The sequence below is a fragment of the Aspergillus flavus genome, chromosome 6 (assembly GCF_009017415.1).
Source record: "Aspergillus flavus chromosome 6, complete sequence".
NCBI lineage: Eukaryota > Fungi > Ascomycota > Eurotiomycetes > Eurotiales > Aspergillaceae > Aspergillus > Aspergillus flavus.
Genome location: NC_092410.1, coordinates 3,310,909 through 3,822,223, shown reverse-complemented (window position 1 = coordinate 3,822,223; position 511,315 = coordinate 3,310,909). Strand labels below are relative to the sequence as shown.

The following is a 511,315-nucleotide window of genomic DNA, read 5'->3' as shown; positions in this document are numbered from 1 at the left end:
CTTTGCTATCCGTTCGTTCGCTCCTCTAGCACGTCACCATGAAGCTCTCAACCGCGAGTGCCTTGGTCACCAGCCAGGCGGCCTACGCTGCCTCCGCCATCGATTACAACGCAGCTCCCCCAAACCTTTCGACTTTGGCCAATGGCTCTCTGTATGACACGTGGAGACCTAGAGCTCATATCCTCCCACCAAACGGCCGAATTGGCGACCCGTGTGGTCATTACACTGATCCTGACACCGGTCTGTTCCACGTTGGCTTCCTGTACAATGGCAGTGGTATCGCAGGCGCTACGACCGATGATATGGTCAGATTCCGTGATCTGAATCCCAACGGAAGTCAATTCATCACGCCTGGTGGCAAGAATGATCCTGTAGCGGTCTTTGATGGCTCTGTAATCCCTAAGGGAATTGACGGCAAGCCCACCCTACTCTACACCTCCGTCACATCACTCCCTATCCATTGGTCAATCCCCTACAACCCAGGAGCCGAAACGCAATCCTTGGCCGTCACATCCAACGGCGGTCGCAATTTTACCAAGCTCGATCGTCCACCGGTCATTCCCCTCCCTCCGTCCGACAGCGATGTGACCGCTTTCCGTGACCCCTACGCTTTCCAAAGCCCGGAGCTGGACGCTGCCGCGGACAGCGCCCCGGGGACCTGGTACACAGCCATCTCTGGTGGTGTCCACGAAGATGGCCCTGGTCAGTTCCTCTATCGTCAGGACCAGAAGGAAATGAGCCTCGAGAGCTGGGAGTATCTTGGCTTGTGGTGGCAGGAGAAGGTCAACACGACCTGGGGTAACGGCGACTGGGCCGGAGGATGGGGCTTCAACTTCGAGACCGGTAACGTCTTCGGTCTGAACGAGGAAGGGTACAGCGTCGATGGTGAGATGTTCATGACCTTGGGTACTGAGGGATCCGGAACTCCTATTGTGTCCCAGGTGTCATCCATTCACGATATGCTGTGGGCTGCTGGCAACGTCTCTAACAACGGAAATGTCACTTTCACCCCAACTATGGCCGGTGTCTTCGACTGGGGTGCTTCTGGCTATGCTGCCGCTGGTCATATTCTGCCCGCAACTTCTCAGGTGTCCACAAAGAGTGGCGCCCCCGACCGTTTCATCTCGTTTGTCTGGTTGACCGGAGACTTGTTCGAGCAGGCCAAGGGTTACCCCACTTCGCAACAAAACTGGGTTGGCACCCTTCTGCTTCCTCGCGAGCTGCACATCAAGACCATCTCCAACGTGGTTGATAATGAGCTTGCCCGGGAAGAGGGATCATCTTGGCGCGTAGAGCGTGGCCAGTCTGGCATTGAGCTGAAGACCCTGGGAATTGATATTGCTCGGGAGACGCGTGAAGCTCTCATGTCTGGACCGAAGATCACCGAGCCCGAGCGCACATCGAAGGAGGCTGGCCTCGTGCCTTTCCAGGTCTCCCCGACCACCAAGTTCCACGTCCTGACCGCCCAGCTGTCTTTCCCTCGCTCTGCCCGTAATTCTGATCTCCAGGCCGGATTCCAAGTGCTGTCGTCTGACCTCGAAAGCACCACTATCTACTACCAGTTCTCCAATGAGTCAATCATCGTCGACCGCAGCAACACCAGTGCTGCCGCGAAGACCACCAATGGAATCGTCAGCACCAATGAGTCTGGACGTCTCCGGTTGTTCGATTTGCAGGGCGATGCCCAGGAAATTGAGACTCTGGACCTCACGGTCGTTGTGGATAACTCTGTCCTCGAGATCTATGCCAATGGACGCTTTGCCCTGAGTACTTGGGCTCGGTATGTATTCTGTGATGGTCGACAACAAGGCATTGGCTAACAATCTTTCGCAGTTCCTGGTACAAGAACTCGACTGACATCAAGTTCTACCACAACGGTGCGGGTGAAGTGACATTCAGCAATGTTACTGTCTCCGAGGGCCTGTTTGAAGCCTGGCCGGAGCGTGTCTAATGTAAGATATTGTGATAGGGTCGGGAAAGGGTTGCTTTGTATATATGAGCTCGATGTCATGGAAAGTAAAATCTGTGGTCGAGTTAATAATTATAAAACCTAGTTAGTTCAGAGTAATTCACCTGGTTGTACATTTCGTGAATTCTTCAAAACGGCATACCACCGCTGGACCTCTGGGCTGGCGATCGACTCGGGAAGCCGAGAACAGGCGAGCCCGGCAAACCACCTCGCCGGCCGCCGGAGACCAGGTTATCGATGTGAAAGTGTGCCCAAACGTCACTTCCAAAGTCTATTAAAGAAAACTTCGTATCCATGACCAGGTTTGATACCTGAAGGGAAACTCCCTGGAAATAAACTCATGATCACCTCGTTCACCTAATCAATATGGTTAAGCCGAGCCGTCCCTCCACAAGCGTCATCTTCCACGACGGTGACTATGACGCGCACATGAACTACGATAAAAATCGCTCATAGATATAACGATTACCCCATAACCGGACGGGCCGATCATTGCGTTTATTTTGTCCCTGTCCTGTTGCCTGAACGCCGGCGGAACTGTATGTTGACCGGAACCGATCATCGAAAGGTCAGGTTCCGGCGGAACCGAACACACTCAACCCCATGGGCAGACTACTCCAGGTTTCGACTCCGGATTATGACTATCATTCTAGACTAGTGTCTAGTGATAATCCACTCAATGGTTCGCAATTGTGGGGCTACAGTGACTATGTAGTCTTGGGTTACAGTTGGTTGGAGAGTGGGGATGTATATCCTGGGGTATTGTAGATTAGTATAAAACCACACACGGATCCCCACGTGTATGGTAGGTATCCCTAAGTGTGCTCATATTGTTCACTTGTGTCATACTATTAGTGCACCGAAATGGCTAAGGGTAGATTCAGTCAGCCGTACTTTGGCTTGAAAGGAGGATGGCTGACCTTCTGGGTAACCGTTGCTTGTGCAACGGATATGATGCTGTTCGGTTATGATCAGGGTGTTTTTGGTATGCCTCTCTGTCCTCTCCCTAATGTGTCCAGTGATTCACTAACGGCCATTCGTTCTCGTTTCAGGAGGCGTCATCGTGACAAAAGACTTTCTTGATGTACTGCATCTTCACAACAACGCGAGTCTTATAGGAACAATTACGGCCATCTACGATGTCGGCTGTCTACTCGGAGCCATAGCAGCCATGTATGTCGGAGAAAAATGGGGTCGCAAAAAGACGATCTTACTTGGAACGACGATCATGGCCATCGGGGCTGTTCTACAGACTGCAGCCTATGGTGTGCCTCAAATGATCGTCGGTCGAGTAGTCGCCGGCATAGGAAACGGCATTAACACGGCCACGGCTCCCGTATGGCAGGGCGAAACTTCACAGATTAAATGGAGAGGCAAGCTCGTAATCATCGAAATGATTCTCAACGTGGCTGGCTATTCGCTTTCGAACTGGATGACGTTCGGATTCTCCTTTGTGCCTGGACCGGCTTCATGGCGGTTCCCACTTGCTTTCCAATTTGTCTTCATTTTCGTCCTCTATGCCACCGTCCCATGGCTTCCAGAGTCGCCTCGTTGGTTGATTGGACACGATAAAACGGAGAATGCACAACAGATCATCGGCGATCTGGAGAACAAAGATGTCCACGATCCCCATGTCATCGCAGCTTATACCGAGATCATCACCGCGGTACAATATGAACGCGAACACGCCATCTCCTGGGGACAGCTCCTACGCGGCCAGACCGGGGACCAGGGTGGTACCTGCGTGATTCGTCGTCTAATACTGGGAGCCGGGGCACAGGCCATGCAACAGCTGGCTGGTATCAACGTCACCTCATACTACCTGCCCACTGTCTTGATGGAATCCGTCAAACTATCCGAAACACTATCGCGACTGCTTGCAGCCTGCAATTCCGTCTCATACCTAATTGCCAGCACGCTAGCCATTCCCAAGATCGACGGCTGGGGTCGACGCAAACTCATGATCTGGTGCGCCTTAGGACAGGGAGTCTGCTACCTAATGATCACAGTCCTACTCCGATTCAGCGAAAAACCAGACTACCCCCACCAGACTCAAGTAGCAGCTGCAGCAGTCGCCTTCTTCTTCTGCTACTACCTGTTCTTTGGCTGCAGTTACCAGGGTATCGGATGGCTTCTCCCAGTGGAACTCAACTCACTTAGCATGCGGACGAAGGGAGCCGCGCTCGGTACAGCGACAAACTGGGCGATGAATTTCATGGTGGTTGAGGTTACTCCAGTCGGTATTCAAAATTTGGGATGGAAGTTTTATATTATCTGGACTGTGTTCAACTTTTCTTTCATTCCCGTTGTTTACTTCTTCTACCCTGAGACTGCCAATCGTGCGCTGGAAGATATCGATGTTTTCTTCCGTGAGAATCATAGTATCTTCGTCAATGGGAACCCGGAGGCTATCAGCGTTGCACGACCGGCACGGTATATTGAGATGGAGCAGGCTCTTACAGATCAGAGTACGTCCATTTCAAAGGCGAAGCAGATGCTAAGTCAGGATGAGGGACAGATTGAGTATCATGAGACTGTTTAGATTTATTTTCCTGTGGTGTATATTTGTGTTATACGTTTTCCCATGTACTTTTTTTAGCTAGCCAGAGAGAGTTGGTCAACGAATTTATGGAGTTCACGATTTTTCAAGTTGCCTCTTTTGGATGCTCGCATGTATCAACTGCATTGTTATAACAGAAAACGTTGCGTAGTAAAGCTTCCCCTAGGCCTCGGTAAAGCATACTATAGTATATACCAGGATGGTCGCAGCCTAGTTCGTTGACTCCGAATTCAAAAGTTGAAGCAGTTCCGGTACATCATCTCTCTCCCCCTCCAATGCCATAGAAGGGCCCAGCCTCTTATAAAAAGGGTAATCGAAGTAAGCCGCAAAAAACTCCGCATATTCCCAGTCGATAATCGCCTTTATCTTCAGTGTTTCGGGATCCACAATAACATTCTCCTGAGAAAGATCATTATGACAAAACACATAATCGCAAGTTTCAGATGATAGACGAGACCAGGCATCCTTACTCGATTGACGCATCACTCGATACGGCGGGATAACGATCCCGGAAGGACTAGCGATACTTTTGGATTTGATTCCATGCAGAACATCCAGATGTTGCTGGAGTTCAACATTGACCACCTCCTTTTGTTCGTCTGTTAATTGCGACATGGATATGCCGTCGATGTATTCCATGAACAAGAGGTAAGAGTCATCGATCTCGAATGCAGCGCATAACTTCGGAACGGGGATATTGCTGACGCGACGGATGAACTGTAAGACCTTGGCTTCGTTCTAGAGTCTTTCTTTGCCTAGTCTGGGGATGTGGAGACCTTTGTATCCGGTTTGATACTCACTGGGTCGTAAACTTCTTTTGATGAAGAAGTTGTCATGACGGTAGTATCCTCTTTCAAAGGTCAGGGCAATACAGCCATTCGGCGTAGTTGAAGAGTCGTTGGTACAGGGGGTAGAGTGCGACTCGGCCATTATAATGATTGTCCATCGAAGATAACTGATGCTACTTATGGGAGCTGAGGCCCCGTGAGCGACTGTTTCCTACTGGGTCTTGAAGTTTTGTCCTACCCAAGATGAACGGATCTTGGAGAAACAAAACCCTGTTTCTAGATTCCCTAATTTGCTGCGCGTTCGTTGCAGTACTGGTAGTCCCTCCATACCATATCTCCAATTACGCCATCATTTGTGAAGCTCTACCACTCCTCGTTGTTTGTGAGTGTACCGTTTCTCTGCGGGAAAGGCAAAGGCAACTGATTAGGGCAACTTCCATCCTCCCAGAATTGGAACTACCAATGAAAAGTGAATTGTCTGGAGTTAGCGAAAGGGTCAGTGCAAGATAGACATACACAAGTTCGCTTTAACTAGAGGAAAGACAGAATAAGAAGACTAAAAAATATAAAAAAAAAAAAAAAAAAAAAAAAAAGGGATATCCATTGACCCGGAATACGAGAGTATCTCGTAAAACGACCCATCGGAGCAGCGTCTCGGCCGTGGAGGATGGAAAGAAAGTGTGGGGAAAACAACCCAAAAATCGGGACAAAAATCACTCAAACTCCAAGCATCATCCGACTCTGGCATAAACCCACCATGGCCTCGGATCACCCCCCAGTTGATGATCTAATGGATCGTCGGACAAGAACAGTCTCAACCGACAGCCCACGATCAACAAGAAGTAGAAGACATTTACGGTCGTCATTACCGACTCGGGTGAGCAGTGCGTGTGAACGATGCCGTCTACATAAATCTCGGGTAAGCCGATTTTCCTACTTTTCCTCGGCATTAAGGGTCCTATTAATGACGATGGGGATATTGATATTATTACAGTGCGATCCTTTCCGACCGTGCACGCTTTGTGTAAGAGCCAATGTGGATTGCCAGGCTCTGCCGTTGCAGCAGAAAGATGCTGCTCGAAAGTGAGTTAGTGGGTAGAATTTCCTCTCGGCGTCAGGTGGCTGATATGGATGCAACGTTGCGGGTGCAGCCGAGTGGCATCCCGACGTACATTGAGGAATTCTCGGCGTCAATCGAAACCCCCACGCATGCCCCCGGCCGAACAGCCGCCGGATCGTGAGGACAGTCCTCGCCATGAGGTGGAAGTGCCGGACGCTAATGCGCCCGGTGCTGACTTCCTTCCGGCGGATGAGCACAGCGCCCGCTCTGCCATCGACTGCGGCGAGGCCGAGTCGGCCATGGGGCTGGCGCGCAAGATCTGTGAACTAGGGAGTCAACACATTGACGAGCGAACGACCTTTGCTATTCCAGGTTATCGTGCAAGTACCAGTGCGCCCGTCGCGCAGTCGGCTGTAGCTGGCCAACGGCTCCCCATATCCTCCATCTTGGGCCAGCCGCTACCCATTGGGGATTTGATGTATGAGCTGTTGGAGGAGTATTTCGATGCGATCCATTGGTTCTCGCTGGTGGTGTATGAACCCAAATTCCGCAGAAGACTGCGCTCCATTGAAGATGGCTCTGCCTATCCATCACAGAAGCCGTTTCTCTTGCTGCTGGCGGTCATGCTCGGAATGGCAGCTTGGTACCGATCACAACGGAATCGCGACACCGAAGACACCAGGGATCATTGGCGACAATGGAGTGCCGATCTAATAAAGATCGTCGAAGCAAACCTGGTAGAATTGATGGACCAGCCTTCAGTGACTGCCGTGCAGACCTGCATCCTCCTCGGATCCCACCACGTCTACCATGGTCGACCAAACCTCTCCTTCGCCTTATTAGGCGCCACAATCAAAATGTCCCAAGCACTGGGCATGCACCGGGAACCCGTCCAGGGCGAATTCGGAGACATTGAAGAAAGAAAGCGAGTGTGGTGGACGATCTACACCTGGGACCGGTTTGCCTCCATCACCTACGGTCGGCCGTTGGGAATCAACGACAAGGACTGCAATCTCAGCATGCCCGCCGACATACTAGAGAACCCATCCTTTACCACACCAGGATCCAGCGACAATAACATGATCTGCTACTCCGCATACCAGCGCGAGCTAAACCGTCTCTACCTGATCGCCTCCCCAGCACTAGAAGCAGTATTCGGTTCACGGACCTTTCGTACATCGCAACAGCTGGCCGGAAACACATATGCTTCTCTAGTCAAACATGCCACCCAGGAGCTGCAAAGATGGCGAGTCTCTCTCCCAGCCCATTTAGCATTAGATCTCGAGCGAGACTACCACCCGGACGGAGAACCCGGGTCGAGGGCACACGCGTTGCAGTCCCTCTCATTGCAACTCACATACGACAACGTCCTCATCGTCCTCCATCGACCACTACTCGCACGACAAGTCGACCATCTCACCTCAGCTACACGACCACCACATGGCAGCAGCGACGGCGGCTCACCCGCATCCCATCCAGCTGCATCCTCCGGCCACTCCACCCCAGGCCTATCATTCGAAACCCCATTCCCTACCGCACAAGCCGCCAGCTCAGATCTATGGATGAACGCAGCCGTGCGCACAGCTCGCGTCACAGAAATGCCCGTTCTAGCCCAGCTAGCAACAGACAGCCACCTCGTCGCCTTCCTAGCAATCAACCTCTTCAACGCCGCCATCGTGCTGGTCGTGATGGCCCTCTCCGAACCCCTCTCCGACACAGCACAGGTCGTCAAACGGACCATCACACGCATCCTCCGTTTACAAGACCTAATCGGGACCCGATCCGCCCTTTCAAAGCAGAGTACCACGGTTCTAAAGAACGTGGTTACAATGCTCCTCCGTCGCGAGTCGGAGGTCATATTCGGACCTATCACCGGATACCCCCCGAGACTTGGACATCATGTCACGCAGGATCCGACCAGCCTGGGCCGTATGTCAGTTGAGGATACGTTGCGACTACCCCTAGATGGAACGATGGGTCTGTCCGATCCAGTACTGGGTAATCATATCCGGCCTGATCCTGGACGGGCTGTTCGGCTGAATGAGAGTTTGACTACTGTTCACCATGGTAATTATTTGTTTTTTCTTTTTTTTTTCGCAAACTTAGATAGTCCAATGCTAATGCGATTCCTGGTTAGTTCTACCACCTGGGAATGACCGCTCGGTCAATATTCTCTCCAGCGAACATCATCAGACGCATCAGCCGCCCAATCAAAATACCGAGTCGCAATTCCCCGTACAGGTCCCGATGGACTATGGTTGGGACGGTGCTGGCGCTGTCCCAATGGGGGTCGAAGACCCTTATTTAGGAAATGGTGAAAGTGGGATGTATTGGTTATGGGATATGACATGGGACGGGATGGGCAGTTAAGACATGAGCAGTACTTCTGATTTCTTTTTTTAATGTACAGTTCTATAGATCTATATCCACTGTATGGCAAAACCAACGGAGAGATACTATACTGAAGCTTGCTTTGCAGCTTCGACATCGACGTCCGGTCCGTAAATCACACTCTTGATACCCCCCTTGCCAGCAACATGCTTGAACGCTTCCTCGACCTGCGAGAAAGAGAATTCATGAGTGACCAACCCATCGACCCGGACCCGCCGCGAGTTCAGCAAGCCAACAGCCAGTTTGAAATCTCCTGGCCCGTATCGGAAGCTACCCTTGAACACAGCCTCTTTGTCGCAGATTTGTCCAACGGGTAAGGACAGATTCGGTCTTCCAAGTCCGACTTGCACGAAGGTTCCACCATGCGCCAGCGCATGAATTCCACAGTTGATACAGGGCTCAGCACCTGAAGCATCGAGGACAACATCAGCGCCATCCATGAGTCCCGCTGTAGCTGCTAGGGCATCGGCGTTGAGCGCGGGAGACTTCTCCGCGCTCATCTGGTATGTATGTGTAGCCCCGTACTTCCTTGCGGACTCGAGTCGAGCAGCCACGATATCCACGGCGACGACCGTCGACGCACCGAACGCACTCGCAACAGCGCAGCAAAGCAGTCCGACTGGCCCCGCGCCGAAAACAATGACCGACTTATCCTGCAGATCCCCTGCCAGTCGGCATCCATGCACCGCAACTCCGAGCGGTTCGACCAGCGCGCCATCACGCAGCGAGATATGCTCCGGCAACTTGTAGCAGCATTCAACGGGCACGCGGTAGTATGTGGACAGCGTTCCGTCATATGGGGGAGTCGCGGCAAAACGCATGTCCTTGCATAGGTTATACCGACCACTGCGACATGGGTTGCAGGTGTTGCAGGCGATTCCGGGCTCGATCGCGACGCGGTCGCCAACTTCAATGCCGGATGCTTTGGCACCGCGGGATACAACTATGCCGGAGGACTCGTGGCCGAGAACTATGGGGTTTTCAACAACATAGCGACCGATGCGACCGTGTTGCCAGTAATGGACCTGTTCCTTTGTTAGCTATTGTGGGAATTTGAGATGCAGGCTGCGTGGGTAGGCTACTTACATCGGAGCCACAGAGACCGGTGGCGACAACTCGTACTATCACATCTCGATCAGATTCTAATGAAGGTTTCTCTCTATCTTCATAGTAAAATGAGCCGCCGGGGCGGAGTACGGAAGCTTTGTTGATCGTCTGTGAGACTGGTCAGCGGATGGAAGAAGATCAGGATCGATCAACATACGGGATGAGTATCTGTAGCCATTTTGCTCCCTAAACTCTAAACAAGGTATTCAGGGGTGAATCTGGAGAAATGAAAAAAGGAAGATTTAAACTGCATCCTTATAATCGCTGAAGGGCCTATTGAAATAAGTAGTATGTTCATCGGCATCACGGTTCCGGCGGAACAACCACACTTCGGTTCCGGTCTCACATCTCCAGCTTGGGACCTGCGGGGTCGTGGGGGAAATGGAGAACTTATGAGCTGTTCTATCTGACTTTAATTTCTCCCGCTGATCCTTTACTCGGTTAGTGTATGCCTAATGGTCTTTCACAGTTTCACTGCGCATAGAAACGGACCCTTCCGGCCCGATGAAGCAAAGCAAAGCCTTCGCCCAGAGACTCGGATTGGCGACTACTCGCCTTGACAGCGCTAACAGCGCGATATGAAACCCTACCTCCTTATTGAATAAGTGAGCTGATCTTCCTCGATGTTGTTTGTCAACATCAGTGTTGGACAGTTTAGTACTCGTCAATTTCATTCATTTTCGCGTAGATTCCAGAGGCGCAACGAAAGTACCACCAAATCATGATGTCAAGTCATTCCATTCTATTATACGTTTTATCGTACAGCTTTTAATACAGGGACACTGCGTCTAGGCCTTGGTGTAACGCAGGTAGGGCTTCAGCTCGCGGACCTCGCCGAACTTCTTCTTCGCATCCTCAGTCGACACGGAGGGGGGCACGATCACGTCCTCCCCGACCGTCCAGTCGATAGGGGTCGCGATGCCCTTCTTATCCGCGGTCTGCAGAGCGTCAATAACACGCAACACCTCGGCGGAGTTTCTGCCAGTCGAGGCCGGGTAGAGCATAGTCAGACGGATCTTCTTGGCGGGGTCGATGATGAAAACGGCACGGATGGTGAAAGGAATGCCCTTCTCGGCGATGTTGTCAAGGTCCCGCTGGTCGATCATGTCATAGAGGAAAGCGACTTTACGGTCGGGATCGGCGATGATGGGGAATTGAACGTTGGTGTTGCCGACCTCGTTGATGTCTTTCACCCACTCACCGTGGGAGTCAAGTTTGTCGGCACTCTGTAGCCAAAGGTTCGCATTGGTTAGTCGGAAGACGTTTAGCATTGTATGGCATTCACGACTAGCTCACCAGTCCGATCATCTTGACACCGCGCTGGTCAAATTCACCCTTCAATCTGGCAAAGGCGCCAAGCTCAGTTGTGCAGACGGGGGTGAAGTCGGCGGGGTGGGAGAAGAGGATAGCCCAGCTGTCGCCGATGAACTCGTGGAAATCGATCTCTCCATGGGTGGTTTGGGCCTTGAAGTTCGGAGCTATGTCAATGGTCAGCTACGAAACTTCATGCAATCTAGCCATCCGTACCAGTGGATCCGAGACGCAGTCGGGGCTGCTCTTGGGGGATGTTGGAGACGAAACGGCGAGCGATGGGCTGCGCCAGAGGCTGTGCGCGGGGAAGCTTGGAGGCGAGGGAGACCCTGGGGAGGGCAACAGCCCGGGGAAGGGCAGTGAATGCTCGGAAGCCGGCACGAGGAAGGATAGATGCCATTGTGAAGGGTGGTAATTAAGAGTTGAGAGGGTCAATTGAGGTTGAAGGTGGAAAGAATGTCCCAAGAATTATATCAATCACTATGTCTTGAGCTAATTGCCGATTGCGTGATTGCGTCAGGTCGCAGATCCCCAGACTATCCCCTTTTCGGTCGACCTTGGCACGTGGGTAGTTGGCCTCAGGCATGATGTATATTCACCTGTCCAGAAAAGGCAATCATTGTAGACGTGGACCTGTTATTAGATACAGACTCTACCAATATCTCAAAGCAGTTGGTCTTCGGCTCGAGGTGTCTCTGTTTCAAATAGAGCAACGGCATATACAAGAGAACCTCACGTATATATTCGTTCCCGGGTATCAAGTGGAATATATCTATTCACCAGTCCTAAATACCAAAACGAAATGTTACAGCTGACATCACAAGCGTCTTGACCAATGGGCATTCCCAAGATCCGCCTGCATCCGACGGATTTGGACCGGGAAGAGGTCGCGGAACAGGCCAAGGGGTGGTTGCTGTTCGTACGGTCGGTATCTCAGCGAAATCGTCGGGCATCGGGGGCCCACCGCAGTATAATGAACTGTACGTTGTCTCTCTTTCCCCAGCAATCCTGGCTCGCTTTTTTCTTCTTCTAACAAGAGATATAGCTTGGATATGGATCTTCCCAACCTCGAGCTCTTGGAGTCAACCCGACGGGCCAACAAGTTCCTCTATCCGGGCTATGGATCTCGGGACCTGTGGGTCCGCATCATCGAGCAGAGTGCGCCCGGATATCTGGGGCTGGAGGCCAAGGGAGGGAGGTGGAATTCGAGCTGGATGATCTCCTAGTGATCAACCCTTGATGCTTGTTGTTTCTGGTCGAAGGTGGACTCGTCGCTAAACATGTCCGCGCTGGGAAAATGCGGATCCTGCTAATAAGGAATTATGGAAAATCTAACATTGTTGCTTGATATGTTCGTTCGATGAGCGTGTATTTCTTGGCCAATTCATGTGGAAGCTTTGCTATTATCTTTCGTGGCTGCAACAGATAAATTAGTAGTACTTCCACGTTGCTCTGAAGCGGATATCCTCGATTTACTTTCAACTTAGATAAGCTTAATATTGAGTTCCATTCTTCCCACGCCACCCTCACACGAGGAGCCTCACTCTAGATATCAGAATGAGCCCGGACGCCGGACGGGATATCTGGAGCTGAAATGACGTCACACGTAGGCAGCCACCTGGCAAGCATAAACCGAATAAAGACTAGACTGTAGCTTCCGTGGGTCCCGTTATTGCTTATCGGGCCAACCTCCATGCGTTGAAGCACTATTTGGGACTGACAGTTCACGTGGCTCCGTGTGATTTAGTCCTGTTCAAAATTGCTCGTCTCGGATACTATCATGAATACTACGTAAAGAAACAGTTGGACACCTGAACTGGTGAGATCAACACCGCAATGACTTAACGCAAGAATCAAGACTTGATTTAAAAAAAGGTAACACAAAAGTCATGTGAGGTTAGGCAGCCAAACCTCAGCCTCAGAAGTGACTCAGGTTAGCCTGAGGCAGCAGACGAGGCTGGACATGTTTAAATACGACTTCATTTGTCTTCACTCTCCTCCTCGGGTTTTTGTATCACCTACTTTCTCAGCTCCTACACGCCGTGGGTGGCCGTGGGAAATTCTTCCTCTCCCTCGTCTTTCCCACCATGGAGCCTTCTTCATCCTTCGGGAAGTTCTTCTACTTCTCGTATTTTGCCGTCGGATCATATCTCGCGAAAAGTCTTCTGGACCAGGTGGGCAGCTTACCGCTACATCTCTTGTATTCCACCGTCGAAGTACAATCACACGACGATGCCTACAACTATCTCCTGTTTTGGTTAACAAAGCAGCGGTTTAATGAAAGCAAGAATCGCCTCATCGCGAGCACCTCCCTCAGTAGTGGCCTGGATTACTTCAGCGAGGACTCCGACGATGGCGAGTTTGACGACATGCTGGACGCGGAAGCCTCCGACACCGAATGGAAGGCCTCGTTGTCGAATACGCGTCAACTGCTGTGGTCGCCTTCCGAAGGCATCCACTATTTCAGGTATGGTGGTCGATGCCTGGCACTCACCCGGCAGATCGAGGAACGTGGGACCATGCTCTATACGCGCACCGACAAACTCCGCATTTCATGTCTCGGATGGAATGCATCCATTCTGAAGCAGTTGCTGCTGGAAGCTCGCGTGGAATACTCACAGAAAGAAAAGGGTAAGACCGTGATTTATCGCGGCGCGAAGAGATCCTATGACAACGACTTCTATTGGGCTCGTTCGACAGCGCGTCCTGCCAGACCATTATCCACCGTCATCCTGGACCATGAAGAGAAGACCGCCTTTATCCAAGACGTTCAGCAGTATCTCCACCCCAGCACTATGCGATGGTACAGCGATCGAGGCATCCCATACCGCCGCGGCTACCTGTTTTACGGCCCACCCGGCACGGGCAAGTCGAGTCTCGCCTTCGCAGCGGCAGGGTTCCTCGGATTGAACGTGTATATCCTGGACCTGAATGCCACCCAGCTCACCGAAGACGCGTTGGCACAGCTCTTCCAAGAGTTGCCCCGCCGATGTCTGGTGCTCCTAGAAGATATCGACACGAACGAAGTGACTAGTCGACGCGGTGATGAGTCAAAAAAGAAGCGAAAGGGGAACAACAAGATCTCACTCTCGGCCTTGCTTAATACGATCGATGGCGTAGCCGCGCAGGAAGGCCGCGTGCTTGTCATGACCACCAATCACCAAGAGAATCTCGATCCAGCCCTCATTCGGCCGGGTCGGGTGGATTACCAGATCGAGTTCAAGCTGGCCAATCGCAATCTGATGATGCAGATGTTTCAGAACCTATTCCGAGACGTCCTTCCGAGCATTGACTCACACCTGGAGGACAGTGAGACTGATGCGCTGTTGCTAACTTCGACAGCCGAAAAGGTCCCTCTGCTCCCAGCTGCTGACCACGCCCTGAGCCGTCCTGAAAGTCCGGAAGTGGACATGGAGCAGCTGGCGGCCACCTTTGCCGAGAAAATCCCAGAACTCACATTTTCGCCTGCGGAGATCCAAGGCTATCTGCTGTGTCACAAAAGCTCCCCATTGGATGCCATCGCACATGTAGAATCGTGGGGGGAGAAAACACTGGAAGAGAAGAAGAAGAAGGATGCCGAAACAGAGTCAAAGGAGGAGGACAAGAAGGATAAGAAGGACAGGAAGGGGAAGAAGGGCAAGAAGGACAAGGAAGAAAAGGAGAGCAAGGATGAGTCCGGCGAAGAGAAGGAGGAGGGATCCTCTAGCTCGGAGAGTGAGTCGGACGAAGAATCATCAGACGAGGAGAACAAGCAGCCCAATGGGATAGAATAATAATGAAGGCCGGAGGATATGGAGGGCTTCAATTCGCATCAGAAAAAATAGTTGGCAAATACTAAGAGTAGACCCATACAGCAGAGAAGACAGTCATGTGACAACCGTAACAAATACCAATTCTTTTCATTGTGCTTCAACTCAGCCTTGTGCATCCACCAGCACATTAGTACTAGTCTTGTTCATCGGTTCCTCAGAGGCCCTTGAATGTTACTACTCGTTCTGGACGAAGGAAGTCTCGTTGGGGACACGGCACAACCGGGACCAACTTGGATTCTAACATGTCAAGACTAAGGCTTAGTCGCACGGACGAGCTTACGCAAGATGAGCTGTCGGTCCTCACAGCCACCTTCATCAGGTTCAAAACACGAGCGCTGCGTTGGGCCAAGACGGGTTAGTGTCGGTGCCTCAGGTTTATAAGGCAATCCGCCAAGCGACACATCAATCTGCTTTGGGACTAGCGCTACACGTGATATTGTACCGTTCCCTTTTCAGCGTGCCACCGGGCACCAATCAGGAGACCTCCTGCTCATTTCCTCCCAATTGTATCGTCGACGCACAGCCCTGTAGGAAAGGGCAATCCGACAATGCAACCTTTTAAATCCTCCGATAGCGAGGCAATGCTGGCAGTCTGCATACGTCATGTAAATATGAGACTCTTTCATCCCTAGCTATAAGTAGAGGGCTGAAGACTATTCATCCGATATGCATCTAGACCGAACAACTTCAACTTGATCGGGACCAACACTCACATATTGGAGATCAATATGCGTCTACTACATTGTGCTCTTCCCCTCGCTTCTCTCTGCGCTCCTGGAGTACTGGCTCAATTTCTGGGTCCAAGCTACCCAGCCCCTCGAGACCTCACCAGCGATTCCAGCCGTGTCGCCGCCAGCTGGAAGAAGCTAGACTCAACCCTGAAAGCGAGTCTTAGTCGTCGCAATGCAAGTGATAACAGCGAATTATCCCAATTGAGAGATGTGACCTTCTCCGTTGGCATGTTCTCGACCCATGACCCAGTAGCCCAGCAGCATCTCCAAATTCACCACACTAGCGCCGAAGTCGCGAATTCCTCAGTGGGGATAAACAAAGTAGATGGAGATAGCATCTATCGGATGGCTAGTGTCTCGAAACTTATTACTGTCTTTGCGGGTCTTCTAGAACTAGACAGCAGAGACTGGGACCGGCCACTCACCGACATCTTCCCGGAGATGGCGGATTTCGTCCGGGAGAAGTCCAGTGACTTTCAACCTGTGTATGACACTCAGTGGGATAAGATCACCCTCAGCGCAATCGCGTCACAGATGGGAGGCATCCCCCGTGGGGGAAATGTGGAGCTATTAGCCAGCTACGTTGTCTCCAGGGCGTTGAACATAACTGACCCGGCCGAAACTGATCCCACCTTCTTGGGTCTACCCCCTCTAAATGAAAGCGACCCATCCCTCTGGCCAGCTTGCTGGGGAGGTAACCGACCTGTCTGCGCTGAGGTCCCCTATACGGAAGCGGAGGCTGATAACTCTCCCGTCTTCCTCCCCTGGGGAAGCCCACAATATGCCAATAACGGGTATATTTTACTAGGCATGGCAATCGCGAACCTCACCGGCAAGTCCATCGATCAAGTCTATCAGGAGATCGTCTTCGAGCCTCTGGGAATGACCTCCTCTCTCAGTGACCCTCCGGCTGAGAACGACCCGAACCGTGCGCGCTCGGTCATTGCAGGACCTATCGAAGGATTTGCGATCGATGCCGGCGTTACTAAAGCCTCCGGTGGCCTGTTATCGACTACCAACGATCTCGCAAAGCTCGGCGTGGCCATCCTGAACTCCACCCTCCTTCCCGCGGATCAGACCCGCAAGTGGATGAAGCCCGGTACCCATACCGCAGATCTGCGATACTCTGTGGGGAAGCCCTGGGAGATCTACCGCTACGTCCATCCGGCCTCAGGAATTGTCACGGATATCTACACTAAAATGGGTGACTCAGGCGACTACGGGGGTCTTCTGGCATTCTTCCCGGACTTTGACGCGGGATTCAGCGTCCTCGACGCAAGTTCCCTTACTACCCGGTCCGCATCGGCTGCATACCTGATGGACTTAGTCATTGACGCCGTTCTTCCAGCCTTGATGGATCAAGCCGCTCTGGAAGCCCAGCGCAACTATGTTGGAACGTACCGTTCCTCCAATGCCGGACTAAACTCGTCCTTGACTTTGGCCTTGAGTCCGCCGACGCGGCCCTCACCCGGTCTGGTAGTCACCTCCTGGATCAGCAACGGCACCGATATCATGCCATATTTGGCGTCAATTCTCGGTGGCAAGGACACGAGACTGGTACCTACCATTTCTGCCGCTGGGACCACTGGAAAGGTGGCGTTCCGCCCTTACACCCCGACGACGGAAACAGCAGTTGGATCGCCGCAAAGACTCGTATCGCGACTGTACGATGTCAACGACCTCTATCTACTCGATAGTACACTATACGGTGGTCAGAGTCTGTCACTGCTTGTGTTTGACGTTGACCAGGATGGACGGGCTACGGCAGTGACTCCCCCAGCATTTCGGGCCACACTGGACAGACAGTGATGCTGTGCATATTTCGCACCCTATAATTATATACACGCTATTAATATATATCGAAAGGGGTTCGCCGCGCAGAAGGATGGCGGCGGGTTCTAAACTACGAGGCAACTTTATGCTGTTAATATATCTTCTCTTTTCACGGATATAGAATTTCTCTCGCTTTGCTCACATGTATGGCTATTTACTTAGTGATACTGTTAATACAAATTTTTCCAGATCATCTATTCTTAAATTCACATTTACTAGCTAGACCTTCAGGCATATAATCTTGGGGCGCTCAATGGCCTTATTCACTAGAACAAGTGTATTATACGGGCCTATTTGGGGCCTATCCAAGACCGGGATCTCCCTTGGGATAGGTTATGTGACAACCATCTTCGGGTTGCTTTGGAGATACAAGTAGTAATATACGACCTTGGGGCAATTCGCTTGGCTAAATTTAGGATGAGTTTTCCCTGCTTTCTTGTAACACAGGCACTCTCCTCTCTCATCGGGGCACAGGGCACTTGCCTAGCGACAATGGGCAGCTCTACCGCCCACCTATCCAAGGCTATAGAAAGCCCTAGTCCTACCTCTAGGGAGGTTGCTTATTAAGCTAAGCACTGGGACCTCTAGAGTTAGGCGGCGGCACCACTAAACATAGAGACTAGTATCCTATAGGAATGAGAGCTACTATACTTGTAACTATACTCTACTCTATACTGAAGTCCTAAACCTAGTTAGAAAGGTTGCCCTATGTGCCCCGATGAACCCCTATAGCTAATATAGACTCTGACAAATAGTTCAAGCTAAGGCTTGCTAGGAAGCACTTGTGAAATCTATGAGGATGTGAAATACCATTGCGTGATGCCCCCTACACCAAGATGCGATTGTTCAGGTCCTATTGTATTCTGTATCCAGCTAGCAAAACTCAATGAAGGAAACGATATACCAACACACCCACAGGCACCGCACCCTACACTCTTGTACCTGCTGTCAGTTTATAGCACATCATCCATTATCCTTTGTATTCGAAGAGGTCAAGCACCGTCAGTCTATGGGTATCAGAACCTGATTAGAGGTGGATGGGTTAGGGCCACACCACCCGTATACATCACAGTAGCATTGCTCAACCAAGGGGCAGTTAGACAACATCAGTTTCCAAGTCAATTATTCGGGTTTACACAGGAAATCGTACTAGACAGCATCCATGCCAAAGATGATATGCCATAGTTTTTCCAACACCTAACCTATTCCGTAGCCATCAGTTCGCGTGGTATTGGCGGCCCAGTGTAGAAGTCGTTCATATTCTGACCGTGGTCTCTGTTGGATTCTATCCCGGGTGACGACGAATTGGCCGCAACATTGATGCCCAAGCTGTTGAGGAACTGCGGATTCGCCAAAAAGCTCGGAATAGATTAGAGAGAAATTATTAATCAAGTAGTGATACTTTAGGTCGGTGTATTGAATGATTGAAGGATGGAGTCAGGACATCCGGGCACCGCCAGACACCGTAGATTCACGTACCCATATGCCCTCACAGCTTCAAAGCGCAGATTCAGAAGCACATTGCTACTTTTAGGCCCCGCGGCTTCATTATGCCAATGCTCGTCCTTGCCGCGAAGAAAGATGGTAAAGGGAGACAGACGGTCGTAATGATTGACAATGTATGTGAGATACGCGGCGGCTTCATGGCCTTTCACCGTTCGAGGATGAATATAGCCCTTTTCAGGGTTCTCGTCCGTAGTGTAGATGTATGTAGTGCAGCCACTGATAAATGGTGATTATATTAGTAGAGATCAAACGCTTGGAATGGAGAAAGACACATACAACTATTTGCAAAATGTGAACATCCATCGCACATTCTCGTATCGTGTCTTTGGCGCCACAAGCGCGACGTCATTGCTGCCTCGAAGCAGAGGAGACTCTTTTCCATCTAGTGCAGTGGTTAGGTCACGGTTAGATCTTGCTGTCGCTTCTTTTATTGAAATAAAGCCTTTCAACGTAATATACCGTTGGCTTCAGCTGGTGTTGGCGTCGGATTCATAGCTGATATATCTGGCGAAGGTCGAGGTTGGAAGAATTCCACATGATAGAGTGAGAAAAGCACGAATATGATGAATGATGGAAAAAGGGCTTTGTGTATTGTTGATGTTCGGGTCCTGTAGAAATATGCCATTCTTGACGGCCATGAAAGTTGTTCTGGCATTTTGAGAGATGGTGATCGCTCTTTCTGACCCAAACCTGATGATGGTCTCGCGATTTTGGGCACTTATATCTCGCACACAAGCTGTGAGAATTCATGGCGTACCGGTGGAGGTAAGTTCTTTCTTTGATTACTCAATACTGGATAATATATGGTTACACTGGGCGTAGGGTACACGTTCGTTGATCTTCCCCTTAACCCTCCAAGAGACCCTTTCCCCCCTTTCTCTGCCTCTCGTCGTCTAACGGTCTCCCCCTGGGGCACGTTAGGAATACAGTGTTGTCAAGGCTGTCTTTCTTGTACTTCTGCTTCCTGGTTCTACATAGAACTCTCGTCCTTGGAGAGGAACCTTGCTACTATCCAGACCGTGTCACAGTCGCCTCGTCAGATGTACCCTGCTTTTCAAGCAACTCAGGGTCTCCATGTTGTTCGGAAAACCCCATCTGTCTAAATAACGGCTATTGTATGAGTATTTCCCAACCCTTCGTTCTCAGTCGAGGAAGCTGCACCGATAGCCGATGGGGATCTGCATCTGGCTGTAGGGACGTATGCTCGTCGGGTAAGTTCGTCCGTTGAATAGATGCCCAGACTGTGTTTAACCTCTCCCGCCAGTGACAAGTGTGCGGAATCAAGGTTGTTCGCTACCACTCCTTCGATTTGACGGGAAAGAGGCCCTTTATTGTGCAAACTCGATTGTGCCGAACGGCACAGACCTTGCATGCGCTGGCAATGCTCCTCCTTTCTCCCTTCCAGATGCCAGCGTGATCACCAACAAAGCCATCCTAGCGAATGTATCCTGTCCGATTCCTTCGGTTTCTCCAACCGCGACTCATGTACCCCTTGATACTCCTACAGGAACCTCCAGCACAGGTTGTACCCCAATTCAGGATGAGGATCATGATAGCCACAAGGTGGTGGCTGTAGGTGCTGGGGTCGGTGTGTCTCTCGGTGTGCTATTCGCATCTAGCCTGGGTTGGGCCTTGTTTGAAAGAAATAGACGGCTTTCACTGAAGTCTATGCCCAGAGACACTGTGACCACTCTAGGGCAATATGGCATGATGCCAATGAGGAAACCCGAAGTGGCTAACCCAAATCTACCGCCTCAAGAACTCGAAGTGAGTTAAGTTTCCTTGCGCTGGATTGATGTATATGTTTTATCAATCTGAGATAAAGGGTATTCTGCTTTCCTCAGCTGGCACAGCTGCAAGATTATGAATATGCTCCATCCCTAGTTTGCGTATATTTACTTGATGTTGTGCAGATGAAGCCTTCTTAAGAATGATCTTCGCCATACGTAAAGGTGGCCATGATAGCTTACCCGATGCCCAGAAAATGTCCATCTACTTACACCGATATACAAGAGTGGCAGTAGACGTTCAACTATTAAGCGCTAAATAAGAATTAATCAGCTGCTCCAAGAGTCACCGCCTCATATACTCCTCCCAGCTGATAGTCTTAAACTAGAGATACCTATTATCGAGCCGTAGTCTAACAAAGGTCTTTCTTTGATCCAGTAATAGTAGAAGAATCTGTGTCCCATCAATACTATAAGCATTACGTATTTTCGAAAGCCAGAGATAGCATACAGTAACATATACTTGTAGTAATCAGCAGGAAGGCAGGCAGAGCGCCAGCGAGAGCCAGCGAGAGCCAGACTAAGGAGAGACTTCATCGTCCGTCGAGGCTGGTCAGTGTTCCCCTGAAACACCGCCGCCACCACCTTCATTTTATAACATCCCGGTTGAATCCCAGGCCGGGGGTCATGCTGATTACCGCTGCCTCACATTGCGGAATAAATCATAAGAGGGCCAGCACAGTGCTAGCTGTTCTGATAGAAATCATTCACGGGGTGTTTGAGCGCTTTCCCCACAAATATGGAGGCCTCCCTGGCTGATTTAGCCTCATCTCTCCACCTTTGGTGTAATCATTGGCCCAGGCTCGTGCACACAAGCATTACAATGCATCCCTCTAGCGGGCAATGTTGGTACACCCCCTTTCCCTGGAGCCTCAATCTAATCTTCGTAAAGCTGCTGGATATGTTGACAACAACGCAATAAGTGTGATGAAAGACCCCAATCATGGAGAAGATGCGAGGAAGACAATCTAGCTTGTGCTGGATAAGGTAGAGAGGTAGTACGGAGTATGTATTGAATAAAACACTTCCTGGCCGCAGCAGGAACCGGATAAGGGTTAATCCAGGTAAGTCTCGGATATTAGGTAGTACACCTTGTAAATAAACCCGAGCCAAATTAAACCTAAAACATATCCCATAACAACATATTTACATACAGTCTCATAAATCTTTCCAAAAGTTGTCCCCATTAGAATTCTGTGAAATACCCTTCTTTGCATTAATCTTTGTCTCTCTCAATTATCAGCTAGATAAAGCAATCATGCATAGTAAACCATCCCAATGTAACCATCTCATCATCGTCTGTTGTCACGCCATATACCTCGGTGGACCAACACACGGCCTCTCTGAGGATGAATGGTAAGTCTTCCAATATTCTACGGCTTCTATCTCGTACTGCAAGGGTGACTAAATTATGTCGTTATTGCCATGCCCCCTTATACTCCCGAGTACAAATGTATATATACAGCCTACAACCTATAGACATACCTAACAAACGAAACACAATAGGCTCTTAGAACCCTTCCAAAAGGGAGAAACACCTACGTTTACAGCTCATGTAAAAGCTGGTTTACAAGCCTTGGCACATGATCCGGCTGCGTTGCTTATTTTTTCGGGGTATATATACTCTTCCACCTACTTGAGTTACCCGGATTTAATACATATTCGGGTTGAGGTATAGGACACCACTAACGATTTATTATATTAGAGGCGCAACAAAGAAAGATCGTACGAGTTTAACAGAAGGGGAATCTTACTTGGTAAGCTAACCTCCATCAAATACCAAAAAAAAAAAAAAAAAAAAAAAAAACCCCGCGATAAACAATATCTAAACCCAATCCCAGGCCCTCGCCCAAGAAAACAACTACTTCTCCTACACCGTCCCGCCCGCCCAAATTATACCCGAGACACATGCTACTGATTCCTACCAGAATGTGCTATTCTCTTTACTCCGGTTCAAACTCTATACGGGCGTCTACCCGTCGCGGGTGACGGTCGTGACGCACGAGTTCAAGCGGAGACGGGTTATGGAGTATCATTTCCCCGCTATTGGGTTGGTGCCAATTGTACGAGGATCCGGAGATGAGGGCCGAGCCGCTGTTATTGGGATTAATCCGCCCGAGGAGGTGACGCCTGAGGCTTCGTTGATTGAAGGGGAGGAGAAGAGGGGGATTGGGTTGTGGATGAGAGATCGGTACGGGGTTTTACGTGAGTTGAAGGAAAAGAGGGTTAAGAGGGGCTGGGTGGAAGGTATGGAGGAGGGACTTTTCGTTAATGTGGGGTTGGAGGAGGTGGTCGAGAAGTTGGTAAGGTGGGATGGGGGGATTAGTGGGAATGAGTGGTTTTCGAGGATGGAGGATTTGCCTTGGTATAGTAGTGGTGATATATTGTAGATTAACGGGGTAATTATAACGTGTTGGTTTAGAAAAGGCAGAACTTATAGAAGTTGAAACCGTGGTAGTGATGCATATTCATTAGTCATTACTGATATGCTGCCAATGACAAAACACAAACACGAGTAGCACCGAAATATGCAGAATTGAGCCTATCGTCTTCCATCCTGAACGCCTTCCGAAAACACCGCAATCGATAGTAGCGTAATCTAGTCAGCGAGGCGATAGCTGACCAATGTCTCTACACGATGGTTGTTCGTGCTGAAACTCCTGAGCTGGACCTTCTCTGCGTTCTTGATCTCCTTGGCGTCGCTGTCACCCCATTCGACTGGTACCTCTGAGTCGGCGTCGGCGTACACGAGGACGTTAAATGTGCAGTCTCCGTCGAGGACAGGGAGAAAGGTGACTGAAGCGGTAATCTGCCGGAAAATTGCTTGAATTTCTTCTTGAATCTCTTTCTCTGTTTTCTCAACCGAGGCTTGAGTGTCGGCGTTCCTACAAGCAATTAGCTGATGTATGTATGTTATGGATAAGGTTGGCATACTCTGGGCCAGCGTTTTCTTTATCACCGGAAGCCCGAGACTTTGTGCTCTTGCTGTGTTTCCCGAATATCTGGACCTACAATACCCCGTTAGTCTCCTAAATCCGTACGCCTCACATGGACGAATCTCTTACATCGAATTGCCACCTCTCCACGTGCTCCCCGGTTTCCTTGTCTGTGATGACCACAACAAGTTTAGAGATCTTGCCCCCCATCATCCACTTATTCAACTGCGACATGATCTTTTTGATGTAGGCCTTGACCTGGTCATCCGAAGTAACTGGGTCCGTCAGCGGATGCACGGAATTAGAAACGGCGTATTAACTAACTAAGCATGTTGAGGCCATATTTCTTGACACTGTGGAGAGTTAGACATAATAGCTCAATCGCACTTTATCGAGAAACTTACGTCGTAAAGTCTTCTGGAGGATAGACGCCCCGCTGGAAACTGGAGGTCGGGTTAGTGGAAATGGCCCTAAGTAGTTCACCGAAAACGCAGGCTTACAGGATGGAATTGATAGAATATTCAAACTAGATAAATTAGTATGTCTGGATGACGAAAAGTAGGGGAGATCCTTACGAATTCTGCCACAAGCTTGGACGACCCTACGTAGGGATGAGCTCCTGATCTTCCTTCTAAACTGCTCGTGTTTGATCCTCACCTTTCAGGGACAATTTATGAACCTTAGACTTGTCCTTCGTGGCTGACATAGCGAATGATTTTGACGGTTATAGGTATATTCGTGAGTTGAATGTGTCGTTGTTCCTAGTGAGTGAGAGACTGGTGGTGGGAAAAGAGAGGGAGCGTTTGTTTACTCCGATAGTCGCCGCAGCAATTAAATTTAATTCGATACGTCGAATCGACCGCCTGCCAATCGTTTTCTCCGCAGAGCCGCACTTTTTTTGCCCGCAAAACCAGAACTTTCAATTGATTCCTACTGACAGCGTGCGAGACATTTAATTCGACAAGAGACAACTCCCATGCCATTGCAGACCTCCCGATGCGAGGATGCCTGCAGTTAGCCAGATGGCTGAGCGCAGGGCCGAAATGCCCGGCGGCAAGCCTTCCCAAGGCGCCATCCGGCCTCTATAACACCATCCGGTCTTTCACTAGTTCCGCCCAGCTGGCATCGCGAGCCAGAGCCGCGGCGAGCAAACCCGCCTCCGATCTTGAAACGAGAATCGCGCAAATCCCGATCGACCGATACCGCAACTTCTGTATCGTCGCTCACGTTGACCATGGAAAGAGTACCCTCTCCGACCGACTGCTCGAACTCACGGGCACCATCCAGCCGGGATCCAATAAGCAAGTGTTAGACAAACTCGATGTCGAACGGGAACGAGGTATCACAGTGAAGGCACAAACATGTACTATGATATATAATCATAACGGAGAGGATTATCTGTTGCATCTTGTCGATACACCAGGACACGTGGATTTTCGTGCAGAGGTTTCGCGCAGTTATGCCAGTTGCGGAGGAGCATTGCTTTTGGTCGATGCCAGCCAGGGTATCCAGGCACAGACCGTCGCAAACTTCTATCTGGCTTTCGCGCAGGGCTTAGAGTTGATCCCCGTCATCAACAAAGTAGACTTGCCATCGGCCGAACCGGAGAAGGCTCTCCAACAAATGAAAACGTCGTTTGAATTGGACACGGAAAATGCGGTGATGGTTTCTGCTAAAACGGGTCTGAATGTTGAGCAATTGCTTCCTACTGTGGTGGAGAAGATCCCAGCGTATGTATACCATTCGCAATGACTACAGTAACTCAGTGCTGACTGTACAACAGGCCTGTGGGAGATACTCAGAAGCCCCTACGTATGTTACTCGTCGACTCCTGGTACGATTCCTACAAAGGTGTTATCTGTTTAGTTCGAATCTTCGATGGCGAAGTCCGGGCAGGAGACCAGCTCGTCTCGTTCGCAACGGGCATCAAGTATTACGTCGGTGAGGTTGGTATCATGTACCCCACAGAGACCTCACAGACCGTTCTGCGAGCTGGCCAAGTCGGTTATATCTTCTTCAATCCCGGTATGAAACGGAGTCAGGAAGCTAAGATTGGCGATACCTACACCAAGGTTGGTTCAGAGAAAGCTGTGGAGCCTCTTCCGGGGTTCGAAGAACCCAAGGCGATGGTTTTCGTAGCCGCGTATCCCGTGGATGCAGACCATTTCGAGCACCTGGAGGATAGCATCAATCAGCTTATGCTCAATGACAGAAGTATCACAGTGCAGAAGGAATCTTCCGAAGCTTTGGGTGCAGGTTTCAGACTTGGATTCTTAGGAACTCTCCACTGTTCCGTCTTTGAGGATCGTTTGCGCCAGGAGCACGGCGCCAGCATCATCATCACGCCCCCTTCCGTGCCGGTAAAGGTAATGTGGAAAGATGGCCGCGAAGAGATTGTTACTAGCCCCGCTCGCTTCCCCGAGGAGGATGATCTGCGATCTAAGGTAGCAGAGATCCATGAGCCTTACGTGCTTGCCACCTTAACTTTCCCCGATGAGTACCTTGGAAAGGTGATCGAACTGTGTGAAGCGAACCGTGGCGTACAGCAAACCCTTGAATACTTTACGTCGACTCAAGTAATTCTCAAGTATGAACTGCCTCTGGCACAACTGGTCGACGATTTCTTCGGAAAGCTTAAAGGATCCACCAAAGGTTACGCTACGCTGGATTACGAGGAGTCTGCTTGGCAGCCGAGCAACATCGTGAAACTGCAACTGTTGGTTAATAAAGCCCCCGTGGATGCTGTCGCGCGAGTCGTCCACTATAGCCAAATAGAACGACTGGGAAGGAAATGGGTGACAAAGTTCAAGCAGCATGTCGACCGACAGCTCTTTGAGGTGGTCATCCAAGCTGCTGTCGGACGCAAAGTCATTGCAAGAGAGACTGTGAAGCCGTATCGGAAAGATGTCCTGGCCAAGCTCCATGCAAGTGATGTCAGTCGACGGAGGAAGCTCCTGGAGAAACAGAAAGAAGGCCGGAAGAGGCTCAGGGCTGTCGGAAACGTGGTGATTGAACAGAAGGCATTCCAAAACTTCTTGGCGAAATAAACTGTTTCTGGAAAGACTGTACATTAAGATCTATTGTATTATACCTTTTTTGAATTATTTTACTTCCATCTGGATACTGACAGACCGGGATTTAATATGATTACCCGTTTTGGAACCCTTGAGTATTGAATGTTTATGTAAGCGGTGTATCACAACATTAATTGATCTTGATTGGACGGCGCAGCTGAGGGGCCCGCGGAAGCTTTGATTTTGGCCGCAGAAAAGTTCGTCGCCGACCCCGCCGCGGTGATGTCTTGCAGATTCTCTTTCATCCGTGTCCCCGGCCTTTTGGATTGTGCAACTGTGATTCACACGGATTAGCTGGGTGCTACTGTCCTACTTATACCTTGACAAGCCCCTTTTTCGGTTGTGCGCTGACCGCAGCGCTCTACAAAACATCTCTTGGAGTTATTGCCTCCCTGCCATGATCAGCTCTTGACAAGCGTGATGCAGCCTCCGGAAGGTGTGCAGGTCGACCTGGGCAAGGCCCAGGTCATTGACCGTGCTCCTAAAGTTATTAAGGAACTGAAATTTGGTGTTCTGTAAGAACTCTGGCCTGGTATCGCTTGTCGGTTGTCTGATGGCCGTGGCTGACCCGTTCGCGCGTGACTCATATAGGTCGAACGATGATATTGTCAGCCAAGGCGTAGTCGAGGTCTCCGACCGGAAGTTCTTTGACCTTGATCGTGATAGATCGGTTGTTGCCCATGGCCCCCTCGATTCGCGCATGGGTGTATCGAGCAAAACCGCATCCTGTCAAACTTGTGGAGGTGCCCTTCAAGTCTGTAATGGCCATTTCGGCCACGTGAAACTCGTCCTGCCCTCTTTTCATGTAGGGTACTTCAAGCGTGTCATCACCATCTTGCAGGAGATCTGCAAAGAATGTTCGCACATTTTGCTCCCGGAAGGAGAACGCCGTGCTTTTCTTCGTGAAATGCGACGCCCGGGCTTGGATAATTTGAGAAGGTTGCAAATAGCGAAGCGCATCAACGAACGTTGCCGTAAGACTCGGAATTGTGACAGGTGCGGTGCCACCAACGGTGTAGTCAAGAAGGCTGGAACAAGCGCACTCAAAATCACGCACGATAAATTCCGTGCCTTCAATGCCTCTACCTCTATGAAGAAGATCCCCCCTCCCAGCAAGATTGTTTTCGATCGATCGTTCGAGGAAGCCAGGAGCCATAATCCGGAAGTTGAAAAACATCACAAAAAAGCGCAGGATGATATGAATGCCTTGCGTGTTCTAAACCTCTTCAAGAGAATTTCCGATACGGACTGCGAACTGTTGGGATTGGATCCGAAGGAAGCCAGGCCCGAAATGTTTCTCTGGCAGTATATCCCTGCACCCCCTGTGTGTATCCGTCCTTCCGTAGGCCAAGACGCTTCCTCCACCGAGGATGACCTGACTGCCAAGTTGGGTGATATTGTCCAGAGTAACATCAATCTTAAGAACGCACTACTCAAGGGTGCCCCCGTCCAGACCATCATGGAATGCTGGGACTACATGCAGCTTCAGATTGCGGTCTATATCAACAGTGACGTTCCTGGTTTGAACAAGGCAGACTTGGGCAAGCCCATACGAGGTTTTGTACAACGACTGAAAGGAAAGCAGGGACGATTTCGTGGTAATTTGTCAGGAAAGCGTGTTGATTTCTCTGGTCGAACTGTCATTTCACCCGATCCGAATTTGCGAGTCGATGAAGTCGCGGTTCCCGAGCTAGTGGCGAAGAACATGACTTATCCTGAGGTGGTCACACGGTACAACAAGGAGAAGCTGCAGCAGAGAGTTCGGAACGGAACCAAAAAGTGGCCAGGAGCGAACTACCTTGTCAAGAAAGGCTCAACCTTCAAAACCTTCCTCAAGTACGGTAGTCTCAACATGATTGCCGATCAGCTGCAGGAGGGAGACGTCGTCGAGCGCCATATCGAGGACGGTGACATTGTACTTTTCAACCGTCAGCCCTCTCTTCACAAGCTCAGTATTCTTTCCCACTTTGCCAAAGTCCGCCCTCACAGAACTTTTCGTTTGAACGAGTGTGTCTGTAACCCATACAATGCCGATTTCGACGGAGACGAGATGAATTTGCACGTACCCCAGACTGAAGAAGCAAGAGCCGAAGCCATGGAGTTGATGGGCGTGAAAAACAATCTGGCAACGCCTAAGAACGGTGAACCCATCATTTCCGCCATCCAAGATTTCATCAGTGCTGCGTACATCTTGAGTAGTAAGGATAATTTCTTCGATCGGCGCTCGTTCACGCAGATATGCCTTTACATGCTTGGCCCGGAAACTCGTTTCGACCTTCCTCCACCCGCAGTGCTCAAGCCACAGATGCTGTGGACCGGAAAGCAAGTTTTCAATATTCTCATGCGTCCCAACAAGGACGATCCTGTAATGGTCAACTTGGATGCTGCATGCAGAGAATACAAGCCCCCCAAGGATGGCCGCCCGAAAGATCTGGACCCGAAAGACGGGTGGCTCGTCATTCGTAATTCGGAGGTCATGTGTGGTGTGATGGACAAAGCTACTATTGGTTCAGGAAAGAAGGACAATGTCTTTTATGTTATGCTGAGAGATTTCGGTCCTCCAGCAGCAGCAGAGGGCATGAATCGCTTGTCGAGGCTATCCGCGCGTTGGTTTACAAACATGGGTTTCTCCATCGGTATCACAGACGTATACCCTAGCGAGAAGCTACTACAGTCGAAGCATGACCTGGTCGAAACGGCATATGCACAGTGTGACGAAGTCATTGCCCAATACAAGGCGGGTACCCTGGAGACGTTCCCTGGATGTGACGAGTTGCAAACTATGGAGAATAAGCTCTCTGGTATTCTCAGTAAGGTCCGACAGCAGGCTGGTGACGAATGTATCGCCCAGCTCAGCAAGTACAACTCTCCTTTGATCATGGCTACGTCTGGATCCAAGGGTTCAAGTATCAACGTGTCCCAGATGGTTGCCCTCGTCGGTCAGCAAATTATTGGTGGTCAACGTGTGCAGGACGGTTTCCAAGATAGAACACTGCCTCATTTTCCAAAGAATGCTCGTCAACCCCCTTCGAAGGGTTTCGTTCGCAACAGTTTCTTTTCTGGCTTGGAGCCCTATGAGTTTATTTTCCACGCCATGTCCGGTCGTGAAGGTCTGGTCGATACAGCCGTCAAAACCGCCGAAACTGGTTACATGTCGCGTCGCTTGATGAAGTCCTTGGAAGATCTCTCTTCGCGGTACGATGATACTGTGCGGAACTCTTCCGGCCATATCGTTCAGTTCCAGTACGGTGATGACAAGCTGGATCCCGTAGATATGGAGGGCAAGGCTAAGCCTGTTCATTTCGATCGGACGTTCATTCACTCCGAAGCGACCACCTATGATAACGACGAGCGCAGCTTGCAGCCCGCAGAGATCATGGAAGTGTGTGAAGAGATGCTCTCAAAGGAACGCGCTAAATTGGTCCGGAAAGATCTGCTCGACGTTGAACTCGGCTACATGGACCGGTCTAACCACGGTGTTGACCAGTTTGAAAGTGCACGCGACTTCCTCGAGTCTATCCAGCAATACGTTTCCACCAAGGCAGACAAATTGATCTCCCGAGGCGGTGACATTGATCCCTCCGATGAGAGGAGTCAGCAGGGCTTGAACCATACAGGCAAGTTGACCGAGAAGACGCTCAGGACCTTTATCTCTGCCTGTTTGATGAAATACAAGAAGGCTCAGGTGGAGCCCGGTCATGCGGTTGGTGCTGTTGGTGCCCAGTCTATTGGTGAACCCGGTACTCAGATGACCTTGAAGACTTTCCATTTTGCTGGTGTCGCTGGTATGAGTATCACTCAGGGTGTTCCTCGTATTAAGGAAATTATCAACGCTTCCAAGGAAATCAGTACACCCGTCGTGTCTTGCGAACTGGTAACCAAGGACAATGTCATTGCGGCTCGGATTGTAAAGGGACGTATTGAGAAGACGTATCTCAGGGATATCACCCACTACGTCCGAGAGACCTGGACTGGCAAAGAGGCATACATCACCGTTAAGATTAACTGGAAGACCATCCAAGACTTGGCACTCGAATTGAAAATCCAGGATATCCTTGCTGCCATCAAGAACCATAGACGCTTCAAGTCCGATGACTTGAAGTTCCGCTGCCAGCGGTCACATATTCATATCTATATGGATGTGGATCCTGCTAGCAAGCTCGGCCTTTCGAAGACGGAAATTGCCGCGACGAGTGCTGATCCTTTCCTGCGTTTGAAGCATCTCAAACGCCTACTTCCCGACATCCAGGTTCTCGGTCACCCTCAAGCCTACCGTGCGATTATTCGGACGGATGACACGTCGACTACTAACACGCTCCTTGTGGAAGGTTACGGTCTTCGGGCATGTATGAACACGATTGGTGTTGACGGCCTTCGCACGTCTACCAATAACGTGATGGAGATGCGCGAAGTTCTTGGTATTGAAGCCGCCCGGACGACCATTGTTCGTGAAATCAGCGAGGTGATGAAGGACATGGACATTGATCCTCGACACATGCAGCTTCTTGCTGATGTCATGACCTACAAGGGTGAGGTTCTGGGTATTACGCGATTCGGTCTTGCCAAGATGCGTGACTCTGTTCTTCAGCTGGCCTCGTTCGAGAAGACCGCCGATCATCTGTTCGACGCTGGTGGAGCAGGCCGTACCGACCTTGTCGAGGGTGTCTCGGAGTGTATTATTATGGGCAAAACGGTGTCTCTAGGAACCGGTGCCATGGAAGTGGTCCGTCGGATGAATTTCTTCGAAGGCCAGATTGGAGCCAGGAAGACCACATTTGAAGACACTTGGAATAACGTCTGCGAAGCGCCTCTCAAGTCGAAGAAGAGAGCTCGGACGTGAGAATATATGATTCAAAAGTGCTAATAGGTTTGGCAGTTTGCTACTTCTAAGAGTGCATCACACGGGCGTTGGATATATCAGTGTGCATCTGTCTTTTTGGCTGTTCATGATGTTTTGCGCATTAGCGATACTGAGGTAGTGATGGATGGGATCGCCATCCTTGTACTATTGACTACGTGTTATTGTTACCATATGAATCATACGATGATATGTATTTCACACTCGATCTTCTATACGGAGTACTTTGTAGTGTACTCTGTACTCCGGAGTACTGTCGAGAACAGGGAACCACTTACCGAATCAGGTTATATTAACAGATGCCCCACCGCCCACCGCAATGATCTCATACTACCAGTAGTACCTTTAAGATTCATCCCAACCCCCATCTGTACCTCTTCACCTTAACTACTCCCTACCTACACAATTACACAAACACAGTAAACAAAATGACATCCCCCCAAACCCTCCAATCAACCTACCGCCTAAACTCAGGCCACGAGATCCCCATCCTCGGCTACGGCGTAAGTAAACAAAGCGAACACCCCGCAAAGACAGACACTAACCAAACCCCCAGGTCTATCTAATGTCCGTCTAACGCTCTCCCCAAGATATCCTACAAACTAACCAAAGGAAAAACCAAAAGCTCCCCATCAAAAACCGAAATTCCCGTCCTAGAAGCCTTGAGCACCGGCTACCGCCATGTATACACTTCCCCTCTTCCAGAAATAACACATAAAATCGAAGACTAAGAATAGGACAGGTTGACTCAGCAATCATGTACCGAAATGAAAAGGCCTGCGGTCGCGCAATTGCAAAGTCAGGCCTAGACCGCTCCCAGATCTTCTTTACTACTAAAATCCCGCCCGGGTCTATGGGGTATGAGAGGACTAAGCGGGCCGTGGAGAGTAGTCTCCGGGAGGCGGGGGTGGAGTATTTCGATCTGTAGGTTTTCCATCTTATTTTTCCTCTCCATGTACCATGTGGTATTGAAGGAATTGCTACGATATAGAATGACAACTAATGCAAAACAGAATCCTAATCCATGCCCCCTACGGCGGCAAAGAAGACCGTCTAGGCTCCTGGAAGGCACTCGTCGAAGCGCAGAAAGCGGGAAAAACGAAATCAATCGGCGTCTCCAACTACGGAATCCACCATCTCGACGAACTCGAGGAGTACATCCAGCAAGGAGGCGGCGGGAGGATTGATGTCGGCCAATATGAGATCCATCCGTGGTGCGCGCGCGAGGATATCGTCGAGTGGCTTCAGAAGCGGAATATCGTTGTCGAGGCTTATTCGCCGCTTGCGCATGGGACTCGCATGGGTGAAGCTGTACTGAGGGAGTTGGGGAAGAAGTATAATAAGTCGCCGGCGCAGATTATGATTCGGTGGTGTTTGCAGAGGGTGAGTTTTCTCTTCTTTTCTTTTCTCTCTGGTGTTCTGTTCTGTTCTGTTCTTTGGTGGTGTTGGGTTGGGCTAATTGGGTTTCTTGGTCGGTAGGGTCTTGTGCCTTTACCGAAGTCTGCGACGCCCAGTCGCATCAGGGAGAATGCGGAAGTGTTTGATTTTAAGTTGGATGAGGAGGATGTGAAAAGGCTTTTTACAGGAGAGTATGAGCCTACGGATTGGGACCCTACGCTTGATTTTGATTAGATGGGCTTTGGGGATGTGGGGGTAGAGTAGAACTATAAAGAGGATGAATTCATACTATTTTGGTAGATTTATATGCCTAATTCGTATGTGGTATATGGCTTGTTATAGTTGAGATTGGTTATCAGGGCAGATGTGATAGATTACCGTAAACGGAAAGGCAAGGGCACCCGCGGGGCTGCTTAGATCTGCTTAGCAATTCAACGGCTCTCACTCCCCGAAAAGTTTCCCTCCTCGCGACAAACTATTCACCTCCTCCCCAAAACTCCCATTTTGCAACTGGACTATACTCTATCCCTGTCATAGTCTGTCAGCCATTCAACAGCGACCATGAAGCTAATCCTCTCCACCTCGTAAGTGGCGATAACCCTCTCCGGCAACAGAGATTACATTACCCCTCCGCGAAAAGAATGAACCCCGCAGGCGCGCAAACCCCGACTCTACATAGATACTAACACAATACTGAGCAGAAATCTTATGACATCCGGAGGTCACACTGTGATCCGGCAAGCCTCGACGGAAAAATCCAACGTTGAGCTGATTAACTCGCTGCGGTCAAATTTCCAGACGGCGCAACAATTATCTTCGGCCGAGACGACAACGACCCCGCGGTATCGGGCCTGGACCCGGGAGACCGAAGACGGCCTCTACATTCCAGCGATTGATTTCGCGCAGCGTGGACTGGCAGAGGAGAAGGCGCAGTATGATATTACGGTCAAATTGTTCTATTTGCCGGGGATTCCGGCGTCGCGACGATGTGCGCATACGAGGGAGGCAATTGATCTAGTCTTGAAGGAGCTACATGTAGATTCTATTGATCTATTGATTGTTTCTTTCCCCGGGATTTTGTTCGATGCGGAGGATGATAGTGAAGAGGAGGTGGAGTCGGATACCGGGAGTGAGGAGCCAGATGACTTTGACAGCATGATTCGCACGTGGAGGGTGCTCGAGGATCTGCAGGAGAAGGGTATGATTTCTCAGCTGGGAGTGGCGGAGTTTGGCAGTGAGAGACTCGCCCGGTTCCTGCCGCATACGAAGGTCAAGCCCTCTGTCGACCAGATCAACCTCAAGGACTGCTGTGTCGTGCCGAAATCGTTGATTCTCTATGCGAAATCTGAGAATATCCAACTCCTCACCCACAACGACTGCATGGACATCCTGCCCATTGGTACCACGCGGGAACTTCTTGGTCCGGGCGAGAAGGGTGCTGGCATTCTTGCTTCCACCCCGGATGCGGACGACGGTATTCAGGGTGATGTCGAGCCACAGTGGGTGGTCAAGTATACGGCTGTTGTCAAGGATCGCGGCGTTGTCGAAAACAAGGGTTATTTCGCACTCGCTGATATGGGAACCTGCGTCCAGGCTCGTGAAGATTGATCGATCCTTCTTTCTCCCTCCCCCGTCTGTCTATTCCCAGATTCCCTCATCTCCAGCATTGTGACGATAAAGCGTGGCGTTTGTCATTGACGATGAATGAAAGCATGATTCCTCCCACAAAACTCCTAGATCATAATCCCAACTCCAAACCATAACCCATAATCCCGTAACACATAAAACTCACAGAGACGAAAGTAAATGAAATTCACCCAATCATGCTCCTCTTGCGCCCTCTCATCCTAACATCCTGCAACCTCTTTAACGTAACCGCAGCCCCCTTATAACTATCCTTATACCCCTCCAGCACCTCCTCAAAGAACTTCTCCGCCTGGGGATGCGTACTCCCAAAAGCCCTCTCAAGCACATACAAATCCACCGCCCGATCCTCCTCAGAAGAACTCTGCCCTGCCAACCCAAAATCAATCAAAACCACATCCCCCACCATAGCCGGACTCTCCCCATCTTTGATATCAACATCCCCCGTCCTCAGAATTAAATTACTCGTCGTCAGATCCCCATGAATAACCCCAGCCTTATGCAACCCCCCAACAACACCCCCAATCCCCCTCATCAACCCCCTAACCTTCTCCTCCTCCCTCCGTAGCTCCTTCTCGCCCAACGAACCCCCAGAAGCCTTGATAAAAGCCTCCCACCTCTCAAAAACAACCCTCACAACCAACCCCTCGATCCACTCCATAAGCAACCACGCGCCCCCATTCCCATTCTCCCCACCTTGTCCTTCCCAATCCAACGCCAGCACCGCGGGCACATTAACCCCCTCCCGAACGAGCTTCACCAGACACCGCGCTTCCTGGAGGATGCGCTGGCGGGTCAATCGGCGGTCGAGGATGGGGTGGCGGTAGGGTTTCGAGGGTCGGATTTTCAGTGCTGCGGGCGTGTTGGTATATAGGTGGATTGTTTTGTAGAGGTGGGCTTCGGCGCCTTGGGTGAGGAGGGTTGGTGGTGGGGTTGTGTTTGTGAAGGGTTTGGGGAGGGGGGGTGGCGTGTAGGGATCTTGGGACATTTCGGGTGTTTGATTGAGTTGAATTGAATTGGTCCCGTTGTTTGTTTGTTGGGCTGGGTTGGGTTGGTGGTTGCGATTGTGGTGCTGAGGTTTGGTTGGTATGGAATTGATTTAATGTGGTGAGTGAGTGAGGGGTGCAAAAAATGTTCCCGGGTTGGAGGTTTGCTTGGTGGGGTGTCTTTTGTTGCCTGAGGGATGAGGCATCAAGGTACTGGAAGGCCGTGCTATGCAAGTGGAGTATAAAGATGCATGTATTTCTGTTGATTCTTCTAAGCGCTAGGACCGGTGATCTATTTTCTCGGTTATTCTTGAGAATATCAGATTTGTCACACTGTAAAACGCTTGTGCTTTATTCCCCGACACACCTGGCGGCTAAGTAGATGAACAGATGAAAGCCCCAAGTCATAGATGGTGCCACCCCTGGATGTAGAAAGCAGTTACGGAGCGGCTATTGCATATTAATGCTGGGGAGGATAACTACGTCTCTTGCTGAATAAGCTGTTATATAGAGAGTTATCATGGTATTGTTGCGTTTAAGAGAGAACAGCACTGTAAGGTACGTACATATGTGCATCGATAGGTAGCGATGATTATTGGAAGCTAGAAATACAACCAGAAACTATCTTGTATCTTATTAAGTAAAATCTGACAACCTGTGACCATTCTATCGCAGATTACCAGTAATTTATCATTCAGTCGCTGCACCCAAGACTGCATTCCTTTCCAGTTGCGTGGCTACAGAGAAGAACCCAGCCTTATTACTATAGATTCGACATGAAATATGTTCTTTCAAGGAATCCAGTCCTTCCAGCAGAGTATAATTGTGAATCAATATTAGTAGAAGAAAATAAATAGATAAAAAAAAAAAAAAAAAAAAAAAGAGGAATACAAGGTACGACCGTACAGTCAAGATAATAGAACCCTCCTCTACCGAGAATGCAGAGTCTTGTTCAGCGCCTAGTAACGTCTTCCCCTTGAATAGCCACCTGGAGCTTATGCAAGTCGCAATCAACCAAATGATCCAACTTCACGCCCAGAAGCCCAGGCTCTACCGACTGACGCGCTTCCCCAGCGACAAAGTCGGCAGGGTTCACAATATCGACTTTCTTCCCTCCAAAGCTCCGAGCCTCCTCTTTGAGCGCGTAGTCCCGATTAGCTTCTGTCTGAATACTAACAATAGGCTGACACGCCACCGGAACCTTCTGCGTAACCAGAATGGTAGTGTGCAGCATGCTAGGGATTTCATCCTTCTTCGATTTGTTCTCAGTCAATTTCCACTACCCTATGTTCGCTTGTCTACATCAGGACCGTCGATCCAGGTAGTGCCCACCAGCATGGTACGTGATTCCTGCTATCCAAGGCAAGTGGAGTATGAGGGCAGCACTGGTAGGAACGCCTGCAGATTAGTAGTTCTGCAGATACCGAGACAAGAAAAGAGAAGTGGAGCATTTGAATGAACAACGCAGTGACTAACCTCGTCCAGGATGATAGAATGAGACAGATATGTACGTAGATGCGTTGTGACACCATAGCATGGATATAGGACGAGCTGCTCGCCTTACTGTATTATAACGAAAGGTATTCTTACTAGTCTTCATCCCTACCGCAAATTACTTGTAACTCCCTAGGCTTATGCGTGCCTCACGACTAGTTAATGCAGATCTAATCCTGAAAGAGTATCTCGGGCTTGACCAGATCCCGGGACGCTCCCGTGTCCGGAATTCCTGGAAATATATCGACGTTAAATATCAGCCTTGATAATGTGTTAATTGCTAATCTACAGAAACAGCGTGGTCAGCTTGTACTGCATCATCAACATCCTCGTCGGGTCTATAGTTGGTCCTAGAGTACACAATGATATTGATAACATGCTGGCGATAAGGTCGTCAAGGCGCGACCTTGAGATCCATGGCATTTTGGTCGAGTGGGATTGAGATAACACTTGGGCTACCTTCTCCGAAATGGCTTGCCGGATACAGTAGCCCAACGTCTTGTTAATTGGCTATGTCTCATGATGGGTATGAAAGACTCGGGTCTGGCCTTGAACTCCACTATTGCCCTCTAGTCTGCAATACACAGGGCACTAATCAGTCTTTTTTTCCTTTCTCGGGAAATGTTCTGCATGCTGGTCGGGTATCCAAATTGAGGACAGGCTATGCCGTTAATTTATGGAGACTTGTTCCGCGATTGGCAGATGAAATTGAATCCTCTCACGTTGCATGGCATTTACACAGGCTAAACATTCAGTGGGTACTTGTTCCAGTAGTCTTAGCGGTAATAATATATCACAGATCGTTCAATCTAGACCGTATCATATTCATGAAAGGCTTTGCTAATTTGGGCATACATAGATATTAGTTATGTTATAATTGGACAGGGTGGAGAGGAGGTGATGCCGTGGCGGTTAAAATCGATCATTGCACCCTCAAAAGCCGAAAGGTTGGGCATGGCAATCCAGGTTTTACGGCTGCAAGGCACATAACTAGTACATTACGGCCGGGCATATAGTGTTGCCGAGTATAATCGCATAGCACATGAACTAGGATCCAGAATGGCATCTAGAACTATACCTATTGCTGCAACATCTAAGTCGTATGTCTTGTATATCTCGCATGAACACTGGCTTTCTCAATAGTCCCTACAAGCTAAAAGGAAGAGCCCATGGCCATCAATCGCCCGCACACGTCTGGGTCAATTGTGTTAGTTAACCAATGGTGATTATAATCACGTAATGAGTCTATCTAAGCCTCGGTACTCACTAACTTGATTTGGAGTGGTTCATAATTTCGCTATTATGCAGCGTGCCCGTAGAATATTTCAAATCGGGTCATGTTATCCTCGATTGAGCTGGCACATTCTACGGATCCTGTTTTTGTCTGTTGGCGATATACGCTTGATTCTCAGATGAAGTGACGTCAGGACAATAGTTGCGTCTGAGGGTTATAAAGAGAACGCATAAAGGAGAGTCCATGTTGGATTGTATAAGTGTGCGCATTGTCTAACGGGCTTGACCTATGCACATCGTTAACCCTACTAACGGCTCATAATAAACCGATAATGCTAGGGATGACCACCATGTATAGCGGTCCTGCGACACGCGAGGTACGGAAATATATCAAAGGAGCAACTGTCTACCCACCTCCCTACCTTTTCTTCAAATTTCCTCCCAACTAACTTAGAGATACGAATTTAGACCAGTAGATTCAGTGCTTCGATGGCATTTCATGGATCAAGTCATGCAGACAAACCAGGCCTTTACGAAAACCAACCAACCTGCTTTTTGAAGCTTCGACACTACCATAACCTCCTCGCGGAGTATCATCTTCGGGTGTTGGAGCGGACCGGGGTGGTCAAGGATCGGATCGCTGGTGTGAAGGCTTCGGTGCTCTCCATCCCCTGCATAATGATTGATCCGGGAAAGCATAGTCGGACGCTGAGACTTGGATGATCTGGTCAAATACAGAAAGAATTGAGAATTTTAAAATCAGAATCATAGCTACAGAATTGGTTAAGCAAACATAAATATAATGAAGTTATCGTCTGAGAGGCTTCGTGATAATATCAGGCGCTATGAGGACCGGTGTAGCATCGCTGACATCTGATGAGAGAATTGCGGCTTTATCGTTCGTGAATGTCAAGTAAGACATCCCTTTGCGTATAAGAACTCAGCTTCATGGATGAACTGTATTCCATAAATACTAGTTTTTTGTAGGCCATTGCCAGGTTTGCGTATTAAATTGTCATCATCAGGGATAACCAGGTAATCACATCGGAACCTACCTAGGGAGACTGAGACCTCTTGGCTAAGTTCAGAATTTATTGACGTGACTGTAAATTACGGAGGACAGGCAGGTAACACCTATTTTAGTCATCCTTTAGTCTGCAAATACTTTCTTGCCGGCCCATGGTCCATTTTCCATAGCTCCTCGATGAGCGGCAATAGCGCGATAGAACCGGCTATAATGATTGAAAATGTGGTTCATCATGAATATCATACCTTCGACTGATGCCCTGGAAGTACACTTTATGGTACTGCCTTGCTCTATCAGTCTTTCTTCTTCCTACATGAGAGATACATAGCCACACTGAACAGCTACCTCATGTTTCTGGATACGAGTCAACTCTCGAGAGCAGTTGTAGTGTACTTCTAAACGGTTTAGTTTCTCATACCATGGTACTAGTCTTGTTGGCCAAGCCCCTGCGTTCCTCTAACCATTCAGAAAATGGCTCGCGGGTTTTGACCAAACCCCGAAGTTCTTCCCGCTCCCCTGGATTTTACCCTGGGAACATTCGATCTAGATACACTGGCACCCATGATTCGCTGATCGATTCTTCAGACCGTTACGATCAACGTTATACTATAAAGTTAGGGCTACTGTAGTTGGAAGCTTAAGCGTTGTCATCCTCCCCTCTTACTACGTCTTGTGTGGAAATCCTCACTCTAATTAAACCCCACTGGAGAGCGAAAGGAAAGAATATAATAACAGAAAGGAGAAACTAAGATAAGATTTAACAAGGAAGACTTGTTGATCGGACAGAAGACTGTATTTGGAAATTCCAACATGCATCGTAGTAGCTGATTCTAACTTCTGCCAAGTGCAGTTAGGATTTTATCCTTGAAGACTCCGGAGACCTTATCCTAGCCAATTAGATCCATGGGTATGGATCCACTTATACTACTTTAGTATTACTTCAGTTGTGTCTACCAATTATAATAGTCTGCATGTATAGACTATCAACTAATGATTGAATCCTGCAGTATTTTACTCTTTTTAAGAACTTTTAGCTCGAGGTACTATAGTCTATAGCCCCTAAATCCAGGTATTGTTACCGCGATCTTTAAGAATCACATCCTATATTTGGGCTATACTATCGCTATATGTAATTCAATAGATTATATTCGGTATTACTATACCAGTCCATGGCCCGATGTGAAACGCTAGGGCTTCGGCAAGAAATCGCTATTGTCCGGACCCTCGATTTACCCGAGTCTACGAACGCGGCATCTCCTGGGAAGGTGGACACTAGGGAAGGATGCTCGATTGTGGAATATCTGGTGGAAGTGGTTTAGACCTGGATAGGTACTCTTTCCGGTCTTCCGGATAGTCAACAGTTTTCATTTCGTAATTTACTGTTTGCCCACTTCCCTGTAGGCCAGCGACATGTTCAGTTGGAGGTGCCCCATGAGATACTATGTGGTGACAGTCCTGCTTTCCTGTAAGATACGAGTTTCTTCACATTAAATACTACTCTTCAAACTATATACTCTTCAAGTGAAGAATCTTCCGCGTGTTCACAGCATACATGGCATAAGACTCAGTACCTAACCCCAGCTTTTTGCCGCCTTGGACTGGGCTCACGCTCCAGAGTTTCTGAGGCCAAGGTTTCATAACTTCCCCGTGTTTATACTTCCAAGTTCGATAGAACGAACTATACAACAGCAGATCCAAGTCTCTATCTAACCGTGAAACTATAACCATTGCATCGTGATTATACCCAGCATTCTGAAACGTTTACATAAAGGTCTTTTAGCTAAGATCAACACGATATCTTTCCCACTGTGATACCGTTTTCCTTTCTCAGAAAGAGAAAGTAGACTTAAATGAGTGTGGGGACCTCTATACAAAGCTTAGCAGAAGAGGTGGCTGACAGAGAAACTTCGGACCCTCCACATTACGTCCTGAATAGCCGATGGTCGAATCATAGGCACTGATGCAGTTAGATCGAGGCATTCCTGGGCAGGAGATCTCAGCAACGGGCAAACCTCGGGATATGGTCAAAGCCCGTGATACCGTTATGGGATAGATCTGCAATAACTGGCCTAAGAGGGACACGAACGCCCGGCCGACTATCTAGATATACATTATGCATGCTGAGCGCCATTATAGGCACTACATAACGCCTGTGCCAAAATCAAATTCAACATACGTTCTTTTACTGTCCTGTCTTGAAGCGGGGTTGAGGAAGGGATGCGAAGCTTCAGTTCGAGCGACATTCAATGCCTGATTGAGTCGGCTCCGGGGGTTCGACCTCCTAAGGAGAAGGGGAGCCGCTCATTCAAGGACATTGCAGCGGATTACATGCCAGTCCAACTACAAGCATTTCATCCCCTACTGGGTAGGTTCTTGCCTAGGGCTGAACACCAGAACTTAGATAATTTTTCAGAGTTCGCGCACAGTGCCATCTCATTCACAAAGATGTCAGCAACGCCGAAATGGACTCAAGTAGGTTCATCTACGAGGGCAGAGTTTGAGAGAATCGCAACACTATCACGGCGAAAGCATTCATCCAGAGCTTGTACTGCATGTCAAAGGAGAAAGAGAAAGGTAATTATTTCTACCTGAAGCATCCGAGAATAAGGATCTTTGTTAATGATCAGTTGTGAGCAGTGTACTGGGGAAATACCGTGCGGAGGTTGTCATACATATAGGACGGCGTGTTTGGTAGACAAAGAGACCGACCAACGACGGAAGCTGCAATCGAGGCGCAGATTGGCGCAACTTGAACAGACATCTGACGTTTTGGATGGGCTACTTGAGCTACTTCGTGACGAAAACCGCATAGGAAGATCGGATCTGCACGGCCGCCTCAGGAGTAGCAGATTGTTAAGTACTATCTATGAAGACATCTGCAAGAGACGAAATCCGCGCAAGCCTGCAAATGAATCAAGGAATCATACAGAATCTCAGAATGATCCGCACGAAAGGCCAAACATAACCATCTCTACTCGAGACTCGTCGTGTATAAAATTACTGACGCACATTCCCATCCATCAGACGCATCAACCACTGTATTCCTCCGAATTCCTCTCTCTGAGCTCACCCATACACAAACCACAAGCTCAGCATTACTATGGCGACACTAAAGCTCCTGTGCGAGCACAATATGATGATGATCTCGCCAATGCAGCTGTTTCTCAGCCACATTGTCGGGAACCCCTCTTCTCTTTGCAGCAAAGAGATATCGACGGTGAAATGTTACGAAGGCTTTCGGTGCATGTCTAGGGTCAGGCCTCCAAGTAACGGGGGCAGTAATTTCCACGCAGGATCCTCCAGCCGTGTCTGTTGTTTGTGAATCCACGTCAGCTTATTCAAAGACGAAGATGTTCTGGATGGCTTATCATTATTGAAGAGTTCGTCCTGGGGTATCATATCGACACGATAAGGCCGTTGAACTTCGCATACTGTGTTGGGCGATCAAGCCATGGGAGCAAAACGGGACCTTATATGATGTGAATATCATGGTATGAATACAATAAGCTCGGATTATAACAGTCGTGTACCTTGATCTGTAAGGTAGGGAAATCGTTTTGCCAATAGCAAATAGTAGTGATAGGTTTATTGTCTTTAATCACACGAAGTTCGCAATGCCGTGCTAAATCGAAGGCTCTTCATGCTCCGGGACATCCGTGAAGTCTAAATGTCAACTATCAACCGTGGCTAAGATATTCTTGTTTGTGCTGCAAAGGCGCTGGTTATGCTTCCAGTATATTGTTCTGTATTGTTAAGTTTCCTTGGTTACAACGAGCCAAGGTGTTAGGTATGAAATGCAGGGGTGCCGTCTTACAGCACAAGAAGAGGTGGCCTACCAAGCCTAGGCAAGCTGCGCTCGCTCATAGTCAAATGATCGAATAAGAATATTTCTCCTAGTCTCACCCCTACTAGGATCCTGGGATTGTGATATCCATTGATAATTGGTGCTAGAGAGTGCGAGATGAACAATAACCTGCCCGAGATCGATGGTTCTCTAGCATTCCCGGCAAGAGCTTTCCTACCTACAGCGGAAGTGCACATAAGTGAATAATCAATTTGCTATAGTTGAATGAGGCGGAGACTGGGTCCCAGTGAGGCGAGTGGGGATGTCTCGCTTGTAACGTCAAATAAATGATCTCGCTGACGAAAGCGACGTGCCATACCTTGGCCATCTCGGGATATTGGGCAGCTATAAATTTCTGATTCCGATAGAGGCAATAGACAGGCTACGAAAACATGCAACTCTGGGCTAGTCGAGGTGAGGTTCTCCGGTTCTGTATTCCAATTATTAGTCCTGACGGGGCTTGAACTCTACTATGTGCATTTCGATCATCCAGACTCTCTTGTTACTAGATAGTCATTTTGTGCTCTCTCCATAGTACTATGAATGTTTATTCCTTTAGCTGTTTCCGGAAACCGTTGTTGCCACCTATGCTCTTTGGCTACTTCGACAATACCACTAAAGTATGATAAATTACGCCTAGGGAAAACTGGAGTGCTCCTCTGTTACCCAAAGGAACAGTTTAGCCGGGTTTCGCAGAAGGATTACCAAGAAAAGCAAAGAGCTGAAGCCATAGAACCAGTTGTTAGACACCTGTAGATACTTTTGGAACGCGAATCTTCATGGCCGTCTATCAATGGTCTCTACCTCTTTCCCTCCAGTGGTAGCTTAGTCTTACCTGTTCACCCTGTCTTATATCCAGATTACTTGATCTCATCGCGATTACGTCTAATCCTATCCGATACCTCAAACGATTGATGCTATACTTACCTTTTGAGTCTCCATTATCCCTTTGGATACATTCCTTGCTCTTGCGTGCCAATATTGCCTCCTGTTATTCGCTTTCCAGTGCTCTTGCCAGCGCTTGTCCGTCATCCTAATTAGTCTTGCTGTCTTTTGCCATGACACCTAAGAGAATACCAGGTATTAAATGTCCCTGGAAGCATTGTGGAAAGGTAAGGTCTTTGTTAGCTATTTCTCTGTGTTCTGGGCCCGAGCCTACTGATAATATACATAGACGTTCACGCGCAAAACAGATCTTTGCAGACACTATCGTATACATATCAACGATCGACCCTTTCACTGTCCGGTAGAAGATTGTAACAGGAGGTTCATCCAACGAAGCGCATTAACAATTCATTCTCGAACACATACTGGGGAAAAGCCTCATATATGTGAACATAAAGAGTGTCGGAAAGCGTTTTCTGATGTAGGCATGCTCCAGCGCAACTTGCTAAGTGATAGAAGTTGCTAAGAAGGTGCAGTCTTCCAGCTTATCCCGACACCGGAGGATTCACACCGGGGAGCGACCTTATATCTGTCAGGAACCGACCTGTGGGAAAAGGTAGAAGTGCCATGTTCCCTTATAAGCGACCAAAGCATTGATGCTCTTGTATAGCTTTTGCCGCAAGATAACGCTCACCAAGCACCGAGAGCGTTCACATTCCCCGGATATAGTGGCTCGACCGCCATCGGTTAATGTAGCTCATGCAATTCGAGGCCAAGAATCTGTTCTTGCTTCCTTGCCGAATGGTCAAGGCTTTATAGCACAACAAACCTACTATCCTTATGCTGAACCACAAGTCCCTGCTTTCTACCCGCAGTCATGTGCTCCAGTGATGCCCGTTCCCCTGCAAAACGCGCTACTCCTTGGTACTTGCAGTTTACCGGGTACAATCCCCGTTGATAATCAGCACGCGAAACCGCAGTACATACCAACCCTGCAGCAAATGGCACCGCTTGATCTGCCAGGATTTTATCTCGCCGATTTTCCGATGGCAGTTCACCCTTGTTTCCATGGTGGACAGGCAGCTGCTGATCTACGTGTACTATCATGGTGGTCGGGGTCCACAATACCACTTTCATTTCCTGAAGCAACATGGAAGAACAGACTAGGGCTTCCTTGGGGGTGAGCTGAATAGAATCACGCGCTCTCTCGAGCCGCCTACTCGGTCTCTATCCTCTGAGACACTGTGCTTAACTCTTAGGAAGCCCTGTTAGGTAAAGGTAAGCTGAAAGTCCCAGTCTAGTATAATGGCGTACTTACCCTGGGCACTGTGACACTGCTCGTGTTATGTGATGACATACGGCAATATGCTAATAAGTATTATGATATAGACCGCTTACTTCCTTTTTTCATCCGAATTGGTTCTATGTTTATATTCTGGAATTTCAATTCTCGTCTCTGCCAACGCTTAGGTTCTGTAAATTCACTGCTTGTTTCCCCAGTCGTTTCTTGCTATCTCTGTAGCTCCTTCTATCGCTTCCCTGTCCAGAGGGCTGGAGTTGAGGCGCCGGTAATACATGTCACTCATTGGATGTATCTATATTCACAACGGCGAGAATAGCAACGAAGTCACTGAATACAATCCAGGAACTCTTTGAAGAACAAGAGGTTCATGTCCTCGTTTTCTACTTTCGGCAAACAGCACTTTTTTGTTCTCCCTGTCTAGCGAGCACGGAGCTACTGCTGAAATATATGTTGATTGATAGTTCTTAATAGCTCATCTTCTAGATATGACCGATGGGATATTAATAGGTTTATGTCTGGGAAAGTAGTTTGTGAATTGTCCGTTACATGCTACCGTACTTGTTGTCTTACCATTGCTATCGCGTGAGGTATTTACACAGATGGAAAGGTAGCAGTTCTTGTCCAGATATGGCATATGGATATTTGTTTTTTAACGAGCTCACCACGCTGGTATCCAGACATTCTTTCTATAATAATATTCCAAATAAGCCAGGTGCCATCGCCCAAAACCTCTCTCCTTCTTGCACCTCTCCTTCACCTGAATCACGACTGCAGACGTTCGCCCAAGGAATGAATGACAAGAACGCAGCGACGGGATCCTTTCATGACGATCAGGTAGCCATTAATAGAGTGCCAGCGAGCAGTCTATCCTATTCCAATATCAAGGCATATTTCGTTCATCCATCTTGATCCCGTTCTACAGAGCGAGGGCAAGAACCAGGATCCCGGCTGTACCAAGTAGGCTCATAGCCATACCAGTGGCAGCAGGGGCACCAGCCCTGGAGGTAGAGGTAGAAGCGGTGGATGAAGTAGTAGTGCTAGGCGCAGAGCTGCTGCTGCTACCGGTGGTCCCCATTTCGGTAGAAGTGGTACCAGAGGCCAAGGCCAGGGCAGTCGAGCCGAAGGGACTACTCGTGATGGACGGGCGAGGGTCGGATAGGGTAGTGGAGGGAGGGACGACGCTATCTGTGGGAAGTAAGTCGCTCTCATACTCGGAGGAGGCCTCGGCCAAAATAGTGGCGGTAGCGTACTGCTTCACACTCTCTGGGAGGCTGTTGTACCATGCAGGGTAGATGCCCGCAACGAAGTTGTTTATCTCGGAGGATTTAAAGGCCGGGTCGGTCTCTATGGCAGCTAGCCAGGTAGTGGGTACTGCAGTCTCTAAGATGGCCATTGAAGATTTGCAGGTTACCGACAGGAAGTGTATGGCATCATTATTATTTCCGTCATGTAGTCTAATGAACGTTAGACAGGGAGCTTACTGAGAAAGAAAAATTTGATCCTCTCGATGTTGATGTTGATTGGGTGAAGGAACGATGTCCAAAAATTAATATATACATGTGAACAAGTATTACCATGCAAAAGTCTATGCAACGCAATAGATAATATGCAAGACGAGTGGGGCAAAGCAAGCGACTAGGAAGAGTGAGAATTGCAAGCTGGGAGATAGTGCTACACCGCAGACTCCTGCTACATCAAAACGACATTCGCAAGAACGAGATAAGAATCGACATATAGCGCGGAAGGAGAATCGAATTAATTGAATTGGACGTAGTTTGCTAGGGCGGTGGTTAGTCGCGGTATAAAGCCAACAATGAAGAATAAGGAACTTACCAGGGAACTGTCCTTCCCGTCCATCGACGCGACCAGTCCACCATTCGTTCTGGTTGTCTGTCCGTTGCACAATTTCAATGACATCTCCCGCCGAAAAACTGAGATCACCATGTGCTTGCGCCTCATAATCATACAGTGCTGTGACCGTTTCCACTGGTGCAGCGAATCTGGCCGGCTTCGGCTTTGGGGGCGGAGGAGCTGGCTTCGCTTTCGATTTAGCTGCCGCAACAAAGCTGCCGCTTGTTGCAGCAGAATAAGGAGGGGGAGGATTTTCAACGACGTCGGGATCTTTCTGCCGAGGGGAAAACTTATTCTCCTTTTCCAACTTGTCCTTGCCAAATTTCGAGTTCTGTTGACGGATACCCTTGGTCTTGAAGTGAACGATGGTCAACTCTTCAGCACGTTCCTTCACATCGCCGCGTTTCTTCTCATACGCTTCCTCAACATCCAACGTGAGGTCGAAGTAGCCAATGTTCATCCCCTGCATCTTTTCATGAAGAGTGTAAAAGACGTTCAGCTGCATATAGTAGAACGATTGGAACAGTGGTCGAATGAATTCTGCTTCGAGAGCAAACAACTTCGGCAGCTCGTCCTTGAGCAAGTCGTTATAATGGTTATATTCTTCGGTGGCTTGTTCCACATCGTTTTCAGCCTTATAGAGAGCCTTTTCATCCTTGAGAGACTTGTCTTTCTTGTCTTGAAGCTTCTTGAGGGAGGCCCTATGCCGATCATAGTCCAGCTTCTTATGGTCTCGTTTTACTGCGACTTTGCGGATCACCTTTATAACCTCCAGCAACTGATCCGCAGGGCTTATGATGCGGCTTTCAATCATTTCCAGCTCGGGCGCGAGCGATTCCTGAAGTTCGCGTACAATCGTTTCGTATTCTTCACAAGCCCGGATGCCTTCGGGGTTGCCTTCAATCGTATACGTGCTTGGATCTGATGCGCGGCCGGAGATTGGCTTGTAGAGTTCTGTCATGGCCTTGGAGAATTCGATTTGGTGGTTTAGCATGCCTAATTGAGTGAATTAGTGAGACACATTAGGGCCAACATGGGCGCTAGAAAGGGATGAAGGACCGTACCATTGATGGCATCAAAGTACTTCTTTGATTCATCGTGCAGTTTTTTAGTCTCCGTTTCGAGTTCCTGAAAACGCCGCTCCGCATCACTATAGACTATATCCTTCGTGTGTTCGCCAATGTTAAATTTGGCCTTGAACTGTTGCGGCGCTCGGACAATGCTCTTCTGAAAGCCCTTCAAACTCATGTTTGATTCTGTCGCAGACAGCGAAACACTCCGGAAGAGATCGGGACAAGATGGAGAAAGACAGAGACGTTAGCAAATCCGCCGCAAGTGAGCAGGTAAAAGGTATGGTTTAAAGAAGTAAGTAGTCAGGGAGAAGAAACGCGGCGGAAGTGGGGGAAGTAATCTTTCGCTCGGTGCAAGTGCCTTGGGGCTTGTAGGGCGGCGGAGAGCCGGTGACGGTTAGACTGCAGTTCGTTTGGCTCGGCGCTGTGGCTGTGCTATGACATAATACCTCGTTCTCGGAGAATAGGTACCTAAACTAGCTACACTTTCCTTTTATGTAGCTTTGCTAGATTTATACCTAACGGGAAGAAATACAAGGTCGGTAGTTCCAGATAATAACAGCTTTCATTTAGTTATTGTTCTCGTGAGTTTTGGTACGGTATAGTGGGAGGGCCTGGAAGGTTGTACAAGCGCCGGGTCAGCAATGCCGAGTTAATAAATACTACAGGCGGATCTCGGGGGTTCGTCCCTGGGTATGATTAGGCACCAGAGTATTCACAAGTTGGACAGGGCTGAGTGATTCTCAGGGTGAACTGTTTTTCCTTTCCCTTCCTGGTCCTTCCGTGGTTTGCATCATTTGCATCATACTCCGGGTTAGAATTCCCCGCAATTGAAATCTTACAACTCGTCTCGAATGGAGGTAAGTTGTCATCAATGCATACTTACAATTACGCAGGACAAAAATCAGACTAGTGTATACGGGACTTTTCCGCGGAGAGCTGCAGGCTCGTCCGGGTTATCTTACCCCACGTGATTCTTCACTCGGATCCTCCGTTGTCTTCTTGGTCATATATCTGTACTGTATTTATCTTAATAATGCGAAAATATATAGAACTTCGCAGGATGTGTCCACCGAGGGAAACCACACTGAGCGCTACTCCAAAATAAATATCAAATACACATCTTCAGGAAAAGTACTACCGATTACTCCGTATCTTATATTTCTTATCTACTAGTCGTAGTATTACTGCAGAAACTACTCAGTATCGAAAGCCCGATGCCAGTTCCCAAAGGGGAAAGCACCTTCGGACTATCTGATAAATCCGATCGGGCTTAGTGGGCTCGGCAATGATATAACCGTACCCAAAGTTTTTCCCATCTCTTGTTCTCCCTTTCCCTCCGTCTCCTCTTATCACCAACTGTCTACCGTATATGGCACAGTTGCGGATCCATCTCAATGATGTCTAATGTTACCCAATCAGCCTTGAGACAGGCAACTCGCGCCTACGCTCGTCGACTGCCATCGACGCAGCATGGCTCCTTCGCTTCCGCCCTTCCCAGACGGGCGCTCGCCACTCCGTACAGACGGTTCTATGTCTCCGAAACCAAGGCTGGAAATGCTCAGGTTTCGGTAGATACCGCTATTAAGCAGGAGCAGAAGGAATTTATGAAGCAAACTGGGGTGCAGCCGCAGAAGGTGGAGCTCCCTAGTTCTGGTGTTTCCGGCGATGCCTCGATGAGCCCGTCTGCCGGCATCCTCAAGCAGGCCACTGTCATGGACCAAGGGACGCGACCGATCTATCTCGATATGCAGGCCACAACCCCAACGGACCCCCGTGTTCTAGACGCAATGCTCCCCTTCTTGACCGGAATTTACGGCAACCCTCACTCGAGAACCCATGCATACGGTTGGGAGTCAGAAAAGGCAGTCGAGCAATCCCGAGAGCACATCGCCAAGCTGATCGGCGCGGACCCGAAAGAGATCATCTTCACTAGCGGTGCTACTGAGAGTAACAACATGAGCATTAAGGGTGTGGCGAGGTTTTTTGGTCGCTCCGGCAAAAAGAACCACATCATCACAACGCAGACCGAGCACAAGTGTGTTCTTGACAGCTGTCGGCATCTTCAGGATGAGGGCTACGAGGTTACGTATCTCCCCGTGCAGAACAACGGCTTGATTCGGATGGAAGACCTCGAGGCCGCCATTCGCCCTGAAACGGCCCTGGTCAGCATCATGGCCGTCAACAACGAGATCGGTGTTATCCAGCCCCTGGAACAGATTGGAAAGTTGTGCCGCTCCAAGAAGATTTTCTTCCACACGGACGCTGCACAGGCCGTGGGAAAGATTCCGTTGGATGTGAATAAATTGAATATTGATCTGATGTCTATTTCGAGCCACAAGATTTACGGCCCCAAGGGTATTGGAGCTTGCTATGTCAGACGTCGTCCCAGGGTTCGCCTTGACCCTCTCATTACTGGAGGTGGACAGGAGCGAGGCCTGCGCAGTGGTACCCTTGCTCCTCATCTGGTCGTTGGGTTCGGTGAGGCCTGCCGTATCGCCGCCCAAGATATGGAGGTACGTTCTATTTTTCTTTTGTTTTCTGCTTACTTGCAATCTCTTTTTTATTTTCCGATGATTATATACTGCAAACTTGATTTCCGAGATCAGTGGGAGTAGCTGCACGCCTAACGCGTGACCCATCGGCCTATGACGTCTCAGCAGGGGTGATGAGTTGACTATTGCTTTGTTTGCCCTGTTTGCCTCATGCGGCTATGCGTCAGTGGACATCGCTAATCGAATTGACAGTATGACACCAAGCACATTGATCGTTTGTCCAAGCGCCTGACCGACGGGCTCCTATCCATGGAGCACACCCATCTCAACGGAGACCCTGAACATCACTACCCGGGATGTGTCAATGTCTCCTTTGCCTACATCGAAGGAGAGTCTCTTCTGATGGCCCTGAAAGACATTGCTCTGTCGTCGGGTAGTGCCTGTACCTCTGCGTCACTGGAGCCCAGCTACGTCCTTCGTGCCTTGGGTAGCAGTGACGAGAGCGCCCATAGCAGTATCCGATTTGGAATTGGACGATTCACTTCGGATAGCGAGATCGACTACGTACTAAAGGCGGTACAGGACCGCGTTCATTTCCTACGCGAGCTGAGCCCCCTGTGGGAGTTGGTGCAGGAAGGTATCGATCTGAACACGATCGAATGGAGTCAACATTAAACTGTAATATACTTCGGACGGGATTAATCCTCCGGATGACCGTCCAAGTACGTCTTTGACTGTTCCAAGACCGGTCTGGATCTCTTCTTCTCTCTCTGTTTTATACTTTCTGTCTTGAAATTTCCCGATATCACCCATGGGATGGCGTTGGCTGGGATAGCACTACGGATGGATGACGATCTCTGAGTAATTTGTATAAAGAATGAATCTTATTCGGACGACGGTGAGCGTGGTTGGGTTGTAAATTGAACTAGTTAGCCGAGTCCAAAGACAATATGACGCCATTGCACATGGTATTGGATCATCGAGAGCTTAGAATGCATCATATCGGAGGCATCGACCTTCCCGCTGCAGCATCATGAAGCAAAAAAGGTTAGTAGCATAGACGTCAATTTCGATACATTTATAGTTTGTATTTCAAGTTCTTGAACTTGAACTACACTGCTTGATTGATTTGAAGTTCGCTCTTTGTAGGTCGCTGTTATATTCGTTTTCATGATGACGATGACGGACCTAAGTCATACCTAATCTTGTACACATTTCTTTATTGCTTTCTAGACTGCAGAACAGTTAATGTAGGAGACTGATTGGGGTCGGAGTAATATTCGAGTTCATTTGCGTCGGAGTTACTCCGGGGTTAACAGTCCGCCTCAACCGAGGCTTGAATAAGCGATTGATAACGGGGCGGGAAGGTCGGGTCCCTTGCGTTCACCGCAGACCTCAATGGGGTGGCGTGGGTGTGAGCGAACATGCGTCGACTCTCGCTTAATGGGCCGTGGCGGGTCCGAAATCGCACTCAACCGCCCATGGAAGCGGATTCCGGTTCATTCTCTAGCACTCAGACTAGTGCACGTGACCGGACACCCCTTTCGCTTGCACCCAATGCTCTCCGCTGGTCTGGGATCAAGATAGAGTATATCCTTCTATAGATCAAGCTCTTGAAGCTCCAGTTGACACTTCCATGCTACCATGTTCTTCCCTCCAAAGTCGATCCTGATCCATCCTTTCCACTCCTCCACTTTCTGGATGATCAGCACCCTCTCGCCTTGCCGGAACTAATGAAGACCAGATCGATTTCACACCCCCGTCTGGGTCTGCTGGGTGGTCGGCGGCAACAAGATGCCTGCCCATTTATTCCGTGCTCTGTAGTCGCAGTTGGCCCACTCCCTCCCATGCCCTTTATTGCGCATCCAACAGGCCTCGAGGCCACGCCTGTCCTGTTGAGCAACGGTAACGGAGGGAATTAATTCCCCCGTGCCTATTGTCCCGGTCAGGAATCCGGTGGCACCCTCGTTATTAACCGCTGATTAATTCTCGTCATTTCCCGTCAGTCTCCCACGGTTCTTCGTCGGTCTTTTCGTGAGACTTTTCCCTTTTTTTTCTCTGGCTGGTTCATTAAACCTTCCTCATTACATTCTCATCGTGGACCATTGTTTCCCTCCGTTCCCCTGTTTCTCCCCCCTTTGTTGCCACATCCACAGGTTTGGCTGGTGTTTCACTACAACTACCTGGAGAATACCGGAACCCTCGGTCTTCTTTCCCTTTATCTGTGACCGTCCAGTGTCTGGCTTCAATGGGTTTTTAGTCAAATTCCTGATCTGACTTCACTCTTCTTTCGACCCCTCTCTGCCCGTGGCCGACCCTAACGAATTGTTAATCCAAGTGGTCACGCGACCACTGCCGTTAAAGCATTAGGCTTTAAGGATGTATGTTCTTCCCTACTCTCTGGCCACCTAGACTGGTTTCCTGAGACTAACCCGACGTCAGTACTGCCGTTTGCAAAGTCTAGCTCCTATAGATAGCGGTGCCTGGACCAAGCTGTGGGTGCGAAAGGCGACCCATCATAGGGGACATCTTGCTTGTGTTAGACCTCAGCCCCGTCGAATCAATTACTGTGATTCTTCCCTCATTATAGTCATCATGCTTCCACCGGTTCCAGCACTAGCAGACTACGGCATTTCACCAGACCATGGCTTTCTCCCCCCCGAGCCACCACTTGACGTCCTACCAGACCCTTTCTATGCTCGGTGGGAGTGGATGGTTTCGAACCTACAATCGCTATTGTTGAGCCGGAGGATTCGGGATGTTGTGGACCAGATGCCTATCTTATCCACGTCCTACCTTCAGTCAGAAGGTGAGTGGAGAAGGGCCTATGTTGTCCTAGGATTCATCCTTCACGGATATGTCTGGGGAGGCAGCAAACCATCTGAAGTAAGTCACGCACATAGTTTCTTCGTACGGCTCATACTCATTCTGGCCAGAGAATACCTCCTCAAATCACCATCCCCCTGTTGGAGGTTTGCAAGCACTTAGAACTCCCTCCGGTTGCTACATATGCAGGGGTGTGTCTGTGGAACTACAGATCTATATTCCCTGAAGAAGCTGCGGACGACGTCAGTAACTTGAGTTGCCTGAACACCTTCACGGGCTCGTTGGACGAACAATGGTTCTACCTCATTTCTGTCGCGATCGAGGCTCGTGGTGCGCCATCTCTGTCGCTGGCGCTGCAAGCAATTGCGGCAGCCCGAGCCGGAAACAGCCTGGTGGTGACAGAATCCCTACAGAAGCTCGCAGAAGTCATAGATGAAGTAGGAGCGCTGCTAGAACGGATGTACGAGAACTGTGATCCGTATGTGTTCTACCACCGGATTCGGCCCTACCTTGCTGGTAGCAAAAACATGGCCGATGCGGGACTTCCCCATGGTCTGCTGTATGACGATGGGAGCACCAAGCCCGAGTATCGTCAATACGGAGGTGGCAGTAATGCTCAGAGCTCCTTGATTCAATTTTGGGACATTGCTCTGGGTGTAGAACACCGACCCACGGGAGAAACTCGTTCTGAAACCGACAAAGACGACAAGGAAGGAGTTACGGGAGCACCCCGCCATGGATTTATCCACGAGATGCGGTCGTACATGCCAGGGCCTCACCGTCGTTTCCTAGAACATGTATCCACCGTGGCTAATATTCGGGAGTATGTGGAGGCTCGTCATTCGGACAAAGCATTATGCATTGCATACGACGCTTGCCTTTCTATGCTACGAACCTTGCGGGACAAGCACATCCAGATGGTGTCTCGCTACATCATCATTCCATCCCGCGATGCTAAGGGCCGGGCGCCTCGGTCTTCCAGCCCACGCAGGCATGCCGCTACCACAAATTTGGCGAACACTCGCAACAGCGATGGAAAGAATAAGAAGCTACGAGGAACCGGAGGTACCGCCCTGATTCCATTCCTCAAACAGGCACGAGATGAGACTGGTGAGCCAGCCATCGATGCGTGGGCTCGGCGCCTTCTGAGTAATGCACCCACCGAAGCCAGCTTTGCAGCCCTGAGCAAAGTTGGCGAGCATCCCGACGGTCATCTGCAAGTTGTCGGGTTGTCAGGGACTTGGGCGGCAGACGACAGTGAAGGAGGAATATGTCACTGGTGATCAACGACGATGGTACTTGTTCGACATGAGCTTGTGTGATTTAGCGATTTGCGTGCTTGATATTTCAGCGTTTTAATAATTACTTTAGATGCAGTTTTCTGGTCTAAAAGCTCCCGGGAACCACCATTCAACACCTACCTGATGAGCCAATGACATCAATACGCCTTGTATAGATGTGATGATACCAGTGTGAATAGAGATTATAGTTTGTGACCTGCCTCGGTTTTCGCTCCCAGCGATGTTATTATCTACAATTGACTTCGATTATAATCAGCACTGTCAAGGTATGAAATTAGGAAATGCAATCACTTCCTTAAAGCAACCTCATTTGTATTGGATATCCTGCCCGAGGCAGTGCGACATTCAATCCTAATTCTCCCCATTGAACTGTGTAGGTGGTGTCGAAACTATAAACAGCCCCCTATACACTATAATTGTACCATATCTTGTATAGTGCTAAAGTATTGTTATCCAGCCAGTATAGATAGACTATATCGATCGTGAATCTGATCCTGATGGTTATCTGAATTCACTAGAAAAGTATATAGCTACATAAACTGAAAATTCTGTACATACTCATAATAAACGGCAACGTACAAGGATTGCTGTCAATCAATAGCCTGGTACAGTATACCTTTTTTAGGATGAACTATCCAACAAACTGCAACAGAGTAGATAGAAGAAAAGCAAACAAGGGAGAGCCAGCAGTACCCTCCTGATGTCTTTCATCAAGGTCTCTCCTCCAATTTCCTTAGCCCAACGCTAAGCCTTCTCTGTTTCATTAGAGTTACTAGAGTCAGTAACATCTGCAGCCCAGTTGGTAGAGTCGTTTGTAGAGGTGCCATGAAGCTCCTTTGTCTCCTCGTGTGAACGGGGTTTATCTGGGTGATATTGGCACTTTCCTGACATCCTTTGCCTTGGTAATCCAAATGTCCTAGAGGTTTCTGCAACAAACCTATCAAATTTCCCTTGGGGCTGGCGGCCGAGGCTAGGCCGCCGACAGAGGCGTATGGTTCAGCTGTTGCTTCAACTCGAGCAATTCTAAGTTCCTCAAATTGTGAATCTAATAGGCAGACAAAAGACCAAGATGTCTTTCATATGAGTCTTACTTCTAACCCAAACTTGTACAAATCAGATACATACGTCTAAACCGCACGAAGACCGGCAGCCTCTTACTGGGCCATTTCCTTTGGATAAGGCAGTACAAGGTCATGGTATCCAATTACACCCGCGGATCTTATAGCTAGCTAAGATATGGTAGATTGGTAGTATCCACCATTCAGCTCACTCTACCGACACCCATCGCCACTAATAGAGTAGAGAATGGAACTTCCTCATCGCTGGAGTGCCTCGCTTAGATCTGGGTGTGGTGATTATCGTGGCCTATATCTAAAAAAGCAAGGGACTAATTGTGGTATACCTCCCTGGAGCAGAATTTCTAAGACTTTCGACTCTTTATTGGTATATGCAACACGGCTGTATTCGCTCGATCTTTATTTAAAAAAAGCTATGTAATAAACTGCAACATAGCAGATAGAAAGCAAAGAAGTGAAAACTATCAGTATTCTCCAGATCCAACCAATGCATCTTGAGCATCTTCCCTAGCCTTACGCTTAGCCCTTTCTGCGTCAATGGAGTCAAGGCCTTTCGTCTCTACTGTGTAGTCGATAAAGGCGCCCGAAGCAGCGGCAAGGAGTTCCTTTGCATGTTCCTCTGTAGAGGGTTTACCTAGATGAGATTAGCACTTTTCTGATATCGTTGCCTGGATAATTGAAAGGCCCTACCGTTTGCTGCCACATGATTATCAAATGCCTTTAAAGCTTCGTACGAGGCGGCGGCAGCGATCAATTCATGGGATAGTTGGGCTTTATGAGGGGCGTTCTTTACTTGCTCATAGGCATCCCCATGGCCTTGGTCCTGGATATTATCTAAGATTATTGAATCGTTAGTTTAACAGAGCAGACAAAAGCCCAAAAAGTCTTCTAAAGGATCTTACCGAGAAGTCCCATCGTGTTCAGATTCTTCTTCTATGATGGTATTATTGACTTGTCGACAGAGATGAGGCGGAAGAAACTAGAAGGTAGTGGGCGGATTGCATGCACTTTATAGCCCAAGTCAAGGTTACGAACTCTACCCCTCCATTGCGCAACGTGTAATGATCGACAGTCACCTGTTCTCTTTGTGTATGTCGTGGCATTGGTTGGTGATCAGTAGTTCTCTTAAATTCTGTCCTAGTGAGTCTTCGGTCTAGTGCTTATGGATTTGGCTTCACAGACTCCGCTCAGGCCTTACTTCCCAACCGAAATCATACAAATCAGATGCGTGTGTGTCTGCGCCACACGAAGACTGACAGCCTCCCACTGGGCCGTTTCCTTTGAATGAGGAAAGTTCGGTCTCCACTAATGGGTACATGAGAAAGCTAGCTTCCTCCTCTCTGGAGCCGAGAGTGCCTCGCTTAGATCGGTGGGGGGGGGGCGATCATCGTGGCCCACATCTTGTGGTGAAACCTACGGAGTATACTGAGAAACCCCGTTAGTTGCAAGGATATCAGCTAGCGGGGTATTGCAAGTAATGGGGGGTTTTCTAATTGGCTAACGCCTTCACCGTCTTTTGGATAGCAATGTATTAGGAAGATTGGATTACTTAAAATCACGTGTCGCTTTCCAAAATAGGTCGTGATAATGTTAAATTAAGATTTTTAATACCCCGTTAGTTGCAAAATTGTATAGGCAGGTGAAATTATAGTTGCAAGTTCCAGGTTATCGGGGTTCCTGCAAATTTGTATGTAGAATCAATATGGCCACCGTGGCGCTTGCAACTAACGGGGTTTCTCAGTACATGGCAGGACTTATTACAATGTAGGCTCCGTCTTGGCTTATATCTAGGGTTATATCCAGTATACCCTCATTGTGACTGGTATTGAACGTCTAGACTGTACCGTTCTCCGTCATTGATGGTTAAACTTAGCGTTCCTAGCATCTATCACGAAGCCTCTTGTTGCGAAATTACACGCATACGGCAGTATCAGAGTAGTGTCAAAGAACAAAAGAAAAAGAAAAAGAAAAAGACAGGGGTCTACAGGTATCGTACACAAAGAGGCAGAGAAAATGTGGCATTATGGCTCCTACTAGCTTCTGTGCTTATGAGTATTGCTATTAAACATACGAATTGGCAAACGGCTTAGGTTTTCGAGAGTGTCTTTCTGTGCTTATATTTCAAGATAATAAACCGTCAATATACTGTGCCGGGTTTCAGGACAGGTGATATGATAGACTGTCAAACTGTTTTGGTACAGCATGTACAGAGCAGCTGCCACTCAATTCGCGTGTTGTATATATAAAAGCTTTTAAGTCTACAGGGTCTTCCTGAATGACTTCCCAGCAAGGTTGAGGATATTTAAGGGTAACAAAGATCTCTTAATGTTCGACCATACTTAACGGTATACAGGGAAACACCCGCTCAATAATGAGAATCACAATTGTTCAAGAAGGATAGAAGGTATTAGCCTATAGTCAGTACTACCGGGGCATGATAGGTAGCAATATTCGAACAGGATATGTCAGGATTTGATCCTAAAAATCTGATACGTTTTCGTGTTATATTTCCCCAAATTGGGGTTTCTCCCTTCAGCTGCTTTCCTCTGAAGAATAATGACTAAAAATAATGAAGTATTTTCTAATCTACACACATGCCACCGGCATAATTGGTTCCGTTTCATGATTTAACTACTACCAGATGCTTATTTCCGGTCAATAATGGAAGTAGGACACAGGGTTTTGTCACCTACTTTGCTTCATGCCATTTCATAATTGCAAAGCAGAGGTGTTTCATTCTTGACCTTTTGCCTCTTTGTTGACTAGACATTCTTTGCAGAGCTCTGGTCTCCCGCACAAGTCTTACAGAAAGGATCGCACCGAGAGTGAAATGCTATATATACCCCGTCACCTCTCTATTTTGGACACTATCGCTCTTAACCTGAACACAGTCAAAGATCCTTCGCTGTGTTTATTAATTTACCTCTATAGGTCGGTAGTGTGTCTATCTCACAATATTCCATATAGCCCTGTGACTAACTTCCCCATCAACCCCTTCCCCAGAAGAGACAGTCTAACAACGTCCCCAAGGAAATGACCCATAGTAATGCGCTAACAGTTCCCAATAGAACAGTCTTTACTAAACGTGCCATTAAATCCTATCTCAACCTTCCCCTAGCACAGATATGTTTGTCTATTCCGTCGTGTCCATCGGGTCCTATAAGCTATGCGGATGTCCGCATAGGATGAGTATAAAACAGAGACTCAACACAGAGCAACCGGGAATGCTCAAAGAGATCGCGAGTAAACTGTCCTACTTGGAGGCAAGGATAGGGATGGCCTTTGCAGGGGAGCTGTGCAATGGCCTGCTCATACTCTACGCAGTTGGAACCTTACTTGCTACGGCACCTGTCCTAACTGTATGGAAAAGGAATCCCCATGGTGACTGCTTGCCATGGTTAGTCAAATACATAGTCTTCGAATTTCTATAGTTTTCCTGACTATGGCGGTATATATCTTAGTGCATGGCTCTGGGATACATAGAATCCTTGGAGAGGCTTTGGATGGCTTATGAGGAAGTGAAACATGTAGGTATAGATTGCATGAGGCATTTCTAATTTGTGAACCTCCTGATTCATTGAGACATATAGTAGCATGTAACGCAGAAGGGTGATATATCAGAACTTAAAGCTATTAACAAGCTTCTTTGCTTCATTGACAATAACAAGACATACTGGTTCTGGACCGGTCATGTCACAGAGCGTTTGGTACGTGGATGGACAGTCAGGAGCGGGAGGTACCTGATGCCAACCCCTCTGACGCTCTTGTAAGGTGTCAATAAAAGACATGAAACAGTTCTCTTTGTTAGACTCAGTGCCGAAAATTTCCACTTTTACCGTTCTGCGCATGATATTCGCCCATTCCGAAGCGGCAATGTCCACCGAAAAAGACGATAGCACGTTCCCCAAGGGAGCAGTATCGTGTAGTGCTTCGGGACTCGAAGCTGAGATGCAGAGTTGCTTCCGTTCATTAGTATCGGACGCTTGTTTCATTTCTGTCTCGATTGTCTCAAGAGCTCGTGCATAGCATGCCGCGATGCACATACATAGCACGCCGAGCATGGTGCCATTTTGAACGATGGACAAGTAACGACGGGGACACTCTTGACAATACAAGACTTGCTTTGAAGAACTGACGCAGTTTCTGAGAAGGACTAAGTCTCCAGGGACGGCAATGCGGTCTTTGGCTCGCAGTTGCTCCATCATAAGATAAAGCAAGGAGAGACATGCACAGCTGCTCGGCTCGGCTTGGCTCTGGAGAAACAATGGATATGTTACTTGTGATTCGTGCTCGTAGATTCTGAAATGAGCATTAACGCCTGTCACTTCTCCATATTCCCTCTGATATATTTATGTAAGCACATACCGAGCGTGATTTTCAAGGTTTAGCAGATATGGAGGCTCCGTCGTATTGCTTATATCAGGAACAGGATTATGGCCAGCCACCGGAGGCTCTACTGCGTTCGTACTAGGCTGTCCATCCCTCGGGGTTTCAGATGTCCTCTTATGGGCTTTTAACGTCGGACAATAGTGGCAATCATACTCAAGCTGTACACATGTCCCGCAAGGCTCCTGGCCATCGCATTTCCGCTTGCGCGTGCGACATGACTCGCAGGCCACCTTTGCACGGCGGCGCTTGCGTAAAAGTCCGGGAGTTGAGGATGGTGAAGATTGCTCTAGATCCACCATGATGTATATACTCGTGCCCGGTAATCGGTCTGTGTATGCACAAGGGGAGAAGGCCTTCGGGAACTGCGGGAAAAGCGGGAACCCGTAGGAACAGTTAATCCGCTCATTTACCGAAGACTACCGAGAAACCATGTACGTATAAATGAAAAGTACCTATCGTAGTGTGGATCCGCTCCTATACTTGAGCTGTCGGTCTAAGAGGTCACCCTGCTATCACGAGGAGTTTTCCGTTCAAACCTGATCAAAAGGAGAGAATGAGTTTGAAACAACAAATCGCAGTTGAACCACTGCGTCCTGGCCACTTCTGCTCAGTGAAGAATCCGACACGATTGGGAGCTCTCTCAAAATACGTGTTTGGAGGAAATACCATTGCGGTTGCAGTGAATGCAGCCTACCAAACAGTTAGCGATACACATCACTTATACTCACTGTGTGGTCATTTCATCCGCCCTGCAACAACTGACCGAAAGCTCTTCTGCCACGTTGAGAGCATAAGGGATTCCAAAAGCTTTCAAACTCGTCAGATTCGGGTATCCCAAGTCACCGACCAGGGCTCTACTAAGCTATGCTTGATAGCTTTGGCTGATTTCCACATTGAAGAACCCTACTCCGCTGTAACTTATTCCATTCCTCCTGTGACCGAATGCGCACCCACCACATTATGCGGCAAATACTTTATTCCTTCACCTGGCACCTCGAAGAATTGCGATCTATATAGAGATATCGAGCGTTTTGTCGACATGCGATTCATTCACGATAACGACACGAGCCAGAAAAACCAAAAGCAGAATCCTAGACTTGACAGCCCCCCACCATCCCCATCAGCGATTACCAAGGAGATGTTCCGCGTACCAGAGCCCCTCGACAACGAGGCCGAGCAAATATCTGCCCTGGCATTCTACGCAGACAAGGGGCTGGCATATATTCCGGCAATCCACAACGGATACGACTTATGGCAAGCTAGTGCCTGCGCGACTTTGGAGTTTTCCCTTCGGATACTTGTCCATGGTCTAAATCTTGGGAAATGGCATATGGCAGAACAAAGGACCCTTGCTGCAGGAAATGCTAGGGCCTTTAGCGAGGGGAGGATCTGGAATGGGGACGGTCATTTGGTTGCAAGCATGACTCAACAGACTATTTTGCGTCCTAATGCTGAGCTAGGGGCTCGCTTGTGACTTCATTACCGTGAAGAAAGAGATAGCAGTGGATTCATATTGGAATATATTTGTAAATATGATGGCCTCAGGTTCTTCCTTGAGGTTATTCTGGTAACCTAGCCTTTGTCTTTTTAGCCAGGCAAAACTTCACAAGAATAATCTATAGAAAATTTAAGACAGGGTGCCCTCACCAGCCTTCCAATACGTGTATCTCAAGCCATCCTTGCCTTGCTTCAACGACATACTAGTATGAAGCTCAGTGGACTGTCAACACCTGAAATATATCTTCCCAGTCTTAGACTTTTATATCAATCTTCAAACCAACTTGACACCATCGATAGAGCCACAAAAACATCATTCCCAGGACAATAGAACTAGCCGAAAACGCCTGCGCGCCCAGATAATCTCCCCCACAAGCTTGGATAAGAGCACCCTGAATAGCCGGGGCCGTTAGACACGAGAAGCTAACTATCGTCAAAACCATGCCAGTCCTCGTGCCGACTTTGGTAATATCTTTCGTTTGCCGCGTGGCCAGCGCTGGGAGTAGGGCTTGTGTAGCCCCGGCGAAGATTCCGTATACAACCGCCCATGCATATAATCCCGGTACATCATCAATAGCAACCCAGCAGTATACACAAATAGCACTAATGGTAGAGCAGAGGATGGTTATGTTGACGATGCCCGTGAAGCGTTCGCCGATGAAACAGGGTGAACCCCGTCCGATGACTCCGACACCGTTTAACACGACTAGGAGGTTGATTGATTCTTTGAGGTGGGTTTGCTCACGGGCGAATATCCCCAGATAGTAGAAGGCCATGTACAGACCCCAGAAATTGAGAAACATGCTGGCCGTGAAAAACACGAATGGCCACTCCTGGAATGCACTCCATTCGACGACTGGCCCTGTTGAGCGCGGTGGTAAGTACGGCCGATATCCTACCACGGAAGGGATGTGCGTGACCAGCATTATTAATGCTAGAATGCGCATTGTCCAAGGAAATCCAACGTGTGTGTGATTAAGCAGCGCGTTTGTTGTTGCTGGGTAGACCATCCCCCCTGTTGCGGCCCCAGCAGCTGACAAGCCTACTGCAACAGAGCGGTACTTCTGAAAGTATGAGCCCATGACTGAGAGACCCGGGGTAAATACTAGACCACTACCTATCCCAACACATACAGCTTGGCTAAGTAGAATCTCATAGTATCGGGTAGACAAAGAAGCCATACACAGCCCGAAGACTTGTATGATAACCCCAGCGACGAAGCAGTGTCGAAAGTAACCGGCATCAGACGCACGGCCTGAGAAGACGCCTCCAAAGAGCATTAGAAACATTTGGATGCCTCCAATCCATCCAATGTCACTAGCGGAATGTCCGAGAGTTTCCGTATAGTGCTGCTGGAACACGCCATAGCTGTTGGCAAGTCCCCAAGTATTAAAAAACACCATGTGACATAAGAAGACGTGCCACCAGGCCATGAAGCCGCCATCAGGAGGCTTGGATATGCTGTGCAGCTGCGAAATTGGATTCGACTTCGATTCTGAGGGCATAGCTAAAATGATATTGTTTTTGTAGCGGATGGAAGCGAGCGCGACTGTTCGTCATTTAAGAGGTCGAAGCTCGGCAATGCAGTGCCAATCCGGTCCCCTGATATGGAAAAGCTGTGGAGACAACTATAGTTCTGGCGCAATTGCTGTAGTGTCCATTCAGGCGAGATGTTTTGCGTGTTCTAGCTTGATTCTATTATCATGCTCTATTTCCTTCTCAATTCGCCCGCGATGATGTATTGAACTGATGTGTATGCCTTCTGGAATAATATATGAACATATAACTTAATCTTTCAGCACATTTTTATATAGACAATTCAGTTTACCATTCTTGGGGTTCACATATTTGATGTTTACTACTTGAACAGTTCGGTCCGCAAATCCCGCCGTTCCCGCCTATCCCTGTTCCGCGGGTACTTGACTGACTTCAATAAGAATCTTTGGATAAATATTCACGTAAAACACGGACATCCTCCGGTGTGCCAATTTTATTAAGTAATTGCCGCTGGAAAACTACCCCAATGGTCCCCTGCTTTCCTCTTGTTCATTTCCATGCCGGTTCTATCCGTTACATGAACAACTTGAAGATGCCTCCAATTTGCTATAGCTGACTCATAATGAAAACCATATATGACACATGAGATTACTCCAAACTGGGTGAATAAAGCATGGTTCAATAGGTGCAGTGAAGTCTTATTAAGGAACGCGTAGCATGCTGGGCTACTACTATTCAGTAACTTAAAAGAACAGATCGGTTGAGTTACGATATATTCCTGGGGTTAGGTGGTTCAGTATCCTCACATTGGCTTAAAGCCTGGTTATAGTCATGATGCAGGTATAAAAAACTACTGTTGGCAATAAATATTATGCTTGAACCAAGACATTATACAGACCTATATTCAGCCACACGTAGGGGACCCAGAGAAGCATACAGTTCCAGATACACAACAGGCGATTTCTCTCATTCATTCGAGCATACGAGCATACTGTTCTAAGTTGGCACCTCATTGGACGCAAGCATGTTTATTTATCGCTTTCATCATCCTCTTGAGCCCCTCTTCGAGATATCCAATGGGATGAGAAAAGACAACCCGAAAAAGCCCCTCCTTTTCGGATCCAAAGATCGTCCCATTCGCAATGAACACCTTCTCCTCTATCAATCGCCTGCTAATCTTCGTGTTTAAGTCCCTCGACGTTGATGCCTCCGGGTGTCTCTCGCAATATGCTCTACCCAAATCAACCCATAGAAAGAACGCCGCATAGGCACCGGGCGTATACGAGATTCCCTGTTGTCTCAGAAAGCGAACTGCAAAGCTAAAGGATTCAGACAGTTTTTGCCGGTTGCTTTCGATATACCTGTCAACCCAATCCACATTCTCGAGAATCGCGGCGGCAAGGTGGTCTGAGATGGACGACACATAAGAGTACAGAGCAACGGATTGCAGCGCCGTGTGAAGATTGCGATTGTGTTGAGAAATAAGGTACCCAACCCGGAGCCCATTAGCCCCGAAATCCTTACTCATACCCCACAAAACATGCACGCGCTCTGGATCAATTACCCCATCAGTCGGGACCGCCAGGGTTGAAATGAAAGGCACTGGAGGAGAGTCCCAGGTTTCCTCTTTATTCTCCCAAGTGGACAGGGCGTATATCTCGTCACTAATGAAATGTATTCTGTGGCGCTGGCATAACTTCATCAGCTCCTTAATTGTCTCCTCGGGATAGCAACGACCTAAGGGATTATGTGGGTTACAAAGGATGAGTCCTCGCACGACGACACCGCGTTGCCTGGCGCTAAGGACCGCCTCTTCATATCTCTTAACGCAATCCGTACCAAGGGGGTCAAGTCCACCAAAGTTCACAGTGATAACCTTGACTTCCGGTCGAAGAGAGATATCGGCGATGAATGACTTGTAATAGGGTCGTCCGAGAAGGATGCCGTCGCCCTTGTTGCACAACGCCCACGAGCAGTGTTCGATTGCGTGGGAAACACCGTTTGTCACCACTATGTGCTCCGCCTCGAGTGGTAGCACTGGGCGTAGACGCTCGTTCAGGAACTGTGCAACTGCACGTCGTAGTCGTTTGCTGCCGAAGTTCCCATCGCCGTACGTGAACGCATGTTGGTGTATGCTCGTATTGCGCCTGACAAAGTCTTGTAGCTCAGCGTGCATCAGGGTATTCTCTGCCACTCCGAGGTTGACAATTCCTTTCGGCTTGTCTTGTGGGTGCCATAGATCTTTGAGTACTTCCCAGACAATATTCGAATATGTCTGGCATTGGGCGTCAGCTCGAGATGAGAGGGTGCTTGCTTCCATCGTAATGACCTTTCAGAAATGAAGATAATCTTAGTTGAGCGTCTGTAATAGAAAATGTTCAACCTAGATGTAGTGATGAATGGGTGGAGCAAAAATCGTAATGTACTAACGACAACTTTTACAACTATATGTGCAGAGGCGGGATATTCGGGAACAGCGGGATCTGGATCGTCTTCCCGGAACAGGCACCTAAAGGTTTAAACGTCCCTCGAACTACGTAACATAATTAGACAACTGATGCTCTTAGTACACAGTACCTTTATGATATGTTGATTAGCCAATCTACTAAGCCATTTTGTAGATTATTATGGGGAGAGGAAAACCTGCATATCGTATAGCATTAACCCCTATGCCACCTTCTAAACAGTTCTCTGAATGGAAATTTGAAGCGTGCAGTCCAATGTGTTTCTGCTTCAGCGTCTCACCTGGGACCTGGATAGATCTTCCTTCGTCCTGGAGAGAACGTCTCCTCTCTCCTTCATACCGCTCGGCACGTACTGGATAGTTGATTTTACGCAGACTACTAGCAATATAGTGCCTTTATTAGAATATGGATATGGGTAGATAGCAGTATATGCTTGCTAACCCCGAAAGAAAGTAACACCCAGTGCCGGCTTATGTTCTAGAAAAACCTCCTTATTGTCATACTAGCATTGATGGCAAACTGTTGTCACAGGAACACCTCTCAATCCTCAGTTAAAAGATTCAGGTAAATGAACATGCTGTACATAAACAGAAAAAGGGCGTTCAAACCAAAGTTGTTAACTACACAAGCAGTAAAATCATATCTCTCCAGTTGCTCTATCCTGAAGAACTGGTCTTATAGACAACGGCCTCTCTCGCAGCTTCATTCTCCAAGAATTCGTACTCCACAACAACTCCTCACAGCCACCTAATAGATATCCCCACTTCTTCACAAACGCCGGTGTCATCTCCCAGTTCCCGGGGACCCAGGACGGACCCCAAACCAACAACATAGCGCCCGCGTTACGCGTATCCCAGAAAGCCATCAAATCATGACACAACTCCTCATCGTCAATTTCATCCTGCACGGCGATAAGATTGTCCCTTAAATTGGGAAAGGGGAAGAAATCCAGCTATGGATGATGGGGTATCCGCCGCTGGACTATTGTCGGCCTAAGACTTGCTGGAATGAGGGCCTCAAGGATCCCGGGTCCCTGCATGTTGAAGATGGAGACGGCGTCATCGTCATTCATCCACTCCATAGTCATGCCCATAGCAATTGTATTCTCGATGATAGCGCACTGGATATTGAATTTTGGTAGACTGAGAAGGTGGTCCTGGTTCGGGGAGTTATTTGAATAGCTTTCTAGGGCTAATGTTTCGAAATCGTGCATGAGTGAGTAGATGTGTACATGGCCCAGTGAGCACTGAAACTCGCCCAAAGGTCTATCGCCATTGCCGTGTTTAGTGCTGCCAGAGGCGATCGTTGCGCCGCTAGTTTCCTCTGGTGGGTATTCAGCTTTGTGTCGTCGTATCTGCCGTAGCCCTATGATTTCCTTTTACGTAAGTCATTGCAACAACGTCCATCCTTGATTCAAGAAACTGTAAGGCGAGATGGTGATCAATGGATCAGCTTACGATATGATCGTTGATTAATCCGGTTTTGTAATTTCCTTCGTTCTGTTCGATCAATGATTCCTGTTCAGTCATCTTGGGGTCCCCGAACACCAACTTGTTGTGGCATTTGAGCCAAGGGGATCATCTCGGTTGTTGGTGCCATTACAAGTCAGCTGTATGATGATTACTGGCGCGGATGCTGCAAGTTGCTTATGCTGTCTTTTTAAAATAGTTTTGACAGCTGACAAATATGATGATCCGCCACAGACAGTTTTGGTAGTTGTCATCCCCGAAGCTTAGATCGATCCTATGTTTCAGGTTGGAGGTGATATCCGACTAGCCTTGTATAGATTAGCGGAGTAAGCAACTTGCATTAGCGCCGGGAACTAACTAACCTTTATAAGTAGTGCGAACCATTATTAGTGCATACACTTGGGAGGAGCATCATTCATTTCCAACCCTAAACGCAGATCCTATTTGACACCAAGTGTTCAAAAAAGGTAGAAACAGCTCAAGAATTCGCCCCACCATACACCGCCTAAGTAGCCCCCGTAACATACCTAGCCTCATCACTCAAAAGAAGCGCAACGACATCCGCAACCTCCGACGCCATACCAAGTCTACCCAGTGGTACATCGGGAGCAGTACCCTCACCTCCACTGTCCACATTCGCACGAAGCATAGGAGTATGAATAGGGCCTCTGAACATATAACATCAGTCTCTACACACACGCACAGAGAGAGAGAGAGAGAGAGAGAGAGAGAGAGAACCCACAGCAACACAGCATTAACCCTTATCCCCTCTTCCCCACCTCAACGGCAGCACTCTTCACCAACCCAATAGAAGCATGTTTACTAGCACTATAAACCGAACCCTTCGCAAACCCCCTCTCAAAATACATACTCGCAGCATGGACGATACTCCCCGGTTCCTGTAACAATCACGGTTTGAGTGCTTCGCCGAGAATATTGAAAATCCCTCTCACGTTAATGTCCATGACGAAGTTGTATTCCGTCTCGTCTATCTCGTAGATCTCTTGGTGGCCGAGTCTATGGCTCGCTGTGCCTGCGAATCTAGCTATTCCGTCGATTCGGCCGAATTTCTTTTTCGTTGAGTGTAGGAATGAGGCGACGGCTGCGCGGTTTGTGATGTCCACGACTTGTGTGATTACTTTGTTTCTTTGGGGTTCGTTGAGTGATTGGATGAATTTGGATAGACCGTCTTGGTTTATATCGCATAGTCCTGGGAATGCACCCTTGGCCAGGAGAGTGGTTGCTGTGGCGAGGCCCATTCCGGATGCACTGCCCATGACGATGAAGACTTTGTTGGCAATTGATGATGCCATATTGTTTGCTGAATCGTAGTGACTGGTATATAGATGTGTCTAGTTTCTTCCAGCTCTAAATGCTCAATGTAGTGTTGAATCAGCGATTCTAGTCGGGGTATATATGTACGATCAATGACTTAACCTTAGCCCCACAGGGACCACCATTTCCAAGTAAGCAGGTCACAGTAGTTTCACAATAGTTTACCACATTTACTTGACTAGACTGTCCATGGTATAGAGGCTCGGTTTGCCTGAGAGCTGGCTGCCAATATCTGGGGCTGGAATGACAGTGGTTACCATCTAGATATGTTAATATGTTTCTGGAAATGATCACTTAGTTGTAATGGAGCGCTAAGTTCCATAAATCGAAGCTTCGTCTTCCATAAACTAGATATCACTTGACTAAAGCTCAATGGTTCTATAGAGGGTCTTTACAGTTTATATAAAGGCAGCATTCCCAATACAAATATCAATCACAGCCGCCACCACCACCTCCTCCTCCCCCTCCACAGCTACTGCCTCCACCACAGCTGCTACTTCCACCACCACAACTACTAGATCCACCACCTCCTCCTCCAGAAGAGGAAGAAGATCCACAAACATGCGATGGCGCCGTCGAAGTCCCACATCCCGATCCACAATTCACAGCAGCAGCAGCCGCCTGCGCCTCCACATGTTCAGCATTCTGTATACAGCCCAGCTGTGAATCAGCGATAAGAGCAGCTGCAATGCTAGCATTAGCCTGGGCCTCAAATTGGGCGTCAGTTTCTATCTGTCCCTGGTTATCACAGTAGTCATAATCGGGAGCACTATGATCAAGTCCTCGGAACCAATCGAATGATTGATTGAAGTCCAATGGCTTGCTGCCGGTGTCTGTGAATCTTCCCTTGCCTATACGGATATCCTGTCGCTTTGCACGGCCATCTCGGAGAGTCTCATAGTCAATTATCTTATACTCACGCTTTTTCAACGCCCATTCTGCTAGGAAATAGTGACTGTAGGTCCCTGCCTCGAAGTAGTGACTGAATGGTTGGGCGCGGTGGATACCTCCTAATTTGACCCGGGCGAGAGAAGAGTCGATGCGGCGTAGTCCCTTTTCTTTAGAGTGGAGCCAGGCTGTCGCTTTGCAGAACGTCGGGGATTTAGCCATTGCTGTTGCAGCATGGGCGAGGATAGACGACGCTGTGAGAATGGTGAGACGGTCTCGTAACCAGGGGTTGGTAGTTTTGGCATCTGCATTTTGTTTAGGCTGATACATGTGTTTATCGCGGTAGAGGTGAAGCCCGATAATAGACCATGAATCAAAGGGAAATGCCCAGACATGTTTCGATAGGTTGCAATCTCCACACTTAGTCGGATATCTCCTGTATGCTTCAGTGCAATCCCATGGGAAGAGGTCCTGGTAGTTGTATAATGTAGAATCAAAAGCTCCCCAGTCGTACCAGTATTCCTGGAGGGTGTCAATCAAGTCTGCCTCGTCATGGCGGCCGTAGTGGAAACGAAGAAGGTACTCCTCGGTTAATCCAATTGGGACATCGAATTTACTAACGATCTTGTTGTTCAGGTAGCCCTCTGGTGGGCAGACAAAGCTCATCAGATAGAGCGGAGAGGGTGTCTCGATAGATTGCATATGTGGGCCATTAGTTAGTGGCTCAAATAGATCTGTGTCGATCAAAGAATTGCAGAAATTCTGGCAATTGTTGCTTGTCGCACTCCATGTGAGTATGTTTTCGGGGTCAAGAAGACGCCGGGCAATGCTGGTGAGGTATACCATCACTCTTGAGCTGAGCAGATTCCTTAGCTTTGCCATAATAGAGCCTAATGCGGCGTCGAGGATCTTTTGTTGTTCCATTATGGGCAAGCCAGGATTATCGAACGGCTGCTTGCTGGCTGCCACGAGGAGCTCTATTATCTCTTTCTCTTGGTCGCTCTCCGGTTTCTGTGAGAGGACTCCAGTAAAGGGAGCCCCGACAATCTGTTTCATTAAAGCTTTGTATCTCTTTGGCTGGCCTATCTGACGTTGTTGTTGCCATAAAAGCCTCTCCGAGTCTCCTCCAACTGCTAGGCTGCGTTGGTGTGTCCCACGTGTAAAGCGTTCGTGAAAGACGGGAGATTCCCTTAGGGTGATGAGAGCACCTGCTTTTGTGCTAGTCGTAACTGATCAGATCATGTCTCTCCATTTGCGAGAACCCCCTTTTGGGTGAGACATATACTTACTGGGAAACACCGTTCTCGATAACCAATGGACCTACACGCAAAGCCATATGCACGTTTCCAAAAGGGTACTTCTCAGTGAACTGACGAAAGAAAAGCGGGATATCTTCATCTGCCTTCGACTCCGTCGCTGCACTCGTGGTACTCGTCACAGGATCTCGGTGATCTCCCTGACGAGTATTTTCCGTCACGGCACGAAGGGCTGGTTGCTTTTTTGTTCCATATGTTTGCGGCGTTAGATTATAAGGTTGTCCACGCTGTGCTGCTGTACGTTTGGTGTTCGGCCTGCCCCGAGATCGGCCAACTAATCTTGAGATCCACGAGGCATCAGACAATCGCCGGTCCCTCTTCCGTTTCGCTTTGGCGGTACGTAGAAGCCCCTGGTACTTTGCATATGTAACCAACTCAGAGAGCTTCAGTATCGTGCACCGATGACTCGATATGTAGGAAACATGTCTATCTTCATCATTCAGGGGGAACAGGCACCGTGGACATCCCTGTGAATCATAGTGAGGCACATCCTTGCATTCGCACATCTTCCTGCTCATGCTAGAGTGAATAGAATCAGCTAGTACACAATGTTTGTATCTCTTGAATATTGACTCGTCGCCATAATAGTAAGACCGATAACAGTCCTCGCATATGGTGTGAGAGGCTTTTTGTGGTGCGTCGGATTGTTCCTGTTTGATGAACATGCTTCCACGGATGATGGCTCTGCATTCAGCACATTCCATTGGGGCGAACTGAGGGATCCATTGATCATCGAAGTTAGAGAGCTTGACTATTTTCATGAGTATATGCCAATTATACATGTTTAGACTAACATAGTGACATACGCTGTGGAATTGCTGGTCGTTTCCAAAAACTTAACTTATCCAGTGGCGGCCGATGCTCGATAAGCTTATCAATGTCAAGAAAACCTAGCATGAGTTAGTTACCTCAGTTATGGTTAACTACCAGTACTCCGTACTTACCAGCATTCTGGAGCAGCATCCACGCTCGCAATTCGACACCAGACAGTCTTGGAATAGCTTCACCAAGAATACTGTATTAGCAGCAAAATCGAGACAAAACATGAAAACGAAAACTTACTGTTCAGTTGCTCTCGAACCTCCTCTTTAATCTTCTTACTAAAATACTCCGCTCGAGTATCAAGAATGACCCTCTTCAGCGCCTCCTTGTAAGAAAGATTACGCGACAATATCGCCTGTGCTGGTTTCTGGTTGGCCATGTCTTGTAGCTTTGTCTCCCCTGTATAGCATTAATCACCATCTATATAACACATACCATAGACCTCTGCAAGGTTCTGATGGGCAGAACTAACCATAGCGAATAGCGAACGCTCTCGCCTCTTGACACACCTGATCAAGGAATGTGTCAAAGCCATGAATGTTATTATCATTCTCATCGCGAATACTGATACCCGCGTACTCTGGCTGTTGCCAAACTTTCAGCGTACGGATGATATTCTCCAGTTCACTTTCGACACCATTCCAGTAGAGCGCTTCAAGCTCTTGAAGGAGGTGGGCTTTCCCTGGTCCAATCGGCTCCCATGATGTATCGGGTGCCTGTGTGATATTTGGTTGCGATGACCGATGCAAGCTATCGAAAGCCTTTAGTCGAGCCATAATGATTCATCTGGTGGTTAGTCCAACAATAGAAACTTAGTATTCAGCTCTTGATAAATAAATATATATTGCGATACAGTATAGATCAGAGGGAGTTCAAGTCCCCCAGATAGACGAGTCACGAGTTCATCGTGGTGAGGCTCAACGGTAGAACAGCCATGCGGAACAGCACCAATAGATCAGCATTCTGCCTTCGCGTGATTTGGCCCATTTGCGGTTAGCACATTTCGTAGGATACGAGCTGCGGCCACGGGCAACTAGCGAGGCCGGGGCGCGGTTGCGCCAAGGAAACGGTATTTCGATAGTTCTCGTGTACCTGCATTGCATTGCATCAGTCGGCCGATGTTTCTGCCTTGCGTCGAGGATTCTTCAAAATGAAAGTCAAACTGGAAGTGAGGCTGCGAGAGTGAGTCATTCATGTCATTGGTTTGGGTTGACAGTAGTAAGGCGTTGTTGTTGCCTACAGAAGTTGTGAGAGGAGATTCTCTGGAGCTGGCACGTGCTTCCCCTTCGGAAATGGAAAATAGCCCTAGTAGATTGGGTTCATCTGGTATTATGTCGCTGTGCTATCGGCATAATCCTTCTACCATAAAACATGCAAATCATTACCATTATAGACCTAGAATCATCCAATGATGTTGAGCCCAGCATCCATCAAATTACAATCCAACACCATGTGCGCCTAGCTATTGCTCCCCAAGCCCCACGGGGGATGAGCATGATGACTGCACTCCCGTCCACAAGAACAAATCCACCATCGCGGACCCGACGGTGGCAACTTACTCTTGCAATCTGCACAAAATAAACCATCCTTAGAGAATTTATGCATCTCCGCTTGAGCCTGTAGTTCCACCATCCGGAGTTTTTCCGAGTAGGTCATCGCCGCACAGTTCCGACAGACGTTTCTATGCTGAAAGCTAGGTCCCGCTTTTTCCAACCCGCATGGCCGAGATATTGTCGACTTGTAGGTTTTGAGAAAGCAACTAGAGCAGTTTGGCTTGCAGGATTCCAGATGCATGAGTATTGTTGTATGCGGGACGGGAACGGATCTCCGGCATGACTAGTATCTTAGTTAGTGACCCATTATATGTGCGCCGTTGCTGGATACGATCATACCTCGCATATTTGCGCTCTGCAGAGTTTGCACTCTTCTTTAGCCTCTGATAAACAGGTATACATTCGAAGCTGCTCAAGCTTCGACTCTTCGTCTTCATTCCCGATATAAGCGAGGAATAGCTTATCATAGGCAGTGTGCAGATTGACGATATCCACATAATGAACATATGTAGCAATCTTCAGAAGAACGTTAGAAGGCAGGACATGTGTAGGCAAGCTAGTAGATCTCTTATGACGACGAAGGTCAATAAAGATATTTGAGCGCCGATTAATCATGTTACCCTGCCGCGTCACGACGTGCGTTGGTGGCTTTCCAGACCGCGGTTTCAGTCGCCGAAAGACCTTTGCTATGTACCTGAGAGCGAAATAAATTGCCGCTTGAACTCTGAAAGATTTACTAGTCTTAGAATACCAATGACGACGTGGACGGGGATGCAAAATTCCTCGAACGCCATGAAAGATCATGAGCGAGGAATAGGGAACGTAAAAAATCCTGCGTGCGGTTAGCTGCTACCATTGGAATTGAGAAATACGCATAGTCTTACACCACGGCAATCGCGAATGCCCAATGCTCAACCATTCTTTTGCAGGCAGAATGCAGTGAGGCTTCGCTGCCTGTAGGGGGGTCCCTCATGTCCATCGGCAAGGCCTCATGCCAACTTGCCGCTAAGCTATTGCAACCAGCAAAGGTATTTGGGAGGACCTTTGACTGCATCCCTACCCCGGCTACAATAAGAGCAGTCAAAGTTAGCTTCAGCGTCCCCATGAGTGCAATATACCATTCTCGTGCCCCGAGAAGGAAGAATATAAGGATTGCTAGAGCTAGCAGAACCCAGGCCTGGTAGCGGAGGAATACCGTCAGCGCTAATTTCTCCGCGTACTAAAATCAATTCAATGGTACATACTACGGCCCTAACTAACTCGAGACCGTGAAGAAGGGAGAGGCCATGGTCGATTCTATGCAGCAAGAATTTAACTTCTTTTGGAGATGGTAGTGTCAAGGTTTGAACGATGGCAAATGCAAACAAAGGAGCAAATACGGCGTAAATGTAGCAAACCAGTATTCTAGCCGTGCCTGATTCCTCAAGCCGTCGCTGTACGTGACTTGAACCCATTGTGATAGTTCATGATGTAATAGTAATCTTGAAGATTGAAGTGATGTACTCGGAGCTTTAAGAAACCTAGATTGAGGCTAAGGACTGCTAATGCAAATTGCCAAGGAGTGGTTATTAAATCACGCGAGGGTGTCGTGCAGCCTTGCCGGATCTCCGCACTCGCCTCGTATTCGGGAGGGTTGAACGCTAAGCAACGCCTTACTCACGGAGGCTGAGACAGCTTGGCGATATTTATGGAGAAGATGGTACATCTAGAGTTTATGGCGCCTAGTTCTTTATTTTATGTGCACTATCGTCTCCTCAATCTACTAGCAACCCATCCTTGATCATCACAGATATGGCTCTCGTCTCCTTAAACCTCGCGTCTCTTCATCGCGCAAGCGGCGCTGAAATTATCAGTGCCAAATTCTCTAATACCGCATATCATTATGAAAGAGCTCGAGACAAGTCAGAAGAGCCTCTAATACCAGATCCACAACTATTCCAATCTTCGTCACACTCAACCAGTACTGATATCCCCACCATCAGCGAATGTGCCATCCACCTCGAGCTGCTGGAAGTGTTCCATGCTCTACGAGACAGGGTCCAGCAATCCACGGACCTGGATAATACCTTCGGCATCAAACCTAATATAAGAACAGTCTACCGCAAGCGGTATTCTTCACAACTCCGTAAATATGAGTCTTATACAGTCACAGTAAAGGACACCCAGTTTGAAACGAGGAGAAAGGACAAATGGCACTATTTCCTGGAGCTTGCAGTCGGCCGATTCACCAGATGGATCCGGACGGTTAATATGGTGTCTCTCTCCGGTGCTAATTCACAGAATGAGAACGAGCCATCACGGCTGGGTTTATTACCTCCTGTCGGTAAGTCTATCTTTCTCTCCTATATGTTCTTGAATCCATCGGAGGAACCTTACTAAAATACTACACAGATGTGCTTATGGTGTGGCATGCCTTCTTGCTGAACCCCGATGACTTTGACTTCTACTGTGTCAAACATAGGTTGGAACGGATGCGCAAAGCTCCCCTTCCATGGCAACAAATCGTATGCTTCGCACTCTCTGACTATTGAAATACCGAGCACTTTCTAACTAAGTTCAAACAGCATGAAGCAATAAACTCTCGAGACTGGTCTTACACTCTCCCCGAGGCCCACAAGAACTGGCTAGAGAAAAAGGCAGAATTTAAACCCGACCTTTTCGAGACGCTCGTTGAACTCGGCAAACGCGAAAGTCACGCTAAACACGTCCTTTCTCAGTACGGGTCTGGCTCAAAGACGAGCTCATTCTCACTATTGAAATATATAGATACTCCAGCTAATTATGCTTTCGTGGAGATGGTTCAAGCCACGAGAGCCTCGGCTCTCAGGAATAAGGCCTTGAAGGCAAATGTCGAACGACAGCTCAAATTTGTAGAGAAGATGCACGACCATCTTTGGATCCGCAGCCCAGCAGTTGACGGGACGCTTCGTCGCGCCATTGACCGCTACGAGAAATTCCTGCAATTGTTTCGTGATTATCCGAAGACGACTCTGGTGCCGACGCTGGACGTTGATCTGGTTTGGCATACTCATCTGTGCAATCCAGAGCAGTACCGGACGAGTTTGGTTGAACGTGCTGGACGGATGGTCAATCACGATGACAAGTTGGGGAAGTCGTTCTTGGATATTCGGTTCGATAAGACGCAAGAGCTGTTTCAGATAGCGTTCGGGCAGCAATATCATGTCTGTCTTTGTTGGGATTGTGAGGCTGTTTCGTCTGCGATGGAAGCTTTTGTGGCAAATTATGACATGGATATTATAGATGATGTTGATTGCGATGCTGATAACATTGTGAAGAAGGTGGAAGAGGATGTGCGTTATTATAGGGCGGTCGAGATCGCGAGACGGAAGGGAGTAGCCCTTCCGATACGCTGATTACTGTAGCCATCATAATATTGGTAGTAGTACAGTTAGCTAATTATGTCTATCACAATCTGACCACATCATTCGGACATAGTATCCTCCCAAGTATTTCTCCCATTAAGCTCTCCCTTGGCAATCAATTCCACCCTCTCCCCATAGCATACTCGTCGATGCACTGCAACCCGACAGAATAACAGTCTGTCAAAGTCGGCCCGGGGTACTTCAATAGCGCGTAACCGAAGAGAGCTCTCCTTGAGACTGGTCTTAACTCGTAGTAGAAGAACGATCCGAGGGCCAACATGTGAGTAAATTGAAGGTAGAACAGGCCAGTCTTTTCCTTTTGAGAAATTTTCGCTGTCATCGGTAAGCAACGAATCAACCGTGGTACTCGACGGCTCAGATCTAGGCAGGGACGGTTGCTGGTTGTACATTGAGTGGATCAGATCCACCAAGCAATGCTTGTATGACCCGTCTGCCCTAGTGACAGGGTCGAATTCGTTAATAATATTTAGGCACACTCCGCTGGAAATTTCAGTCATTGGACTTTCCAAGAGAGGCACCGTTACCACTGGAGGTGCCCCAAATGTTATACACGAGAATCGGGTCCCTGCATCTATTATCTTATGTCAGCCAAAAAGTTATTCAGACTAATGAAGGTAATGAGTCTCTTACAGAGGCTTTCCTGTGCTAGATATCGAAGAAACAAAAGTGAGGCAACAGCACCACCTGCTGAGTGACCAGTAAATAAGACGTGGCTGTAGTTGCTTGCATTCTCACGAATATACATGTTTATCCTCTGTGACACGGTTTTGTCTAGAGCTTTTGCGCTATTCAGAAACCCCGAATGCGCCTCAAGAGTGGTGCTGTTCTCAGGCGCAAGCCGAGATATATCCTGTGCCATTTGTTTATTAGCAAAATAGCAACTATAGACATGCACATGCTACTGGGCAAGGCTCACAATAAAGTTGTCTGCATTCCGCGGCTCATAGTTAGCATTTACCATGTGGTCGACTGCACTAGCACTCCCTCGAATAGCAACTACCAGAACAGGGAGGTCCTTGTTGTCAGTTCCTTTCTCAACTGATGATACGCGACTGAAAGAGACAGCTTTGATTGTCCCATCAGTGGATGGAACAATACAATCGCCTGGTTCGAGTTTCCATTTCTCATTTCGAGCAGGGTTATTAGGTAGACCCGACGATGCTTCATAAGCTTCTCGGGCACAGTGCCACGCCATGGAGATCAATTCGGCTTTTTCCGGGGAGCTGTGACATACACATTAATGGGGACATTCAGAAGTCAAGAAACTATATGTTTCATACCATTCCCAGTCAGAATACTGCTCATCCTTCAACTGAGAGTTCCCATACTGGGAAGCCTCTTGATCGAGTCGCTCCAGCAATCCATTAATCTGGCTATTCAAATCACCTGGTCACAATAAGTAACGGTTATAATATTCTAAGAAAACGATGCCCCACCATCAAGGTCAATCTGGTCAAAAACAGTGCCAAGAGCATCCGATAACTCCGCCACAGCCGCCGAAGCCCCCTGCGAATTGTTAATGAACGGAGAGCCAGATGCGGGGGCTACAGCGGACGCTCTCAATGCCGAAGCAGTGGGTCGGGGATGGCGCAGGGAAATTTTCAGGAGACCTCTCAGAGAAACCATGGTTGTGGGTGAGAAATGGGTCCGGAAACATTAAGCGTCTTTGGCGTGCGGGCCCGGTTGTCTTATACGGGACCGGAGGCTGTCCTCCTGCATTAGATGCTGGGCATTCAGGGCAACCACTCACATCGCTCTCTGAATCAAAGCTGCGCATGATCTACCAGGATTAGGAATTGCCACTTTGCTCTTTTTTTTTTTTTTTTTTTTTTTTTCACAGTTATTCAGTGTAATAGACAGCAGCGGTTTGTACATATATTCTGTGATAGCATGGAAATATACATTTGCCGAATTACTCCGGAGTACTGCCGTCCATAGTGGACCCCGGAGTTTTTTGCTGCTCCGCGCACAGACTAAGAAATTCTGCTGTGGCAGAGAGTATGCCATAATGAACATTGTAGGAATTTTCGAGGTGTATCCTTGTAGATGATTTATGTATGCTAGTAAGGAGTTTTTACATGAACCAGCCCCTAGTTCCAGCCATTCCATACCTTGTGGCTCAAACGCAATGCCAGCAACAATGCAGGTAAGATGCATGGGTAACAGCGTAAAGCCAGAAAATAACACCCTTTTTTATCTGAAGGGTTAATCCAGGCACATACAAGTAAGAGGCATGTAATTTACCCCGGGGGACCATGGTATTTCAAGTTTGCAACAGGACACTTCCAAAGTCAATCCGGCATTCCAGTGAGTCTGACCTGCATTTATCTGATTATTCATCTTAGCGACAGTTGTCCTCTTTACTCTTAGTGCCTATTAAAAGAACACCAATTTGCATCAAGCTGCATGCCATTCAACAAGACATAGTGCGGCATTTTTCGGCAGCCGGAGTCCAGAGACCCGCTTTTTAAACGATTGATTAGATCCGCCCCTGACTCACGATCTACCTCCAACTCTCTTCTCATCGCAACGTCCACTCTTTAATTTTAATCTTTCACTCATTCTCCCACCGAACCAGACTCTTTCTGGATGCTTTCCCAATTGAAGTGATTCCCACTCCCACTCTTCATGTTTTTGCGATTTAGCGAACCCCCACAGCGATCTTCCTTCTCCCCAAAAGTTCCCCACCATGGAGTTCGGAGCAAAGTTAAACACGGATGTTCTTCACAGTCCCGAAAAATTCATTCAGCCGGGTAAGCCCGAGGTAAGACCAACCACTCCTCACTACTAGTAGTACCTTAGTACCTGACTCAGTAAACCAGGACATAACAAAATGCAAAGACCACCGCCAAATTTCCGTCTCCGCAAAAGAGAACATAAGTCTTCTCTGCGTGAACTCAAACAGAAATTTAACCCACTACGGCTTCTACGCCCGCATTCTCTCCATCATCGATGACTCGAACATCCCCGTCGAGCTTCTGCTGACCAGCGACAATTGCGTGACGATCGCGATTGACTCGAACGCTGTTAGTGAGGAGGCTGTGCGGCGCGCTCAGGATGAGATGCTGGCATATAGCCGTCCCGTGTTGTCGGGGGATATGGTTATGCTGTCGGTGAAGATCGCGTCGAAACTTTACTGTAGTGAGGTTTTGGCTTCGACGTTTTCGATCTTGAGTGCTTGTTGCATTCCTGTGCATATGATTTCCCTTGGTATGTATTTCCTTTTGGGGTGCTGGCTGGGTTGGTTTGATTTATGTGAGTCTGACTGTTTGTAGCTGCTGATGAACCGGTTGTCTACTGTGTCATTAGTAAATCGGACGTGTCGCGGGCGCAGAAGACGCTATATTCCAATTTGCATCAGCACTATGCCTGGTGGAACTGATGCCGGAATTGATGCTTCACGGAGCTGGTGTGACAGCTCTACTATGGCGGTGGCGCATACTCATTTACTGAAGCAATTCGTCGAGAGAAAGCCCCGTCTAATTATCCTTGATATAACCAAATAGACTCAACGATAATGGTATCCGATCTCCCATTCGTCAATAGAGTCGGATTAGATTCACTCCTCATGCCTATTCATCATAGTGCACCATAGCTGGGTACCGGCAAATGCAGACCTTGCTAGCCCTACATTCATTTCTTCTTAGATGAACTACAAGCAATCCATTCCTTCAGTATTAAAAATTACGGACCTATACAAATCCAACGAGTATACATGGTTATTCCGGTTTCTCCTCCTTCACCCATAGCACGGTAGGCAGCATAATTAATGCACATGCGACAGAGATTACTATAACAATTAGCTTCGTATCCCTTCAGCAACAGTATCGTACTCACATGGCACCAATTGGAACGCATTCAAATAGCTCCACCGAACAATACACTGAACCACAGTGGGCAAGCTCTGAGCGAATTTCTCTTCGTTGAGAATCTGATCGATGAACTGGTCACTACGGTTAGCATGAAACTCGTACAAGTCACGTACGGTGTATGATCAAACCTTCTTCTCTTCCCATCCGTTTAGATTTTTCTCCAACTTTCTCATAAACACGCGTTGCACAACAGCCACATTCATCGCCGGTCCAATGATATTACCTAACTGCTGAGCAAGGTAATATGTAGTGATGCAAGTGGTGAGGCTCTCGTTCGGCGCGCCCAGCGACATGCCAATGAACTGTGTCGTGAAAAGGATGCCAATGGCTATACCATTGGGCAACAGATACACTACTTCCCAGAGGTGGCAGCCATTTCGCCAGCGAATGAAAATGAGCAAGTAGGTCAGGACAGCACCAGAAACGGCGATGGCAGTCATGGTTCGGTATCGTTTCCATCTGCTAATAGTCAGATAACCTCGCATATCGAAGTATGATTGTTCCACGGTGCATTGTCATTACCTTTTGATAACTTTTCCTGCGATCAATGCTCCAATTGACACCCCAACCGCACCCAACACGAAGGCTGACGCAGCCAATGAGCTTGTTGCACCCTTGACCCGAATCAGGTATGGAGCCAAGTTACTCATAAGCTATAAGGAAGGTTAGGTACCACATAAATCATGCATTCAGGGGGAGGGAAACTCACTCCCGAACGGCTCGACATCATCATTATCTGGTTTAGACAAAACCCACCCAGCGAAGTCTTCATGAGGTGCAAAGGAATCAGTGGAGTTCGAGCCCAGTATGCTTCTACCACGATTAACAATAGCACTGTAGTGCAAAACGCCGTGATGAGTATCGTAAGCGGAATTTGGAGGCTTTCTGGAGGGGCGCTCAACTCCTGCATGAGCAAGAGTAGGAGAACGGTGGTGACAGAGAAGCTGGCAAGACCGGCAAAGTCAAGCCGCATAATGCTATGCCGAGCATTTCCTCCCCCTGCATCCCCAGTCTTGGTTGAGTTTGAAGATGATGGAAGTCCATACAGTCCTATTAGAAGACAGATGGCTGCCACGGGCAATTGACCGATAAAAGACCATCTCCACCCCACAGCACCAATAAGATAACCTCCTAGGGGAGCACCTATACTACGGCCTACAACATTGAACACATTGGCGTAGCTTCGGAGCAGGGCTACCTCGTCGGCGGGAACCATGTCTGGAGAGTTAAAAAGTGTCATTGTGGCAAGAGGTGGTAGAGACACTCACCAGTAAGAATGACCGATACCAGCGAAACCATTCCTCCTGCACTTATTCCGGTGAGTACTCGGGCCAACACCAGCTGAACCATGGACGTGCTGCTCCCGCTACATCGGAATCAATGGTTAGAAGCTATTCGTATAGATAACTATGGTGGGATTTACCTACCAAGCCAGGCATCCCGCCGCAAAAAGCGCATAAGCACTGATAAGAACATTCTTTCTCCCGTAAATGTTGCATAGCGTACCATACTAGCCCGCGAAAGCGTCAGTTTCAACACCCTCCTTAGAACGACTGGAGTAACTAACCACCGGCAATGACACGCACCACCCAAAGTTATACGCGGCTAGGAGCCACGATCCTTGCGACAGACGGTGGAACTCCGAGGCGATCACACTCCATGTGGACAGAACGATAGATTCGTCTGCAGCTGCGAGGAAAACGCCTGGGTAGTAATATCAGTAAGATAGCCGTGTCTGGATAAATTTACGTATCTTGCTCACCGATAAATGAACCGTACACGGCTATTTTGTCGCGGACAGGACTGACCTTGGTTTTCTGCTTGTGCTGGCGGCGGGTGTGCAGCAAGGGGGTTTCTTCACTGACAGCCATCGCCAGATTTGTGCCAACACAACACACGGATGGCCGCCGAAGAAGATATCGCAAAAAAAAAGAAAGAAAGAAAGAAAGAAAGAAAGAAAGAAAGAAAGAAAGAAAAAAGAAAAAACAGGACCGCTTGGAATACGGCTGGGGGCGAAAAGCAGGACAGATGGTAATAAATGTCGACCTATGGGTTTCAAGGGCTGAAGGAGAAGCTGAAGGAGCACGGCCCCTACATGCCAAAAGCAATCTCCAGGTTTGTATGTCTTAGCTCCGAAGTTCAAGAATTGTCATCTTGTCTAGCCATGACGTCAATCCTCTCTCGTGTACTCTTTCCTTTTGTTCGTTCTTCCTCCATGTCCAGATTGGCCTCACAATTGGGCGGTTCCCAGAATTGGTGGAGTCATCATGATGACCACGAGAGGCGCTATATCAATGGAGCTGTTTGCGGACAGCGTGGAATGTCACTTTTGACCTTCCCCGTGATCCCCAATCCCACGATTTATTCGGTTAAATCCATGAAGCAAGCATCCAATGGCAATGGATTACAACAGCCTGGCAAAACTACATTGTATAAAATATGTACGACGATCATTGTTTTGCGTTTTTGATGGTGTTATTAATTATACGCCACAGTCTAGACTTAGTACGCAATATAAATACTATTGAAGCTGTACGATCAATCCATTGCTGAACAATTACAAGGGTCTCTCATTTTTATTCGAACTAATAAAGATTTGGAGGAGCGCTGTGGTCGCTTTCACAATTCAATATATCAACGTTAATATTGTGGGGATCAGCATTCAAGCGGCCTGTTCTGGATGCAATCCGAATAAGCACATGGGTCTACGAACGGACGGTCTTCAATATCTCGATCTACGCATAGGCAAATGCAAGCACAGAGAGGGACTACACCCATCTCAATAAGAAGTCGGTCAAGTCCGTACCTGAGAATGGCACATGAAAAGGAGCAAGAGAGGCAAAGATGTCGTCAATGCTGATAAGTCCTCTCCTCAGAATTGGCTGCGCATGCTTGACACGCCATGGCTGCCAACTTCCTGTAGGGCCAATGTCCTGGCACGTCATTCCAAGCAATGTTTGTGTCTCCTTTAACCTTCCAAGCATAGTCTCTATTTCCGTTAAATACTCAAAGAAGCATTTGTTGCCGTACCAACTCTCAAAGAGAGCACTGGCAAATATCAGAGCCTTTTGCACATCAGCGTACTGGCTCACAGCAACAAGGCCATCATATCTCGTCATAGCCGGGCTCTGCTGGGCCACATATTCATAATTGTATTCGTGAACTCATCAATAGCAGCAGCACGGTGCCTTCTGAACAAACTGATTTTGCGAGTCTGGAAATCCTCGGCAGACTCGCATCTAAGGTCTCGCACGATATTCGCTTCAGGAGACTCATCAATTGAATGGCAGCTTGACATGACTATAGATTCAATCTCACTCTTCTTGCAGTTGTATCCATCAGAAATCTGGCGTGGAAGAGTCTGGGGCACTTAGATTGTTCCCATTTCCGGTATGATATAAAATGATATCAGCGTTTGAATGATAGACATTTCGGCTTCGTCTGCATATGCCAGAGTAGATAGCCACATCATGACCTTATATTTGTTTATTGAAGGGGGTTTGCTACCGAGGTTGGTGTGCAGGCTTGACCAATGGGTTGACACGTATTGGCAGAAGTTGACCATGAGGTAGCAGGCGTCATAGCCGAGTTCAAATGCGGGAAAGGGCTTGTCCTTTTTATAGTGGCAATGGAAATTCCAAAGAGTGCCTGGGTCCACACTTGGGTAGTAGATATAGTCTCGCTCATTGTACCCAAGCTCTGCCGAATTTAAAGGACCGAGCAGTTGACGAGCTGTACTTTCTATTGGTCTGTGAAGAAACCTTGTCGAACGTAAAAACGATGGTCATCGAGTATTCAACCACAAGTGGTCAGTCACAGCACAAAACCTAGATACAAGAAAGACTGATGACCGGATCAAACTTCTTCTAATTAGAATGAGGCTAAAAAGTACAGAGTGATAAAATCTGAACGCCCAGTAATCATCAATTGCACATAACATAAATTGAAGCGGTCACGACGCCGAAGGGATAATCTGGCTACAAAACAGAATCAACTGTTGAACAACTCTATCTCGAAAAGTAGTTGATCCCCAGTTCAGAATGCTTGACAGATTGGAGATAAAATTAGACGCTTTGCTTTTGTGTGTGAATCGCCATATATCAATATTTCCCATGCAGTAACTTTCGTCAAGCTCATTCCAGAAATGGACCCATAACTCGCAAACAGGCCCCTCAGTCGTCACTGAAAACGTAAGGAATTGACAAGCAGTGCTAGGAGCATTTCGGGCTGATGTGTTCGGTATATGCCCCTCACACAACTTGTACAGTGCCCTTAGAATCTCGATTGCCGACGCACCACCGACCGCAGACTGATTTTGTGCTTGATAGAGATTACTCCCCGTTGAGGCGGATTTTACTTCGAAAACGAGAAATGGAAAGTGTAAGCTGAGTGGGGTTACTCCAGGGTCGCTAATCAGTTGACGATTATCTTGGAGATCGATCAACAAGTATTTCGCATCGTTAACCTGACGAGATTGTAGATTCTCGGCAAGTGCTATGCCCGAAAGACCAACTGATATGTTGGGACGGGGGTTCTCCAAGGAGATTGGATTTATGAGCGATTTCCCAGAAGTTATCGACAGAGATTTTGCCGGTCTGTCCAAATCTGTTCCATGTGTCGAAGGATCTTCAATGTCTCCGGAGATGATGTTGCTTTGCGAACTTTCAGACTCTCTAGCTTCGCCTTGATCGTATGCCGGCTTCTGGGGCACAGAAGATCGAGGGATCGACGACTGGTGAACGGTAGGCTTGATTTCTGCTCGCCAATCTATTGAAGCATACTATGTCAGCTCCTAAGCATGGAATCCATTGGTAAGATGTACCTCGGCTTCGTGCACAATGTATGGTAGTAGATTTCAATGCTTTGACAATGTCTTGTAAAAGACTTGTCCACTCCTCTTCACCCGCTTGAGTTGCAATGAGCTCGTTCGAATCACTTTGAAGCTTTAACGCTAGGGATTCGAGGGTTGAGGTATCCACTGGTGGGGTTTGGAGAATGATGTTTATTTGATTTTGCACTTCCATGGGCAAGTTCGCATCAACCTTGATTCCTGCACGAGAAAGTACTCGTTTACGATACGTCGAATCACTCAGTCTTTGTGAACTTGACGATCGAGACAGAGATGATACCGAACGAGGTGGTGGCATTGTGTTTGACTCTGTTGACATATTTAGTAGTGTCAGGTTCTCTTTCGTTAATGGTAGACAAACGAGAGGAAATTGATCGTCAAGTAACTCAGATTGTTTGGCAAGTTCCTGATCAAGATCATTTACTATTTCTCTCATTTTGAACTCGGGGCAAAGCCTAATAAGTTGTTTTTGTGGCAGGTACGGCCTTGAGGCAATCGGATTAGGAAATAAAGGTTGTTGAGGTCCTAACGTGGTCATCAATGTTGTCATGAGCCGTCATTGGAGAAATGACTAGTACTATAGTATTCACTTGATCAGCAAACACTTACAATTACCTCAGCAGTGAAAGGGGCCGCAGCATGTGCACTTTTTAAAAAAGACCTAAGAGAATCTCGTTATATACGTCTCCAGCTTGACTATCTTACGTGACAGAAACTGTACCCTGCTAAGCACTCTGGCCGCATCAAACTCAGATGAATTGGCTCAAATATCTTTCAAATTCACGATCCTAGACCACATATGTCGTCATCAATTCACTGCTGGAAGCCGATCAAAAGCAGTCTAGCTGAGAACTCGTGGCACTTATTAGTTGATTAAATAAACTACATCTTCAAACCTGTGTCGAAGGCGCTCTCGCAAGGCACCTTAGCAACAAGTCCAAACTTCACCATCCAGCTTGCCTCTCAATTAGGAAATAGCGCAAGATAGGCATTTCAAAGCATTGCATTACTAATGTTGTTCTAGGGCTTTCGGATCACCCAATCACTTGGCATGATTTGACTTCACTAAACCCAAATGTCGTTGGCTCTCGCCCAAACGGGAAGGGCATCGGCCCCCATGATTCAATTACTCCAAAATAATTGGGTCGCCATGATTCAAGCCCAGTGTTCAGCAGGATATAAGAGTCAAAATGGAACACCCTCCTCAATGTTATATAGGAAATCGAGCATCTAGGTGATTCAGAACATATACCCCCCTCCAACAATGGCATCTCAAACCCCAGCATGGATCCTCACTGGCCAAAAAGGAATCTCAAGCCTCAAATTCGTTGAGAATCATCCTCTCCCTACTCTGGGGGGCCATGATGTACGGATCAAAATCCATGCAGCATCTTTGAATTACCGTGATCTTGCTATTGCATTGGTAACTAAACCTTAGACATCGTTCTCTCCCACACGTTACATCTAATCCGTACTAATAAGAATTAGGGAAAACTCAATCTGACTATCAAAGACAACATTGTTCCAGCATCAGATGGAGCGGGTGTCGTAGAGGCCGTTGGATCCCAAGTCTGCACTTTCAAGCCTGGAAATAGAGTCTGCACCCATCTGACGACCCACATGGCGGATGATACGCCCGCTACCTTTGCCGATATAGGAGCCGGACTTGGTCAGCACGTGGACGGGACTTTGCGGGGTCATGGCGTATACCATTAAACGTCGCTGGTGAAGATGCCTGATAATTTGTCTTTCGATGAAGCCGCTACATTGACTTGTTCTGGTCTAACGGCGTGGAACTCGCTGTTCGGGCTTCAGGGGAGAGAACCCAAGAAGGGAAGTGTAGTGTTGGTGCAAGGAACAGGAGGTGTTTCTATTGCTGCTCTGCAGGTAAATACCTCCCTTTGACTAGCCTGGCTGTATGTGTGCCCGTTGAGGTATAGGTGCTAACTTGTCAAACCATTAGTTTGCCCTAGCTTCGGGTGCAACGGCGATAGCAACAACTAGCAACGACGCTAAAGCGTCCAAGTTAAAATCATTAGGTGCACACGACTTGATTGTTGATGTGGGCGGTGCATCTACCCTTTCTCAGCCACTAAAGGCTATCAGGCCGGAAGGAGTCATCGCACTAGCAGGGCTTTTAGGCGGAGCATCCCGTCCCGATATGCCCAGCTTGATGGATGGTCTGAGTTATCTATGTACCTCACGTGGATTGCTTCTTGGGACCAGGGTTCAGTTTCACGCTATCAACCAACTCATCGGAGAGAATGACATTAGGCCCGTACTTGATGAAAAGGTGTTTGCTCTATACCAGGTGAGAGAAGCATAAGAGTATCTCGAGCAACAGAAGCATTTTTCAAAAGTTGTTGTGAGAGTTTGTTAGTAACATAGATAAAGTTGAGCCCAAAATGAGATAGGTTGGGCATGATTGTTAGGAGAGAAAGAGCACTAAAGTTATTTCCAATTATCCGTCTTGTGTTGTTAGTCGGATAGCGCCAACTTGATTGACCTATATTGCTAGACGTGCATGCTGCGGTGGTTATAGTGGTAAAGAAAAGGATGCAGGATGGAGGGCTAAGCTTCTCGAGACATAAAACGCCTTTAACCGAGAAGAGCTAAGGCATGCTGCCTGAATCCGCCGGCAGCCAAGGGCCCTCGGGAAGCACGCGCCCCTTTCCCTTTTCGGCGGGTGACCAAGTTTACAGCCGCACACAATGACATCCATGCCAACTGTACCTCAAGTCATATTTTTCTTCTCTTGTTTCATCTACACAAAGTGACGTAGTCAGCCGACTGTGCGGTTTCTCAGTGTGTCTGGAAAGGATTCAACTCCTCTTCTGTTGTCTGTCCGGTGAGCCCAATGGATCCATCGACAAATTTTTCGTCTACCCGACTAACTGGGTCTCTGCCACTAGTCTAAACCCCCCGAGACCACCGATTGCTGCTCCAACGCACTAGTCATGATTCGATAAACGGCCCTCTCTGTGATATGACTCTCCGCCGCCATTGAATTTTAACCCAACTACATCGACTTTTCCCCCTTTGAATACCGTCATTCGATTTGCTTTCTGAGTCTACTGACTCCGAAGGCAGCTCGGCTGGTCGAAGATGGAAGAACAGGTATGGATTCAATGTTGCACTTGAGTTCATTCGAGTTAAATTTTCTTTTCTTTTTTTTTTTACTTTTTTCTTTTTCATTTAAAAAGGGACACGAAAAAAAGTGTCCACCCCGCCATTTGCCCTCCCCTCCTCTCCCCTCATACCCCTCCCTGCGCATGTTTGCATAAACAATTAATCTCATAAAGCTCTTTATGATATCTTGAACCTGACAAATATGTAATCACATAGGTAGCGAATGCCATAGAAATCGCCTGGAATCCTTCCTCAGACCAAGCCCTCAAGGCGCAAGCCTTTGATTACCTGAACCAACTCCGTACCGACCCCTCGGGATGGCAAGTCTGCCTCGCCCTCTTCACAAAGACTCCCCAGCACTCTGAGATCATACGACATGTAGCACTAGAGGTGGTAAACAGTGCCGCCCAGGCTGGACTGATTGACCCTCAGGCTCTAGGATATGTCCGGGACGGCCTCATGAACTACCTCCGCCAGGTTTATGGACAGGAGAATGCAAACCCAGATCCTCCCAATATTCAGAACAAAATCGCCCAGACGATTACCTTCCTCTTCTCGGCACTCTACGGTAGCGGCTGGGAGTCCTTCTTCGATGATCTCTTGAGCTTAACATACAAGGGTGCCTCCAGCACGTCGCCTGACAATATGCTGGGAATTGTATTCTACCTTCGAGTCGTCAATTCTATCCACGATGAAATTGGTGATGTCCTCGTTTCCAGGTCTCGCACGGAACAGGATAGGGCAAACTCGCTAAAGGACCTCATTCGAATGAGGGACATGCAAAAGATCGCAAGCTCATGGCAACAGATTTTGTCAGAATGGCGGGACGGCAACGACTTGATCGTAGAAATGTGTTTGAAGGCAGTTGGTTCCTGGGTTGGCTGGATTGATATCAGCCTCGTGGTCAATCAGACAATGCTCGATCTCTTGTTCCAGCAACTGGCCCGGGCACAGAAGGCGGAGCTCAGGGCAGGAGAAGAGAAGGTGCGGGATGCAGCAGTCGACGTTTTTACGGAAATTATCGGCAAAAAGATGAAGCCGGAGGATAAGATTGATATGATTATTTTCTTGAATCTGGACACCATCGTTTCTCAGCTCTCCAACAGCCCCCCTCTTTGTGAGAATAGGTTTACCTTCAAATACGATACGGATCTGGCTGAAACAGTTGCGAAGCTAGTCAATAGTACAGTGGTTGATATTGTACGGGCTTTGGAACAGGAGAACATCTCCGCAGAATGCAGGGAGAAGGCCAATGGGCTATTGCAGGCTTTCCTTCCGCACATCCTGAGATACTTTTCCGATGAATACGACGAGGTCTGCTCGACCGTCATCCCCTGTGGCAGCGACCTCCTTCAATACTTGAGAAAGGTCTCCAAGACCGACCCTTCTCTTACCGCCCAGCATTCTCCCATCTTACTCCCTATCTTGAAGGCCATCATTGCCAAGATGCGATACGACGAGACTTCCTCATGGGGCGACGAGGATGACCAAACTGACGAGGCAGAGTTCCAGGAACTCCGCAAGAGACTAGCCATTATGCAACAAACTGTCGCTTCTGTGAACGAACAGCTCTACATAGACGCTGTCTCCGAAGTTGTTGCAACTACCTTCGAGAACCTACGACAGTCGGGTGCGCAGTTAGACTGGCGTGATCTGGATCTTGCCTTGCATGAAATGTTCCTCTTTGGAGACATTGCCGTGAAGGCAGGCAGTCTCTACACCAAGAATCAACCCAACAATCAGGCAGCAGAGCGACTAATTGAGATGATGTCAAGAATGGTAGAGTCCGGTAGGTATCAGGGATCAGGGATCTTGTGCGCTTCCTCTGACCATCTACAGATATTCGCTCCTTCACCCATCCGGCGACCCAATTGCAGTACATGGAAATCTGTGTTCGTTACAGTTCATTCTTCCTGTACCACACTAATCTCATCCCCGGTGTCTTGGAAAGCTTCCTTCAACTTGTTCATCACCCCACGAAGAAGGTTAAAACCAGATCCTGGTATCTTTTCCAGCGTTTAGTCAAGCAACTGAGAAGCCATATCGGCAATGTTGCGCAGACAGTCGTCCAGGCCCTAGGCGATCTTTTGGTGATCCAGGCGGAAATTCCTACAGAAGGCGCTGACGGTGATGAAATGTCGTCGGAGGATCATGAAGGGTCCGCAGATGCTGTTTTCAACAGCCAGCTTTACCTATTCGAAGCCGTTGGCATTATTTGTTCCACCCCGACTGTCGCTGCCGACAAGCAGGTCCTGTATGCGCAGTCAGTACTAAACCCTGTGTTCATGGACATGGAGAAAAATCTGGCGCCGGCGAAGTCCAACGACGAGAGGGCTTTGTTACAAATACATCACGATATTATGGCCCTTGGAACATTGGCAAAAGGCTTCTCGGATTGGATGCCAGGAACCAGTTCCCCGACCTCGCTACCCGCGCCTGAGGTTTCTGAGGCATTCTTGCAGGTGTCTGAGGCTACTCTTGTTGCTCTTGAGTCCCTTAAGACTTCTTTCAATATCAGGACAGCCGCCCGATTCGCCTTTTCTAGACTCATTGGTGTCCTTGGCTCTCGAATTCTCCCACAGCTCCCGAGATGGATCGATGGCCTACTAACCCAGACTTCCACTCGGGATGAAATGGCTCTTTTCTTACGTCTTTTGGACCAAGTCATCTTCGGGTTCAAGGGCGAAATCTACGCGATACTCGATACACTGTTGACGCCTTTCCTACAACGGGTGTTCACCGGCATTGCCGATCCCACTACCGGTACCGACGACGAGATTCAGCTTGCGGAGTTGAAGCGGGAGTACTTGAATTTCTTATTGGCGGTCTTGAATAATGATTTGGGTGCCGTGATCATCAGCGAGAGTGAGTCTCATCCCTTCCGCCACGGGTTGAAAACAGAGACTAACATAATCAGGAAACCAACCCATGTTCGATACCGTCATCACAACCATCGAACACTTCGCCAAAGACATCGAGGATTTTACCACCGCGAAGATGGCATTCTCTGTACTCTCCAAGATGGGCAGCTCCTGGGGCGGTCCTGACATCGCACCGGAGGCGACGAATGGCGCCTCCCAGCAGGTTGCTCTCCCCGGATTCGCCCAGTTCATGATCAGCCGAATGTCGCCCTTGTGTTGGGCACTTCCCGCCACCCCATCCTTCAATCCCAAAGACGCACAGGCCAAGCAGGTTCTCGCCGAAGCTGGAGGATTGCAGCGCACCATTTATTGCAAGACCGGCATGGAGTATATCCAGTACCTTCGTGACCAAGAATTGCCCGGCATGGGAATGGGTGGTGAACTCATAGAGGAGTTCTTGAACGCATTAGGCCAGCTAGACTTGAAGGGATTCCGGCAGTTCTTCCCGGTATGTACACCCAGGTAGCGGTTGACTTAAAAAGACCTCCAGCTAACAACAACCCTAGTCTTTTATCCAGCGATTGAGCGCATGATCCTTTTGCATTTCATATTCTTTCTTTTCCCTTATGCTCCTCGATCATTCTCACTGTTTTTCTTCCTCTTAGATTCCCCCACGGTTTGGTTTGATGACTGATGTTCTCATGTGATCCTTTACACTGATAGCTCTGTCGCCGGCAATTCCTCTATTATTTTCCCAGGAAAAGCAAACTCAAGAAAAAGAAAAAAGAAAGGTATATAGTTCGCGATGCATACTTGCATAACCCAGGCGTTGATTACTGCCTTTGTCTTCAACAGAGTGCAGAAAAGAAAAACAAAAGGACTTTCCGATATCCCATATAAAATATCTCGTTTTTAAAAAAAGGAAAGAAAGGAGGTAATGGTCGAGGTAGCAGACAGGGATGGGGCTGAGGGTGTTAGTTGGTTGATTGGTTGGTACCTATCGTCGGAGCTCAACAGATACCTTATGCACGTCGGGAGGTTTGATTACCGTCTTGACTTTCTACTTTCTATATGGAGGCAATGCATTTGTGTGTAGACTTCAGGTTATTCATGAGAGATGATGCGGATGTTTTTAAGATAAGATAGTTAGCAAATAGAAATGAAGGACACTGAGAATATATTATCATATCATTCACTTTTATATGTATAACCGAACTATATAGGGTACTAGCTGAATCCAAACCGGAAAATAGAATCCAATCCAAACCATCCAAGATCGCAGAGTCATTAAAGGCAATATTTTCATGAAGATATCCATAGATGCTTTTTCTACAACGGAAGAGGAGCGAGAGATATCACCGCGTCTCACCCTCCTGTTTCAGGACCTGCAATTCCATCTTCTCGAATCCCTCAAGGGCAGCCCCGTACTTCTCAAAGACGCCCTTCTGGTATCCATCTGCAATCTTCTCGATGAAGTCCTCCTCCCGCCACCGTTGTCCAATCAGATCCTCAAATGTCTGTCCATCTTTCCTCTCCAATGCCCAGACGGCCTTGTAGGCCGCTCCTAGCGCACAGGCATTATCGCCAATCTCTAGCTTATACACTCCATCACTTCCACCAAGGATCTCACCTGCCACCTTGGCAATAGCCTTATTCTTCGATCCACCACCGACGAGATACACCCGTCGCGGCTGAGCGGGCATACCCTGTCCGGGACTAGCGGTAAGACCACGAGAGCGCAAGCGAAGAGAAAGGAACTGGCTCTCGACGATAGCACGAGCCTCATCGGCAGGCTTGTTCCACCCACCATTCGTCTCATGCAGACTGCCGTCAGCAGGGTTATAATCAAACCGCCACTGTCCAGCCCGCAGATTCGGGACGATCTCCGGCCGAGGGAAAAAGAGGCCCATCTTCATTGGATCAGAATCCTTCTTCTGACCCATAGGTGCCGTTTCCAGTGTGATCTTATCGAAGTTAGCCCACGGGTCTTTGTCCCCGGCCATGCCTAGTTTATCGTTGATGGCATCACGGATATGTTCTCGAGCTAGGCCGCCATTCTTGTAGCAAAGCATGAACATGTACAGGCCTGCTGTGGTGGGATGATTGAAGAAATGTGTGGCTGGGTCGGGCATGTAGTTGGGAGTGGACATAAGGAAGGTGGTGGAGGTTCCCAGGGAAACCATTGCGTCGGAGGGACGCAGTGGCAGAGCCAGGATGGTGGCTGGGTTGTCGCCTGTTGCGGGGATGATGGTGCAGTCTGAGCTGAAGCCGTAGCGTTCTATGTAGTAGCGGTCGATCTGGCCTAGGTTGATACCTCCATCTTCGGGGACGGCACCGAGCTTGCGCTTGAGGTCTTCCACGCCGGAGGGGCCGGCGCAGAGTTGCAGGAGCTTCTCGTCGTAGGCACCTTGCTTGATGTTCCAGAGGTTCATGCCGCAGGCGTCTGAGATATCCAAGGGGGCGATGTGGCCCAGGAAAAGGGATGCAAGGAAGGAGGAGACGAGTGAGATTCGCGAGGTCTTCTTGTATACCTCGGGGTATTTTCTCTGGAAGCGCAGAATCTGGGGGCCGGTGAATCTCTACCAAAGGAATGATCATTAGTATAGCGCTCGTAACCGGAATTTTCGGAAAGTAAAGAAAGGGAGAGAAGTAGAGGGCAATAACAAACGTACATGATGTGCCTTGCTTCCTGTAGCATTAGCCAACTTATCCGCGCCGCCCAGGAAGGCATCAAACTCATCACACTCCTTCTGCGTACTGGAATCCTGCCAGTTGGGACTATATGGATGGGAGAAGGCCCCGCTCAGCTGGTCCTCCAGGGACTTGCCAGAGTCCAATTCCTTGAGGAGACGCTCCGCATCCTGTCCCCAGTACACACTCCCGTGCTGCTGTCCAGCACCGCTGATGCCCTTCACACGGGCGAAATCCAAGCCTTGCTTCTTCAGACCCTCGAGGACGCCGTCCAGGGCCTGGAGCCACAATGCCACAGGGGCATAGACTTCATGCTCGGCTTCATTGGTGATAACACCTTTTTTGATAGGGAATCCGCGGGAGTCAGCGTCAAAGTCGAATTTGGAGACGTAGACGACTTTCAGGTCGGAGTTGACGACTAGAGCTTTGAGTTGTTGGGTGGAAAGGTCGAAACCGATGTACAATGGGCCTTGCATTGTGACAGGGATTGTGCAATTCTCTTTTCTATCTCTCTGTTGTGTAGTGGAGGTCTTCAAGTCATTAAATTCAGTTCAATTGTGTGACAAAGTTTGTCAATGACAGACGGTGAATATGCGGTGGGAGATGACGTCGATAAGTAAGTAGTCACACCGATAAGAGAACAAAGGATAAGAAAAGAAGAAAGATGAACAACGACGGGGCGCAACGAGGATAAAGAAAGAGAGAACAGTGTTAAATAAGAGTCCCACGGGCAAGCATAAAAATTGGGTCATTAAATGGCATGTCTTTTTCATTACTCCATCTTCTATCGTGATCTCCGATTGCGAACATTCCCCAATTCAACCCGCAATTTATCCCCCCTTCTCCTTCCCACTTTGGCCACTTCAGAACCCACTTTTGCAATACATTCTGAATTTTTCTCCATTACAATCGAAAATTACCCCAGAGAGCCAATCAGTTACCCACTGCGTCCTCCGTACTTTTGATTCTGGCATGCTTTTTTGCTTGTTCTCCAGCCATTGAACCCCAATTGCACATCGTGATGTCAAAAAGAAAGAGATCACCTGCAACTAGTATAATTTTTTGCACATCTTTTTTATTTATAGACCCACTTCACCACCACCGGGAATTTACCCAATTTACCCGATGAATGGTGAAAGGGCTCTGTTAAATTCGATCTTCCACACTAGACAGGGGGACCCTTATTGCGAGTTGCTTACTTTCTGCTCTAGATTTAATCTATATTCGTCACGATCGAACGTCTAGAACGCTTTTAGCCTGGTTCACGTGGACGCTGCGATCGTACCTCGTGAACAACCCAAGACCAGTCGAGAACTGCTTGGCTGATTTTTCTCAAACAATTAGCCATTACGATAAGGAATCTCAGATATTGTTGTTTTTGCCGTTCTTCATTTCACTTTTTTCATGGCTAATTTTTCAAATTAAACATGTTGTTATCAACTCCTGCTGAGTTGATTGGCTTGTCACATACATTTTGTAAAGTCGGTCTACAATGGAAACGTCACCGCAATATCTAGGTTGGAAACTTATTCTCTGGCTATATCAGATTTTGAAACGGAAGCGTATGACCTGTGTCCACGTCATATGTACTTCTGCTGTCCTTGCCACAGCAAATAAGATGATACTGGGGTCCAGCATGATAGGTCTAGAGTACGCCACAAGAGGGTGTATCTGGCGACTTCAGGAAGAAACTTGTAACACAACAATGCCAACTGGAAAGTGATATAAGCATGAGATAAGGAGTAGTCATCATATTGGTCAATTGGTCACATGGCGCCTGAATATCATTGCTTAAAACATCCGTCCAATGGGATTCGCTCCGCATACACTGGATGCAGTGGCGGGATATAGTACGGAGGGATTGATGGGCGTTACTTCCACTGAGTTGCCCACACGAGTACCGAAAGCTACTTCTACTGTACAATCAACGTCTCCAGAGAAGATCTGGACGGTTCACAAGAAGCCCACAGTATGTGCTGTAGATTCTATTCAGCCAATATATGTACATACTGTACATGGTTTGCCAGCCATGGCTGGCGTCCTCCTCTATCGACTTCTTCCCTCCCCTACATCCAATCGTTTCTTCACACCTTCCAAATAATCCCTTCCTCCGTGTGATCTAACTTTCACCGGCCACAATCTTCACCAGCAAATAAATAGGGCATGGAGATATCATCTCCAGTCAGTGTATTTATGGGGTATCACATGATCCTTCGAGGTCCAATGTGCAAAACGGGACACGAACTATGCAAACACACAAGAGCTTCAACAGGCTCGATACAAAGCAACACATGCAAAATAATATAAAGCAAAAAATAAAGATGCCTCCTTAACGCCTCTTGCGAGCATCATGTTCGTGCACATCATGCCCATGATCATGCCCGTGCGCTTCACAGTCCGCGTCACCATCCTCCGGTTCCGGGTTGGCTTGGGATGCAACTTCGGCAGGGATGAACTCTTCGGAGAAATTCAACTCTTCATGCTCGAGGGGGATAAATCGCACTTTGACTCGCTTAACGCCGCGGACGCCCGCTCCGATGGCTGTTCTGACAATTTCCTCGATTTCCCGAGATCGATTGATGGGCCATGCTCCCGGCACTGCCAGTTCAATATCCATGAGATAGTTCTGACCAGATTTCATACCCTGAACGTCGCGGATCTTAATCGCATTGTTATCCTGCAATTTCGCGAGCGCCTTAGAAGCGGCCTTCTGCACCGATTCCTTGATCTCATCGTCCACGGCAGTATCGGCCAGCTCCAGAAGTGACGAGCATGTATTTCCCCATCCGGCTTTGATGACCATCAATGAGATAAGGAGTCCACCCACAGGATCTAGCCAAGAGGCGTCTTTAAATAAGTACGTGCCGCCAATGGTGAACAGAGCGACAATGCTGGTCAGGGAATCAATGCGGTGGTGGATAGCGTTCGAGGCTAAAACAGACGACTTGCGCTCATTGGCGACTTTCATAGCTGTTACATTACACAATAACCGTTAGCTCTCGGATAAGATCGAAGGGCAACCCCAAGGTACTCACTTGCGTGGTACAGCCATTCCTTTACCACAATGGACCCAGCAGCCAACCATGCGGCATGAATGCTGGGGCCATGAATGTCGATTCCGTGACTATGCGAATGGCCGTGTCCCAAGTGAGAGATCGCCTCCGCCGCCTGGGGGTAGAACTGGTCCAACAGAACTTGACCGGAGTTCAGGCCCATAAAAACGCCTCCACAGAGCAATAGCCCACTCACACCCAACGCGCCGATGCTCTCAATCTTTCCGTAGCCGTTCGGGAACCTTTCAGATGGGGGCTTGAGCGACCAAGCGACTGTCCCCAGCGTGAGGATGTCCGAAACGAGATCTGTAAGGGCGTGGTAGGCGTCGGCGATCAACGCTTGCGAGTGGAAGACGTAGCCTCCGATAAATTTGCCAATTGCCATCGCAAGGTTGGCGACCAGGCCGATCCGCGTAATCCGAACGCCGGCGTCGTTCTTGTTTGTGGAAGTCAGGTACACATTGCCGCCGTGGTGATGGTGATGGTGACCGCCGTGGCCACCATGGCTTCTGGTTTGCGTCGCCATCAGATGTAGGGGTGTGTTAATAGTAGTCGTGGTGGTTAAGGAAGGGGGTGGGAGGCGAGAAGCATTGACAGAGTTAAAAGGGATGAGGGATCTGGCGGAGTTCTTATGGCGCGAGGGAAACGAGGTGGCCGATGTGCGCAGAACGCGCAGCTGAGACCGAAAAGATAGAACAAAGCCGGGACGCCCTACTCGAAACCTACCTATGGAACAACGGAGGTTGGATGAGGATCCGGGCGTTGGTGATGGATGGGCCCTCCACCGCAGGGGGTGCGTCAGCGGCATCAGGCCGGGTACGTAAGTCCAATTCAGTACTAATTGTTAATAGTGGCAGTAAAATAGTGTAGGTCAACAAAGACCGCCAAAGTCAGGACACTATGTTCTTTGTGACCGTGGTGTGGCGCGCCCATAGTTTGGCCCGAGGAGAAGGAAATGAGGAAATCAATCACTTTCTAACTGTAATGACGTTCCTCCCATCCTGTCGTGTGCTTCAACGCAACCATTGTAATCCGGTCCGGCAGATACAATCCCGATATGTGCTGACGACTCTCCGCCTCCGAACTGCGGCGTTCTCGACTCCACCGCCCTATGATGGGCTCTTCATTACTATTCCTTACGCCTTGCAATGGCCGAGTCCTGTCATAAATTCATAATCAACACTATAGAAAAAGCCAATAATGCCTCTCTAATTGTCAACTTGGACTTTCAGGGTCTACTTAGGCACCCAAAGAAATTAAGATTAAGATTAAAAACTATCATCTCTCTCACTGGCCCATTCCTTCCCTGTCTTGCAGATAATAGGCGGATGTCTTTCCGTTCTCGTGATCAATCTTATCAATCTATAGAAACCGTTTACTCCGTAAACCCGACAAGGAGAATAACTTTCCTCACCTGCTAATGCTTTCATCAAGAATGCACTAAATAAGAAACAACTTAAATTCACACACGCGCCTAGGCAAATCTTAGCTTCTGCAATACCTAACTACCATACGGAGGACAATCCATTACGTGGAGAGCTCCGTCCGCCAAGATATATAGCAACGCAACTACCCCATATACCAAGCTACCAACGTTTCAAAATTGAGATTTCTTAGCCCTTGATCTTGACACTGCGTACGTTTACAAGATCATGTCGATCATTACAAGGATTCAATAAAAAGGAATTCTTGAGATCCGCTTAGTCATAGAAGCGTAAAAGAATCTAAGACACGGAGCCACAAAATTAGAACCGTGGTGCTTGAGGTCCGCTTAGTCATACATGCGTAAAAAAATCTAAGACACGGAGCCACAAAACTAGAACCGTGGTCCTTGGTACCGAGCGATCCCTGTTTTTCGATGTGGCCCAAATCGCCGAGAATAAATAGAAGGGAAAAGAAGGAGAAGGGTTTAGGTTTGCTCAAAAAGAAAAAAGTTATGTGGTGCTTCCCGGAATCGAACCGGGGCTGGCACGGCCACAACGTGACGTCCTACCACTAGACCAAAGCACCTTTGTTCTATATTTAGAACTGTGAGTTTTGGCTACATAAGCCAGGGCTAATGTTGAGTGATCGTTCGGATCTTGGCATGGTGCTAAGGTAACTTACAGAGTACGGTTGTGTTCTTGTAAGGAGTGGCGTGTATAGGAATACTTGAAGTCAATATGATTAGCTTGAAACTTATGGTTTCTCGTAATTGCAGCCTTAGTAATACGTGTTCGGTGCTCTAGCTTTTGTCGTAGGTTTGCAAAACGCATGCAGCATACTGAACTTTGACCAAGGTCGATGTGGAAACTACAGATATGTTGTGGCAACCCAACGCACTGTAATGATTCTACACATCTACCAATCGACTAACCCCTTGGCTTAACCTTCAGTTAAGGGTGTAGATGTTATGTAACGCTAGAAAATAGAAAGGGAAGGAAGTATATCTATTGACACTATTAAACGCTTTAAATCATTGTATATCTGGCATACGGACCGCAATGTCGCCTGACTGCGTGATATAACGGACCCAAGGCAGGGAGGGGTATTGAAGCTGTGAAATGACTATTAGTCGTGGACTCATAGAAGGTAAAGGATAGGGCGCAAGTAGAATGAAGCAGCATACCTTAGGTTCAGTGATCTTCAAGTAGCGTACTTGAATACCACTTGTGGTGAAGTAAGGAATTTCGAATTTGACGTTAATGGGCCGTTTGGCCTTGCCGCCTCCAGTGCCGCCCATGCTACCTCCGAAGCCCCCAGTCATACCACCTCCGTGCTCGTCGTCTCCCTTGACGGATGGGAGACCAAGCTCAGCGCGCATCAGGAACTCCTTTCCACCACCGAACTGCTTGATCTTCCAGATAATAGCGGACTTCTCTGGCGCATAGTGAACCGTTCCAATGTTCGTGCGGAATCGCGGCGAGTCTGCATCTTCCGGCACAGGCACGAGGATCTCCACATTGTTGGCCGTGCTGCGGCGCTTGAATTGTGCTTTGGCCTACAGAGAAGAGGAATATTAGTTTGGAGACGACACAGGTGTTCGGCGTTTCCAGATCGCCTACCTTTAACATATACTCCATCCGAGAGCCTGAGTGCGATTCCACCAGGCATTCGACCCAGATAAGGGGTTTCACTTGCGTGTTTAGACGATAACTCATGAGCTCGAACTCTCCATCCGGGGGTATAAAACTGATCGTACGATCGTTCTCGAATCTCGAAAGACGAACGCATTGATGGAATTTAACGTCCTCCATCTCGACAGCTTTGCCTCTTGTGGCACGACCCGTCGTCTCAAACATAACCTTGTCATTCAAACCCAAACGAAGTTCTGGCATACCGCTTAGGTAACACTTCATCTTGATAGCACCCAGGATCTCAGATCGCAAGACATTTCCAGACGCAGATACGAGGAGATTCAGAGATTCGACAACGTCAAGGAAGACTTCGTTCTTCCGATAGCGAATGCCTTCACTTCGCCAGGAGACCGCATTGGTGACGGCAATAGGGGGACGCGCTTGAACTTCGAGCTTATGCGACTCTTGTGTGATGTACCTGATACCATATGAGCAACACTGCCTTCCGTCATGTTCGGTCACAATTGTCGTCTTACTCTTGCAATATCTTGCTCTCCGTAGTTTGTGGGTATCCGAAGTCCATCATCTCATCGAGCAATTCATAGATGATAACAAAGTTGTCGCGAATACTCTCTTCCTCCAAGACTTTGAAGTATTCCGTGAAGACCTCCACAATTTTGTGGAGGAAGAGGAGGATTTCGGTCGCATTAGTGTTCTTCTTTGTCAACGCGAGAATATAAAGGTTGCTGTGGCGGATATAGAGATACTAGATACACGATGACTTGTCAGTAAGATGGCGTGAAAAGGCTAATGGCTACCTGGTGCCCAAATGAAGTGTCGCAGTAGAGGCGGGCCGTTATAGGGGATGAAGGGAAGCAAAGCGGGCTGCGGGGACGGGCGGGGAGCGAGTGCGAAAACTGATGCGATTGCGGACATAACATACGTTGATGCCTTCATGAGAGAAGCATGGCGGTACGGCGGAGCTTTCTTCTTCTGCGTCACTAAGGAGGATAGGAAATTTCTCGACCGCGGACATGGGAATGTCTCCGCGGTAGTTTCGGGCTAGAAGGGTCTATTTGACGGTGAGCGCAAGAATGCATGGTGGGTATAGCGGTCATTGAAAAGAGATATCGCCAAGCATCTACCTACCTTGCCCTTCAAATCTAAAAAGAAGATAGCCGATGCCATCGCGGAGGTTTGGAAATCGTGTGGGAGTCGTGAAAGTAAGGGTGGATGTCAATAGGGCAGTAAGGAATCGGCGGGAGGCTCCTGGCTTAGTTCAACGGTAAGAGGCCAACGAAACACTAGCCGTACATTCTGCGATAAAATAGTGTACCTCCCAATCAGCATTAATCCAGCAATGGATCACATCATAAGTTCAGGTGATGGAGTACCAGTGGAGAAACTCACAGGGAAAAAACACGGAATAGAAGACTGACCTGAGAGCGACAGTGTATGGGACGATGGGGTCTCTATCAGGAGTCCTGTACACGTTCAGCTCAATTCCGTTCCACTATAATGAGTACTGCCACACAATATGTCACCCGCTTCCCTGACCGCCCGCTTCGGGTCTTCTATGCCTGCTACAACTGATAGAGCTCCCAAGAGATACAGTATATGAACTTGAGACGAAGACGCCCGCTATAGAATCTGTATAGCACACTCTATAGTATTATTGATCGGACTGACGTATTGATGATCATCCTATCTACTATCAGGGGACTGAGAAGTCGGACAGAAAAGACATTGAGAAATTCCAAAAGCATTCAGTCGTCCCATTATTTATCTCTCCATGCACTTCCTTCTCGTTGTTCCATTAATTGAAACCAGACCACTTTTGCGTGAAATAATTACTTGTACAATCGCAGAATTTGGCCCATAGAGAGCTCTATAAACCCCATGTTCTATAAGGAAAGTCCCGAATCATATATGAAACTTCCTAAGGTCTTCCTATCTACGTCTGGCTGGCGCTTGCACAGCTGTTCCTGGAGCATGGCGATAGGTTGGCCAATTCAATTGCTGGGTCATGAAGTTGTTCTCAACCATTCGACTCAAGGCTCACAAACATCGATCACCCTCACTCAAGTCTTTGAGCTCCACTCAGTATGTACATCTGTAAGAACAAGCTCAATAAGTTTACAGGCAGTCCCAGCAGACTACGCTGACTGACGATTCTCGAGCCGAGCCTATTTCAAGTGCTGTATCGTAGATAATAGAATGCAGAGCAATCTCTTTCATGAGTAAGGCCTTCACAAAAGTGTGAAATGTGTTGCTAGTACTCCGTAGAGTCTGCATCCATAGCTCGGTGTATAGCCTGAAGAAGAGAAAGCCAAGCCTATCCGACTCTAGCGGGCTCAGAGTCTCAGGTGGACTCACACCATTCCTGAAAAGGCTAGTGTGCTTTTCGCACGACAGTATTTCTTCCGCAATTTTTTTCCCTCTTCTTACTTTTTTTTCTTCTTGTACCAACGCTCCCATTAGACAGTGCAAGCCAGTACAAATTACTTTCTGTGATTTCTGGGGTTGTCGTACATTCTGTACGATGGTCCTGGTTTTTCATTGCTGAATTGCGATACAGCGGCGCGAAGACTATGCATCGTAAAGAGGGTTCCATAAGAGCTGGCCGCGTATTTTACTCTGTTACTCGGGCGGTGTCAGAGGAACCGGACATATCTATCATTAATAAACAATTCTATTCTCATAGTGTTTTGCGCGTTCTCTAACATGTTCCACAAGAGAGGGCCCCTCAGAGGAGAGGATCCTTCCGGGTGGTATTCGAAAATCAATATAAGACATGGTCATAGTAAAAGTACATATATGGTGGATGACCAGAACCCCCAACACATACAGAGAACATCCAAGATATAAAAAAGACAAGAAAGCGAAAAGGTGATAACGCCTCGAAATGCTCCTGCGGCCATTTCCCAACAATGATATCCCGACTTAAGCCTTGAATCCCAAAGGTTCTAATATCCGCTCGCGTGTCACCTTGTTGGCAACGAGACCGCCCTTCTCCAGGGAAATGGCACCGACGATCGCATACATCGTATGAGCAAGAACAAGTTCGATTCCGGAGCTGGCAAGGTTGTTGGGCTGGGCATCGATAATTGTCAGCAAGGTCAAGTATAGCCATTTGTAGTCAAAGCAGTATGTTGCAAAATTATAGAAGAGAAAGATGTTCCATTATATTACCTTCCGAGGACTCCATCTCAGGACCTTCTGCAGCTCATACTTCTGCGCAAGCTCCGCAAGCTGTGCTTTGCCTATCAAGTAATTCTTGTGACGGGTGAGGTTCTCCAGGCCCTCCAATGCCGGGTGCGTGAAGGGCACACGGTCAAACTCATCAGGGGCAGCGGTGGATGCAGCACTTCCGGGGCTCTGCACCATGGCCAAAGAAGCCTGTAACTCAACGATCCGTCGTCCTAAAGTGCAATTACCGGTTAGTCCTGTGCATCTCGCGAATCGCAGAATCGCATCCTCAGACTCCTACACACCTAAGAAAGCCAGACGGTCATTGAATCCTCTTCGACCCTGGTCGAAACTCTTGTGCGTCACAGCAAGCCATTTGGTTTCGTCCGAAAGGAGCTTGTCACCATCATTGCCCAGCATGCGGATGTAGAATTCGTCAAGGACCTGCGGATCGGTGTTGACTGGGTAATCACGTCTCTTGCTATTCAATCGCAAGCTGAAGGGAGCCTTTGCACTGGGAGGAGTATAGGACCATCGAGGCTTGTCTGCATAATCGACTGGTGTCTGCTCGGTGGATGTCGACAGACCACGACGGAGGAGGGAGGCGGATCCAATCGTGCTAGGACAAACGATAGTGCGGCATGCGGAACAGGCGATGGTCCTGGCCGCCCGAGTTGGTAGCATTGAAGCCATTGTGTGGGTCGAGGGGCTGAAATCCGCAGGTGTGGGAGAAACGGAGGCAATTCACCTGTCCGGGCTTTTCACAGCGGCCGCGATGGAATTCGAATGATGGGTTGGAAAGATTTCGGAGATGTGGCGCTAGTCCGCTTTGGGATAGCGCAACTTGTCCGACGTACTCCGTCTATACAGTATAAACAATAGTAGAAAGAACAGCAAATACTATTGATTCCTTGACGGAATACTCATTTAGTTTTGTATCACAATAAGGGCCTGGACCTCCTCTTCAGTCGTCGGGTTGAGCCACCTTTCTTGACCTAGTACCGGAGCAATTTCCCCCCCAAATATCAGTCTTAGAGAACACATCCACCAGTAAACAACCCGATTGCAGGCCGTTGAGGGGCAACACGAACCATTTTAGCCCTGTGCACAGGTCTACAATAGCGAGAAGTATCATGTTAATGTATCACGATGAAGTGTAGGGGATGATATGAGGAATGCCATCACAAGCCTATCAAATGCCTACTACCGAATGACAAATGCCCTGCCCGAGTGGCATTTCAAACTGTGAAATCCAGCGACTTACGTGGAGTCTAAAGAGAGGTTAGACAAACTCCCTTTGTTTAATCTTGTAAAGCAAGCCCGGTTCGGCTTACACAAAATCGACGCTGATGTGTCTTTCCTTACACCCAGACTTACCTGGTGGCTTCACTCAAGCCGCATGGGCCGCTATTGACGGGTTTCACAAAATGTTCGAACAGTGATGCTAGCTTGTTGACCCCCTTTCCGATGGGGTTTATCTCTTTGTAAGACAAGAAAAATGTTCAACGGTCCAGCTTCACTTGAAGTCCTTGGCGACGCTTCTTCTCTTTTTCTTGGGACCAGGCAGTAGCAGTTGAGAGACAGATAGTCACCAGCAGCAGCAGCTTAGCTATATCGCTTTCTCCATCAGATGTATGATCCTTTCGCTGTTGGGTAGAGCTTTTCTGATTATAATCTCCGTGTACACGTAATGGCGGTAAGCATTAGGTGTGCTTTCCGGACCTGACTGTATTGAGGTGACACCGAGTCAGGGGCCCATGGCTGGCACCACTCTCATTGACATAAGTCGATAGAACTATCATAGCTTCTAAGGAGTCCGAATTTACTCAAGGATGCCAAGAACATGTCCTAGTTCCCTGGTTGAGCTGGACGAAAGCATTAAGGAGAGGGGTGAATAACAGATAAAAAGAGAGCGAGATAGGCGAGCGTAAACCAGCAACCTGCCGATGGATATCTGCAATGAGAATAATCCTTGTGAGATCTGTCGTTCAGGCCCTTAATTTACCGGGCCAGGGCGCCTTCTAACGACTTCCTGCTCCAAACTAGAAAAATGCTCCACGTCGATGCAGTACAAGGACAATATGCCGTAGACAGAGTGGAGTAGGCTTCGTCCCGACTTGGAGGTATAACCCATCGAAGCCTGTCCTTTTCTGGAAAGTCAATTAATATATCGAAGAAATACCGGTGTGCTAGCGCTTGTCGCGGAAAGTGCTCTCTTCCAGGGCTCTCTGCGAATATAGGGAATAATAAGCACCCAAAGCCTGGGGCATGGAACATTATTGGGGAATTGCGTGCTTTTCCTATGTTTAGTGTGACGACGACAATCTGGAGATCGTCCACGTGTTTCATGCTGTGGGGTTATTCCTATATTATGGGGCCTGTGTTGCGTGAGGCACTGTTCCCGTACCTCCTAGTAGGCTTGCTCGTTGTTTGCTTTCATAGACTACGTCCTCGGACGTTGTCGCTAGGGGCGCTAGGCCTATCAAATTATTACATGGATTGGCAAGAACAGAAAACCCTTCGCTCCTCAAAAAAATAAAAATAAATAAATAAATAAACAAATAAACAAATAGAAAGTCGATGGCAATGGGAAATTGGTAGCGTTAGACGAAAGCCTTGTTGCGTAATTTACCGCTGGACATTTGGTTCGAGAAAACCTGGGATCTAGAAGTCGAGGAGTTCGTTTTTCATTCGACGTCGCCAGTATCCTGCCTCTTTATTGTTTGCTTCAAACCAAAAATTTTGAAAAGTTAACTGGAATCCCGCTCATGCTGTATACGTGTACTGTCAAACGCACCTGAGCTCATTGAGGAAATCGGAGTCGTGGTTGGTATCCATAGCTCTAATTGAGATCACCAATATAATCAGCAAAGGGTGCTTTTACCTCTTTGGATCTTCATCTATCAGAGATCATAGCCAGCACCTCCCGTTGGCTGCTCTGTTGAAGTAGATCACCCTACGGTTGACCAACGACAACATGCATTCACCAACGCATCTGTCGAAGTACGCCGGAGAGCTATTTCACATCTTTCCTCAGGCTCACCAACCAAGACTGGACATGCAGCTTGGGGTAGTCAAGGTAGCCGAAGAAACGGTCTGTTTCCAGACAATACAATGCCGCCGAGCCTGTTTGGCCTAGTTTGCCGTTACCAAGAACCAACCCGCGGCAAAGGCCGGAGGCCATCGGTGTTCTGTACGCCGTCTAACATCTTATACATTAGTCTTCCGCCGGGCCCTTGCAGAAGCAGCCGACGAAGTGTCCTTCTAGGTCTGCATCCATTTGCGAAGACCACTGTTAGAGTGTCAAAAATGTCAGATCCACGCGGCCATTTCCCGTTGATCGGACGTTTAAGGCAGGATGGCGGTGTACACTCTGCTTTGAAGAAGCCGCCAGTCGGAAATTGGCCTGAAAGGCTGGGGCTATTAAACGGTGAGCGATAGCCGGGTATTGAAAGAAATTCTTTTCCTGTTCAGAAAATGGACGTCAAAGTATTCGAATACTTACTTCACTAGATTTCTTGGGAAAGGAACGAAGACACTTTGGCTTCTCGCACAACGGCGGGCTTCCTTATCTTCCATATCTCTTGAGCAACTTCGAGCTAGTTGGTATACAACTTGTGCTGATAATGTCGGCTACCTCGTTTAACATGGCATGTCGGGACACCGAGACCATTTTCAACTTCTCTTTGAGTTATAAGCAGTCGAAACAGTGCCTCAGAAGTATTATTGATATCACATTGAGTGATTTCTCCGTCCAAGATCCACCTTCACCACCACCGTATCCACCTAACCCGCCACCGAGCCCTGCATGATCCGGAGGCTCGTTTCTCGGACAAGAATATCATTCTTAAAAAAATAAGTTGGCGCAGTTGGTGAGTCTCTGAAACGCTTCTTCCATGGGCGGGACGTGTCGTGCCTCAGAAGGTAGCACGCACAAGGCCGTCCGTTGCATATCTAATAACAGCCCTGGTGCTCATAGAAATGCTAACCATTGTGGTGTAGAGTACCAAAAGGTTTCAGAAAGCACCTGCACAATGATGATGCCAGACGGGGTTTCATGGGAAAGAATGTATATGCGTACCAACAGGCAAACAAGGAAGTGGCAGGGCATACCTCGTGACTGGAAGAGCCCTTAATGTACAACGCTGTCTGGAAAGCGGGACCGAGAACCATACTTTAGAAAACAAGCCTGAACATACCATATGTCATCAAACTTATAATCCACACAAAACTCAAGCTACATCCATGTTAGATGCGCTGCGGTAGAACGTTAAAAATTCTCTGAATATGGAAATTAGTCAAATAGCATTGCAAATACAACACTGACCCTCTTAAACTATTCCCTCTCTGTTTGCTGTTCACCCTTTCGTGCCTGCAATCTTCAGATGGTCTACGTCCCCAAGCCCAGAACCATGGAGGTCTGAAAAAGAATAATCATGAATTTCAAAAATCAGTCTGGATTGACTGTATAAGATATAATGCATAGAAAACAGTTTTAGTGAAACAAGATCAGCTTAATAGGTATGACACAAGAAAATCACAGGAAAGCGAGAGCAAGGGCACTGAGGACGCTCAGCCCCACCACAGTCCAACCAGACTTGATGACCTGCTGGTTGGTGATTCCCCTACCAAGATCCCAGACCAAGTGGCGGACTCCGTTGAAGCAGTGGTAGGTGAAAGGAAGAGCCATAAAACCCTTGAGAAGGACCTTGGCAACAATGGGAAGAGCAGCGAAAGCAGCGGCCACGGAGGCCGACTCCAGATGCCAGCCAAGCAACGGCGAGGCGAGGTATGCAGTCGCGTAAAGATACAGAGAACCAGAAAGGGCGAATCCGGTAATACGGTGAAAACTACTGCCGATCCAAGTGATCTGGGGACGGTAGATGGAAAGGTGAGGGGAAACGGGACGGTTCAGACGCTGCTGCGCAAGGATCTTGGTAGGGTCAGAGGTGTTCGAGGTAGTGGCAGCTTGTCTGGTTGTCTAAATTAGCATCTATATACCATTGATCGTCGTACATATGCCTCGTCATCCGAACGCTTGGTAAAATCGGACTTCCATGACGTAGCAACCCATGCGAAACCTCCACAGCAGAGACTGTCGCAAAGTGATAGAGGTAAACCAAAAAAAAAATACACTACTCACCTGGTCTGCATAAAACGTCCCATAGCGACAGCAGCGGGGGTTGCGGAGTTCATCAAAGACCAGCGCATGGCATAGGGCTGCTGGACGGCAACTGCAACAAATTAGTGGTGTTCAATTTAAACATACAGTAGCCAAAGGGGGCACATACGCCGCCGCAGCGATTGCTGAGCAACCTTCTGAGAAATCATGATGTGTTTTAAGGACCCGTTCAACGGTGCAGAGCTGATAATCCAGACAAGTAGCCGTCGTCGTCGTCCAGGAAGAAAGACGCCTCGAACTCCCGAGTCTCGTAACGCTTCGGAATCACGGGACGGACAACCTCGGGCTAGGTTTCAGTCACGGGACTAGCGGCTGTTTCGAAGAGTCGGCGAATCAGAAGAGCTGGATTACCACCCGGAAGATTCTTCTTCCATTCCACCTCCGCTTACCGATTCCGGGTTTTCTTTCATGTGTGTGTTTTTTTCTCCCTCTTCCTTTCTTCTTTTCTTCTCCCAAGGGTCTCAGCCCACGTTGTCTACCACAATTGTTTGGGATGATGTTGACGTGCTAAGCAAAGCCTCACTGGTTTCGGCATTCTGTCGCGACCGCCGAGGTTTACGAGATTCTGAGAAGGAGTTTCTATCCCGTCGTTAATCGCCCATTCTTCTCTTTCCATGAGATGGAAGGGTTTCATATCAGGGTTACATACCATCATAAGTATATCAAGGAGCAGGTCACCCCGAAGTAAGCGCGTATGACGGGCAAGTAGTTCAAGTAGAGTTCCAGGAAAGTACCACTAAAGACCTTTCCACGCGAAGTTTGCCGTTTGATGAATTCGAGAGTGTTTGCAGAGTATACTTCAATAGGGCAGCGATCTCTGAACATCCGTGATAGCCAGTCCGAGACTTGAATAGGCATCCAGTCTTAATACTACGTTGTCAACACGGCAACGGGGCCTCGGGGGCTTTGATACCCAAGGGGTTCCCCGTCTCTTGAAGCTAGGTAGAGGACTGGGCTCCACAATTCGCTAAATAAATGCCGGGGAGAAGGCATTGGAAATCGGGCCGATTGACGGCTTATTTACTACCCGAGTGACGTATTAGGCTAATTAGCAGAGAAGATGCGGAGGTGAAGAATGAGGGGAATTGGGGTTATCAAGCTTTCATTGTTCACTTGAGTGGGTGTATCATCTACTCTTGCCATATCTATCCCGTCTCTTATCATAATCATCGTATACTCTCCATCAAGCCCTCTACCCATCACCAGTATTGTCTTCCTGTCACAACTATCGTCAGTATAGACCGAATTATCAACATGGCTTCTCAGACTGGCTTGGATGTTCTCCGTACGAGAACTGTTGTTGACTGCGATACCATGGACGAAGAAGGTACTTGCTCCAAGTACTATCTAAAGGTTACTTAATGACGCACATCGGACTTTGTATTGATAATCCTTTAGTTGCCAGGACCCTAGGTCCATTTCAAGACTGTACTTCCAATCAAGCCATCGCTTACGGAGAGCTTTCCAAACCCAAGCATAAGGAATTGATCACATCCTCTGTTGCAGAGGCAAGAAATCTCCTATCTCGGTTCCCAGGCCTTCCCTTAGAGGAGTTAGCTGTAGAGATAGCGGTATTTTAACAATTCATTAACCAACGTCGAGGTTCCAGTAGGGCTAATAGGAAGTCTATAGATGGTGAAACTGGCCTTGAGGATTGCTCCTCATATCAATGGCCATGTCCATATCCAGACAAATCCGTACTATTCTTACTCGGTTGAAAAGACCACTGTCAACGCTCTCAGTAAGACATTATCTATTTTTACAACGGCATCTCTTTGATAAACTGACGCTTACCTTCTACCAGGAATCATTCAACTCTTTCAGTATCTACAGCCAGGTTTCGAGCAGTCGCGTATCTGCATCAAAATTCCAAGTACATGGGAGGGTATGGTTGCCTGTCGGGCCCTCGAACAAGCTGGAGTACGCACACTCGCTACCACTCTCTTTACCCTAGCGCAGGCGGTGCTCGCTGCGGAAGTCGGCTGCACATATGTCGCACCCTATGTCAATCAGCTTAAAGTTCATTTCGAGCCGGGGTGAGTTAGAAGCCTCAGCAGCCTTTCGTAAACGTGGCAAAAGAATATGCCACTGACGCTCTCGCTCAGCTTCACGGACCCGAACAAGCTTCTGCCTCTCTGTGTCGCCATCCAGAAGTACTATAAATCGGTTAATGCTAAAACCCGGGTTCTTCCAGCCAGTTTAACCTCGACAGATGAAATTTTTGCGATGGCTGGTGTGGATCATATCACCATCGCTCCAAATCTCTTGCAACAGCTCTCGCAGCCAGATTCCGTGCCCCAGATCCAGTCTCTATTCGACAGTGATGCTCCTGCAGTACTTCCTCCATCGTCATTGTCTTTTGTCAATGATGAATCGGCGTATCGCCTTGCTTTCACCAGAGACCTCCATGGAGCAAGCGAGGAAAAGCTGACCCAGGTGCGTGAATTGGGCAGTTGATTTTTAAAACTTCTGTACTGACTCACTCGTATATACAGGCAGTCAATATTTTCTGTGATATGCAGGACAAACTCGTCCAGATTATGAAATCTGTGGTGTGAGGTGCACTATGGAGGTGGCTCAGCTAGCCCGAATGAAAGATCTATGACTATGGGTGAATGAGAACTAGTTAATGAACACTTGATCATAGGCCAGTCAATCCCTAAGTATATGTTATCTCATTCCTTGTCGAACCTACTAGGATTCTACCACGTTTATGGTGTTGGTAGGTACATTAGAATCAATGGTATCTAAGATCGGTACATTCCGGGGAAACAATATATAGTTTTCTACGCCCGTATCCCCATACATTGCCCTAGCAGGTTAGTCGGAAAACGCACCGGTTTCCATTGGCATCCTTATACACTCGACGTAGACCCACGGCGAAACGATTTTACCGTCAACAATTCAGTTTTATCGCACCCATAGTAAAGCAATGGAAGAATGATGTATTCACTGATTACCTCACTCGAAGGCCCGTGATCTACACGTGACATCCCGGATCATCGTTTCCCCTCATCATGCAACGATGAGGCTGGTCAAGTGCTCATCCATGCACTAGACCAGAGTGCATATAACACCGCCTTAGCTCAAACGCCAGCAATTGAAGCAACAAAGAACTCAACTCAACCGATGTCCGGAACCAGTCCACCACGCCCCCCTCTCCCCCATTGAACTAAAAGAACCACTACCCGCACTCTGCGGGGTACAGTCAACCGCCGGAACAACCCCAACAACCAGCAACCATGGACGTCCGAAAGAAGAAGAGAAAGGTGCTCCTAATGGGGAAGAGCGGCTCGGGAAAGTCCTCGATGAGATCCATTATTTTCAGCAACTATGTCGCAAAAGATGTCCGCCGGCTAGGCGCCACAATTGACGTGGAACACAGCCATGTCAAGTTCATGGGGAACCTGACCCTGAACCTGTGGGACTGTGGAGGCCAAGACGCCTTCATGGAGACATATCTCGCCTCACAACGAGGGAACATCTTCTCGGACGTCGCGGTTCTGATCTACGTCTTCGATATCGAGTCCCGCGAAGTAGAACGAGACCTCGACACATACCACGCCATCATCGGCGCCCTGAAAGAGTACAGCCCGAACGCCTACGTCTTCTGTCTCGTCCACAAGCTCGACCTCATCCAAGCCGAGCACCGTCAACGCATCTACGAAGAACGCTCCGCTCTCATCCGCAGCCGCTCGGACCATTTCTCCATCGACACTTTCGGCAGCAGCATCTGGGATCAATCGCTCTACAAAGCCTGGGCCGGCATCGTCCACCGTCTCATCCCCAATCTCACCGTCATCGAACGCTTCCTGCACGCCTTCGCCAAGCGTATCGATGCCGAGGAAGTCATCCTCTTCGAGCGCTCGACTTTCCTAACCGTCACCTCCGTTGCCTCGGAAATAGGCGACCTCAACCCCATCTATGATCGCCATGAGCGACTCTCTAATATAATGAAGGCGTTCAAGCATTGCGCGGCCCGGAATACCCATACCACGCCCGCTTCGGCCGGGTTCGTCGTCATGCATACCAAGACGCCCCAGTTCAATGTCTTTTTGGGCCGGTTCACCGATAACACATATATCTTCCTTGTCGTCCCGCCGGGTGAAGCGGCTTATAACTGTGCTGTACTGAATACAATGTTAGCCAGGGAGGGATTCTCAAAAGCAGCAGCGATGGGTCACGGGGATGGATTCCCGCTTCCTGCGCCAGAATCCCCGGACGGTGAATTAGCCAACAATTCTCATGCAAATGGTTACCTGTAGTATCATCCAATCAAAATAAAAAAAAGTAGTAAAAACGGAAAAGAAAAGAAAGGCGACAAGGCAAAGGGAAGGAAAGCAAAAATTGTCAGAATATCGTCAAGCTCGTTATTGTGTTAGATACCCAAGCATGAACATGTCACATTATTCCTATTACCTTTGCTACTGCAAGCTAAAGGTCGAAATTGAGATAGGATTTTGATTAACAGATCCTTAGTCCACCGGACAAATGCCCTTCTCCCCTCTTTCGGAAAGGAGCCAGGGCGTGATGCTTAGCTATTTTACCTTTTCATTTTACCAGTGTACTGGAAAACTAGCGCACTTGACATTAGTACTGAGGCATAAGGCTTTCAGATAAGGTTAAAGTATCAATGGCTAGCATGAGCCTCTAGCTCCGGCCTATAATGAATGTCATTATACTACACTATCATCTATAGATTGACTAGTCCAGTACCTCCAGAACATCGCCTCCTAGGCGATTTCCTCTTCGAGATCCAAAAAAAGTCAATTATGCTCGGATTGACATGTTGTAATAAGGCCACAGACTTAGAGGCCGTATCGCTTCCTCGAAATTCAGAATGCGCTTATTATTAAATAAAGGATGGCGTCAGATCACAGCTCGCAGGCAGTACGTAAATCTGTCACCAGTCCCAAGGTCATCAGTACTTTTTAGAGAGTTCCCCTCCAAAAGAAATGTACAAGAATGTATCACCATCCCAATAGTAGCACTACAGCAGAAGATATAGCTCCTTTCGCAAAGATGTCGATGGAGTGAAGTGGAAATAACGGAAGACATAAGCATCTGGTCATTAAAAAGTCGTAAGGACTTCCGCCACCCATAAACAGGTACAGTTGGCGGAGTCAGGTATCACGAATCGACAGGATATGCTAAACATTAGAAAACAGTACCATCGGAGCGTATCATAATCGGTGGTTCCTTGGTGTTTGGCCTCGATACCTCGGCAATCTCACGGCCGCCCTACGAATTCATCAGCAAAGTACAATAGAGATGGAGAATAATAAACAAGACTTACCTTCCATGATCCAGCTTCGAGCATCTGTGCAAGGCTTAACTGGTCCTCTCCAACCAACCCTAGCTGAGAGTTTACCGCCACGAGCAGCTCGTCCAAAAACCCAACTGTGACGGCGCGCCATTCCACGACTACATCATCGTCCGTAGAGAAAAGAGGAACAACTTCCACATTTGGTTGACCCTTGATCTGCGCATTTTCTTTATATGCAGCAATGCCTCGTTGAGCATCGGCGTCCTTGAGAGTCAACAAACCCATATCGATCAACAGACCGCCATTGCGATACTCGGGAAGACCTGTTAGGAGCTCGCTGCCGGCAAAGTGAATCTTCATCAACTTTGACATCGGAACCATGATAGAATAGCACAACCACTGTGTCAGTTTGTGGAACGGGACAATAGTCTCCCAAGGTTGCGCGGGGGGGCACGGGGGTAAGTCAGAGCACGGCCAAGCATCTCCGATCGACAAGCCATCGATCTGTGTTCTGGAAGGCGGCCAGATTGGCGTCAGCCCGTCCATAAGGACGGACCATAGCGTTGTAATAGGAATAATCGGGACCGACGAAGCTTGTGTCGAGGGATGTGAGAGAAGATAGTCTGAAGTAGATCTTCGTTAGCAGGCCATCCATTAAGCATGGCAGCCAGTTGATCACTTACCAAGCATGTTTCCTGGCCTAGCATCCACCCCGAAGAAATCCTGATTGTTCAATGCCTCCGAGAGTCGAATCAGGAGTCCCGCACGACCTTCGATACCTGCCAATGGGTTGTTCTCCGAGTGCTGCATGCCCTTAGCCAGCAGCTCTACCGTGATCTTCTTCAAGCCGGCGCCATCCACCTGGCAAGGCTCGGTGGGATCACTACTGAAAAGTCCGCTCTTGAACATCTCAAGTGTAGCAACAGCCAGCCCCTCGCTCCGCGAGAAGAACTTGCCCGACTCCTTCGATTTGTAAGACCATCTAGTTCCAGCACCAGCGTCCAGAAGGACGGAAACGACAAAGAGGTCGATTAATCGCCGAGTTCGTTCTTGCGCATCGATTGTGCTAGGCCAGGACTGCAGCAGCTGATTGATGCGGGGTCGGCCACCCACATCGAAGTGTTGCCAGCGACCATGGGGAGGAATCGAATCATAGTCCGGAGCATAATCTCTCTTCACGTGCAATTTATACCAGTTAGTCAAATCGAGAACATCACATTATGGTGAGGGGGCGTTTATGTGTAGTGAGTTCGCTCACCTTGATGATGGACACAATGTAAGACGCAGTGGCTTCGAACTTGCTCATATCAACATCGAAATGGTTAAGTTTGTTTCTTTTCGCCTTCCCAAAGACGAATCTAGAACGCTCTCGAACAGCATGTATGCTTCGCAGGTAGGCTGCAGGGTCTAAGGCTGGGTCGGGCGGTTTGGCAATCGAGATTTCTGGGATGGAAGCTGGCAAGCCACTGCCACTTCCCTTGAAACCAGGAGATTTCAATGAGGCATTAGATGTACGAGCGCTGTTAGCCGATACAAAGGATTCTTGTTCATCCCTCTCGGTCTGGATCGAGTTTTTGGAGTCCTTGCGCTTGAACAGACCCATGATGAAACGGGGATTTCGTGTGAATGGGGGGTAAGGACGCAGGGAGGGTCCAGAAAGTGGCGAGGAGGGAGAAAGGAAGAACGACCTTGGGTGACACTGGACAAGGGTGGTGTGAGAGAGGTTGAGATGGGAAGCGAACAGGAGTTACACCAGTAGGTAATTCACAACTACTGGAACCGGGAGAGATACCGGACAAAGAAGGCCACCCAGAAGGGGAAAACGCATAAACAGAGGAATGATGATCTGCGACGGCTTCGGGAAGGTTGGAAAGAAGAGAAGAACTGCCGATTTAGACTTGTGTTGAGCTCGTTTATTTTTTTTTTTTATTTTTTTTTTTGGTTGTTGGAATTTTTTTTTTTTGAATTTGAATTTGGAGTAATTTATAAAAAAGGCCAAATAGGACTAAATAACAAGCACAAGAATAAAATACGGGGCGGGTCGGCAGACGAGATGAGTTAGGAAAGGTTAGAGCAATAGGGACCCAAATTTCCAGGACATTATTGGAGCGAAAAGGAGGTCGTCCAGGGCGTACTATGTATAACTTTCAGTCTAGTCGAGCCTCGGAGTCGGAAGGTGGGGAGCTCTGGAGAGCGCTTCCAGTCTGGCAGATGGTCGCACTAGCACGGCCGATTTAGCGTTGATATGTATAAGACTATTGTACTTGTTACCATGGTCGGTCTTTAATCTAATTAATTAGTTGCGGGTTTAGTGAGGAAGTTTAGGGGCAGAAAACAATAATCGTCAAGAAAATTTCCCTTTTGCCCCGCAAGCCACAGGGCCGGAGTTCTTATTACTATTTACCTGAACTGACTAACATCCTCCTGGTACCGTGTTCTGTCGCTTCTCTGCTCCCGACATACTGAATCTAGTAAGGGCTCCTGTTAGTCCTGAGTATGGAATTTAGCCTGATTCCTCATGCGTAAGACCTTCTCACCAGTAGGACGCAGTATGCATGAGATATATGTAAGTACTGTGATGAAACGGAGCCTGATCGGTGTCATAGACCTATATGGGTAATATCTTAAGCATGTATGTACTGTACATACGTGCCTATATAGTACTATCCGAGTAGGAGTATGGTAAGTAAAAGAAAATTACCATCTCACAATACATTGAATACAATGGTTACCAGTGATTGGCTGTCGTTTATATTTTTCTGGGTCTTACTATTACTATTACTATAATTGATGAAATGTTATTATTAATATGGAGTCCCTCCCGGAGCCGAGATCGATGTCCCAAAGAAATGTTCAAGAAAAATTTAGAAATACTAAGAGAAAATGAGGAGTGTGTGGGAAAAAAAAAAAGGAGGGCCCCTCACACTTAGAAGGGAGCACGGACGGTGTACCAAACTCGCGCACAGAGCCATTTCGGGTCCCTCGCCATTCCCAGGAATGCGGATCTAGATTCCTCGCCGGGCCATGTCCGCACCGTCATTTATATTAAAAACCACATATTTTGTCGGGAGGAGAGCATTGATTCCACCTCCCGCTCTTCGATTCCTAAACGGCTGTGGATCAGCTAATACTATCTACGATCACCTAATCTCGGACTGGTTCTCGAGCCAAAAGAACCATTCCCCTCTTTTGGCCTCCTGGTCATTTTACGATAGGTTATCGTCTGCAAGGCACAAGGAACTACCCGAACACAAGTACTCTCTCCATTGGCCCCTGCTTTTCAGATAGATTTTGTAATAATACTATCTGTATGGTATGTCCGATATTGTATCTAAAGCAGTAACCCGAAACCCACTTATTTTCCACTGGACGTGGGTAAGGCTCATATCCTCTATACTTACGGGTCACGGCACTCGTCTTTCACATGACAATGAACAAACCTAACAAAGCTATTATGATTCGACAATGAGCATAAGTCCACCACTTCTAAAGGTCTTAATCAAGTACCGATGCCTGGATCTACCATGATCAAGATGTCTCTGGTACTGTACTACACATTCCCACGTGTAACCAGGTATTGATTTGGTACCTTCTTGTTTGAGTCCTTGGCACTAAACCCTGCCACAAACTGTACTCCATAACTAGAGATAACGTACTTCTTAGTCATCTTTTCTCCATGCATGCCCTAAAGAACAAAATTTTTAAAAAGTTAGAAATCATCTTGACCAGAGTTCTCGTAGGAGGCATCCCGTACAGCCCGAGGAAGATACTGTATTGTGCAGCCCCACTGTAAGCGAGTATTGTATGACTGCTTCCCATAGTTATTGGAAGTTGTTGCCTTGTCAGAAATTCGACTCCATATAATGTGCATCAACCTCCCAGACAAGCATATGTGGGGATTGACTCCAGTGTTGGTCAGTGACTCAGACAGTGGCTCCAGTCGCCACCCCAGAGTTACAAGATGTCTGTTACACCTGGCCATGAAGCTCTGGGACCTAGGATAGTGCTTAGGTATACCATTATCTTACCCCTCATTTAGGGTTATTAGCATTAGCAACTCCGTCAACCACACCAGCGCAACACTAATGCGATGACATGGTTTCTGGCCTTACTGCCGGGTTTTACGGTTTAACTTTCCTTTCCAGCCCCCAGGGCACAAGCAAGGATTGGTAGGCAACAGGACACGTCGGGAGTTACCTTTGAAACCTCAACTCTCCTGTAACTTACTTTCCGCGCCCACGGCTCAGTTTCCCCGAAACTCCACCGTCATCATTAGTACGTATTAGCGGGGACGCCGGAAATGTCCTTGGTTTGATCTAGATAGTCCCGGATACTACCCTGCTACTGATATACATATCTCAGTACCTACTATTCTTACATGCAGTAGTAGTATATTCTGTACCGGATACTAGTGGCGTGATTATCTCCTGGAAGGGGGAAGGGAGGGGGGAAAAGGGGAAGTGCCCCTCCAACAGCTAAAAAGTAATATGCGAACTACTAAGTGCGAGTGGTCATACTTGCAGCGAAGGATTTCGGATGCATCAACTCTAGTATGAATCTTGACAGGTGCAGATAGAGTATATGCATGACCTCAGAATAACTTAACCTGCCTGCCAATTGAGGAAATCGGTAGGTGTTAGTAATGACAAGGTTCTAGGGATGCCCAAAACTCAAAATGAAATTATCGAAGAAATCTCGGAGAATAGTTCCCGGACACAACTTCTAGCTTCTCGATGCATGCCACGGATTGGGTGCGGAGGAACCGAAGTAAGCGTACTCCGTGATCCTTCCAGGCTGTATTACGATTGACCCAGCCAGCAAATTACCTAGTGATCCCTAGCAACGAGAGCCAACTGTTAGTAGTCACATAACATACACATGACCACCTGGTTTTGATTGGTCGGATAGGTCTTCATGACAGCCATGACAGGAGAACGGAAAGGCGGGCTGTTAATCTATCTGTTACCCATCCTTACCCCGTATGCCGTCTAATCTACATCCTTTCTATTGGTCGGGTTTAAGCTGTTCTCATAGCTTGCAGGATTCGTATTAGACAACAAGCTTTGTCGCGATACAGCGCATATGTTCCATTGCGTTGCTTGACCTTGCTGACCTCTCTGGCTCCCTTCTCATTCTTAAGCCTTGGAGTTTTCAATGTCTTTCCCACGACTGCGTGGTTTGCCGAGAGTCTCCTAATCGGCGGAGCGCAATTTCTTCAGCCGGTGGCTGCCCCTTCGCTCGAGCCTCCCTACAGATGTGTTCCTAGCCGAGTAAATCTTTTAGACTGATTCCGAGCTATAGACAACGGTAGCTTGGACAACCCTAAGGGACATGCCATACCTTCGCTCACCCATCTTTTCTTGAATTGGACAAGGAAATACAAGTGTCGTTATGGCCGTGTTTCATTCTGACAGTCCATTGAGGAAGGGGGTCAACCTGAGAGGAAAGCAACTCCGGATTGGGTTCCGAGACCTCGTCTTGCCCTGCATCTTTAGACACTCCAATCGTGATGAAGATTCATGTATCATGCATGCTAATATATAGTGTCAGAATGACATGCATTGTGTCTCTTTTGTGTCTATTTCGTCTATCTGTGCACGAGCACTTTCCAAACCAAACTTGCATGGTTGCACATGGAGGTAATGCTCATGCTATATGAGCAAAGATCTAGGGGTTGGGGTCTTTTGATGACTTGAAATCCCTGATCAGCATCTGGAGATTGGCATCATCCCTATTAGGTCGGCATTGCAAACGAGAACTTCATAAACAGTCATGCCGATTGTTTTTTTATTGAATGCTGGTAAATTATTATCCACCACAGGGGCTCCCTTCAATGTTGACGAGACCACCAGCATCTAGCAAACTTCACTAATGGCGTAGAGCTCCACCTGGTGCCCATGGTATACAGGTTGTTTCTCAAATTCTACCGGTTGTGTTATGGATAGCGTCGAAGGCCAAAAAGCTATTATTCAGTTTCTAGCATGTAACTAGAATACACTGCAATGAGTGATCATTAATGGCCTGTAGTACCATCACTATGCTTTGTCAGTTAGTGATTATCTCCAGTCTTACAATTCCACGATCATAATCTTCGTCAGGAGTGAGTTCATTCAAGGATGAGGAGTCAAATAACAGTCCAGCCTTTGAATTTCTAACACAATGAGCTTAGGGTAGTAATGTCAGTTACACAGGATACAAAGAAAAGAAAAAGCGGCTGATGCCACCTCAAGGTTACCCAATACTCAGCTTATACTTATACTAACATTCAATCTTCATTATCCACTGCTTTGAAGATACTCAATGATTATGTTTGTTGAAGCAGCTTGCCATGTCCATATCATATATAGCTTAGATAAGTAAAGCACTTCAGCATGGGCATCTTTTCAAGCCACAACCTACTGCTTGAGCCTGAATGACTCGATATATTGTCAGTTAATTTGCAGTGTACGTAAATTTCTTCGCTAAAGCTCAGAATACCCCAACGCCTTAATGTGTCTCGATGGAGAACGGCACGGCCTTTGGAGTTACAGTGTGCAAACGGATTAGTCTGCTTCTGCATCTACCTCTCTCGCAAAGTCTCTCAGTGGTAACCTGAGCTGGACTGTCCGGGCAAAAGTGGGATACAGCATGGTGACTAACCCACCAGCGGCTAGCTCTATGGAGTATAGTACAGAGTAGACGGGAGTGATCATGAGTGGAGGAGATTCTTCGACGCAATTCGGACATAACAAAGGGCTATCTTTGTCTTTGGTACTACGTACTATATGTCCCACTCCTTAGCTGGCCACTCCATATGCTACGCCTTCCTGTCCGTAAACAAATCTGGAGTGGCGGAAAATATCAATGAGAATACAGCTAGTTTGTCCACTTGGTAAAAAGATTTTGACAAAGTAGATAACGGGTCCGGAAGCTGCTGTATTTGGTAACACGTGCCACTGAAGTCACGCTTGAACGACATCAGCCACACCCCACTAGCTGCTCAGCCACAATGACGGCCGCGGCCCTCGATCTCCAGGGGAAGTTAACACTGTCTCAAAAAACATTTACTGTAATGCAGTGTGCCAAGTGGTCAGTTCTTGATTAATGCTTGCTTTGTGAATATTTCCGGATGCTCTATACACCAGACGCTCTATCACACGAACAGGATCAGCTCACTCGATCGTTGATGGTGAGGCTAGACCATGGAACCACTTATCTCCCCCGACCTCTATCCTAATTCAGTCCTCCCAGACACCTCCCTATTCGTACTAAATTGACTATCGCCATGGACGATCTGAGCGGCCTGAATTGGAATTCCACTTCGTCCAATGACCCCCGTAAACCCCTACCTATGAGCTCCAGCCTCTTGTTTCCAAATGTGAGACGCAATGATACCTCCGGCCGATCTACTCCTCTTTCTGCCTCCTCCGGGGCTTCAAACCCGCCCTCCAAGTCTGCAACACCGGACAAGGACAGCTTCGCGAACCTCGTATCTTTCAATTCGTCTAACCCAAATAAGAACCTGTCCCTTATCGAGCAGCAGAAGAGGCTACAAGAAGAGAGAGCCAAGAAAGAGGCAGAGAATCGATCTCGGTTCGAAACACAATATGGGGCGCAAAATGCTCAATTCTGGGATAATCTCGAGAAGGGTGGCAACAAACCTGCTGCAATTGGCATGACCTCTACTCAGCAAAAAGCCCAGTCCGCTGATGAAGATGATCTCCTTGCCGCATTTGACGCTTCGGCACCTGTTGATGCATCGACTCACTTCCCCGTACCTAGTCCAAGCCCGTCGCCACGGGTAGACGCCAGGTCGCCGCAGCCCACCCCCAATGGATCCTCTGCAGCGCCACAGTCCTCTGGAATGTCGTTCATGGACGACGACGATGATCCTTTCGGCCTTAATCAATTGAAACCTAAACCAAATCCTCCTCCGCCGCCGCCGCAACCTGCAGAGACTGACGATGATGACTTCCTGGGCTTGCTGGGTAAGCCCGTTTCTGAAGTCCGCCGACCGGAACCACCAGCCAAACCTCCAACTCCAGAGCGCGCAGACCCTACCCCATCTCCCAAGCCGTCAAATGGGACTGACCGAGCAATTGCAGAGCTCGTTGATATGGGATTTCCTGCAGATAAAGCTAGCCAAGCTCTACGCATGACGTCATCCGGAACTGATGTTCAAGCTGCGGTCTCATTGCTTCTCACGCAGGCGCACGAAGAATCTCGACAAAAGTCTGGAAGTAGACCAACGGCTCAAGAACGCTACCCGAGCCATGAGAGCCGGAGCAGAGATCGGGCCGGGAGGTCGGATCGCGATATGCCATCGTGGATGCAACAGGAGCGGACCCATTCTTCAAGGCGCCGCGAGGATAATCGGTCACCTTCGACAGCAGACAAGGATCCGTCGCAGATTGCCGCTGCATTCGGCAATAACTTGTTAAAAACAGCAAACTCGCTGTGGAAGACTGGTAGCAAGAAGGTTCAACAAGTCGTTAATGACTTCAACACAGACCAAGATCCGAACCAGCCCCGGTGGCTCAGAGATCCGTCTGCCCGCGAGGAGCCCTCACCTAGGGAACACCGGCGCTTTCCTGATCAGTCTCAGAAACAGCCAGCTGACTTCACTGACGAGGCTCTTCTCCTTGAATCCGGTGTAGATCCTCGTGCTTCACGCAAGCCAACAAGGTCCAACGATGGACCCCCACCTCGCACCCTTAGCGATAGCTATCGAAGCCAGCCTTCTCCAGTTGGTGACAGAAATATGCAACAGCCGGCCTTTATGCGACAACAGCAGCCAAGCCAGACGAAGGATCCCAGAGCCCGATTGACCAAATCTGCAGTAGAAGAACAGTCAGCACAAGCATATGTGAGCCCAGCGAGAAGAAAACGACCAACCGCACAATCTCCAGCCCCTGCGCAGAATGTTGACTTATTCGATTCTCCGGCTCCACAGCCTGCTGAGCGCCCTAGACTGTCACCCTCGCCGGCGCAGCCCACGCGGCCAGCTGTTACATCTAAACCTCTGCCTGCGCGACCAAAAGCTCCGCCCCGAGTCATCCCTCAAGTATCACAGGACGCTCTGGCATCCACGCATCATCATCGGACGAAGGCGGCTGAAGCTTATAAGAGAGGTGATTATGCAGCTGCCCACGAGGCATTTTCCGCAGCTCTGTCGTTGCTACCTGACAAGTACCCCCTTGCGATCATCATCCGCAGCAATCGTGCCATGACAGCACTGAAGGTTGGTGAGCCTAAGGTGGCAATTGGCGATGCAGACACTATCCTGGATGTGATTGGCCCTTCGAAGGGCGAGGCCGAGAGCATTGAAATCGGAAACGGTGAACCCAGTAAACCGATGAAGGATTTCTTCGGCAAAGCCTTGATGCGCAAGGCCGAGGCCCTCGAGCAATTAGAGCGATGGGCAGATGCTGCACAGGCGTGGAAACAGGCGGTTGAAAACGGCCACGGTGGTAGCACCAGTATCCAAGGCCGCAACAGATGTGAGAAAGCTGCCGGCATTAGCAAACCTGTTTCGAAACCTTCAGCCCCTGCTAGGCGGCCGCCTGCTCCTGCACCTAAGAAGTCTGCACTTGATGACCTGCAAGGTGGCAGCTCTTCATCTGCCAACTCCGCCGCTGTCAGTCGGTTGCGAGAAGCCAACAAAGCCGCTGAGCGTGCCGATGAAGAGAAATTCGCTCTTACAGAAAGTGTGGATGCTCGACTAACTGCCTGGAAGAACGGCAAGCAGGACAATCTACGAGCGCTTTTGGGCAGTTTGGACACTGTTCTGTGGCCGGAGGCTGGGTGGAAAAAGATCAACATGTCGGAACTGATTATGCCGAACAAGGTCAAGGTGCAATATATGAAGGGGATCGCCAAGGTGCACCCAGACAAGGTACGCCTGCTTCTTAAGAATACTATATCACAGCAGCTAATGATCGGTACAGCTTTCTACCAATGCCACGACGGAACAGCGAATGATCGCTGGTGCAGTGTTCGGCACGCTCAATGAAGCATGGGATAAATTCAAGGCGGAGAATAATCTATAAGGATCAACATCGCATTTACTGTTCTAGCTGACTAGAACAATATTCTACTTTAACGCAATACCCACTATTGTCCGGATTTCCGCTCCCTTATTTCTATGCTATGGAATGGAACTGCGTAGGATTGACCATAGATCCATATTGTACATAGAGGTCTTTACATGTGTCATGAAATCAAGGCTTTTGTTTCTCTTTTTCTGACCAGGGGTCATTTGTGTATATATTCCTTAGAAAGTGACCTTCAGCCTGTCATTAGTATTCTTTGTTGACTTATCAGATATGACTGCAAGTCTGGTTCTGGCATGGGAAACCAGCGAATTAACAAAATTTATCCAAGAAGACAGAACATAATACAGCACCTAAAGCATGGTTCTAGTAACGTAAGTCTGATACCTTCTATTCCTTTTGGGACTCCGTCTCCGGTTGACTTTGCTCTTTTCTTTGCAGGTCGCGTTTCTCCCTTGATTCCCTTTTCAGTTGCTTCTTACTCTTTTGTGGTCCCTGCGGTTCCTGCACCCGGTTTGACGGCCATTTCTCACGGCAGCGCTTTTCATCCTCCTCGGTCCATTCCCGAGGCAAAATAGCAAAGACAAGGTAGGATGTATGATTCTTAAGGTCCAATTCTGACCTGGTCATCACACGACCCTGCTTATACACTGGGACCTCAGATTCTTGCTGGCCACCCTTTGCCTCATTTTCAGCTTTAGGGGCAGGGGTGCTGTCGCCGTCACTTTGATTCTGCGTTGCACGGAACAACTGGGCACGTTCCTCAAGGGCACGCGTTCTCTCAACCGCTTCGTCAACGGATTTGGGGAAGACCACTGTTCCGCGAATGTTCCCGAGATCTAACCCAACTCGTTCTCGCTTGACCTCGATTCTACGGTTGTTGACTTCCACCATTGATATTCCCAACCAGCCCAATTGGCGGAGTGTGCTGATAGTACGCTGTACCTGTTCAAGACAGGGAGAGAATGTACATATATAGACCGGGGATGTAGGATCAAGCGGTGATTCCGTACCCTCGGGTGGGTTGCGAACGAGATGCTTAAGAGCTAGCCAAGGAGCAGGCAGATCAAGGAAAATCGCATTCGCCTTTGGGGATTTGCCTGTCTTCGGGTCCCCGAGGAGGAACCCATCCTCATAGACATCACGGTGTGTTACCTCCACCAGTCCATCGAGGCCATGCTGGTTCACCTCCACGCGAACCTTCTCCGCCCGCTGCGCGTGAAATTCAAAACTGCAGACTTTGCCAAGCCTTCTCTTTTTCGTCGGTTGATCATCTGAAGGATATCCATTGAACACTGCCCGCACGGAGGCATGGGTGAAAGAGCCACTTCCAGCTCCCGCTTCAATTACGGTACATCCAGGACGCGCGCGTAACCGATGGAGGATGTAGCTGTAGTCCGGTGTATAAACGACTTGAGTACGATGAGGGAGCGACGCGGTCCATAGTTCTGGTGTGGGGTAAAGGAGGTGAAGGAAACCGCTGGAGGCTGCCACTGGGGTCTGCGGAGAAGGCTTATCTTCGGCCTGGGTGGACGAATCCAGCTCGTCCGCTTTCCGTTTCATCTTCTGCGTACGGCCCCGGGACCCCGTGTCTACCTTGGATGCGATGATCTGTGAGCCCCATGGTTGATCGCAAAGCGTGATATGCGGAAATGAGCCGAAGCGGGTGTTGGTGACTTTTCCTTCCTTATATCCTCCGTTCTTTTCATCATGGAGCTGGAGAATCGTCGGGATCGTCTGATCTCTGCGGAGTTGAAGCAGAGCAAGATTGTCGAGTTGCGACCGTGAGCCGGGGGTTAAGAAGGGGGAAGGCATTGCGACTGCGTGTGGTGTTGCCGCTTCAAATATTCTTTCGCAATCGCAAAATCTCGGACGAGCTCAAAAGCCTCTATCATTCTGGGGCAGCCATTAAAGATCCGATCTAGACCCGACTGGGACAGTAATTAGGGCTCAGGGCTAGAAGATTAGGGTGATGCTCCCACCGCATTGGAAATCTAGTTTATCATTGGATGATGACCCTCTGGCGCATCCATTGAATGCTTGACTCAGGTTGGTTGTCAGGCTGGCCTCCAGGCACCCCTCCCGTAGTTTGGATTATTTGTCCCTCTTTTGGAGCTCCGTTCCTGATGCCCCTCACCTCTCACCGACTTCCTCGCCTGGTCTCCAATTTCCTCACTAATCGGTCGAAACAACGCTTGTCGCTCTTTTACCCTGTTGCCCTTCTCTCCAGATCCAGATCTATGGCCACCGCACGCCAACAACCGCAATGGCAGCAGCCACCCCTCCACCCTGAGGCCGAAAAAAGCCTGCCGCCGCTGAAAGTTTGGAACTCGTTAACGCGTTCGAAGAACCCTTTTATACCCATCGATAAGGAGGGCAAGAAAGTTTCTTGGTATGCGTGCGGACCGACTGTCTACGACGACGCCCATCTGGGCCATGCTAGAAACTATGTTAGCACTGATATCATTCGGCGTATCATGCGTGACTACTTCAAGTTCGACGTGAACTTTGTCATGAATATTACAGACGTTGATGACAAGGTACGCTATGAACCGTACCCTTTGCGATTCGGGCTGTCTTCACGACTGGGTGGAATGCGACGCTAATGAGTCACAGATTATCCTCAGAGGCCGACAACAGCATTTATTCACGGAGTTCACTTCCGAGCACCCTACGATCGATGGCGATGTCTTGGACGTTGCCAAAAAAGCATACACTGCATACATCAAGAAGAACCTGCCATTGCTGAGCCCAGATCTGCCCGTGTCTCAATATAAGGATGAGGTAGAGAAGACCTACGCTACCGTGCTGAATGGAGGACCGCTACCGGGCAACGAGAAGGCCGGTGACGATGAAGCGAAGGCTAAAATGCACATTAAAACTGTTGCATCAGCAGCAAAAGTAATCGCGGAGGCGGAACAATCGGGCGAGCGGCCTAAAGGCTTTGCGGAGAAGTTCTACACGGAAGCTCAAGATCTCCTTCTGCCGTACTTAGATTCATTAAAGGGAACCTCGATCAATGCGGACGACCATGGAATTTTCACCAAGTTGACCAAGAGATATGAGGAGCGGTTCTTGAAGGATATGCGGGATCTGAACGTCCTCGACCCTAACGAAATCACTCGAGTAACCGAGTATGGTGCAGAAATTGCTGATTTCGTGGAGAAAATTGTGAAGAATAACTTCGGCTACGTTACGGATGATGGCTCTGTCTACTTTGATATTGAAGCTTTCGAGGCTGCTGGCCACCCGTACGCCCGGCTGGAACCCTGGAACCGTTCAGATAGCAAGCTGTTGGCTGAAGGAGAAGGTTCCTTGACAAAGAAAGCTACAGATAAGCGATCTGCATCTGATTTCGCCCTCTGGAAGGCTTCGAAGCCTGGTGAGCCTAGCTGGGCGAGCTCCTGGGGTCGTGGAAGACCCGGATGGCATATTGAGTGCTCTGCCATGGCTTCCGCACGGTTGGGCAAGCAGCTGGACATCCATTCGGGTGGTGTCGACCTTGCGTTCCCTCACCATGACAACGAACTTGCGCAAAGCGAGGCATACTGGGCAGACAGCCATAACCATTCACACGACGAACAGTGGGTTAACTATTTCTTCCACATGGGACACCTGTCCATCCAGGGCTCTAAGATGTCTAAGTCTCTGAAGAATTTCACTACCATTCGTGAGGCATTGGAAAGGAAGGAGTGGACCCCCCGGAGCTTGAGAATTGTGTTCCTGTTGGGCGGCTGGAAGGATGGTGTTGAAATCACCGATGACCTTGTTAGCGCTGGTAGCTCGTGGGAGGAGAAGGTGAACAACTTTTTCATCAAGGTGAAGGACCCCGCTGCCCTGCAAGGTTCTGGCACGGACGATACTCTCGCCACTGCTTTGGCAGATGCCCAGAAGGCTGTCTATGAGCACCTGTGCGACTCGTTCAACACCCCGGGAGCCATGTATGCTATTTCTGAGCTTATCACGAAATACAACAGCGCCGACAAGTCAGCCGTCAACCCCAAGGACGTTGAGGCTGTTGCCCGGTGGGTGACTTCTATGGTCAATATCTTTGGCCTCAATGGCAAGGCTGCTGCCGACAGTCAAGAAATCGGATGGTCTGGTATTGACGTCCCCGAAGAGGCCAAGCCCTTCCTCCACCCACTGTCCTCCATGCGTGACTCTCTGCGACAGGCCGCACGGGCGAAGGAAGGAGTCAACGCCAAGACCATTGCTGAGATCGTCGATCGTGAAGCTCTTCCCGAGCAGGAGGTCACAGATTCCACGAAGCCTTATGCTGACGTCTTGAGCAATTTCCGTAACAAACTGTCGTCACTTGAGGAATCGAATAACATCAGCAAGGAGGTTTTGGCACTCTGCGATCGTGTTCGCGATATCGATTTGTTCGAAGTCGGCGTGTATCTTGAAGATCGAGACAACTTGCCTGCACTCGTTCGCCCAGTGACTCGCGAGTTGATCCAGGCTCGGGAAGAGAAGGCCAGGCGGGCGCAGCAAAAGCAGCTTGAAAAGGAGAAGAAGGAAAAGGAAGCCTTGGAAAGGCTGCAGAAGGGCAAGCTCAGCCACCTGGAGATGTTCCGGACAAACGAATATAGCGCGTGGGATGACGAGGGTCTCCCCACCCGCGATGCGGCTGGCGAGGAGATCGCTAAGAGCCGGGCTAAGAAGCTTCGGAAAGACTGGGAGAGACAGAAGAAGCTGCACGAGCAGTGGCTGGCCAGCCAAATGGGAGCAAAATAAAAGAGTTAGGATATTTCTGCTGATTTGTGGTTACATTCGCTTATACCTATATGCATTGATGGCGTTCTAGTTCCTCCAGCCATAAAGGAATCTATATACATGTTTTCGGGGTTACACTGTGTTCATTTGATGTTAGAGATGTGGTATAGTAGATACAAGCACTTTGTTCACACATTCTCTAGTCATGGGACTATGGCGAAGGGAATCATGTGCTCCCTATCAATCATTCATAAAAGCCGCCGCGTAATCACATGCGGGGATGGCATTCGCAACAACATGCTATGCGATGGGGACAAATGGCAAGGATCTTCCTATTTTATGCAAATATGCTACCATGTCATCCGTCATTCAGGACTTATTTCCCCAGCTGTCAACTTGCGGCATTCCCCCGCATTCTTGTTCTCTCCAGGGGCCGTCCTGAATATTAATCTCGCCGACCCGACCGTCGGTCGGCCACGAACCTCGGTAACTCTTCCCCACGGCAGAATCTCCGCGGGTACAAAGAAGTCGCATTCCTTTGCTGATCCGAAGGCCACTCTTTTAATAGCCTGTTGTTCGTGATACCCTTCACTGATAGATTATACATTCTCTGTTCATATTAATTATTGGAGCCACCGTCGAGTCGGCCGCTATCTAGAAGTACATACGCTCAATCTCAGTTGCATACAGTTAGAACAGGAACAAAATGGGCTTCAACACTGCACTGACAAGGAAGCTGGGCATCACAGGTACCTAGGCTTACTCCCCGGAGATATTGGTGTCTAACTAACCGCTCGCAGTCCCTGTCGTCCAGGGTGGTATGCAATGGGTTGGATACGCTGAACTCGCCGCAGCGGTCAGCAACGCTGGAGGCCTTGGAATCGTACGTATCAGATCACATGCGAAAGCAAATGAAGACGAATATCGCTGATTATCCATCCAGCTCACTGCCCTCACCCAACCCACCCCCGAAGACCTCCGCAAAGAGATCCGGAAATGTCGCTCCATGACCAAGAAGCCCTTCGGTGTCAACCTGACTCTCCTCCCCGCCCTTGTGCCCCCAGACTACGCTGCCTACGCCCAGGTTATCATCGATGAGGGTGTCAAGATTGTCGAGACGGCCGGAAACAACCCCGGTCCGGTGATTACCCAGCTGAAGAAAGCCAACACCACTATCCTGCACAAGTGCACGACAATCCGTCACGCTAAATCAGCCGTCAAGCTGGGTGTTGACTTCCTGTCCATCGACGGTTTCGAGTGTGCTGGCCACGTCGGCGAACATGACATCACCAACTTCATCCTCCTCAACCGCGCCCGTCAGGATCTGGGCGTCCCCTTCATTGCATCGGGCGGATTTGCAGACGGATACGGCCTGGCCGCGGCCCTGTCACTGGGCGCCGAAGGTATCAACATGGGCACGCGGTTCATGTGTACGATCGAGGCCCCCATCCACCACAACGTGAAGGAGGCCATCGTGAAGGCCGAGGAGACAGACACCGCCCTGGTGCTGAGACGGTGGAAGAACACAACCCGTCTGTTTGCCAATAAGGTCTCTAAGGAGGCTCTCAAGGTGGAGAAGGAAAGCAAGTCCGGAGAGTTCAGTGACGTTGCCCCGTTCGTCAGTGGCAAGAGGGGTAGGGAGGTTTTCTTGAACGGTGATGTCGATTTCGGAGTATGTGTATCCTATTTTTGCTTAGTCTCGTCCCTCTCCCTTTAGGATTCCAGGGGAAACGTGCCGAATCCTTGCTAACCGTTCCATTTTAGGTCTGGACTGCCGGTCAGGTCATCGGTTTGATCCATGATATTCCCACCTGTGCACAGCTGCTCCAGCGCATTGAGAAGGAGGCCCTGGAATCGATGCAGCGGAACCAGTCGTTGTACACGGCAACGCCGCAGAGCAAGCTTTAAGTGGCTGTTTGTTTTGTTCTCATAGGTTTTCTTCGATACTTTGTTACCAGGCACAGAGACTTTGTATGTAAGGCATAGAACTAGTGATACTACGGCAATGCAATGATGACATGGACAGTTGGTGCATGACAAATAGTACAACCATCCCTTGCAGCCCTTGAAATAAGCAGAACGCCACACCCCCCAAGAAAGGAGGGCAGAGAAGAAAAGCCACAAAATCAGGAAAAAGAAAAAAAAAACCCCCGACACCCACGAAGTCGGGGTATTGATAAAAAAAATCCCCAGAAATCGTACACGTTCGCTGCACGAAAATTGGCATCTCACGAGCCCCCGACCCAAGAGTCAGAATTAGCCCTAACCCGCAGCCTAGCACCCTCAACGCTACAAAGTACATGTTGTACAACAACTTACCACCTCTAACCTCCCTTACTCTCCCAGAGGTCCAGCATACATGGAATTCTTATTAAGATCAACCCTGCAATCACCATAATAACCTCACATTTACACAAACTCCCGCACACACACCGCCAAAGTCACCAATCAATCCCATACTTTCCCCGCGGAAGTAAAACCCAGATACTAGGAACTTAGTAGCTAGTAGCACAACAGCCCTTAACACGAAATGCATCCTTACATCCCATTGCACCTGCTACCCTTACCCTCCTTACATTTAAACCAAACTCAACCTCTAGAAGAACCACAAAGGTAAACATGGAAAGCGGGCCAGGAACCAGGAACCAAAGTCAAAAAGTGCCCGGTCGTAGTAACAGGGCAACCGCATATAACCCCTCCCCTCGAAGACCGCCATCCCTCACTCACTAACTCATCACCACCAGCAACAAACTACTCCTTCACCCACTCAACCGGGAGTAACAGTACAGCGCATACTATACATATACATCCCCACTGCATAAGTCAGGTACCATCCTGCAAGAATCAACGCACCTCGACTATCCCTATACTACATTCCCCACCTGGGGTTGTGTCCAGGGAAAGAGAAGAAAGAGACCTTCCATTCCCCCGCAATCAATATAGCCCAAAACGAACAAATCCAAACAAAAACAGCGGCTTTATCGATAGTCATATAAACCCTCCTCGATCGACCCCTCATCACCTGTCACGGAGGGTGTTCGTCCAAGTCCAGACGAAGTTAAAAACTGGATAAGAGGGGAACAACGGGATAAGAAGAAAACAATGAGTATCTTATCTAAGATCTTCAGATCCTGTCTTCAGGGTCGACGGAGACAGAGACATAAACAGAAACATGATCGTGACACGCCTCCGGCTGTGCCGCCTAAGGATCCGGTTCCTTATTCGTGTCCTCCTGGGATGAAACCTGATTTGGTGAAGAAGCCGTCTATTCGGATCGTGGAGAAGGATGAGGATGATGAGGGGAGACCTGGGTCTCGGTGTGGGGGTGGTTATGGGAAGGGGGTTGAGGCGCCTGTGAAGGTGTCTGAGGAGACTATTGTTGCTGTTGAGGGGGATACTGGGTTTGAGGCTGTGGAAAGGAATTTCAAAGATGAAGAAGGTGAACAGAATGAAGAGAAAGAGTGTGATCAAGACAAGCAAGATGATACGGAATCACACTGTATCCCCGAGAGACCGCAAAGGAAAAACACCGTCAAGGGTCCCGAGGTCAGGAGTCGGATGATCGAAGACATCCCCGAAGAAACCGACACAGAGACCGAATCGAAGACAAACGAACCCGACCAAGAAACAGACACAACAATCCCAGCCAAAGATGAAAAGGGCATGCCAGCCTGGCGGGTCAGTCGCCGCAAATCTCTCGTCGAGATCATCAACCTCCTGCAAGCTACTGCGGCGTCGGCGCCCAAATTATCCAGTATCCGACTCCCCAGCATCCCGCCCAAATCGCCGCTTCGCACGCGCGGCTCGGTGGCATCGCTCTCTTCGTCCGCGTCTTCGGCCACGATGACGGAAGATGAGCCAGCCAATCTGAAGAAAGAACGAAGGATGGCCGCGGTGATGTTTCGTAATGGTCGGTTTGGGAACCGCAAATCGGCGGATGAGTCGATGATAACATCAGATACGGCTACCGGTAAGGAGAAGCCTCTTTTTTGCTAGGAATGGCGTTTGGGGTTCGGGGTTTTTTCTTTGGTGTACTTGGTCGATATCAGGGGGTTTTGTTTCCTTTCTGAGGATGTTTTGGACTGGGAATTCTTGATGTGTATACTATTTTGGGGGCTTTTGTACAGGTGATCTTCTGGTGTGGGGGATGTATGATATTGGTGTGTTCATCTTTCTTTTCGACGATGTCTTATGTATGAATAGTATCAATTCAAAGTCAGAGAATGCAGTGGAAATTCGTCAATGTAGGGACTGTATCGGAACTTATCCCTGGTAGACTATTAGTATCAGTCATGATTCATTTGTAGTGTCTAACCTATGATGATGATAAGTGTACTAAGAAAGATATCCACGAGAATCGACCCCTTGTTGTAACTAACGATCCACGATAAACTCGATACTGATACATCAAATGGTCATGGCGCCGAAGGAAAAGACGTAGAGCGTTGTCAAGACCTCAGCGATCACGCGTTTGTAGGTGACGCGTAACAACTATAGAAGACTTGCTATGCGAACAGTGGAATGTTTTCACTCAAGAGATAGGTTGGCTCCATCTCTTCTGCGAATATGGGAACTATCAAGGGTAGACTCAAGTCTCTTGCTCATAAAAGAGGAATGAGCCCGTCCGGCACAACATAAACGGGGTGCATAGTAATAAAATGATGGTTTTCAAGGAGTTTGGACTGCAGATAAATTGGTAGACGGGAACAGGATTCCAAAAGTACTACGGAATAAATGATAAACTACAATTCTACAATGGGAAAAGAAAAAAGGTTGAGCAAATAAAAAGTCTATTTATTAAGCTGGCTAGCCATGAACTATTTCCAGTGGTAATGCTGGAACATGAGGCTGCACATCAAAATCAGAATGCAAACAGAACAGTCTTCTCACTCCGAGGGTTCCACGACACGAGAAGCCAGTACAGGACACAGAAAAGGACACTATGGAAACATTTCATAGCCATTTTCCATCCCGTGCTCCTCGAGCTACCAATTTCGCGAATGCAATCGCTTACAGGAGAGAGCCGAGAGCGATGCAAGGAAGACCAATACCGACGAGGTCGCCATCCTGTGATTGTTAGTGAAAGCTGGGTATATTGTGCATTGATTCTACTTACGGCGCTGGACTTGGTGTTCTGGCAGCAAGAGATGGGCTGCTTGCACTGCTCCTGAGGAGAGGCGATGGGGACTAAGCTTTGTTAGTATGCCATTGGCTATATCTCATGTTGCTAGATACTTACTGATGGGGATAACAGGGATGTTGGTGCACTCATCCAAGAGACCAAGACCCTGGGAGCCCTGTCCGGCACCGAGGAGGTTGGAGAGGAGGCCAGCAAGGAGACCCTCCTCAACCTGGGTGAAGTCACCGGTCTTGACGGTCTTGTTGCAGCAGGTGAGCTGAGCCTGGTCACCACACTTGTCGGCGGCCTGCTTGGTGGTCAACTCCTTAGGGAGAGGGAAGTCGTTCTTGGAGTGTCCGACTTGCTGGCCAGCGCCAGTGCCAGAGGCAGGAGGAAGAGCGGCAACGGCAGTAGCCAGAGCAAGAACAGCGGCGACGGAGAACTGCATTGTGATGGTGGTTTTGGTTTTGAACGAGGGTAGACTCGGAGAAGTTTGTAAGCGAGAGAAGCTTGTCTTGGAGAAGACTGAACTGTGAAGAGTGAATGAGAGTGAATTGAGAGTGTTGATGAAGAACTGATTTGGTCGATGAAGACGACTCCTTATATAGACAAATCTGGTGGTCTGTGAGCTACCTTCAAGGCCCTCATTTGCACTCGACCGCTATGTTTTCGAGGGAGAATGAGGCCTGTTGCCACTCCTCCAGGAATGCAACACGCAAGGAATGGCCCTCATCCATCTCACTGCTTCCCCCATCGTAGGATAGTAGATCCTTGGGCCTGAAGACGTCTGCCCCAGCCAACGGTATGGATCTACCAAACAATTTCCCTATGCTTGCCTGAGCAGTGGGATGCCAGTCCTGCAGCATACCACAACCGTGCAGGACAGAACTTTCATCTTGCGTTGCATACAAGACCGTGTCTCATTCCTCCTGTCTTGACCCTGTTGAACGCTATGCAACCCGTAGATCCCCCTCGACGAAGCCGTTTACGTTACATTAAGTTATGCTTTTGAAGCTAGAAAAATATGTCTACCAATGATATATGACATTGACATAAGGCAACTCGGACGAGGTCCAACACTCACACGACTTGTTTACTTCTACCTCATGACCAAGTAATCGTATACCTCGTGCGGTAGGCCGTAGCTATCGTCCATTGAGCCTCGTGCGGCATGCAACAGCCATACCGGAAGATCGAACTAACAAGTAAAGTTGCAGGGCGCTTGCAGTGCATGGTCCGGGCAACGAAAGTCCGCGGATTCATTGGTTCTCCCTTTCGGTATCCCCGTCTCACCAGCTTCTCAACGCCCATGTGGGCAAGGGGTACAGGCAAGGGGTTACCGCACTAGTTGCTGTCTAATTTCCGCAATCAGGGAACTTCCATAACATCTGGCACTGGTTCCACTATCTGCCTGTCCAACTGTTAGGAACTCTACTACTGCACGGTCCAAGTTCATTTTTTCCTGTTTTACGTAGGGATTTCGTAGGGACTCCGCCGGGTTCACCCGACTCAGACAATGTTTAATGACCCACGGCATAGCCATGGGAAATGTACTGTCCCTCAGACACTCACTTTCGGATCAGCAAAAGAAAATGACTGGAATGTCTCCTTCGTTCAGTTCTGATGTCATCTATTCAGGTCTGGTGCCCGCGTTTGGTAAGAGCTGGTGGGATCACGAGACTGTGCATGTCACGATGGCCTTTGCGGGCTTTGGGTCTCTCTTACTGGTCAATGGGCATGCCAGGGCTCGTGTTCCTGAGGCTCTTGATGAGGTTTGAGTAGGCCTCTAGACGCTACTGGTAGTACTAGGTAGTATAGTGACCAGATCATGGACCTCTAAGACTATGAGTCTATGACTTTCCAGCGAAGCCGTTGTGAGAAAAGTACTGTAGATTTGACATAAGTAGTGTATGAATTAGGATTTCATCCAGAAAAAATTATGATATATGCTCCTAAATAGTACAGTGTATAGATTGGTTGTGCAGTATTGGTGGTGATATGAGAATATATATATTTTGGGGTATGAACACACGGGTATACGTTGTAGGGTACTAGCTATACAGAATAATCACTTACATTAACATGACTTCTAATTACTATCTTTCTTTTGTAAAAAGTGTAGACTATGGTTCTAGTTTATCAAATTTAACACCGAACTGTCAACATTGCTACTATATATCGTTGTAAATGTAAAGGTGCTATTGATGTTGTTGAAACCTTTCATAGTACTATACAAGGTGACCATACATAAAATTACTAATATAATTGCTACCTTACCACTGCAAAAATATACCTAGAGACTTGATAGAGCCTGAGATTATCTTTTTATCTTAACTGAAGTATCTAACTGTCTGTTTGTAGATTGTAGTTCATTCAACCAGCACCAACATCTGCCTTCCACAGTTCCTATACTCTCTCCAAGACCATCCACCGACAACAACAAAGACAACAAAACCAGTAAGACCCCCTACATAAGCTAATGTGGTCTCGTACATTATACCCGCCGTGGTGCATTAATGCAAGATCAAGATTCCCTCGAAAACATGGGGATTCATCAGTATCGCCGAGTAAACACCGATGTTTAGACCGCTCTACACAGCACCAGCTTACGTTACCTGCTTCAAGCTAAGAGAAAAATCACTATGGTTACAATTTTCCATGAATAATAAATTCTTACACCGACATTGTGAGGGCTATCTAGTTATCCTGATGGCCCTTGTCTCCCTATCCCTTGACTGAATGGACCCCGACCAAATTAAACCCCGGCCAAATGCCTTTCCAGCCGCAGAGATTGATCGCCACTCTCTGTACTCAGCGCCAACTTCCAAGAACAGCAAATACCGGGTCTCGTATTCTAGGGGGAAAAGGATCCGCATTCTGGGACGAAGTATGAACCCATGCGTCGGACTTCTTTGGTTTGTTTTGGTCGATTGAGCAGGATTTGGTCCATCCTGAATTCGGGGTCAACTTCGTCCCTCGCTCGCGGTGGTTGAGATTACTATGTGCCCTCACTTTTGTTAAAATGGCTGGCGAGAGAGTCACTTGTGGTGAGGGACTGTAGGTGTTAAAGGCGGTTGGGATTTGGGGTGCCTGGGCTGTCTCAGGCAGGAATTGTTTGCCTGTTGCTGAGTGGCCTCAGGCTGTCAATATACACGTGAAGTTTCTGTTAAGGATGTAAGTAGTGGGTTATGAATGGAGTATTCTCACTGGATCCTATTTCTTTCTTTGTTTCATGTATGTTAGAATCTCTTTTATTCTTCTTTTGCCTCTTTGAATCTTGACTGAAGATACCCATAGTAATTTGATTTAGATATAGCAGCATAAAATGCATTAACCCAAGCAAAGAATTAAATTAGAGAATCAACAATGTAAATTTCAGCTAACTATTCCTACTAGAGATACATGAATTAGATTCTCATTCATCACCGTTCCAGTTCCGTTCCTAAACATACTACTATCCATGAATGTTTACCTGTGTTATCCAACTCAAAATTGTACATACAAATCAAGCACCACCACCCGAAAAAGCCACACAAGCTTAGCAAATGCTTGAAATATCCTCATCACTAAAAGTAAATTAAATTCAGAAGCCACTACTACATTAGTGTAGGTAACTATTCAGTGTACGTAGCATCGGATCACCTGACAGGTGCCAACAAAATGACAGCAAACGGCATTGCCCAAGACGGCGGCCATACCCAGGATGCCATCCCGTTAAAGTGTCACTGGCATGGACACCTGCCTAAATAGGCCGGAGAAATCATCCAACCCATCAAACACAACCACCAATACTACCTTCCTGTCATTCCTACCGAGTAAACTTATTCTTTCTAAAACCATCCCAAACCCCCACAAAAACCCACCCTACGAATCTAGAAGTAGCCAAAGAGTAAAAAAAAAAAAAACACAAAATGGCAACCTACTCAGTCTACCTCATGGCCGAAAGCGGCCTCCCGCGCGACCACCACGCTATCTTCGTCGAGACTTACGAGAACGGTCCCTCCACTGGCCACCTCTACCACGTCAAAGGGAATATCCAAGAAGGCATGATCTTCGAGCATCGGGCTGAGCAGCCGCCGGAGGAGATCCCGGGGTTCTGTGGCAAGGAGAAGCTTGGTGTGGTCGCGGTCGCGGAGTACGGGCGCGTCTTGGGGATTTGCGAGGGCGTGCCGGTGCCCAAGAAGCAGTTTCAAGGGGCGAAGAGGTTGTATCCGCGGGAACCGTTGAGACGGTGTCAGGAGTGGGTTGCTGAGGCTGTTGATGCTTTGAAGGGGGAGGGTGTTTTAATTGGGAGTGATTAGTAGCTTAGTAGGCTATTCTGTTTACGTGGGGGTTTTACTGGGGTTAGGGAGACATTGCTTTTTTGTTTTTTTCTTTTTCCTTCTTTATTTCCTTCTTCTTTTGTTGGTATTTGTTTTTGTTCTTCAGATGTGAGGATCGTATAGATATTATGATCATGATGTTCATATTCGATACGAGATACTGGGGAAGAAGGATGGCTAGTCCCGATATGGTTAGCGTGGTCGCGATACGGCGTCGGCATAATTCAATTCAATCACTCACACTCAACCCGCAGTATCTCTGCACTTCAGCCACAGCTCTGACGCGCCCTTTCTAGGGAACAAGAAGTGCTAATCAAAAATGTCCGAGATGCCCCACAAGCACGCAACTGACAATCCGTCAGCATCCTCGTCGGAGGGGCGAAATGACCCAGTGACCCAGGAAGAGAACAGCCCCGAAGGAGACCGGACACAGACACCAGATAGGCCCACGGAGGACACAAGGGAAGGGCAACAACAAAAAGGAAAAGAGCGTGAGGGAAATGAAGAAGTAAATAAAGAAAATGCCTCTGAGCGTGAGGACGGTCAAGAGGAGGAAGGAGAAGCTTCAGCGCCACCATTACCAGATGAAGAGGTCCCACCACCGCTTCCCAACGAGGCTCCTCCCGGTGATGACGATGGGTGGGAACCTGTCTGGGATGCCAACGTTGGAGCGTACTACTTCTATAACCGCTACACGGGCGTGTCGCAGTGGGACAACCCTCGCGTGCCAGAGGCAGCGGCACCGGCGCCGGCGCCAGCAGGTCCTCCTGGCGTAGAAGCCAGCGCTCCGTCCCCGGAGAAGCCCGCGCCGGTGGTAGGTGGCTATAACCCTGCCATCCACGGTGACTACGATCCGACGGCTCCGTACGCCCAGCAGTATGAGCAGCCGCCCGAGGATATATCTGCCGTGGTTCCCGGTACGGATCACTACGCTGCGGTTGGCGCGTTCAACAGGTTCACCGGGCGATGGCAGAATGAATCACAGAACCCCGAGAACCATAATGATCAGAATAAATCCTACCGGCAGATGAATGCCTTCTTTGATGTGGATGCTGCGGCCAATAGCCACGATGGAAGGAGCCTGCGGGCGGAGCGGAGCGCTAAAAAGCTCACCAAAAAGGAACTGAAAATGTTCAAGGAGAAACGAAGAGAGAAGAAGGAGGAAAAGCGAAGGGCATGGCTACGCGATTGACCGGATTCAATCCACAGGCGATGTCTTGTCATTGAGATACCTTTTGTTTTATACGGACGGGCTTGGGCGTTTGTACTGTAGTTCATGGGTCGCATACGATAGAGCAGCGTGTACTTTCATTTCTGACAATAAATGTAACATATTTATCTGCTCCATCCCTCGCGTAACTGCTCACCGAGCTCTATACAGAGTAGATGAAGATGAGAGTAATTCAGGTATGAAATGCCGACAAATGATCCACCAGATCACATGACCCGACATCAAAGTTCTCAGCAACCATCCGATGCTTCACAAAATCGAGTATAGCACCCTCAAGAATATATATATATAATCAAGGTATGTGAATTTCTTATTCTGAATGCGCTATGCCCCGTATACCAAAGACCCCCGTGTAAAATTTGCACTCATGCCACTCATATATGCATATGTGGGGTGTTGAAGACTGAGGGGTTGATATACTATCACAAAAAAAAAAAAAAAAAAAAAAAGGCGACGGGGATGTGATAGATGATAGAAACTCTACAAAAGGTGCAAGCCGCATTTTGACTTCGAGATCGAATTTCCATCATTATCTACCATCTTATCTCCCTTTTTCAATTATTTTTTCAATAAATCTTTAATATGACATCTGTTGGGCATCAAATACATATAAACCTCTATAACATCCCACCCCACCATCGCCATCAAAAACCACACCATCCAGAAGAAACCACTAACAAACCCCCAGATACCCAAAAATCCCAAATTCAAGAGTCACACAGACTTTGAACAAACTCGTCACAAGCACGTGATCTCAAAAGCGTCAAGAGACCTAGACAGAGAGGCAAAAATGTCCACAAAGACCCCTATCACATTAACCGTCGACGCAATCGACGACCTCATTTACGACGCCCGCGCCGGCGATCTCGAGGCCCTCAAGTCCGACCTGGCGGCCTTGAGCGCCCAGCACAGCTGCCCGCAGGCCTGGATCGTAGCGTCGGCGATCGACTCCGAGCCTGAAGAGGAGGGTGGTTCGGGATCGTGCCTTTTGCATTTTCCTGCGGCGAATGGGAATGAGGGTATGTACTTCCTTGTCTCTTTTTTTCTCTTTTTTTTTTTTTTTCTTCTGGAGAGTTAAGGTTGTTTGTTTTGGGGAGGGTTTCAGGGAGTGGATGTTTAGGATTAGATGGGAAAGGCTAATTGGGTATTTTAGAAATCTTGAACTTCCTCCTGGGAGTGCTCACTCAGGGTGAGACTCAGCTGGATCAGGCTCAGGTTGCGGCTGTTATTAACCACCGTAATCACTCGGGGAACACGGCGTTGCACTGGGCGGCGCTGAATACGCATCTGGAGTGCGTGAAGGCGCTTGTTGGGGCTGGTGCTGATATCTCCGTTAAGAATGATGCTGGATTAGATGCTGTTTTCCTTGCTGAGAGGGCTGATTGGTCGACTGAGGAGCAGGGCGAGGAGCAGGATGAGGTCGAGGTTGAAATAGAGGCTGAGGCTGAGGCACAGAAGGGTCAAGGCGATGCTGGGAAGATGTCTAAGGGGAGACAGGTCGCGGAGTGGTTGCTGGGTTCGGAGAAGGGTGGTGAATTGGAAACTGGTGCTGGGGAGAATGCTCCTGCTGCTGCGGAGGTGTCGACGCAATGATTTACGCTGTTTATTGTTTTTATAGATCTGTTGGAATTGGATAGAAAAGTTCTTTATATTTTTTTAACGATTTCATTCAGTGATATTCGTACATTCGTCCCTCGTTCCTTCGAAGTGCTATGACCCACGTATCTATCTTTCAGTTCCCTTGACCGACTGGGGCTTGTTTGGAGTTAGGCTGGGGTGTCTTTTCACTACCAATCTCTCGAACTTTCATGTCGAGTCCGACTCGGAATCGCCGGTTGCGCCAAGTAACAGTTACGCCACCGTAGAAGGCCCAGATCCATATGGGGAGGGCCAAGAATTCGCGTCCAAGCCACGCTGAGAACCACTGAAAAAATGTTCGTCTGGTTAAAGAGCCAGACGGAGGCCGTGCAAAGGATGGCGTGTCCTCATCGAGCTCAACAGATTTGGCGGAATGTAACTTGATATACAGCGTCCAATCGGTCAGTATCCAGACCGCCAAGCTGAGGAAGAAAAAGGCGAAGAAGGCAGTCCATGTGGTCATATAAGTTGCACAACAGAACCCTTTTTCCTGCAAGAACTGAGCCAAGGACGTGGTTACTCCCCAGGCACCGTAACACGAGCACAGCAAGGACTCCGTGCCCGGCTCGACCAAGGTTGCTAGGAGAACGGTGAACTTGCGGACGCGTAGCCAACGAACCCGGCGTGCGATGTAGTCCCCAACGCTCATGTTTCCGACAGGCTGAATAGCCAGATCTCCAAAGACCATGCCATGCTTGCCAAAACGCTCGCCTTTCTCCTTCTCCTCGCGGACGCGATTCTTCCAGAGAAGGTCCCCGATCAGATGATCCTCGCAAATATTGTCGGAAAAGTAATCGATACCGGGGTTGCGCTTGTGGGGATCGGTAGGGGACGGTGTTGTCAGATAATCGAGGTGCGACCGCCGGAACATGTTGGATTTGCCTACGATGCAGGGTGCGATGAGGACTGTGTTGATTGCGGTGTACATTTTGGCATGAGAAGACGAAAGAAACAGTTCTTCTAGACGGCCTCCACCTGTTGCAAGAGTGCCCTGTTCGTGTTTGGAGATAGTCGGTGCTGAGGACACATCGCTGTTTGAATCTGCATCGCCGTTGGTATAAGACTCCACTAGTGCATTTTGCTCCTCTGTCGAACTGGCACCGCTAGTGACGTCCACCACGAGTGGCAAATGATGCACGAATTTGTACTTTTTGCCCGAAGTAGCACCAAGTCCGCAAAGCCGGTCGACCATCCTCCCACAGACTCCTTTGCCTACCCAAACATTGCAATCTATGATCCAGACAATATCACCCTTCGCCTCTCTATAAGCCCGGCTCATGTTCCGAATCTTTGGATTTGGTCCCAGGTCGTAGACACATTCCCCATTTGGCTGGAGCAAAGGATCCTCTTCCTCGATGAAGATGCGTGCACCGGCGTGGGGAAAATCAGATACAAGCTTTTGCAGGGTTGGGTAGCCAGGATCGCTTCGAGAGGCGACGCAAAAATAGACGGTCAGTTTGTCGGCAGGATAGTCCTGACGGAAGGTCGAGGCCAGACAATCATACAGATTCGGCTCGAGGCCTTTGACGGGTCGGATCGCGGTAACATGGGGAGCGTCGGAGGCAGTTGCGGAGTGGGATTTCCGGGGTCTTTGGAGAAAGTATCGCCATCTGTTTGAGACCGCATTAGTTTGTGTTACAGTAAGCATAGGTTTAGAACACCCAATAGAGAAGAGAAAACACATCGGAAAAGGGAATCAAACGCCGAATAGGAAGCTTTACATTTGAAAGTATCCCAGATAACAAACCAAGACCACGGTTGTATACCAGATCAGACACCCCCAACCCACGATTACAGACCACTGGAGCCCGCCATGGCTAATGGTCGGTCCAAAATCGAGGGAGATCGAACGCGATTGAAGCTTTAGCATAGGCGGATATCGATGCGGTGAGAGACAAATACGGTTGGCAAAGAAAAGATGTAGTGTCAACGTCGCAACAACATTCTATGGACGGGGGGCAAGCTGGAGAAGTGAAGTGCGGAGAGCAATTGCGGTCAGTTGACTCTTTGCAGGAGGCCTTAACACTCCCACGATATTTCGACCTTCAACCTTTGCTTTTTTTTTTTTCCCTTCTCTCTGGTGGCTGCCACGCAACAACCGAACGGGGAAAAGTTATGAACTAAATTAGTTCCGTGGTTGTTCCATTCGGATGCAGCGGACGGCGTCCATATTTATGGGTCGGTTCATCATGCGGTGGATTCCTGTAATTTCAGCCACATCGAACAAGCTCTCTCATGTTTCGAGTTTGTTTTACATAGCATAGCAGTCCCGATATGACTGCGTGAAATTTGAGAATAGATATTCAGAAGCGTCAAAATCAACACGAAACCAATTTTATAATTACACGTTTCAAGGAATTGAATTGATCGCCTCAAGTATTCAGTCCATGTGGCCCGTCCACCGTCATTTATCGGTTCCACGGATCTCATCTTCCAGTTTACCGGATAGCGATAGACCCAATAATAGTATCAAGAAGACAAATGTCCAAAGACCAATCGCTGTTTTGAATATACCTTTTAATGGCCTTTTTTTCCCTAAATAGAAGAACCCAAATCGCTGAAATGTCCCATAATCCCGATTACAACTCCAATTAATGCGAAAGGCATCTGCTATCTGAGCTAGGCCTTCTTCTTCTTCCGGATCAAGTTTGCTTGAAGCACATTGACTCCGGGTGATTCATTCGTCCCTGTTGTACTAGCCTCTGCTGTTACTGCAGTTGAGACTGTACCGTTCCCCTCACACCCTTCCTTTTGAGCTGATGTTGCTGTTGTCGCTTGGCTTGGTTCATCTTTCTTTCGCTTTCGAACCAATCCAGTGTTGATGATGTTGGTAGTTGGAGCATGTTTATCGGCAGACTCTCCAGACGTGTTCCTTCCTGTCACCTGCTGACCGACCCAGAGCTGGTCCACGATGGATGCGACTTTCTCACTCCATGCCTTGGTGCTGGCTATAGAAACTTTTTCGTTGTAGAAGTCTTGCTCAAGTAGGAAATTTATCGCAGTTTTGTAATCTTCTTCACTCATGACAGCATGTCCGCGGCCTGCTTCTGGCCAATAGAATGCGTTCTGGTCTGTGTTCGGCTGTACTTTCGGATGAGTCTCAGAAGATAAGCTGCCTGTCTGGGTTGATGGGTCTTGTACAGGACCACCTGACGTTGCCTCTGCTGTAGAATCTTTGGCAGTGTCCGAAGACTGGGAATCAGTAGAAACAGACACCGCTGTCCCTGTAGGTTTTGAATCCACCTTGTCATATACAGGGACGGTGGTTGTCAAGGAACCCTCTGCTTTCTCTTTGAAAACAGGTCTAGAGCTTGTCATTTGAACCGAGTTGACAAGCCCCGGAGGATTAATTACAAGCCACAAGAATCCTACCAGTCGTCCAGCAGAACACTCCTGTCGGAAAGACATCATCTCCCAGAACTGGTCTAGAGATTTGACGCTCCTCCATTGCCCAGCGCCTTCCTTTGAGCCCGCCGCCTCCAACTTTTGCGGTAGCTCATCGTCTAGGTCAAGCAGGAAGCGCGTTTTCGGATCATCTGGAAAACGAGGAACCAAGCAGCGGGGAGGCGCGTTGGTGTTGTCGCACAGTTGATGCAGCGGGTAGCTGTTCAGCCATCTGGGGCGTTCTTTATCATCTGATTTTGCGGTGCCAGGGAAGAAGCCTCGAGTTTCAAATTTGTCGCATCCTGGGACAATCAGGAATGCTGTCGCGGAGCTTTTAGCGGATTCCATGGCACGGTCAAGAAGACCTTTCTCGTGGGATCCTGACTCCGGCTCATACTCGCGCAAGATGGGGTCGACGACGCGACACCACCATTTGATCAGACCCCTATCGTCGAGGACATGCTTTCCTGAATTCTCGATGCTGCCTGGGAACAGATACTGGTTCTGAGCCCGTGCGAATAATGACACTACTAGCCGAACGCCCGGCCGTTGATGTGTCTGCACCAGGAAAGACAGGAAGCCGTTAGAAATGCGCCTGATGAGCGAAACTTTCGGTGCATTCTTCAGTAAGTGCAGGAATCCAGTAGAATCGGCCTTGGAGACGAAAACAGTCGTTAAATGCGCGGTGCTGTACACCAGAACTTCGATTCCAAAGACGATAATCTCGGGTCCATCATGCTCGTCGGCATTCACGGAGACCGTGAGAAAATGGTTTTCACAAAATGTCGACTCGGACTCTTCCCCTGGAGGAGGCGTAAAGAGCGCTGTACATGGGGTAGGGGCTGACGAGATATGGCGAATGGTGACCTTGACACCGGTGGGGAGCACCTTGGCCAAGAGATCTCCCAGATCAACATCAACCTTAGACATTGGGTCTGTTGAGAACTAGACTGTAGGCTTCATATAAAGACAGGGATTAGAATTAATAGTCGCGCGTTATTTTTCCTATTTATCTCTCGCTTACTCCTTTTATGATCTATTTTTCCTTTGGTCCAGAAGCCTCACGGATGGTCACGTGCAGCGGACAGGCCCTTTTCAGCTGATCGTCAGGGAAACTGTTTACTTTTTTGTCACATCTTGATTAGTGAGATTCTACCATGTAGTTTCTAAGATGCTTTACCGGCTACATCACCGTAGTTCTCATGGCTAAATAATGACTCAAGTACAGCGATGACTATCGCTGTTCTAATCACTCTATTTTCAATGTATTAGTATAAAACTCATACCTTAATGGCATATCATGCGCATATGTATATATTGTACAATCAGAAATAAGCCGCAACAGCATCCAGGTCATCAGCATTCAACAAAGCGACACCTTCCTGGAGAAGCGTCCTCCATACAGCATTACGGATTCGGATCGGATAATAAGGAGTCTCCCAGTATCTAGCACCAATTCCCCTCTCCTTTGCAGTACTAATTTGGGATCGAAGGGTAGCCAGCTGCTCGTCACTCAAAACAGCACCATCCTCACTATATGTGACTGAGCCCACAGCCTCTTGGAAACTAGTAGATGCAATAGGGGAGATCAAGGACGTGATCTCAGGATTTTCCTCTAGCTCATCTAGGTGAGCATCGAAGAAATAGTCGCGATTAGCAACCGGTCCAACCATGTCAAGGGGCGTATTGCCTGTCCCGATGACGGTTATGGGTCCACTTGTCACTGTCTTGTTGTCTTTCAACGAGGTCAGATAGCCCTCTTTGCGGAGTGGCTCTAATGCAGAGATAACAGCTTCGAATGTTTCAGGTCCTGATGTTTTTACATCAACGAAAAAGTAAAGGGTTTGCGAAGAAGTAGTGTCAAAGACGCCACTGGTGCAATGTTAATACCCACAACCAGGAGAAATAGCAAGGCTACTTCATCGAACTCACTTTTTCGTGGGTGAAGTCACAAATCGAGTTTGGGGATTTTGGCGCTTGAGCACGTCTAACATTGGATTGACGTAGAGGGACTCAAAAGTTCGCTCCTCAGTCAAGGAGGATTCATCGTGCCCGACCTGTTGGCGTCAATGTACGTCACTCATGTAGAGCTAGGCGTCAATCATAAAACTAACGTAAAGTGTACCGTTATAAAGCCATACATCGGCTTCCGTTGAGACACAGCCCTTGGAAAGACCTAAATGGCGTTAGCCTTGCTTCCTCGAGGAGATTTATATCGGCCGTACCAGTGTAAAAGGGAATATCTCTCCAGTAATCACTGCCATGGTATGGTTAATAATTGCTTATGTTATGGCAAGTTAATAGCAGTGGAAAGAGAAAGAACAAATAAAATGATTGTGGCCTACTTGTGGGAGTGGACTGGTATCTTAAATAGTCGGAACGGATTTATCAGCAAGTTTCCCTTCCAAAACGCCTTGATAAACCCCTGACAAAACGTCCCTCCATGGCAGCATAATTTAAGATGAACTCACGGGCAATATACCCCTGGTAAAATCGGTGGGATAATCATATTCATTGCCACCATGCGTGTTCTTCAATACACTCTGAAGCTCAGTCGAAAACCCAGCAGCCAGTCCCGGGGATAGGAGAGCTGCCGATGCTGCGACAAGGAAGGGCTGGGAAAGAATCATGTTCACCTGCAGACAGCTCTCTTTGGGCTAATTGAAAATATCAAGAAAAGGTAAATAGTATGCAAACAGCTCTCAGAAAATGTATCAGATCATCTATATGTACGATACAAATGAACGGTTTACACTGGTTGTGTTGTTTGTTTAGTTGTCTGATGGGATGGAAATTGAATCAAATGAAGGCCAAGAGGTGGTCCGCAGCCAATCACGACCTCACGTGGCCAAGAACATTTAGTATACCCCAACCCCCAATGGAAGGACCCCAGTTTTACACGAGAATATCGGTAACATTTAAGAATTCATAGTCAGGCGTAGACTTTGATATCATCTATTTCCCTCCCCTGTCTTGCAGTCTGAAACAATATATGGTCCTGGCACTACAATTGAGTCACCGTCTACCGAGAAAATATAGAAAGGTGAACTTCTAAACCTTGACATAGAAAAAGGGAAAAGGAAAGACCAAGTAGAGCGATATAATATTGAAGAGACTAGCACTTCTATATACCCAATGGGTGTTCATAAAAAACATGTTTGATTGCAAACGCCACCAAGGTATCATTAAAGATGAACATAAATAAGATCATTGGAAAACAAGCTCAGCTCTGTATAATAACGCGACGATACCGATCCAGCCTGCTAGGAAGAGACAAGAGCTTCAAGCAACAGCATATCAGACCTCCCGAACAGATGGAGCCCTGGAACTGTTCTGAGAATCCTGCGTGCTGGCCCTCCGGAGGCTCAGGTTTCCGATTCGTTGAACCAAATTACTGCCAACAGCGTCTACAGCGCCCTTTGGAGCAAGCAGCGTGGGCCCCTGTGCTGCAGCCTCTTGGACCTTGAACAGTTTGACGCCGGTTCCATTCCACACCCCAACAGTACCCGGCGTGGCGCCCGAAGCGGAGCCAACGACCATCTCACTCGAGAAGATGAATCCCCACAGTAAGGATTCATACCAGCCCATAGAAAGAGCTGACCATTCAAAGGAATGTACACGGGTCGGAGGGGGCTCTGAGATGATACTTTGGATCATTGGTTCTTCCGCGAATGAGGGGAGATTGTTGATTAGAGTCCGAGCTTCCGGGCTAGAAGTACTTTGTAAAGCGGACTCAGGGATGTGGGGCATAATGGCTGAAATGATAGTAAGAATAGTATGGAGTGGTAAGTCTGGGAGCCAGGACTCAAGCTAAACATTCTGCCGTCAGTAGGCTGAGCGATGTGCGGGAAACGGAAGATTGCTTACCCAAGCTACAGTTGGTGTGAAACCATTGGGAGCCGTTGGAAAGGCCGCCGACATACTACTCTGACTAGTTATACTATTTTGCCTAGAAAAGGATGGCTGTCCAGCAGGCATTTTGCCCCGTGCTTTTTCGGACATTCCCCGTAGCTGTAGGGGCACGCTTTCATCGACAGCAGATGAAATTGAAGGTCTACGAGAACTCTGAACAGACGGAGACGATTGGGCCGGCGTCTTTTGCTCTTCTCGCTCGTCGTCTGAATCATCCCCACCAATTGCAAACGGACTGTGTTCTTCGGGAATGCGACCCAACGGCGACCGCGCTCCAGAAGCTGTGTGAGGATCATCTTCCGTCGCCGACAGAACCGGGCTGGAAACAAAATCGTAAGACCCGCCTTCCGACTTCCGTCTCTCACTTTGGCGTTCTATCTCCTGCTGTCCGCTCTCGAGCGTAAATTCTTGAACTGCCTCAAAACGTCTCCTATGTTTAAGAATGGCGTAAACCAGGAATGAATTTCCTGCTGAGGTCAGCGACTTGTTTGGGGAGAAAGGCAGCAAAAGTACTACTTACTGGTGAATTGATGCTCGAGAAGCGCGTTGATGGACTCAAGTACTGAGGAAAGAAGGGCATGATTCGTCTCGTTAGCTAGTAGGAAGCTGGGGGCAGACATTGACGAGAAGAGCTGCAGAAGTTTGGAGCATGCAGCTGGGGACAGGTTTTCGACGTATGCAGCTATGTTGTTGATGATTGCTAGCAGCGCAGGGTAGACAGCCGTTAATTTGCCTTTGCTTCCGGTGATCAGGGTATGAACGGACTACTTGCGTCAGTTGAACCAGTCAATCTGAAGAATAGAAAATGACAAACCATGATCAAGTAGTCGGCATAAGATCCCCTGAAACCAGGAATACGAATGCTTTGTGGAAGCGTCTCTTGAGCTTCGAATTTCTTGTTCAGACTCTTTCCAAAATTGGGTTCGACGCTCATTGTCTGTGTAATAAAGATACACATCCTGACCACGCCTTGCTGTGAAGGGTCAGACTTGTATACAATAGCATAGAAGATACAAAGAATGACGAAGTCATGCGAGCGGTTAGAGTCAATGATGAATGATCTAAATCGCTTATTGCATTGTAAAGCTTCCCAGAAGAGCATCATCATCTCGGGTGCCCACTTGACAGTCTTTTGACTACCGGGAAGGTAGGAATTTGTTGCCTGCATCTGGAAACCGTGGCGTAAGCAGAAAGAAACACTCAAAGAAGGTGGTCAAGACCCACTGGCTGATTTAAGATTCTGGTCATGCCATCAACGAGGAATTGAAAGTCCTGCGGCCTATGTAGCCTTCCGAAGTAATGGCGGTAGTAATTCTTTGGTGCAGCTCCGCGCCCATCTTCTGGGATTGGATATAAGAGGAGCACCAAAAGAAACTGCAAGCAATATATAACTAATATTTGCTTAGGATCTTTCCAGACAACATGGTCATAGGGCACCCTCCAGGAAGCAGGGTTATATTTGATGGTCTAGGGGTGTCAGCAAAGTTCTATATGTGGATATCGAAATGAAAGGTTACACGTACTGTGTTCAGTAAGGAACAAAGTAGTGTTAAAACGGCCTGCTTATCAGGGCATGTTGCAATGTACGTAATGGCTTTGACGCCCTGTACTGGCAACAAACCTGCCAGAGGGTTAGCTAAGGCCATCATTGGTACAAATCGACAGCACTTACCTGAAGGCATGTACATTGCCTTTCCCGTTAAGGTAAGTAATAGCCGAATGATCTCACAGCGGTTGTTTTCCAGTTCTTTGTTCGAGCCCATAGATGTGTTGCAACCGACACCGCTCTGCCATATTGAATAGGACACTTTGCTTTTGGTCGTCGGAAGCTTTGGAATGGTGAAGTCTGTGTAGAAGAGAAGATCCACAAGTGTATCAATTAATTCCTCAGCCAAAGGCTTCACCTCTTCATAATCATTGGGCCCTGGCGACGTTCGTGGTTCCTCAGCTTGCGCCTCATCAAAGAGTATCTCGGCTGCCACTTGCGCTTCTCTTGTCTTCTTCTTCCGGCGACCCCAAAAGAATTTGTCCTCCCAGTCCTCCAGGTGCTCAGCTTCGTAAACGAAAGGGAGGATACGGGTCAAGATGCGAATACAGTTAAGGGCGTCACGGTCGGGAGCAAGCTCAGGGTCTGGAAACGATGGATGATTCTTTAATATACTGAGACGAGATGTTACAGAGAGCAATAGCGTTTCAAAGTTGGATAGTGCGTTATCGCGAGTCCGTCTTATGTCGGCGGGGGTGAATAAACTGAAGACATCTTCGGTGGACTCTGGGAGCTCCCAGAACTACAGTATAAAAGTCAGAGATACTAAGGAACCTCCGCACCGGTAAAGGAGATGGGGAAACGAACTCTGGCCCAGTACGGATCGTCGGCAGGAATGTCCCTCTCCTCTGAAAGACGGAAAATTCCCTGCTTGAAGACTAGCTTTGACTCCGAAGCTCCCATTGTGAAGCCACCGCCTGTGTTTCACGGAAATGTCGGCCTCATGCAGTCACGAATTGTGATGATCGAAATTCAGGGTTGAATATGACGCTTTTCAAAAACGGTGCTTTGGAAAGTACTCCAATCGGTGAGTGCCGCGTGTGGATGAATGTCAATGGAGGTAGTTGGCATTCTTGGGCCAATGCATAAAGCGGGAACTAGAACTTGGTACTAGACCCGCGGAGACTCCGACATGAACTGGGGAACGTGGGAAAAAGCTGCCTAGTTGCGTATTGTGCGGTCCATGCTTATTTTTATCAGCTAATTTTTATTTCCGAAAATTCCAATGCGTCATACTTATACATTCCTGTTCAATAAGGGAAAACTTCTATAAAAATATAATGCCTAAAATGCACATTGAAAAATCGATCTCTTCAAAAAAGGACACAGTGCTTGCTGAACGCCCTTCAGGACATATGAATATATGATTGTCTCCACCCTAATGCACCGAACACCAACGCAAGTAATTCAAAGACTACCATTGCTCGCTGACAGGCGCCTGCTCCGCTCATAAAGCCACTTGTTGCTCAGACCCAGATTGACACGCTTCCCCCCTACTGGCGACGGAGTCGCAGGACCCATACTCGATCCGAAGCTTGATTCGCGAAAGCTTGATTCACGAAAAGGTGAGCTTCGACCGAGAGGTGATGGAGAGCCAAAACTCGGTCTCCGCCCATTTTCTCTTCCTCCATTTGAAACAGCCTTGTGGAGCAATGGACTAGTAGAAGGCGAAAACAATGCGCCCGACGATACCCTACGTCCAGAAGCGCTAGCGCTGGTCGACAAAGGCGATGCACTTCTGCTGGCCGGACTTGCTGCCCGCGATCCAGAAAGCCGATATTTGGGTGGAGTAATGTATGTAGATCCCGGCGTCGGCGGTGCTGTGGCGGATGGATCAAGTCCTAAGAGGGCGCGTTGCGTAGGAGTGAGAGGGATGTCGGAGAGGTTGTCCTTTGGGCGGATGAGAGGGTATAGAGCCACGAGGATATTGAGGACGAAGATAAGTTGTAACACAAGCAGGGAAAGATCAGGATATGTAGAGTACTGGCTGGACTCTTCGAGTCGAAGAGAACTGTAGCGGAATTGTTAGTCTGCATGTCATAATCAACCTCCCATGTCGCTGCTCACTAGGATTTAAAGGTGTTGCCAAAGATCCAGGTTGCTAGCAGAGCGGCACCATTCCACAGAACTCTTTTGATATTACTATCTCCAAATGTTCCAGCATTCTGTCGCCGGACTATTTCATTCAACTGTGGGTGTCGCCATTTTCCTGGTGTTCGAGACTCGTCTGAAGTAGCTACAGGCGAAGATGCTGCCCTAGGGGTGGAGGGGGCGGATAGGGAAGCCATTGATGTGTACGAAGACGTAAAGTACAAAGCAAAGGGAAAAAAGAGATAGACTGCGCAGGTGTGAGTATGATATTCTCAGTATTGCACAAAGAGATCCAGAGAACTTACCTTGAATTGGGGGTGTTTAAACTTACCGAACTTACCTGTGTGACGCTGTCGAATAAAAAAGTCACCCGAGCATTTGTGTATGCGTTAAGTAGTTATATGAGTTCAAATATGGTCATAACCATATCGTGGTGGGCAGCGCGACGAGCTCTTCGAACGCTGAGGTGGGACAGTGCTTGTTTTGATGATCGGTGCGTCCTGCTCACTGGCAACCACTGCCACAAGCGCATTTGACGCGGAGTTTTCAGGTAGCTCGGTAACTTTGAAGTATTAAACGCCGGACCCGCGAAATGTCTCCACATCTACCCTCAGCTGTGGTCACGTCACCATCTAACTGCAGCCTAGAACCCGGCCCTTACTAGGGAAATAAGGAAACAATCGGATCCTCACTCTTCAGTACATCTCACATCCTACATGACGACGTATTGTCGATCATAAGTAAACCAAAAATGGCTTCGGAAACGTCGCTAGTGGCCAAGCTAGATACATTGGTCGCTGACGTCCTGGCTGACTGGAACATATACACGACTCTCATCGCGGGGACTATTATCACCTTTCTCATCTATTCGTTTGCTACGTCCAAGGAGCCAGACATTCACCCATTCTTGCTGGCCCGTCAGTCAACAGCCTTCCCCGTCCGTCAGCCTGGCGAATCTGCCGCCTACCGCAGCCTTGAGACCCCACACGGATTTCCCCTTCGGTCCGGACTGAACGTCAAAGACCCCGGAGCACCGAAATGGACCGCTGGACGAAAAGGTGACTTGCGCGATGTCTGGAAAACTGCTGTTCGTGGAGCTGCAGAGGACGGCAAGTTATCTGGTAAACAGGGAAAGATCTATACTGTGCTGGGAAGAAGGGCGATAGAGCAGTCGTTGGAACAAGTAACGCAAGAGATCAATGTCATTGGATCTCGCCTGCAATCCTCCAAGGCTAAAACAGTTGCCGTCTGTCTTACAGACTCGGTTGAGCTTTTGGCCTCAATATTCGGTTAGAGCTCCTAGACCTGCGTGCGCCCTATGACTGCTTACTGACAGAAGCTCTGATACAGCCGGTGCTTTTTATGGGTTTAAGGTCATCCTTATTCCTCACAACCTTGACCCTAAGGATCTATCTACCCTCCTGCAGAAATCTCAGGCAGATGTATTGATTGCGGAGGCTGGCGCGCTTGATTTGTCTCTTGTAGCGAAGAGCAACGAGCAACTCTCTCAGGTTATCTGGGTTGCGAAGCTTGGTAGTAGGCATATGGACTGGAATGATGTACCTGGTGACGTTAAAGGTACTTTAGAGGTTGCTGTCTGGCACGAGGTAGTAGAAGAGAAGAAGGACTTGGCTGGGCTTGATGTTCCCAGCTGGGAGCCGAATAGCCCCTCACCTTCCCTTACCACGGTTTGGCCATCCGCCACAGGACCAGGCGAGTTCATCGAGTATCAACCAGAGGTGGGAGTTCCTATCCTATACTGGTTCAAGGCTGACAGTATGACAGAACTTGATCTCGGCCATTGCTGGCTTGACTTATTCCTTACCTCGTAATGAGCGGTTTAACTCTAGTGATCTGGTGCTTTCGACTGACTCCCTCTCTCGCTCCTACCCATTATGCCAGGTCATGGCTGCTCTGTACTCGAATGCCTCCGTTGCACTGAACTCTGTCGCTGGGGAAAGTGTCGACTTCGCATTGGCTACCGTTGGAGTATCTCCGACTGTAGTTATTGCCTCATCTCGCACCATGTCCGATTACCACAACAAATTCATGGAGCCACACTCTGGTATCATTTCTTCCCTGGCTCGCTGGTTTGACGTGAGAAAGCTAGATGCTGGAGTCATGCCTTCTCATGGCATGTTCAGTCAGGTTGCCAACATTGGACCGATGGCTGAACTTTCACTCGACAAGCTTCGCCTCTTGTGTATCTCGCATCGTGCGGACGCCGATCCCAATGTTCGCCTTACCTCCGGACAGTTGACGGATTTGAAGATCTTTACTGGGGCTCGTGTGGTCTACGCCTTGACTGGTCCAGGCGTGGCCGGCGCTGTCTCTCAGACGAACGTGTTCGACTATAGGCGTTATCAGGGCCAGAACCACTTCGGAGCTCCTTTAAGTAGCGTTGAAATTGTTCTCACCGGTGTTTCTGAAGACAAGGAAAACGAGGGACAGGTATGCGATACTGTTATAATGGACTTGCGCTACGTCTTTTCACTAAGCTAATGATTGTCCAACAGATTACTGTTTCCGGCCCTGCCGTTGTCCTTGAGAAAACCACCCTGACGGCGCAAGGCCGCATCCGTGACGATAACACATTAGAGTTGTGCTAAATCGCGAATTCGCGCAACAACATCTGATCGTTTTTAGCGTTGACCTCGCGGCTGCATGACTTACGTTACCGGCTGATTTCGGTTGCACTTTTTGTATGGAGAATTAAATTGCCTCTATCCATTTCGATGCTGAAGTACCCCAAACATGTCAGGCGCAGCGGTATATTTTGCCGAAGGAGAAAATAGCTCATTTTCAAATTGAGATAACATACAGCTCCAAATGATTCTAAGTGGTAATATACAGTTCATAGACAATGTGTAGAAAGAAACTAGGCTTTAAGCCTGATGCAAAAGGTGACTCTGCTCAAGACCCGACGTTGGCCGTTGCACAGCTTTCTCGGGTGCAGCCTTCTTCTGGTTCGCAATCAAAGTTCCCAGCTCATTCACGCGTGTCTTCAAGCCCGGAGCGACAGACTTATCATTTGAAATGCCGTTGACTTTGAGGGCAAGCTTCATACCGTTGTAGATGGGCACGATCTCTTGCAGCACGTGGTCAACTTCGTGCCAATTCTTAGTGTCACGACTGAAGTTACCAAAAGACCAGCTGCCCAGGAGACGTTGAGCATAGGAACGGACCAGGTCACCTTCATCGTTGCCACCAAGCTCGTTAATGGCACGAGCAGCGCTGAGCTCAAGCAGGGTACCAATGACAAATGGCTTCCTCTTAGGGTCCAGCTGGAGGTTATGTTCGATGTGTTCGGGGGCTTCCATCAGGGAGACAAATTGCTTCGCCAATGTGAAAGCCTTCGACACCTCGGGATCCTTGAACTCCCCTCTTTGGGCCTTGCGGTGGAGTTCGAAGAAAATGCGTTGTACAATATTCACATTGTTGAGACGAAGACCAGTCCGCTCGCTCTGCTTCGCGGCTTCGAGAATAATACCAAGAGCATCAGCCTGGCCAGCCCGGCGCACCAACCACTCCCAACGGTCGGTCTTAATGACACGATGTGACATCCGTAATCCGGACAAGAAAGGGATCAAGTTCTGCCAATCCTTTGTCGTCTGCATGAGTGTGACAACATCCACGATTTCCTTCTTCGTTGGCCTTGATTGCGGGTCCATAGGGCGGAGCAGGAATGGCTCTTCATCCTCGCCAACGGATACGCTGACGGGCTCCTCCTCCAGACGGTCGGCATACTTCTGACGAAACATTAACCTCCTTTGCTGCGTGCCTAGTCCGAACGGTATGAAGAGTTCTTCGCGGAAACGGTTGAGGGCCTGGTCCAGCTCGGCGGAGGAAGTCGGGGAAAAGGTCGGGATGGCTGCAATATAGAAGTTAGTTTGACGGCAACGAAGGATGACCAGCGAGCTATCGCACCATTTTTCGAGGAATAGCAACGCGTCTGTGTGAGAGTGCCAATGGATTGACGGAGGGTGCTGGAACTTTGGCCGCGGAAGAGCCTTCCAATGGCGTTTTGCGCCATTTTATTGAATGTATACAGGGCTCGGGAGTATTTGAACGTAATGGATTTTCCTAGAGAACCCTCCTAGAGAAAAGCAAAACCCGCTTGTACAAACTTAAAGATTAGATCAACACAACGTGAAGCGCAAGCTGGTCCGCGGCGGCAGAAAAGTTCCTGGAGTCGAGTTCTGGACGTTGACCCAAACAGGTAATTTGAGGCTTGGCGGAAATTCTGCCGGTCCGCAAACTTCACGCTCGGAGGTCCGTCTGTTTCTCGCATCTTTCTCTTTGCCAGCTGCTCCGCGCACCACGATTCTTGCAGCCATGGCGACCTTTTCACCAATCCTGCGGCAGCTGGGCTGCTTAAGGTCTATCGCGAAGCCCCAGTCATTGGTGTCGTCCCAAATCGCTCGCCGATCTCTCACGACTGTGTACACTCCGAAACAAGAGCCCGTACCTCTTCCGAGCAAATTGCCCAAGTCGTTCCTTTCTCAAATACCTCCTCGCCAGCAGCCTACCAATGGTATATCTTGCGCCTTCTGCTCCACCCCCGTGGCTGCTGTAAGATGGCTAATACATCCCTGAACAGGCCGCAAGAAGCTCAAAGTCTACCCGGCTCCGCCTTCAAGCCGCACGGTTTGCAAAGACCCCGTGGCAGCAGTGACAGAATCTCAATTGACAGCCCTTGATCCCACTGGTGAACGCAAAGCACTTTTCGACTACAGAAGAAACCCACGTAGCGTGAAGGTCGGCGATATTTTGCGCGTGACCTTTAAGAACGGTGACCCATTCTCCGGCGTTTGTCTTAGCATTCGTCTGCGCGGCATTGACACTACGTTCCTGCTTCGTAATGAGCTCACTAGAGTCGGTGTTGAGATGTGGGTGAAGGTTTTCAGTCCCAACGTTGAAAGCGTGGAAATCGTACAGAGGACAGAGAAGAGGAAGAGAAGAGCCAGGTTGTACTACATGAGGTGTGTATATGGCTTATTGTTGGGAGCTTGGTGTGTTCTATCTGTGCTTGACTTTTGCTAACATACTTTGTTTCACCCCCTATAGACAACCCAGACACGATATGCGCAGCGTTGAGAACATCGTCTCGAACTACCTCCGACAGAAGTCTGCTCTTTCTGGCCAGAGAGGACAGGGAGGACGCGGTCGTGGACAGAAACGGCGTCGTTAAACGGCCGCTGCTCATTTGGAGTTTTGCATTTGGCGACTGTATTATTACTTGTATATGGCCATTGACGTTTACTGATTTATTATTTCTTGTAACCTTGGATAGAGATCAATATAGGGTATGTTCTTGGAAGAAACTAGGAATTATAATAAAATTATCGACATTGATGGGTATTATGCTGGTGCACGGGACTCGATTTTGGCGGGGTCTGTTGATTCTCTCGTTAACATCAGCCTTCCTTGAGATGCCAACTAAATTCTGCTACCCCACAAACGTCTTTTTGGGTTGTAACTGATGTTCTTTAGGGGAAAATGTTTGACAACATGCCTCCCTATAATTATACACCACTGCCGCCGGGACAGAACACCATTCGCATGCTTCGCCTATTACCGCACAAAGACCGGACTGCTCCAATTAAATGTGAGCTCATTGAGCACCCTCTCAAAGAACGCAAGGGGCAAGCCTACGAAGCCCTATCGTATGTTTGGGGTTCCACAGAGAATCCCTCCTCGATATATGTCAACAGCTACGCCTTGGAAGTCACGTCCAACTTGCATGCCGCGCTGTCGCGCCTTCGATATCAACGGTTTTCGAGACTGCTGTGGGTCGATGCTATATGTATTGACCAAAAAAGCAATGTAGAGAAAGAGCAGCAGATTCAATTGATGGCTAATATCTATGGAAAAGCTGAAAATGTTATCGTTTGGCTTGGAGAAGAGGAGAATGATAGCACTCTGACGCTGGCGAGGTTACAAGTTGCTGCGGAAGGCGAGAGTCTGCTGGTAGACTTCAACGATACAGCACTTATAGCACTCTTAGAACGTCCTTGGTTCCGACGGGTATGGGTAAGGGAAAGCACTGAGCGAGGGTTATATGTTGGGGAACCTGATTAACAAGATTACAGGTTCTTCAAGAGGTTGGAGTTGCTCGGTCGGTCCTGGTCAAATGTGGCCCTATGGAGATGAATGGCTACGCATTTTCCTCAGGTGTGCGCGGCATAGAGGCCTTAGATGATAGATGTCCAAGGCTGCAGAGCTTGATCAATTCCGTACGCCCAGTCACTTATCTATTAGGAAGAGCAATATTCCGCCCGGGTTACGGAGGAATGTACAAGAGAGGACGCCCTCTGGGCGAGTTGCTCGATATGTATCATTCCCACAAGGCCACCATACGCCATGATAAAGTGTTTGCTCTTCTTGGTATGTGCTGCGATGACCTAGAGGCAGTGGGCTTGTTGCCTCACTATGAGATCCCTTGGGAGGTCCTCTTCCGGCGAATAATTAGGCACGTTCTGTCGCAAAGCGTGTCGATCGAAACTTGGCCTGATAAGGAGTTAGCGTTGATCAAGGGCATGGGTTATAGCCTAGGGAGGGTTTCTGCGGCGTACGGAGATAAGTCTCGATTTGACAGACAGCATGTGCACATTGACTTGAACAACTCGATGCAATCGCTTCAATACACCAAGAACCCGAGAAGTCGCTGCAATCACAGCATCAAACCAGGCACCGTTACATGGACCGTACGGGTCTCAGCACAACCCGTAAAGCCTGGAGATGTTGTCTGTCTCTTACAAGGGGCGTCAAAACCAAGCATCGTCAGGCCATTCGACGATTATTATGATATCATTATAATAGGCGTAACTCCTTTATATATCGCAAATGGCGAAACCTTTCAACCAGACGAATCTTTAACATCAGATAATCCAGACCCCCTGGACGAAATGGGACGGGGACTTAGGTGCGACAGTCTCCGGGAGCTTTTGCTCGTATGGAACTGGGACCGATCCTCGGACCATCTGAACCAAGGTGAAGCAGTTACAACACCAAGTATCAATGACTTGGTACCCGGGGTTCTGAAAACCGAATCGGATCAAGCCAAAAGAGTATATGATGTGGCAGCCATGCTATTACGAAGCATAGAGGGCACTCCAGAATCTAATTGGCGAAAATAGATAGATACTCTGTGCAACAATGTTGGAAGCCTAAGGCGATATAGATGCTTGAACCGAGATTGTTCTCCTTATTCTACAGGACATATCCTATACACCTTGTGATGTCCAGTCTATGGTTGGCATGTTATTTCCTGCCATCTTTACTTAGGCTCTGATTGGGCCGGTAGTCAGCCGAATGCTGTACGTGTTCCTCATGACAGATAGAATGCCAACTAATGTAGTTAAGGATAGGTTATCAGAAGAAGGACACCCTTCGTCGGTTGCTACTCAAGATTAATATGGCGTATCCACCCTCTCGCTGTCCACAGATGTTGGACTTATACTTTATTACCCCAACCTTTCCAACTTCTTCTCCAACTTCTTCATCAGGCAGGATCGGCACCGCCGTCATGGATTTTCCACCTATTATTCCTTGTGAAACTCTTGCCCATTATTTTCGGCCTTTGTCCGAACACTTGTCGCATTACCCAATCGTGTCGTAACAGAACAGCCTTGTCTCGTATGCATTAGTCCGGCTTTATTCCGAGCGGTCTTGAATACGGGCAACCCCCACGTTTCTATTGTTACCTCGGGCTTATCTCAAAGCGCGATTGATCAACGGTCAGTTCCCCGCAAATTGTCAAACCCCAGACGGAGCTCTCCATCTGCCGCGGTGGGTCTGCGTGGGGATAGAGACCCTACCCCAGCCAGTCCATAACGACGAAGCTGGAGTTCGTTTCGTTGCGGATGCAATTGGATTCGATGATAGAATAAGCTTCGTCGTCGGTGATCATGCTTGATGGCCTGACATCTGGTTTAGTCAGGTTTGGGTCTTCCATAAAGACAACGATGACCCCTCACCTTTCTGACACAGTGTTTCCCTCGCGTCTGTATTTGCATCGAACTGGAAGTTGACAGCTCTGCCTGGCTCACGCGCGAAGAAGAAAGGAACCGCCACCAATATGAGCGGCAACCCTAATCTGGAGCCTTCTCCAGGCTCCAAGATTGATCCGTCAGAAGCACCGACATTTATCCACAGCGAGAGCACACATTTCGAGGCGGGCTTGAAAGGACCAAAACCCAAAGATGGCGACACAGCAATGGCACTGTTTAACGATCAGGAACTTCAGGAGCCCATTGATCCAGTCGAGGCAAGAAAATTGCTCTGGAAGATTGACTTCATGATTTTACCGTATCTAGCTGTTTGCTACGCCTTCTTCTATATTGATAAGGTAGTTAAGGATCTGTTCCATGTGTGCACCAGATAACTATTGAATTGGGCCGGCTAACGCATAAATGTATGCATTTGTAGACTACGCTGAGTTATGCGGCAATCTTCGGGATCAATGAAGACCTTAACCTTCACGGTACACAATATAGTTGGCTCAGTAGTATCTTTTACTTTGGATTCCTCGCCTGGGCGTTTCCGACAAACTTCCTGATGCAAAGGCTGCCCATCGGTATGAGATCAAATAGTGAAGTCATATACAACGTTATCTAACTCGCCTGTCTTAGGAAAATACCTTGGAGCGAATATATTCATGTGGTATGTTTCTTATTCTTTGCTACCAGATACTAAGTCGGCCATCTAACAGCTCAAAGGGGTGTTTTCCTGATGATACAAGCCGCATGTCACAACTTCGCTACTCTTGCTGTGCTTCGGGCTCTTGGGGGAGCCGCAGAAGCTTGTGCAGACCCCGCGTTTATGCTCATTACTAGTATGTGGTATACGCGACGCGAACAGCCTGTGCGTATTGGTTTGTGGTATACGGCCAATGGGCTCGGAATTGCCCTCGGCGGTCTGTTAGGTTATGGAATAGGTCATATCAGAGGTGCACTTCCATCGTGGAAGTACGAATTCATTGTGATGTAAGCAAACCTCCCGCTTCACTACCATTGGAATATCCTCTAAGATGAAAATATCGTCCAGCGGCGCACTTTGCTCAGCCTGGGGAATCGTCATGTTCATCTTCCTCCCTGACTCACCGGTCTCAGCACCAGGCCTCACCCAAAGGGAACGCCGAATCACGGTGGAGAGATTACGAGATAATCAGACAGGTGTTGAAAACAAGCATCTCAAACCCTACCAGATTCTCGAAGCGTTCCTAGACTACAAGATGTATTTCTTCTTCATCCTCGGTGTAGTTTGTATTGAACCCTCTTCCTTGATTATCTGATTACCATAACTTATACAACGAAACTCCAGGCAATGTTCCGAACGGCGGTATCTCCAATTTTGGAACCATAATCATCAAAGGCTTCGGATTCTCTACCCTCGTAACTACCCTGATGCAGGTAAGCAGCCACACTGGTAACACCAAACTATAACAAAAGCTCAACTTTCCCTCCAGGTACCCTACGGAGCCCTGATCGCACTCTCCATTTTAGCTTGTGTATACCTCAACGACCGCTTCGAGAACAGACGCTGCGTCTTCATCCTAATATTCCTCATACCCAATATAGCAGGGGCATTTGGCCTGCGCTTCGTCCCGACAGATCAACAAGTCGGTCGATTAATCTGCTATTACTTAACAGGCCCATACAACGCAGCCTTTGTCCTGGTCCTGAGTATGCAAGTTGCAAATACAGCCGGTACGGCACACTAGAAACCCTACACCGATTCACTCAAGTTACTAAGATAATCCAAGGCCACACAAAGAAAGTAGTCACAAACGCAGTCCTCTTTCTGGGCTACTGTACCGGAAACATTGCCGGTCCATTCTTCTACAAAGAGAGCCAGAAGTGAGTGAGCCCCATCCTGTAGCCTTTAAGTCCGACGCTAACCTGGTCACTCAAATAGACCAACCTACTCGCTCGGCATCTGGTCCATGATCGTTTCGCATTTGATTGAAGCTGTTCTTATCTCTATCCTGGGTCTTCTGCTGCGCTGGGAGAATAAAAAGAGGGACAAGATACAGTCTCAGATGGAAGGCGGATTAGAAGGTAGAGATTTGGATGCGACGGCTTTCCTGGATCTGACGGATAGGGAGAATTTAAAGTATGTTTTTCCTTGTTACGTATCGCTGATTGTTTGTGGTATCTATGCTAACGGTTTTATCTTACAGCTTCCGGTATATTTATTAGCATGATTATCTTCTATGAAAAATGCCCCATGATATCAGTGATACGGTAGCGAATATAAAGAAGTAAGGATAAGTTACAATGAACAAATATCTACTATTTAAGAATCGAATAATGTCACACAATCCCAGAAAAAGGCAATATATACACCCGTACATAAACAACGAAGATAAAACAACTGAATCTAACAAGAAAGAAAAGAGAGAGAAAGACCCAGACCTATTCCTTTGACTCAGATATTTGACCAGAACCCTCCTCGGCAATATTATGCCGCCCAACAATAGTCAAAAACACCTGATCCAGCGTCGTCTGACTAACAGAATAAAACTGAACTCCAAGCTCCTCCTTACTCTCCTCAAGATGCGAAAAGAGCTTAACAATGCTATTATTACCAATATCCTTTCCTCCTTTAATGATATCCAAATCGGTCTCAGACCGCGGCGTAATATCATCATAACCATCGTACTCTATCGAATCCGACCCAGTAGCGGGCACCGTAAAACGAAGTTGACCATGATACGTCTTCTCTTCAATAACAGCACCGAGGAAATTGCGACTAACCCAAGTACGGATCCGGTGCATATCCTCTTCACTCGTATGTGGAGCCAGGCTATGTACCAAGTGAACATGGTATCTATTCCCGTAGTCCGAGCGAAGGGAGTTCGTGGTACCAAGAGCCAGCATGCGTTTCGCCATGATACCGGCCCGATGAGCGAGGGCATCGGCCTCCTCCATAGAATGAGTGGTGAGGACGATCGAACGTCCAGAAGCAACAGCAGCGAGGGTCTTCCACATGACTCGTTTAGACGCGGCGTCCATACCGGACGATGGCTCATCGAGAAGTAGAACGGTAGGGTTACCCATTAATGCGATACCGAGTGACAGCTTGCGTTTATTTCCACCGGATAGGGTGAGCGCCATGCGGTGTTTGAAGGGTGTTAAACCGACGGCTCGCATGACTTCATTGACATTGTGGGGGACATCGGGGACGCCACGTATGCGGGCGTAGAAGGTGAGATGTTCTAGGACGGTCATTTGGTCCATTGCGTCGAACTGGGGACAGACGCCGAGGTGGGATCGGGCGGAGGCACGGTGAAGTAGGACGGAGATATTGTCGACGAATATGTCGCCTCCGTTTCGGGATGGTGGGGTGTCTCCTCGGATGAGGGAGATGGTTGTTGTTTTGCCGGCGCCGTTGGGGCCAAGAAGGGCGAATACTTCGCCTTTGTTGACGCTGAAGGTGATGTCTTCGACTGCGGTGAATTTGTGGAATGTTTTTGTGAGATGGACGACGCGGAGGCCGTTGTCTGGGCCTGAACTTGGGGACTGTGGATTCTCGGGATTAAGGTCCTTATCTAATGTTGATTTCTCTTCCTCATCGTTGGGCTTGGATTTGGCACGTAGTAGGGAGAGTACGGAGCCCCCGTCGAACCATAGGAGTAACCCAAAAAGAGCGAAAGACTGGACAACGAGGTAAAGAATGGGCCCGCCGTAGAGGGTAACCTCTCCTGGGTAAGAGGCAATTTCGCCTCCCCGACATAGTATGGAGAATACATTTAAAGACACGAACAAAGCACGAAGGAGGTTCCCTGAAGGTGAGATTAGACCGATCGTGAAATGAGCGATGTCGATATAAGACTCCGTTTTGTCCGTGGGCGTGTAGGTCTGAATACACATGTAGGCGATGAGATATATAAGGAACAGGACGCACTGACTGCCGGTCGCGAATGCAAAGGCTGCAAGTTGGGATCTTGAGAACAGGGAGACTAAGTATGCCAGCAAAGTGGAACACAGTCCATATAAGAAGAAGACAACAAAAAGGTATCCTGGATTATACCAGACATCAGATACGGCTCTGAAGATGATGATGGCGAGAACACTGGAAATAACGACAATGCTGAAGTCAAATCCGACGTATGCAAGCCAAAGGGACGCGCCCCTGACACCATTGCTGAAGTGCAGCGCTCTGACATTCCTCAGTCGCTCCACGGTCGGATACAGGGCGAAGAGAGCCGGGTAGACCGACATAGCTAGACCAAAGTAGATAATAAGCTGGAGAATTTTACCGGCGTTGGGCTGCAAAGGAATGCCAAAATACTGAAATTGGAGATTGATAGGCATGTCGATAAGTAAACGGTGGAAGATGTTTTGTATGACAGCAGCGAGAGGGAAATCACTGTTGTCGCCTTTCCAGGCAAGGGTAGGACTAGATGATGCATCTCCAAGGTAAAATCCTCCCGGGGTGACATTATGAAAGTTATATTTGATATAATCTTCGAATTCAGAGAGGCTGTCAACCACATGGAAGTAAGATTTGGGTGTCCCTGTTATAGCTTCTCCAGAGCCAGATAATGAGCTAACAAAGCTCTCCAACGTGGCATTTGAGACCCTGCTAGAGGGGCCGAGTACGATCTGAAAATCGTCCAGCAACTGTAGGGATTGAGCCTTTGGCGTCCTCGTTGTGCTTCCCACACTACAGCCTGCTAATGTAACATCTTTTAGGAAGAGTGTAACTAGGCCAGCTGCAATGACAGGGATAAGCAAGGCTGCGAGGTACGGAAGAGGATTGCGGCGTAGGATGGTGGCTCTTTTACGGAAGAGATACCACGCCTGGAGGGCCATACTGATCCGTTGACCAGTAAGGAGTTGCAATCCTTGATGTACGTCTTCCTTGCCTTGCTTTTCAGGAGGCTGTGTTTCAGCTTGGGCATTTCCCACAACAGTGTCCTGGGCCTTCTGGGAGTCCAGCTCTCCAGCCACCTTCAGAAAAACATCTTCAATCGTAGGCCCGCTTACGCGGTATTCCGTGACACCCTCTTGTTCAAGCCTTGAAATTAAAGAGGCAGCTTCTGCAGAAGTCTGAACAGTATAAACTGTTTCTTCGAAGTGAGTTTCTTGGGGGATATCGTTGAACATATGGCCTAATGCTGTCCCCGGCATGTTCAAAACATGGATACGATATCCTGAGCCTAGCCGATGCTTCAATTCCACGCTCGACCCCTGTGCCTTGAGCACACCCTTGGAGAGAATGGCAATGTGATCGGCCAGAAGGTCCGCTTCATCTAGAAAGTGTGTGGTCAACAATATAGTGCGGGAGCCTCTCTCAGCTAAAAGGATATCCCATATTTTTCTTCGCGAGATTGGGTCAAGACCAGATGAGACCTCGTCCACACAGCAGACGGAGGAAGCACCCGTGAACATCATTGCTAATTGAACCTTTCGCTTTTGTCCACCGGAAAGTGTTCTCGTATATGAATTGATTTTCTTATCAAGGTCACAATCATGTAAAAGCCCTAACAGTTGGTGCTCAGTATCAACGCTTTTAATGGCCTTGAGCCTGTTGAAGATGCTGACATGTTCTTTAACGGTCAGAGTATCCCAAAGCACATTTTTCTGCGGACAGAGACCAAACCTGCCGCCTTCTGCTCCATAGTCTATGTTAATTTCCCCAGCGGAGATTTTTGTTAGGCCAGCGATGGCATCTAAGGTAGTAGATTTGCCTGATCCATTGGCTCCGAGAAGAACCATGATTTGTCCTTTTTTAACATCCATGCTCAAGCTATTCACTGCGAGAACAGGCTGACGGGTACTACCAAAGCGTGTAGCTATATTTCTATAAAACCATCCGGGTGTGTAGGATTTCGTGAAACCTTGTAAGCTAAGTGCAGTTGTCGAGGCATTAGAGCTTGTAGCCTTCCGGCCCTTGGATGCCGTACTGTAAAGTATGCGCTCCACTATAGCCGCAAGCACCGGATACACGAGTATTTGGATGATAAGGAGTATCCACAGGACGACACCAGGAAGTGACCAAGGGTTGTCAGGGGCTGCATGCACAAGATCAGTAGGTTGGTCTTGTCTTTCCCATCGAGCCATGAATACGTAAAAGTAGACACAGTTCATTGGTGGGAATATAAGACCAAGTATGGCAACGGCACCATTGGTCCTCGCTGGAACCATCTGGGCTATGACACCGAGGAGCAAACAACCTATAACGACAGAGATACCACTGAGCTGTGCCCTCTTGAAGAAAGATGCCCCAAAGATGGAAAAGGACGACAAAGCGAGCCCAGCCAGGATGTTGTAGACTATAGTAATTCCTGCGGATGTTCTGCTATAGATTCCGTATTTCAAGATGGCGCCCATGATAATCCACCCTATGCCATATACGAAGTCCAGTGCTAAGTGAGCTGCGATAAACCGGGCTGCTTGTGATTGCCATCTGGATTCATTTGGCATCATACAGTCTATCAGCTGACTCATTCCAAGTTCACGTTCCATCGCAATTAAGCCGGTTAACTGGTAGGTAACCCCAACGATGCCGATAAAAATGGCAATGGCCATGATATTGATAATCGCACCCATATAGTTGACCCGGATTTCGTCTCGACGCTCCTCCTGGGTTAACGATGTAAATGGATACTCCATGATCTATAGGCTTGTCAGTCAAACCTAAGGTGGTTGGGGTAAGCAATCCCATAATGGAATGGTATTACCTCGTCAGGTAGAGCATTCTGATCGGTAGATCCATTAGCCTGAGCTATGGCTCGGTCAATGGAGTGTTGAAAGGGAAGGAGATAGATTTCCTGGTCATTTTTATGACTATCAACATGGATACCCGCTCCTAGGGCGGCATCCGTTCTGATCGAATAATTCCATATCCCATATGGGCCTTCCGTTGGAGATGAATAAAACACCGCAGCTGCTATACATGTGGATACGCCACTGAGGGAAGTTCGACATAACTCCTGTAGCTCACTTTCAGACGACAACAGGTGCGAGCGTACTTGATCTTGATTAAGTTGTATGGAATCTGCGACTGTGTTTATCACCTTCTCAATAGGGCCGCCAACGAAGTCATTATGAACGAACACCAGCTTATCTCGTCCACCAGTTATAGCATGTAGAGTTTCTGATAAAGGCTGTAAAGGGGCTGGATTGCCAATACCATAAGTAGCTGGTTCAATAAATAGGTTTCGCGCATACGATCTAATCCCTATTAGACCTGCTAGTTTTACTATGTTTTCATAGAGGTGGGATAACTCACATGAACGCGGTAAAAATTACTGGTAAAACGAGAGCCCTGAGAACGGTTGTAAAAACCGGACGAACGAGAACGAGCAGGAGATTTTTCAGAGTTAGCGTCCAAATTTGCCTAAAGAAGAGCTTCAAGTTCGCCATTGTCGCCTGAAAGGAGACAACAAAATTCGATCACTCGACAGTTCATCCCGAGCTTCGAGAGGCTCTTAAGGAGGGAGAGAGTAGGGGTAATATAACAACCGCTAAATTGACGTAGCTTTCCAGGTTGATATATTTGATATCATTTCGATCGCATTGATTCACCCCAAGCATTGGCAACATATCCATCCTGTTAAACGAGGCGCCAAGCCGGGTGATATCCCGTATCCTCATCGTTTCGCTTGACTCGCCAAGGTTAACCAAGACGATAATTCCCGACTGGGTTGGCGCCCAGAGACCATCGCTTAAATGCCCCGCTTCCTTCGGGGCTGTGGTCGAATGAGTGTTGATTTGTCCATTGCATTAGGAGATTTCGATGCTATTTTATTTGAGCCCATGGCTACAATGCGCAGTCTTCTTGATGTGATGTGGACACTGCTTACTGTAGATGGAATCTCGAGAAGAATGATATCAGTTCCTGCTCACATGACTGCTACAAGCCCTTGGTACCGGTTGACGCGAAAAAGCATACACTCAATATCTATGCGTTAAAGCTATAAAGATCGAATTAGAGACAGAAATACTTAAGATACATTATGAGCCAAAATCCTTTTACAGATCATTATTGACTCTGCAGCAGATATCTCATATGATCGCTACGGAGTCAAATGGCAGTTTAAGGTTAAACTTCTTCAGACATGACGTGAGGGTGATCAATAAGCTATTAGTAGGGAAGGCTGGATAGAGGACGGTGTCAAGCAGAATTTAACTACTCATTTGGTTGGCAAACCATCTGTTTTCTAACCCTGGAATGATGAAAATTTCCGAATCCATCGCAGAGGGACTGATTCGTGGGGACATGCATACTACCTGCAGGGATCCTGTCATTATTGCATGATATCCCACCGAGATGTAACCCCGCAGTGAGATTGAACTTGCATCTTCAAACATTAAATGATCATATCGCCTGACTTTAAGCTTGCTTTCACTTCCCTGTCATCTTCACTCAAAGCCTTATCTTTGTTTAAACAGAAGACTACTTTCACCGCTACATAATGACTTCTAAGGTCAAGGTTGCTGCGGTTCAAGCTGAGCCTGTCTGGAATGACCTACAAGGCGGGGTTTCCAAGGTCATCTCACTGATCAAGGACGCTGCCAAAAACGGCGCCAAGGTGGTCGGTTTCCCCGAGGTATTCATCCCTGGTTATCCATGGTGAGTAATGAAACAAGCTTCCATAGAAGTGCGCCCTGTTGATTAACTACGGATAAGGAGTATCTGGACTAACTCGGCTATTGAGAATGTTTCCTTCATGAACGAGTACTTCGAGAACTCCATGGAAAGGGAATCGGAGGAGATGGAACGCATCAAAATTGCCGTGCGCGAAGCGGGTGTATTCATCGTTCTAGGGTATAGTGAACGGTACCGAGGATCATTGTACATTGCTCAGGTATACTTACCACGGATTATTCTTCCTGCTCATGCCTTCTAATAATAGATCATCCAGTCATTTATCGATCCTACTGGTACTATCGTCCACCACCGACGGAAGATCAAGCCGACTCATGTCGAGAGAAGCTATTGGGGAGACGGGCAAGCAGACTCTCTTAAGACGGTAGCCCCCAGTGCTTTTGGAAACATTGGGGGGCTCAACTGTTGGGAGCATACCCAACCACTTCTACGATATTACGAGTATGCTCAAAACGTCGACATCCATGTCGCAAGCTGGCCTTGCTTGTGGAACGTTCCGTCTTGGACATACCATGCTTCTGACGAAGCAAGCAGCCGTTTCAGTCAGGTTATGGCAATGGAAGGTGCTTGCTTTGTCCTTGTTTGCACTCAAATACAGACACCGGAGGGAAAGGTCAGGTCCAAGTTGCCGGACTTTGACTGGATGAAGCTTCCTGGTGGAGGCTTTACGGTGATATTTGGTCCTGATGGAGCGCCGTTAACAGAACCATTGGATCCTGGAGAGGAGGCCATCGTGTATGCGGATATTGATCTGAAAGATCGGATCAAGGCGAAGCAGAACCTGGACATTGTGGGACATTACTCTCGTCCTGATCTTTTGAGTCTGCGGGTCACAACTGAAGCTGCGGCGACTATTCACTTTAATAATACTTGAATGCTAAAGTATGAAACTAACGCGTTTTTTCTCGATTTCCCTTTCGAAGTACTTTTCCACCCACTATCTCACGAGAACTAAACGCTAATGACTTCATCTCTGCTTCCATGGTGCTCATCCACCAGGACCCGTCTGGTCTATCACCAGGGGCCGTGTCAAACCATTTCTGAATAGCATCGATGATGCCATCCCTGGCCTGGTGAGCTTTACGCGCAAAGGGCGCAGGAATCTCATAAAGAATTTGCCAACTTCGATCCTCCAGCTCGAGAAAAGTCGAGATAAGATTAGGATTAATCTCTCCAAGAAGCTTACCAAAATAAACTCTTTGGCCAGCATCCACGAAATAGTCCGAGACAAATTTCAGAAGTTTCAGGGATACCCAACCTTGTCCAGTGGATGTAATATAAGGTTTTCCCTGGCTGAAATACCGCATACGCAATTTTTCTTCAAAGAAGTCCTTGAAAATGGCGGTGACTTCCGGAAGATGAGCACCAGGGAGTAGCTGCATGCCGTGGAAGTCATGAGTTCTCTCTCCTAACGACTTGCTTTCATTATTGGGCTCAGAGCCCGCGAATGTGACAGGCATTGCAGACGCAGTTTGAACCCCATACAGTCGATCTAGTAACTCATCGCTAGCTCCACAGCTTCGGGTGAATTTGCGGACGAAGATCTCAAACGACATTGTGTTTGTGTTCTTGTAGATCTCGGCACTATCGCGACCAGACGTGACCACATATATTGTCTGACCCATGACTTCCAACGAATATGGTTCTTTGGAGCCATTGAAATATATACTGTAAGATATTTGGTCAATCGTTGTGTCGTTACGATATGCGGTAAAGCATGCCTACTCTCCATGCCTTAGCAACTCATAGGAATTACTAAAAAACGACACAGCATGTCCTGGGAGTAAGAACAATCGTTAATATGGGCGTCTGCTTTCCCCTTGATTTATCAAACGTAAAGCATACTAATAACTAAAGAGATAGGTCAACGAGTGGTTGACACTCAAATCAACGAGTTGGCTTGACTTACTTGGAACCAAAAAGGGAAGCTCTTTGGGATCATTCGGACGAAAGGCAAGGAGAATCACAAAACGCCAGAAAAGCCATAGTAGCCAGGACAGGCAAAGACTAAAAAAGGGAAGAAACATCGTGGAATAAATACTGTCCTTGGATACCCAGGCAGGAGTGAGAAATGGAGCCATAGTTCAAAATGTCGAGTTGCAACTAACTGGATATTCAGCAGTAAGTGAGCAGGTCCATTAGTAAATATGAGCATGTACAGTAGTAGCGAAATAAACTTCCTTTTATAGGTACGATACGTAGGGCCGCTAACGAGCTTCCCTCTGTCGGAGAGCCGTAGACGGACCAGTTACGAGGCGCCTAATGCGTTTGGATAAAAGCCTTACGATACAGGATGATACACTCGGTTGTCAACAGCCAATGCCCAGATTTTACACTTCTTGGTTATTCTCAATTTGAGGTTCTAGTGAACAAAGATATATGCTCCAGGGTATATCCCACACCGTGGAATATATTGGTGGAAACGCTTGTCTGACTATATCAGGTGAACCCATTCTATATTACTGCTTTATTAGACGGGGTAAGCTCTGGCACTAATACATATATAGTAAGTACCCGTTTCCCTAGCGCTTACACCCAGTGTGAGCTTTGGGTATATATGGAACTGGACCCTTGTCTACTAGCTGGTTGTGGTAGAAGAGTCGAGACAGCACATCGCACAAGGGGCTGGCCAAGACCACCCACAGGGATCACCTGCATCCTTAGATAGAGTATCTCATTGGCTCGGTATGGTAGCTAGCCGGTGGCGTGTTTGTTATTGCCTAGATGCAATTGGATGCAGTCATGCAGCTGGAGGCATCATTTTGGCGAGAATTCAAGAACTGCTCGTAGGTATCCTTTTTTCTATCTGCACCCGGCCTACAAGACCCGTGAATGCGACAGACTTTCCTTAGTTCCCCAATAACCCCTCCTCTGATCACAATGGTGAATTATATAGCTCACCCTTTCTACCCTCCGGACATTGATCTCATTGGTTATGCGGCAAATACGATGAGTATTCCGGTGCTTCTCAGCGTTTTTGCTCTTGCAACCCTTACCATTGTCGGTTTCACTTCAGCCGTTCTGAAAAAGATAAACCCGAGTTTATCTCGTCAGGACAAGATGCTGGCATGTTGGTTTATCTTCAGTAAGTACTAATGTCGCACTAGCTTCATACAAATCATTACCGCGCTGAGCTGACGTAAATTACGTTAGGTGGGTGTATACACTTCATTATGGAAGGGTACTTTGTATACAACCACAAGATAATGCCCAGCAGGCTAGATCTTCTTGGCCAAATGTGGAAGGAGTATGCCAAAGCTGATTCTCGATATATGACTATGGAGCCATTCGTGCTTTGTATGGAATCGATAACCGCCGTATGTATATTCGTAGATAGCTTCATCCAGGTTTGACTATTGCTAACGTTTTGTGAAGTTTGCGTGGGGTCCACTTTGCTACCTAATTTCATGGATGATTGTCGCGAATTCGCCGTACCGCCATCCGACACAGATGATTGTTTCTATGGGTCAGTTCTACGGAGATGTTCTGTATTACACAACGAGCATAGCGGAGGAGGTTTATCATGCCAGATCTTACTCTCGCCCCGAAACATACTACTGGTGGGGTTACTTTGTATTCCTCAATGCTTTCTGGATTTTCATTCCGGTTTGTAAGAGATCCTCCTTCACTAACATTGGACTACCTGTTGTTGCTAACTGTCGTCCATAGTCTGTATTTACCAAAGCTACTCAGTCATGGCTGCTGTGTTTCGGCAACATGCAGTTCATCCCGGTAAAAAGAGTCTGTAAAAAATCGGAAATATCTTCTGAGATTTATATTGGACCGTTTCTCTTATTGAATCCGGGGCTAGAATATGCGTTGGAATAAAACCAAGAGTTCTGGATGACGCATTTAGGTACACATCAGAAGTGGGTTGTTAATGTTAAACCGCAAACATTTCGAGTGAGGAAAAGATCAGTTACCACATACCCTTGTCTCATATATACAAGCAATTGTCACGTTACATATACCTGAGCTACTCAGACTTCGTCATAACCCTTCACCCTTAGCAGAGCTTCGAGTGGACAGCATCCTCAGCATCAACTCCCCTGTACTCGAAGAACTTATTCCACTCAGGGTCATCAATCAATTCTTGCGCCAAGCTCTTCTCGTACGAAATGGCAAACTCGCAACCCTCGTCGGAGTCAGGCCCCGTGGTGCGCGGCGGGTAGATGATGATGACACCCTCGCTTATGCAATCCAAAAGATGGCGATATGTGACCGGTGTCGCGAAGCCAAAATTTGCTGCGTTCATGTTGACATCGCGGTGATCGGTTTGAAGTATGGACATGGGCGGGTACGAGTTGATGCGGACATTCATAGCCGCCTTATCGCGAATAGTTGCTATTACATCAAGCGCCTGGCTGAGGCTTTCTTCGGTCATACTATCGGTGAGCTGCCGGATGTATGACGCCAGCTTGGGAAACGGCCATTCGGATATGATCTCCGCCAAGGTGGGTTGTGGTACCGGCGCTGTGGGAGACAAGGCCGCGAACATGATGTTACCTTGGATCCGTGGTGGGACTTTGGGATTGACCATACGGCGGCGCATGTCGACTGCCTCGGATCAGAATATGTTGGATGACATGTCTGCCTTGAAAACAGGGGCACGGAGTCGCGTAAGGGTACGCCAGATGAAAGCTGAGAAAGCATCATAGGTTGAAATCCATGAGCCATCAGTGGGTGTTGCCAGCTGCTTCAATTCAATTGCCTTGCCCCTCGGTAGGTGGAAAAGAAGTGATACGGCTACTGTATGGTCTGGGTGCCGCTCTGGCGAAGCCGGGCCATCTACCTTTGCTTCTTCGGGCACTTCCGGTTTGAGAAGGCGTGAGCGATCTAGGCATGCTAAGTCCCAAGTGGGGAATGGTGTCTGGTTGACAATGGCATAGCAGTTCTCTGCCAGCTGGTGGGTGAAGCCAGCCCAGCCCAGGACGTCGTTGGCGTAGTGGTGATGGTGCATAATAAAGACTAGCCCTCCGCGGACGAAGTTGGCCTAATAAGCCGCCACTACCGGGCTGCAATCAAGGTGGGCTTCTGGCTTCTCACCATAGGTCATGGGAGGAACACTCCAGAGGTTGAGGTCGCCCAATGTGGTGGCACTGAAGTGGGCCTTTTCTATATCCTCGAAGGACGGGAAGTTTTCTTCGGAGGAGTCAAGCCACTGGACGAAGAATCGGACCGTACTATCCTTTCTCTTCACGAACGAATAGCCATCCGTGGAATCCTTCTCAATTGTTCCGGAAAGGTGTCTTGTTTGGCTGAGAGTACGCTCGAGGCCTGCCTTTAGCACATCAACCACTTTCGGCTTATCGACATTGTCTAATTTGAAGAACAAGGCGTAGTTGTTATACGAGCGAGCTGTCAGGTAGTTGAGGGTGGAGACTTTATATCTTTCCTCATCCGGATCATTCTCCCATCCAAGCGGTTGTAGGTAGAAGACCTCCTGTTTTGCCATAGCTGCAAGCATGTAGCCCGGAGAGAATGGGAAAGAAGAAGCAGTAAGTTATTCCAGCACGGGATAGGACTCGAAAGGTGTAAGCACGGAGTATAAGTAAAGGATGCACAGCCGCCCCCGCCATATATTAAGATGGGAGGGGTTGGCAAGCATGGTGCCGGCACCGAGGTAAGGTAGGATATGATCTGATATCGTGATACAGTGTAAGATCAATATATGGCCCATCCTACTCATCAGGACACGGCATATAGGCCCTGTGCTCAGCACTGCCACGAGTAGTCTTAAGTGGGGCGTCTAGGACAAGCATTGGTAGTCGGCTCTTTAGGACCCCACACGGTGCACCATCCACCACGATTATTCATCTCTCGATAGGCGAGGTTGTAAGTTATCTCAGGGATGGTGATCCTTTTCTACAACCGTAAGCGAGCACTTCGAGAGATGCCTATTTTGGTATGGAGTTCGGAGTATATGTGCTTCCCTCGAAAGGGGTCGAGAACCTTAAAGGCTGCTTCAAATTACGCCAAGGTTCAGTTTCTTTTATAAAACTTCTGACCTGCCAAAGAAATCGGAAAGATACTCTCACGATCCGAGCGTGACACCTTGCAGCCAAGCCGCCACGGCTGACTAGCGTGTCTCTTTCGCATATAAAACTCTCCGCAGGGCTTTGTTGCATCGCGACTGCCGAAGCTTTACTTGTCGTGTGAGGCTACAGGGATAAGCTAATGACACATAGTATTTCTCGTGCTCATTGTCTGTTTTATGGCCCTATACCACAACGGGAATCATTCTGGGGCTACCTTCTGCAGCCTAGCAGGGGACTGTCCCATCGGGATGGCTCTTCTTTGTAGGATATGGTATCAGGGGTAACTACAGGCTCGGCGGCTTCAGGCTGGTGGCGCACCCAAACAATGTAGTTTACTCTACTATCATCTGCCACACTTCAAACCTAGGGCTTATTCGAACGATGTCCAAATGCTCACTCCACACAGAAGACAAAGGCGGCACTGCTCAAGCACCGTAGCGAGTGTTCTCCTTTAAAGCCGTCAATAAAAAGCTGCACATTTGGAATTAAAGCGGAGCTTAACATATGTTTCAAGTCTACAGAGGACGACTGCAGTGTGGGTGAGCATTTTATAGAGCAGCTGTTACATTCCTATTTGAAATTCCTTTCACATCCTTACAAGGTGCTTGTTTAAAACACTATGGATCTGGACGGGCCTGCTCATCCACCACCAGATGGAGTCACCCCTAACTTTGACAATCCAACGAACCGAAATGCACTTGCCATAGGCGTCCTAGCTGCGTGCGTCACAGTCACAACAATTTGCTTTCTCATGCGTATCTATGCGAGGGTGTATCTGTTGAGGAAGATACAACTTGAAGAGAGTAAGCCTTCAATACCCTGATACCGCCCATACCTAGATGCTAACGCTCCTTTCACCACAGTCCTAGTCGTACTTGCATATGTTTGTTCCCCCTATTACCAGGGATAATGAAGCGAGACTCTAACAATAAAGTCCCCAGGGGTGCTACTGGGGCCCTGCCTATACTGCCTTTGCCATGGTCAAAATGCCTGGCTACTTCGTCCACCAATGGGATGTCCGTCTTCGTGACTTCATGCCTACCAATTATGTAGGTGACCCCAGCTATGGCTTCCTAGAGTTCATCATCTAACCCGTACATAGTATGTCTTCATCTTCGGCGTCTGTTACTCATTTGTCCTTCCATTCCTGAAGATAGCCATTCTTGTTGAATGGTGTCGACTGTTAGCCCCCCAAGGCTTGAGATCCAGAACCGTCTTCTGGTGGGGATGCATGGCCACAATTGGAATCCAGGTCATCGCAGGTGTCGCCATAGTACTTACCTTGAATCTCCAGTGTATTCCTCACAAAGCCATCTACGACCTCACCGTTCCAGGGAAATGTATCAATCTATACAAAATCCAATTAACATCAGCCAGCATCCATCTTACATGCGACGTGATCATGTTGCTGTTACCACAGCCTGTTATCTGGACGTTGAAGATGACGTGGAGGAAGAGATTAGGCGTTTCGTTCGTCTTCAGTCTCGGTGTGCTGTAAGCCTATGCCCTCTCTAGGCCCTGGATATACCCCCTCAAACTAACATCGACGACACTGCAGGGCGTGTGCCTCCGCAGCACTTAGACTGGACACGATAGTTATGTATCGTAACGCAACCGATCCGCTATACAGTCTGGCTCCCGTAGTCCTCTGTTCCATGGCGGAGATGACGTGCGGGTTTTTCATTTTCTGTTTACCTTGCATTCCCAAGATTATCACGGAGACCGGCGCCATCCGCAAAATCAAAAGAGTCTTGGGTATGAAGACTACGACCACCAAGCCCAGTGGATACTCGGAGAACTATGGAACCGGGATGTCAGCTTATGGTAGTTCCTCCTACAAGATGAGTAACAACATCAGAAGGGAAAAGCAGAAAGGGACCGAGTCAATGGAATATCTACACGAGAGTATACTCGAGGCAGGGGGGATCATTCGTACGACACATATCACCGTCACAGAGGAATCTCGCACCGCTAGTGAGGATGAGAGCAAGAACGCTGCTTGTCCATATATTTCCAGGACGCATCATGTCGAGTAGATATACATGTGGATTTAGAGATCGGTGGAAAACAAGAGAAGGGTAGAACTAGATCGACTATGTACTTAGATTAATATATCAACTTCCTGTTATTGATACTGAGTATATACTTTCTACAAACTGTTACATACGTATTAGATACCTTGAGTCTCTGACTCAAGGACCGGAGTTTGTCTTTGCTTTTCTTACCCCAACGGCACCAGGACAGACACGATACGATATCGCAAAGCCACCCAGTGTATGTCGACTACCGTCGTTTTTGTGTCATTTATTCAGTAAGAGGAGGGCAATGAGATACACTCGAGACCCGACTTGTGGCTAGAATATGACAATGCATTGGAAGAGAGGAGACTTGGTGAGAGATGAGAAATGAGAGGAGGGAAAACAGAAGGGGGTTTATGCTCCGGGTGACCGTCTTCGGAGCCTGAGTGCCTCACGCTAACTCATCCGGTCGAGATACCTCTGCTGCAATTAGACTAATTGGCCAGGCTCTAGTTGTAGTACAATCTTTCAGCCTCGTCGCATATCAACTCCTCACATCAACTTCCCAGATCCACTTCGGACAGACGCCTTGTCTGTTTACCTTCATCTGTATCCCTGGAATACAAACCACGGTAGGGTTAAAATATTATTGTTTATTACCCCAGAAGGATAACCCCTAGCTAGCACTACCTCATTCTAAGACCAGTACATACAATCCATACCAATCTACAATGGTCGGAGTCTACGCCGCCATAATCACTGACGAAGGCGTCTTCAAACACTGGGCTATCTTCATCGACGAACCCCATGAAGCCGACAAAATTATGCTCCAGGCCAGAGGCTCCGATGGTCGATTTCGCTATGAACCTGAATACGGAGATGCTCGGTGTCTGAGTGGTCTAGACGAGCTTGTCTTCCTCTTCGATGTGAAAAGCACCGGAACTAGCACGCTGAAGGCTGTCGCACGCGATATCCCTGTTCGAAGTGATATCCATGGGTGGAATTGTCAGGACTGGGTGTTGGACTTTTTGGATAAGCTGGAGGAAGAAGATATCATAGATGGGGCAGATAGTAGGTATAGAGAGCGGAAATTGTATGTGCGGGGAAAGGTGGAAGGACTTGTATAGTTCCGGGGGTTGGTCGTTTTATCGCAGATGCAAGTAGGGCCTTATGAGACTGGGATCAAGTCAAACTATTGAGACTTCTATTCTATCGGATTGGCTGAAGCCTACACTCGCTTCGGCTACTATCTCTCAGTCTTTCTATGATACCATTTCAATTGGTTCTATATCCAATTGAGACTTTCTGTTTTTGATATAAAGTTTATGACCAATGAACAGCAACAAATACAGCGGGATCCCAACGTATGATGTGATGATAGCCTTATAATCAACCTTGTTATGATCACCATCAGAGTCCACCGTGTCAAAACCCCTCATTGCCGTGATAAAAACACAGAACGCTAGTGCTGCCCATGATCCAGCGACCCCAAATGGAGCCCTGAAGGTGAGCGGTTTAGCCTCAGCTTTTGCCTTTGGGAACCTCGCGAAGGTAAGGTGGACCACAAGAATCGAGATCCAGGTGAGAATGCTGAACATGGTAATCAAGTTCACGAAGTGGTTAAAGAGACATTTTGAATCTTCCTGGAAATTCAAGTAAGCCAGCGAGGCGACCGCTGAGCAAACGAAGAGAGTATAGATCGGAGTTCCCCTACGGTCAAGATGAGACAGGAAGGCAAAAGCGTTTCGTGAAAGGGATAAGCCGTAGAGAGTTCGTGTTGCCATATAGAGGGAATGGTTTGCTGCGGATAGTATGAACAAAAGGAAGCACGCATTGAGGATATGCGGCATCACAGCTATGTGGGCTATCTGAACCGCCACCACAAAGGCGGCAGCTGAGGAAGCGGTAGGCTGTTTGTCTCCAGGGAAAGTAGCTCTCGCATATAGTCTCGAGCTTGTTTTTACCCTAGCAAATTCCAGCTCCTTGGCATCAAATGGAACCAACATACCAATGAAGGTAACGGTAACGATGTTGATAACCAGTATGCGGTAAAACGTTAGCTTGGTTGCGTGCAGCGCAGTCTTTCGCGTATTCCTTGTACGCAGGATATTGATGCCAATCAATTCACTTCCTAGATATGCGAAGGTGGCGGAAGGCATCGTCCGACATATAGCGCGAAGTATTCCAGTAGCTGTATGGTCGCCGGCAAAGGCACGTGGAGTTTCCCAGTATCGAAATCCTGTCCTGTCGTGATCTGGGCCGCCTCCTAGCGCTAGAACCAGGGAAAAGACCATAAGCGCAAGCACCACCGTGATTTTGAAAGAAGATAGAATGAACTCATATTGGCTCATAAATCGACTACCCCAATAGTTCACACCAAGTATGATTAACATGAAGACAGTTATCCATATGCCAGGATTGACAATGTCGGCATCCAGCCAATATGACACTACCAGAGCTGCCGCTGTCAATTGGTTAGGTGTGACCACCAAAAGCTTCAGCCAGTATCTGTGTTCCATATTTAGCGGAGTTCTAAGGTGGATACCGATTCGCTCACATCCACTCTATTGTGAAACCAAGAGATGGGTCACAAAACTTCGCAGCATGATCAGCAACCGTCGATGGCCCTGGAGAGGCCACCTCTGCTAGGGCGCATAGGACATGGTAAACCAAGATGCCAACGATCGTATATGAAATGAGAACTGATGCAGGCTAGCAGGTTGACGGGTCAACGTTATGACTTATCAGCAGAGGGAGCAGCACGTTGGGATACTTACACCTGCCCTAAGGAGCCGTCAACACCACCTATCGTGTTATGTTAACAACGCCATACTTTGCAAGAGCATTCCCCGATGCTATCATCAAACCAGTATTGATCGCTCCTCCGATCGCTTCAGCCATAAATCAGCTCGGATCCAATAATATGTTGGTGTTATCTATAGACGAACCGATCAGCGTTACCTGGTTTGGCTTTACGGCTCCGTAGGAATTGAAGAGGCTTTGTGTTTCACTACGACTATGTGAGCAGCTGTGAGCTTCGCTGTCATTGTCGGTGGTTGATAATAAGCCGGGGGCTGCGGTGTTGTGATGCTCGGATGACATTTGTCATTTGGTAATGAATCGCGTCGACAGGGCACGGAAGAATTCGGATTCATAAGATATCAGTAAATGAGGACATGAACGGACTAAGGTATTCTTCGCTCGTAGAAGGTTGAAAGACAATCAACAAGTGCCTTCCCAATGTAGTAACCGAGAGCCGATGGTAGCAAGTACGATCCTAAAATTGAAAAATCTCTAATACCTTAGACAGCATTGAGTCTCATGTTGCAGTCATTATGACGAGGTACTAAGTACGGAGGTTTTTCTCATGCGCGTATCGCGCTCTTAGGAATGAGAAGCCTTGTGTTAGCGTCAATCTGCACCACCTCCTTCCAGCTGTGCCAGTAATAGGTTCTTTAGTAATACCACACAAGGGGCTACACAGTACAGCCACTATCTTAGCAAATGAAGGTGGATCGTCACACCGTCAAGATCCTTTTGTTTGAGGAGTACATATTAGGCCATTTTTGTGTTTTTGGCTGAGGAGGAGGTACGAGAGAGATATATGTATCTGGACTTGTAGGTTGCCCCACAGCATATTGTATTCTAGTACGTAGTGTCGTCAAGTCAATTGGGATCAATGTGGATCATTAGACCACTACACTGTAGAATGATTTTTACCTACTTAAGACAAATGAGTGATGGCAAATCGAATCGATGACGATGTTTTGTTACGATGTCAGGTGTCCGCTGCGGGGAGGGAAAATCTTTTTTATGGGGTATTGCGGAGAGCGGGGAAAATCTCTGTATGTCGACATCATCCATCCTTTTGCCCCTCGAGTAATGCCGTGACGAATGGATGCTTCTTAAAATTAAGACTTCTGCCTCGGATCTTGGTTCTGGATTATTAAAGGTAAAATTTGGGTTAAGGTTCACCCCTCCATGAGGAGGAAGAGTAGATACATTTTGAGATAGTTTCATTATTGTTTTTCGTGCTATGCCGCACCACAGATCCAGCATCAGGTTTCCTTGGTCACAGTCACTCATTTGGTAATTCCCCTGTATTGAGGCTTGTTAGCTATTGAGGTACTAGAGGTAACTAGTAAGGTAACTATTGTTAACTAGGAACCTGTTAATGTAGGAAACTCGGGGATAGATGGTAAGGTATGTAGGGATATCAGAAACGGGTCCCGCCACTCGGCGGCCAGAAAAGAAATTTTTTTTGGACAATTACCCGCGGCTGCGAAAATTATTTCTTTCGGATCACACCGACATTCTCACCATACTTCAAACCTGTCATAGTATCATCAATTTATTACATGACATTGGGAGGAGTGTGTGCATAGTCAGGCGTATCATTGGCGGAAGGAAGGGGAAACTGGAGCCTGCAGATCGGAGACTAGAGTCGGAAGGGGAAAAGTCCAATTCAAAATTTCTATTTCTCACATGCCTCACTATTCATCCTGAGCCATGCTTAATCGCGGCTAGCCGAACGCGGTTTGTTTTCTAGCGGTTAATCCACCCGGTCGTCTCTCGGTCCGGGGTCATTGGCCAGCTCCCTCATTGCCACAATTCTTACATCCTGTGTTCGGGGTACCTGCCTTCTCCCGGAGGAATCTCGTCCGGTGTCTCGACTCCGGAGGAAATTTGATCCAAAACAAGAAGACGACAGGTTCAGAATTTGTACGGGGGCCTCGAGGCTGGCCTGCCAATTGTGGTCACGACGATTAAATCAATGCAATAAGGAGAGGTCAACGTTAAAGCCTGGTTTACAACAGACGAGGTATAAACGGCTAGTTTTAGATCCGCCTTGAAAAACACGAAGTCTGAGTGGCTGGAACCCACCGTCAGGCACGCTTATCCATGTCCCAAGCCCTCGGATTCATGAAGAGAGCCGCAGACTTAGGTTTTTCAACTGTGCATGTTCTCTTGTTTTGCCTTATGAGTTCTTATCATGTACTCTGTAGGCAACGAAGTCTAGCTATTAAAGTTTACCCCAGTAAACCAGCATTTCTTTGCTTCTTCCATATCTACAAATGGTCTATGAGCCGCTTATGCACCGCTGAATGCTGTCGCACACGCATGAGATCTCTTAAGGTGAAACTCAAAGCTCCAGAATATTAGCTGGAGCTCAACGATTGCGGGGGGAAACCTATAGATATCAGTAGAGGGGCCAACCGATCAAAGGGAAAAGCAATCGGATTGAACAAGAACTGCATTGTCATGCGTCAATCAGAAGTACGCTCGGGACTCCGTTGCTAAGTGGGTAATGGAACCTCATCGCGCTGCATTGGAAGTGTGCTGGGTCAATTTCCAGTAGCCGCCGACCATGGAAATTGGTTGGAAAGTCACAGGCTCCAAGGGGACAAATATATGCAACCGTGGGACAGCTACTCCATTTGCAACGAGGGACTGACCAATGACAGCCGGGCCCCAGCCTAGCAATGTCCCATGTCGTCATTCTGCCAGGGTTACAAACACCTTTTTGCTCACAAGGCCGCCACGCAGATCCGAAGATCTCTGACGTGGGGGTTTGATCATTGGACAAAGAAGACAAGATAATATGAATTGTGAGATGCAGAATAGGCCCTATTCTGGAAATACCGGGGCAATTGGGGCCTTTCTCCCCGCATTAGAGCGAATCTAGCGACGTGGAAACGGATGGAATGCGTGGATTTTGGCTAATGAGGGATTAGATGGTCAAGTTGGATATACCATCAATCCGTCAGCTTGAGGAGAGGTCGAGACTACCAGCCATGAACAAGAGGTATCATAATGATGGTGGAACTGAAACCATCTCGAAAGGGTGGAACAGATATCGTCACTTGTCCAGTCTTTAGGCCGGGAAGCCGTGGGCAAAATATGACGTAACCGTATTGGGGTTGGGACTCCCGAAGCCCACCGGCCCGTAGTGAGGGAGAACCCAAACTTCTGCGATCCGACCTTCCGATGCTCCTGACGAAGGTTAGAGAGAAAGATTAAAAAAAAGGTACTTGGCATGTATAAGTAGAAAGTCACCAGATTCTCTCGCGTAGATCTCACCATATATATGTCCCGGTAGCATCTCTCAGTACGACAAGAACGTCATATCACACAGAATATCCACCCCCTCCCTTCCCAGACAACTCACGCACCAAAAGCGCCTCTCATCTTGGGGAGCTTAACATCCACTGACGACCCACCCGCGGCCAATCTGGATAAGGCAGTGTGGGTAGTGTGTGGGACGCTGGCCCTTATAACGTCGACTGACCCTTCAATCCTGCGTTGGGAGAGAAGGCAATCTTGAAACAGAAATAAAAGAGACCAGTCGGGCGGAAAAATCCTTGCTCATTTTCGCACTTCCGTTTGATTTCTCTCACTTCCCAAATCATTCGAGTTTCCCCCCAACCCAATTATCGCACAACCAGCACTTTTTTCTCATAACTGATCTCGCCACCCGTTGAAACGCCATGTCGAAAACAAAGGTTTTGCTTGTCGGAGCAGCAGGTGAAACTGGTGGTTCGATTGCAAATGGACTTCTGGAAAATCCAATCTTTGTAAGAAAACCATCCTCTAATTTGTGCAACTTCAGCCGTTTGTTCTAATCTCACGTTCACGTGACTGTAGGAACTCTACGCCCTCGTCCGCCCCCGGTCGGTACAGAAGCCCGCCATCGTTTCCCTCCAAGATCGCGGCATGCAAATCCGCAGATGCGATCTAAAAGGCCCTGAAGAATCTCTTACAGAGGCACTCGAGGGAATCGATGTCGTCATCAGCTGTGTTGGTCCTGCCGAGCAGCAGGATCAAATTCCTCTTGCCAAAGCTGCGAAGAGGGCCGGAGTTAAGCGATTCGTTCCATGTGGTTTCATCACCGTGGCACCCCCTGGTGGTATCATGTGGCTGAGGGACGAAGTAAGTACTCATAGAAGCGAAGGAAGAGTCTGCCATCAGTCACTGACATCCATTTCCCTTCTTATAGAAAGAAACAGTCTACAACCATGTTAAACAACTGCGCCTTCCCTACACCATCATCGATGTCGGCTGGTGGTACCAACTTTCGTATCCCCGCCTGGAGTCCGGAAGAGCCGACTATGCTATGACTTCCGCCAATAACGAAATCGTCGGCGATGGCAACACCCCTATGGGTTTGACCGATTTAAGAGACATTGGACGCTATGTTGCCAGAATCATCGATGACGAGCGGACATTGAACAAGATGGTCTATGCATACAACACCGTTAAGACACAGAACGAGATCTACGACTTATTGGAGGAGATCAGCGAAGAGAAAATCCAAAGGAATCACGTAAGTCGCTTGGACGCTGTCGCACATCGCGACATTTGCTGATCTATGACTATAGATTCCCGAGGAAAGCGTCTACACTCGTGTACTCGCCGCCAGACAGTCTAGTGAGACTTATCCCTTCGATCCCGTCAAATTTATCCCCCGGTATTTGGCCGAGTACCAGTTGTCTTGGGGTATTCGGGGTGATAACACCCCGGAAAACGCAAGATACCTCGGATATCTGATCGCCAAAGACCTCTACCCGGACTTCAGGCCAGTGGACTTCAGGGAGTATCTTGAGACCGTCGTTCGAGGCACAGCGAAGGGTGTATACACCGACCGTATGGTTTCGAAAGTTCATCAGCGGGCATTCCCACGCACAGAGTCGACCGATTCGTTGTATACTCGGATATTCCCAAGAACTGAGTCCAGCGACTCGCTATACATGCGGTAGGCGCCTGTATGATCAGTTTGACCTTAGGCAACGGATGTTTATTTTCCTCACTTTTTGCGATATGGGTTTAGACTGGCGTTTATGTTTGTTTGCGTTAGGGGAAAGCAGACGATAGGACAGGCTATTAGAACACCACTCCGCCTTGTATACGGGTTCATGAGAATGGTAAAACACATGGTATATTTCTCTGTTCTCCATGGCATAGGTTTCATTTGCATATTTTATACCCATGCAAATCTCATTGCACGTTTTTTCCGATCCACTCTATCAGTCTACCAATCAATCGAAGTTCTATTAACCTGCTAGAGCCTAACTATGAAGTGTTTACTCCGGAGTACTAGGTGCGTCGCATTTCACTGGTGAGGCAGAATCTAGGTCCGAACGCCAGGGCCTCAATCCCATACATAGGAAAGATAAATGAACGAAGAGCAAGAGAATCGTCGACTAAGCGCACCTGTCATGGCGTCCCAACTTGTAATAACCCTCCTTTGCTACTCTTATGGCCGTCATCTGCCTCCTAATCAAGTTTTTCTCTTTTTGTATGCTTGCCGCACCTAGATGACCTTTCTAAACTGCAGACTGGGTTCCTATCCATTTTCGGCGGACTTGAGAGCTCCGATCTTGCCTTTTAAATGTAACGTGAGCCACCTACTAATTATAGTAAACGCCCTAGGCACTGCTGCTGATATACAACCACTACAGCTTCACGGTATTGACAACACGTGGAAGAAATGCCTCACTGTCACGAGTTTCTCCACTCGACAACTGTCTTTTCTAACAGGCTAACATTTGTGATCCTTCAATTTACTTCCTACCTGATCACATATATGACATACGAGCAACACTTCACAGGTGACTCCGACAAGTACCAGGGCAACCAGACGGCCCTGAGCATTGAGAACCCTCAGGCGTCTTATACTCATTGCTCTGATTGAGTGGACGGGGGTACATCGTTGGCTGGGTTATAAAGACAGAAATTGTACGGAACAAGGCGTACTTGAGCAATCTCAGCCGGCATGACTGGGAAGTCTTCTACACGTGGATGGTGGGTGAAGCCAAAAGTGTGCCAAACCACAATATTCTCGTTCCGAACCATATCCCGGCTCTTTCGATACACGACTTGATACCCGCTCCGCTTAATGACTGAGTTGCGTAGTTTCCCGCAGGGAAGAGCTGGCGATCGTTATACTTGATGACCCAGAATGGACTCACAGTACTCAGATCGCCGCCAGTGCCATGATCCCGGTTTCGCAAGTAATATCACACATGTGAGCTTGAACCTTTGACTCAGCATTGCTGGAGATATTTACCTGAGATCGATGAAGGCATGTAGATGATTCGCTAGGAAGGCATCCATCATCTCAAAATTGGTAGGATACTGAATGAAGGGGTTAATTCCTGAAATTCCCTAACACACAAAGGAGGAACGTGCTCTATGCTAAGTGATCTATCGATTCGGCTGCCGAATGCATAATCCCTGAATAGACAGGGCCCAAACTCGGTCGTACAAGGCGAAAAGCCGAAGACACCGATTGCTGGCAAAGCCATTCGGTAACCAGACCGATTCAATATATGATGTTACCGCTCTGCTTGGACTAGTCAGTTTCCAAAACTGCTTATTCTTCCAATCTATCTATGCATGTACATAGATTACTTGACATGCCTGAACTGATTATCTACCTACTTACCTGGTTAGATTATCGAGATTGGTTGAATTACTCAATCTTCCTAATCTGCCTGCCTACCTGCTCAGACTGCTCTGTAGTAGAAGTGCCTGAAGGCAGATATAGGGGACATAACCCTAAAACAGCCCCCCCAGAAAAAAAGGGAAAGGTCTACCTTCTGAGAGGGTGCAGAAACAGGTGTGATAATAGATATCACTCAGCTGTTCCCCCAAGCAACTTTGCTTCTCAGGGCGTCTCCATGTCCTACTACTTGTCTAATTCTACTCAGCAACAGTAACGGTCATTGTCTGAAATTCGACGCCCAGCTTGTCTTGGCAGTGGGGCAGAGTAGGTTCACACTGGGCAACACACGGGATGCAATAAAATAAATTAGGAAAACTGTCAGTCGAGTGATATACTTAACAGTCTAGTGCTAAGACTTTAGCGGGTACTAAGGCGCCACCAGCGTCAACGTGATTCGTTGAAGCGTGGAGCTCCAAACGCTGGAGGTACAGTACTTTTTTCCTGCCCCCTCCATATCTGCTTTGCACTACGTCTCGGGCGAGGCTGGATATTCTGTCTTCCTTCGTACATTCCATTCCGGGGTATCGATTACTGCTCCCAGACTGAGAGGTTATGGAGTAAGAATTGGTCTCGCGATAGCTCTAACAATACTTTTGAATATATCCATTGTGTGGTTGTTTATATGTGCTTGAAGTGTTCGTCCCCTGAAATCAACAGGTCCAGTGCCTACCTCAATCGAAACATGGCAATATGGTTCTACATCTGATACGCCATCATAGCTTAGCAAGAGGGAGAATAAATTAACTCTCTAGGGGCCCCACTTGAAGGATATGGCGTTTCCTCACACCCCTAAGAGAGGGAAGGATTTATTCCAATTGATCGACAAACTTAACGAGCAATTTGGTTTAGATATCCCTAACCCAAAGATTCACTCACCATCTCTTGAGCCTGATAGAAAGTCGCTCAGATGGCGCGTGCATTTGGGCATCAAACGGCTTCACTACGACCGGAATGCCAACATAAATGAGACTCTCAACAACTTCGAGGAGTGGGTGGCATCCCGACCAGAGTGGTCCAATGGCGACTTTCCTCCAAATAATCGCTCAAAAAGAGATCCGTGTACAAATAAAAGTTATGCTAGTGTGTCCGAGTCGGAGCGAGACGAGCGTCTCATACACTTAGCAAAACTGATCAGGGATGAATTGTATATCTTGACCAAGGGTTCCTACTCACCTTTCTTCAAAGGACTTGATGGGATCCCTGAAAAAGCCACAGAACAATCAAGCCCATCGAAAGGGTTGAAAAGAAGGATGTCTGAGGAGGAGGACGAATTCTGCACTGCCCCAAATTCTCCGGTAAACAATCCTGTGCAGGGATCTACTCTGGAGGACGCGTTTGATCTGGTCAATGATGGGGAGGGGTGTAGTGTAGATCCAGGGCCAGCTCAGGTTTTCAAAAGCCCTAAAGTTAATGCTACAAGGGGACCATCCGCATTTGTCCAAAGGTTAACGGCACCTGACAAGGTTCGACGATACGATGCAGTGCCACCTACACAGGACGACCCAAACGTTAGTTTCACAACCACCGAGCCGTCATCTATTTTTGATTCTCGCGATGACCGATTTGATACCTCGTTTATATCAACCATTACGGACGCTACTGAGCCCATGTGTGACTCGGACTACGAAGATTCGGTGGTGAATCATATGCTCAGCCAGGAGCTGAAAATGGCACTTGAAAGGTCACAACTCATGGACGAGACTATTGTTCATGAGCCTCCCGAATCTGTTGAGCAGCGACTGATAGATGACCTCCTTCACTACGGGCCATTTGCGCAAACATATTCCTTTCCGGGCTCAATACCCTTACGATATCGGTACGAGTTGGAGAGGATAGGTAGAGCCTGGAATATTTCCTCTGACCGCATGCTGGCTGGTAACAGCATATCCTTCAAAACACGCGATGGCTTCTGGGAATGGATCAAGGGCCACAACCAACGCAATGGGAAGCCACTCCCAGAAAAGCCGACCACGAAAGCTTGGGATTCTGCTATTGGGAGCTTTAAGACAGATAAGCATTCAGAAGTGGTTGTCCTTACGGGCGATCTAGAATGGTGCAGCGAACATGAACCAGGCATTTTCAAGATGAACTTGAATCCACTGAAGACCGAGAGGACATGTCGATTCCATCGCCGTTTTGGATCAGACAGATTTCTTAGCTTGACAATGCCTGCGCCGTCGCGCCCCCCGCGCCATTTCCCATTGCCATCGGACCCTTCTCTGCTGCGAGAAAGTATAGCCCTATGGCTGACACAGAATGTTCACCGGTGTCTGGGAAGGATATGGAAGCCCTTCTTTGTAGAAGAGGTCAAGTCGAAACGCAAAGTGAAGGCAGAGCCGAAGTTCAGGGTGGACTTCTTCGCGATTGATGGCGTGGACTTTGATAAGAACACGCACATACCTCCCATACCTCTCGCGAGACAAAATAGTGAGAGCCACACCCCCATGAGCTTGGACTCCCTGCTCAACTGGCATATGTCGCGAGACGATAATATAAAGCAGGCAAACTGCAAACTGTTCCAGCGTATCTCATTGGGGCTTTCGAAGACCTTCGCGACTGTTGCCTTGAAGCCATCGCAGATTCTTCCTCTAGAAGAACCCGAAGGCACACCGGTAATGAATGATGGTTGCGCGCTGATGTCTAGGAGTCTAGCCAGCCGGATATGTGACTCTTTAGGCATTACTGGAGCCACCCCTAGTGCATTTCAGGGCAGAATTGCTGGGGCTAAGGGTCTGTGGATGGTAGATAAGCACAACTCTACTATCTCAACAGAGAGTGACGTGTGGATTCAGATATCTGATTCGCAGTTGAAAATCAAGCCGCACCCGGCGGGTTGGCAAGAGCCTGTAGATGAAGAGAAGCTCACATTTGAAGTTGTAAAATGGTCCAAGCCCTTACATACGGTGGACCTGAACACCCAACTTCTGGCTATTCTAGAGCACGGAGGGCATATTAAAGAATACGTCGCCGGTCTCACACGAGCTGGGATCAGAGCGGTATATGAAGACTTTGCTACTGTCGTCCAGTCAGACAGTCCCGTTCTCTGTCGCAGTCTAATACAAAAGATGAAGCCATCAGCAGAAAGCAGTAGCGCTGCAATGCTTCACAAGGTCAGACGCATGGAGGAATGGATGGCCGACGATGTGGAGGCTGTTGTTCGACTGACAGAGGCAGGCTTTGCACCTCGAACTTTCCGCCCTCTTCGGAAGCGTCTGAGGAAATGTCTAATAGGTCTGCTAGATCAATATGTAGAACAACTGCATATTGAAGTACCTCTTTCCACCTATGCTTTTTGCATCGCAGACCCATATGGGGTCCTGAAAGAGGATGAAGTTCACTTTGGCTTCTCCAGTAACTGGCGTGATCCTGAAGGCCAATTCGAAGACAATCTACTCGACGGTATGGACGTTCTTGTAGCTCGGCTCCCCGCACATGTGCCGTCTGATATCCAGCGACGAAGAGCTGTGTGGAAGCCAGAGCTCCGGCATTTCAAAGATGTTATCGTTTTCCCTACTGTTGGGACAACGCCACTGGCGCACATGTTATCCGGTGGTGATTACGACGGTGATACAACGTGGGTTTGCTGGGACCAAAATATTGTCCAGAAGTTTCGTAATTCCGACCTATCCACCATGGAATACCCTGCGGAGCACTTTGGTCTTGAGGAACATAACGTGCCAATGAAAGATATTGACTCATGGGACGAGTTTCTTCAAAGCACTTTTACGTTCAACCTAACCATGTCTAATCTGGGAAGGTGTACTGTCGAGCACGAGAAGATATCCTACGACGAATCGATCGACTCGCCGAATGCCAAAGAGCTCGCCTGTCTCCTCAGTCATTTGGTGGACGGTCGTAAAGGAGGGGCCCGCTTATCAGAACAGGCGTGGCGAGCATATCGCAAAAGGGTTAGCCCTAGGGCACGGGATGTGCCTGCGTACAAGAACCCCAGCCGAAGACCCAAGCTCACCAATATAATAGACTATCTACGCTTCGAAGTTGCTCAGAAAGAGAAGGATAATGTTCTAAGGCTATTGGAGGGGTCATTAGCTAAAGCGGGGACCACGTACGAGCATGATAGAGATCTTACCAAGCCGTGGGACGAGGCACGGGAGCAGGCCGAGGAAGACCGACGTGAAGGTGGACAACTTCATGTGATTTTGAAAAATGTCGCCCAAGAAATTGATGATCTTTTCGACAGATGGACCCGCTCGGTCACTGGCGAAAACTCATTCTCGGCTGTCTCGTTGGAGATCGCTGATCAGGCTAAAGCCATCCCACCACCCGAGGGTGATCACCCTATGATCCTTGTCTGGCGATATAGTAACGATGCGTGGCTCCAATTGCTCGCTTCGTACTTGTACAAGAAGCGTCCCGAATCAAGCTTTGTCCTATATGCCTTTGGAGAAACACTCTGCGAATTAAAAGCCAGTAGTGTACCGTCACGATCAGTGGTGAATGAAATTCTAGCTTGTTACCGGGTTAATCAGAAGGTGGTCGCAAGGTTGACAGCCAGAGACATGGTGGAAGATGAAGACAGTGACGATGGCAATGAATATGAAGGCGCAGATGTGATAGCGATGCTTCAGGCAACACAACTTTCTGGGGGGTATTATGACTGGGACGATGATCTCTCCGTGGAGTGATATGTTGGTCTGCTGCCTTTCACTCGGTGCTTCTAGTCTTCCTTAGATTCTCAATCAAATATTATTCCTAGTGCTGTACATACATAGTTACCGTTGGAGATAACCAGAATCTATCATTTCCCACAAAGGCTCGTGAGACCTTACCCATCGAGCAAAGCAAAGCCAGCGATACCCGAGACACCGTCCTAGATACCTTCCCTATGAACGACTTCTAAGCAATCCTCAATGCGCGTGATGCATACTTCTACTTTATCTCAGACTTTCGTTCCACCACCTTGTCTATGTGGTTTGAGTTTACTAGCATCAAGATCATGCTACTCCTTTGGATGTAATTACTCCAATTCTCTCGACTTTTATTGAGCTATCTTTCCTGGTAGGCGACCCATGCCCCCAACGTAAGGGTTTGCGTGTGAACCACATTTCCAAGGCTTCATGAGGATCCTGCACCCTCGTAGATACTACAGGTTCCGTTAATCAAAAAATGCCTGCAAGTTCTCGAGGTTCGAAGACTTGCGGACAAAGATCTCCAAACTGTCCGGTGTCATGGTAGCAATGCGACTCTTCCGCCGCGCCTCTCTATCAATCAACAGGAGCACAAATTGCCCTGAAGCTGACGAACCAGCCGATACATTTTTCTTACTCCGTCTTTCCCATTGCAGGATCATTCTGTCTGGATCGGAGCTGTCTCTGTTTTCGTCGTTGATGATGAATCGGTAATGTACAATTCATTGACAGTCGCATAAACATCACCCGTCCTCAAGCTGACGCTTTGAGGAAAGTCGCGAGTCATTGATTTGCGAAATATCGGTTGCCATATTCCAGTACCAGTATTGGTCGGTGATTCTGAGCGAGATGTTGGATTTGGAGAAGCTTCTGGATAAGTATAACATGTTGTGACTAGCCCTTTCGTAATATCATGAGATGGTCCTGCGACTCATCAGGAATACTTCCCCAAGCAGCTAAGCGCCTTCTAGATTCATGGGAACTTGACCATTTTGGGAAATATTCGAGCGTGGTTTCCACCCAAAACGGCTAAGTGCCATCTTAATTATTACTTGCCCCACAAAAAGCTCCACTTCGTAGTAGTTCCATCATAACATACATTCATTAACCTAAGACTTCAATGCTATTTCTTGCGGCCAGATAGCCTTGAGTTGCGAACAATGAGTTAAAATGCTATCATTGAGGAGTCGATCAAGCCAAAAAGGGTTGCGTCCCCACTGGACGCGCCGGCAACGCACTAAAACGGGCAATAATTGAGCGCACTCACAGCCTACACTCAGTCAGGCTATGATTAGAAACTCATGGCTCTGGCCACATCGCAGTACTTCCTTTGGGTTGTTGCCTAAGTCTCGGTGTCCTAAACCAGTATCTATTGAGCGCGTCTCGGGGCAGATGAAAGTTCGGTTCTCCAGAACGGTCCTCACATCCATGCCCATGTCCGCTTTGTGGAAGTATAAAGTGGACAAGGACAGTCCTTCACAGAAACTACTTTCTTCCTTTCCAGAGTCCTCTGTCTTCATTAGTCGTCAGTCCTCACCACTCAAATCATGCGCTTCCTTCAACTACTCGCCGTGTCGCTTGCCGCTGGCATGCTGCCAGTGAGAGCTTCAAGTTGCCGTCCATTCCCTTCTTCGGTGATCGAATTCTCTTATGGGTTCAAACAGCCAGATCCTCCTATCATAAAGGCTAAGTTTGAGGCCAGCTTTATTCAGCACAAGTGGTAGGCGACAAATACTGATGTGCCCTACTTCTGTTGTCAAACTAACAGAGCAACAGGAATCAAAACCTGACACACATCACGAATGGTTTCATCTATAATTCGCCATCTCAGAATTTCGTTCGTGTTGATGAAGCCTTCGATGGTAGCCTGGCCTCGTCCTTCTTCAATTACGCAAACACTACCAAGGAAAATTTGGTGGAGAACACTTTGACCACCTCTAGCCACAAATCCAACAAGACAACTGTATGGAAGGGATTCGTTAACTCGGGCTTTCCTTTGTTCCCTGAAGATATACTAGTCTGGCATGGTGCTGTTTTTGGCGGACTGGTCCGGCGACGATTCAATGAGGACCTCGTAGCAGCTGTAAGTAGCCTTTTCCGGATTCGGCTTCAAATCAGGTGCGGAAGCTAAGGATAAATCACATCAGTGGAATATTATGTATCAGGGAGCTATCCCTGTCACTGCCTATGTGAACAACTGCAATGTCATGGTTGGGTATGATTATTTTGCTCCTGAATTGCGTACTAGAGTTGTCACTGAATACTTCAACATCCAAGCCTAAGCTGCTTCTACATCATGGGATCATGGTTGAGACATTTGCGTCAAAACGGCTTGGGGGTTGTTTCTATTAGGGAAGCCAGCTCAAGGAACTGGCAGGATGGCTTGCCCAGCGGTTGAATCCCATGACCTGAATATTAGTTGATCTTGTCTGAACTTACCAAATTGCTCGGTTTAAATTGATTATCCTAGCTAGACTTTTAGATAATCTAAACACATTGCATTACCTAGACTACCTATCAGAATCAATAGCGCTACTTATATTGTCTCTCTCGATCACTTACCTTACCTAAACAGACAGTGTAATGTATTCAATTGATCTAGAAATCTAGGCATTGCAACGTATTAAGATGATCTAGGAATCTAGGTATTGCAATGTACTGAACTTATCTAGGAATCAGTTTTATTATTACCCCTATAATGCTTGCTACGCTTCGCTCAGCTACGCAATCATCGTTTAGTGTTGAATCTCATATTCTTAATAATGCAACAATTAAACTCGCAACTCTCAATCGGAGATTCGCCGAGAATCAGCTAATATGCGATAAAGTAAGCTTCATTTTATTCGAAAACCATCGTCCACCTACGCTCCGTGCTCGCATTGAGGATTGTAATCATTTTCTGTCGGACTGCGTGGTTTTCCTTGCCACCTCTTAAGACTGTTGCCTCATTACAGGCGGCTGTGGGCCAAGTTGGGTGGGCCGGCAAGGGTTCTGTACTGTCAGCAAGGCCCCCGAGTTTTCCAGGCGCAGTTGGATATTTTATGATAAATTTAAACCATGACAGCAAAGCTATGTGTAGACCAAGCGAAATTACTAGACGTACCCTCGGGCCTCTGGACAAGCGCAAAAAGACAACGCGCTGTCAGCCTTGTGCGAACCGACGGGTAAAGGTTTGAGCAACCAGCACTTTGTCTCAATGAGATGAGATCAGCCAAACTTACACAATATACAGTGCGACGGAGGTCACCCCTGCGAAAGATGCATACGGACAAAGGAAATTTGTGCGCCACAGCGGCCAGAGCAGACACGAGTGAAATTCGTCCATGCCTCAGGATATGCGTTGTCTTATACGATTCCCATGCAAGTGCGGAAGCATGATGATGCCATATATCTAGATCATTTCGCATCCTTCCTTCAGCGATGCCACTTTAGCAAAGGCTTTGCTGCCACGAATGCAGACATAGTTACTGTCATTGGCAGATACCCTTTGCTGTTGCACATTGCTATCGCCATCAGAGCTTTGGATGCCGGTAGGAAAGGCTCTATCAGATCATATGGCGAATTTGAGTCTCCTCGGCAAGTTGCGTTCCGGGCTTGTGGTAGATCATTACAAGTTCTGCATTCAGCAATCTCGACGGCAAATCCAGTCTTTAGAGATGATGTGCTTTGGAGCACATTTCTTCATGGTCTTTTTGAGGTATGATTATATTCATGGAATCGCAAATTCCCCTAACCATTCTCGCAGTTGATGGCTGAAAATTCCGGCAACTCGTTTGCAAATCACATGGTTTTCGGTACATCCAAAACGCTGCTCCTGTTGGAACATACAGATTCGCTTTCGTTGCCCACAAAGAACTTGATTGATGCTTTTTGGATTCTAGAGACCAACAGAGCCATTCTTTATGGCGACGATATTACCCTTCTTCCAGACGATTGGCTGTGGGGTCTGACGCGAGAAAGCTGGCCAGATCCCATGAAGAAAATTCTTATGTTCATGATACAAACTTCTACATTTGCTAAAAGGCAGGTCAATTTTACTGACTTGAACGGTGGATGCCGCTAAGCTTTCTAGGCTTTTCGACACAATTGAAAGCATTCCTCAAAAATTGAGATCCCTTGATCCCAGATTGGACGCTCTTGCCCTAGAAGGACTCGAGATCGAAGAAACGATTCTCAATTGGCAAGAAGGAAGCCAGTTGGAAAGGTTGCCCCGAGAGTCTTTTAGCCAATTGGCCGTCGTCGTTCACCAAGCTCTTCTTTTATATCATTGCAGAAATTTTACTTTATATTCATGCTGGATGACACGGATCATCCCTCAGCTTAACCAGAGTGCAGTCGACAAACACGTCGCTACAATTTTAGGTCTGTCTCAAAGTCTTCTCTCGGATACATATATCCCGGCCGTTCTCCTGTTATTCCCTCTCCGCATGGCCGGAGCCCACGTTTTTCAGAGTCATGTACAGGAGAAAGTGTTGGGCACTATTCGCAAGATACGACAAAAAGGCTTCATCGTTGCAGATAGAATCGAAGTCGATTTGCAAGAGCTTTGGCACTACGAATTGGGGAAAATCCATGATGGGTGATCTATCATCGGTATTGCAGTGTCCAGTGTGGGACGGGACCTCCACAAGATGGGATCGCCATTCGACTAGTGGACGTGGGTCGTCGGTACTTCTTTTCTAGAATTTTGCGTCTCTGTGCAGTGTGCACAGTGCACCATGGCCAGCGGCTGGGAGGATCTGCAAACAGGGATTCGGTTTAGCAAACATGGGTATTTCTGTAGTCGGTTACTTTAAGTGCAGCCATTATAATAGTTTCTAATAATGTTCAAAGGGATGGTGGGAACAGGGGTGCATTCAGGGGATATTATCATGATGAAGAACGAGCTCCTTTAAGGGACACGACCTTGAGGAGACTCGAGCTGCCTCATTGAAGCAGTAGATCAAAGATCCCCAGGGTCATCACCGTGCACACGTGCATTCTCCTGGGATCTTCCTAACCGGGACGACATTGGATGCCGGGTTGACGTATCACAGCGAGTCAGGAAGGCGGTCAATTCATGCAAAGTTGTTGGGACCTTTGCTTTGGTTCGCGGGAGTGGAGACGCTTTGACGAAACCTGACGTGTCTGACGCTGCATCGAGAAGGCGGTCAAGCGGCTAATTGTCGCCTTTTTTCTTTCAGGTGGAAATCACATGTCACGATTTTGCCCCAGGCTGAAAAGCGGAAGCAAATCATGAATCATGTTGGATGTCAGATGTTGGGTCTGGATCTAACCTTGGTAATTTATGCTGGAACCCCAATTACAGTGCCCTCCACGACGGCAAACGTCCCCATCCGGCACTGGGAAGAAGGTTTAGTGTGTTGTTTAGTTGGTTGTTGAGAGATTCTTCCACATCCGAGCTGCTCGGCATGTGATTAGAATGGGGTAAGTTGCATTCGCTTGGAATGTCTGTCGATTACTTCATAAGTTCATGCATCTCACGGTTACATGGTGTAGTTCTACCTTCCAGGTCGCATGGGGAGTTGATGCTCCGAGCGGTCTGGTGGAATATATTAATTATTCATGGGTAGTAATTGGGGGGGAAAGTCCAATATCACTCTACAGTTAGTACCAATGATATTTTAAACACGAGAAGTGCAAGAACGTAACCATCAGCCGTGCTGACCAGAAGTTCTAAGAATAAATCGGTCTTTTATTTTTCTTTGAGGAAAGATAGTATTGGAGACTTGGCCTTCATTTGCCGTGTAGTTTGCCGGTCAACTGGGGTCGGTCCCTCTATTTATTTTTTTTATTTTTTTATTTTTCTTTAATTTTTTTTTGGTTTGCTGGGTTGGTATTTTTCACGTGAAGAGCACATGAGAGAGACGAAGTCCCGTCACTGACTCGATCAATTAATTTCCCTTCTCAACCTCTTCCTTTTAGTCTTTTCTTAGTCTAGTGCGCGCTTCTCAAGGGATCGTCCCTTCTCCAAATTCAATAGAGCTAAATCGCTCCCCCCCAAACTGCTCGTCTAAACATCTGGATCCTTACTAGCCGGTTTTAGACCTCCATGGACAATCGTTCAGGCGCCATTTCAACGCCGAACGATTCGTCCGTCTCCTCACTCCGAAACACGGCCAACAGCGGCAAACCTCAGACTACCTCGACCCTCCCCGCTCCTCCATCCGACTATTCTTCTGTGCAGAATGTTTCTTCCTCCATGATGGATGTTGATAACACCACAGTGGCGGAGGATCGCTCACGTCGAGCTACTAGTGTTCTCTCCATGGATGATATTGAGGCGGCGCAGGCCCTGGAAGGGCTCCGTACGGGTATGCCGTTTTGGTCCTGCTTCGTTTCATCTAGGTGCTCGCTTCCTGAGATCGCTCAAGTATGCTAATTAAGAGCCGTCCCAGAGTACGGTCAACCTCCTCGCAACGTGTCGCAACAAACCTCCAGTTCTGACTCCAAACCGCAACCCGAACCCCTCTTATCGTTGCTTACCTCGACCCATCCTCTGATATCCTCTGCGATCAACGGATCCGTCTCAGCGTACGCCAGCTCTAAATCATACTCACCTCGTTTCAAATCGGGAGCAGAGTTCCTCGAACGTAACATTGGCTCCCCCGTCGCCAATACCGTTGGGACGGTTGGCCGCAAAACCGGAGTCGAGAGCGGCCTTCGTTGGGCGCTGCAGCGTCGTGGATCTGGCTCAACTGATCCCAAACGGTCGAAGCGTCGCAAAGTGAGCGGGGACAAACATCCAACCGAAGTAGATCTGGAGAAGGGCTCTGACGAAACAATGCCGTCTCGTCGCGGGCGTAGCTCCTCCGACCTGTCCATGGGCGAGCCCCTCCCGCCGTATGACGACCAGACGTCGCCCAGCTACGAGGAGGTTGGTCGGCCAAATTCTTCCCGACCGAACCCCACCTGGCAAAGTCGATTGGTGATTTCCACCTCGGGATTGGGTGTTGCCATGAGCGAGGAGTCCCTCCGCAGCTTGCAGTATTGTTTGACCTGGTTGCGATGGGCAAACGGACGGCTGGGCAAAGCCATCGTGGCCTTGCAGGGCGCCCTGAAGGAATGGGATAATGCCAAGAAGGATAACGATACTAGCCAGGATACCTCCTTGCTGTCCCAGCGTATCCAGGCTGTCAGGGAGGACGTCTTATCAACCTTGAAGCAGGTTGTAGATGTCGTCTCCAAGTATGCCGGAGGCGCGCTGCCGGAGAATGCCCGGAACTTAGTCCGCCGACACCTTACTTCCCTGCCGCATCGGTTCCAGGTAGCTTCGACGTCGAACCCTCCACCGGATTCGAGTGCGGCATCCTCTGACGCCACGATCGGCGCTCATCGCATCTTGGTTCTGGCGCAGGAAGGTCTAGACATGATGGCGCAGGTGAGCGGAGTGGTGAATGATACGCTCGTTAGCGCGGAGCTTTGGTGCGAGCGGTTGGGCAAGAAGCGGCCCGACGGCAAGCCCCAGAACGAAGCTAAACAGCCCGAGTCGCACAATGCGTCGTCGTTTCCGCCTGATGTGAAGCAGCCTATCCGCGAGTCTTCCCAAGACGTCCCAATGACCGGGACAGAAGAGAAGGTATAGACATGGAAAACAACCAATCCAATCCCATGTGGTCTCACTGTTATTGCTCAGCGGGCACTGAGAAATGCGCTGCCTACTATCGGGCTGGCGAGGCTACGGGTTGTTCAAGCTCGCGCTTCACAAGATTTTAAATTTGGTGATGGTACATATGACGTTGAGAACACGTCCTATTGAAACATCTCGGATCAGTCGTTTGTCTAACTTCCTTTTCGGACTTTCTTTCGTTTTCATTCTTTCTTTTTTTCCCTGTAATGTTCATTTGTCGATGTTCTCATTTGATATCCGTACTACTTGAGTGTGAGGAAATAGTTGGCGTTCTCGGATTCTGGATACCTTTCTATCTGATTTTACACTTCGTCTTCTTGAAGTCTCTTCAATATCACGTACCGTCCCTCCTTGACAGCTGTGCTAATACTGATCGAGTTTCTAGTGGGTATACTGCGGAGGGATGGCCGTCCCAGTCAAGCCAATATGTTCTGTGTTGAGCCTTCCACGGTAGAGTACATTCATCCCCTGATCTTTTCACCACGGCGAGTCCAGTGCCACCTCTCGGAGTATTCCCCGACCCCAGTAGATGTTCACCTTTTGCACCTTGCATTTCTGGTGCGCCAGCCGTAGCTGTACGAAATGTGACTGTCTCTGCTTTTCACGTTCCTTCATGATCTTCTTCCACTTGAACTTCGATCTCTGCACCTGCCTCTGTCGACTCGGTTCCCACTTTCGCCACAATCCCTCTTCATGTTCCATCAACTCGCAGTCGTCAGGCCACGGTGCCTTATCTGGTATGCTGAAGTCAGGTATTTGCAGGTCTGACTTCCCTGCCATGCGCTCGATCTCTTCATACTTCCTCAGCCCCCACATCCATTTCTTCAATTCATCCCGGTCATCGTTGTCGCGACAAAGACTCAACATCCCCCGATGAGACATGTAATGCACGTGGATATGATAGTCAACATAATACCGAGCGAGCTCCTTATCCCTGTCAGGATCTTGGGAGATGAATCGATCTATTCGCTCCTCGTAAAGCTCGATCTGAGAGGGCGTCATCAACCGCTCGTACCCGGACGTAAAGGCTGGTGTGGGTGTTGTGAGGAGGGATTCTTCTTCAATGCCAGCCGCGACTACTGTCCCAAGAGGAGATTCCTCACGCCAGGCGCGTTGTTCAGTAGCAAACGAAACGTCTTCGTCTAGGCCATCTATCTCCGAGCCAGGGTCTCCACCGGAAGTTGGTGCCGGTGGATCGATCGTGCAGGTAGTGCATGTTAGGGCTTCTTGTATTGCGATATTCTGCTTGTGTTAGTAACGTTCTCTTTTATTCTTTTTGAAGACAATATACATACCATTGTTATCCGTTCTAAGAGCTTCATACTGGGAGTGTCTGTCTTGACTCCGACCCTTGATCTTCTGGTCTTATGTCGGTCGCCGGTCTGCTGACGCTGCATGCGTGTACGCGGTGTTGGGCGTCTACTGCGATATGGGATCGTCATCTCCTATATTTCTCCAAACGCAACCAAGTAGAAAAAATAAATGAATAAAATAAAACCAAGACAGAATAAAACACAGCGATTCCACCTCTCTATAAGCTATTTTTGCTCATGATCTTTGCCAGACCGACAATTCCTATGACGTCTGGCAAGAATCCGAGATCTACATCAAATGGCCCCCCACCTGACTTTGTTCTCCATGCCCGTGACCCTATCACTGGGTTGCGGTGAAGCGGGACAAGCGATTATTTCTTTCAGCTATTGTCAGAGTCTCAAAACATATTGAGTTTGGTGTTATTGTTACTATGCTATTGTTGGATTGTTTGGTATTGTCTGCATTGGGGATCGGCAGGAGGGCTTTGTGTTCCAGATCTACTGTACATTTCGTCTCGGAGATCATGGCTTGCATTACATTGCAGCCGATATTCTGAAACACCTTTTATACAATAGATAATAGAACAATGTCTCAATTGATTGAACAGAGTGGAACCATCGCATAATGTATAGTATCCTCAACTAGGTGATCTTATTCTCACTATGGCAATTCTCCGACTTTTATACATTTCTGTATGGAAGTACGTACATACATCCTAACCACCAACAACGGGTATACTCAACTCTTCCAATCCCAAACGAAATAAAGACATACAATTCCATAGTCAGGAAATATCCACGGGATACAAAGAACCAATATCAAGACAAAGACATTCAAACCATCATGGCCGAACCCATGGTCATCCTCTACCCAACAACCTGTCTCATCTTGTCAGCCATATTCCTCGTCTTCCGAAACAGAGCCTCGATCATCTACTATCTGACCCGCTGTGCTCAATGGTTTGATTCTGAAAACCACTACGTCGGACTACATATTCAAACAGACGATACTGAATGTGACTCCGAACCAGAATGCGAGCCCAAACCCAAAGATCTCGAAAATCAATGGTACGCTCTTCCTCCCCAAATACCAAAACCAACCACCATCAAAAAGAAACCCAGCCCAGAAAGCCATTATACTAGAATAAATAAAGGAAAGAAAAAGAAAAACCAACAAAAATGCACAGTCCCACCCCACCATCCCCAAGCGACAACGACAACTACTCCACCACCCCCTCCTACCCATCATCAATATCAACCGACGATCCGAGCTTCCCCGCATCAAGCCCCAGAACCCCGCTGGAGAGGTATTTCGATCCGGAGACGGGGGAAATCTACCCGCAGGTGCTGGAGCCGCCGACGCCGACGTGGGAAGTGGAGTTGAGGACGCGGATTGAGAGGGGGGTTGGGTTGGAGGCGTCTTGGGATCGGGCGGTTGACTGTATGGTGGGGTTGTTTGTGGGGTTGCATGTTTAGTTTCTTTCTCTCTTTCTGTCCCTCTCTCTTTGGCTTCTTTTACTGGGTCTTTTGCGGTTGAAGTGATGGTGGGGAGAGATAGGGTTTATGTGTACTAGTTAGATGATGACTTTGATTTTTGTACATACTTGTTGAATAGTATGGCTTCGGCTTTGGGATAAATATCTGGGGGTTAGTATGGGGTAATGAGTGGTTTTAATGGCATGATAGGATGGAAAAGTCCGTTCATGGGTGACCAAAGAATTATTACAACACCCAGTACCCCCCAGATTGAATTGAGCATATTATAGCTAATCGTTCGAGAATAGGGATTGACTACCCCCCAATCCAACCATCCATTCTACACTTGATATAACCCATCAATACTCGGATAATGGAGGCCAATTGGCACGTATACGGCCATCTATCCTCGTTCATAATCCAGTTTCATTATTCCCAGTCCGGTTGTCTATACGCACAATAACTGTCATCTTGCTAAAGTTACAGATGCAATACAATTGATCCATATTGTCCTCGATAGACTGGGGCCTCTCGAATAGCGATTCAGGGAGCAATGGTCATCATTTCAGTTGAGACAGATAATCAACCTATCCTCCGCCCCAAAATAGCCCTAACTGGCATCCTCCCCCAACGTCAGCATACCTCCCCTCCGTCACACAGTGATCTTTGGTGAATGGGGATTGGAGGGGCTTATGGGCGAGATATGTATCTTGTAACTATATCTCGTCTTACTAGAGCTTTACTGACGACTCGCGGAGAGTACGCTTATGGGGCGATCGTCATTTTATCTCGGTGGTAGCGCAATAGAATTCGATTGGGTTGTTCAGCTTGAATCTCACACTGCAGTAAACATGTTATCTGATATGTATTTCGGTATGACCATAGCTGTGTTTTTCCTCATAATTCATCTGTGCACGACTCGGTCTGATAACATGGTACTGGGGGAGTTCTTCCTGATTGCAATACAATATGTCGCTCAATATATCCGAAGGCTCACAGTTAGCATATTTACTGGGATGGTTCCCTTTTCGGCTTGAGACTAGCGGAAACAGCTTCCAACACTCAGGTTGTATCAGATTCTAAGGTATACTATATGTGTTAGCTAGGAGCAAAAGCAATGTCTGATGCTCTTATGAAGCGGATCCTGGCTGTGAACCAGACATGCACTGTTAACGAGGAAATCAAATGCTGTGGCGGTTGAGAACTCATATCGCGAGCGAGAGGGAGACTGTTTCTCGGTGAGCTTTTTCTCATATATTGCGGGTGTTTACATTCGATGTTTTCGAGTAGCGGAGATATACTAGTACGGTCTACTTGGTTGGTGCGCATCAACACCGGTCTGTGGTTGACTTAGTATGTTAGTTTATCTCGTTATTTGAAATTAGACGGTGTAGTTATTTATTCTTAGTCCAAGCTTAGGACTATAGATGGTTATTTCCTTGTCAAGTTGGGTATCGAGGGGCAGTGTGGTAGTAAGAGTATAAAAGTCGGATAATATATTTTAGGGCACGGCGGCTATGTTTGGAATAACAACCACTCAAGTTTTGTTGTCGATAAGGACATCGAGGACGTTGAGATAAATAATAGATTGCTATTATTAATTAACCTGTTTGGCAGGGGCACTATATATGCAGTATGGCATTTTCGTCCCGAGCGATGGTGTGGCCACGAAGAGGGGTTGCCCGTGAACTACATGGGGTTTGGACCATGGCTGATAAGAATAAGTCCAAACCTGGTAAGTGGCGGACATTTGCCCAGAGTCACGCGCCAGTGTCCTTGGGCCAAGAGATGATATGCTGCAAGCCACATCTGCAAGGCTTCGTGTCACCGTCCACGGCGGTGATTTTAAGGCCTGATCGTGGTGCAGGAACCCTAACGAAAACGCCACCAGGGTTTCAAAATTCGAATTTACTTTTTTGAACTTCACACATAATAAACTTTGGACATCCAAAGATCGTTTATTCGTCTATTGTTTATCGTTTGAAGCCGTTATGTATAATAAACCCAATATGTAAAAGAATCGCCGGATATAATTAATCAAGAAGGGATATCATTTATGGAGCGCAGTAGCCACCGTCGACAACCAGGTCAGCTCCGGTGGTGTAGCTCGAGGCATCCGAGGCCAGATAGAGATAGGCACCCTTCAATTCCTCAGGGCGACCCTCACGGCCCATGGGAATCTTGTCCTTCCAGATGTTCTTGGTCTCCTGGGGCACGAAGTTGGAGATTTCGGTCGCGATGTAGCCAGGGGAGACGGTGTTGGCCCGGGCATACTTAACCCACTCGACCGAGAGAGATTTGCCTGGAGGGAGGCATTAGCCTGGTAGGCTCCCAGATAGATCAAACCCAGCGGGTACTTACAGAGATGGATAACAGCTGACTTGGCAGCGTTGTAGGCAGCTTGCATTTGAGGGAAGTTGACAATGTGACCGCTCATGGAAGCGGTAGCCACGAAGCTACCGTAGGTGAAGTTGGTCAACTTGTTGCCGTTGAGGTCGGTTCCCTCCTCCTTCTGTCTCCTCCAGTGGGCGGCAGCAGCCTTGGCACAGTAGAAGGTACCGTCGAGGTCAATGCTGACAACGTCGGTGTAGTGCGATAGAGGGCCGTCAACCATAGGACCTTGGGTCCAAGGGATACCGGCGTTGGCAATGAAGACGTCTAGACGGCCGTTGAAATCCTTCACCGTCTGGTCAACGGCCTTTTGCACGGCCTCGGCATCGGTGATGTTGACCTGGTAAGCCTTGGCTGAATACATTCAGTAATAGTCCAGGTCATGATAGCGACACAGAACGGTTAAGAGAGATGTGGTGGGTGAGCAGGAACCTACTCTGAACACCGTATTTGGAGGCGATCTCAGCGGCACGCTCAGGGCACTTGTCGTTGGTGTTCCACCATAGGGCAACGTTGGCACCAGCTTCCGCAAGACCGTTGGCGACAGCAAGACCGATACCGGCGCCAGCACCAGTAACGATGGCGGTCTTGCCCTTCAGAGAGAACATACTCAACAAGCTGGGGTGCTCGGGGGGAGTAGTGTTTTCGTGGACGAAGAGACCATTTTGGACGGGGTTGGCAGCCATTATGACGGTGTGTTCTATAGAAGGGTGGAAATAAACGGGGAAGAGAAAAGGAGGAGGTAGTAGGTAGAAGTGGGGTGAGGAAGAAAGGGAAAAACCGAACTGTTCACAACAGATAGCTATATATAAGCACGGGAGCTGCTCAGACAGGGCAGCTGGGATCGGTGAGAGGGACTACTACCATAGTAGGTAGTTATGGCGGGGTGGGCGTGATTATTCATTCATGTTTAGAATTTTTGATTATTGATTTTCTGCTGGCTCTCATGTAGTTCATGCTTTGCGTCGCATACACACTACAACAAGGTTCAATAGCGACGGACCTTCCACATCTCAACACGTACGTTGTTCCAATGGCTCAGTGAAAGATCGAGTTCTGGGCCCCGGTGGGTTATGACGCTATGCCGCCCCGGACCCAGAGGGACCCAACGTCTTAAAAGGCGGGTTTCATTGTGACAGACGTGGGGGAGACAATCCCGCGCGAACTTTCATGCCGGTCCCGGTAGAATAAAATTTGACGGTCCCATGGGTTATTGCCCTGTCATTTCTGCGGTGAGACCGATCAGTTTCGACACGTCTTCTTTCTCTGTTCGACCTTCTTCGGGATATCCTTCATCTGCTTTGTGTGGTGGTTAGGTTTGATAGTAGAAAGTGGATGGCTTTGTCTTTTGGTGCCCGGAGACGGTGGAGAGAGAGAGGGGGGGGGAAGACTGGAGTGGGTCCCAATGATGTTCTTCCACTCGTCTCTGGATCGGATTCCCGTGATCCCTCGACTGCCTGAGGCTGCCCAGGAAAACAAATGCCCCTCCTGCGCCCTTCATTTGCGAAGATCATTCCAGCTCCCATACGCGGATTGTCACCCTACATTGCATCTCGCCCTGGCCAATGATCTGTCTTCGATGGGATCCAAGTTTACCCGTCTACCAAATGACAACTGGCACTTGAACGCTAATGTACATCAGACCGTGCATTTACCAACGTAACGCAGATGTTTCTAGGAAGTATTCGGGTCGCTAGGGACCTGACCACCATCGCTGAACTAGCCACTCCGGTCTCCCATTCTCTGACGGTGTCCCGTCTCTCGCATCTGAGTACGCACAATGTGTAACTCGCTCGGTCTTTGCATATGATTCCCCATGGCCATTGGTCGGCAGGTAATATATCATGGCCAAACAGCACACCAGCAGGTCGTGGATTTAGACAGTACGGCCCTAATAGTCCTACAATGTGGGATTTCACACGGAATTTACTAGTGGTGCAAGGACAAGATCGTTTTCCCGAAGATGCACGCTTAGGACTCCCCGGATTATTCGATGGTATGCACACCTATGGTTACTAAGCAATTACGGGCTGCCCTATTTGTGCGCACGAATGTCTATATTTGTATTCAGAACACCAAATCTGCCTCGCAGCACAACGGAAATATGATCCTTGATAGCGAATGACTTCACCTCATGGTGTGTATCTTGCGCTATCGACTTTCTTGCGCGGAAGGATGACATTGCTTCTGCGTTGATGACTGCTTGTTGGATCATCCTAAGCATAAAACGCCCCATTCCCACGGCGTGGACATACAGGTGTCATCAAAAACTTTCTAATGGTTTGAATACGCCATTGTATATCATAACCATTCCGCTGACTCGATGATTTACTCTGCAATCGTAGACCCGAGGATAAGGGGCCTGGAGATTGGAGTATCGCAGCATTCCTCGCGTAGTCAACTGTAATGCGACCACATTCCACAGCTTCAAGTGGCGTTTCCATAACAGACGTCTTCCCCCTTTCCCAGGAGCCTACCATTTCTTTTTGTGATGCATCTGCTTCTGTCTTTTGCCTCCTGCGTCGCTATCGTGGATTGTGTTTGTGTGTGCTGTCAGGAGGTTCCATTGCCGCCCGGACGTTCTCCACGAACCCTTCCAGGCAGCAGTACGCTGCCTTTGGAGTCATCAAGCAGACAAAGGATCGTGCTCTGTATGAATGGGCTCCTACGTTGACCTTCAACAAAGTCTGTCGGTCATCATAACAGGAATCAACGATGTTGGAATTGTCATCCGTTGTTGCGATAGCAGTAGTCTGTGCGGCTATCTGCATCGTTGGGGGAGTAAGTGGCACTCTGGTATGGCTTAGGGTGCGCCAGAAACGGCACCGGGTATCCTCCAGGAAGCAATTCCTTGGTATGCAGACCTTCCCGGCAGAGACACTGACAGACCTGTCTCGAGAGGAAGGATCCATGCTGCGGCAATACGGACAACTTCCATATGGGCGACCAACCGAGTGGGGTGTGCTGGAATCACACGAAAGCTTAGCTGATGACTCGGATACCCAATCTCAGCGGACTGAGAAGGGCCATTCGTTGTGCCGTTCCCTGTCGGGCTGTCGTCGACAATCGAAGCTGCTGAGGCCACACCGGATAAGCTCTTTGACACCATTGACCGAGAGTATCGACGGGCCACCTGTCTCTCGCAGGGGCTCCTCGCCAAGGGACGACGTTTCGATCTCTGCAGTTGATGGGGCTCTTGAATTACCAGCAGAAACTTCACCCAGGCATACACCAGAGAGGGAACAGGGGAATCATGACGCTGATCAAAGTATACGACCAATTTCAGGGCCAGGACCATCAATATACCAGAGAGAGCATTTGAGTGGCCTCTTCCCAGTCATGGAGGACAGACATCAATCGTTCGACCTATCTGGCGCGCGGCCACGAACGACAAGCATTATCGGCCAAACGCCGGGTGCTGCTCCTGACAAACCAGTACCGCCGCCGCCCTGTGCTTACCCGCCGAATCGGTTTCGACTCTCCAAGAATGACTCCTTGCGGTATTCTTCGCTGAGTCTTGAGACCGCTGATAGCTCTATTATGAATGAGAGCAGAAGGGCTTCAGTTGGCATGGACAGTGTATTTACTTCACCAGCTCTGCCTCCCTGTCCCACCTTCGTCCCTTACAGTGCCAATGACGTTGGAAAGAGTGTTGCGTTATACTCGCGGCCACCAGCTCCATTTGTTTTTCCGGCAGGCTCACTTCCGGTGGAGGTGCAGAGACTCGAGCCAGATCGTACTTCTCCCCGCCGAAGCTTGACAGCACGCAGTCCAGTTCCCTCCATGGAACGAACTGGCGCTCCCCCGCGGAGAAGCGAATCCCTCAACGTACGGCCTCCTAGAAAAGAATCTCTTCCACGCACAGACATAGAGCGCATCCATCCGTTGCACATGGTGGGCCGTAACCCGGCCCTACTACCACACTTTAGTCAGCTACAACGACACTCTGTGCATGGAAGCCAGCGACGGGAAAATGACCCATTCTATGGGGGTGTATCTCCTGGCTTCGGTCGCGGAAGTACTCCTGGGTGGAGCGTTTCACCTATCCCAGAATCGCAGTTGGCCCCTGCTAATGGTTATCTCAAGCCCCCGTTAGCCTCCGCTATGAGAGGCGGCAACCGTCCCCGAAAAGGCCATCGACGACAGAACTGTGTCCGGATAGCGATCCAGCCACCTATTACTTTTGGAGGAACTATGTTTGCTCCAATGGTTGAGGAGCCGGAAGAGCTAGATGAGTTTGACAGGCACGCATCACAGGTGTCCGATTTATCGGCTTCCAATATCTCGTCTTTGCGCTCAAGTGTGTCCGGTTTCTCGATGAGCCGGACCGGTTCTGACCAGCAGGGGGATGTATCACGCATCACAGAGATCTCTAGTGACAGTCGTCCACCCTCCTACCGCAACTCGACCTACTTGGCTTCATCGAAGAAGCGGAAGCATAGTCGAGATGATTCGATAGATAGTGTACTAAGCACGCTGAACACTGGCATGGACAAAACCCTCCCTGAGATTATCACTACACTGCCCCCTAGTCTAGGAGATAGCCTGACAGAAACTCCTTCCCCCGACAAGCCTAATCCAGTTTGGATGGCTCCTAAGTACAGCGGTTCGCCAACAACCTGGGAAAACGCCCCGAGTCCAGGTAGTCCTCGCCGGTCCGCCGTCAAGGGACCACGCAGCCAACCAGCCAGACCACGCCGCAATAGCGGCAGATCACATTTACTCGAAAACGGCGCCAACGCGACTAGCCCACTGATCCGCCCTCGCAGTCAGAGCTTGAAGCATGGATCAAACCGCAAGTCAACCGACTCTGTGCAACGTGCCAAAAGCACCGCCACCGGCTCACCGCGACATCACAGTCAACAGATGAATGAACAGGAGAAGCCGGCTACGGGAGGCTCATTCCCTACAGAACAGCAAAGATACACGCAGCCGCCCGAACGTCCCCCTTCCCGCAGTTCCAGCAGAGCTGGGAACCGCATCGTCCCCATATGGGAGGATCACGATCGCGCCCCGAGCTGTTGTCCCACCAAAAAATCAGCAATATCCATTATCTCCGAAGAGTCCGGGCCTGCAGAACTCCACGGTGAATCGTCGCCTCGGAAGCCAGAACATCTGAAGAGTGCGCGACCGGAATTCTCGACACCCGTCAAGAAGACGGTGGGATTGGGCATTGGCGCTGCGACGCCAGGAAGTCTTTATGATGGGGACGGATTTTTGAAAGAATAATTGTATGGCGGGCTCAGGTAGCTGCCACGTGTTGTATTCTATGCTTTTCGGGTGTTTCTGGTGAGATGGTCCTTTGTTTTTTTGGTCTTTGATGCGCAGAAAGGCGAACGATTGATATCCACTGTATTGTTAGATAGGCAAAGTTAGCAGAACCAAAATACCAATAATATAGCATATAATTATATTTAGCTTTTCCAGACACCACAGGAGACTGTTTGACCCAAGGTGGATTTAAAAAATTAGCCAACGCAGTCCCATTACCAATGCATCCACGCATACGGAGTACAATAACCTCGATTCCCAAATGCGAATCTCAACCAAATCAGCCATTGACTAAACCACACCTATTCATAATCTCCAAAACCACACCTAATCCGTCCTCCTCCACTTCGTCTCCTCATCCTCCTGCATTTCCCTATCCCCATCCCCATCCTCCCCCTCACGAGCCCTCACAGTCCCCGCCCCAGGCCCAAGAGACAAAGTCGGCTCCTCCCCACCCCCAATCCAATTCCCCTCCTCATCAAAAAACTCATGCATATTATCCGCCGTAATCCACCCCGAACTGCCATCCACCGGCGGCGGCAAACCCCCATCTCCACTCCCCATCTCCACAAGCCCAGACGACAACAACCCCGAACCACCCTCCTCATCCTCATCGTCGCTCATGGGATCCGGGTGCAGATTCGAACACGCCGAGACGGCATTATACAGCGCCTGCGTGGGCGTCTCGTCGGGCTTATTATCCTCCTCGGATTGCTGCTGCTGCTGGGACTCGGGTGGTGGGACAACGGTCAACGTGATACATTCTTCGAAGTCGTCTTCTTGGGCGACGCCGGGTTGTTCGGGAACCGCGATTTGCATGTACAGGCCTTGCACTTCGGACTGGGTGTCTGGGAGCGTGAGGCGCTGGACCGCGTGCAGGGAGATGCTGGGGTAGGGGATTGAGAGGCCCTTTTGGTGGGTTGGGTTGTAGAGGAGGAATTTACTATTTTTATTCGTATCCCGTTAGTCTCCTTCTGTTGAAGTGGTTTGTAGTTTTAAACTAGATGTTTTTCTTACTCGGAAGTCACCCAGACGTCTACGCCATCAATGACGATCTCCTTGCCCTCGGCGTCGGAGCCGTTTTGGTTCTCTGTTCCGTTTGCGGTGGGTGTCGCGTCTGCGCTGCGGAGGGAGTTTAGGATTGGGTTGGCTTGGAGCTCGTGCTCGAGGATGGATAGCTTGCAGTGCTTGCTGTGGTAGTGGAGGACTGCGGGGCCGGAGTGGAAGGAGGATGGCGTGCGCGACTGGTGGTCGGCGAGGAGGACGAAGGAGGAGGTTTCTGGTGGTGTTTGGAGGGGTTCCATCTTTGTCTTTTTTGGGTTTGTTTGAGAAGTTGTTAGGGGTGTTGAGGGTTGTTTGCTTGAGGGAGGTTTAGTTGGCGGTGGTTTAATATTTCTGCCGGGGAATTTGGCGGAGGTTAAGCTTTGATATGGGAGAAGGCGGAGGGGCTTCCTGGGTGGGGGAAGTTCGCCTTGCCTTTGATACAATTTTTCTTTGGATAAATGATGACACGATGGGTTAGTTTATAGCATAGGGAGAGTGAGGGTCATAACGTATTAAATATAGTTTGTATAATACACTTTCTTCATTGAGTACAAACATATGGAACCGCAGACACCGGATATTGAATATCTCTGAGATAAGGTCAAGACTGGGCCCAACTTGTACAGGATATTTCCCCACATAAAATTATTCTTTAACCTTATAGTATCCTTCCTGTATACGGCCGACTCTACGCGATAGTGCGGTGTGGCGAGCTTCGTCCGTGCTGAGGCCGCAGGATCCTGACATGCCAAAGCTCTGCAATCTGCATACGGGGTGCAGCTGAATCTGCAGTCTACCGCAAGCTTGATGGGTGTGGCCCAATCGGTGACTTTCCCCGATGGTTCACACCATGGCAGAGGAAGCTAAATGACGCTGCCACGTCGAGGGGGATGATTGTACCTGACGCTCAGTTGATCGAGACCACTCATTTTACGTTTAGCCCACCGAACACTCTATCCAGCTCCTCACCCTCGTCGCGCGGCTTCATCGATGGTAGTTTCGACGCATCTGGATCCGAAGACAAGCTATCTAGCAAGCTGTGTTCTGGTTGCCCTGACGGTCTGGGACCTGCCATAGATCTACTCGGTTGTAGTAGCTTCTCTTCGCGGTCCAACCACCCGGGCGCAACCCGTCTCTTCTCTGCGAGATCGCGCTGCACAATGGACTCCTCCCAATTCTGAATGGCCTTCTCCGCATCGGTGCGGTTTTTATTGAGCAGTTCCTCAAGAGACTTGCACGATGCTAGGATTTCTTCGGCGGATGCGGCGTGCTCACCGCTCGCGGAGACCACATAGCGGGGCTTAGTGTCGGGGTTGTTGGGGTCGACTGTTACGGATGCCGGGAGTGTGGAAGGAAGTGATTTGTAGGTGTAGGGAAGGGTGACTGAGGAAGGGAGGTTGATGAAAGGAGAGACGGTCAAAGGGACTTGCGCCAGGAGTGGATGCGGGCCTGGACAAATAGACAGATAGATGATTAGTATATAAGCTGCGACAAGGGGATAAGAGGGGACTTACGGTAGGATTCATACATTACTGGTAAGTAACTGAGAGAAAGCTAACTCGGGAGAAAATTAGCCAAAATAAAATAGCTAGGTCAGACGACGATCTGAGAGTGAAAATGGGGTTGTTGTAGTTGTTGTTCAAGATCATGGGAGGTTATACTCCGGATTCATTGAGGGGGGAAACCCGCGTGACGCCATCGGTACCTTTTAATACGACAAATACAGGGTACATACTCCGTACTGTAATACATAACTTGTGCGATCCGTGGATCTCCCAGATTTTGACCACCATCCGATGCCTTCCATATATTGTGTTATTCTCATACTGTTAGCTCCAAAAGATGTTAACCTTGATCTGGCGATACTTGGACTTAGTTGAAGCTCAGTTTTCGAAGCTGAAAGATTCTACCACCAGAGTAACGGATGAATGAGCTGGAGTCCAGCCGTATATTCATGTATGATTACGATTCCCAAATCATAACCGTCTCAATTCAAAGCACCAATAAGCCCATCACAAAATGGGTCATAACCTCGATATCTAGCGGCCTGGGAGAATGATACGCAAGCGGGACCACACCAGGAGGGGTGACTGGCTCTACCCGTTGCACGTATGTTCATCTTGAAGACAGAGCCAAGCTTTGCTGCTATGACGGAAGGGGTTCTCGACCCTTTGTGTACCTCGACTTATGCATTGGACTTCAGGTTGGTATGGTATTTCTACGTCAAACTTTCAATAATATAGTTGGGAAGATTTCCTATTAACGAACGAAAATGTATTGTTAGGTCGCTTAGTTTGGGATGATGAGAACTTCTCGAAATCAGCAAGAAATATTGCGTTGGTCAAGAAGGCTGACGGATGGTGGCTTGAAGCTGATGTCGAGCAGACCAACGGGGCTTACGAGCGACGGGCTCTTTGTCTAGAGGAACGGATCGAATGCTTCGAAGATGGCACCATAGAGTACGTTTGATGAGATGGACCTACCACTATCAAGGAGATTTGATGATCCTCAACTCTGCTCAACTGTTTTCCCTGACTCGTATAGAATGGGCCCCCAATATGTGAGGCTGTGATATACTGAACCGAATCAGTGAGAAGTAGACTGTAAATCAAGAAGGGGGATGTGTCGTAGGTAATATAGTTGTTGGTTATGGAGATTTATTGATAAATTACCAAACTAAACGTTACCTTAAATACTAAGTTTATATATCACAACTTCTCGTTGTCCCTAGACCTAGACCCTTATATGGTATGCGCTAGTATTGGGATATTTTTGATACGTAGTCTGTCCTGAACAATTGATGCGCTATCTATCTTAAGTTTAGCATATTATATCATTGAAGTTTGAAAGAAGCATCTTTGCCATCTCTACCATCGGTTACCACTGCTCCGCACTGAGTGTACCTTTCACTGCCTTTCAACCCCTGCCGAGCATCTCAGACTCCAAAACCTTGGATTCGGCCTCGACTGCTTCCTTGTTTCTTGTTCTTAATTATTCTAACACACGACCCACGCCTACTTTTTTCTTAAACACCCGTTTACTCCATACTCACTCCACTTAGCTAGTGTCCTTTCATTAGCTTCCTTGTTTCCCTGCTGGATTGGAAACTCTTTCTTATTTGCAAACTTTTTTTTTTTTTCTCTCTCTCTCTAAACGTGCCGCCCTCCCAACCTTAGGGTCAACCATATCTCAGCCTCAACTCGGGCGTTCGCCTCGCGTGTGAGATCCCGCCGCGCTCTAACCCCACCAAACATCGGTTCTCCGCGCTGTCAAGTCTCCCCCCTCCCAACCCCCTTTTCTTCGCTCCCGCTCTATCTACCGGGGCCTTGGATTCTTGTGATTTTCAAGATCCTAGTCGTGAGCCTTGCCGTCAATTTGATTCAAGATGGACCGCACAATAGCGCGAGCGGTGACGGAAAAGAAGCCAGTCCCGGAGATTGACTTCACGTTACATACCATGGAAGATGGCACTCAGGTGTCCACTTTGGAACGGGTTGTTAAAGGTAGGTCACGCAGCATCCCTTCACCTTTCCCCTTTTCGCCCTGACATTTTTGCGATCCTGCAGAGGTACAAGCGCCGGCCTTACAGACGCCGACGGACGAACAGTTCTGGTCCCCTGAGGACCCCTCCAAGCCAAACCTCCAATTTCTGAAGCAGCACTTTTATCGTGAAGGTCGTCTCACCGAAGACCAGGCGCTATGGATTATACAAGCGGGTACGCAGTTGTTGAAGGCAGAGCCGAATTTGCTCGAGATGGATGCCCCCATCACGGTGTGTGGCGACGTTCACGGACAATATTACGATTTGATGAAGCTTTTCGAAGTTGGCGGCGACCCCTCTGAGACGAGATATCTATTCTTAGGCGACTATGTTGACAGAGGTTATTTCAGCATTGAAGTGAGTTCCTTGGGCTTTCGTGCCGTCGCTGGGTTGTGTGGCGCAAATGGTCTGACCTTGTGCAGTGTGTTCTCTACCTCTGGTCCCTGAAGATCTGGTACCCGAATACGCTCTGGCTGTTGCGAGGTAACCACGAGTGCAGGCATTTGACAGATTACTTCACCTTCAAACTGGAGTGTAAGCACAAATACAGCGAGCGCATCTACGAAGCCTGCATCGAATCCTTTTGCTCCTTGCCGCTGGCGGCGGTCATGAACAAGCAGTTCCTGTGTATCCACGGTGGCCTAAGTCCTGAATTACACACACTGGAGGATATCAAGTCGGTAAGTCTAGCAACTTCTGTCACAGTAGTAATGGCACGTGCTGATAGAGGCCGCAGATTGATCGTTTCAGGGAGCCTCCGACTCATGGCTTGATGTGCGACCTTCTGTGGGCTGATCCTCTGGAGGAATTCGGTCAGGAGAAGACTGGTGACTATTTCGTCCACAACAGTGTTCGAGGATGCTCCTACTTCTTCTCGTACCCCGCCGCCTGCGCTTTCCTGGAAAAGAACAACCTCCTCTCCATTATCCGTGCCCACGAGGCTCAGGATGCCGGATACCGCATGTATCGGAAAACAAGAACCACCGGTTTCCCTAGCGTGATGACCATCTTCAGTGCGCCGAACTATTTGGATGTGTACAACAACAAAGCTGCTGTCCTAAAGTACGAGAACAACGTGATGAATATCCGTCAATTCAACTGCACTCCTCACCCGTACTGGCTGCCAAACTTCATGGATGTGTTCACCTGGTCTCTTCCCTTCGTCGGAGAGAAGATTACCGATATGCTGATTGCTATCCTTAATACCTGCTCCAAGGAGGAATTGGAAGATGATACTCCTACGACCGTTTCACCTACGGGCCCGCCCTCTCCCCCTGTTCCGATGGACGTCGAATCCAGTGAATTCAAGCGACGTGCAATTAAGAACAAGATTCTTGCCATCGGTCGTCTTTCACGAGTCTTCCAGGTGTTGCGTGAGGAGTCCGAAAGGGTCACAGAACTTAAGACAGCTACCGGTGGTCGCCTTCCCGCGGGTACTTTGATGCTGGGAGCAGAGGGAATTAAGCAGGCCATCACGAACTTCGAGGATGCCCGTAAGGTTGACTTGCAAAACGAGCGTCTGCCCCCAAGTAGTGAAGAGGTTTATAAGCGGAGTGAGGAGGAAAGACAAGCTGCCCTGGAGCGTGCTCAACGTGAGGCAGACAACGACGCTGGATTGGCTACCGTGGCTCGACGGATTAGCATGTAAGTTTTCTTGGTGAAAAAGACAATTCGGAAGAGCGTACTCTAACGTGTCACAGGTCTGCGGGCTCGGGCAGAAGCCGGCGGCAGCGAGATGCTGCTCGAGAGAGTCGAGAAGCATGAGCATAGGATTACTATCATAAAGCATTCTACTCTGATTTTGCACCTGCTCAACCGGTCTTTCTCGTGTGCAAATATTGATCCGTACCTGTATAAAGCGCCTCTGAGTCGGACGATATAACGAGGAGCTTTTCCTCTGGCGAACGGCCCAGCTACATAATATTATGCCCTGTCTGTCACGAAGAGACAGGCTTTTATTGCATTGAGTATTGGAACTGCGACAGGCTATTGTTGTATTTATCGAGGCGTCCGTGACGTCTTGGCTCCATGAGTTGATGAATCGATACACCATGACACCCCCCTATTTTGTTTATAACTGTGCGGTACCTGTAGGCAGTTTTTCTTTTTTTAGTCTAGTCATAAAAACATCCGTATGCAGCATTGGAGTGTATCAAGAATTGTTTCGTCGTAATACTGGGAATCGGCAGTCACGGGCCTCCGCGGCCGCCAAGACTCAACACCAACTCCAATTATCCGCCCTTCCAAATCCATATACCACTAATACCCTCCACCTTCCCGCCAAATACCCTCTCCCACCCATCAATGCCTCCTAAACTGCGCGGCTCGCTCTCTAAGGGCTTGCCGCGTGCTGGGGAGAAAGCTGCAGCATATTACTGCCCGTCCTGCGCAACACGGAGACGGACCCTGTCCACGCGTCGGAACGGCATCGTTTCTCCCCGGCTAGAAGCTAAACGTCTCTCTCTTTTCTCCTCTCGTCCCATCACTACATCGTCTGTGATTCACGCCCGACATGTGCCACCGCGCTTGAGGGAGCTATATGAGGCGCTGAATAAGATTCAAGGTGTGGCCACGGAGCAGGTGAATATCAGCCGATTGCAGCTTGCTTTGCGCGGATTGGAGAGTGAAACACCCATAATCCGTGTTGCTGGTGGGTTTCTTTCTCAAACAGTACTCTCAGATATATTTGCTGACATATCAATAGTTCTCGGTCTTAACGATGCGACTGCCGCGCGGAAGCTTGTGCGCTTGTTACTCGCCGATCCATTAAATACAAGGGAGAGCTGGGAGGATGCACTGGATGCCTACGACTCTGATCCTACACAGGGCTTGCTGATTCGGTATGCTTGGATTGTATCGGTGTGGGACAAGGAGAGGAGGCTTTGCTGACACTCGACAGATACGGCGAAGTATCAGAGTCCATTCCGAACAACCTTCTCCCTACTATCTCCGTGCCCTCCCCTATCCTTAAGAAAGGCAACCTTGAAATCCTAGTGTCTACCTTAGGTGCTGAGACAGAGTTATCGGATGCGCATTTCACGGCAGATACATTCCTCGTCCCCACAGTGACGATTCCGACTTCACATTCCGGCCGACATAATGCCGTACGATACCCAGTCCACAGAACTGTTGTGTGCGGTCGTGGAGTGGACGGATTGGTTGCGTATAACGGTTTAGTCTCTCGGGCAGACCTAAAGAAGGAAACAAGCTCAGTTTATGGGGCTGTCGATTTGCCAGTTACCGCCCCACAGAAAAGCAATGACCGAATCGCATTCGTAGACATCGATCGAGCGGACGAAGCCCTCGAGAAGTTCCGCGAATCCGTGCAAAACGCCTCTCTCTATGAACGTGGTTGGAATGGAAGTGGTGTACAGGCTGTTCAAGATTGGTTGTCGTCGTTGCCAACGGAAGGGGCTCTCGACCCCTCCCTCAAGTCTCTTATTACGTCTCTGATTGACGCCGCAGAGGCTGGAGTTGCTGCCGACGAGAACAGATTATCGCAGGATCAAAAGGCAGCCACAATTTCAGACGATGTCCGGGAGAACCTAGACCGTTCAGTGACCGAGTGGGCGGAGAGGGGACATATAGAACTGCGCAGCTCACTCGAAGAAGGATTCGCGACAAAGAAATGGAAGGGTCTTGCCTGGTGGAAGCTGTTCTGGCATGTGGACGACGTAGGCATGATCACGTCAGAGATTTTGGAAAAGAACTATCTGCCGCGTGCAGAGAAAGAGGTGATCTGGACTGCGGGGAGATTCCACCAGGCCGGTCTTGGGATGCAACTAAAGGACGCCCCTCAACCAGCGCAACAGCTTCTCAACGACTCCACGAATGGTGAATCAGAATCCGATGAGCTCTGGCCGACTCAGATAACCACGAGTCGCAACCGGCTACTTGAGACGACGGTGCCCTCCCTGCAGGCAATGGCGCAGAGGCTAGTCCTTTTCAGCATGTCAACCACTACCTTGACATCCGCTCTGTCGGCACTGACATATGTTTCCATTCCGACAGCGTCGGTGTACGAGACCGGCACAATTGTTGCAGTTGGATTGATCTACGCCCTACGACGGCAACAAAAGAAGTGGGAATCTGCCCGCACTTTCTTTGAAGACGAAGTCCGGGAGGAGGGCCGGACGGCATTGATTAAGACGGAGGAGCACCTGCACGCCGTCGTGCAAGAAGGTGGACCACGAAACGAGGATGTCGCCGAAACTGAGGCCAGGAAGGCGATCGATCGGGCAAGAAAAGCCCTGGAGCAGGTGGACTGAGTTTCATCGCATAGACCCGTGTAGATCATGCAATGTACCATACTTACCATCGCCTCATGTTACCCCTACCAATCCATAGTCCAGTAGACCACCAAAGCGCCACAACATCGTCTGAACCAGTCTACACCCATCATCACTACACACCATGCATAAGATTCACTCTTCCAAGTCCCAAAACAACCCTAAGCAATCTCCACACTTCCCTCGGGAACCCCTTGCCAACTCCTCAACCTGCGCGCCAAAAACCTCATAACAGGCAGCATCTCCTCCCTAGACTTGGGCATCCCATCTCCCCTCCTAGCATACCTCGCGACCTCCACAAATTCAAAAACCCCCTTCGTCCTCCTAACCGCCCCATCACTCACGACCTCCGAATCGCGTCCAGCAACCAGCAACACCGGCGTCCGATTCTTCTCACCCACCACACTCCCCGAAATCGGATACGGCGCCCCAATAGAAATAACCCCTGACAATGCCATATCTCCCCCAATCCCAGCACCATCATTCGCACCAGAATCACCCACATCCTGAACCTTAGGCTGTATCCCCAATTCTCTTGCACAAACAAGCCCTACCATACCCCCCTGCCCGAACCCAAGAATCATAATCTCCCGCAACTTATACCCGCATTTCTGAAGGAGAACCCCGCGAATCACCTCGTTGACTATCGTGCGCGTTGCGCGCGCAAACCCGGCATCCATGTCCAGCGCCCCCGTGGCGGAATCGAAGGAGATGTCATCGCCCCAGTGGAATCCGGGGAGGTCGAATGGGAGGGGTGTTGGTGCTTGGAGGGTGAGGACGGTTGTTTCGGGGAGGTTGAGGGCGCGGCCGAAGGTGCTGAATGTGGCGCTGGTGTCGCCGATGCCGTGCAGGAGGAGGAGGATGTTGGGCGGTGGGCGTGTGCTTGTTGTGGTGGTGTTTGGGGCGGTGATTGAGATGTTTAGGTGTGGTGGGAAGTCGGCTTGGGTGGGTGTTTTCGTGGGCATTTTTCTTTTCTTTTCTTTTGTTTATTAAGGCGGGTTTTGGTTGGTGGGTGGTTGAGGTTTTGGTAGTTTTGTGTTGTTGAGTTCGGGTGTTAATGGTCCTGTAAGGTTTATAGATTTGTAATTTATGGGCGGAAGCTGTCGTATATAGAAATTGATAGATCTTGATATGGATATTGATATCGTGCATTAGTGTAGTACTCCTTACATAAGCTATGCATATACATAAATACCCCATTGTAAACCCTAAGTATACCGGTTCATTGACATTGCTTTCCGTGCACGTCTTGCACCTAATACTACACGACCGGCTAGTATTAAGGAGCATCATGTATCTATTTCTATAGTTGTTAGGAGGCTCTGTCTCTCATGTACCCTGATGTATACTCATTTATATCTTACATGAAGGCTACACACGAAGCAGCATATGCAATAGCAGTAGATATACATTTTGAAGGGTGAAAGTGGCTGGACCGGAAACAAGGAGATTTTCTTCATACGCAGCAAACAGATAAACCAAGTCGTCCCGAAATATGAGTTTTCCGTCATTGTTATGACTCGTTTCAGCATTTGAGCTCTGAGACCATAGCAACAAACGCTGTACTTCCCAGCACATCTCCATCCCGCTCTAATTGGTGAAGAAGGTCACTATCTTGATCGTAAAGGTTGGATATTCATGACTCACAATACAAAGGCCGTGACTCTAACCGTATATTCTGCCGATAATAGTGATGGTACGGTACTGTCAAGTAAGAAGACCACCGACGTCTTGATGACAAGCGAATGAAGCAATCGACGAGTAGGCTACCATAGTCACGGTACCTTACGATGATTCATTCCTCCCTGACTTATCCCCTATTACAATAAATCCCCAATAACTTCCCAAGTACTCCTCGTCTACCTTCTATACTCATTTTAAAAAGCTCATAGAAGTCTAACGAGAAAATAGAACGAGAAAATCCCATTTCTTCTTCTTCCCATCCATTACATTATGGCACCATCGTCATCCACACCGAACAATATGAATACCGAAGATACCCCCAACATCCCATGTCTCACCGTGACAGATCTCAAAGACTCCTCCTCTTTTCCCAACCTCTGGTATCGAATACACGTTTTAGTTGCCGACCTCAAGAGCTTTGACAAACCAGCTTCTAATAAACGGCTCGAAAGGATCGTTGATCCATCTTTCATCGGCGAACCGTACTTCACCCCGAAAGAAGCAGATACAATAAAGAAGACCATGATCGACGGCAAGGAATTCACACAGTTCGTTAAAGAGGAACTTGATAAGCGTCTCGATCGACGTAGCAAGAAACGTTCCGAAAGCGGTGACTTTCGTATCTGTGCTGCCCATGATCTTGCTCCTATAATGGCACAAGCATTGGATATCGACTTGAAGCGGTTAGAGAAGGACAAAAATTTTGCAAACCTGGTTGAGGAAAAGGGACTTCACCTGGGAGGGGAAAGCTGGAGTGGGTTGGAGAAGAAGTTATTCTCTCCCAAGAAAAGAAAACATTGATGGGTGATTCTTGTTTTTCGAGAGTTTCTGAATAAGTTACTGTCCATCAATTAGCATGATTGATCAATGGCTAATTGAGGTATAGACAGAGGATTGTTACTGCGGATGCGGCTTTCCAATCGAACTACAATCCCCAACAAAGTATACTATTCTTTTCCATGGAAAAGCACCTTGCAAGGTCCTGAACGGTATGGTACAATGGAAGGCTCAGTTGTGGTTTCAAATTCTAGTACTTAGCAACCAAGACGTACTCCTCAGAATCATCAAAACTGAAGGGATTCAACTCTTTTGGTTTAGGGGCATCTAGATATGAATATTTCTGTTACGGAGAGGTCATTTTATTCTATATTTACTAATAATGAATATCAAGGGATCAGAGCCACTTGGATATATCATTCGAGAAGCTGGAATCCTGCCTACCACCCAACAATTCTAAGCAGAGTTTATTGAATTGATGGCCCTATTCGAATAGTATCTATAAGATTACTCTTCCTATTATCTGTCCGGCGTAGCGCTGCTTTTTCCTCCATAGACGAACGCATATGTTAGACTTATATACCATACTCTACTACTCATACTTTCATTTCATTCTAATAGCTTTCCACTAAAATACAGTCTTTTATAGCCGCTCCAGGTACAGGACCCAAAACTGCCGTGAGAATCCTCCTAATCTCTTCATGACGCCCTCCTCATTTCAACTAAATTTGCATCCCTAGGTCACTTTTCTAAGCACTGGGAAAATACTTTTTAACGGCAAAGGGAAGCTCCTAGACACTACGTTCATGACTGAGTGGATTGGTTATGTCATGTAGGCGGGGATTAACGAATTGGTAGTAGGTGACGTCCAAGCGCTCCGGATGGCACTGGTATCCACCATTGGCATCAAACTCTGTCAATGAGAAGTGTCTTTTCTTTCTTATCTCTCGTCTCCAGGGGAAATCAGCATCTGTCAGAGTTGGCCAATGTACATACATTTAACTGGATCTCCAGGGGCCAAGACGGAATCTCTGGGATTCTTCCACCACTGATATTCCGAGTCTGCATCCCAACCATCTGCGACGTAAAGTAACGCGCTTATTTATACAACTACACCCCCCCTCTTCTATAGGTATTGTTGTCTCATAGTAGCAGCCTATAAAAGTAACCAAATGTCAGAAACTCAAGTGGTGAACTTGATCCCGTCCCTGCGCCAAGCAGGGCTGTTTCCCAGCTCCGCACCCCTCATCCCCGAAGACTTTACCCCAACAACAGAGCTTCAGGTAGCATTCGGTGAGAAATCAGTTTCTCTGGGAAATCTATTCAGAGTCAGTGATTGTAAATCAGCTCCGAAAATCACTTTTGCAGCCGAGGTATGTTACCATACAGCATTGATGTGGATTTCCCCGCCGGCAGCTAATAGTTAATGTACAAAAGAGGGACCTTGAATCTCCAGAGAAATATACCTTGCTCTTGATAGACCCAGATGCACCGACCCCAGATGACCCCAAATTCGCCTACTGGCGGCATTGGGTCGTTTCCGGATTGCAACCGTCGGGAGCACCTGAGACTGTTCAGACGTTAACCGAGTATCTTGGCCCTGGGCCTAAGGATGAGTAAGATTCTCTTACTTCTACTGTTAATTTGTGTACGTACTTACAAGATAATGGTACGTTAGTTCACGACCTCATCGCTACTTGTTTCTGCTGTTTCGCGAGCCACACGACCTATCGCTCTCGAAGGAAGACGTCGGGGGTGAAGAGTTCACGGCTCGGAGGTCGTTTAAGGCTGCTGAGTGGGTGCAGAGGCATGGACTGGAGCTCGTTGCTGTGAACTGGATGTTGGGTGCAGGGGATGGTTGGCATGAGTGAGAGTATATAGCATATTTGCCATGATCTCCTATATAAAGTAAAGTGCTACACTTCGTCTACTTTGTGTAGCTGCTCAAACGCAAACTGTATGCGCAAGTGCCACTTTCAACGCAGCACATTAGAATGGAATCGATGGAAGACCTAAACTAAGTTAAGATAACAATAAGAAGTAAATAAAGTCATAGCCGACTATTAAAATATATCATCATTTATTGATAGACACAAGAAGCCTGCCTGTAGCACAATAGAACGCCGATTCCATTCTACAAAACACCGTACCCCTCGATGATAAGTCCATTCGCCTTTAGAGCAGGAATTGCCCTCTCCATCGTCCACTCAGTACACTTCATCAATTGCCGTCTAGGCTCACCAGGTTCATAGAAAGTCAATGGATCTTTCGTCTTAAACGGCTCCGTCTTCATTGTCTTCACATTAAATGCTTTCTGCTGAGGCGGCGTTGGTACACCATCTAAAACACGTTTCCAGTCACCAGGATGTTTGCATGCTTGGGTGACGCCCAACTTCTGGCTTGTATGAAACTCCGGGGAAAGCTCTGGGGCTTCACTTGGAGTTCGAGTATAGTACATCCCCTCCGATGAGGTGATATCGCCAGTGACTTCGTGAATTGTACCGTTACCGTTCGGCCCCGTTTTCACGAAAATGGTAGTATGAAACCTTGGTCCAGGGAGGTCAGGATCTTGCATGGCGAGTGTGGTCCTGATAAGGAAGACTTCGTAGTATTCTGACATTTGTCACTTCTTTAGGAGGTGTAAAGTGTTCAAATTAGAGGCTAAGGTAATATTATCCGGTTCTCGGATAATAATCCTGGTGTATACTGCTCGACTGCTGCTGGTACCGGGCTGTTTGGTTTGTCTGAGAGTCAGAGCACAAGTGACTCTTTTATATCGAGCTCTAACTCCGAAATAATGGCTTAGAAAAGTGTCTACCATAGAGGACTAGCAGGTTTCCGTTGTGAAGATATTATTGACAAAAGCCCACATCCCCATTTCCCCGCCCCCGCTTCTCTGGCCCACCCCAACCATCCGTAGTATCTCAGAGACAGTGTACCCACACTTTGACAGATATAAAATAGAATACATTTGGATACACATCTAAGACTTTGAGTTGTCATGGTTCGCCCCCCATCAGGTAATCGGGCGTGTATTCAACTCGTTTCCACAGTATATGCGGATGTTGAAGTACTGTACTATTTCCGTGATAGCTTGAGATGTCGGGCAGTGTTGTTGAGGCTTGAATCTGGATTATACATAGTGGGTATAAAGAACTAATCACTTTTCTCTAATTAGAGCGTTATTCGTTTGGTTTTTCTTATGCATAAACGAAACAGGAGAAGAGGAAAAACCTAGATTCCGACGGATCAGCCACTTCCAATAAATTTATGACTCAGAAGGATTTTATTCTAGTCCTTCTCCACAGTCCCTTTGTCACCATGCAAAGCTTTCGGTGTCTTCACAGCGACATAGCTTCAACACAGGACACACAGACGTCACAGATATAATGAGCCTACGACCGCCTGCCGCCATACGCCGTCCTTCCAGCAACGTGGATGGCATTTCCCACGAGTTGTCACGGGTCAGCAGCGACATTGGACGTAATGAACAGCTAGATTCCCATGGCCAGGTTTTACTGAGCAACGAATGGGACAAAAAGGAAGGCTGGCCTGTTGTTGCAGCCGGATCAGCCATATTCTTTGTGTATCTTGGTTTGGTATACTCCTATGGCATTGTGCAACTTCATCTTGCCGATGCGCATCTCGCTAGCGCCTCGACCTTGTCGTTCATCGGGTCCCTGGGGGCAGCCATGTCTCCTCTCATGGGAATGATAGTAGCTCGGATTATCAAGCGCATCGGCTACAGATTCACTGCCTTCATTGGGAGCATATTTCTGGGTCTTGGAGAGTTCACTGCGGGCTGGTCAACGCAATCAGTTCCTGCCATGTTTGCCACACAGGGACTTCTTTTTGGCATTGGAGCTGCGATGCTCTTCTTGGTAATAAAATACCTTTTGTAAAGCATGATATCTGTCATATTCTAACATAAAGTCCACAGCCGGCGGCAACAGTGCCGTCCCTATGGTTCAAAAAGAAACGAGGACTAGCAACTGGTCTTGTCTATGGCGGTGCTGGGCTAGGTTCTGCTGTGATTGCGATTTCACTAGAAGAGCTGATTAGCGTGACTGGGCTAGAGGGAGCTTTGAAAATACTCGGAGGCATGGCATGGGGTATTTGCATCCCAGCATCCTACTTCCTCAAAGCGCCCTCAGGAAGCGCGCGTGCCGTGTCGAGCATACAATGGTAGAACCTCTGCCCGGCCGACAGTATTCTCTGCGCTAATGTTCAACCACAGGCGTCTCCTCCGTAGTCTAAGGTTCATTCTCATGCTACTCATGGGTGCCATCGCAACCTTCCCTCTCTTTGTCCCTCCGTTCCTACTGCCACTTTACATCTCATCGATCGGTTTCTCCAGCCGAGTGGCTGCATCTATACTCGCAGCATGGAACTTTGCCTCTGCCCTCGGTCGTATCGGAATGGGCTTTGGGGCTGATATCTTCCTCGGCCCGGTCAATAGCATGATCCTCTCGCTCACTGTTATCGGCGTGAGTGCAATGGCCCTCTGGCCGTTCGCATCCTCTCTCGGACTTCTTATTTTCTTCGCGATTATCAATGGAATGGGCTCCGGTGGTTTCTTCAGTCTCATGCCTGTCGTCGTCGGCGCGGTGTTTGGGGATGGGCAGCTCGCGAATATTATGTCTATGTTGTCGACATCCTGGACTTTTGGGTATTTTCTGGTAAGATCCCATACATGTCTTACATACCTTTCGCTGTTCAATGAAAGTTAATGTTATAGTAGGGGTCGCCTATCGCTGGATACCTGCTAGATGCTTACGGCGGCACAGACGCCGGCCTTGCTGCGTTTCGGCCCGCAATCTTTTATGCTGGATCGCTGACCCTGGCGAGCGCGGGCTTGCTTTTGTCTGTTCGACTGATGATGAACAGAAAGATATTTGCGAGAGTCTAATCGGCTTTTAATTTCTCGTAAGCTGGAGAAGGAATGTCAACCGTGCATATCAGGTTGAAAACGGTCATTACTGAAATGGATAGTTTTTCCGTTGCAGTACTCACGCAAGAAGATTACACCACCAGAACAGGCGGTAGATCTTAGCACTGCTGTAGATCAGTAAGCTGCTAGAGGAAATATTCCACTTGGCATGCTTGTCATGTTCAATAAACCAGTATAAGTTGCAGGGAAAACATGTTCAGTTGGGTATTAGAGGCAGGCTTTTCAAGTATAATATGATTGACATTCAGTGTTTCCACATTCGTCCTACTCATAAAGTATGTAAAGAAGTAGCTCCTGCAGTGTTAACCACATTTGCATATGGCGCTGGGACCTTCAGCTATTTCATTCAGCTGATCTATTGAATCCAGGATGTAGTGTAACAATTAGGGTTCACTGTAAGAACTTAGGACATAGGAAGACCATAATATTGACACATAGAATAGATTGATGTTATTTGTTTGTTTATTTATTTGTCTTCCAAAATAAAATTAGAAATCGAAGTCTTCTCTGTTTTCCGGTCGTTGCATTACTGCGCGAATGTGATACTGACGCCGCCATTAGATAAATATATTGACAACTTAGATCTATATTCTAGCGATCGACCACTAATGAAAGTTTCTCAGCCTTTAGTGATATAAGTATATATAGCCTTTTTGAATAATCTGAGGTGTCATAAGATCCCCTTGTTCTTTACACCTACCAAACTGAGCAGCTAGCCAGATGTCATTAGATCACGTACCCATGATGGTGATGGTGTCTCGCAGAAAGACACATACAGCCTATACGGGCCTGTCTCGACACTAGCTTGTAAGATTGAAGGGCCCCCAAAACATCCTAGACTCGTAATCAAACGTGCTTTCAAGGCTTCCTTTGTGTCTGCTCTGCCCTTTCCGTAATCGTTTGGGCTCATCTAGCATGGACAAGTCTGTGGATCTTCACGTGGCCAGAATCTCATTCTGCAACTGGACGAAGTCCGAATAAACATGAGTAATAGAAATATCTAATAACAGGAGGAGTCCCCACAATGACCTGCTGTATGCCGATCCAGAAGCGCATAGCCACTATCGAACCCGCCCCACGATGTATCCCTTTAGTTTGCGTTAGGGGAGTGGATCAAAGGCTTAAGTAGGGAGGTTGAGGGATCGGGCCGCGTGTACGGAATATAGTTAGGTAAATCAGGGTCCTAACATCTAAATATCGAAAGATCGAGAGATTGCACCATTTTAAAGTTGAAATTGACTAAGGATCACCATGCTTTCGACTCCGCCCCTCAGTATCGTCCATCGATATACTTCGAGCCACTCAGTATCCTGTCCAGAGTCCTTCCAACTTCGAAGATCTAGGAAGGTGGGCCGATGGCGTGCGGTATATTTACCGCATATTCCTTGTTTGTTTTGGCACGCATGCCGGACCATTTTAGGGCCCACACCTTCCCTTGCTTACGAGATGCGAAGCCCTAGGGATCAATCTGCGGACTTTCCATTTTAGGACAAGCCCTCATCGCGCGAGCGTCAAAGCATATGGTATAATTCCTTGCGAGGAATATTCTCAACGAGTATCGTCCTTACACGAATTTGAGGTGACAGCAGCATGTAACGAGTAGCGACGCGTCAACAGACATTGAAGAACAGATCGGTAACTTGTCTCTCTGGCATGCTCTTTCAATTTGTTTCGAATGCAGCTGGCCCCACTGGCCTTCGATGTACTATGCGGATGTTGCATAGTGGTTCACAGCCATGGATGTCGTGATATCACCACTTATATTTGTCAGCTCAATGAAACGCCGTACCCACTACTCCCGGTCTTTCGGCTCGAAAGAATAAATTATAGAGTAGACAGTGCCAGCATTAGGTGATTCGGATCCTCCCGGTCGCCATCTATGCCTTGCGCCTATGAAAGGGGCCCATTAATAGTGGCTATGGGGTTAATAGGGATCTTCTCAATGCTCCTCCGAGGATACATAGTAAACATAACGGGAGATCGGTAGTGGACTCTGTCAGCAATGGGCCAATCAAAGGATATTTGGGTCACGACTATCATTATTAATTTATACGCATTCAGAAGAACCCCAGTTGCCCATCCCTATCGATTAATAATCATTACAAGCTAGGATGCTCTAACCCTTGTCCAACACCATCTTAGTGGCTCTATTGGTCCTTTGTGGCGGCCCTGAGACAATCATGGCCCAGTATTTAAATTGAATGCTTACACTAACTCCCACCTCTCACTCCGTTGCTGTAGAGGCAAACGGGGAATACGGGAGACATGAATTCAGTTGAAGAGCAACCAAAACCTGCATCTGCTGATGCAATGTTTCCCACGGGAGACCACCTTGTGTTGGATGTGAAAGAAAACCCGAAGACATGGCCCACAACTAAGAAGTGTAAGAGAACCGCGCGTCCGTATAGTGCTTGTATTGAGTGCATAATAAGGCAGCTAACGAGTGATGACGAGTAGGGGTCTGCACCACCATTGTGGTGATGATGACGGCGACCGTGGCCTGGTGCTCCAGCATCTACACCGCTGCCCTTCCGGATATTATGCAAGACTTGGGATGCTCGCAGATTGTGGCGACCCTTGGAGTGACGACTTTTCTCTTGGGCTTTGGCTTTGGATCTCTATTGTTTGCGCCGCTCTCTGAGATCTGGTAGGCCTGATTGCTTTCCTCCTCCCCCCACACCGTAGGGCACCAATGCCTGACACTCCAACAGTGCTAATCCTTCATCCTCCCAGGGGCCGAACTCAAATCTTTCGCTTGACAATGGGCCTGTTTGTAGCCTTTCAGATCGGCTGTGCATTAGCGCCCAACATCACCTCTCTCATCATCTTCCGCTTCTTCGCCGGCTTCTTCGGTTCTCCCACCGTCAGCAACTCGGGTGGCTCCATCACTGACCTCTGGCCCCAGAGCAATCGCTCCGTGCCTATGGCCTGCTTCTCTGCAGCCAGCTTCTTAGGCCCTGTCTTTGCCCCAGTGGTGGGTGGATTCATCTCGCAGTACGCGCCCTGGCGCTGGAACTTTTGGGTGGTACTCATCCTCAGCGGTGTAGTCTACGTTGCTGTCTTGTTCTTCCTGCCCGAAACGTATCCAACCAAGCTTCTTTATGACAAGGCCCGGCGTCTGGGCCGTGAGAATGAGATTGGACAGCCCCAAGTCTGCCAGCAGCTGCGCAGCAGTCTGACTCGCCCGTGGCTCATGCTCTTTACGGAGCCCATTCTCTTCCTGCTTTCTCTGTACATGGCCTTCATCTATGGTATCCTCTACCTAGACTTTACCGCTTACCCGATCGTCTATAAGGAGACGCGAGACTGGAGTCCCGGGATGGCCGGCCTCTCATTTCTCGGGATCGGCGTCGGCATGACCTTAGCAACCATAGGCTCTCCTTACATCAACGTAATCCACCGTCACTTTGTGCTTCGTCTCGGACCCAATCCAGAGGCTCGCCTGCCCCATCTGATTATCCTCGCCTGGCTTATCCCCATCAGTCTGTTCTGGTTCGGCTGGTCCGCCAAACCTCCGACCCACTGGATCTGCGGGATCATCGCCGGCGCCCCATTTGGGTTCGCGATCATCCCTCTCTTCTTGGGCATCATGGCTTACCTGACAGACTGTTATGGACCCTACGGCGCTAGTGCTCTGGCTGCGAATGGTGTCTTGCGATCCATCTTTGGTGCTGTGTTCCCACTTTTCGCCCAAGACATGTACAAGGGCCTGGGGGTCTCATGGGCTACCAGTGTCCTGGGTTTCGTCTCCCTCGCGATGACACCACTGCCGTGGATGTTCTATCGGTACGGACCACGCATTCGCGCCCGGAGCAAATATCACCAGAAGACAGCCGCAGACCCATGGGATTAGAAGGTTGTATCTTCCCGTAGCCCGGTTTACAGTGGCCGGATGTATACTTGTATCCTACATGAGGACTACAGACGAGATCAAAAGCGGCATATGCAATGGCGGTAGATCTATATCGAAGGGTGGAAATAGCTGGGCCGAAAGCAGCTGAAAACGCACGCAATGTCAATCCAAGCCTTCTCTAGCTGTTCGAGAATAGAATTAGACGCAGCATATGCGGCTCTACCAAGGGCTGGGTCAGCCGTCGAACCAATGCCGGAAGTATGTACTGCACATTCTGTATAGTTAGACTAAACTATTATTTTCTTCAGGACGCCACCGGCGACGTCTCTCGCCAGAAATCTCGTAGGGTGACAGCTCTGATAGGCAGTTGCCAATCGTAATAGTATGCCTGTATTGTAGATCAATTATTGAATCCTGCTTAGACTTCTGGCTACCTGTGAGACTATTGCTTGATTCTAAAGTCCGAATTGACCCGAGGTCATATTTTCTCGGAGAATATGTTGCTTTCCCTGCATATGACTATTCGTATGGACACATCTAGAAGAGCCCATGTCCTCCAATAATAGAAACCCAAACCCCAGGAAGACCAAAAGCGTCATTCTAAGGAAATGTGAGTTATTGACTAGCCCAAGAGATGGATATTGCCATCACAATTCTTACTGGCGGTAGTATACGCTGTAGTATATTAGGGATTATTCGGTACGTGCCACTATGCCTTGATCCTCCAATTAACCACCAATGCAAGGCAGCCAAATACTTAATGCATGTACCTACATGTTTCAGGGTACCCTGGTGGCAGGAGGTGATTTGGCAGGAGGCAATAAGAGAGTGGGTAAGCTGAACTTACGTAGATTTGCTCGCCTTGCGTTTGACAAGAACGTGCAGCCTCGGGCTCTCTTTAATTAGATGGCGACAGCGTGGGTCTTTCATCATTGACCTACAATATGAGACTATTGACGCGTCCATCACAATACACGAAAGAAAGTCGGTCTACTGGCTTGCATCGGATCGACCGATAATTATTCGTAACTCTTTGTTGGTATGACCCCATAATTGAACGCCCTCCACTCGTAACTACAATATATAGTCGGTAGGTGAACTCAAAGACTGTTCTGTGCTTGTCCATCATCAGAAACTTCTTGGGTTATCCTCCCATCTAGGTTCGCTAACTTCATTTTTATTTTCTGCTAGTCGCCATGAATGTGGGTATTGTTGGAGCTGGGATATCCGGTCTCTATATCGCACTGTCTCTTCAACGGCAGGGACATAATGTCACGGTATTCGAAGCCACTCCCAGGATAGGAGGCCGGATTTACACGCATCGATTTCAGCCGCTCAACGAGGGCGAAGATGTTTACTTTGAAGCGGGAGCTATGCGAATTCCTCGCTCCCCATTACATGATCGCGTTTTTCACTTTGTCCAGTATCTGAACACGTACGGCAAGCCTGAGGATCAAGTCGAGCTGATCCCCTATGTAATCGAGCACGAGAACAACATCGCATACGTTCACGGCCACAAAGCAGACCTCAGTGACACCGAGCATGGATCTCGCCTAGGGATCCCCCAGCCTTACCGAGGAAAGTCCGCGCGGGAGCTCCTGGGTGAGGTTGTCACGCCGTGGCTGCAGCTTTTAGAGAGAGACTTCGACAAGGGGTTTGCCGAGATCATGAAGTACGATATGCTCTCTTTCCGGAGCTATCTGGCTTTAGTCCAGCAATGGCCACACGAGGTAATTGACTTTGTCGAACTGATGACGAGTCAGACGAACCAATATGACCTGAGCTTCGTGGAAATTATTATGCAGAATTTAGACTTCAATGTTCGCGAGTGGTTCACCGTCGGTCATGGTATGTCCCGTCTCACGCAAGGGGCAGCCAAGCTTGTGGGTCTGCAGAACATCCACACCAGCTCTCCCGTCGATCGTCTCATCGAGAACCCCGATGGCCGCATCACCCTCCACGCGCATGGGCCCATCCCTTTCACCGGTACCTTCGACAAGGTCGTCCTGGCCATCCCCCCAGCCGCCCTTCAGGGCATCCGGGAACGCCCAACCTGGAGCTTCATGAAAGAGCAAGCGATTCGCAGCGCCCATTTCGAACCATTATATAAGATCGGACTACACTTCCGCACGCGATTCTGGGAACAGCTCAATGCTCCGTCGTTCGGAGGCCAGAGCGCCACCGACCTTCGGTTCCGATGGATTGTCTACCCGTCCAACGATCTAGGGACCTCGGGATCGGGAGTGCTCCTCCTCTACTGCTGGATGAACGACGCATACCGCATCCAGTCAGTGCCGCGCGATCAACGCGTCAGACTGGCGCTGCATGACCTGCAGCGCTTCTTCGCGGACACGGGCGTTGATATCTATAGCCAGTATGTGGATTCCTTCGACATCTGCTGGAGCAATGAGTATGTGACGGGTGATGCAATGTTTCTTCCTGGCCAGTTCAGTCGCTTCCATCGCGTGGCTGCAAAGCCAGAGGGTAACATTCACTTTGCTGGGGAACACTTAAGTCGACATCATACGTGGATATCCGGTGCCATGGAATCGGCGCAAAAGGCCGTTCAGGAGATATCGGGGGAGGTGGATGCGAGACCTCTGGGAGAGGAAGAGTACACCCGGCAATTCGTGAAGGCGATCGAGACGCCGCCGCGCCGTGTGGATGCGATACCAGAACATGAGAGACAGATTTTATCCCGACTATAGGAACACATTTATCTATATACACGATGCTCCTTGGTACTACCCGGTGGTGTAGTCCAATATTGTCTAGTTCCCTGGCTCCCTGCAGCCTTGGTCAAGACACATACGCCATCATGCTCGAACATAGACTACTTATTTTCTGAAAAAGTTTTAAATATCGAAGGTTGTCTGCGTTTCATACACCATCACGTTTGAGTTTAGCACTTCATTTAATATTTGTCTTATGTCTCTATCGGACAGGTGACAGTTTTGGTGTGTTCCATGATTAGATGGTTTGGTTTACATAGTATTTTAATGAATTGATCATTTCCGTATCCATATCGTTGATAATGCATCATAAAGCTATATAACTTCTATTTAACATATTGCCTTTACATCAATCCTTACTACAGTGAGCAAACTCTCGTTACATGCCGAAGGTATCCATTTATGTAGGCAAATAGCTGCATTCAAAGCTTTAACGCCGTCTAGCACCTGCCAGCAGATGGATATTATTCTACGAATAATAATTGACAATAATCTAGATTTTATTGTTCGATTGGAAACACATGAACGTTCAACTTCAGCTAAATACTATCTTCTTTGGCCTTTGAGGCCATGATGACGCTATATTATATGACCGATAATAGTGTCTTCTCTATAGATGACTCTATCATCAACACTTTGCTATCATGATATATGTCGTCTGCATTCTCCAGTCACGTCACCTGACTAGGATCACGGGAAGGTCTGCTAAGACCTGACGCTTCAATCTGGACAATAACATGTCAGTCACCTGATGAGTTACCTGACGCACAGTCGTATAATGGCTTTCTCTGTTTATCGTATAGTAGTTGAAGGACACACAACAAATATCTACCTCGCAGTCGTCTAGCTCCATCATAACATACTTAACCATGCACATGCTACAAAGGAAGGTTTTGGCTCTACCTCCACTTACTATAAAAACTTTCTCCAGAAGTATATCTTTCACTTGTCGAGGTAGGCTTCCCGGGATCACCAGCATGGTATTTTTCTATTAACATTTCTACCTGGTTCTAGGAGAACCTATCCGATATGAGCAGCTGTTTGAGTACACAAACGGACGCTTCCTGGTTAACGAGAGGAGCGAAAAAGCAAAGCGATATACAGAATTCAACGTTGATGCGCTCTGCACCATGGTTTCTTCTTTACCTTCTGTCTCTTCGCCCATCTCCAAGATTGACAAAATGGAAGGCGGGTTTAATAAGGTGACGTTAATGACAGCAGAGAATGGAAAAGAGGTCGTTGCGAAAATGCCATTCCCTCGCATCGTACCGATGGAGCATAGCACTGCATCTGAAGTAGCTGTCTTGAACTATGGTGGGAACTCCCTTTTCTATGGGCAATTTTGCTGCTAATGTACCTATGTCTAATAGTGAGAGCTCATACCGCTGTGCCAGTCCCCAACGTCATCGCGTGGAGCTCCGACGCTTCGAACCCCATTGGGTCAGAGTATATCCTGATGGAGAAAGCCCGTGGCAGACAGTTAGTTGACGTGTGGGGTGACATGAACCAGCTACAAGGCTTCAAGTTTATTAAGAACCTGGCCAGGCTGGAAGGTCAGCTAGCATCTTTGGAGTTTCCAGGCTATGGAAATTTGTATATGCTACATTCTGCTCCTCAACTTTCGGCCGCAACAGTGAACGACGAGTATTGGCTTGGACAACATATAATGAGTCATGGTTTCCCCAATGCGAAAACGGGACCCATTCAGGTCCATGTTTGTCGTCCTCTAGGCCTCTTGTTGAATCAGTACTAAGGGTGTATACTATAGGGATGAACCTCACGGACCTCGGTCTTGCATTGGCCGGGCGTGGCCTTACACAGATACAAACTTCCACCTTTCTTCCTCGTGGACCACATTTTGGCTCTAAGGACGAGCATTCTCGGATCCTGGAAGCTGCCATGGATATAATACCGAAACTAGCAGAGCACCCTATTGTGAAACCCTACTGTCGTCCAACGCTATGGCACAGAGACCTCCATCTAGGCAATATATACATTTGTGACCAAGATCCAACAGATATAGTGAGCATTATCGACTGGCAATTTCTCTCGGTCATGCCCGCGTTCATGCAAGTCCAATGGCCATACTTCCTTAGCCCGCCAGAGAACTACGAAACCGGGTTGATAAAACCAGAACTACCATCAAACTTTGACGAAATGGACCCAGATGAAAAGGCTTTCGCGGAGGCTGTGAACGATCAAGCTCTACTTTCAAAGTGTTATGAAGCGGCACTTACCAAGAACCACCTTCCGTCGTCTTTTGCTCTGACTCGAGTCCACTAAGCTATGCGACACCTGTTCTCATCTTGCGAAACAACGTGGAAAGATGGGATAATACCGCTCCGTGATTCCCTGATCCAGATTTCTGAAAGCTGGCGTGAGTTGGGCCTCCCTGGCTCGTGTCCTTTCTCGATCACAGATGATGATCTGTAAACATAGGCTTGAGCTTTCACGGTATATGGATTGGCATAAATTGAAATCGTATACACAGGAGCTGTTGCATTCTGATGATGACGGCTGGGTATCGCCTCAGCTTGACTTTGGCAAAGTCCAAGAAAGACATGCTGAGCTATACCAACTGTACCTTCAGTGACAAACAGAGGTGATATCGGAGGAAGAGGCAAAGAGACTTTGGTTTTACATCGATAGAGATTGATAGCATATGGTACAATTCCCACTTGATATCCCGGGTAGCTTTTCCGGAACTCTCATCTTAAGATTCCATTCGTTAATTGCGTTTCTTTTTTAGTGTGTGCGTTATTGTTTCTTACACACACCCCACTCCTACTCCGTTGATTGCATTGGATTCTATTACCGGTGAATAGTTCGTGATTGGTATCATACTTTCACTAATGAATGAACTACAGGAAGGACTGGGATGGTATTACGACTGTTGCCTGGAATTATTGTAACAAATTTGGAATCTATCGAGATATACAAACAGCGTCGTCCCAAGCAATAGACGTTATCACGGACCTGACCATACTACCAATTCTACTAAAGCTAGCCAAAGAGTATAGCATTTCCTGATGACCAAGGTCTGATTAAGGATAATATGGAAGTTGTTTTATAGAATGCATGTAATACAGTGACTCTTGGAGTGAGTCTCAGACATAGCCCATCAAGTAAACACTTAAAACCCATAGTCACTCGCCAAGCAAAGTAGAACTGTGCTAAGGCTTTGCTCTGCAACAGTTCAAGCATGTGCCCTATGATATCGCATTAGTAAAGAAACCACCCGGATACCACTTCAACAACTAACCCTTTATGCTTAGCATATTCGGCTATAATCGTCTTGCCAGGCGCCCAAGTCTTCGGGTTCATCAAGCAGGGAACAAGCTTTTCACAATTCTTCTTGTCGGCATATTTCAGCATATCCATATTCATCATACCCCATCCAAGAGCCTCCGCAACGGCGCAAGATTTGATCGCTTTAAGATCCTCATCCTTGCAGTAGTTGTGGTTGGGCTTTGTGCATTTCGCCACAATCGCGTCTGCAAGCTTTTCGACCTTGGGTTTGTAGTTGGGCAAGGCTGGTTTCTGGGGACATTTTTTGATATTGTTGATGATTGGCTGTAGCTTTGGCTCGAGCCATTTCCAGTCTGCCTTGCTAGGCTTTATACCCTTGCTGCAGACCAGTTTGTCGAATACAGGGCCTAGTTGCTTGCTCGCTACTTCACCGATTGGGCCCATGTTATCCATGCAGAGCTTATCCTGTGCCAGCGCATTGGTGAATAAGAAAATCCAGAGGATAAAAAGAGAAGTAAAGGAGAATGTCCATCGCATGTTGATGACAGTTTATCGGATGCGTATAGATAAATGGTTGGGGAAATAAAGAAAGGTTAGGTGAGTAATATACGGATTATACTGAGAGTCACTGGTCACTGGTCAGTTTATATAAAGTTCTCGATCGAGCTCTATAGGCCTGACCAACACTACCAACTCCGTTGCTGGATATTGAAGTTCTCAATTCGGCTGAAGGAATATCTTCTGACTATTGATTTTAGTATTTCACTATCACTGCTTGGGGATACTATATAATATAATATAGGTAGTGATTGGTAGGGAGATCGATAGTTCGGTCTTGTTAGCCTACCCTAGTCTATCAGTTCTGAAGAACATTGCCTCTTCGGGTATACGAGCTGAAGAAAAGGATCGGACCCTGGGCTAAAAGAAGGTTGTCTTGTTGGACCAATCCGATCACTAGACGTATCACCTAAACCAGTTCACCGAGAATCATTACTATCTTTAGCCAAACCATGAGGTCCAGAATCTGAATAAAGATATCAATTATTCAGTAGATCATTCAATAGGTAAAACATTAAACTGTACTAGTCATTATGTTGATCCACATACATGGATGTCGTCCAGATGGTATGGGATCGCTACCTCTAAGAAATCTCCCCATTTTGAGGATTCGAGGGAATTTGTATGGAGATTGAACTTCGACACCTGTAGATTGGAGTCGCTTACATCGGGGATTTACTGTAGTATACACTATCGCGGAAGCTTTTAGAGAAGCTGGCGGGGACTTCATATTTGACGCCTAGAATCGACACCTAAGCCGAAGTGGAATTAGTTTGATCCGTCACAGCCGGAAGAAAGACAATGACAGGGCCTGCCTTGCAAGAAGTCAGATTCTTCAGGAATGTCTCTATATAGAAACATCAGCAAGGTTTCGATTAATGTGATGGTTCAACTGGACGCTAAGCTTAACTGGATTCCGCTCACGTGGAAGCTTCACTGTGACCTGGTCAAACAATTGTAGTAGAAGACGTTAAAGGGCATGCTATCCGAGGAGAGACCTGATGTTTAGTACTTGAAAACGTGGCTCCGGGGATCCTCCCAAATGTGGATCACTTCACCCCCGAGAGCTTTGTTAATGAGGTCTGGTTTGCTAGTAAGTATTCTTCTCAGAACAATGTAAATGTCACTGCATTCATAGTACTATTAAGTGGGTTTACTGTCTGTATACGCCATGGCTTCCCATATGGCAATGCTACCAAGTGACCATGATATATCGAACACTAGAGTGGGAACCCACCAGACACCCTGCAGAGCTGTTGCCACCAGTTTTCTGGCCTGAGGCACCTAAGTGGGCGGAAGATGACCGCCCGATGCAGCCGTTCATTTGCATATGATAGAATGCAGGTTGACTAAGAGCTGGAATTTGAATCATACTTTCTAATTTTTGCTTGATGAGGAAAGTTGGAAATCTTCTCTTGTTCTCAGATCGCAATTAGTAGTACTTTGATTTGTCGCTAAGTAGGTAATAAGGATGATATGACAAGAAGTCTTGACTACGCGTAAATGCAGCATTTTAATCTGCACTGCCATAAATAACAGTGGAAAGACTCATGTTGACAACCTCAACGTAATAGGGAAGGATAGAAATGCTGTTTGATAGGTATGAAATGACGTCCGTATTGAGAACCATGTCTGAAAGAACAATATTCACAGGTCCGTCCCCCCTTGCTGAAAGCATACGTAGTCTGGTATTCCGTTAGTAAATCGATAGTACCTCAGGCTACCGCCGTTGTCCCCACTTCAGCCTCAGCCACAGCCACAGATTGTTCCTTTTAGTACTCCGTACGAAGTACGGGTGGTTGCCTGCCGTCCATTCACCGCCACTACCAGCGACGTCGGAGGCCATTCGGTGGTCCTCGGCTCTAAGGTATTTCTGTTACTCCGAGTTACTTACTTTATCCTCTCCTGATGTTCTAAAGTGGGGAAATTATTACGGAGTACACTCGCCCCAAACAAATGGGCGTCTTCTGATACTCTCCACTTCATGAGCCAAAAAAGGAGGGAAGCTAACATTTGCTGGCTGAGGAAATGAAACAAGCTGTTCCATTCCTAATGCAGGGGTGTAACCCAGGATTGACCTCTTCGATTGCTTTGTGGTTTTTTCAAGGCATTATGGAATTCTTTTCCGGGGATATATATCTTTCCCACTGTTGTTTGAACTGCCGACACGATCTCCTGGCCTATGGCGTAGGGCGCCGTCAAGCCTTGGACAAGAGAAGCTTAGCGGGGGTCGACCGGCTTCGGAATTTGTGGCTCCCGTGGCTGATGACCGTATTTTTAGTTTACGCGCCCAGGAGTAAGGCTGAGGGGGCACGACCCAGTCAGTGCCAAGTGGATCCATTCGATCGGCGCTGCATAGCCTATGGATCTCTGGAGACACGTATGTCCCTAGACTCACTACGGTGTCCCGCTCATGAGAAGACGAATGGTTTCGCCCTGACGCTCTTCCAACGATAACAGTATCTTCTATCATCCATCTACTGTGTACTATGTAGCCGTCCTTCAATCTCCGATGCCTAAGGCAGGATTCTATTGAACGAGCATAACGCGCTCGGTGCTACGAGGAATGAGGACCTTGATCCACTCCAATCTTTGTTACGTTTCAAGCCACGCCCCTCTCCTCTGCCAAGAGCCCCGACAACTGGATCATGTCCATCAAACCCATACCGTGGTTGGATTCAACAAAACCATAGTCTGGTACCGGAGGAAGCTAAGCGCCAGCGTCTCCTCGTCTCGGTGGCTTGGCGGTGGCTGATGTGCATCTTCGCGCATCGAAGCACTCCTATCAGTGATCGCCTCCTATGCCGCACCCGCTGTTATGCTTTTGGTAACGTGGCAGTCTCTGCGTCTGATCACTGGGTGTGATCTGTTCGATTGGTCCACCACCCATCGCATGGGTTGCCTCCCTTCTCGCCCAGGTCCGAAATCCGATCCTCATGAGATGAGATAGGTGGGGCAGAGAGCAACGTAGGCAGATGGAGGGGTAGCGATAAGCTGAAGAGTACGCCAGCTTGGTGGGGGTGTCGGGGTATATTAAGACGTATCGCACCCACTGCTGCTCAGACTATTCTTCTCATCATTCTCTGCAAAATATCCTGTTCCTCTCATCCATATCCATCTTCTCCCCTTTTATTTTCTTTACATACCGCATAAATCATTCACAATGCCTTTCGGCTGGGGTAAGTCATTCTTTTCCCCTTCAGACTTTTGTCAAATTCATCCGGGTTGTTCCTCGTGCGAGCTATCAAGGCTTCCCCTGTTTGTCGTAACACGGGCTTCCCATAATAGCGGGGTAGTTGCTTTCCACATGACTTTCGATGGCTAACAGGATTCTCTTTATAGGCGACGCTGAGAACGCTCACCAACAGGTGCAGGAGGGGCAGCACGAGGGTCACCTCTCTCACGATCTCATTGCCGGTGCCGCTGCTTTCACCGGTATGAAGGCTTGGGAAGACCACCAGCGCAAGGAAGGTATGTGAACACTGGCTGTCGTTGACTTTTCCCTCCCGCTCCATGTGACAGCGCCTGTTAACGCTTCTGGAACCACAATAGGCAAAGAAGTCTCTCACAGCACTGCCAAGCAGGTAATTGCTGGATTGGCCGCTGCTGGTGTCACGAGATTGGTTGAGACCAAGGGCTTGAATGCGATCGACGAGCATAAAGCTAAGAAGCAGGCCGAGGAGAACGCCCAGCGCTTGTACGAAGAGCACTACGAGCGCGGACAAAATGCTCCTCACTTTAACCCTAATGAGCACAAACCTCACCCGTCTTTCGAGCGCAATCGCTTTGACGAGCACCCACACCACGAGGGCCGCCAGGGAGACCAAGTTGACCGGTGGTAAATATTTCACAGACGGAGTGAACATAGATGTCGCAGGAGACGGTCCTCGTCAGTTCCAGGTGATGACATATGTAAATAGAAATGAATAAATAAACATTTGTGAAAGAAACCTGTCAAGTTTTCCATTCTGTAGGTTATTCTCTCAAGTGCATATAAAGGTCCCTTGGGCGATTGAAATACAAACAAATAATCGCGCTTGGCAAATACCAACGCGCCTTGGCAGGTTTAGTCAAAGTACAAGAGTTATGTAGGATTCCGCAGAGTTCGGAAAGTCATTAGAATATCACTCTTTCTGTGGAGATGTAAGTGTGGGAGGATACATGTCAGGTACTCCAGGAACATTAGGGTCTGCTACAAAGGATCGGGTACTCCTCATGTACCTGGTGAATGACCGGTAGGCGATGCTGTAATCGATTCGATCAGGATGACAACATCCATCCATCGACAGGGGTCCTTGTCTGAGTAATCATGGTCGATTTCTCCGACAGGTGGAAAGTCACTGACTCAGCTGCCCAACTGCACTCGGGAGCCAGTAAGGGGAGTCGAATTGGTCCCCCACCAGAACCAACCACAAATGAAGTCTCTTAGACTGCTGCACGTGCATATCTCCAGCCTATCAGGGCGGCATCAAACCAATGATTTGTTGGCCCAGATCAACCTAGATGCCCTGGCCCAAAATGATCTCCCGACGGTGTTGGCAAAAGAGTTAGGTACTTCAATCACCAGGAAGATCTATCAGTCATGATTGTCCTTGGCGAGCACTGAATGGTTGAAAATTCTTTCATCTTTCCTTTTTTTTTTTTTCTTTTTTATTTTGAAACCACCCATCTGTTCCCTTGGTGGTGGTTTTCCTACTCGTCTCTTTTTCACTGACAGCTCCATTGCTATACTTAAAATTGGTCTAAGACAGATCAATTTTCCTGAGTGCAACGTCTTCCCTTCCCTCAGGATGATATAAAGAGCGACCTGAGAGCTCTGGAACTCCCAACATAACGGCCATTCACGAACCCACACTCGTCTGAATTGAGACTTCCGACCATTTTCTCACCACTACTTGCCTCAACTATCATGCCCTCTTATCTCCCCTCTTCCGCAGAATGAAATTCGCCAAGTTGGTTACACTGCTGCAGACCAATTCACATGCATAACGGCTAACATTGGAGTCCACAGAGAGCTGGAACGGGAATTAGTTCCAGAATGGCGCGCCAAATATCTCGACTACAAGGTTTGATCCCACTGTGTGTGTTTGTTTCTCTTTTCTTTTTCGCTGGTTCCCCCAAGTTGACCGTCTCGTTCGGGTTGTAGGCGGGCAAAAAGAAACTTAAGGCCATTTCACGGGCGCTCCAGAAGACCAATCGAAGTCCCAGCCATTCGTCTCTCCGACACGTCAACCATGGCGATCCATCAACGGTAACCGCCAGTGGTCCCGACCCTCCCTCCTCTTTCCATCAACCGGACAGAAAGCATCCAGCCACCGACCCGACTTACAACCCGACATCGCCAGGCAGAAGTGGTTCCCGAACATCGCGCTCAACTCCCGGTCGGCGAAGCGAGCGCCAGCCCCTGCGAGTGCCTGGCTCCCGATTCTCAACGACGGTAGGAAACTATGGAAGCATCCTTGCGACACCACCGCTGCATGCTGGTTCTTCAGATGTGGCCTCGTTCGAATTACCGGACCCGGCGATCGACTTGAAGGTACAGGACTTTGATCCGAATAGCGAGATCACCCGCCAAGATGAACCCCGAAGCCCTTCGCCGGTTATGGCGCGCAATGGCAGTACCAGGACCGTGCCGGAAATTTCCCAGCTGAGCCCGTCCGCCAACACCGATAAGGACTCCAAGAGAAACACATTTTCTGGCTCAAACAGCAAGAGAGCCTCCCAGATCCTGAAGCGGGTATTCACATACACCGAGTCGCAGGAGAAACAGGATGATCAACCGTCGTCGGAATTCCAACGGCGGCAAGACGAGTTCTTCGCATTCTTGGACGATGAACTGGCCAAGATCGAGTCGTTCTATCAGATGAAGGAAGAGGAAGCTACTGAACGCTTAAAGGTGCTTAAGGAACAACTTCATATTATGCGCGACCAACGGATCCAGGAAGTCTTGAGCAATAAGAAGGGTCGAACGCAGCACGGACACTCGCACAAGCCGACCGGTTTTGGGGGACTCAACGGTTCTCGGCTAAAGGAGGCCTTTGTGGGACGTCGAATCGGGAAGAATTCCAAGGCATTGGCCGAATTGGCCACCCCGGCAGCAAACCAAGGACAGGATGCAGAGGTTGTGAACCGCCGCAGGGACTTCTCGCGACGACCCGAAAACGCAGTAAATCATGAGGTGCCCTATCGTTCTGCCAAGCGGAAGCTTAAACATGCGCTACAGGAGTTCTACCGCGGCGTGGAGCTACTGAAAGCGTACGCGTATCTCAATAGAACTGCCTTTCGCAAGATCAATAAGAAGTATGACAAGGCCGTTAACTCCCGTCCGCCTCTGAGGTACATGTCGGATAAGGTCAACAAGGCGTGGTTTGTACAAAGTGAGGTCACCGAGAACTTGATGGCCGCGGCGGAGGATCTATACGCTCGCTATTTTGAACGCGGGAATCGCAAGATCGCCATCTCCAAATTACGCAAAACTCTGAGGAAATCGGGCGACTACTCTCCGAACACGTTCCGTGCGGGCCTTCTCCTCATGGCTGGTATACTGTTCGGCATCCAAGCTCTGATATACGCCAGTCAGCATTTTCATCACCCCGATCCCATTATACCGATCCACACCAGCTATTTACTCCAGGTTAGTTCAAATGCCTCTGTTATTCGCCATATTTGGCTGTATTGATCATGACGGGACTGAGTTGTACAGATATACGGCGGGTTCTTCCTTATAGTCTTTCACTTCCTACTATTTTGCTTGGATTGTATCATATGGACGAGGAGCAAAATCAACTATGTCTTCATTTTCGAATACGATACCAGAACTGCGTTAGACTGGCGTCAGTTAACTGAGGTACGGGCTACCCACATACTATTCTCGCTTTCTAGCTAACGCCTCAGCAGCTACCTTGCCTTTTCATGTTCCTGTTGGGTCTCTTCATGTGGCTTAACTTTTTATCGGTTAATGCCATGTATATTTATTGGCCAGTCGTGCTTATAGGGATAACGGTGATCGTCCTTTTTCTCCCTGCCCGCGTACTGTATCATCGCAGTCGAAAATGGTGGGCATATTCCAATGTGAGTGAACATGCAGCTGTATTCGGGAATGGCCATGCTGACAAGCAGCAGTGGCGTCTATTACTAGCAGGACTGTATCCTGTCGAGTTTCGGGATTTCTTTCTGGGCGACATGTACTGCTCGCAGACCTATGCTATGGGGGTAAGTGTAACATCATCCTCTGACACTTTGAAGCTAATGATGAATCTAGAATATCGAGCTATTTTTCTGTCTTTATGCCAAGCACTGGACCGATCACGCACAGTGCAATTCTTCTCACTCCAGACTCTTGGGATTCTTCAGTTGCCTCCCGTCTATATGGAGAGCTTTGCAGTGTCTACGTCGATACGCTGACACACGGAACGTTTTCCCGCATCTGCTGAATTTCGGAAAGTACATCTTTGGAGTTCTCTATTACGCCACCCTGAGTATGTATCGCATCGACAGGGTTACCCGGTTCCAGGCACCGTTCATCACGTTCGCGTTATTGAATGCTGTTTATTGCTGCGTTTGGGACCTTGCCATGGACTGGAGTTTAGGGAACCCATATGCGAAACACCCCCTTCTACGCGAGGTCCTGGCTTTCCACAGGGCCTGGGTCTATTATGCAGCCATGGTTATCGATGTCGTTGTGCGATTCAACTGGATATTCTACGCCATATTCGCTCACGACATCCAACATTCCGCCGTGCTCAGCTTTGTAGTCGCGTTCTCGGAGATCTCGCGAAGAGGTATATGGACGATATTTCGAGTGGAGAACGAACATTGCACGAATGTGCTGCTTTTCCGCGCGTCAAGAGACGTGCCATTACCCTACGAGGTGGCCTCGCCACATACAGAAACCGACCAACCAACCGAAGAAATGGTGGTCCAGGAACCACAGCAGCCCACTCCTCAACCTCCTGCGGCCGATATAGAACACGGAACTCCGCCCACACCGGGTACATCCCTCCGGGCACGCGGCTTATCTCGAGTGGGAACCATTCTGGCCTCCGCCCATGCACAAGACTTCCAGCGCAGAAAGCGACCGGAGGACCTGGGCGGTGCATCTGCATCTCATGGTAACGCAGACACCCCTGAGGACAGTAGCGACGACGACGACGATCCGACCGACACCAGACCCTATTCAGATAATATCATTGTCGAAGACTACGCCTCGTACGGAGACAACGATCGATTTTTACACTAACGAATATTTCATCTTATTTGATAGCATTTGCGGGAGCATATTTGATTTACCAGCCAAAAAGTTGCATATTTCTTATTCATGAACATAATTATGATGGCATATAGAAATACATAGTCTAATAGGATAGATTGACGGTTGACTATAATGTTCACTTCTCTGTGTAATTCTACAAGGGGAGGAACCCCCATCACCATGGCAATCGAGCATCTCTATCATGATCTACATAGCTCCTGTACCTCAAACTCAACCGTCCGCCCTACAACCCCAGACCACAGTCCTTTCAAAACTTTGAATACATTAATCACCACACAATTATAACCCCACAGCCCAAGACCTCTTTCCTAATCCATCAAGCCACTTACCAAAAACCCAATAGGTATGCCCCAAGCATACTCCAGTCCAAACCACCCACCATCTCCTGCTCATGGCTATCTATAAAACCCCCGAAAAGAACAATCCACGTAATCCCCAACCCCTGCATACGGAGTAAGAAACCCCCACAGAAAACCCAAAACCCTCCGAGAATGCAACCGTCGATCTCAAGCCCATCCCTACGAGGCCAAATATGTGGGTAATATAATGATTCATGGGCAGTCATTCACTGTCGATCTCTATGATCATCACTTGGATAGGTTATTTGCTTCGGCAAGGGCCGAGAGTTTGTGTTAGCTGTCTTGGTTGTTGGGGTATGTACGTAAACTTTCTCTTCCTGGTTTGGTTTCACTTAGTAATGGGTGGTTTCGGGGTTTGACTTGGGGATTTATTTGTTATGTGGCTGCATTGTTTTAGACTGATGGTATATTGTAGTTGAATTGGATATGGTAAGGGCTCATCCATAGTATTTGTTGGGGGAAGGGGATGTTTTATAGGGATGTTTTATACCCAGAATTTGGGGATTTGTGAGAGCAACATAAAATAAAAGAGCACTTTTTGCGCTAGAAACTGTTTTTGCTACGTTCGGCTACATACTATACAAGTTTGATACTTCGCTTGTTGACGTTGGCTATCCTGGAAGTGGATATGGTACTCACTATATATAAATAACTCCGGCAAACCCTAACAATCATACATACAAACCCACCACTATAGACCAATCCATACAACTAGAACCCATTGTAACACAGCAAGAACTTTTCACGCGAGGTTGAATCTACATTCGAATCTAGTACATTTACGCTGACAACTGCACACGCACAAACATCTGCATCGAGTCTGCAACCGAAAAATAGAATAGAAGGTACAACTTGGCATAACATCAAGCTTTCATCCACCCCCCAGACTTTGTCAACACCAACCAATCCCATTCCCCATCCAACCCAGGTGTCACGGCGCAAAAGCCCCCTAGTCAAATATAGTCAGTGATATTTGGTCCACAATAGCTAGTAACATCCAGAGTACGTGTCTGACTGTCCAAATTAGCTGTCACTGCCTCACCCAACCTTATCCACGCTCGGGTCCTCTCTAATTGGTCAGGCCGTGTACAAACTAGAGCACGACCGCGATCGGCATGGGGCTGAGAAGATGTTGAGGAATCGGGCCACATCGTTTACGTTGGCTATGGGACTGAATGTCCCAGAAACGCCAGATATCAGCCTGATGGGGCCGTGATCAGCGTGGGGGCCGGAACAAGGCTGGAAAATAAGCCTTGAGATAGCATGTGTATACGGGGCTAGACTTATCTGGGTAATTGAGATGCACGACGAATCAACGCGGGCCATGACTTGCGTAAAGATGGTGTTTGTTCCTGCGGTGTAGGTTGAGTCGGAGATGGATTATAAAGTGGGTGCGTTGTGCCCCGCGGTCACTTCTGAGGAAGTGTTCTTTCTCGGGTATTGTAACTTTACGCCTTATAGACGTGACCATGATGGATTTTTGGAGAAGGGAAGCAGAAGTAGGAGGAGGAGAAGGAGGAGGAGGAGGAGGTGAAATGTGTGAGTTGGTGGGTGAGGAAATGGCTACTCTGGTTGGCAATGGAGTTTGTATACCTACACTTTACACACTAACTACGACGGAAAATCCATGTTAACGATAAGAACAGGTTCTTGTGGGTTTCGCCGGCCAAGCCCTCCTATCCTTATGTCTGTCAGCATGGGTGTTCTTCCTAACAAAACACGGTAACATGGACATCACATATCCCGAAGGGTCCATGAAGCGCGAGATCGAGCGCAAGCGTCTAGACTTCGTTTCAAATATCCTCATGATCGGATCAGACATTCAATCCACACTCGGTATATCCTACATAATCACCACCTTCTCCCTGTCCTCAATCATGGATCTATACCACCTCCACCTCGTCTTCGACATCGTCAGCTTCGTCGGCGTGTCCAACACAGCCGCCCTCGTCTGTTGGCGATTCGTCCGTGCAAAGATCGACGCCTCCGCTACAAATCCCCACTCCAAAAACATCGGCGGGCGTATATCTTACTGGAACGGTCGCTACCGCGCCACCTTCTTCTTCGTCATCTTATACTTAGCCCTTCTCATCCTCCTCTGCGTCCGCCTCAACGAATGGGCCCCCGACACCGAACCCGGCCGCTGCTACTTCTCCAGCCTCGTAACCAGCCCACATGCCTCCCACCCTGGCGCCGACCAGATCTATGTCTCTATCACCGGCAGCTGGCTTATAGTCGTCATCCTCTCCAGCGTGTTCGTCGGCGTCCGCGGGAGACGTTTCATTCTGATCCTCGCCTCGCTTCACTTCCCCCTGCACCTTTACATGGCGATTGCCCTGCGGCAGGCAAACCAGGGCAAGTTCGAGGGCGAGGTGAAGCACGAGAACGAGTGGGACTTTGGACAGACGACGGCGGTGGTTCTTCTTGGTATCGCCGTGGTCGAACTCATAGCGAAGGGGAGAGAATACTATCGGTTCGAGAGGTATGTGACGAAGCATGGAGTTCTGCCCAGTGAACATGCAAATGGTCAAGGGCCTAGTAAAGATGTCGAGGCTGTTGGGAATGGGATCACTTATCCTCTTGATGCGTTGTCGGTTAAAGATGAACAGACCCCTGAAGCGAGGCACTTGTTGTCGAAGAGACATGCTACATCTCCGCCATGAGAGGCTGGATATGGGGAATTGTGTTGGGGGTGTAATTGAAGTCAGAACGGGGTCTGGCTCTATGATCAAGATGAATACATTTTGAGGTTTATGTATATACCTGGGCGTTATGTTTGTAATGGGCTATGGCCTGATATATAGATCCCTATAATTTGCTTTCTATGACAATTGTGTTCTTCCAAGCTTTTGGTAAATAATTTGTGGTCTAGAGAGATTGAATTAAATCTTGCTTTGGCCCTTTACAATGGTGACTTTAACACGGTCTGAACACTCGCAGGTCGCAGTCCGGTTAGATAGGCAAAATTGCAGGGGCATCGCGATGGGTGCAAGACTGAGGGAGAAGAGGACACGGCGAGGTTGAGTTGTTTACATCTTTCTTGGTCTTTCTTTCGTTCTTTCTTGTATATGTCGGTGTTGGTGTTCTTTACATGGGTCGTCAATCTTACACTACTCATGCCTTTAGGAGGCCAAGCTTTCAGATGATATTGTCAATTGCCAATAATTCAGAGCTCCAGAGCACAACTTAATATACTGTATATCACATATAACAGCGGACAGAAAGAGAACTAGAACGCTAGAGTAGGGCCAAGTCAAGTGCAAAAAGACCTAGCGTGATTAATAAAATAGACATATAAAAACAAGCCCAATTTCGCGGCTGGATACCATTAATTCACTTCATCAGACAAGCTGCAACTGCGACACAATTTGTCTTCCCTGCCAACTTCATTCTTGAGCAACCGACTTTGATACAGGTTTAATTGTTCTGCTGGTTGTTTAAGATTCGGAGGATGGCCAGGAACAGGTTCAGAATATCCAAGTAGAGCGAGATGCTCGCGGCAATCTCCTCCTCAACATGGTAGTGTCTCATGATTAGCTGCGTGTCAACAAGGATATAGCCCGAGAAGATCAACGCCGCCAATCCGCTGTAGATAAGCTCAACGGTAGAGCTGTTGGGAAGGAACGCAGCGACGAAGCCGAACAGGATCAAGAACCAGAGCGCACCAAACAGGTATGGCATCCAGTTCGTGAAATCGTACTTCGTCTGGCATGCGAAGAGCGTGAGCGCGACGAACATGCCGAGCGTCAGGATAAGGGCTTGCACTACGATGCGCGCGTCATAAAAGGATGTCACGACACTGATGGAGTAGGCCTCGAGAACCGTGAAAGCAGTCAGGAAAAGAAGGTTGGCCGGGTAGCTCTTGCGCTTCCAGTATGTTACGAGCATAAAACCCAAGGCACCGAAGACTGAGACGATCATCAGCCAGAAGTTGGACTGAATCCATAGGCGGTAGCTGTCGCTGAAGAAGGAGATCGAGCTCATGATGGTGGTCAACAGGAGCTGTGCAGTTCTGTGTGTTTGAAGCTCATGTTAGTCTTGCGATCATGCGCTTGTTTATCGAGTGAGGGATGGTTGGGATAGGGCTGGGACGTACAGGATGGCATAGACCTTCCGGACAAATTGCATCCGGATAGGTAGCGTTCCTTCTGCGACCATTCCACCGAACTAGGTTGTGTTAGCATCATTTCATAGCTGTGGCTGGTCGTCGGGAGGAATAGCGGATACGTACTTTGAAGTCATCGGGAACATTGTCGTCCTCACTGCGAGGCGCTTGTGAGTATTCGGCCGTTGCCTGATAAGATGGCGGGGGCTGAGTGTATCCGCGCTCCTCAAACGAGTCCCGCTGAGGAGCTGGCTCATATCTAGTATTAGCAGCCATGGTGCTAATAGATGCGTTGGCAGTTGACTATTCTAGGAAAAGTGCAGCATGCACGTCGATGGCGAAGAAGTATTACAATGAGATTGAGAGATGTGAGATGAGCAATCAATGGCGGCCTACGGGAGCTTCTAGAACGTGACGTCGGAGGGGGTCACATGATGCATGGCCACTGCCTCAGGCGGAGACATACATCGGCTTGTATCTTTCTTCCACCAATATTTGGATTTCGCCCTAAAACAATATATTAGACAAACCCTCATTCTTACACGTATTTACAAGAACGACTCTCCGCACAGAACAGATCCCCTGTCGCAGACCATAGTGTCGTTCATAAAGTCCAGTCTACTCCTCTCAAGCGATGTACATGTAGAGAGTGATGTAAAATAGTAACACTGGAAAATCATACTAAATCTTTATATATATAATATAGACATAGAAGCAAAAAAGGATTAGAAGAGAAAGAAAGGCGTGTAGTGAAAGAATGTCACATATCCTAAATGAGGCCGAAATACTAATGATCAACCAAAACATATCCCCAACGCCCGTCAATGGTATAGTATTGATTGAAGAGTGGACCAAAGTAAACCTGTTTCTCTAAACCAACGGAGGCGCAAATGAGAAAAGAAAAGGAAGAGGTAAAGAAAGGAAAGAGAAAAGGGAGATAGGAAACCAATGAGTGTATGGGAAGAGTAAAGAATTGGCAACAACGGAACTGAAGAGTTACCTGTCTAGCAGAAGAAAGATGCCCCGCGGCATCGATAGGGTGATATCTCAATCTAATCGTTTCTAATGTGAGGCGATGAAGAGCGAGTTAGTGATGAGACAAACAATCATGACCACGACTCCGTATATTGCGAGTGCCAGACTCAGCTTCCGTAGGACGGCCTTTCGCCAATGGCGAGTCCCACGACGAAGGATGCCACTCTCGGTAAGCGATTGCGCCTGATTGTCCAGGTCATCGTTATCATCACCATCATCGGAAAATATGCCTTCAGCCGCCTCGTCATCTTCTTTCATTAGTCGTTGGTGGGCAGGTGAGTCGGGCGAGGAGATCTTATAATAAAACAATCCCGGGAGAATGAAACTAATGCTGGTACTGCCGGTGCTACCGACGTACGCAAGCACCGCTTCAAGAGAAGAGACGGTCATAGCAACAACGTAACTTAGCACTAAGATTGTCGTGGTAATGACTGAAAAGCGAAGATCACTCATGGGCTCGGGTGTTCGGTTCCCTCGTGGACCTAGCAGAGGATGGCGGTGAGGAGAATTGTCGTTGCTGTTTGAAGCCTTAGGTTTCCACTTCAAAACTGCGTCAACCGAGGCGCGGCACGGGTGACATTGAAGGGGGTACGAGAACATGACCAGTATAACGATGGCAGCGCGTCCAATTGTTGCCCAGAGCCCAGGGGGGTACATGCCCACGATGTTGCCTCCAACCGTGTCTCCAAACGAAAGATATCCAGTAATAGCGACAAGAATGTAAGTTGCAGCAGAACTTCCAATACTGGCAAATACAACCCCAGTCGTTCTGAAGTGACTGTTGTTTGCGATCTCGTTCAATATCGAAAACATCTGTCCGGCGATTAGAAGCATGATCTCAAACAGATGGAAAACAGGACAGAACTATACATTCTGATGGCATGTGAATGCGAAGACAATCACAGGAAGACTGCTAAGCATCGGAACGGGACCGGCCCAGTGAATCACACGAACTGGGCCACGATCCGCCATTGTATCACCAATTACGAAGTGATAAAGAACCAAAACCACCAAATAGGCCATGGAAACCAAAGCAGCAATGCTGGTGTACTTGAGGGAATCTAACCGGCGAAGGTAAGAGAGTGGGATAACAACCAACCTGATATCTGTGGTCAGCACGAGTTGAGTTTCCAGCACAAAACAACATACATAAAAGCTGTTACCCAGAAATGCCGGTCCACCAAGAAGTCATAGTCCGGGGTGCCACCAACAAAGCCTTGCACAACCCCCGGCATCAGGTCTCCTATGATGATTAGGTAGCTGACTCCAACTCCGAAACACTTAATCGCAATGGCCGCATCGAAGATCACGGCGGCATTAGGGTAGGTAAGCTGGGATAAGGCGAAGAATGACGCCGTTCCCCGGTCCAAATACTGCGCACATCGTGACTGAAGGTAGAGACCGAATCCCGCCGTCGTTCCAGACCATAATATCACGATGACACCCAAAACGATTCCCATATGAGATATAGCCAGAGGCATAGCAAGAACACCGGCACCGATAACTAACATATTACACCGGTATTAGAAAATAGAGATTCAAACTGACCGCCTATCTGTCTACTCACTCGTATTAACCAGGTTGATCACACAGCTGATCCAGCTGGCTTGACCGTGAAACCCCGGGTCCCGTTTTCCTCTTATTCCACGCCTACAGGATGGGCAATTACCCCTGTTAGCAACACGCGACCATTTAAAAAGCGATATCAATGCTTGAAAGGTATATTAAAGATACCTTCGCGATGCGTTTCGAAGTCCCTCGGCGGGACCAATCCCGACAGTAGCCTCATCATCCAACATTTTGTGGGGGGTATGTAGGGCGATCGAGTCAATAGATAAGAAGGTGGCCACACGACGTCGGAAAAAAAGCTGTTATCAACCAACTCAAGTTGCGACCGGTGTGACCAACATAATAGCCACTCGTACCAGCGACGCAACCAGGCGAAGGTGGATGAGGTAAAGAGAATGGAAAAGCAAACGAGCGAGAAGGAGGACAAAAGGGAAAGGGGAAAAAAACAAGGGTAATACCAGAAGATAAGGAAGATGACAGGATTGAGGATGTTGCCAGCCACGGGCGGAGTTGCGACAAGGCGATAAATCGACGGGCACTAGACCCTTTCCGATCACTGGGCGGATTTTCTCCGCATTTGATGACCTGGTTTGATCCAACTCCAAGTCACGGGAGAGGGGATCTTTTTACCCGTTACGTTCTCTGCTCTTGATCTAATAATATCTACTGTACCATGTTCTGTAAGGGAGAGAGCCATGGAAAAAGAGGTTCTTAATTACTAAATAAGAGTCATGTCTCAGATGTTCCCCTTCACAGTTTCGGGGTTCCCCATCCTTTCTGCGATAACAACCCAAAGACTTCGTCTTCTAGTACATTCATGTCCGACACTGTGTTACCGGCCCTAGTCCCAGGGCCTGGATCATTAATCGCACTCACAGAGCGCACAGTCTTGGACACCTCCAGCACGGTTCCTCCACAAACCGGAAACTGTGGTCCTTGACCTGTTCTATCACCGATAATTTCACTGACCTGGTCCTGTTGAATGAGAGCTAGCATGACTTGAGCTACCTCCTCGGGAGTGACCCATTCATCATTCGCAGTATCAACGATCTTTAGCTTCTCCGGATGGTCGGTCCACAAGGGGGTCTTGATCACGCCAGGGGCAACGGCTGTCACGCGAATTCCGAACTTGCTGTCAAGCTTACCCAACGACCGCACAAGGCCGTTGATAGCGTGTTTAGTAGCGACATAAATTGGAGCTGCCAAGGCTGGGTTCTGGCCCGCAATGCTGGAGATATGAACAATATGCTTAGGACGTCCGCTCGTCCGACGACGAACGAAATGGGCTAAAGCAAGTTGCGTGGTGCGAATCGGATGTGTTAAGTTGATATCTAGCAGGGCGTATCGATTGCCATGTTGCGGGTCCCGACTTTCCGGAGTACCAGGAGGGCGCCAGAAATTGCTCCAATGCTACACGACCTATTGCGTGAGCACCATGGTTTGAAGCATCGAATGGCGGTGTGCCGCCGCAACTTGCAGATTGATTGACATTTGAATGAGCAAACGTACCGGTTCGTAGACCCCAGCCCCCGGGCATACTACATCGATTTCCCCGAACTCCTTCTCGGCGACCTCGAACATCAACTCAAGCTGTTTCCAGTCGGTCACGTCGGTCCTCTGAAAGACGGCCCGGGGGGCACTGGATGGTATTGAGTATTTTTTCACGAGTCCCTGCGCCTCCGGACGAAGCGCTAGATCAGCAATGAGTACATTGCATCCGTTCTCCAACAGTAGCTTGGCAAAGGCAAAGTTAATCCCTACATTGGTGATTTTAGTAAACTCCCTATGACACCGAATGTAGAGGAAGCACTAGCTATCCTGCACATACCCGAGCCCGCCCCTGTTACGATAGCAGATCTTCCTTCGACGGAGAATGACATGTTGAAGGAAAGACGAGTTAATAGTCTTTCGGAGAGGAATGTAAATGTCCACGGGGCCGAAGTTGGATTCTACGGTGACTTTATACGGCCCACAGACATCCCCAGGACCTTCGGGGTTCATTGCTACGTCGACGGTGGCTGTAGTTCCCCTCTTGGGAAACGTGGAGTGAATTCGCGGGGCTGCATTGACCCGAGGGTCGTAGGTGGACCGACTCGGAAAGAAAACCGAAGTTTGTCATACTGAATGAACCGTTATGCAATTATGGGAAGCTGTAGTTCGGTTCGTAGTATAAGTGTACGTAGTATGTAGCTCAATCACTAGATTTGGATCGATAGGTGCGTCCCTTGATGTGTATATATACGAGATGCACTTATGCCGGATTTTCCAGGATTATCGTAGCTTTCCCGTTTAGGATAAATCCCGGGGTTTTAATCAGGGTCCAGAGACCTCGTTTCATGAGTATTTCGTATCACGGGACCACCGCCGACCTATAGTCATGTGACCCCGCAATTGTTCGATATCGACGCTGGGAAATAACTCTTGAAATTCAGAAACGGACACATATTTGTTTGACTTGAACGGAATAGAATCTGCCGGGCTAGCCAAGGCTACACCGTCAATTCTAGCCTCCAATTCAATCAGGGAGGTTGCCAAAGCAGGGTCCAGAAACAGCTGCATGTCGTGTCAAGATGGGCTCTATAGTGTCGCTGAAGCTTTTCACGAAGCCTGGGCTCATTACTGGCTGTCTGAGTGTCGATTTGACAATTACGGGGTTACCAGACGTTAAAGTGATGAGTCGTGCTGACTCGTGCGCCGCCTCTGTGTATGATAGTTATATGGAAGTCTGTGGTGCCGCTTCAAGTTCAGGATGGATTACCTTAAAGCCCACCTCGAAGAGCGCGCTAAGTTCCATATTAATGAGGAATCAAAAAGCGTGCGCAAACCTTTTCGGATAGATCTGATTTCAAAGCTCACCACGGGGCATCTACCCCGTCTAATATATCACGAAGGGGTTCTTCGCTGCAGCCCTGAATCACTGTTCCAGTCTGACAGTTCCCTGATCTTCTGATCAAGTGGACTTCACCCCAGCCCTTGGAAGCGCATCATCGAAGTCGATACAGCGATTGATCGGTTTCTCGTTCACTCTGGTTTGCTGGGAAAGCTTAGATGATACCTCGTTGCACACTTGTGATTCATCAACTTAACCATATCCCAGACCTGTAGGAGGTGGTCAGTATAAATCTAATAACTACCCTATATTGAGTAGGTCATATTGTGATCGATTGTCTGACCATCAACAGGGATGTTCGGATGCTATCAGAACCGCGGAAGTCCGTTCAGCCTAGTACATTAGCGCTGGTTTTAGACGCTTGTAACGATATGTAAGATAGGTCTGATGTCTTAATCTAATTTAAGGGTCCGTTATTATTTATGAGCAAATACTATTGTCTAAGCAATATCACGCCGTTTTCTGTATGGCGAATACATTAGTAGTCATTGCTGCCTTACCTATGGGCTAGGCAATTAATGTGTTCCTTCCCTAGTACTACCAATGGGCAAGTTCCGATGGGTGGACCCAAGATAAGAGTCAGATTTAGCGTGTTGTAAGGGATTGTTGAGGGGACCAGTTCAAAAGTACGAACCGGGAAAGGGATCTAGTCTTCGACACATTCCCACATCGTTGCCCTAACCGGACATCTTCATCGATATCTAACTTTCTCACCCCATAATATCACAATAGCCCAATGTCTCATGAAATTGACAACACGCGGTCGAAGCGCATGCTTCTTTTGCTTTACCTGACGGCCTTTCTCTTTTTTCTAGGAGAAAATATCCAACAAGCCCCACGAACCCAGATCTATGAGACCATTATCTGCCACCGTATGCTGCCATGGAATTCGAAGGACACGCCAGCAAGGGAAGGGTGCAAAAGCAAGGCTGTCCAAGAGGAACTAGCCTTCCTCAAGGGCACGGAGAGATTATTAGGGGCACTACCGAGTACATCTTAATAACCTTCAACGTGCTATATTCCGTGTCTATGCTAACTGATCAAATGTAACGCTTGGATAGCCGTTCTTGTTATTCCGTGGAGTATTTTCGCTGAACGATATGGCCGCTGCCTTTCCTTGAAATTGGCGTTAGCTGGAGTCCTGTGTGAAGAGGCATGGAGCTGTCTCATCTGCTGGTTCTCAGACTTGGTTCCGATCCGTCTCATCCTACTGGCCCCCTTATTTGAAATCATCGGCGGTGGTCCTGCAATCATCACTACTATTGTACATTTATTGGCCGCAGAGGTGACCACGCCTGAAACGCGGACATCAACCTTTTTTGTTATCCGCGCCATGGCAATTGCAGCGGCCATCCTGGCCCAACTCGTGAGCTCGTTCCTCATGACCCGTAATGCGTGGGTGCCGTGGCTTCTAGGATTGCTCTGCATTCTTCTCGCAATGTTTGCCGTCCCATATGCGCCGAACCCCGCCATTGAGAATTCTCTAAATGAGAACACCATGTTGGATCCGGGACAACATAATGCGCGTAGTATGGGTACCTTGAACCAAGAGGAATCCCATAGCAGCAAACATGCTACTGTTCGATCTCGTCTCGCTTTGGTGGCAAAGCAACTCCAGGAAGGGACAAAGGTTGTCTACGGAAACTTTTCGCTCATCGTATTATTAGCGATGTCATTTTTGGGTGAGCTCTGCGAAGATTCGCTTGCTATGGTCCTGTTGCTTTACATCTCGAAACGGTATAGCTGGGAATTCGCCCAGGTATGTGTTGAGTCCGTTCTCAATCGAAGAATAGGAGTTAAGCGGCTGACATCATGAGCAGGCCAACTATCTGTGGGCTCTAGGAGAGGCTGTCCAGTTTGTGTTCCTGATTATCCTTCTTCCGCGTATCAGTACCATGCTCTTAGCTCGTTTCAGGATGAATGCATACGCGGCGGATTTTACGATATCCATTGCTAGCACGACTATGCTTAGTTTCGGGAGTTTGCTTCTCGGAATTGGCGTTTCTATACCTGTTGCCATCATAGGTATGCCTACCTTCCCCTCTATATCCCGGGGCTATCACTAAGCTATACCTTTCTAGGAGTCATCCTGATGTCGACGGGGGGAGGGCTTCAATCAGCACTGCGGTCTCTTGTGACAATGGTCATTTCTCCAGATGATATCAGTGTTGTCTACTCTATCTTTACTATTCTCCATGTCTTGAGCACTTCTTTGGTAGGCCCTATATATTCAGGTGCCTTCACTTTGGGATTGAAGTTCGGGACGGAGTACACTGGGCTTCCGTTTATAGTGGCTTCCACTTTAGCTGGCCTATCCTTACCACTGTTCTTGTTTGTCCGGCCCCACCTTCACTATGTACCAGTACAGGAGGCTAGCAATTGAGAGTTCGCCTTGTGCATGAAACTGGGAGTAAAGATATCGAATGAGGACATTTCTCTTTCCAGGAATTCGTAGAAAACCAAAAACAGCCCCACTGACTAAAGCTATCCAGTACAGTATCAGGTCACTGAAATGAAGGGAGTCTGCCAGTTATCTTCTCCTCCGTTCAGCATCAACCCGGATTCCCTCCTTAGCCCGTCCCCTCCAGCTTCCCTCCCAGCGAGATAACGCTAGTTGGCCTTCGGCCATCTCATCATGAGTCTAGCGTGTCCGAGCCAGATCTAATGCCTAATCTGTCTAGCTGTCCGGATGAATAATGAAACTAGTTCTTTCTCTCTTCTATTATACTCTAGCTATGCTGTTTGTAGCCATTTTCTATATAGATCTCATATTCTCTATTATACCAGTCTATGTTTATTTTGAAATGAAATAAAAAAATATATAGACATATACATATAGGTATAGAGCTAAACTGAAGATTGTTATTTAAGATAATCTATCAGACCCCAAGTGATTGTCTTAGAATTATTATAGAGAGTCAGCCATTTCCTACTTAAAGTCAGTAAACACAATCGGTTGAGATATTTTAAGCAACAACGGTAACAGGTTACAGGATAATCTCGATACTACCCTGAGTGCTTATTTGCCTTGGTTATTGCTGTTATCAATGGCTAAAATTCTCTCACCCCAACACTGCATGACCCTCACACCCCACTGTGCCAAAGCAGCCATCTCCGCATGGTCACAATGGCTGATCTCCTCCAGACGTCGCCTCCAAAAGAGCCATCTCGAAGTGCTAAAACCGGTATCCGGCACAACTTGTGCTTCTCTAGCAAGCTCACCAAGAGTCGAGGACTCAAATCCGTGACCCGAGAGACAAAGGTTTTCAATCTTGTAACCACATAGCTCAAACCAGGCAACCGCTGCTGGTAGCAGATCAGCGATGGGCAGCAAGCTATTGCCCTGCTGGTCGTCGGTTGCAGTCAACGGCCTACGCGTCTCGAATGTATCCCTAAAAATTGAAAGAGCACAAACACACAATTCGGAGCCACACACGCCCCAAGCGCTGAGACGGGCTATGAAGGCGCTGAGGTTCTGCCGCTGTTTCGCCGGTAATTTGTCGGCTGCGTTCCATGCCACTTGAAACTCCTGCGTAAGGAAAGGTAGATCGACCCAAATCTTCCCCTTGGAGGTTGAGGCTTCCTCTTCAACTCCTGAGGTTGCACTCATGCGATGTAAAACGCCCATCTCTCGGGCGTGCAGGATTTGGCCTGCTAGGCGATCCTGAGCGGGGTGTTTGGCATCTGTGATTTTGGCACCTTGAATGATCATGTACCATAGTTCTCGCATGTCATACTCGTAGAAATCTATTGGGAGGTCGGACTTGGTGTAACGACTGGATATATTTTGCATAAATAGTCTTGATTGGTGCCAGAATTTGTTGTCATTGTTATAGCCGTTCGATTCCCGCTCAGTATCAATAGCAGCTATATGATCAAGGGCGAACCTTTGTCGACTGCGTATCTGGTCTTCGAAGGAGGACATGGCGTGTTACGGTTTAAGGTTATAGGATCTATAATAACAGCAGAAGAATATGCTTGCTTGTTCTTGTTTCTATTCAAGGGGGGGGCGAGGGAAGAAATGGAACGTTGTCTTAGGGCTTTATGTACAGGCAGCAACGTACGATCGTGTATGCCTACGTGAGGCGGGGTCAGCAGTAACGGCTTCTACTAGGAACTGACGCAGGGGTTTGCTTATGCACGTTGTGATCCCTGCTGGTAGGGATAACTTGAATCTTGATATATACTCGAGAGGCCGTACTTTTCGTTTCCAGAGCTAGCGAAGAATTTCCCGCTTTTAGCTTTTCCGAAGCGAAGTGGCCTAGAGCCCGAAAAGGTCACACTCAGACCAGACTATATAAAACTGCCAGTGTTTCCTTCGACGGTATAAGTATTATAAGCCCCGGACTGGTGCAGACGTCACCAGGATAATGGTATTGAGAACAATAAGCGGTGAACATATTGCCAGAATACGTAGCAGAAAGGATCTAACCAATATCATTAAAGCTTTTCTCTGCCAATCACAACGCATGAATTAGGTTGGATTCATCGGAGTACATCGGTTTGGCGGTTGTTTTCCTAACATCGTAATCGGGCCGACTTCCGTTTTCGGTGTTACCGAAAGTTTCTCCGCATATGTACTTAGCCCTGGGGTAATTGGGAGCCATATAAAGTCGCAAAGACCCCATCGTCAAAATGGAGAAAGCCAGGTATTTCTGTAGCTCAAACAGATCTGTACAATATGGCAATGTCACGACTTCTCTCCCGATCTGCAGTTCGGGCTGCCTCCACTTCCGCTCAAACAACCAAGGCGGCGGGAGATATTTCAAGCGTTTTTCCTAGTTTGAGACCAGACTACAAACCAGAGCCTCTGCCACCGCGGTTCAAGGATTTAAAATCACAATACTTCGAGAAAAACGAAGAAGTGCTGAAGCAAAGCTGGAAGCGACTACTCCCCAGCTTAGAAGAGGAAGTTGATAAGATCAAGTCAAAAGGAAGCGATGTATGTCTCAATGTCTAAGTGGTGATGCCTTACGTGGATAGGGTCACTAACTTTACCTCAGATTATTCCCTCCGTGGATTATGCGGACGTTGTTTCTGGAAATGTACCAGAGAAAGTCCTTGCGGAAATCCGTCACCGCGGAACCGTAGTAGTCAGAAATGTGCTATCTCGTGGAATGGCTAGAGAGTATAAGGAGCGCGTCGAAGACTACGTTGCTGCCAACAAAGAGCGTGTGAAGGCATTCCCACCAGATTCACCTGCAGTATACGAGTTGTATTGGACTCAATCACAGGCGGAAGCCCGGGCGCACCCTAATATGCTCGATACACAGCGCTTCTTGCAGCGTTTGTGGCATTCATCTGACCCCAAAACGAAAATCTCCACCCGAAACCCTCTTACATACGCTGATCGACTCCGGATCCGCATGCCTGGTGATTCCAAGTTCACTCTTGGCCCCCATATTGATGGTGGCTCGCTTGAACGGTGGGAAGACCCTGAGTATTCCCGGGTTTACACCAAGATCCTCGAGGGTAAATGGGAGGAATACGACCCATGGGATGCAAAGCATCGTGTCTCGGCCAAGATGGACTTGTACAACGGTGCTGGCGCCTGCTCCATGCTGAGATTCTTCCAAGGATGGCTTTCCATGTCACAAACAGCCCCGGGCGAGGGCTCACTACATGTGTGTCCCATGATTGTTCACAGCACTGCCTATACCATTCTCAGACCATTCTTTGATACTCAAACGCTGCAGCCCGCATTGGATGCTACTTTCCCTGGATCTGTTCCTGGCGCTTGCCAAGAATACAACCCCGTCACCCATCCGCACCTGGAGCTTGAAAGCACTATGGTGTCGGTGCCCGAGGTCGGACCTGGTGACTACGTCGCTTGGCACTGTGACTCTCTGCACTCTGTTGATAAGGAACATAAGGGCAAAGGAGACTCAAGTGTACTCTACATCCCTGCCACTCCCATGTGCGACATGAATGTGGATTATCTGCTCAAGCAACGCCAGGCAGCTCAAACTTACTCCCCGCCTTGGGATTTCCCAGGTGCTGGTGGACCCGGCGAGAGCGGCTTCAAGGGAGCACTTGATTGGAACTCGATCAACCCCGAGGGCTTGCGCGCTATGGGCCTTGGCAATAAGCCATGGGAGGTTACCCCTGATATGAGTGAGGGCGAAAAGCAGGTTGTTGAAGCTGCTAACAAGGCATGCTTTGGTCAGCCATGAAATTATTTTCTGTCCTTCTTTCATCCAATCTGTCTTATTATGTTGGTGTCATTTAGGCGTATACGTGGCCGCATCAATTACTAGCAGCGAGTTGTATATATAAATCGAAAAAATTGTATTATATAGTCAGCGAAAGTGCGGAGTATAGTAATCCAAAATGGAATATTAAAGCTTTATGTATTTAATGGTTGGACCAACAAGTTTGATATGTTTGCTTTATTGATTAATAGCTCCACTAGCGTCAGTTGAGATCACCGCCCGCAGCCTTGACCAACAGGGAATCCCGAACAACATTACAGCAGGTCATACTTTCATTTCCAATTCATCCTTCGCGACCCCATGACCAGTTTTCTGTCGAGGTAATAACCATGCGGCTACAGGCGACGCTTCTTCTGCTCGCCTCGTGCGTTCCCTCAGCGCTGGCTATCTATCGCGACGAGGTCGACCATATCGATTTCCACCATGCTCTACTCGGTACTCCTTCGGCCCATTCGACCTTCTTCCTCAAGCCTTCGTCCTCCTCTGATGCGTCCCTACTCTACACTTTGTCCGAGAAATTGCTCCTTGGTGCAGTAAATCCGAGGGACGGCTCGGTGGTCTGGAGGCAAAATGTCTCCCGATCCGCAGCCGCTGACAACGGTCTTTTACGCGCTTCCGATGGGACCAATGCTCTGGTTAGCGCAGCGGGCGACTATTTGTCATCATGGAGCGCTCTGGATGGTAAATTGATTTGGGAGAGCTGGTTTTCCGGTGAGCTTGTAGCAGACCTTGAGCTGCTGGAGCTAGAGGACGCCGCTTCACCTTCGACCGCTAAAGACACGATTGCGCTTTTCGGAGGCAAGGCGGGTGTTGTCAGAAGGCTAGATGGTGATTCAGGCAAGGTCAAGTGGGAATACAAAGATGAAAGGTTCGATCCCAGATAGCCTGGTTCGTCTCCAGTACTGACGTTTGGTGGGCACTCTTCTAGTGGCGATCTCCCATTCCAAGTCTCGTCCTCCGTCACCGACGTTTTCTATATCTCTCTGCAGTCGGCTCTCCTGAAGGGTTATAAGATCAAGGTTACATCTATGGACCTCTTGACCGGTCGTCAGAACCAGCAATTGACCCTGAACTTGGAAGGTGACATTTCCGGGCCCGAGTCTGTGCTTTTTGTGGGCGCAAACACCGCCTCCCCTCTGATTGTCTGGACGGATAAGGCTCAGAAGGCACTCAAAGTCAACGTTATTGGTACGAAGCAGGTTAGCACCATCAACATCGATAACACCAGTGGCGAGGAGCTTCGTTCCATCACCGTTCATGCTCCGAAGAAACTCAACTCGTTGCCTCATTTTCTGGTTCATTACCAAACGCAATCCGCATCATGGGCTGAGGTTTACCACGTCAACTTGCAATCCGCAGTTGTAACTAAAGCTTACAATCTTCCTCGCTTGGAAGGCTGGTCTGCCTTCTCCACAAGTACCAAGGATGCAAATGTTTACTTTACTCGGATCACGCAGTCGGAAATGACTGTTGTATCTTCTGTCTCTCATGCCATCTTGGGGAGGTGGCCTCTTCAGTCCCCTCCAATGGAGCGCGCGCTACATGCAGTGTCAGAAGTTGTCCCGAAGGGCGATAGCGTCGCGGTGCGATCGGCTGCTGCTTTGGAGTCGGGCGACTGGCAATTACTCCGAAATGGTCAGCCTGAATGGACTAGATACGAGGCTTTGGCTGGCGCTTTGGCTGCCAACTGGGCTGAGGAGGAATACCAGGAGGAGCTGGCTCACCAGCTTGAGGTTGAGGGTCATGAGAGCCTTTTCGCAGCGTACGCGCATCGTGTCAGGCGCCACATCAAAGACCTCGAACATCTTCCTGAGTGGCTAAAAGATCTGCCAAAGCGCATCCTCACCAGTTTCGTGACCGATGAGGTTTCAAACCTGGATAGTTTCGGCATCTCGAGACAAGTTATCGTTGCTACTGAGAATGGGCGTGTCTATTCGCTCGATGGTGGAAACCACGGCGCCGTTTCTTGGGGTGTAAAGGCCGCGGAGGCCGAAACTTGGGCTCCTGTTGCAGTGGTCACTCAACCAGGTCTTGCCACTGTCTACACAGATGATGGCAGCTCGGTTACATTGAACGCCGCCTCTGGAGAAATCATCAAGCGCACTCCGGCTACTACCAAGCTCCGTTCTGTCGCTGTGCTTAATGACTCTCCTGCGCCCCTTGTTGTTGGAATTAACGAGAACGGTACTCCCGTTGATTCTGTGGATCTTCCTGGGTTCTTTGTCACCCTAGGCAATGGTCGTGTGCTGGGCTGGAGCGCCAACAACAACAAGACCCCCGTCTGGGAGTTCCTACCGCCACAGGGTGAGAGAGTCATCCATGCCACCTCCCGACCAGCTCATGATCCTGTAGCATCAATTGGCAAGGTCTTGGGCGATCGATCGGTTCTGTACAAGTATCTGAACCCTAACTTGATTCTCGCAACCGCCGTTGGCGATAAGTCAGCTACTTTCTACCTGTTGGATGGAATTTCTGGCAAGATCCTACATGCTAGCACCCAAAATGGTGTCGACACCACCCAGCCAATTACCTCAGCCATGTCCGAGAACTGGTTCGCATACTCTTTCTGGGGTGATGTCGTCCACCCATCGGACGCCAAAGGCTACCAATTGGTGATTTCCGAGCTGTATGAGTCTTCGATCCCTAATGACCGTGGGCCACTGGGTGCCGCATCCAACTACTCAAGCCTTGACGCACTGCCGCTCCCACATGTAGTGTCGCAGTCCTTCATCATCCCAGAACCGATTTCCCACATGGCCGTTACCCAAACCCGTCAGGGCATCACCACCCGCCAGCTCCTTTGCACACTCCCCTCGACGAACTCGCTGATTGGCATCCCTCGCCCCGTGCTGGACGCCCGCCGGCCCATCGGCCGTGACCCGACCCCTACAGAGATCGAAGAGGGCCTGTTCAAGTATAATCCCTTCCTCGAATTCGATGGCAAATGGTATCTTTCTCACGCGCGCGATGTGGCTGGAATCAAGAAGGTTCTCTCAGCACCAACGCTGCTTGAGAGTACCAGTTTGATCTTCGGCTTTGGCGGTGATATCTTTGGTACCCGGGCGACACCCAGCCAGGCTTTCGATATCCTGGGCAAGGGATTCTCGAAGTTGCAATTGCTTATGACCATCGTGGCACTGACTATTGGAGTTGTCATTCTGTCTCCGATGGTATGTTTCCTCCTTCTCGTGGCAGAGCTTGGGTCGCTAATGTTTTACTACAGGTCCGGAAGAAACAGGTCAACCAGGTTTGGAAGGCATCGTAGTTGCCCATGGGAACATAGAAGACGAAGGATGAACTGGAACATAAATATATCAATAATGACATGGCTACCATTTTAGTTGTAATTACTCTTTACAGTTACTTCTCTCAAGGTATCGGGAAGCCATACCGTAATCGGCAAAACCAACCACAAGAGGGAATTGACATGTCCAATTTGAACAACCAATATAGCACTGGTGGTAGCCTTCAAGGAAAAATACCTACTATGGCCTCTTGTGAAGGGTCGGTTGAGCATTCTTATTCATTCAACCGGTGGATAATATAAGTTAATATAACTAGTGTGAGTAATCTCATGGTACTTCCTGCTGAACTCTTCCACAGTAGAGCGAGTGTCTTCAATTCACACTCAATTCTCTTTCATCTCCTTTCTTTGCTTTTTTTATGGAACGTAGATCTTTTAAAATACTGATTACTGATTGGCGCCAAGTTGCGACAGTCTGGTACACGTTGCTGACCTGCCCCTCCATTTCAGCCTCATCAATCCAGACATCTCTTGGAGTGCTCCGAATCACACTTTATCTATCGGGTGGATCGAACGCTCGAACACCAGTACGTTCACCACCGTTCTTTGGCTCATCTACAAGACATGCAAAAATGGCCTTCGCGCACTGTGACTACACAGTTGCATGGATCTGCGCCTTGCCGCTGGAAATGGCGGCCGCAAAGGTCATGCTAGATAGCGTCCACCCTCCTCTCTCACAGCCAAAGTCCGACCCCAACGGCTACACTCTCGGTACTATTCACGGCCACAATGTGGTGGTAGCCTGCTTGCCGTCTGGGGTCTATGGAACCACATCTGCCGCGATTATACTTGCCCATATGCTGTCCACATTTCCCTCTCTTCAATTTGGGTTAATGGTAGGTATTGGAGGTGGTGTACCTAGTGAAACTGATATTCGGCTTGGTGATGTGGTTGTCAGCATGCCAAATGCAACATCGGGAGGTGTAATCCAGTATGACTATGGCAAAACACTTCGTGATGGACGCTTTCAGCGCACTGGGTCACTGAACAAGCCTCCACAATATCTATTAACTGCGATATCTCAAATGCGCAGTAACCACATGATCGGGGAAAGACCTGTTCTGAAAGTCCTATCTAATATTTTTCATAAACATCAAGACATGAAAGAAAAGTTCTCACGCCCAGATAAAGACTGGTTGTTCCAGTCACGATATGATCACCAGGGTAATAATAACCCTGACTGCTCAACTTGTGACCAGACCCAGTTGGTGACTCGTGTACCGCGAGAAACTGAGGAGCCATGTATTCATTATGGCCTGATTGCTTCCGGAAATCAAGTTATGAAGAATGCCAACATACGAGACGCTATTGCTCAGGAGGAGGGCATTCTATGCTTTGAAATGGAAGCTGCGGGGCTCATGGACCAGCTTCCATGCCTGGTTATTCGAGGGATCTGTGACTATTGTGACTCTCACAAGCACAAACAATGGCAAGGATACGCGGCTATTGTTGCTGCGGCTTATACAAGGAATATGCTAGAAGTTATCAGAGATACGAGGACTACATGCGATATCAACAATCCGAGGGCCATGAACAACAATACCCGAATGATCTCTAAGCAATTATTCTGGGATGCATATCTGCTGCCTATTCTCAAGAAATACAATGCCGAAATGGAAGTGATATGTGACCGTCCACATTGCTTTGTGGAGATTAAGTGGCCAGGTCTCAACTGGTCGTGGAAATGTGATTGGAGGTATGTATTAGGGGAAAAAATAAAAAATAAAAAATAAAAAGGCTCGTCCGGACGCTGACTAAAGCTTCAGCATTGGGAAGAAGGCAGGTAGAACATACGACTGGAGACCGTGGAATAATAATTCATGGTGAGTCTTCTTGGTAGAAATAATTGCCCGTTGTTGTTTACTAAGAGGCCCATGGGTTCTACTCTTCATTTGAAGGCAGAAATCCAGAAAAGAAAAGAAGAATTACGACCGATCTCATAGAGCCATATGAGCATAAATGTACCACTATGACCTCTGATTATTGCTGGGGCAAGACTAAGTCATGGTGTGATACGGAGCTAAGCTTCCAGCCTGGAACCAACCAATTCACTATGAAGGGCGAGTCAGGCCTTCATTTCTGGATGGAGCTGCATGACTGGAGACAAGTAACAGAAAATGATGAACTCAAATATTCATGCCAGTGGCAGGTTGACTTTCAAGTTAACAAGGACCTCGGAATCTATGTCCAAGCCCATGAACCCAGGGTTATTGAGGGTCCAGGGAACAAATTCGAGCTCTCCCATTATCGAAGATCCTCCTCACCCAGAACTTCCCTAAAACATGTGCTCGAACATGCTCGCGCCTACTTCAAGGAGTCGTTAGCAAATATATCCAGCGTGGAAGAGAAACTTACAAAAGAACTCAATCACGAAAGCAAGTTTATTTTTCAGAGCTATGGTGTCAGATCCGAGAACCCGACCTTTGACCAATATGGCAACGTCGTGTAGAATTCGAGGTCACGCTCACGAGAGGCTAGAATCGAAATTTCACCAAACCGAGATGGACTCCTGTCATCATCATGAGTTCTAAACCAACCACTTTTTGGATGATTGTTCCTGTCATTTCTCCACTGCTCTTCTAAACACTAGAGCATTTTGTGATTCTAGGAGAGTATTCCTTTATAGGTACAGACTTGACAAGACCAGCCTTCTGAAATCTCAGCAAGGTCGAACTCAAAGGAGATTGTTGGTGTGTATCTATAGTGTTTTATTTGAGCCAGGACTATCTAGACTTTACAGATTTTGACTAAGTGCTGTAGCACAATCAACCTATCTTTCAATTTAGCAAAGTGCTATCAGAATGCCGCGGCATCTCACTGAAAGGTCGGTTCTTTGCTCTGAAAATCAAGGGCTGGTAAAATCAGTGCCACCAGTGGACATTCAAAACAATCACTTTCATTGTCGACCTATGTAATTTGATAAAATATAGTGCATAATTATATCAGAGAGGAAAAAGGTCTCGATAGCTTAGCCAGCCAATGGTGTAGTCCGCTTGTGCTTGGCTTTCCAAAGGAATACCTTCTAGGTTGGATAACTACGACCGAATTTAAGGAAACCCACGGTGCGTCTCCATCATACTAAATTGATCATCCCTGCAGTGAGCAAGAGGTATTCAAAGCAATTTCCCTCGTCAAAAATAGTATACTTTAGAGGTTATTAGTCTCTATAGGATTGGACAGGTTTGATTTAACTATAACTCAGAGTTTTGAATGAAGCTAGCTTCGCAAAGTATCGTCGGCATCCGAAGACTGAGAAACACGAACAGGATGGTGCTAACCATGGCCGGGAAAAGTTCGGATGGTGCAGCCGTAGGGAATTTAGGTTGAGACTAAGGATCACCATGAACACTAACAGTGACTACTTTTGCATATCGCATAAGCCATAATGACCTCGGACACAAACAGTATTTCTTGGCTTCGCACTCAGCTGACGAGAAAAGCCCTATCTACCCACTCGAGTCCCAGCCTAGTCATGCAGAAGCCCAACATTGTCCAATCGGAAGGAAAAACTCCAGATATCCTTGATTGATAACCGGATTCTACTCAGAACTGGGCCAGTGGCGGTCAATAGTTTGGAAATATTGCATATTCTGTGTACAGGCGTCTAAAACTTACATTCGACTGCAGATAATAGATTGATATTGTAAGTTAATTGGAGGGGTTCTTTTCAGAGTGCGGAGAAATGTGACCTGTTCCCACTGCAAACATCGCTTATGGTCGTGCGTTCCTATATTTGGAAATTATCTTCCGATCTATCCTGGGCAATAGATGATAGATATATAGACCTTCCGAGCTACACGACGCAAGGTTGCAACTAGTAACCAGCCGGCAATTCGTTTAAGAACCCTTGTGCGGCGAATCTGGGCCTTTCCTGTTGTTTATCTCTTCTATATCTGCTCCACACAATTCAATCCAAAGAGCACCCAGGTCAACAACTTTCAATCTGCCAAAATGTCTCAACCATACCACACCCTAACTAAATCACTCACGTTTCCCAATCTAGACCAGTACCAATGGTGGCAGCAAGCCGGCCCAACTTTGTCCAAACTACTCTCCACAGCTAATTACCCTATCGACCAGCAATATCAATACCTCCTCTTGCTGGGCCTACACATCATCCCCATGCTAGGCCCGTACCCTTCCTCCCAGCGACCAGGTCTCTACAAGAGCCCTATAGGAGGAATCGGCACGCTCGAACTCAGCCAAAACTTCACCAAGGACAAGAACACAGTCCGGATGGGGTTCGAGCCGGTGCACTACATGGCAACAACTGGACAAGACCAGTGTAACCAACTCATCATGAACGAGGCATTAACAACGTTCAAGCGACTTGGCGCTACCATCGACTTATCGCTCTACCATTCCCTGGTCTCTGGGCTCACACTCTCCGATACGGAGCTGGCTATTCTCCGAGAGAAAGACGAGCTCAAGAAACACCCGACGAAATCCCAGCATGTATTGGGAATTGACATGAAGGGAGGAGACGTGTTGGTTAAGGTTTACATTTATCCGCAGCTCAAGGCTCTTGCACAGCAAGTACCCGTGTCGGAGATGATATTCTCCGCCTTGGGCAAGGTCGATAATGGTAAGTTGGGCGAGAGCGGATGTCTTTCCGTCATGAAGGAGTTCATTGCAGATGAGAGTGTGAACCCGGCAAGGACACCCGTAACCTTTTTAGCCTGTGATCTCCTGGAGCCCAGTCAGGCTCGGTTTAAGGTCTACATCGCCGAGTTCCAATTCGACTTAGACACGCTCTCCAGAAACTGGACCCTTGGCGGGAGGTTGAACGATCCAGAGACCCTGAAGGGACTGGAATTGCTCCAGGAACTCTGGACGGCATTCAATCTTCCACAGGGTCTCAGGGAGCCCCCTAAACCGGGTGACTCGCCCGTTCGGCTGCCGTTCCTGTACAACTTCGAGATGCAGTCGGGGAGGAAGTTCCCCAAGTCGAAGGTTTACTTTCCCCTGGCTGATGTGAATGATCGCGACATTGCGAATGTGTTGACTGCGTTCTTTGAGAAGCATGGATGTGCTGAATTGGCGAAGTCTTATACGGAGAACCTGTTGCAATACTTGTGAGTGTATCCTTTCCCCGTTTGAATTAGGGTTTGCTGACCGGTATAGCCCTGGTGTTGATCTTGCGGAGAGCGTTGCGTTGCACGCGTGGTTGTCCTTTTCGTACTCGGAGAAAACGGGTCCGTATATGACGGTTTATTATCAGTGGCCGGATAGCTTCAATCAGTGTCATTTGACTGCAGCCAGCTCCTGATGTGGTCTACGTGGGTTTCTGCGCTGAAAATGCGGTCCTGTTGGCCTATTTTGGCCTCTCCGTAATGGCTAATGAACTCACTGGGACCATGCCTGAGGGTTTATCCGAAATATCTTGATATATGTTAAAATATTTGCTCGACTTCGTTCGCGGCTTTCATGGAAATGAAACATTAATAGCAGATACTGTGACTATGAATAGCTGCGTCTGCTTGGATCATCACACTTGTAGTTCATTCCAGGGTCCTAAATTGCGAAGGGCTGAGGTAAATGAAGCAATCTCTCTCTCAGATGGGGAGAGAGAACACTAAGAAAGTACAGTAACTACTAAACTGTACGTAGTGCGGACAGATAAGTTTCAGAGTTTCTTTTTCTTTCCTTTTCGGGCCTTTTATATGATATCATTTCTGTCTGTGAGTTGGGTATAAATCAAAGGACAAACAGAGGGAACAGCAAGAAATGGTGAGAGATAAGTTTGAATGATTTTTCTCTGCGGGCGTAGACCCTGCAGGCTAAAGAAACTACATGCCCATGCTTCATAGAGTTAGGGGATACTTTATGGTCCAGCATCTACACCATTGGTGAAATAGATCACGCCAATATGACATCCCACTCGATCCACATTTGCAGTGCTGTCTGCTGCAGCTCTAGCTGTTGTTCTTTAGTCAGGGCGACGGGCTCCAATCCTCGTCTTTCCCTGGATTGTAATGTCTCACGTAAAGCCGAGCTTTCGTCCACGCCATATGCAAAGGCAAAGGAGCAAACCTCAGCATTGGCCCAGTCCATAGCTTTGCAGTATAAAGTAGCATGAGACGGTGAGAAGTGAGAAGCCAACAACCCACCGTGCGAAATAACGGCATTCACCCAGTCATCCGTAAGAAAATGCAGAAAACAGCCGAAACCACGACGATCTCCTTCTCAGGTCGTTGGCTCAGCCACTGCCGTGCCAGTTGAGCTCTCTCTAAAAGCCTGCTCGCGACTGGAGCCCATTTGCCTTGCTATATGGATGTAGTTTGCCTGGCCCATACATAAGCCAAACAGACTAGACGGCGAAAGCGTACCTTGATGTGAAAGCCAGGCTCTACCAGAGCAAAATCTACCGGCAGCTTCTCAAACTCGGCCTGAATGTCAGGCAGATCCCTACCAGCGTCAGAGATGAGATCACTTGCTTCCTGCACCTCTGGCCAGGCGGCGACCTGCAGGCTGCCGTCCCCCACGTGGGAGGAGAACGCCAACAGCGCGGTCTGAATCGCGCGTCGCTGTGGCGATGACAAAATCAGTTGAATGTTATCCAATGCAAGGAACCTAGCACCTAAGGCGCGGGCTTGCTCTTCTCCCAGGGGCGTCAGTTCCGGGTCGGACAAATGGTGATTTGCATGGCTGTGATTGTGGACGCCTTGCGCGTGGCGCACACAGTGCACTATTGGCGACATACCTCGCGGAACCAGCCGAAGAGCTCTCGCTCGCGAGGTAGGAAAAGGTGGTTGGACTTCATTTAAGCATTGCTTGTGACATGGATCAGACAAAGACAGGGGCCTCGCTCGTTCCCTGCGCCCCAAAGCGGGGTTTCATTGATGTCCACCAACGAAGCCCTACATTGAGTTAACAGTCAACTTAGCATGCAATATAAGACAATTCTAGACCAATTCGTGCACCAGTCTCGAATATGCGACAACATACAAGATGCAAAGAGTAAAATAATAAAGGAATATATATAAGAAATCGTTACTTGATAAGGATCACTCATTTCGGGATACCTTTGATGGCCCTCGGAATGAACCTACTACAATTGGCCTCGGAATAGCTTCATGAGCCGGTATTCGGAATAGACTCACCAAAGAATTCCGACTTCGACACCTGGTTCAGCCAGAATTTCGCATTCCATTTGAACGCCGACATACATATGGTGACCTTTTGGGCAATATCTCTCGGCGTTTCAATATTGCTTGTTAGGCAGTAACTGGTAGTTTGAACGGTATAGAGGAAGCAAACTCGGATACCTAATCCGATCCCGCCGGAGTTAATGAAATATCCAATGCCGAGACCCAGGCAGCATAATAATCAGTTATCTCTAGGAGATCCAAAAAAACCCGTAAAAGTAGACGAATTGATAGGCCCGATGAACAAATGGCAGGGATAATTACTAGGTAGTGACGTGATAGGGCAAACAAGGGTCACGTTAGATAAGCAACAGGACCCTGGTTGCGCTGACCGTCTTTACTCCTGCGCGTCTCAAGGTATTTCATAAATCCACAGACCATCACAGATGGTCTCTGGTATTATCTTGATTCAAATTCAAGATGTCAACTCCAGAGCCTGTGTCCGATGCGAGCGAACGCACCCCTCTCCTCTCCCCCAGCTCAGATGAGACGGCGGATGATGGTGTCATTTCGCCGCCTACTGATAGTCTGAGAAGAGTCGCAGATTCACTTCCACTCTCGGTTTGGCTCGTTGCGACTATCGAGATGTGTGAAAGATTTGCTTTCTTTGGGACTATGGGGCCTATGCAGAATTACATCCAGAATCCTAGGGATGACCCGCTGCGTCCTGGTGGGATTGGTACGTGCTAATTCGATTTATTTATCTATAGCTCTTGGCTAATGTGACTAGGCCTGGGACAAGCGTATGCCACGATGGTGAACCAGGGCTTCTTGCTGTGGTGTTACATAACCCCAGTATTGGGCGCAGTTGTTGCGGAACAGTATTTTGGGAGAGTAAAGACTATTATCTATTCTTCAACGATTTACATCTGTGGCTTGACGATGCTCTTCATGTCCTCGTTGCCAATTGCACAGGATCTAGGCGTGTCATTAGCTGGACTACTTTCAGCCCTGTTCTTTATTGGCATCGGTGCCGGCGGCATTAAGGCGAATGTCAGTTCGTTGATCGCAGAGCAATACGCCGGGCCCAACGAAGCCAAACGCGTCTTAAACTCTGGAGAAGAGGTTATCGTGGACAGGGCTCTAACAATCGAAAGGTACCCATCACATTACATTCTCAGCACCTTCAACCAAACCAAAACTAACACCATAGCCAGGATATTCTCAACCTTCTACCTATTCATCAGCATAGGCTCCTTCGGCCCCTTACTCACAACAACAATCGAACAAAAACACGGCTTCAGCGCCGCATTTGCTCTCCCAATCCTAGTCTTCCTCCTCGGCTTCATCGTCATCCTATCCAGCAAAAACCAATACATCACCCGACCCCCAGAAAGCTCCATCGTCTTCAACGCCTGCCACGCATTCTGGATCGCACTCAAACACAAAGGAAACCTCGACTACGCAAGACCCAGCTACCTCGCAGAAGCAGCATCAGCGTCAGGGTCAAGGTCAGAGTTAGAACCCGAATCCAACCTCCCCTGGCCTGACACCTTCATCGACGACCTCAAAACCGCTCTATCTTCCTGCAAAATCTTCCTCCTCTACCCAATCTACTGGGCCGCCTACACCCAATTCGTAACCAACTTCGTCTCCCAAGCCGCAACGATGAAAACCCACGGTATCCCCAACGACATCATGCCCAACATCGACACCTTCAGCGTCCTCCTCCTCCTCCCACTCATCGACAGGGTCATCTTCCCCTTTCTACGAAGACACGGCCTCCCAGTCCGCCACATAGACAGAATCACCCTCGGCTTCATCCTAATCGGCACATCCATGCTCTACGCCACCTTCGTACAAAGAGCCATCTACGCCTCTCCACCTTGCTACAACCACCCCCGAGCCCCCGATTGTCTAGGCGGGAAAGTCCCGAACCAGATTTCCATTTTCGTCCAAGCCCCAGCGTATATACTCGTTGCCGGGTCGGAGATTCTGGCCTCTGTGGCGGGGATCGAGTATGCTTATACGAAGGCGCCGATGTCTATGAAGTCGTTGGTTATGGCGGGTTATCTTTCGGCTACTTCGGTGGGCGCGTTGTTGGCTATGACGGTTTCGCCGTTGACGGTGGATCCGTTGTTGCCGTGGTTGTATGTTACTCTTGGGTTGGAGAATTTTTTGGCGGGGGGTGTGCTTTGGTTTGTTTTTGTGTGAGTTGCTTTCCGGGCTCTGGGGTTGGTTGGTAAAAGAAGATACAGATGGGGAATGTATTAGAGATTTATGGATGGATATACTTAACGTCCTGGTTGATTTCATGTTACTGCAGTATAATAGCATGATTTATAGATGTACCATGGCACAGCTATATATCTAGTGTGTCTTAATCTTCTATACAAATCCACATCATATAGAAGGATAATACAATAAGATCGAGTTATACAAATTCTCTGGTAAACTGGTTTTGTCCCTGTAACCCCATTATTTATCTTGACCAAGTAGTAGTCAGGTATGAAGATAATCCGAAAATCTAAGTAATAAACCAATCAGAGGCTATGACGAGATCAAGAATGAACACAAAAACGTAGAAGATGACTCGTCTAGACATGCAATATCTAGTCTTAACCATGACGCCAATTTTCAGACACTTTAAGAAAAAATTATAAGTATGCGAAACAATATTCAAGTAGAATGGAATGAAATCTAGGCAGCGACATCTCCGTTGCCGGTCTTTTCGGTGGCGCCATTCAGGTCGAGCTTCTCGTTGACCTCGGCGGCGAGAGCATCGTCCGACTTCTGCTGCTCTGGGGCTGGGGTGGTGGACTCGGCCGCTGGGGATGCCGGCACGGGAACGCTGCGCTTTCGGCTCTCGCCGTTCACTTTACCCAGAATCTCGACATGATCACCCTTGAACAACACAGGCCCCTTGATGAAATTGGGCTTGGTCTCTCCTTCGGCGGGAGGGGTCTCCAGCCCACCGACAAGTTTCCGGGCCTCGTCGTCGAGGTTGGGCATGTCGCCCCATTGCCAGTCTAGCTGGCCACCGTACTGCTTAGGGATAGTGGTCGGGTCCATGAAAGAGCTCAGGGTAGGCAGGACCTCTGCGGAGGAGAGGATAAAGATCTTGGAGGTAGTGACGGGGTCAAACCAGCGCTTGATCCAGCCCCAGACGGTTGGGAAGAAGGAAGGAGCACCGATGATCTTCATTGGTTAGCACGACTCCTTAAACCAAATAAACAACTGGGCGAGGCTCACAAAAATGCGGTCCAGGGTCTCGGGGTAATGCGCCGTAGCCAGAACGCTCGCGTCCTGCATGTGACCCTTCAAGTTCCAGAACTGCTTCAAACCAACACCACTGACATCAACAATGTTGTTCGAACTGACAATGGGCGTGTCGGGATGCGGGCGAGACAATTGTGAGCACAAGGGCATGACAAAACGGAGGAGGTTCTCGTAGAGGGCGAAGAGACGCAAAAGACGCTGTGGCACTGTGGAGGACTTGTGTGTTTCCGCCGTCGCAGAGGGGTCGGTCATGGTGGAGTTATAAGCGGCCATGTTCTTGCTGTTCAGGTGCCTGATCTCGAACACGTAAACGGGGATACCACGGCGGTCCCGGCGACCTGTCCATTGAGGGTACTGTGTCGCATTAGCAATTGAATCCCATGGCACAGGCCACGCAGGTCAACCAACCATCCTCCTCGCGGCGTCATAAGACTCCACATCGATATTCTCATACAGAGACTCGATGGCATTTTCCTTGCGCCAATCCTCGGTATCCTTGAACTGACCCCAGGCGCCATTCACGTCGAATTTGCGGGCACGCAGAAACCGCCTAAAAACGCCAGTCAGTGCCATACAACCCCAAAACCCCAACAGAGACAGAAAACATACAGCATTGTCGCATCGTCATGGCTCGCCTCCCCACTGTCACTCGCGGATTTGTAATATCCATTTTCTTCAGATAGTTTCTTAAACTCCTGCAACTTCTTCTCCTGATCCTCAGTGAGATGGTTCAAATGTCCGGCCAGCCATTCCGTCCCCGCAGCCTGAGACGCCGACGCAACGGGGTCGTTCTTGGGATCGCTTTCTAGCGCGGCGTTGTCGCTCTCCTGGCTGGATTTGGACCCCCACAAAGGCATTTTGCTAGCTTTAAATATTTGTACTGGTCTTGGGAAGTTAAAAAAAAGTGATTCGGATCGTTCGGATGAACGAGGAATTAAATTGATTGATAGATTTGACGCACGGGGCAGAAGATCGTCGTCGGCACGGCCGATTTCTGTTCCTTTCGCTTGGGTGCGGCACTCGATCTGATCTTCTCAAGTCCCGGTCGGTTGTAAAAAGGGGGGGATGTGAAGTTAGTGGAGTGCGCAGGACGACGCGACGATGAGCGGAATTCTAACACGACTCGGATCGGAGAATTGGTGACTTGTACTGGAACAATGAATGACTTTTGGACTGCAGTCGGGGTCGGGCATTACTTTAGTCCCGCTTATGTCAGAAATTCATGCATAACCCTGCACCCCGCGGATGGTAATTCCACGGGGTAAATTCCAACTTTTGGTATTGATATTCTCCTCAACTATGCTATAGGATCCCCTGAAATAACCAAAAGCAAAAGATAGAAATAATACACAGCCCATTCCTGTGAGTCATTGTAAATTACCTGCAAATATTTATACACAAAAATTGCTTTCTTTCATAATCCCAAGAACTTAATGTCCCAGTAAAGCTTTTTAGTCCTCGGTGAGGTCACCGTATTCCCACATACCGCGTCTCTCCTGCTTTGCCTCTTCCTCCTGGCTACGCAGGTGTGACAGTGTCTCCGCGGCAGAACGTTCCCAAGCCTTCAGCTTTCTGGGCACCATGGCAAGACCCTCCCGGACGAGGTCAGCATTGATGCTGTGGTCCAGGTTCTTAGACTCCGTGGGATCCATCAGCGTAACGTGCAGAGTTCCCTCGGGAGAAACGTAGTCAACGTTGGCGACAAGCTCCCGGTTGTAGAGCTGCTCTTCCAGGAAGTCCGCAGCATCCTGCAGATAGTCACCCGAGCCAGGGAGCTGAACCATGGAGAGAGCAGCTTCCACAGCCTGAGCACGGAGTTTCTGCACGGAGAACTGAGGCTGGCTCAAGGGCCTGAGACGAGACCAGGGAAGAACCTCGGAATTACCGAAGTCGATGTAGAGAACCTCGGCCTGCTGTTTCTCACGGTCATTGCGACGCACCTTGGCGCGATACCATTCATTGTCCTCCGTGAACTTGGCGGCAACGAAATCACCGGCCTTAGGAGGGCCAGGCAATGGTGTGTCGTTAGCCTTGTTCAGATGGAATGAGCGGAATGCATTCATCAATTCTGTGAGCGCAGAGGTGCCAGTGCCAATCTGCTGGATCTTCAGGCGGCCGTTGGTGGGGTCAACGTAGGTGACCATCACGTCACGGTAATCCTTGCGGCGCTGGGAAGCCTCATCAGCGCCGGTGGTATCAGTGGTCTCCTCTTCTTCCTCCTCAACATCCTTGCTAGGATCCCAGTCATGCCAGAGCCCCTTACGAGCTTCCTTGGCCTTCTGTTCCGCTGCGAAGTATTCGGTGGCATGTCCGGACTGCTCCGCAGAATAGGCATGAACAGTAGCAAAACCTTCCTCGAGAAGGACCTTGGTAAAGTTCTCCTTGTTAACGTAAAGGGTGCCGATGAAACCACCAACCTTGTCGATTGTCTCGACGTCGATTTCAACATCACGCTGCATGCAACGCCTGTTTGCTAGGTCATGTGCTTCCTGTCCGAATGGTTCGGACTGTTCGTTGGGGTTACGGGCCGATCGAGGCGCACGAATACCCGACAGGACGAGGGTCAGCTTGGCGTTCTCACGAGGCACAAGAACTGTGAAGCGAGAGCCCGACTTGACAAAGTCCACGATAGCCGGCACGCGCTTTTGCCGCTGGAGGATGGAAACTTCCATCTTGGCCTTCTGGACGCTCTCAGAGTAGTCCTGGTACTGCTTCGCCTTGGGTGGCTTTGGGGACCACATTCCCTTACCGTCCTTCTGAGCATCAGCCTCAGCGATCAGCAAAGAATCATAGTCGGGGGAGCGGTCGTCATCATCCTGACGGTGGCGGATCACAGAAGCGTAGCCGGCCTCGACAAGAGCCAGAGCAATGTTGGTATTTCCGTAGATGACCGTGGCAACGTCCCTTTCTTCGTATCCCTCGGTAGCAGGCTTCTTGCCGTTGATGGTAACCTTGACATGCTTTCCGATGAGCCTCTTACGGACAAACTCCTTAGCATCGGCAGCGAAGGGTGCCTGCTTGGGGTCAGAAGGCTTAGGCTGGCGAACACTGCTCAAGCTGATCTTCTTTTCTTGGCCGGCCTTGTTCCTAAGGAACAGAGTATCGGCATTCAGCACACGACTAACAATGTAGTCCTCGGCGGCCCCGCCAGCAGGACCCTTTGCGACAAGACCAGTAAACAGACCCTTCCGAGCATCCTTGGCGGCCTTCTCCGCACGGCGGAAACTAGCCATATCAGCACCGAGGAGGGGAGCGTGCAGATCGTGGCAACGGGCCAGGCCCTCTTCCAAAAGGAACTTAGCGATGTTACCATTAGGATGGAGAACAGTTGCGATCAATTGACCCTGTGGCGTGACACCCAGCAGGGACACTTGGACCTTACGCTGCTGCAACCGGGACTCGACAAACTGGTGTGCATCATCTCCAAACGGCTCAGCAGGTTGCTCCTTGCCCTCGGCGTTCACCCGGCGGGCAGCTGGCGCCCGGACACCGGCGACTGCAACCACAACCTGCAGGTGCTCCTGGGGAGTAAGAAGCAGGCGAAGGACCAGCCTGTCTCCATTCAAGACTCTCTCGACGATAGCCTCCAGGGGCTTGTTTTTATATTCCTCGACGAGGGCCTTGCCATCGGAAAGTTCATAGGTAGTCTCCGTGCGGCCTTTCTCCGCTCCGGCCCAGACACCTTTATCCTCGGACTGAGCGTGTTCCTCCAAAGCGCGCAAACGCTGTAGCAACGCAGCGGTCTCTTCGGACTCGTCGGCGCGTTTACCGGCCTCCTCGCGGACGCGGACCCATCCTTCCTGGACGCTAATGTCGGGCAACAAGACTTCGAAAGTGGGGAGTTTGATTGTACCGTAGTCGCGTTTGGCACCAGTAGGGATGGTATATAAGACGTTGAATTGGACGACCTTTCCTACGAGCAGCTCACGAAGAAATTCACGGGATTGGAAAGCATAGGACTGTACAGAACACGAGTAAGCGATATCTCCTAGAAAATCTTCCCGCAGATATTAATGTAATAAGGGGGGAAGAGGGCAAGAGAAATGATGTCCGTGAGTGCAGTAGAAATCGCATGTTTGTCAAATTGGGAGCTCGGCACTCGGAGATAGAGGCCACCTATCCTGACCCCAAACAAACGGAGGGGGCAGCAATTGGGGAAACACTACGAAGAAAATTCAGCTCACCTCATCGCCTTCCCTGCGCAACCTGGGCGCTGAGACATATGCCAAACTCAGGGTGCGTTCCTGTCCTGGGTTGGAAACATGCGACAGCACAACGGTGTCGCCTGACAGGACAGATTTCACGCGGGCTTCCAGAGGCATACTGGGAAGCGACCAATGATAAGACAAGATAAAAGATTGACGACACTGGGGAGGAACCAGTGTGGGAGACAATCAACCCTGTTTTGAAAACTGAAGGAAAGAATGGACTGGTAAATAGTAACAACAGTAATGGAATACAAAAGGATAGGTTTATTTATTAAGGGGGGAAGAAGTTTGGGGTACGCAAAGAGAGATGAAATGTGGTTGGAAGGGGAGCTTCCAGACTAGTCCCGACGGACACCTGACTTTCGCTGGTTTTTGTGGGGGGAAAAGAAAACAGTCTGGCCAAAGGGAGATTGAATTCATTTCAACCACTGAACACTAGTCCTATTCGAGTTGCTCTGGTGCATTGGAAAATCTACTGGTGTAAAGGATATGTGAATAAATAATATCGAATAAAATTCAACTCGTGTCATCATTCCTATACAATTTCTAGAATTGAATTCGCCAGGACCAGACACCTCCTATCAGTCCTCCAGGAACCGCATAGAAGATCCGTCCAGATCAACTTTTGAGCATCACCAAGATACTTCCCAGTTTGCCTTACCGACTGTTCCAATTCTGACCCGGCACTTCACATCCTAGATTGACTAGAACTATGTGTTTAAGCAGCAATGCCAATGACACCTGCACAACCATTAATATATAATTCTGCGTTGGGTCTCGATAACTGAGCTAGCCACTTACCGCAAGCGGGGCGAGCACCAGCATTGCCAGTCTTCTTGGACTCCGGGTGTTCACTACGGCCAAGGTCGTCAGTACCGGCGTGGATGACGAGAGTACGCTACGATAGTTAGCCTTTTGCACTTGCTCAGTCGACATTCGAGATGGACTTACGCCAAGTACGCTCTCGGCACCGATCAGCTTAATAAGCTTGTCCTGCTTGGAGCCGACGGCGTTACCCTCAGCATCGGTCTTGAAGTTGCCCAAGTCACCGACGTGGCGGTTCTCATCCTCGGGAGCACCGTGCTCCTTGCCGAAGGGGTTGACTAGATGACAGTAGTCAGCCTTTGATACGCCTGTCTGAGAAAGGGCAGCCAGGAAGCCAGAAACATACAGTGAGGGCCAGCGGAGGTGCAGCCGTTGGTGTTGTCACCGAACTGGTGGACATGGAAGGCACGCTCAGCGTTGGCGTCGTGGCCGGTGATGTTCCAGGAGACAGTGGTAGGGGCGTTGGCGTCAGCCTGCTCGAAGGTGACGGTGCCGGAGATTTTGGAGTCTCCACGGAGAACAGCAACTAGAGCCGTCAGCCATGATTCTCATGTCGGAGCTAGCGGCACCAAAAAAAAAAAAAAAGCTATCATTCCAAATCGGAAAGATTCCAGAAGACATGGGGTGGTTGATCAATCGAAACAATATTCTGAGCTCTTAAGCATAGCGTGAAGCTTGTCCACCACTCGATCAAGCCCACCAGTCTGGAACGGGTAAAACCATAACAGAGCGAGGTACCGTGACGAATGAGCACCCTGGGGTTTAGATCTAGATCTAAATCTGAAATCCCAAGCAGCAACTGGCATACGGCCCAGTGATAGGCTGGGAGGCTCACGCAAGGCGAGGGGGTTGCTTCACAAGGTGCTCAAATCTGCTCACTCAAGGTCCCCCGGCCACGGTCGATCGTGGATCCTTCCAACGCAGAGCCAATAATAGAGCAAACAGGACAGATAAAGATAGAGGTACCTACCAGCCTTGACCATTTTGACGGTTGGGGGTTAATTTAATTTCTTGAAAAATTCAAGTGAAGGGAAGATAGATTGATACACGGATGAAGATGGAAGGGAGAAAGAAGAGGAGAGGAGAGAGAGAAGGGGAAATGGAGGGATGAGGGGTAACTAATATGACGGGATTCCATCATGACTAGCTTTAAGCAGCAGTACTACTAATACAGTACTAACTCACTGAGTACACTGAGGGCCCCAGTCAAGAACGGATTCGATCAGCTTCCAGTTCTTCCCTCGCTGGTATTGATATTACAGCATACAGTAAGAAAAATCGGAGGGAAACCAAGGGCAACGCACCCCCACTTGGCGGGGTCTTTCGGGAATGACGTCCTTGTGGTGTATTTTTGCATGAAATGAAAATCCCACCCGCACGAGTCACTTCCCTCTTCCGGCGATTCCTAAGCATCGCCGGTCCAGATCGCAAGCCCTGGCGAAGCCATTCATTACCTCTGCTTTCTTCCCTGTACATTGATTGTAGTGACACGAAATACTACTAATAGCTGTGGCTCTACTTTGTTCCGGTGCCCCAACAAAGCCACCCACCCGTACGACCCCACCATGCAGGAAGATGTGCTACTAATGCAGACCAGCTGTGTCACAGCCTCCAAGTCCGAGGAAGCTACGGTTCATGCAGATTTTCCAATTGCAACTGTCACTTATTAGGTGAGTAGAACCGATGAAAGAATGTTCCTCAGCTTTAAAACCAAGTTCCTCCCGTGCTTGCCTCGGCTAGGCCCTGTATCGATTGTCTTCAAGCACGCAGTCGAGCTTGACAACTGCTCGTTCCCGCTTCCGGTCCGATAGCTCCAGATCGACACCAAGTCCCGTCTCCATCTTGTAGCTTGCCACTGGTTGCTTTCCTACAGCTGCATATTCAATTACAACCCTGATCAAGCAATACTATAAGGCAGCCCGCAATATGTAGCCACATGTGGGGAAAAGAAAAAAAAAAAAGAAAGTGAAAGATAACTCATTCATGAATCGTATCTACTAAACCAATTTTGTAGGTCGCCAATTTTTACATGAGGACATTGCATGGACATAACTTTAATTAATGCAAGTGACAGTCTCCCTTTAGGCCTGGACCTTCTGCTTGAGGATGTCCTTCAGGGTCACGGCATCGGCCGCGAACTTGGAGATACCCTCACGCAGCTTCTCGACGGCCATGGCCTCCTCGTTGAACTCGAAGCGGAACAGAGCCTCGTCATTGATGTAGGTCTTCTTGGGGATGTCAAGGCCGGTAGCGCTGGCGGCGTCGAGCTTCTTGGGGACAGCGGCGGTAGAGTTGTAGAGATCCTCGAGGAGGTTGGGCTACACGCATCCCGTTAGTACTGTGACAAGTCATAGCCAATGGCGCTCAAAACTTACGGAGATGGTCAGGTAGTCACAGCCAGCAAGCTCGGTGATTTCACCAGTGTTACGGAAGGAAGCACCCATGACAATGGTGTTGTAGCCGTGCTTCTTGTAGTAGTTGAAGATGTTCTGGACGGACTTAACACCGGGGTCCTCCTGGGCAGTGTAGTCACGCTTGTGGGCAGCCTTGTACCAGTCAAGGATACGGCCAACGAAAGGAGAGATGAGGTAGGCACCGGCCTCGGCAGCAGCGATGGCCTGGACGGTGGAGAACATGAGGGTCAGGTTGCAGTTGATGCCGTGGTCACGCTGGAGGACCTGAGCGGCCTTGATACCCTCCCAGGTGGAGGCGATCTTAATCAGGACACGGTCCTTAGAGATACCGTTCTCCTCGTAGAGCTATATGTAATGTTAACTGCACGCTCGCCAGACCTATATTAATCTGATTATATCATACCTTGATGATGTGGAGGGCCTTGTCGATGGAAGCCTGGGTGTCGAAAGAGAGGCGAGCATCAACCTCAGTGGAGACCTTTCCGGGGATGATCTCGAGGATCTTCTTGCCGAACTCAACCAGGAGACGGTCAAGGGTGGCGTCGACCTTCTCGTCGACGTTGCTGCCCTATTTATACTGTTAGACGAGTACTCCAATATGGAAAATAAAATGCAGAAAACTCAAGGATGACGTACGTGCTGCTTGCCGTACTCGACAGCGGCGTCGATAAGGGCGGCGTACTCGGGCTTCTTGGAAGCGGCCAGGATCAAAGAGGGGTTGGTGGTGGCATCCTGGGGCTTGTACTTGCCGATGGCTACAGTCCAATTAGTTTCTGATCAGATGGATATGGAAAGACACGGAAGGAAGACATACTGGCAAAGTCACCTAGAAGGATCAATTGTTAACATGGATTGAGTCCGTACCATCATGGGACGAGTTTCAGTGGCCGAGATACTTACCAGAGTCGCAGACAACGACCTAAGCGTGATAGTTAGCAACAGAGTTTCGAGGCAACACGGATGTCACCAGGGGTAAATGAATGCTTACAGTGCCGGTGGCCTTGAGCTGTTCAAGAGAAGAAGACATTGTGAAAGCTGGAATGGTATCACGAACGAAGGGGTATATTCAGAAGAAGATGGGGAAGATTGGAAAAGAAAAGTATGAAGAAGGAAGAATCGATGTCAAGGAAGAAATGCCGGAGTAGAAATAAAACGGGTGGACGTGGCGATCGCAGAAAGACGCAGAAGCACCGGAGGGGGAGCAAACCAGTGGTTTTCTTACTATGGGAAGTGGGATGGTGGGGCAACTATGACGCTATGCCTGGTCGGAACTCAGTCTGAGGTCGCTCATGGCCTCAGGCAGTCCATCCGTACTGTCATTCGTTGTATAATACCATACATACATACATATATCCATACAGCGAACTACACAGATATCAAAATCTCCCCTTCCTCTACAAACCCTCCATTCCATTCGACCTCCCCATTAAACAAGTAAAACCAGCTTGTGGTTTCTATACTTGATGGTCGCATCAACCCTTCCGACCCATCAATGCGGCTATTGTAACCCCCTTAACGACCCCTTGAGCAGAAGCCGGTTCAATCGGCGCAGTGTGCTCCGGCAACGCATGGCTGTCGGAGTATAGCGGTCCACCTGGTATCCCACCAAAGGAAACCCCGCTCAATGGTCCGTACCTTTCACCGAAGACACTACGGAGGAGTAGTTCCGTCCCTAGTGACTCCATAATATCAACAGTCAGGATTTGGTGAGCAGCTGACAAAGGTTCAATTCCCGTGGTGTCCAGACCCTGACGGAAATATTAATTGTTATCAATCGCGGTTAATACTGAACAAGGAAGGACAAAGCGCTACAGATTTATCCGGCGATCGTAGCATAAATTGACCCTTCCCCAGAGTATCACAAAATTATTACTCGACAATATTTGCATGGGAAAGGAGTCCACATTCCATGTTCAAACAATGGCCCGTACTTAATGCTTCCTAGGCATCCGTCTCGTTCCCATGCTCCATCCAGAGCTGTACTACAGTGGGATTTCAAAGCACACAGAGCACCCACCACAACCACGCATGCCATATAGAAACGGGATAGACGGTTGTGATAGCCACTAAGCCAGCAAAGACCAATGCAGAGCTTAGATACCTTATCCTCGACTCATCAGCTAGCCACCCGTCTGCATGACTTGATATATATATACCCTAATACGCAAGTTTATTGGATGGTCCCCGCATCCAAAAATTGGCCAGGGGTAAAAAGTTACAGTTCTCAAGCACATCACAAGATCTATGTATAGCCTTTGCATGAGCCTAGACCAGGCCAGTCTGGGATAAGGTGTGGTCCGTCCCCTTGTGGCAATCTCTGCTATCAAAGTGGAGTCGGCCGGAATAGGATAGATGTGTGTATGTGTAGTCCTCGCCCACTGAGTAGACAGATGAAGTAAGAAAGAGAGAGAGAGAGAGAGAGGGTAAGCCTACTATCGAATTACAGTTGCAAAACCATGATGGACGATATGTCATCTTTAGGTGTTGGCTTTTCATTACCTAGAGCGTAGAAGATACCAAAGACCCCTCCGTCCCACCGGAACTTTTCGCTTTCCCTTTTGGGATAATTTAACCGCCGCCATCTATATTTTTGTGAACCAGTATATATCATTCATCATTTCCCACGCCACAAATATATAAAGTTGCAAAGAAAGGAAAAGAATAGAGAGAGGCTAAAAGACGTAACCCGGAAAGCAAGGAGGCAACGTGAAATGAAAAGGGGTAGGATGTAAAAAGATAGAGGGACCGTAGAGAGCTACTCCAAGGTTGACTTCATACGGGTCTTGTGGATGATAGTGTAATCGAGCATTGAATATATCACATCCTTCTAACGACGCTGAACACAGCTCCATTCATACTATATATTGGGTGAGCTTCTGTCAACATGCACTGGACCTAACCGCACTTACCACTTTCCCCGCTTCATCCCCCGTATAGACCACATGTGGAAGCGTAAGAATACAGCTGATACCGGAGGAAATATTGGCACCATTGTCACGACTGCTATCAGTATGATGAAGTTGCCGAATCAATTCAAACTCAAAGCGTCCATTGTGAACGATTTTACTCCATATCTGGAACATGGTTAACCTCTAGCTGAAAACGGATAGGCCACTAAAGGATGGTTCAAAGGGGGGCACATACATTGACGACGCCTCGTCTGTGACCAGTGAAGAGAAGTTCTCGCTCCTGCCACTCGTTGTTTACACCCTCGTAGAAGACACAGGACATCACCTGATCATCCTCTGACTCGCACACAGCCTGGTCTAGCAATAGTGCTCCATTGAGTGTGTAGAGGCTGATACGACTTCCGCGACAGACTGCGATCTCTCCTGTCACATCGTTGATTCTCGCACACTAGGATAGATCAGCAATTGAGGGTCAAGTAGTCCGATATGCGAGTCATAGCTTACATCTACATGTCCTTTGGCTGGAAGTTCTCGAACGAAGGTTTGGCGATTGAGATCCCAAAGCATGATTTGGCCATCAGTAGACGCAGAGAGAAGAACACTAAATGACCGCGAGACTGCTAATACAGTTACAGGCGAGCGATGTCCGAAGAGTGATCCTGCAGGTTGTAGATCTACAGACTTTGCTGTAGAGGTAAATGTCCATGTCGAGACGGTACAGTCTGTTCCTGAGGTAACTAGCGTACGAGAATCCGCAAATATTGCAGCTGATAGCTGACCAATATGAAGATGTTCGAAGTGTCCGAGAAGCTGTAATCTTCAGTATTTCATCCAAAAAAAAAAAAAGAAAAGAAAAGAAAAAGTGACTTCAACACTTACCTTTCGACTGTCCGCGGAATAGAATCTCACGCTACCATCAAAGAAGCCCCATTCCATATACTTGTCATAAGCCGGTGGAATATTTAACCTGAGAGCTGCAGCACACAACAAGCGGTCCTGCTTCATTGAAAGCGAAGATACCCGTTCGCCAATGTCTGTGGTCTCTTATTAGCAAGCACAATAAAAAAAATAAAAGACAAAAGATAAAAATGAAACCAAAGGGTTTTAGTGGGGAGGGAGTCTAGTTGGTCAAAAACATACCTAGCAATGAGAGCGGTTGCTGTGTAAGTGACTCAGCGAGACGATCCAGCCGTGGGACCTTGTACCGTACGTCCTCTCTCTGTGAGTGAGGGCGATTGAAGATCTGGTGTGGTGTCTGCCCAAAATTATGGATGATACCAATTGTGGCCAGTCGTTCCACAGGGTCATCGATAGCATCAACATCTTTCGCCCCTTGGTATGACAGGTGGTGAAAAACATTGACCGCTTCAATGGCGGCCTCGCCTTTCTGTTTACAGCCGAATACTAGGTCAATCCAATGGTGCAGATTCTGAGTCACATAAGGACTTTCCAAAGCTTCCCGGTGTTTTTGGATGAAGATTTTTGGATCGCCCTTGGCCCATGGCGGCAATTCCACAGAATCAATCGCGGTAGTCATGTTCTGTAGAACTCCGAAATCATATTTGTTAGAATTGACGAGGAACTCTGGAAGGTAGAAAAATTCAGGTATCAGCTCTCTGACGTCCGACATATTCCCGCGCGAAGCGGATTCCCAAGCCTTTCCAATAGAGTAGAAAAGACGGTCAGCATGATCGAATGTTCCACCTTGAAGTAAGAGGTATGACTTCACAAACGGCTGAAGACGGATCAAATACGAGCTGACAATCATTGCTGAAGAGTAGTGGGTTCCGTAATGAAATGGGGGAGAATCGCCCGCCCCCATCTCTGCGAAAGCTTTGTATCGTTCCCTGAACTCGCCCTCTCGCTCAGGGGTTTGGCAACCCATAGGCTTTGATAAGTCACGGAAGGTTTTTGGGTTAGTCAAATCCAGCTCTTCGCTTGTATAATCAGCAAGCACCCAAGGGAAAACAGGGTACTGGGTCAGATCGTTGAATGTCCTTCCAGCGAGGGTGTTGATAAGCATGAGATAATGAAAGTTAGAAATTTCACCCTTCACCCACTTCCGTGTTGCAGGATGTGCTGGTGAATGACCAAAGACACTGGCAAATCTTGACCCGAGAGACTGAGGTGCATCTTCGGGGCTTCTGAGGGTCTCGAATCTCCAGACATCTTCTGGTCGCGAGTGGCCAACGCTCCCTGTCACTTGAGGCGCCTTAGTTGCGAGTTGGCTACAAAGGTTATCCCGAGCGGGCGATGAGATGAGGGTCAACAAATAGCTAGTTCCGTCGGTAAAGAATATTTCGAGGGCCACATCGCGAAATAGGAACCGCCTCTTGGAGACGCTGATCAGGTCCGACCACTTCCAACTTCTAGTCTCATGCTCCTGTGATTTACGTTCATTGGATTCCCGGCCAGTAATCATGCGAACATAAGGATCTCGTTCCTCTGTAGGGGCTTGCCAGACATTGACAATCTCGCCATCTGACCTCTGGAAAAAATTATCTAGAATGTAGATGTGGTCTTTTCCAAGGATCAAAAGGCCTTCACATGCCTCCAACCCAACAATACGAGACATATTGCATACGCTATCGACTTGGTCACCGCGGTGCAGGCTTCTCATGACCTTTCTGTTCTTGTCTTCATAGTCTTCAAGATCAGCCTTCGGGTCGTCAATCATCTCGAAGCTTTCTTCAAATACGCTCCTACTGTCAGGACCGATACCCTGAGAATTACCCTCTGAGTGGTCGGCAGCCATGGCGGTAGGAGTCAGACCTAGAGAGTCACCGTTTGGAGATGTGACATTCGTGTCTAGCCTCATCACCGGAGGCTCTGAAGCCTTTCGTTTCGGTTGGTAATCTTGACGATCCCTTGAATCATCCGGCACAGTACGTAGTCGCATACGGCTTCGCCCCTCGGTTTGGTCAAGACGCCACCTTCGCTCCTTCTGTTCAGCAAAAACACCTCCATACCGTCGCAAGTCCATATTTAGATGTGCTAGTGCCGCCCACATAAATGTGGAGCTATCCTGTTGATCCTGTAGTGCTCTTTGATATTTCAGAAATTCCGAGGCTGATATGTTCGATACCCAATGAGGGAATGTAGCCTCGTGCTTACGTATCATTTCGTCACTGAGCTTTTCCACCTGACCCCACTGTTTCAGTTTTTCTTGACGCCTAGATAATCGAGTGCGAGCTGACGACTCTAGATTCGTATTTTCTTCTTGGACAAAAGTCTCCCAGGCCTTTGATAATATCCCGAAGAACAAGGCGTTCAAATCGTCCGCCTGGTCGTCAACCCATTGCAAAAATGCAATATCCTCCATGCCAACAAGAGCCTCAAACCCACCGGAAAGACGTTGCTGTAAGGGTTCTGTTGCTTGGCTAAGGATGGCGGACATTTCGGTCGGCTTTTGTACTAGCATAATTCTAAAAAGACCTGCCGCCGCCAGGCGCACATTTTCATTCTTGTCGATCAATTTCGTATAGAGAAGATAGCAAAGCAACTGCAGATGATCGGACTGAGTTTCCCCAGAAAGCAGGACTACTTGCCAATATGATAGCCGTTTCAAGAATGAAAGTGCCTCTGTACCATCGACTTCTGATAGCCCGAATAAAACCACACGGAAGACTGTGGAACGAATTGTCGCTATCGCCTGACTGCAAAGCCGTATACTTTTTAGACGCGAGACCTCAGGTCGCTGCAGATATTCCAAAACTGTTCCTGCGAATTCAAGAGTAGCTGTGGCACCGTCAACAAACCAACCTTCGTAGACTGCTTCTCCTAAATGCGTTGCGAAGCGCCCCAAGTTAGTTAGCACGCGTGGTTCGGACAATAGCTCGACCCTTGAGAATATGGCATCCTGGAGCGTAGAAAGAAGGCTACGCAACACCCAAGAGTTGAAGTACGCCTGGTGCTCGGGGAATCCCGGAGGCGTTTTAAGGTAGAGTCCGAGACCAGAGAATTCCTTCCTTTCCAGCAACTGTTCTGAAAACACGGAAAGCGCTAGATTCAGAATAGCAGTTATTAGAGGATGGTTGGTCGTGCCTTTGCTGTCGATTTTGACGTGAGAGAAAGCACAACGTATGCGAAGAGAGGATGGTATATGCTTTCCTCGATCAGAGGTGACTAAAATGAAAGATGAACCACGTCTTAAAGGTCCACCACTGTCATCTTGGCTCCCAGGCTGTTCAACAGTCGTTGTTTGTAGTTCAGATGTCCTTCGTGATCGTGGCCGATGCACCAAACTGTGATCATCAAACGCTAGACCACCCGTACGAGACTGAGAGCTCATTTCAACATTCGGACTCACGGAATCGGAGCCAATAACAACGGGGAAAAGGATAGAAACTAAGCTTTGGACGTATTCAGGACGTGCTGCAAATTCGCGGTAGCTTTGTGACTTTATCTGCGCTACAGCAAAAAAATCAACAATGGCGGTTAAAAGCGACAGCTGTGCATCCGTAGTACCGGCAGGTGCGGAAGATGACATAGACGACTTGGCAAGGTGAGCGAGGCGATCCTGTAGAGCATCATGGTTCTGCTCATTCACCAAGGAGACCTCCTCGGCGAATACTGTTTGCTTCAGCCCAGACTGCAACATGTCGGAGATGACTGGGAGCATCTCAGGATAGACAACTTGGGCCTCGCCGTTGAGGCAGAAAAGCTCGGAAAGAGAAAGCTGATCGAATGTTTTATCAACGTTGGCCTTGCCAATATCAATACCAAATAGTATAGCAAAGCAGATAGGCCACATTATAGGGATGCTCCACCATTTCTTCAGACAATGTCGCATTATAATATAACCCCCAGTCTTATCATTGAACTTCTTGCTGTAGCTGCCCCCGTGGATTACTATTAAACGAGCCATGATTTTCGTTGCCAAAACGACAATCTCGGGTTCGTCCTCACACATGAGGTATAAAAGCCACTGCATAGTAGTTAACACTCGTTACATGGAGGGTGACATCTGCTCTACGAACCTTGTTTGTAACGGCTTTAGCGAACCTCTTGATTGGCCCAACATCATGCGCATTGCATAGAAGAGAGCAATACATCCTAAGCATCTCTATCGCTATCGTAGTGCTTGAAACGTACTTCTTATCGGGATTGGGCGTGGGCAGCCTTGCAGCAGCATTGAATCGGAGGCTCTTCTTTTTCTGTAACCTGCTTGGCTCCTTTGGCTTGTGGATACCATAGGTGATGAAGAGCGCTAGAAAACGGAGCAAGTCTGCGGACAGGCAGCCCTCCATCAACGATCCAAAGGCCGAAGTGAAAAGTCGCAGTCCCTCAATCGTAAATTCTTCTCCCTTAAGAGCCTCAAGCAGCTTTTTATTGACACCTGTTTTCCATTAGTATGGAAGTGTAAAACATGCGATGACCAATGGATTGCTAGGGGAGGCTTACGCATGCGGGCGAGGCGCTTTGCATTAAACCGACGAAACTTGCTTTCACTGGCAAATATGCAGTATTGGGAATAATACAACTCAATAAGAGGCATCTCGCCGTATCTCCACACCTCCAGGTCCACGAGCAGGACTCTGTATGCTAGCGGGTTCGTGATGATGGAGCGATTCGGTTGATCGAAATCATAGCCGACGAACTTGAGAGTCAAACGAAGCAATTCGAAAGCCAATGTAGATCGTTCTTCGTATGTGGAGCAGACGTTAGAGGTCTTCGAGCCCGTGGTGGCGGCTGTTACAGGCCATGCCAGCTTTTCGCGTAACAATGCCGCAAGGATTCCATAACCATTTTCCTTTTCCATTGCTTCGCTATTTCGCCAATTGTCCTGTACAGCCTCATACAGCGCTTCGACCGCCAAAAGTGTAGATTCAGCGCTTCTGGCCGCATGTACCAAGCTCAAATGAACAGCCGCACAGCCGCCGATACGCCAGCTCGCGTCATCCAAGGCCTGCGGTATCGCGACTACAGGGTCCCCCGTTAATATACCGATACCATGGGCCTGAGTTAAAGCATCATTGATAGCAGGGGTACTGCCATTGACCGCTACTGCATTTCCTCCAGACTTTGTTAGCTGATGCAAGTTCTTAGCCGCTTGTTTCGAAAGATACTTGACGAGTCGGGTTTCATCAATATTGTTACTATCATCGTCATCTAGAACGGATAGCGGAGAAACATTAACTGCTATGCACTCTTCACGAATAAGAGTGCTTGCCTTTCGCCGAATAGCAGTAACAATGTCCGATGACTCCTCTTTACCAGCATGCATATGCTCGTTACGTAAATTCAAAGCCGCAGAAGCTTTATACGTCTGAAAGGAACCTAAACAGTCTTGAAAGTTGCCGTAGTAACGTGGACCGAGATTGTAAAACACGGCAATCATGTCGTCACTATATGCTTCTTCAAGTAGAATTGCATTAGCTAGGGACCATCGAGAGGTAGAGATCCCCTTGCCAAGCCTCATTGCCAGATCTTGCGGAGTCCCGAAAAACGATTGAACTCTAGGCGGCCTATTAGGAGCGCTGGTAACCGGCATGCATGGATAATCAATCCGCAATTGTTCAACAAATTCGCCATCTATGAAGAGAGACGCCCGAGAATATGACGGTGGTCTGGGTTTTTTATGAACCACACAGATATGGTACCACCGTTTAGGCTCGAAGGCTATAGACTTGAATCGAACGCTAGGACGAGATCCCCTGATCGAGGTCTGCAATATAAAGTTGCGAGTATCCTTCTCAAGATACGCGAGCAAGAAGCAAGTTTGGCTAGCATCAAAGGCTCCAAAAATCGTCGTGTGAGTATTCTTGTCAAACTGGTCAAAGCGTGCCCAGACTGCTAACGTATAACCAGAAGAAGTTGCAGGTGGGAATGAGCGACCCATAGTTGATAACTCTAAAGAGCAATATCCATGCAATGATAAATCGAACTGTATCGAGGGAGGTTCCTTAGAACACTTCAAAACATCAACAAGGAACTGAAGAACCTTCGGACAATCATGGGCTTGTCGGTATAAAGCAGCCACATCATTCAAGTTACTTATCCCCAGAGTACAAAGCATTTTTGCCAATTCTTGATAGAGTTGTCTCTCGGGTGCCGGGCGCTCCTCATTGAACAAAAGCGGCAGAATCAGTGTTATAATGCCAGTGGAGTGCAACATCGTGATATTCCTCTGGGATTGTGCGGCGAGTTGGACTAGACATGCCGGCACGGCTAGTCTCTGGACTCTGTGCTCGGATATGGAGGCAGACGACTGGGTAAGCCATACTCGGACAAACGGGCCCAGGAGCTCTGGCACTTCGACTGTTTCTGATTTTCCTACGCATCGGTCCACTTCTTCTCTAATGCCATCCAAAGATAGCTCCTCGGCAGTTTGGAATTTAGTACTCAGAGTTGTGAATATACTGGCAACTGTCTCCTGGCAAAGGGCCGCTGCTAAGATCGCACCGTAAAATTGCTCCGTATCACCTTGGATGGAATCTACTTTCCTAGCCAGATTCGTGAAAGCTTCTTCCAATGTCACTTCTCCTCCCCCGGCGATCCGGTTCGCGAAATACCGTTTGTTCCCGACATGATCCCTCAAGCTCTCAGCCAGGACTGCCAATGCATCTTTGTACACGGACAGCAGATCCTTCCTCTCATCCTTGGATGACCCATGCGAATCATAACATTGTGAGACCTTCCGAAGAAGGTCTAACAGGGTCTGAAAACCATGTAGGTGTCGGAAGGCCTCCTTCGCCTCTATTGGATGCTCGTTATCGATGAATGTGTGACGAAGGCGAAGCAGACATTCGGTTGCAGTGGAGGCGACCTGGGACGTTACTATATCCTCCCCGCAGATAACTTTCAACTTGTCAAGGACAGGACTTAATTCGGGGGCAGCCGGCCGTTGGGTTGCTGAGGACGGGGACCGCGAGAGGGCGGAAGTGGACCGGCTCATTGCGCCGCTGAAGCTTATCCCCGACTACCTATTCGATGGCCAGAGACCATCAGACACCATGAGCCAGCACTTAGTGTAAGGATGAAGGCGGTCTGCATTGGTATGCGTTATGGTAGCTAGTCGTGAATGTAATCCACACAGTTTTCCAACATGGCACAGCCGTAGTGGGAGGGAGGGGAACGGAAGGGAGAGCTGACGAGTCAGACGATCAACAATTGCACTACTCTAGGAATAAGGACAAGGCCGATTGTGTCGAATTCAGCATCCGGGATGAGGGTTATCCTGGTCAAGGTCGGAGTTGTGAGTCGAGAGCAATAATTCCCTCTACACCCTCAGGATGGTTCCTGAATGTGATAGACGGTCTTATGCCAACGTCACTGGAGAGGCAGTGCCGTTAAGCGGGGGCACATCGGAGCATGGGTGCATTTTCCAGCTCTCAGACCTAGGGATTATCAGGTGACAAAAGCCTCCGACCGTCGGCGGTCCTTCATTGGTGGAGAGATAAGTATCGATAAGAGAGGTATGTCTTATCTCCCGTAAAGCCCGACCGCCTGTATTACCTGTATTGTACTGGGCGGTAATGCGTCTATGGTCTGCCACGGTTTCCGTACGATCGGCTTCTTGTCAAAAGTCAGGCGAACAACGGAAGATGGGCGTGCTCCCATGGCACGCGACTCGGGTTGCCCGGGAAGGTGGTTGGCGGTGGCGACCAGTCGTTAACGCCATTTACCTAACATGCCAACTCTTTTCGTCTCAGGAACCTAATAAGCAGTACCACTTTGAGGAGTCGGTTAGGTACTGTACCTGCAGTACCTTGATGGCAACAGGATTTTAGGACTTATTTCAAAAAGTACCGTAGGATATTACTGCCTATCGTTGGAGGATCACTTTCGGCTTTTGTTGAGAGGGATATCTCACCCTGATAGGGACATATATGTATGTTGAGTCCGTATAATGTACTACAACGGCGGTTAAACCGAACGAATCAACTAGGCAGTTACTCCAGAATGGGTACCTTGTCCATCGTTGACTCACCACTCGAGCTATCCTTGGAAGAGCTCTCAAACATACTTGCAGAATACAGGGTGCAGACTCCACTCATTCGCCTCATTTTTCGACACCATTGTGCCTTCGTCCCCCGATGGCGTCCACCCATGGAACCTGAGCGTTAATTCCTGGGTGGACTAATCACTCCGAAAGGTCCCTTTTTGGGGATCCATTACCCTCTTACCGCCATACCCCAGGTCTTGCGACCGCGCTAATCGGGAGCGATCGACGCGCGGCACCTCCTCAGTAAAGCTGTGTCATCATTGTAAATTACCGTATCCCGGTTGCATCATCCTCCGCTGCCCTTGCCTGCTTGGGGGATCGACCTATTAAGCCCAGCTATCTTACACCTGCTCCCATCCTCCTCTTCTCCAACTCCTCATCCATCCTTCCTCCTCCTTCTTCCTTTTAACCCCCCCAACTCAGCATCGTTCCATCCTCCCATCTTTCCTTTCTTTTTACCTTAAATCTCCATCTGTATTCTTTCCTCTTAGAACTCTCCTTTCCCCCTTCTGTACCTTGTGTTAGACGTCACTCTTGTTGCCCATCATGAGAGGCATCCTCGGCCTTTCCCTGCTGCCACTACTAGCAGCGGCCTCCCCCGTTGCTGTTGACTCCATCCACAACGGAGCGGCTCCCATTCTTTCGGCCTCAAATGCCAAAGAGGTTCCAGACTCTTACATTGTCGTCTTCAAGAAGCATGTTTCCGCTGAAACGGCTGCTGCTCATCACACCTGGGTGCAGGACATCCACGATTCGATGACTGGACGCATCGACCTGAAGAAGCGCTCTCTTTTTGGTTTCAGTGATGACCTTTACCTCGGTCTCAAGAACACCTTCGATATCGCCGGGTCCCTAGCGGGCTACTCCGGACATTTCCATGAGGATGTGATCGAGCAGGTCCGGAGACATCCTGATGTAGGTTTCCCCCTCGGCCCACCCGTTTTTGAAGAGCCCTTGGTCTAACTTGATTTTCAAGGTTGAATACATCGAGAAAGACACCGAAGTCCACACCATGGAGGAGACAACCGAGAAGAATGCTCCCTGGGGCTTGGCTCGTATCTCTCACCGTGACAGCCTCTCGTTCGGTACCTTTAACAAGTACCTGTATGCTTCGGAAGGCGGTGAGGGTGTCGATGCTTATACTATTGACACTGGTATCAACATTGAGCATGTCGATTTCGAGGATCGAGCACACTGGGGAAAGACCATCCCTAGCAATGATGAGGATGCGGATGGCAACGGACACGGAACTCACTGCTCCGGAACCATTGCTGGTAAGAAGTACGGTGTTGCCAAGAAGGCCAACATCTATGCCGTCAAGGTCTTGAGGTCCAGCGGTTCTGGCACTATGTCCGATGTCGTTCTGGGTGTCGAGTGGGCCGTCCAGTCCCACCTCAAGAAGGCTAAGGACGCCAAAGATGGCAAGGTCAAGGGTTTCAAGGGCAGCGTTGCCAACATGAGTCTTGGTGGTGGCAAGTCCAGGACCCTTGAGGCTGCTGTCAATGCTGGTGTTGAGGCTGGTCTTCACTTCGCCGTTGCTGCTGGTAACGACAATGCCGATGCCTGCAACTACTCCCCTGCTGCCGCTGAGAATGCCATCACTGTCGGTGCCTCGACCCTTCAGGATGAGCGTGCTTACTTCTCCAACTACGGAAAGTGCACTGACATCTTTGCCCCGGGTCTCAACATTCTTTCCACCTGGACTGGCAGCAAGCACGCTGTCAACACCATCTCTGGAACCTCTATGGCTTCTCCTCACATTGCTGGTCTGCTGGCCTACTTCGTTTCTCTGCAGCCTGCTCAGGACTCTGCTTTCGCTGTCGATGAGCTTACTCCTGCCAAGCTCAAGAAGGATATCATCTCCATCGCCACCCAGGGTGCCCTTACTGATATCCCATCTGACACCCCCAACGTAAGTTATATTATCCATTTTGGTATAATGAAACAGAAAGTGGCTAACTGTTTTATTCTAGCTTCTCGCCTGGAACGGCGGTGGTGCCGACAACTACACCCAGATTGTCGCCAAGGGTGGATACAAGGCCGGCAGTGACAACCTTAAGGACCGCTTTGACGGACTAGTCAACAAGGCCGAGAAGTTGCTCGCTGAGGAGCTTGGAGCTATTTACAGTGAGATCCAGGGTGCTGTTGTTGCATAGATGCAAGACAAGACTTGATTTAGAGTGACGTAACTAGTTTCGTTTATGGCAGGGTATGGGAATTGGCTAACCGAACACTGGCGCTGGTATTTGTTTTTGCTGCTGCTTTTTGGTAACACGGAGAAGCCGATGCATTGACTGCATTGGGTACATTATCCTGACATGGTTTACCTGGTCTTTCATTATTATTATAGCATACATGTCCACAACAATCTTTGACATCCTATCTAGAGATACATGTGCTTGCTTTTAACAGACTGCCAAATCAATTATGCGACTGTTCTGCACAGATAATCGTGGCTTGGTTTGAAGGCTGCCATAAAGTCTAACGCTGGCTACCAATTAGGTAGGAGTGTCCCCTTCCTGCCAGGTTGCTCCCGTCGTAGAAGTAGACTGATATATTGAAGATTGCCCATATACCATGGACGCTCGTCTTATTCTACATCATATATGTCACTCCTAGTGACCATATAGACATGCTAACCATTGCACAACCCCCCACAGGTTCAATCCAACCCATGACCCCCTCTCATCTTCTGTTGTATTTTCAGGTTCTAGATTTGCATACATACTACCCATCATCGGAAGACGGGTGAGGAGGCAGATGACCCGACATTATATTTATTAATTGCTTAGGATGTTTCAACAACATTAAAAGTATATCAATAAGCTTTTCCAGTTTATATTTACTACCTAAGATTACGGCATATAGTGTATTCTGTGTGCGTAGGAGGTCGCCCTTAAATGGAAACAGTTCGCGGTTGGAGATATATATTTGTAGTGTTCAGGCGGAACGAGTAAAAAAAAAAAAATGAGAAGCTGGTGATATTAACTCCGATGTTTATCTTACATATACCAATGGATGTAGTCTCATTATAACGCTTTCTCTGTAGTTTGGTTGTCATAGAACTGAATGACAGGTAAGTGTGTATGTATGTACAGTACGCACGGGGGGCCATGTGGTCAACCACACCCAATGGGCGGTCTTGTCACTTTCCGGACTGGAAATGAAACGTTCCATGGAAGAAATCTGGATGATTACCTTGAGTACGAGAGAACTATGGTTGCCGGTAATGGGTGATTGCCACAATCATCAGTTCGGTTGAGGCGTTCAACATCTACGGTACGTTCAGTCACATGAATCTGGGAATTCGGGCCTGGTATGCTGGTTTTCGCAAGAGATCCACCCGGCGTGTGCCAGGTATGCTACATTTTCTCAGTCGACTGGCTCGGTCTTCTTTTCCTCTTTCAGAGGTGGCTTCGTACTATTCCTGGGCTTTGATTCCCCCTGACTTGCTCCACGGGGCTAAACTACATGGGGATTCTGTGACAACTGGGTACCTTACAAACTACGGAGTACTTCTTATGAATAGATCCTTTGAATGGGATGCTATGGGAGATATGTCCAGAAATGCTAGAGCTCAGCCGTCCCTGCGCCCGCGCTATGCCACAAATTAACGCCTGCGAAGTCCTACGCCAAAATTCCAAAATAAAGAAAAAGAAAGATCGATGAAGAAAAGAGAGAGGTGAACGTGTCTCTCTCACACACGAGACCCAGTGTCACGACCGCTCCTTCTCCTCCTCCTCCTCTTCTTCATCACTGCCAGTATCTTGGTCGTCAAAGTCCATGTCTTCGTCCGAGTCGCTTCCTCCGAACACGTCATCGTCTGCATCGCTTTCCGCCCAGAAATCCGAATCGTCCTTCTCCACGGGCTTCACTGTTGCTGGTTGGTGGGTCGGCATGACGAAGCCTTCGGGGATATCTTGCTTCGAAATCTCAACGTCCTTCCGGACGCGCGACTTGTATTCCTCGGGTTCCTTCCGCAGCGTCACGCCAGCGTCGACGTTGGCGGGGGACGACACTTCCGCGTCGTCTAGTAACGAGAGGATGGAGATCAAGACAGATTCGACGCGTTGAGCAGGCGACCATCGTTCCGAGGCCAGCTCGCCCGACATTTCATCTTCGCCTGGTGCGTGGAGAATCGAGATGCAGAGTTTCCCGTCGGGATAGATATTGGGGTGGTACAGCGGGCGTCGAAAAGCGAACTCTATGGTTGAAAATTCCGAGTCAGTCGCTGTTACGAATTCCGAGCCGTGGGTTGACGGTGCTGCTTACCTGGGGGGGAAAAAGGGTAGTTTTTGGGAAATTTCATGGACGCCTTGAAATAACCGCCGTAGTACAAGGAGTCGGGGTTGAGGACGATTAATCCGATAGTCCACCTGAAAATGTCCTCGTTATCGAGCTGGCGGACAGAAGACCGTTAGCTAAGCCCAGTCACACGGGGTGTAGGACCCTGGGAAGGCTTACTTCGATATTGACCCAAGGCTCCTTGGCGAGGGTCTTGTATTCGTTCATCAAGATACGTTCGGCCATAGTGACAGTGAGAGAGGAGACGAAAGAAGGATAGACTGGCGGCGGTTAGGGAGTAGCGGTGGAACTATACTTGGGGGTTAGAAACACCAGATAACGTAGAGGCGTAGGGGATCCCCTGTACAGGATGATGTTCTGTCAAAGGGCGGGACGATCGTCCTGTGAGGCGATAAGATTCCGCCCTTTTCAACGTCTGCACACTAGCCTGGGCGTGGCAATCCCCACGGAAAGTTCCGGGGTGGCGCTATGGAACAATTGGGACTTTGCTGTGGGTTCCTGTACCCGCTTAGGGAGGGAAAAAACCGAAAGGAAAAAGTCAAATAACGGAGGAGATTTTTCTTTGGTGTTAAGAGAGTGCCATTACTAACGACTGTGTTGTTACTTGTCGCTGGTGAGTTTCGAACCACTTTTTCTTTCTGTTCAGCTGTGTTATTCTCCACTTTTGTCTCTCGGTAGTGTTTCTCCAAAAAACCGATGAATGAGAATATTAACACAAGGACTCTATCTAGTCTAGTTCTACTAAGTCGTAGGCCAGTCGCCTGCGTTCCTGGGGACCTGGATAGGTACCTCGACATCATCGCATGCCATTGGTGTACAGGATCACATCAGCCGAGGAGCAAAGGTGGAGAGGGATTCCTCTCAAGTGGGGTTTTCACCTACGCCCGGTTCGCTTGAAGCCGACCTCGTCGCAGCTGTCCATACTCTAAGGGATCTAGTACGAGCAAAGTTATCCCGCTTATCTCGGAGATAGAGATACGAATTACCCAATTGGGGAGTCGGGGAAGAAGTTTTTGAGTCAGAGCTCTTTTACGACCTTCCTGCAGGTTACATTGCCATCAAGTGACTCACTGCCGTAATCTATCCCTGCCGACGCCTGGTTCGTTGCTGATGACACTGGAGAACGGAATGACGAATCTCATAGGTAGGACGGTACTCCATAAGTACTCAGAAAAATAGCCAGTAGCTTGGCATCTCTTCTGGAAAATGAACAAAGGTAACTCAAGATCCCTGGGACTGAAAGTTTGACATACATACAACGTCTTCACTATGCAAAGTAGTATGCAGTAAAAGCACAGACGTTGAATCACTAGTTCCGAGTTCCCAACCCTAGTCGTACATATGTACATAGTACATATCTAGGGTTTAGTTTAGAGATATGGAGGGAGAAAAAGGAACTAACATAAGAAAAATAAATCAAGGAAAAAAAAGAATTACAAATAAACATACTAGACCACGCCAGAGATAGCTTGATATTTTCCTGAGTTCTATATACCATGAATTGACCTTGAGTAGAGGAGATGCGGTGATATCATAGGCCAATGAGGGCTGTCATGGGAGCTGCAGCCATCAGATAATTATTTCGAGTCTCACACGAACTCTGCCGCCAATAGGCTGAGATTCCCTCCCCCCTTCCGTTGTCGTCAATTTCTGTGAAAGAGAAAAAAGTGACTCGAACGTGAGTACGTTGTAAATTAATAACCGTTGGTCTGGGTTCTGGATCCCTCGCACCAGGCGGTGGGGAACGAGTACTAGTAGCCTAGGGAATCCACCCTGCTTTCTCTCCCTCCCCCCGTCCCACTTCTTTCTAACTGCTCTCTTGGCTTTCTCTGCCCTTCCGTCATCCGTCGTTTTCCCTTCCCTTCCGTCTTTTCTTTTCCAGATGAGCTTGGATTCACCTTGATCCATCTCTTCATTCCATTGTTACTGACAGAACTGCAAGGGCTTCTCGGTGCCCTCGCACTTCGTTATCACTTGTGAATTTCCCTTGTCTTTCGTTTGCTTTTCTCCGATTGCCATGCTAGGCTTGTCTTGCGACACAATCTCCGCAGACTGCCAATAACGCGAGTGGCTGTTGTATAGCTCTCGTCCTGTCGTCCTCCTCCCACGTGGGTCTCTGTCACCAGGACCTGAACGCGAGGCGGATGATCTATCAGATCTTCTATTATAGCAATTATTTTCTTTCATCCGCTTGTCAGAAATGACGCCGGAATGCCATGGCCCCATTTGGGCCATCGATGACGTTTCCCGTTGCTTTCAACGCAAGTATGATCGACACTCTTCCCAGTCCATCTCTTAAATGTGATCGAAGAGCCATATACTCACCATTGTCAATCGCAGTTATCTACAAGTCATTTTACCACTGACCGCATGTGGGCTCTCGCTTTTATTTATCGTACTTCGCGTCTCTTATTGCTACTTCGTCTCTCGAAAAGGTGTCTCGTACAAGATCCTCGTGGATGATGCTGCGGAAACTGGTGCCCAAGTGGCTGAGGGGCATGGAGAAGAAACGGATCGGATGTTGTCCAAGGCCGCGGAAGAGGAATTGTTACAATTTGAAGTCGATCGCCCTCGAGGCGAAGTCGCTCTGATAACGCTCGAAGTAGTGGCGCTTCTGGGAGAAGTGGCCGTCTTCATCGCGGTTCTGTGGACAAATACCTGGGGCAACAGCGGTAAACTCTCTGCGGTGGCGAAGCTAGTTTCGTGGAGTTATATCCTGTTTTTGGCATTGATTCGCTTGCTTCTCTCTACTCTGGACTTGCATCTGCTTCCTAGGATTTGGAATCACACCGCTTGCCTGTACGGGCTCCAGTGGTTGTTCAATATTCTTGTGTTCCGGTCTGCCGTCATTCATCCCGTCTCAAGGCGTGCTACAATCTTCAGCGCGGTGGAGTTTTCTCTATCTACTCTTCTCCTTCTCATTGCAGTGACTACGCGCAGAGGAAATAAGGCCGTATTAGTTCCACACGAGGATGGTATCCAGCCAGCGAGACATCCAACTGCCAGCTTGTTCTCCTTAGCAACCTTTTCCTGGCTAGATCCCCTTATCCTAAAGGGCTATAGACAAGCTCTGGAACTCGACGACGTTTGGAATTTGACCTCATCCCAAAAAGCAGCAACCGTGCTGGAAGACTTTCGCCGGAGGCAGTATAAGGGCGCATTAGTTTGGAGACTTGGTCGCTATTTTTGGCCTACGCTCTTGTGGCAAGGTTCATGGACGATCTTCTCATGCCTTTTTACGTACTTACCTACCATTCTGCTCAAGGCAATCTTGGAATATGTGGAAGATCCGAGGTCAACCACTGCGAATGCCGCTTGGCTGTTTGCCATTCTGTTGTTCTGCTCGGGAGCTATTCAGGGTGTTGCGGATGGACAAGCTCTCTGGATAGGGCGCAAGCTGGGCGTGAAACTTCGCGCCATTATCATCGGCGAGATTTACGCCAAAGCTCTGAGGCGCAAAGCGGGAGCCTCTGGCGATGCGGGCAAGAAAAAGCCCGAAGAAACTACCCCTATCAGTAAGAAGAAGAGAGTCTTCACCTTCGGTCGAAAGAAAAAGAAGGCCACAACGACAGATCCCGAGGCAGATGGCCAGAATGCAAAGGAATCTGGAGAAGATGACGATGCTCACTCGGCCAATACAGGTAACATCATCAACTTGATGGCGATTGACTCCTTCAAGGTCAGCGAGGTGGGTGCCTACCTTCATTTTCTGTGGGCTAGTGTGCCGGTGCAGATCACTATCGCCGTCACGCTTCTGTACCGGCTTCTTGGGTTCAGCTCATTCGCTGGCATTGTCATAATGGTTTTCATGTTGCCGGTGAACCTGTTCATCGCAAAGCAATTTACAAAGGTCCAAAACCAGATCTTGACTTCAACCGACGCTCGCATACACGCCACCAATGAGATACTGCAGAACATCAGGATCATCAAGTATTTCGCATGGGAGCAGCGCTTTGAAGATACCGTCAACGAGAAACGCAAGGCGGAACTCAAAGCATTACGCTACCGCTACATTATCTGGTCCACGGCAGCAACCGTCTGGTACGGAACACCACTTATTATCACTTTCGCTTCGTTTTTCCTGTACACCGTTGTGGAGGAGAAGAAGCTGACACCGTCGGTTGCCTTCCCGGCCCTGTCGATGTTTTCGTTGCTTCGTATTCCGTTGGATCAGCTGGCCGATATGGTGGCTCACGTACAAGAATCAAAAGTCTCTCTGGACCGTGTGGATAAATTCCTCAACGAGGAGGAAACCCAGAAATACAATCAGTTGGAAGATAGCAACTCTGCTGGACAGCCACCTAAGATTGCGCTGGAGAATGCCACGCTTACCTGGGGAAGCTCCAAGGGCCAATATAAAGATGACCCGCAGAGTGATACTACGGACGCATTTCGCTTGATTAATATCGATGTATCATTCCGGACTGGCAAATTAAATATCATTACTGGAGCCACAGGCTCTGGCAAGACATCTCTCCTGATGGCACTCCTGGGAGAAATGAAACTCCTGGAAGGTAGCGTTCATTTACCCGGTGGAACCTCTAGCCGGACAGAACTTCCGGTCGACCCACAGACGGGTCTTATGGAGAGCGTGGCGTACTGTGCGCAGGAAGCGTGGCTAGTCAATGATACCGTCAAGGGAAATATTGTTTTTGCCTCACCTTGGGATCAACGTCGCTACAATGCTGTGGTAAAGGCCTGCGCTCTGGAACGAGACTTCAGTATCCTCGATGCCGGTGATCAGACTATCGTAGGTGAGAAGGGTATCAGTCTTTCAGGAGGACAAAAGCAGAGGATATCCCTCGCCCGTGCCATCTACAGCAAGGCGCGCCACCTCCTGTTGGACGACTGTCTGAGTGCCGTAGACTCCCACACTGCCAAGCACATTTTCCGAGAGGCTCTTCTAGGACCGTTGATGTTTGACCGAACCTGCGTGCTTGTTACCCACAACATTGCTCTTACTGTCCCGCAAGCGGAGCATGTCATCGTCCTGGACAACGGTAAGGTGGTCGCCCAGGGACGTCCGGACAAGGTGGCAGCGTCCGGAGTGCTGGGCGACGAACTTCTCAAGTCGCGACCCACATCTAGGTCTAGCTCTCAACGTCCCTCTCGAATGCCGACCGATCTCGGAGACCGTCATGAGGACGAGTCGCATGCCACCAACGGTGGAATTACCAATGGCTCAGCCGGAAAAGGTCAAAAACAAGAGGAGGCACGACCTAAGTTGGTGGAAGGAAAGGCTACTGGTAGTATCAAGTGGTCAACCATCAAAATGTACCTTCTCTCTATGGGCTCATGGTACTACTGGACGGGCGCTTTGTGCGTTTTCTGCTTACAGCAACTGGGATCTGTATCTACGAATGTTTGGATCAGACAGTGGGCCAACTCCTATCAGACTGAGCATGTCGGAACAGATGATGTTGGAGACTACGCTGCCATAACGAGTTTCAAGATCCCGTCATTCAATGCTGGGGGTGTCCCACGAACCTCCACACAGAGTGCCCCCCACTTTGGTACACGGGTAGCCACGGGGACCTACGGCGATGTTAATGTTGCCTACTATCTCGGTGTATATGCGATTCTTGGATTGCTTTACATCATGATTTCCTTGGTCAGAGAGGGTGTTCTGTTCTGGGGCTCGCTGCATGCATCCAATAAGATCCACAAGCGTCTTTTGAATGCCGTGATGCATGCTAAGTTCAAGTTTTTCGACTCAACACCTCTCGGTCAATTGATGAACAGGTTTTCCAAGGATGTTGAAGCTGTCGACCAAGAAGTTGCTCCGGTGGCAATTGGTATGCTTCACTGCCTTGCCACTGTGGTAATGATTGTGGCTCTGATTTCCGTGATTATGCCCGGTTTCTTGATTGCGGCTGTCTTCATTACGTTGGTCTACTTTGCATTGGGAGCTGTGTACTTGAATGCCTCTCGTGATCTCAAGCGACTAGAGTCTGTGCAGAGGAGTCCTTTGTATCAACAGTTCGGCGAGACCCTTAATGGAATTGTTACCATTCGTGCCTACGGCGACGGGCCTAGGTTCATTGTGGACAATCATCGGCGCATCAACGACTACAACCGGCCGCACATTTATCTTTGGGCCAGTAATCGTTGGCTTGCCCTTCGCGTTGACTGGTGTGGTGCCTTGGTCTCCTTCTTTACTGCTGTCTTCGTCCTGCTCAGTATCGGAAAGATTGACGCCGGCGCTGCTGGTCTTGCGCTGACATACGCAGTTACATTCACGGAGAATGTTCTCTGGTTGGTCCGTCTCTATTCCGAAGTTCAACAGAACATGAACTCTGTTGAACGAGTGAAAGAGTATCTTGAGGTAGAGCAAGAGGCGGCGGCGGTTATTTCCGAGTCAAGGCCGCCAGCCCACTGGCCTAGTGGCGGAGCTGTTGAATTTACCAACTACACTACACGTTACCGGCCGGACCTTGATCCTGTTCTTCGCAACGTTTCCTTCACTGTGCAGCCGGGTGAAAAGGTCGGCATCGTGGGCCGCACTGGCGCGGGCAAAAGCTCACTGGCCCTTGCTCTCTTCCGTGGCCTTGAAGCTGAGAAGGGACGTATAGTCATTGATGATGTAGATATCGGCTCTATTGGGCTCCGCGACCTGCGAGAGTCTATCACGATTGTGCCTCAAGACCCGACTCTTTTCACAGGCACCATCCGGAGCAACCTCGACCCATTCAATCTCTTCACGGATGAGCAAATATTCACCGCGCTCCGTCGGGTTCACTTGATCGGCTCTGGAACATCAGGAACTGCAACTCCTGTGGTAAACAGCGCGGAACCCGTCGCGACAGCGAATGGCACTGTCGTTCTTGACAATAAGAACATCTTCCTCAACCTTGAGACACCGATTTCGGAGTCTGGATCTAATTTGTCCCAAGGACAGAGGCAGCTTATGTGTCTCGCCCGTGCGCTTCTTAAGGACCCCAAAGTACTGATGATGGATGAAGCGACGGCTTCCATTGACTATAACACCGATGCCAGAATCCAGGAGACGCTACGTGAACTCCGGGACAGCACTATCATCACGATTGCACACCGCTTGCAGACGATCATTGACTACGACAAGGTGCTGGTGCTCGATCACGGCCGTGTGGTGGAGTACGACCATCCGTGGACCCTTATCAACCGGGAAGATGGTGTTTTCCGAGGCATGTGTGACAACAGTGGGAATATGGAGGTCCTTTTGGACGGTGCCAAGAAGGCCTGGGAACATAAACGGCTTGTGGATGACTCATAGACTTACATATAGCTTCTGTTCTGCATATTTATTTTTCTGACCCTTTGTCCATCTTCACGTCCGCGAAGATCAAAAGTTTTCCAGGCTCAGGGTTATATTCTGTATTGTTATTTATATTGGGCGTATAAAGGAATGTGCTCTTGAGTTAATATGATAGTTTGATCTACATTAGAGTTTGTAGTTCCTGAGGTGTTGGCGATATATGTCACAATGTATAATTTTATGACAATCTATGATTGTCTACAGATATTGTCCATCTTTCGGACAGCGAAGCATTAAGTACCATGGCCGTAGTAGAAAGTCTCGTCATTCCTATGATTAGCAACGCAAGGGTCAAGATCTTGTTCAGGCGTAAAAAGTCTGTTGTGGGAGGCGGAACTCTCGGATGTAATGTCGTGGAAAACATGGAACACACTCCATAGCCAAGAGAATGGGGTCTTAGGGTATATCCACGGAGAGTGAGTCTTTGGATATATATGGCTTCCTTGTTTTCCCACAGCCTTGCTTCTGTCAAGAAGTAGTGGTAGTTGTAGAAGTCGTAGTAATAGTCCTACTCGTAGTACGGAGTAGAAAAGGGAGAAATAGTCGTGAATCATGATCTACAAGCAAGGCGGGCGGCTAAACCCGATCGCGCCTAGCTCCATCTACTTTAATTCCGATAGGATCCGCGACTCCAAACAGTCGATCACCGCACAACAGCTGCAAGACCGGAGCTATGCGGATACCGCCGCCTCTATCGCTGGAGCCTAGTGAAAACTCTCCTTTAATGATATCACTGGTGCCACTGAATTCATCCTGACATAACCTTTCACTGCCGTAAGACCGGCGATGCCGCGTCAGTCCCGGCCGCCGAACCATGAACCGTGGCGGCTCGTTTAGCAAAAAGACTTCATCTTGCAAAGTCAATTCATGGTGGGCGTTGGCTATTAGCGGCGGAACAGTCTTCCAACAAGGATTGTCTGGATGTCGTGATGCAAAGGACGGCGATAAACTTCTGCGCCTCTTGGGTGTGGAGCCTGGGGCAGCCCAAAATAGGCCATTTCATCATATGGTTACATTGATAGGTCAGTGATTCCAGATCTACGTCGGCTGTGTGAATCTATAAGAGTGGCTGAAGGGATTTTCTCACGTCCCTCTACCCTGAAGATATAATAAATTTTGTGCTTGCGTGTTTGGCTTAACACATTATACATACATCTACTGCGTCCCTGTGCAACAAATTTGTATCCATAGGACCGCTCGGCTGGAACTATAAATCACATAATCATGCGTATCTTCTCTGCTTTGAGCAGCCTCCTTCTGGCCGGAGCTGCTCTCGCCCAGAGCTCCGACTGCTCGCCCAAGTCTGGTGATGTCCAGACCCTTCAGTTCGCCTGGGCTCTCCAGCATCTGTCCGAACGGTTCTGGTCGTCTCAATCCCTCAACCAGACCTTCCTGAACAATGCCACCAACGCCTCCCAGGCAAACTACGAACCCAACTTCAAGGGCATCACCCGTGAGAACCGTCTGGGCATCCGGGCCGTGCAGCAGGTTGGCAACGACCTCTCCAACTTCACCACTCCTCGTTGCAACATCACCATCCCGCAATCTCAGGACGCCAACAGCTTCCTCAAGAACGCCCTGCAGGTCGAGCAGACCGTTGCCGGTGGCCTCATCGGCCTGGCCGCCTACACCCAGTCTCCTGAGGTCGCCTTCCTCCTAGCTCGTCTGGCTGCCCAGCACAGCGCCCAAGCCGCCTACCTCGGTACTGAGACGAACTCCACCTTCTTCCCCTCGAACAGCACCTCTTTGATCCCCGCCTATACTCCAGACCAGATCCTCAAGACCGGTAATCAGACCGGCCAGCTGGGTACCTATTTCAACAAGTGCGTGACTGCGCCCTCCGGCCCTTGTGGCCAGAAGGTTAACGTCGGTCCTCTGGTCGCAACCCTGAACTCCACTAGCACTGGCGGTGGTACTTCTAGCTCTGCATCCCCCTCTAGCACCGCCACTGAGACTTCGTCGGCCTCATCCTCGACTAGCACGTCGACGGCCAGGAACAGGAAGTACTTCTAAGCTTCTGATTCGAATCATATCGAGTATATCGACAAGCCAACAGAGGCCGAGCAAGACAATCCGCCAAAGATATACTTCGCAATTTTGGATTGGTAAAAGACTGAGTGTGACTTATGATGACCACCATTCATGTATCAACCACGTTCTGTAATCATCTAATTTATGTCCCAGTGTGTGGGGTAATGTAATGTGCCAGGTTTGGATGGGTTCTGTGCTATAGTTGGTTTATATAATAGTTTATAGTTTCTGGATCTATAGGTCAGGGAATCAATATGTTTATTATGAAAGACAGCTACTTGTTCTAACACAGGCCCAACCACTTTGGACCAATTGGCAAACTCTGCGTAATTAAATGACATAGTAGATTATGTATCCTATGATAGAGGGATATGTTCATGAAATAGGAACTTGTTAACCTTCCGGTCTGATGGATCTCGAAACGCCGATAGCTCAAACTTGAAACAAAAGAATTTTTTGCCAACGGCTAATGTACCAGGGCAGTGATTGTTCCTGATTTTCAAGGTAGCATGGCTTCAACCACGCAGATATCGTTGGCATTATTGGCGTTGAAAATGTGGGGCGGACATAAAACCCTGTGGTCATATGCATTAGAGTCTTGATAAATAAGCTTGTGTGCTTCAAAGCCCTTCTTGCCAGAAGTGTTATAGATAGTACTATGCGAGGGACATCAGAAAGTGCCCCGAAAGCCAATTTAACATACAATCGGAGTGGTTCCTAGTTGATCGATAGGTCCGTCCTCTACTGCTTCCCCTCTGCTGACTACACGAATCCCTGCAATCGCGTCTTTGAGACCCTTTTTTTGTTTCCCGACCGATTGGACTAGAGAGAACAAGGGTGTACGTACTCCTACTATTTAGGGCTACGTCGATCATGAGCCATTTATCCCGAACCTCACTTGACTGGTTTAACTTAAATAATCCAATCCCTCAGAAAGAATTCTCTTCACCACCATATATCCAACTCAACCCCAACCAACGCGCATAACCATGACACCCTGGAAAACCGAACGATGCAGTATCGCCGACGCCCCCGCCTTAGCCGACAATAACATGTCAGCCTTCTGGGAAGACCCAACATGGATCCTTCTATGGCCCAAGGAAATCACACTGGACTATCTAATCTCCCAATGCGCAAAGCGGTACCCCAGGAGCCTGCTAAGCTCCCGTCACAACACTCGTCACCTGAAGGCTGTCGATCCCATCACGCGCGAGTTAGTCGGATACGCGCGGTGGATTTTACCGGAAACGCACGTTGTTGCAGAAGATGGGACTCCGCAGTGGGGGGAGGCGCAGATTCCGGACGTGAGCGACGAGGAGAAAACACGATTCCAGGCATTGGCGGAGTCGGCGTGGTGGGGTGGGAGAAGTGATATGGATTCGATCGATGATTCGAATGATGAGGTTATGCGTCGTATACTGGTGCAGAGGCCGTATATGAGTAAGTTGGCGGGGTGAGGATAGTTCTTGTTAGGGAACTTGTTGAGTTGGCTGATTGTTACTATAGAGCTTGACTATCTGGCGGTTCATCCTAGGAATAAGGGGAAAGGAATTGCGACGGCGCTTGTTGCTGCTGGTGTTAGGGCGGCGGAATCGATCGGCTTGCCGACTGTTACCATGTCGTATAAGGCTGGTCGTGGGGTGTATGCGCGTTTAGGGTTTGAGGAGGTGGATCGAGTCATTCAGGATGACTCGCAATATGGAGGTGCTGGTGAATATGGAGCGTACTTTATGATACGGGAGATCGGGAATTGAAAGCTTGGACACATTGTATGTATGTACTGGGTTTGATGATGGTGGTTTATTCTTTCATTATTCGCTACCTTCGCGTACTGTTCTCATACAATTGTGGAGGTGTACTTGTCCTTTTAAACGTACGCGTCATGGATTATTAGGTGAATCGATCAAAGCTATTCGGAGTAACTCAGGCTTGTGCTGGGATTCGGTTCATTGATAAAGTATTGTTCATATTTCATTCCGAGGCTACTACAGATCGACATGACAACAAAGGATGAGATAAAGGCACATCAGGAGAACAAGCTCTCTCCACTGTCATAAAAGAGTTCCGAGTTCTTTACTCTTCCTCGGGGACATCATAAACGTCATACTTCTCTTTGGACCGCTTATCGGGGACGTCGTACACATCGTACTTCTCCTTGGACCGCTTGTCAGGGACGTCATAAACATCATACTTCTCTTTGGACCGCTTGTCGACGACGTCGTAGACATCGTACTTCTCTTTAGACCGCTTGTCGGAAACATCGTAGACATCGTATTTCTCCTTGGACCGCTTGTCGAGGACGTCATAAACATCATACTTCTCTTTGGACCGCTTGTCGACGGCGTCGTAGACATCGTACTTCTCCTTGGACCGCTTGTCGGGAACATCGTAGACATCGTATTTCTCCTTGGATGGCTCACGACTACCCAATATTAGTTACCAGTGCTCGTTCCTGCTTCACGATGACAAGATAGCTAGCTTACACTCCAAGAGAGTTGGCCGGGGCCGGAAAAGCCAGAGCAGAGGCAAGTAGCCCGAGAGTCACTAGTGAAGCTGCAGTGAAACGCATCTTGGAGCAGCAGTCTGAGTTTCAAGCTTGGAAGGAGGATGGATGATAATATTATGTCTTGCTTGTTTGGATAATAATGAAACTGGCTGGCGGATAGATGGGTTCTTAAACTTCTTCCTGCCGATAAACGTATGGTAAAGATGGTGAGGGATTTATTTGCTCCCACAGGCTTGGATTCGTAATGTGTGGCTGTCGATAGGCCTCCTGCCTTGAATGGATATCACTAGGAACTGGTCCGGGTACCGCGATTTCCGTAAATAATTGAGAAAGGCCCTCACCTACTTGCCTTTACTGGCATGTTGCATATACTACAGCGGTTGGAGCAAGACAAAGCCTGTTGAGGAGAAGGCTTTAGAGACCCCCCTCCTGATGCTGTTGCGTAAGCTATAGCAACATCGCCTCGGTCTTATGTGTCGATCATATACCAATCGGAACCACGAAGTATGACTACTGGCTTGATGAAATCCAATACCCTTGTAAAAGGCCGGTGAGCGAAAGGCGATAGATCTTGGTCTGGTGAAGTGTGTGATCGCCATGTAAGCATTGCATGGCGCAAGCATAGGTTTACTGCACCGGGCCCATAGGGTCGAGGCACTGCAGATTAACCTGACAATCAGGTTCGGACCGTGGCCCAGACAATCCCGCCTAGGGTTACATTGCATCATTAGTTAGTGCTTACTTTTTCTTGATCATCATCGCTCCAATCAAGTTCCATCTTTACTCCTGCATGTAGTAAGCGTCCCACTCCTCATCTAGCAAGGGTAGGGCAGTGTAGGCAGACATCTTTCACTACCACATATTTGCAATACTATACTTCTAGTACGCAATATGTCTTACATGAAGAAGCTGCATGATTACGCGTCTCTAGGATGTGGTTCTCGCAAAAGAGGGGTAAAGGTAGCAAGAGAGATCGAAGGACCCTATACTCAATCAGTGGGATAAACTAAAAGCAATTGGGAGCTTGGTTTGCACAAGACTGTGTTTTCAGCAGGCTCTTCCTTCATTTCCATAGCTTCCAGTTGCAACATTGAGTCGTGCACTCTACTCATCGCAAGAATGTCATTTCAGACTAAAGAGGCGGCCTATGATCCTCTAGCCTCCGACGAGAAGAGGTTTTCACAAAGCTCCGATGGTGCCGAAGACCAGGAAGACAATATGGGTTTGCTAGGGCGTGTCCGCAAAACGCCTTTTCGCTCTTCTTTTTGGGCAAGGGCGGGGGGGAAGGTCGTAGCTGCAGTTAACACTATACTACTTCTAAGTATTATTGTTATACTGCTCGTGTCCCACCGCTATGAGCATCAGTGTTCAGAATCCGAATGTGCCGCGAAAACATCTTACTACTGTAGGTGGTATCTCATATCATGAATGATGGCCAAGGCTGACAATAATAGCTCCGTTGTTTGATGACCCCAGAGCGATCGAATATGAATACGTTAGGTTTCAGGGTGCCCTGGAACATCAAAATGTCTACAAGGGCACGCCAAATAAGGAGCTCGATGAAGCATGGGAGGTCCTTATACACAGTGAGCTTCCTTAGTCATCTCCTTTTGTTAACCATACAAAGCTGACATAGCCAGCGAACAATTCCGGAGTTGATGGCAATGTTATAGATCGTATCCAAAAGTCGCGTATAGCCGCCAAGTACCCAAAGGAACAAGGGGGGCAGTACTATACTGGCATTGAGGTTTTCCACCACATGCACTGCTTGGTATGTTGAGGTCAACCTCTAGCTTTACATGGATCTATAAATGTTGACAAGTGACAGAATTTGATACGCCAGTATACCTACAAAGACTACTACCACCGCCCAGAGAACAGACCCAAGCCTTTTACTGACTCGGAACCTGTACTTCGCGCTCACGTCGACCACTGTATCGATATGTTACGACAGGTCCTGATGTGCCAAGCCGATGTCGGTATAGTCACATATAACTGGGTCCATCCCTGGGGTCTGTATCCTGACTTTAGTACGGAGCACAAGTGCCGCAAGTTTGACAAGATTGTTGAATGGGCTGACAAGCACGCACTACCGGATGATGACCCCGAGCCTGATTCTGAGACTGTTTGGTTATCAGGCCCACCACAGTAGATTAGAATCGGAGAAGTGGCGCTTTCATCCACCTATGGGCGAGGTAAAGGCAGTAGGAGTCTCACTGTCAATAATTGTAGAGTTTACTGAGGCTGTTAGAGGCCAGGGGTAGCATGTAACTAAGAAAATATGTTGTATAAAGTCTCATTCCCACTCGACCAAGATGCCAATGACATCAAGGTCGCGCCTCGACTACCATATCCCCAGCATAAAGCGAAGAGGTATAGTTTTTAGTGCTTGACCTACTTTCAAGCTGTTCATTGTCACAGTATATTCATATCCCTCAATTTACATTAGACCATAGGTACTCGCTACATGAGAAGATAAACAGCCGCTATTCTCTAAAGAGAACTGTGTTTGAAGGACAGTCTAGGGATGTCCTATCATGGTCTGATGTTGTGAATAGGTTTCTGATTCGAAGGGAATAAGCCGACAGTGGAGGTATACATACTTCGGGGAGCAATATCAAATTTTATCGATTGAACAGCCCGCTTCTTTGATTGCTACAAACATAAACCCACTGTAATTGCCAACGCAGTTGTCTGCAAGAACAAGGGAAAGAAATGTAATACCAATAAGTAGGGCAAGCTGGTACATACGACCATAGGGTATGAAGAACAAAGCTCTGCTATTGGGCCCTCCTTCTGTTCATCACGAACCAGGCGCGTAATCAATCCAGCAAATAACATCTAACATGATAAATATAAAAAACACACGAACCCGGCAATAACGTGAGATGTTTCGGGAAAAATTATCCTCACGACCCATTCGACAGGAAGACTGTCAACACCGTCGCGTACCTTAGAAGAATCAGCATGCAAGGGGATCTCCGCAAAAGGATAAAACACGCAATGAAACTAAACTCACGTTGCCCCTGCAATGATAAGCTCTATGGTCCTTGACTTAGCCAGGATAGAAAGGATGAGGAGGTGTGATATGGTGAAGGTCATAATGATCACCACTCGAAGTGTGGCGCTAGTCGTGACATTGCATAGAATAACCGGCGCCAAAAGAAGCATCGTGATCACGAATAAAAGTAATGCTTTCGCCACTCGTTTGATCAATGGCCCGGAATAGATATATACGTTTGCGTCGATCGAGGTATCATGATATCGTCCCTATTGCCAAGTTAGTTACTTTTCCTTCTGCAAGGCAGCCACCATGAGTGGGCGTGTGGGTTGTACTTTTCTGAAACCACGATAATAGCGGATCAGTTGGTCTTCAACCCATGTTTCTAGGTGCGTCATGGCCGTATCATCTGCTGGGGATACAGTGACTAAATCTCGAGAGTGCGAGAGGTAAGCTCGCTCTTCCCTGGCTATCATGCCTGTCCCATCCAGCCAATTCTGTAGAGCCTGAGTCTCTCTCTGGGATGGGGGTCCAAGTGCCAATGTGCGGCGTGTCCGCTCAAGGTAGTTATCTAAGAAGCCACGTCACGATCTTAGGCAAGTTTGATATCATTAAACCAGAGTAGTTACCGTAATCCATAAGACAAGAATCAATCTCAGCTAGCGTGGTAACTCGCTCTAAGTTTTTATCGTTCCGGCTGCGACCAAGATATAAATCACGGGATTCTTCCTGGTCAAGCTTATCTAGTTTATGTTCCAGGAGCGACAGCCTGTCCTGCTTCAGCAGGAGGACTCGAGCTCGAAGGCGGTTGAAAGATCTGCATAGGAATGTGGACTATGAGATGAGAGAAGTGCAATGTATCTGGGATACCCTGCTCGGTAGTCTTCAACTTCACAGAGAATTAGAGCCTTATTTGCTGGATGCCCTACGAGAGGAGGTCTGGGGAGTGATTACTCTTCTTTACCGGTGATCGCTGGGCCTCCCAGAGAGGAAGGGGGGTCGCTTGGGATGACATTCTCTGTTAGTTTCCTGCTAAAGTGAACAAACGAGTTGCAGCAACATAGACAAAACTTAGCCAACCTTTATTTTCTGCTTAAACTACCCTGTGCTTCGGGATTTAATGTATCGAAGGCAGGAAAGGATGAGTTGGGCAAAGGCTGACAGCCAATAAGGTAGCTCATCCATCAACACAGCCACCTTGCTGAGAATGGCGTATGCCAGTCTTTTATCGTCTGCAGTTGCAGGCAGGGCCTTCAAAACTGAGGCTCTTTACGTTGGCTAGCCACTGACCACGCCGCTGGCTGAGTTCGTTGGGATGCTAGTTTAGGTACTGCCTTGCCTGTCGCCTTGCTGTAGCCTTGCCTGAGCTGAGAGCCAAACACCAATAAAACACTCTTGTCCACCTGACTACTACTCCGTGCATTGTGTGTCCCAATTTCGCCTAAGGTGGAATCGTCGTTGTTAAGTCGTAGTCAGGTGACCCCTTCCTGTGGTATGTTTTTGTATTTTCTTTTTCTTCCTCTTCCTCTTCTTCTTCTTCTTCTTCTTCTTCTTCTTTTTTTCCCTCTCCTCCTCCTCCTTCTTCTTCTACTTCTTGGATTAAGCGACGCCAAGGTGTAGCTATCGGCAACTATCCTAATGGATAACGATCACACCTCTCCCCTCTCATCCATCTCCTCAAGCGTTGACCTTGTCCTTCTGCCATGAATACTATCTCCAGAGGGAAAACTAAGCAGACCGGAAAAGGAACTCAAAGAATGTTGTTTTGATCCCCTCACGGTCTCTTGTTACGCCCTTGCAAATCAGGTCTGTGCCGAGCTGCATCAATTCTGATTCCTGCTCGTCTGTACAAGTAGGGGCATATACATTCCAGTAAAAGAAGTTCTCCCCAATTTGCGCCACGGTCCGATAGGCCGCTTCCTCGTCAAGGGGTGGATAGGCACTGATGAAGCCCTGGATCAACGAATGTGCAATCTGGGAGCCATATAAAATGGTTTGCATATACAGGTCAGCTACTATTTCGGCCAGGTCTCGTGTGTAGTCTCCCAAGCAGCATGCCTCCCAGTCGATGACTGCCAGGGACGTGTTTTTCTCCTTGTCAATGGACGATGGGTTTTGAATCAGGATGCTGTTTGGCGTCCGTTAGCATCGAACAATTGCTATATATCTGGTCGGCCAGAAACTCACTTTCTGGTTGAAAAGTCACCATGAACTATCGTGTCCTTCCGTCCAAACTCTCGTGAGTGCATCAGCGCCGCGTAGTGTCCTAGTTGCTCCGACTTGCACTGCGCTTGGATTGCCAGAAGCTTATTAATTCGGAAGTCTCTTAGATTTTTGTCGAAACCATTGCTGTTCTGTTCAACGGTGCTCCACAAATCTGTATCCACCTGGGTCTTCGACCAGGCGTGGAAGCGGGACAGCCAGCTCCCCAGGGCCTCACCCAGGGCCACGGCGGTCGATGCAGTGATGCGCTCTCCAGCACCCACTGTCAGGAACTCATGCAGTGTGCCATTTTTGGAAAAGTCTTCGAAGATTTGCGTATGATCGTCAGGAAGATATTGATATATTTGGGGAACTTGGATCGTTATCTGCTTATGCTGCACTTGTTGAGATGGGGTACTCCCGAGTCCTCTGAGAATGGCCTGTTCCGTAAGCTAGAAAAGAAAGCCACATTAATTGTAACTCCGCTCTGGAATTTGGGTAATAAAATCTGTGAATGGAACGTACGCATCGAGTTAGGGATAACGTCAATTGCGGGGCTTTGCTGTCCTTCTCTTCGCTATGCTTGATGATTACAGTGCGCATCCCATTCTGCAGTGGTTTGATTAGGGATCCTCGGTATGTCGCATTCAAAAATCCCCCGTGTATTCGCTGGACCGAAGAGCAGGCATATACCGTGTGGCGAAGCGATTCGAGAATGGCACGATCTGGATCAGGTTTTCGTTCTTCTACCACTTGGATGGCCGGGGCCTTGACAGCTTCTACAGTGTCTGCGGTGTGCATGGTGTCGTTATGCGTACGATTCTAGCTAGAATATTTTTCCAACAAGTAGTCTAGAGACAAATCATGGCCCCGCAGGGTTAATAAATACTGCGTAGGGCATGAGGTCACGCGATCCGACGGGTCTTCTGTATTTATCTCAATCGGGCGAGCCGTGTCGATCTTGTACAATAGTAGTCGCATCCACACTGTGGCACGGCAGGTTCAGAAAAACCCTCGCTTAGCGTTTAAGGTTCAAGGCCTCTCTCAACACAGCACCGGTTGCTACAATTCATCACGTCCACAGTACCCTCTGGGGTCTTTTCAGGAACTCCCAGGATCAACCGCCCTAGTCTATGTGGATCATTGTATCCATAAGTCTTGGCTAGACCAGCAGATCGGCTGAGAACTGCCGGACCCGTCCCGATTTTTGTTTAATTTCTGGGCTTCAGCCTTCGAGATCCTCCGATCTGGCGGGGCTCAGTACGGAGGTGATCGGCCAAATTCCACCTCGGTCATAGTCCGAAGCATATCAAATTGTATCGTCAGGTCTTTGTTGATGAATCTAGATGCGATAAGCGCATGGTCTCCACTTGGTGGAACCCTAACTCAGATCTCCCGATTTATCGGCATCAGTGATATATTGTCTGTCTCATTCTCTCCGGTATCTTTCAAGGATAATTTCGAATATATTCAGCAGATGTGGCGTGAACTAGGGATCAAAATAGTATACCTACTACTATACTCATCTTGATCTTCCACTAATCGAGGGATTCTTTGCTGAACCGAAGACCTATATTAAGGGGAATTGAATATCTTATTAGGATGTTCCCATTAGCACGCTACCCATGAGACGGGAACATGGACTGGCTGAGTGAAAGATACAGATTTTCAGATCAGTATACGGAGTAAGATACCAGAATTTCGCGGTCAATCACTTTACAGAAATAGGGACATGCACATTATATACCTCAGAAGGGTTTCAGTATACTGCATGCTAAAATACAATTTCACCAAGTTGACTAACTTTGAAATTTATCTTGACCGCCAGATTGGCAAGAGATTTCTTTTTTTTTATTGTGATAGTTGATATTAACATTTCGCTTAGAAGACACGCCCTCAGACCCAATGCCGATCATTGCTATAACGGCATTTCATTCAGAGACATGTCTTGCCGGTCAAGCTTAGATTTATGGACGTATATGGATATTAAAGTCAAATCTGTGTTAACACGCGGCAAGGCGTGTGATGTGATCTGTTTATATTAGACCAGGATGTACTCCCAACTGCAAAGAGGAATTAGGAATGTGAAAGACTTTAGCCGGTATATGAGGACTAATAGTTGAATTAGATGTTGTACATTTCACATTTAAATTCTAGCTAGATCACACCATCATTTGTTACTTTTAAAATTGTATTGCTTCATGCCACAACTAACAGAGACTAGAGTTCTCTTCGTAATCTCTATTATATATCTTCATATTTTGCAGAGTTACCAATACATTAACACCTCTACGGCTCTATGCTAATATATTCAATATAAAATCATGCTTCATCATGGTTTGCCTGATTTCGTGCTTAACTATCTTACCATACTGCCAAGCCAGAAGTAAAACTGTAGTTCTAAACGTTCTGGTATTGAGCAGCCGGAGCACAATAGGGCGTGTTTGTGCTGAACCAGCAAGCCTGGGAGAGCGTCTTCCCTCCTTTTAATAAGTGGGACGAACCCCTTCCTTTCAAGAATGAATTGTTGATTGAGACTTTTGGGGCCTCTTGGGTGTGTTGTATGTGTGATTTCGATATTTTGTTAGATCTAACATGGCTGGGAAAATATCTTGACTGGTGAAGACGTCTACTGTATTGCAAATATGGGTCTTGAGCTGTAGTCCAGACTACTACCTCCATATTGGTTGTTACATGAGCCAGGGGAGTAGTGTGAAATTGCGGGATTTCCCTTATTATTAAACTGTTTATAATAAATGTCTATGAAAAAGGTATATCAAAATTTTCGCTTTTCCCGCCCTCGCTCTGAGGGTTCCGACACAAAGGTCCGATGTCGCCTTCCATGAGCAGGCCGGCTTTCAACTACGCCAGTCGACCCCAGCGAACTAGACGGGAATGGCTCAGAGCTGGATGGACTCGTGGCAAGTGCTATTAAACGGCCCAGAATCGCGTATTCCAGTTTGAACTTCAGGCTATATGCCACCGGCTTGAAAGTCACTTGAAGGGCATAGTAGCCTGCGAATTGAATCCCGACCACAGCCACGTCGAGTACAATGATAAAGATATTGATAATCAGGAATTGACTGAGGATTTTATAGTGAAGTGGACCGGGATGCAAGCGCAGCATCTTTGCCGTTTCCCACAGGTATATGCCGGATATCAGGAGTTCTTGGACGCAGAAGACGACCAGCTGAACACGCTCCATGATATCATACCCTCTTGCAAATCGGTTTGCCAGGGCAACATTATCCGCGTGGCTACCATATAGGAGGACTGCCGTGGAGACATGGAATATGATTGCGTCAACGATGATAATTGCAAGCGTTAGGTGGAGCACTCTGGGTGACCGGATGATAAGGTGTAATCGCGACCATAGAATGAGGGAATGGCCTGTTACCATACAGGACCAGCTCACAATGATCAGCGAGATCGAGAGATAATACGATATCCCGGGGTTAAAAATGTAGAATATGTAGCCCAGGCATATTGGGAAGAGACTGAGCGACGCGATGAGCAGGCTCCAGAAGTACCATCCCCGGTAGACCTTGAACGTCGATAAACAGAGGACGATCAGCTCAGCAGCATTGTACCAGGCGATGGCGACAAACACTGCTATGATATATTTCTCCACGGAGCTGAAGCTGCCATTCTTTGGCTGGAACAGCTCGTCGTCCGGAGCCCGCGTGGTAAGTATCGAGCGACTGACTCTGATCCCATGCATGAAACTGCGAGTAAGGGACAAGATGGGTGAATGAAGAGAATGAATTGTTCCAAGGGGAGGTTGAGAAAAGAAAGCACTGCTATTGAAAACTCAAATAGCCGATACGGCAGTGATCGATTGATCTAGACCAGAATCAATCCATGATCTACATTGCATTCTCTAAATTGACGATCCGGTTCACCGCAAGCTTGGCCGAACCTAATAATATTCTTGTGGGAGTAATTCATCGCGAGGATCAGATTGGCGTCGGGTAGATGCAAGTCAGTGCAGAGATTTCCTCTTAAAATTCGCATAGTAAGGAAGGTGTAAACCTGAACACGGGGGTTTTTGACGTCAAGACATGATCGGCACTTGATTGCCTGCGAATCATTATGATCGGATTGCGTCCCACTATTGAACTTGATGCCGTTAGTGGTTCGTATCCTGAATGTCTTTACGAGCAAACCAAGGGTACAGCAGCCCAATCCGGCTATCGTACCGCATCAAGTGGAGACAACGTTAAATGTATTCAGAGTGTTCGACAGGGGAATCCGGCAAAAAGGAACAATTAAGTTCTATTTGAAAGGTATCTCCAAGGGCCTTCTTTCCGTTGGGGCTTGAAAGGGGACCGCGGGAATTTTTCTCCTCTCACTTAATTGAAGTTAATAAGTTAGGGCCTTGGCTTTTCCTGATGTGATTTAGTATGGCGATAGCGTGGCGTTGAATGCTCAATCATATCATTGAGATAGCGTTCATGGTTACATCGTGCGCTTTTCAATGTGTGATCCGTAGCTGGTAGCCAAGAAGCGAATGCCACTAATGTATTACTATGACTAGAGTGACCACTCAGAGAAACATATACCATTCATAGCCAAATGAAACATCCGTGCTCACACAATCGAATTGAATGAAATGAGCGTCGTTCTAGCTAGTGCTCGTTAGCCTATTTGACTCTTTGTCTTGCCTTGGAAAGTGTTGCGCGTTAAAAATAATCAAGGCCCCGTGCTACCCAAGAAAATGGCATCTCACATCTGCGAGTATCATTCATCATGGTCCTCCCTCTGAGGCGGCTGTCAGCCCCAAGAGCTCTCTCTAGTCTCTGCTTTTGCTTGGCGATTATTTGTCTTTTGGTTATGTTGACAATGACTGCCATGAGAGACACGATCGAGGAAGAGACGGGCAATGAGATGACGGCGCACGGCCTTTTAGAGCCCACGCTCAAAGTCATGATTGTGGGTGACTCTATGTCTCAGGGCCGAGAGGGCGACTGGACCTGGCGTTTTCGCATCTGGGAGTGGTTTAAAGACCAAGGACTTCCTGTAGACTTTGTAGGGCCATATAATGGCACAGCACAGTCGGACCTGCCCTCGTTACCGGCAACCCCGTCAGGCAAGGAAGAGTCGCATTGGAAGAGCGAGATCAGAACGAGTGGGGGATACGCAGCCGGTGTGTCGGAGGACTTTGATAAGGACCATTTCGCGATTTGGGGCCGCGCCGTCGCAATAGACAAAGGACTAATATATGATGTTCTCGCCGCCTACCCTACCGACTTGATACTTCTGATGCTGGGCTTCAACGACATGGCCTGGTTTCACACCGACGCCGCAGGTACTGTGGACAGCATGCAGACATTCATTTTGAATGCCAGGGCAACTAATCCGAGACTTAAATTTGCTATCGCGAATGTTCCCCAGCGAACCTTTATCAGCGGTCGGGAAGATCTCCCCGTCAGCACCAACATATACAATGCGTTATTGCGAGAGGCGATTCCCGGATGGAGCACCCCGGATTCACCTGTCCAACTGGTCGAGCTTCACGAGAATTATGATTGCGCGCCGATAGCGTGTCCCGTGGGTTATGATGGTCTTCACCCGAATGCTAAGGGCGAATACCAGATTGCTCGTGCATTCACACTCACTCTGGTGAAAGATTTAAACATCGGGGTCTCTCCACTGTCTATCCCAACCATGCCTGACGGGCCATTGTCTGTATCATCCAACCCTCAGGATGTTGGTAGTCTTCCGCAGGAGGTACCAGATATGATACTATGAACCGGCTACCTTTAGCTCCAAGCCAATACGAACCGTCACTAGCCTGACTCCCATCGATCCAGTGTGTCACCGAGTACAACAATGGGCTCATATGCATTACGCATCCCCATGGAGAGAGCCGTTACCATCACCGGGGCCAGGACAAGATCCTGCAAGACTTGTAGGGTTCCATTACTGAAAATTCCTCAATAGAGCCACGACTTTATCTTTAAGAACGACAAACCGTTGTATAATAAACTTCATATTTCAGTGAATACCGTTGATAAAATGTTAGTAATAACTTCTATACACATTTAAGAAAGCTAGTAAGTAATAAAGAGTGATTTCAGTAATCAAGTAGCCGCTTAGTAGAAATGCAACCGTTTGAATTAATCTTCAACACGATGTCACCTATTTTCTAGAAATTATAAGTACTTGCTATAAGTGCTCATATATCTGTCTCCCCAGAACCAGTCAAGTTCCCCAACCCAGCTTGACCTTCACGGAATACGCAAGATAGCGCCAGGTCTAGCGTCAGCGTCCAGTTTCTTTATTCACGATGTCTTTGTTCTCAATTCCTTTGTTCTAGGTAGTATGAATACCTCTATACTTGATGGAATCAAATTCTTTTCCCACCAGTTCTGACTGTTTGTCATTATATAGCAAATTCCCATGTGCTCCGGAGGAGTGATTAGCTACTCTTCTCTCGTTTGATTCTCTCATCTACAGAGATCTCACCATCGATGTTTGAATCTCTCCTTCCTCATTGTGGAGACGTCCTCTCAGTTTGCTGATGCAACGTATATAATGTCTTGCCCTCCAACGCGACAAAGGCCTCTATCCTTTCGAACGACAAAGAACATTTCTGGAAGCAAGATATAGAGTATTTATCATGCTGATTCCCAAGGAGTCGCTTTCTATGGCGGTGCTTGTTGCAATTGTCTCGAAGCGGGAAAGGGCAGCGAATACTCGATCAGGGAGCTTTTTGAAGCCGCCGTCAGTAGGAACATAGATTCCGGCAGTGTTGGGTATGTATCGCTGCCTCGGTTAGAGACCTTTTGCTAACAGTTGTAGTCAAATCTCCCAGCAACCTTTAGGCTTTGAGAGCTTTCTCAGCGCCAAAAGTTCGCATATTTAGCATATGAAGCGCTCGGGGGCCAATAAACCGAGGTTGAGCCACCATCTTGCAAAGGCCCAGAAGACAGGCAAAGGGACGGCAGTATGCAAAGAAGCCACCCCTAGAGCTGGCTACTGATTGGCCAGGGCGATTGTGTGACCGGTTTGGGTTAATGATTGTTGACGAGGCTTATACACTTCGTCAACCCCGAGTCAATGCAGTGAGTAACTGTGTCGTGGGTTCGAGCTACCTGTAATCTTCTGATTACGGGACCTCTATATTCGTCATTTGCACTCCTGTATGACTTGCCTCCAATAATGTGGCTCTCCGCAATGTGTTTATACACAAAAGGGCTGGTCGGAAGGAAGGCCTTTTTGGAAAGGGAGCTCATCAGTCGAGAAAGGACCTAGAAGATGTGACCTCATTCATCCTTGTGCGACAAACAATCGTGTTGAGATGAGACTCAAATGGCATCGATCGAAAGCTCCTACTACACACCCACACGGGGAGTAGAGAGCCAGTCATTTGGTGCAATGACTGTCGCAAACTCACAACTCGCAAACATGAGTATCTGATTCGGACCCTGTTTGTGAAAAGTGTGGCGAGCAGTTTTCTCTAAGACAAACCAAGTGGTATAGAATGTGTACCGGAAGGAACTATACTCCCTCGATGGCGCCCAGGCATTAGAGTCGAGCAGTCCTTGGGACTATCCTCCTATAAGGCACTGCTGTTTTGGGACTACGAGGTCATCACGAAATCGCTCAAACCGGAGCTAATGAATCATAATCAGCGCCAAGGAGCTGCGGGTTAATATGCCCTGAAGCCATTACTCCCCGGGTGTATATGCTCCAGAAGTATAAGACCCAGGCACTGGAGTTTGATAATAATCCCTACTATGAGTCCCCACGGAAATTATCTCTATATACAAAATGTCGTCTTTGTCCTCCAACACAGGATCGGGTATTAGAATACTTTCCAAGATATGACTATAATAAGCCTGTTCAGTAAAGCTATTGCTACACCATCCCAGTGCTGTGCAATCCCATGAAAGGCCGTTTGAATCAGCGTATTTATATCACACAGGGCATCATGATCTCCATCTAGATGGCATAATGTGGTTATTCGCAATGGTTCCAAGAACAGCCTCCATTACTACATCACCGAGTCCTTGGCCTTATCTTTCCAAGGGAAAAGAGATCGTCACTGTTGACCGCGGATTCCCGATTCGGCCTCGCGCCTACGCGTGCCTTTGTTAGATAGTCACGTAGCTAAGACCTCCTATGCAGATTAAACAACGATTTCTACTTCTATGAGGATTTGATAGATCGCATGGCGTAAAAAGATTGCCAGACTCTCAGATACGTCGGCGAGCTGCTGAGCCCAAGGCCCTTCTCTTCAATCGGATGATTGGACGGGAATCTGCTATATAAAGGGAATATCGATTACGGTCTGTCCATAATTGAATTTAAATGTGCAATATCCTGGTTTATATCAACTGCGCACGGAATTATAGGAACTATGTTCCTAAGGTGCTATGGCGATCTCAAACCCAAGGGGGAGACGTCACTCCAGGTTAGGGACCAGATCATCAAAGTGTGCGGTTACAATGCAAAGGATACTAAAAATACTATCTTGGTTTGCGGCCCAACACATACAGTGTTTGCTGTGGAACAAGGCAGAGCGTGATTTACACGTCTTAAACAAGGAGCGATGATCATAAGTCACTGGACCTATCTATCACCCATGGGAAATAGATACCCTCCAGCATGGGCCAAAGTAACCAAAGATCAGGATACTGGTACTCGCCTTGCATTTCAAGTCTCAACATAGAATAAACATGAGTAATAGGGTTCCTTCGCATACGAATAGATCAAATATACCATGTGGTATAGTTTGAGTCTGATCCGAACTACTCGATCACACTGACTAATTATTGATAACTTCTTTTAGCAAGCGGTTCCCAAGTCACCCTCTCAGCAACTCTTTATTAGGCTGTTCCAAGCCGACTGATCGGCCATGCGATGCCTTGCCAGGCCGGTTCAGGACCGCAAGACGAGCCGAGTATTATGCACAAAGAACCGCGGTGCTCAGAAGCCCTTGAGTTTGATACCGACATTTTGATACCTAAATCTCAGTGAAATAGAGTTTTAGATGGGATGATGAATAGGTTACTTTGTATACTGCTACTGGGTACTAGTTAGCCTATTAGACTGCCGAGAAGTAATATGTTACAACTTTTGCCATCGATACTTATCATAAATGTCAGTGGGGCCGAGTGGTTAAGGATTGACTATGTATATTGGTTCCTATATTAATCATCACTTATAACACCCGTAGCGAACTCTCATATTCGTGATCAATTCCATTCATGGGCACATCCTGCTGCTAACGACTAATTTCGTTTGTTGCCCTTTTTTCTTTTCTCTTCTTTTTATGCCTATTGTTGGATTTGGTGTCAGTTCGGAGGATCAAGAATAAAAGCTATGCTGCGTAGGTTTCCCACCATTGTTTTAACGCCGGTGAGGTAGCCCACTATATGTGGGGGCGTTTAGTGTCGCAACGTGGCGTAAACCTCCAGCTTAAGGGATGTATGAACTTTTTATCAGTCATCGACTCATCCTAGCCCCAAAGCTCCTTGTCTGGTGAATAGCAGCCGTGGAAAAAGACCATAACGACCATGACAGAAAGCAAGACAGAAAAGACCTATTATAAAGACCAACTAACTACCGTTTTTAGCTTAGATATTATACTCAGCGGAAGTCCATGAGATTATCAGGGCTGTATGACTATGCCCTCTTTTTCGTCTACAGACAGCTTTCCCTGGACTTCATTAAGTGGCACTATTGGTGTCCGTTATATCAATTCAAGAGTTTAAAAAAAGAAGACCACCCATTAATCCTTTTCCCAAAGAGGCCAATTGGATCGTTTTATGAGAATAAGTCCTTGATTGCTAGCGCCATAGAACAACTTGACATGGCTCTTGTTGATGCAGTGATCTTGAATCTTGACAACTGGCGGTTCAGCTGCAAGCATACGGAGATATATTCTGGCAATTTAAGTGGCAGGATGTACTTAAATCAAGCCCAGTTCTATGGAAAAAGAAGGAAAGTGCTATAGTACCCCATTCCCCGCATTCTAAGATAGCGATAAATTCCGCACTTTGGCGGGAAGGACCCCGAGACTAGCAGAGAACCAGTGATAGAGAGCGATAATCGTTGAGAATGGGGCCTTCGTCACCAAACGGCCTCCTTATCTCATGCCTGGAGAATGATCCTGCGTCTTATCACATTGAAGAAGATAAGCCAGTCGGGCAGTAGGTCCACATGTTGTATTGATCATAATACATTCTGAATGAGGGGGAAGAAGCCGACACAGTAACAGGAGTCAGTGCGTTAGGGAAGGGGAAATGGAAAGAGAAAGAGAGCGGAACTGCTTTCCGTGGTGCGGAAATTCCACACCGAGCGCCTGTGCTCCATAGAGAACTATCGAAACCCAAATACCCCTTCGTCCAAGGTTTTCCCTAATCGTCATGCAAACGCATTGTCAAGGTCTTGCACACTCATTCTTGATCTAGTAAACATCATTAAATATGAGCACCGCACCCAAATATCGAGCAATAGTAGAACTGTTCACCCTTTATACGTATGACCCGCTGGTTGTGAGGAATACTAGGAGGATTGTTTTATGAAATCAAAATATACCAATAGAACGTGTTTATCGACATACCTAAGCGCCCTAGTCTCAATCCAGAATTGATGACATGTAAACCCACGATTCTGTGAAGAGTATCTGGCGGACCAATTGCATGCCCTATCTTGATTAAACATTCCGCACTTCGCAGGTTTGAAATCAACGGTCTGAGGTAGAAGCAACTGTTTCCTCAGATAGGATAAGACTGACTACCTCGACTGTAGTGACCTACAGTAGTCACTCCTTCTAATCCCGAAGGGGTGTGAATACTAAATATACGATTTGCGAGCCATGACATATGAATAGTACCTTCCGGCTGTTTTGTACACCCTTTGATAGCGGAAAGGCTGTCAAATCACACCCGAGTAATTAAGCGGGCGATTTCTCGGCATTTTGGGTCTTTTCCATTTGCTGATTATCTTATGCTATTGTAGGTTTGATACTAGTAGTACGGCGACTAAATCTAGCACCGAGATGAATAGGGAATCTGGATGAGAAGCATTGCACATTTGGGTAGCCCGACATACGTAGAGCTTCCCACCCATCCCCCCCCCCTGAAAAGATTGCTTCTCTCCCACTGCAAATAATGCCTGTGGCCTATGGAGCATCGAATCTGCTAACATGTTGCAAGGTCCATGCTTGTAAATCCAGAGACACTTTCAAATGTAAAGGGTGGGGAGGAGCATCACCTTGTTGGTTCGGTTCCAGAAGTAGCACACACGAACCGACCAACCTAATCCTTCCAAGAATTCTATACTCATGCAGTGATAGCCACTTAAACTCTTTTACTTCCATATAGATAAGTGAGGAGGCAATCTGCGGGGATTAGCCCGTGCTGAACCCAAGGATGGCTATTATAAAGACCGACTGAGTCCTGGATATCTCTCGTTACTACTGACCTTATTATACTAACTATCATGGCTTCATATTCCAACGAAAAAGGCTTTCCCACTAACAAGCTTGCGCATGAGCTGACAAACATTGACGATGATGAAGAATATACCTACGAGGAGCAAAGAGCAATCGTCCACCGCGTCGATCGGAGGCTTGTTGTTATCGCCGGACTTGGGTACTGCATCAGCCTGATGGATAGATCTAATGCTTCGACTGCCTCGATAGCAGGGTAAGATAGTTGCGCACTAACCACTCATTTCATTTATCTTATTGGCGTTCCAATTTCGCATGGAAGTCACTGATAGTTTCAGAATGAACGAGGATTTGAAGATGACTGAAGGGTATCGCTATGTAAGTTTACGACCCCGATAGAGCATGATTTGTCTTGTCTAACCGGTCTTGCAAAGTCTTTGGTAATGCTCATATTTTTCATACCATATGTACTCTGCCAGCCATTCGCAACCGCTACAATTCGAAAGTTTGGCCCACGAAACTTCCTGACCACAATGATTATGTGTTGGGGAGGCATCACGATTGTATGTTATTCACACTGTATGGTACATAATAGCTAACAAAACCTCTAGGGCATTGGATTTACAAAAACATGGAAGCATGTCCTCATCGCGCGGTCATTCATGGGAGCCTTTGAAAGTGGCTATTTCCCCGGCGTGGTATACCTATTGTCATGCTGGTATTCTAGATGTAAGTGGCATCAGTGATGACTATCCCCTAAATATAGTGACACTAACATGGCTCAGACGACATGCACAAGAGATTTTCGTTGTTCTACTCAATTGGTCTCTTCTCACAAGCAATTGCCAACATTCTTGCATATGGACTTACCTACATGGACGGCATCGAGAATCTCGAAGGTTGGAGATGGATCTTTATTATCGAAGGCGTGGTCTGTTGGCATAACCCCACTAATTACTGCACATGAAGGCTGACCTAGGAATATTCTAACTCGGAAAGATCACGTTGGCTATAGGCTTTCTTGCATTTGTGATGCTTGTGGATTTCCCAGACAAAGCACATCGTTCATGGAAATTTCTCAGTGAAAGAGAGTGCGCCTTTGTCATCCGCCGGGTGAATAGAGACAGAGGCGATGCTGAGCCCGAGGACTTCTCGGTCAAGAACTTTCTTCGACATGCAGCGGACATTCGGCTCTGGGGCTACGGTTTGATATTTTGGTATTGAATCCCCTCCAAACATGGCAACAGACAATCTGACAGCAAGATTAGTTGCCTGATGACTGTGACCTACGCCATCGGGTACTTTCTTCCATTGATCCTACGCAATGGTATGGGGTTTAGCGTCGGGGAATCACAGTATCTGAGTGCACCACCATACGTATGGGCTTGTATTCTCATGATTGTTGAAGGTTGGCTCGGTGACAAGTACCGGCTACGAGGGCCAATCCTTATTGTTAACGCTTTGATGCAACTGGTGGGTATTTCATTGATGGGCTTGGCCAAAGGCAATGGAGTTCGATACTTTGGAGTGTTTCTGGTGACAGGAGGAGTAAACGCTAGCGCACCCACGGCTCTGGCATACCAGGCGGGCAACATCCGTGGTCAGTGGAAACGAGCCTTTTCAAGTGCAATGATGATCGGAATGGGTGGAATTGGGGGAATTGCTGGGTCCTTGGTCTTCCGCTCCCAAGATGCACCTGAATACTATCCTGGGATCTATGCCAATCTTGTGTGAGTACCCTGTCCCATTCTTTTATAATAAATATGTAACCTGGGTCATACGACAACAGTGCTTCAGCTTTGATCATCTTGTTGGTACTAGCGTTGAGTGTGTGCTTCGTTTTCGCCAACCGAAAAGCTCGTCGGGGCTCAACACTGCTCGAAGGATCGGCCGAGTTCAGATACACACTGTAGCTTGGAGTCCTGGGGTATTATGAGGCAATTCGCCGATCAACTCCCTTGTGATCTCAGGCTTTAGGTATCTAGATCATCATCACCCTATATCGTCGCAATAACATGGTGGCTGACATGATATCAAAAGCCAACTATGGCTTCGGCACTTTGCACTTAACCTTCCCCTCCGCAAACATGTTAGTTCTTCAGATGTATCCACTATCGTGCCTCATGTTGGTACAATATCTAAACAAATGAAGATGATACCCCACAAGATCGATCACCCGCCAAGGAGCTATCTATCGTTAGCTCCCTTGCTTCGGCACTGAAAATCTTTAGGTTTATGATCCATCTGCAGGATGAACTCAGTCAACCAATGGTTATTTCTCAGATAAAATAAAATGTGCCCCTGATCGTAGCGGACGCGTGTCCACAGTCAACGAAACAAGAGTGATTGATTAAATCGCTTAATTAAGGCTAACCCACTAGATCCTATGGCAGTGCCATGGCTCAGAAAAAAGGTTCATTACTTACAAGTTCTGGGGAAAATTTGTCCCGTCTCAAATCCACACACGGTGCGCATCTATATCTTTTACCAACGCCTCCGGCAAGCACAACCCACAACCCTTTGGGACACAGAAGGTCTTTGCTCATATGCACATGCCTTGGATGAACTCATTATCAACTTTTGTTCCCCTAAATTGTTCGGCAATGCCATGCTCTCAAGATACCTCAGAATTTATATGTTGTGGTAGAGTTTATTGATGCAGCTTGCCACCACATATATGAAATACAATATGGTTATTGGCTGTTGAAATGACTGCCTTTCGTTACTGTGTAGCCGAGCTACGTAGTGGGTCGTTGAACGATGTATTCAAGCAGTATTGGTTGATGACGAGGAACAAGTGCATATATTGTCAAGTCCCTTGCCGCTAAATCAGACTGTTGTCTATGAATATCTGTCCTACTTGAAGAGATTTCTGGGGTTTCCCGCCTAGTCGTCGATCTCCTCCGGTTGGTGGATATACTTGCTCTTGACAAGACAACTATCCATATGGAGTATACATCTACAGTAGAAATGCCGACAAGCTCCAGGATATCGTCCTATCAGATAGTAATACAATCATACCGTACATCTCGCCCTGGCGCATCACACCCGGTTCGCTTATTCCCAACCTTTCCAATAGTTGGGCAATAGCCAGATGATCCACTCTGACCTATCATGGTGGCGATCCATCTCTTAACTTTTGATCACTGGTGTGATCAATGCATAATCGTCAACTCGGAGAAGATTTCCGACGACCTCAAAACGATCAAATCTTAACGGGGTTAAAGATCTTCTGGGGTAACATCGCTATATAAATCCGCAGTCGTCCTCCCGATCAACCTCTTCTCGTGCACCCCCCAATACCTCTGAGCAACCCAGGCGTCCACACACCTCACGCTGTGCCCATCATGCTGAGTAGTAGAAGCCTTGCAGCCGTTGTCGTTCCTGCCGTACTAGGGAGTCTTTCACTAGTAACGGTCGGATTCCGATGTTTTGTGCGCATCCGGATTGTGAGGCAATTTGGATGGGACGACAAACTGATGGTCGTCGCCATGGTGAGCTTTTGATAAGATCGTATCTATATATCAATAGCTGATCATATGGAATCAGATACTCAATGTGTGGTTTGCCTTCTGTGGAATCATCGGGGGAATTAATGGCATTGGTCAAAAGCTGGAGTATTTTCAGAATCGGCCTGATAACTTCCGACGCGCAATGATGGTAAGTATGGCTAGTTTCCGCCGGTCTATGCAAGGTATTGATAGTCTATACATCTAGTGCTGGTTCCTGGGCCAGTTATCCTACACATCTACCGCTACAATCATGAGGTTATCTATTGGCCTTACACTCCTTCGGTTTACGTCCAGCAGGATCCACGTGTACTCTCTCTACGGCATCATGGTATTATCCACCATTACGGGCGCTGTTTTATTCTTCTTTGCTATCTTCCAGTGTTCACCCATTTCGTTCTATTGGGACAAAGAGGGAGTTCAAGGTATATGTCGCACCGATACTGAGGTCAAGATCATGTACTTCTATAGTGTGATCGACGTCATTTTCGACATTGCGATTGGCATTTTGCCTGCAATCTTTATACACAAACTCAAGCTGGATCGCCGCACCAAGCTCGGCATTGCTGGTCTTCTTGGACTTGGCTGCATGTTGGTCTCCAATAGCTCCGAATCTATCACTTCCGGCTGCTAACTACTCCATACAGTGCATGTGCAGCCGTCATCGCGCGAATCCCCTTTCTACATCTGATGACGGAGGAAAGCTTTCTGTGTAAGGACATGCCACTCGAGCTCTTGCTATCAACGCTAACAATTCGGTCAGACGAAACAACCATGGTCGCGGTATGTTCCGATGTGGAAACCGGCCTAGGCATCATAGCAGGATGTTTTATAGTCATACGACGAGGCTTCTCCTTCAACAAATCCAACGAAAAGGATATTCCAAAAGGCTATGTGACCCCTCAGTTCGTCTCTCAAACATCTGACAGCACGCTGAGAGTCGAGTATGTCTGAGCTTCCTCACTAAAACTCGCATTTGTGCCGTCAATCACTGTCTGTTGATTTGGTACAACGAGGGAAGAGAGCGCCACTCTTTTTTATTCTTTAACATGGGGCGGCAGTGAACAAGATGATGAGTCCTATTTATATCGGGGTTTCTTATTTGCGGCTATCTCTTAATACATGCCTGCAGCCCTGCACGAGCACAGGCGCCTGACGACAAACCGACACCCTTCCTGTACACTACTTCTATACATACTAATACTTGGCCAATACTGAAAGTTACATCCACTTTGATTTATTTAGTTATAGGATGAGGGGACTATTCAGTAACGTTTCTATATTCATAAGATCAGCATGTACCGTCCGTGAGTCACCTTTCGTGAATGAGAAAATATCGATAGTCGTATTTCCGACACAGAATATAGCGATGGTTATCTCCGACACCTTATCATATATCTTCTCCGTATTTAACGAGGGTTGTCTTGACTGCCAAAATAGTCCCACTTCATACACAGCCTTCAATGCCTTTCTCAAGGCTATCGCGAATCGAAGTCCAGCCGGGCAGGCCGTAGAACGTCCGAAGCAACTCCTCTGCACGCCCCCCGCGAGGCAAAAAATCCCTACGGCCCCGGATATTTTCTTCCGGGACATCAGCGATGGGAGTATTCTTCGGACGAAGTTGTCGAAGAAGCGAGACCGCATCAAACCAGTTCATCTGCTGCGCAAAGGCAAGGATGCGCTCGGATTGCGCAGAGGGGTCTGAAAGTCCAACCGCGCAAAGTCGGGCCAGGTCCTCTACATCAACGTACCATTCTGCCAGATTTATCTTCAGTAGTGCCCTCACAGTGGCGTTTAGATTGATCACTCACGGTCAAGAAATACCGACAAATCCGTGGGATCTCCTTTCAAGAGTTTGCGGGTCCACCCCATCGTGGAACCGAAGATCTCCGGGTGAAGGATCCTCCAACATGTTGTGCAGTTGATCAGCCGACCGAGTGATTGCCCCGATGATTTTGCAGAGTATCACAGTCATGCACGGAAGAACAGTGTTAAACGTATATTCGGGCTTGTGACCTCGTACCCACGTCCATGCTTCTCGCTCAGCCTCCGTCTTGAATCCCTTGCTCTCGTCCGGGGTATTGGGATCCCAAGCTGCTTTCACGGCTTCGTCACTCCAGGAGCCTATCATGAACGTCAGAATCAACCTCTAGCATCCAATATCCGCATACTTGCTTTCATGAAGGACCCCGCCGTTCGGACTCGGCGTCAACATAGATAATCCATTGGAGGATGAGACCAAGACTACACGTTTTATACTTGGCATCCCGGCAGCCGATTCAAGGATATTGGTGGTGGCTTTGACGACCCATGGAATGGCCGCTACTGGGTCCGTGCTGAGGGTCACGTCCGACGCCGTTACACTTGTGATTCATGATGTATCCAACCAGGAAGAGCTGCACTTATCAGGTGGATGATCCCATCTACTCCGTCTAATACGCGATTGATGTCATCTCGGTTCTCGAAACAGGTCACGAGGACGGCTTCGAAAACATCGCCATATTTCTGCGCAAAGTACTCGGATAGCCATGGTTTTGGAGCACGAATAGTTCCTCGCACTAAGTAACCGTGGCTGAGTAGTTAGTCGACAACATGCGATGCGATGTAGCCATTGGCACCTGTCACCAGGACTCGAGAGCCTTTGGGTAGAGCGTGCTTAGAGTTGGACATCGTGGAAAATGGTGGATGTGTTGCCGTGGATATATGTTATTGGGAGTATTGAGAGGATGAGAGATATTGACGTTACGAATAAAAGAGACACTGGATTGGGGGGCAGTAGGGTTGACGCCGCAGTCAACGTAGTATATAACAGCCATACTATGGTTTACTATTTCCAAGATTAATCTTAAGCTCCAACCTTCGCAGCATGTCAAAGGCTTGACGCCATGCAAACTGCCTGGCCCCACCGTTAAGTTCCCTCCATTCTCTCCCCAGCATAATAACATAAGAGAGAAAACCCTAATCACGCCCAACTAGGTATCACCGGCACCTGTATACCTGCACAAGAACTCGACCACCAGCCAAAGCATTGACTAACTGTCGACCCGAATAACTAGCTATGTTTATTGAAATACGTGTCACCAATAAACAACTTTTTCTATATATATTCTTGTTCAATTTTTTTTTAGCTTAGCGGTATATTTTGGCTTTATTTAACTTTCAACATGGATGTACTCGTAATACGGGTTGGCTATTCATAAATCTTCCGAGGTAACAAGGGTGGATCACTAGATGTAGGCGCATGGATCAGTGTAATGCTTTTCGAGGTTGTAAAAAGGGGTTAACCACGTTTTCAATGCGAATTCCTTTCTTTTATTGGTTTCTGACCCTGGATAGAACCCACGAAAGTAAATCCAGTAGAACCTCTTTCTAAGAAACTCCGATATAGGCAATATACTCGACATAAGCAATCTACTCGGCTGTCTCCTATTGCTTCCCATACAAAATTGCAGCAAACCTCGATACAGGGAACTTTCAGTAATCTGGTCAGTCTCCTACACAAAATTCCTTATAACACGACATATTGGGTCTAACTACCCAATTAAAAAATTTACTAAAATAGTTACAGTCACTTGTGTATCTCTCGGGAAGACCAACTTACACTTCTCAGTAACAATAAAAAAAAAATATAATACAATCAGCAAATTACAAAGATTCTATTATCTTATCTTATTTTTAGCCTTCTTTAATAAGGAGTTCAGAAGAAATCTACTAAGAGTACTATATAATGTTACTTCTCTTATACTATATCTATGTTTTAGAGGGGCTTGTATAGTTATTTTAATATAGGCAATGTCAGAAGCCAGCTCAATTCTTTCCTTATATCGAAGTTTTACTGTAAACTAAAGGGACGATCGGATCGGCCCCGTTAACCCTCGTTCGATCGTGTACTACTTTGTCGATCTGAGAGGCCAAGACAGATCGACAGAGCATGTGGGGACTAATAATAGCCAATGGTTAGCGGGTCTAGGGTTATATATAGACGATGCATAGCTGATCACTAGTATGCGTCCGAGTAGTTAGTGATCTCAATCCCCACTGCCTGAAACATCCTCCCCATCTGTCGATCGAGTGTGCAAAGAGCTGAGAATGCCGCAAGGGATTCATCCACATCCATGAATCGTCCAAAGGCATGTTTGGCCACTGGTAGGACAGCCATAAAAGACCGTCATCCACGGCTGGTCTGATTCTCAGCAGTATCACTACAGATCAAAACACAATCGTCTCCATAATCGGTCTTGTCTGCGTCGGCTATTCCAACTGTGAATTCACAACCGTCCTCACTGGCTCTCTGGCCGATAACTACCTCAGCCATGCGGCGAGTGGGTTTCGCCGCGCAGTCCTTCCTCCGTGCGCTGCTTACGGCTGCTTAGCCGCTGTTTGCGCCCGCTATGTTTGACGGGTTGGGGAATAATGTGGCGGTGTCGGTTTTGGCGGCCGTGGCGACGGTGTTTGGTGCTGTTCCGCCGTTGTTTATGCGGTATGGGGCCGAACTTAGGGCTAGGAGTCGGTTTGCGAGGCAGAGTTTGGATTCGTATCGGTTGACTACTGTTGATGAGGAGGGGTATTGATTTGTTTTGTTGTTTTAATAGCTTAGATGGTCTGTCTTGAGGGTATGATTGATTTTGTTTAAAAAGTACTAATTTGGTGTTAGATGATTTTATACACGCATGTACATAATGTTGAATTCGGAGTATATAGAATATGGGATCAGAAAGGACAAGAGTTTAGATGAACAGCTTTACTACTTCATGAGATGATATATCTAATTTACAATCTTGATCCTAAATCTTAGATGCATGTTTGCTCAGGCCAAAAGGTTACTTGCACCAAGTTTTCTTTTGCATGGATACATCCACTCCAACACCCATACCTCGTATATCAACCCAAAACATATCCTTCCAAACTGCACCAAAGAAAAAAAAAAAAAGAAAAAAGAAAAAAAAAGAAGTAAAGCAAAGGAACATTCAACGCCAGGAGAAACAAAAACAGAAATAAATGAAGTCTATATTGGGTAATGTCAGCGACAGGATTGAATCTCTTTCTGTTCTTGGAGCGCTCCGACAACTTTAGAAACTATATAATTAGTTATTCAAATCATTATACTCCGTGTGTTGACAAGTATACGCTCTAGACCGCGTTTTAGGCCTTCAGGACCACAGAAACCAGACGGCAAGCCAATACCGCCCATGTACATTGATTCTATACATACTATCTACTGGTTAATACTGGAACTATACCTTTGCCAGTTCTATATCAAAAGATGGATAAACCATGAGATAACGTATCCATAATGAAGAAATAAGATCTGTAGCGTTAAACATAGCAGGATGCTACAAGAAAGAGAGTAAGATATAACAAACCCCACAGTAAGGTCTAAGAACCATCATAGCTTCAGTTATTATATTCTAATATGTACCGACCACTAAAAGAAGAAGAGATCTAGTGTACTCTACAGTAAGATGCAGAGCTACCAGAGCTACATTTATAATAATAACAATATCAAACGACAAAGCCCACGAGGATAATCTAGACATATGACCAAGAACCAACGATCTCATATAACATTCCCTGATGCCTCTCTTTACCTAACCACTAGGTAGGATATCTAATCAAGGCCTGAAAATTTATACATACTTCTGAACAAGGTCATGTAGGCCATTGGGATGAGCGCCCATAAACTCGTCCAGCTTCGCGCCATCTTTGAAAACCATGAAGGTTGGCATGGCTCTAATTCCACATTCTTGAGAAATTTCCGGCTGGTCATCAACATCCACCTTGACAAACTTGATCGAACTGTACTGTGGATCGGAGGCCAGCCTTTCAAAGACTGGGCTTATCATTCGGCATGGACCACACCATGGAGCCCAAAAGTCGATTATGACCACTTGGCCCGAATTGATGAGAGTTTGGAACTCGGAAAGGCTAGTAAAGCACGGAAAATGGTCAGTTGTGCTCCTTAGGAGACTGGGGCTATTTACAATGATTCTATACGGCATACCTGTTAAGAGGAGTAACTTCAGCCATGATGAGGTATGGACAATGATCTGATTCTGGGAGGAGGGTGACGTTAAAGCACGGCAGTGTTTTTCTAGTCACGGTATCGATGGGTGTGATTATATGAAGAAAATGGAAGGGGGGCGTGGATGGTTTATATCGAGATTTACCCCTCCATGTCACACCGATCTTTTAAACCCCACCTCGCTTGGGCCGTCGCATAACCGATACGTGGAACATATTGGAGTGAGCTGTACAGCTGAATAGACACCCTGGTCGAATCATCGGGCTCGAAATCTCCACTAATACATCCGGATGAACTCAGCTCCCCACTATTCGACGTAATAGATCTCAGCCGTGCAGATCTTCATCTCTCACTCATTCAGAAAACAAATTATGTTGATATGTGTTTGGAGCAGGTCAGATATCTCAGCATTTGTGTATGAGTCGAAGATTTGCCTTCCAAGGTCTATGTTGACCTGGACCCAGTGTTCGACACCTTCTACTATTATCGTCAGTCTAACATAAAAACAAAAATATTAAAGAAATGCATTAGTACAGAGGTTCAAATCTACACAGTATCCTACAAAAGCCCCGAAGCTTCTTTCCCTTCAGTGCCATCTTGAAGCTGGTCGCGAAGACCTTTCCGAAGAAGTCGGGTGTCAGGTTCTCGTAGAAGGCTGTTGGTCGAAGGATTGTCCATTCCATGGAGGTGTTCTTGCTGCGGTCGACCAGGTGGTGCTCGATGTTGTGCTTTTTGATAAAGTGGGGGATTTTGGTGGGGTTGGTGTAGGAGTGCTCTTCGTCGATGACGGATTTGCCTTGGGTTTCTTCGGCGTTGTTGCCAATTGCTGCCTTCTCGGGGTTAGTGATGTGAATGTGTATGTGTTGGAGGGAGGGCAAAGGGACTGCTAACCTGGACACTGTAAAACCCCCCATATGGGAGAGGAGGTCAGGTGCTGAGCAATTTGGAAGATTCTTGCTGGGTTGTCTAGGTCGCCTTCGACGAGCTTGATGCTGGGGGAGAGGCTACGGAGTTTCTGAGTGGAGGTAGAGGTGGGATTTCGCGTGACGGCGAGGATCTCGAAGGGCGCGTTGCGAGAGATGAGGCCTGTGATGAGAGAACCTCCTTGTTTAACCGTTGCACCGGTGATTAAGACGGCTGTCATGGTGAAAATAGTGGAATGAAAGAAGAAAGTATGGCATCTGCCTTCATTCACATAGCTTATGGGAAGAAATATAAAGGGATCGAAGTATCTTTACTCGGCCTTCGGGCTTTCCTATGCCGGCGCTGAGCAAGCAAGAAGAATTAGGGCTTGGATTCTTGATCCAATTTTGAGCGTTCTAGTTAAGATTTACTTCTATATGCAAGCAGTTAGTGGGCCCATGATTTGTTGCCACCAAGAATGTCTGACTAAAAGCTATCGATCTCGGGCTTTATTTCAACTCCAAATTATTAATTAGGGCTCATGCAGTGTACTGACTATTCCCATCCCGATAACGTTTGCCTCCCTATTTGGATAATTTACTGTATCGACAGTCATGGCTAACGCTATGTAACCTGGTAATGACGCTCTATCAACCCCACGTAGCTGCCATCGTTGCAACCAGAAAAAGGTTCGATGTAGCAAGACCCAGCCATGTGAGAGCTGCCTCAAGTCCACTTCGGGGTGTGTATTTCCAGGCCCCGGTCGTGCTCCTCGGCGTAAAAAACGTCCCCTCAAGGGAGAGCTTATCTCGCGCTTGAAGAGTCTAGAGGAGACCCTGTTTCTGCCGCTAGTTCTGTTGCTGCCGCTTCTCAAGATGCCTCTGCTCTATCCAACCCTCCTTTAGCTGCGAAAAATGCCCGTCGAGTAGAGGATGAGCACGGCAGGTTGATTGTGGAAAGAGGCTCTACTCAGTATGTTACACATGAGGCACTGATTAGTCTTGGTAACCAGGTATGTCTTATTTTATTATTGCCTGGATTTTTATAGTGGCCGATCTATCCGCTGGACAGTCAATCGTCCGAGCTTCATGCTATCGGCACACTAATCACTGAATCTTGCTACGACACGAAACTGCCCCTAAACATCAACGACTCAGATCTATCCACGGAGTCAAGCGCACCTCCTGATGAACGCATCGAGTTCACAGAATCGACTTTCTGCCTGATCCACGGCGAAATGACCGTCCTCTACCGGCGCTCCTTCCTCAACGCCCACCCCAGCAACAGCGAAGGCCATCCCTCACACCTCCTAGACAACCGTCTCCGCCAGTTCGAAGAAAGTCGCACCCACTTACAAAATCGATACTTTCAGTACTGGGACACCTCTATCCCTGTACAATGGGTAACGGCGACAGTGATCCGCCTCCCTCTCGCGCGATCATGGTTAATCGCACATCTCACAGGGCACGATGACGACCCGGATGCCGCTGATCGGGATCTCGCCCGATGACCCCAAACGAGACCAACTCTTGCTGACCGCCATCGGAGTGGTGGAAGTCGCCTATCTGCTGGAAACAGATCCGCAGACCGTACGGTGGGCGTGGCTCTTCGAGCGGTATCCGCAGTGGCATGCGGTGGTGTTCGTGTTGACGAAGCTGTGTGGTCGGGGGCAGTCGGTGGAAACGGAGCGGGCGTGGACGGTGCTGCAGAAGGCGATTGAGCGGTGGACTCGACGAGAGTGCCAAAAGGGAGGGATTACGCTGAAAACCGTCCATCATTTCTTGGCGAAAGCTGCTGTAGTCGGCTTGGGACGGACTGGATCAGGGAGTTATTGAAGGGCTGAAATCCAAACCTTTTATCATCCGACATCCTCATCTCCTTGTCAGTGTGGCCGAGTGGTTAAGGCGCTAGACTTGGACTATTGCATATAGTAATTTAGGTAATTCATTACTATATAGCGTGGTATATCTAGTACATTCGTGTTCGTAGTCGAATCCTGCCGATGACGTGTCTCTTGAATTCTTTTTCATATTTTTTGCCTCAGCCGATAGAGGTATACATCACCAATAAAACCCTTGGAAATGATGTTGAAGTATAACAACCCTGAGCTGACCATTGAAGCCTCAAAGAGGCTAGATAGTGAGTTGGTTGCCCTACGGGTGGTTGAGGACCAGCCAACCCAACTTCCAAGTTCCAGATTCTTCCTACAGAACATAGCTTAACTTGAAAAGCAATGGATAGTTCTATCGCAGTGCTGATATAAAGATTCTTTGAGCTTTAGGGCAGTGAATCATGGCCATACTACAGCGCTAGGCCTATATTGACTGATGACCATATTCAAAAGTCTAGCCCTCGGCGGCACACCTCATCTGTCTAGAAGCGTTCATAACACGCTTCCGGTTGTAATAACGGCAGCGGTCCGATGTTCTTCTGTCTTGCTTGCTCAATTAAAGGTTGGTTGATGTTAGTTTTCCCATCAACTATGCTTGTTCCTTCCTATTTGCAGGAATTTAACTTTGACCAGAACAAAGATTGTATTTTATTTTCTCAAATGTTACTGTGCTATCTGTCTTTACCCCTATGTTCGTTTCTTAATAAAGGCGTTTTCATTACATCAGATGCGTAGGGCTAACATGTATCTGAATTGCTAACCTGGTTCAAACGTATCTTGAATGGCATTTGTTGTTAAACAAGGTTCACACAACATCCCAAGTTGGATGTTGCCATTCACTTACATTGGACATTAGACTGGATGTTGGGGATGATGTGTACAAGACACGCAGTATACACTGTTACTGGAGTGTGGAACAGCTCGGTAGTAAAAAATAGAAAGTATGATATTATATAGTCCTGACCAGGGCATTGTGAGTCGTCAATTCAGAATTATTTGACTTATCGGGCCCTGGCGGTATCTCTTACAATAAGATCTATTAGTTATAAGAAAAAATTCTAAAATTTCATAATAATAGATAATAATAATAAAAATATTGATATTATATTTTTATTATTATTATTATTAATAAATCTACTAGATCTATTTAAAAATATCCGAACCCCGCCGAAGCTATCCGTCCGGAATCAACAGCCAGGGCAAGCCCCAGCACATGATGTTTCTCCATCAACCAGCTCACTCGTCGCTCGAAGATATTTGGACTACACGATCCATGCCGACTGCAATGGTGGCCCCACCACCACTACACAGCTAGGCTGGATGATGCCACCCGCATGCCACCAAGGTGAAGACGGCAAACTAGCAGGAAATAAACCATGTATCATTGCAGGGCGGGGTTTTCACCCTTGGCCACGAATGAAGGAAGTATGGTGATCATTTTCCTCGCAGGCTATTCCCCCCCGTGATTTGAATAAATAAATAACTCTTCAAGCCAAACCCTGGGTTTCATCTACACGCCCTTAACGCTCAACATGCCTCGTGATGCCGATTTCCTCAGCCCTCGCGATCTCCTCATCAACGACAACTTCTGCCTGAAGTTGGCTTCGTTCAAGCAGCTCGCAAATGTCATTGTGAAGACGGAGAACCTGCCCCGGGACGATGATAGCCTCCGCCAGAAGACCGGATTTTGGGAGAGCGGTTACCAGATTGTGAGACGAGGAGAAGAATCCCCAGATCCAGCATACCAACTAATGGTGGACACAGCTCTATAGCTACCTGAACCCTATCGCCCAGCAATTCTGGACAGTAGGCTCGCGCATTTCATTCCCCCTACCCAGTCACCCTGACCGGCGGGATGTGCGTTGACAATTGCATCACAGGTGCAGAACGTCGCTCTCAACCTGAATGTACGATCCTCTTCTTCCTTGTCCCAATGATCTCAACCGAAAAGAGCCTACCGCGGGTCCTCTCTCTATCGAGCCCCTTTTGGATTACCGCCCTCGTCCGCTGACACCACTTTGGCCGTGAACCAGGAAACATATAACTACACAGACACCGTCTGTCAGAAGGTCTTGGACCTTTGCCACCGTGCCCCCGACGACTACGGTATGTCGAACCAGCACCACCGGGGGATTTTTTGGTTCCCCGGCTCCCCTTCCCTTGGGTGAGCATGTCGAGCTGGGGCTCAATAGAGGCAACAACCCTACGACGCTAACGGCCACTGACTCTCAGCCTCTAGACAAATTCTTCACGGACCTCGAAGCCCTGCGCAAGGATCCCGACAACGAGACCCTGCGCAAGAAGGTCCTGCAAGAGGTCAATGACCGCCACTCCGAGGTCAAGGCTCTTCGGGACCAAGCCACCATCTGGAGCAGAGATCTGCATTCCTACAGCATGGACGCGGGTGATTGCGAGACGGCAGTGCGTGACCTGGCTGCCCCCTTTCAGGGCTCCGCGTTACGCGATCGGTTGATCGAGGATGATGCCCAGGATAACCTCCAGGACGACCTGAACGCTCTGGGCAATGTCAAGGTAAGCGTTGAGCGGACCTGAAACGGTTCGAGCTGACCAGGCGCCATGATGCAGAGCCTACTGGATGGATTCAGCATGGTGGACGATATGGGCGCTTCGCTGGAGGAGGTGCAGAAGATGTCCGGTGAGTGAGCGGCGTGGCGAATTCCAACCAGGGACTGCAATGACTCATTGGACTTGGGGCATGACTGCAGGGAGTGCGACACTTATTGAGGATGATATTCAGAACCTAGTTGACTATCTTGATAAGCATGTGGATCCGGATGACAACCCGCTCGGAGGGCTGGTTGAGCGGAACCTGCTGAAAAGATGGGCCACTCTGCAAGAACATGGTAGGCAGCCCACACTCGCTTTACATTTCTATCACGGTCATTCTGCAGGCCTTCCCGAGGACGGGGGCCTCGCATTCCAGCGTCACGGACAGAAGGCTAACCCCCCGGTCATCACAGTCATCGCGTTCAAGAATGCATACAGGAATTGAGGTCTGGACGACGGAACAAGGCTGCACGAGGTGAAGCACGCACAAACTAGAAAGGAAGGATTACTAGAGTCTGAAAGTAGGTATATAGATGATACAGCTAGCACTTAGGGATGCGGAACCTTTGTTACTGCTTCGACTGTGTCCAGACGACTCTCAACACACCTGTCTCTCAGTAGGGCCGATACTTTCCATTCCAGTGAAGCTGGATTTTGTTCAGGGTACTCATGTCGACATTCTCGGGCGTCTCCAGGGTAATGGTCCACTGGGTAAAGGGCGGTGGTTCCGCATGGTTGGTCGGCTCGAATATGGCCTTGTCGCGTATGCGTAGAAAGCTGCCGTCGGGACCGATTTCATACGAAAAGCGTTTTTGCTGCATTGGGCTGACGAAGTAGAAGACCTGGTCATGCTGGATGTCGCTGTACGACCCGGACGTCTCGATCTTGAGACTAACCACTGCGCGTCCGTCGTGAACGGCCTCGGGACGCGGCTTCACATCCATGAGCTGGATTTCCAACCCGTCTAGTCGGTAGTGAGAGCCATTCGTGAAAGGATAGGCGAAATTGTGCTCCCCCGCCTGCGAACTGGCCTGTGGCGTGGCAACGAGAGTGAAGGTAGCCTTGTGGCCTTGACTGCTGTCTTTGAGCCCATCGATGACAAGCCGCGGAAAGTTGGAGGGCAGCTACAATAAGGGCAGTTCCTGGTCAGTACAGCGTCCAAAGGCTAGAACTGCACTGACTCGACTCACCTCATCAGAGTACACGTAATAGTTAAACGCTGGGGAGAACGACGATGATCAGCAGGCGTCCTGACGGCGGGCAGAGCAACATCGACTTACGAGTGAAATCCTCGGCATATTGGTTATCGACGTTCTGCATCTCCGTCTGCAGCGTCGACAGATTTTGTTGGAAGTCGCCGACTGACTGCTGCGACTCCAGCCTCACCTGGCTGTCCTGCAGGGCGTAGAAGCGATAGGCGTCGATGATGTATTGGAGCTGAATTGCCAGGCTGGTTTTCAACTGCAGGAATCGGTCGTAGAACTGGGCCTGGCCGGCGGCATAGATCGCCTCCTCGCCATGGTAGGTATCCAGCAAGGTTTGGAGGTTCTGGATATCCTGGTCCGACTGCAGGACCTCCAGCGTTGTTTGCACATACTGCTGGCCCTGCTTGATGGCTTCGGCCTGGGCCTGGGCCAGCGCTCTTCCATGCACCGCGTGTTTGCGCAGGGCTAGTCGAAACTGGCTGGCGCCGCCAATTTTCTCTTGGTCAGCCGCCCACTCCATCTGCTGATCGCACTCCAATTCCCAGTCATCCCAGGCCGCCAGGCTAGTGATCAGACTGGAATCGGCATCGGAGCCTCCGGAGCCAGAGATATCGTTCAAGGAGGGAAGATCCACCTCGTCGCCCCCTGGAAGAGCGGCCAACTTATTCGCCGCCGCGACCAGCGCATCGACCTTCGGGTAGAGCTTCTGCAGTGCCTCGGTGAATGTCGATAGCTTCTGCAGGGTGCTTGAGGTCATGATCTGGCCGGCTTCGGCTGCTCCTTCCTCGACCTTTTCCACACTCTCGACGGCGTCTTCCACTCCCTTGGCGGCGCCTCCCGGATCATTTCCAATACACAATTCGGCGATGCCAAACGCAAACTCTAGTGGACCCCAACGCGGATAGTATCAGCATCAGCGGCCTCGGGTAGACAGGTTGAAAGACGATAACGGCAACGAGAAACTAAAAGTGGGCGGGGAGAAGGAGGGCTCACCAAAGATGGCAGACAGGATTGCAAACGCCGCTTTGAGGATCTGTCCTTTCTCCCAATCCACAAGACCTTGATCGAAGACATCCTTTGCGTCCTGGAGCTCGTCGTCGTCGTCACTCAGCTGCTTGGCGCACGCGTCGGCCGTGCTGCGGGCGTCCTGATACTTGGCCAAGGTTTGGGACTGCACACTCAGGCGGGTGGCGCGCTGGTCCTGCGCGTTCTGCAGCATGGTGGTCCAGGCCGCGATCTTGTCGGCCACTTCGGAGTCCTTGTCTTGGAAGCGCTGGTATTTGTCCTCGAACACCTTTGCCGCCTCGAGCTGGTCTTTCATGGTGTCATGGTATCGCTGGAACGGGAGCGTGGGCGCATACTTGGCCCTGGGGCCCGCCATAGCGTGGGCGGCCAGCTGCTGGCCCAGGGACACAGCCTGCGCGTTGGATAGACTGTGTGCCTGGATGTTGTAGGTCGACTGGGCGACGTAGGAGCAGATAGAGATGGCGATTGCCGGCCGGCTCCAGAAGAGGGCAAGGGCTACGCGCAGCTCCGTTGCGAGAAAGGCTTGGTAGATCTCGGTGGCGTCGTACTCGTGCCGCGCGGTGTAAGAAACCTTCAGCTGCCCGTCGGCGAAGTCGATGTCCGCACCAACATGGCCCGAGTCGGGGCCCAGATCCAGGGTGGTGCGCTGGGTCCCCTCGACTGAGACGCTGATGGGCTGGTCGACCACCGCCGCGTAGATCATCAGGGCGCTGCTCCGAGCTCCAGCCTTGGTCATGTTCAGGTGCACCGGCTGATCAGCCGTCAGGACGCGGGCATTGATCTCCATCGTCGTATCTTCGTCCGGAGACAAAATCACCTCGCCTCCCTCAGTGAAGGCGAGAACGTCGGTGTAGATCTCGCAGTCGAGCAACGGCTTCTGGAGAATGTCCGCGCCTTCCAGGTAGATGTTCCGATGAATCTCCGTTCTCTGTCGACCTCAGCCACCGACCTCAGCAGAAAGAGAGTCGAAGAGGATGCCAAGACTTACTCCGCTTTCATCGCGACTGGCATCTGCAGTTGCAGGGATCTCGGTCACCTCTCTCAGGGAGGCGTAGGCCTGCCAGCCGGCGGGGGTGTTAGGCTGAGTGTCGGCTAACATTGTGTGGAAGTCTATGCGTCGCTGTTGATGTTTCGATTGCCAAAAGCCCTACTTCTCCCCTGCTACTACGCCTTGATATATCGTATTCGGTGCTGAGCCCTAAAGCGTCATTGTTGAACGGCGCAAGCAAGACCAGGGTGGGCGCCCCTCTTGACCCCTCCTGGCTCCACTCTCCCCTCCTGGCTCCATGCCACGTCTGTCATGCGATTCGCATCCCAGGCCAGTTCATCAGGCCACTGCTGGTTGGCAACTTCCCCCAAGTCCGCTATTGAGTACGGGTGGAGCCCCGACATGCAGACCACGGGATTAGCACGGTGCGGTCCGGACCTCAATCAAAGCCTGGACCTCCGCACCTGCACGACAAACAGGAAACTACCCTGAAACTGATGGTGACTTCAACTCCTCGAGAAGAATCAGAAGTCCGTTGACTGTCACGGCCCAATAGCAAAAATCGCTCACGAGCTGCAGGCCCGACAGCGCGCCTCCCGCATCGGGCTCGGGGCGCGGTAAAAAGAAGGAGAGCGATATGCAGTTGTCAGTCGATCTAATGCCTCATCCCCGAGGAGACATGAACGCCAGGCGACATAGGTACAAGAAGGCTCTGCCTGTCGCAGCATTGCACCCTGACTCTGATCCTCAAGTCTCGCAGTCCTGTCTAGCCCGTACCCTAATCTATTCCTCCCAGACCACAATCCCCATCCACCTTCTACCATGTCGGATGTCCTTGACGACGAAACAGTGTGGTTCCCGAAGGGGCAGACCACGATCAACGAGGCCCCGACCAAGAGCCGGAGGCTGCGAGCGGCCACCGACGAGGATGATGGCGATGAGGAGGACGTGGTCTTCGTCCTAGGCCAGTCGGACATGGGGGCCCTGAACCGATACCTCCACGGCGGCCGCGTGCTGCCGCTGGATCGCACCAGCTATTTCAACAAAACGGGCATTGTGGATACCAGCTTGCTCACCTCCAAGATCTGGAACAAAGTGGATGAGTTGATCGAGGCCTACATACAGGTTAGTCCTAACGGTCTACCCGGGCCAGCGGGGGCAAAGCCGGAGGATCAAACTGGCTGATGCCGTCTGAGCTTTAGGTCCATGCCGACTGCACCGGTTTCCTGGGCGATGAGGACACCGCGATCAAGCGATGGAAGGCGAATCCGACGGCCTCTGCCACCAGAACCGAGACGGCGCTCCAGCGATGGAAGGCGGGTCGAAAGGCGGGTCGAAAGGTCACGGCCGCCGCCGACGACGACGACACGGACTTCGACAAGCTCTGCACCTGGGATAAAATGAACAGCCTGGCCCAGAATATCTACAGCTACTCGGAGGATGCGGGCAGCACCGACGCGGACGATTCGTACTACGTGGCCATGCTGACCCTGTGCGGGGACTACAACGATAGCAATGATCCCGCCGAGCAGGAGAGTATCCGCCAGGACATCCTCGATCTCACCGACGACCTCCTCGGGGACGTGAACAAGATTCTGTCCCACATCGGCAAGGTGAAAGAGGCCTTGAAGCTCTTCGAGGCCAGCTGTCAGACCAATCAGAGCACCTTGGAGGGTCTGGAAAAGTCTATGACCACTATCCTGGATCAGGAGCTGGGCAGCATTCAGGACCTCGACAAAGAGATCAAAAAGCACCAAGATGATATTGCTAGCTACCAGGCCATCATTGATCATGGTATGTTGTGAACCCCCAGTGACCCGCGTCTGCGGAAAGCCACGGTCGAACTTAACCGCGACCACAGATCGGTATGAGCAAGAGATGACCGCCGCCTACGTCTGGATGTAAGCTCTGTCCCCTCGTCTCCAAATGCTCGGGCCTCGCCGCTAACCATCCGCGCGGGCATGCGCGATCAGCCCCATCGCGGGCACCATTGCCGGCCCCGTGGTCTTCGCTCAGATGCAGGCCGAAATTGATAAGTACGAGGGCAAGATCGAGGCAATGAACAAGCTCATCAAGGACGAAGAGGCCAGCAAACAACTACACAAGACGCTTCAGGCCAACGTCACCTCCATGAAGAGTCATGCCACTGATCTCAGCAATCTGATCGGCCCCGCCATGCACACCGTCGAGGCCCTGGAAGGCGGCTGGAACGTCATGGGCTCTCAGGTCCAGTTCATCCACGACAAGGCTGAAAAGTTCGAGGAAAAGATTCCCCGGTTGTCCATGACGAAGCGCCAACTCAAGAGCATCTCGAATGAATGGTACAAGCTGAACAAATACGGTGAGTGGTGGATGATCCCCAACCCCCGACAGTCCCGGCCACAGAGTTCCCGACTCACGTGATATTGTTCTCCAGTCATGTCCTATATCCAGAACGCCCAGCTGGTGGTCCCAGTCCAAGTCCTAAGCCTTGAGGATTATCTGCAACAGTTGAAGGATGCTGCCAATAAGTCCTCGTGAAACCCTATAGTGGAGAGGTCGCTGGAGCACCTTCCATTAAGTGGTTTGCTTTGACGTACCTCAAGCCCAAGGTTTTTACGCATGTCACTTGATGGGTGATACAGAGCATGGCACCCTTGTATTTTATATCACAAACGGGTTTGTGCTAAGCCGGATTGATCAGTAAATGTCAGACTATCGCGTAGGTTGAATTCCTTGATTAGATTGATTATATTGCTTGAATCTATCCAACATGACTGCTAGGAAGAAGATCGCTTAGGAAGAACAACAGCGCTAGGCCTAATTAGGCAGCGTCAACAGTAAGGAATATCATATGATTTATAGTCCGAGACTATAGAAGCAAAAGTCCCCAACTGTAGTCAGATTCGTGATGTTAGCAATGCCGGTTGCCTCGATGTATCGCTCGACTTCAGGCTTCATACGTCTTCACGTAGCCTCGTTGAACGCGAAGTTTTTCTGAGCGAAGGAGAAGTCGACATTGACCATGAGTGACGGTCCCTTTGCTTTTTTGGGAACCCTATACATATTCTGAAGATAGCTTCGAGTTGGGCGGAAAGTGGCCGGGGAAGCACAATTGTTTCCAGCATAACCTTAAGCAGTTCCCGGTGGAACGGAACTTGCTCCTTTCGACGTTGATATTCTTGTCAACAGAGCTGCCGTTATCTTTGAACATCCTCAAAGACTTTCAGCCTTGCGTGATATTGATCTGATCTGGACACTGACACACCATGGATAAACGCCACCCTCGAAATAGGTATGCAAGACCCTGGCGCGGTACTGAGAGCGTTTCCATCGAGAGGAGTCGCTATCATCTCGTGGCAGAGCACCTTCAGCTTTCCGGTCCCTGACCTGAATACCAGCGTGAATGGTCGCCAGCTGATGAGTCAACTGGAGCATTTGATCAAGCTCGTCGATGCGTTCCTTGAACCTTGCTGGCAAGCCCTCTCCCCCTTTACCTGCAACTCTCACTACATGTCAAAGTAAGAATGCCCTACGTATTACCTTATGAAGACGCCTGTAAATCTAGACGTCAATCCTTTAGCTCCAACAACTGAAATGACTCTTGATCGATTAAGTGAAGCGATATTAATTTGGTTTCCTGCTTGAGATCCTCCGAGGGAATTGGGAGATCACGCGGAACCGAGGAACCGAGGGATTCGGATTTGTCAGAGTAGAGAGGAAGCCTTGTACTATCATTAGAAATACTCACAATCTTTAAAACAATCGAAGAACAGTAATTCTCTCGCACAGATCAATCCAGACAGCCTAGTTGGAGAGGTGGGATATATCTGTAGAAATAACATGCTTCACACTGTCCCGGAAGATCGCCACCGGGATAACTTGCAAGTGGGGTTTGGGGGTTGATTATCGCCTAGTATACCCATGCAAATCCGATGACAATCCCCCAATGACCTTCGGAACCACTCCGGGAATAGTACCCAAAGACATGGAAAAGACACTCTCTGCTACGAAGAAGCAGCGGGGCGGTCCAAGGAAAGCTTGCAACGAGTGCAAACAGCAAAAGGTAAGCCAACATCCCTCCAAAGCATCCTGCCTCTGCCCAACTGCCCAAATGGGATTATTTACTTGGGACGCCCATTCGGCTCTTTCATTACCTCGCCGTTTGACTGAACAATGGTGGATTTGATATACGGTAGCTTCGTTGTGATATCGTCCAGACCCCCGCAGACGCCTGCTCGCGTTGTAAAGGACTCCAGATTGAATGCAAGGTTGAACCGTCTTTCACGCGTATCTCCAAAAGAAGGTACCTCATAATCAAAATCAAAATGTTCTCTTCTCTTGGATGCTAATTCTGATAGGCGAAATGCTGAAATGGAGCGCGAGATCGCCGGGCTCCGTCGACGGCTTGCCACCAATACCAATCATCATGGCCACGCTGTCCAAGTTAACGTCGGTGATGGGGTGTCCCAGCCTGCAGGGAGCGCGATCTGGGACCCAGCATCAGCAACGCTGAATCAAGGGAAAGCTTTGTCTACCAGCATCGGGACACAGGTCATAACTACCTCCAAACTATGCATACCATAGATCTGACTTGTTTCAGGAAGATAATATGTGGAGACTGGAAGATGTCTCTCTATCTAAGCCAAGAGTGGCACGACTATTTGAGCAGTATGTCCCTGTGTCTTTATATCTCAGACGAGAGATTCGATATCTAATTATCTAGCAGGTTTTTTCAATATTACCATCCATTTCTTCCACTTTTAGACCCTCAAAAACCACCAGAACATTATCTCTGCCGCTGTCCATTGCAAGCATGGACGATAATTTGCGTCGCTAGCCGACGGGCTCCAGCAGAACTAGGCCTCCTCGGTGCACTTACTGGTCCGCTCACCAGACTACTATGGTCGACTATCACCAGCGTGCCGCAGGATTACGCCGTTGTCAAGGCCCTCTGCCTTCTGTGCACCTGGCCCCTTCCTACAACTAGCCAGCGAAAGGATGCTACATTTATGCTCTGCGGACTGATGATGCAGATTTCTATGCAGTTGGGGTTACATCGCCCGGTTCAGGCAGAAGAGTTTACAACATTTCGAATAGGCCACAGTGAAGCTGTGAAGGATCGGTTACAGACATGGGTCGTCTGTAATATTGTAGCTCAAAAGTGAGACCCCTCCATCGTGGCAGAGCTACAAGCTTATCAATGTCAACAGTGTTGCCACCGGATACGGACAACCTCCAGGGACGATATATGACTGGGCGCTTGAGCCAGCGTCACTCCAGGATGCCGGTTATTATCCTCCAGAAGATTTGCGAACTCGGCTCCAGATCGAAAAGTTCTGTGATCGAATCACCAAGTCTCTCTATAACAGTAGGCCAGATCAGGCAGAGGTAATTGGACCTGAGAGACTCCTGATAGTACAACTATTGGAGAACGAGCTTAGGGATATGGAACTTAGCTTTGGCAGAAATATATCTCGTACGATTCCGTCGAAATTACCACCTTTAGGCATTGCCAAACTGACAGCGTGCTGGGACAGATATTAATATGATACACCTCCGAGCCGCAGAACTCCATTTACGATACTTCATATTCCTGGGCTCAAACCCTAGAACGAATGACATTACAAAGCTTTTCATCGCAACTACCTCATTCCTCACCCAAGTACTAGACCTCGAAACCTCCCCCGGCCAACTTATCAGCTACGCGACAAACTACATCCTACAGATGATAATCTCAGCAGCATTCGGTCTAATGAAGCTCCTCAAAAGTACCTTCCGACACCATATCGACTTTGAATACGGGAAGCTATTATTCAACGGGGCAATATCGGCCCTGAGAAGAATCAGTATCATGGACCACGACCGCCCTGTTCGACTGGCAGATGTGCTAGCGCAGATGTGGAATGCAGGTGATCACGAGCAATCCACCGAAGAAGATATTTTGCAACTTAAAGTCCGCTGTCGGATGAGTATGAGCCATGTCTATGACACGGTTTGGCGTTGGAGACACCGGTTTCGGCCCAGAAAAGACCCTTCGGATACTCAAAGTATGTTTCGGCTGCATCTAACCTTCTCACGCTCGTCCTACCTTATGTTGTCCTCCGACTAACCAGGATATAGCTACGACCGCCAACCCGACCGAATCAACGACGACAATGATCCCCGATCAATTCGATGGATCCATGGAGAATCCGACGATGATTTGTCCGCCGAATCTTGCCCAGGGCGATGTCTTCTTCAACGAGGCCGGGTTCGCGGAAATCTTCGATTCCCTTAATTGGGTGTTTGACGAGTTTCCTGATCCTTTCAGCGCTCCTCAGATGGTGTAATGATTTTACTATGCTTAAGAGGCGACCATATTCTCTTGCTAGTGAGCCCTGGCTCTAAGGTCATATCCAATATGGATACAGCATCTTCTACAGCTGTTTCTTGTGTTGTCTGATCCTTTGATCTGCCCATTTCACAGCCAAGATCATTTCTCCCTCTTCCAATGGGGTATGATTATCTTGTGGGCGGCGAAGACCTACTCTGCATATAATGCTATATGCCTAAATCTTAATATATAATAGTAGCCTCAAACATTAGTAACTCAATTGCGTTCCAGCTAAACGCCCGTGTATCATTCACCAAATATATCATTCGATATCATACCATTAAACTAAATCAACAACACCACATCTTGAAGGACAATACCCTGAATATCCCTCCAAATAAGCACTAGCTAAGCCAGGAAACCCCCGAATCTGAAGTAAAAGCCCACTTTATCCAGAGTCTAGATTCATACATAGCATCCGAACGTGGAAACGAGCCGAGGAAGCTATACATATATCACTTGGATAATTTAGTGGCTTCGGTTCGATTACCTAATTTGCCGATGGACATAAAGTGAGTAAAAGAACGGAATAGGTTGAATTAAGTTAGTTCCTCTGCTCCACTTGCTGTATTGTACTTTTTATTAGGATATTGATTTCGGGTGGTTTACCTGGGTTAACGTGGATATACAACAGTACTTTTATCGTAAAGCTCAGGAATAAGGTTCTAGCGCGGGGGCACCTGGTTATCTAACCTTTGGTTTTGTTTTGATTACCTAGTTAATTTATCTATCTATCTGTCTGATAAATCTTATCTTGATGAAGAAATTTCCATGTTGAAGGATAAGGCGGTTAAAGCGGATGTTCCACAGGTGACCTGTAATTATTGATAAGCTGAAAAAGCAATTCTGAACGACTGACTCAGCTCTGACTGTATCGTAGTCACGATCTTGTATTCTAGTGCTTGGTTGGTTTCTTGGAGACCAAGGTTTTTGCTGTATGGAGTCGATCCACTACAATACCGTCATGGAGGGTCGTATTGAACCCGCAAAAATGGAGACGAATAGCTACCCCGGTGTGATGTCACAGTTAAGCAATTAATAATGAGTAGTTCCATAGTTGACAACGAAAGAAACACAATGATCTCATGCTCTGGAAAAGAAAAGAAAACAAGTCTATCATGCAAAACCAAGTCCAACCGCGGTTTTGGGTACTCCATAGCAAAACAAGAAAAATACAACCTTTCCCGCTTTTGGAACAAAACACATTCTCCAGAAAACACGCTTCTTCAGAACAAAAATAATCGTCGTAATGCAGCCCGATGTGTCATCACAGACCACATCGAGAGAGAATGGAAGCAAGCGAAGCCCGAGTTACCACCCAGAATCAAGCAAACCGGTCTATACCGAATCCAAAAACAATTCCGTACCTCATGCCCATATTAAAAATATATATAATCAGAAACAAGTACAGCCCCTCTCGGGGTATCTAGGTGAGGGTGTAGCCACCGTCAACGCGGATATCGGCACCAGTCATGTACTTGGAGGCATCACTGAGCAGGAAGGTAACGGGACCCATCAGGTCCTCGGGAGTACCCATCTTGCCGGTGGGGATGAGCGAGATCCACTTGTCCCGCAATTCGGGGTTCTCATCCAAAATCTTGCGGGTCCTGTCGCGAAACACAATTAGTCACGGTTCGAACACCTGGAGGACGGAACTTCACATACAGGGCAGTAAGCATGTATCCAGGGCTGATGCAGTTCACCCGGATGTCGTGACCGGCCCATTCGACGGCGAAGGACGCGGCAAGTTGACGAACAGCGGCCTTGGCGGCGTTGTAAGGAGCCTGGGGCTGCGGCACGTTGACGATAGCACCAGACATGCTACCAATCATGACAATGCTGCCCGGAACCTTGCGCTCCATGAGGTGCTTGGCGACACCGGTGGCGAAAAGGTATGTTCCATCGACGTTAACGCCCCAAAGCTTTTGCAGACGGTCGTGAGGGTAGGAGATGGCATCGAAGTTTTCCGTGAATCCGGCGGAGGTGACCAGGTTGTCGATCTTGCCGTGCTTGGAGATAATATCGGAGAGGGCATCGTTGACGGAGTTAGGGTCGGAAACATCAGCGTAGTGGGCGGTGACGTTGGGCATTCTAGGATTCAAGCAATTAGCGTCTGGTATTACCGATCGATGTGATCAATCAGAAAACTCACTGTTCCAAACCGGGGTTCTCCTTCCTAAACTGTTCCACCAACTTCTGGGCTTGCTCCTCAGCTTCCGCCTCTGCAAAAACCAGTTAGTAAAACTATCGAAAGCCAATTGGTTCATCAAATTAGAACGTACTGTTAAGATCGACAATTGCAAGGTCCGATCCCGATGCAACGATCGCCTGAGCCATGACCAAACCGAGACCACGGGCACCTCCGGTAACCAGGGTGACCTTGTTCTCTAGGGAGAATTGAGCCAGGGTACGTTTGAAGTGCATTCCTCCGCGGCCCTGGACGATAGGACTACGAGGCATGTTCTCATCATCGGGGTATTCGATCTGCAAACTCTCGTCGACACGGGCGAAACGGCCCTCTGAGTCCAAGGCACCCTCAGGAGCTTTGTTGGTGGCAGCCAAGATGGGGTCCTTTGCTGCCTTCGACTTCTCATCGTTGGCACGGGGAGCTGTCGATGAGAGACCTCGGAAGAAAGTATTGGCCACCGCTGGTCGGGATGCTGCTGTTACTGCAGCAGGGCGTGTGTTGATACTGAGAGCCTTGACGGCTTGACGGGCGGCTGGTGACTTGAACATTGTGTATGTGTAAGGGGAGGTAGCTAAGAATATAGCTATGTACCCACGGGAGAAGAGGAATTGAAGGAGCTCAGTCTGGGGAAGGAAGGGTATGACCGAAGGGATAGATAGATAGATAGAAGAAAAGACGGAAACGGTCCACAAGATCGATGGGAAGCAGGAGTATATGTAGTCCCCCCTATACCCAGGAAATAAACAATGGTGGGAGAAAAGTCTGATGGGTTGTTCGCCTCTTTTACGGTAAAGGGGAAATCCGTGGAGTATCAATCCAGGATTGGAGAAATGCGTATAGGTGTCCACAAGCGGCGAAGGATGGGGAAACACAATTAATCAGAAAAATTCTAAAACATCGATAATCGAAATAGAAAAATGAAAATAATAAAAACACCAACAAAAAAAAAAAAAACCTTGAATGGAACAAAGGAGCTGGGGAATGTGAGCGGTGACCGACCGCCCCAGGGACCAGCAAGTTGGACCACCATGACTGCAAGCGTGGCCAAATTGACTGGTTCTCAGGATGGAATGGCTGGGGGGAGGAGTATCCACCGTCCCCAGGGACTGGGGAAAATTCCACGTACTTTTTTGGGTGGCCCTTTTCACTTTTTTTTTTTTTTTATTCCTTCCCCCATCCATTCTTTTTCTCGATTTGATAGTCAAGATCAAGTGATGTCAGGCGGTGATGGCAGCCTGGGGCCAGGCCCCAACCGCCCTGCAGCGATCTGACCAGGATCGACTTAGTGAGTGGATCGGCTTCTTTGCCTCCCGCCGACCTCCGCGTGACCCCAACACCAGAAGTTTCACCGGCTTCTCGACGATCTCAATCCCGGTATCCCGCTAGTAACTCAAGTAACCTTCCAAGGGTTTTCTGGAGTCAATTTGACATTACCCTTATTCATCATTGTTATTTTTATTTCCTACCAATTCTTTCCGCTAGTGTCTCATGCTGACTTTTACTCAATGTTTCTTTTCTTATCCTCAGTTATTCATTTCTATTAGTATATCGATACCCAATTCAGACAATAATCATACGAGGGCATCCGAACGAAGCGCAATGGCCTCCTCCCCTTCCGACTATCAACAAACGCTCATGCCTCAATCGCAGAACCAACTCAACTAGTGGAGTAAGCTATGTATCCGAGCATGCAATAAAAGAATGCAACGCTGCAATAATCCTGAGCTCAGAAATTCAATTCCATTCCATCTGATCTATATCAACCCCAAGCTACGTACAACAGTTCATCAGCACACGCAATCATTGGCTAAGTCAATCTCAGCCCCGTTCTTAAAATATAAAATTCAAAGGATAAAAGTCAAAGATGAAATCTCTTATCGTCACACGCCAACGCCATCATTAAACTTGCCGTCAACACCCTGCACATCATGCATGCAACAGTCCAGACTGCACGTACTTTGTCATCAACCTAGAAGATTGCTTAACTAATCAATCATTAAATTGATCAGGCACAGATCTTCATAGCCACTTCATCTTTCTTCATGAATCTCATTTGCCACACCGTAGATATCTACGGTGTAAGTATTATATTTGTATGTCTGTATTAGCCGCCTCAGACCGACCTACTAACACAGCCCTAGTTACCTAATTTTTATAGTACGTAAAACTCGGGTCGGGGCAATGTTAGTGTAATTCCTGAACCACTGCTTCCTTGGCTCCACTTTGTTCATTTTCTCAAAGGAATCGTGAACGACAACTACACTTCTTTCGACCACACATCTTTGTGCGCTAATCTATGGTTGTGGTGAGAGTGGGGTGTCAGTATGGGCTAAATATACTCTGTAGACTCTGGTGACTTCAAATTACTACAAGCAATATACCATTCATGTTTGGTATAGTATATGCATCACCTCAAAAAGGATCTTGAGGTTCCACACACCCCTCTAGATACTTTAGATATTTGAAGCGGTAGTATAAACAAATCTTGCCACCTACAGCTTCTATCTTCCTTGCACTTCAGTCTCAGTAAATAGACCTGGATGATCTCTTCCTCACACCAGGTGCCGACTTTTTTGACCTTCGATCTGATCGAATACCGTTAGCGTAACTAACCCTGTGATTCTATGTTCAATATATAGTTTCAGGGCCACTCCGCGAGCGAGATTAGCGTTCCAGAAGTAACATGGTTCCGATAGTGTGGGGCAGAATGCATAGCGGCTAAGACCAATCTATATAGGTAGGATTTTCGCCCTTCTCAATCCAGACGGGCACAGGCGATGGTTCATTCCCACGTAGTCGGAATACACGATCTTTAGCGGCAGCTGCATAGAGCTGGGGAATGCTATCTTCAGCAAAACAGTTACAGATTCCCACGAAGGGTATGCCATCAAGAGTACTGAACACAACGTCCTTCATAGACATGATGACTACTCGAACTTCTTTATTTTCGGCCTTCAGAAACCTACTCCTAATGATCCTCATAATAAGCCTTTCATTTGCATATGTATTTGACATAGCCAACCAAGTCATGGGTGTTCTAGAAGACAAGCTAAACAAGGCCTCTCGCCCAATCCCAGCCGGTCTAATTAGCTATCAACAAGGTCAAAGGCGATGGATAATCGCTTGGCTTTTCTTCCCTGCATTTGCATTTCTAATCGGAGGCCCAAAACAGCAACAAAGTCTCCATTATGGGAGACCCCGATATTTGTAATTTACGTCTGGTCCGTGCAGCATGGCCCATTAAGCCGTAATTCCTTCACAGCATTAGGCTTCATACTTCTCCAGAAGCTCATCGGCTCCAGTGTAGAAAGCTTTCCCCCTGAAGCTCCTCTCACTACATTCTCTCACGATATTTTGTTCATTTTCTTCGTCACGACAACCCCTATACAAGAATTTCATGATGTCATGGGGGATCAACAAGCCGGTCGTCGAACTTTACCACCCATCCTCTCTACGAAACAACTGGATATGCTACGGAAAGTAACAGCCTTGATTATTTTGGTGTAGTCAATAGGATTACTTTACCCTTTGGCTTTCTCATCATTCCACAGCCCACTTTCATTACCTACGATTGTTCATGTCCCTGCTACATCTCTTCTTTACGTCTTGTGTGGCTATTGTGCTCTTAAGGAAGCCTTCGGTGTGTCGGGATGAGTTCGTGTATCGATATTATTATCTTGGAACTGTATATATATACATTGTTGACGGTATGCGCACTTTAGACCTTAATAAACCAGATACATAGTTTAAGTGTCAGAGCAGAATCTTTCTGGGGAGAGGGATAATCATTTGAATAATAAAGCATTCTTTAGATGAAATACTATATGGTAGTGGAAGGTAGCCTTTTTATCTTTTTCCTAAGTCCAGCATGTTCGCTCTGGAGTATCCTTTGAATCAGCGATGTATGTGCAACACGCTAAGCATAGTGTTGCTTGGAGACCTCAGGCAGCGACTACTCGGGCGGAAAAGCTACAGTTTCGAAGCTAACTTGGAAAGACCACACAACTTGCCCTTTTCGGCCCGCGGTGTCATCCACAGTTCCAAGTTTACCTACTCCGGCCGTATTCCTGGCCCGAGTGGTGGGGTTCCGGTTCTGCGCTTCTATGGGTGGAAGCCGGAGCTAGGTTCCTTGGGGTTCAACCCTGTCAGAATGTCTTCCATAGATTGTTGTTGACTTGTTGTTGCTTTGCCCCACTGTGGGATTGCGGGTCTGACGCCTATTTTCTAATTTTGCTTTTTTCCTTTTGTTCTTGCCCTTTGCCTGGTCTCTTCATTGTTCCGTTCTCACGGTGTTGCATACGGTAATCTAAACTTTTCGGCTGTACAACACAGAATAATCGATCCATTGATTTAGACTACCGAAGGAAGTCATGTGCCGTTGTCCACATGACAGCGCCTTAATTCTAATTGTACAGCGCCATTGCAATAACATCGCTCATCGAAAACTCTGCTACTACCGCGGGTGGGAGAAATTGGAGCTGTCTCCATAGGGATGTGTTTTAACATTTCCTTGATATCCACCGGTATCCATCGGGGGAAAAGGGCCGGTCTCCGTACCAAACCCCAGAGTACCGACGGCCTTAACTCTCTTTTGCCCTTGAGTGAAATGATACCCTGGCCATACCTTGATCATACACGACCGTACATCTGCCGGTAGGTTCACCGACCTGTCCCTAGTTCTCACCGCTCTCCTCAGCAAATTCAACCAGGGGTGTGCCGCTTTTACATTGGTCCTGCAAGGCGCACGTTAGTCAGTCTGTTCGCATTGATTGGGGTGGAGATTTTCGAAGCCTGGCGGAAAAGTCGTGGAAGCTTGACAACCGGTCCGTGCATGAAACCCGGCTTTCCCACACAGAAGTGGAGGAAGGGCGCAACCGTTCCAGCCAACCCCAGACCCCGGTCACCGAGTCGGCCAAAAATCAAAAAGAGAAAAGGAGAAGGGGAAACGGGAAAGCATGCCCACACCGGGCCGAATCCATGGTCTCGATACAAATAGTCACATCAATAGCTCCAAACATTGAGAAGTAGCCGGGCAATGTTAATGTTCGTGCAGGGGAATGGTCCGCGTGACTTACTCCTTTTTGATGTACCACTTTGGAAATGGTTCCCTTTTGCGGGCTGCGGATGACCGTTTCCATTTTCATACTCTCAATAACCACCAGTGGCTGGTCTTTTTCAACTACGTCGCCTGCCTGAACTTCCACTCGCAGCACTTTGCACGGCATTGGGGCCAGAACGCTGTTGGTAACGTCCTTCATTCCCAGTGCTTTGTCCATCCACTTGGCCCTTGGTATCGTCAAACGATACTGCGTCCCTTTCTGGAAAGCGATAACGGAGTCGCCATCACGAATCACCGTGGTGTCCAATCGCGTGTGAGGAAAGAAAGATGTAACGATATGCGACCCGAGATTGCTGTGGCTGACCACCTGCTCAAAGGTGCGCCCGCCAACTTCTACATTGAATGTGTTGTCATCCGTTTGTTGAACACGGACATCAAACTTGGTGCCATCCTTGGCTCCAGGCGTCAGATCTGCGAATGTTATCTGCCGTGATTGATAGCTCGGGCTGAACCCGACAGCAGAGCCTTCGAAACTTGCCTGCTTCCGAGCGACCGGGGTAGAGTCGTGGTGCAGACAAGCCAATGCGGCTTGTGCGAGCACCTCTGGTTCGATAGCCTCGCGAGTGAACAGTTCTTCGCGATGCTTTTCAATGTATCCAGTTTCTACCTCCCCGGCGACAAAATCAGGGCTCTTGCAGACCGTCTTCAGGAATTCAATGTTGGTAATTGGCCCTGCGACTTCGTACTCTTCTAACGCAGACGCAAGCTTGCGGAGAGCCTCCTCTCGCGTATTGCCTCTCACGATCAATTTGGCAATCATTGGATCGTAATGAGCTGAAACTTCATCGCCGGCGACGAAGCCTGCGTCTATTCTGACGTCTTCTGAGGGGGTAGGAGTGCGAACGTGCAGCAGTGTGCCAGAATCAGGTATGAATCCCTGATCGGGATTCTCTGCATAGATTCTCGCCTCGATGGCATGTCCACGGCTCGCCATGTGAGCTTCTACTTCCTCCTGGGTCAATGGAAGCTTAGCGCCTTCAGCCACTTTGAGTTGCCAGTAGACCAGGTCCTGGCCAGTGACCATCTCAGTCACCGGATGCTCAACCTGAAGTCTAGTGTTCATTTCCATGAAAAAGAATTCCCCGGTATCGTTATCAAAGATAAACTCAACGGTACCGGCACCTTCATAGCCTACGGCCTCAGCAGCCGCCCGTGCCTTTGCCCAGAGATCTTTCCTCGTAGCATCAGGCAAGTGAGGAGCGGGTGACTCCTCGAGAATCTTCTGGTGCCGTCTTTGTATACTGCAGTCTCTTTCTCCCAAAGCCACGCTGTTCCCATGTTTGTCTGCGAACACTTGGACTTCAATGTGCCGTGGAGTGGTGATGTACTTCTCCACCAACACATGGTCATCTCCGAACGAGTTCATGGCTTCTGACTTTGCAGATTGCAGTTGAGCCTGGAACTCAGACTTGCTATGGGCGATACGCATTCCCTTTCCGCCACCTCCCTTGATTGCCTTGATGAGCACAGGATATTTGATCTTATCCGCTTCGGCTTCGAGGAAGCTGGGATCTTGATTCTGACCGTGGTAACCAGGAACGCAAGGAACGCCTGCCGCCGTCATGATTTTCTTAGACTGGCTTCAAAGGCTGTCAGCAAGATGTATGTGGCAACTGAGCCGAGTAATTGGCTTACCTCTTATCCCCCATGTCCTCGATGGCCTTCCATGGAGGTCCAATGAAGACCAGCCCGGCTTCTGTGCATTTTCGCGCAAATTCCGAATTCTCACTTAACTAAAGACAGGTTAGCACATTTATAAACATCATCTCTTCAGAAAAGCGTACAAATCCGTAGCCTGGGTGTATCCCTTGACAACCCTCCCGCTTCGCAATCTCAATGATACGGTCTCCATCGAGATAAGCTGAAACGGATCCTAGATTGAACGCGAATGGGGAGCTCAACGCATGCTGAGCCCGGCTATCGGGATCTGTGTATAATGTAGTTACGCGGATGCCATGTTGAGCCGCGGTGCGTCCGACTCGTCTGAGGTGAAGGTTTAGTTAGTAGGGAAACAGCGCACCGCACAATTTCCAGACATACAAAGCAATTTCTCCTCTATTTGCGATGAGAATCGAGTCCAATGAATTCTGTGTTTTGGGAGTAGTCGAAGACACCGTAGATGCAGCTCTTCTCGCTTTCTGGGCGGCTGTCGGCCTCAGACGGGAAGCAGTGCGGAGAAGGGACGAGAGTGGCATTGTAAAGAAACGCTGCTAATTAGGATCACAAGATTGAGTCAACACCACAGATAATATAGGAGGGTAGCAGCATATTCTGCGTAGAATCACAAAGCTTTCAGAGAACAAACAGAAAGAGCTCTCAGGAAAAATTAGAAGGCAGGCAGCTTAAGTTACATGGAAGTACTACTGTTTCCCCCAGACGGACCCCTTGAGCCGACGCAAAGCGAAGCTGCGGGGAAACATCTGGCACGTGATGCTATCTGAGATCCACTTCTTTCTGCAGCGCAGTTAATCTCTTTTTTTCATCGCCGGAAAGACGCGATCAGCGAACTCCTCCGACGTCACCGGTCCATTGTCCTGGTGGCTTACAACCTATCCTTCTGATTCGGTCTTTACGGCCGCTCTGGAATTTGTCCTACTTCGTCTCAACAAGCTGACTCATCTCTTTGCTTTGCTGCGACTCGGCTGGTCTTCGTGTCTCTCCTTTCCCTTTTCGTAATACTCAATAGACTTGGCAGTTTTCCACCATTCCTGTTCTCACTCTCGTATACGCCTTTGAACCCTATATTCGGCGGTCTCTCGCTTTGCTATACCCAAGATGTCTGATGACGAAGAGTACTATGATGAATACGACGAAGATATCTTCTGGATTGAGGAACCGGACCCCGAGATCGCTGTCAGTCTCAACACCACACCACGGACACCAATAGTCGCAGACAAAGAAACTAACACATTGCCCGTGTAGGATGACCTCGCCGCAACCGCAGTCTATGATGCTCTCTTCTTCGAGGATCCGTCACTCGAGGTAGAAGAATACTTCAGCGACTGGGACGACCAATCCGACGATTACTACGACGAAGACCCAACCGCCGTACGCCGCCAGCGAGCAATGGGCCTCTGGCCCAACAAATACAACATCAAAGAAATCAACGACATCCTCACCGCGAAGCAGAAACTTTCAGCCCCAGATGGACCCATACCCAAAGAGACCCTCCCCGAGACAGACATCGCATCGTTTCAGGGCACGGTATGGAAAACGCCCCACGACGACAATCCACCCCGCAAACTGTACGAACCCGGTGATGGAGAGAAGGTAGCCCTCCTGAAGAATTGGCGCGAGGTATTCCGGTCGTCGCATCCTGCGATTGGACGGGTAAGGATGCGGAAAGTTGGCTCCGATATGGCACCTCCTCGAGTGCCGGTGGTGACTAAGAGGGCGGATACCGGTTCCGATGATACGTCTACTGCGTCGTCGTTGGACAGCCTTCGCGAGACTGATGCTGGATCTGATGGTTTCTCGAAAACTACCACTCCGGCTGAGTCGTCGCTCTCTCCGCCGTTGACGGTGCATTCGCATAGGGTGATCAAGTCAGCTTCTGATTTGCCAGTTAATTCTAAGATGCTCGAGCATGAGTTTCCTATTGAGGCGCCTGAGACGTACGATGATCCAATGGGAATGGAACCGGAGTCATCTGATCTGCAAACTGCACCAATGCAAGAGCATGAGTCTAGCCCAAAGAAACCTAATTCCGTCACCGCGCCATCTACCAGGACAAGGAAACGGAAGGCGTCCGATGCACTTGACCAACCGGACGCAGACAAAAATCATACTACCACCAGATCGAAGAGAATCGCATCAAAGAAAGTGGGTGGAACCGCAGACGCTCCAGCGGCGTCAGGCCCTGTACGGAGATCCACCAGAAACAAGGCTAAGAATTAGACCAAAATGGCCATGAAGATATGAAATCGTTTTTGTGTATTTAATTCGACACTGTGCCCTTTGGCGGCTAAGTATAACAAATGCCAGCTATATATGACATGGTAGAACAAGTGCAGCTAAAACAGAAACGTATATAGTTTTTGAAAGAAAATCTATGCATACTCTTTATTGAATGCCCGTCCAATGACCATCCGTCTGATCTCGCTGGTCCCAGCACCGATCTCATACAGCTTCGCATCGCGAAGTAACCGTCCCGCGGGGAGCTCATTGATGTACCCATTGCCACCCATCAGCTGGATCGCATCAAGTGCACACTCCGTCGCCCGTTCCGCCGCATACAGGATCGCACCGGCACAGTCCTGTGTCCGGATGCTTACCTCAGACAAGGACGCGGAGTTATCAATGTGCCGCGCCGTAGAGTACGTGTAGGCGCGCGATGCCTGGAGCTTTGTATACATATCGGCCAGCTTACCTTGGATCAACTGATTATGGGCGATGGGTGTTCCAAATTGCTTGCGGACATGAGTATAGGGAAGGACGAGATCAAGGGCAGCTTGCATGATACTAGATATTGTCCATCACCGTAAGTCCTTGTGTTCTCGGTTGTGGATATATAGTGCCTTAGTAGAACTTACCCCAAGGGACCAGCGCTGAGGACTAGACGTTCCAGATCGAGACCTTCCATGAGAACCTTGACACCGCGGTTTACTTCGCCGAGGACGTTCTCCTTCGGGACGAACACATCTTCAAAGATAAGCTCTCCGGTGTTTGAGCCGCGCATTCCAAGCTTGTCGAGTTTCCGTGCGCAGGAGAAACCGGCAAATGTCTTTTCGACAACGAATGCCGTGATTCCCTTGGAGCCCTTCTGGGGCTCGGTTTTGGCGTAGACAACAATGAAATCAGCGTCGGGACCCTGGAATTAAATTAAGTTTAGCCTCTTTAACATGTCCTTCTGAAAACAGTTCAAGCAACTCACATTCGTAATCCACATCTTGGTCCCGTTCAGCACGTAGCCACCATCAACCTCCTTAGCCGTCGTCTTCATACTAACAACATCCGAGCCTGCGGAATGTTCTGACATAGCCAGAGCACCAATCTTGTCACCGGACAGGAGTCCCGGCAAAAACCGCTCCTTCTGTTCCGGTGACCCATTCAAGGAGAGTTGGTTGACGCAAAGCTGGGAATGCGCAGCGTACGACAATGCAATACTTCCTATAACACGCCCCCATTAAAACACGAACAAACTTCACATCTTATAATGTGGTAACAGGAAGAATGCAATACCTGATGCACGACTAAGCTCTTCCATAACTATACAGTGTGCCTGGTAACCCATTCCGAGGCCGCCATAATCCTCATTGGCAGTGATACCCAGGAATCTGACAATTGAATTAGAGTCGCCTGTAATGAACAATGATCCAGCAATGTGATGTTGTAATTACCCAGCATCACCAAGTTTCTTCCACATCTCCGCTGGGAACTCATTTTGAGCGTCGGTCTTTGCGGCTACTTCCTCGGTAATCTCACGCCCTTGATTGAGCTTATGGTCAGATCGCGGAACACAGAACTTCCCTAGGAGAACAACTGACTGGTAAATTCCTGTACACGTTCCCGTAGCTCTAGTAGCTCATCTTCAGTGGGCGGCACAAAGCCCTTGGGGTGTTTTGATGCGAATGTCCGTGATGCGGGGATCTGTATGAGGGGTTTCCTGATTGACCCCAGGGACCTGGAGGTACTGCGGAAGAGGAATGGAAGACGGGATGCGGCAGCCATTGTGCGAAAGGTATCTCTGCAGGGGAAATGTACAGAGGGAAAGAAACAAGAGATCTGAAGGGGGAGTGGAAGGGAAATTAGACGAGCAAGCCGAAAAGAATGAAGTAAGAGAGTCGCGAGTCCATCCACAAATGCGGAGGCCGATGCCAGCCGCGGCTAAACACGGCAAACGTCGCAGTTGTTTCTCCGCAACTTCAATCCGGGGTCACATTCGATCATATTCCTCCCCACGCCCATTGTCTTCGTTTATTTTTCCTTCATCGGCCATTGCTCCCACTTGGCTGCCCTCATAAATCTCCGAACAAGACCATGAGATAGCTCAACCTGGTGTTTCGCGGTGCCACTTCGTCTTCTGCTCTCCCTAGATTATCCCCGCAATGCGCGCACCGTCTCCGCTCCTGCGGAGCTTGAGCTCCAAAACATCGCTATCGCTGCCTTACTCGCGACGATTTCTCACGCCTCGCTTTCCAATTACAGTCACCTCTAAAACTTCTCTCAGGACAGTTGCGAGCTATACGCATCCGCATCATGCCTCGGCCATATCGGTTCTGCCCACGGCGGTGGACACGTCCTCACCTGATTTCAAGGAGAATGCCGAGCAGATGAAGGAGCTCGTAGATCGGATGAGCAATCTACATAGCACCATCTCACAAGGCGGACCACAAAAAGCAAAAGAAAAGCACATTGCCAGAGGCAAAATGCTCCCTCGCGATCGGGTGACAGCCCTGATCGACCCCGGCACATCGTTCCTGGAGCTTTCCCCGTTGGCCGGCCACGAGGTGTACCCAGGCGAGGACGTTCCCGCCGGTGGCATTATTACTGGAATTGGAACCGTCGAAGGCGTTACATGTATGATCGTGGCCAATGACAGCACTGTCAAGGGAGGCACCTACTATCCCATCACGGTGAAGAAGCATCTCCGAGCGCAGGCAATCGCTCAAGAGAACAAACTCCCCTGCCTCTACCTCGTGGACTCCGGCGGTGCCAACCTCCCCCATCAGGCCGATGTATTCCCAGACAAGGAACACTTTGGCCGCATCTTCTTCAACCAAGCCCGGATGAGCTCAATGGGCATCCCCCAGATCTCCGTGGTAATGGGCCCCTGCACAGCAGGAGGAGCCTACGTCCCAGCCATGAGCGACGAGACTATCATCGTCGAGAAACAAGGCACCATCTTCCTGGCGGGCCCTCCCCTCGTCAAAGCCGCCACAGGCGAAGAAGTCTCCGCCGAAGACCTAGGCGGCGGTCAACTGCACAGCACCATCTCCGGCGTAACAGACTACCTCGCCGTAGACGACGCCCACGCCCTCATCCTCGCGCGCAGATCCGTCGCCAACCTCAACTACCCTAAAACCAGCGTGCCCCTCAAACTCGATGACAGCACCATCAAAGAACCCCTCTACGACCCCGCCGAATTGAACGGCATCGTCGGCACCAACCTCCGCCGCCAGATCCCCGTCCACGAAGTCATCGCCCGTATCGTCGACGGCAGTGAATTTGCCGAATTCAAACGCGACTACGGCACCACCCTCGTCACAGGCTTCGCCCGTATCTACGGCCACCAGGTCGGCATCGTCGCCAACAACGGCATCCTCTTCTCCGAGTCCTCCCTGAAGGGAGCCCACTTCATCGAGCTCTGCGCCCAGCGCAACATCCCCCTCATCTTCCTCCAGAACATCTCCGGCTTCATGGTCGGCGCCGACGCCGAGAAGGGCGGCATCGCCAAAAACGGCGCGAAGCTAGTGACCGCAGTAGCCTGCGCCGACGTACCCAAGTTCACCGTTGTCTTTGGCTCCAGCGCCGGTGCCGGCAACTACGGCATGTGGTAAGTTACATACCCCAACCATCCAACCCCTCAAACAAACTAAGAACAACCCATGGAACCAAAAACCAAAGACCAAAACTCTAACAAAAAGCCAAAAAAAAAACAGCGGCCGTGCCTACTCCCCAAGGCTAATGTTCATGTGGCCCAACGCCAAAATCGGAGTAATGGGCTCCGAGCAACTCTCCTCGGTAATGGAAGCAGTCGGACGCACCGCAGACCCAGCCCTGAAAGCTCGCATCGACCACGAGTCCGAGGCGATTTTCTCGTCCGCCCGTCTCTGGGACGATGGGGTCATTCCGCCGGCGCAGACGAGACGCGTACTTGGATTGAGTTTGGCGGCGTCGTTGGGTGGACGGGTTGATAAGGATGTGCAGACGCGGTTTGGTGTTTTTAGGATGTAGTTCTGTTTACTTAGTGAGGGACTATTCTAGGTCTAGTTTGGGTCTACGTCTACTTCTACGTCTAGATTCTAGTGTTTAACTTGGTCTGGGGTTTTTATTTCTTACTATTTATATATCTATGTCTTTGCCTTATATTGAGGTGTATACGATGTATGGTTGTTTAGTATACTAGAAATGGATGGTCTCTTTTCTGAATTTCTTTTTGATCGTTAGAGGGTGTTGTACGAGTCGTGTTATGGTGAATGAGAAGGATGATTCGTGAAGATTTCTTAATGTGCTTATTATGATAGTCCCTATAATTTATGGCGAGAAAGTAAGAGCGAATCAAAAGGAAGAAAAGGAATATCGCATTCTAATAATCTACCCTGCGTTGAACAGGCTACCGCTAGTTTCGAAAAGAACGGGAAATTGATCAGGGGTGGAAAAGGGGGAGAAAAAAGGGGTAGGAATCGGAAGGAATGACGGGTCAAATAAGGCACAAAGAAGAAAAAGCAAATATAGAATATGAGTAGATAGAGAGAACTTAGGAGGGCACTAAGAAGAAAAGAAAAAGAAGAAGAAAAAATAATGTGATTCTTTTCTTTAGCAGATTGCTTTTATCAGCTTGCGAAAAACGAACGGCAACGTAGTCATAAAACAAACTGTTCTATATCAATGAAGGGGACACCAATGCGGAGGAAAACGAAGAGAGATGCAGCTTTTTCTCATTCCTTGGAGTAAAATAACCAATGAAGACGTATCAACAGGAAGTAAGGCAGAAAAAGTTGAATGGTTGTGAACCGACATATATCTATCATTGGATGGGCATATGATGATTGAAAACATTAGGGCGGGTGAAGATATGTAGTATGTATGTGCAGATAGGATGTGAGCCGGTGGCTCGAGATATGCGTCGATGAGAGGTGAGGTGGCCTGGTTCAGATACGATGAGGTGAGAGTCGTCGGTCTTCTGCACCTCCTTCGTTTATAACAATCGTTAATTTATAGAATCACACAAGGTCCTTTACGCTTCGACTTCTGTCGTCGTTCTCGCTTGCGATCGGGTCGATTCGAATTTTCCCGCTTGGGCGGTTCGTCGCGACCCTTGGAGTTGCCTTGCAGGTCCTTTCGGATGATCTGTCGGCAGAGGTCAATGAAGACCTCGTTGACGTTGGCTCGTCGGCGAGCCGATGTCTCATAGTAAGGGGCATTGCCCCAGCTCTGGGAGAGCGCGAAGGCGCGAGCACGGGGCACCGCGCGGTCCTCCTCCAGGTCGGATTTATTACCTACGATGACGATGGGGACTTTCTCGTCATCTTTGATGCGGATGATCTGTTCGCGTAGTTCGGACAGCTCGTTCAACGAGGACATGCTCGTGATGGAAAATACCAGGAGAAACCCTTGTCCCTGTTTCATGTAAAGTTCTCTGTGAGTCAGGGTTAGCATGCGGGTCTGAGAAGGAGTGAGTGGTTATGTGTCAGTCCTATAGCCGCAGTAGTGGATCCCAGGTGGACTGAAGAAGTGGGACGGATGGCTGATTTACCTCATGGCAGCTAGGGCTGTGTTAGTGGACAAGACCGAGGCCGTACCGTTACAGGGAGACTTACTGAATTGTTCTGTTCCTGCAGTGTCCAGAATTTCCAAAATGCATTGTCGCCCCTATGGCAATCAGCAACGCAAGACATGTTGGGCAACACGATCCACTTACGTCTACCTCGATCTGTTTGCGATATGAATCTTCGATCGTCGGGTCATAGCTCTCAATCCACACATTTTGGACAAATTGAGCTGCACAGGGTAAGTGACATGCCCATGAGTCGGGTCAATCGACAAGTCAGAGGGTATATACCAGTAAGACAACTCTTTCCCACTCCACCTGTTGCGCATGAGATAGCAGATATCAGCGGTGGGCCTCAACGATATTCAAACATAAGATCATGCCTACCAGCTCCGAGCACGACAATATGATATTCCCGTCTGTATCGAGCGAAGCCATTAGCATCCGGCGCGCGCGAGAAGTTCAGGGCAAGGGACCCGAGGCGGGAGGACGTACTGTGGCCGCATTGAAACAGCAATTGTAGTTCCCCCTCAATCCACTGAAGTTATTCGATCAGATGTAGCGCCTCGAGCAGATCGGGACGATGCGATGCTAGGTTCAATCGACCTCTTCCAACACAATCTCTGTCTGTCGTATCGTACCTCCTAAATTTCCACCAAAGAGTATGATGCGACGATTCAATTCACGCAAACCGGCCGGATCGGATGGGTAGATAAAAGGTACACTTCGTTAATTTCGTGTCTCGTGAACGGTCGAAGATCTCGGTGGTGAATTGCGAATTCCAGCAATGGGATGGTCTGATTCCCTTGGGGGCGGGGGTGGGCTGGAAGAGCAAAGGCAGCGACAACGCGATGCGTTACATCGGTCTCAATGCCAATGCCAACCAATGTCGCGGAGGGGGAGTTGGAGGGGGTAATATGCAGGCCGTGGACTCGACAGCGCCACCAGACCCGAGGCAATCACTGTACTCGAGTGAAGGGTCAAAGGGGGGTCGGAGAAGGCGAGCGCAGGAAAAACGGTTGATGTCAACAGAAATTCGGGTGGATTTCCGGAGACTAAAAGACCGAACTAGAAGCTAAGTCAGCGGTTGTGGGGAGATTTTTTTTTATGAGGAACTGGCAAAGGGTGGAAAGGATCCGAGTCGGAGGGTTCAATCATCAATGTCAAAAAGAAAGAAGAATTTAACAAAAGAAAATAGAAAAATTGATAAACATGAAATTAATGAAATACAAAAATTGTAATTCTCTTTTTCCTTTTTTTTTTGAAATTTGTTTCAACCCTGAGATTTCATTTTATTCAATTGGGTTCCAATGACTTGTATCCTTTTGTTCGGTTTGGGTATTGATTGCTGCTGTTGGACCTTAACGTGTGTACTTCTTTCTTACCTTTTTCTTTTCCGATGACCCTAATCTTCCCTATTCCTAATTTTTTCACTTGGTCAACATCAGTACGAAGCGGTGTGAGCGAAAAGAAATAAATAATAATAATAATAATAATAATAATAATCAATAAAAAAAACAAGAAGAGGCTTCCCAAATGTGCGCAACAATTGGCACGAAACCTTAAGCCAGCAGCGTTTAAACCTGGAAAGGATTAACTCTCGTGGGACTTTCCTCATAAAGGTTTAGAGAACCCTAGGAATCCCCCCTTTAGTCCCTCCAGTCCCAGTGGTTTGGGATTTCCCTTATTTCCTTTTGGGCTGCTTCTGGTAATGAAAAAGAGAAAAGAGGAAACTAATAATAATAATAATAAAAAAAGTCCAATAAAAAGAAAACCCACTATCCGGATTCAAAGGGGGCTGGTGAATACCATCAATGGGTCAAGTAGGAGAGAGATAGAGATAAAAAGGGAAAAAAGAAAACAAAGCCAACAAACAGTCTATCAAAATCAAGAAATGAAAGAAAACAAAAAAAGAAGAAAAAAAGAAACAAGGAATGACCCTATCTATGGAATGCTTGCTGTCTCCCTTCTTCTCCTTGTCGATTATCCCGGTGGTTGGATCCTCAAAAACAATAGTCATTATGACCTCTAGATCAAGGTCACTGGGCCTGGTTTTGAGTAAATCCAATAATTCCCACCAAGGCTATCTGCAGGAGACGAAGGGAAAGCAATGAATTGTCCGACTCGGCCGTGAATCTGGTTGCCAATCATTGGGGATGGTCGTGATGATCTGCTTTCGGGGCTCCATCCAACCATTCCCAACTGGACCGATTGACAAAAAAAATTCGAAGGGACTATTGAAGAAACGATGATATCGGGACGAGAAAAACAAACCCCCCAAAAAAGAAAAGAGTAGACAACATACCAGAGCATGTTTGAGTCAAATTGTTGTCCTGTCAAAATAAATATAGATCTCTCAAGGATCCCTTGATGGACGGGCAGGCATTAGTTCTCAGAAATATCGACATACAAGGGGGAAGATATAATAACGTCCCATTTAGCCTACGACTCCCTTTCCTTTTCCCCTCCCCCTTCTCCGTTGCTCCGTATATCCTGAAACGTCCTCCGTCCTTGACCAATCGCTTAAGTTAAACGGTTCACTTTACCTGTCACCTTTTTTCCAACCCCTCGGCGCTACTGCACAAAACAGACATCCCTCCTCCCGGACGAGAGGGACTGGATCCGGGCCAAAGATCTGGCCACCTCACGCTGTCAGGCACCAAACAGACCAATGTCCGGACTCTAGATCGGGACATCCAGGGGGCGACGATTGGGCGCAAGAAAGTACGACGCAGTGTTCATGTGATGGACCGCTCGATAGGTCCAACGGGATGCATTCCCAGGAGGCAAACCCAACGACATATGTAACTTGATGAGTAGGGGGGTTGTTGGCTCTGACCAGTAGTCTAAATGAATGCCGGGACGTCAGGTCGACCTTAAATCAATGTATCACATTCGACGGCCCACCCCTCGGGGTTCGACTGGTCATTGCCCTACTTCTATTGCGTGGATGATATCATAATATGAGATACTATAGCGGCCTCGAGTTACGTGCTGTGCGACAAACATCCCATGGCGGTTGCAAGATGTGTCCAGGAATGAGAAAGAAAAGGAGAACAAAAAGAGAACTGAGCGCTAATGTCAGGTATTAATTAACATCCAACCATTATACACAAACCAACCTCCATTCGGGTATGCGCCGGTATATATACTGTGCACGAATCACAAGCCATGCTATCTAATGCGCTCGATCGCCTAAACCGCGATCGCATGTCCCGCATCTCCATTGATCAGGCCCGTTACCGCCCCCTCAAGCTGGGTGATGCCACTGTACTGTTCAAGAGCCTCGAAGACATGGCTGAACACCTGTTGCTCGACATCCGTCGCCCACAAGAAATCGAGGTGTTCGTACTTCGGGATGATCTTGGCTGTGATCCCGCGAGGAAGCTCCTTCAGCATCACGTTAATGTCTACAAGGCTGTCATTGCCCCCGTACAGTAGCACAATGGGCGTCTTGATGTTCCTGGTAGGGTACTTGACCGGCTTATAGAATCGCTCGCTAGCGACAATGCTGAACGGAGCGTGGACCTCGTCATCGTAGAATTGAAAGTTCTTATGTCGGATGATCTGAAACCAGTGAACCACGGATTTGGTGCTGGTGAAGGAGAATAGATGTAGGTAGCCCGCTAGCTTTTGCCAACGACTGATATTCCGGCATTTCCAATTGAAGAGCCCGTCAAGACACTTGTCGATGATCTGAACGAAGATAGGCGGGTAGAGGACCGTCTGCCACATCGTCGTCGAACTGAGGATGCTACGTCGGCCGAAGAGAAGGAACAAGAAATTCGGCGAGGCCTTCATCAGTGAGTCGACGAAATGGTTTGGCAAGCCCGTAGGCGCCATTGCGGGCGCAAGAGCCACGAAAACATCGACCTTCTGGTTCAGCAGCGGGTGGATAGATAGTGTCGCAAAGGCTTGAGCGGTGCCCTGTGAGAATCCAACATACGACAGAGAAGGCTGGCCCGTGACTTCCAAGACATAATTAATGCTGTCGGGGATATCGTGAAAGGCAAACTGATCGATGGAGAAGTCCCAGAATTCGTTAGATCCGGGCGAGAACCGCACGGACTTTTTCGAGTATTTGTTGCCGCGATTGTTTCCAAACCACACGTCATAGCCCCTTTCCACTAATTGAAAGGGAAGACACCGTTGTTCTTCGGACAAACACACCCAAACCTCACTGCACATCATGAGCCCATGGTGGAGGAAGACGACCTTCTTCCGAACGCCCCCTTTCCCTTGGTTGACGCGCATCTTCTCCTCGCCTCTCCGGTAGGCCAAACGGTGGAGGCCGAGCAGGTAGCCATCGCCGGTCTGGACAATATGCTCCTCAGTCTGGTAACCGAACAGAGCGCATATATCTACGAAGTCGGAGGCCTGTGCGACTGCGGTGGCGATCCGTTCTTCTTTACTGCGCTTGCCTTCATCCTCAGGAGTTATAAATAGGTTGAAAATAGTTTTCGACCGGTCGTAGAAGAACTTGATTACCGTTTCAGCTGTCTGAGGTTAACGAATGATCTGAGAACGACAACGCGACTCATCTAACTTACGAAGACAAAATGTAATAATATGTATGACCCATTCGAGCAGCACCAAAATCAAAGAGGCGAACAGAGCCAAATACTCGAACCAAAACAGCCGTCCAATCACAGGGACACGCGCCATGATGGACGAATTGATCCGACCTGAACCTTTAGTATAGAAGGGTGACAAGTCTATCGCGCAATCCGAGGCCTGAACTCCATCATGGGGGGGAAAGAGGCAGAAATGCGCCAGGAAGCGAAATAAATGTTTAATGACCAGCAGAAGAACTTCCAAGAAAGGGCAACGCTCAGACGTCATTTGCATTTTCATGTGATAAGCTGCTTATCTAATCCGGGGATGGCCCCATTTTTGCCTTCTTTTCCTGGAGTCTAATTTTGCGCCGGACAAGTGATTGGCAGGTCTTCCTTCCACTGCCTTGCCGGCTGGTTTCCTACCTTCAAGCAAGATGCCGAACTCATGCAAAGACATCCGTGAGTACTATCCAACTTCAACTTCTCTCAATGGTCAACAACCGGGGCGACCGACCGTCGCTTCCGCAGACCAAGACCCAGATCTCATGCTTGATATTACCCTTCCGCAATTGAAAGGTGCCCCTAGTCTAACCATGATTTGAAATAACCTTACAGGCGATGCATTGGCCCAATGCCTCCAGGAATCCGACTGTATAATGGTCCAGCGCCACACGCCCCGTGAATGTTTGAGCGAGCCGCTAGTTGATACACTGCCCATGCGATGCCAACAGCTGCGGAAAGGGTACGGCGAGTGCAAGTGAGTCATGCATATCTTCGGGTGGAAGACCCCTGCAATGCTGGAACCAGGCCTAACTCTCAATCTCTGTCCAGGCGGGGTTTGATCGATATGCGCAAGCGATTCCGTGGAAACCAGCCACTCGCGGGTGCCAGCGAAATGGAAGGCGGGAAGCGGAACAAGCCTGAACAGTTATATGCTGGGAAGCCCGCCTTTGAGTCCGTCAAAGAGATCAGTGGGGATGAGGTCCAGATGGATCCGGAGAAGACAAGGGGCCTGTGAGGGGATGTTTCGATGCTGTTCCAGTGCCGAAACCCGCCGTTCCCTATCCGAAGTTGCGGGCACATAGCTGGACTTTTGTATTTTCGTTCTCTTGGCATGGGTTGGAGTTTGTGGAGGGACTTGTACGATTATAGACCTCATGATTCTGGTGTACGATCTACTGTACATATTAGGTAAATTGATATTCGCCGCTACCAACAGCTACTTCCTGGGGTGCAAAGTAATCCATATGGGCGTAGGGATGCTCTGGAGCATACTGCATGAGAAACAGCTCGTCAATTAGAAGGTGGTCAGAAGAGATGGATGACCTCAGATAGTAAACATTCATGATTGCGAGCTTCACAGAATAAATTTTCAATCATAACTTTTACATCATTCATGGCGCCAGGGTGAATAGAAAATACAAGGAAATGTTCGCACCAGGCTGCACATCATGCCACCTTTACCCCCGAGATCCGCTCTACTTGCCTAACTCGGCCATCCTGAGGAGTCGTTGGTCCTGTTCCTTGGATCCACCGTTTGCAAAGGCTTGGTAGCTTCGAATGGCAGCCAGGCGGTGACTGTCCTCCTCAAGTATACATCCATCCAGTTTAGAGCGCAATGCCCCCATCGCTTCCGACTTACACTCAACGGCGAAGTTCAACGGGCACCCACAGAAACAGGTGTGAATCTCATAACATGGTTTGTCACACTTGTGACCACATCGCATCTGTCGATCACAGACCTCGGTGCACTTGACTTGATCATGGGAGAAACTAGAAGCCCACACCGTCAGCACTATAATTCAAATGGTCAGACGGTTCACGCAGCTCATTTTACCTATGGCATGGTAGAGAACATCTGTGCCCGCAGCCTAGACGTTCGTTACATGGGAGATCACATCCGCCATAGGCAGTGTCCCACTCAGAGGGATCTAGTGGCATTTGTCATCAGTAAAAATCGCTAAAGTGAACGTAGGAAGTACGAACCTTTCTTGTATATCACGTTTTCATGCTTGGTGCATGTTAAAGGTAGATAAAAACCAAGCCTTCGTTTTGGGTTCTTGCCCCCCATGAGGGTGACTACTTGCCACCAGAGGGAATCTGCATCAGCAAGCGCAGTAGAGTCTCCAAACATATAAAAACCAGTCCTAGCACGCGAAAGCGCAACGCAGACCCTATTCTCTATAGATAAAAACCCGATAGTAGGCCGGCCGCTCCTCACAAGTGATAGAATCACTATCTCGTTTTCTTCTCCTTGAAACGAATCAACTGTCACAACATTCACATACTGACCCTGAAGATAGGAGTTCCCTTTGAATAGCTTCAGCAGCTTTTTTCTTTGACCATTATAGAATGTCAGAACCGTTATGTCCTTTACCGCAACGCCGTTGAGTACCAGGTGCATAAAGAATCCAACAATCATTTCCGCTTCCTTCTCATTGTACTTCGAGGATAAGCTGTCATTGCTTTCTGGCCAATTGTGAGAAAAGAAGTATGATCTGAAATCCCCCATTCCTGGCACTCTGGGGCGTTCAAGTACTGACGGGTGGTCATGAAGCTCGCCGTAAAGGGGCTCCAGCAACCGTCGTATCTCTGGCGCCATCCGCCTCTGTCTTCTAAGCGTCTCGTATTGAATCCCATTATTCACAAGTCTTTCAAACATTGAGATATCCAGGAAGAACGGTTCGCCCTGAAGGTCCTGTACCGAGCAACTCCCCCTGAGTTGTTGGTGATCTCCCACAAGGATCATATGTTGAAGAGAATCGAAGCAAGCAGCTGCTATCGGTGCTTCAATGGCTTCGGCTGCTTCTTCTATCAGAACAACTTTTGGTTTTAAGCTTGATACTAGAGCTCGGTACTTGCTAAGGCCCGTTGTTGTCATCCCAATCAACTTGGCATCCTGGAGGAGATGATTATCCCGTTCCCACTTTCCAATGCGGAGGTCTTTGCAATTGTTTGTATTAAGTGTAACCAAGCTTTGGAACTTCGACCTGATTTTATCTTTGAGCAGCTTTCGAAGAGTATTGTATACTCCTCCACGTGCTTTGACCGGTACTTTCCACAGGTCGGGTTCCTTCAGATACTTCCGGCTAGCTTCCTCAGCGGCCGAAGTACTTTGTCCGCAGAACCTTTCACGAAGACATATGAATGGTCCTTTAAGAAGTTCACGGTCCTCCTCTTCATTGCCCTGTTCGGCTTCTAGTTCTTTGAGCTGTTCATACTCCAGATCAATCTCATCTTCTTCGAAGCCAAAGGTCTCAGTTGAGTAGTGCACTTCGAATGGCACCACATGCTCTCCAAGCCAGGCTAGCAAGGGATTATCATCCTCTTCGTCGTTGGGTCGTATCCAGCCCTTTGCCCCCTTCGCGAGCAAGTCACATTGTGTTGCAGTCAGTAGGCCATACTTTGCGAAAAGCTCAGGCGGAAGGAGAACGTCATCGTTCTCAGCACTGAAGTTCTGCAAGAGATCAGCAATCGTGTGATGGTATTTATTGTATCGCCTTTGGGCCTGTCCAAGAACACTGCCTTGTATGGCAGCACTGGGTTCATTTTGTCGGACTTCAAATAGGGTGCGCTTTCTAATCTCAGGGTCACTACTTCTGCCTCCCAAGCGAATATAGTCCCTCTCAAACCGAGAAATGTGCCTCAGGAGCTGATCTAGAGCATGGTTTGTCTGCGAGGCGACGATTATAGGTGGATCTCCTGGGTTCATATTGGACAGCAAAATCCTCAACGCAATCACAGAGACGAATGTTTTGCCGGTTCCTGGCGGCCCTTGAATAACGGCAAGACTTTTTGTAAGCATCTGCTCCAAAGCCCTCCATTGGGTGGCATCCAGATCACCTGTTGGATATCTAGGCCAGCTTTCCAGGATATTAATTTTGCCTTCTTCTCCAGATGGACAGATAGCGGACTGTATGTCCATGACTGGACCTGCTTTGACATACTCGGGAGTATCAGTATTAGGATGGAGTAAGCAGATTTGTTCGGCGAGTGGAAACCTGTCGGAACTGCTAAGTTCAAATTCAGAACTCTTAGTAGGGTTGAACACTTACCTTTCTCGGCTCATTTTCTGCAAAGCTGTCATCGTATGTCTCATCGACTCGAAGTAGCCATCTCTAGCCTCAACCATGACCCATTCTTGGTGAGGATCGAAATCTGCATCTATAGACCGCGCGAAATAAATGTCAATCTCTGGAGGATGTTGCTTTACACCGTTTAGTGGCCGGGCTGCCACGACAGCAACAACACATTTGTTTCTGAACGAATCATCTGATGGAGAAAGTGCAACAATGGTACCTGTTCTTAACCGCTTAGAGTATTCCCAGACTATATTCTTTCCCGATCTAATGGTGGAAAACTGTATCCGAGTCGCTACACCTTGTTGTGCAAAGGTAATACCTACAATGTGTACCTATAGCCAACAAATCAGACGACCCTCCACTGAAACGTAGAGGGAAATAGGTACAAACCTTCTCGTAGATAGATACAATATTCATGTCTTGGATATCTGGATCCTCTCGAAAGTATGCTACGGCGTCCCGTAGAGGAGCGACTGCGTCTTCTCTAAGCAACTCATAGTGGGCTTTCAGATACTCGTTCTTCGAGCTCCAGGGGCCCACGATCCGGTTTGGCAGCAGATCAACGAATTCAGTCTCGGATCCAGTTCCCATTATCTCATCAGGTGATGGGATTTCTGGATTTAAAAGCCACGGCTGAGAATTATCGGGGGCTCCCTCGGCGAAGTAAGCTCTGACATCCAGGTTGACTGGGACAGCGGGGCGGGCTGCTGGTTTCTTGGGTTGCGTGTGGTGCGACCCATCACTAGGAATACTCGAGTGACTCGATGGTTTCATATTGTAAAAGCTCTCACTGAGGGATTAGTGAGTTGTTGATGATTTCGGTGGTGGTGATTCAGGCTGAGTTGTTAGGGAAACAAGAAAGAGAAAGTGAGGTTGACTCGTTTGCACTTCCCAAAAAGGCAGGCAGTTCAGGGACCAACAAGAAAATCAAAGCGTTGACCCCCGGTTTGTGTAGTAGATAGTATCCTTTAATCCATCTTTCTCCGTAGAGAGACCAATTCAATGCTAAAGAACGGTCATTCAAGATTGCTCGATTCACTAAGCTGAGGCGCTTTATAGGAATCTTCCGACTCAGCCCTCAATCTAGCGTGAATAGCGGAGATCACGAACGTACATTCATTCCTAATAGCAAAGCTCTTCCAGGGGTTTCTATAGAAGAAAAGGCATGCTTTGTTCAAAGTACGCCATCGCTTGCCACAATCTTACATCCCGAGTCACTTCTCTCACAATGTTCTAGGCCACGCGCCCCCCTATATGATAAAAAAAGAAGTATATATAAATATAAAAAGTGTAATGGAGAGACAAATGGTAAGAGACACGAAAGATTTCAATCTGAGATGCGGAATTCTACTTACTTAGTGGTCAATTCCTTTAATTGCTATGGGATAACCATGACGATCTGTTCCTGTAAGGACTGTCAATATACGAGGTTGTTGAGCTATCTGTCCAAAATACTTGAAGCGTTTTCTCATTCATTCTTTCTTATTTCATAAGCAATACTTTTTGTCGTAGAGGGAAATCTATACCCAACTGTTGTCATAAACATAGGATGATCTAGTTGTTTGATGACGCTAACCAGATACGGATGGATGTTTCTGCCTTAGGCATAATGTGGGCGGGCAACGTGACTGATGCCGGGGAAAGAACGATAAACGGATTTGGAGATAAAGAAAGGCATCGTCTTCCCGATTCCAATATATTTCCGCCTGCCGCAATACCATAGCCTTTGCCTTGATAACCCTGGGCGCAAGATCTGTGCGACTGATTCGCCCGCTGATTTCCCATCGCCCTAAGTCCGTGCGAGCTATCAAGCCATGAACCCTTGAATTGCGGAGGTTCCCACCGAGAGATGGGCCATTGAGAAAGAGCTCTTTGTTCGCTACTTATATATACACATTATATAGTTTAACTTCCAGCTTTGAGATTGCGTGTTCTAGAAAAATCGGGCCTAGAACTCTTGCCGCTTCCAACAATGGCGTCGCTTGGGGAAGATGATGATGACAGAGATCTTGCAGGTAAGCTTCCTTGTAACAGCATTGACGATGGTTGCAGCAGCCTAATGATTGGTGATGTATAGGCTCGCAAGATGGTAGCTCCGATAATGAAATGGAAGATACCCTCCGGGATGCTGACGATGGTGGCAACGACAATGACAACGACAATGACAACGACAACGACAACGAGGCCGACGCCGACGCTGATGCTGACGCCGATCAAGATGCGGATAGCCAATCCAATGCCAGTCACGTATCGGATAGCGCCGGTGTAGCAACTCAGCCGAACGCCGATGTCGAAATGACCACGACCGGCCCTGTGAACATCGTACATGATTCAGTATCTGTGTATCATCCTCCAGTCCGGTCCGAATGCCTCACTGCCTCTACCTACGATATAGTCCCTACCACGGCTGCGCCTCACAGTACATCGATTAATGCAGTGACGGCGACAGCGGACATGAGGTGGGTTTTCAGCGGTGGCTCAGATGGATACGTGCGGAAGTTCAATTGGGTGGAGTCGATAAATAGCAAGCTGATGCTAACTGTGGCGCAACGGCACCCCTTCGTGGACAGCGTGATCAAGGCGGGCGTGGTAATGACATATTGGGAAAACATGGACGGCAACACTCTATCACCGGTATATTCTTTGGCTAGCCATAGTGAGGGATTGTGGTTACTGTCCGGCTTAGAGTCGGGTGCTATTCGCCTACAATCCGTCCGTCATGACGAGGGCAAGGAGATCGCTTTGCTACGACAACATACTTCAGCTGTGTCAGTGTTGAATTTGACATCGGATGAGAAATCTTTGTTGTCCGGAAGTTGGGATAAGCGAGTCTTTGACTGGGACCTGAACACGGGCCAGACTAGGCGCTCGTTTGGATCCAGTGCCAGACAGATATCAGCCATTGACATACGGCCAGAATCTAGTCTTTCAGTGCCTAAGGATACCGAGACACCGCTTCCTAATGGAACTTACTCTTCGAATTACCAGGCGAGTGGTGGTAATAGCTTCGATTTTATGGATACGTCGAACGACCAAGGCGGTGTTGGCGATTCATCGAACCCGCAGGGGGGCTCACCGGCAGACTCACTTTTCGGTGGGGCGGACTCCTTGTTCGGGGATGCAGATGGCACTGGAGGCGAAGGGGCAGGCGCATCAGGGAATGCCTTTGGCATAGATGAAGATGATGAGTTTGGCAAAGCTCTAGCCAATGGCACCCTCCCCGACGCGGATGCGCCCGGTGAGCCTGAGCCGTCAGATCAACAAAATGGTGCTCCAGCAGCGCCGGCTCCAGTTGATACAAGCGCTCAAATCAAGGAGGAGGACGCGGCGCCTCGGCAACCAGAGACTCGCGAGCCTGAAGCCGCTACTGCCTCGTCGCAGCCTGTTGTAAACGGGCTGCCTCACGCGGAGGAATTGGAACCTGCACCTGAGAGCCAAGACCTCAGCCAACAGACACAGTCTGATAAAAACGTCTCCGATAACACCTTCCTTGCCGCATCGATAGATGGCACTATCCGAGTATGGGATCGACGGCAACCGGACCCCATCGCTCGCATCTCGCCTCGTAATTCTCCGCCCTGGTGCATGAATGCATGCTGGTCTCCTGACGGTAATTACATCTACGCCGGCCGTCGAAATGGAACTGTAGAGGAATTCAGTCTTCACAAGGGCCTTCGAGATCCTGAACGGACTTTCAAATTCCCTCAGGGAAGTGGACCTGTAACTGCTCTTAGGGCGATGCCTAACGGGCGACATATAGTTTGGTAAGCTTTTGGCGATATTTATCGCATACTACAAAGTGGTCAATAAGCTAACGTCTACTTCCAGCGCCTCCCATGATATTCTTAGATTATACGACCTGAAACACGAGCAAGTCGCCCGTCACTCAACTGTCCCCTTCCTTATCATCCCAGGACATCGAACAGGAACTGTCTCACAGCTATACATCGATCAAGCCTGTCGGTTCATGGTCTCTACAAGTGGCAATAGAGGCTGGGAAGGCAGTACCACCGAAGTCTTACTGGGGTACGAGATCGGCGTTCCTCGATAGTCGGCTGTGGATTTGTATACTATCTGTATCTTTGGTAAGCTTGTATGGGTGTTATCGGGATGCTTTGCTGTTTGATGTAGTTCTAATGCATGTACCAGCGATATGGCAATGATAGCGCTGTTTTGAGGCATGTTAAGACACGACTGATGAATTATATCATGATATCCACTCGGATTTAATATCTGAGAAATACTAAATAAGATCTAGTTTCATGTATTGGCAAGTAGTTCCGTATATGTAACCAGCCGAAGAGAGCACCTATAACAAAGAAGAAAAGTAGGATATGCTACATCATGCATATGAACCCACCAACACCAACCAGGTATATCCAAACCAAACAATAACCCTACAAATCAGAAATAAAGAAAAAAAAACCCCGAACAAAAATTATAGTCATAGCCCATAATCATCATGCACATCATCAAAATCAATCCCTTCACAAACATCATACTGCCCTGCCCTCCAAGGCCCAAACAACAAATTCCCAGACCAAGAAACATGTCCATCCTCATCATGCTCAAAGAAAACATACCCCGGCTGCTCCTCCCCAGCCGACCTGTCCACACCCCAAGGCCCCGTAACCAAAGACCCAAACCCGGGCAACGCCACATTGGGCACATGTCCACGGGCCTCAACTTGGCCCGCGCCCACATTATTAACAGTAACCAGATACACAGGCGGGAGAGTCACATCGCGATCTGGACGAAGCGGCATCGGAATCCACGCCTCATTATTATACGATTCGGGTCTGTTCTTGTCATGTCGGCCCGGCAATGGTCTGGACAGAAGCATGGAGTCCAATTTCGCCGTGTCGAGGAGTAACCCCGGTGTCTGGACGTAGAGGACGGAGTCATACTGCATGAACTGGATCTGGCCGAGACGGAGCAGCTTAGTGTCTGTGGGTGTGTAGCCGGCGCTGGTGGCGGCCGTCATGTCGATGGGGAGCAGCCAGATGTTGTATTTTAGGGATGCTGTGCGGAGGAGGGAGAGGGCTGTTGAGATCTGGGTGGTTTGCTTGTGGGGTGGGGTTTGGTCCCATTCTTGGGGGTACATGAAGAGGCGGTCTTGGATTGCTGTGTTGTTTGTGGAGAGGGTTTTGAAGAAGAGGATTGCGGAGCAGATGTTTGAGGGGTCGGGGGTGGAGAGGAGTTGGAGGTAGGCGTAGTTGCCTTTTGGGTGGTGGTTGTTGTTGTCGTTGACATTGAGGTTGTCTAGGAGGGTGGTGCGTTTTGTGTTGCCTCCATGGTGGGTGAGGCCCGGGATGGGGTCTGGTGGTTGCGGGGGTTTGATGGCGTGTTGGATGCTGCGGACGGATTGTTGTTGGAGGACGTAGCCGGAGAGGAAGAGGACGAAGGTAAAGATGCAGATCACTCCCGAGGAGAGGATAACGGAGACCGTAGAGGAGGTTAGGAGGACCATTGCTGGTTAGAGGGGTTTGTGCATTGGTATGTGGGACGTGGTGGTTGTATAGTTTGGTAGGGTAATGTATGGCCCCGTTGGTGTAGATGAAAGAACAGTATATGGGACACCGTTGTACCACGGCTAGGATATATATGGACTTCTTTCAAATGGTAGTATAGTAACTCGTCAACTCGTCAATCATGCGATTCATACGTCAAAATCCGGAAGATGAAGATCAATCGATCACTGAACCCTGTTTCATCTCGTGTTTACAGTCAGCCCGGTTGGCGGTGCGACTATCGATAAGCGCCCTGTCTTGGCAGAATCCCGACCGCCAAGACAATCGCCTCAACTCCGACATCATTCAGTTCAATCTTTCATCTGCATCATTATTTCTCCGCAAATCCTTCACCTCGCCAATCCACCCCGGAAAAACATGGCATCCCACCGCGCCGATGCCAGTTCCCTCCTCGACAATCGCGGCTACACCGGTCCATTAGTCCGCGGTGTCAATCCAGCCACTCTCTTCGAAAAAGCCGTGCGCGACCGCATCACGGACTCCTACTACTGGAAGGAACAATGTTTCGGATTGAACGCAGCGACGCTGTGCGATCGCGCGGTTGAGCTGACCTCTATTGGAGGAACGTACGGCGTTTCCGAGAAGCCCACACCATTCCTCTGTCTCGCATTCAAGATGCTACAACTAAACCCGGACCGGGATATCGTATTGGAGTACCTGAATTTCACCGACCCGGTCAACGACGAGGAAGGGGAGCAGACGGCGGCGGAGCAGGCTGAGAACGGTGTGGTCAAACAACGAGGGGATTTCAAGTACCTGCGGGCTTTGGCGGCGTTTTACGTTCGCTTGACTTTCGACGCGGTGGATGTGTACAAGACGCTAGAACCACTTCTTCTTGACTATCGAAAATTGAAGCGGCGCGTGCGCGATTCGGTCGTTCTTACGTATGTGGATCAATTTGTCGATGATCTCCTCACCAAGGATCGTGTGTGTGGTACGAGTTTGTGGAAGTTGCCTTCGAGACAGCAGTTGGAGGACTTAGATCTTTTGGAGGAACGAGTCAGCCCGCTAGCTGCTGAGTTGGAAGAGATGGACAACGAGGATAAGGAGAGTGAAGAGGGTCAGGCCAGTGATGCTCGGTCAGCTGATGATGCTAGTGATGATTGAGACTGCTACCGGCTAGCTGCGAATGTCCTTTTGGCTCTGCCAAATAATTCATTGGTGCTGAGCTTCTATTGCCAGGCTCGGTATCAAATGCTACGGCTACTCCCGCAAACTCATGACCGGTTTCCGATGAATAGTCATTTTCATTGAGCTACCTACACCTCTTTAATAGGTGTGGTTCTCATTTGACCCCGCTACTTTGCGTGCCCTATCGGGGCAACGATCGGATATACATCGGGCGTCGTGACACAGACGCCACGGAATACTTGTCATCCTCTTCAAGATGGATTATATGGAGACATTTACTATGAGAGTATGGGGCTCTACGGCTCGGAAGTCGGGAATTTGAAAAACGGCATTGCTGCTTGAGCATAGTACCATTTTTGGTTACAATCTGCAGTATTCGGAGATACCCCATCATCTTTGCTATTCAATTGTAAAACATTTGTTGATTCCACTTACTAGTTGCATCCATTGTACTATGTTCGTAAATGACCTAGAACGCAAATAAATGATTTCAACATGTCTGCCTCGCCCAGCATCACTAGATCTATAAACCAGAGACCATGTCAAGGAATATGGAGTTGGAGAAGAGCGAATAAGAAAATGGCACTAAAAGCCTTGTTGGCGATGCCACTTTTCCTGCCAATTTTGATACCATGGGCTGTCATCCAATGTAGCTACCTCCCAATCGCTGGGAACGAGCCCATTCTCTTCTTGTTCTTTTGCCCATTCTTCAAGCTTGGGAAGTACAACATGTTCCACGTGCCACGTACTCTTATACTCCAGTATATTTTTGTTGCCCTCCTTCAAGACCTTGGTTACCAATGCGGGCACGCCAGGTTCATCCCGGAGTTCGGTCACCGGTGTGAACAGTGCCTTGAAGTTGAATACGATGGCTCCTGAGAGAGGAAGACGGCGAAGAGTTTGCCAGTCTACTCTGAGATAGCAATCCTCTAGCTGAAGATTGGGATCTTGAGACAGTCGGAGTTTCTCGTGAGGGTCTCCTTTGGGCATATACAAAGGTTGTCCGACTTCAAGACCCCAGGATCCTCTCTGTATCGGTTTGTCGGCCGGCATTTTGGTGAAGAACCTGCGTAGTCATCTGTGAGTAGACCCTCGCCGAGATATTTTGACATGGTACGCACCGATCCATAGAGAATTTCATCTTCTCCCTGTAATCAGGAACTGGGCCATGGATCTGATGAAGCTGAAGTCCGATCTTGGTGCCGACATTCCATCCCAAAGCAGAACAGATGACTCCGGCACGCAAAAAATAGTTACCCGTTGTTTCATCACGTAGCATCACACCGAAGTCTTCGGGCACGTTGTCCAGCAGTATCTCAAGAGGATGCTTAGATCTTATATCCTGTTCTACTCCCAAAATCCTATTTTGTAGGACGCGTCTGTCCACCAACGAGAAGTAGTGCGGATACCGGGCGCAGATGAATTGCAGAACCATTTCCATGAGTTCTTTACAGGCCAGCTCTGATCCTGGAAGCCAGCCCAGGACCGCATCCCCATGCTTTGCGTACAAGTCCTTCCGTTGCGCGATCCGTTGTATATATGTGTTCTCGAGCTCTATCCACCAATCCGTTTCTAGCTTTGTCAATGCTGCCATGATTGTTAATGTATAGCACAAGTTATGTGGCGCCGCTTGTAGTCAGGCATAAGCAAACATACACATTGTCTGGTGGTAGCCCCATCTAAACGGACGATATGGCCTGGGTAGCGCTTTTTCAATTTTGAACTCGGGGTACTCTCGAGGCAAGGGCACACCGCTGAGTTTTGCGTAGTCCGGAAAGTCCCCTAAGGCCTTAACTTCAGCCATTGAGAATCCCATTGGCGTGTATCTGTCTTCCCCGCAGGTCGTATAGTCCACGGTCATGGGAAGGATGTGTTTGAGAACTTTCTCTTCGTCGACTTCATGTATTCCTGTCGCGAATTCCGGCAATGCAGCAAGTGCCTGACGGCCCTGAGGTGGCAATGTATCCGCATACTGCGCTGGTTTCTTCTCCGGTGAAATCGACTGTGATGCGGTTCCACTTCGAGGGCTATGGAGTTTCGAACGAAGGCAGACTGGTTTGTTCTTCAATCCACTTAAAGCGAAACATAGCCCAGTCAGTCCGAACACGGTGAAGCACACCAACCACAGATTATCTAGCTGGTCGAGTACGTCCATAATACCTTTCTTAAAATGCAAGATGGCGCACTCAGATATAATATATGGATATCCTCGCTATTGCAGGCTCAAATAGTGCGATGTCACATCTGTATCGTATTTCGACGTAGACCAGAATGCCGTGTGTCCAAGGTATAGATGTCACGGACATGACCATAAAGACCGGTGAAGTAGCCTTGATTTAATACCCTAAGATAGACATGTGGTCATTATAAAAATCAAAGATTGGCGGGATTCGAAAGCTAGTTTGAGGTGCTATACGGAAACTGCAGCCTCTCTGGAGCAATGTAACCTATTGCTTTTACTTCGTTCGGTGCGGAGACGCAGATCAAAGATAAGGATACCCTCTCGTATCGAGTAATTTGATGCGATAGACTTGATAAGGAAGTGTGGTTCTTCTGGGAAGGTGTGAGGAGCCAATCCTCGGCGTCATAGAACTGCAAGGATGTAATATTAGAGGCCCGTTTCACCGACGTATGCCATACAACCAATGGTCACAGATCGTTCTACATTCATGTAGCAACGATGTAGCCCGAGATAGATGCACGTGCCCTATGATGTAAGGTAGAGGCTCCATCTCTCCCTTCATGTGAACATGCCATATGAGAAGCGGCAGTACTTTGTAAATCCGTCTGGGATCTTATCCATTGTCTCAATATTTGGTTCCGAAGCATAGATGAGGGGGTCTTACTTACCATAAGATAAGTGGCAATAGATAATGATCAGCCATCAAAATGGTCCTCCAGTAATATTGAACTGATAGAGTAGGCGAGGGGATGAAATGCGGACAGAATCGACGGAAGGAGGAAAGAAAGTGCCCACCTCCGCATTTCCCGAAAAGGGAAAAGTATCCATTTGGATCATGTGTCCAAGGCGCAGCTTAGTCACAGCCCTATGTACATTCATGTACGTGTATATAAAGCTACTAGATATATCCCTAAGCTATTCAAAAAGCTTGTCATTCAATGGCATGGTCAGCAGAGAGCTTAGAATTTCTCTGCGTAAAATGGATGCTCGTATCTCAGAGAATGTTGAAGATTGGAATTGACTCCTACTATATCACTCTAAGACATGGAACAAACCAATTCTAGATCACAATCATTCTCATTTTCAAGAAGCGAAAATTGGCGTCACACGTTTGCTTGGTCTCATAAGAATCACCGAAAAGCGGCATCCTTGCAAATCCGTCCGTCGAGTCCATCCGTGAAATTATATACGACACCACGGTCATATGAGAGAAAGATCTTGGTCTCTATCCTCATGAAACTGGTCCAAAAGGCAGACACCGCGTTTTCACTACCGATTGATTGTCATGAATCAGTGAGACTTGCAGTGTCCCATTCAACCTGAGTTTTAGTACGCCCACTAGAATGTTCTAGCTTGAGAAGAACAAACCAAGATATTCAAAGAAGGCTGTAACCATCAGAGGTTGCCTTAATACTGGAAGTATCTCTCAAGGCTCCAATGACCCAGGTTTTGGGCCATGTGCAGAGGCGTTAAGCCATTGGCGTCTCTAAGGGGTGGAATTGCCCCGTTAGCAAGCAGCATTGCAAAATTATCGGATGTCCGCTGTCTTGCTGACATATGCAGCGGCGTTTCGCCATTATTCGTGGATGCGTGAATATTGAATGTGCCATGAGAAAGTAGAAGTTTTATAACTTCTGTCGAATTGTCTCGGGCTGCGTAGTGTAACTCGGTCATTCCATTCTTTCCTGGGATGTTTGTCTCGATTCCGCGCTCTAGGAGGAACTGGACAACCTCTGGGGAGCCACGAGAAGAAACTTTGTGCAAGGCAGTCTCGTTCTGACTGTTTCTGGTGTTTATATCAATGCCGGCGTCGACCAATATACGAATCATAGTGTTCTGACGATCACCGCCATCCGGGAGTTGAACAGCTTGGAAAAGGGCCGTTTCACCTCTAGAATCCTGCAAGGAGGGCAGATGGGCATATTTCCCAACCAAAAGCTCTAGCACATCGGGATCGTCATTCCTTACGGCTCGATGGAGCACAGATCTACCATAGCCATATATATAGCTCAAATCGACCTTATCCAAGATAAGTTTGAGCGATTCGAGGTTGCAGTATGGTATCATACAGATCATCTTGGGCTGAGGCTGCAATTGGTACAGCTCCAAGCTGGCACCCCTTTCAAGCAAGAGTTCCACAATCCGGGTATGCCGGAAACCAATTGCAAGACCCAACATGCTAATTCCAAGCACATCATAGGAGCTCGGGCTGACCCTGCATCAAGGAATCCTCTGACGGCGTTGATTTCACCTTTTTCAATTGCATCTGCGAGTGGCTGGAGTGGGATAATGATAGTATCTGCGAACCGTTGGAACCGATAAACAAACGGGCAGTCGAGAATATGCGCTCCTAAGTTTCTGGTAAGGTAACGAGAGTAATACTCTTCACTTGCCAGGGCATATCCCTTGGCAGTCTTGGGCAGTAATGAGCGTAACATCTCGCTGAGCCTTTGACAGGTGCTAGCGAGTTGTGCTAAGGATGGAGGGTCGATACAGGCAACGATCATATCAATCAGCTCAGCTGGTAAGCCGTCTAGCCCACGAGACTGTCTCGTCTCAGTTTCAGGCGTCATGATAAACGAAATATATGCAAAGTGAAGTGTGAAATTCTGTATGACTTTTTCTAGCCTCACTGGATAGATTCGCGGAAATTTAGAACCTGTATGCAGTGTCTCGTTGGTAGTTTGCAGTCTATTCTCGGCTTCTGTACTGTGTGAGCAATTGGCTGGCCATATATACTTCATTTAGGCACTAATTTTAAGATAACGTCGAGAGCTTTAGAAGCTTCTGGTGCTCGTCACTGTGCAGACTTATTGAAGATACCTCTTTGTGACTGAGTAGGTCATGTTGTGAACAATCCTTTTACGGTAATCATCAGCCATACAAAGGCTCAACATAGAATCAACCAAGAAGGGTACTCATTCAACTGAAGTGACAAACCACACCAGAGTACACTCTATGAGTAGGTACTGAAATACACTTGAGCAAGTGTAGATATATTGCCCGGCAATTAGTGCAGTCTGGTAGACTCATGGGTCCCAATGCTGGGGCAGGATCACATGTTCCTTACATTGCTTTTCCATTGGAACCCCGTCTGCGATACTGTACAAACATCTCAGCCACAGTGGCAATGTCATTGCTATGTTGGAAGCATGTCCTGTGGCTCCTCATACAATGAGTACTGGACGTGAGGCTAGCGTTATGACGCTAAGGTCCGATCCCGAAACCAAGACCCATCAGCCGCCGGAGTTCCGGGGCTTTGAATATCCCTATAAAACCGATCAATTAAGCAAACAGGAAGGATTTGTGTGGTATAGAACTGTACGTATCGCAGCTCGGGCTCACTGTCTCGCTGGTGTGGGTCCCCACCTGTCAGCCTTAATGTCTCACCCTCAAGTTTCGGGTGGTTGTTTGTATGTTTTCAACGCCAAGCTGCCGGTCACTAGCTGCTAGTCTCATGTTGAGACCATCTGTGATCGTACAGAAGTGGCCAGGCCGGGAAAATGACTTGTTCAATTTGATCCGATGGTTCGGTCGGCGATTCAGTGGACGTTGTAAATCACCCGAGAGCTAGTGAACGCTAATTTGACGGTTCAATGTAGACCCAAATAGCCAGCGATTCTTGATACATATCTTGCTCATTCCATTATTATATGATTACATGCTGGACCTTTCTCCATTGAAAGTAACATATTTGATTGTTTTGCAAACATCCAGCCCGCGCGCTTTACAAATGCTCCGTATGACCCTAACAAGTATACAACAAAATCAAAAGGAACAATTTAAAGAAAATATGCATGGAGAGAAGACACTTCAATGAAATTAGTTGTATGTACTTCGAAATAGCACATGTGCATGTGCATGTGCCTTCATGTACACGATAAGATCGGTCAAGGGATGAGGGTAATGGAATAGAGTAGAGTCGGCGACAAGCGGACGACTGTGGATGCGTGGTTATATCGCGAGACATTGACAGCTGCTAGCCATGATATGGACATTCATAGCTGTCTGGGTTGTTTCCCAATGGCGAGGAATTATTAAAACCATGCACTAACGGGGAGACCCGTAAGCCCCTGCAAGCATGGAACGGCGCCGAGGAGTGCCGAGCTTGTCAAGTCCCGGATTCCGGTAGATGAGGATATGTGACAAATGGGTATCATAAGACCGCTATATTCGCCGAACGCACAAATCGAGTTGACAAACGAAAAAGGGAAGACAAAAGAAAGAAGCCAGAATCTCTTGTTGGAACGGATCAGTCGGGATTCGTAAGCTATGTAGTCAACGTTAGCCTTATCAAGCAATCAGTCGACAAAACACAAAAAGTACTAACCCGAAGAACTGGCCGAGAATAGTCTTCGTTGTCCTGGAGTGACACGTCACTGTCACGACGGCCGCCTGCGAACAGTACAGTATCCGTCTTCAAGCGAGTATCGGTAAACGTTGGTAATCTTGAGGATCCGGCAGATAACGTATGGCTGTGGTTGTCCGAGAACGCTCGGTTCGCGACGCTCATCTGAGAACCTTTGCTGTTCCTACCATCTAGCAAGCCATTGGAGACGCTCGGACTTGGGCTTGTTGAACGCTGCTGACGTTTCTTGAAGAATATCAAGAAGAAGATGGCTATAATAGCAGCCAAGCCGCCAATCGAGCCGACAACCACGCCAGCAATTGCGCCTCCACTTAAACCTGAGCCGCTACTATCCTTCTCCGACATACCGGCACTTGGATCTGAGGTTGGCTTAGAATTGGGGACTGTGATCGTTTTGACCTCCCCGGCAACAGTTTCAACCGATTGAGTTGCAGTCGTCGTAGGTGCATCGGTGGTTTTGGAAGTAGAGTCCGTCGATGTCGTCTGTGAAAGGTTAGCATCCAATAATGGCCGATCTGTGTGAGACTGCAATGTCATAATCCCCATGATCTAGCTTAGTGACTTGGTCACGTGTTCATCTCATTCTATACAAGAACTAAGTGGCTCCCATGAGGGAACAAACCAACATTGGATCTCATGCACAGCAGAACGCTGAACTGACGAAGTTGAGGGGTTGGAAGGGAACTTTTGCTTGGGAAAGATCTACTGACCGATGACTCTGTAGATGTCGACGTACTCGACGAAACTGTGGCGGTTCCTGAGGGCGAATGCTCGTTCATCTGGATATAAGCAAAAACGCCCTTGGAAGCACTTCCACAACTATCATCGGGATATCCTGGACATCCAGTATCACACTTCGACGTATCGACGTTGGTAGCTCTGTTGGGAGCAATGTTCGAACACCAGCAACTCTTCCCTTGAAGAATTCCGAAGGCATAATCGGAGTTACACGTGTCCGTACATAGTCCGTTTGATTGATATACACTGACATCTGTATGCAGGTTAGAAAAATCCTAGGGGACTAGGGACCACAGGAACATACTAGCGGAGTTCGAAGCTCCCGTGTTCACGGTAGAGCAATATGTGATATCCGAAGCAGCAAAGGCCCGCCAGGAGAACAAAGTGAGTAATAGCAGAGCCATGTTACGATGCATGGCGGAAATGGCCGGATAGCGGTTTAGTCGTGACAGCAGTGTGTGCGCTCCTTTCCCAGCTATGCGACGCCTATTATAAATCCCAGCCTCGACCAAAACGTGCCAAAACAACCTCTCTCTGAATCACAATAGGTCCCGGGATCGATAAAAAGAACCACCTCGGTTTTAGATCGGTCGCTCGGTCGGCAGGATGTACAATTGGTGAATGTTTGGTCGGTGTCGACTGAGAAACAAGGTTTAATAACAGTGGTCAAACTGTGAGCCAAGCTCAAGGCTAGAAAAATGTCTGTTGGCTCGGGGTTCCGTAGAAGATCCTTCTTCGCTAGGATCAGTGTGGCAGTTAATTACTGACGTCGATCAGCCACAGACCACGAACACATGGAAATGGGCTTGCAACTATCATGCGATCCCGCGACATACCTGTGAACTAGTTCGACTAGTTACTTCTTTTTCTGGGTTAATTGATTTCCCTCTATCTTATAGATAGGGCTCATCTAACTGCGACTAGACAGATGTTTTGGGGGCCGAGAGTACGATAGCGGGCGGATCAGAAGACTATCGCAACATCGTCATGATCATCGTCACCTTACAGATAGGAGAGAAGGGACAGCCGACCGGCTCACGGAGGTTTGGATAGAAAAGAATCCGATGGAATGTCAATAGTAACGACAGAAAGTAAAAAGTGAAAGGGAGGGAAAGAAAAGAAGAGAGTGAGAAAGGAGAATAACGGTTCTCCTCTTTGGGTCGACGAGGAAGCCGATGGGGTGAGTGAGTGAGTTTGAGTGAGTCGGGTAAGGTCAGTTAAACAATGGATCCAGTCAAACAGCTGGTAAGTAACGAAACAAGAAACATGGAACGAGAGCGGGTTCCCTTCCCGGCGTTCCACCAATGCAGCCAGTAATCATTCTAGAAAACCATACCAAGAAAGAAATTTTGATTATCAGGGTAAGAGTCCGTCGTATGTATGGCGTACGTATGTCCATGCATCTAGGCTCCAGCTACGCTAGCTTAATGGGTAACAAGGCATCTAGCCGAATCGGCCGTAATTATGTCCAGGACGAAGTATGGGGGAAAGAAAAAAAAATGAAAAACAAACGAAAATTACCGGCATACCCGCTTGGAAGTGGGGTTTAGAGTACCAAGCAGTAGTACTCCGTACTGTACCTTGCCTATCTTAGTACTATGCAGGCTGCAACAATGGAGTAATTCGATTTACAGCTGGTCAACCAAAGATTTCAGTAATCTTGCACTCAGCAGTTAACTAAACTCGTTACCTTGATCCATCTTTACAATCCAGAATGAAAAATCTTCTGAAAGAAGGGGAAATGAGAGCTATCTCCCTTTGTATACAATTCATAGAATTCCATTCTATTGCATTTTTCTCAAGAAGATCATTTCCGATCCAAGCTGACAGCAAAGGGAAGTGTCTTTATCCATTTGCCAGATGCATGGTTAACATGAATGTAATCTATTATTCCCGTAAATATCGGTCTAGTATGTGGGTACAAAACTACCCAAACAAATCTCCCAACTGCGAGGAGTGAATTAACAGTAGTAGTATCGTTGTACCAGAGTGGCGCCACCTGTACTAAAGCTGGAAAATATTTCCAAAAGACGGACCATGTAGTTGGTACAGTACTTACATAAATAAAGATCTTGCCCAGGAGGATATGGAGGAAAACAAACCAATTATTATTTCCTGACCCTGGAGATCGATGGACGGTACACCTGTGCTACTGTACATTTAAGGTAGGATAGAAACTCTAATGGATCTGTGGTTGCACGTACTCAGATTCAAGTACGGATACAAAGACATCCTTGTCATTGACCTTAATTTCTTCAATGCTGAATGGGAGACTTTTTCACCTTGGCCGCGTCATTTGTCTGACACAGCGGGACAAAAGATACGTCACGTCACATACCACCACAATACCACACACACACACTCCATTCTCTGCCTCATCTCACCTTACTTGACTGGTTGCCCCCTAAACGTCAGGGGATTTGTCCATATAGTTCTTGGTCAAACAACTTCTTGTTGTTTTTCTTTTTTTTTTTTTTTGTTCTATCTCTTCCTTTCTTTCTTACTTGAATAATGAGATCTACCCGGTTCAGCCACTCGAATTATGAACGATTCGGCGTTTGAGACACGGCCACGGATGCAGATCCTGCCGGTCTCATTGGTTTTCGCATAGCCAAGACAGCCATGCGTCTTGACTTAACATTGCCCAAGTGGTACTTCATTCCAAATAGCTTACATACCATACTGACCCAATACTATTAGCAAGTTGATATTGGAGGTTGAGTGCTTTTATGGAATTTCACTTTACTAGAGTTTTATTAGTTCATTTAGGAATCTAATCCAGACTCTTATTTGCATTGCTTATATCGTGGGATTCCTTGTATCGGGATTGCTTCTGATGGGGGCTTACAGTAACCGTACAAATTTACACTTGTCGTTGATAGGAAGATATGTATAGACAATACAATAGTGACGGATCCTCTCTCGCACCCGCCACCGCACAGGACAACCTGTGGTCTTCAAATGGATTCGGTCGAGTGGAGATACGACTTCGAAGCAATGGTCTAGAAGGATGACTATGCGGAATGGCAAAGAATTGCTCCGTATGGAGTATGATGTTGATTAATGTGTCATTGACCTTATTATTATGCTTACTCGAAGATTCTCGTGTCCTTTCCGGTTTCCTCACTGTTCTAGCCGTGCCTGGATGGGCTGGACCAGCAGTTGACGATTCATGGAAGGGAGGCTGCGGCTTTGATACGCATGATGGTGGGCCTTTTGCGGTTTCAGGTCGGCTGTCCCGTCTGTAACCCAAGGTCGACCCAACGGTGAGTACCACGGACAATAAGGTGTGTAAAATCGCAAAGGACAAATCACACAATACGCAGTACTTTCCCACTTGATCTATCCATGGGTATTCCCATCTCGGGTCAATGCGCGGTACGCGTTCGCGAGATACACTTCACAATCGTGGGAAAAAGCTCCTGAAGTCCCAGACTCCCAATACATCATACTTACGTGGTCCAACGGCTGGCCGCAGTCGACCATGGCCTGGAAATCAAGGCAGGCAGGCAAGCAGGCAAGCAAACCCAAGCAAATCTGCCAACCTATCAAACATCAAAACATGTGACACCAGCAATGAGTGGAAGGAATCGATCCGCGATCTCTCATCATGGAATCAATTCACTTTATCCACATACACGGTCAATCCTTTCTCTTTCAGATGCTCTACACTTGTACCGATCTAAGTGATTGCCGATGCTTATCTTAAGGGACCACTTTGCGAAAATCCGCAATGGAATCTTTTCTTGATTGAGCAGTTACCCTGACTCGGTATCTGCCAGTGTTCATTAAATATTTGCCGAAGAATGCGCTGTGGCATTTTACATACATGCAATTTCAAAAGCAAGAGAAATGATCGAAACTTTCCGACATGCCTTTCTTTCCCGGTCGCATTGATACTCATCCCCGCTTTAATCCAAAGTCTAGACACATGGCCAGTCGAAAACCATGATGACTCCGGTCGTGGCTGCATACTCACTCTACATTAACATAGGGGCACGCTTGACATATCTACGTATCGTTGGACTTGTCCTGTCCATCGTGGATACCACGGTACGACTAAGATAGGAACCTGTCGCAGACCCCGACCAATAGCATCGGCCAAAGGCAACCCAAGGAAAGGGATGACGACGCCCGCCCTCTGCGTGTCATTTCTGCTCGGTGTGCTTCGGATGGAGAAGGTCCTGTCGAAGTGATAAAGAAGTGAAACCCCGCCTTTCAGAAGGCCGTTCTTGCACCCTGAAGTTTGTCACCTGCGAACCTTCCTCGCAGGTCTCCCGCGCAGATCAGACCATTTACTAGCCCTCTCAGAGAAAGTGCAAGCGCGATATTCGCGATCTAATTAGAAAAGGTCGTCTACGATTCTGACTTTGGTCGACAGATGGCGATCAGTAGTGGCACGGTCTCCGCCGTATGGGCCAACTTTATGGAAATACGAGTCATATAGTTCACTGGAATGGAGGGGCTGTCTGTATCTGGAAGCTGTCAACCGCGCAGCCTTATCTCTGGCACGGGCGGTACCATACCGGGTCTACCGGGGAATGCAGTGGCTGCTGCTTTGATATGCTCGACATCCACAAACAGCCGGATAAGGATACTAGGGATTAGGAGAGTATCTCTTCCGTCGAGGCTCAGGCCCATGATTATACGAATGGTCGCCATTCTTGTCGTAAATCGAAAACTCTCTCACTAATCCCTGAACGGTAACGTCTCGTATTTTAAAATGAAAGGGAAACAGCGGAAAAAAGAAAATACCAATAATGGTGTGGCTGAGGCAGTGACAAGAAAAAGTGGGAAAATCGATTAGTCAAATGCCGATCCCCTTGCTTCGCATCAAACATAACCTAAATCACTGCAATTGAACCCACGACACTGGTAACCAAATCGTAGAAAAAGAGAGGTAAACAAAAGGCCCCTCCAATGAAAGAACATGAAACAACACCAAAAAATTTAACAACCAATCTAGCAACAAACAGAATGAAAACAAATCAAAGCAAGGCACCAACCAAAACAAACAAGCACAGAGACTCAGAGAAGAGATTCCTTTCCCCCGATCTCAATCAACAAAAATAGCAGCAAGGGAAAAAGAAACAAATAATTACTTATATTTAGGATCATCCCGTGTCCGTGATCCATTATTGTGGGAACTTAATTTAACATTGTTTTTTTTATTTCCATTCCTTGGCTGTGGCGTTTCCCCTCCAATACCAATACAGTGACCAATACCGGCACTACTACTACTGTATGTAGTATGCAGTAAAGTACAGGTAAGTATGTATGCACAGCCAACATACACAGTACATCGTACATCCAAATCTCCCGCCCTATATTTGGCAACCCTCCTTACACCGGTCCCCCAAGCAATGGCAAATCGGTTCAATCCGTGATCTGAGCAGAAACAAACCTCAGGATCTAGAATCGACCTGCTGACCCAGACTGGATTGGCATAAGCCGGCAAAACAAAAACAAAAACAAAAACAAAATACCCAGCTTTCCCACGTTACAGTAACCCAGAGGGAATAACACGGGTAGCCTGTCTAATAATATCAGCACTGGCCCAGATATCCACTTAATATAAGGAAAATAGAGACGTGTCATATTGCAGCCTTGATATCGCCTATTACTGTACATGGAATGGAGTAGATACTATGTATGTGCAAACAAACCGAGACGATTATCCACAGCGTACCCAGTTTTTCAATATGGGATGGCTAAAGCAAGGCACCCTTCGGTACTTGCGTCGGGCCACTCCTGTTTCGGATCTCGTACCTGATCGTCGTGATGGTGGCAATTTGTTAGCCTGATGGTGGTGTTTTGCTCTACACTGTAAGCACCTAGTGAGTGCCTTAGGAATCAACTGGAATTGAGGTCAAAGACAGGGGAAGGGAGGTATATGATGCTGCGAAGGGTTGGAATATCACGTCCTAATACGTACGTATTCGTAGATACTGAGACATATCGTAGAAATAACTTGCCCCCTCGGCACGTCTGCTGTTAAACGTCACTTCTCAGCCGCAATCTGCCAGGTGCCCTGTTCCTGTTGTATCACGGTCCACGACATGGCCCCATCAGGGGCTGGATGCGCTGTGTAGCTGTGGGATGTGCGTGCGTCTGTAGCTAGGAGCACAATAGGGGTAGCGAGCATGGGTTATGGTGTTTCTATGTGGAAGGCTTTCTGGGATTGGTTCTATGGTGGCTGGATTGGTTTTTTCGGAGGTTTGGTCCGTGGAGGGACACACATACTGGAGTATATTTTTGAAAATGCATCAGTGGTTTAGATGTAGATGCTAGATATGTGTTAAAACGCATGCGTTTGCAGTGGCTTGCTTTCTATGTTGATTGGATGGTGTGGGTTAGGAATATATTTTTCTGATTGCAGAGAACGAATGTACGTGTCAGGGATGTGAAGTGTGGTGTAGCGATCATGTATGTATGCATTGGCGGGGAAAGGAATAAATGATACTTGGGAAGTGATTTCATAGGTCATTTTATATAGTAGTATATTGTGTTGAACAAGTCATGTATATAGTGAATTACTAACTCAAGCTGGCACTGATAATGGTTCCATTCGAAGTCCATCTATATATCAACCTAATTTCTTCTAATTTTGAGCTCTGTGCAGTAACTCTCCCATCCTGCTCTGGGGACACTCTTTAACCACAGACCATAGTATATCGATTGAATGGTGCTGATACATATACCAAAATTAATAATCACAGCGAGTTATAGGAGATCAACGATGATAAAAAGATTCAGATGGAACGGAGAAAGTGGATTTCTGAGAGACAATATTGGAGAAGAAGTAAGTATCAGACTTTCTATTATCTATATCTGTTAGGATGAATTGATAACTTCGACATAGATATATTCTGACTTGGAAGCAATCCTCAGATATCCTAACCGAGAAGACATTCAACAGACATTGCCATGACAATGCTTTCTACAGGATATCCGACCAATCCTGCTTCCTAATCCAATCCTCAACAGTAGGAACTTCGAAGCCGACCTCAAGCTACATTAAGTCAGCACCACCCGATGATTAACCTGTTTAAACATAGAGCATACCTGCTTTGGATGAAGGACGGTAGGGTCATCACGACCCTCATAGCCAAACTCATTCCAGTATCCCCAGTTATCGATGAATTCCTTCTTCAAGATGTCCGGTACACCCTCGATAGACTGCCCTTCCGGCAGAGTCACACACTCAGCAGGAACCCCAAGCACACGACTCCAGGTACGAACAAACTCCTCCGGTGTCATCCACTCCCGATAAGCAATCAGATTCTTCCCCGGCGGACACGCAATAAGAGCCTTCACAGCTGGACCAGTATCCTCTTCAGCAGCAGCAATAGGAAGTTTTACCTCGCCCTTCAACCCGCCAACGAATTGATAGACTCCACTCTCAGCCTATAACAAGAACATTAGAAATGAAACCAGTGACTACAGCAAGTTCCGAATAAACCAACCTTCTTCGGCCTCAAAAATGGACCAAGAAAATTCGACAAATACCACCCAACCTGAACAACACTAGTCTTTTTCCAAAGCTCCGGATACGTCTCCCTCCCATAATCGACCGCATGTGCCTTGGCTTCAAAATGCAGCACCCGTGTATACTTACCCTTCGACCACTTCGACGCATCAGATAGACTAGAGAAAACAAGCCTCTCCAACGTGTCTATCTTAGCCGCAGCATCGAAAACATTCTTTCCCTGCTGCAACTCATACTCATATGTCCGTCTGATCTTCGACTGATCTTCAATCTCACTATTCGGGGCAATTGTCGCGAAAGCGTTCCAGAAATCAGTCACGCTGAAGATGGCAGTTGCTCCTTGGAAAGCGGATTCGAGAGAGACGATGTCGTCTAGATCTGCCTGAATAATCTCAACACCCTGTTCTCGGAGCGATTGGGCTTTCACACTGGAAGTATTCCGAGTTAGACCGCGGATTTGCCAGGTAGGGTCTGCGAGGAAGCTTCTGATGACGGATCCACCTTGGTTGCCGGTGGCACCGAGCACAACAAGGAGTTTAGTAGAGGACATTTTCTAGGATATTTGAGCTTCCAGGCTTTCCTTCAGCTGTTGTTTCTAGTATCCCTTGGAGATGGTTGAATTGCTCTTAAGTATCTTGTTTCGTTGTGCTTTGCGAATTTCTAAGCAACGGATTTAGCGTGCTTATGCCCGTCGAACGACGTCGAAATTGGTTATATTATTAATGGTAGTGGACTGCGTTAGTGATTATAGATGTTTACTAATTGATTCTATATCGATTAATCGTCATGAGAGTAAACGAAGGATACATGTCCTTCCAATTATGTTTCATTCCTTTGTAGCCACACAGATGGTCTACCAACGGGATCAAAGCAGCCCTAAACTGGTGCCCCAGATCAAGCTTATTCTTCTCGAATCCCACAAAGCCACCACATCTTAAAGTCTAACGCCTTATCTGAAGCAATTGATCCCCCTAGTAAATACCTGTGGTCCAATTCGCGTAATTCCAGCATCAAGAAGCGGTGCAGTCTCAGAGCGTATCTTCACCAGGCGTCGTGATTCCCTGTCCTGCCAATGCTTCCTTCTATGTGTACACATCCAGAATAAGTATTAGTAAGGTGGATCTGAACAAATTGGGGGCGAAAAAAGACATCCCATCGCCTCGAAGAGCTCGGCAATGTCTGCAGACCAAGGAAATGATGCTTCGAGGGGTACTGGGGAAGGTAAATGTTGGGGTCTGAAGTGGTGTATAGCACGAGTAGACTGCTTACCAGACTGTGCCGAATATGGTGGTAAGATTGAAAAGAAGGTAGATCAATAGGACCCGGTTCCTGGACTTGGAAATTACATGAAACTGTCTTGAAGTCAAAGCTGAATGAAATAGATGAATCTCCAAGCTTTGACCAAGTTCAGCGGTGAGTTCTTCTACTAATGGCCAATATGGAAAGACACGTTGCAAGTTGACAGCTTTTTTACTATATAGATGGTATCAACCGAGGCGATGGTTGATTAGTTAGGGTTATACTCGCGGGCCAATTGGTTCGGCCGACCCACCGGAAGTCTGGTATCCTGATTGGGCTGATTATTGATCATCGTGATAATTACTCCGACATTCTAAGAATCGATGATTCTATCATAATTATTTGATGCTGTGGGAACCATAGACGGAAAGAGGAGAGTTTTAAGGGGGGGTAGGCAGTGATCATAGCCGATGTTGACTTTAGGAATGCTTCGTAAGGTTATAAATACAAGGTCTTCATCTCATTCAATAGAGCGCTGCAATCGTTGTTTTACACTGGCATCAGAGTTCTCACCATGTCTTCCAAGTCCTTCAAGGTCATTATCGCCGGTGGCAGCATTGCGGGGCTATCCCTGGCCCTAATGCTAGAGAAGAATGGCATCGACTTCCTAGTTCTCGAGGCTTACCCGAGCATCGCACCCCAAGTCGGTGCAAGTATTGGTCTCTTGCCGAACGGTCTACGCATCCTTGACCAACTAGGATGTTATGAGTCGGTCATGGAGATGGCCGAATACCCAGTGGATAAAGTCTGTTTCCGCGATTCTCGTGGAAAGCTCATTCGCAGTTTAGAGAACTTTAACCAGCTTATGACTGGACGGTTCGTTGCTCGTTTTCTGTCTTCGCTATGTCGGTTAAACTTATATTTTCCTTAGTCATGGCTACCCCATTGTCTTCTTTGAGCGTCGGATGTTGATTCAGATTCTCTATGACAAGATCCAAGACAAGTCGAAGGTACTCACATCACAGAGGGTCCAGACTGTCCATACAAGCCAATCTCACGTTACGGTCACCACCAAAGATGGGAAATCCTATAAGGGGGATATTATCGTCGGAGCAGATGGAATCCATTCGACGGTACGGAGACAGATGTGGGAAGAAGCTAGGAAAATGAACCCTTCCTGGATAGATCCATCTGAAGAGAATGGTACGTACTTCCTCGATTTCAAAGCTAGTTTTAGTTGATATAAGAAGCTGACATGTGGTGGGCAGCACTCCCAGCGACATATGCATGCATATTTGGCATTTCAGAAGGCGTTCGTGGTATCGAGAAGGGAACTCTTAGTTCTGTGTTTAATGAGAAGTTCTCGTACCTCATCCCCAGTGGGCCTGGAGAGAAAACGTATTGGTTTCTGGTGAGAAACATAGGGGAAACAATGTATGGACCAGATATTCCTCGCTTCACCAAACAAGAAGAGGAGACCTTGGTGAAGGAACATTGGGACGATCAAATCACTCCAACAGTACGATTTTCGGATCTTTACAAGAACAAGACCAGCTCGGTGTACACCAGTCTACCGGAGTACGTCTATAAAAGATGGTATTTTCAGAGAATCATGACCATTGGTGATTCGTGCCATAAGGTGAGGAACCCAACCATTCATTAATGTTGAATGTAAGACTCATGTTGAAATGTCGTAAACAGTTTGAGCCCCTGACGGGACAAGGAGGAAATTCGGCAATTGAAACTGCCGCCGCTCTCACGAACCACCTCATGGCTGCTCTGAGAAGCAATTTTTGTCAATCACTATCAACTGTAGACATCTCATCTGTTTTTGAGAAAGTCCAACGTCAAAGGGAAGAACGTACGTGGAGCTTAGTCAGAGCTGCCCATGCTCGACAGCGCCTGGAGTGCCTGGAAACCCCGCTGTTGAAGCTGATTGCAAGATTTGTCACTCCATACTATCCTCTTCAACTCTTAAAGGAACACTGGATCGCGACATACTCTGCGGCTGTGTCATTGGACATGATTGCTATACCAAGGAGGCCACGAGAGATCCCTTTTTATGACGAGTTGTTCAGGGTTCCAGCAACCCGGGGAATCACTGGCCTTCTGCTATACGTAGGATATCTCCTCATTGCCTTTGTCGCCTTCCGATTGCTATTCGTTGCCACCGCGGCTAATGGGACATGGGCACTAGTCCGTCAAGCTGTTCGCGACCGGTCAATAACGATGGGTGGGTTGGAGGTTCCTCTTCGCCGAGTGTTTACCGGGTTTCGGCCTGTAGACAAAATCCTCCAGTCTCTGGTAACTATATTTTTGCCGGTAGTTGCAGGTCCTCCCAGACCAGAACAAGCATTGCAGCTACTATACTTCTTATCCTCGATGCTACCGCTGATCTCCATCTTCACGGTGGAGGGTTATCGCCGAAGGAACAAATGGACCCTTTTGTCAAGGTATGGATTGTATCAATATCCTCTGTGTTCATTGAAACTAACGTTTGCTCGTTAGTCCCAGCTTATGGGCTGTTCTATACCAGCTTCGTGGAATTGGATTCATCGCTCCATTCTATTTTATGGCAAGCACATTCATCACTGGTCGGATATCCTATTTTTCATGGACCACCAGGAGCTTGCCAGAATCGACAGCTAAGGTCATTCTCCCCGCGGTGGCGGCTGGATATATCCTTCCAACAATGCTTTTGTTTTTCCCAATTGATAATGCACAGACGCGTCAGTCAGTAGTAGCTGTGTGGCAGCCGGCGCCAGTATTTGTCGTTATCATGACTGAACTCTTGTCCCGAGCCATCGAATGCATAGGCCGAGGTAGACAGGCCAAACCCGATTCTCCATCAGCAGATGAAAGAATTGATTCTGATTTGCCCTATCTGAGTGTTCTCTACACAACAACATGCATCATATCGGCCTCCTTGCATATGAGTTTGATCTTCAGCTGCTTGCTTTCGGAAAATCTCTCCCTCACCCGCCTATTCTTCCCAGTGGACTCATTTGCACCCGTCGCAAGTTTAGCGGACGGAGCTTCCACATTTCTTAAGAACGATTTCCTCCTTGTGACTGCGTCGACCTTTGTGTGGTGCTGGGTTAGCGTCTGGGATCTTTACCGAGTCGGAATTTCCAATGTCTCCCCGTTGTCAGCGTCGGTCGGGCTGCTTGCAGGGTTTGCGGGAATTGGACCCGGTGCAACCGCGGCAGCCATCTGGTTCTGGCGCGAACAGACTATGAGCCAAAGGGGATTCCGTCAGCGCAGCTAGAAACTTTGCTTTTCTCGCTGTAGTCGTCCTAGGGATGTGTGTCGAGCATGGAAAAGTCGGAAAATAATGGGATGTTAACAGGTATGGTGGACAAGAGATAGAAGTTGGCCCTGTCGTCTTCCATAAGCCTGCTTATTTCGCGATCCTTGTATTAGAAGATGATTGGCAATACATAGAAATGCTGTGGTTTATGCCATTGCTTCCGGACGTAGACCGCTTGTTCAGCATTCATTTGTGTGGTCCCCAAACTAGATTGGTTTCCAACTAACATGCTGCCATACTAGGGTCTCAACATCAGAGCGGCGAAATCCAGCAACGCAACCAAGACAGATACAGAGCCGACTTAGTTCTAGAGGGAAATTAGTAAATTCCGTTTGAGCGTATTGGCTGGTCAACATACTATCAATAAGGGTGGCCTCGTCCAGGACCATAACCACATTACTGGAGGTAGTTGGACTATGGCTAGTTAGGTCAGCTGAACCCACGATGTTACCACTTGGGAGTAACAATCCAGGCCTCGCACTTGGATTGCTGTTCGTAATAGATGAAGAGGTGACTGAGGCTTCATATCTCTCCTCAGTTTTGATGCCCTGTTCTATCAAGAACCCTTCTATATCCTTGATATCAAACCATTCTTCATCACTGGGAATCGCCGACACGCCATTTGTCTCACGAAAGCGAAGAAGGTTCTGAGAACGAGAGTCCTGCCCCGCAGAGGGAAAATGCGTCCCCGCTCCACCGAAACTGATAAAAGGAAACCGACGGTCATGGACGGGATTACATGGTTTCATCCGAAGTACCCTCTCAAAGTAGAGTCGAATTTGTTCTCGTGGGACGGTCTGCAACACGAGCCCAAATTGCGGCTGGATGTCTTCGTCTGTCACTGTGTCGTTGCACACGAGTCGTAATCCGTTTTCTGCGCATGTACGATAGAGTCTTTCTGTGAATGCTGAAGTTGTGTAGTCTATGGCGTGATCCTCGTGGCCTATAGAAGATGCCACAGAAATGCAAGCGTCGGGTTCATGAGCCGTAGACGCAACCGGCGGCAAAAAGCCGTTAGATGAGCCCAAAAAGCGGCGCCAAAAATCAGACGAGAATGCCTTTTCTTTCGTCCATGTTGGGACACTAGTAGTTTCTGTGTTGACCTGGCAAGGGCCCGAGGACGACTGTCTGTTGCTGGACCTTTGTTGGGGTTTCTGACTTTGAGTAGTAGTTGAACTGCGCTCTTTGGCTTCTTTGGGCGACGCATGAGAGTCGACCCTTTCTAATTGGAAGCAAATCTCATTTTGGAAAAGCTTCACAGCCTGGAACAGCTGAGCATGGGACATTTGAGCACCTGGCTTGATAACTTGAGCGTCGAAAGAGTCCATGATCTGATTGAGTTGTCCGAATGCATCTTCTAGTCTAGCAACCCGAGACTTTAACGAGGCAAGTAGCGACTGTTGTCGGGACCGATAGGCCCGTTGGGCTTCTCGAAGCTGGGTCCGTCGTACCTACGCCAACTATGAGAAAAAGGCTAAGAAGCGAGAACCAATACCGCTCACCGTGTCCGGCGCCGCGGTCGGCACTTTACGAGGCCGGCCTCTATTTCTCAATGACTCTCCATCAGCGGTGGACATTGCTGTTGATAGTCCCTTGGAAGCTTCTGTCTGTCCGTAATTAACGATTCTGGTTGGTTGGTTCATGGTCGATTGACGCGCTTGGGTTGAAACGTTCGCCCTCAAAATCGACCGAGGGCTTGGCAGTCTAGATCGATCAGTAATCATTCTATGCACGACCTGACAAAGTATCGAGACATGACACTCTGCGGTAGAATGGGATTTACCTATTCTTATTCTTTTTATACTATAATAATAACCTATATTCTATTTTTACTATATAGTGAAGTATCTTAAGCCCTAAAGTATGGACCTAAAGGGACCTTCTATATCCTCCTGCCCTGCAGTGCTCTATCTGTTTCACTCTTTCGAGATATAAAGCTAGGTTTATCATTTTTTTAATATTAAAATTTGTACAATTTCTCACCAACCAGAGCATGTTAGCTCAGGGGAAGAGCGGTAATTTTTCACGTGACCTGCCATATTTGACCAATAGCTAACGTTTCACAGCCGGGCTCATAACCCGGAGGTACGATTTCACCTCACCAACCAATCATAGTACGATTCCTAACAAACAATAGGTCCCTGGATCGAAACCAGGACATGCTATCTTTTTTGCTCTATAAACCCGATATTAGAGTCTCGTAGCAAGCTTAGTCCTCTATTTCCCAATTTTTTTCACCTCTTTTTCCGGGAGTATTCTAGTTAACTAATTGATTTAGTAGTTTACAAATTACAATCATATATGATATGACCATATAATTAGACTAGTTAGACCACGCAGACCAAGGAGACTAAGCAATTTAAGCAGCCTCTCAGTATAGTAAACTTCTGCCGGCAGAAGAAGTTTCAGAACATAGGAAATTAAATTATTGCGGATTGGCGGCGTTGTTGCCGTAGTCCTATAGTCCCAATCCCTACTAGTAGTCGTACTAACCAGCTAAAATCCTGATTCTTAAAAGAATTATAGCTTCTTTGTATTGGATTAAGATTCTAGGGTAACAAGTGGCGCAACATTTCAGAGCAAAGCTACATATATGCTTGCTCGATGCCATTAACAGAATGATTGTCGCATCCACAACGCCGTGAGCTTACAAGTGGACCAGGATATAAGGATGTAGAGTTACTCAAGATGTACGATCCGTTGGCTGGTTCTTCTACATCTTAGACGGATGTCTTCTTCCCTAATCAATTTCACTCATATAGCGCCTAAAAACGAATTGAATGCTTCTTAAACCCTCTACAAGGAGAGGCTGCCGTTCGTCCAGAGGAGCAGCGCTTGCCGAGACAAATTTCATAACCGAGGGCTGTTCATGCTCAAGTATACACATGTTTCCGCGAAGAACTATCACGGGAAATCATCCTTCTTAGGTGCCAACGCCGTTGAAATTGTTCACTTTCCTCCAAGGAATATCCCTCCAACACATCAACTAGAGAATTCATTTTAAAAACATTTCGAGACCCCTTGGTTTGGAGCCAGGTGTGGAAGCTCCCCTGGGTATCATGACCGCTGATCGAAATTGCCAGTCGACTTGCCGGGTCCCTTGCTTCGGCCATGTGAGTATAGGCGTTGGGGTGACGGCTCCCAGCTAGGTGAAGTTGAACAAAGACTTCGCCACCATCTCTCAAATGTAGTCCAAGCAACTGAGATATTGTAAATCTGAAGGAACCGCAGGATACTTCACACATTTCACCCTCGTGGGACACCTTTACCGTTGTCTTTGTTGGTTCCAAGTACCTCATGATGTTCATCGACTTCTTTTTCTGCCAGGTTTGCTGGCTTTGGGCTTGACGCTTCGAGAGAAGGTTTTGGTAATACTGTCTTAGGAGAGCGTCGGGGGAGTTTCGTATATCATTAAACGCGTCTCTTGCACTTTCTGCCCATTGACGAATGGTCGGGTCCTCAGAAAATAAATGCTGCTGGAAAGATATTCGCCCACCAACTGCCTCATTTACAGCTTGGTCCTCATCTGTGAAGCCTTGCCACAAAGGCAGTGCAACATTGAGGTGATGCCCCGACCAGAGTCTGTTTACACTGTCGGGTAGATACTCATCTAGGTGCACGATGTCAATGTTTGGAAGACCAGCGCCATCCACATTTCGAGGAGGTTCAGCAATAACTGTGTCTTGACAGATGTTGGCTTTTCACTAGTGCCTAGTGTGACGAATATTGACTCCATGTCTCCAGCTGAGTCCCAAACATGATAATGCAGCGATGGGTTACGTTTCCGGCGGTAGATATTTTTGTGGGTTCGAATACGTTCGCGAAGCTCTGCTCCCTGTCCAACGTATAACCAAAAATTTTGTGGGTTGCTCCTCCTCCACAGGATGTGGAGGTAAACTCCACAAATAGATAGGTTTTCTGGGTTCTGACCAATTGCTATGAGACTATTTCCCTTTATTAATAACATGTTAAGATGGGAGAAGAAGAAGCAGGAGATATACTTCAAGAGCGTAAAATCACCGTTTTTGCAGATATCCCTTACAGTGGGATTCAAATACTGTTCCAGAATTGCCTCAATATCTTCTGTGTCTAATATCAACGCATACCTCTCTTCGTATTTTTCTGCTGTTTTTGAAATAAGCTGCTTTAGTATGAGCGCACGATCAACAGGCCCAATATTTTGAAGCTGGAGTGGTTCCCCAACTACGCCTGCGATAAAGTTGTTTCTCGTCCTTGCAGGCCCTTCCACACTGGGGTTCTCATTTAGCTGGTTTCCCTTAGGTGGTTCAGCGTCGGCAGTTAATTGTGAAATATCGCCCTGTATGTTTCTTTAAGCACCTCTCCACTATGCTCGATAATTTATAGACTGGTAACAACTTACTTCATCAAGAGTCTTCGTGCTTGGTTGGATAAGCTCTTCTTCGGAGGATGAAGCAGACGAAGAAGAGGAAGGGCTCTGGGGCCTTTGCTTTCGGATATACTGTTTCACTCCAAGAGGACATTTTCCTAACAGATGCAACGATTTACATTGGCCGCATTGCGTTGCTCTGCAGTGGTATATTCTGTGGCCAAAATTTCCACATCTCCTACAGAATCGACAAAGACATTTAGCATAGCCGTTCTTAATGCATTCGCAAGGTAGATCCATGATAGCGTGAAATAAAGTGAAGGGTTGGAGAAAATATGTAGAAAGGATTAAATATACAGAGTTGATGCTGTTGAAGCTGGTGTTAGAACATCAAGCGACTCAATATTGTTTGTGTGTGTGTGTGTGTGTGTGTGTGTGTGTGTGTGGAGGGAGGAGGGACAGCAACGGCCTTGTATATTCACTTTTCAGGGTATCATTATCAACATCCACTTGTCCATCATGCCCATTGTACGTGTAAACTTATAACACCCATTTCTGTGTTTCATCAATTCCTTTGTCCTAAGTTTCATTGCACAGAATCTCATATAAAGGGGTCTTATCTGTCTATTTAGCATATTAACCAAGCGAAGTTGTAGATTTTCAACCGATTTAGCCCAGTCCTTTCGCTACTAGTAGTTTGTAGTTTCATGAGTACTTCTTAGACAAAGAAGCTATACAATAAGTTGGAAAGGGTTAGTATCTTCATGAATATCCGACCAGTAGACATATCTTTGTATGCTGAAGGCTTCTTTGCAAGATAGTACAACACATGGACCAGAGTTATCCCAGTAGTGTCACTTAAGAGGTTCCAGGACTTTATATCAATGGTACGGGGGAAACGACGCTCTCACATTCCGGCGATAATCAGCAGACACCCATCCTTATTGAGAGCTTGCTTACCTAGGGGGGAGCAGACTGACCTTTCTCCCCAGGGGCTTTTACAAAGGGTATAACATCCCTTGGGGTTTTATCGTTTTTGGCAGCTTAGTCGTGTGCGGCCCACGAAATTGACCTAGCCGGTGAAAGAAGGCTCGATAGAGAATGATACTCGTCGTCTGTCCCAAATTGGAAAAGCACGCCGCAAGGCAAGCAAGCCTATTCGACCGGATGGAGGCAATCAATTGAGAAGACATAGATATAGCCGATGCATACGGAGAGTCAAGTCCCTAGATAAAATGCTCCAGCGACCAGATTCGATTTTCAATCTCAGTCGCGCGGACGGTCTGGTGGGAAACTGCCCCCAGCACAAGAAATGTGGTCGCAATTTGCGAGGGAGCAGGACTCAGCAGTGACGCTAATGTTGCTACAACATCTACTAAGCCCATACACTGAACTTTTCTGCCTGTAATACACTTGGAAAGTAGGGAGGGAAGTGGGATATTCTTCTATTTTAAACTGTAGGTGAAAGCTCCAGACTGGAGGCGGTAATGTCATAGGTTGACTATATCCAAAAGTAATAGGCTAGGACTCTATGGCCTGGATGACAACCGGCCATATAGGAATGCTTAAAGCAAACTACTGATTGTTGGTAAGCCGAGGTGGATAAGAGCTAGTAGAGAATAACTAATCCCTGTTCTTATTTAAAATATAGTTAAATGCCTCATCTAATCCTAGGACCCTTATTACTAAGGGTCCAAAAAGATATTTAGCATGTCCTGGTTTCGATCCAGGGACCTATATTGTTCGTTAGGAATCGGATTGTGATTGGTTGGTGAGGTGAAATCGTACCTCCGGGTTATGAGCCCGGCTGTGAAACGTTAGCTATTGGTCAAATTCTGCAGGTCACGTGAAAAATTACCGCTCTTCCCCTGAGCTAACATGCTCGGATTGGTGAGAAATTGAAATATATTTCGGGATATAAAGAAAATTGCTATAGATCTGTGGGCTGTTATTCCGGGATGGCTTGCCGACGACGGTATTCGATTTTGCCTCATGTTTGCACTACCACTACTTAATACAATCAATTATAGGATGACTGCCACCACAAGGAGACGATGGCACTGAGCTACAATGTTCTCTACAAAAGCTCAAAATATAGGGCCTGCGTTGAGATAGTCTTGCTCAGAGAAATGGGATATGGGCTCAAGATCTCATATATTTTCATAAATCATGTCTCGTGGGTCTCCTCGAAGGCAGAGTAACAATATATAAATATTTGTTCCAGCAAATTTAGAGTAGTATCGGTCGTGTTGTTTAATTATGATGGCTGTAGATCAAGGGAATTCAAGCAATGCTTGCCACTTTAAAACACGCTCGCCGGGACATCAGATAAGTATCACCACCTTCCCGAGCGAGGTCTCCCACGTCTGTCCTCAACCAGCTCACGTTGCTTCATCCGTCGCTCTTCACGATGCCGGAAGGGTGGAGACATCGGTCTGTCCAACATCAATGGCGGTTCTCCTGGCATTGCCGCTGGTGGTGCTGGAGGCGCTGGGGGAGGCATAGAGCTCCTTTCACGGTGAATCTCTTGGATCCGTCGACGACGTGCGCGGCGAATGTCTTCCGACAAGTCAACTAGAGCAGAAACATCATCCTGTGTGATTATGTTAGTAGTAAGCTTCATAGTGGAAGAGAGATTCACTCACGAATTGAAGGTACGAAAACACGTAATAGGATGATACTGTCTCCTCGTATTCATATCCAGATCGTTCAATTGCTTCCCTGACTACCAGGTCCTTGGTGATCTCCGTCCAGAGCCCATTTCGTTGATCTTTCATACCAATGTATCGCCGTCCTACTTTACCCCGTGCAAAATCCGGGTCACTTTCCGAATGTCTTTCCTCACTTACAGTAAACTTGGGCTTTTTGTCTTTGAGGGCTGGCTCTCTGGGTCCATGAGAGATTTCATCTAGCAAAGCCTCCCGCTCTGTCTTGGGGGCTGCAGAGATGATTGCCCAATCATCTCCGGTCATTTTAGGGGTACTTTCCCGTATAGACCTCTCCAGCTCACGAGGCCTGCCATAGACCTCTTCTAATACTTCGTGCTCATCAAACCCACCTGGCATTACTTCATGGATGGATATTTCCTTTTCACGTTCGATAGACCTTGGGCGAGATTGGGGAGTCGGATATGCTTCGTCCCTTTGCCGAAGAAAAGGCTCCGGAGGTGGACCGCGTACTATATTTGGAAGCTCTGGCCCACCGCGTTCTTCAACGAGTATCTCTTCATGAGATGCCGGTCTCAACTTTTCCCTCTTGGGCTTCTCAAAACTGACTTCGGGGCTAGGTGCGCGGGGTGGACGAGGTGGTCGGGAGAAATCAAAGTCTAACGGTGGGTCAATCATCATACTACCGTCTATATCAGGTAGCAAGCTCACCTTCCGGATCTTGTACATGTCGCTTCGGTGGGCTTCGGTGTATAGGCGCCCGAGCGAGAGAAACATCCGCAGAGTCTTCTGAATCCGGGGAAGACGTGCTGTCGTCGTCTTCATGGAGGTCAGCCTTTCTTGGAGGTCTTCGCCGCCTGCTTCTCCGAACTAAAACATCATCTTCTTCCTCTTCATACCCATCCTCTACGTCTGTGTTAGGGCCAGACTGGGGTCGTAGCCGTGGGGGTGCATGATACTGAGGGCCACTGCGGGTTTTTCTGTATTCGTGCTTCATTTCATCGACACTGGGTGGTAATTCCAGTTCATATTCCGAACGACGGCTTCTCGGTTTCAATAGCTCATCGCGTACGTCACCGCGGCGCGGCGCAGAACGTCTCTTCGGGATGATAGGAACTTCGTCTTCAGACTCGCTTCCCGTTATCCTCCTTGTCAACTCTTCATCTTGGGAGACATGTTCTTCTTCCTCCACGACTTCTCTCCGATGTGGTCGACGACGTCTGAAAGTGTCATCCCTAACCTTCCGGAGCTCTTTTGATGTCTCACGAGGGGGTTCCCGGATCAATTCAGGTCCTGCATCGTCTCGAATGCGAAGACGATCAAACTCCTCGACCGGTGGGGGACTCGGGGCTCGAGGTTGTTCACAGATTACTTCCTCCTTGTAATGACGTCCGCCTCGCGGTCGATGTTGGTGTTTACGATGATAATGGTCCCGTTCAACTTCGTACATGTCCTCGTCGTACTCACGGGCACGATATCGCCGGGGCATGGTGTAACCCAATAATTGAATAGCAAATAAGACGAATTACCCAAGTTGACTGTAACAAAAAATTAGAAGTGGAGCTAATTGGTCTTTATCGGGTGCCTTCATTGGACATTTCTGCTACACCCGTCCTGTGAGGGGCACCTCGTGCAGAGTGATTAATTGATTGTAAACACTCGAAATCCTCTGCTGGTTCTCAGAAATAGAGATGCCCTAATATCGGGTGTAGGGAAATGATCCGTAAGACACGTGCACTGTTATGGTAGGCGAGAGCGAAATCGCTGAAACGTCAAATCACGATGACTGTCTGTTGGAATTGAAATTCGACCCCGCGGCTGAGTCTGCTGATGTCACCGCTGCACAACGGGACCTAAAAAGTGCCAAACCACCAATAGCTTCTCTTGTCGCTCATTTGGATTGCTATGCATCTTCATTCCAACCCGATATGATCGTCTACTAGCTCGTCAAGTTCGAAAGAGCCTAAATCCAATATCTATATTAAGTCCTTTGACTTTAATTCTCGGGTAAGTTAAAATTGATACTCGAACCATGGTTGAGGTTACGGCTTCGCCAAGAGCTCTAATATTCTTTATCAATCGAAATCTGCTGGCTGTTGTTCCCTTGCTTGGTGTGACATGGTCAGCGGGGTTTACGACGGATCATGTCGAGGGCTTATGAACGATGTAGCGGCTTTCTTAATGCATTTCACATAGCTTACAATGCAATATTGCACGATGAGGTCCGTTGAAATGAGCAAGAGGGGAGAAAGAAGGCGAGTGCTCTTTGTTTCTCCTGGTGCACCTAACGCATATAAATATCAAGAGGAATATCTCCTCTATTAGGTTTGCTTAAATATGCAAAGTCCCGGCCGGCTTGGATGTTTGATTATTGCGCAATTTTTTAGTCCAGCGGTACTATCCGAAAGCGAGACGTGTCTGCCCTTTCTCAGGCTTACCCCGGCTGTTACGACCCGGTCTGCCGCGGGCGCTGGAAGATCCCGTGTTATTGGACGGGCGTGCTGTCTGTTGGGATCTCATGGCTTCTTGTCTTTCTTGTCTTTCCAGATCCTTGGCAAAATGCCAGTCATCGTGTTCATCCCTTTCAGCTTCCGGTAGCGTTTTTTCGCAACGACTACAAGTATAGAATCCCAGCGCGACTTCTGTTATTTGAGGATTACACGAGGCATCAGACAGAAGGATGTTCTCGCTGTTCCTTTCCAGGCTCGTCGCCGGTGTCTCCAAAATAGCCTCGCTAGGCTGGGGTTTCGTGTTGACCCCGAGAGACTGGTTGAAGAAGCGTTTTATACCATCGTCTTCGACTTTCCTCCGTTTCTCGCTCAGTTGTAACATTTCCGGCAAGTCATCCGTAAGACGGTCCTTCGCAGGGTGGCCAATATTTTTAGCCTGGTCTCCTCGGAGTAGAAAAGAATCTATTGCTTTATTATTGCCAACCCCATCCTCAAATCCACCAACACTCATTGACAAGTTTGCACAAGGCCAGGCGCATCCGTCACCGATGACCTGTCGAAGCAATGTCCTCCCAATATCGAAGAGTAATGTTTCGTCGATCGGTGTCGACCCAGGAATGGGGTTTTGACGAGAGCGAACTTGTGCACCTTGCCTATGATGCAGGGCGAGGGTTTTTGGACGGCGTCGGTGCTCAAGTACACCATCTTCCACGAGACGGCCATAGATGTCGGCGGCAAAAATCCGCAACCACCGTTCCGCCTGCTCGACGGAGTTGATACTCGGTCTGAAAGACTTGGCGGAGAGCATGGACTTGATTTGCGTCCTGGGGTTCACTTCACTTTTATCCTCGCCGCGGATGATTCCATAAAGCCAGTTAGCAGTATCATCATCCAGCTTGGCCCGGAACTGCTCCAGCGTAACCTGTAAAAGATCGCTAACTTGTTCGGTTCCAAACAGAGCAGTGACCTGATCGCCCAGCTTACCCCCAAGCATTCGTATCTTGGTAAACTTGAAGCCACTAAGGAAGTTCTGGATGGCGCGATTGCGAACAATGGTCTGTTTGTTAGGTTTGTTGCTAGAGCTCCCCAACTTTGCCATCATCTTGTTCTTCGCTATACCTGCGGAACACGTATAACTCAGATTATCCCAAACCACCGTGCGAACCGCTCGGACAATATCTGACCCAATAAGCATCGCCACATCATCCCAATCAGGATCATCCACCTCTGTCTCGTTCTCGTCTAGGTCCACTAGACAATCGCCCTGGTTCCATTCCAGTGCCGTTGTAGGGGGACGAGGTAGTGATGCGACACGATCGTCGCCATCCGGCCCATTTCGTAGTTCCGGATACCGTCGAAGCAAAACACCATAAACCAGCGGGGACAGATCGATGAAAACTTCATCAACGCTAGCTTTCTCAACACTAGCCTGTTGTATCTGAGCGTGTGGTCCCAGCCCTCGTTCCTCATCAACCAGGTCCGTATACCATCTCGACAATTCCTCCTTCATTGTTTTCAGGATCTTGCGTGATTCCGCCCGATACGGATCCAAACACACTTTATCCGTATTCATGCGCCGGTAAGAATCCTCCCTATACGCCCATTTCCCACCCTCACCTTCTCGGAAGGTCGCAACATGCTGTAGAACAATTTCCGGACAAAGCTTCCGAGCTTCCTTCGCGGATATCATCCTCGTTATCCCGAACGCCCGAGCAGGGTAGTTGATCGCGATCAGCGAGTCCCACTGGCGTACAGCGAGGGGTATCTCCCTCGGCGTCTGAAGACGCACCATCTCACATTGTGCGTAGAATGCATCCAGATCGACATGGGCAATCACTCGGAGCGGCGAGGCCGTCGAACTCTGGCGTAGGAGCTGCAGTTGACGGTAGGTGTATCGGGAATGGTTCTTCACGGGGTGGCTCGGGGAGGAGGGCGATGCGACGAACGGGTCTGGGGACGAGCGCGACATGTCGATATCGATGATTCTAGCGTCATGCTGGCTTTAATGGCGGGACGTGGTAAATCGGGACTGTGGCATCCCGGTTTGTGAACGCGTGCAGTCTCTGTTGTCCGAACCATACTCTATGTCGAGATGAAGATCATCGCCTAAATTCGGACTCATCCGCCGACCGTATGGGTAGCCAATTGGGAGCCACTGATCAATACTAATTTAGGTTAGCGTGCGATTCGACATGGCCCACACGAGGTACCTAGTATTCAATTCCTACTTATGTTCATAAAAGACGTACGGAGTATATGTTCATAGTAAAAGTGACAAGATCTCGGTAGAGAAGAGCACTAGACTCAGTGATAACTAGTTTCCTACATTGCTGTTGTTCAAGCTGGGCTCTTGAAGCTCCTCTCAAATCAAGTCGGGTTTCCTCCGTACTACTACTAACTTTTGTAAGCTGATTTATATATTTCTCGCTCCTTTACCAACAAGAGCGAAGTTTGCGCTCTAGCGAAACCATACGCCATACTACACATAAATCTGAATATTCCAGAATTTAAACCACGAAGAGCGTATTCATTATTCTAGAGCAGGACCCATTGCCTTATTTTGTAAACTTTATACCGCACAATCTGCCCAGATCACCGAAGGTAGACGTGCTGGTATACTATATGGCTTATAAAAACATTTCCTCTCTTTTCCACTCCTTTCTTTTCTTTTTCGCTATTGAGGTGGCGAAAATGACGAGTTTACGGAGTGACAGCTTGCTAAAGTTCGCTTTAATACCCAGTGTGTTTAAGGCCTCTGCGCTCCTATTTGTTTTACCATCCACAATATAATGACAAGTTTAGGGATAACCCAGCAGCGTTTCAGATACGTGGATAAGCAGAAACCTTTACGAATAGAGTGGTCAGCAGCTCCTGAAATCGGATATTCAAGCACATAATCGAAAGCTCGATAGAATGGAACCTGCGCTTTCTTGTCGCGGAAAGGCTTCGAGGTTACAGTGGCATCGGGAAATCCAGGTGACTAATATGGCCTTGTACATAGGTAGAAATCCGTCGGTCCTCGTTAAAGGTCTTATGACCCATGTCGTGCTTGAGCATCATGATTCCGAGACGATTTACAGAAGCTACGAAGGCGACATGGGCCCAAGGGCTGATGCCCGTATCACAGTCGATAAACACAATAGCGCCCCGGTGTCTATCTCGTTTCGCGAGAAGGAATAAAAGGGTGTCACTTGGCCATGTTCATACAAGGTTCCGTCCGTCCTGTTCATATGACTCGACGCTGCTGCAACGTGGTCGAAAGGGAAAAATAGGTAATTCGGTGGCATATCGAGCCCAACAATGCAACAGATCAGGTGACTCTGGAAACAGATATGGAATTAAGATAATAAAAGCGATGATAACGACCGAAAGTTGACTACCAGTCGACATGCTGTTTACTTGAGTTTGCCATCATAAGGACGTCTGGAATTTGATCTGACGGGGCGCAATGATATCATAACGCATGGGTCTCATCTATTGGCACTAGGCCCTTCTCGAGGCAGAGAGCGTACTCCATATGCACCATGAAAACCAATCCACGGAAGTTCAATCGTGTGTTCCGAAACGAGAAAGACTTTCGGGGTGTCCGGGTCTCGAATCCATTATCAAGTCAGTTCGAGACTTTCTATGGTTTCAGTCTAGATTTTGTGTTCTGCGAACTATATCAGCTAGCACTGCAGGCGGCGGCGGTAGCCTCTTTTCATCTATCCTCAGATTGATGATCTCCCGGTGAGGCAAGATGGAAGGCACTCAATGAATGGAGTACTGTACAAATCAGCGCTGTTCGGATCTAGGTACCTGCTTCCCAGTCAAGGCGACTAGGTTAGATGCAGCTACCGTACCGAAGGTGCCCCCGTGCAGCAGCGGAAGGACACCTGGACGGATGTCATTCGGGCATCAGCGGATAGGATCCACCCTCTGGGACTCACCGCTGCATATAACGTCGAGATGGATCAGGGAATCAGCATGTGAGGTTTAAGGGGATAACGTGATCCCCGGGAGGGTCTGATTTGACTCGTCCAGAAGATCTTCGACTGGATTTTGAAAGTTCGACGAATTATCTCAATCTTGATGGCTATAGGTGAGGCTTTGATCCAGTCCCCACACCCCAGTGAAGGGGGAGGAGAGGGGAGAGACCTGGAGGGATGGAAGGCTGGGCTTCCGATCAGACGGGTTGTATTCTAAGTCTCTAACCTGTAGACGTAGGCGGTGGCGGGATTGTCGAGGAGAGAAAGAGAGCGAGCTGATCATGCAGCTGGCCAGAAATGGCTATAGGACTGGTCATGGTACCAGTAACCGCAGGCAATGGTGGTGTGTGAATAATAGTCTACCTCGTTAGTGAAGCAAGGTTGCCTTCATTATCTTGGTTAATTGTTGATAATTTCGAGAATCTAATCATTAGTCACCCTCTCGATACGTTGAACCAGAAAAAGACTGGAATCCTCCACTCCGGGTAGCGGGTCGGGCGGGCTCGAGCCTTGGATCGAGAAATGGTTTTACAGTGGACGCGGTTGACAGGGCCAGTATGGAGAAGAGAGTGGATGAACTAGTTCGTAGTACGCACTGTAGTGTCAGCGTAGTATTCCTTAGTGTCAGCGGTCAGAACGAATTAGTGCCCAAAGCCCGCCACGCATTCCTGCCCAACAGCATCGTCAATTCTCTTTCTGACTGGCTGACAGCATTTTCGGCAACGGCAAACCTTGACTGGTCGCTCAGGTACATGGATTGGACGCCCAGGGTTTGGTTTTTTTTTAGGCGCCTTTCGTGTCAGTCACAATGAGCTTTGAGTGGCAAGTCCACCGAAACACTGTCTTTCAGGATCTACAAAGTAAGTTTGATGGCGATGTTGCAGTCTGCAGAAGAGAAGAACGGGGTTTCAGTAAAAGAAATAAAAAAAAAGAAAAAGAAAGAAAAAGAAAGAAAAAGAAAAACCGGAAAAGTAAAAGAGAGAAGAGTAACATGCTCTGTGTCGCTTAATAATAAGATGAGAATATACTCCGTTCTTCCATATCAAGAAATGAAGTTATTCTTGTTGAAAGTAGGATCCGTCATATAGTACTGCGTAGTACCACCGCCTTCCTTGCTGCGTACATCTTCTGTTGTCTTACTTGACCTGTTATTGAAAGTCACGGAAGAGACACCGCCCCTGGATTGGTTAATTCTACTCCGTAATTCAATTTTTTGTTATGACTTAAAATGTTTCTTTTTTTTATGATCTCGAGTGCTATCGACTCCTTTTGCCTCACCATTTCAAAATGAAGCAATAAGTTATGTCATTGCGTGGTGGAGAGAGAAAGAGAGACAAGAAACAAGTGGGTGAGGCTGGCGCAGGCTGAGAGAATGTGCTCTTCAGCTTACAAGTTACCACTTACCCATGGTTCCTTCGATGGGTCCAAAATTCCGATGGATTGGGAAGCCTACTGATGTAGATAAACAACAGATTCATGACTATAGGATCACCGTTGGAGAGAGTTCATCACCGCGTTCAGAATTGTAAATACAAGAGAACACCAGAGGAATAATAATAATCCAAAAGAAAGCAATAAAAACTTTACTCAAGAGAAACTCTTCTCATTGAACTTATTTTAATCTGGATTTGGATTTTCTAATTTTTAATTTTCTTCCCCCCTTCTCGTCTTCCCCCAATAAACGAATAAGCACACGGCTAGGGACAGGAAAATCATCAGATTTGCAAGCCCTATTCGTCCAAACTGGTCCTTCAACCGCTTCGAATGTTCTGCTGAAGGGCAAAGTGGAGTCAATCGTGGCACCAGACAGAAGGCCAGCAGCAGCCCAAAACCGGCCCAACAGCCCAAATGGCCAACCGCGCGGCTTCAGTCCATTTTGCATTCAGTCCAATCCCAGCACAAACAAACCCACAACCGTCTTTTCTTTTCCCTCCCCACCCTCCACCTTCGCCTTCTTGTTATCTCCCCGTGCGCCTGTCCGTCCTTTTTTCTACCTTCGCTCCCTCTCTTTTCTTCCTCTTTTTCTTTTGTCCCTTTTCCCTTTCCCCTAGTTCAAGCCCACCCCTGGCATCTCCCGCCAGCTCGAAGGAAAAAAAGAAAGCCACAAGTGTACTGGAGTGCTTGGAAAGAGAGGCAAAAGAGAGTCATCATCATCAGCGACGGAGTGCCCCCACTTAGGATCGGCCCCCTTATCCCCTCCTCACCTGAAACCCTTCTCTCTTCGCTTGTCCTCAAGTTCGCTTTCTTTTTCATTTACTCTTACAACAACTCATTCTCCATCCATCATCTCGACACTCCGGTCCTGTCGTTGCCGTTCGGATACCTAGCCTGAGGAGACTTAAGATCCCATCTTGAACCCCAGTCTTTCACACAACTACTGTGGGCAATAACTATCACCTGGATTTCTTTCTTTACTCTCTCAACTGGTGAAAAATCCCAGAGAGATCAATCTTGTGGACTCGCTTGCACTTAACACCTTGTTCTCTGCATTCGTGGGTTTCTGTCAATCAAAAAGTTCCGGTTTAGCCTTGATTATCATCAGCCTTGGAGTTACCTGGACGCACTCTCACATTAGAGCTGTACTTCTGCTGTTGTTTCTGCTTCCAAAACAACCCTCCCACAAAGGACATCATCTCCCATCACTGGACCATTTTTCAACTTCATAACCTCCGGATTCCCTGGATTTCCTGGTGCCCATTTGGATCCCTTGGCTTATAGTACCTTAATACTGGACCTTTTCCCTGGACAAAATGACTGGACGCCTTGGATATGAAGGACGCCCGGAGCGTCAGAACGAGTATTTTATTCCCGGTGATGGAATCAGCCGGGAAGTTATCCAAGCAGACATATGCCGTTACCTTGGAAATGATGCTCTCGTAAGACCTGGAAACCACCAAGTGTGTCTCCCGATATTTCCTTAAAATGACTACCGAGAATCGAATCGGTCCAGCAATGGCAAATGAGCCATTCGTTGTAACCCTGTTACTGACTGGATGTGACAACAGGGCCGCCAGGGCTACTTTATCCGTGCTTATAGAAATCTCACCTCAGTAAGTGAAAGGATGCGGAGTTGAGCCGGTGTCTAAACCTCTTTTCTTCAGTGAAATATCAAAAACTGACCGGGCGCCGTATTACAGGAAATGATTGCTGATCTCAAAGCTGACTCTGCTCGGTGGGAGGCAGATGTGCTCCGTCGCGCTGACCAAGGCTATCCACGAGGTAGTTACATTCAAGACTACAGTGTCTCTCAACCACCACCTAACATGGTTCCAGCAACCTATGCATCTTCTTCACTTCATGAAGGGCGACAGCAGCCGGGTCCATCTCCCCCACCTGCTTACACTGCACCACCACCCCAGCAATATGTGGATCCTTACACTCAACCCCCTTACGCGCAGACACAGTCTCCCCCTTATCCAACTTCTTCCTCATACCCTGCAAACCACTCTCCCTTTGGATCTGGCCAGACGTATCCTCCCCCGCAGGTCCCTTATTCTGCGCCCAGCCAACCCCCGGTGTCTGCCGATATGCATCAAACATATACATACACCAGCGCCGCTGGCTATGGCTACGAAAACGGGAGAAACAACCCTAGGTACCCTGGCCCTGGTTATGAAACAGAATCGGACTATTCCCCTGTTACGTCCGGAATAGCTTACCCTGCTACTACCGCCCCAGACCCGCGGATAGGAGGAATGGATCCCAGATATACCCCGGAGTCGGCATACTCGGACCGCAGTAGGCCACAGCCAACAAGGGAAAGAGATCCAGCCCGCCGGCGGTAGATGAAGGATGCTTTTCCCTTTTATTTGTCTATGAATCCCAGGGGTGTAGCTTCAATTCCACCTTTTGTCTCAGGAGAACATCGCCTTGGGAGTATTAAAATCTGCGCAATCTTTTTTTACTTTCGCCCCTACCTCCAGCATCTATACGGATTAGATGCCTTCTTTCTTGGCCTGTGAAATTCCAGGCCAAAACAATGATGCTTAAGCTGTTGAGACCAAATTGCAGTCTATTTGGAGCCATACCTTAGGAAACCCGGATCTCGTGTTTGACCTGGATGCCAATCAAGTTATCCTTGGTTGTTTTCTTATGCTCATGAAACGTCTCCATTGACGTTGGCTGGTTGTTTCTTTTCTTCTCTTATCCTTTTCTGCTTGACCTGGCTATTGCTACCGTTAAAAGGGTCAGAAAGCATTAATAATGTGAACATTGACTGGCTTTGGGGGCTCTTGCGTGATGGGTTATGAAAAGGTGGCTTTTTTGGCTATGTTGTAATGCCCGGTGCTGGTCTTGATTGTTCCTGTTATTTTGCCTCCAATCTCCACCGTTGGAACCTATTCCCATTTTTTGCGATTTTGCGGTGTACTGGATGTGATCAATTTTTGTTTGTCTGCCTCTTTTTTTTTTTCATCCTGAGAGGGTTTTTCTTTTTTTTCGACTGTTTCTTCCAACGTGAGGAGTCTGCAGGGAGCATGCGACTGATTCTGGATTCCATCAGCTTAGGAGCTTTGATGATATACAGTGATGCTGTTCATGAGCTACATGTAGATATGAGCATATATGGCGTTATTCTTTGTCTATTCAATGGCTTTAACCCTGGAGGTTTTCCAGAACCGTTCAATGACTGATGTTTGCCAGTCGGCTTAGACTATGGTCATCCTTCCGCTTTGTTACTCAAAACCGCTTTTGGATTGCCACTTACTGCCGATGGGTGTCGTCGTTCTTTGGTGCCCATTTGGTCTGACTCTATCTCAATCCGTCATGCGTCGGGGTCAATCTGTGATTGTATGTTCACTAAACTCAGCTGTATCCGTCTCCATCCACATGAACCAGGCCTGAAGGAAGTAGCTGCCATGTCCATCATTGCAGGCGATGTTATCTCTATCCTATTAGTCGTCATTTGTTTACACCCTGGAGGATCATGGACGCCATGGCGATCGGTGAGAGTATTGTGAAACGCAGTAACAGAACCTCACTATCTTTGGCAATACATTTCATTCTCTCGCCCCTTCAGACATTTATCTCAGATAGCCAAGGCACTTCATCTTCGAATTTTACCTATCGTTTACCTTCTATCCCGATAAACCCCCTTATGATCCACACCGGCCGGCTGGAACCATCACTTGTCGTATGCCCTTCGGATCCTTCTTGGCAGCTAAGCCTGCTGTCTTTCCAGGATGGAGTCAACATTCCCACAATTTAGCGACGGCGACGTAAACATAATCATATATGAGGATGTTTATCGATTACATTCTATCGTACTCAAAGCCCGTTCGCGTGAGTTGAGAGACCTACTTTCATCGCTCGGATCATATGGTATTGGACACTTCGGCTGTGTGCAACTTGAGCTGGTGGAATCAGCATCACATGGATACGGAGTGCTCGAGGTTCTGGTAAGTTGTCGCGGTGGACGATCAGGGCTTGCAGCGCTAATGGCTCCTTCAAACACCAGGACCCGAATGACCAATATCGTTATGGCCCGATGTATATGCAGCTCCAGAAGCCCATCATCATTTGGCCTCCCGACATCCGTCTCCTTTGGACTAACATGTTCAAGATCCTGTATGGCCTCTGCCCTTTGTTAGACCAGGGGGGTCTCCAGAACGTCCTCAGCCGCTGCTGGGAGTTAGTCAATCTGGCCGACTGCCTTAGAGCCACCCGCACGGTATTTCCCGCTATCGTAGATGCTCTTCAGGGACTAGGTCCACATTTCTATGCTCTCATCGCCGAGGATCCAATAAATTGGATCAAACTGGGCACTTACATGCGATCGGCGCTAATCTTTAAGGAAGCAGCAATCCACATTATCGGCAACTGGAATGCTCTAGAAGATGACCTCGACTATCTGCCAAGTGTCGTCCACGAGTTATGTGAGAGCAAACAAGCGGAGCTCGTCGAATTCAAGCAATTACTTGAGGCGCGCATGCTCACCTATTGTCCCTACACGACACTTCGTGGTGCTTCGTGCACCGAAGACATAAACACACCCTGTGCGAAGGACTTTTGTCTGTGGACGGCAATGACTTACTACAGCCAGTGGTTTTGTATGGCCGTCGCTGAAGACCGTACCTATTATGCTCGTGACGGTGGTGCCGCTTTCTATCGTGCCATCTACACCGGAGGCGATGCTTACCTAGATACCGAAGAACAGGCAAATACAAACGCCTTTCACATGAGTGTGTACAGGGCCAAGATGCTGGATAAAGCACTGAACATACTCAAGAGTGGAATGAGCAAGTTTGTTTCTGTCTTGTTGGTCAACGAAAGTCATTATGATCCGGACCTTATGGGAGAATTACCTTATCTGACGTGCTGCAAGGTTGATGACGAGGAACTCCCCTGGGTCACTTGGCCCAATGGTGATTGGCATGTTGATAGTGATGAGGAGCACTTTTTATCTGACTACGAAGTTGTGACAGATAGTGATCAGGATGAAGATGCCGAGATAGATATTACCGAGCCTGAAAGTACAACTGGGGAGGTTACTTCGGCTGATACGAGTGCAACTTTTGCCACTGACACTTTGCCTGTCGATACTGACATTACCGACGTTGAGTCTATCGAAACTGAAGATGAAAACAAGAACGCCTCTGTTGTTGACGAAGCTGAAGAGAGGACAACAGCTGAATAAGAACATCACTACTGGCTTGGGAATATGGCTTGCATACTTTGGGATATCTGACGCCGGTCATTTAACGAATTAATATTACCGAGTCACAGGTGAATAGCCGCCATGACTACTACCATAGGATAGGAAACAAATGGCATTATTCACCGCTCTATAATCATTTTCCTGTACAATACACAGCGGTCACGCTGACCACCAAGCCCGTAGGCCCTGAGGGTATAGAGACGATTGAGGGGGCAATGGTAAGAGAGCGCCTCGAGCAATCCAGAAGCCATTTATCCGGATATCAATCCGGAACAACACACAATCTCCTGCCCAGCCTCAGGCGATAGGCGGTGTAATCGGAGATGTCCGACAGAGTAGGTAGGTAGTCTTTTGAATTGACTCGAGTTCCCAGCTAAATACACCAAGCAAAAATCAAATCTGAAAATCGACACGGACTCCATTCACAGTCTCAGGCGGATTTACTCGTCATCGTAGCCCTGCGGGATAACCCGGGGTCCCTGGGGAACTATGTCAAGTCAGCCAACCATGGCTCAGGAAGATCCGGAAACAAAAGAACGAAATAACACGTAACGATGCAGAGATGAACTTACTGGGATATGTGAGGGGAATGGGTTCCGGGTCAACGTCGCCGAAGGCCCGTCTGATCGGGGGAAGAGTCACCAGCATGACGGGGCCCATGGCACCAACGACAAGCGAGTAGAAGATAGCGGGCTTTTCATGAGAGGCCCAGCGAAGGTAGCGGAGAGGCGTCGACCAGAATTGAGGGGTAGTCATTGTGATAGGAAACGGTTAGGAAGTAGTCGGACGTTAAAAGAAACTTTTCGCAGGAACGGTGGTCGCGAGACGGTTGAGCGGACGGGACCGGCGGGGAAAAAAAGAACAATGCACTTGATCGAGTGCAATTGGTTAACCGTAGTATTGAGCGGTTCCCGGGGTCCAGGGAAAGGCAATTGGGGGGTGGTGTGTGTGGTTGAGACGTGCGACGGAGGAGAGGGGAGGTTGAAAGTGACGAAAGTCATGTAATGCGCCCGTCAATTCCAAAGCGGCGACCAAGTCTTGGCATTCGGTCCAAACACGTCGCCCGTTTACATACTCATCGATCTTCATGACAACTCCGGTTCACCCCAGCTTTGATTTCCAATTCCCTCTGCTGATCCTTCGCCGTCGTTCTTTTGCTCCGCTGCGCGGATCCCTGTAAGATGCGGTGGTGTCTTTCCTTACTGCTGTTCGGCTTCTTGGCTGTTGTACATGCGTTGAGTAGTTCGGGGAACCGTCTACTGGTTGTTCTGGAGGATGAGGCTGAGAAGGATGCTTACTCTACGTTCTGGGGGGATCTAGAAGGTGAGGCACAATTGACAACTGGAAGTAATTGATGCTAACTATCTTACAGCCCGCGGATACAACCTCGCTTTCGAATCGCCCAAGAGTGACAAGCTTTCCTTGTTCGAGCTCGGAGAAAGAGCTTACGACCATGTCCTCCTCCTTCCTCCTCGGTCGAAAGGTTCGCAAAATAACCCATTGAGAATCGGATGTGGTCCATGGCGCACAATTGACTCCTAATGCAGGCTTCGGACCTTCTTTGAACCCCAAGAACATCATCGAATTCATGAACAAAGACGGCAACGTCCTTCTCGCCCTTTCCGGGAAGTCCACTACCCCCAGCGCTATCAGCTCGCTCCTCTTAGAACTCGACCTTCATCTGTCTACCGACCGTTCCTCCGTTGTCGTTGATCACTTTGATTATGACACTCTTTCTGCAGATGAGAAGCATGATGTCCTCGTTCTCCAGCGCCCCGGCCAGTTGAGGCGCGACACCAAGGCATTCTTCGGTGGTGAGGGCGTTCTGGCTTTCCCAAGGACCGCCCCTCACACTCTGGGTGACTCCAACCCACTTCTCGCTCCCATTCTGCGCGCCCCGGCAACTGCTTACAGCTACAACCCCAAGGAGGATGTGGGCTCGGTTGAGGATGTTGTGGCTTCGGGCTCCCAGCTGGCTCTTGTTTCGGCCATGCAGGCTCGGAATTCTGCCCGCTTCACTCTTCTGGGCTCGGTTGAGAGTCTCCAGGACAAGTGGTTCTCCGCTACTGTCAAGGCTCCTGGTGATGGAAAAGAGTCTGAGACTGCTAACCGTGAGTTTGCCAAACAGCTGACCGCCTGGACCTTCAAGGAGACTGGAGTCCTCAAGGTTGGCAAGATTGAACATCATCTGGCCGAGGGTGGTGAACTGAACCCTAAGATCTACCGGATCAAGAACGAGACAGTATGTGACGATCGCCACACAACTGTAAGATAGTGCTAGGAATGAACTGACAAACCTCTTCACAGGTCTTCAGCATTGAGGTCTCCGAGTACAGCTACGACAAGTATTTGCCTTTCGAGGTTCCCGAGAATGATGCCCTTCAGCTCGAGTTCACCATGCTGTCCCCCTTCCATCGTCTTGACCTCCAGCCTTCCGCCAAGACGGAAAACAGCACCATCTACAGCACTAAGTTCACCGTCCCCGACCAACACGGTATCTTCTCCTTCCGTGTCAACTACAAGCGTCCCTTCCTCACCAACATTGAGGAGAAGCACGAGGTGACTGTCCGCCATTATGCTCACAACGAATATCCTCGCAGCTGGAAGATCAGCGGAGGATGGGTCTGGATCGCTGGCCTCTGGTCCGTTATCGGCGGTTTCCTGGCCTTCGTCATTGTGTGGCTCTACTCTGCGCCCACATCTACTGCTTCGACGACGAAGAAAACGCAGTGAATAATGTATTGTATCATCGATGATCGACTGAATGAATTGTCATTGCATGGTTATTAGACTGTATATATCCATTCCTTTTACACCGTAGAAATCTACGCCAGAAACAAATCGTGCCCTTGTTGCAATCTTTAACGTCCTTAATGATCGAGGCTGAGACAGCTGTCAAGCCAGTCTGGTAGGCTTGTTCCTGAATAGCTATCGATAAGGCGAGAGCCGACTTGTTCTCTTCTCTAGCTCATCAGGTTTGACGTCTTCTGCAGAAGTCCGCTCTTCTAGAAGGCTGTGCTTTTGACCCATGTGATGGCTCTAGTAGCATGCATACATAATATCGCTGCCAGACATAAAACTCCGTCTTATGACGACATGGCTCCTGAATCACGTCGATCAACGACGCAGGTTGCCGCTTTTGGAGCATAAGACAAAGATAATTGCACCACCTTCATCACTCTCGATATCTACATGGTAAGATTGACAATGATTGGCTGCCTGTATTAGTCATACATCTTATTCCCACCTAAATTCTGCCACATTCTACAGAGAATGTGATTGGTAGCTGGTGAGGCGGTGATGATACCTTTGCCACAATGTACCTGAGCTTCGCAACCCTACCACTAGTGCCTACCACCTATACAGTATTAACGTTGCTAATAAATTGGGTGGACCAGTAGATGCGTGTTCGTCTACCACTTCCCCCTTGAGCAATTTTTCTCTCAAAATTATGGAGAATCGTGATGATAAATACCACCGCAATGACGTTTTCCACAATGATTTGATACGTGCCACTCACCAGTGTTCGTGTAGCGTCCCACTGTAGGCCTCAAAATTGGCAAAAACAGAACCGAAATGCGCCACAGTGTCGGACTATATTGAGGCTCCACCAATGGCGAGGCATTGCTCATCTTTTTCCACGGTGACGTGCACAATACTGTGTATCACCACTCTGCGTGCACAGTACCTCGGCATCCGGTCCCGTCCTGGAGAAGAGAAAGGCAAACCTCCGCCTGGAGCTGTGCCAGCTACGGACTAGGTGGTGTTAAGCTCCGTAAGCAATAGTGGGCTCTTCTAGATTTCGAAGAAGGGTCTCTGGAACTATGGTTCCGAAGACGAACTCTTGACAGCTACCGAGTAACTACCGTGAAATGGCCGAATAGCCACCGGATAACTAGGGCTTGCGGAAGCTCACGTTAATTCGCTTGGAAGCGAGCTGGGTGGCGTAGGGTGTGTTTTCACATGCAATGCTGTTCTTTCGTTGAGAACGGCTTTTGTCGGCTCTTGCGGTGTTCTGGGCTGTTTTTTCACGGTTTTTTTCTGCGTAGTAGATCCGGGAGACGAGCGCTGGGGTAATGGCAGGCGTTTGGGGGTATAGGAACTATGGCGAATAAAAGAACCCTGGAGAGAAGGTAGTGGTGAGAACTGGCCTGTATGTGATATGTTCTGTGTGGCCAAAGGAAAGGACACTTCTCTCGGTTTGTTATAGGGACGCTCTGTCCGCGGTGGCTGTGGACTCCATCGCCACTTGAGGGCGCTTCCTATGAACAAAGAGTGTGTCTGGCCATTGAGAAGAGCATGGAGGGGTTCTCGTGAAGCATACAGTCAAGTTTTCGATCTGTGATGCTCGGTATGTGTGATTGAGGAGCGAGGTCTGCTTCTATGTCAGTCGGTTGATGGTTTCTAGATTCATGTCGGGACGAGTTTGGCCGAGAAGTGAGGTGTCAGACTGTCATGGTGAACTTGGCGAGGATGATATGAGGCGAGAAGGCGTTTGGATATCAATCTGTAAGACTCGTAACTGTCAAGTGGAATCCACGCGAATGAACTGTCTTGGAAACATTGTCCTAAGGCTGTGAGACAAAACTTCGGAACATAATTCCGGACCCCGGAAACCATATTTGAGATTGGATTGTCAGTTGAATTGAAGAAATAGTGTGAAAGCAGTGTTCCTTGTGTTCAGTCAATTGTTGTAGAGGGAAGATTTGCAACAGGTTGTGATTGGGGAATCGTGTAAGCCGTGCATCCAGTGGCAATAAGCGTCGAGTAGGGACTAGATGAGTGGCAGGCTTCACTTCAATGGGACTCAAGTGATGCTTTTTCTTTGTTCTATTGCCCCGTGGATGTAGCAGCGCAGCCTGATCTGAGTTGATAGCAGATGAGACTCTAGGTTGCATAGTGAGCTGGCAGCGGGAGGAATGTGTCACGACTCCCAGGATGGCATTGGCACGCCAGCGGTTAACGAGGACTATGGACTACCCAAATATAGGGGCTCCATTCACCTGGTTCGAGTGTGGATATAAGGGGAGTGGATACTTGAGAAATGTTGCACCGAAAATCCGCTGGGTGCCTTGATTCGGGGGCATCCTGCTGGTGGCATCTCATCCCGCCAATCAGGACGAGCAGTTCCTGGGTGACATGAGCCCTCAAGGACTACGGATGGATAACGGCAGTTCTCCCCTTCGCGCGTCTCACTCCGTCAACCCACAAGGAACAAGTGGCGGACAAGGTAGGCTTTTGGAATTCCCCATTTGGTAACCTTACTGTGGTCTCCATTTCACGCTACAACGAGCCCGAAAGTCTCGACTGAATCTATCCCTCGTCATTGTGGAAAAAAGGCAGGGCTGACGTCTTCAATCAACCTTTGCTATTCTCCTTTTTTGTTCTGGGCCTTTTTTATTTTATTTGTTTTTTACCTTTTTTTTTTAGAAACCTGCCACTGCTGCCACGTCGATCCTGGACGACAGCATGGAATTCATTCGTGCAGAAATCTTGGGTACTACGTTCGAAACCACCAGCAGGTACTGTTTTTCATGGGTGAGATACTTCGTAACGGTGTAGAATAACATCCCATCAGATACGCAAATGTGCAACCGGTCGGTTTGGGTGCGTTTGGACTTGTGTGGTATATACTACACCTATCCTGGATATTGGGTCCATAGCGACCTTGGCCTCTGATTTTGCAGGCTAACAAAAGGGGCCTCAGTTCCGCATATGACCAAATAACCCAACAACATGTCGCTGTTAAGAAGATGATGAACCCCTTTGCCAACGCTTCCATTGCCAAGCGGACGTACAGAGAGGTCAAACTTCTGAAACAGTTGCGCCATGAGAATGTTTGGACCCCTCAGTCCTGCTCACCCGCAGATACGCCTGCAACGCTAACATGAGGTAGCTTATTGGCCTGTGCGATATCTTTATCTCTCCACTAGAGGACATGTACGTATGGCAGAATTCTACTTATACATAGCTTTTACCGTGGTGGCAATATCTCTCACAGCGTACTGATGCCAGGCTTTGCTAGATACCTGGTAACGGAACTCCTGGGGACTGATCTCGGTCGACTCTTAAGGGCAAGGCCCCTCGACAATAAGTTTGCTCAATACTTCATGTACCAGATACTGGTATTACTTCTCGTATAGGTGACGAGCCGAAAGAGCATTTCTAACCTTCTACAGCGCGGACTGAAATATATCCACTCTGCTGGCGTCATACACCGTGATCTGAAACCAAGCAATCTCCTGGTCAATGAAAACTGTGACTTAAAGATCTGCGACTTCGGTCTAGCTCGAGTACAAGAACCTCAGATGACTGGTTATGTCTCGACGAGGTATTACCGAGCCCCAGAGATCATGTTGACATGGCAGAGATACGGTAAAATGGTAGATATCTGGAGCGCGGGCTGTATTCTCGCCGAAATGCTTCGAGGGAAGCCGTTGTTCCCAGGGAAGGACCACATTCACCAGTTCTTCCTGATCACAGAAGTGCTCGGAAACCCGCCTCCAGAGGTGGTTCAGAAAATAACTAGTGGAAATGTGAGTGTTTCCACATATTACAATAGGCCGCATTAGACGCTTACTTGAAGGGCCTTCTAGACTCAGCGGGTTGTCAATTCACTACCGAATCAAGAGCCACGCCCACTGAGGGCTGTGTTCCATGAATTTGATAACGATGGTAATAACCCCTCAACTTGAATAAACCCACTACCAAAGGCACTCATTTGTTATGACAGTCATCAGTCTCCTCGAGCAGCTGCTCTTGTTTGATCCAGACAAGAGACTAACAGCTGAGACCGCTTTGCAACACCCCTATCTCGCCCCTTACCATGATCCCGACGACGAGCCTGCAGCGCTAGAGAAATTCGACTGGTCGTTCAATGATGCCGATCTTCCTATAGATACATGGAAACTTATGATGTGCGTTGCTATTGGGTCTGCAAAGTGTGCACCTAACTAAGAACTTACAGATACTCCGAAGTCCTTGATTACCACAGCCTCGGTTCGGCTGGGGCACTGGATCTAGGACCGGGGATAGAGGAACCAACTCTTGACCCAACTCTTGATCCAACTTTCGACTTTCTCCAGGCGGATATATGAACTTCATCGAGATTTGAGACACGCGCAATGATCTACACTCGCCACTCAATACAGGAAATGAGGCCAAAGGGATAGTGCATATGCACCTTTCCTGGACGGGGAAATATTGACCCATGGAATTCATCGTTGAAACCCTGGCATATGCAGACTGGATGATGTGAGTTTTGGGTAAGTGGACTATATTTGGAGACCTTATGATGCCCCTTGCCGATTGAGGCCTCCACAGAGAGTATTAAATAGTGAAATCCAAAGTAAACTTTACAAACTAGTCAAAGAATTTTTGTTTCTGTTCAGATCCGCTGTGATCTGTTTCGTACCAACTACTGCAGGCTGCGGCGCTTACCCGATATCAGGACTTCTAGGTGAACGAATCCGATTTCATTCCCCAATCGAAACCACCGAGAGAGCGAAGAGCATTCATCTACACACACAGCCAACATCATGCAAATCCTCGTCAGCGCCCCTCTCCTCCTCCTCGGCACAGCGTACGCCCTCCCCTCCATTCAACACCAGCATCACGCCATCCGTAACGCAACCTGGGAGTTCTCCGTATACCAAAATGACCACTGCACGGGAGAAATAACGCTCTTCTCCGGAACTAAAAGTACATCTTGTCGCGACGCAATTCTCAACGGCGGAGCATTGTCCTACATCCCAGACAAAATCACGGATTCCCATTGTAGGGTGCATCTCTTCAACGATAACCATTGTTCTGGCAACCGGACGGTCAGTGTCTTTGGAAAGAGTATTAGGCCAACCTGTCGGGTGCCGAGATGGGGAGGAAGTGAGACGCAGATCAAGAGCTTCTATGTGAAATGTTGATTTTAGTTACATTCTGTCCTGAATCCGGCCTTTCATTATATACTGGCAACATTGCTTTGAGAAGTGGGCTTCTATGGAGGATCAGTGACGAAGTCGAATTCTATGTTTACGAATATGTACCAAGCTCTGCAGCATATGATTAGCCAAGTTATGAATCTCATTTAATGAAATACGCTACAATAAATTCGGGTACCTGAACCGAACCACTCTCCACCCAATGACCTAGTAACTCTCAACCATGGCAATCTCCACCCTGTAAGGGACGGTCAAAGCAAGGGATAAACCCTGGTACAAGGTATATACCTAAATATAATACCGGTGAATTGAAGAAATGCACCAAAAAAAACAGAGAACTAGAATCCGAAAGTCTCTAGTATCTTCTGTGGAATGTTGATTCACCAAGTACGGGTATGGCAATCGCATAGATCGTCTGATAATTACCGGGCTCTACAAAACTGCTGAGCCAACAAGCATGGGATATAAGACCAAAAAAAAATACCGACTAACAAGCAAGTTTCCATAGTCTAGTGGTTAGGACGGCGGTCTCATAGCAATATGACAGCTCCTATCTAAAGGGTCTGCAATCCGCAAGCACGAGTTCGATTCTCGTTGGAAGCACATTCTTTTTCGAGTTTAATTTTTTGCTCTCAGTTTATTGTCTCTTTCTTTTACTTTTCCTTCCGCCCGCTTTTCTGTGCGCCTGTTTAATATGATGATGGGTTTATTCGTAAAGAATGTTTTTCACCACCGTAAACCACTTCTCTGGGAGTCAAGACTGCGCATGGTTTTTCCGTAAGTGTCGTACATCAACGCCCAGAATTTACAACCAAAATGTATTCCTGCTCAGTGGACGGTAGAACTTACTGAGCGTTCAGCGAAGGAGATCTTCACTCAAACAGTAATTCGCTCACGTTGAATAACACTGTGAGACACTCTGCAGCTTATTTTTCTTGCGCTTCAACGGAAACAAAAGGCTGTTGACCCCCAGTTTTCCTGCATCCACTTCGGAGAATGAACCATCAATTAGATTGAAAGACATAATGTTAGATAAGTAAATTCATAAACGCTTCAAGCAATCCATCTGATATGATCACCAATGCTTTTTCATCATCTCTTGGTCGGTAGAAGAAATAGAGCCTTTCGTCAAAGCTTAAATGTATACTACTGCATATAGTTTCCTTGCTCTTTCCTCAAATTAGAAAAAAGAAAGCACATTCTATTCAATGATACGTGACAATGGCTCCACGGTCAATCTCCTAAAACCAGACTCGGCAGTGGATACTGGCTAGCTGATGTGGACGATGTCCTCTACAGTATTGCTGCGCCACTTCAGCTCCAAGGATCTACACAGTTCCCAGGCCCCTTTGGCCTAGAATTGTACACTAGAGTGGAGTAAACGTCTTGTCGACTTCTGGTTCAGCCGACGTTCATGCAAGAGCTTTTCACACTGCATAGAACTTTCGGCGGGGGTTGTAATGGAGCTCTCAGGGAGCTGGGCAGTGATATATCCAAGGTGACCCAGTCTATCTTGTACTATAGATGTCGATTGTCTGCTGTGCAATGGCTAGTCTAGCAGTTTGCCGATAATCTGTTCCCTTTCACAACCGGAAACATGGTACGCCTCGGTCTTTCTTTCTGGCGTCCCTGTCTCCTTTCTCTTCCTCTTGCTTCTACTCTCCTCTTGTGGCAGAGTCTGAAGTACGCTCACTTGCATCTTGCTCGAGTTGCTCAAGCATTCCCCTTGTGTGATTCACAAGAGTACTGGAATGACAAGACGCGACATATGTATGATGCTTTGGGACAAGACGGCAAGTGGTCACTTTTATGTAAGGACTGGGGACTGAATGTAAGTAGGTCAGATACTACTGAAGTTTCGATCAGGAGTTCGACAGCAAATCGAGGAAGTGCACCCCGAGTATCTTTGCGCCACACGTAAGACGAAGGTTATTGGCATCGTTCCCATCGGGAAGGGTTTCCGGGTCTACGACGACAGAGTCGGAAAGGTTACCGCTAAGAGGGTCATCATGGCCACTGGTAACAAGGACGTGTTAGCGGATTTAAGAAATAAAAAAAATACAAAAACATACAACAGGAGGGATTCGCTGGTGGTCACCCACCCAACTACTAACCTCCCGGCGTGTGGCTTAAGTACGGCTGAGCGGACGGGAAGCCCTGTTCTCCACACCCTATGGTCGTATGTACTAGGTTTTCAGGTGTAGAAAATTATATCGTGCAAAAATTAATGTCAGTAGCTCTGATATATCCCAGATCCTGTGTCTGTTAAAGCAGTGTGGCTTACTAGAGTCGTATAAGAGGGTCCTCAAACAAGGTATGCCCTCAGTCAAGTAGGCCAGTGCTTGCTGAAGCTTTTGGAAAAGATATGTTTGATGTCCCTGGTGCGATAGCCATGACTATAAGAACCGCAAGATAGTCCCGTATGGCAAGCTTGCAAGTGCCATTGGCTCTGCACTGAACCTGGGAAAGCTGGCAACCGATATACATATTGATTCTGGTGGTGAATTGAACGGGGACGATAAGGAGGCGGCAGACACACGATGACCGGGCTGGGAAACAGTCATCACGGATACCTAGAATATTTTTATCTAGGAGGATATCACCAGCGTCGAACGTACCACGACCGGTATGGAGCCCCAGGAGGGTTAGTATAACGTCCACATGAGCAGCAGCAGCAGTCCCTTGATCGTGAACAGAATCATCATCCACGTATCTACTACTCAGACGTCCAACCTCCACAAGCAGTTGCTCTTGGAGATGGATGGGAATTCGGTCAAAATCAAGAGTAACATGGAGTCAAGCGTTAGCGGCCTCTATGTCATCGGTGATGCCAACAACGATGGTAGCACCAATGCCTATCATGCCCTGTAAAGCGCTAAGCGTGCTGCTGTCAATGCCCACGGTAAGCATTCATCGTTGTTCCTTTCAGTGAGTCCTTACTGACCATGCTAGTCTTCATTTCTAAGCAAGGATACCTAGACAGGTTTTCTTCAGCCATGGTGGCGGCGGCGGGAGGAGATGAAGACCTCTACAGCCAGATTGAGGACCTGAAGTTCCAAAATGGTGATGATATCGAGCAGATGTACAAGGTACTCGGTGGTTAGAGACTTTCTTGAAGTAGTGATTAGCAATGGATAAGGATGTGAGTTAACGCCGATCTCCAGTATATCCAAGACCTTAAAAGTGTATACCATTGTAACCAAAGTAGGGCGTCTTGAGTGCGGTACAAGGCAAAAGAAGCAGGCTATAACCAGTGGGTCACCAGCCATTCTGCAAGTGCCGATCTCTAGGAGACTGAAGAAAAGCACGTGTGATTGTATGTACTCCACACATGATCCTCATCAAGTTTCAAGTCAGGGCCACGATAATCGGGATCGGCATTAAATCCACCTACCCCACTCACTGCACGTCAGACGAACCGCGATCTTCTTGTACTAAAATGCAAATATATGCATCTCCCTACCAATGACGGTCCTTAGGGACGTTTCTCTTCAGCTCAAGTTAGCACTCGCCAATTAGTTCATGGCCGGCCCGAGGGTAAACCGGAGATCAGATGTCAGACGGATACGTGAAAGTCTTGACGACAGCACCATTGGATATGCTAGAGAATGATGCTGAAGCTGGCAGCTGTCGCGAGAGTTAGGACGCAGATTCAGCGCTTGGACTTTGCAAATTGTCCCTTTCTCTGAACCCCGCAATCAATCAGCGTATCGGTACTTTGTTCCTCTGGTCACGTTGGGACACGATATGAGCTGGATTTACATACATCCTCCTGCTGATCGGTTGTAGCCTGGTTTGGGGTCTGAGTGGGGGTTGGTCCAGTTTTGGCCAAACTATTTTCTAGTGATATTGTTGTCTATCTTGTAGTGCTGATGTTGAGTCTCTTTGGGGAAATAGTGGGAACGTTGCTCAGGGACGATGGTAGTAAGGAAAATATCTATATGCGTAACTGTACCTACGAAATATCTGCTCACCGCTAGCAAATGGCTACGTATATAAAACTAGAGTTATGACCTCTATTTTCTTGAGGCATACCTCGAGATAATAGCGTAAAAGCAATCGAATGGTTCAGCATTCGTATCTAATACAACCTAAAATATGTACAAACATTGATTTCCGACTTTACAGCAAAGGCTTGTAGGTAGGACAGAACTCAAACTCCATGCAGTCACCAGAGGCCAAAACACAGCGGCCATCCTTTGCAACCTGGCCGTAGCCACAGACAGGGCCAATCTCCGAAACACACTCGCCCTTGAGCAGTCTGAAACCCAGAGCACAATCAGGGCCCTTCTTGAGTACACATTTCTTGCCGTTGAATTCGAATCGCTCGGGATCTGGGCACCTGGGAATCTCCTGAGAGACACACTCGCCTCCCTCAGGGACACTACCATCTTCACACTCGGGCTTGGTTCCAAGACAAGTCTGAGTCTTGGGGTCCCACTCTGCGCCATCGTCGCAACGAACCTTGTCGTGCTTGGAGACACATTCTCCGTTCTTCGGGTAATAGCCCTTTCCGCATTGAGTCTTTTCGAAAGAGACACACTTGCTTTTGCTGGGAATCCATTTATGGTTGGGAGGGCACCTGGGATCTTCATTGACGACACAGTTCTTGCCATCCCAGGTTCCCTTGGGACATTTGACAGAACCAACCACACAGTCCTTGCCAATGAGGTCGCCGGCCTTGCACTTAGGCTTTCTCTTGGAAACACACTCGCCCTGAGTATTGAGCTTACCACCGTCAGGACACTCGGGGGTCTTTGTCGACACGCAGCGGCCACCTTGGAGGAAGAATCCATTGGCCTCGTCGCAGACCGGCTTACGGCCAGTAAGGCACTCCTCGCCGTCATATTGGGCGCTCGGATCCTCACACTCAGGAGTCTCGTTGGAAACACACTGGGTTCCGTCAAAGTGGGCTTTTCCTTCGTCTTCGCCCTCACAGTAGGGTTTGGTGATCGTAACACAATAGTTACCTTCCTGGCGGGAGCCCTTAGGGCATTCAGGGGTGAGCTCCAAAATACACCTGCCGTTCTCGAGCTTGCTGCCAGGCTCCAAACATTCGGGATTCTCGTCCTCGACGCAGGCATTGAGACTGGGTTCATAGTTGAGCATGGGAGGGCAGAAGGGACCTCTGCCAATGCATTGACCATTGCTCTCTCTAAATTCAGGTGGACAATGAGCAAGACCACCAGATGGCTTCGTACAGCGGTCCTTGCCCTGGGTGGTGTCGGAGGGGCACCCGTCCGGCCCGGGGATGGAATAGCAAGCTTCCCCATCCCAGGTCATATCAGACGAGCAGCATTGACCAGTCTGAGACGCCAAATCGTAGCTGTAAGTGTATCTATCCGTGCAATCCGGCTTAACTTCGCCAACGCATTTTCCGTCTTGGAGCTCAGAATCCTCTCCACAGCCGGGCGTTATAGCGGAATGACAGAAGCCGGTCTTCGGGTTGTACTTATTCTCATCGTCGATACATTCCGGGTCAGAATCAGAAACACAAAAGCCGTTGTCGAACTTGCCCGACTTGCAGATAGGAGGCGTTCCAGAAACGCACTTTTTGAGCTCAGGGGCCCATTCCGCATCGCCACCACACATTGGAGGCTTCTCGCTGACACACATTCCGCCACTGGGCTGCGATCCATCCTTGCAGACTGGTTTCTTGGTACTAACACAAACTCCTCCCTTGAACTCGTCGCCGGGGTTGTCACACTTAGGGGCCCCCTTGGAGACACAGACATCGCCGTCGGGTTTTGAGCCATCCCTACATGTAGGACCGGACTCATAGATACAAACATTTCCACTGGGCTTCAAGCCGTCAGGGCAAACGCGGCCCTCTGCTGAGACACAGAACTGACCATTCCATTGGCCCACAGGGCAAATGGGGTCGGTTACACACTTTCCATCCACGAGCTTGCCATTGTCGCACTTAGGACCGTCGAGAACACATCTCTCGCCGTCGAACTGGGTCCCCTTAGGACAGCACTTGGAGGCATCTCCAAAGTAAGAGGTAACGATATCATCAAGTGACCATCGGTGCAGAGATCGACCACTGGTACCGATGACCTGCTGGATGGGAGGGCTTGCCTGGGCGGCAGCCAAGAAAAGGGTAAGCGCTGCCGTTAAGTGCATATTGGCGGAACAGCACACATCCAAGTGAATGATGAAGTTGAACACAAGGTGAGAAGGCGCGGAAGTAAATTGTTATATACTCCGTCGAATCGTTCACTGCCAGCTCCCACTGTCTTGTATTATGGGGCACAGTCGCACCGATACCGAAATTCAGCTATCCTGCGCAGCTGAACGAGGGAAAGCCCCATTACGCGACATAACCTGATCAAACACTCCACTGAGTAAATAGTAGAGGTCAAACTTACAGCGATTTACATGGTTGATCTCATCTCACTGTGGATCCTATGACACGGTTCAGCTCTATGCCTAAGACAGGTAACAAAAGCCCGCCTGCAAGAGCGGCAAAAGGTACAGACACTCGATTTCGCTTAATTAGAGTTCATAAATCTTCTGGATCGGATCTCCTAGCATGTACTATTGCATCCACTAGATCCATCAGTTAGCTTGCCCCACAATTCAGCTTGTACAAAATGCGGAGTAACATACCCCTATGTTTGCCGATCCGTACGCACGGCCATTACCTCCCGGATGAATTGCCGAGCTGAGTTGGTTGCCAGCTTCTAAAGAATTCGAGAACCGCGCTACTCTGACAGTAGTACGGGATATCGATAGATTAATGACAAGCAGGTGTATCCGTAAAGTTAGCGGAATCAATACCTTATAGAGGAAGATTACTTTATGCGAGAGTTCATCGGAACCTTGGACTCGGGTGTCGATTCACTTAACCGAGCTTAGCCCACCAGGTGACGAGACGTCAGTCGTGTACAAAGTAGAGATTACTCAATGAGGTAAACAGTAGCAGAAAGATGTATTTTGAGTTTCAGATTCAGCCAGCCATGTAGGTATCTGTGCCACTGTGGAGTAAAATCCATGATTTAGTGCTCCGGTGGGGCAGAAAGTTCGGGTCTTTGGAAGCTCAGCTATGCAGATCCCATCCCGGGTCACAGTACGGAGTTGTAACTACTAACAACATACGGAGTAAGGTGCCTAATCACTAGCCGAATTACATCTGTATGGGCCATTCACATTCTTTCTTCATAATCCACTAAGAGTGCTATATCTGTAGCCCGAGAAATTGTCACTGTCGGGATTTAGGTCAGGATTTCGACGCAGCTGTAAGGGTTTTGCAGATACAGCGTCAGCCCTGTACCCCGTATATTGCTGTTACAGATGGGAAGGCCCGGCTGTGCAATTACCGTTCTTACCAAACTCTCGTCCTGCCGTGCGGATGATCCCATGGACCCAGCTGTAAAAGGCACTTCAGCTGGCCCACAATAGATATCTCGCTTCCGAAATGATTCAGTCCATAGGGCATATAAGTATACCCTAAAGTGCTCCAGGGCAGAGCCCACCCAGCATCAATTCCCCTCTCACAGTTTCATTTATCATGCCTTCCAACCCAAATCTTATATTCCTGACACTCCTGGCCAGCAGCAACGTGCTGGCCAATAAATGTTTCTCCGCGAACAGCGACGCCCCAAAGGAGAATTTCCTGAAATGCTGCTCCGTCACGTCCGGCGGCAAGGGAGTTGTTGCTGGATATGACTTTGACTACATGTGCAACAAGTACCCCAGCGCTTATGAACCAGGCCAAAGAGGGTTTAAAACAGCACAGGCGTGTGCCGAGTATTGTGCTACAGATCCCCAATGCAAGGCCAGTGTATGGAGAGCTTCGAGTAAGCTGTGTGCGAAAGTTACTGCGACATCCTATGAGGCCGTTAGCGGTGATGGATGGCTCCTTGTCGAGAAGAGTGAGAAATCCGATAAGCTGTCGGACGATTGCCAAGGGAAAATCGATTCTGCCATCAAAGGATACAAGGAGAAAGAAGCGAAGTGCCAGAAGGAGAATGGTGCCTGTGGTGAGAAGATCGCCAGGTACGAGACGGAGAAATTGCGAAGCGAGAAGAACCTGGACGAGTGCCAGTCTAGCAAGGATGCCCTGTTGCAAGAAAACAGGAACTCCCTTGAGAAGACCATACAGTGTGAGTCCAAAAAGACAGTATTAGAGAGCCAGTTGGACCAGTGTCAGAAGGACCAGGCCGCAGAGACCACCAAGTGCAAGGAGAAATTTCAACAGTGCGAAGCCGAGAAGGCATTCGCTGCCCACCAGTGCGAAAAGGATCGACGGGAAGCGGAGGATAAATGCACGGAAGAAAAAGGAGCCCTAGAGGAGCGCATCAAGACTCAGAAATGCACAGGAAAGTGCCAGGTTGGGCATACGACAGCGTCTACTGTTGATCGAATTTTGTCCTCTCCAAAGAGGGAGGCTTTTATCTCCGATTTGAAAGCGTTGACTGTTTTTGTCCTTGATGACTATGAGCTGGAAAAAAGTAAGGAAGAGGTGAGAAAATTCACTTCTCGGTATGAACTGGACTTCAAGCTTTGGGGTCACGATAGCAGGTATATCACTGGTTTGTCGCAGGCGGAGGGCCGAGCGGCTTGGGAAGATAAATCGGCTCCACTTCTGGACAGAGCTCGAGGATGGGAGTCTGAGCTTGCGAATCACCTCAATGGCAAATGGTGGATGACTTGGTATGATGTGGCTCGATTTTTGGGTGATCTGTTGGAATATGTTGAATGATAGATTCAGTACTTGTCACTTTGAGCTGTCAGGTCACAATCCCAATCAAAGTTCGGAGGAGTCCACTGCAATATACGTGTACGGCTTACAGTATCTATAACAGGCTTTGTTCCTTCCGCAAATCTGGGATGTGCTGGAAGTAGTTTAGCACTATAGTGCTGTATAGATGTGACCTTGGACTCCGAGGTGCGTGTCCCGGAGCGTCGAAGGACGTTCCCTGATCCATTCGGGATTAGTCACGTAAAATCCCCGTAAACGCGGCGACCACCGTTCGTTTCTGACACAAAGGTCTAGAGGGTACTTAGACTCAGTATCTAATAACTATCTCGTTCCCCAAGGAACTATCTGTAGTTGTCGCTAAACGTGGACTAACAACAGCAAAACAGTGGATAGCTTGGTATACATACTCTAAGCCTTATCAGGGTTACTCTACATGTATACTTCGACTCTCGCTCTATGCTTTTAAATTATTCGCCAAGAAAAAGAAAACTGGCGCTAAGCTAAGCTGAGTATAAAAAAAGAAATGGAAAAGGAAAAAAAGAAAAGCTCCGCGTCAAGCCTGTACCTATGGTAGAGTCATTGTTATGTTGGAGTCGATGCATGTTTACCCCAACACATACAATAAGTATGGGCCTTGGCAGTTGGAGACACTCGATGAGCTCACATCACGATACAACATAATAATATCTATTATCTGGATTAGTTTCTTTTCAATACTTATACAGATCGCGCTGGTCACGATAATACTAATATTTGCTCTGGGATCAATGGCTGGTGGGGTGCACAGTTACGCATTTCGGAACCTTATTCACCTGTCATTAATAATAAAACGATAACCAATTTGGTTGATTTGATGTTGTTGCGCATTGCAGCGCATTGCATAAACTTTTTTCGTACATATCAATTTTACTTCATCAGTCTTGCATTAATTGAGTACATACCCCCCGTCCACAACTAAGGCATGGCCCTGAACAAAAGATGCGAAGCTAGAACATAGGAACAATACGGTATCCGCAACTTCATCTGGTTGCCCCATCCTTCTCATTGGGGCAATATCCACGGCGGGCCTCAGTCTTCCAAGGATTTCTTCGCTGTGTGTTGTCATCGGTGTCTCGATGATACCTGGACAGACACAATTCACTCTGATGTCATCCTTCGAATAGTCTATAGCGTCAGACCGGGTCATGGCGATTATGGCGGCTTTGGAGCTACAGTAGGCAGCTGTATACGTCAGGTCATACAACGGTTACGCATCGAGAACGCGACAGAGAGAGAAAAGAAGGCATTGACTCACGAGCCTTAGGGCGGCCAACCATTCCTAGCTGGCTTGCAATATTGACCACAGCCCCCCTCTGAGGTGAGCGACTAGGATCATGGCTCGGTAGCGGCTCCTGCTTGATCATCTGTCTTAGTTCTGCCCTTGAAGATAGCCAGCATCCTCGATAGTTGACATTATTGATTTGGTCAAAGGTCTCCGTCGACATCTCTGTCGATCGCAGAGCATCTCCGAAGATTCCAGCGCAGTTCACTGCGTAGTCCAACCGTCCAAAGGTATGGGCGACCTCGGCAATAAACGAGTCGACGAATTGTTCATCTGCAATATTCCCCGCTCGGACGACGAGGTGGGCTTGAGGGTGGGAGCTAAGGATGGCTTGTTTGGTTTCATCTAACGAGGTTGGGTTAAGGTCTGTGATTGCGATTCTGTCACAGCCTGCTGAGGCAAAACCTCTTGCAATTGCTGCTCCGATACCTGGGTGGCATATTAGCAATACAAACCATAGGAGCTTCGTGATATCTTATCGCACCGGTCCCACCCGCTCCGGTGATGACGGCCACACCAGGAAACGTATAAGTTCGAGCCATGAATCCGTTTGGTGGTTGCCTCGGGCTCAGCTGTGCGATCTTCTATGAACAAAAATGAAGTACCAGTACTCCTAACACACATTATTATCAAAATATATGATGAGTTCCAACAAGCCGACCGGGTTTGTGTTATGTTGGAGTCAAAAGTCGCGGTGGGGTTCCCGAAGTGGCGCTAGTGTTGGAGTCACTCCTTCTCTCTCGTTTCTTTCCCTCAAACTCCATTCCACCTCCTCCAAGTCAAAAGTCCGCCAACCCACCCCCGAACTCCCCTTGCATGCAATTGTCTCCAAGTGGGGAGCTATACCTATCCGAATCGTCTGTGTGTTACTCCCCCAAATGTCTTGATGCTGTCACAATCGTCATCACCTCAACCTCGGGGCAATCGTCGCTCGAGCGTTGGAGCAAAAGCTCGCGTCTGCGACCATTGCGGACGGACGTTCAGGAGAACGGAACATCTGGAACGGCACGTACGCACTCGTAAGTTGCATCCAGTCCTCACGAAAAAATCAAGTAATAAATTACGCCGGATATCGCATTGTCCGCAATAAGTGGTCCATTATTGAGCATTTCTGCGCAGATACAAAGGAAAAGCCGTATGTCTGTTTCTGCGGGGCTGCATTTACCCGACGGGATCTGCTAAAGCGCCACACGCGCATCACCCATGAGAATAATGGCTTGATATCGCCGACCTCACAGCCCCAGCAAGAAGCTGCAGGGCAGTCGCTTGCGCGGCGTACTCCAGATCCTCCGGTGACTCAACCATACAATGTACAACCCGCACCACGCTCGGATATCCCTCTCGTACCACCTCCCATGGAGCAGTGGTCCGGGCCGCAGCACGGACCGTACCTGGAACAAAACCAGAGCATGCTTAATGCAGGTGGTCAGAGTACAGGCTTAGGCCCACATCCTGCAGTAACTCATGACGCGGACATCTTACAGGCTGCTCAACTATTGCTTCCCGGTAGTTTTCGAGACACACAGCCCCCTCGTAAGCTTTATCTACCATGGTACTCAGATATCCAGATGGTTAACCCCCTCTCTAGCCCAACCATTGCCGTATTTTCCGGAAGAACTTAATCATTTCCAAGAATTCACCCATTTCTTGGATTCAATTGGACTGCCTTCGGAATGGGTTCCCGCCCTAAGGGAAGTGCCTCAGGTTCAGGGTACAGTTCCTGCGGACGTGCCTGACCCGGTCAGGGACCCTAGAGAGCCGCAACAGGGTGCCTCTCGTCGGAGCCAGGCGGAGCGCTCGCGCGCTGATTCGCCCTTTCGATCCTGGTTGCCCTCAGTACCTTCTGGGGATCAAAGCTTAGGGACGGTTTCCGACTATGGTGAGCAGTAGATCCCCTAAGTGACCGCCGACTTTAATTGAGATCAGGGTTGCTAACCTTCTCCAGAGCCTCCTCAACATTCCATGAAGGTCATTCCGCCGAAGGTTAGCGAAGAACAGCGGCTACGTCTTGTGGCTTCCTTAGAAGAGCATCGCCACCTTATTCCCGACTTCGTCCTCCCGTCGCGGCACACGTTAACAAGGTATCTGACATCTTTTTTTGATGGATTCCACCCTCATCTGCCATACCTACACCTTCCAACACTGCGAATCAACGAGCGCGCCCCTGAGCTTGTTTTAGCCTTGATGACAATAGGTGCCCAGTATCGGTTCGAGCACCGTAACGCAGAACGGCTTTTCTATGCTTCCAAGGCAATTGTGTTGCATAAACTGTCGAAAGAAACACATACACCACTGGCAGCATACAATGGGATCATCCAAATACCGCTAGATAGCATTCGTGAACTATCCCAAAGGACAGGGCAAGCTACAGCACTATCTCCTTCGGAAAATGATCTCGGCATGAGTGCGTGGAGACAAATCGAAACCATTCGCACCCTGCTTACGTTAATGGGGTACGCCACATGGGAGAAGTCTGAGCTGGTTCAAGAAGCCTTTAGCTTACAAGGCCTGCTGGTGCGGTGCTTGCGCGAATTCGGTTTGACTGAGAACATTACGGTTGTCCCAAGACACTCACCCATGCAGTGGCATGAATGGGCGGAGGAAGAATCGATTCGACGTACCAGGTTCATCTCCTTCTGCTTTGTCCATGTCCATAGTATAGCGTACAACATCTACCCGGTACTTCGCAGCAGTGAGGTCCATCTGCGACTGCCCTGTTCCACGAAGGAGTGGAAAGCAACCACCGCCCAGGAATGGGAACTAGCTCAGAAAGAGGTTGGCGCTCAACAACTGTTCTTTCAAGACGCTCTAGCTCTCTTACTACAACCATCGCGGACGACGGTCTTGCTGGATCCGATCCCTGCGCCACTGGGGAACTACATTCTTCTTCACGGTCTTCTTCAGCGCATCCATCTTGTGAGTGAGCTCTCTTTACCGACGGGAGACCAAGCCCTTGCGCTACCGACAGAAGAGCTGAATAAACTGGAGTGAGTTACTTCTATCTTATGTCTCTTAGTAAGTCATTGACGTTCCTCACTAGGAGAGCTCTCCGGTCCTGGACTTCAGTTTGGCAACAAGCCCCGGAATCGAGCCTTGATCCTCACAATGATAATGGTCCCATCCCCTTTACTTCGAGTTCACTATTGGGCTTGGCCTATGTTCGCCTTTCCCTGAATTTAGGGCCATACCGTCAACTCGAGACAAGGGATCCATACCGTATAGCCTCTGCGTTGCACAGATCACCTAGGCCTGGCAGAAGCTATCGACTGACTCCTGCGCTTATATATTCGGCGCATGCTTTAAGTATCCCTGTGCGGCTAGGGATCGATCATGTTGCGCGCAGTCAAGCGTTCTTTTGGAGCGTCCGCCACTCAATTGCCAGTCTAGAATGTGCTGTCCTCCTCAGCAAGTGGCTTCTCTCTTTAGCGGAGACAGGGGGTGATCAGAATTTAAGTGGTATGTGCACATGGATTGATCATCAAGATAAACAGTACAGGTTAGCTAATTTCAAATCGCCTAGATAATGAGAGTCGGATATTGAACTGGACACGTTGTATTGTCGAAGAAGCATATTCCTCGATGGACTTAGAAGACTGGGAAACCGTCCCTAGCTTGGACCCTGTCGGCCTTGGACTTGCAGTCATCAGACTCTGGTCCCGCCTGTTCCGAAAGAACACGCAGTGGCCGTTTATCAATGTTCTTGGAGAAAGTCTTGAAAAGTACCTGACATTGGTCCGGCCGGGCTGAAAGCTCAGTATATATCTTGATATCCGGTATATGGAATGCTATTTATCCCAGGGTACAATGGCAGGCGGGTCGACAACATAAAAACAAAGCGACATCGGTAACTTTGTTTCTACCACATGCCCCTCAGCTCATGCTAGGGCCCCTTGTGGATCAACTTGCCGACTGAGCACATGCCTCCCCGTTCAAATCGATGATGCTGTGGTCAAGCCAAGTACGAGTGCGACGTCGCACATACATTTGATAATTGAGAGCTCGATCCTGGCAAGAGCCCGGCTTTTGGCACCATCTCAGTCCCATAAAATTCGGTAATTTTGACGCATCACGAGTAGAAGGTGCGCCTGAGGACATAGGTATAGGTATGGTATATAACACCTTCAAAGCACATATTGTTTTGGACCCAACCCAGATTGGCGGAGGATGTATTACCTGTGGGTGGAAGCTACCGCAAAGGCCCAATGGCTCCCCATTTGGGATACTCCTCTCTATACGAACTTCTCACGGAGTGCAGGCAAAGGTTTGGGTTATACCAGCAAATCATGTATATAGCCATGTAGATACCAGCATGTGGCTTTGCAAGTCATCGGCTATACTCATAACTACCATGGAGGTGATTCTACCGGTACATTTACATTGATGCACCCATACGTACCCGGCCATAGTTAGAAAAACGTCCAAATTATAAGAAATTTAGATCCATCATTGTACAAATCAGCTGGCCCATATCGACAAATAGTTATAGGTTCTTGAGCCATGTACAGGCTTCCCTGCAGTCATGGCTGCCCTTCAGAGCAATGACAAATGGGTTCGCCCGATTTCATGGCGTATGTGCGCGTGGGGTAGAGGCAAGTTAGGTGATTAGATATACAACCGATGGATTTGGTCTTGCCATTGTGTTATTGGATGTTTCAATGCATAATCTTAGTAAATCAGAAGCATTTTAAGGGATACAGGGAGAGGTAGCTGAGGAGAGAAAGAGAAGGGAATAAAAAATCGACGAGAAGAATAAAAAAAAAAAGCGCCCCTTTCCTGGACATCAAGATGGCCCCGAGTGGTTAACCCGAAAAAAAAGATGTTGACGAGAGTGGGATTTGAACCCACGCCCCTTTCGAGACTGGAACCTTACTCCAGCTGAGAGATTATTAGTGAACATTCATTGATATACGAGGTTGATAGTGGTACTAACCGCCTTAGACCGCTCGGCCATCTCGCCTATTGGTTGTCAATTTAAAATCTTTATGGTATTCTAAACATAAAACGGTATACGTATATTATGCTATGGCCTTACAAGGCAGAGAAAATTAAATGAATTTTGTTACTTTTACTCCCGAATACTAATTGGTGCTTGTCTTTCTTTTGTCTTATATCATATTATCTTGTTTTATCTTCTAGGAATTTATTTGGTTCGGGTTTTGGATAGAGCTTCAAAGGCAAGGAGAGCAGGATGGGAGGTGGAGTGATAAAATATAGCATTAACTAGCGGAAGTGCATAGCAATCTGTAATATGTAAGGCTGGATGTCGGGTAATAGAATAGCCTAATATCGCGGTTATCACCCAAAACTTAGACGTTACGGTCATCGTCGGATTCCAAAAACAAGGGCATGCCTGTCGATTCCCTCCCTCCCAATCGAGGGCGATGCGTAGGACGACATCCGCGGGACCAAAGGGTCAGATTTGCTCTGCGCACGAGAAATATGCTTCCTGGTAGCTAAGCTAGTAGGACATGCTAGAATTTTGTAGCTCCTGATCTTAAGATAGTGACGTAGGATAGGTGCTTATTATAGCTGCACCATACCCATGGAACCATGACTCTGGTACTCCGAGGTCTGGACTCTGGGATTGATGTTGGCCTATCAGAGCGACAACCGCGGCCGTCTGATTTCCGTTGCCCAGCAAGGAGTGAAAAGGACCATAGTCTCGGTAATTCGTATGTACATCCATATGGATCTGGAGTAAGGCGAAACATGGAATGCGGCAGGCCCAGTGACCAGGCCGCAGCATCAGGTGATAAGGGCCCCGTGACTGAATATGACCTATCCCTTTCGGTTTGTCCAGCATCGCCAGAGTGTTAGTGCATCCCATATTGCAGAGGAAGGTTTTTATTTTCCCGATATGTTTTGGTTGAGATCAGGGTGGAGATGGGACAATGCAAGGCCAAACGATATTCCCCGAGAGAGGACACGGTGCTGATTTTCGTTTGTACCCAATAGTTAACCAATCACTCGGCGGAGGAGTCATACACGGGCGTCCATGTAACTCGTTCCAATTTAGGTCTGACAAACCCTCGGACCGATGTGGCTTGAGGTCTTTCATGATCCTTCAAGAGGACGTGGATCACCAATGACACCCAGGAACCGAACGGCGAGCCGGTCATTTGACGGGAAGTCCATCCTACACCCCCAGCCTTTGATGGATATCCGCTGTCTTTTGCTGCTTAGTCTGGCCCCATCTCGTGGAAGGGGGCCTGAATTGTTATGTCTAGAATTCGAGGGATCCAATGAAGAGTAACGGAAGTGTCAACTTAATACTACTAGTAGTAGTGCGGTGGCAAAGAATAAACCAATTCATTACAACTCACAATCATGACCTAATAGTCCCCAGGGCCTTACCCGATATGGACAAAAGACTACTAGAACTGCGGTCCAGAAGTGTTTAGTCTACGACTAACCACTACTTTTTCTCTATGTACTGTACATACCTCGCTCTGACTATCGGTCATTGAATTTGATGAGTAAATACTCGTCTAAAATTCTCTCTTTCCATGTGGGCCACCCTTTGTTCATCGTTTGCTCTTTAATCTCTTCTTGGACCAGTAGGAGCTCGTGGGAACCGCAGCTATCCAACGGTGGCCCCGATTATAGGGCAACAACTTTCTCCCTCTTTCTTTCTTTCCTTTCCCTCCTTTTATTCAACTCCTTTTAATCTTACTCATTATCCACCCTGGCCATCCTCCCACTCTAAATACAGCAAACGGTAAGGCCCAACAACGGGTAAGGCAACAAAGAGCGAGATCGTCGCTTGTTCTGCCTGCTTTAGTCTTCGTCTCGTCTTCCCCGAAGTTGCTACATCTGCAGACTTCAACTGCGGCTGAAGAACGGTGTGAATATCCTGCCCGTCGAGTGGATAGCTTGGCAAGGGAGGCTTGATTGCTTCAATTACGCTGCGAGGATCTTCTGGGTTTTACTCGGCCTTTGACAACGTGCCCTTGCAGTGGCTTCCCCGGACTGCCCAGCTGTTTTTTTTTTTTTCCCAATACGAGAGGGTATTCTACCTCTCATTCTTACTCTCCTCTTTAGTAGTTATTGATCAAGTTTACCATTGGTTGTATTGCTCGCCTCCCCCTGCGTTGGTTGTGCTCTTTTCCCACACCCCTCAATTCACCGCCAGGCCTCTATCTGTGAATGCACTTCTGTTACCGCCATCTCACCTTGGACAACATTCTCCCCAAAATGCAGTCACAACATTCCCCCCTGACCATGTAGTTTCTGCGATAGACCTCACCTGCTCCATACTTCCCTCTCGCCAAGTTTACCATCACTCTGCGCCCAAGATGGAGTCTCTCCCGAAAGGCTTGGTGTCGACAACGAGGAAAGTACCGGCGGAGCTGGACGATAGGAATATCGTGGATATAAGCGATGTCAGGCGACTGTGGAAAGGTAGGACATTTCCTCCGATGTAGCGATAAGCTGACTCAGATGTTTCAGTATACAACACTCGCCCTTCAGTCCATGAAGGCGACATTGGATACAGACTGGAGAACTTCTTCTGGAGGATTTGGAGTAGCGACCGGCTTCGCGGTTCGTTGGACGGATCCACGCTGGCCAAACTGTTTCAACAAATATCCGAGTCTAATCCTATGTCGATCCTTGCACTCCAGCAGTTGAAAAAGGTGAGAAGGCATAGGCCTACGACATGAAATCAACATGCCTATGACATAGACAAGAGGCTAATCCCATCCTCCAGGAAAGATCGTCTTGTGGTGAAAAAGGAAGCGACGATAAACCGCAAGAGACGCCGGGTAATAGAGCCAGGAGAGCGCCTCTACAGCCCATCTTGAAAAAATCAAGTGCGCCCTCAGGGGAGACACACAAAACGACTCGGTTGCTCCTTACCGGTCTGGAAGGCCAGAGCATCACGCGCAAACCATCCAACCCCCCAACTCCCGTTCCACAATCTCAACCTATGATGGAAGATATCAACCAATCGATACCAAAGCCCAAGACCGTCTTTGTAAAAGGGAAGAACACCAAGCGTCGGCCGGTGATCATGCGACGCAAATCATCGCAAACATCTTCCAGTACAAGTACCCGTACCCAAAGCCCACAACGGACTTCGAAACTACTAACCCTGGGAGCTCGGACAAAACCATCCAAGCAGGAAGATTCCAGTGATTCTGAAGCTGAGGCAGTGCACATAGAGCGTAAGTCACCGTTCCAGCGAGCTAGGAAATTATCCTCTTGGGAAGCTCCCCTCCAACCTCTAACATCTCCATAGATGTCGTACCTCGTGAGAAAAGTAGTGATACGACCGACAAGCCACCCGAGCTGCCACCAGAGTTTCTACGCAGCCTGAAAGAAATCCTCACCAATGAAGAACCAGTCCCGCAGAATAGCAAATCGACTCCTCCAAAATGGGGCTTTGTTACCACGGACGATTGGACCCACTACGATGTAAGATATCTATCGGCGGAGAACTATGAACAGCCGTCATCAGAGTCGCTGGTTGATAAGGGCTTTCGTTCCCGCTTCACGGAGCAAGTTGGCTTGGAGAAAGAGTACCTGGCCAAGTCCGTGGGAGCGAGCTCGAGAGACGGACTACTGCAGTTTCTTCAATCTAGATCTTTCGAAATCAAGGCCAGTGATGCATCTCATGCCCCGCCGGACTCGACTGTAGATACATCCGCCACGAGCACCGGCATCCCCATCCCGACACCAAACACTGATAGCTCTACAACCTTGTCTACTAACAGCCCTAGTCGGGCGACTTTTGGAGGCTTCCCAACTCTATTAACACCCTTCTCATTGACGCGCGGACGCAGTCAGCTTAGTCTGCTCATTGAAGAGCATCGAAAAAGCCAACCTGCAGAAAGTAACCCAGTGGGCAGTGACGAACAGGAGTGACATGATGCGGACACCTGGATAGCAGCTGTCACCTTGGACGAGGACACTGGGTAGCAGAGATTCATTTTGAGGACCAAGACGTAGCTTGGGGCTAATAAGAGATTCAGGGTCTACTTATGATATGTATTAACGAAGACCAAGATCAAGTAGAATACACGGCAATGATCACTTTCGCACCAGCAACCTCATCTATACAAACAACACTCTCATGAGACCAGCTCACCCCAACTCCTCCCACCGCACATAGAACATAAGAAGCAAATAAACCTCATCATTAAGCAGGAGCAACCTCCTTCTCCCCCTTCTCCAGATCACCACCAGCCCCCGGTCCCCCCCGTAACTTCCACCATCTCAATCCCTCAATAACCATCCCCGCAACCCAAAACACCAAATTGACCAAATCCACCCAAACAGCATGCCTCATCCTCTTCGTCTTCTCCACCTCCTCCTCCGACCCTTCCCCATAAACCCCAATATACAACCCCCCAAACACCCCAAAAACAACCAACCATAAAACAACCAACACAAAACCCCACCCCAACCTCCCCAAAGAACCCACCACCATCCTCTCCCTCCCCAACTTCCCCATCTTCATCATAACAACCCCATACCCAAGATACACCAGCCCCGTCCCGGCCCCAAGAACCCCAGTAACAAGCGCATACACCCACTTCGCATTCTGCGCATCCCCATTCTTATGCGCCGCGCGCACGTCCCGCCCATACAGCCCCACGACAGTAAGCCCGAAGACCAGCTGCAGGAAGTGCAGCAGGAGCTGGATGTGGGCTTTTAGGCGGGTCTTGAGGGGTGGGGGAGGTGGGGGTGGGGTGGTGATTGTGCTGCTGAGGTTGATGGAGTTGGGGTTGAGGGTGTCATCATTGCCGTTTTTGTTTTTGTGGGTTTTGTAGGCTTTGTTGCCGATTTTGAAGGCTTTGAAGAGGAGCATCCACCACATCTTTTTTGGGTCTTGGGGGTTTCTTTTGGTGGTGGTGGTGGTGGTAGTGAGTGATGGTGTGTGTGCTGTATTGGTTGGGTGAGTGGTGGACCGTGGACCTAACCGGTAGGAGATTGTAGAGGACTCGGAGATGAATAGACGATAGATAGATAGGTAGGTAGACAGGTAGGTAGATAGTCAAGTAAAAGGACAAGTCCAGACTAAAACAGAAGAATTAAGAAAAGACCAGGCAGACCCCAGTTCCCAAGGTCTCGAAGACAGCGATCCAGCGCAGAAATATGAATTAAGACCCAACAATGGGTATCTATTTGGTGATTATATAAGAGAAATAAAGGCGTATACCGAACGAGAGGATAAAAGAACTTTTTTTTCTCTTCTTCTCAATGGAGAAGACCGGGACAAAGGAAAGATAAAACTGATTGATTGAATGAGGGAGTGGAGGATGGAGGTGTTGTGTGTGATTGTTCTATTTCTCTAGATGGAATGGGAGTCGACTTACGCCCTTATATATGTCTGTCGTTTGTTGTCAATGGATGAATAGGTATATGGGTTTCGGTTGTTTTGTCTAAGACGTTTGCTTTGTCTGGGTACTGACTGGCCTGTCGTTTGAGCGTTACTATATTAAGTATCTTCTGCTCTCTTTTTTTATTTTTATTCTATTCTTGGAGTGGTTAGCGGAGTCCCTGTCCATTCGTTTGGAGGTTTGTATCTCCAGTTGAAACATGGGGGTTTCTTGTTATGGGGTCGTGGGAGAGGTTGCGCGCGCTTAGTGATGTTGCTTTGGTTTTGAAGATGTGTTGGTTAGCTTTAGGGCGATTAGGGTTGTACTCGGTAGGCGCTGAAGAATGGATGATTGTTGGGATTGGGTGGTGATCGGGGAAGCGCTGGGGTGGATCGTCATCCATGGTCTAAATTTGGATTTGCAGAAGATGCTTGCCAAACAGGACAGAATTGATTGGAGGACAGTGCCTGTCATGATTAACCATACATACATACATGCGTCCGTTTCTCAATCGCTGATCAATGTCAATCCTCCATGATTACCCGTGCTCCTGCCAAGACGAAGGACACATCCTAACAATCCATTGTTCTTCCCTATGCCCGTCATACATAACAAAAATAATTCGATACCGAATACCAGCCTGGTCTACAGCCAGTAGCCAGGGAATTCATGCATTATACTGCCGACGTCATGCTCATCAATATCTCAGAGTGGGGATTCATTATGCAACCATTTGCTGAAAAAGAAAAAGAAACTGAAAGGCTAAAATGCGATCATGCAAAAACCAAGACTAACAATAACGCAAAGACGACAAAGGAAACGAAGAAGCACGGCCTCAAGGGTGAAACATCACTCCACACGAGTGGGCCGCGCATTTATTTGTCAGGGTGGTCGAGTCGTTCCGCCGTCTGTCGCAGTCTTAGCGCCGGCTGTGGCCGTGGCCTGATTGCCCGGCGGTAGCGGAGTCTTGACGCACGTCGGGGTTGCAGGTGGCGCCGGGGGCGCAGAAACTGATTCCTCGTCGTCTTCATTTGCTATATAATCATCGTCATGTAGTCCTGTCCCACCCATGGAGGAATGATCGACAGACGCCCGGTCGTATCCCTGATCATATGCCGCTGGTTGAGCCGCCGCATTCTTCGTCACGTTCTTCGTCGCCTTCTTGTTCTTCCGACCTTTCATCTTCGCTTTCTCTAGTAGTCTCTTCTTCTCTGCCAATCGCTTCCGCTCCTTGCGATCCTTGATCTCGTACTGCCGAATAAGAGCCTCCGGGGGACGGCCAAAGATACTCTCATATTCGCAGAACTCACAAATCCAGATATCTTCCATGCTCGGTGGGTGATGAAGGTTAGCGTACTGCTGCTGGATCTTTCGCTGGCGTGCAGCCAGGGCGTATATACTCCCAGGTGACCGCTTCTTCTTTTTACCCACGGTTGTCGGCTCTGCCCCTGGAGCTCGGTGTGATGATTGTCCTTGCTGATCCATCTGAGAAGTGGCGTTGGGGCTGGTCTGCGTCCCTTGTGTAGAAAACCCTCTCTGGTTCTGTGCAGCTGGGGGTAGAGAGTTGGGTGAACGATATGCGGGGTATGGACTCTGCGATTGCAGTGCCATACCCTTCGACGAGTCGGATTCACACGTGAAGGTAAACTGGGTTTTTGTTGGAGTGGTAGTCTGCTGCTCCAACATGCTAACATTTCCTGATCCTCGAGGAGGCGAGGAGAATGCCGAGGCTGCAGCATTGGCTATAGCAGCAGAAATGATTCCTTGATCAGATTTGGCATTGATCTCAACTATATTAGGATGTGAGAAAAATCCCCTACTGAGGAGGGAAGGATGTGTGGATTCGCGAGTCTACATACCTGGTGAAGACAGAACCCCGTCGCGGCGACCTGACGTCCGAGCTTGTGGCCAACTGACCTGAGTATGGAGAGACAACGAAGCCCTGCCTGTGCTACTACGAGCGCCATGACGCCCGAGACGCCCTCTCCCCGCACCGGAAAGACCGTTGGACACAGGGGATGCAGGGCTTCCAGTGCCGTAGAAAGTACTCACATGACTTCCTTCCCCTGATGTAGGTGCGGAGCTCGCAAGACCCATGCTGGAGAATTCAGGCGAGAGTGTGGAGTGATGACCCGCTAGAGTTCCCGGCGTGGGGATCTTGCGTTTCTTCTTATTGTTAGTGTTCTCAAAGGCATCATAACCGTCGGGACCTGCCGAGGATGACTTGATTTGAGTCCGTGGTCCGTTACCCGGGTGCCCTGGTGGCATCGTTGGGGACGAGGACGATTCACGAAAGCCGGCACTGCGGCGCACAACCACCGGGCCATCTTCGTCGCCGCTCTCCGCATCAAAACCGTTCTCATAAGGGTGGTGGTGGTCGCGCTCAGGGGTCTGTTCAGGGCCGTCACACTGCTGTACATACACTTTAGATTCATTCACAGCATCTCCATTATCCGTACACGTTCCGTAGAACAGGTGGGTCGCTGGGGGAGCCGGGGGGTAGAAGATGGACTCGGCCGCCTCGGAAGACAGCCGAGAGCGAAGAGTACGCTTGGGAAGGGGACGGATCAGCCTATCCGGATAGACAGGCGACGGAGTATCTGGGGCTGTGTTATACATCCCATCTGCGGGCGACAGTATCAGCAACTGAGCAACCAGCAGATCCTCTCTCGGGAACTTGTCATCCAGCCCTGGGACAATCTCCTGGAATGACACATTTCCAGACCAGATGATGTCCGAGGAGTAGGCATCCTTGGTGAAAGGACATACTCAGCGTAGCAGTCATTATGCCAGTGTCTTCGTCTCTTTGAACCTCCAAAACCACAGCCACACGGGCTTTTGTCTCCTGACACTCCAGTTTGCTGATGATAGATACGACTAAGTTTCCCCCCGCTTCCTCACTTTAGGCTCTTTTTTTTTCTTCTTTCCCTTTTTCTCTCTCTTTTTTTGTATGTAGCGAATGCTAGGATCCTTTTTTTGTAATTAACTAGAGTGATAATTGTTCGTGGCCCGACCTGATATGGCGAGGGTGGAAAGAAAGGATGAATACGGAGATGATCCTAAACCCCAATACCCACTGTCAGTTGTCATGTTCTAAAATGTTGCCAACCGAACCACAACTAAGTTCGGAGACACGGTGCCTAATTCCTTCCAGGTTCCCACCGGTCTCAAACGCCAAGGACAGTCCAAAGGACCATCTAGAAAAGCAGAAGAAACTCACCAAGGGAACTATTTACCGACACCGCCGAAGCAGACTTTTTGGTAGCCCAAGTTGTCGGTAAGGAAGGACCCCGGCACAAACCCCGACTGTCACCACAGAATAGAAAGGAAATGGAACGACAAAAAAAGGTAAAGAAGAAATGACGGACCAATCCAAACAATCGGAGAAGGGGGGAATGGAAACGGGAAACGAGGGGGAAGTATAGGGGAGGAAGAAGGCGGAGGGGTGTGGAATCGTCTCGTCGTCGTTAATAATAATAACTAATGTTCATCTGGAGCTGCGGACTAGTTAGGGCCTGTGCCTCAGGCCAGCATGGCCGCTAATCCCATTTGGGTGGATATCATCCGGCACTGGGGGGCATTGGTGAGTACTCCGTACATCCCTTTTTTCCCTTTCCTCTGCCCTACTCCCAGTTACAATGGGATTGAGCCATAGTAGATCATACAATCTAGCCCCATAACTAGGGGTACTTTGACGCTGGTCTGTCATTCGCCGATCCCCCGGCTGACACTCCCAAAGTCTATTCTATTCTATTCAATTATCACTCCTTGTTATCTCAACTCTCGCATCGCTGCAAGGCACTGGCCCGCTCCTCCCGTCTCATCCACACATAGTCTTACACAAGTATATACCATAGCCTCAGCAAGTTTCGAGGTTTTTTGCGTGGTCCAATTTAAGACTCCCACGAAGATTGACTTATTGCGAGGTACACACGTGTCACCCTAAATTCCTTGTACAGAATTTGAGAAGGGCACACGGTTCACCGAGCTTATCCTGAAACGATTATCTTTGAGGAGGTGATGCGAAATTAGTATAAGCCCAATTTACTGAGAGAGTCTATCGTTGGTCATGGTGAGTTGATGGGCGTCCTATCGGTCCAAGCCAGCATTAGCCAACTGTACTCATCCGCAATGCGATCGCTTTCTTTTGATGTCTCCAACCCAAGCGCAAACCAGGAAAGCCCAACAACACCGGTTCGTACTAAATTCGGATCTGAGCTAGAAAGGCAATTCATTGGTGTTTCCATTTTGTAACTTGATGGCAACCGGGGGCTATTGCGTCCCCTTGGTGCATCAGGTTCCGTCTGGTTCTGCCCACTCTTTGTCTTTCTTCGAAGGTACCGGAGATTTTCGCGGGGTAAGGCTTTGATGTAGGGTGCTTTTCAAACATTTGTTAGTTGTAGCCGGATGCGACAAAAAACTCATTCCGTGGTATAATAATAGGAAGAAACGGGAGGGAAGGAATGTAAAGTCGATCACAGGATGACGATGTTATCAGCGCGGGGTTTTGGAATTGGACGGAGATAATTCCATCATCAGCGCGGGAACGCATTCACCACTCATACCACCCACTGCAGTAGATGTAGAAGGATAAACATCGACGAAGATAAAATCTGTAGAATATGCAAGCCTCCATATTAGTGATCAGAAAGAAAAAGGAAAAACGGGGGTCCTGGGTTAGAGGGGAAATTTTGGTGGAATGGGCTCATGGGTGTCGCGTCGAAAGTTCGCATCGCGAGGAAGAGCGAAAGCGGGGAAAAAGGCGGACCGGCCGGCAGCCAATGAAGACTCAGGCATGGCAAGCAATCCGTCGCCCGTAACCGTTCCCGTCACTCACTCAGTCTTGCTCGCTTTCCGCTTCTCGCTCTCCTCACTCGATTTCTCTCTCGCTCGCTCGCTTTTCTCACAAAAAGCTTCCCCCCACCCTTCAGACTATGTAGTCCTCGGCTTTGGTGCGAGCTCGCTGTCGCTGCTTTTGGATCTTCTCATCCTTTTGTCTCAATTGCCAGCTCCTCTTCCTTTCTCTAACGCACTTTTGCTTTTCCTCTGCATCATTTTTTCATTCTTGTACGAGTCGCTTTCAACTCCCAGCTATCTACTCGCGTGCGACAGCTTGCCCACGGGCAGCGTCTGCTCGACATCGCCCTTTGCCGACTCACTATAGCTATACTATCGTGCATCTTTGCATTCTCACGGATATTATACTGTCAGGCTAGAATTCCTTATCCTTATCCCACCTTATATACACGCCGCCCTCCACCATGACTCCTCGTCGCTCCTCTCGTGCCCGTACCTCCCAACCCTCACCCGCAATTCTTCAACACACGAATTCCTCGAGTTCTTCCGCCTCATTGACTCGTGAGAGAAGTACTCGTTCCAACGCTAAGAATCCATCCCCTCAGGGGTCGTCCGGCCACCGCTCCCAATCCATCGACGATGCCGACGCCGCCAAACTTGACTTCCCACAAACAAGGCAGCGCCAGCGCGCCCGGGGAGACGAAGAAATAGATAAGATTGCTGAGGTGGAGGAAGAGGAGGGCGAAGAAGATGAGGAGGAAGAAATTACCAGGTGCCTCTGTGGCCAACAGGAATACCCAGGCCTGCCCCCTTCTCGTCGGGACCTCCTCGGTCGTAATGGTATGCATGGGAGAGTTAAAGATGACCCCATCCTGAACTTCTCTGCAGACTCGTCGGACTTAATGTCCGATGAGATCGGAAGTATGTTCATTCAGTGTGATCAATGTAAGGTTTGGCAGCATGGTGGCTGTGTCGGAATCATGGACGAGGCCATGAGCCCCGATGAATATTTCTGTGAAGAATGCCGCAAAGATCTTCACAGAATTAAGAACGAGTCAAATGGGTATGTCCACCACAATTCCCGAAACCTTTACTTTTATCACTTGCACAATATTTTTTCCTCATCCTTGAAGCCAGTTCTTCTCCTGTGGAGAGGTACCACTGGAACATTTTCCTGTTGGATGGTCCGCTGGAACATCAAAATTTCCCTCGTTCATTCGATGTACCCAACGTCTCGTTCCTTGGAGACGCCATTGAGCATCCCAACGTTACGATTATGGCAATCACTTACCATCTGTTAGGCAATACTCGTCTCAGTATCTTCCGGTTGCCCCGCCATCCCCTGCTTCTTCCTCTCGAGACTCGTCCCGCGATAATTCTAAGCGGACGAAAGATTCTAAATCACGACAAAATGATCCATCCAATCCTAAGCGTCGGTCGACGATGAACAGCCGTGACGCTGCTTATGATGAAGAAGAGCAGATTCGTCGTGCAATCGAGGAAAGCAAGGAAGAAACCAAGCCAGCTTCAGAAGAGATTGCAGCCCGGAGAGGGAAAAGAAGCCGAAGTGATAGTGAAGCGTAAGTAAATTTGGTACGGAGTGGGGTAGCTCCGCCTGGATCAATGGCGGTTGAGAATGAATTGCTAACGGAGACGCACTCTAGTCACAAACAGGCGGCGAAGCGACAGCGCACAAGCTCACCTTCGCCCGGTGCTACTTCGAATAAACAAAGTAATCCGGTATCCCAGCCCGCATCAGAAGACGAAAAGGCCAAGGCTGCCACAAACGGGACTCGAAGACAGCGAGCTGCATCCCGGAGCCAGCATAACAAGGAAACCAAAGATGTCGAGGAGCCTGAGGCCGAACAGCCTGATGCGACAAACCGTAGAAAGGGAAGGTCAGATCGACGGAAAGGTGACGGTCAGTAGCGCTACAACTCTGTGGTTTGTCGTGTCTGTGAAGCTAATGTTTGTAAAGGAACGGACTCTGACCACGAAGCGGTTTCGCCAACCAAAACAGTTGCGACTAATCTAGAACCACCACAACCAAGTCCAGACACAACAGCGCCTGCCCCCGAACCTGCACCTTCCCGTCCATCTACACGAAAATCCGGCCGGCCGCCCGCACGCCGTGGTGGGCGAGTGGGCCGCAATCAATATACTAGAGACCGTGATGTCAATGGCAATGGAGACTCAAGCTTCATGATGAATTCCCCGCGGCGCGGACAGTCCCATGACACTAACGGAGATTCACCTAGAGTGGGTGGAGCCAATGGGACATATCTGAACGGCAGTGAGTCAGGGAAACCTAGCCGACCCCGATATGTGAACCAACGAACTACTATGAATGAAATGAAGAGACGCGTTGCCGCCATTTTGGAATTCATCTCCAGGATGCAAGTGGAAATGGCCTCCGCCGGTGAGAGTACTACTCCTCCGGGGGTTAATAGTGACCGGCTTAACGGCATCCTCATGAAGGCTGTGAGTGAGCAGCTGGAGAATGCCATGGCGTCGACGGTCAGCGAAGCAGACTCAGGTACAGCTACGACCGATGGTGAAAATGGAGCCGTATCGACAGAAAAGGAATTCAAGGACTTAAGCAGTGTTGAGATGATGGATGTGCTCACACGGCACCTCCTCAAGTGGCAGCAAGAGTATGGGAAATTCGGCGAGAGGTGACAGCATCATTCTTGCTTTGGGTTCCTCTCTCGTCCTTTCTCATGTGATCCAATTTTTTCTTGGGCAAATATTTCCACCAGGGATGCTTTTTGATGCGTACGATACCCTGTTCGTCTCTTCTCAACATGTGGATATGTATATTACGGCTACTGGAGCAACACTTTAAACTTGGACCGGTCGCGGCGTTACGTGGAACTTACGGCATTAGTACATTTCTCTGCTTAATATGATTATTGCTTTGATCCTCTTGACGGGAAACGGCGTTACAGTCACAGTGACTTTGGATATACTTCATACTGATTATCGATTTGGTTTCTTTCTCGGGTGCGGCGGCGCCTTGCTTCTAGGACGTTTACATTTACTACACGGTCTAGTCGTTTCGTTTCCTTTCATTTCATCTTGAGAGATAGCTTTGTGAGGTGTTTTTCTCTTGGATTCATATTTTGATCGGAGTCATTCCTCGGTTCACTACAGCACGGGTGTTCTTGGTGTTGGTCGGTTGCATTCATCGCTTGGCTAGCTTGCGGTCTTTACCGGACATTGCTCTTTCCTTCTTTCTTTTTATGTCTCTATGGACGCGTTGACGTGTTGAAACTGAGATATTTGTAACTTTTTTCTATGTGAAATATAAATTCTAAGATTCTTTCCATCCACATCATCCAGGAGACGACATTGATCATAGCTGTTCACACAGAATCTAATCTACATATATATACTGGTATCACTAGCTGCATCTATAGCTAGACCCAGTGACCCTCCAGCAGTGTCAAGACTCCCCTACAAAGCCTCTCCATGAACAATTGTTTGCATATAAAGGTATCAACCGTTCATATAGATCTAAACCATGCAGGGCATTTGATCAGAGAGATCGTCACTATATCTGACCTCATAAGAATAAAGCCATCAGATGGTCTTGTCAGATAGATTTATTACCGTTTAAATAGATCTAGCTCTTGTGACTTTCCTTGAACGGTCTATATGGCATTGTCAATTGGTATCTCTAGTTGGCCCGCATGGATATGTTGACATCTTCTAAGTATATTTTGTTGGGTTGTTAAGGAGAGAATACGCAGGGGGGCTGTAGTCCAGTGATCTAGAGAAGGGTAGTGACAATAGCATTTATGGTGATACATTCACTTGGAAGTATGTATAACACTAGAAAGATGGAGAAGGGGAGGGGCAAATATAGAATAAAATTGTAAGATTGCAATGAAAGTCTATAATGTCTAGAGTTAGACTGTTTGCTCAATTAAGTGTTGCTGTTGTGCATCTATACCTACAGGTCGCGGTGATCGCCGACCAACGAAGGCATGAAGACTGTTTACGAGGCGTTGAGAAGATTGATTAATGAGCGCTGTATTTACGTAATATGACTTATGTATCAAGCATAACTACAACAGGGCAAGGAATACGGAAGACACGCATGGAGAAGGTAAAATTTACATCAACCAATTCCGGTAAATTACGTTGCTAGGTACAAAGGCCATCCATCATACAAATTGAAAACGTTGCAAAAAAACAAGCCACTTCCACCCACCGCGTCCATGAGACATAGAACATTCAGTCGTGATTGATCGTTCGGATAGATGACTGTGACGTCAATACCCCTGACAAAACCAAAGGATTTGCGGATAGACTAACCTTAACTGGGAACCGACCAGATCAAAGCGGGAAAATGATCTACAGACGGGAAGACTGGATAACCTTGTAGTCCACAACGAGCTCACGACCACCATCGTTGATGACCAGAGCACGGACGCTGCCGTGTCCGTCCTCGAAGGCTGCCTTGATCTTGCTGAAGAGTTCGCCCTGAGGAACAACTGGGATGCCCTGCTTGACATCACCGGTCTCGGTCATGGCGACGATCTGGTTATCACGGATGTCGAGGATGCGGTAGGTCTTGTAGACAGGGCCAATCATGGTCTGGACAACAACGGAGGGAGAGGGGTTGGAGACGAAGCTGGACTCCTCCTGCAGTTGGCGGGTGAAGAGATCGACACCGAGGTAGCGGTGCTGGCCGGTCTGGGGCGACACGGAGATACGGATGACCTGGCAGGGACGGCCCTGGAGGATCAAGATGTCGCCGATGCGAATGAAGTTGCAGGGAATGGGCACGGTGTCGGCGCTTCTGCGACCGCTGCTGCGGGGCTCAACGACGCGGACGGCGTGGTGGGCACCGTCACGGGAAACTGGACCGCGATCGTCAGCAACGGCGACATCCTGACGGCCATGATCATGATGATGATGATGATGTTCACCATGGTGGTCATGGTGATGGAAAGGGTGCATGATGCGGTCGGCAGCGCGTTCCACACCACGACGGAAGGAGTGGTAGTTACCGTCGTCGTCGTAGTATCCCATCTTGCGAGCAGGGGGATGATCAACTACAGTAGTAGTGCTAAGAACCTTGACTTGAGAAGGTGGGTTGACTGGCTCGACAGAGACCTGACGTTGGCTGCGAGAAGAGCCGGGGTAGGTCTCGAGGGTGGGAGCTTGATAAGCCTTGTCGTACGAGACGTCGAGCTGGGGGTGGGCAGGAGTACGGTCGTACGAGACGGGTTGACGGTTCTCGTAGGACTCTACACTAGACTGCTGATAGCTAGCGTTGGTGTTATAGACGTCGTAGGTCTGTTGGTTGACACGACGACGATAATCACGCTCAGTGATGTCTAGCTGGTTGGAAAGCTCCTGATCGTAGACCTTGGGAGTCTCTTGGAAGCGAGGGTATGAGGTAGGCTCTTGATAGCTAAAGGCAAGGGAAGTTAGACCAAGATATAAAGAATGAGGTTGGGGGACGAGGTGATTGGGTGATTATATTGTGGACGAGAGGCTGGGGGAGGGCAAAGTGTTTTGAAAAAAGAATATGATCTGTGCCATGATTTGGTTTGTTTTGTTTTGGTGCCACGTAATTAGTTTTGGGGACTAATGGCCTTAGCCCCCGACCAGCTGAAGCCACCATTTGATGTCGTGACACCGCTTGTTGACTCTCCCCACTTGGTGTGGATAATCCCCGGTCCCCACCTGTAAGGGTACCAAAAAAACAAAACAAAACAAAAGCAAGACGAGAGGAAAAATACACTAGAGCCGAGGGTAATCGGGGAAAGAGAGACCAAAACAAAAATACAAGCGAGCTGATTGCAAGCGAATTGACCCGGTTCTCCCATTTGATATCAGAGAAAACCGGGGCTAATTGCAGCTCGCTATCACAAAATCAATAGTCCACGGAGATCCGAGCTCCAAAATTGAGATCAGATGCACAATAATCAATAAACATACCGTTCACGCGCGAGATGGACCTCGGGATAGGGCTTTTCCTGCTGGAAGCGGTCTTGCTGCTGGTACCGGTCTTCGGTGTAAACCGAGTATTGGTCAGGCTGGGGGGCAGGGGGCGGAACAGGACGAGAGTCGCGCTGGGCGCGTAGATCGATCTCTTCCTTTCCGTAGATACGGGGATCTGGGAGAGGAGCAGAGGGTCGAGTGTCTTCCCGTTCGACGTGCGAAGGACGATCGAGATTGACTTCTTCCTCTACTCTTTCAGGTGCAAGAGTAGGCTCAGGAACAGCGTCACTCCGGTACGACGACGGGAAGACACTGAAGGGGATGGGGACACGGGCGTCAAAGTCCAGATTGGCTGTCCTTTGGCGTCTTTTCTCGAATGCCTTTCGAACAGATACGAACGAAAGGCTAGACAAGAAAAGACTTTTTAAGGGGTAGTCTTTCTCGTGGGGAAAGGGAAGTGGAGGTGAAGGAGGCGATTATAGATCCGATGGATAGATCTATAAAAGCGGAGACGAATTCCTGATGAGAGGAATGCGTGATAAGCTTAAGGGGGGTTTTGAGGAATGATGAGGAGGGGAAAGAGAAGTTGAGAGGATAAGTATGGATAGAAAAGAAGAGGAGGAGCAGGGAAATCGTTCAGCTAGAAATAATAACAGCATTTCCTAAGTATTCTCATTACCATCGGTTTTGGTTGTTGTTGACAACACGCGTTTGTTTACGGCGCTTTCCCTGATTAGGGTTGGGGAGGGACCAACCTCCCCTCTTCCTCTTCCGCTCTCACAATCTTATCAATTCAATTGTTCTTTCTCTTCCTCTCTATCTCTGGAAAAAATTGGCTCATCCTCCCTTTCTCCCGAGGTCCATTTCCATCTTACCGTTTGGGAAGCGAATACATCCCATACATACATACATTGTCTAATGAAATGTTTCGTATCAAGCACACCCCTCTAACTGCAGAGGAACTAAAGAAGCAGTAAAGTTCCTACTATATATATCCAACCTCATCCACTTTCCTCTTTTCCTACTCCAGTTAGTCCAATCGGAGTTCACCGCTATCTATCTACGAGCTTCATGGTCGCATTGGTCCGCTGTTTTTGTTTCCTTGTAAAGGACAGCTAAGACTCTTCACATGCACTTCGCCAATTATAGTTCGGGAGCCTTCCAAATCCTGGGATTCTACGTGGTTTAGTGCGCATCATTTAATTTGTTGCTGGCTGAATGGAGGCTTACCCGAATTACCTTGACCAGCACCCACTTTTTAATCTCCATGGCAACCTTCACTTCTTCCGGGGCGAATCGGGCATCTGGATCCCTTGGCACTGAGCTCCAGGTGATCGACGCTGAAAGCCTGCGGGTATCGGCACAAACTCATCATCTTTCGTTCTTCACGGGTTGAGATGTGATCGACTTCTCGTTCAGCTATGAGAGTCCGAAAGGTCAATTCTTGCAACTGGGCTCGAATCTATCTAGACCAACTCCACCGTCGGCTTGTGCAGCTCCTCGTGGAACTTCACCATTGGAGTCGTACTGCTCCGCCGCCCGTGTTACCCTCGGCTTTGAGCTCCACTTAGTGTGCGTCCGAGATCGATCGTGATTGCTCTGAATTTACGGCTGCTGGTCCGCACGCCTGCCTCGCTATTTCCTTGAACCTTGTCTTTCCAACGGGCCCCGTGTATTGGCTTTTCTCTCTGGGAATATTTTGCCACAACTGTCGATGAATCATGAATCGCCAGCCACAGGTCTAGCCTTGTCCGCATCGACACCAATTTAAGGTGGCTGGCTGTACCTCTGGCTGTGCATGTGGGGAAAGTCCATCGTCCCATCGATCAGAGTGGAGAAACACCCGAAAATCTTGCCGTAATTGATCAAGTTCCCCATGGTCATAATTGATCCTTCGTCTACAAGCGATGTACTCCCGAGTAAACTTTGATATTCGGTGCTATTGATTCTCAGCTGAAGCCCTAAATACCAGATGATGATAATATGGTGTACAGTATGAACAGTACTCCGTACAGTCCGCTGTATCAGTTCCAAAAATGCTAAGTCTCTCAATTACCGCAGTTCCCCACACGCTATTAACCGAAGCGAACCATGGTAGATGATCTGCTATTTCCCAAGGAAGAGAGAAATATAGAAGACTCAGCTTTCCTCAAAGGGCGATCCACCAGCTGCGTCGTACCTACAATACCTACTGCCCCCAAGCTAGCGACATCTTTGACAATTACCTTTGCCGACTAGGTTCTAGCCCCGCGACGATCATTGCACGGTTCTAGAAGGGGTGAAGTACCTAGAACAGAGCTTAACTCCTATAGTCGGCACGGAAAATAGTTCCAGAGCTATCAAGATCAAGGCTCACGGATTCGCTACAGTCAAAGCTGAGCATTTCACGTACGTCTTGCTGTATACCAACACAACAGGCTGTGCTGTATATGAAACGGCCCTCAAAATCTGACCGCGGTGTGATATACATCAGTTAAACCTATGATCGTACGGAAATAGCATCAAGCATCCCTATAATGGGAGAACATTCTCCACATATGCTGGTCCAGAACAGGCATAACCCACAAACCAATTGACTCTGCGGAGTATTCTGCAGTAAATTCTCCCGGCCATGGGCCCCTGTCTCCTTCATACCAAAGCCCCATCGTGGCCAAATCGCAATGGTGACTAGCATAATGTTCGTGTCACCATCTAGCAGACCCAAAAAAGACCTGTACCAAAGTCAGGAGATTTGTGCCGGAAATGCCGGTGATAAAGTTACGAGGAGTATAGGCGAGGCCCGCATATTTGCAATCTCAATATATTTCGCTTATCGCTCAGCCAGCCATTGCTGGCACCTCAGCCCAGGCTCTTGGGTCAATGTCTGGGGTATTCAGCATGTCCAGATGTTCGGGGACCCAGCCCCTCAAACTATCGATGATACTGTCCAGAGTGTGTTCAGCTACCTCATTGTATTCAATTAACTAGCTGCAAGAGACGAGTGCTGAGTAATGAAAGCTGAGGGTATTCGAGTGGCGTGAGGTGACTCTGGCGATTTTGTCTTTGCAAGACCATCTCCTTGTTATACTATCACTTTAAGACGTTGGGGGCTTCTCGAGTGCTTTTCCCATGGTCCGCATGTGTTTCTAAGAGCTAAAGCTCTACATGGCAGAGTGTCGCAGGCTCGGCGGCGAATGCTGTATACCAGAGACATGGTTTGACTGCTTCTTGCTCGGCCTGGGGAAGTCCGACGAATCCTTCCCTTTTGCTATAACCTTCGCCTCCGCGCCAGAAGAGAGGTTAACAAAGCATGCCCACTGCGTACCGGGTGCAGTATATCACTGTACAAGCATGATGTGCCTGTTCAGTGTGCGGCCCAAGGAGTCTTACGCACGGCCGATTTTGACCCAAGACTCTACCTATATCAACGAGCATGTCCCTATACGTTACTGACAGCTGATTATATTTTCCTCAACACCTTTGTCCTCTCCTAGGCCGCAAGTACAAGACCCAGGCTCATCGTTTTGGACAATGAGGGGGAAAGCACCTGGAAGAATGGACTCTGCGTGAGCGCAAAGAGTATCACGACAGATAAAGCTATCTTATCAACATCCTGCCACGCAGGAAAGGGATGAAGTAGGGAAGTACATGATCGCGATGGGTGATACGTGACATAGCATCAATATTCCACGAGTTGTATATACACTAATCCTTCATCAGAAAATATTTACTGAAGTTTATGGACTGGTCCTCATCTCCTCGTCCACAGCTCAGTGTTTGTCCTTTATGTCAGAGATAATGAGCTACTATACAAGACCCCACCTGTTCTTCAAGAATATATACCATCTTAACACCAAAACAGCATCTCATTATCCTCCTTTATCTATCCATGTAATAAGTAAATAAATTTTACCAAGATTTGTATGTCTTTTTATTTCTCGTATCACAAAAATGCAGATACAAATGGTAATCCTAACGTAAAAGAAACCTAACTGATAGAACGAGCTCGAGAGCCAAGAATTAAACAGTCAAGCCTACAATGAATTAGACATCGTGGAGGGTTTACTGTGAGACAAAGAGTTTTAACTGTCTTTCAACCGATGCTTTTTATGTTGAGAGAGCAACTAAACTGCCCAATGAAGAACGTGGATGTATGCACAATATAGAGTCAATTGAAGACCTTGGTCAATGCTATGTACAAAGACAGCATTATCCCTTCATTGGTGCAGGTGTGGTTATTTTAGCGTCCGCTTTCATGGATTTTAAGTGATGACTATGGTTACTGCTTAGGTGATTTCGTCTCATAGATATTGGAACCACTCTCTGGTGTGATTATATATATAGGTATGTCTAACGAATATAGTATTCATTATTTGGTATCTTAGATATATACTGCATTTATGTTTGTTTACGAAGAGGCATATAGTAACTATGTAGTATGTCTATGAGATATAAATTTATGCTCTGGCCGATAATTAGATGATATTGGGATTATGGATAAGACAGACCACTTTCTGGTAATGTTTAAGAATCACTAATCGACCATCTACAAAGTAAGGCGAATATGAGACTTCATCAACCCTGATTCTCAGCAAAAGGGATGGTAATATATGTGAATATTTAATTGTATTAGCATTGAAGATGTCATCATCTCCTTCTCTTTCTATGCCCCGAGTCTTCCCCCACACGCGGCACCAACCAGAAACGGAGTTGAAAAAATAAAAAAAAAAACTAATAGTATAGAAGAATCACACGAAATTGATTAATTATAGATTAACAACAGCGAACCCAAAGTGTCAGTGTACAAATGATACATAGATGTAAGGTTCACAAATGAAGTCAGATCAATTCAAAGAAATTTTTCCTGGCGTCCGACCGCCGCAAGCCTGCTAGCCAAGGAATGTTATCTCCAACAGGGGTATCAAATATCAGTATTAGAGCAGTATTGTGGTGTCGAGCAGTCCCGATAACCGATAGCGTATAGAGGTGAACCGTATCTCATTAGTCTTTGTTTCCTTATTCCACCAACTCCTTGTACCTGGAACCCTCTAGCCAGAGACAGCAGGCAGATATGTTGTGAATAAACAAACGAGGAAAAGTCATATATTAAAGCAGATATTCTGTAGATATGGGAAGAAGAATAGGATGCATATACAAAGCAGACCATGTCGTCTAGCTTCGTAGGCCGAAGGCCTTCCGGAGTCGAGGGAATCGCTTCTTTCGACCGGAGGCAAATTCCACGTCCATGGCATCTGTAGCATTTGTACTACTCAGATCGGCTTTCTTGGCGCTTGCATCTACGGCGTTTGACGCCGTACTGCCATTTCGAAAGGCTCCATCCGCCGTTTTGGGTCGCTCAGAAGAACGCAGAGCCGAGAGGGGAGCATCTGTGTTCGTCTCCCTGCGATCGGAGCGGAGGGGCCAACTATCGCCATTTGAAGATCTGGAGATTGCCCTCCTGAGCCGCCTGGGAGAGGAGGATGGCCTAGTGTTGTTTGTGGTTATCGTTGTAACAGTGTTTCCCCGAGCACCATCAAGTAAAGGGTTCTCCCGCACTTGCTCAGGATCTAGAGAACCGTTCCTAGCTTCTGAGCGAGATCGGGAAGTCCGGCGCTCCGACGGTGCTTTAGGTTTCCTGATGCTCAAACGATGAAACAGACTACCTCTGCGACCACCGGGTTGTCGAAGAAACTCCTCCATTTCTTCCTCGGACATCCCGCGAGACTTAGCCACAGCGGCAAGCGCAGGATTTCGAGCCGGTCTGGCGTCACTTTCTTTCGCCTTGGTAGCTCTGGAATCTAAGCCAGGCCGTTCATTATCAGAACTATCCTCTAATTCTGTTGAGTCACCATCGTGAGCGCCTTTACGTCTGGGTATGCCGCGAACGGGAGGGAGATTATTCACTACGCGTTCTTCATCGTCGCTCGAATCTTCAAATCGACTTTGCCATTTTTGTTGACTCGTTCCCTGCTCATCATCCGACTCTGCGAATCGTGACGTGAATAATGCCCCCGAAGCCTTTGTAGTCCTGGCCTTCTGTACTTTTCCAGTAGAGAAGAAAGCAGGTTTCTCACGCCGAGCATCGTTCGATCGCAGTGTAACACGTAGAGCACCAGTACTTGAGCCGGATGAAAGAGGCCGGCTATTGGTAGGTGGCAATTTTGTGCTTTGAGGGGAAATAGTCCGGAATGGGCTGCTTGAGGGACCTCGTAGAGACCGTCGTATTGTATGTGGGGAGTCTGTCCGGGGGCGATTTGATCTCTTGAAGCTGCTGGATGAATCACTACCGTTCGATAGTGGCCTTTGAGGCTCGGGGACATTCCCATTAACATATAGGTCGTCATTAAGACCACCTTTCAGCAAGTTTGGGGCCCACGAAGCGGGTCGCTTCTTGATTTGTTCATCACCAGGCTTATGACGCGGTTGATTGAAAACATTTCCAGACTGTGGTTGTAACGGGCCATGAACAACTGAATCAGTTGCTTCACACACAGGGTGACCGTCAGGAGCGTTTACTGACATAGACCGTCTTGCTGTACCCGTAGACGAAGAGGAGCGGGGGATTTCTCGCATATTTCTTCTACTGTTGGACCGTGCGGGAAACGGCGGGTACGGGGACGAGTAGGGAAGCCGTTCATGTGAAGAACTTGGGGATTCTGGAACCGGCGAGAGGGATATAGTGTGTACTGGATTTGCCACACGAGCAATTTGACAGGTTTGCGGAATGCCAGTTACCTGGTCAATGCTGTGTATGTTGTTATCCGTGGTCACCGCATCTTTGCGCTGGGGGGACGTAGGCTCATCAACCACAGCATTGATAGAACCAAAACCATCGCCCTCAAGTCCTTCCTCAGCGTCACTGTAGATACTCTCGCCAGATTCGTCCTCATCGCTCACATTGCTCCGAGTCGCATCAACCACAGGGTCGCCTGGAGTTTGCTTCTTGCCTTTCCGCTTAGTAGAGTCGTGGCTTGTGGTATCAACTTCCAAAGATGACCGCGGAAATCCTCCCGGCACGGTATACCAGTCAAGGCTCGACCGCCCTCTTTCACCTTCCGGGGTAGCTGGTTGAACTGCAATCCCAGGGACTGCCAAGTTTTCGGTTGTCTCCAGCTTCTCGTCTTGGTGTGAGTTTAACGATGCTGACTGAGCGTCCTGTGCAGGTTGCGACTCTTGATTTGAAACAAAAGTATTTCCGCCTGGTCCCTCTAGGGGTACTCCACTCTTAGCTGCCGCCGCAGGGGTAGGTGATGCTGTTCGGTCCAGTTGCGTATGAGGATTGGCGTCTTGTGACTGTGTGTTTGAGATGATAGCTCCAATAGCGTGGTCGTTCGAGAAGGAAATTGGAGACACAGTAGGATCTGAGGATGCCGTCGATTCATTGTCACTCATATCTTGCCGGGCAGGTTCTTGCTGCTCGCTGTCCCTGGCCTTTCGTATGCTACCAAACGAAGGGAGCTCAGGTCGAGGCTTGAATACCTCATCAAATTCATCCGACCCCACAGTAGCAGATTTCCTTTTTCCCATGCCAAACCAACCTGTCTTCCCTTTGGGCTTCATTGGAGGCGACTCAAGACCAATATCTTCTGGGGAGGTTGGTGGACTCGCAGCCACCCCAACAATTTCCGCCTCGTCATCAAAGCTAACTTTTACAGGCTTTCTTCGGAACCCAAGCCTAGAACCCTCATCAGATCCCACAGATGTTCCATCCGAGAGCTCGCTAAGAGCTGGGCCGGGCCGCAGCACTACCCCAGTTCTTCCATCAGGGGATACTGAGCATTTCCTCGGATTCTTCATCGCTGATTTGGCGGGAGACACTGACCGGGGAGGGGGTTGGTGAAGATGTTCGCCGACAAGACCCATGACCGAGAGCTGGTTAGAGAAGCGGGTCGATCTCCCCGGACTGCTGCTCGGCGGGCGAGCATGCAACAGCTGAGATTCCCGTTCAGGACCGATCGAGCTGGTAGACTCTGGCGAGCTGACAATAGAACTCGGTAATGGATCCTTAAACTTTTCAGGTGTTGGCGTCCGGACTGTCGACCTGGTCTCGGGCAACGAACGCTCGACCGCGGCATGCTCGACCCCTTCCGCCGGAGTGTCTGCTTCTGCACGTTCCTCCCCTGGGAAGTCTTCAGGAACAGTCGAAGGTCGTTTCGTCAGAACCGGACGTGGTGGCTGTTTATGATCTGTTTCTGGAAGCTGCTGACTGAACTCAGGATCACGCGGCTGAAGTTGGTCTTGCTGGTCGTGTACTGACCGACCAGCGGTCTCTCGAGCTTTAGGAGCTTTATATGCCAGGTCTCTGGTATTTTGCTCTCGAGGCGCAGCCAAGCGAGGAGGGGATGGCTGATATGCCGCTTCCTCGCTTCGGGGTACGATTGCTGCCTGTGCTGCAAGGATCGCAGTGTCTGCCGGCTGGACACCTCTCCCAGGACTGCCTGAGAGACCCCCCCTTGTCTTCCTCCGCGCAGAAGTATTGGCGGTTTGCAGGGCGGATTTCTGGATCTTGGGGGAATCAGGGGATGACAATTGGCTAGCTAAGGATGCACAAACGGAAGTGTCCCGTCTGTCCAAGGGTTCAGAAGTCAGGGTCGGAGAGTTAGGTCGAGAGTTCATCGGGTAGGAGAAGTTGATCGAATTCCTACTTCCAGCTCTCTGGAGCTCTGGTATCTGGTCCAATTCGTGGCCGTGAGCTGATGACCGGCTAGCAGAGCCTCTGGCAGCCGGGTCGACGCTCACCCCTCGGCCTGATGGCTGCCGCTTCACCGGGGACGTTGGTCGCAAGGACGGCCCGACACTGACTGAGCGCCGATTTGGGGGCGTCCGGATCGCATATTCCCGGGGGATCGAAGGGATGGGAGGGGCGACGGGAACTGGGCCGGAGCTGGAAGCCGGACGGCGAGGGGACTGATCCCGGAAGGTCCGGTTGCTCATGGAACTTGAGCTATTAGCTCGACGAAGGGTGTTTTGGCTAGAGGGGCGCAGACTTCCGGCGATACTAGACTGGGAGGCGACGGAGGCGCGCCGCTGAATCATTCGCTTCGTCTGAACATTTTCCACTGGAGTCGGAGTGGGTGTGAGGCTCCGTAAGGCAGCGGCAGCGGCGGCAGATGAAAGACTCGATGAGGACGGTTGAGACTTGAGGAAAGCATGGGAGGCGGCGGACTGGGCCGATTGCGCATTAGACGTCGAAAGAGGCTGTTAGAGATAGACATTGGGTATTAGTTGTTCATGGTTAGACTAGGTTGCTATATTGTAGACCGACCTGATGATGCGACGCGCTCCTTCGCCTCCGAAACATTGTGGCGGACCAAGACAAAACCCCTGGAACGTGTCGCCGTGTGGCAGACACGCAGGGTTAAGAATAATTATTCCTCCCACTCCGGCAAAAAGGATTGTTGGAACTTTGAATAAAATGTGACTGTTTTGACAGGTTCTGCGTTGTTGACTGAGAAGAGAGGGATGGAACACAAGGAAATAAAAACCGGTGAGTGGAAGAAGTTCGAGGGGTTCGCCAAGCAAGAGGTAAAACAAGGTTAAGAACGAAGCCAATCCCCATGGATTTGCTTCTAGTTAATCGGTCAGGAAGTGAAAATGATGAAGTCAGTGGTCGAAGGAGAGTAAAGGAGGGCGGAGGAGCAAAAAGAAGAAAGTCTGGAACTTGCGTCATGACGGTGGAGTTGCAAATCGGGCAATCAATACGAAACTAACGGCAGAAGGGTTTTAAGGTTGTGTTTTTTTTTGGCCCTGAGTAATTTTAGTTTGGTCTCCTACAGAAACCAACCGCAGGAACATGAACTTTTTTATCATTGCTGCATACATTAATTAAACAGTATTAGCTCGAGTGAACAAGTTTAAACTCCCTGTAAGGGCTGAGTTATTTCCCGAGAATAACGTTTTCTATACATCATATGGGATTCTCGTGGATGGTGTTAAATGGGGATCTCCCCACTACATGTAATAAATAGTCTATTTGCAAAGGATTCGGCGCTATTCGATTTCGCTCGGCAACTTGGACAAGAATCTATACAATCATTATTACATCGCTTGAGACATAAACTATGGATGGAGTTACTTCAAGTGCTGAGTAGCGCCGACATCTGAAGCTCTGAAGACAATCCATATGAGGTCATTAGTCTCAATCTAAATCTCCTGGACAAAACTACGGTTCGCTTGCTGCAGATCTCCGTCTCCGGCTGAAAAGTGCTTCTTAGCTTGAATGTCAATCAAGCATTATTTGTGGCTTTCAATGTTCGGCATTCCTCTCCATTCCCAGACTACTCTTGTGAGACCTGGTAAGACGACTAATCTATCTACTTCATCATAGAATGCTAGGGTTTAGGGCGATTGACAGTGGCATTCAAAATACAAGGAGGCGGCTGGATTCGAGGCCTGTGGAGACATCTACTACTAGTCTGTGACACTAGTGGTCTTCTACTCCGTACAGCACAGATACGTACTTGGACAATACCAAGCAGAAAAAAATTGGAAAAGGAGTCAAAAACTTGATGACAAGGACGGGATTCGAACCCGCGAATCAATCGAAACTAGTGATTAGATAGAACCTAACTTGGAGGTTGTTAGTTGAGATGTTCCGATGGAGAAAAGTAGGTGTTGTGGTGGGAGACGAACAACTAGCGCCATAACCACTCGGCCACCTTGCCAGGGCATAAGTAAGCCTATCTGCTTATTACTCTGTGAGGAAAAGAGGAATATCTATCTTAAGATAAATCTACAAGATTCTCTTCCAATTGATATATCGGAGTATCTTGTCTTTGACCTACCGTTTACTACATGCAAACCCCGCAATGGCATTTACTTACCGAGACGAGTCCATCGTCCGTCATGGTTGTTGAAGTCTGTGGGGATCCCCTCCCCAACTCAAATCTCTTTGGTTCCTATCCAACCAGAAGAATTTACACACTTGGTTTCATCAATCACAGTCTAATTATCCAAGTGTAGGTACATTTCATATACTAACTTAAATTATGCGAGACTGTGCCTAATGACAAGGCACTGCGGGACAGGGTGGAAGAACACCAGACGAACAAAGATACAGTACACTGCGTGGGTTCAACTAGAAGGACAGAGGTAAAGAGTTGCTATCCTTATGGGAAACCTATCTGGAATAATGATGACTTGTGCTTGATAGCTACCTTTCCTCACGGATGAAATGAATAGAGGACTTGACTTCGGCCGTAGCACTTTGATCTCTTCGCAGAGCAGACCAACGCGAAGACGAACACCTAGGCCAATTCATTGCCCTGACATGGGAAGTGATGGAAATCCATAGGTTTCGACTGCATCGAAAATTCTGCCCAAGCATCATACAAATCCATCCGGAATCGCTGATCGGAGACCTGGGCTTCCACATGGAGTCGAAGTATTTCTCCCAAAGACGCCAAATTTCGACCTTGTAAGTTCAAAATTGTTTGACATAGCTCCTCTTTGACTGGCTGAAAACGGAATCTCTCTGGAAAGTATCTTGATGCCTCAACGTGACTAGAATTAGCGATGAGGCTGGTCACCCCGCTTAGGGCTGCTTCCAAGGGTGTGACTCCCAGTGTCTCATAGCGAGAGGGACAGATGAAAACCCCACTATCTTTTGCCAGGCGGAACAGAGCGTGAAGGGATGTCCGAGACAACTTAGATCTGAACGTTGCATACCGAGTGAACTGTCTGGGCACTTTCTTGCTCAGTTCGTGGAGCTCGGTGCTGTCCATACTGGCACCTCCAGCAATGAAGAGTCGCACAGCGATGTTTTGAGACCACAGAGCTACTGCTACATCAACAAGGAGATCCACGTTTTTGAAGTAATCAACCCGGGCAACTGCCGTGAACAGCGTAACCCCGCCGGTGTTGAACACCTCCGCAATTTCGCTCTCGACATGGTAGCTTGAACTAGAGAGCTGGATGGAAGGACATATCTCCCTGATTTTTGCAGCGTTCACCCCGTAAGACAAGAGAAGCTTCCCCTGTAGGCGTGAAATCTGCAGCACGTGCCCATTCACCCGGTGCTTGAGCAGTTTTATCCCTACCTCTTGCTTTCGTGCTAGGTGCTCCGCCTTGTCTGCATCCCCGTACGCGTGCGCTGCCAATGCCTCCGAGAAAACCCCAGCGAAATGCCGGTGGAACGGAGCATGATGAGTGATACAGAATGGCAAATCACGGGGATGGTATTCCAGTAGGGTGTCTGTCTGATGATAGAGCATGGGAGTGCCTTCTAAGCCAGAGTCCTTCATGAGCGTACCAGCAGCAAGAGAGATGGCCTTCTCCACACCAGGGGGGTTCATGTTAAAATTAAACGCGAGTATCGCACATAGATTGAAGTTGATCACTTGGATGGTTATGGTTGGTTCGTTAATGGTCTCATCCCTTTGGTACAGGATGAGGCCACAGAAGACCTTCATACTCTTGAATGCCTGTGCGATGGACATCGATAACGCCTCAGTTCCAACTGTAGCCGCGGATCCATGTTTATTAGGATAATATCTCCTGTTTAGTACTATGATAGCAGGAAGAAGAAGGTTTGAGAACGCGCCGTTAGCGTAAGAATAAGAATATGAGATTAATTCAGCTGTGGAGCGATGTCTTAGATGATATTCAACCGAGGACGACATTCTGAAGCCTTAGTATCTGTTCTGGCCATATATCAGTAGGACATGGTATATATACAGGGGTTTTGTACTATAACAGTTGTTTAAAGTAGGCCCCGCGGAGATGGAGCAGACATATACTCAACTTCACAATCTAACTTCGAGTAAGCTTACAACTTCGCCCTACCTTCAATGCTTCTTCCAAGGTTTGAGACACTCGTATTATCTTAGAACAAGCACATGGAGCATTTACGCAAGACTAGACCATGTCGTTAGCAGAGGTGCCACAGTCGGCTTTATGAGGTACATGGTCAATGGTGTCTTTGAGCAACCAGGAACACGGGCGTTTCGCAATGGTAGGGGATGGCTCTAAAGCTGTACCACGATGAAATTCATGGGATTATTCTCTAACCAAGTAGGAGCCAATACTTACTTGGTAGTATCGCTGTTTACTAATGATAGGGTGAGTTTTCGGACTCTCTGGTTTCAAAGCATAAATGATATGCAATGTTATACAATCATATATACTGAGTTTCCAGACACTAGTAGCAAAGCTATTGCCAGAAATGGGTTTAAGACATCGGATAGAACATTATCAACATCATAAAGCCGTTTCACTTTGTCAACCGTGTCAAGCATTGATTAGGAAGAATAATAGTTTGCCACACGTTGTATCCGAATTACAGTCAGGACACCATCCCACAAAAATAACACGGAGAACCAAGCCTCTGGTCGTCTCATCCCCGACCCTTAAGATGGTTGCTGTCGTATGACAAGCATCCCCTAGGGGGTTGACCAATGGCAATTGTCTTTTCAAGCTTACGGTGGTCAAGATCAGCCACCTCACCGAATTATAGCAACTAAAACAATTAGGATATCGTCCAGAAGATACTTCACTCACTACTTGAGTTCATACTAAATCAAGCCAGTATGCCTGTGAGTGCGGTCTACATGTCATATTGCTAGGCAGATGTATCTAAGGCTTCATATCGCTGCATGCTAATCTATTTCTTTTCTCATAGAGGATCTCTTTTCTCATAGAGGATCCCCGACCAGCGACTGAGGACCTTTCAAACATATTTTTACCGCCACTAATGGTCTTACTCACTGTAGGACATGACTAGCGGAGTGTAAGTGAGGGCTGTGCGACCTACCCGCCTTGAGTTGCCAACTTCGTGGTACTATAATTCCCTACGCATTTGCTAAAATAGACCCTCAATCTTCCCATAAAACTTCCCCTAATAACTGCCATCAATAATGGCTAACCTCCAGAGCGTTCGAGAGCCTCGAAACAGGGAAATGAAGATACTGATCCTTGGACTAGCCCGCACCGGCACGTCATGTAAGTCGCAAGTCCCTTACCCTCCCCTGAAATACTAACTTAAACACTACCAAACAGCTCTCACCGCCGCCCTCCAACAATTGGGATACAGTCCCTATGACTGGCCCGACCGATGTGTGCTCGGTCACCTCCCTCGGTGGACCGAAAGCCTCCAAGCGAAATACCTAAGCCGTGGCCGACCACTCGAAGCCGACGAGATGGACCAACTCACCAGTAACTTTGACGTACTGCGCTCCATTCCTTATCCTTCAGCTTTCTCTATGTACCATCTTGGCTGAGCGAAGGAACTCATAGGCAATCATCGATACGCCCTGCTGCCTCCTGGTTGACGAACTAATCGCTGCCTACCCCACCGCGAAGATCATCCTCAACTACCGCGATCCAGACAGATGGCTCGAATCAATGCAAGACACCGTATTCGCCGTCGCGCGATGGCCATTCTGGAGAATCCTGGCATACACGGATCCGCGCTACGCAGGGGCAATCGTGCAGCATCACATTACTCTGTGGGATGAGATCTGGGGAGGAGATGAAGGAGAGAGATGTCGGGAGAAGTTCGTGGAGCACTACAATTATGTACGGAAGGTTGTGCCGCCGCGGCGACTGCTGGAGTATCAAGTGCAGGAAGGATGGGGACCTCTGTGTCGGTTTCTGGAGGTGGAGGAGCCCAAGGAGCCATTTCCGGTTGTTCATACGGGGTCACAGTTTATGAGAACTGCTGCGAGGGGGTGGTGGGATTGTGTTGGGAGGAGTATTAGAAATGTGACAGCAGCAGCGGTCTGCCTGTGGATTTTGGTGTATGGGTTCTTTTGGGGACTGGAGGTACTTTTGAGGTTGTTCGTGAGATTAGATTAAGTCATAGATAAACGTGGGACTTAAAACGATAAATCAACGGTTCGGTGGGGCAGACTAGTGCAAAAGGCTGCTCGCCGAGTCGCCGAGTCACCGACTTGATTGACTCTTAGTGACTTTTCCTCCGTCTTCGGATCTCCTATCACTATCACTTACTCCCCGCACAACTTTAGCACCCATGGATTCTCAGGGTGATTTGAATATTATTAACTCTGATACTTTGTATCCTGATAGTGAGTATCAGATCTCTTACGACAAGGCGGTATCCCTTAACTAGTATCAGTAGATCAAGCACCTCACAGTCTCCTGTCAGCTCTACTGCAAGGGGACAACACCTATCAGAAGTTTGTGGCATCTGATGACCATGCAGCATCCCTTTCTGGTTATACGCAACATGCACCACTCGATATCTGCCCTCTCAATGAAGAGGTGGTGCTCCCCGAGATGCAGATGCAGATGAACGAATTTCTGGAGGATGGGTCGTCCTACAGCTTCTACGATACCCATGATATTGGAACCTGGAATGCAGCAGAGTCGCAGAAACCTCAATTTGTCGGTGGCTACGATGGACATTTACAACAGTCACCCAGCGTAGCATCTATGCAGAACTTGAGTTTCTTCGAATCCGAGATGGCTCCGCGAGATTTTGATAGCTCGAATGCAAGTCTACCTTGCAGCAGAAGCAACAGCCGCAGCCGATTAACTGGAGGTTCTTTATCAACGCCCACATCCATCTCTTCAGACTGCGGCATGGATCCACTGCAGAGATGGCGTGAGAGTCCTCCAGAAACTGAAGCAGCATCTTTGTCGGCTATAGCGGATGCCCTGCGTACAATGTCGACTCATAGGGCTGTGCGTTCGAGCTCAGGCGGAAGAGCGGAATCCATCGCCAGCCTTCAGAGTGGCACTAGTCGCTCTTCAAGCTCAGTTGCATCGACCAGATCGTCGAGATCGGTCAGCCGCCGAAGCCCGGTACCCAAATTTAGAGGCCGAGTAGGAAAGACACGCAATGATACTGCCATACAGAAAAGCGAAGCTCGTATGTTTCATTGTACGTTCTGTTGTGATACATTTAGAAGAAAGCATGATTGGACTCGCCACGAAAAATCTCTCCACTTGAACGTCGATCAATGGGCTTGTGCCCCATATGGCGGTTCAGTATTGTCCTCGACAGGGAGAAACCACTGTGCTTATTGCAATTTGCTCGATCCGACTGACGATCACCTGGAAAGTCATAATCATAGCGCTTGTCGTAGCGCTCAAGAACCACGTTTCTTTAGACGCAAAGACCACCTTGTACAGCACCTTCGAGGCTTTCATAATCTTAAGATACTACCAACCATTGAAAACTGGAAGGTGGAGCCCCCTCTAGTCACCTCTCGGTGTGGTTTTTGCGATGAAAAGCTCCCTTCATGGCAGGCACGTGCCGATCATTTGGCGAGCCATTTCCGGCAGGGCTTGACCATGAGCGACTGGAAGGGCGATCATTGTTTTGAGCCGGCCATTGCGGCTCAAATTAAGAATGCTTTCCCCCCCTACCTCCTGGCATCTGAAGCAAAAAGCATGGTACCGTTCTCTGCGACCGACCCAGCGACACTGGATCATTTGTCCCAGATCTATCAACGGAATGGAGAGATATATTCAGAACATCAACTGGATGCAATCAACTCGGAGGGCGATCCGTCATTCGACCTCACGCCTACATCTTATTTGAGATGGATGACTTTTCGCTTAGGGCGTTTCGCTCAACAAAGTATCGCAAATGGCATCTTTCCTACCGATAAGATGTTCCAAGATGAATCCAGGCGACTGGTGTATGGAGATAAAGATGCATGGGAGCAAACCGTAGCGGATAATAACGAGTGGTTGACAGCTTTTCGGAGACAGTGCCTTCCCGATTTGAGTGGTGTGACTGATGCTCTCCAGTACAGCTCCACCTAAGGACTTTTATACTTAGTTTTCCAACTAGCCTTAGAGAATCACCGTTTGTCTGAACGAACTTCTTTTGTACGCGGTATGAGCGCCTCCTAGGAAAGGCTGGGTTTCCGCGGTAACTCCGTGGGGTTCAAAGTATCTTGCATCGTTTCACCTTCTAAAAAGGCACATACATCGCTCTTCCATTGTGCGGATAAGAGAAAATCAAAAAGGCCAGGGTGGGGCAACTCAAGCTTACTCTGATACAGGCTTGTTGGCTATTCGCTGAAAACGGGCTGGGTGGACATTGATAAGCCAGCCTTAGGGCGCATTCTCCACTAAACCGCGCCTTAAGGCTTATCCCGTGCCGGACTTGGTACTCAAAGTCATTCCAGTTTCGGACTGTGAGCTAACAGCAAAATATGAGCCGTTTAAATATTCACCTGCCCTCGGGAAATGGCTCATTAACTACTTTTGAGCTGATTTCTGAGTCAACGAATCTGACGATAGAAGCGCCCCTACAGACGAGTCTCCGATCGACGCCATAATGGACCATTCTGCAGCTCAATCGGCTTGCACAGGAGCTTCTGAAAAACGGAGACTTCTGAACGAGATCTACGAAAGAAGAGCCAAAGCTGGTAAACTTGTCGCTGGTGTGGCTGCTAAATCCAACAGTGACTTGTTCAAGGCTACGGTGAGACCACCCACTCAAGCTTCCTTTGACATTCCTCTAACACGAAAACCAGGGAGCTGGAAAGCCGAAAGCTAAACGCTATGACTGTGAGACCTTAATTCATAGAAAACCACATGACCATGAATACATTCAGTTGCTGATTGGATCCTTCAGCTCATTTCAGCTCGGAGTGCAAGTCACGATTGCCCTGTGTGCTTCAACAAACCGCTGGCTACCTCAAAACCCCGGGGCTTATTTCTCTCGGGGGTGGGCTCCCCTCTAGCGAATACTTTCCGTTCTATGAATGCACACTTCGTGTGCCCAAACCGCCACATTTTTCCGAGAAAGATGCGCTATCGCCCGATAGTCCTACAGCCCAGACTGTCAGCATTGGGAAATACGACGTTAATAATGACCTCTCAGAGTATGACCTCTCTATTGCGCTGAACTATGGGCAGTCAACGGGCTCACCCCAGATGACGCGCTTCATTACCGAGCACACCGAGCTAGTCTCTAACCCGCCCTATGCCGACTGGAAAGTCTGTTTGACGGTCGGAAACACCAGTGCCCTCGAGCAAACGGTCCGCATGCTCTGCGATCGTGGACGGAATGACTCCATTCTTACAGAAGAATATACTTTCTCCAGCGCACTTGAAACATTCGCACCCCAAGGCATCAAAGCCTTCGGCATCAAAATGGACGAAGAAGGACTCTTACCGAAGAACATGGATGCTGTCCTCAGTTCTTGGGATGAGACAGTCCGTGGCGCCCGAAAACCACACCTTCTATATACTGTTCCCTCGGGACAGAACCCAACGGGCGCGACCCAAAGTCTCAAGCGACGTCGCGAAATCTATGCAGTCTGCCAGAAGCATGACATTTACGTAATTGAAGATGAGCCATACTACTTCATTCAAATGCCCCATTTCGAGGGAAAGGGCACCCCTGCACAAAAGTCTTCCGAAGACATTGAATCTTTTCTTGCGGGGCTTGTCCCCTCGTATCTGAGCCTTGACGTCGACGGCCGAGTACTGCGTATGGATTCTTTCTCGAAAGTTCTCATGCCAGGATCGAGATTGGGATGGATTACAGCCAGCGCACAAGTAATCGAGCGATATATTAACCACGCCGAGGTTGCTAACCATGGCCCAAGTGGGATCTCACAACTCATGCTCTGGAAGCTGCTTGATGAGACCTGGGGACATGAGGGATACCTGAAATGGTTGATGGATCTGAAAAACAACTATACCAGAAGGAGGGATATGCTGCTTGCCGCTTGCGAGCAGTTTTTGCCCAAAGCCATTGTTAGTTGGACGCCGCCCACAGCGGGCATGTTCGTAAGTTTTTTTTTTTTTTTTTTTTTTACCTTTCATCTTGGTTTGAAGGATGACAATTACTTGTTGCTATAAGTCCCCTGAGCATTAACTGACGCCCCACTGCAGCTCTGGCTCAAGGTAGACCATTCAAAACATCCAGAATACCCCCGTCGTTCCATCGAAGAGCTCGAGGAAGAGATTTTCCTCCAGGGTATTAGCAATGGCGTGCTCTGCACTCGCGGCGCCTGGTTCCGCACTGAACCGAACACGCCTGCGAGTGGGATGTTTTTCCGTACAACATTTGCAAGTGCCAGTGAGGAAGCCATGGCCACTGCCATTCAGCGACTGGGCCAGGCGATCCGCCAGTCATATCGAATCGAGTAAATGCACTGCTTAATAGAGATGGCAGGTCGATGACGTTACCTCAGGCCACAGATTAGCAATGCTATATTTGCTATTTCTAAGAACATGAAGGGCCTTTGTACAGAAAAAGCTCATGCAGATAGCATCAAGGCTTTATAAAGTGCTTCAACGAACAAAGGACGAAAGAATCTAAGAAAACCAAGAAGTAATAGAAGACAAGTGAAAGCAGTACAGCCAATATCCTAATCAGGGATACAGCCCGCCTATACTTATGTTAGAAAATTCTCTCACTTTACCGTAAATCAAAGTAACACCTGACAAGCAACCTGCCATCGTTCTAGCCCTAGGATACTTCGGATTCCACAGGAAGTCGCAGCGCCCTTTTAGGGCGAGAAAAAGGGGTAGCTTGTCATAAACTGTAGTAATGCTAAGTAGTAACTAGATTACAAGCTGTATAGTGTTGTTGTGGAAGCTTTAGATCAGGCTTGTCTGGTTCACAAATTATAGTAATCTCGACCATGTTGATATTATTAACTAAGATCATAGATAAGAGTATATTAGTTTTCCCAATACGGACTACAAGCATAGCACGATAAATACTTCCTTTAGGACTGTTTCGGTTAGTTTAATCCGACGGGCGCAAGTACGGAGTACAACGGTAGAGGATGGTACGGCGGACTAAATCTAGCTTACGGACAAAACTTCAGATTATTAGATTTTTACTGAAATCTCACTATTTTACATTCGGCCACGACTGCCACGCACTTTAAGATATAGATTCAATAAAGCTCTAGAATATACTATTATATAGAATATTTATTATTAAAAATTTAAGATAGTAGTTTTATTTTATATATAATTAATAATATTTATTGAATTAATAGTGGTAATAGTAGTGGTAGTGGTAGTGGTAGTGGTAGTGGTAGTGGTAGTAGTGGTGGTAGTGGTGGTAGTGTAAGACTGGGTTCTAATCTTTAGGGTTGTTGTATCTAAAGTTATTATAGTACATAGTTAGTATAGTAGAGCTAATATACATTGCTTTGGTATTGGTAAATTTAGTAATATTTTATTTTGTCTGTAAGTTAGATTTAGTCCGCCGTAGGTTCGTGGAAACGCAGAGAATGGATCAATCTGGACTTCTACCTCCGTCCCACTCGTGGTGTCTACATGGATGGCGTAACAACTCACATGATGACGCATGCCTTGTATTTGATGATCCTATGTAGTAAACAGCAGACACCACCTAGTTGGACGAGCCAAGCCATTTTGTACGGTAGGGCATTCCGTAAGATTAAGTGCGCGATACCATCATCCCAACCCATGATATTATCCTTGGCTGATCGACGGCCGAGGTGTTTCTTAAGTTTGATGAGATATCTTTGAGGAAAAAAAAAAAAAAAAAAAAAAAAAAAAAAACATAGACCACCTTCTTATAGCTTTCTCTCCAGCCCCTGCTAGGGTCAGGCTAGTAACGTGTGTACCGCTTTGATTGTCTTGTCCACAGTGTAGTTATTCTAGGTACATCGGCACCAAACCTATGCGCCCCCACGAAACCAGCGAAATCAACAGCGTATCACTTAGAACGGTCCGCAAACTAAAATACTCGTTCAGATCTCGCCCACCTAAAATTCGAAGGCTCACTCAGCTGGGCAGCGGGTCTTTCCTAATATTTGAACTCCTGACTGACAAGCCTCTCACTCATTCTCCATAGCCTCTCTGCGTCGACCTTGCTTGTTGCCCACGAGTACACTTCTTCCTTGTCAGGATCTGCGACATGGCAATCGCTTAGGAAGGCACCATTCCGCTCCGCAATACTGGTGTCAAATGCAGCAAAAACATGTGTGGCAGCTCCCTGATCCAAGTCTTTGATCTTCATCTCGGCCATGCCCCATAGCCACTTATTGCCATAGATATTATCCATATCAGTGAGGTCCGCAGAGAACGCTGCTAAATCGGCACTCCCATGCGCTGCGAGGTTCGTCAAACTGACCCCCGGACATATCGGAAAGACGAGGAGGCCGCGGTAGCCGAGTTTCTCGGCCAGCGAGACGCCCATCAAGGCGTTAGCCGTCTTGGACTGGCCGTATCCTAGCCAGCGCTGGTAGTATTTGCCCCCGTTGAAGTTCGGATCAGACCAGCGGATGTGGCCAACGCGGTGCACGCCGCTAGAGACAACCACGATGCGTGGGGTCTTCGAGGCCAGGATCTTTCCCATGAGGAGATTGGTGAAGAGGAAGTGACTGAGGTGGTTTGTTTGGAATTGGCTTTCGAAACCGTCCTCGGTCAGATTGTATGGTACCGCCATAATGCCAGCGTTATTGACCAAGACGTCGATGTGAGGCACGTCAGTCCAGGAATTGACTGTCTCTGCCGCTTTCCGGACGTCGGCAAACGAGAGGAGGTTGAGGTAGAGTGGTTTGACCTTGATGCTTGGGTATGCTGTGCCTAGCTCGTCGATGAAGTTCTGCATCTTGGAGGTCGAGCGGCTAGCGAGGATGAACATAGCAGGCTGTGATACGGCGACTTGCTTCACAAAGCTTTCGCCGAGACTTCCTGGGGAGACACCCGTAATGAGAATAATCTTTCCAGCGATTTGAGGGGCGTAGTGGCGTACAAGCTCACTGGCTCTGGTCTCTTGGTTGCAGATGGGTGTCATGGTTGGCAAATGCGTACGAAGTAAGCCCAGGACAATTTTTGAAAGCTCTCACACCAAGGGTGATAAAGTTGAGGATGCTACGACAGATTCTAATGGCAGATCATGGCCCTTTTATAGTTACTGTTTCACGATATGGTTTTGTACCTATTCCATCGGCTGGGCCGGAGGGAATCCGATAGACGAAAGATCGCTAAACCATTTCAGGTCCTTCCTGCGAACGAATGGAACGACATAATGACCGCTATGTGGGTGTTACTGAGGGAGTTATTCCTGCCAAGGAGTGCTAGGTAGATATCGGAGGCATGGGCCTAGACGGAGATAAGACTGAGGGGGTAACCGTGGCTGTCAGAAGGTTCAGAACGCGCTAAACCATTTCGGGTTCTTCGTGCGAGCATTTGGCTACGGCATCGATATTCAATAATCCGTAGAAGTTAATGTACTCACGCGTGAAATGGCCACACAATAGGAATAGCCACCTCTGTATCCTATGTCAATCCAGTCCTTGAGCTCCTCTCAATCAAACTATGCCTGGTCAATTTATTTTCTCTGAAATTGATATATTGAGTAGATTTGATCTTAATATTTGAGATTTTAAAATATAACATCTATTCCTGAGTAAACTATATTACGTTGTATCATTAGGTTATTTATCTTGCACTAGTACTGCAGATTATGTATTCATTCAAATATAATCATAATATAGCTGTATATTCTGAATATATAAATTCTTATTACGATTGAGCTAATGGTAGTTGGATATTGGAGTTCGAAAATTGGCGGATTAGCATGGGATACAGAGGTGGCTATTCCACTTTTGTGCTGCCCATGTTGCCAGGCCCAGTCCAGTCTTCTCACCCATGCATCGTAGTTTCTCTTGAAACCACACTCGTTTTTCTTCCCCAGCTGACGATGAGAACATCAGGACTGTTATGGGGAAGAACATTCCAAACACTCGATGAGCCAATCCCTGATTGTCGTCGCCAGCATGGTGCTCAGGATCGAGGCCAAGAACAGCGCAAATATCCCCATGGATCTGTTCAAGGATCATAGCGAGCTCTTCTGACGAGCAAACCTGACTGTCGAATTCGCAGCTAGCGCTGTAATCTTCTCCGTCCCCTATGCGAGCCACAAGGCCACGGACCAACTCGACCACACGGTATCTGACAGTCCGGTATAGGCTTCTCACTATCGCCTCCGTTGTTTTGGTGGACACTTCAAACATGCCATTGAATGTTGTCAGTTGCTGATGTGAAGACATATTCGGATCGGAAGAGCGTCTAACGCTGATAGCGGCCGCTTCAAGCTCCTCGCTGATGGTGGAACCATCCCTGATTAACTGCAGTAGTACCTCCAATCTGGGTGATCGGGAACCCGTTGTAGTGAATTGAATTTGAGCCCGCCTTTTGAAATGGATTGCCCGACTAAGTACTGGCTCCAAAAGGGGGTCGCTCGTCCACGGAGCCATCAATTCCTCGAAGGAGAACCACTTCGCATCGCTGAGCTCATAGTCGACAAACGTACTCATAAACTGAACATTAACATTAGTTTTACCTAGCTTCGAAGGGCCTGGGGATCGGGTCGACTCATACACAGATATGGGAGAAGAATGCAAGAATACGCCTATCCAGTACAGAATGACTTCCATTCTCGAAGCGCCATAGGAGTAGCATCATTGCCCCACGAAAGTGGATATGGCAGCGAAAATCAGAATCCAATAGCATATTCTCCAAGTAATCTGGAACAATTGTCTAAAGAGCATTTTAGTGTCAGAGTATCAGATCAATAAGCTCACTCTAGAGATTCTGAGAGGGAAAAGCCTGAGAGCGAAGCTCACCTCAAAGAGTGAAAACAACAGCAGAGTAACCAGAACAGAATCCTCCGCAGTCAAAACCGGGTCGTTCAGAGCGATATTCAGTGCCGCAATCGCTTTGCTGTAGTGCTGTCTCGCTCGAGCCATCAGTTCCGACTCACGCAATTTGCGGGCCAAGCTAGCTAGCGTTACAGCGTGCACCGCTTCCCGGCAACACGTCGGTGCGCTGTCAGTATAATACCTGGGGAGTATGTTGAAGAAAGTGATACCAGAGTCCATAGCATAATCGCTGCAGAATTGGTTCCAGCTGAGAACCTCAACAGGGATGTGGACTCCTTGCGGAATACTGGCTATGGGTGTTCTTCCTGTAAATCGCTCTCTTCTCCTAGTTTTGAGCACTTTCTCAACCCGCGCCTGCACTTTTTTCTCAACCTGATTATTCTGCATGCGAAGCATGAGGTCCCAGGCTTCGGGATAGCCAGGACATACGCGTCCGCTGTCCATGCAACGCCGACAACATGGCTTTTCCAAATCACACTGAATTAGAGAAAGAATCCACTGTCAGCCGGGGACACCTTAGGACACCTTGGGACTGCACAGTCAAATAGGTGAAAATACCCTAACTCGACGCCGACGGCACGCGAAGCAACACCCTGAGCGCTTACCTGTGTTAACCATGGCTGAAGGAACTACTCTCTGTAGATGCGACACTAGCCCGCAACCCATTCAGGTCGGGCTGATAGCTTGCTGCGGCTGTCCATAGCATCCGTATACGCACTTCTGACGTAATCATGGCTAAGCGTTTTAAGTACCATGGCTCTTCTTTATCCTCTTCTTCCCTACTAGGTTGCAGACCCAGAATTGGGCGTGGTGGTGAGTGCCCAGCGCCTCCAATAAGCTAGCCACTCCTCCATCAGCAGCCAAGTGAGATAGATGAATGGGCGATCCTGAAATGAAGTGGAGATGAGCTTCCTGACCATGGCAGCTGCACACGTAATTCAACTACCCGCAGATAAACCATCCAATATGAGATCGGCTTTCTAATCTAAGACGGATAGTTCATGCTGAAAGTTTAGCGCGTTAGCATACCACAGTCCTCGGAACGCCGGAGCATTACGAAGCCGGAGGAGTTATGTGGTCAGAGGCTGATAAACGCTACCAGGCAGAGTCCAGACCTGTCGTGGTCAAATTTGTGTGTACCTGAGGGATGTTCTTGGAGGCATCTTGCAGGATAGGGTCGGTCGCCGGGGGCGTGGTGGAGAATTCGTATCCGATTCCAGCACCTGGGGGACCTCATCTAGATGCTTGTGGTACGATGTTGGGATAGGTCAACACGGTGCGTAGTACCAAGGTCGATTAGCCCGTCTTACTCTTTTCATCTTCAGATCCTGACCTGCAACATCGTGGTTGGGCGCTGGGTAAGTGGCAGGCAAGAAACGAGTCGCCTCTAGTCCAGCAAGCGGGTGCGATGGTCCCTAACGAAAGACGACCGGAATTATTAAGAGATGCGCACTCTTGTTAAGCCCCAGTGCACTTCCATGTTACCACACGCTGACTGCCTATAATTCATGACTACCCAGTCAATAGTTCCGGCGTTGAGCCACTATTACCTCCTAGCTGTGAGGTGCTCTCTACTTATACACGCTCACCTTAATCTATTAGCCATCTAAAACCAGATCAGCTATCTTCAGGCTGCGCAGATATCCGGATGACGTGTTTTCGCCCACAAAAGGGAGGAACGAGTCCGCTAAAACCTCATGTATCCAGTGAACGACGCATTAATCCACTGGTGCCTTGGAGCGAACACCGCCAGGGACAATCACCTCAGTCGTCTTCGCTTTTTGGGCTGCCGCGGAGATCGGCTGGGTTTGACCAGAGCCAAGGTTCTTTATATCTTGTGAGAAAGTGCCGTGTACTCACAGCCCCGTAGACCCGCTCGAGCCAACGCTGGTTGTCGACTTCTAGCATGTTCCAGCTGACGTTTTAGCTCTTGCGCCTTTGCAGTAAAAACAATATACGTGATGCCACATGAACGTGCAGCCATTCTCCTTGGGTGCCTTCTGGGAGCTAGGGTGCTGCCACGAAACTCAACCTTACAGCGGCAAGGCATCGATCAGGGCATGCTCGCGAGTGGCGGATTGTTGCCACTCACCGGAACGTTGGTGATTTATATCCTCGGGAAGCTGTACAAAAAAGGCTTCCAAGCGGAATTAGCTTGGCTGAGGGAATCTCTGGTGTCATGCGGTTGTTCTTCCTCAGAAATTTGGCAGAGGACATCCGTTCGTTTAAATTCTGTCTTGAGATGTTCTCGCCATAACGAATCACAGCTAGCCGCGTAACCTCTGGGTCGTCACTACGCCTACTATACAACCATTTGCCATAGTGTGCTCCTTTACAGGAATTGTGATACACCACCTGGCAGCGTTGCAGATGTCGACTGCAAGAAATTAGATGGGAAGCACTTCTTATGGGACGGTAACAATTGGGAAACGGGACTTATTATAATGATTAGGTCGACCTGCAGAGGCAGACATTACCTAGGAGGGTTTTGATCGTGGTCCATCGCGGTGCGATGTATGACTATGTCGGACGAGGATTATGGAGGTAATCCTGACCCCGAGCCACCTCTGACCTGGAGGTCTGACTAGAGCCACCGCTGACCGGAAGCCACCTCTGACCGCGAGCCACCACTGACCCGAGCCACCTTTGAACTGCAGGCCTGCCTGCCTACCTCACCTGCCTACCTGACCTACCTGACCTACCTAACCCACATGCCAGACTCGCCTTATTGTGCCGGCCGCCTATCTAGACAAGGGCCTCAGGCAACTGGTTTCCTAATTAGGGCTAGCCTGCCCGCGGCCTAGGGTTGGCATTCAAGGTCTTGGCAGACCCCAACCAAAATAACCCCAAAAATCAGGGCCCCCGATAACTCTGTGATAAGTAGATAAAATCGCTTCAAATTAATATAGAGTAAAATTTAGATTATTAGAAATAAATTTTAATTGTCCCGATGCGAAAAGACCTAAAAACCATAGACTTTGGGGGGAGGGTGGGGGTCTATTTTCCTGGAATCCCCCAAAATAGGCTTAGCGCCGGTTGCCCTTAACTGTCAAAGAGTCGAAGGGTCTCAGCTCTACACGCAGTTGCAGGACTCACAATAGGCAACAAACCCTTTTCACAGGAGGCGTCGGAATGCGTAAATATGCAATATGCCACAAGAATTCAACGGACTTATCCGGGTCTGTGGATTATAAAAGGTGGAAGTTTCCCCGCCAGTTTCACTGATATCTCCCTCCAAACAATAGCAGGTCCCCGAAGAAAATCCAGCGTTGGCTCTTCACATCAATCTATCTTGACTTCGAATTTTCAACTTGTCAAGTTCAATTTCTTTGCCCAATATGTCCATCGGTGAATACTCTGTGGATCATTTTCAGACACTTCCCTCCCTCGAGGTTGCCCGTACCAACTTTGTGAAGCTGAATGGAGATGATCTTGTGAAAGATGTCTTTAAAAAGTTTTTCGTTGAGCAGGGCATGGACCGAACGTTTGGTCTCGCCATGCTTCATCGTCATTTTGACCTCGAGCCTGGTGAGATGCTTGTTGATTACCAAGGTAAATCTGTACCTTGGAGCGCGGGCCATGTCTCCGGAATGAAACCTCCTCAGCCCGCTATTTGGGCAGTCTCATCTGATGGTGCATTCAAACAGACAGAGTTCTATTTCTCGGAGGAGAAGGGCTTGACTATTGGGGAGGAAGAGTTACGTTTTATGAAGCGCTTTCAAGAATTACTCCGTGAGCACAAAGTTACCCAATCCTTTGGTCTCTGCCGATATCCTGGAGACGATTTCAATGGCTTGTGTGAAATCACTCATGGAAGAGCCAATATCAACCTGAAACCAAATGATGTACGTGGAATCCAGGATGTACCATGAGGCAGTAACACTTGACCTGTATTTAGTGGCCCAAAAACCTGAGTGCTGTGGATACGGCTTGGTTTTTTTCGGAACCAATCTGGACCCGGGGATGTCGATGCACCTGCAATGCAAGGAGTCCTGATCACCCTCATGGAGTTCACATTTACACTGTGTCTGGATAGTGACGGCAGTAGCGCCGTGAGAACTTGTTGCTTTTGTCTACAATGACAAATTTATGATAGCCTGTGACAGCTTGTGTCACGTTCCTTTCTTTAAATGCACTTTACTTTAGCTCTATACACTCTCTGCAAAAGAATCGACTTTGGTCCGTTATAGGGGCAGTGTGCCGTAGTGTGCGATGTATAGACAGATTCTCACAATTTGGGCATGAATACGTTTCTAATATCGACGGTGTGTTTTTTAAATGTTGCAGTGCATATGCGCAACTGAATATTATGATGCTAAACAATAGTCAACTAAAACATTTGTATATTTATACATAGGAGTCTAGTTCTTCAGGCTTCAAGTTCATATAGGAACCAAGTGCTTTATGATGCCATAGGTGGAGCAAAGAACATGTCTAGACATCCATGATTAGAGTATGTCAAACTACCGAGGTCAGAAATTATAGGTAATAAGCTTCTTACAAATGCATCACGACATTCAGGAGAGAATAATCAATTCTACTAATATACCCACAACAACAGCCCCGTTCATGCGACATCTACATGTGATATCTACCGACAACCCCTCGGGTAATCAATGTGGCTAATCTACACGGATAGATCTCCAACACCTCCAACACATAACTCCTCAGTATAAAACAACCACCCCCCTCACACACGCACCCTAATATCCCCAATCAACCAAAACCAAGCCTCAAAAAGAGAAAATAAAAGAAACAAAAGAAAAATGACAACCCCCCTCCCCCTCTCAGAGGGAATAACCACCCGCCTCATCCCCACAAAAACCCTAACCTTCCACATCCTCGAATCCAACCCCGACCCCAACACCCCACGCCCCCTCCTACTCCTCCTCCACGGCTTCCCCGAACTCGCCTTCTCCTGGCGCAAAGTCATCCCCCCACTAGCAGCAGCTGGCTACCACGTCGTAGCCCCCGACCAGCGCGGCTTCGGCCGCACAACAGGCTGGGACACGAGACCCTTCTCGGAGGTCGACCTGAATACATTCACGCTCACGAGCTTCGTCCGGGACATGGTGACCCTGGTACATGCGCTGGGGTATCGGTCTGTGCAGTGCGTGGTCGGACATGATTGTGGGGCTGTTACGGCGGCGATGTGTGCGCTTGTACGGCCGGATTTCTTTAGGAGTGTTGTGCTTTTGAGTCATCCTTTTAATGGGAGTCCTGTGTTGCCGTTTGGGACTTCTTCTTCTTCTTCCTCTGGAGAAGAAGGGGAGGAGAAGGGTGGTGGAGGAGGAACGGAGTCCGCGGCAGGGGACCACGTGCATGATGAGCTTGCTGCGCGCGGCAGGAAGCATTATAAGTGGTATTATTCGACTTCGCCAGCGAATGAAGAGATGGTGGAGCCGGTGACCGGGCTCGGAGAGTTCCTGCGAGGGTACTTTTATCTGAAGAGTGGGAGTTGGGGTGGGAATCAGCCGTTTCCGTTGGAAGGGTGGACGGCTGAGGATTTGGTCAAGTTGCCTTATTACTATGTTATGCCGTTGGAGGCGAATATGCGCGAGGCTGTGCAGAGGCACATGGAGTCGGAGTCGGAGGGGACGGTTGCGGCTTCGAAGGAGTGGTTGTCGGATGAGGAATTGGCGGTTTATGTGGGTGAGTATGCGCGGACGGGGTTCCAGGGTGGGTTGAATTGGTATCGTGTGCGAACGGCTGCTGGGGGCAGGTATACTTGGGATTTTGATGTGTATGCTGGTCGGAAGATTGAGGTACCGGCGGCTTTTGTGTCCGGCAAGTTGGATTGGGGGATTTATCAGGAGCCGGGGGCTTTGGAGAAGATGGTGGATGGGAGGGTTTGTTCGGATTTTAGGGTGTTGAGGTTGGTGGATGGGGTTGGGCATTGGGCGCCCCAGGAGTGTCCTGGGGTTGTGGTGGAGGTTATTTTGGAGTTGTTACGGGGGTTGTAGGGGATTCTCTATCTAGTTTATGGGATGGAAGGTAGATTGTAGGAATGTAGAATTCTCCATTGATTAACTCCATCATGCCATATACTATCCTAAGCTGGTTTACAGACATCAGTGAGAAAAGGGTAACTATATTGGGTATGTACGAGTGAAGTCAACGTAACAAGCGTGCACAATTAGGAGATGGAAGAGAAACATAAGCATTTACATCATCATAGCACCCATCACAGCCGCTAACACCGCAGCTAATAACGACGTAAACGTCCCTCTCGTTGTACCCTGTGCAACAGCACCCGACGTCAGAGACGTCGCAGCGAAGATTTGTGAGAAGGTGATATGACTCGAGTTGAAGCAGTTATCGCGGGTGACCTCGGCGACGTCCTCGGGTTCTGCGAATTCAATATCCACACACTGCGACATATCAGCACATATCCATGAACTAGACCCAGGGCACATATAACATATAACATACATTGTACAAAGCAGCGCCATGTTTAGCCGTCTCAACCAATTGAATCGTAGCGTGGTCGCCTGGACTCACGCTGATGTTGGCCGGTAACGGGACCTGTGGCAAGCAAACTGTGCCCGGGTACGGCTCATTAGAAGGACCGTTGATCTGGAACGGTGAGATCATGGGATGGCTCATATTATCGGGCACGGTTCCCAAGCCTAAGTTGATGTAGATGAATGCTGTGGCGTGACCCTGGAACCAGCCAGGTTGGAAAGAGACCGCACCGCCGCTGACAGGCCACTTGGTTCTGTTCGTTGAGGTGGGCATACCTCCGCCTATGGAATAACCGATTGTTAACAAAATGACAATTTAGATAGACTGTTGTTGGGTGATCATACAAGGATAGATCCATTGTTGTCCATAGGGGTATATAAAGGAGTTGCTGTCTGTTGCGTTGGGGCTCATAGCTACCCCGAGACCGTTGGCTTCTGCAACAGTGCCGTTTGTAAATAAGTTGTTCCCTCTATAGCCGGGATAAACGATGACCGTGTGGGCATTTGCCAAGCCCAGACACATAAGGAGGAAGGCCATCCATTGCGATACTGATGATTGGAATGTCCTCATGGTGTCCAGTATGAGGCTCGACAGAGATGTCGGTTAAGAAAGAAAAAATAAGAAAGGTGAAAGCGACAACAACAGAGCGCAGAGATACAAAACTCTCCTGGGCTCTCTCGGCTTAGAAACACATCCAGAGATTCAAGCCAGCGCGACGTCAACCAATATGCGAGCAGTTTAATCGTTTAACAGGATCATCATCGAAACAAGCTTCCAGCAACTGAAGGAGGATGGGCGGGTAGACAAGACTTTTTGAGGGGCACAAAGCATGGTCTAAATCCTGCAAACGCGCTCGCCTCGGGGCCCTGTGGGGAGGAGATGATCATGTCGGACGAGTGAGAAGGCAGAAGAGCGATGTGATCCAACCCGCAGATGGGGGAGTGCTACACAAAACTCTGTGAGAACCTTTGACAGCTGCAGCATGGCATTGGATATGCGCGAGAGGAGTAAACGGTAGATCCGCGCCTGGGATTGGACCGACTCAGAGCTCCAAGACGCTCACTGCAGGTGGCATCACTTTCGGCAGCGTGATTCGCCATCTCATTCGTGGAATGCCCGTCCTGCAAGCGCCCCTAATCGGACGCTAACAAAGGCACATCACAGCCGCTATCAAAGGCTGGGCGCTTAGAGAGATCATCTGAGAAATGAAAACCGCTGTCGGCGTGTCTGACAGACTAGCATGGTGTAAGTAACATCGGAAATAAGCAACGCTGTCATCAATATTGAATCGTTGACACTGGCCTCAAGATACATTCTGGAAGATAAACCATATGGAGGACTGATTTGTTTGGTTTGTTCGCGATGCAAAGCCGATAAAAATCTTCCGATAAGATAACGAAATCCCCCCTCTTGACCGCCCGCATCGCGATCAATTAATTCAATTAATCGCACCATCACCATGCCCTCAATCTCAACACCGACCCGAAATCCCAGTTAAAATCCCTGCAATAATGCCCCACAGCAACCGCAAGAGAAACCTCAATCACCATAAGCGTCTCGAAGTCACTGACTCCAGCGGCTGGACGCACGTCACTGCGGGCGGAAAAAGCGCCCGTCGAGCTCTGCGTCCCACCCAACAGCACCATGACAACTCAGAACAAGGCAAACAGTCCCAGATCCTTGTCCCCGCCGAAGCGCCGGCGCAGTTGAATTTGGAAGATCTCCAAACACAGTTCTGGGGTTATCGGCAACGATGGGAGGGGTCGGACAGTTGGAGGGTGGTCGAGAGAGCATTATCGTCTGCGCCGGTGAAAGTGGATCGCATTGTCTGTATTGGATTGGGGAGTCCGAGCGGGTTTCTGAAGGGTGGTTGGGTGGATAGGAGGAGCGTGTCAATGTACCAGCTTGCCGGGTTGGTGAGCGTTGTTGATTTGATGAGTGAGTCTTACGTTCTCGATCTTCTGCCCTTCTACAGGCGGGTAGATATTTTGCATACTGACGTTGTCCGATTAGAAAAATCAATCCCGAATCTCGAAGTCTTCGCTCAGGACCCTGTGTTCAATACCCATGACAGATCCCTGCTCGCTTCTCTTGACATTACCGTTCTCGACCATCCCCACGGCTTTGAAAAAGTCTCACCTAGTACTCTCCTCTATTGTCCCGGCGCAGAACGGACGCACCTCGAACAATTACTTTCCCACGCGCCTGCGCTGGTATTTGGTGGTCCATTAGAAGACATCGAGTCAGATGCTGTGAGGCAGTTCGTGGAATCAAGGTTGTCCGTAAAGATTTCGCGGTTCGAGGACATGGAACATGCATTCTGGAATATGAGAGTATACTCACCCGAGGAGTGTGAGCAATAGATGAGACGACGACATATCGGTAAAATTCACTGTAAATACTTTTGTATGATACGATTTATGACCTTCGTCTAGACTAACTACATAGGAGCAGAATACAACCGCTAAGAACCGCTATTAACAAACATATGGATGCCGAATTGAAAGTAGTATTTGCAAAAGTCTGAAACACCCCATCAACTTCGAGTGTTCAGATAATATATACACGGTGACACTCTTCCATCAACCATCCAGCTATGCATGTGCAATGTAGAAAGATTCAATAGTTCACAGAAAAAGAAGAATTCAGAAACGCATCAACCAAACATTTCAACCATCCATTAAATTACAAACCCAGGAGCAGAATGTAACACCGAAGCGTGTCCTTGCAAAGCCTTTACGCATCATGAAAAGGAATGTGGTCGTTATCATCAAGGAGAGGAAGGAAAGACGGGGAAGAGAGGAAGGGATGTCGTAAGAATCGTAGGAAAGATCATGAGGTGCGACAGAATCAATGGAACCATCAATTATGCGGCTGTCTTGCCGCCACAATCAGGAATCTTGAGCCCTGGCTTCAACTTGCGCGCGGCATCCATAAGGCCCCATTTATCTTCCCAATTCTCATCCTTGGTGTTATACTGGACCTTCCACGGCTCATCGAACGCCTCGAACCTGAAAGATCTGTTAGAACATGGTCCATCTGGATTTAAGCGGGGTAACATACCAGAAGTAATCTGTGCCATTCTCCAATGCCTGGCAAATCCAATCCGACATAAATTGGTTCATTTCATCGATGCCAGCTACGGAGCCGGACGTATCGTCCGTACACTTGTTGTTCGAACCGCAATCATTACCGCCACCACTTGGCCATCCCACCTCAGATATGACTTGCTTCTTATTTGTGCCCTTCGTTAGCGGGACATCGTTTTGGTTCCAAAAATTCCAGGTCCAGCCGGCAGCTTCCTTAGCCGTAACACCCGCGAAGAAAGGGTGCACGTTAGACATCACGAGATCTGTGGCCGTGACGAGATCTTCCTTCCAGTTGTCGCCGAGGTCGGACGTCGCTATGGGGAGGTCGTAGTTTTTCTCTTTGAAGTGATTCCTCACATCATCCATATACGAGATCAGCTTCTTTTTCGCGCTTGCGATATCATTACCAGCCCGATACAGTGCTTCGTTCCCGACAATGGCTCCCTTGAAAATGGATATATCTTTCGTATCGTCCAGGACCTTGTATAGTTGCTTGATCTGTCGATCGTTCGTCGTGTCGTTCGAGTCGATCCAGACTCCTAGCCAGACCTTCATGTCCTTCAATTCTAGTCTGTCAATAGCATGTAAGACCATCTCTGTTTGATTGCAATCCGTGCCGTAGAGCCGGACAGTGTTGGTCAACTGTGAGAGCACTGCCACATCACGAGTGACATTGTTTTGCGAAGGTGGATATTTAAGACAAAGCGGATACTGGACGCCCCAGGGAGTATAGTCCATGCCCGGAAATACTTTGTGGAGGTCGGGATTATTCATTAAATCTTTGATTTCCGAGGAGTCTTTGTTGAGATCGCCATTCGATTCGGTATCGCTAGACGCCGATTTTGTAGTATCCGGGGCTTCATTTTCTCGATTTCCTAGAGTACCACCGACAGCGCCGCCGACGATCGCCCCGACAACAATGAAGGCCAAGGCAAGGCCTACAATCCACCCACGTTTGCGACTTCCTCCCCCGGGTGTAGGTTTGACCCACCGGCTCTTTTCTCCAGCCTCCAATCCTGCCCCTGGCACAGGCCCATAGGACGGATTGTCGGCTTTCTTCGACTTGAACAAGCCAAATAACCCACCCCCGGCAGCTCCCCCAGCGGCGGCTGCCGGAATTGCTCTTGCATTAGAACTCGCAGACTTGCCATTCGGGACAGGCGTGAAGCCATCATCCCCATCATCGGCGATCTCATCAGGGTTTATGACAAGGGGATAGTCGCCCGCAGCACTGTAGGCGGACTGTCGTTGATATGGGCCCGCATCCATAGCTCCCACACCCTGATACGGACTATCAAATAAACTGCGTTGGGACGGATTGGAGCCACCGGGGGTCAGCTGGCCTGCGGGAGCGGCAGCGGCACCCAATGCAACGTTCGAACCGTAAGAGTCTCGGGGCCGCAAGTTCTCGGCGCTTCCGTGCGATCCGCCGCCTGGGGGGGTTGGAACGTATGGGTTGTCGGATCCGGTGGTGTTGTAGCCTCGTTCAGCAGGCAGGTTGCGTCCGTCTGTGTCCCTAAAAGCGTCAATTCCACTCTGACGGTTATGGGAGTTGGCAACGCCAAGGGCGATACCACTGATACCACCGCCCACGGCGGCAGGGCCAAGATTGTCCATTCCTGGCGTTGTTGAATTCGTGCGCATCGCTTGCGTATGCCCCGAATTCTGACCCCAACCCCGATCGCCGTGCTCGTGCGCCGACAAGAAGCCGCTGGAAGGCGAGCTTCCCATCGCCTGGCTTCTGGCAGAAACCGGGGACACGTCGTTGTGCCGGGGAGGGCTGTTCATGAAATGTCCTTCTTGAGAACGGATTGGTGAAACATCTCCTGCGTCTCCCGCACCATCATCACCTTGGTTGAAGCTGAATGACCGGTGGGGACCGGACATCGTTATAGGAAAGAAGCGGTAGTGGTGACTTTTGAGTCGTTTTTTTAAAGGCTGTTGAGTTTCAGACAAATTCCCCGAAAATCATAAGATCTAGGCCGAAACTGAGAAAGGGTCCAGTATTAAGACTCTCGATGGGCGGATGAAGTGAAACAGGGAAGTAAGCGAGTAAGCAAGGAGCCGAATCAGGCGAGGACAGCGCAGACGCCGTAGTGGGTTGATCGATGGAGAAATAAAAAGGCCCTGAAAGTGCCGGATCAGCGGGCAGGGACAGAGTCTCGAACCACGGTTCCCGACCCAGACGAGAGTCTGGATCATCCAAGAATCGAAACGGAACCTGTGTCAAATTGAGTGTGCTGAACACTTTCAAATCAGAGGTACAATAGAGCACCAGGAGGGAACATACTGTAAAAAATTTGGACAACGTTACCGAAATAATTGTGACAGGATGTGAGGGGGGGCACAGCCCATCAGCGGGAAGTATGTATGGAAGTATGTATGTAGATTGCACGACAGGATAATGGCGAGGAGGAGGAAGAAGAGAGAAAAGATAGAGAACAAAGGCCCGTCAAAGATTGAACAAACAAAAAGAAAAAGGAAGAAGAAGAGCAAGTCGGCCGTCCAATGTCTACTTGATACTAGACAAGACAAAGGAAGAAGAAAGAGGGCGACTGCATGCGGAAGATAGACGCAAAGTTGAGTGGCGGCTGGTGACCCTGACAACCATTACCATACGGACCTGGACAGGGTCCAAGGGTCCAATCCCGTCCCGCAGAAGACCAAAAATACCTCCACTCCCACGTTACCTCGTCCGGACTAGTCCTTTTCCAGCCTTCTCCCCCATCTTTTTTGCGAGATCTGTCAATGTTCCATTCCAACTTGACCCAACTCTGAATGCGGCACAACTTCTAGAATACTAACTATAAATATGATACCTTAATATCCGACTTTAAAACGTCCACACTGGTCAGGTTGATCAAGTAATACTACCCTTTCCAGTCGACCGCTCCCGGACATGCACACGTAAGCTTTGCACGGTATGCGCACATGCCTCGGTTTGTGTCTCAGAAGCCATGATCACTATTTGACCTACTCTCTCATGGTGCAGAGCTTATTTGGATAAAATGGCCCTATTCAAGCTTGGACTGCATCAACGACCCTCGGATTTACATCTCTTCGGAATCTTGTTTTCTCTTCTTCCATTCGATTTTTACTTTTGTTTCCTTTACTTTTCATTGGCCCTCATTTAATGGTTCTAGTTTAGACTGAAAATAACCCATCAATGGCATCGAAAACATTCTAATGCTTCGGGATTGCTTTTCCCGTCGCATTCCGTCCCGTCATCAGTCTGAACCTTAATCTGCAAGATCTATAAATATTCATTCGGATGAAGGAAGTTGGGGAACATTAATTGTTAGGAAGGTTTGGCGACGATACCCAGCAAAAGAAACAAGCAAAAAATAAAATCAAATAAATGATAATCAATAAATTAAAATAAAAAGAATTGCGTAGACGCGCATCCCATTCATTCATGGTACATACAGTAATTCATTGACAACATACATATTATCCATATCACATAATGAAATCATTTTTTCGTCCCAAACCCCGTCATAATCATATCTTCCTGCTGGCGTAGTCATTACGGTCATAACAGTGTGTCGTACAAGAAAGGGAGAAAGAAGAAGAAGAAAGGGAAAGAAGAAAGGAAAAGAAAAGTAAGAAAAAAATATGGTGTTCCTACCCCAAAACACCACAATCCCATAGGCCAACCATAAAACAGCTATAAACCGCCGTGTTTCCGGTTCTGGAGACGCCCATGATCTCTATATACTTTAAACAGTGACCATGTTTCATACCCCAGGTTCAGTGCCGGATCGAAGCACGGATATCATAAAAGTACTGTAAGTAATGAACGCAGGGAAGACGTGAGAGGATCGGGTTCGGCACGACAATCGACGACAGTCTGTATCGATCTAGAATTCCTAAGCCTCAACTTCCTCTGCGCTGCGTCGGGATGCAGAGTATGTATTTGCCCCACTGGCCCGGCCCAGAGGAGCTGTTGTTCGTCTTTTGCGCTCAAGGAATCTCCGTTTTCCGGCTCGGGTCTCAAAGTGTCGGGGAATTGCAGTCGGCTCCTGGCCCGCAGCCAGCATAGTACTGCGCATTTTATTCCGATAAGCGTCCACTATTTCCAGAAAAATGATTAGTCTCTGCTATCATCCCAATATCTTTTAACCTCGTGGTATGGGAGCCACACCGGGGTGGGCGACGGACAGTTTCCCCATCCGTCGACGCCACATGTAAGGGATACTAAATGAGTATGGGGAATTACGCACGAGATCGCTGTAGGAACAGCATGCGTCCAGCGAAGACACGACTTTGGCTCCAACTCATTCGATAACCCAGGTCATTCAATAAGACTTCCTTCTTTCGACGTGCACGGGACAGTTTTGGAACAGCAATTTCACTATCCCCATCGACACTGGGAGCTGGGACCAGAATGCGCCCGACAGTGGGGGTTTCCTCATCATCCTCCTCATTCTCGTCCTTGATGTATCTTCTGCCAGGAATGACTCGGCCGGGAGGGTTCTTCATTTGAACGGGGAAGTATGTTCGAGGGTAGACGGAGTTCGACATTCGGTATGAGTCGGGGATCTCATTCATGTCCACCTGATCCAGCATAACTTTGACACGAACCCGGCAACCCCGCTGATTATCGTCGACGAGTATAAACTTGCGGCGCTTGCCCTCGGGAAATACGCCGAACAACGCATCATTGCTTGGGTTGCGCTCATCGTCCTCGTCCTCGTCCTCGTCCTCGACTTCCTCGATCTTGCTGGAAGATGTCACAACAGCCGGATGCCGCCCAAGGGTGGCGATCCCACTATCCCGAATGAGAGGGGGTATTGAAGGGCCCCTAGCACCCCCTGTAGGAGGCGGAAAGGCAGGGAAGCCGTGGAATACCTGGGCAGTACGAATCTCCGCAGGTGAATGTCCAGGGGTCGGATGACTGTCCGCAGCCGGTGGACGATTGGTACCATTCGCATAATCAGCGGTACCTGTATTATGAACAGACCAGATTGTATATTAGCCTACACTGAAATGCATATTGTGGATCATGATTCAGGGCGTCGAGGGTACAGCGTCGATGGTAAAATAACAAACACGAAAGGGTATGGGTAAAACGATAAAAAGACGAAAGCCACTCCAGACACAATACAAGTACATAGGGTACAATATCCACCAGTTCACATGGCCTCCTCTGTTCAAACATGGTATCCTTCCGCACGGTGTTATGAAAATATAGATGGATGGTACATGATATTAAGACAAAACCACCATTTGATCAATCTTGAGAATGGTGGCGAAAACGAATCATACGTGGTGGAACATACCGCTTACTTCCTCATTACTCGTATTTCCCTCGGGTTGAGCATGGTGGTGATGCAGTTGCGGAGGGCCCATGGCTAGAGGACCCAATGACGGACGTGGACCGGGAGCTGTCAGGCTAGCGCCAGGAACACCGGGTGCAACAGGTGTAGCAGTGGCCATATGAGCAGGCGGTTGTGCTGGGAGCCCTTGCCGTCTATTTATCTTGGCCATCCTTCTCACACGCCTGCTTCGAAGTCGTGGATCTTGATTGCTATTCCTCCAGCTGTCAACTGCACGTTGAATCAAGCCCCGCTTTCCCCTCAATGCTGGGTTAAGCTCTGCCAAAGCCCATCCAACAGCATTACATTCAGTTTCGTAGACTAGTCTGTTACCTCTGTATTGGTCCTTACTGCAGCAGGCTCGGGGATAGACGCAATTCTCCGTCTTGAACTCTTGGCTAAGGCTATCCACGTTAACGGATTCAACATCACAACGAATGGTGTATTCCATCTTCACACGGTCCCGAGAGTACTCGAAAGCAATCCACTGGACTCCGTTGCTGTCCTGGCGTACGACAAGTGGGGTGGTGGCTGGAATGGGACCTGGTGCAGCGCTAGTACTTGCTCCAATAGCTGAGTTCTGATGATGCACACTGCTTGGAGGGATTGGGGCGCTAGTGGCTGTAGGAAGTGGTGGGTTCAAAACTGTCCGTTGTGGAGGTGTCGGCTGCTGCTGAGCCGTAACTGTGCTGGGGCTAGTCGCCATGGTGACAGCTGGTGCTTGGGTATGGGGTATGGGCGCAGAGCTGGTCTGGTGAGGCAGTATCATCGATTGCGAAGTGAGAGGATGCTGTGACGAGGAGTGTGCGTACGGTGAAGGCTGCACAGTGTTTATAGGTGAATATGGTGAGTAGCCATACATCTGCGATGCCATCTGTGGCGATTGACTGTAAAGGTTCCGGCTGTGCTGCTCATGTGACTGAGAAGTTACCGATGCTGGAGAACCGGACTGTGGTGTTTGGTAAATTGGAGGATAAGGCCTCTGCATCTGCGTGGCTGTTGCCATCATTTCAGGGGGTCCTAGTAACGAGTTAGTGACGAAGGAAAACAGCCCGGATGTAATGTCTGAAACGGTTGGTGATTCGATCTTGCTCTAGCTTCAGGGACGATATGACGGCTATGCCTGCAAAAGATATGGAGGATCCATAAGGGTTTCTAACTCACCACTAGAGGGATACTGTGCTGGTGCACTTGCTGCTGTATATGGAGGGTGGGATGCGTAGTACGCTGGCTCTTGTGTGGGTGGTCCGTACGGATTCGGATGGTGCAGAACTCCGTTCCCCAGGGCGTGGGGGGCGTACGATCCAGAAGATAGACCTGCGCTGGGTTGAAGAGGAGAGTTGGGGTGCTTTTGCTGTTGGACAAGACTCGCTGGCCTTGGATGTTGAAGTTGAAGATGTGGTGGGTCTTGATGCCCAGGGTGTCGAAGCTAGAAACAGGCCTAGTTAGCTCTTGTCTGTAGCCTGAAATTCTAGTAAAGACTATTGGAATAAAGTCTCCACAGGTAAACAGAGAAGGGCAACAGAATATAGTGTGAAATTGCACGCTCTGAGTGACTCATTCTGTGTTGGCAATGATGTTGAAGGCCTGAATGTAGGGGAGCTCCATAGAGCCAAGTCCATAGCGTTGCAAGAGGTTGCAGATAACTGGGTTCCAAAGGTTGATCTATGCCTCAGTGATAGGAGTATATCCGGTGAAACATGTCATTCAACATCACCGCTGAATTCAACAGGAAAAGAGACACCAAATTTCCTTTGCTGTTGCCCTTTACTCCTCATAGAGTCACCCAAGGGTTCATGGAGTAGCTCAGCACAAACTTGATGTTAAACACGTCGAATGAACGTGTAAGCCATATTGACGGAAGGGTCACCAACAATGGTCTTGGGAAGGCCGAACGATGCGGGATCTCAATGACTAGGGTCAGGTATAACAGGGTCATGTATCCAGGTTCCTCATAGCTCGGTGATACAGGAAATGGTTCATGCTGGGGCTTGTGGTTTGCGAAGGCATCCACATTCGGCTTTAGGGACGAATTCGACTTCGGACGCAGTCAAGATACCAATAGAAACAGAATAGCAGAAGGTAGGAGTGGCCCATGGTTCTGCATCAGCTTATAGGCAAGCATATCCATGGATGGAGCTCTATGAGTGATCGTGACTGGGAAGATAGGTGGCAGAACTGACGACGGTTCTTGAGTACAGGCCCAAGAGTCCAGGATCTCTAGCTTATTGCCGAGTCTTGGTAAATCTCATACAATAGCTGGGTTGCCCTTGATTGAAAATGGTGCTATTGGAATGCGACTTCGAAACAGATCCAACGCGATTCTTTGGGAAAAAGAAAAGAAAATAAAAACAAAAACTGCAGCACTTACATGCTCGTCAGCCGGCTCGTCTTTGTATTTGGACGTCGATGGATGTGCTAGGTCAGTCTGAACCATGCCGGTCATGACTGACCTTTAAGTGGTCTGCAAACGAACTATCTTGTTATGATCGATGGATTCGCCCGGTACACTGTGACCAAAGGCAATTTAGGCAAGGTTCTATTAGAGTTCTCTTGGGAGAAAGGATAAAACGGAAAGATATGGTTTGGGAGACGACAACTTTTTCGAAGAGGCCACAGCTGCGGAATTGCACGGGCCAAAAACCAACGAGCGGCTGACAGCCAGGGTAGTGCCTCGTCGGGCTATAGCTCTAGACTTGAAGGCAAGGGATCTCTTGATGAAAGATTAAGGGTGTGCTGCAAGAGCCAGTGTAATGTAGAGGGTCCCAGGGTTGTTATTTAGCTGCACTGGAGGTCCATCCTTCAGGCTGACAGGCGTCAGGACAGAGAAAGGGAGCTATCCCTGATATGGAATTGGGGACTGGGGGTGAAAGGGCGAAAGATTAGGGAAATAATAAAAAGAAAAAGAAAAAGAAAATAAAGAAAAACAAGAGAGGGCAAAACAGAAAGTGTATGGTGGGGATATCAGAAGGGAGCTTGTAACTAGCGGGAAGGTGGTGTAATATTGACCGGGGGTGGATGCAGGACACAAGAGAACGATGCGATGTGAATGTGACAGCCTTAGGAAGTGGAATGAAGCCCAGATTAAGCCTGGCGCTTGGAACTGGGGCCGAGAGATGATATAGATTAGATGTCTGGGAAGGATGATTTGCAGCATGCAGCGACGGTGGGTGGAAACGAAGAATGAAAGGACCCAGAAGCCGGACGAACCTTGTACGGGTAGAGCAAGGACTTTCCTTCAAACGCAAAAAGAAGAGTGTGCAGAAGATGACCGTTGAGCGTCCACGTCGAGTCCTGGCCTCGGTGTATTTTCTGATTTGCTTCCGGATTGATTGAGAATAATGAAAAAAAGAAAAAGAAAACCAAGAGAAGTCGAGGGGAACAGATCGTAAAAAGGTTAAATATAAGAGTACTTTTTTTTATTTTGAACTTCGTAAAAAAGCATAAAAGAAGAAAATAAAATAAAAAGATTTGGTAATTTATAAATCAACGAAAATAAGTCCCAAATGAGAAGAGACAAAGACAAAGACAAAGAAAGAGTCGGAGTGACCCGCCGAGTGATGTGACGACAATTTATGATAATGGAAAACACTGCGTGCCAATAGTCGGCTTTTCACTTCTTGTACCCTCTAAAGGAACCAAAGGTACTGGAAGGGAAGAAGTAAGAGAGAGGGAGGTGGAGGGGAAAGAGGTGGTAAAAAAAAAAAAAAAGAAAAAACAAAAAGAGAAGGAGAGGGGAGTATTACTACATGTCTAGACTGTCAATCGACAATTGTCTTTAATAAGGTAACGGTAGAATTAGTTATAGGTGTTGCAGAGGCAGTATGAATACTGCTGATAGCCATGTACAATTTCCATCACAAGTACTCCCAATAATAATAAGAATAATAATTAAAATGATGACACTAGTAAAGTTATAATAGTCCCGAACCATGACTAGGATTATTTGGTACGTATTATTATTTTTGTTGTTATCATTATTATTTTATAGAGATAGAATTCTCAAATAAGAAAACAGAAGGGTAGAGAAAAGAAAATATGGAGTAAAATAAACAGGAAAAAAGAAAGAGCTCTGTCAGAGAGAGACACATGCAGCTAGGGAATTGTTAACACTGCCCACACCATCAAACCAGAGAGGGTAATTGTGTGTGGGTGTGGGTGTGTGTCCCCAGGGGGCTTGAGTGTGTGCCTGTATGGCTGTGACAGATCGGGTTGGGCACGATCATTGATCGCTTGCTTTCTATTTTTGCTTTAGCCCTGTCGCAATCAATGTTACCTTTCGTTTCCCTCATTTCCTTTCTAGGAGATGGAGGTTAGTGAGCTCTTAGTGCCATTGTTGTTGTCTAGGAGAAAATTTAAAACTAAAATTAAAATAAAAAAGCAGTGAGCAAAAAAAAAAAAAAAAGAAAAAAAAAGAAAAAGGAAAAGGGTAAAGAAGGATCAGAAAGAAAGGACATGACTGCAACCAAAAATTCTAAATCTGAAATTCCCCATTGGCATCTAGAAAGTCGCATAACCCACTCCAGCCTCTTTAAGTTTGAAAAGTTCGGCTTGGATGGTCTGGAATAATGAAGATTGGCGCCGGGAGGAATAGGCACAGTACAGTAGTCAATCTAGTTTAGTTTGGTTTAGTTCATCGGGGGGAAGACGGCGGCTGTGTGGGTGATTCTCTTAAGCCTTTCGGTCATAGTGCCCCTTCTCTTCAAAACAGGAAAAAGTTTAGTGGAAGTTAAGGAAGCTAACGTCGTGTTCCAGGTTTGGGATCTCGTCAAGGCCGAATTCAGGTACCACACAGGTCAGCTTGTTTCACTCACACGAGCAAGTCCAGGATACCCACCAGCCATCCGAGAACGAGGATCATCGGCATCGTGACTTGAGACGGATCAGGAGCATCAGCCATGAATCCATGATCTTCCTTCCACGGACAAACCAATCTAAAATTGATAGCTTCGTGCTGGGCCCTGATGGTCTACCTCCACTTAGTGCGTATGGAACCAGTAATTTAGTATCAGTGGAATCATCTATTAGGTAGATTAGTATGAGGTACGTAGTAGTATGCTTGCATTGTATGTATCTACATCCAGACATATCAAACATTGCAAACCGTCCATATATTGTGACCACGAGACCATGCTGGTGTTGGGAACTAGATGATGAGGATAAAAATAATCATTCTGGGCTGCGCTGCGCAGCAAGTATGGTCCGACTTACAATTTTCTTCTTTTCTTTTCTAGTTGCCTTTTCTTTTTTGCCTTTTTTTTTTATCTTTTGGGGTAAATCAATGTTCTTTTCCCTGTCCCAAGTAGCAAACTTAACGCAATAATACGCGCGACTCGATCTGGTTACACTCCGGTATGGAAACAACCGATCTGACTTGCTCCCGTCAGCCTTGTTCCCACTTTTTTAGACGCCACACGCCATTCCAATCCACCCCTCCCGAGCCATCCATCAATTAGAACCCACTCGTGAGGGGCACACCGAGCAGCTACCTAATGATGATGCTACTATGCTAGAGTTTCGAGGAGAAGAAAAGCAACACGAGACAATGTCGATAATCCAGAACTGCAAATTGTAACTTCCTAATTCATTCCACGCCCCTTCCCTATTCGGGCCCGTCCAAATAAACTCGAAACAACCTAACGGCGTTCGGCCGGATGATACTCCCTTGCTTCTCACCTCGAAGAGGATGTCACTCACTGCTGAGCCTGCGAGATGCTCGTGTAACCCTAAGCCGTAAAGGGGCAAGCGGCTGATCGATCATTACCCTCTTCTGCTTCCGTTGCGTATCGGCAACCAATCTTTGCACCGTGCATGTCTAACCCAACCCAAAATTAATTAAAAGAAGGCAATGAAGTCAGGAAATCATGTAGAGAGTCTAAAAGAAAAGAGAGAGGGAAACTATTGACATCGACCTGAATAAAGAAGGAAATTGCCATGATTTACCCGTGCAATCAGCGATCGAGTCACCCTGTAATCGTTGGTTGGGGTTTCCCGGTGCCCCAGAGGCAGCCTCGGAGCCATAGCCACAACGCTATCTGCTTAATTTGAGTGACCGTCGGGACTCGCTTGAATCTCCAGATTCCCTCGAGTAACCAGCCTCTGAAGCGTCAGGATTTCATGTCCGCCCCCACATGTACTTCCGTGCAATCAGCCTGTGGGCCCACCCGGCTTAGTGACTCTTGGCATTTTTGGAGACTTCATGAGAGCGACTCTTCGAGGCCCTGCCTCTTTTTTATTTTTTATTTTTATTATCATTATTTTTTCCCTCTCCCTCTTCTTTCAAATTTACCTTGCAAATGAGACATGGAGCCCAAAGTAATAACAGAAGCAGTTAAGGCAGTCTCGGCCCTATTGCATCAGAGACATTTCTTTTCTGAGCTAAGATAAGCTCCTCCCCATCCATTTCCCAAAACATAGACAAGCATGGAATTGCTCTCGTGCATCGTACCCATGTGAAAATTGAAACTAAATCTAGCAGCGGGTGCGCGTAAGATCTCCATCATCTTGGTATTGCTGGGGTCTCCATCATGGCCTGTAGGTATCCGGACGTGCGTGCATGCCGCTGTTGATACCCATAGTAGGTCAAAAGTATCAGGGGAAATGATGTCTCAATCACGAGGTTAAACAGTCGACAGCTAAGTGCACGTATGTATGCATGGTCGGAATTACTGTGAACGACATGCTTTTTTACTTTTGATCTACTGCACTTTGCTATGCGCACTTATTCTGCAGTCCATGCTAAGCCCTGAACAGATGCTTCCTAGGTACCTAGTATGAGAGGGGAAGTGCGCTTGTTGCCGTTGCGCTTGTGGGCAACGGGGGGAGCTCTCTCAGCTGTTCGTATAGTGTACCAGTGTTTGGTAGTAGGTTTGGAACATCGGAAAATGTCCTTCCAGAACAGGGCTAGTGGGAAAGGTCGTCGTCATCAAAAAAGCTCTCCCCTTTTCAGTTCACAACCGCTGCGCCGCTTCATCGCTTGAAAAATCAACCGGCCCTCCAGGAGGCCATGTGTACTCCGTATGGCATGCTCACCACCTTAGCTGCCTTTTAGCGTCGGGTCAGTGGAGCCCTTGGACTGGACGCAAGCAACGGTGTCAGGCTTCCTCGGCCTATGATTGGCACAAGCCTTTGTGATCGATGCAGGGTGCTAAAGACCGCCCATCTTCCGCCTCCATAGTTCCGTATTCCCCCCGGTCGCTTGCCGCTCACCGGCCACTTTTTAATTATTTATCCTTTTTTTATTGATTTTTTTTCCCTCTCCCTAAGAGAGCATCTTGAAATCCCGCAGTTGGTGAAAATTTTCAATTTTCATTTTTTGGTTTGGGTTCACATGACTAGCGATAATCCTTCTTTGTTGGATTGGAAATTGAAAACCCACACACATGTCGAATGTAGTTCCAGAACAATCTCAGACCCATCGGACTTGAAAAATCGCACTGCAACACTTGTGCAGACTTCAGCACGCAGACAATTTGAGAAAGATAGCCGCAGTCTCGAGATAGTTTACCAAAATAAAAAGAGGGGCAAGTGGGCAAAGCTTTGGGAAACTATAGAGACGCGGAGCCGATCTAAGGTACTCCGTACAGGACAACCGGGGCTTCCAATTACCAGGACATACGGAAATAACCGCCTTAATCAGTATCGGTAGTGAGTTGTGATCCCATGGGGTACCGATCAACACACTTCTTTTTTTTTTTTTTTGGGCTGACCGTGGCTTCAAGGTTCGAAGTTTGCTCCGTACAGGGATTGTTTCGGGAGGCCGTGCTCGGAAACGACCATGCGTGTCGATTAGGGTTGTGGGAATTGGTGACAGGTTGAAGTCACTAGGGAAAACATGCTTAACCGCTCCTGGCCGGTAGACTGCGTTAGATTATCGAGTGGATATGTTAGCCACCAACACTGGGTGATACATCCTTTTCCCTCCCCCTCAATATCTGGCGCTCACTGGATTTCAGAGCCCGAGTCAACAAATGTGACGAGTTTACTAGTTCGCTCTCTTGTTTGCTCTTCTGCAGTCGAGAGTCGTCACATACATAGTATGAGTATTGTCTGATGAGTGGACGAGACTTGTCGCCAGCTGAAACCGATAACAAGCAGATTCATAATAACAACTTTTAAGAAATAGTAATAAAACAAAAAATTAAATGGGCCCCCAGATGACAGGGAAAAAGCGGAGCACTATCACTAAAAGAAAAGCTAAGAAAAACGAACCACGGGGGGCTTTCCTTCCGACTCCGACCCCTGGGCGGATCAAACAAATCTCACAGGCATTGCTCGATATCGACGGATCGACTGGGGCTGTGAGTTGATCCGCTGTGATACCCGTCGGTCGCTAAGCCTTCTGTATAAAGGACGGAGGAACGCTCCGTATACTCTATCAAGTTGGACTAAATCTTAATGATAGGCGTTATAGTTATACTGTTATAGCATTATCATTCCTGTCCTCTCTCCCTTTTTCTCCTTTCCGTATGCAAGACATGTACAACCCGAGTTCTACCAAAATTATAACTCACAAAGCTAAATCGGCGCCAGTGTATGGAGTTCGAACAGAAAGTATTTTATTTTACTTTTTTCTTTTTCATTTTAAATTAAACAGAAAAAAAAAAGAAAAGAAAACCGGTAACTGTTAGAAAACTTAAAACACCAACACATACTACATGCCTAAAGGCTAAACCCAGAGAAGGTTAACTTCCTTTCATCCAGTCGACAATTAATATCATCGTTAATTAATTTCGTCCCCCTCCTTTCTACATTTGCCCTTTTAATCTCTTGACTAGCATACTTCTGGAGATGATCAGCAACCGGGGGTGTCATGCACATCAGATTTTGCGTTATCCATACGGATAATATTAATAACATCTGATCCCTGGTCAAAATATGACGATCAACGATATTTCAAGACGACAAAGGGGTCAGATAGGTTCCACGTTCCATACTTGACAGGTTCGTCGTGATGCAATCTAAAGGACTATCAGACAACATGATAGTACTCAGTACGAGTGTACTACAGTAGGACAATCCGCAAATACGCATGTCGGTCTCAGCTCTGATCCCCCTCATAATGAGGTGAGTAATATAGACGTCATGCGATCCCAACCCATCACAGCCTCCTGAATGGACCATGTCGAATAATGTTAAGAGTCATACTAGAATCAGAGATCACCAGCTAAGCCCAGCCTTATCCCTATCAGGCATGTCTCCGTACGAAGTGTCACTGGAAGAAAACTTAGCTGGACGTTGTGACTCTATCATCAACCTCCCTACGATGCAGCCCCGCAGTCTCCGACTCCACTGTCATTATACTCCCGCCGGAACCATAACATCATAATCCACTCTTTTCTCCTCGGACATAACTGAGATGGTAGGGGTCACATCGGCGAGACTGGCCCACGATCGCCCATACCAACCCAGTCAAAAAAAAGCAAAAGTGATAATCATTATTTAACCGTTGGGTAATAGCTGCTGGGTGGGGCGAAACCACCTCGCGCTGATACTGATACTGATACTACTCTACCTCTGAGTCAGGTCCCCAACGGGCCCTGTCAATGTGGAAAACGCTCCGCAAGGCTCACTCCCTGACCAGCCAAAGTGCTTAGACCAGAAACGAAATCTTGATCGCCTTGGCCGTTCCTTGGCCGCTCCTTGGCATGCCGTCCAGTCCCTGGTAGCCCTAATCCCCCCCGACTCACTAGCTTCGCCTTGCAACCTTGGCTCAACAGGTGATCCAAGTTCCCCCAACGTTCGGATCAATGACAAAGAAAAAGTTGAGACAAAACGGAATAAAAAAAGCTAAACAGCTATTCAGGAACCCTAATCGCAATTTGTCATTCTTGAACCATGGGTTCCCTGATTTGAAATCGTTCTTCCCATGGCACGACACGGCCCCAGTATCGGATATTCAAGCCGTAACACACAGCCGAGGGAGTTCTCCGTGGTAGATCTCCGAAAGCTACTACGGCCTTACCGTACTCATCTCACGTACCTTACTCCGACAGCACTAGCCTTCCATCCTCATCCGTATATCCTCTAATTCTGATGGTGGAAGGCAACTGTCTGTACGGAGTAGAGGCTCGGGTCTCGCCAGGCCGATTATTACCGGTCTACTGCGCGATAAAACTGGTCTGTGTGATGATCCCCACTAGGGGGTGCTGGGAAGCTGGAGCATACCTCTAGCTCTCTTTGTCTCTTGTCTCATTCTCTCGCCGTTTTCATAATTCGAACCATTCATTCGCACAGTCCGGTTTGGCCCTATTCATCGTATTTTGGTCCCCTCGTGCTTCGTACTATTGTTCAAGCATAATACGTAGTCATACAACCTTATCGCCGATCCATACCGAAACAAGCCGAGATGTCCCAAAAAGGCCATTCCAGAATCCGTGTTCGTCCAGTCATTCTACTACATGTCCATTGACAGGCAGCAACAGTCAACTGAAACAAAAGTAAGGCTGACGGACAGTATCTCAGCCAACACCAACAGTTTAATGAGGGGTTACCGCCGCTGTTGCTATTACTGTTACTACTATAACGAGGCTTATTATTACGATTAGTGACTATGATTTTTCTCCGCACGCAGATCCACGACAGCAAAAAGCGAAGTCAGTCTGCATATGGAACACGGACGCAAAAGAGCCGCTTACCCAAATAAGGTTGGTGGCAGGTTGACCTCAAAAAAAGAAAGAAAAACGAGAGACGAAAGATAGAAAAGGAAAAAAAAAATGAGAGAAAAAAAAAGCAGTGGCCGAAGCTCGGGAAGCCCGGTCGAAACCACACTCCCAACTCCAACTAAGTACTATGTCAGTGGAGTACCGCGCCTAGCCTAGCTACACACAATCCACAATCCCACAATAATCTCCAGTGCTGGCCAGCTACTTAGTAATCCCACCTACACAACTAGTTAAACCAGTAGTGGACTTCAAATATTAACAGGATGGTCTTATGGTTCCCTAAGCCCAAACTAAACCCATTGTCTCGCGTCGAGTGGGCTGTCGTCCGCTAAACGCAACGGAAATGACCGAACTTCTACCGTCACTAATCAAACGTTAATTTTGGTGAGAGAGAGAGAGGTTCGAATACCCGGGATTTGGTTACTGTAACGCGTACCATACTCAGATATTCAATTGGTCTTGCCGTGATATCGAATGATTACCTATGGATGTTGGATGGTATGTACAAATAGGAGGTTAGAGGATACTACCCTGTCCGGATCGATTCATTCCGTCGTTAAGGTGATACAAACACCACCATCAAGAAATGAACTAAATCAAAATTAATATCGCAGTTATAATCATGATTGCAATAGACCAGTTAGATTCTCGCCCGTGGAAGAACATGTGATCTGAGCCCTGGCTCACCTACCTACGTACACAATGCTCTACTTGCTTTCCACTGTGGTTTGGTACTAACATACCAGAACCGGTATTCTCCGGCCCCACCATCCGGAGAGAGTCAACCGATGGAGGGAATTTCCTCGTTCCATGGATTTGTAGGTACACACATACTTTACTCTTACTCTATAGTCATGGAAGAACGGCTAGCTTAGGTACTACAGGTCGCGTGTAACTAAATCAACTAAACCAACTAGCCAACTAACCACCTAACCACCTAACCTCCTAGAAAGACCCATATATTATTTTTAGGCTATGGCATGAGCAAGGATAAGATAAACAAAAAACGGGGTTCTCGAACCGGGCACGAGTACTCCGTATTTGCACCAAACCACTAGAGATAATAAAACAGAAATAAAATAAAATGAAATGAAATATAGAAAAATCAATCGTAGCACTACATACGAAAAGGCGCACATCTGTAATGGGGAGGGAGTGGGCCGGGTACTCCCTCCCTTCCTCCGCACCGTCGCACATACACATAGAGCAGCACCGACGGTCCTAATCTAACTGACTCGTAGAAGTGGCTAGCATGGCCCTGTCGATAACAGATTACCGTAGACTATAAGATCATTGGTTTCAACCAGACCGGGTATTTTAATTGGGGAGGCGGGAATTGTTGGATATTGTCTGTCTGTATCTATCTTTCTTTTTTCCTTTTTTTCCTTTTTTTGGGGGGGCGTTTCCTTCGGGACTCCGTACCGGGTGTTAGGACTTAAGACTTGGGGTAAAAAAGACGCAGTCCGGACAGAAGGGGGATAGGGGAAAATCTCGAGGCGAAATATCAGCAAATTAGAACCGATCAGAGTCCAATTAAAGACCATGTTCATGTTTCATCCTTGGGTCCCTTTGCACTGAC

At 48.3% G+C, this 511,315-nt stretch overlaps 197 protein-coding genes, 3 non-coding genes and 1 pseudogene across 201 annotated transcripts, besides 3 other annotated features; 100 read left to right on the top strand and 101 right to left on the bottom strand.

Moving 5' to 3' along the window:
- Nucleotides 1-38: 38 nt before the first annotated feature.
- F9C07_11527 (glycosyl hydrolases family 32 superfamily) lies at nucleotides 39-1,951 on the top strand (the record flags this gene model as incomplete). The annotated part of the gene is made up of 2 exons (XM_041293909.2): nucleotides 39-1,780; nucleotides 1,834-1,951. 2 exons carry the CDS (start codon nucleotides 39-41, stop codon nucleotides 1,949-1,951), a joined length of 1,860 nt encoding a protein of 619 aa, XP_041148557.2.
- An 882-nt stretch (nucleotides 1,952-2,833) lies between these two features.
- F9C07_11528 (putative sugar transporter) lies at nucleotides 2,834-4,511 on the top strand (the record flags this gene model as incomplete). The annotated part of the gene is made up of 2 exons (XM_041286839.1): nucleotides 2,834-2,954; nucleotides 3,022-4,511. The coding sequence occupies 2 exons, from the start codon at nucleotides 2,834-2,836 to the stop codon at nucleotides 4,509-4,511; spliced, it is 1,611 nt and encodes a 536-aa protein (XP_041148558.1).
- Nucleotides 4,512-4,739: 228 nt separating this feature from the next.
- On the bottom strand, nucleotides 4,740-5,365 carry F9C07_2236314 (kinase-like domain-containing protein; the record flags this gene model as incomplete). Its single annotated transcript, XM_041286850.1, has 2 exons — nucleotides 4,740-5,267; nucleotides 5,330-5,365. 2 exons carry the CDS (start codon nucleotides 5,363-5,365, stop codon nucleotides 4,740-4,742), a joined length of 564 nt encoding a protein of 187 aa, XP_041148559.1.
- Nucleotides 5,366-6,448: 1,083 nt separating this feature from the next.
- F9C07_11530 (putative C6 transcription factor) lies at nucleotides 6,449-8,747 on the top strand (the record flags this gene model as incomplete). The annotated part of the gene is made up of 2 exons (XM_041293928.1): nucleotides 6,449-8,444; nucleotides 8,515-8,747. The coding sequence occupies 2 exons, from the start codon at nucleotides 6,449-6,451 to the stop codon at nucleotides 8,745-8,747; spliced, it is 2,229 nt and encodes a 742-aa protein (XP_041148560.1).
- An 86-nt stretch (nucleotides 8,748-8,833) lies between these two features.
- Nucleotides 8,834-10,053, bottom strand: F9C07_11531 (putative sorbitol/xylitol dehydrogenase; the record flags this gene model as incomplete). The annotated part of the gene is made up of 3 exons (XM_041293916.1): nucleotides 8,834-9,793; nucleotides 9,855-9,983; nucleotides 10,033-10,053. The coding sequence occupies 3 exons, from the start codon at nucleotides 10,051-10,053 to the stop codon at nucleotides 8,834-8,836; spliced, it is 1,110 nt and encodes a 369-aa protein (XP_041148561.1).
- Nucleotides 10,054-10,663: 610 nt separating this feature from the next.
- F9C07_11532 (putative AhpC/TSA family thioredoxin peroxidase) lies at nucleotides 10,664-11,586 on the bottom strand (the record flags this gene model as incomplete). Its single annotated transcript, XM_041293917.1, has 3 exons — nucleotides 10,664-11,101; nucleotides 11,172-11,353; nucleotides 11,403-11,586. 3 exons carry the CDS (start codon nucleotides 11,584-11,586, stop codon nucleotides 10,664-10,666), a joined length of 804 nt encoding a protein of 267 aa, XP_041148562.1.
- Nucleotides 11,587-12,021: 435 nt separating this feature from the next.
- Nucleotides 12,022-12,412, top strand: F9C07_11533 (uncharacterized protein; the record flags this gene model as incomplete). Its single annotated transcript, XM_071507638.1, has 2 exons — nucleotides 12,022-12,110; nucleotides 12,232-12,412. The coding sequence occupies 2 exons, from the start codon at nucleotides 12,022-12,024 to the stop codon at nucleotides 12,410-12,412; spliced, it is 270 nt and encodes an 89-aa protein (XP_071368037.1).
- An 861-nt stretch (nucleotides 12,413-13,273) lies between these two features.
- On the top strand, nucleotides 13,274-14,959 carry F9C07_11534 (putative mitochondrial chaperone ATPase; the record flags this gene model as incomplete). Its single annotated transcript, XM_041286842.1, has 1 exon — nucleotides 13,274-14,959. The coding sequence occupies one exon, from the start codon at nucleotides 13,274-13,276 to the stop codon at nucleotides 14,957-14,959; it is 1,686 nt and encodes a 561-aa protein (XP_041148564.1).
- A 767-nt stretch (nucleotides 14,960-15,726) lies between these two features.
- On the top strand, nucleotides 15,727-17,538 carry F9C07_11535 (putative alkaline D-peptidase; the record flags this gene model as incomplete). The annotated part of the gene is made up of 1 exon (XM_041286845.1): nucleotides 15,727-17,538. The coding sequence occupies one exon, from the start codon at nucleotides 15,727-15,729 to the stop codon at nucleotides 17,536-17,538; it is 1,812 nt and encodes a 603-aa protein (XP_041148565.1).
- Nucleotides 17,539-18,764: 1,226 nt separating this feature from the next.
- On the bottom strand, nucleotides 18,765-19,561 carry F9C07_2236308 (uncharacterized protein; the record flags this gene model as incomplete). The annotated part of the gene is made up of 4 exons (XM_071509985.1): nucleotides 18,765-18,921; nucleotides 19,042-19,284; nucleotides 19,366-19,450; nucleotides 19,528-19,561. 4 exons carry the CDS (start codon nucleotides 19,559-19,561, stop codon nucleotides 18,765-18,767), a joined length of 519 nt encoding a protein of 172 aa, XP_071368036.1.
- A 255-nt stretch (nucleotides 19,562-19,816) lies between these two features.
- On the top strand, nucleotides 19,817-20,996 carry F9C07_2110133 (uncharacterized protein; the record flags this gene model as incomplete). The annotated part of the gene is made up of 4 exons (XM_071509059.1): nucleotides 19,817-19,833; nucleotides 20,047-20,279; nucleotides 20,333-20,835; nucleotides 20,913-20,996. The coding sequence occupies 4 exons, from the start codon at nucleotides 19,817-19,819 to the stop codon at nucleotides 20,994-20,996; spliced, it is 837 nt and encodes a 278-aa protein (XP_071368035.1).
- A 598-nt stretch (nucleotides 20,997-21,594) lies between these two features.
- F9C07_11538 (DUF218 domain protein) lies at nucleotides 21,595-23,245 on the top strand (the record flags this gene model as incomplete). Its single annotated transcript, XM_041293929.2, has 5 exons — nucleotides 21,595-21,741; nucleotides 22,033-22,211; nucleotides 22,362-22,469; nucleotides 22,561-22,612; nucleotides 22,697-23,245. 5 exons carry the CDS (start codon nucleotides 21,595-21,597, stop codon nucleotides 23,243-23,245), a joined length of 1,035 nt encoding a protein of 344 aa, XP_041148567.2.
- A 209-nt stretch (nucleotides 23,246-23,454) lies between these two features.
- Nucleotides 23,455-24,497, bottom strand: F9C07_2110131 (mitotic spindle checkpoint component mad2; the record flags this gene model as incomplete). The annotated part of the gene is made up of 8 exons (XM_041293919.1): nucleotides 23,455-23,740; nucleotides 23,790-23,863; nucleotides 23,921-24,066; nucleotides 24,116-24,144; nucleotides 24,196-24,234; nucleotides 24,292-24,317; nucleotides 24,367-24,392; nucleotides 24,449-24,497. The coding sequence occupies 8 exons, from the start codon at nucleotides 24,495-24,497 to the stop codon at nucleotides 23,455-23,457; spliced, it is 675 nt and encodes a 224-aa protein (XP_041148568.1).
- A 290-nt stretch (nucleotides 24,498-24,787) lies between these two features.
- Nucleotides 24,788-26,838, top strand: F9C07_2236305 (elongation factor-type GTP-binding protein; the record flags this gene model as incomplete). Its single annotated transcript, XM_041293930.1, has 2 exons — nucleotides 24,788-25,521; nucleotides 25,575-26,838. The coding sequence occupies 2 exons, from the start codon at nucleotides 24,788-24,790 to the stop codon at nucleotides 26,836-26,838; spliced, it is 1,998 nt and encodes a 665-aa protein (XP_041148569.1).
- A 216-nt stretch (nucleotides 26,839-27,054) lies between these two features.
- F9C07_2286792 (RNA polymerase III, large subunit) lies at nucleotides 27,055-35,290 on the top strand. Its single transcript, XM_071510853.1, has 7 exons — nucleotides 27,055-27,380; nucleotides 27,457-32,226; nucleotides 32,280-32,290; nucleotides 32,349-32,406; nucleotides 32,466-32,647; nucleotides 32,737-33,106; nucleotides 33,203-35,290. The coding sequence occupies exons 1-2, from the start codon at nucleotides 27,286-27,288 to the stop codon at nucleotides 31,703-31,705; spliced, it is 4,344 nt and encodes a 1,447-aa protein (XP_071368034.1). The 5' UTR covers nucleotides 27,055-27,285; the 3' UTR covers nucleotides 31,706-32,226; nucleotides 32,280-32,290; nucleotides 32,349-32,406; nucleotides 32,466-32,647; nucleotides 32,737-33,106; nucleotides 33,203-35,290.
- Nucleotides 32,125-33,355, top strand: F9C07_11542 (putative aldo-keto reductase; the record flags this gene model as incomplete). The annotated part of the gene is made up of 5 exons (XM_071507640.1): nucleotides 32,125-32,226; nucleotides 32,280-32,406; nucleotides 32,466-32,647; nucleotides 32,737-33,106; nucleotides 33,203-33,355. Exons 3-5 carry the CDS (start codon nucleotides 32,481-32,483, stop codon nucleotides 33,353-33,355), a joined length of 690 nt encoding a protein of 229 aa, XP_071368033.1. The 5' UTR covers nucleotides 32,125-32,226; nucleotides 32,280-32,406; nucleotides 32,466-32,480.
- F9C07_1825357 (gamma-cysteine synthetase regulatory subunit) lies at nucleotides 33,520-34,896 on the top strand. Its single transcript, XM_041293932.2, has 2 exons — nucleotides 33,520-33,705; nucleotides 33,823-34,896. Exons 1-2 carry the CDS (start codon nucleotides 33,683-33,685, stop codon nucleotides 34,727-34,729), a joined length of 930 nt encoding a protein of 309 aa, XP_041148572.1. The 5' UTR covers nucleotides 33,520-33,682; the 3' UTR covers nucleotides 34,730-34,896.
- Nucleotides 34,935-35,891, bottom strand: F9C07_2286789 (kinase-like domain-containing protein; the record flags this gene model as incomplete). The annotated part of the gene is made up of 1 exon (XM_041286846.2): nucleotides 34,935-35,891. The coding sequence occupies exon 1, from the start codon at nucleotides 35,751-35,753 to the stop codon at nucleotides 34,935-34,937; it is 819 nt and encodes a 272-aa protein (XP_041148573.1). The 5' UTR covers nucleotides 35,754-35,891.
- Nucleotides 35,892-36,703: 812 nt separating this feature from the next.
- On the bottom strand, nucleotides 36,704-36,985 carry F9C07_11545 (uncharacterized protein; the record flags this gene model as incomplete). The annotated part of the gene is made up of 1 exon (XM_041286851.2): nucleotides 36,704-36,985. The coding sequence occupies one exon, from the start codon at nucleotides 36,983-36,985 to the stop codon at nucleotides 36,704-36,706; it is 282 nt and encodes a 93-aa protein (XP_041148574.2).
- A 7,271-nt stretch (nucleotides 36,986-44,256) lies between these two features.
- Nucleotides 44,257-45,769, top strand: F9C07_1824736 (uncharacterized protein). Its single transcript, XM_041293910.2, has 5 exons — nucleotides 44,257-44,461; nucleotides 44,524-44,715; nucleotides 44,771-44,850; nucleotides 44,905-45,512; nucleotides 45,624-45,769. Exons 1-4 carry the CDS (start codon nucleotides 44,408-44,410, stop codon nucleotides 45,416-45,418), a joined length of 840 nt encoding a protein of 279 aa, XP_041148575.2. The 5' UTR covers nucleotides 44,257-44,407; the 3' UTR covers nucleotides 45,419-45,512; nucleotides 45,624-45,769.
- Nucleotides 45,770-46,312: 543 nt separating this feature from the next.
- On the bottom strand, nucleotides 46,313-47,203 carry F9C07_1824883 (uncharacterized protein). Its single transcript, XM_041286847.2, has 2 exons — nucleotides 47,095-47,203; nucleotides 46,313-46,991 (listed from the first exon to the last, which is right to left on the bottom strand). Exons 1-2 carry the CDS (start codon nucleotides 47,112-47,114, stop codon nucleotides 46,454-46,456), a joined length of 558 nt encoding a protein of 185 aa, XP_041148576.2. The 5' UTR covers nucleotides 47,115-47,203; the 3' UTR covers nucleotides 46,313-46,453.
- On the bottom strand, nucleotides 47,012-49,718 carry F9C07_2172107 (amphiphysin). Its single transcript, XM_071509360.1, has 2 exons — nucleotides 48,453-49,718; nucleotides 47,012-48,384 (listed from the first exon to the last, which is right to left on the bottom strand). Exons 1-2 carry the CDS (start codon nucleotides 48,634-48,636, stop codon nucleotides 47,123-47,125), a joined length of 1,446 nt encoding a protein of 481 aa, XP_071368032.1. The 5' UTR covers nucleotides 48,637-49,718; the 3' UTR covers nucleotides 47,012-47,122.
- On the top strand, nucleotides 49,719-51,990 carry F9C07_2286785 (putative tRNA splicing protein). Its single transcript, XM_041293911.2, has 2 exons — nucleotides 49,719-50,974; nucleotides 51,206-51,990. Exons 1-2 carry the CDS (start codon nucleotides 49,856-49,858, stop codon nucleotides 51,626-51,628), a joined length of 1,542 nt encoding a protein of 513 aa, XP_041148578.2. The 5' UTR covers nucleotides 49,719-49,855; the 3' UTR covers nucleotides 51,629-51,990.
- A 1,558-nt stretch (nucleotides 51,991-53,548) lies between these two features.
- F9C07_11549 (Indoleamine 2,3-dioxygenase subfamily) lies at nucleotides 53,549-55,062 on the top strand (the record flags this gene model as incomplete). The annotated part of the gene is given in 2 exon segments (XM_071507641.1): nucleotides 53,549-53,839; nucleotides 53,857-55,062. The coding sequence occupies 2 exon segments, from the start codon at nucleotides 53,549-53,551 to the stop codon at nucleotides 55,060-55,062; spliced, it is 1,497 nt and encodes a 498-aa protein (XP_071368031.1).
- Nucleotides 55,063-56,496: 1,434 nt separating this feature from the next.
- F9C07_2286783 (uncharacterized protein) lies at nucleotides 56,497-57,196 on the bottom strand. The gene is made up of 3 exons (XM_041293921.2): nucleotides 57,059-57,196; nucleotides 56,847-56,990; nucleotides 56,497-56,790 (listed from the first exon to the last, which is right to left on the bottom strand). The coding sequence occupies exons 1-3, from the start codon at nucleotides 57,069-57,071 to the stop codon at nucleotides 56,621-56,623; spliced, it is 327 nt and encodes a 108-aa protein (XP_041148580.1). The 5' UTR covers nucleotides 57,072-57,196; the 3' UTR covers nucleotides 56,497-56,620.
- A 2,327-nt stretch (nucleotides 57,197-59,523) lies between these two features.
- On the bottom strand, nucleotides 59,524-60,869 carry F9C07_2286782 (uncharacterized protein). Its single transcript, XM_041293922.2, has 2 exons — nucleotides 60,522-60,869; nucleotides 59,524-60,455 (listed from the first exon to the last, which is right to left on the bottom strand). The coding sequence occupies exons 1-2, from the start codon at nucleotides 60,842-60,844 to the stop codon at nucleotides 59,774-59,776; spliced, it is 1,005 nt and encodes a 334-aa protein (XP_041148581.1). The 5' UTR covers nucleotides 60,845-60,869; the 3' UTR covers nucleotides 59,524-59,773.
- Nucleotides 60,870-62,296: 1,427 nt separating this feature from the next.
- On the bottom strand, nucleotides 62,297-63,547 carry F9C07_2236292 (major facilitator superfamily domain-containing protein; the record flags this gene model as incomplete). Its single annotated transcript, XM_041286848.1, has 1 exon — nucleotides 62,297-63,547. One exon carries the CDS (start codon nucleotides 63,545-63,547, stop codon nucleotides 62,297-62,299), a length of 1,251 nt encoding a protein of 416 aa, XP_041148583.1.
- Nucleotides 63,548-64,446: 899 nt separating this feature from the next.
- On the bottom strand, nucleotides 64,447-66,151 carry F9C07_2286780 (putative aspartate aminotransferase). Its single transcript, XM_041286849.2, has one exon. The coding sequence runs from the start codon at nucleotides 65,857-65,859 to the stop codon at nucleotides 64,549-64,551; it is 1,311 nt and encodes a 436-aa protein (XP_041148584.1). The 5' UTR covers nucleotides 65,860-66,151; the 3' UTR covers nucleotides 64,447-64,548.
- A 191-nt stretch (nucleotides 66,152-66,342) lies between these two features.
- Nucleotides 66,343-67,533, bottom strand: F9C07_2261874 (uncharacterized protein; the record flags this gene model as incomplete). Its single annotated transcript, XM_071510157.1, has 3 exons — nucleotides 66,343-66,905; nucleotides 66,987-67,379; nucleotides 67,462-67,533. The coding sequence occupies 3 exons, from the start codon at nucleotides 67,531-67,533 to the stop codon at nucleotides 66,642-66,644; spliced, it is 729 nt and encodes a 242-aa protein (XP_071368030.1). The 3' UTR covers nucleotides 66,343-66,641.
- A 281-nt stretch (nucleotides 67,534-67,814) lies between these two features.
- F9C07_2286779 (putative short-chain dehydrogenase) lies at nucleotides 67,815-68,965 on the bottom strand. Its single transcript, XM_071510852.1, has 2 exons — nucleotides 68,386-68,965; nucleotides 67,815-68,099 (listed from the first exon to the last, which is right to left on the bottom strand). The coding sequence occupies exons 1-2, from the start codon at nucleotides 68,784-68,786 to the stop codon at nucleotides 67,979-67,981; spliced, it is 522 nt and encodes a 173-aa protein (XP_071368029.1). The 5' UTR covers nucleotides 68,787-68,965; the 3' UTR covers nucleotides 67,815-67,978.
- Nucleotide 68,966: 1 nt separating this feature from the next.
- On the bottom strand, nucleotides 68,967-74,961 carry F9C07_2286778 (uncharacterized protein). Its single transcript, XM_041293924.2, has 9 exons — nucleotides 74,632-74,961; nucleotides 74,272-74,564; nucleotides 73,727-74,219; nucleotides 72,307-73,670; nucleotides 72,075-72,233; nucleotides 71,957-72,013; nucleotides 71,819-71,902; nucleotides 70,986-71,763; nucleotides 68,967-70,915 (listed from the first exon to the last, which is right to left on the bottom strand). Exons 4-9 carry the CDS (start codon nucleotides 72,608-72,610, stop codon nucleotides 69,238-69,240), a joined length of 3,060 nt encoding a protein of 1,019 aa, XP_041148586.1. The 5' UTR covers nucleotides 72,611-73,670; nucleotides 73,727-74,219; nucleotides 74,272-74,564; nucleotides 74,632-74,961; the 3' UTR covers nucleotides 68,967-69,237.
- F9C07_2110114 (uncharacterized protein) lies at nucleotides 72,868-74,841 on the bottom strand (the record flags this gene model as incomplete). Its single annotated transcript, XM_071509058.1, has 5 exons — nucleotides 72,868-73,139; nucleotides 73,394-73,670; nucleotides 73,727-74,219; nucleotides 74,272-74,606; nucleotides 74,632-74,841. 5 exons carry the CDS (start codon nucleotides 74,839-74,841, stop codon nucleotides 72,868-72,870), a joined length of 1,587 nt encoding a protein of 528 aa, XP_071368028.1.
- A 217-nt stretch (nucleotides 74,962-75,178) lies between the features above and the next one.
- Nucleotides 75,179-76,761, top strand: F9C07_11556 (uncharacterized protein; the record flags this gene model as incomplete). The annotated part of the gene is made up of 3 exons (XM_041293913.1): nucleotides 75,179-75,710; nucleotides 75,779-75,891; nucleotides 75,952-76,761. The coding sequence occupies 3 exons, from the start codon at nucleotides 75,179-75,181 to the stop codon at nucleotides 76,759-76,761; spliced, it is 1,455 nt and encodes a 484-aa protein (XP_041148587.1).
- A 68-nt stretch (nucleotides 76,762-76,829) lies between these two features.
- On the bottom strand, nucleotides 76,830-78,417 carry F9C07_2110112 (Alpha/Beta hydrolase protein; the record flags this gene model as incomplete). The annotated part of the gene is made up of 5 exons (XM_041293925.1): nucleotides 76,830-77,362; nucleotides 77,422-77,641; nucleotides 77,708-78,014; nucleotides 78,072-78,177; nucleotides 78,228-78,417. 5 exons carry the CDS (start codon nucleotides 78,415-78,417, stop codon nucleotides 76,830-76,832), a joined length of 1,356 nt encoding a protein of 451 aa, XP_041148588.1.
- An 806-nt stretch (nucleotides 78,418-79,223) lies between these two features.
- F9C07_2286776 (uncharacterized protein) lies at nucleotides 79,224-80,814 on the top strand. The gene is made up of 4 exons (XM_041293914.2): nucleotides 79,224-79,555; nucleotides 79,614-80,001; nucleotides 80,067-80,734; nucleotides 80,792-80,814. The coding sequence occupies exons 1-3, from the start codon at nucleotides 79,481-79,483 to the stop codon at nucleotides 80,171-80,173; spliced, it is 570 nt and encodes a 189-aa protein (XP_041148589.1). The 5' UTR covers nucleotides 79,224-79,480; the 3' UTR covers nucleotides 80,174-80,734; nucleotides 80,792-80,814.
- Nucleotides 79,224-82,634, bottom strand: F9C07_2286775 (MFS transporter). The gene is made up of 10 exons (XM_041293926.2): nucleotides 82,426-82,634; nucleotides 82,231-82,367; nucleotides 82,091-82,173; nucleotides 81,932-82,029; nucleotides 81,373-81,881; nucleotides 81,186-81,316; nucleotides 80,792-81,122; nucleotides 80,629-80,734; nucleotides 79,614-80,581; nucleotides 79,224-79,555 (listed from the first exon to the last, which is right to left on the bottom strand). The coding sequence occupies exons 1-9, from the start codon at nucleotides 82,532-82,534 to the stop codon at nucleotides 80,511-80,513; spliced, it is 1,575 nt and encodes a 524-aa protein (XP_041148590.1). The 5' UTR covers nucleotides 82,535-82,634; the 3' UTR covers nucleotides 79,224-79,555; nucleotides 79,614-80,510.
- A 1,848-nt stretch (nucleotides 82,635-84,482) lies between these two features.
- Nucleotides 84,483-86,257, bottom strand: F9C07_1824465 (uncharacterized protein). The gene is made up of 4 exons (XM_041293927.2): nucleotides 86,196-86,257; nucleotides 85,874-86,089; nucleotides 85,486-85,821; nucleotides 84,483-85,430 (listed from the first exon to the last, which is right to left on the bottom strand). Exons 3-4 carry the CDS (start codon nucleotides 85,808-85,810, stop codon nucleotides 84,616-84,618), a joined length of 1,140 nt encoding a protein of 379 aa, XP_041148591.1. The 5' UTR covers nucleotides 85,811-85,821; nucleotides 85,874-86,089; nucleotides 86,196-86,257; the 3' UTR covers nucleotides 84,483-84,615.
- A 519-nt stretch (nucleotides 86,258-86,776) lies between these two features.
- On the top strand, nucleotides 86,777-90,066 carry F9C07_11560 (putative tRNA exportin; the record flags this gene model as incomplete). The annotated part of the gene is made up of 3 exons (XM_071507642.1): nucleotides 86,777-86,935; nucleotides 87,476-87,568; nucleotides 88,858-90,066. Coding segments are annotated over 3 exons (1,461 nt in total), but the record flags the coding sequence as incomplete, so codon positions are not given.
- Nucleotides 90,067-92,857: 2,791 nt separating this feature from the next.
- On the bottom strand, nucleotides 92,858-94,669 carry F9C07_11562 (putative D-xylulose kinase A; the record flags this gene model as incomplete). The annotated part of the gene is made up of 2 exons (XM_041294171.1): nucleotides 92,858-94,081; nucleotides 94,175-94,669. The coding sequence occupies 2 exons, from the start codon at nucleotides 94,667-94,669 to the stop codon at nucleotides 92,858-92,860; spliced, it is 1,719 nt and encodes a 572-aa protein (XP_041148593.1).
- Nucleotides 94,670-96,522: 1,853 nt separating this feature from the next.
- Nucleotides 96,523-98,054, bottom strand: F9C07_11563 (putative cation efflux family protein; the record flags this gene model as incomplete). The annotated part of the gene is made up of 2 exons (XM_041294172.1): nucleotides 96,523-97,163; nucleotides 97,229-98,054. 2 exons carry the CDS (start codon nucleotides 98,052-98,054, stop codon nucleotides 96,523-96,525), a joined length of 1,467 nt encoding a protein of 488 aa, XP_041148594.1.
- A 1,131-nt stretch (nucleotides 98,055-99,185) lies between these two features.
- On the bottom strand, nucleotides 99,186-99,256 carry F9C07_t215. The gene has a single exon. It is a non-coding gene; the product is annotated as a tRNA-His (tRNA).
- Nucleotides 99,196-101,814, bottom strand: F9C07_2286771 (AP-1 adaptor complex subunit MU). Its single transcript, XM_041294173.2, has 6 exons — nucleotides 101,452-101,814; nucleotides 101,246-101,374; nucleotides 100,839-101,068; nucleotides 100,291-100,780; nucleotides 99,855-100,226; nucleotides 99,196-99,782 (listed from the first exon to the last, which is right to left on the bottom strand). The coding sequence occupies exons 1-6, from the start codon at nucleotides 101,488-101,490 to the stop codon at nucleotides 99,702-99,704; spliced, it is 1,341 nt and encodes a 446-aa protein (XP_041148595.1). The 5' UTR covers nucleotides 101,491-101,814; the 3' UTR covers nucleotides 99,196-99,701.
- Nucleotides 101,815-102,757: 943 nt separating this feature from the next.
- F9C07_2286770 (mitochondrial 54S ribosomal protein mL57) lies at nucleotides 102,758-104,261 on the bottom strand. The gene is made up of 3 exons (XM_041294174.2): nucleotides 103,797-104,261; nucleotides 103,495-103,724; nucleotides 102,758-103,395 (listed from the first exon to the last, which is right to left on the bottom strand). Exons 1-3 carry the CDS (start codon nucleotides 104,182-104,184, stop codon nucleotides 103,246-103,248), a joined length of 768 nt encoding a protein of 255 aa, XP_041148596.1. The 5' UTR covers nucleotides 104,185-104,261; the 3' UTR covers nucleotides 102,758-103,245.
- A 2,376-nt stretch (nucleotides 104,262-106,637) lies between these two features.
- Nucleotides 106,638-107,070, bottom strand: F9C07_11566 (uncharacterized protein; the record flags this gene model as incomplete). Its single annotated transcript, XM_071507643.1, has 2 exons — nucleotides 106,638-106,911; nucleotides 106,997-107,070. 2 exons carry the CDS (start codon nucleotides 107,068-107,070, stop codon nucleotides 106,638-106,640), a joined length of 348 nt encoding a protein of 115 aa, XP_071368026.1.
- A 765-nt stretch (nucleotides 107,071-107,835) lies between these two features.
- Nucleotides 107,836-108,912, bottom strand: F9C07_2286768 (succinate dehydrogenase cytochrome b560 subunit). Its single transcript, XM_041294175.2, has 3 exons — nucleotides 108,783-108,912; nucleotides 108,635-108,725; nucleotides 107,836-108,464 (listed from the first exon to the last, which is right to left on the bottom strand). Exons 1-3 carry the CDS (start codon nucleotides 108,820-108,822, stop codon nucleotides 108,029-108,031), a joined length of 567 nt encoding a protein of 188 aa, XP_041148597.1. The 5' UTR covers nucleotides 108,823-108,912; the 3' UTR covers nucleotides 107,836-108,028.
- F9C07_2286767 (transaldolase) lies at nucleotides 108,913-111,706 on the top strand. Its single transcript, XM_041294166.2, has 6 exons — nucleotides 108,913-110,000; nucleotides 110,072-110,244; nucleotides 110,306-110,414; nucleotides 110,478-110,709; nucleotides 110,779-111,109; nucleotides 111,169-111,706. Exons 1-6 carry the CDS (start codon nucleotides 109,928-109,930, stop codon nucleotides 111,229-111,231), a joined length of 981 nt encoding a protein of 326 aa, XP_041148598.1. The 5' UTR covers nucleotides 108,913-109,927; the 3' UTR covers nucleotides 111,232-111,706.
- A 209-nt stretch (nucleotides 111,707-111,915) lies between these two features.
- On the top strand, nucleotides 111,916-112,938 carry F9C07_11569 (Gtr1/RagA G protein conserved region-domain-containing protein; the record flags this gene model as incomplete). The annotated part of the gene is made up of 1 exon (XM_041286933.1): nucleotides 111,916-112,938. The coding sequence occupies one exon, from the start codon at nucleotides 111,916-111,918 to the stop codon at nucleotides 112,936-112,938; it is 1,023 nt and encodes a 340-aa protein (XP_041148599.1).
- An 892-nt stretch (nucleotides 112,939-113,830) lies between these two features.
- F9C07_11570 (uncharacterized protein) lies at nucleotides 113,831-115,542 on the bottom strand (the record flags this gene model as incomplete). The annotated part of the gene is made up of 4 exons (XM_041294176.1): nucleotides 113,831-113,914; nucleotides 113,970-114,562; nucleotides 114,623-115,112; nucleotides 115,198-115,542. The coding sequence occupies 4 exons, from the start codon at nucleotides 115,540-115,542 to the stop codon at nucleotides 113,831-113,833; spliced, it is 1,512 nt and encodes a 503-aa protein (XP_041148600.1).
- A 5,469-nt stretch (nucleotides 115,543-121,011) lies between these two features.
- F9C07_11571 (UBA/TS-N domain protein) lies at nucleotides 121,012-124,037 on the top strand. Its single transcript, XM_041294167.2, has 3 exons — nucleotides 121,012-121,107; nucleotides 121,170-123,813; nucleotides 123,866-124,037. The coding sequence occupies exons 2-3, from the start codon at nucleotides 121,204-121,206 to the stop codon at nucleotides 123,965-123,967; spliced, it is 2,712 nt and encodes a 903-aa protein (XP_041148601.1). The 5' UTR covers nucleotides 121,012-121,107; nucleotides 121,170-121,203; the 3' UTR covers nucleotides 123,968-124,037.
- Nucleotides 124,038-124,360: 323 nt separating this feature from the next.
- On the bottom strand, nucleotides 124,361-125,785 carry F9C07_11572 (tRNA methyltransferase, subunit GCD14; the record flags this gene model as incomplete). The annotated part of the gene is made up of 1 exon (XM_041286941.1): nucleotides 124,361-125,785. The coding sequence occupies one exon, from the start codon at nucleotides 125,783-125,785 to the stop codon at nucleotides 124,361-124,363; it is 1,425 nt and encodes a 474-aa protein (XP_041148602.1).
- A 221-nt stretch (nucleotides 125,786-126,006) lies between these two features.
- On the top strand, nucleotides 126,007-128,707 carry F9C07_11573 (cysteinyl-tRNA synthetase; the record flags this gene model as incomplete). The annotated part of the gene is made up of 2 exons (XM_041286934.2): nucleotides 126,007-126,510; nucleotides 126,587-128,707. 2 exons carry the CDS (start codon nucleotides 126,007-126,009, stop codon nucleotides 128,705-128,707), a joined length of 2,625 nt encoding a protein of 874 aa, XP_041148603.2.
- A 778-nt stretch (nucleotides 128,708-129,485) lies between these two features.
- On the top strand, nucleotides 129,486-130,594 carry F9C07_2074208 (uncharacterized protein; the record flags this gene model as incomplete). The annotated part of the gene is made up of 3 exons (XM_041294183.2): nucleotides 129,486-129,569; nucleotides 129,630-130,358; nucleotides 130,451-130,594. Coding segments are annotated over 3 exons (957 nt in total), but the record flags the coding sequence as incomplete, so codon positions are not given.
- A 1,194-nt stretch (nucleotides 130,595-131,788) lies between these two features.
- Nucleotides 131,789-132,682, top strand: F9C07_11575 (uncharacterized protein; the record flags this gene model as incomplete). The annotated part of the gene is made up of 1 exon (XM_041286935.1): nucleotides 131,789-132,682. One exon carries the CDS (start codon nucleotides 131,789-131,791, stop codon nucleotides 132,680-132,682), a length of 894 nt encoding a protein of 297 aa, XP_041148605.1.
- Nucleotides 132,683-133,459: 777 nt separating this feature from the next.
- On the bottom strand, nucleotides 133,460-134,789 carry F9C07_2286761 (conidial hydrophobin RodA/RolA). The gene is made up of 3 exons (XM_071510851.1): nucleotides 133,926-134,789; nucleotides 133,803-133,873; nucleotides 133,460-133,753 (listed from the first exon to the last, which is right to left on the bottom strand). The coding sequence occupies exons 1-3, from the start codon at nucleotides 134,251-134,253 to the stop codon at nucleotides 133,697-133,699; spliced, it is 456 nt and encodes a 151-aa protein (XP_071368025.1). The 5' UTR covers nucleotides 134,254-134,789; the 3' UTR covers nucleotides 133,460-133,696.
- Nucleotides 134,790-135,397: 608 nt separating this feature from the next.
- F9C07_11577 (uncharacterized protein) lies at nucleotides 135,398-136,266 on the top strand (the record flags this gene model as incomplete). The annotated part of the gene is made up of 2 exons (XM_071507644.1): nucleotides 135,398-135,577; nucleotides 136,174-136,266. 2 exons carry the CDS (start codon nucleotides 135,398-135,400, stop codon nucleotides 136,264-136,266), a joined length of 273 nt encoding a protein of 90 aa, XP_071368024.1.
- A 52-nt stretch (nucleotides 136,267-136,318) lies between these two features.
- On the bottom strand, nucleotides 136,319-137,369 carry F9C07_11578 (uncharacterized protein; the record flags this gene model as incomplete). The annotated part of the gene is made up of 3 exons (XM_071507645.1): nucleotides 136,319-136,396; nucleotides 137,199-137,247; nucleotides 137,308-137,369. The coding sequence occupies 3 exons, from the start codon at nucleotides 137,367-137,369 to the stop codon at nucleotides 136,319-136,321; spliced, it is 189 nt and encodes a 62-aa protein (XP_071368023.1).
- Nucleotides 137,370-137,716: 347 nt separating this feature from the next.
- F9C07_11579 (uncharacterized protein) lies at nucleotides 137,717-138,106 on the top strand (the record flags this gene model as incomplete). The annotated part of the gene is made up of 1 exon (XM_041286939.1): nucleotides 137,717-138,106. One exon carries the CDS (start codon nucleotides 137,717-137,719, stop codon nucleotides 138,104-138,106), a length of 390 nt encoding a protein of 129 aa, XP_041148607.1.
- Nucleotides 138,107-138,369: 263 nt separating this feature from the next.
- Nucleotides 138,370-139,604, top strand: F9C07_2286757 (uncharacterized protein). The gene has a single exon (XM_041286936.2). It carries the CDS (start codon nucleotides 138,447-138,449, stop codon nucleotides 139,317-139,319), a length of 873 nt encoding a protein of 290 aa, XP_041148608.1. The 5' UTR covers nucleotides 138,370-138,446; the 3' UTR covers nucleotides 139,320-139,604.
- Nucleotides 139,605-139,784: 180 nt separating this feature from the next.
- Nucleotides 139,785-140,994, top strand: F9C07_2286756 (putative ankyrin repeat protein). The gene is made up of 2 exons (XM_041294184.2): nucleotides 139,785-140,377; nucleotides 140,512-140,994. The coding sequence occupies exons 1-2, from the start codon at nucleotides 140,149-140,151 to the stop codon at nucleotides 140,949-140,951; spliced, it is 669 nt and encodes a 222-aa protein (XP_041148609.1). The 5' UTR covers nucleotides 139,785-140,148; the 3' UTR covers nucleotides 140,952-140,994.
- Nucleotides 140,995-141,090: 96 nt separating this feature from the next.
- Nucleotides 141,091-142,866, bottom strand: F9C07_2075280 (ceramide glucosyltransferase; the record flags this gene model as incomplete). Its single annotated transcript, XM_041286942.2, has 2 exons — nucleotides 141,091-142,606; nucleotides 142,718-142,866. The coding sequence occupies 2 exons, from the start codon at nucleotides 142,864-142,866 to the stop codon at nucleotides 141,091-141,093; spliced, it is 1,665 nt and encodes a 554-aa protein (XP_041148610.2).
- A 749-nt stretch (nucleotides 142,867-143,615) lies between these two features.
- Nucleotides 143,616-145,310, bottom strand: F9C07_11583 (putative DNA damage response protein Rtt109; the record flags this gene model as incomplete). The annotated part of the gene is made up of 1 exon (XM_041286943.1): nucleotides 143,616-145,310. One exon carries the CDS (start codon nucleotides 145,308-145,310, stop codon nucleotides 143,616-143,618), a length of 1,695 nt encoding a protein of 564 aa, XP_041148611.1.
- An 81-nt stretch (nucleotides 145,311-145,391) lies between these two features.
- F9C07_2286753 (uncharacterized protein) lies at nucleotides 145,392-147,270 on the bottom strand. Its single transcript, XM_071510850.1, has 6 exons — nucleotides 146,852-147,270; nucleotides 146,726-146,745; nucleotides 146,606-146,637; nucleotides 146,495-146,556; nucleotides 146,313-146,437; nucleotides 145,392-146,252 (listed from the first exon to the last, which is right to left on the bottom strand). Exons 1-6 carry the CDS (start codon nucleotides 147,008-147,010, stop codon nucleotides 145,706-145,708), a joined length of 945 nt encoding a protein of 314 aa, XP_071368022.1. The 5' UTR covers nucleotides 147,011-147,270; the 3' UTR covers nucleotides 145,392-145,705.
- Nucleotides 147,271-147,677: 407 nt separating this feature from the next.
- Nucleotides 147,678-150,741, bottom strand: F9C07_11585 (high-temperature-induced dauer-formation protein-domain-containing protein; the record flags this gene model as incomplete). Its single annotated transcript, XM_071507647.1, has 8 exons — nucleotides 147,678-148,184; nucleotides 148,248-148,759; nucleotides 148,813-149,056; nucleotides 149,107-149,460; nucleotides 149,517-149,759; nucleotides 149,816-149,913; nucleotides 149,965-150,580; nucleotides 150,646-150,741. 8 exons carry the CDS (start codon nucleotides 150,739-150,741, stop codon nucleotides 147,678-147,680), a joined length of 2,670 nt encoding a protein of 889 aa, XP_071368021.1.
- Nucleotides 150,742-151,245: 504 nt separating this feature from the next.
- F9C07_11586 (nuclear pore complex component-domain-containing protein) lies at nucleotides 151,246-152,126 on the bottom strand (the record flags this gene model as incomplete). Its single annotated transcript, XM_041294179.1, has 2 exons — nucleotides 151,246-151,849; nucleotides 151,906-152,126. The coding sequence occupies 2 exons, from the start codon at nucleotides 152,124-152,126 to the stop codon at nucleotides 151,246-151,248; spliced, it is 825 nt and encodes a 274-aa protein (XP_041148614.1).
- Nucleotides 152,127-152,680: 554 nt separating this feature from the next.
- F9C07_2236258 (uncharacterized protein) lies at nucleotides 152,681-154,538 on the top strand (the record flags this gene model as incomplete). Its single annotated transcript, XM_041294185.1, has 4 exons — nucleotides 152,681-153,218; nucleotides 153,280-153,668; nucleotides 153,715-154,380; nucleotides 154,446-154,538. 4 exons carry the CDS (start codon nucleotides 152,681-152,683, stop codon nucleotides 154,536-154,538), a joined length of 1,686 nt encoding a protein of 561 aa, XP_041148615.1.
- Nucleotides 154,539-154,754: 216 nt separating this feature from the next.
- F9C07_2286749 (uncharacterized protein) lies at nucleotides 154,755-156,160 on the bottom strand. Its single transcript, XM_041294180.2, has 2 exons — nucleotides 155,857-156,160; nucleotides 154,755-155,800 (listed from the first exon to the last, which is right to left on the bottom strand). The coding sequence occupies exons 1-2, from the start codon at nucleotides 155,960-155,962 to the stop codon at nucleotides 154,815-154,817; spliced, it is 1,092 nt and encodes a 363-aa protein (XP_041148616.1). The 5' UTR covers nucleotides 155,963-156,160; the 3' UTR covers nucleotides 154,755-154,814.
- Nucleotides 156,161-156,264: 104 nt separating this feature from the next.
- Nucleotides 156,265-157,120, top strand: F9C07_11589 (mitochondrial 54S ribosomal protein bL19m; the record flags this gene model as incomplete). Its single annotated transcript, XM_041286937.1, has 3 exons — nucleotides 156,265-156,463; nucleotides 156,530-156,911; nucleotides 156,997-157,120. 3 exons carry the CDS (start codon nucleotides 156,265-156,267, stop codon nucleotides 157,118-157,120), a joined length of 705 nt encoding a protein of 234 aa, XP_041148617.1.
- A 320-nt stretch (nucleotides 157,121-157,440) lies between these two features.
- F9C07_2075464 (MFS allantoate transporter) lies at nucleotides 157,441-162,136 on the top strand (the record flags this gene model as incomplete). Its single annotated transcript, XM_071508810.1, has 11 exons — nucleotides 157,441-157,962; nucleotides 158,022-158,103; nucleotides 159,966-160,300; nucleotides 160,360-160,507; nucleotides 160,563-160,593; nucleotides 160,650-160,916; nucleotides 160,978-161,195; nucleotides 161,254-161,342; nucleotides 161,399-161,639; nucleotides 161,696-161,789; nucleotides 161,848-162,136. The coding sequence occupies 11 exons, from the start codon at nucleotides 157,441-157,443 to the stop codon at nucleotides 162,134-162,136; spliced, it is 2,316 nt and encodes a 771-aa protein (XP_071368020.1).
- A 211-nt stretch (nucleotides 162,137-162,347) lies between these two features.
- F9C07_2236253 (uncharacterized protein) lies at nucleotides 162,348-167,306 on the bottom strand (the record flags this gene model as incomplete). The annotated part of the gene is made up of 3 exons (XM_041294181.1): nucleotides 162,348-166,556; nucleotides 166,622-167,114; nucleotides 167,173-167,306. The coding sequence occupies 3 exons, from the start codon at nucleotides 167,304-167,306 to the stop codon at nucleotides 162,348-162,350; spliced, it is 4,836 nt and encodes a 1,611-aa protein (XP_041148620.1).
- A 1,052-nt stretch (nucleotides 167,307-168,358) lies between these two features.
- Nucleotides 168,359-169,426, top strand: F9C07_11593 (putative cyanide hydratase; the record flags this gene model as incomplete). The annotated part of the gene is made up of 3 exons (XM_041294188.1): nucleotides 168,359-168,516; nucleotides 168,574-168,751; nucleotides 168,809-169,426. 3 exons carry the CDS (start codon nucleotides 168,359-168,361, stop codon nucleotides 169,424-169,426), a joined length of 954 nt encoding a protein of 317 aa, XP_041148621.1.
- A 16-nt stretch (nucleotides 169,427-169,442) lies between these two features.
- On the bottom strand, nucleotides 169,443-170,177 carry F9C07_11594 (uncharacterized protein; the record flags this gene model as incomplete). Its single annotated transcript, XM_041286948.1, has 1 exon — nucleotides 169,443-170,177. The coding sequence occupies one exon, from the start codon at nucleotides 170,175-170,177 to the stop codon at nucleotides 169,443-169,445; it is 735 nt and encodes a 244-aa protein (XP_041148622.1).
- A 1,125-nt stretch (nucleotides 170,178-171,302) lies between these two features.
- F9C07_1820281 (emopamil binding protein) lies at nucleotides 171,303-172,430 on the top strand. The gene is made up of 4 exons (XM_041294168.2): nucleotides 171,303-171,637; nucleotides 171,706-171,869; nucleotides 171,928-172,162; nucleotides 172,222-172,430. The coding sequence occupies exons 1-4, from the start codon at nucleotides 171,385-171,387 to the stop codon at nucleotides 172,299-172,301; spliced, it is 732 nt and encodes a 243-aa protein (XP_041148623.1). The 5' UTR covers nucleotides 171,303-171,384; the 3' UTR covers nucleotides 172,302-172,430.
- Nucleotides 172,431-172,558: 128 nt separating this feature from the next.
- Nucleotides 172,559-174,019, bottom strand: F9C07_2205456 (uncharacterized protein; the record flags this gene model as incomplete). Its single annotated transcript, XM_041286945.2, has 3 exons — nucleotides 172,559-173,113; nucleotides 173,156-173,526; nucleotides 173,599-174,019. 3 exons carry the CDS (start codon nucleotides 174,017-174,019, stop codon nucleotides 172,559-172,561), a joined length of 1,347 nt encoding a protein of 448 aa, XP_041148624.2.
- Nucleotides 174,020-175,567: 1,548 nt separating this feature from the next.
- Nucleotides 175,568-176,626, top strand: F9C07_11599 (uncharacterized protein; the record flags this gene model as incomplete). Its single annotated transcript, XM_041294169.2, has 3 exons — nucleotides 175,568-175,639; nucleotides 175,693-176,084; nucleotides 176,149-176,626. 3 exons carry the CDS (start codon nucleotides 175,568-175,570, stop codon nucleotides 176,624-176,626), a joined length of 942 nt encoding a protein of 313 aa, XP_041148627.2.
- Nucleotides 176,627-177,339: 713 nt separating this feature from the next.
- On the top strand, nucleotides 177,340-177,807 carry F9C07_11600 (uncharacterized protein; the record flags this gene model as incomplete). Its single annotated transcript, XM_041286940.2, has 2 exons — nucleotides 177,340-177,679; nucleotides 177,773-177,807. The coding sequence occupies 2 exons, from the start codon at nucleotides 177,340-177,342 to the stop codon at nucleotides 177,805-177,807; spliced, it is 375 nt and encodes a 124-aa protein (XP_041148628.2).
- Nucleotides 177,808-177,870: 63 nt separating this feature from the next.
- F9C07_11601 (putative amino acid transporter) lies at nucleotides 177,871-179,710 on the bottom strand (the record flags this gene model as incomplete). Its single annotated transcript, XM_071507648.1, has 5 exons — nucleotides 177,871-178,518; nucleotides 178,573-179,116; nucleotides 179,166-179,320; nucleotides 179,435-179,499; nucleotides 179,557-179,710. The coding sequence occupies 5 exons, from the start codon at nucleotides 179,708-179,710 to the stop codon at nucleotides 177,871-177,873; spliced, it is 1,566 nt and encodes a 521-aa protein (XP_071368019.1).
- A 3,040-nt stretch (nucleotides 179,711-182,750) lies between these two features.
- F9C07_11602 (isoflavone reductase family protein) lies at nucleotides 182,751-184,622 on the top strand. The gene is made up of 4 exons (XM_041294170.2): nucleotides 182,751-183,183; nucleotides 183,254-183,538; nucleotides 183,606-183,932; nucleotides 183,988-184,622. Exons 1-4 carry the CDS (start codon nucleotides 183,097-183,099, stop codon nucleotides 184,363-184,365), a joined length of 1,077 nt encoding a protein of 358 aa, XP_041148630.1. The 5' UTR covers nucleotides 182,751-183,096; the 3' UTR covers nucleotides 184,366-184,622.
- Nucleotides 184,623-186,883: 2,261 nt separating this feature from the next.
- Nucleotides 186,884-190,759, top strand: F9C07_2236243 (RNA-directed RNA polymerase; the record flags this gene model as incomplete). Its single annotated transcript, XM_041286938.1, has 1 exon — nucleotides 186,884-190,759. One exon carries the CDS (start codon nucleotides 186,884-186,886, stop codon nucleotides 190,757-190,759), a length of 3,876 nt encoding a protein of 1,291 aa, XP_041148631.1.
- A 1,134-nt stretch (nucleotides 190,760-191,893) lies between these two features.
- F9C07_1819696 (uncharacterized protein) lies at nucleotides 191,894-193,424 on the top strand. The gene is made up of 3 exons (XM_041287048.2): nucleotides 191,894-192,482; nucleotides 192,539-192,845; nucleotides 192,910-193,424. Exons 1-3 carry the CDS (start codon nucleotides 192,310-192,312, stop codon nucleotides 193,042-193,044), a joined length of 615 nt encoding a protein of 204 aa, XP_041148632.1. The 5' UTR covers nucleotides 191,894-192,309; the 3' UTR covers nucleotides 193,045-193,424.
- Nucleotides 193,425-193,909: 485 nt separating this feature from the next.
- F9C07_1820677 (uncharacterized protein) lies at nucleotides 193,910-196,006 on the top strand. Its single transcript, XM_071508413.1, has 3 exons — nucleotides 193,910-194,459; nucleotides 194,508-194,785; nucleotides 194,835-196,006. Exons 1-3 carry the CDS (start codon nucleotides 194,121-194,123, stop codon nucleotides 195,343-195,345), a joined length of 1,128 nt encoding a protein of 375 aa, XP_071368018.1. The 5' UTR covers nucleotides 193,910-194,120; the 3' UTR covers nucleotides 195,346-196,006.
- Nucleotides 196,007-196,814: 808 nt separating this feature from the next.
- On the top strand, nucleotides 196,815-198,347 carry F9C07_2075368 (clock controled protein (Ccg-8); the record flags this gene model as incomplete). The annotated part of the gene is made up of 2 exons (XM_041294399.2): nucleotides 196,815-197,076; nucleotides 197,161-198,347. 2 exons carry the CDS (start codon nucleotides 196,815-196,817, stop codon nucleotides 198,345-198,347), a joined length of 1,449 nt encoding a protein of 482 aa, XP_041148633.2.
- Nucleotides 198,348-198,869: 522 nt separating this feature from the next.
- On the bottom strand, nucleotides 198,870-199,789 carry F9C07_11606 (uncharacterized protein; the record flags this gene model as incomplete). The annotated part of the gene is made up of 2 exons (XM_041294411.2): nucleotides 198,870-199,634; nucleotides 199,688-199,789. 2 exons carry the CDS (start codon nucleotides 199,787-199,789, stop codon nucleotides 198,870-198,872), a joined length of 867 nt encoding a protein of 288 aa, XP_041148634.2.
- A 1,095-nt stretch (nucleotides 199,790-200,884) lies between these two features.
- On the top strand, nucleotides 200,885-201,181 carry F9C07_11607 (uncharacterized protein; the record flags this gene model as incomplete). The annotated part of the gene is made up of 1 exon (XM_071507649.1): nucleotides 200,885-201,181. One exon carries the CDS (start codon nucleotides 200,885-200,887, stop codon nucleotides 201,179-201,181), a length of 297 nt encoding a protein of 98 aa, XP_071368017.1.
- A 2,054-nt stretch (nucleotides 201,182-203,235) lies between these two features.
- On the bottom strand, nucleotides 203,236-204,258 carry F9C07_11608 (reductase with broad range of substrate specificity; the record flags this gene model as incomplete). Its single annotated transcript, XM_041294412.1, has 3 exons — nucleotides 203,236-203,483; nucleotides 203,543-203,926; nucleotides 204,009-204,258. 3 exons carry the CDS (start codon nucleotides 204,256-204,258, stop codon nucleotides 203,236-203,238), a joined length of 882 nt encoding a protein of 293 aa, XP_041148635.1.
- A 2,029-nt stretch (nucleotides 204,259-206,287) lies between these two features.
- Nucleotides 206,288-208,801, top strand: F9C07_11609 (uncharacterized protein; the record flags this gene model as incomplete). The annotated part of the gene is made up of 1 exon (XM_041287060.1): nucleotides 206,288-208,801. One exon carries the CDS (start codon nucleotides 206,288-206,290, stop codon nucleotides 208,799-208,801), a length of 2,514 nt encoding a protein of 837 aa, XP_041148636.1.
- Nucleotides 208,802-208,976: 175 nt separating this feature from the next.
- F9C07_2286738 (regulator of volume decrease after cellular swelling-domain-containing protein) lies at nucleotides 208,977-210,298 on the bottom strand. Its single transcript, XM_041294413.2, has 2 exons — nucleotides 209,861-210,298; nucleotides 208,977-209,786 (listed from the first exon to the last, which is right to left on the bottom strand). The coding sequence occupies exons 1-2, from the start codon at nucleotides 210,145-210,147 to the stop codon at nucleotides 209,171-209,173; spliced, it is 903 nt and encodes a 300-aa protein (XP_041148637.1). The 5' UTR covers nucleotides 210,148-210,298; the 3' UTR covers nucleotides 208,977-209,170.
- Nucleotides 210,299-210,812: 514 nt separating this feature from the next.
- F9C07_11611 (uncharacterized protein) lies at nucleotides 210,813-211,417 on the bottom strand (the record flags this gene model as incomplete). The annotated part of the gene is made up of 2 exons (XM_041294414.1): nucleotides 210,813-211,336; nucleotides 211,402-211,417. 2 exons carry the CDS (start codon nucleotides 211,415-211,417, stop codon nucleotides 210,813-210,815), a joined length of 540 nt encoding a protein of 179 aa, XP_041148638.1.
- Nucleotides 211,418-211,811: 394 nt separating this feature from the next.
- F9C07_11612 (uncharacterized protein) lies at nucleotides 211,812-212,346 on the top strand (the record flags this gene model as incomplete). The annotated part of the gene is made up of 3 exons (XM_071507650.1): nucleotides 211,812-211,843; nucleotides 212,045-212,094; nucleotides 212,172-212,346. Coding segments are annotated over 3 exons (257 nt in total), but the record flags the coding sequence as incomplete, so codon positions are not given.
- A 598-nt stretch (nucleotides 212,347-212,944) lies between these two features.
- On the top strand, nucleotides 212,945-215,606 carry F9C07_2171896 (serine/threonine-protein phosphatase 2B catalytic subunit). Its single transcript, XM_041294400.2, has 5 exons — nucleotides 212,945-213,390; nucleotides 213,454-213,785; nucleotides 213,851-214,108; nucleotides 214,165-215,072; nucleotides 215,129-215,606. Exons 1-5 carry the CDS (start codon nucleotides 213,273-213,275, stop codon nucleotides 215,190-215,192), a joined length of 1,680 nt encoding a protein of 559 aa, XP_041148639.1. The 5' UTR covers nucleotides 212,945-213,272; the 3' UTR covers nucleotides 215,193-215,606.
- On the top strand, nucleotides 215,607-218,859 carry F9C07_2286734 (uncharacterized protein). Its single transcript, XM_041294401.2, has 3 exons — nucleotides 215,607-216,078; nucleotides 216,133-216,268; nucleotides 216,328-218,859. Exons 1-3 carry the CDS (start codon nucleotides 215,733-215,735, stop codon nucleotides 217,694-217,696), a joined length of 1,851 nt encoding a protein of 616 aa, XP_041148640.1. The 5' UTR covers nucleotides 215,607-215,732; the 3' UTR covers nucleotides 217,697-218,859.
- On the bottom strand, nucleotides 217,879-218,682 carry F9C07_11615 (phospholipase/Carboxylesterase superfamily; the record flags this gene model as incomplete). Its single annotated transcript, XM_041287055.1, has 1 exon — nucleotides 217,879-218,682. One exon carries the CDS (start codon nucleotides 218,680-218,682, stop codon nucleotides 217,879-217,881), a length of 804 nt encoding a protein of 267 aa, XP_041148641.1.
- A 592-nt stretch (nucleotides 218,860-219,451) lies between the features above and the next one.
- F9C07_2171890 (uncharacterized protein) lies at nucleotides 219,452-220,573 on the top strand. Its single transcript, XM_041287049.2, has one exon. It carries the CDS (start codon nucleotides 219,671-219,673, stop codon nucleotides 220,199-220,201), a length of 531 nt encoding a protein of 176 aa, XP_041148642.1. The 5' UTR covers nucleotides 219,452-219,670; the 3' UTR covers nucleotides 220,202-220,573.
- Nucleotides 220,574-221,264: 691 nt separating this feature from the next.
- On the top strand, nucleotides 221,265-222,180 carry F9C07_1819448 (phosphatidylethanolamine-binding protein). The gene is made up of 3 exons (XM_041294402.2): nucleotides 221,265-221,550; nucleotides 221,615-221,793; nucleotides 221,856-222,180. Exons 1-3 carry the CDS (start codon nucleotides 221,350-221,352, stop codon nucleotides 222,046-222,048), a joined length of 573 nt encoding a protein of 190 aa, XP_041148643.1. The 5' UTR covers nucleotides 221,265-221,349; the 3' UTR covers nucleotides 222,049-222,180.
- A 131-nt stretch (nucleotides 222,181-222,311) lies between these two features.
- F9C07_2110061 (uncharacterized protein) lies at nucleotides 222,312-222,797 on the bottom strand (the record flags this gene model as incomplete). Its single annotated transcript, XM_041287056.2, has 1 exon — nucleotides 222,312-222,797. One exon carries the CDS (start codon nucleotides 222,795-222,797, stop codon nucleotides 222,312-222,314), a length of 486 nt encoding a protein of 161 aa, XP_041148644.2.
- A 258-nt stretch (nucleotides 222,798-223,055) lies between these two features.
- On the top strand, nucleotides 223,056-225,384 carry F9C07_2286730 (monocarboxylate transporter). The gene is made up of 5 exons (XM_041294403.2): nucleotides 223,056-223,319; nucleotides 223,397-224,058; nucleotides 224,118-224,362; nucleotides 224,415-224,856; nucleotides 224,919-225,384. The coding sequence occupies exons 2-5, from the start codon at nucleotides 223,567-223,569 to the stop codon at nucleotides 225,084-225,086; spliced, it is 1,347 nt and encodes a 448-aa protein (XP_041148645.1). The 5' UTR covers nucleotides 223,056-223,319; nucleotides 223,397-223,566; the 3' UTR covers nucleotides 225,087-225,384.
- Nucleotides 225,385-227,315: 1,931 nt separating this feature from the next.
- F9C07_2286729 (MFS multidrug transporter) lies at nucleotides 227,316-229,380 on the top strand. Its single transcript, XM_041294404.2, has 3 exons — nucleotides 227,316-227,511; nucleotides 227,586-227,775; nucleotides 227,862-229,380. Exons 1-3 carry the CDS (start codon nucleotides 227,394-227,396, stop codon nucleotides 228,979-228,981), a joined length of 1,428 nt encoding a protein of 475 aa, XP_041148646.1. The 5' UTR covers nucleotides 227,316-227,393; the 3' UTR covers nucleotides 228,982-229,380.
- A 313-nt stretch (nucleotides 229,381-229,693) lies between these two features.
- F9C07_2286727 (putative L-amino acid oxidase) lies at nucleotides 229,694-232,004 on the top strand. The gene is made up of 2 exons (XM_041287053.2): nucleotides 229,694-230,071; nucleotides 230,173-232,004. Exon 2 carries the CDS (start codon nucleotides 230,178-230,180, stop codon nucleotides 231,687-231,689), a length of 1,512 nt encoding a protein of 503 aa, XP_041148647.1. The 5' UTR covers nucleotides 229,694-230,071; nucleotides 230,173-230,177; the 3' UTR covers nucleotides 231,690-232,004.
- A 305-nt stretch (nucleotides 232,005-232,309) lies between these two features.
- On the top strand, nucleotides 232,310-233,810 carry F9C07_1816787 (uncharacterized protein). The gene is made up of 4 exons (XM_071508411.1): nucleotides 232,310-232,667; nucleotides 232,728-233,027; nucleotides 233,084-233,427; nucleotides 233,482-233,810. Exons 1-4 carry the CDS (start codon nucleotides 232,583-232,585, stop codon nucleotides 233,485-233,487), a joined length of 735 nt encoding a protein of 244 aa, XP_071368015.1. The 5' UTR covers nucleotides 232,310-232,582; the 3' UTR covers nucleotides 233,488-233,810.
- A 1,099-nt stretch (nucleotides 233,811-234,909) lies between these two features.
- Nucleotides 234,910-235,499, bottom strand: F9C07_2236225 (uncharacterized protein; the record flags this gene model as incomplete). The annotated part of the gene is made up of 2 exons (XM_041294415.1): nucleotides 234,910-234,922; nucleotides 234,976-235,499. 2 exons carry the CDS (start codon nucleotides 235,497-235,499, stop codon nucleotides 234,910-234,912), a joined length of 537 nt encoding a protein of 178 aa, XP_041148649.1.
- Nucleotides 235,500-238,542: 3,043 nt separating this feature from the next.
- Nucleotides 238,543-239,488, top strand: F9C07_2171872 (cipC-like antibiotic response protein). The gene is made up of 3 exons (XM_041294406.2): nucleotides 238,543-238,699; nucleotides 238,863-238,991; nucleotides 239,073-239,488. The coding sequence occupies exons 1-3, from the start codon at nucleotides 238,684-238,686 to the stop codon at nucleotides 239,360-239,362; spliced, it is 435 nt and encodes a 144-aa protein (XP_041148650.1). The 5' UTR covers nucleotides 238,543-238,683; the 3' UTR covers nucleotides 239,363-239,488.
- Nucleotides 239,489-240,458: 970 nt separating this feature from the next.
- Nucleotides 240,459-243,759, top strand: F9C07_2236223 (putative small molecule transporter; the record flags this gene model as incomplete). The annotated part of the gene is made up of 7 exons (XM_071509984.1): nucleotides 240,459-240,472; nucleotides 240,532-240,586; nucleotides 240,667-242,154; nucleotides 242,224-242,367; nucleotides 242,418-242,591; nucleotides 242,643-242,732; nucleotides 242,782-243,759. The coding sequence occupies 7 exons, from the start codon at nucleotides 240,459-240,461 to the stop codon at nucleotides 243,757-243,759; spliced, it is 2,943 nt and encodes a 980-aa protein (XP_071368014.1).
- Nucleotides 243,760-245,710: 1,951 nt separating this feature from the next.
- Nucleotides 245,711-246,814, top strand: F9C07_2074665 (uncharacterized protein; the record flags this gene model as incomplete). The annotated part of the gene is made up of 2 exons (XM_041287054.2): nucleotides 245,711-245,734; nucleotides 245,798-246,814. The coding sequence occupies 2 exons, from the start codon at nucleotides 245,711-245,713 to the stop codon at nucleotides 246,812-246,814; spliced, it is 1,041 nt and encodes a 346-aa protein (XP_041148652.2).
- Nucleotides 246,815-247,288: 474 nt separating this feature from the next.
- On the bottom strand, nucleotides 247,289-248,640 carry F9C07_2286723 (N-methyl-D-aspartate receptor glutamate-binding subunit). Its single transcript, XM_041294416.2, has 3 exons — nucleotides 248,383-248,640; nucleotides 248,248-248,318; nucleotides 247,289-248,163 (listed from the first exon to the last, which is right to left on the bottom strand). Exons 1-3 carry the CDS (start codon nucleotides 248,530-248,532, stop codon nucleotides 247,569-247,571), a joined length of 816 nt encoding a protein of 271 aa, XP_041148653.1. The 5' UTR covers nucleotides 248,533-248,640; the 3' UTR covers nucleotides 247,289-247,568.
- On the bottom strand, nucleotides 248,641-251,353 carry F9C07_2286722 (amino acid transporter). Its single transcript, XM_041294417.2, has 5 exons — nucleotides 251,026-251,353; nucleotides 250,859-250,941; nucleotides 250,441-250,795; nucleotides 250,162-250,390; nucleotides 248,641-250,104 (listed from the first exon to the last, which is right to left on the bottom strand). The coding sequence occupies exons 1-5, from the start codon at nucleotides 251,088-251,090 to the stop codon at nucleotides 249,319-249,321; spliced, it is 1,518 nt and encodes a 505-aa protein (XP_041148654.1). The 5' UTR covers nucleotides 251,091-251,353; the 3' UTR covers nucleotides 248,641-249,318.
- Nucleotides 251,354-251,610: 257 nt separating this feature from the next.
- F9C07_11628 (putative short chain dehydrogenase/ reductase) lies at nucleotides 251,611-252,740 on the bottom strand (the record flags this gene model as incomplete). The annotated part of the gene is made up of 3 exons (XM_041287057.1): nucleotides 251,611-252,270; nucleotides 252,370-252,617; nucleotides 252,689-252,740. 3 exons carry the CDS (start codon nucleotides 252,738-252,740, stop codon nucleotides 251,611-251,613), a joined length of 960 nt encoding a protein of 319 aa, XP_041148655.1.
- Nucleotides 252,741-254,092: 1,352 nt separating this feature from the next.
- Nucleotides 254,093-256,451, top strand: F9C07_1816988 (major facilitator superfamily domain-containing protein). Its single transcript, XM_041294408.2, has 4 exons — nucleotides 254,093-254,739; nucleotides 254,812-255,509; nucleotides 255,571-255,775; nucleotides 255,832-256,451. Exons 1-4 carry the CDS (start codon nucleotides 254,487-254,489, stop codon nucleotides 256,131-256,133), a joined length of 1,458 nt encoding a protein of 485 aa, XP_041148656.1. The 5' UTR covers nucleotides 254,093-254,486; the 3' UTR covers nucleotides 256,134-256,451.
- A 318-nt stretch (nucleotides 256,452-256,769) lies between these two features.
- F9C07_2236217 (uncharacterized protein) lies at nucleotides 256,770-257,675 on the bottom strand (the record flags this gene model as incomplete). Its single annotated transcript, XM_041287058.1, has 1 exon — nucleotides 256,770-257,675. The coding sequence occupies one exon, from the start codon at nucleotides 257,673-257,675 to the stop codon at nucleotides 256,770-256,772; it is 906 nt and encodes a 301-aa protein (XP_041148657.1).
- A 756-nt stretch (nucleotides 257,676-258,431) lies between these two features.
- On the top strand, nucleotides 258,432-259,923 carry F9C07_11631 (DUF1479 domain protein; the record flags this gene model as incomplete). The annotated part of the gene is made up of 2 exons (XM_041294409.1): nucleotides 258,432-258,692; nucleotides 258,754-259,923. 2 exons carry the CDS (start codon nucleotides 258,432-258,434, stop codon nucleotides 259,921-259,923), a joined length of 1,431 nt encoding a protein of 476 aa, XP_041148658.1.
- Nucleotides 259,924-260,107: 184 nt separating this feature from the next.
- Nucleotides 260,108-263,426, top strand: F9C07_1816804 (uncharacterized protein). The gene is made up of 3 exons (XM_041287050.2): nucleotides 260,108-260,830; nucleotides 260,891-263,132; nucleotides 263,186-263,426. The coding sequence occupies exons 1-3, from the start codon at nucleotides 260,292-260,294 to the stop codon at nucleotides 263,225-263,227; spliced, it is 2,823 nt and encodes a 940-aa protein (XP_041148659.1). The 5' UTR covers nucleotides 260,108-260,291; the 3' UTR covers nucleotides 263,228-263,426.
- Nucleotides 263,427-263,838: 412 nt separating this feature from the next.
- On the top strand, nucleotides 263,839-265,093 carry F9C07_2205432 (Pfs domain protein; the record flags this gene model as incomplete). The annotated part of the gene is made up of 2 exons (XM_071509606.1): nucleotides 263,839-264,962; nucleotides 265,033-265,093. 2 exons carry the CDS (start codon nucleotides 263,839-263,841, stop codon nucleotides 265,091-265,093), a joined length of 1,185 nt encoding a protein of 394 aa, XP_071368013.1.
- Nucleotides 265,094-265,235: 142 nt separating this feature from the next.
- Nucleotides 265,236-265,715, top strand: F9C07_2236213 (uncharacterized protein; the record flags this gene model as incomplete). The annotated part of the gene is made up of 1 exon (XM_041287051.2): nucleotides 265,236-265,715. One exon carries the CDS (start codon nucleotides 265,236-265,238, stop codon nucleotides 265,713-265,715), a length of 480 nt encoding a protein of 159 aa, XP_041148660.2.
- Nucleotides 265,716-267,217: 1,502 nt separating this feature from the next.
- On the top strand, nucleotides 267,218-268,535 carry F9C07_2205431 (dimethylallyl tryptophan synthase; the record flags this gene model as incomplete). Its single annotated transcript, XM_041287052.2, has 2 exons — nucleotides 267,218-268,341; nucleotides 268,391-268,535. 2 exons carry the CDS (start codon nucleotides 267,218-267,220, stop codon nucleotides 268,533-268,535), a joined length of 1,269 nt encoding a protein of 422 aa, XP_041148661.2.
- Nucleotides 268,536-269,394: 859 nt separating this feature from the next.
- Nucleotides 269,395-269,967, bottom strand: F9C07_11634 (histidine phosphatase superfamily; the record flags this gene model as incomplete). Its single annotated transcript, XM_041287059.1, has 2 exons — nucleotides 269,395-269,532; nucleotides 269,596-269,967. The coding sequence occupies 2 exons, from the start codon at nucleotides 269,965-269,967 to the stop codon at nucleotides 269,395-269,397; spliced, it is 510 nt and encodes a 169-aa protein (XP_041148662.1).
- A 62-nt stretch (nucleotides 269,968-270,029) lies between these two features.
- On the bottom strand, nucleotides 270,030-270,437 carry F9C07_11635 (uncharacterized protein; the record flags this gene model as incomplete). Its single annotated transcript, XM_071507654.1, has 2 exons — nucleotides 270,030-270,126; nucleotides 270,370-270,437. The coding sequence occupies 2 exons, from the start codon at nucleotides 270,435-270,437 to the stop codon at nucleotides 270,030-270,032; spliced, it is 165 nt and encodes a 54-aa protein (XP_071368012.1).
- Nucleotides 270,438-270,834: 397 nt separating this feature from the next.
- On the top strand, nucleotides 270,835-272,568 carry F9C07_2236210 (H+/oligopeptide symporter; the record flags this gene model as incomplete). Its single annotated transcript, XM_041294410.1, has 3 exons — nucleotides 270,835-271,093; nucleotides 271,145-271,511; nucleotides 271,572-272,568. The coding sequence occupies 3 exons, from the start codon at nucleotides 270,835-270,837 to the stop codon at nucleotides 272,566-272,568; spliced, it is 1,623 nt and encodes a 540-aa protein (XP_041148663.1).
- A 486-nt stretch (nucleotides 272,569-273,054) lies between these two features.
- Nucleotides 273,055-274,490, bottom strand: F9C07_11637 (phosphatidylinositol transfer protein; the record flags this gene model as incomplete). Its single annotated transcript, XM_041294418.1, has 4 exons — nucleotides 273,055-273,552; nucleotides 273,607-273,987; nucleotides 274,042-274,183; nucleotides 274,243-274,490. The coding sequence occupies 4 exons, from the start codon at nucleotides 274,488-274,490 to the stop codon at nucleotides 273,055-273,057; spliced, it is 1,269 nt and encodes a 422-aa protein (XP_041148664.1).
- A 594-nt stretch (nucleotides 274,491-275,084) lies between these two features.
- F9C07_2236208 (transcriptional coactivator) lies at nucleotides 275,085-277,955 on the bottom strand (the record flags this gene model as incomplete). The annotated part of the gene is made up of 2 exons (XM_041294419.1): nucleotides 275,085-277,592; nucleotides 277,818-277,955. The coding sequence occupies 2 exons, from the start codon at nucleotides 277,953-277,955 to the stop codon at nucleotides 275,085-275,087; spliced, it is 2,646 nt and encodes an 881-aa protein (XP_041148665.1).
- A 323-nt stretch (nucleotides 277,956-278,278) lies between these two features.
- On the bottom strand, nucleotides 278,279-279,811 carry F9C07_2286715 (superoxide dismutase). The gene is made up of 5 exons (XM_071510849.1): nucleotides 279,637-279,811; nucleotides 279,013-279,192; nucleotides 278,793-278,944; nucleotides 278,643-278,739; nucleotides 278,279-278,582 (listed from the first exon to the last, which is right to left on the bottom strand). Exons 1-5 carry the CDS (start codon nucleotides 279,647-279,649, stop codon nucleotides 278,560-278,562), a joined length of 465 nt encoding a protein of 154 aa, XP_071368011.1. The 5' UTR covers nucleotides 279,650-279,811; the 3' UTR covers nucleotides 278,279-278,559.
- F9C07_2286714 (uncharacterized protein) lies at nucleotides 279,812-282,300 on the bottom strand. Its single transcript, XM_041294421.2, has 7 exons — nucleotides 282,069-282,300; nucleotides 281,981-281,999; nucleotides 281,895-281,906; nucleotides 281,717-281,835; nucleotides 281,484-281,648; nucleotides 281,042-281,425; nucleotides 279,812-280,984 (listed from the first exon to the last, which is right to left on the bottom strand). The coding sequence occupies exons 1-7, from the start codon at nucleotides 282,105-282,107 to the stop codon at nucleotides 280,748-280,750; spliced, it is 975 nt and encodes a 324-aa protein (XP_041148667.1). The 5' UTR covers nucleotides 282,108-282,300; the 3' UTR covers nucleotides 279,812-280,747.
- On the bottom strand, nucleotides 282,301-293,221 carry F9C07_2195266 (lysosomal trafficking regulator). The gene is made up of 8 exons (XM_041294422.2): nucleotides 289,393-293,221; nucleotides 288,969-289,327; nucleotides 285,130-288,916; nucleotides 284,869-285,023; nucleotides 284,494-284,799; nucleotides 284,225-284,437; nucleotides 283,990-284,154; nucleotides 282,301-283,937 (listed from the first exon to the last, which is right to left on the bottom strand). The coding sequence occupies exons 1-8, from the start codon at nucleotides 291,884-291,886 to the stop codon at nucleotides 283,908-283,910; spliced, it is 7,509 nt and encodes a 2,502-aa protein (XP_041148668.1). The 5' UTR covers nucleotides 291,887-293,221; the 3' UTR covers nucleotides 282,301-283,907.
- F9C07_2286713 (cellular serine proteinase) lies at nucleotides 293,222-296,447 on the top strand. The gene is made up of 3 exons (XM_041294423.2): nucleotides 293,222-293,851; nucleotides 293,913-294,848; nucleotides 294,910-296,447. The coding sequence occupies exons 1-3, from the start codon at nucleotides 293,483-293,485 to the stop codon at nucleotides 295,090-295,092; spliced, it is 1,488 nt and encodes a 495-aa protein (XP_041148669.1). The 5' UTR covers nucleotides 293,222-293,482; the 3' UTR covers nucleotides 295,093-296,447.
- On the bottom strand, nucleotides 296,448-297,638 carry F9C07_2286712 (ubiquitin-protein ligase). The gene is made up of 4 exons (XM_041294429.2): nucleotides 297,588-297,638; nucleotides 297,401-297,530; nucleotides 297,209-297,335; nucleotides 296,448-297,140 (listed from the first exon to the last, which is right to left on the bottom strand). The coding sequence occupies exons 2-4, from the start codon at nucleotides 297,464-297,466 to the stop codon at nucleotides 296,653-296,655; spliced, it is 681 nt and encodes a 226-aa protein (XP_041148670.1). The 5' UTR covers nucleotides 297,467-297,530; nucleotides 297,588-297,638; the 3' UTR covers nucleotides 296,448-296,652.
- F9C07_2286711 (multidrug resistance-associated protein) lies at nucleotides 297,639-304,743 on the top strand. Its single transcript, XM_041294424.2, has 2 exons — nucleotides 297,639-299,506; nucleotides 299,582-304,743. The coding sequence occupies exons 1-2, from the start codon at nucleotides 299,442-299,444 to the stop codon at nucleotides 304,491-304,493; spliced, it is 4,977 nt and encodes a 1,658-aa protein (XP_041148671.1). The 5' UTR covers nucleotides 297,639-299,441; the 3' UTR covers nucleotides 304,494-304,743.
- A 1,016-nt stretch (nucleotides 304,744-305,759) lies between these two features.
- On the top strand, nucleotides 305,760-306,548 carry F9C07_11643 (uncharacterized protein; the record flags this gene model as incomplete). The annotated part of the gene is made up of 1 exon (XM_041287061.1): nucleotides 305,760-306,548. The coding sequence occupies one exon, from the start codon at nucleotides 305,760-305,762 to the stop codon at nucleotides 306,546-306,548; it is 789 nt and encodes a 262-aa protein (XP_041148672.1).
- A 1,007-nt stretch (nucleotides 306,549-307,555) lies between these two features.
- Nucleotides 307,556-308,320, top strand: F9C07_11644 (uncharacterized protein; the record flags this gene model as incomplete). The annotated part of the gene is made up of 2 exons (XM_041294435.1): nucleotides 307,556-308,006; nucleotides 308,073-308,320. 2 exons carry the CDS (start codon nucleotides 307,556-307,558, stop codon nucleotides 308,318-308,320), a joined length of 699 nt encoding a protein of 232 aa, XP_041148673.1.
- A 319-nt stretch (nucleotides 308,321-308,639) lies between these two features.
- F9C07_11645 (uncharacterized protein) lies at nucleotides 308,640-309,135 on the bottom strand (the record flags this gene model as incomplete). Its single annotated transcript, XM_041287066.1, has 2 exons — nucleotides 308,640-308,988; nucleotides 309,050-309,135. 2 exons carry the CDS (start codon nucleotides 309,133-309,135, stop codon nucleotides 308,640-308,642), a joined length of 435 nt encoding a protein of 144 aa, XP_041148674.1.
- A 1,056-nt stretch (nucleotides 309,136-310,191) lies between these two features.
- On the top strand, nucleotides 310,192-311,224 carry F9C07_2074714 (uncharacterized protein; the record flags this gene model as incomplete). The annotated part of the gene is made up of 4 exons (XM_041294442.1): nucleotides 310,192-310,477; nucleotides 310,527-310,658; nucleotides 310,713-310,843; nucleotides 310,901-311,224. 4 exons carry the CDS (start codon nucleotides 310,192-310,194, stop codon nucleotides 311,222-311,224), a joined length of 873 nt encoding a protein of 290 aa, XP_041148675.1.
- A 144-nt stretch (nucleotides 311,225-311,368) lies between these two features.
- F9C07_11647 (uncharacterized protein) lies at nucleotides 311,369-311,992 on the bottom strand (the record flags this gene model as incomplete). The annotated part of the gene is made up of 3 exons (XM_071507655.1): nucleotides 311,369-311,416; nucleotides 311,824-311,913; nucleotides 311,945-311,992. 3 exons carry the CDS (start codon nucleotides 311,990-311,992, stop codon nucleotides 311,369-311,371), a joined length of 186 nt encoding a protein of 61 aa, XP_071368010.1.
- Nucleotides 311,993-313,593: 1,601 nt separating this feature from the next.
- F9C07_2286706 (kinase-like domain-containing protein) lies at nucleotides 313,594-315,144 on the bottom strand. The gene is made up of 3 exons (XM_041294430.2): nucleotides 314,801-315,144; nucleotides 314,261-314,727; nucleotides 313,594-314,201 (listed from the first exon to the last, which is right to left on the bottom strand). Exons 1-3 carry the CDS (start codon nucleotides 315,074-315,076, stop codon nucleotides 313,802-313,804), a joined length of 1,143 nt encoding a protein of 380 aa, XP_041148676.1. The 5' UTR covers nucleotides 315,077-315,144; the 3' UTR covers nucleotides 313,594-313,801.
- A 1,844-nt stretch (nucleotides 315,145-316,988) lies between these two features.
- On the bottom strand, nucleotides 316,989-318,683 carry F9C07_2171790 (uncharacterized protein). The gene is made up of 2 exons (XM_041287067.2): nucleotides 318,475-318,683; nucleotides 316,989-318,386 (listed from the first exon to the last, which is right to left on the bottom strand). Exon 2 carries the CDS (start codon nucleotides 317,994-317,996, stop codon nucleotides 317,052-317,054), a length of 945 nt encoding a protein of 314 aa, XP_041148677.1. The 5' UTR covers nucleotides 317,997-318,386; nucleotides 318,475-318,683; the 3' UTR covers nucleotides 316,989-317,051.
- A 139-nt stretch (nucleotides 318,684-318,822) lies between these two features.
- Nucleotides 318,823-320,314, top strand: F9C07_2286705 (SGNH hydrolase-type esterase domain-containing protein). Its single transcript, XM_041287062.2, has one exon. It carries the CDS (start codon nucleotides 319,025-319,027, stop codon nucleotides 320,024-320,026), a length of 1,002 nt encoding a protein of 333 aa, XP_041148678.1. The 5' UTR covers nucleotides 318,823-319,024; the 3' UTR covers nucleotides 320,027-320,314.
- Nucleotides 320,315-325,729: 5,415 nt separating this feature from the next.
- Nucleotides 325,730-327,592, top strand: F9C07_2073811 (major facilitator superfamily domain-containing protein; the record flags this gene model as incomplete). Its single annotated transcript, XM_071508788.1, has 8 exons — nucleotides 325,730-325,935; nucleotides 326,018-326,057; nucleotides 326,114-326,242; nucleotides 326,291-326,408; nucleotides 326,465-326,610; nucleotides 326,679-326,896; nucleotides 326,948-327,409; nucleotides 327,469-327,592. 8 exons carry the CDS (start codon nucleotides 325,730-325,732, stop codon nucleotides 327,590-327,592), a joined length of 1,443 nt encoding a protein of 480 aa, XP_071368009.1.
- Nucleotides 327,593-329,026: 1,434 nt separating this feature from the next.
- Nucleotides 329,027-330,142, top strand: F9C07_2236193 (uncharacterized protein; the record flags this gene model as incomplete). Its single annotated transcript, XM_071509983.1, has 5 exons — nucleotides 329,027-329,173; nucleotides 329,229-329,339; nucleotides 329,397-329,779; nucleotides 329,836-329,900; nucleotides 329,952-330,142. 5 exons carry the CDS (start codon nucleotides 329,027-329,029, stop codon nucleotides 330,140-330,142), a joined length of 897 nt encoding a protein of 298 aa, XP_071368008.1.
- A 493-nt stretch (nucleotides 330,143-330,635) lies between these two features.
- F9C07_2205416 (uncharacterized protein) lies at nucleotides 330,636-331,858 on the bottom strand (the record flags this gene model as incomplete). The annotated part of the gene is made up of 5 exons (XM_071509605.1): nucleotides 330,636-330,956; nucleotides 331,017-331,335; nucleotides 331,360-331,510; nucleotides 331,576-331,746; nucleotides 331,807-331,858. The coding sequence occupies 5 exons, from the start codon at nucleotides 331,856-331,858 to the stop codon at nucleotides 330,636-330,638; spliced, it is 1,014 nt and encodes a 337-aa protein (XP_071368007.1).
- A 2,692-nt stretch (nucleotides 331,859-334,550) lies between these two features.
- On the bottom strand, nucleotides 334,551-335,354 carry F9C07_2286702 (thioredoxin-like protein). Its single transcript, XM_071510848.1, has 2 exons — nucleotides 335,190-335,354; nucleotides 334,551-335,113 (listed from the first exon to the last, which is right to left on the bottom strand). The coding sequence occupies exons 1-2, from the start codon at nucleotides 335,213-335,215 to the stop codon at nucleotides 334,816-334,818; spliced, it is 324 nt and encodes a 107-aa protein (XP_071368006.1). The 5' UTR covers nucleotides 335,216-335,354; the 3' UTR covers nucleotides 334,551-334,815.
- A 205-nt stretch (nucleotides 335,355-335,559) lies between these two features.
- On the bottom strand, nucleotides 335,560-336,523 carry F9C07_2247357 (uncharacterized protein; the record flags this gene model as incomplete). The annotated part of the gene is made up of 3 exons (XM_041294432.2): nucleotides 336,102-336,523; nucleotides 335,773-336,036; nucleotides 335,560-335,690 (listed from the first exon to the last, which is right to left on the bottom strand). The coding sequence occupies exons 1-3, from the start codon at nucleotides 336,352-336,354 to the stop codon at nucleotides 335,560-335,562; spliced, it is 648 nt and encodes a 215-aa protein (XP_041148681.2). The 5' UTR covers nucleotides 336,355-336,523.
- A 229-nt stretch (nucleotides 336,524-336,752) lies between these two features.
- On the top strand, nucleotides 336,753-338,076 carry F9C07_2247356 (uncharacterized protein; the record flags this gene model as incomplete). Its single annotated transcript, XM_041294443.2, has 4 exons — nucleotides 336,753-336,855; nucleotides 336,911-337,125; nucleotides 337,162-337,515; nucleotides 337,577-338,076. 4 exons carry the CDS (start codon nucleotides 336,753-336,755, stop codon nucleotides 337,946-337,948), a joined length of 1,044 nt encoding a protein of 347 aa, XP_041148682.2. The 3' UTR covers nucleotides 337,949-338,076.
- Nucleotides 338,077-339,536: 1,460 nt separating this feature from the next.
- F9C07_2074937 (uncharacterized protein) lies at nucleotides 339,537-341,017 on the top strand (the record flags this gene model as incomplete). Its single annotated transcript, XM_071508804.1, has 8 exons — nucleotides 339,537-339,713; nucleotides 339,769-339,810; nucleotides 339,885-339,911; nucleotides 340,038-340,110; nucleotides 340,244-340,536; nucleotides 340,591-340,664; nucleotides 340,735-340,868; nucleotides 340,917-341,017. The coding sequence occupies 8 exons, from the start codon at nucleotides 339,537-339,539 to the stop codon at nucleotides 341,015-341,017; spliced, it is 921 nt and encodes a 306-aa protein (XP_071368005.1).
- Nucleotides 341,018-341,186: 169 nt separating this feature from the next.
- On the bottom strand, nucleotides 341,187-343,902 carry F9C07_11659 (uncharacterized protein; the record flags this gene model as incomplete). The annotated part of the gene is made up of 5 exons (XM_041294433.1): nucleotides 341,187-341,696; nucleotides 341,763-341,791; nucleotides 341,853-342,659; nucleotides 342,771-343,731; nucleotides 343,792-343,902. 5 exons carry the CDS (start codon nucleotides 343,900-343,902, stop codon nucleotides 341,187-341,189), a joined length of 2,418 nt encoding a protein of 805 aa, XP_041148684.1.
- A 711-nt stretch (nucleotides 343,903-344,613) lies between these two features.
- Nucleotides 344,614-346,311, top strand: F9C07_11660 (uncharacterized protein; the record flags this gene model as incomplete). Its single annotated transcript, XM_041294445.2, has 5 exons — nucleotides 344,614-344,916; nucleotides 344,994-345,585; nucleotides 345,653-345,692; nucleotides 345,765-346,132; nucleotides 346,208-346,311. 5 exons carry the CDS (start codon nucleotides 344,614-344,616, stop codon nucleotides 346,309-346,311), a joined length of 1,407 nt encoding a protein of 468 aa, XP_041148685.2.
- Nucleotides 346,312-347,512: 1,201 nt separating this feature from the next.
- Nucleotides 347,513-350,860, top strand: F9C07_1815123 (C6 zinc finger domain protein). The gene is made up of 8 exons (XM_071508410.1): nucleotides 347,513-347,836; nucleotides 347,970-348,076; nucleotides 348,132-348,324; nucleotides 348,374-348,441; nucleotides 348,500-348,934; nucleotides 348,984-349,249; nucleotides 349,311-349,820; nucleotides 349,894-350,860. Exons 1-8 carry the CDS (start codon nucleotides 347,720-347,722, stop codon nucleotides 350,100-350,102), a joined length of 1,905 nt encoding a protein of 634 aa, XP_071368004.1. The 5' UTR covers nucleotides 347,513-347,719; the 3' UTR covers nucleotides 350,103-350,860.
- A 712-nt stretch (nucleotides 350,861-351,572) lies between these two features.
- Nucleotides 351,573-352,882, bottom strand: F9C07_11662 (dehydrogenase with different specificitie; the record flags this gene model as incomplete). The annotated part of the gene is made up of 4 exons (XM_041294434.1): nucleotides 351,573-351,753; nucleotides 351,812-352,237; nucleotides 352,299-352,368; nucleotides 352,429-352,882. The coding sequence occupies 4 exons, from the start codon at nucleotides 352,880-352,882 to the stop codon at nucleotides 351,573-351,575; spliced, it is 1,131 nt and encodes a 376-aa protein (XP_041148687.1).
- Nucleotides 352,883-356,852: 3,970 nt separating this feature from the next.
- On the bottom strand, nucleotides 356,853-359,648 carry F9C07_11663 (putative 3-methylcrotonyl-CoA carboxylase subunit alpha; the record flags this gene model as incomplete). The annotated part of the gene is made up of 5 exons (XM_041294436.2): nucleotides 356,853-357,067; nucleotides 357,410-359,033; nucleotides 359,089-359,186; nucleotides 359,238-359,436; nucleotides 359,494-359,648. The coding sequence occupies 5 exons, from the start codon at nucleotides 359,646-359,648 to the stop codon at nucleotides 357,008-357,010; spliced, it is 2,136 nt and encodes a 711-aa protein (XP_041148688.1). The 3' UTR covers nucleotides 356,853-357,007.
- Nucleotides 359,649-359,945: 297 nt separating this feature from the next.
- F9C07_11664 (uncharacterized protein) lies at nucleotides 359,946-361,350 on the top strand (the record flags this gene model as incomplete). The annotated part of the gene is made up of 2 exons (XM_041294425.2): nucleotides 359,946-360,306; nucleotides 360,376-361,350. The coding sequence occupies exons 1-2, from the start codon at nucleotides 360,229-360,231 to the stop codon at nucleotides 361,348-361,350; spliced, it is 1,053 nt and encodes a 350-aa protein (XP_041148689.1). The 5' UTR covers nucleotides 359,946-360,228.
- A 152-nt stretch (nucleotides 361,351-361,502) lies between these two features.
- F9C07_11665 (putative isovaleryl-CoA dehydrogenase IvdA) lies at nucleotides 361,503-363,123 on the bottom strand (the record flags this gene model as incomplete). Its single annotated transcript, XM_041294437.1, has 6 exons — nucleotides 361,503-361,914; nucleotides 361,986-362,263; nucleotides 362,327-362,562; nucleotides 362,635-362,729; nucleotides 362,793-362,880; nucleotides 362,940-363,123. The coding sequence occupies 6 exons, from the start codon at nucleotides 363,121-363,123 to the stop codon at nucleotides 361,503-361,505; spliced, it is 1,293 nt and encodes a 430-aa protein (XP_041148690.1).
- A 92-nt stretch (nucleotides 363,124-363,215) lies between these two features.
- On the top strand, nucleotides 363,216-366,958 carry F9C07_2171752 (non-biotin containing subunit of 3-methylcrotonyl-CoA carboxylase). Its single transcript, XM_041294426.2, has 2 exons — nucleotides 363,216-364,948; nucleotides 365,055-366,958. The coding sequence occupies exons 1-2, from the start codon at nucleotides 363,501-363,503 to the stop codon at nucleotides 365,347-365,349; spliced, it is 1,743 nt and encodes a 580-aa protein (XP_041148691.2). The 5' UTR covers nucleotides 363,216-363,500; the 3' UTR covers nucleotides 365,350-366,958.
- On the bottom strand, nucleotides 366,331-368,906 carry F9C07_2073844 (P-loop containing nucleoside triphosphate hydrolase protein; the record flags this gene model as incomplete). Its single annotated transcript, XM_071508789.1, has 5 exons — nucleotides 366,331-366,754; nucleotides 366,872-366,987; nucleotides 367,037-367,116; nucleotides 367,178-367,204; nucleotides 368,762-368,906. The coding sequence occupies 5 exons, from the start codon at nucleotides 368,904-368,906 to the stop codon at nucleotides 366,331-366,333; spliced, it is 792 nt and encodes a 263-aa protein (XP_071368003.1).
- A 1,175-nt stretch (nucleotides 368,907-370,081) lies between these two features.
- On the bottom strand, nucleotides 370,082-371,551 carry F9C07_11668 (putative triglyceride lipase-cholesterol esterase; the record flags this gene model as incomplete). The annotated part of the gene is made up of 2 exons (XM_041294438.1): nucleotides 370,082-371,382; nucleotides 371,437-371,551. The coding sequence occupies 2 exons, from the start codon at nucleotides 371,549-371,551 to the stop codon at nucleotides 370,082-370,084; spliced, it is 1,416 nt and encodes a 471-aa protein (XP_041148693.1).
- Nucleotides 371,552-371,876: 325 nt separating this feature from the next.
- Nucleotides 371,877-372,460, top strand: F9C07_11669 (cytochrome c oxidase assembly protein PET191-domain-containing protein; the record flags this gene model as incomplete). Its single annotated transcript, XM_071507657.1, has 3 exons — nucleotides 371,877-371,901; nucleotides 372,058-372,199; nucleotides 372,274-372,460. The coding sequence occupies 3 exons, from the start codon at nucleotides 371,877-371,879 to the stop codon at nucleotides 372,458-372,460; spliced, it is 354 nt and encodes a 117-aa protein (XP_071368002.1).
- Nucleotides 372,461-372,920: 460 nt separating this feature from the next.
- On the bottom strand, nucleotides 372,921-376,298 carry F9C07_11670 (putative DEAD box helicase; the record flags this gene model as incomplete). The annotated part of the gene is made up of 5 exons (XM_071507658.1): nucleotides 372,921-373,215; nucleotides 373,280-373,373; nucleotides 373,429-375,443; nucleotides 375,498-375,856; nucleotides 375,915-376,298. The coding sequence occupies 5 exons, from the start codon at nucleotides 376,296-376,298 to the stop codon at nucleotides 372,921-372,923; spliced, it is 3,147 nt and encodes a 1,048-aa protein (XP_071368001.1).
- A 1,198-nt stretch (nucleotides 376,299-377,496) lies between these two features.
- On the top strand, nucleotides 377,497-379,575 carry F9C07_11671 (putative transcription factor; the record flags this gene model as incomplete). Its single annotated transcript, XM_041294428.1, has 3 exons — nucleotides 377,497-377,539; nucleotides 377,602-379,288; nucleotides 379,353-379,575. 3 exons carry the CDS (start codon nucleotides 377,497-377,499, stop codon nucleotides 379,573-379,575), a joined length of 1,953 nt encoding a protein of 650 aa, XP_041148696.1.
- A 189-nt stretch (nucleotides 379,576-379,764) lies between these two features.
- F9C07_2286688 (uncharacterized protein) lies at nucleotides 379,765-381,311 on the bottom strand. The gene has a single exon (XM_041287069.2). The coding sequence runs from the start codon at nucleotides 380,992-380,994 to the stop codon at nucleotides 379,969-379,971; it is 1,026 nt and encodes a 341-aa protein (XP_041148697.1). The 5' UTR covers nucleotides 380,995-381,311; the 3' UTR covers nucleotides 379,765-379,968.
- A 101-nt stretch (nucleotides 381,312-381,412) lies between these two features.
- Nucleotides 381,413-382,162, top strand: F9C07_11673 (putative RNA binding protein; the record flags this gene model as incomplete). Its single annotated transcript, XM_041287065.1, has 1 exon — nucleotides 381,413-382,162. One exon carries the CDS (start codon nucleotides 381,413-381,415, stop codon nucleotides 382,160-382,162), a length of 750 nt encoding a protein of 249 aa, XP_041148698.1.
- A 609-nt stretch (nucleotides 382,163-382,771) lies between these two features.
- F9C07_11674 (uncharacterized protein) lies at nucleotides 382,772-384,341 on the bottom strand (the record flags this gene model as incomplete). The annotated part of the gene is made up of 3 exons (XM_041294440.1): nucleotides 382,772-383,252; nucleotides 383,308-383,773; nucleotides 383,843-384,341. The coding sequence occupies 3 exons, from the start codon at nucleotides 384,339-384,341 to the stop codon at nucleotides 382,772-382,774; spliced, it is 1,446 nt and encodes a 481-aa protein (XP_041148699.1).
- Nucleotides 384,342-385,775: 1,434 nt separating this feature from the next.
- Nucleotides 385,776-386,941, bottom strand: F9C07_2075677 (cortactin-binding protein; the record flags this gene model as incomplete). Its single annotated transcript, XM_071508815.1, has 2 exons — nucleotides 385,776-386,487; nucleotides 386,583-386,941. The coding sequence occupies 2 exons, from the start codon at nucleotides 386,939-386,941 to the stop codon at nucleotides 385,776-385,778; spliced, it is 1,071 nt and encodes a 356-aa protein (XP_071368000.1).
- A 1,132-nt stretch (nucleotides 386,942-388,073) lies between these two features.
- On the bottom strand, nucleotides 388,074-390,029 carry F9C07_11676 (uncharacterized protein). The gene is made up of 4 exons (XM_041294441.2): nucleotides 389,780-390,029; nucleotides 389,448-389,728; nucleotides 388,699-389,220; nucleotides 388,074-388,638 (listed from the first exon to the last, which is right to left on the bottom strand). The coding sequence occupies exons 1-4, from the start codon at nucleotides 389,889-389,891 to the stop codon at nucleotides 388,621-388,623; spliced, it is 933 nt and encodes a 310-aa protein (XP_041148701.1). The 5' UTR covers nucleotides 389,892-390,029; the 3' UTR covers nucleotides 388,074-388,620.
- A 2,456-nt stretch (nucleotides 390,030-392,485) lies between these two features.
- F9C07_11677 (uncharacterized protein) lies at nucleotides 392,486-392,723 on the top strand (the record flags this gene model as incomplete). The annotated part of the gene is made up of 2 exons (XM_071507659.1): nucleotides 392,486-392,516; nucleotides 392,575-392,723. The coding sequence occupies 2 exons, from the start codon at nucleotides 392,486-392,488 to the stop codon at nucleotides 392,721-392,723; spliced, it is 180 nt and encodes a 59-aa protein (XP_071367999.1).
- Nucleotides 392,724-393,817: 1,094 nt separating this feature from the next.
- F9C07_11678 (uncharacterized protein) lies at nucleotides 393,818-394,137 on the bottom strand (the record flags this gene model as incomplete). Its single annotated transcript, XM_071507660.1, has 2 exons — nucleotides 393,818-393,957; nucleotides 394,002-394,137. The coding sequence occupies 2 exons, from the start codon at nucleotides 394,135-394,137 to the stop codon at nucleotides 393,818-393,820; spliced, it is 276 nt and encodes a 91-aa protein (XP_071367998.1).
- A 1,856-nt stretch (nucleotides 394,138-395,993) lies between these two features.
- On the bottom strand, nucleotides 395,994-397,714 carry F9C07_2286681 (putative hscarg dehydrogenase). Its single transcript, XM_041294455.2, has 3 exons — nucleotides 396,942-397,714; nucleotides 396,541-396,882; nucleotides 395,994-396,487 (listed from the first exon to the last, which is right to left on the bottom strand). Exons 1-3 carry the CDS (start codon nucleotides 397,512-397,514, stop codon nucleotides 396,416-396,418), a joined length of 987 nt encoding a protein of 328 aa, XP_041148702.1. The 5' UTR covers nucleotides 397,515-397,714; the 3' UTR covers nucleotides 395,994-396,415.
- A 1,063-nt stretch (nucleotides 397,715-398,777) lies between these two features.
- Nucleotides 398,778-400,852, top strand: F9C07_2261730 (zeaxanthin epoxidase; the record flags this gene model as incomplete). Its single annotated transcript, XM_071510156.1, has 6 exons — nucleotides 398,778-399,079; nucleotides 399,135-399,406; nucleotides 399,472-399,842; nucleotides 399,905-400,473; nucleotides 400,530-400,656; nucleotides 400,712-400,852. The coding sequence occupies 6 exons, from the start codon at nucleotides 398,778-398,780 to the stop codon at nucleotides 400,850-400,852; spliced, it is 1,782 nt and encodes a 593-aa protein (XP_071367997.1).
- Nucleotides 400,853-400,982: 130 nt separating this feature from the next.
- F9C07_2075578 (uncharacterized protein) lies at nucleotides 400,983-401,471 on the top strand (the record flags this gene model as incomplete). Its single annotated transcript, XM_071508813.1, has 1 exon — nucleotides 400,983-401,471. The coding sequence occupies one exon, from the start codon at nucleotides 400,983-400,985 to the stop codon at nucleotides 401,469-401,471; it is 489 nt and encodes a 162-aa protein (XP_071367996.1).
- Nucleotides 401,472-401,719: 248 nt separating this feature from the next.
- On the bottom strand, nucleotides 401,720-403,156 carry F9C07_2074042 (uncharacterized protein; the record flags this gene model as incomplete). Its single annotated transcript, XM_071508792.1, has 4 exons — nucleotides 401,720-401,820; nucleotides 401,872-401,927; nucleotides 401,979-402,964; nucleotides 403,016-403,156. 4 exons carry the CDS (start codon nucleotides 403,154-403,156, stop codon nucleotides 401,720-401,722), a joined length of 1,284 nt encoding a protein of 427 aa, XP_071367995.1.
- A 1,967-nt stretch (nucleotides 403,157-405,123) lies between these two features.
- F9C07_2261727 (uncharacterized protein) lies at nucleotides 405,124-406,127 on the bottom strand (the record flags this gene model as incomplete). The annotated part of the gene is made up of 4 exons (XM_071510155.1): nucleotides 405,124-405,457; nucleotides 405,515-405,831; nucleotides 405,895-405,993; nucleotides 406,041-406,127. 4 exons carry the CDS (start codon nucleotides 406,125-406,127, stop codon nucleotides 405,124-405,126), a joined length of 837 nt encoding a protein of 278 aa, XP_071367994.1.
- Nucleotides 406,128-407,546: 1,419 nt separating this feature from the next.
- On the bottom strand, nucleotides 407,547-410,016 carry F9C07_2074216 (uncharacterized protein; the record flags this gene model as incomplete). Its single annotated transcript, XM_041294456.1, has 5 exons — nucleotides 407,547-407,595; nucleotides 407,650-407,668; nucleotides 408,247-408,454; nucleotides 408,507-409,186; nucleotides 409,239-410,016. 5 exons carry the CDS (start codon nucleotides 410,014-410,016, stop codon nucleotides 407,547-407,549), a joined length of 1,734 nt encoding a protein of 577 aa, XP_041148705.1.
- Nucleotides 407,568-407,744, bottom strand: F9C07_t214 (annotated as a pseudogene). Its single transcript has one exon. The product of its transcript is annotated as a tRNA-OTHER (tRNA).
- Nucleotides 410,017-410,924: 908 nt separating the features above from the next.
- Nucleotides 410,925-412,946, bottom strand: F9C07_11683 (putative sister chromatid cohesion protein; the record flags this gene model as incomplete). The annotated part of the gene is made up of 1 exon (XM_041287078.1): nucleotides 410,925-412,946. One exon carries the CDS (start codon nucleotides 412,944-412,946, stop codon nucleotides 410,925-410,927), a length of 2,022 nt encoding a protein of 673 aa, XP_041148706.1.
- A 4,463-nt stretch (nucleotides 412,947-417,409) lies between these two features.
- F9C07_1812970 (uncharacterized protein) lies at nucleotides 417,410-418,976 on the top strand. The gene is made up of 3 exons (XM_071508407.1): nucleotides 417,410-417,842; nucleotides 417,951-417,995; nucleotides 418,083-418,976. The coding sequence occupies exons 1-3, from the start codon at nucleotides 417,696-417,698 to the stop codon at nucleotides 418,728-418,730; spliced, it is 840 nt and encodes a 279-aa protein (XP_071367993.1). The 5' UTR covers nucleotides 417,410-417,695; the 3' UTR covers nucleotides 418,731-418,976.
- An 875-nt stretch (nucleotides 418,977-419,851) lies between these two features.
- F9C07_1813058 (uncharacterized protein) lies at nucleotides 419,852-421,939 on the top strand. Its single transcript, XM_041294447.2, has 2 exons — nucleotides 419,852-420,341; nucleotides 420,401-421,939. The coding sequence occupies exons 1-2, from the start codon at nucleotides 420,126-420,128 to the stop codon at nucleotides 421,577-421,579; spliced, it is 1,395 nt and encodes a 464-aa protein (XP_041148708.1). The 5' UTR covers nucleotides 419,852-420,125; the 3' UTR covers nucleotides 421,580-421,939.
- Nucleotides 421,940-422,040: 101 nt separating this feature from the next.
- On the bottom strand, nucleotides 422,041-422,356 carry F9C07_11686 (putative NADH-ubiquinone oxidoreductase 9.5 kDa subunit; the record flags this gene model as incomplete). The annotated part of the gene is made up of 2 exons (XM_041294457.1): nucleotides 422,041-422,087; nucleotides 422,173-422,356. 2 exons carry the CDS (start codon nucleotides 422,354-422,356, stop codon nucleotides 422,041-422,043), a joined length of 231 nt encoding a protein of 76 aa, XP_041148709.1.
- A 274-nt stretch (nucleotides 422,357-422,630) lies between these two features.
- F9C07_2286673 (putative oligosaccharyl transferase subunit) lies at nucleotides 422,631-424,448 on the top strand. Its single transcript, XM_041294448.2, has 4 exons — nucleotides 422,631-422,923; nucleotides 422,973-423,083; nucleotides 423,148-423,842; nucleotides 423,908-424,448. Exons 1-4 carry the CDS (start codon nucleotides 422,782-422,784, stop codon nucleotides 424,331-424,333), a joined length of 1,374 nt encoding a protein of 457 aa, XP_041148710.1. The 5' UTR covers nucleotides 422,631-422,781; the 3' UTR covers nucleotides 424,334-424,448.
- A 2,197-nt stretch (nucleotides 424,449-426,645) lies between these two features.
- On the top strand, nucleotides 426,646-428,918 carry F9C07_1813063 (mitogen-activated protein kinase mpkC). Its single transcript, XM_071508409.1, has 9 exons — nucleotides 426,646-427,122; nucleotides 427,179-427,226; nucleotides 427,308-427,437; nucleotides 427,497-427,540; nucleotides 427,626-427,725; nucleotides 427,780-428,136; nucleotides 428,197-428,275; nucleotides 428,334-428,517; nucleotides 428,568-428,918. The coding sequence occupies exons 1-9, from the start codon at nucleotides 427,070-427,072 to the stop codon at nucleotides 428,695-428,697; spliced, it is 1,125 nt and encodes a 374-aa protein (XP_071367992.1). The 5' UTR covers nucleotides 426,646-427,069; the 3' UTR covers nucleotides 428,698-428,918.
- F9C07_1813000 (uncharacterized protein) lies at nucleotides 428,919-429,717 on the top strand. Its single transcript, XM_071508408.1, has one exon. The coding sequence runs from the start codon at nucleotides 429,139-429,141 to the stop codon at nucleotides 429,517-429,519; it is 381 nt and encodes a 126-aa protein (XP_071367991.1). The 5' UTR covers nucleotides 428,919-429,138; the 3' UTR covers nucleotides 429,520-429,717.
- Nucleotides 429,718-430,032: 315 nt separating this feature from the next.
- Nucleotides 430,033-430,137, top strand: F9C07_t217. The gene has a single exon. It is a non-coding gene; the product is annotated as a tRNA-Met (tRNA).
- A 751-nt stretch (nucleotides 430,138-430,888) lies between these two features.
- Nucleotides 430,889-431,052: a sequence feature (Protein overlapping with rRNA (F9C07_2286671, QRD94596.1) was converted to a misc_feature.).
- A 596-nt stretch (nucleotides 431,053-431,648) lies between these two features.
- Nucleotides 431,649-431,705: a sequence feature (Protein overlapping with rRNA (F9C07_2286671, QRD94596.1) was converted to a misc_feature.).
- Nucleotides 431,706-432,073: 368 nt separating this feature from the next.
- Nucleotides 432,074-432,098: a sequence feature (Protein overlapping with rRNA (F9C07_2286671, QRD94596.1) was converted to a misc_feature.).
- A 97-nt stretch (nucleotides 432,099-432,195) lies between these two features.
- Nucleotides 432,196-432,638, top strand: F9C07_2247326 (uncharacterized protein; the record flags this gene model as incomplete). The annotated part of the gene is made up of 2 exons (XM_041294450.1): nucleotides 432,196-432,376; nucleotides 432,487-432,638. 2 exons carry the CDS (start codon nucleotides 432,196-432,198, stop codon nucleotides 432,636-432,638), a joined length of 333 nt encoding a protein of 110 aa, XP_041148713.1.
- A 445-nt stretch (nucleotides 432,639-433,083) lies between these two features.
- F9C07_11691 (uncharacterized protein) lies at nucleotides 433,084-433,609 on the bottom strand (the record flags this gene model as incomplete). Its single annotated transcript, XM_071507662.1, has 3 exons — nucleotides 433,084-433,161; nucleotides 433,301-433,374; nucleotides 433,570-433,609. The coding sequence occupies 3 exons, from the start codon at nucleotides 433,607-433,609 to the stop codon at nucleotides 433,084-433,086; spliced, it is 192 nt and encodes a 63-aa protein (XP_071367990.1).
- Nucleotides 433,610-433,656: 47 nt separating this feature from the next.
- Nucleotides 433,657-435,660, bottom strand: F9C07_11692 (uncharacterized protein; the record flags this gene model as incomplete). Its single annotated transcript, XM_041287081.1, has 1 exon — nucleotides 433,657-435,660. One exon carries the CDS (start codon nucleotides 435,658-435,660, stop codon nucleotides 433,657-433,659), a length of 2,004 nt encoding a protein of 667 aa, XP_041148714.1.
- Nucleotides 435,661-436,638: 978 nt separating this feature from the next.
- On the top strand, nucleotides 436,639-438,608 carry F9C07_2286668 (uncharacterized protein). Its single transcript, XM_041287076.2, has one exon. It carries the CDS (start codon nucleotides 437,048-437,050, stop codon nucleotides 438,239-438,241), a length of 1,194 nt encoding a protein of 397 aa, XP_041148715.1. The 5' UTR covers nucleotides 436,639-437,047; the 3' UTR covers nucleotides 438,242-438,608.
- A 146-nt stretch (nucleotides 438,609-438,754) lies between these two features.
- F9C07_2171613 (C2H2 type zinc finger domain protein) lies at nucleotides 438,755-444,434 on the top strand. Its single transcript, XM_071509359.1, has 7 exons — nucleotides 438,755-439,462; nucleotides 439,536-440,581; nucleotides 440,682-441,095; nucleotides 441,151-441,441; nucleotides 441,508-442,549; nucleotides 442,603-443,018; nucleotides 443,083-444,434. The coding sequence occupies exons 2-7, from the start codon at nucleotides 440,449-440,451 to the stop codon at nucleotides 443,307-443,309; spliced, it is 2,523 nt and encodes an 840-aa protein (XP_071367989.1). The 5' UTR covers nucleotides 438,755-439,462; nucleotides 439,536-440,448; the 3' UTR covers nucleotides 443,310-444,434.
- F9C07_1812879 (oxidoreductase) lies at nucleotides 438,975-440,241 on the bottom strand. Its single transcript, XM_041294458.2, has 3 exons — nucleotides 440,047-440,241; nucleotides 439,536-439,991; nucleotides 438,975-439,462 (listed from the first exon to the last, which is right to left on the bottom strand). Exons 1-3 carry the CDS (start codon nucleotides 440,102-440,104, stop codon nucleotides 439,167-439,169), a joined length of 810 nt encoding a protein of 269 aa, XP_041148716.1. The 5' UTR covers nucleotides 440,105-440,241; the 3' UTR covers nucleotides 438,975-439,166.
- Nucleotides 444,435-446,857: 2,423 nt separating the features above from the next.
- Nucleotides 446,858-448,427, top strand: F9C07_2074585 (uncharacterized protein; the record flags this gene model as incomplete). The annotated part of the gene is made up of 5 exons (XM_071508800.1): nucleotides 446,858-446,963; nucleotides 447,012-447,196; nucleotides 447,271-447,727; nucleotides 447,802-448,093; nucleotides 448,145-448,427. 5 exons carry the CDS (start codon nucleotides 446,858-446,860, stop codon nucleotides 448,425-448,427), a joined length of 1,323 nt encoding a protein of 440 aa, XP_071367988.1.
- A 274-nt stretch (nucleotides 448,428-448,701) lies between these two features.
- On the bottom strand, nucleotides 448,702-449,382 carry F9C07_2236150 (uncharacterized protein; the record flags this gene model as incomplete). The annotated part of the gene is made up of 1 exon (XM_041287079.1): nucleotides 448,702-449,382. One exon carries the CDS (start codon nucleotides 449,380-449,382, stop codon nucleotides 448,702-448,704), a length of 681 nt encoding a protein of 226 aa, XP_041148719.1.
- Nucleotides 449,383-450,766: 1,384 nt separating this feature from the next.
- F9C07_11698 (uncharacterized protein) lies at nucleotides 450,767-452,669 on the bottom strand (the record flags this gene model as incomplete). Its single annotated transcript, XM_041294459.1, has 3 exons — nucleotides 450,767-451,674; nucleotides 451,744-452,508; nucleotides 452,654-452,669. The coding sequence occupies 3 exons, from the start codon at nucleotides 452,667-452,669 to the stop codon at nucleotides 450,767-450,769; spliced, it is 1,689 nt and encodes a 562-aa protein (XP_041148720.1).
- Nucleotides 452,670-454,142: 1,473 nt separating this feature from the next.
- Nucleotides 454,143-454,595, top strand: F9C07_2286664 (uncharacterized protein; the record flags this gene model as incomplete). Its single annotated transcript, XM_071510847.1, has 2 exons — nucleotides 454,143-454,241; nucleotides 454,366-454,595. 2 exons carry the CDS (start codon nucleotides 454,143-454,145, stop codon nucleotides 454,462-454,464), a joined length of 198 nt encoding a protein of 65 aa, XP_071367987.1. The 3' UTR covers nucleotides 454,465-454,595.
- On the top strand, nucleotides 454,584-455,048 carry F9C07_11700 (uncharacterized protein; the record flags this gene model as incomplete). Its single annotated transcript, XM_071507663.1, has 1 exon — nucleotides 454,584-455,048. The coding sequence occupies one exon, from the start codon at nucleotides 454,584-454,586 to the stop codon at nucleotides 455,046-455,048; it is 465 nt and encodes a 154-aa protein (XP_071367986.1).
- Nucleotides 455,049-455,145: 97 nt separating this feature from the next.
- On the top strand, nucleotides 455,146-457,360 carry F9C07_11701 (putative transcriptional regulator; the record flags this gene model as incomplete). The annotated part of the gene is made up of 4 exons (XM_041294453.1): nucleotides 455,146-455,744; nucleotides 455,983-456,261; nucleotides 456,346-456,602; nucleotides 456,660-457,360. 4 exons carry the CDS (start codon nucleotides 455,146-455,148, stop codon nucleotides 457,358-457,360), a joined length of 1,836 nt encoding a protein of 611 aa, XP_041148721.1.
- Nucleotides 457,361-459,040: 1,680 nt separating this feature from the next.
- On the bottom strand, nucleotides 459,041-462,517 carry F9C07_2074081 (woronin body major protein; the record flags this gene model as incomplete). Its single annotated transcript, XM_071508795.1, has 4 exons — nucleotides 459,041-459,549; nucleotides 459,700-460,106; nucleotides 460,637-461,044; nucleotides 462,426-462,517. 4 exons carry the CDS (start codon nucleotides 462,515-462,517, stop codon nucleotides 459,041-459,043), a joined length of 1,416 nt encoding a protein of 471 aa, XP_071367985.1.
- A 2,391-nt stretch (nucleotides 462,518-464,908) lies between these two features.
- On the bottom strand, nucleotides 464,909-470,585 carry F9C07_2286662 (uncharacterized protein). The gene is made up of 2 exons (XM_041294461.2): nucleotides 469,884-470,585; nucleotides 464,909-469,816 (listed from the first exon to the last, which is right to left on the bottom strand). The coding sequence occupies exons 1-2, from the start codon at nucleotides 469,917-469,919 to the stop codon at nucleotides 465,791-465,793; spliced, it is 4,062 nt and encodes a 1,353-aa protein (XP_041148723.1). The 5' UTR covers nucleotides 469,920-470,585; the 3' UTR covers nucleotides 464,909-465,790.
- A 542-nt stretch (nucleotides 470,586-471,127) lies between these two features.
- On the bottom strand, nucleotides 471,128-471,282 carry F9C07_t213. Its single transcript has one exon. It is a non-coding gene; the product is annotated as a tRNA-Glu (tRNA).
- Nucleotides 471,283-471,864: 582 nt separating this feature from the next.
- F9C07_11704 (uncharacterized protein) lies at nucleotides 471,865-473,055 on the bottom strand (the record flags this gene model as incomplete). Its single annotated transcript, XM_041287082.1, has 1 exon — nucleotides 471,865-473,055. One exon carries the CDS (start codon nucleotides 473,053-473,055, stop codon nucleotides 471,865-471,867), a length of 1,191 nt encoding a protein of 396 aa, XP_041148724.1.
- Nucleotides 473,056-474,089: 1,034 nt separating this feature from the next.
- Nucleotides 474,090-475,531, top strand: F9C07_2286661 (P-loop containing nucleoside triphosphate hydrolase protein). Its single transcript, XM_041287072.2, has 4 exons — nucleotides 474,090-474,150; nucleotides 474,237-474,556; nucleotides 474,614-474,780; nucleotides 474,851-475,531. The coding sequence occupies exons 2-4, from the start codon at nucleotides 474,472-474,474 to the stop codon at nucleotides 475,409-475,411; spliced, it is 813 nt and encodes a 270-aa protein (XP_041148725.2). The 5' UTR covers nucleotides 474,090-474,150; nucleotides 474,237-474,471; the 3' UTR covers nucleotides 475,412-475,531.
- Nucleotides 475,532-477,349, top strand: F9C07_2286660 (uncharacterized protein; the record flags this gene model as incomplete). Its single annotated transcript, XM_071510846.1, has 2 exons — nucleotides 475,532-475,641; nucleotides 475,692-477,349. Exons 1-2 carry the CDS (start codon nucleotides 475,587-475,589, stop codon nucleotides 477,347-477,349), a joined length of 1,713 nt encoding a protein of 570 aa, XP_071367984.1. The 5' UTR covers nucleotides 475,532-475,586.
- Nucleotides 477,350-477,869: 520 nt separating this feature from the next.
- On the top strand, nucleotides 477,870-479,695 carry F9C07_11707 (putative L-kynurenine/alpha-aminoadipate aminotransferase; the record flags this gene model as incomplete). The annotated part of the gene is made up of 4 exons (XM_041294454.1): nucleotides 477,870-478,016; nucleotides 478,069-478,102; nucleotides 478,170-479,332; nucleotides 479,438-479,695. The coding sequence occupies 4 exons, from the start codon at nucleotides 477,870-477,872 to the stop codon at nucleotides 479,693-479,695; spliced, it is 1,602 nt and encodes a 533-aa protein (XP_041148726.1).
- Nucleotides 479,696-480,661: 966 nt separating this feature from the next.
- F9C07_2286658 (short-chain dehydrogenase) lies at nucleotides 480,662-482,858 on the bottom strand. The gene has a single exon (XM_041287080.2). It carries the CDS (start codon nucleotides 482,328-482,330, stop codon nucleotides 481,338-481,340), a length of 993 nt encoding a protein of 330 aa, XP_041148727.1. The 5' UTR covers nucleotides 482,331-482,858; the 3' UTR covers nucleotides 480,662-481,337.
- A 136-nt stretch (nucleotides 482,859-482,994) lies between these two features.
- On the bottom strand, nucleotides 482,995-484,818 carry F9C07_2286657 (uncharacterized protein; the record flags this gene model as incomplete). Its single annotated transcript, XM_041294462.2, has 4 exons — nucleotides 482,995-483,858; nucleotides 483,920-484,078; nucleotides 484,165-484,677; nucleotides 484,759-484,818. The coding sequence occupies 4 exons, from the start codon at nucleotides 484,816-484,818 to the stop codon at nucleotides 483,112-483,114; spliced, it is 1,479 nt and encodes a 492-aa protein (XP_041148728.2). The 3' UTR covers nucleotides 482,995-483,111.
- A 980-nt stretch (nucleotides 484,819-485,798) lies between these two features.
- Nucleotides 485,799-486,184, bottom strand: F9C07_11710 (uncharacterized protein; the record flags this gene model as incomplete). The annotated part of the gene is made up of 2 exons (XM_071507665.1): nucleotides 485,799-485,887; nucleotides 486,061-486,184. The coding sequence occupies 2 exons, from the start codon at nucleotides 486,182-486,184 to the stop codon at nucleotides 485,799-485,801; spliced, it is 213 nt and encodes a 70-aa protein (XP_071367983.1).
- A 1,354-nt stretch (nucleotides 486,185-487,538) lies between these two features.
- On the top strand, nucleotides 487,539-488,236 carry F9C07_2074160 (uncharacterized protein; the record flags this gene model as incomplete). Its single annotated transcript, XM_041287073.2, has 2 exons — nucleotides 487,539-488,045; nucleotides 488,099-488,236. The coding sequence occupies 2 exons, from the start codon at nucleotides 487,539-487,541 to the stop codon at nucleotides 488,234-488,236; spliced, it is 645 nt and encodes a 214-aa protein (XP_041148729.2).
- Nucleotides 488,237-488,691: 455 nt separating this feature from the next.
- On the top strand, nucleotides 488,692-490,199 carry F9C07_2286654 (putative epoxide hydrolase). The gene has a single exon (XM_041287074.2). It carries the CDS (start codon nucleotides 488,967-488,969, stop codon nucleotides 490,161-490,163), a length of 1,197 nt encoding a protein of 398 aa, XP_041148730.1. The 5' UTR covers nucleotides 488,692-488,966; the 3' UTR covers nucleotides 490,164-490,199.
- Nucleotides 490,200-490,364: 165 nt separating this feature from the next.
- On the bottom strand, nucleotides 490,365-491,235 carry hamG (the record flags this gene model as incomplete). Its single annotated transcript, XM_041294463.1, has 3 exons — nucleotides 490,365-490,571; nucleotides 490,633-490,946; nucleotides 491,010-491,235. The coding sequence occupies 3 exons, from the start codon at nucleotides 491,233-491,235 to the stop codon at nucleotides 490,365-490,367; spliced, it is 747 nt and encodes a 248-aa protein (XP_041148731.1).
- A 470-nt stretch (nucleotides 491,236-491,705) lies between these two features.
- On the top strand, nucleotides 491,706-493,279 carry F9C07_1811965 (uncharacterized protein). Its single transcript, XM_041287075.2, has one exon. It carries the CDS (start codon nucleotides 492,177-492,179, stop codon nucleotides 493,026-493,028), a length of 852 nt encoding a protein of 283 aa, XP_041148732.1. The 5' UTR covers nucleotides 491,706-492,176; the 3' UTR covers nucleotides 493,029-493,279.
- Nucleotides 493,280-493,531: 252 nt separating this feature from the next.
- Nucleotides 493,532-495,641, bottom strand: F9C07_2236134 (putative glucan endo-1,3-beta-glucosidase btgC; the record flags this gene model as incomplete). The annotated part of the gene is made up of 2 exons (XM_041294467.1): nucleotides 493,532-493,676; nucleotides 493,729-495,641. The coding sequence occupies 2 exons, from the start codon at nucleotides 495,639-495,641 to the stop codon at nucleotides 493,532-493,534; spliced, it is 2,058 nt and encodes a 685-aa protein (XP_041148733.1).
- Nucleotides 495,642-497,090: 1,449 nt separating this feature from the next.
- On the bottom strand, nucleotides 497,091-505,373 carry F9C07_2286649 (uncharacterized protein). Its single transcript, XM_071510845.1, has 6 exons — nucleotides 505,016-505,373; nucleotides 501,444-504,887; nucleotides 500,237-500,501; nucleotides 499,037-500,092; nucleotides 497,978-498,700; nucleotides 497,091-497,826 (listed from the first exon to the last, which is right to left on the bottom strand). The coding sequence occupies exons 2-6, from the start codon at nucleotides 501,516-501,518 to the stop codon at nucleotides 497,624-497,626; spliced, it is 2,322 nt and encodes a 773-aa protein (XP_071367982.1). The 5' UTR covers nucleotides 501,519-504,887; nucleotides 505,016-505,373; the 3' UTR covers nucleotides 497,091-497,623.
- Between the last annotated feature and the right edge of the window lie 5,942 nt (nucleotides 505,374-511,315).

What these genes read in the sequence shown, in the direction of transcription:
- F9C07_2286792 (XM_071510853.1), top strand. Translation starts at nt 27,286, where the DNA reads ATGCAGCCTCCGGAAGGTGTGCAGGTCGACCTGGGCAAGGCCCAGGTC. An exon ending in GAACTGAAATTTGGTGTTCT is followed by an intron (nt 27,381 to 27,456) that starts GTAAGAACTCTG and finishes TGACTCATATAG; the next exon opens with GTCGAACGATGATATTGTCA.
- F9C07_1825357 (XM_041293932.2), top strand. Translation starts at nt 33,683, where the DNA reads ATGAAGCTAATCCTCTCCACCTC. An exon ending in AAGCTAATCCTCTCCACCTC is followed by an intron (nt 33,706 to 33,822) that starts GTAAGTGGCGAT and finishes AATACTGAGCAG; the next exon opens with AAATCTTATGACATCCGGAG.
- F9C07_1824736 (XM_041293910.2), top strand. Translation starts at nt 44,408, where the DNA reads ATGACACCTAAGAGAATACCAGGTATTAAATGTCCCTGGAAGCATTGT. An exon ending in CCTGGAAGCATTGTGGAAAG is followed by an intron (nt 44,462 to 44,523) that starts GTAAGGTCTTTG and finishes TAATATACATAG; the next exon opens with ACGTTCACGCGCAAAACAGA. An exon ending in GAACCGACCTGTGGGAAAAG is followed by an intron (nt 44,851 to 44,904) that starts GTAGAAGTGCCA and finishes GCTCTTGTATAG; the next exon opens with CTTTTGCCGCAAGATAACGC.
- F9C07_1824883 (XM_041286847.2), bottom strand. Translation starts at nt 47,114, where the DNA reads ATGGTAATACTTGTTCACAT. An exon ending in ATGGTAATACTTGTTCACAT is followed by an intron (nt 46,992 to 47,094) that starts GTATATATTAAT and finishes AACGTTCATTAG; the next exon opens with ACTACATGACGGAAATAATA.
- F9C07_2172107 (XM_071509360.1), bottom strand. Translation starts at nt 48,636, where the DNA reads ATGAGTTTGAAGGGCTTTCAGAAGAGCATTGTCCGAGCGCCGCAACAG. An exon ending in GTACTTTGATGCCATCAATG is followed by an intron (nt 48,385 to 48,452) that starts GTACGGTCCTTC and finishes TCACTCAATTAG; the next exon opens with GCATGCTAAACCACCAAATC.
- F9C07_2286785 (XM_041293911.2), top strand. Translation starts at nt 49,856, where the DNA reads ATGATGTCTAATGTTACCCAATCAGCCTTGAGACAGGCAACTCGCGCC. An exon ending in TCGCCGCCCAAGATATGGAG is followed by an intron (nt 50,975 to 51,205) that starts GTACGTTCTATT and finishes TCGAATTGACAG; the next exon opens with TATGACACCAAGCACATTGA.
- F9C07_2286783 (XM_041293921.2), bottom strand. An exon ending in TAATCATGTGGCAGCAAACG is followed by an intron (nt 56,791 to 56,846) that starts GTAGGGCCTTTC and finishes AATCTCATCTAG; the next exon opens with GTAAACCCTCTACAGAGGAA.
- F9C07_2286782 (XM_041293922.2), bottom strand. Translation starts at nt 60,844, where the DNA reads ATGGTGGATCTAGAGCAATCTTCACCATCCTCAACTCCCGGACTTTTA. An exon ending in AACCTTGAAAATCACGCTCG is followed by an intron (nt 60,456 to 60,521) that starts GTATGTGCTTAC and finishes TGCTCATTTCAG; the next exon opens with AATCTACGAGCACGAATCAC.
- F9C07_2286780 (XM_041286849.2), bottom strand. Translation starts at nt 65,859, where the DNA reads ATGGAAGCAAGCACCCTCTCATCTCGAGCTGACGCCCAATGCCAGACA.
- F9C07_2286779 (XM_071510852.1), bottom strand. Translation starts at nt 68,786, where the DNA reads ATGGCATCATCAATTGCCAACAAAGTCTTCATCGTCATGGGCAGTGCA. An exon ending in CTCGGCGAAGCACTCAAACC is followed by an intron (nt 68,100 to 68,385) that starts GTGATTGTTACA and finishes GAATGTGGACAG; the next exon opens with TGGAGGTGAGGGTACTGCTC.
- F9C07_2286778 (XM_041293924.2), bottom strand. Translation starts at nt 72,610, where the DNA reads ATGGCTCGACTAAAGGCTTTCGATAGCTTGCATCGGTCATCGCAACCA. An exon ending in AGCGTTCGCTATTCGCTATG is followed by an intron (nt 72,234 to 72,306) that starts GTTAGTTCTGCC and finishes AATGCTATACAG; the next exon opens with GGGAGACAAAGCTACAAGAC. An exon ending in GATGCTGCTCCAGAATGCTG is followed by an intron (nt 71,903 to 71,956) that starts GTAAGTACGGAG and finishes AACTCATGCTAG; the next exon opens with GTTTTCTTGACATTGATAAG.
- F9C07_2286776 (XM_041293914.2), top strand. Translation starts at nt 79,481, where the DNA reads ATGGAGTTCGGAGCAAAGTTAAACACGGATGTTCTTCACAGTCCCGAA. An exon ending in TTCAGCCGGGTAAGCCCGAG is followed by an intron (nt 79,556 to 79,613) that starts GTAAGACCAACC and finishes TCAGTAAACCAG; the next exon opens with GACATAACAAAATGCAAAGA. An exon ending in TGTGCATATGATTTCCCTTG is followed by an intron (nt 80,002 to 80,066) that starts GTATGTATTTCC and finishes GACTGTTTGTAG; the next exon opens with CTGCTGATGAACCGGTTGTC.
- F9C07_2286775 (XM_041293926.2), bottom strand. Translation starts at nt 82,534, where the DNA reads ATGGCTGTCAGTGAAGAAACCCCCTTGCTGCACACCCGCCGCCAGCAC. An exon ending in GGTGCGTGTCATTGCCGGTG is followed by an intron (nt 82,174 to 82,230) that starts GTTAGTTACTCC and finishes TTCGCGGGCTAG; the next exon opens with TATGGTACGCTATGCAACAT. An exon ending in GCAGGAAAAGTTATCAAAAG is followed by an intron (nt 81,123 to 81,185) that starts GTAATGACAATG and finishes GACTATTAGCAG; the next exon opens with ATGGAAACGATACCGAACCA.
- F9C07_1824465 (XM_041293927.2), bottom strand. Translation starts at nt 85,810, where the DNA reads ATGCCACCACCTCGTTCGGTATCATCTCTGTCTCGATCGTCAAGTTCA. An exon ending in ACATTGTGCACGAAGCCGAG is followed by an intron (nt 85,431 to 85,485) that starts GTACATCTTACC and finishes ATGCTTCAATAG; the next exon opens with ATTGGCGAGCAGAAATCAAG.
- F9C07_2286771 (XM_041294173.2), bottom strand. Translation starts at nt 101,490, where the DNA reads ATGGCATCGGCTATCTTCTTTTTAGATTTGAAGGGCAAG. An exon ending in TTTTAGATTTGAAGGGCAAG is followed by an intron (nt 101,375 to 101,451) that starts GTAGGTAGATGC and finishes ACCGTCAAATAG; the next exon opens with ACCCTTCTAGCCCGAAACTA. An exon ending in GGATGGAGTATATGTTAAAG is followed by an intron (nt 100,227 to 100,290) that starts GTAGGCGATCTG and finishes TCTTCTCTGTAG; the next exon opens with GCCAAAGCACAATTCAAGCG.
- F9C07_2286770 (XM_041294174.2), bottom strand. Translation starts at nt 104,184, where the DNA reads ATGGCTTCAATGCTACCAACTCGGGCGGCCAGGACCATCGCCTGTTCC. An exon ending in TGACCGTCTGGCTTTCTTAG is followed by an intron (nt 103,725 to 103,796) that starts GTGTGTAGGAGT and finishes ATTGCACTTTAG; the next exon opens with GACGACGGATCGTTGAGTTA. An exon ending in TGAGATGGAGTCCTCGGAAG is followed by an intron (nt 103,396 to 103,494) that starts GTAATATAATGG and finishes ATCGATGCCCAG; the next exon opens with CCCAACAACCTTGCCAGCTC.
- F9C07_2286768 (XM_041294175.2), bottom strand. Translation starts at nt 108,822, where the DNA reads ATGATTTCTCAGAAGGTTGCTCAGCAATCGCTGCGGCGGC. An exon ending in TCAGCAATCGCTGCGGCGGC is followed by an intron (nt 108,726 to 108,782) that starts GTATGTGCCCCC and finishes AATTTGTTGCAG; the next exon opens with TTGCCGTCCAGCAGCCCTAT. An exon ending in GGACGTTTTATGCAGACCAG is followed by an intron (nt 108,465 to 108,634) that starts GTGAGTAGTGTA and finishes TTAGACAACCAG; the next exon opens with ACAAGCTGCCACTACCTCGA.
- F9C07_2286767 (XM_041294166.2), top strand. Translation starts at nt 109,928, where the DNA reads ATGGCTTCTCAGACTGGCTTGGATGTTCTCCGTACGAGAACTGTTGTT. An exon ending in CGATACCATGGACGAAGAAG is followed by an intron (nt 110,001 to 110,071) that starts GTACTTGCTCCA and finishes ATAATCCTTTAG; the next exon opens with TTGCCAGGACCCTAGGTCCA. An exon ending in GCGAGGAAAAGCTGACCCAG is followed by an intron (nt 111,110 to 111,168) that starts GTGCGTGAATTG and finishes TCGTATATACAG; the next exon opens with GCAGTCAATATTTTCTGTGA.
- F9C07_11571 (XM_041294167.2), top strand. Translation starts at nt 121,204, where the DNA reads ATGGACGATCTGAGCGGCCTGAATTGGAATTCCACTTCGTCCAATGAC. An exon ending in CCAAGGTGCACCCAGACAAG is followed by an intron (nt 123,814 to 123,865) that starts GTACGCCTGCTT and finishes TGATCGGTACAG; the next exon opens with CTTTCTACCAATGCCACGAC.
- F9C07_2286761 (XM_071510851.1), bottom strand. Translation starts at nt 134,253, where the DNA reads ATGCAGTTCTCCGTCGCCGCTGTTCTTGCTCTGGCTACTGCCGTTGCC. An exon ending in CATCCCTGTTATCCCCATCA is followed by an intron (nt 133,874 to 133,925) that starts GTAAGTATCTAG and finishes AACAAAGCTTAG; the next exon opens with TCCCCATCGCCTCTCCTCAG. An exon ending in AGAACACCAAGTCCAGCGCC is followed by an intron (nt 133,754 to 133,802) that starts GTAAGTAGAATC and finishes TAACAATCACAG; the next exon opens with GATGGCGACCTCGTCGGTAT.
- F9C07_2286757 (XM_041286936.2), top strand. Translation starts at nt 138,447, where the DNA reads ATGTCCGAGATGCCCCACAAGCACGCAACTGACAATCCGTCAGCATCC.
- F9C07_2286756 (XM_041294184.2), top strand. Translation starts at nt 140,149, where the DNA reads ATGTCCACAAAGACCCCTATCACATTAACCGTCGACGCAATCGACGAC. An exon ending in TGCGGCGAATGGGAATGAGG is followed by an intron (nt 140,378 to 140,511) that starts GTATGTACTTCC and finishes TGGGTATTTTAG; the next exon opens with AAATCTTGAACTTCCTCCTG.
- F9C07_2286753 (XM_071510850.1), bottom strand. Translation starts at nt 147,010, where the DNA reads ATGATTCTTTCCCAGCCCTTCCTTGTCGCAGCATCGGCAGCTCTCCTA. An exon ending in ATACCAGTCCACTCCCACAA is followed by an intron (nt 146,638 to 146,725) that starts GTAGGCCACAAT and finishes ATACCATGGCAG; the next exon opens with TGATTACTGGAGAGATATTC. An exon ending in TTTATAACGGTACACTTTAC is followed by an intron (nt 146,438 to 146,494) that starts GTTAGTTTTATG and finishes TGACGCCAACAG; the next exon opens with GTCGGGCACGATGAATCCTC.
- F9C07_2286749 (XM_041294180.2), bottom strand. Translation starts at nt 155,962, where the DNA reads ATGGCGCAAAACGCCATTGGAAGGCTCTTCCGCGGCCAAAGTTCCAGC. An exon ending in TTGCTATTCCTCGAAAAATG is followed by an intron (nt 155,801 to 155,856) that starts GTGCGATAGCTC and finishes TCTATATTGCAG; the next exon opens with CCATCCCGACCTTTTCCCCG.
- F9C07_1820281 (XM_041294168.2), top strand. Translation starts at nt 171,385, where the DNA reads ATGCGACAGACTTTCCTTAGTTCCCCAATAACCCCTCCTCTGATCACA. An exon ending in GTATGGAATCGATAACCGCC is followed by an intron (nt 171,870 to 171,927) that starts GTATGTATATTC and finishes CGTTTTGTGAAG; the next exon opens with TTTGCGTGGGGTCCACTTTG. An exon ending in CTGGATTTTCATTCCGGTTT is followed by an intron (nt 172,163 to 172,221) that starts GTAAGAGATCCT and finishes TGTCGTCCATAG; the next exon opens with TCTGTATTTACCAAAGCTAC.
- F9C07_11602 (XM_041294170.2), top strand. Translation starts at nt 183,097, where the DNA reads ATGTCGAAAACAAAGGTTTTGCTTGTCGGAGCAGCAGGTGAAACTGGT. An exon ending in TTCTGGAAAATCCAATCTTT is followed by an intron (nt 183,184 to 183,253) that starts GTAAGAAAACCA and finishes ACGTGACTGTAG; the next exon opens with GAACTCTACGCCCTCGTCCG. An exon ending in AGAAAATCCAAAGGAATCAC is followed by an intron (nt 183,933 to 183,987) that starts GTAAGTCGCTTG and finishes CTATGACTATAG; the next exon opens with ATTCCCGAGGAAAGCGTCTA.
- F9C07_1819696 (XM_041287048.2), top strand. Translation starts at nt 192,310, where the DNA reads ATGCGCTTCCTTCAACTACTCGCCGTGTCGCTTGCCGCTGGCATGCTG. An exon ending in AGCTTTATTCAGCACAAGTG is followed by an intron (nt 192,483 to 192,538) that starts GTAGGCGACAAA and finishes ACAGAGCAACAG; the next exon opens with GAATCAAAACCTGACACACA. An exon ending in ATGAGGACCTCGTAGCAGCT is followed by an intron (nt 192,846 to 192,909) that starts GTAAGTAGCCTT and finishes AAATCACATCAG; the next exon opens with TGGAATATTATGTATCAGGG.
- F9C07_1820677 (XM_071508413.1), top strand. Translation starts at nt 194,121, where the DNA reads ATGCAAGTGCGGAAGCATGATGATGCCATATATCTAGATCATTTCGCA. An exon ending in TTCTTCATGGTCTTTTTGAG is followed by an intron (nt 194,460 to 194,507) that starts GTATGATTATAT and finishes CCATTCTCGCAG; the next exon opens with TTGATGGCTGAAAATTCCGG. An exon ending in ACTTCTACATTTGCTAAAAG is followed by an intron (nt 194,786 to 194,834) that starts GCAGGTCAATTT and finishes TAAGCTTTCTAG; the next exon opens with GCTTTTCGACACAATTGAAA.
- F9C07_2286738 (XM_041294413.2), bottom strand. Translation starts at nt 210,147, where the DNA reads ATGGAACCCCTCCAAACACCACCAGAAACCTCCTCCTTCGTCCTCCTC. An exon ending in GACGTCTGGGTGACTTCCGA is followed by an intron (nt 209,787 to 209,860) that starts GTAAGAAAAACA and finishes GAATAAAAATAG; the next exon opens with TAAATTCCTCCTCTACAACC.
- F9C07_2171896 (XM_041294400.2), top strand. Translation starts at nt 213,273, where the DNA reads ATGGACCGCACAATAGCGCGAGCGGTGACGGAAAAGAAGCCAGTCCCG. An exon ending in TTTGGAACGGGTTGTTAAAG is followed by an intron (nt 213,391 to 213,453) that starts GTAGGTCACGCA and finishes GCGATCCTGCAG; the next exon opens with AGGTACAAGCGCCGGCCTTA. An exon ending in CACTGGAGGATATCAAGTCG is followed by an intron (nt 214,109 to 214,164) that starts GTAAGTCTAGCA and finishes TAGAGGCCGCAG; the next exon opens with ATTGATCGTTTCAGGGAGCC.
- F9C07_2286734 (XM_041294401.2), top strand. Translation starts at nt 215,733, where the DNA reads ATGCCTCCTAAACTGCGCGGCTCGCTCTCTAAGGGCTTGCCGCGTGCT. An exon ending in ACCCATAATCCGTGTTGCTG is followed by an intron (nt 216,079 to 216,132) that starts GTGGGTTTCTTT and finishes ACATATCAATAG; the next exon opens with TTCTCGGTCTTAACGATGCG. An exon ending in ACACAGGGCTTGCTGATTCG is followed by an intron (nt 216,269 to 216,327) that starts GTATGCTTGGAT and finishes GACACTCGACAG; the next exon opens with ATACGGCGAAGTATCAGAGT.
- F9C07_2171890 (XM_041287049.2), top strand. Translation starts at nt 219,671, where the DNA reads ATGGCACCATCGTCATCCACACCGAACAATATGAATACCGAAGATACC.
- F9C07_1819448 (XM_041294402.2), top strand. Translation starts at nt 221,350, where the DNA reads ATGTCAGAAACTCAAGTGGTGAACTTGATCCCGTCCCTGCGCCAAGCA. An exon ending in AAATCACTTTTGCAGCCGAG is followed by an intron (nt 221,551 to 221,614) that starts GTATGTTACCAT and finishes AATGTACAAAAG; the next exon opens with AGGGACCTTGAATCTCCAGA. An exon ending in GGCCCTGGGCCTAAGGATGA is followed by an intron (nt 221,794 to 221,855) that starts GTAAGATTCTCT and finishes ATGGTACGTTAG; the next exon opens with TTCACGACCTCATCGCTACT.
- F9C07_2286730 (XM_041294403.2), top strand. Translation starts at nt 223,567, where the DNA reads ATGAGCCTACGACCGCCTGCCGCCATACGCCGTCCTTCCAGCAACGTG. An exon ending in GAGCTGCGATGCTCTTCTTG is followed by an intron (nt 224,059 to 224,117) that starts GTAATAAAATAC and finishes TAAAGTCCACAG; the next exon opens with CCGGCGGCAACAGTGCCGTC. An exon ending in GCCGTGTCGAGCATACAATG is followed by an intron (nt 224,363 to 224,414) that starts GTAGAACCTCTG and finishes GTTCAACCACAG; the next exon opens with GCGTCTCCTCCGTAGTCTAA.
- F9C07_2286729 (XM_041294404.2), top strand. Translation starts at nt 227,394, where the DNA reads ATGAATTCAGTTGAAGAGCAACCAAAACCTGCATCTGCTGATGCAATG. An exon ending in ATGGCCCACAACTAAGAAGT is followed by an intron (nt 227,512 to 227,585) that starts GTAAGAGAACCG and finishes GATGACGAGTAG; the next exon opens with GGGTCTGCACCACCATTGTG. An exon ending in GCGCCGCTCTCTGAGATCTG is followed by an intron (nt 227,776 to 227,861) that starts GTAGGCCTGATT and finishes TCATCCTCCCAG; the next exon opens with GGGCCGAACTCAAATCTTTC.
- F9C07_2286727 (XM_041287053.2), top strand. Translation starts at nt 230,178, where the DNA reads ATGAATGTGGGTATTGTTGGAGCTGGGATATCCGGTCTCTATATCGCA.
- F9C07_1816787 (XM_071508411.1), top strand. Translation starts at nt 232,583, where the DNA reads ATGCACATGCTACAAAGGAAGGTTTTGGCTCTACCTCCACTTACTATA. An exon ending in TATATCTTTCACTTGTCGAG is followed by an intron (nt 232,668 to 232,727) that starts GTAGGCTTCCCG and finishes ACCTGGTTCTAG; the next exon opens with GAGAACCTATCCGATATGAG. An exon ending in AGTAGCTGTCTTGAACTATG is followed by an intron (nt 233,028 to 233,083) that starts GTGGGAACTCCC and finishes TATGTCTAATAG; the next exon opens with TGAGAGCTCATACCGCTGTG.
- F9C07_2171872 (XM_041294406.2), top strand. An exon ending in AGACCACCAGCGCAAGGAAG is followed by an intron (nt 238,992 to 239,072) that starts GTATGTGAACAC and finishes GAACCACAATAG; the next exon opens with GCAAAGAAGTCTCTCACAGC.
- F9C07_2286723 (XM_041294416.2), bottom strand. Translation starts at nt 248,532, where the DNA reads ATGGCTGCTAATACTAGATATGAGCCAGCTCCTCAGCGGGACTCGTTT. An exon ending in ATGTTCCCGATGACTTCAAA is followed by an intron (nt 248,319 to 248,382) that starts GTACGTATCCGC and finishes AACACAACCTAG; the next exon opens with TTCGGTGGAATGGTCGCAGA. An exon ending in CGGAAGGTCTATGCCATCCT is followed by an intron (nt 248,164 to 248,247) that starts GTACGTCCCAGC and finishes TCAAACACACAG; the next exon opens with AACTGCACAGCTCCTGTTGA.
- F9C07_2286722 (XM_041294417.2), bottom strand. Translation starts at nt 251,090, where the DNA reads ATGTTGGATGATGAGGCTACTGTCGGGATTGGTCCCGCCGAGGGACTT. An exon ending in GATCAACCTGGTTAATACGA is followed by an intron (nt 250,796 to 250,858) that starts GTGAGTAGACAG and finishes GTAATATGTTAG; the next exon opens with TTATCGGTGCCGGTGTTCTT. An exon ending in CATTCACATGCCATCAGAAT is followed by an intron (nt 250,105 to 250,161) that starts GTATAGTTCTGT and finishes ATCGCCGGACAG; the next exon opens with ATGTTTTCGATATTGAACGA.
- F9C07_1816988 (XM_041294408.2), top strand. Translation starts at nt 254,487, where the DNA reads ATGTCTCATGAAATTGACAACACGCGGTCGAAGCGCATGCTTCTTTTG. An exon ending in ATTATTAGGGGCACTACCGA is followed by an intron (nt 254,740 to 254,811) that starts GTACATCTTAAT and finishes ACGCTTGGATAG; the next exon opens with CCGTTCTTGTTATTCCGTGG. An exon ending in ATAGCTGGGAATTCGCCCAG is followed by an intron (nt 255,510 to 255,570) that starts GTATGTGTTGAG and finishes CATCATGAGCAG; the next exon opens with GCCAACTATCTGTGGGCTCT.
- F9C07_1816804 (XM_041287050.2), top strand. Translation starts at nt 260,292, where the DNA reads ATGCGGCTACAGGCGACGCTTCTTCTGCTCGCCTCGTGCGTTCCCTCA. An exon ending in TGGGAATACAAAGATGAAAG is followed by an intron (nt 260,831 to 260,890) that starts GTTCGATCCCAG and finishes GCACTCTTCTAG; the next exon opens with TGGCGATCTCCCATTCCAAG. An exon ending in TTGTCATTCTGTCTCCGATG is followed by an intron (nt 263,133 to 263,185) that starts GTATGTTTCCTC and finishes GTTTTACTACAG; the next exon opens with GTCCGGAAGAAACAGGTCAA.
- F9C07_2286715 (XM_071510849.1), bottom strand. An exon ending in GTGCCGAGAGCGTACTTGGC is followed by an intron (nt 278,740 to 278,792) that starts GTAAGTCCATCT and finishes TAACTATCGTAG; the next exon opens with CGTACTCTCGTCATCCACGC. An exon ending in TGGTGCTCGCCCCGCTTGCG is followed by an intron (nt 278,583 to 278,642) that starts GTAAGTGGCTAG and finishes ATGGTTGTGCAG; the next exon opens with GTGTCATTGGCATTGCTGCT.
- F9C07_2286714 (XM_041294421.2), bottom strand. Translation starts at nt 282,107, where the DNA reads ATGTCTTCTTCTCTTGAACAGCTCAAGGCCACCGGCACT. An exon ending in TCGAGTACGGCAAGCAGCAC is followed by an intron (nt 281,649 to 281,716) that starts GTACGTCATCCT and finishes CAGTATAAATAG; the next exon opens with GGCAGCAACGTCGACGAGAA. An exon ending in AGGCCCTCCACATCATCAAG is followed by an intron (nt 281,426 to 281,483) that starts GTATGATATAAT and finishes CATTACATATAG; the next exon opens with CTCTACGAGGAGAACGGTAT.
- F9C07_2195266 (XM_041294422.2), bottom strand. Translation starts at nt 291,886, where the DNA reads ATGAGCCGGTCCACTTCCGCCCTCTCGCGGTCCCCGTCCTCAGCAACC. An exon ending in AAAGCGCCTCGCCCGCATGC is followed by an intron (nt 289,328 to 289,392) that starts GTAAGCCTCCCC and finishes AATGGAAAACAG; the next exon opens with GTGTCAATAAAAAGCTGCTT. An exon ending in CAGCCAAAGGACATGTAGAT is followed by an intron (nt 284,438 to 284,493) that starts GTAAGCTATGAC and finishes GATCTATCCTAG; the next exon opens with TGTGCGAGAATCAACGATGT.
- F9C07_2286713 (XM_041294423.2), top strand. Translation starts at nt 293,483, where the DNA reads ATGAGAGGCATCCTCGGCCTTTCCCTGCTGCCACTACTAGCAGCGGCC. An exon ending in AGGTCCGGAGACATCCTGAT is followed by an intron (nt 293,852 to 293,912) that starts GTAGGTTTCCCC and finishes TTGATTTTCAAG; the next exon opens with GTTGAATACATCGAGAAAGA. An exon ending in TCCCATCTGACACCCCCAAC is followed by an intron (nt 294,849 to 294,909) that starts GTAAGTTATATT and finishes GTTTTATTCTAG; the next exon opens with CTTCTCGCCTGGAACGGCGG.
- F9C07_2286712 (XM_041294429.2), bottom strand. Translation starts at nt 297,466, where the DNA reads ATGGCCGAACGTATCTTGATGAACGAATACAAGACCCTCGCCAAGGAG. An exon ending in AGCCTTGGGTCAATATCGAA is followed by an intron (nt 297,336 to 297,400) that starts GTAAGCCTTCCC and finishes TCTGTCCGCCAG; the next exon opens with CTCGATAACGAGGACATTTT. An exon ending in CTACCCTTTTTCCCCCCCAG is followed by an intron (nt 297,141 to 297,208) that starts GTAAGCAGCACC and finishes TTTCAACCATAG; the next exon opens with AGTTCGCTTTTCGACGCCCG.
- F9C07_2286711 (XM_041294424.2), top strand. Translation starts at nt 299,442, where the DNA reads ATGACGCCGGAATGCCATGGCCCCATTTGGGCCATCGATGACGTTTCC. An exon ending in TCCCGTTGCTTTCAACGCAA is followed by an intron (nt 299,507 to 299,581) that starts GTATGATCGACA and finishes TGTCAATCGCAG; the next exon opens with TTATCTACAAGTCATTTTAC.
- F9C07_2286706 (XM_041294430.2), bottom strand. Translation starts at nt 315,076, where the DNA reads ATGCACACCGCAGACACTGTAGAAGCTGTCAAGGCCCCGGCCATCCAA. An exon ending in CGTTATCCCTAACTCGATGC is followed by an intron (nt 314,728 to 314,800) that starts GTACGTTCCATT and finishes TTTCTTTTCTAG; the next exon opens with CTTACGGAACAGGCCATTCT. An exon ending in GGTGACTTTTCAACCAGAAA is followed by an intron (nt 314,202 to 314,260) that starts GTGAGTTTCTGG and finishes GACGCCAAACAG; the next exon opens with CATCCTGATTCAAAACCCAT.
- F9C07_2171790 (XM_041287067.2), bottom strand. Translation starts at nt 317,996, where the DNA reads ATGCATGGGATCAGAGTCAGTCGCTCGATACTTACCACGCGGGCTCCG.
- F9C07_2286705 (XM_041287062.2), top strand. Translation starts at nt 319,025, where the DNA reads ATGGTCCTCCCTCTGAGGCGGCTGTCAGCCCCAAGAGCTCTCTCTAGT.
- F9C07_2286702 (XM_071510848.1), bottom strand. Translation starts at nt 335,215, where the DNA reads ATGGCTGAAGTTACTCCTCTTAACAG. An exon ending in GAAGTTACTCCTCTTAACAG is followed by an intron (nt 335,114 to 335,189) that starts GTATGCCGTATA and finishes GTGCTTTACTAG; the next exon opens with CCTTTCCGAGTTCCAAACTC.
- F9C07_1815123 (XM_071508410.1), top strand. Translation starts at nt 347,720, where the DNA reads ATGACCTTCGGAACCACTCCGGGAATAGTACCCAAAGACATGGAAAAG. An exon ending in GTGGCACGACTATTTGAGCA is followed by an intron (nt 348,442 to 348,499) that starts GTATGTCCCTGT and finishes ATTATCTAGCAG; the next exon opens with GTTTTTTCAATATTACCATC. An exon ending in TGTAATATTGTAGCTCAAAA is followed by an intron (nt 348,935 to 348,983) that starts GTGAGACCCCTC and finishes CAATGTCAACAG; the next exon opens with TGTTGCCACCGGATACGGAC.
- F9C07_2171752 (XM_041294426.2), top strand. Translation starts at nt 363,501, where the DNA reads ATGCGCGCACCGTCTCCGCTCCTGCGGAGCTTGAGCTCCAAAACATCG. An exon ending in GCCGGCAACTACGGCATGTG is followed by an intron (nt 364,949 to 365,054) that starts GTAAGTTACATA and finishes AAAAAAAAACAG; the next exon opens with CGGCCGTGCCTACTCCCCAA.
- F9C07_2286688 (XM_041287069.2), bottom strand. Translation starts at nt 380,994, where the DNA reads ATGGTCCTCCTAACCTCCTCTACGGTCTCCGTTATCCTCTCCTCGGGA.
- F9C07_11676 (XM_041294441.2), bottom strand. Translation starts at nt 389,891, where the DNA reads ATGCATCGTAACATGGCTCTGCTATTACTCACTTTGTTCTCCTGGCGG. An exon ending in GGGAGCTTCGAACTCCGCTA is followed by an intron (nt 389,729 to 389,779) that starts GTATGTTCCTGT and finishes ACCTGCATACAG; the next exon opens with ATGTCAGTGTATATCAATCA. An exon ending in CGACATCTACAGAGTCATCG is followed by an intron (nt 389,221 to 389,447) that starts GTCAGTAGATCT and finishes AACCTTTCACAG; the next exon opens with ACGACATCGACGGACTCTAC.
- F9C07_2286681 (XM_041294455.2), bottom strand. Translation starts at nt 397,514, where the DNA reads ATGTCCTCTACTAAACTCCTTGTTGTGCTCGGTGCCACCGGCAACCAA. An exon ending in CATTTTTGAGGCCGAAGAAG is followed by an intron (nt 396,883 to 396,941) that starts GTTGGTTTATTC and finishes TTCTTGTTATAG; the next exon opens with GCTGAGAGTGGAGTCTATCA. An exon ending in CCGTCCTTCATCCAAAGCAG is followed by an intron (nt 396,488 to 396,540) that starts GTATGCTCTATG and finishes GACTTAATGTAG; the next exon opens with CTTGAGGTCGGCTTCGAAGT.
- F9C07_1812970 (XM_071508407.1), top strand. Translation starts at nt 417,696, where the DNA reads ATGACTGGACGCCTTGGATATGAAGGACGCCCGGAGCGTCAGAACGAG. An exon ending in TAAGACCTGGAAACCACCAA is followed by an intron (nt 417,843 to 417,950) that starts GTGTGTCTCCCG and finishes ATGTGACAACAG; the next exon opens with GGCCGCCAGGGCTACTTTAT. An exon ending in CTTATAGAAATCTCACCTCA is followed by an intron (nt 417,996 to 418,082) that starts GTAAGTGAAAGG and finishes GCCGTATTACAG; the next exon opens with GAAATGATTGCTGATCTCAA.
- F9C07_1813058 (XM_041294447.2), top strand. Translation starts at nt 420,126, where the DNA reads ATGGAGTCAACATTCCCACAATTTAGCGACGGCGACGTAAACATAATC. An exon ending in ACGGAGTGCTCGAGGTTCTG is followed by an intron (nt 420,342 to 420,400) that starts GTAAGTTGTCGC and finishes TTCAAACACCAG; the next exon opens with GACCCGAATGACCAATATCG.
- F9C07_2286673 (XM_041294448.2), top strand. Translation starts at nt 422,782, where the DNA reads ATGCGGTGGTGTCTTTCCTTACTGCTGTTCGGCTTCTTGGCTGTTGTA. An exon ending in CCTTCCTCCTCGGTCGAAAG is followed by an intron (nt 423,084 to 423,147) that starts GTTCGCAAAATA and finishes CTCCTAATGCAG; the next exon opens with GCTTCGGACCTTCTTTGAAC. An exon ending in ACCGGATCAAGAACGAGACA is followed by an intron (nt 423,843 to 423,907) that starts GTATGTGACGAT and finishes ACCTCTTCACAG; the next exon opens with GTCTTCAGCATTGAGGTCTC.
- F9C07_1813063 (XM_071508409.1), top strand. Translation starts at nt 427,070, where the DNA reads ATGGAATTCATTCGTGCAGAAATCTTGGGTACTACGTTCGAAACCACC. An exon ending in ACGTTCGAAACCACCAGCAG is followed by an intron (nt 427,123 to 427,178) that starts GTACTGTTTTTC and finishes ACATCCCATCAG; the next exon opens with ATACGCAAATGTGCAACCGG. An exon ending in AACAGTTGCGCCATGAGAAT is followed by an intron (nt 427,438 to 427,496) that starts GTTTGGACCCCT and finishes AACATGAGGTAG; the next exon opens with CTTATTGGCCTGTGCGATAT.
- F9C07_1813000 (XM_071508408.1), top strand. Translation starts at nt 429,139, where the DNA reads ATGCAAATCCTCGTCAGCGCCCCTCTCCTCCTCCTCGGCACAGCGTAC.
- F9C07_2286668 (XM_041287076.2), top strand. Translation starts at nt 437,048, where the DNA reads ATGCCTTCCAACCCAAATCTTATATTCCTGACACTCCTGGCCAGCAGC.
- F9C07_1812879 (XM_041294458.2), bottom strand. Translation starts at nt 440,104, where the DNA reads ATGGCTCGAACTTATACGTTTCCTGGTGTGGCCGTCATCACCGGAGCG. An exon ending in CACCGGAGCGGGTGGGACCG is followed by an intron (nt 439,992 to 440,046) that starts GTGCGATAAGAT and finishes TATGCCACCCAG; the next exon opens with GTATCGGAGCAGCAATTGCA. An exon ending in GGTTGGCCGCCCTAAGGCTC is followed by an intron (nt 439,463 to 439,535) that starts GTGAGTCAATGC and finishes TGACGTATACAG; the next exon opens with CTGCCTACTGTAGCTCCAAA.
- F9C07_2171613 (XM_071509359.1), top strand. Translation starts at nt 440,449, where the DNA reads ATGCTGTCACAATCGTCATCACCTCAACCTCGGGGCAATCGTCGCTCG. An exon ending in TCGAGACACACAGCCCCCTC is followed by an intron (nt 441,096 to 441,150) that starts GTAAGCTTTATC and finishes CCCCCTCTCTAG; the next exon opens with CCCAACCATTGCCGTATTTT. An exon ending in GGGTGATCAGAATTTAAGTG is followed by an intron (nt 443,019 to 443,082) that starts GTATGTGCACAT and finishes CAAATCGCCTAG; the next exon opens with ATAATGAGAGTCGGATATTG.
- F9C07_2286662 (XM_041294461.2), bottom strand. Translation starts at nt 469,919, where the DNA reads ATGTTTCGGAGGCGAAGGAGCGCGTCGCATCATCAG. An exon ending in GGAGCGCGTCGCATCATCAG is followed by an intron (nt 469,817 to 469,883) that starts GTCGGTCTACAA and finishes TATCTCTAACAG; the next exon opens with CCTCTTTCGACGTCTAATGC.
- F9C07_2286661 (XM_041287072.2), top strand. Translation starts at nt 474,472, where the DNA reads ATGGCTAACCTCCAGAGCGTTCGAGAGCCTCGAAACAGGGAAATGAAG. An exon ending in AGCCCGCACCGGCACGTCAT is followed by an intron (nt 474,557 to 474,613) that starts GTAAGTCGCAAG and finishes ACTACCAAACAG; the next exon opens with CTCTCACCGCCGCCCTCCAA. An exon ending in AACTCACCAGTAACTTTGAC is followed by an intron (nt 474,781 to 474,850) that starts GTACTGCGCTCC and finishes AGGAACTCATAG; the next exon opens with GCAATCATCGATACGCCCTG.
- F9C07_2286658 (XM_041287080.2), bottom strand. Translation starts at nt 482,330, where the DNA reads ATGACACCCATCTGCAACCAAGAGACCAGAGCCAGTGAGCTTGTACGC.
- F9C07_2286654 (XM_041287074.2), top strand. Translation starts at nt 488,967, where the DNA reads ATGACAACCCCCCTCCCCCTCTCAGAGGGAATAACCACCCGCCTCATC.
- F9C07_1811965 (XM_041287075.2), top strand. Translation starts at nt 492,177, where the DNA reads ATGCCCCACAGCAACCGCAAGAGAAACCTCAATCACCATAAGCGTCTC.
- F9C07_2286649 (XM_071510845.1), bottom strand. Translation starts at nt 501,518, where the DNA reads ATGACCGGCATGGTTCAGACTGACCTAGCACATCCATCGACGTCCAAA. An exon ending in GAGTAATGAGGAAGTAAGCG is followed by an intron (nt 498,701 to 499,036) that starts GTATGTTCCACC and finishes TTCATAATACAG; the next exon opens with GTACCGCTGATTATGCGAAT. An exon ending in GCTGTTCCTACAGCGATCTC is followed by an intron (nt 497,827 to 497,977) that starts GTGCGTAATTCC and finishes TTCTGGAAATAG; the next exon opens with TGGACGCTTATCGGAATAAA.